The sequence below is a fragment of the Nesoenas mayeri genome, assembly GCF_963082525.1.
Source record: "Nesoenas mayeri genome assembly, chromosome: 7".
NCBI classification, from domain to species: domain Eukaryota; kingdom Metazoa; phylum Chordata; class Aves; order Columbiformes; family Columbidae; genus Nesoenas; species Nesoenas mayeri.
Window position 1 is genome coordinate 15303136 of NC_137551.1, and position 576716 is coordinate 15879851.

The 576716-nt window shown below is 36.0% G+C and overlaps 1 protein-coding gene across 8 annotated transcripts; it reads left to right on the top strand.

Annotated features, from left to right (window-relative positions):
- Positions 1–5842: 5842 nt before the first annotated feature.
- On the top strand, positions 5843–474304 carry KCNMA1 (potassium calcium-activated channel subfamily M alpha 1; the record flags this gene model as incomplete). Of its 8 annotated transcripts, XM_080347450.1 has the most annotated exons (31): positions 5843–6615; positions 125380–125544; positions 215116–215177; positions 275893–275986; positions 277888–277999; positions 302823–302898; positions 306990–307065; positions 308852–309022; positions 310667–310758; positions 326785–326895; positions 328216–328321; positions 329709–329791; positions 331735–331804; positions 333624–333779; positions 347628–347737; positions 352292–352360; positions 356400–356411; positions 368431–368517; positions 372725–372801; positions 410385–410478; positions 421179–421302; positions 424211–424435; positions 427647–427839; positions 452204–452317; positions 453024–453107; positions 455536–455666; positions 463973–464167; positions 465218–465336; positions 467072–467296; positions 469349–469377; positions 474150–474304. In XM_080347450.1, exons 1-31 carry the CDS (start codon positions 6304–6306, stop codon positions 474302–474304), a joined length of 3729 nt encoding a protein of 1242 aa, XP_080203576.1. In that variant the 5' UTR covers positions 5843–6303. The 8 variants fall into 8 exon arrangements, with proteins under 8 accessions (XP_080203576.1, XP_080203579.1, XP_080203578.1 ...); XM_080347453.1 differs by lacking the exon at positions 469349–469377 and having other exon boundaries at positions 474150–474174; XM_080347452.1 differs by lacking the exons at positions 356400–356411; positions 453024–453107 and having other exon boundaries at positions 474153–474304.
- Between the last annotated feature and the right edge of the window lie 102412 nt (positions 474305–576716).

Here is a 576716-nt window from a genome sequence, read left to right on the forward strand (position 1 = left end):
TTTTGATGCATTATTCAACTGCTAGTTCTGTATCTCCTTTGTTAGCCTACCTGTGTTTTAACAGTGGTTCTTACTATTCTGTCTTCAGAATGTCCCCCATATCTTCCTACTTTCTTCTCTCCTGTGGCAAAATCCCTGACTGGAAGAGAAGATCATTAGTAGAAACAGTAATAAACAGGCCCTGATTTGCAGGAGTCGAGAGTGCTTTTAAGTGTGTGGATTGATATTTATTAAATGCACTTATGGACCTCAGAGGATATAATATGGCTTAATATCGCTCCTGAAGTCATCATTTCTGCTGTCACCTTTTTTCAGATGCTAGCCATGTCTTCTTAACATTCCATTACATCTTAACATTCCATAAACAATACTAATTTTCCATTGGGAAGTGTCCTACTGGCAAAAAATAACACATCTAACCAAATACTGTGTAATCCAGGATATTTGGTAAGAGGAAAATGAAGACAAGAACATATGCTTATGTCTAATAAACAAAATACAAGGATATCCAAGAAGTGCCTTATATATATATATATATTTGAAAAAAAAAATCCATGGAAAATATCTTTGTAACACGAATTTGTATTAAATTTCTATTCATACCATATGGATTAACACGAACAAGGGATTTGCTTTAATATTTTATTTGGCTGGATTGAGTGCAAGGGTTCCAGCGCTCTGGAGATGATCGCTCTGAATGATTGGATGACCCATTAAAGCATTCTGCTGAGATACGTCTTTGTCCCGCCAGCTGGAGGATTTTGCCAGGGTTAAGTGCCAAAATAGATCTCAATACAAAAGTTTTAACTAATTCAAGGAAAGTGTTATGCAACCTTGCTGCCAAGAATAGTGCTCACGTATACTGTTACAGAGAGATGTGATGAACTTGAATTTATTCATATTTGCAAAGTGCTTTGATAAAAAGGCGTTATAGAGTGCAATACATTATCATGCTAAATATGTAGTTCAGTCTTTGAACAGGGACTGGGTAGATGCAAAATAAGCTAAACAGGATTTCCAGTTAATATGCACTGAAATAGTCCGACTAAACTCTATGAAAAGAACAAATGCCAAAGATAATAATTTGTCATATGCAAATATATAGTTATATGCAACCATGGTAGTCTTATATGCATGTTAGTATCACCTTCTGCAAATGTTTCCTCTTCAGAGTATGTTTTACATGTGTTTTACATCATCATGGGATCTTCTTCAGTGTCTCAGAGAGTAAATATTTTGCATTAAAACAAAAATTGCTCAGAATTATTTCATGATAAGTTTTTGTTTCCTGTACCTGTCTAATCACTACAAGTGTATTATTTTTCACCCTTCTCCCAGGACAAAGTAGGAATAGTGAAGAATAGTATTAAAGCAAGGCTCAGAGTTAAATATGCAAGACATCTGTGATTATACATAAAGTCTGGTTGATATTTTGTCTCCATCATTTGATGTCAAGACCAAGTGCCCCAGCAATATACATCTAGCCTGTTGACAAGTAAACAATTTTTATTATTATTTTATTGTACTTCTGCATGCAAGTTCTTGCTCTGTCATAGCTACTGAAATGACATAAAAGCTAGCAGCATGTTCTATGGTGACAATGTAAAGAACAAGGCCGTTGGTCACAAATAGTAATTATTCATGCTGGCTAACCTATCATATAAGGTGACAACAGCACGTCCTATAAAGGATTGTTCACATAGCAACCTGCAGCCTGGTGTTGCAGAGGATAAATACATACCAAATTGTTGGAACTTTGACTTTTTTACCTTGGAAAAGTATTTACCTTTAGAGAAGCTTAAGTTGCTTGTTCAACATTTACTCTGTACTTTTAATTAAATGGGAAGGTTTTATATATAACCATTAAAGAAACAAGTTGTGGCAAACAAGTTCCTCATTCTTCCTTACTTGTATATTAAATTTATCCATTTGATAAAACCAAAATTGTTTTGTGTGTTGAGATCATTGCTGAATTTGGGGGTGTGTGGAGGGGGTGTCTTTAATTGCAAAGATCCAGGTTTGATTAATATTTTGGACACTTTCTGTAGTACTGTACACAGAATATCCACAAGAGGGAACTGTTTTACATAAAGAGGAGTCATTTTGTTGCTGCTAAAATACTGCCTTCTGGAACCAAACCCTCTGGACTGATGTTGAGCTGGCATGATTATGTCCTGGACTATGCTATATGGTAGCAACAGGAAAAACACTGGAACAGACAGTGGTTTTTATGTTATGTAAACAGTACTCAGTTAAATAAGTCAATTTTGAGCTCTCCTGTTGAAATATTGAATAGAAAATTAATCTGAAAACTAATCCACCTAAGTTTTGTGTTTGCTTGGAATAGATCTCTCCAAGAAACAGAGCTGGCAAACCTTGTTTGGTCTGAAGACATGAAATGCAGTTGTTGCCTCAGTAAATGAAGCAGGCAGCCCCCGTGTGCTTTTTCAAGCTCCATTTTATAAAACCTGTACTAGACAGAAGACCTTTCCTTATTCATAAAGGACTAAACTCAAATGGTACTTGAGTGGCTCTCATTCAAGTATCATTTGTATCTCTGCCTGCAAATCAGTGAATACAAAGTTACCTACTTTATATACGCTTTGTCTTTAGCAGATAATTCCTCTTCAGCAAAGTTTTCACTGGTAATTTAAGTTTCGCCAGTTGATATCAACGAGTTTACCTTTGTATGTGAGTTTCATCATAAATATTTGTAGAACTGAGGCCTATTTGTATAAATAGGAGGAGTTTTGTTTATACAGATAACAGGAAAGCTTTTTCCCTGGATATATAGTGTGAAATTTACAAGCTAGAACCCCTAGTGTATGTATTGGTTGTTTTATGAATGGTTTTTGAGTAAAACTTAAAATCAGCTTTTTACAAGTGATCTCAATAAATCTCTTACCCCTGTCCAAATCTCTGTGTAAATGTTGTATAAACATGTTCAAATCAAATTATTTTAAAGCACAGTCTATATCCTGTGGTGCACTTGGTTTGCTTTAGTCTGATTTTTTGTTTAGGACTATACTTTGTACTTGTGGGTACAGTGTTATGGGGATGGTATTTTAGAAGTGCCTAATGGTCCTGTTTGTACCTGGACTGCTCATGAAACCAGTGTCTGCACCACTCAGCTGCAACAGTACCCAGCGTCAAATAAATACTTTTAAGCTTATACCTTCTGAATGTATATAGTGAGAAAACAGATTTTCAGACTGCAGCCTCTCTGTCAAATCTTCTGGGCCCTCTCAAACAATAGCAAGAAAAGATGTACTCCATATGTCAGCAGCTTCAGAGACCCGGCCCTTGTTATTTGCCAGACCAGAATACAGAAGAAACTTCACCCTGCAAAAGCCCTCCCTGGGGTATGCTGCGCTACTGCTGTTCATTGCCCAGGTCTTCCAAGGGGCACAGGGCTTGTGGCTTCCACTAGCTATAAGAGCATCCGTAAGTACCTGGTGCTTCTGAAGATCAGACATTGAGTGGCTGTGTTATGATGCTCCTGCCTTGTTCCACTCCTGGCATTTCCTGATGGATAAAAGGATGTGTAAGTATGTGTACAGCTGTGAAAAGGGTGCTCCTTGAACACGAGCCCAGGAATACAGAGCAAATGATCATCAGGACTAGGTTCTGGGCCCAGGTCCCAAGGTGTGTGATCCTGCCACAACAACAATTTGTGGCCCAGGTGGCTTTCTACCTGTGGGGATGGTATCAACCCTTTCATTATCAAATGAAAGACATGGGAAGGGGGAGCAGCTGTGGCAATGCAGTCTGGGGTTGCATGCTGCAGCTGTGGCACGCAGTTTCTTTTCAACCTGACTTGTTTTCTGCATCTAGGAATCCTCCACTTAATTCCCTCTTAGAACAGTCTCCTGGGAACAGGCTGCCTCAGGTGCACTATATAACTATCAGTTTTCCTCCAGGATCCAGTAAAGTAGTATTTTCTCACTTGTATATACCTCTATATTATTGTCTAAGGCTTTCACTATTCAGAGGCCTCTATTAATTGCTTCTTGAAAAAGGAAGCCCTCTCTTGAAGGAACCGACTGGCAGAACAGACTGGAGTGAGATATAATGATAAACTCATGAAGTTAGACAAATGGTGGTGTTATTGCACAAAAAAGTGGAGGTGAGAGGGTTAGAGAGCCCCATAAAAAGCTTTAAGAACTGATAAAATCTCATTACCATCACCTAAGTAGAGAACAAAAATAAACCCATGGCCAATGCAGAAAGAGGAACTACTCCTAGTAAAGGTTAAGAGATCACTATTTCATAATAGTGGCTCTGTGCATGTGTAGTGACTAGATCAGATGGGGAAATGTCATGCACACATAGGCTGTTGTATTTTTCCTTTGGAAAGATGTCAAGAGGATCTGCATAATACTTTGTACAGACAACCAGGTGAGCAGACCATGCCAAATGGAGATTTTCACTTTTTATATAAATAAAGATACAAATACATACACAAAAATTAGCTTTTCAATGGGAATCTGGGAAAAAAAAAGGCAACAAATATCCAGATTTTCTTACTGGATTTCACTCCCCTCCAGCGAGTCATTTTAAATTGCTATTTATATTTCTAAGGGTTAATTTCAGGAATGTTCTTGGGATGTGCAGCAATTTACGGTGCGTTCGCGGAGCTTTTGCAGTATCTCCCCGTGTCAAATAAAGACAAACCAAGAACGCCTTCAGCAGAAAGACCTACGCCACAGTTCCCCGATAGTTATTTCACGCTCCGTCTCCGCGTTTCCAAATCAGCACCCCCCGCTCGCATCCCCGGGCACCTGCTGCTGCAACTCAACCGCCTCCTGCAAGCCCCGAGCGCGTCCCCCTCCCCTCCCTCCCGCTGCCCCCATCTGCAAGCCCCGGCCCGGCCGCCCCCAAAGGCACCTTTGCAGCCGTGCTGCGGAGGGGCCGCGCTCGCCATGTCGCGCTGCGCGGCGCGGCGCGGGAGGGCTGGGGGAGATGGGCACCGGGGGAACGGGAACCGGCACCGGGGGGAGCCGGCGGGGCTGCGGGGGCCGGGGCCGTGACAGCGCCGTGCGTTAGCCGCTGCGTCATGACATCCGCCACTCCAGCCCCGCGCACGGCCGCGCGCGGGGGGGCTCTGCCGTCCGCCCCCGCCCCACCGCGGCTGCGGAGAGCGCTGCGCCGGCGATGGACCCGCTTGGGCCGGCAGGACTTGTTGGACCGGCAGCTCCCCGGCGCGGCCGGGCACCGCCTCGCCGCCACCTGTGAAGCGCCTCGGCTGCCCCCGCTTCACCGTCCTTCGGAGCGGTCGCTCGGCGCCTCGGCGGCCCCGCGAGCGGGACCGAGCGGCCGCGGGGCGGGGAGCGGAGCTGCCCATGGGGGGCCGGGAGCCCGCCTGAGCCGACGCTCTCTCTCACCCCCGGCGGCAGCGCGGCGTCCCAGGCCGGCCCGGCACCCCCTCCCCGCGGGGCCCTTCATGCGCCCCGCGCAGGGCCGCGGCTGCGGGGCCGTCGCGTCCCCCGGCAGCAGATAGGGAGGGGCGGGGAGCCGGCGGCGCCTCTGCGCGTGTGGGAGCAACAGCCTGAGCGACAGCCTGGGCCCTGGAGGGAGCTCCTGAAGGATGGGCGAGGAGGCGGCGGCAGCAGCGGCAGCGCACGCACAGATGGGCCAGCGGAGGATGAATTAGAAGCCACAGGAGGCTGCTGCCGGCACCGAGGGGGGAAGAGGAGAGGAAGGGGCTGGACTTGGAAGAGGAGGAGGAGGAGGGTGCGCGGGGGGGGACTGAGTGTCGCTAATAACAAGTTAAAGACTAATAACAATAATAACAGACCACCTCCGGGAAGATCCGCGGCAGAGGCTGGGAGATCCCCGCTGAGGCCAGCGGGGTTGCAGCGCTGGGTATCTTGGAGAGACGCTCCGAGGCATCAGTTTGTGGTGGTGGTGGATGATTTTTTTTCGGGGGTGGGCGGGGTGGGGGCTGTGTATGCGGGAGAAGGAAGGGGTGGGAATCTGAGGAGAAGACTACCTTTTTGTTATTATTGTTATTTTTAATATATTATTTTCACCGTACAAGGAGGACGCTCGGAATTCACCGGCCTGTCGGCTCCCGAGAGGGACCCGGGGATTGTGCGGTCGCTTTTCTTCATTTTATTTTTGTTTGCTTTGTTTCGTTTGTTTTGATTTGGGGCTTTTTATTTTTATTATTATTTTTCTTTTTCCGCTGAGCAGCAGCGGCGGCAGCAGCAGCAGCAATATGGCTGGTGATGGGTTTTTTGGGGGGCGCTGGCGGCGGGAGGAGCTCTCGGCAGCCCCTGCGCGCCCGGCTCGCTGTTAGCTATGGCAAATGGCAGCGGCGGCGGCTCCTACCCGGGCGGCAGCGGCGGCGGCGGCATTAGAATGAGTAACAATATCAACGCCAACAATCTCAACACAGACTCGTCCTCCTCCCCCGTCAATGTGCCCAAGATGGATGCGCTGATCATCCCGGTGACCATGGAGGTGCCCTGCGATAGCCGCGGACAGCGCATGTGGTGGGCTTTCCTCGCCTCATCCATGGTCACTTTCTTTGGGGGACTGTTTATCATCCTGCTGTGGAGGACCCTCAAGTACCTGTGGACTGTCTGCTGCCACTGCGGGGTCAAAAACAAGGTAACTGCCTTCCCCTCCTGGTGCCGGTTATGGTTTGGTGTAGTGGTGATGGTGGTGGTGAGGAGGAGTAGTGGGAGCCCAGCCTTGTAGAGCAGGACACCTGTGTGAGGTGGCACTGGAGGAGACGCCTTGGAGCTGTTGCATGGCTGTGTGCTCTCATGGTAGAGTTGCCACAGGCTGTTGGGAGCCGCAATGTGGGGAGTGTGGCTGGAGGAGCAAGGTGTTTGGTGCAGCCTCGAGACGTGCCCCCTGCCTCCCTCTCTCCCTCCCACCCTGTATGATTTTGCCTGGTGGCACAAAAGTTAAACCTGGTGTTGGCTCACCCTCTCAGTGAGGCACATGCTGGGATAGTGGGACAGTGTGGTTCTGAAATTGTTCTGCATCCCCACGACCAGGTATGATGGAGGGGTGGGAGTGTTTATTTACCGATCTAAACTCTCAGTTCTCTTGTTGAATGAGAAACTTTGTCAAGATTGAAAAGGTAAACTTCTCACTCAAGTAAATCTTCTTAAAGCTAGTTCCACTCCCTGAGAATCTTTGGCACTTCTGTTTGATTAATGAAATGTAGATATTAAAAATATTTAGAGCATTTGTAAGAAACAAACTAGATCAATAGTATTTTAACATAAGTGTGGAAGCTTTGAGGCGACCTATCTGCCCCTTTAATTTTTGCATATTACCAGGTGGAAGAAAGTGTAGTACATTAAGTAAGGTCCTCTTCTGGTTTGAAAGGTCTCTTTCAAACCAAAGCCAAGAACATGCTCAGGTCTAAACTTCCATTTTTGTTTAAGACAAATGGGATAGAAAGTGTTAAGACTCTGTATTTGTGAAAGTGGATTTTGATAGACCCCAAAATAGACCAGCAGCTGGAGTTTCTCCCCTTCCCTTTTCACATTTTTTGGATTACAAATGGAATAATATCTGCTACAGTTATTCCTGGCACACAGACACTCATAAAAACACACACACACCTTTTAATATATGGTTGCTAGGTTGCTGGCTTGCTTTGACGTACAGTGAGCTGTCTTTCCCCTTCTCCTGTCCCCTCCCCCCTAAACACATTTGATACAGCATGTAACCCAGCTGTACGAGTGATCCAGCACTAAGGGGAAACCAGAAACAAAGTTGGAGTGTGAGAAGTTAATGGTACTTGTTTGTTTGGGTTTAGCGAGGTAGGTGTCCAGTTCAGATTGCTGAAACAAACCTCTACATCACAGTTGGAAGTAGAACAGTTACTTGGCCTATCTATGGAAGAAGTGATTGCTAGAGATAAGGAATAAATAAGAGCTTTTAACTCAACCTTAATCTCAGGAAACCTTCCAGGCAGTATTGCTTTTCTGTAGACATTTTTTGTTTTGTTCAAAACCAAACTTGAACTTTCTTAGAGAGTTGTTAGCCAGGTATGATGACAAAGCTCAAATAAATTTGTGATAATAAGTGTATCTTGCAAAATGCCATATCCTACAACAGCGAAACACAATTTTTCAAGAATAGGTGGGTAGTTAAGACTTACCTTCAGTTTCTTGTGTGTGTATTTAGCATTTTTCTCTCCACATAATAAGATGAATCTGCAAGGGCTATCAGGGATCTTGCTGAAAAAGAAAATCCTACAGGTTATCGCCTCATGCTTCTTTCCTTGAGAGAAGGAAAAGTTAGGCACTTGTACAAAGACTTCTTAAGCAGTGTTTTGATGGGTATAATTGGTTTGATAGTCCATTCTTGGGACACAGTTAAAACAGGTCATTCACTTCTTAACCGGTGCAGAAAGGCATTTCCAAATTGTCTTTAAAACCTCTTAGGCTAAATGTATCAGCTCGCTAAATAGCAGGTATCATTGAGAAGTTCCAACACTTCAAGCCTGAATGACTGGACATACCATGGCTATGTCAGGTTGCAAGACTTGAGTTTATTTCATGTTTGAGACCTGAAGTAGCTGTGTCCGTGAATATAATTCCCTGAGGTAGGAGGATTAAGGACTCTGCAGGTAGGGGGAGATATGTGTCTCTTTTTAGATTGTATTTGTTGCACTTATAAGGGTTTCCAAGCCTCTGGTGAGGAACTTTCAAGGGCTGATCCTTCATTGCTTACATGCTAAAATGGGGAATTGGAGGGAATTCTGTGTGTGCAACAAGTAACTAGTTATTGCAAAACTTTTTTCTAGTTTTTAGGGTATAAAGGCTAACTGAAGTAACAACTTGAAATGTCTTAAACTTTACTGTTATCAAACACACGCTTCGTGCTTCCTGGTAACTTGGGAAAGGCTGCTGAGGCTGCAGCTGAGAAATGTGAATGCATATAAATGCTATGTCGACTATATTGGACCTGCTAGCTAAAGGAATTTTACAAGAAGTAGCTCCTCCTACTGTGGGACTGAAGAAGTTTTCTGCATGTTAGGACTTTCCTTCCCTGTGTTACCTCTTCTGCTGCTCTGCAGGTTGGAGCAGAGTTGGGTGATCCAACATTGTCTCACCATCTACATAAAGAGCGGTCCCAGTAAGTGACCTAAAAGAAATCTTAATTATGTCTACTTTCTGTAGCTTTTATTGAATAATTCACATATATATGTGAATAATTCACAGAGTTACTGTGCTAACACCCAGGTCCATATATGTTGTTGCCTGGAACTGCAAAAAGTTTCTTTTGTTTCCTGCTATGTTCTAAGTGCAACGTTGTATTCTTCAGATTTATCAATGATGGTCAACTTGGTTTTGGGATTTAACACTCTTTAATGATTGCATAAAAGGATTTAGATTTCCCCCCCTTCCTTAACTAATTGAATTTAAGGCTGGAAATAAACAGTTTAACACTTTGTAGTATGAAATTTCACTACAGTGTTGTTTTTTTGTGTGTGTGTCTATGCGTGGTGGTTTTTTTTTTTTTGAGATTAAAAAATCAAGATACTGTAAGTCAAAAATATGAAAACTTCTGGTAACAATGATAAACGTTGCCCCTTAAAATTCCATATTGAATTCATGTCATCATATATGAATGGAACAGTAATATTAATCATGTACTATAAATGGCTGCTGAAGTTTTAGGATTTTTATGCTCCATGCTTGCTTTGCAAAATGACATTTTCTAAAATCTGTCAAAAACCATAATGTAAATCTTGACCTGTGTTGTCAGTGTTTTGTATAATGTGAGAGTCATTACAGTTGAAGGCCTTGTATTCCTTTATTTAATGTGGTATATAATTTTAGATGTAATTCTTCCAAAATTAGCTACAGTAGTATTGCAGAGACTTAAATACTGCTTTTCTCCTTGGTGTTTACATCGACACTTTTAGGAATGCTTAGCTATTGTTAAAGAACTTATCTCTCTTTGCTTTTTCTTCGTCCCTTGACCAACTCATTCCTATTGGTGTATGAAAAGTAGAATGTAAGACTGAACTTCAGTGTGGTGGACTCTGACACCATTAGTTGCTCTCATTTCTGAAAATAACAAAATAAAAAATAAATATACATGCTGAGGTACACAGTACACATAGTGGCTAAATGTGCATTATACAATTTATAGTTTGTTTAATTATATGGATCTGCTACTGCATTTTCTATGCTCCTGAAGGGCATTTTCTCCTGACATTATCCGATACTGTATTTCGGATTTGAACAAACTCAAACAAGAAGCAGCAGTGCAATGAGAGAGCACAAGTCTGGGCCACAGCCAGGTCCTGAAGCCAGCCAGTGCAGAATGAAATGACATTTGTATCCTTTTGAAGAGTGTGATACCAGAACCCATATCACTGCTTCTTGATTCCCCAAAGAGTGGTACCTCTTGTGTACCTTATGCCTTCAAGGGTCTAGCAGGTAGGATGTATCTTTATCGCTGTACTCTTGTTGGAATGATTTCAATCTTTTGCAGAGCTTTTCCTCCCCACAATACAGGACTTACATACATATACAATGAAGTTACTTTATGATTATTGATAGCAGTTGCTAGTCTGACATGACAAGCCATACTCGCCCTCTTTGACATTGGACAACGTATTTTGGAAGTTTAATAAAAAACCAAGCAACTTTCTCATTTGTTTTGAATAAAAAAAACAACCCAATTTTTACTGGTTGTACATATTTGCAGAAATCTTTGAAAAGTTATGAGTTTTCACTCAGACTTCTAAGGCCTGAGAAAACTGGGAAGTGGAAAAATTTCAGTTTTCCATAAAAGAAGCAGCATTTCTACCAAACTGGCTCTTATATACCTGAGTTCGTTGATTTCCTAGAAATATAATACCTGCACAAACATCCTCTACAAATAAAACTATATAAACAAACTCAAACCAAAGCATTATATATGGAGAAAAATATGAGAGTACATCGGAAGGCGTGTGAGGACATGGAATCCCAAAGGTCCTTTCATTTAAATCTGTGTGTGGAAACCTCACCTTGACTCTCTCGAAGATGTACGGAGCAGAGGCATATGAACAACTGGGAGGCTCAGGGGCTTAGCAGCGGACTGTAATGCATTTCGCTTGTCAGTCACATGCGCAGCTTGGCGCAAGGCACCGAATCATTCCTGTCTCATGGCTGTCAGGTGGTCTGTGCGTAATTACTCCATGAGCGTCCCACTGGCCAGGTTGCCAGCTGAGAGATGGACATGGTGGAGAGGTCAAGGACTGAAGAAAAGGTACTCACAGCTCTTTGCACATGGTGTTTCTACAAGTGAAAAAGACACCAGTATGGAGCGGTGTGTGCTGCTATTTTCCAAGCTGTGAAAACAAAGACACTTTTGGCTCTCTGGAGCTCATAATGGATCTCGCATTTTATAAACACATGATAAAACTGGTAGTGCATGCAGAAAAGAAATGTATGGACACGGATTTAAGCTGTAAACCAAACAATATGGACTAAGATTTTATTTTGTTGCAGTATCATGCTTAATTTCAAGGCTTTGCAACACGCATTAAAGGAGAAAATCTGTGCTCGGAAGGAATTTGCAACTCTCAGAAGTTTGCAGATCTGTAAATGCTGATTGGAAACCATTACCTTTCACAATCTTTTTCCAGTTTAGCTTGACAGAAGATATGCCTGTAACAGAGAACAAAAAGTTTTTAAATAACAATGATCTACAGATGCGGTTTTGGTGCAGTGGGATTTCTGAATGCAGAATGAGGGCAGTTTACAGCCCCAGAGGTAGAAACACGAAAAATTTAGAGAACGCTAGTCCAAAGCATAACCTCTGTAGGGACAGGTTCTAATTAGTATAATATAAAAAGCAATGATGTTCCATGTCTGTCCTGTACTATTGCAAGAAAGTAGATTGTCAGTCTTGGTCATAGAGTGTCCTTCATGGAACAAATTCTAAAAAGAAGCAGTAATCTCTAGTCAGCAGGTAAAATACAGAACAATGGTTAATGTTCCTTCAGAGATGGGCTCTGCTATTCTGTGGAATTCAACTTAGGTTGACAAAAGTTTTTGTGAATTTCAGCGTTGGCTGGTAATAATTCCTTGTGAAGATCAGGCTGTAATTCAGCAGCACTGAAGCACTCTGTAGTGTGAGATTGCAGGACAGCTCTAGGTGAAATTATGGGATGTGTTACCCTTTAGGTTTTGTTCAACATCTCTAGTCATATTGTATAAAATTATGTATCTATCAAAAGTCTGAGAAGGACACAGTGAATACAGCTTGTGGAGGTTTTCTAAGGGAAAGATTACTGAAACATTTTGTGTGGGTGTTAATAGTTAAAAAATATTTTTTCTCCCCCACATATAATTCCACTGACAAAAGCAAAGGGACTACACTTTAAGAAGCTAGCATAAAATGCTGTGTTTCTGGAATGAGTTCATATGCTGCTACATGGTTGAAGGCTTAGAAACAGAATAATAGATTATCTCAAGGTGGAAGGGACCCATAAGGATCACTGAGTCCAACTCCGTCTTTCTCCCTGGACTGCAGTGCTTGACTTTTCCACCCAGCCTGCAAAGTGAGTGCAAAACTCTGTTAGATCACAAGAGCAGATTGGCATTTACACCAACTTTGCACAGTGCTAAGTACACAAATTCCAGATTAGACCTCATGGTTTGTAAGTGCGAGTACTCTGTCTGTGGCACGTAGCTCACCCTGGGTGACAATGAAAGATAGAAATGCAGCAGAAGTTTCTTAGCACTTTTTCCAACAACATAGCTGGATGAATAAATGAGAAGGATAGATACCTATTTTCCATGCCTGTCAGATGGAAAGTCAGGAGAGGCCCATTTTGAATCCTGTTGGTATTTATGGCCTTAGAATACATCAGGTTTGCCTCTTTGTGAGGAACACTTTATTCCCATATATAGTATGCATGGCTCTGTTTGAATTAATGTGCTGCCACTGAAATGTGTTCAGTTTGCTTTAAGATGATATATTGCATGTATTTATCTGTTTGAGATTTACAGAAATAGCGTTATCCGAAGCCTGTTGACGTAGAGGGAGGCCATCCTAATAACTTCAACAGTTTTGGACTCAGGCCTGAATGTTCACAGTGTTCTAGATGAATGAGATATTTTTTTCAAATGATTCTTATGTTAACATTTTAAGCTTTCAAAAGCTTTTTTCTTTTATTGTAGTGAGATGTATTTACTTGACTGTGTCTGGTATTTCAACATTAGAAACACGATATTTAAAAATTGCACGTGGTATGTTTCCATTCCAGTTCAGACTTACCCCTTCTGCCAGGTTCCCCCTTTGAAATCAAAATTTGGTTGCTTGAACTAGTGATGATATAAAATCATGGCATCTCCTCTGCAAGCAGATGTGTAACAGCAAATATTGTCTCTTTATTTAGAATAGGTGCCTGTTTAGTGAAACTGACAAAGGTCCCTTGCCCCATGAATCACCTGCAAGATGGACACAGATTTGCAGCTGCAGCCCTGAGTCCTGGAAATCCCTGTGCATGTCCTTAACTTTACTACCTCATTCAAATATCAGAACTGCTAACATATAGTGGAGAAAAAGACAAATCTTATCCCCAGACCAGAAGAGTGTTGAGCAGTACTGTAACATCATAAACAATGGCAGCATAATGCAGCAACTGGGCTAGAATTTGAGTGGCTTGTCACTGTAACTGCTAGATAAAGGTCATAGCTGGTGCAGAGCCCTTCAGATACTTTCAGATATCGTGGTGAATCCTTTGGCTACAAGTGATTTATCATCATTTTTTGGAAGTGAGTTTGCCGATCAACAGGCAGATAGATATTGTGTGGTGTTTTACATTTTGTAGGTTATCTACTTCGGTTTTAACAGCTGAAAGAGCAAAACCTCCTTTTTCCTTGTCATTTTAATCACAAGTCTAGTTAGGAGACAACATTACAGGGTCTGTCTGTATGGGGTGCAAACATTTTTCCCCCTGAGGGATTTTTTTTAATGCTTTGATTATACACTTCTGATAAATTTATTTTATTATATGAGAAGTTTTTATTAGCTTTTTTGTTAGTTATATATAAGGTTATAGTCACCATTTGTTATGTTGTGCTTTTTTTTAGAGAGATGTGAATGATATGCTTAAGGGACGGTCTGGTTTTTGCTTTAAGGCCATACCAAATTTTACTTGACGAAATATTGATTTTCTTTCTGTGACTCTGCTTTTTATGTGTAAGGTATAGTGTTGTCTTTTCATGAGTCAGAAATGCAGAATCCATGTTATAGATCTGTTGTTCCTAAATAATATAACACTAAAAACTTCACAGTTTTGATTTTTGCAAAAATAATCTTAGTTGCTTTGCTGGAATGTGTCCCCAGGATATAATAAAGTTTTAATTTACTGTAAGTGGAAAATGCCGTCCAAAGTCTGGAGCTTTAGCTCTGCCTGTATGATTTAAGTAATAAAATGTTAATGTTAGCTTAAATGATTTTGTACTATAGGGAAACCTTGATAACTTTGAGTTGCCAACTGCATGATAAGATTTGATTCCAGAAGTTTGTCTACAAGGTTGATGCACACCCCCTAATAAAAAATATTTATTTCAAGCTAATTGCTCTTAGAAATACCTTTAATAAAGAATAAATAAAATAAAACAGATTTTTCATTCTCCAACACTGAAATTGTGGGTGTAATCAGAACATGTTATCATTTCCATGTCTTTGTCTTTATGGACTGTACATGCCATTATTTGTCTTTGGGTTTGTGTTCTTTAAAGTAAGAAATGCTAATGTCTTAGAGTGAATAGATCTTAATCTTGCTCCTGTGCCAGCTGTGTATGAAAGTAAAACGTATCCTTACAATTGATTTCAGAAATTGTATTTAGAAACCTTTCTCTCCTATTAAAGAGTGGTTGACTGAGAGAATATTTATTCATAATTTTTAGGGGTGGAAAATAGCTAAACCTCTAGGGTGAAACGTTTACCTAGTTTTTTAAACAACAAAGTAAAACCAGGATTTCATAGGTTTGTCTGTCTGCCTTTTATACACAGAGAAATAGAATATTCCATTTTGAAATAGCAAGTATTTCTGCCTGCAACAGTTCAAGGGTACTGCAGAAAAGACTCCAAATTAACTGCACTGGATGTGGTAAGAAAGTAAACCTGCTGAGTTACTAATTGATAAAATCCTTTACAGCTAGGGTATTGCTGAGTTCTCTTAAGAGGTGGGTCAGCTCACATAAGGAGTTTATTTCAGCCATATTATGCAGTGTTTACATCTACTTTATGACTTGATAGGAAGTGAAGGTGATTTGAACCATACCTGCTCTGACTTAATGACTATTGAAGCTAAGTTACATCACTTACTGCTTTTTAAAAAACAAATCTAGTCCAGCAGAGCAAGTTAAGTATTTAATAGCAGCACTATTTTTGACTAAGACTGGGCTCACCATCATGAACTGATTTGACTGTGTTAATAAACCAAAACTTTAAAGTCTGAGAGGGGACTGGCTATAAGGTACCTGAGCTGTGTTGCAAACAGGCTGTGACAATCAAGTGGTAGTAGCTCCAGATCCTAAACCATCATAAGTGTTTTTAGGCATTTTTACTGAGCAGAAAGGATTTAATGGGTAAAAGGTGAATACTGAAAGGTTTTAAAAGTGAGAATTGTGAGAATTTTAATTGAAGCAGTGTGCAATGTATTGCACAGCTTCCTACAATTACTCTTCCAGAGAGCTCTTTCTTTTATTATGCCATAACTCTGTCTTCAGATGTGCTGATGGGCTCTCTGTGCCCTGGCTGTGGTGGCCCTGGCCAGTTGCCTTGGGCTGGTGGTTGAGGATGGGATGGTGAACCAGCAGGCTGGCAAAGATGATGGTAAGACTGTGACTTTGAATGATACGTTACTGCCCTAAAATGTCACAGGTATTGGGCTGTGACAGAAATATAGATTAGTTTTAGTGTAAGTGCTCCAAAATTACTTCAAATTCTTTTACTGATCTGAGAATTTTGGAGAGTGTATGAAATCTGTGTGGATAATATTATTAATTGTCCTGACTGAGAGGAAAGAAAATGGTTTGGGACAGGTTGTTTAAGGCAGCTGTTGACTATTTAATCCAGTCTCAGAAAACAGGTGATAGAGCTTAGTGTCCTGACTGTTTTCAGTGCTTTTCCTATCCCGGGGAACTTGAGCTCTGGAGCTTTTATTTTCAAAACATTCATTAAAAGTGGAGAGAAAGATAATGATAGCTTCAATTAAAGGTAAAAGTTCTATAAAAGCTCCTGGCAATATAAGCAAACTTCTAAATATTGTGTCTCATGTATTCATACTCTCTCAGCTCAATACAAAAAATCTTTAAAAACAAGAAGTGCAGGAATAATTTTAAATGGAGGCTTTTATTTTTTTATAACCATATTTCTCAGATTGAATTGTCTTTTCCTTGGGACCAATAATTTTGTTTCAGGTGATGGATTTTATTCAGCAGTGAATGTAAGACTGTAGTTTCTGTTTGCTTGAAAAATACTGTTTGGTTTTTAAATGGTAAGTAAATGTAGGCTGTTGTGTAACTCCTATAGAAAAAACATAATGCCCGTGACTTTTAGAACTGTTGGCTCTAACAGTTATAGGCAAATGAGAATGTACTCTGAGAGCTGATGAAAATGGCAATTCACTTAATCTCAGAACAAATTGTTTGTCTTAAGACCACAGCAGTGTTTTTGCCATTAAATCAGTTAAAGTAAAGGGTTCTTGACCTCTGTAATTAAATTGGTGGTGGTTCCTGGGTGTCTGCTTTTATGTGATAACTTATTTTGGTTTAATTTGGCTACTTTCTAGTAATTTAAAATAATATAACGCTAAACTTAGATCATTCTTTTCTGAAAAAAGAAATACTGGTTTAACTATGCAGATTCTGTAAACAATGCTACATTGATGTCAAGGTTTTTTTGATTGTTGGATTTTTCAGAATTTAATTTTAAGTTGGTTTTATTTGTCTTCTGGTCTTGGGCTTCTGATTGGGTTATGTAGTCTTGAGTTGATGCCCTTTATGCGTGCCATGAGACCTCTGAGGTTAAAAACCTGAGATTTCTGTGTAGATGTGTGACACTCCAAGCTAAACATTTATGAAAAAGTTTTAATATGCAGAGGGATGCAGTGTATCCCTTATGGAGACTGGCTTTGGAGAGGTGCCGGCACTGGTTGTAAGCTGGTTTGTGTTTCTTGTTGATGTGTTTGAAGTATTGTTTGTCAATGCTTCTGCACCATTTAAGTTCCATTTAGAGGACTGAAAGACTTGTGGTTTTTGTAGTATTTTCTGCAAGTGGGAAAGTTCATTGCTAGGGCTTGAGGATATTGTTTTAAAATGTTCCACTCTATACAAGGAGTGTAGTGTATTCAAAATTTGACTTAACTTAAAAGGTCTATCTGAAGTATTTTTATTATTGTGGTATTCAGAGGCCATGTGGTTTTGCAGGCTTAGTTGTGCCAGATCCTATTACCAGCTTGGACAAAGGGGCAATCCACTGTCTCATGCATTTTATGTTCTGAAGACAGATAGTAGGGAGAAAGCCAGGAGAAAAGGAGGGTTGTGAAGGAATTGGTTTGCTCCAGTCCATATAAAGCAAGCTAGTGATGAAGATGAGCAGGTTATTTCATTAATGTATGTCCAATTGCTCCATTTGTTAGTTTTACAAAGGGAACATGGTTTGCAAGTCTATTAGACGAGTTATTATTTTTAAAGAACAAGTAGTTATAACTAAGTTCCCTTCTTGAAGATTTTTCTTTTAACGTAAGCAGTGAATAAAAGAATTGTGAACCTTTATTTTGGATGAAACGAGATTTTAGTGGTAGTGTGTTGAGGAATTTGTAAGAATAGAAAAATAGTATGGTGAAGGGAAGGAAGACTGATGACAGGAAGGGAATCTGTCTAGTTCAGTGTGCAGTGTGTGGTATTCACTTTATATGCAGACGCTTTGAATATGCTTGCTCCATTGCCATTAAAAAACAAAACAGTTTTTGAATACTCACACCCACACTGGATTTAAAGAATAATGTTACTTTTAGAATCTAGGTTCCCAGTTAAACATATGTTTGTTGATTGTACTATTTTTAGCTGCTTTGAACAACACGTGTTCTCTCTAGATACTTATTTGTGAATGTTGTATTCTGTTCTTAAAAGGAAAATCTCTCTGTGTCTAGATTTTTTTTTTCCCCTCTATCCAAGAAAGGAAAGAACCAGGGTTCTAGTCAGTGCTTCACTATTTGAAATCCTTGGAGATGGGGTAAACTAATTAAATCTAAACCAGATCCATCTGGTAGTGCTAGCAATGCCAAGGGAGAAGAACAGGTGAAAGCATTTGAGCCAGAATAAACATATAATGCATTACATAACTGGCAGTGTAACCTGTGGCACGTTGCAAACAGGAGACTAATCTTGATGTAAGACTATTTGCTTTTTGTGTAGTGTTGTTTTTAAGTAATGGGTTAATGTGATAGTTTGAAATGCTTGTTTCTATTGCATTGCTAATAAGCCAAATATTTTTTGCATTATTAATTATACAAATGTATTTGATACATCCTATAAACAAGATATGATTCCCTGTATGGGTTTGCTTGAAAATAAATCAGTATCTGTTTAAAATTTGGAAAGCTATTATTTGAACTAAAAAAATCATGAAAGGTATGCTGCAAATTCATTTTTGACCCCAAATTTATGTTTGCGTAAGAATACAAAATCTCTATGCAGATGTTTTTGTTGCCAAAATCACCTTGTTCTTTACAATGCTTTCAATGTAGTCATTGCATCACTGGGAATAGGAATGTGGAAATCACTGTAAAAATGAATTGTATTACCTGCTTTGGTTGGCATGCAAAAGGTAAATAGTATAAATGCCGGAAAGAATTGAATTAGATTAGTAAATAAATGGTAATGAAGGGATTAAAGTACAGTGTCTATTTGCAATGCAGGGTTTGTAATTTGCCAGGGCTTCTTAATGCACATTCTGTTTTTATTATGGCACTAGTTAGATATGATTTCTGTGTCATTGCTTATGGTATGGAGCGTGTGGCTGATAGAAGACTTTGGGGTATTTTGAGGGCAGGGCAGGTGACTGGGCCTTTAGACATGACTTTAAAAGAGATGGAGAAAGTAGGCCATAGAGCTTTTTGTGAACTTAGGAGCTTAGTAGATAGATCTTTAACCAGCTTAAAAAGAAAACACAAACCAAAACAACTGATTTCCTGCCTTTAAGTCAAAGTCCATCCTTGTTCATCAATTGTTTTTCACTGTTGTTTGTGCTTTTATTTCTTGCTGTTTCAGTTTAGCTTTTTCTTGTAGTTTAAAACAGGCAACAAACCAAGCAAACCAAGACAAGAATATTTTGTATGAAGGTTGGATGAGCTTGTCTCATTTGTCTCACTTGTCTCAAACTCTGAAGTAAAAGCTTCTAGGTGGCTTGTAAGATTATATAAATCTTGGGGTGTGTGTGTTGTGGGTTTGTTGTTGGTTGTTCTTGTTTTTCTTTTTTTTTTTTTTTTTCATAATGTAGAGGGCTGAATTCAATTTTTAACAAATATTTTTCAGGGAAATATAGTTCTGCCAAAATTGGAATAGTTACAAAACTGTCTGTTTAACCACATTTTTTTAATGGAAGGAGAAGAAAATATGATACTGAAATCCTTATTTTTTTTATTTTTTTGAAAGGAAATAAATACTTGACTTTTTGGTCTATGTTTTAGTTCTTATCATAAAATCAAAACCAAAGCCAGTTAATAGTTGATTCACATTCTTCTTTCAGGAATCTTATTTTGGCAAGTCTTTATAGCTTTTGGGAGATCTTTCTATATTAGACATTAATTCATTGATATTAAAATTCTGTGCAATCTATTAATTCTGCTCTCTGCCCAGGTATATTCTCTGAATGTTTCCATTCCTATGGTATGGCTTTATAGATACATATTTATATATATATAAATATGAGCAATTGCACAGGATACATTTTTACAGTGTACTGTTCTATTAGAATAAGTGTTATGCTCATTTTGATGTCTGTAATAGATTGTGGAAAGCATGCAAGAACAGGCCATTAAATATGTTTTTCATTTGTAGAAATACAATAAATTCTAGAAATACTCTCAAATCAATTAATTAGATAATAAGGATGGATTTAGCAGCTAAATGACTATAAAAGCTGTGGTCAGCCATTTAATATATTGCATTGGCTTTTAATAATTCTAGTGTTTTCATGTAATTGTAGATTTGTTAAGAATTTTATGTGGTTTATTTGTCGAAATAGCTATTACAGCAGAGACACATGAGTACGTTGTAACAGGCATACTTACTGAATGATGAGCCCTTGGGAAATTTAGCACAGCTTTTCAAGACTGGAATGCAAGAAAAGTGGCAAGATGAGAGCAATATACATCACAGAAGTAGCTGCTCTGTGAGAAGACAGTGAAAAGAAAACATTGAATATTACATAATTTTTTAAAGTGCTTTCTCATGCCTTTCTAGGCCATTCCTACATTTATTTTTTTATCAGTGTGCCTGTTGGTATGTTATAATGTTCACTGAATTCTTCAATGCAGTGGTTTTGGACTTAGATTTTTAACGCTGTTTTCTTTCATCTCATCTAAAGTCTATGCTCTCAACATAGAGTGAGGTATACATTGCAATAAATTACATACAGACTATCAGTCCATGTTTTGAAATTACCTATTCTTTTTTTAGGGGGTGAACATGAGAACATAGAGGTCTGTTGCTATACTGAGTGTAATTCATAGTTCCTGGCTAGTGGCAGAATTTTGGCAAGACTGATTACCAGAAGTCAGAGAAGGTTTGATGCTGTTTCTGTATGTTTACAGGAGAAATAGATTGATGTCTCAGGCTATTCTACTTTGCAAAGAGAGGTCTCAAATAGTTATTTGCAATATATATAGCAGGCTAATGCTCAATGTTATTCAAAGCTTTGCTGCTTTGTGGTATTGGTCAATTGAGTTGAAAAATGCATGGTACATCAAATAACAATATAATGTAGTAGTCTTTGGAGATATGTGACCAGGTTTTTGTCCACAAGAAAATTAAATATCTGATTTTCTTCCTCTGTTGCCCTCTTTATAAGCCTCATGAGTCCTTCACAGAGTGTCTTGAGCTGAGCTAGACCAGAAATAGATTTAGGCCAGGAAGGAGGCTTCCAGGTTGGAGCTAGTTGATGTGTGTAGCAGAAATAAGCAGCGCCCTGTGCTTTAAAGGAGCTCTAAAGTATCGGGCTTCTGAGTGCTGAGGTGTGTGTGGTCTGCCTTTGGCTGAAGCTGTGAGGGCTCAGTTTTAGTGAGAAATTACACCTTAATTTTTTAAGATTTATTCAGATGGATTTCTGGTTACCTTGGTGCTATACAATGTGATCCTTTTATCCTGATTGGAAGAAAGTCTGTTACTATAGAACTCTAGTAAACATTCATTGTGTAGGTACTTAAAATACAGCTCAGTGACCAGATAATGGTTAAAACAGAACTTTTGTACTTTCTTTCCTGTTATAAGAATTTGGTTAGCCTCAATATTTTAATGATTTTACATTCTGATACTAGCAGCAAAGAGATTAAAAAAAAAAGCTAATGCTTTCTCAATGTAGTTACTGGTAGAAATTGATAATAGAATTTATCAACAGGTAGGTTTTGGTCATTTCATATAAAGCAGCAACTTAATTTCTTAAAACTTCTACATGTGGTTGCATGGAAGAAAAAGTAGCGTACTATTTTATCACAGCCCACTAATGATACTTCATAAATAAGTACTGTGCAATTGCTTCTTGTAAAGTGCTGTTTCTATCAATCCGGAGTGAAATTTTACAAAATATCCATGTAGATGCCACTGAAAAATCCAACTTTTGATAGCGTTACCTGGAATGAATTTTATTCTTGGATGCATTTTTGAGACTTTAATCCGCAGAGCCTAGTGCTCTGTTTGTTGGGATCTTTGTGTGTTGCATTTATGCAAATGTAACTGGTAAATGTACAGCCGAAATAATTCAGAGGACTTCACTAGTGCAGATTTAATATTTCTTTTTGGTTTGCTTTTGTCCTTCCTCTAAATTACAGCAATGTGATACAGTACATTAAGAGATGCAATATAAAAAGCTGTGCGTGTTGCTTTTGTTCACCACTTCCTAGGAGTTTATTTTTCTGTTTTAGTGGCTAAACACTTCTATCCTTTTGTCCGAGTCATTTTCCAATGAAATGCTTATATAATGATAGACTTAAAATCTCCACTATTTGTGCAGCCAAACATCAGTTAGGTTACCCACCCTTTTCTGCTTTTCAGCCCGTGCCATATTGCAAAGAAGAGCCATTCTGTGCCTTTGTACAAATACCTTTGTCTGGTATGTTGTCTTTGGATTATTTTGAATGAATATCATACAGAGCAGTTGCATTCTTGAAGTAATACATTATAATATGCTACTTAATGCCAGCAGAAGTTTGTGTACAAGTCTCTCTGGTATTCTTCTAATGGTGTTGTGACTCTGGTGGTAAATGATAAGTTCCAGGTAATGCATGTGTCATGTAGGAACTGGAATAAAGTTATATCTTCCTGCAGGACTATGTGGTGTGGTTATGGAGATCCATCTCGCCTTGGGTGCATCTGCCCTGGCAGCTTGTATATTACTTTGTTTAAAGTAAGTCTCATTATTAGAACAACAATTTCACCAATAGTTCTTGAGTTGAAGTTAAGCTCTGCAGGTTTTGCCTCCTGCAGGGGATCTCTATGTTGAGCTGACTGGGAACTGGAGGAGGGAGAGGTTAATAGAATTATCTTCCACATTTCTGAAGAGAAAAAACATTCTGTTCAGAGGTGTTCTCTCTTTTTTTCTTTTTTTTTAATGCATCTAGCAAGTGTTCTTAGTCAAGTCAAATCTGAACTTGTACTTAAGTCATTTTTATCTGATTAGGACTGAAACACTTGTTCCGTGGTGTTCTGAGAACTCTCGGTTCATATTGAAGTCACTGTCAGTTGGAGTTCTTAAATCAGTACACAATTCTTAACTGCACAATTTATTACTGTTGGGGATACAAATGGGTCATTGCCAAAGCCTGAAATCCAAATAGAGGGATTTGGAATCAAGTCCAAGAATTGGATGTAAACTCAGCAAATCCTTGGCCAGAACTGGCAGCTTTCTGGCACTCCAGGTCCAAAGTCATTCATTGTCATTAGTGACATCCCAGCATTTGAAAGTGCTAGCTCTTTATTTAGGTATTGAAAGCCCCCGATAACAGTTGTAAGGAGGTTAAGGAGTTTAAAACCTCAAGGATGATGGGGATTTTGTGATCTTTCAGTAGGCTGTTTCCAGAGATGAAATCGTTCCATTTTAAAGAGAATCTCGTGCTAACTGAAGTTTTCCCTGGAAAGTAGTAATATAAAAAGGAGGAGGCTGGGAGGAGGGGGGAACCCCCACCAGAAACAAAAGTGCTAAATATGCCTTACAAGTACTGTAAATACTGTAAATCAGTATTTCATTTTTAGCTACATAGAGATCTGGGAGGGTAATGGAGGATTGTATGATGCTTGAATACTTTTTTTTTTTTTTTGAGATTTCACATTGAGCTCTGATAACTTTCAGTTTTTCTTTATTTTCCTTTAAAGAACATACTTATTGAAACAAAAAACATGTCCCATAAGTTTAGGAGAGATGTCTCAAATTTTGAGTAGCTATATACTTATTTGTGTGTGTGTTTGTGTGGGTTTTTTTCATGTGTTGTTTGTTGTTGTTTTTTCCCCCTTCCCCCCCCACTTCCCCCCAATTTGACAGAGTCCCAACAAAGAAATGTTAAACAGTACATGTTTAATTAGTTGTTCTAGGATCACTATGAAATACAGATACAAAACCTGCCCATGTAATGCAACAGCATTTGCTAAAATTTCAGTATGTTACCCAAGAATATATGTAGTTAGAGCTGGGCAACAATAGTTCTTGGGAAAAGTGTGTGTGTAAGTGTGAAAAACATCAGTCATCAGTTAAGTGGAGCATAGCACTAGTATAACAGCACATGGAAACACTCCAGGAAAGAAAGAGTAGCAAGGAATATTATACTTAACACAAATTTGGATTCAGGTACTCAGAGGTGTTTACCCAAAATGAAATTTGTCAAGAAGCTCAGAATGAAAATAATCTTAAAACATAAACACACATGCATAATTACTGAGAGTTGTGAATGAACCTAGAAAATAAGCCAGTTCTGCATTTTGGTGGAAAATTAGGTTTTGAAGAGTAAAAAGATGAGAAATGTCAGACCACGGAAGAGCCTACAAAATATTCTTCACTTCTCCACCCTTGTATCTATTTCTTATCCTCTACATCCCATAAACTCTGCCCTTTCCAGCTTTTATGGAGGCTTTCTTTCTCTATATTGCACAAGAAAGATCACATTTCTCCTTTCTATTCTTGTATCTGCTCTTGTGAACAAGTGTATTGCACAACTTTGCTCAAGAGGAGAGAGAACAAAAAAAACCCCAGCCTGCAGAAAACTGAGATCCAGAGAATTATGCTTTAGGAGCAGGGTATGAGTGTCACCCAGGCAAAGAATGTGCATATCCCACATCCTAGAAAATGAAGGAATACAACAGTTGTGTGGGAGGATGGAGAATGCTCTAGTACTCAATGGGCAGAAGAAATAGCCTAAAAATACTCTTCAGGCTTCAGTAAACACAAATTCAGAAATAATATTAGTCACAGGCCTGATTTATAGGAAGATAAATGGCAATTTACAGAGAAATTCAGCAGCTATTTTTGTTGCCTATGCAAGGAAGAGGTTGAAAGTTCAGTAGAAAAGGAGTGAGAATAGCAGCTATGGACCTTCATGTGGTGGAGTGTTTTCATTAAAGGAATTTGTCCTAAAAGATGAAGAGCAGAGAGGGAGGGGAAAAAAAACCCAGCAGGTACCACATAATTCGGGATGATTAATTGTGGTAAAGAGGGTGGGAGACTTGGAAAGACTGTAGAAACTTGTTGCTAGAAAAAAATAACTCTTTTTACATTTGCTTGGTCGGTGTCCAGTGCCCTCTTTTTATCCAGTATAAATAGGAAAAGATTGTGGGTACATAACTATTGGTCTTGGTTTATCATCCAAACACTTCTTTCACTAACTTTAGTGGGAATTTTGCTCTCTGTCCAAGGTCTAAATACTTCTCTCTGGTGTTAGAAAAACATTTCCTTAAATAGATTGCCATTTATGTTTCTTTAGAGCATTTGAAGGCTGGAGGACTGCTGTGAAAGTTCCACTTTTTAAGACAGGCCTGGGATACTAAAGGAAACAAATACTATATGTAGTAAAATGAGGATAATTTAAGTCCACCACAGGAACCAGCTTACTTTGTAAAAATGGAAGCTGAAATTACATAATTGTTGTACATTTCTTGGAAACTCAGCTTTTTAAATGACACTTTTATAACCTTTTAAAGGACAGCAGTACAAGCAGGATTTTTTTTTTTTTCAGTTTGCTTTTGATGAAGGGGCTTCCTAAATACAAATGACCTGTGTAAATTCCAAGATAAAAGCAGGAAGAAAATTGATTTTATTCAGGCTTTAGGAAAGAAGGTAAGAACATAGTTTATAATGGAAAGAAGAGAAACCTATATGATGCCAGCATATGTTGATGCTCCTACTTGCAGCTTTCTCAGCTTTGCCAGGTCATTGGAGTTTCAGTAGAAGTAGATAAGCTTAGCACAGCTGTGATCCCACACTGTAATATGTGTCACAGAATCTTTTTTTCCTCTACTAATCATAAATGTCAATGCCTTACTTGCTTTTACTTCAAAGTAAGGTAATTGGGGAGTCTGGTATGCCTTTTGAAATACCACATTTTTTGGCAACTGGTAAGTTGGAGAGCTATGTAACTTAAAGAGTTTTCCATGTGACATTTCCATCTATTTCTGTGAATCTACCACCACTATCACATAGACAAAATAAGCACAGAGAGAATGAAAATCAAGCCTTGACCCTTACTTAGGCACAGGCTTTAAGTCTTTAAAGCATTGTGGGCTGGGAGATGAGAAGTAGATGATATATTAAAAAAAAAGTTATTCTGGTGCCATGGAAATATCTTAAGTAAAAAAAAGTGGCAGTTACAAAGCCTGCCTTGTTAGAGTCTTACTATATGGAAATTCTTGGCTCACAACGTGAACGCAGACACTGCAGCTGTAGAAGGATGTAAAATACACAGAACAGATTTACACCTTAATAGTCTTTAGCACTTTTTCTGAGTGAATCACAAATGGCAGAAGCACTCTGAAGTCCATTTAAGGTTCCAAGCATGGAAACTGAAGCTCTAACTGTAGATCTGCAAGTGTCCTGAGCCTCTATAAATGCCTGTGCACCCAAACCAACAGAATAATGTAATTCCTCCCCCATTTCCCATACTAATAAGTACTTCTGGTGTAGTGGCATCTGCTGCTCAGTGGAGACCAAAAGGTAAAACCTTGGTGCTTCTTACACCTGTAACACCACATAAGTCTTTGCATGTACAAAAGGATATGAAAATGTGTGCTTCCATTGAAATCTTTCAGAGCGTTGTGCCTTCATGGATTGAACAGTTACTGTTTTTAGCACTGGTGTCAGTGAGACACTAAAACGTCATATTATTGTTTAATTATGAATGTATGAGATGGTATCGGCTTTTAAATTTATAGTTGTTGTCTCTAATAGTTCACTTATTGAGTCATGCAAAAAGCATACGAAGTCTGAGGCAGAGTTAAGTTGGGGCATTCAGTGTAGTGCAAACTATCTCTGCTGAGAAGCTCCAAATGGATTTTTTTGCATTCACTCAGGCTGAGGTGATAGTGCAATGGCAAACTGAAGTTGCTTAACTAAGTGGGGGAAAAATGCAGTCTTAATTAGAGGAGATGGTGATACTAAGTAGCTGAATATGATCACATTGACAACTTGTCTTGACACATTTGGCAATTTCTTTTCCCATCTTCTGACTTAATGAGAGGACAAAAGGTTCATTTAAATGACAGTGAAGCTGGGCCCACACACAGTTATATTGAGAAAACAAGAAATCTGAGGTCTGAGTTCCTAATCTGGTTTTTAATTTGTTTAAAATACAAGTACCTCAAATATGAAACTATTACAGCATGGTAAGCACATTTTGACCACAGTCTCCTAGTGACCAGCATTCATCATGGCAGGAAATTTCCACTCCTGCAGGAATATCTTAACAATAAAAAGCCTAAAGTTATAGGCAGGGTGTTTTTGTTGTTTTTCAACCACTCAGTGAATCCAGTGCGTTGGGCAGCAGGTTCTGCCATAGCTATGTCCAGCACAGGCAGTTGTCCTGTAATGCTGCCTGTGTGACGAATGGCACTGCCTAAATAAAGTGTGTCTACTGTAATGATCCCATGTGGTCCAGCATGGATGAAAGGAAAATGGCTTGGACCCATAACTTGGAAAGTGCACTCTCAGTGTTAAAGACTTTCAGAACATAGGTGCAGCTATAACGCAGAAACTCCTGGATTATGTAGTTTATTGTGCACAAGGATATTTCATCATCTAAACCTTAGCCAAAAAAATCTCTTTGAGACTGTGTTTGGTGATCTCAGATAAACATAGATTGTATGGTTTACTGATCATATTTTGAATTCTTTCTGGTTTTGAAATTGAAGTCCTATAAAAATATGTTAAATGTTGTCATTTTACTCCTGTAAACTTGACTATGAAGGATAGCTTCTTTCTAGCTTTCCAGAGATGTAGAAGTATAACTTTTCACAAGTAAGATTTAAAAAAACCCAAGCTCTGTGGTGTCTGATATCTTATTGGCGTTGTTCAATATTCCCTTTTGTATTTTTAATAGCATCTTAATTGGACATTTTTTTCTGGCTATATGTAGGAAAATAACAATTTATGACAAATAATGTCTAGTAAAGCTGTGGTGTTATTCCCGTTACTTATATTTTTATGATCTTGGCTTATGACTTCCCTGCAGGAACCTAGAAGGATCTTTCTTGGCTCTAAACCATGTGCACATTCTGTACTCATCATAACTAACACCAGGGGTGAAGTACAGTTGGTGAATGTCAAGAGAGGGGATGTGAAAAGCTGGCTTGCTTGAGATTGCCATTTTGATGTAATGACTTGCGCTGTGTTTTAAGTTCATGTCAATTCCAATCTGAAACACTTGCAGCCTGCAGGCTCACATGAGTCTCTCTGCTTCCAGATCTTCTAGATATTTAAATGCTGTGTGAATACTTAACTTGTCTACTAAGTTTTGCTTAAGGATGAATTGTTTATGGAGAAGTGAAACTTTTCTAACTCTGCTTTACAAATTTTGTTGGATATAATTTCCGAGTCTTAAAGCTGCCTCTGTTAGTGTGTAGTGAATTAGCCATGTTTGGAAGGTCTATTCGGCATTGGGAGATGGCTCACAAAGTGCTGCTTTCTCAAGTTTTCTTGGAAAGGCTTGCTTTAAATAAGTAAAATACTCCCCATTTATCTGAATGTTATGCACTTGCACAATGTCACTATGAAGAGATAGTTTGTCTTGGAACACTGGCAGAGCTGCATAACTGATTGTGGTTTATCCTTTCACTAAGATGTTTTATGTATTCTTTAGCATTATTAAGAAAAATGAAAGTGACTCTTAGGGAGATGTTTTAGAGAAATTGAAACTACACCAAGTGAAGTACAACAGATGGGCAAGTTTAAGGATCATTGTGTCTCTTGATCTCTTACATTCAAGAAAGATGCTTATGACTATAGAGACTCAATCTGCAGGAGAGGTGCAGCAAATATTTATGTTGCCCAGTAGGAATGAACTTAATAAGTGCAATATAAAATTTTCTCTGGTATATTGTACATCTTGAGGTTTAAACATTTTTTTAGTTATGTCAGAGACAAACAAAATTCCATAACATGACAAATGAGGAATAACTCGGAGTAAAAAAGATAAACCTAATGACATGGAAAAAAAAGAATGTAGAACATAAAATTTTAGTGAAACCCTTGAAGTATACATAATCCCATATATTTTTCTTGAGGATCATGAAATTCTTCCAGACAAAACCATTATGTGGATGCTTGTGTTTTGGAAGAGAATTCTTTCTCTATTCTTGCACTTATGGTGGTGTTAGATGTGTGTGCATCCATGTGAGGATCTTAATTTTGTAGGCACCAAAGCATATCAGACCACCTTTGAAAACTCTGAGGATGAAGTCCTGGTTTTATTGGAATCAGATTTTCTTAACAGCAAGGAGAAGAAATAGTAACTTTTACCTTTGTTTTGATTCCTTGCTGCCCTGCTGCTGAGGCAGCTGTTGAAACTGTGGAAGAACAGAGTCTTGCACTAACAAGTCTGCTGTTGATACAACTTCACATTTGCTTTGCAGAAGTGTCAGCTAGCAGAGAGTGGCCTTTCCTGTTGGAGTGATCAGAAGAGTTGCCTAATGAATATTCTAAAACATTATGAGTTATTTTAAAACATGGCTCTGAAATTCTTTGTTTACCTTCTGCAGTTGTGAGGAAATAAATGTAGCTGTCTCCAATGCAGGTTAAACAATACTAAAAGTTGCGTTTCCATTAGTATGCTGCTGTGTGTATTAGTATGTAACGTGTATTAGTACAATGTTATTCTCTCAGCCTCTGCCTAAAGGGAGTAATTGCTGTTGTGTGAAGGTTCATCTCCTCACTCAGTCCCCTTTTTTAGTTAGTTGGTATTTTCTGCTCTAAAATCCTTCCTACCTTATCCTTCCACTTTTTGAAATGATTTAATTTCTTCTATTGCTAGATACCAAACTCAGAAAAGATACTACTGCTGGTTCCACTGTGTCGTGAGAGGGTCTGTTTGGTGCTGATGCTACTTCTTTTAATGGCTTAAACTGCCCAGTAGCTCAAGGCAATTGCAGGGGGGAAGACCTATATTAAGACAATATATGGACATGTAATAAGAGAAATGTGATCAACCCCAGAGTTTTGCTAGTGCAAGGGAAGACAATTTTTAGTGACATGGGCTAGATGTGAGGATGACAGGCAGCTGGGAGGAAAGTGCATTAGATGCAACAAGGGTGATATTGAGGATGCAGGTTAGTACTGGTAATGCCAAAGGGGAAAGGGAGTGACTTATGTGAGCCAGGTTCTGAGAGAAGGGAGGAAAATATAAATACTAGCACCGTGGCTACTATGGATCTTCAGCGTTTGCCAGTGTCGCAGGGCATGTGTGAATGGATGTGTGCAAAAGGCAAACAGGGATGTAATGCTCAGCAGGGAGGAGAGAGCTGAGTAATGGGGTGATTTTTGCAGCTGTCATAACAAAAGATATTCTGGGTAAAGCTATGAAAACAAAGTAATGGGTGGTACAGGGCTGCTTTTTTGGTAGTGTTTGTAGAGCTTGGGGCTATGTATACTACATGGTAAATTCTCATATACTTCCTGGAGGTTCTTGTGTAATTCAGGCTAAAGAATTCTGGCCTAAAATGTTTCTGTAGGTACAAAATATGAAATAACTAGATGGAAATGGAATAAAACTAATTGAAAAATAACTACTGTTTTATTTGGGGAAGGAGCATTAAAAAATGTATAAATGTATTTTATACTTTGAAAGTAGTTGTTCAAGCTTCTGTAAGTATGTATGTATTCAGGGAAAAAGTCAAAATTGTGTGGAACTTCAATTTGTATGTGAGAAATCACCAATAAGACTATTTAGCTCCATTTTATTCTTAATGTGTGAAAATAGTATTTTTATTTCCTTGAATATGTTCATATTTGTGTCTCATTTTTGCTTTCAGAATGTAATATCATAAAAGTTGCAGGAGCAATAATTAGAAACTGTATTTTTAAGTGTCAGTTAAAATTTGCCAGGTTTCATTCATGAGGTGTGACTGTGGAAGCAGAGTAATTGGGTAGAAATAGAAAAAAAGGCAAAATAGGAGCTGAATGATCTTGGACTCGTTGCTTTGAGGGATATGCATGTGCTACAGTATATAGTGATGTCTGCCTAGGTTTTTTCTGTATTATATACTTAGGTGTTTTGTCTTTTTCTGTGCATATCTGGCACTAGAAGATATGCAGCTGAAGTACAGCTTTCTTAACACCACCTAGGGACAAATTTGTAGTGTTCCAACGGTGCTGTCTTTCTGTCGTGCTTTTGCATTTGATTATAGGCCATGTTGCACATGTCTAGGGCTGTCTGTGTAAAATCTTTTACTGATCAGGCAGCGGTTGCATGCTGGAAAGCGTAACCTAAAGCATTTAAAATGGCACTAGCAGCCAGGGTTCAGATGCGCTGTTGGTGTTACCCCACTGGGTTGCGACTACTCACTACTGTTGTGTTGGAAGGCTCCACTTGCTTTCTCCTGCTGTGGACTGTTAGTATGTCTGCTGGTTGCAGGAGGGTGAGAGTCATCTCGACAGGCTTGAAGGTAAAGCCATGCTCCTTCCAACTCTATCTGGATTAAATTCTCACAAATGTTTTCTGTATGAATGCAGCCTCTTGAGTCTTAGTCCTTCAGTCTAAATGTAAACAAAATGTATTTGTATGGGACAGAATAACAGCATTGAGGGTTTACTCATCTACGCAACTGGAAAGCCACATCCACTCTGGCATGGGTGAAGCTATGGGCTCATATCCTGGTGAGATTTGAGTAATTGATCAAGAATTCATAGCTTGTTCCCCTCTTATATTTGAAGTGGTTATTTGTTGTATTCATCCTTTTCCATTAGATCTCAGTTTGAGTCAGAGGGCGTGGACAGAAATACTGGCTATGATCTTTTTTTGGACAGTGGGCTGTACCAGTTCTGGCTCTATATTTCCTACTGATGACTCTTCTGCTGTCTGCAGTCACTGATATATTCATCCTCTAAGGTATGACGGTTGGTTTTACTGATTTGGAAGAACAATTTGGTTACAGAGATGCTAATCTGGGTATAGGCATTACACTGTAGAAACTACCATGATCACAATACATAAAACATAAAATACACACAAAACTCCTCCCTCAGTATATGCCTATGCATTTTTCTGTTCCAAAGTGAGTGTGATTTGCAGCATACGGCATAATTATTTTGCTATTGCTATGCCTCTTTCATTGTAGATCAGTAATTTTGAGTATAAAGGTGCAAACTTAACAAGAAGCTAAATTAACAGTAATAGGAAAAACGTGAACTACTTCTAAATAAATTATCTTTTCAATAGTGATGGTAGTAACAGATCTGGGCAGCCTGTGCATTTCTATCTGCTTTTGTAGGCTGGCCTGCTTTTTTGAAACAAACTAAGCTTTTAAGAGAAGGACTTGTAGCATTTGATACCCTTAGAGGAGATCTGTTTATGTATGTGTGTAGAAGTAATTGCTAATCTAAGCTGTGAGTGATTGGCAGATGAGGGTACAGAAGCAGTTTTCTTAAGTTACTTAAATAGCATCAATTTCTCACTAAAGGAGGACCACAACCAAAGTTTTTATGACATAACTATTTTATTTTTTATTAAATCCATACCTGGCTGTAAGTCTTTACCACTGACAGTAGCACAGAATGGGATACTTGTTTGGACTTATTTTTCATTCAATAGATGAACAAGGAACACGGAGAACACTGATTACTGATGGCTGTAACTTTAAATACAGCAGAATGTGAACCAGGGTGTTAGAGATTTGATCTATAGTCTCACTTCTACTACCGAGATAAAAATAAACAGTACATCATAGACAATCACAACCAAAAGCCTTTTTTGAAAGGGCTTAAACAGCTAATACTGATACACTTAAATTATTCTATATGAAGGCCATTTGGAAACACAGGACAAGGGGGAAGCTTATCGTGACAGGATAAGAAGGGGGGAAGTGATTTCTAGTAACTAATTTTGAGTCCTAAAAATCTTCCCTACACATATTCGTAACTCTGACTACAGGCCTATTTTTCTATTTTGGAGTTTTCTGCACCTTTTAATATTTTCTGTTGGTTAGCCAAAATATGAACAACCACAAATCTTGGATCTTTGGAGTGGAGAGCGGAGTAGCGAGGAACATCCTCTGTAACAGCAGCAATATTAGTTACAAACCAGCATAATTCTTGTTATATGTATATATGTGTGGAGTAACTTACAGGCAGTGCTTTTGGGATTTGAACATTTTCAAGTATTCTGTGTGTATGCCCTTTGCTTCTGCCTCTTCAGACTCATTCTTGTTTTTTTTTTTTCCAGGACAGGTTTAGCAGAACTTTGCAGGCGTTTGCTGTGTATGTGTTTGTGGCTTGTGTGGGTTTTGTGTGTGGTGTGTGTTTTGTTTGTTTTGTTTGTGATTTTTTTTGTTTGTTTGTTTGTTTTTTGAAAATGAGAGATTAAATACCAAGATACCAAGGCAAGGTGGCAAAGTGTCCCTCTGGTCCCCTGAAATAATAGGACAAGGCAAAACTAGGAAGTACTGGACTCATGGGAATAGTAGTGGAACAGCTCTATCTTTGAGGCTCAGCTACTAGGGATACAAACTGGTATGAAAGAACCCTTTCATTTTGCTCAGCAAGCAGCAGTCACAATGCAGTCATCTGGCAAACTGCTTGAGTTAAAATGACTGGCCATGCATTAATGAATCACCACCACTCCACCAAGGGACCATGGTGATGGGGAAGAAAGTGCGTTGGACATGAGTCACAAGAGCCCCACCAACAAACACTTCTGAATGGAAAGTATGTATGTGGTGGTGAATCACCAAGAACTCCACCAAATGTCTGTGTGTACCTGTCTTAATGATTGTGGGATAATGAGTATTGGTAATGAAAACTTCAGCTATTAAAAATCAACACCTCTGTATAGAACAGTCTGTAAGGCTGAGCCAGTGTTTGAAACCTGACAATGTTGTTCTGTCCAGCTACAGGAAAATGCAATTCTAAAAGGCACAGAGTTTTGTTCTCTAATTCTTAAAAGCCTTTTTTGTTTGTTTTTATTTTGTTTGTTTGTTTAAGAGGTGTAGGTTTGTGCATGTAGAAGGCTTTTTCTACAAGGTGGATTACGCTTAGTTTGTAAAATATTTTGAGGTTTTAGTGTGTAAGCTGCTGTGAAAATGTAACAGACTGACTTAGTGACCTTTTGAAGTGGGGGGAAGCACCAAGTTCTATGTTTTATCTGTTTATTAAGTAGAGTAAATAATTGGTGATATTCTAAATCTTTGTTCTAAGAAAATTTAGTATAAGATTACTAAAAATGCTGTAAGGATGGTATAATGCTCACATAAATCTATATCAAAAACCAAAAGAGACTTGGGTACAAGAAGGTCCTAAGTAAAGATAGGACTGGACAGATAAATATATTCCCCCGTCTTCCTCATCCGTCATTTCTGCTTCACAGGGTGGCTGTGGTGCTTCTGTTCTTCCCTGTCCTAATCAGTGAGACTGTCATCTTATTAACCAGCGCTCGATCTGTGAGAGGATTGCTTCCTGTTTCTCTGAGATCTTTCTTCGTGGTGGTTTCCGAACTCTTATATGAAGATGTGTCTAGAATCTATAATGACATTGCCTTGATACGCTTCTAGGAGAGTCATCTGGAGATTATACTGGACTTGCTTCTTAATGAGTGATGACGCTGACGATTTTTCAGTTTCCAAGGGAACTTTTTTATAGTTTGTTAAATAGGATGCTGATCAAAGTTAGCCTCTGTAGGTAAAAGAAACAAAGAGTTTTGGGGTTTGGTGAAACATCAAATATGTCAATTACTGTTAAAATCAAATAGGCCTTATTAAAATATTATATGATTAGGAATTACTAGAAAACCTGAGCATGCTATACAATATTTGTTTCATGAGGAGAAATTGGCATTGTCCTTAAGATGAAGAATATTAATTAATGTAACTTTTCCAGCAAGAAATGAATTCTAATAAAACTGTGCTTACATGTCTATATACTGGTTTTTAATTAAAACCAAAACCAAACAAACAAGAAGAGGAACAGCTGCAGCATGACCAGAATGAATCTCCTTTCAAGAGTGATGTGCTCATTATGGAAGATTAGTTTTATCTGATTGATCTTGGGGTGTTTTTGGAGCCCAGTGAAGGATGCAAGGACTTTAGGAGTATCTAGAAAATTAAGAAAAAAAGATTATGAAAGAGAAGACTCCATGTGTTTTAAGACAAATTACTGTGGTAGTAAGGAATCTGTTGTCACACAGAGATATTTCTGATAAGCTTAGGGGCTTTGTAGCATGACATTTGGACAATTAGTGTCTGTGTCCTGCCCTGTTCAAAGGGAAGCTCAGTGAGACTATCTTATGGTTTCAGTTTTTCTGTGAAGGCTGTCATAAGTGCAGCCTTTTGGATTATCAGCTGTGGGGAACTGAGAGGATGTATTCATGAAGCATGCTGTATCTTACCCAGACATATGGCATATGTTCTAATAAAAGGGAGCTCAATATCTGGATGACAGTAGTGGTGATTCTCTTGTGTGTGCCAAATACTGCTTTGCATTGCTTGGATGGAAGCCCCTTTCATCTTGAAAGTGACCTGCTTCAGAGGCAGCTGGGTAATATGTCCAGCTCTTTCTGCACCTGTGAGCTTGTGTAAGTTGATTCAGGCTTGAAACATTCAGCCAAAATAATTAGCAGAGAGTGTTTGGTTCTCCTCATGTCTGGCAAGTGGGTTGCACTTCAGAATAAGGGGATCTACTCTCCCTGTCACAGCAGGTGTTTGTGGCAAAATGAGGGAATGGGAAACAAAACAGAATTCCTTTACTGTACATTTCCTTAACGTGATTCTGCAGATGTGGAACTTCTGTTTCAGCTGCTCTTAATATTTGAGTACTGACCCTTAAGTAAGTGCTTTTAAGAGGATGGTGATATGTGCATGACACATCTTGCTACACAAATATATGCTCACTTTATTTTCATATATGTATGCTAACTTTATATATATAAAAATGTATATAAGCAAGTTTTTATAAAGGCACGAGCTAATCTGATTAAGCTTGCTTAGCTTCTTCTGAAGTGGGGTTTTGTGACACCATGCTTAAACATCTCTTTGGGAAGATAAAACTGAAGAAAAATGAGATTGTTTCTATTTGCCTTTTTAAGTCTAATTGTGCAGGATAAAGAAAATTTGTGTTTTTTCTTTAAAAAACAGCAAATCAAAATAACTAATGAGCAAATACACAAATGCCTCTTTTCTGTTGATCCTACTTTTCAATGATCACAGCTCAACTTTTTTTTTTATTATATAGAATTTAAAATACCTGCTGCATTTTTGAATGACTAGTATAATAAATCTCCAGCTCTGTATATCAGAAGATATTTATATCACCAATATATATGTATAGTTGGAAAGGGAGTATTATTTCTAACAAAACTTTATTTGGAAAGAGACAAGATAGAGAATGGAAGAATGAAGGTAATTTCATTGTTTTCCGTGGCAATTTTTATTTAGTGATTTTCTTTTTAAAATTTTTTTCCCTCCTCCCTTCTACTTTGCAGTGAACTGGGATTGCAGCCACCAACTTTAAGTTTTTTCTGTGCCCAGGTAAGCTGATAGGAATGCTTTTTTGAAAGTGTTAATGCAGGGTGAAACTCATCATGAGCAACTGGCGAGTTCCCATTGAAGTTCTTGATGCATAAACTCTACTTAAAACCAAACAAAAAAACCTGAACCACAAACCATGACATACATATTTTTATATATATGCACACACATCTAAAAGAAGGTCAAATGAAAAGCTATTGAAGAGGAGGAAGGCATATTGACGTATGCTTTTAAACAACTCTGGCATGCGCTTATTTTCAGTGACACTTGCAACTCTTCACTGAGATTACCATTTATTTTTAAGAGAAGTGTGATGGGAGTTTGTTTCAGGAAAGAGTTTTTCCAGTTTTGGCTTCTTCCATGGGCTGGTGAAAGATCCAGAGTGTTAGAAGACAAGAAGTATCACCATTTATGTGATACATTTTCTTTGTGGGCACACTTCTGTTTAGGATCATAGTAAAACTACTGGTATATATTGCAGACTAGTAAGTGGCAGGTGCCAGATAATGATTCTCATGTGTTGCTGATAGATTTGAACTGATAATTCAATCCAGATCGCATTTACAAAATGTGAAATGAAAGTGGACTTTGAGTCCATGTGCCAGATCAAACAGATCAAACTTTGCTTTGCTATGAGATGTCTGTGTGCACCATTCCATTTCCCTTGTGATGCTTTTTCTCTCAGCACCTCTTGGCACTGGAGCACAAGTCAGGAATCTAAGTTCAGTTGCCAGTGTTACCATGAAATGTCTTCTCTTCATCCTTAGATGTAATCTAACCATACTTACTAAAGCTACCTTAAGAATGCTTTTGGAGATATTTGGGTATATTCAGGTCATTGGTGTTAGTCAAGCTGGTATTTCAGCATGGGATGCAATGACAGCAATGAAAAAATAATGAAATAATGTTTCAGAATTAGTAAACCACCACCAAAGCCACAATGGCATGTGGCTCTATTTAAAGAGGAGGAAATTATACAGTATAACTGTTTCATGCCTATAATATGTACTTTAATTAATAGATCTAAGAATCTCGCTGGGTTAAATGCATTTTAAACAAACAGTATGATGCAACAGTGTGTATCCCTGTTGTCAAGGGCAAGCCTTCTAGTGGATTCATAATGTTGTGAAGTACAGAATATGCCAACAATTTGTAATTGTGGGATGCTTATGAAAAACCAGGTGTGAATGCAAGTTACCTATGAAATGTGAGGAAAAGGAAGGCGTGATTGTAAAATGAAGACTTGATTAAGATTTTGTCACCTCAAAATGAATATCTAAATATAAATCGGAGAAAAGCAGGTTGCAGCTTTAGGGGAAGTGCTGTTTGTTTAATGGCTGTGCTTTCAAAGAATGGGTGTGTATGAGGATAATGCTGTATGCTTGCAGCACTAATCACTGTCAGCCTTCGAGGAGTCTAAAACATGATGGTTGACTTGTTTTAAGTCTTTGGACGGGGTTCTGTTAATATTAATTTTCTGACTTTCTGGAGGTTACTTTCAGAAGCAGAGTGCGGAAATGCTGACATCTCCTTCTCTAAAACATTTTAATTTCATTTGTTAATCTATAATGTGTTTAAGACTTTTAGATGTGTTTTCTACACGCCCCTACTGTCCCTTGCTGTGTGCGGCCCCCCCCCCCCCCCCCTCCCCCCCAGTCATAGAAGAAGATTTTCTTGTAGAAGTGGATTTTCTTGTCATTGTTTTTGTGTTTTTTGTTTGGTAGTTTTTATTTATCTAAATGAAACCATAGACTCTTATGTAAACATGACTTTGAAGTATTTTTAAAACAAACAAACAAACAACCCAAAACCAATTTAAGCAACTGCCTCAAAACTTGAACATTTCTCCAGTCATTGCAAGGTATGATTACGTCTGGTATCACCGATAGAGTGGTTGTGGAAGTGAAGTTACTCTCTAGCATAGTGGCCATAGAAGAATCTTTGTGCTGTCCTTATTGACTTCAGTTTTTTTTTAAGAATACAGCATTTCTTTACATGCAAGATTGCTCTGAAAGTAGGTTATATCTGATAAGCAAAAGGCTAACTCTAAGTAATTTCTGAAAACTATGCCTGAGCATATAACATGAGGGGCATATAGTGATCTTCTGAATTGTCATTGTGGGTTATTTGTAAAACATTTCATTTTATTGAGAATAGGCGAGATTATCTGTCCAAAGCTTGTCTCTTCCATGTAACTGTTGATACCAGGCATATTTTGACAATGGATTTGGCCCAGCTCTTGCACTGATTGGAAGATCAGGGTTGATTAGAAGAGCAGGATTCCTAATTGTCTGTCCAAGTCGTCCTGTTTCATTGTGTTTTGAAAGGTAAAGCCTCCATCACAGTAATTGATGCTTACTCTGAGCTCAGTTCCCTTTCACAGCTGTATGCCAGTCAAAAACTGCCTTGGCAGCTCTAACCCTTTCCTTATCAGGCACCATTGAGGAATTCATCTGGTATTATCAGTATCATATATAATGTGTGGCAGGACGGAAACACACAGATAAACTGGCATGATATTATTACAGAAATGTACCTCATCAAGGAATAGTTGGTAAGTGTTAGAATACTACCTTGGGCTTGGTTTTGGATGTAATGGGAATGCTTGAAGTAGCACAAACTTGTCAAAAAATGCAGCCAGCTTTAGCATAACCCCATCATAGCAGCAGTGCTAGCCTTCTCAAGAGTTGACAGCCACTGGCAACCTCTAGCACAGGAACACTTAAATAAATGCTAATGCCAGGATATCAGGAGACTACTAATGAAGGCAGAAAGACCAGTTTTGAGGAGATCACTTCCAGGGGCCTATTCTTTGTGCATATTATGAATCATTACCACTTGAACTTAAAAGTAAGATCATCTGTATGGGAAAATGGGAAAGGCTGATCTGAACAGAAAAGAAAGGAAGGTAATTTGGAAAACAAAAACTACTGCTATTAAGAAAATAGATTTAAAAACATCTCTTATTGTTTAAATAGGATTAGATAAATATACATACATATGTATATACATACTTGAAATCTAATAGCAGTAGCATTTTTGTGGGAGTTATGAAGTGATAGTTTAATTGGTGCTTGAAAACTTGATATGACATGTCAGTCTGCCCCAAGTGGCTTACAGACCAATTGGAACAGGTAGATAGCACATGAAGGGAAGACAGCAACAGATTAGCAGGATGGGCAGGGGAGTGGCAGGCAAGTGGTGTGTTACTGCTTCTTTGAGTTTTGAAGTGGACCTACTTACAAAAGAATAAGCTAAGGGACAAGAAAAAGAGAACAAACATAAGAATAAAAGCTCTGAGACAACAGGCTGGGGAAGAGAAGACAGTACCTGTATCCTGGCATTCTTATTCAGGGCTCTTGCTTGCTACTCCAGAATGAAAGGCCAGAGCTGGGTGTTTTGTGCTGGGGATAAGGAGAGGAAAGAAATGGAAAGGATAGGCGAGAGTGGGATAGCATGACTGGTGCTGACAGAAGAGCAGGGCTAAACAGTGGATTCTGCTTCATGTTTTTTTCTCAGCAATAGCTGCTTCCCTCTTGCCTTGAACCTCTCTGTCACAGTGCCGGACAGCAGTAGCAGCTGGGCTTTGCAGGGTCAAGCAGACGGTCAGGACTGTTTCCCTTCTCCCGTGTGTCTGCTGTCCAGTGCAGTTTGTCTGCTTTTCCATGTCTACAATTAACTCTCTGGAGGAGGAGGTTGCTGTCCAAATTACCTTAGAAACTATGAGAAGTATGCTGATAATAAAAAGTTGTCTGTTTTGAAAGAGTGCTGACCTTCCTTTCTTAGACCCTATAAAACAGTAAAAATGGGAAATCTTCTCTTTGTGAAAAATGGGAGTGTATAGCATGGGTAATGCGTGGTTGTTGCTGCTGGAATTTGACTAGTGTGACTAGAAAGACATGAATATTTAAAAAAGTATTTAAAAAGGTTAAGAATATGACTTGTAAGTGCATATGTCTTGGAGTCAAAGTAGGAAGGTTTTTATAAGGTGGAAATGGGATTGCTTGGATATCAAGCTCTCTCTGATAGTATACCACTTCCAGACTTTCATGACAAGCTAGAAAATTCTCTTGGGGCAAAGCTAGAACATCCAGGCTTGGTGAGTGAAAAGCAGTAGTTTTTGTGCCATCTTAAGAGCTACCCTGTGATATCATAGTGTGACATAGTGAATCAGAGCTGAGAATGTGGTGACTGTACCTTCTTTCATTTGAATTTGTATGAGATTCTGGATAAAAGATTGTATTGCCTTTTCTGCTCCCAGTTTCTCAGCTGCATCACACTTAGCTGTTAAGGAAGAAGTGCCCTTGACCAACAAGGTAAGTGTGCATGTTGTACAGCAAACCCACTCCAGTGACTAGTTGATGCTTTCCTAGGCACAACCATCTCTAAATCTTTGGTGGCTTTATGGAGGTTACCTGAAAGAGGACTATTACCAGTCTGGCAGGAGGCCAGCTGAGTCAATAAAATGCATCATCAGATACTTACATAATGCTGCCACTATAATAGCTAAGGGTTTTTTCTTGTTATCTGACCTAGCTCCTTGCATGGCGTATAGATTAGTATTATCTGGACTGTGTGAAATTAAAAGTAACAAAACCTGAAACAAAAGTAGCTTATCGGCTCTTGTTCTGCAGAGGCAGAAATAAAAACTGTGTAAATATTGGCTATGTTTCAGCATCCTGTATTATAAAACATGTAATGTAATACAAATGTGTCTAGGGGAAATGAAAAGGGGATTGTACATTTAAACACAAAAGGCCCAGGCAAGGAGACCCAGGTCTGCAAGACTATGAACTTGGGGGGTGTACCCATTCCCTCTAGTGTGGCACAGTGCTGACTCCTCAGCCTGTACTGCTCATGCTGCACAGTTTTTAGGTAGGTTCTGAACTTTCTAATGATCAGCAGATCCAGCTCTGTGCTTTCAGAAATAATTCCACCCTCACTTCCTAACTTTTTAAAATATTAACATCCCCCCATAGTATTCTTTGGAGACTGATTGTTTGCCATAACGGAGCTTTCAGGGAGGAATTGGTCTGATGCTTAGCTATTGGATCAAAGATAAAATTACTGGTCAGTGAACTGAGACGTAAATGTTTCAGCAGTGTCCTAGCCTCTTATTTGAGATTTTGTGGTGTCTGGGATAATGTTTCTGAGCAGTACTAGTTGCTGTCTGGGTCTCTGTGGTTCATGCATTGTAATGGTATGGAAAGCAATGCCTTTGAACACGTGGATCTAATTGATTCTCTTTGTGCTGCTAACTAATTGTTTGTGAAATGTGTGCTAGTTATCTTTATCCTGAAGATTTTGTGTAAATATAGGATACTTCAAAATAAGGAAAGTCCTTTAATTAACACCTGCAGAAAAGCACACTATCTCCTCCTTTTTTTTTTTTTTTTTTTTTCTTAAATAAGACTTTAAGTAAAATTTTTGAAGATGGTTAGACTTCATAAAAGAGAGCTAGACCTATGGACCAGGTAATTACTTTAAATGGAGGATACAGGTTGCAGAAAGAGCCCTGGGCCTGATTGAGTAGTTTTCCATTATAGAATATAGTCCGCTAACTTATTTTGACCCTTGTGAATGAGTAGATGCATTCTCATGATTTCTAATTATTTTGTTTGTCATTCTTGAGTATCTTCTCCATCATTTGGAGGTAATTTTGAATATAGATCTCTGTCCTTTTCAGTTTGACTGTTGTGCTTCTGTGTTGCAAGTTGAAACGAGCCAATTTACTCCCTGGGATCTCATCATGCCAAACCACTTCTATTTATACATGCATACCATCTTTAGAAATTCAGCAGGGTGTTTTTAGGGAAATGCCTACTGCTGCTTTGGCAGCTGGGTGGGGAGGAAAGGAGGAACTGAACTATGTATTTCTGTAGACCTTGTGAAAATTTCTCCTTGCGAGTGACCTGTGTGTTTTGAATAATCAGACCGTTTGTCTCCACAGCAGTCATAGGTGGGACTAGAGCTGGTGGGGACAGTGTAGCTGACTTTGAATTAGATACTTTGAGTTATAACAACAGTGTAGCTATGGCAACACACAGCTCTACTTGGTCTAGCCACTACTTCTAGACAAGTTTTGGAGCCAGTGTTGGTGTCCAGGCTTAGTTATGTTCCCATCAGTACTTGACAGAGATGATTTTAAGCTAACTAGATGCATATCCACCTGAGGGACAGCCAAAACCTGAGGGAGATATGCAAGTCCTCTCCACCATTTGGAAGTGGTGAGGTTTGCTCAAGGAGAGCTTGGTGGTGCTGAACCCTTAGGGCAGGAACCAGACTGACAGCCTTGGGGCAGGAAGGAGGATGATGGGGGGGCATTGCTGCAGGTGGTGGGAGCCTTGGCTGGTCATAGGAGGAGAGTGATGTGTCATCATTCAGTTGGAAAGGTCAAGAGTTTTAATATAAGAGAAGGGGAAACAATGTTGGGACTACTTAATAAAGCTGATAAAAACATATAGAATCTGCCACCATTAAGACCCTCCCCAGGTTGGAGAAGACGACGATGCAGGAGTTGGAAGGGGGAGTGAAAACTGTACAAATAGTTATTTCTGGACTTATTTCTTACATATTTCCTTCAAAATGAATATTTTTTCAGACCAAAATATTTGACCTTAGTTATTGGAAAAACTTGTATTTTCTATAAAAAATGTAAATTTCAAAGGAAGAAAAATGTTCTCATTGGGAAGGGGGAGTAGTTTCTCAATAATCACTATTACTCAACCCATAAAGGGTTAAAAATGGGACAGGTGACTGTAGCAATGGAGGTATCTTTGGTTATAGGTGATAGAAATATTGGTTAAGTCTATTTGCAATTACATGTTTTATGAATTGTTGGAAAGGGTATGGCAAGAAGACAGACAGCTTTTTTGTGCATTGTAGCCTGTGATCATCTGGGTGAGATCAAACAGCCCCTTTGAGAGAGAGGAACACTCTTCTTCCTGAGGAGCAATGAACTTGTTCAGGTAGAAGAAACTTCAGGAGTACAAGGTGGGGCAAGGAGAAAACTGGAGAGGTAGGAATTAGGGATGCTGACAGCAGGAAGGCCAATCAAGAAAAATTGTGGTAAAGAGGGACCTTGCCATCACATAAGCAGCAGACTTGGAGCCAATTATAAGACACTTTGGTGAGAATATGGAGGCTTGTTTAAACTAGAGAAACAACCAGGAACGGATCAATTAGAAAACAAGGTTGACAAAGGGGTTGCGTCCTTTTCTTTTTCCCATCTGGTACAGCAGATGTCAAGGTATCATTTTAAAAGGCTACCTTTTTCCAGTTTGAGTTATGTTGAAATGTTGCTTTAGTGGTTTTAATCTTTTTAACAACTTCAAGCAAGTTCACTTTTGTAAATTATATTCTGTGAAGCAGAATCCATAGAAGCAGCCAAATCTCAGTTCAATTATATTTGGCTCAGCTGTAAAGTACTGTTAAAAGCAAGGAAGAGGCTGCTTATGATCAGAATTGTGAAAGTAATTTGTAAATTCATGGGACCTTTAGGTCAAGATAGGGATAGGAAACCCAACTGCCATTAGTGCTGGTAAGGGAGGAATATGCCATTTGGTCGATCTTACACTGTTGTTTTGCTTTCAAGAAAGGGTGATGCCATTCTGCCTCAAAGGTTGGATTAATTCTGGTTCTTGTCTGACTGGTCTTTATTTAAACACTTTTTTGTAACAGTCTAATCTACAGTGTCACTCTAGTTTTACATGAGAAATAAAAAGGTGCAGTAGTTCTTGAAATATTCCTTTGTATTGTATACACCAAAATGAAAAGTTCCTCGCTTATAAATATTTCTATTTTATTGCATCTTCTCAAGGGATATATGCATATTTTGTTTCACTTTTCCTACCCAAGTGGGAAAAGAAACTCCCATTACTTATTCAATTAAATTAGTTTCTATAAATTAATCAAGAATGGTTGTTTATATGGGCCAAAACTTCCTCAAGGGAAAGCTAAATGGTGAGTGATTTAAAATATATTTATTTAGAAATCAATGATAGTGATTTCAAGCTACCCAGTGAGATTAATGTGGGTAGCAGTAGTGCAGCATTTTGTCAGATTTATTACAAAAGTTATGATAAATCAAAAAAAGTTATTAATCTAGTTTAACAAACAAGCAAATAAAAAGAATGGTAGGTTCGATAAGGCACAATATTAACTTTTGCTGAAACTATTTAATGAAAGACAGATATATTTGTATCAAAAAGCACATAGGTGGGGTTTTGTCGTGGAAGGAGCACAGTCTGGATCACAGGACTCCCAGTCCTGTGCTTATACCCAGATTCCATGGGAGTTTCTAGCAGCATAGCTATCTTGTTAGATGAGTGTGTGTGTGTATATCTGTGTGTGTGTATACATATATAAAAGACCTAAACCACACTTGAGGCACTCCAGCTGTGATGTAGCAACAATATGAGGAACCCAGTTTCATGTTCTTTCCTCAGAGAACTGAATTGCATCTGGTGCCTGCTATGCTGCTTCTCCTTTGCACTGCTCAGGTTGTTCTTGTTCCATCTGACCCTTGTGCTTTTTTCTACTCTCCCTACTATTTTTACCATCTATCTGTCACTCTCACTGTTCTGCCCCTGTTCTTTTGACTGACAGGACACTCCTCTAATAGACATTTCTAGAGTAGGTAAAACTGAACTCAACTAAAGCCAAGTTAATTGGTTTGTATTACTCACCTTATTCTTATGTGCAATAAATACCCATTTTAAATTATATACAGCCCAGAACAGAAAACATAAAACAAAAAAATAAATTATGACTTTTTTTTTTTTGTCCGGAACTGTTTACGTTCTTTGACTTTGCCAGAGATATTTAAGATCAGTGAGGAGCTGGGTATTGGGAATTTCTGTTTATGCTCTTTTTCTATTACCTAATCTTGCTGTTAATACATCTTATTAAAAATACAAGGCAAAAATGGAGCAAATAATTTGATTATTACCAGTTCATTAGGCTTAAAATATGAATTAGAACTAACTTCAGCTTTCAGATTCATTCACGTGGCTCACACTGAAGTCAGTGAGAGGCACGTGCATATTCACAAATCCAGAATGTGGCTCTTTGCCCAAGATTTGAGTAGACCAGTGTTCAGTGAAGGCTCTGAGGTAGTAGATCATTTGTTATTTACAGCAGATAATGAAACATTACTCTGGTTTTACTTGAAGCTTTGTTACATAAAGGCTTTGAGTTGGTAGAGGGGGGAAAATAATCTTCCAATAAATAAATTAAAAAAAAAAAAAAAAAGGTAAAAGCAGCTCTATGTACTTTGTAAAGGAATTAGGATGATTTTTTTTTTTTTTAAAGTATTTAACTGTAAAAGAGGATGACAAAATGCTTGCTGGGAATTCAGATTTCCTTGCCATGGCATTGGGCTCTGGTTGTATCTGTGTCACAGGTGTAGATGTTTTCCTCTAGCAAAATAGATGCTTCCAGCAGCTGGCTGCTCCAGAAATGCCATTTGGAAATGGAAACATTCAAAAATATTTCACAGCTTGCTTGTGGCGAGAAGTGCTTCTCACCACGTGAAGTCCTCAGATCATTGGGCTGAAGGGAAGGGCAGGAGTCTCCCTGTAAGGTGAAGCTGCCCTTGCTGGTCTTGGCAGCGGCACCCAGCTTGTATGGAGCAGCAGTGTCTGAACCCAGCTGGTGTTGCCGGCTCCAAGCATCCCTGTCACTGCCCTTCACCCACACAGGGGGATGTGCCCACCCTCAGGGGAGAACAGAACATTCTCTGTGTGCATATGGCATCGCTTGGTGAGAGGCTAAACATTTATTTTTCAACAACACAGTTATTTAAAATGTGTGGTCCCCAAACACCACCATTTCTCCCACCCCCATGCTTTTCTTGCAATGAATTTCAGCATATCTTCTAAAGTACAAATGGTAACAGGGAGAGCAAGAAGGTTTGAGCTGAGGAGGGGTGAAAGAACATGTGTTTTGCTGCCCCAGCATAGAGTCCCTGTAATGATTACTTTTGAAATAAGTATTTGATCCTTGAATGAAATATTCCAAGCTGTCATTCTCCTTGAGTCAGCCTTGGTTTAAAGGGGAATTGTTCTGTCTCCTGCCAGTTATGTTTTGAGTAATTTTGAAGAGGTAGTGTGATATTTCATCATCCAGTACCATGGCCATGCTATCCAAATATGTGCTGCATCATGTGTAATTACAATCCAGATATTAAACACCATGCACCCACTATGATAGAATTACATCATGATGTCACTCTGTAAAATATAGCAAGTCAAATTTGATGTGATGGGTAGTAGATTTTGTAAAAGCAGATGATGACTTCCAGCTCTTAGGCAAGTGATCGAGTTATTTCTCAACAAAATGCATTGTCTCCTCCTTGCTACAACCAGAAATCACTGTAGTGCTGAATGGCTTTAGTCCTTTAGAAGGTTTTCATTTAAGGAATCTCCCCCTCCTTGCCTGTACGCTGGGTAGAACAATGCCCTAGAAATTAAAAATAGAAGTATTGTCCCAAAGGCAATGTCTGTCTGCCAGCAGTACGTATGACTTGTTTGGTGGCAAGTGTTTTAGAATTGTGAGCATGAACTCAATTGGAAAAATGTAAAACCTGATATTTTCTCCTAGCTTTAATACTCTCCCTCTTCCTTTATTTTCTTTCCTGTATTGTGCCCTATGAATTTTAATAGTTCTAATTTACATCCTGTGGCAAGTGCATCTGTGGAGCTTCTTACCCGCAGTCAGGTTCTCTGCAGCAGGTGTTGACAGATTTAGCTGTTTGCCCCACGGGAGTGTGGATCTTGCTATGCATTTATATTATAATCCAAAACATCCCTTTTGGATATTATCCTGAGTGCAGCTTTAAATATCAGCAATGTATCTTGAGATCTGAGAGAATGAGGAGATCCCTAGTTCCCCTGACCCCACCAGTATTTTCACTGAAAATGCAAACATTCTGTTACAGATTGAGCTTATGACATATAAAAGGTGATGGGGAATGTGTTGTTTTCTTATGAAATGTTTCTCGTAAGAAAAAACTCGTATAGTTTGCTTCTTGTATGAAATTTATTTTAATTGAAAATCTTACTTACCCATTTTATTTTTTTTATTAACATTGGTTTATTTATTTTTTTCACCTTTATAGCTGGAGTTGGCTGCTTATTTAAACAAACAAAAAGCACAAACAAAATGAGAACAAAACCAACCAAACAAAAAGCAATGAACCAAATACACGCATAAACCTTTAATGCCATTTTGGGGTTACTTGACTGAATAGGGATGGAGAGGCAATACTACTGCCCTCCCAATCTATGACATTGTCTGTGTCCCTCATTAGATTAATGGCTGAGTTCAAACCTTTGTAGATAGTGACAGTTATTGAGAGAAACAGTGCAAGGTGATGGCAATGTTGGATGTCTTCTGTCTTATTTTAGAGTACCATATTTCAGGTCATGGCTGGAAGAAGAAAATAACTACTTACGGCAGGACTTCTACAGAAACAGGAATGGCAACCTACACTTATTTACTAAGTGACAGTTTATTTCCAAAGTTACAATTTGAGTAATGGCAGATAAGCCAAAATTGTTAGGAGACAGAAATACTAGACCACTAAGCAGATTATTTTTATGTGAAAGATGAGTTTCATAAGTCCAGTTGATACGTCACAGCCCCCAAAGCACAAGGAAAGGTCTCAGCTTTTGTATTCTTTTATTATTTTCTTTTAAAATCTAGTTCAAACTTAGTACTGTGATACATTTAACAAATTTGAATTATACCATGTTGCTACTCTACTAGTTGCTTGAAGCGTGTATGTTATTGCAGTGGATCATAAATCCGGAAGCCATCTTTGTGTATGTATTTTACCTATCTGGGTTGCATGGGTAAGCCTGAAAGCAAGAATCCCTCAGAAAGCAGCTTTTTGGTGGAACCACTATTCACTGAAATTCTCTGAGGGAATTTAAAACTCTGAAATTAATATGTTTCTTCTTCAGATGTAATGTTTACCATAGCACAGGAGCTTACAAATAAATGAAATTCAGAGCTAGCTTTAGTTTTGTAACTGCAGCTGAAATAACACTTTTCAAGATTAAAAATTTAGAACTAAGGCTTGTAAGACTGCTCCCCGTCCCTGTCTGTCCTCTTCTTATCTTAGCGTAAATCAAAAAGATCGAGTATCAATTACAATTCAGGCTATCACTAGCTAATGCATTGTGTGTACACACACAACACTTCCATCTCCCAAAGAAATCTTGTTTTGAAGAGATTTGCTTATATCGGAGCAATAGGTACACCTATTTACTTTATGGTGTCTTTATACTTTTAATAGTATGGTTTTCTGGTTTCTTTCCAGTTATATCTGTACCAAATAGCAAGGAGACAATAAAAATCTGTCCTAGGTATCTGCTTTATTAAAGATTGTGATTTTCTCATTCCTAGGGGAGAAAAAGTAGGAAGAATTCCTGAAAAATTAAAGTAACACAGCAACATATGTTCATAATGGAAGTACATAATATGTTAACTCAGGCAGTTGAGTGTTTGTAATGCAACAACAGAATAAGCAGAAGAAGGAACTAACTAATTTACATGAAACAACATATCAATGCTTGATATTAGATAACCTGCCAGACCTGTAACTTGCGCTCTTCTGTTCTTGGCTGTAGGCATCATCATGATGATAGCATTCTACTGGTTTTTTGTGGTTTTCTACCAACTTTATTAAAAAATGAAATAAATGCTTCTGCATACCTGTCTTTAAAATTCTGAGATCAGTGGAAAAGTTTTCACTAGCCGAAGTGGTCAGTTAAAGCAAAATATAGTAGCTTCAGGGATACCATGGTCAAGCATGCTGCAGTGATGCTTCACAGAAAACTTTCAAAATTTACCTGTGCAGTAGTAAATCAGTTAAAGTAAACAAAACGTAAATTTTAATGTCAAGTTGAAGGCACAGAGATTTGTATACAGCAGTCTTTTGTGTGTGCATTGTATACCTAATGCATACCTGTAAAGTTGAAAGCTTGCAAATGCATAAACCCCCATAGATTTAATAGCTTCGAAACAAAACCCTAAAACTTCACACAAGGTCCTATGCATATTACTACATTTCACAGTGGACCTGTTTGTTTCTAATGGAAGTCTGGGCTACACCTGTCTTGATGCAGTTTTTTTCCAGGCTTCATTAAAATCTGGATTCACTATGTGGGAAAAGCGTTGGTCTGCAGGAGAACAAATTACAAACTAGAGTACTAAAAAGGCATTGGGTTTTGTTTTATTTATTGGAAATGTTTCCTTTGGGTAGAGCTGATTGAACCATGAAAGAAAAAGAAAGGCTTAGAAAGGAGGAGAACTCACTGGCAGCTGACTGGCAAACAGCCTGCACATTCAACCCCAGTTTATGGATTATTGATTGGAGAGGAGATGAAGTGCAGCTCCTGTTCTCAAGCCAAGCAGACTGCCTTACACAGAGTGCAGCTTAACTTTCTTTCTTAATTAGCATGGAATACATAATGTGTGTGGAAAAAAGAAGGTCTTGTTAATAGGTCAGAAGAAGTTAGGTTAGCTTTTGTGTTGCCTGTCCCAATAAAGGTGAAAAGTCATGAAAATGAATGTAGATTTTTTTTTTTCTCTTAGAGAAACTTGTGCTCATGAGCTGTCTACATGTATATACTTGGTGTACACATTTTTTCAGTCTAGTACCTCATCAGGATTAAAAAATGAGGGTGTTATCACAGAAGTCTAAATTCACCTCAACAGAGAAATTCAAAGCACTGATTCTACATTGATTCTACAGAGAACAGACACTTGAAAACCTGATTTAAACCAAACAAACACAACAGAAAACACCCCACAAACAAAAGAACCCCACCCTGGCCTGTTATCCTAACTTTGCACAGAGGTCACCGGCAGTGCTCCAGTGAAATGTGTTCTTTTTGTCACAGAACACCACTTTGTCAAAACTGAAAAGTGTCTGTCTTTCCAGGTGTCCCCTGGAAGATGGGATGACTTCTGGAAACACATACCTTGCTTCTTGTCAGCTCATCAGGGCTCTGAAGTATTTCCAGTATCCAGCACCTGCTGCTCTGGGCTGAGAGCTGCTGTGCTGCTGGTGTCCCTGTCACAGTGCTGGGAACCCCAGAGCCTGCTGGGCTCTGAGGTCCGTTTTACAGTCTGCTTTCCAGCTTTGAGTTAGCTTCTGTCCCATGCTTGATATGAAACTAAATCTCATTTAAAAACAAAAACAAACCCCTACAAAATAAGTATCTAGAACTTCCACAGAATAGAAATCCTGAGTTCCAAATACCTCTTGAGCGAGTCTTTGGTCAATGCAGAATATATAGTGCTTAAGGGTATTACAGTACACCAAGAAGCTGTATGTTTAGGCCTGTATTGAAGACTTGGTATTTTAGAGTGTGAATGTTTTGCTTCCAGAACCAATTTAAATGAATTCTGGCCCAATGTGACTTAGTAGCTACAAAAGCAGCACATAGACTTGGGAAGGAAAGCAAATAAAATGCCAATATGGCATCAGGAGAATAGTTCCCTGCAGTTCAGGGCAGAGACGTCTCATTAGGAGGTTTTGTGGAAGAATATTTACTCTGTTGCTATCTTTTCCTACTTGATTTGTGATATTAATAGAGGTTATATTTTTCCAAAGCAATCTTTTGATGTTTCTGCATGGCCCTGATTGTATAGGCAGTATTTATATAAACATCAAGAAAACACAGATTCATCTGTGAGTATGTTGTAGTATAATGGCATTGAAATAAAACTCCAGGATGCAGTTCAGAATAAGAGGTCCTGCTATGCAGCAATGGAAAAAAAAATTGCTGTTTTCCACACAGTTGGTGATTTTGTTGTTGTTGCATTAAAAAAAAATTAAAGCCTACCATGACTTAAGGTAGCTTATCATAATAAAAATATGTATAAAAAGACCAATAATGCAGATAATGCTGTTCAAGTCTGGAGAAGAATAGTTTTAACGATGGGGCTAAAGAATATATAATTGCTGAATCATTAGTTAGTCCAATACTCTTTCAAAAAAATGTGTAACCTTGAATGATTTAATTGTAGCTTCTGGGGTCTGTTTTGCCAATCTATTCCATAAGCCACTGTCTTATTTTGGTTTTACCACTTTTTATCCCTCTTTAGAGCTGTATTGTCTTTGGTTAATGCTGTGATAGTCATCAGGATAGATTGTTTTGAAATCTCTTTTTTGAGGTTAAAAAGTATCAGTGGCAGGGATTGACAGCTGCTGAGAATACAATAATGAGAATTTTTATTCGCACTGTCTGTGCAGATTTATCACTGAAGTTTTATTTTCTTCATTTCTATGTGGAACCATTTACCTCTGCTACTCCCCTTGTGATCTACAGCTATGTTAATTGCCCCATCAAAACAACATTGGTTTATGTAGTTAGTACAAAAATACACAGCTTCTGCCAGAGATCATCATTATAAATAGAAAGGTAGAGAGGTACTCCTTAAAATAGTCAAGATCTGTTTTTCTGTTCTGCAGAACAGTGCCTGTTTTTCCTATGTATGTACATATGGCCTATGGAATATAGTTTGAAAAGATCTGCTGTCCGTGGTGTGCCGGTTGTTGTTCATCTTGTTTCCGGCAGTACACTTCCCCCTACTCACTATATAGATGTTGCAGGGAGACTTTGGTAACTGGTATTGAAAAACAGGAACATTGTTTGATGCACGTACAGACCAACCTCCAGCACTTTGCTAGGGAGCATCCTAAGATGTGTGTGTCTGTGCTTCTAACAGTATAAACATGAATTTAGTCCTTCTCAGGTAGTTTATAAACTTTATGGAGTCTTTCAGAACATTATAGTACTGCAAAGGTACAACCAATATCTCGAAGGTCAGTAGCGGTTTCCTTGAGGTGGGAGGCTGTCATCCATGCATTTTCTCATTTCCTGGTTGTTACTGCCGTTGTCACCCTGACTACACAACAATGTGCAAAGCTGGGCTTCCTTGTCTCTTCATGTGATTTGGGCAATTTATTTTAATAAAGAGGTTGTTGTGTACAACAGAGGAAATAGCTATTATTTTACTGGAGCCATCTATCTTAACATAAAGGTCTGGATAGTCTACTTCTTTAGTATATGCTCTGAATATTTTTGTCTCTGTCCAGAATCCTACTAAGGCATTATGGCATTACCTAAATCAAACAAATAAACCCACCAAAAAACACACGAAAAACCCCCCAAAACCAAACCAACCAACCAAACCACTCAGTGCTAGAAATATGTGCTATTTAAATAATTATGGGATGTAGAGAAGAAACCATAGCAATATAGGCAGAATGCTAGAAAGGAGGAGGTGAATACATTCATGGAGTAGCAAAGCCTTATTTAGTGCATAGACTCATCAAGGTAAATGAGTCATAAGCAGGAAAGAAAAATAGGAATTGGAGTCAAAGGAAATTGGTCGTGGAAAAGAACCTGGAGTGATCATAATTCTTACTGAGCTGTCTTGCTGATTGGGCTTTTGTTTGTTTTTCTTTAACCTTGGCAACTTCTTAATTTTGTTTTGCCTTTTCCTTCTGTCCTGAGGAAAATCTTTTTTTTTTTTGATTATCAGTCTTGATCCTCAAACACAAAGGAAAAATTCAGGGAACTTCCTCCCCCCTGCCCAAATAGTTAAGTGTAAAAGACTGTTAATGAAAACTTATGTAAGAAAAGTAATTCAATATAATGAATGTATAAAGAAAACTTAGCTGTGGAGTATAATTCTTTTGAATCTTATAGCTGAGTTCAAAAGCTAAGAGAGCTTTTATTATCATAAAGTAGACTAGTATACACACAGCTAATAGGTACATGTGTTTTTCTATATCTAAGTCTTGTTGGCTTACTGATGGAAAACTTCTTCACGTTGTTTATGGCTCTTTCCTGTTCTGTTTTCCAGTAATATGACAGTTTAGCTTTACTTATGTCAATTTAAGCTGGTTTAGGTTAACATATTTGCTATAAAGCATTCCAATGCCTACTCAAAATCCTTTAAGCCCTACCAAAAATGAGATGGCCTGATCTGGAACATCTTTGATAAACCAGCATGACTCATCACTGCTATGACAACTTCTCTATGAAAAGCAGTAACTGGAGAAATTCTCTAGTTTTCCTGTGGAATTAAATTATGTGCTTCTGAGATATGGTTGTAGTGACAACTGGTTCTTCTTTAAAGGTCTTTGTTTTTAGGTTTGATTAGTTTTTGAATGGTAGATGGGTCGGAATGGAGGTGCTGCAAGAAAAATTAATACTTACCTTTCAGAGGAAGATATTTTTGTTTTGTGTGAGGATACTAAAATTTAACTGGGGTCTTGAATGTTGTCTGAATTAAGTGTTTTCTGATAGTATATAAAGTTAATATTTGGGAAAGCAAGAACATTGAATCACCTTCGAGTTAGACACTAACATATCCCACTTCTATAAAGAATCAGCTCACAATTTCTTCCTGGGAGCAAAAGAATGGTCTCTGTAAACATGGTGAATAAGAAAAATGGTGTCTATAAACAAGGTGAAATAATACTAAAAACCACCACCACCACCACATGCTCCCCCCAAAAAAAACCCAAACAAACAAACAAACAAAAACCCAAACAAACAACAGTGAAAAGTAAAATTAAACCTAAACTTAGTTTTATTTGGTTAGGGACAGATGAGATATACATCAGGCTTTTGAATGGACAATACTGCAGACATGCCTTTTCACTTTATGTATTGTATACACCTGCAAAATGTTGTCCAGCTGTGGATACAGAGACTGCTTTCTCTGACTATGCCACTGTGAAACCGTGGTTGGGTTCTGCAGCCTGTGTGATTAATTCTGCCTTGATTCTTCAGTTTTTCTTACCTGTTTGCAAGAATACCAGAAAATAACTTGTCAGGTCTATAGTGAATAAAGGGAATATGATATCTAGTGGTGGAAGATCTCATGCATCTTCTCCTTCACGCTTATAGTGGTCATTACTTCTTTCCTCTTTAAATTGCACCTCTACCTAATAAACAATCTTACTGGAGCACTTGATTTCCTTGAGGAGAATAAACTACTTTCATGTGTCTTGGAGCAGTTTTACAAATGCCACACGAATATCATAAATAACAATTAAAAGTTTCATTTTCATACTCCTGGTTTCATTCAATGATAACTTAAGGCTCGTTAAGCCCTTGTTAAGTCAAATTATATTAAATGAAACTGTTCAGGGAGTGAGATATTACTTAGCATGGCCAAAGGTGGCATAATCTAGCCCAAGTGCCGGTTTCCAGTTTGTATCAGCTGAACAGTAATAAAAATGAAATAGCTTAATTGGTACTTCTGGGATTTGCTGAAAATATGTTACAGAGGGATGGACTGAACTTTATTCAAAATAGTAACACAAATAACTGTGCTGTCATACTTAAATTTGCTATACTTTGAGTTGAGGGGCTGCTTTTTCCCCTTTTTTGCCTTTGTCTTGGCTTCTCCCTCTGAAACTGTATTTGGGTTTCAGTGGGAAGCATGTACTTCATAATGGTAAATACTGTTTAGTGTGACTTGACATTTTTCAGGGAGATAATGTACCCAGGAGTGTCTCCTTCCTGGCCCAATGACTCAGAGAGCTCTGAAAATATACCACAGTGTGGGAAACTTCAGAAGTGTTGCAGGAGGAATTGCTGGTGACTAATTCAGTGACAAAACAGTGTGCATAAGACGCATTTTGTGCGTGTTTTTCAACCACGTTTTAACTTAGTAGATCCTAACAGTGTGTTTCTGATGGACATCTGTAAGATTTGGAATTGCTGCTACTCCTTTTATTATTTGTAATCTCGAAGTATAATCTTGATATTTATCTAATATTCATGATCTTTCTTTTGTAATCTCTGTAATATCCTGTCGTATGTTTTCAAGAATCATACCAAAATCAACTTTTGTCTACTGTAAAATGTCTCTAAATTATTCAAGATTAGAGATTATTTAAGTGTGAATAAAGAACCTGTGGTTAATAGTTTAAGGCCTGTTACTTAAAATAGATGAAGGGCAATACCTCCTTATGCAGCGTGTTTCAGTTTCATTTCCATGAATGCAAACTGAGGCATAAGTTTGTACAAAGGGATTTAAAGATCTTCATTTAATAATTTTATTTAATTTACAAACATGAAAAAGTGGACAAACTGATATAGGAAGTAAAATGAGATCATCTTAGTCCTGATGGAAAATACTTTCTTTTCTGTTATGCAGTTTGATGCTGACATTATGTTGCATCTTACACTTATTTCAGTATTTCTGAGAAACTTAAATTTGAGTTGTTTTTTCTTAGGTTCCAGCTGTTAGACATGATTGGAAATAACCTTCCTCTTGAAGCTCTTGCAAACAATTGAAAGACAGAGTAACACGTGTATGAAGAAACAGAGAAATAATAATAGTGCATGTATTTATTGAAATAATATCAGGAATGCAGCTCTAGTGATTACGACTGAAATAGTATTGAGATAGGTTTTGCAAAATATATATGCCAGGGAAAGGTCTAGAAACCATGAACTGAGTCTCCTCCATCTTGGAGTAAGAAATTCTACATTGAGACTATACCTGTCAGGAGTAGGTTTCAAGAAACTAAAACTTCAGCCTCTTATCCTCTGAAGGTGTTAGCTAAAAGGTTACCAGCAGTGCTGGAGTCTTAGCAGAATCAGAGAAGTTGAGGGAAATTCTGAAAAGATATCCAAATAGATGGTGAACTGTCATCTACAATAATAAAACATCATTTTACATGTGTAAAAGCATGAAGGATTTGGAATTGACTTTGCTCTTCCTCTGTTGTTGTAAGCATTTTGACAGAAGTGATCTGTGTAAGAAGTGGGTAATGAGCCATATTTCATAATAAGAAAAACAAGTCTTAGAGAAATAAAGTTGCATGGATACGTTTCTAGTACAAGCAGCAATTCTTTATTTGACCAGAAAGCTTATGTACGTTCAAGTTTTTAAACCTGCTAGAGCAATCTCCAGATCTTGGATAATGCTTTCTCTGTTAGCTCCTTAATAGCAGCAGTTGTTAGTGATTTCTGGAAGAGGCCTGTGAGGCTGGAGGAATAGCCATTTATTTTGTTTGACCAAGTTTGTTTATAAAAGAAGTAAAATCCTGTGCTAGGCTAGTAGAAGACCATTTGTAAAAAAACATCATTTCCTTCACAATTCTTAATGTCACTGTGAGGAGCAACACTGACCTGTACAGTGAGTTAGCTCAGGGTTAGAGCTACTGTTGGACTGCTTCATTGCAAAGTATTATGGAAACAAACTTGAAAAAAGGTTAAGAAAAAACAAGAACTGTATTTACTGGTCTTTCAGTTTTTTTTTTCCACTGCCCATCAGTGATGCTGCCAGATAAACAAACATTCAAGTATCTAATTAAAAATGGCTAAATGTCATCAGGAAAAGCTTGCAAGAGGCAAATAATGTCAACTGAAGAAAAAATTTCTTATTCTTTTATAAATAATGTGCTAGAACTGAAAACATATACATATTGGGACTAAAGAACAGACCCCACATCTGATACCTCAGAGGTGCCCTGATTTTGATGAAATGCTGCTGTTAAGAAACCAGAGGAGTTCAGCTTTGGTTTGTGGTGGCTTTAGTATAACCCACTGCAAAATGATGAGGGTGTATCACATGTTCTTTCGTTTTCACTGCTGGGGTTCTCGGAAAATACTGGTATGTTAGAAGTCGAAAAAGCAAGTATAATACAAGTTCCTGCCCTTCACATTGTGTTCCCAGAACAAGTGGTTTGGTAACTGTGTTTCAGTACTTTTGGTGAGACGGGTCTGGTGTGTGTTAATATTTGATCAGTGTTGACGATGTGTTGCAACTCCCAGATAACTTGCTCTGTCATCACTAGAATTGCAGCAATCCACTGGAAGGAGGAAGTGTCGAAAGTTCACAGTGACAACAGCTATTCTTCAGACCTGTTAGATGTCAAATTTGAATTTTGACCAGTGTACATTAACCATATTTATGTATTCATAGGCACTGACACATGTAAACAAACCGTATGTGGTCTGGATAACAGAACAGAATTGACTTTGAGGCCTGCACACATAAGCAATGTACTTTGTGTCTTTATACTGTTATTTCATAAACAGTGTGATTGAAATTCAAAAAACCTCAATAATGCCCCCCCAACCAACCAAACTTTCTTCCAGAAATGTTTTGAAACTGCATAAGTATTTCCTTCTGAAAACAAATCCAATGCATCTTCTGAGTAGGGTTAAAAGATTATGAAAATGAAAGCATTTATTATGCAAAGAGATGTTTTGCTAAACTGGATGGGATTCTAGTTTGAGTTCCACAGAAAGACAAGTGCAAAATAAAATAGTAATTATTTGGAGTAGGTTGGTAAAATATACTGAAGATCTGTAAGAGGAAAATAAGATCTATTTTTTAAATTATTATTGTTTATATGGGGACATGCGGAAAGAGAGGAGGATCCAGAACAGTTAAAATAGCTCTATAGGCTCCTCTGTTTGAACAATACATCTTAAGAATCTGGGGCACCAGCAACATTTTTTACCAGGAGCTATTAATAATGAACTTTTTCTATGAAGTTTTGAAGCAGACACTGGGAAAATGTTGGAAGCAATTTAAAGCAACGAAAGTTATGCTTCTTTATCTCATTCCACACTATTTCTGTGAGAAGTGCTTTGATCTCTTTGTTTCATTGTGTCTATTTGCAAAATGGAGATAAGGCCGACCTGTTTCACAAATGGTCACCTCCATGTACACAAAGGTGTGCAACTTGCTAATGTTTTTAAGAAACTCTATTTTTTTAAAGTCAGAGGTAAAAAAAAAAAGGCAGAAAAAAAATCAAAATAATCCAGCACAATTAGCATTTACTGCATGTGCGTTACAAGACAATGACAAACACAAACATCAGTAATTCAGAGTTCTTTTGTTGTAAACATATCAGCACATTTTTTTTTCAGGACCTTGGCAGACACAGCAGTGGCAACAGAAGCCTATGTAATATATAACCAACATTAGCAAAACCAGGAAACAACTTTATTTAAAATATCTGGAAACGAATATTGCAATAATTAAGTGGCACCATTCATCACCATTGTCAAAGACCCAGTCAAACTCAAGAATTTGTTCTGTAAATGTTGATCTGACTCTGACTCTAATATTCAAGTATTAGGAACGACTGGTCATGCAACGAAATTCGTAATTGCTATGGAATGTCATGATTGTGTCAAGAACCATGCTGTTAACCAATGAGACACACAAAATGCTGATTATTTGTTATTGGAATTCAGTCCAAAAAATATAACTTTTTCTGAAGAGATCCTCAAAATTTTTGTCTTTGTTTTTATTTTAATCATATAAATGTATCTGTTTAATCATAAAATACTAATTTTTAGCAAAATGTTTGTTAAAAATGTTCTTAAAAATATCAAACTCTAGCATATAACCAGATCTTTCAGAAAATTTTTTCTGTATTAAAAACGTCAAGAAAAATTCTAGATATATTTATTTTTAGACTTAATGTACTTCCCTCTCCCTTGCTACTATTCAGAGCCTTCCCAGAAACCTGTTTTTCAGTTTCATTTCCATTTTTATTGATATATGAGGAGAAAACTTGGGTTGGAAATGCCAGTGTGCTTTTATGTTAATGCAGACTCATGAGGATGTTATTCTGCTTCCTTCCTTTCTATCTCCAGTTTCTTATTTTGGTATGTGTGGTTTTCAAGGCTGTATCTTCAGTTAGCTTCCAATTAATAAGCAAACAATAATTTTGAAAGCCCCGCTTTCTATTGCTGCAGGAAAAATTGTGTTATGTTTATCCCCATTAGGTGTATTTTTCTCATAAAAGAAAGGAGCCCTTCCTGCTCTACAAACAGTTGCTGAGCAATAGCAGGTGATGTTTCTCCACAGGCTTTTGAGCTATTTCATTTTTGATGTAGTAAACAGTTTTGATGCTGCAAGTTATGTTAAGTGCTGATAGACTGAGTTTATTTTATCCCTTTTAAAGTCAATTTATTACTTTGGCAGTGGACCAGTTTTGGCAATCTTGGAGACGTAACTCCAGGTCTATTCAGTTGTAATCTTCCCTCACACCCATGCATGTCTTTATGCTCTTCAAAGTTCATCTTTTAACATTCTGGACAATTTCTTTGGTTATTTACACCTGGGTTTCTCTGAAGATGGCAATAAGAAAAGCTTCTAGCTGTGAATGAGATTTCAGCAGTATTTCATTTATTTATTCTAATTTTGAACTGCTTTGTTACCTGGTCTGGATTTGTGCTGACCAATTTCAGGGAGCAGACTCTGAATCATTTCTAAAGAGTTGAGATAGCTTCACTCCCTAGTAGTCAGTTGGTTTTGTTCGATATTTTTTTTTCTGCATATTGGTGGCTATGCTGTGGCACATAAATTTTCATCTTTGATCTTGTTTTCAAGACCTAGTTATTACTAGCTAACTAGAAAATTATTAAGATATATTTTGTAGACTTTGCAGCTATCCAGTAATACCATTTGGGGAATAAGAAAGGTTTAGTCCTTTCAAACCTCCTGGAGACTTAGCATGCTCCTTTATTTCTCCGTGCCAAACCTGTAGTTTACTAAACTTTATGCCAGCTTGGCCCTCCTGCCAGAAGCCTCTGTGTTGTAACGGACTACACCAGAGTAAGTACTGAGAGATGTAGAAAAGATTTTTTAAAATTAGGTAAAAAATAAAAAATAAAAAAAAAAAAAAAGGGAATTATTGGCCTGTCAGAGTAGGTGCCACAGAGTTCTGAATTTATCTCCTGCTGTACCTATTATATGTAACACACAAAAAATTCTGAAGACTATCAGATTGGGCAGAGTCACACTTTTTCTGGCTTCTTGGTTGCTATATCCAGGTAGCAGAGGCTGACCTATTTTTTACATGCTGAATGAACACTATAATCAAACTGAAAAAAAAAAAAGTGTTTCACGTTGTAGGCCATTCTTATGTCTTCCTCATGACTTGTGTGTCTCTGTAAATGCGAAGCTGTGAAATCTCCAGTCAAATGCCTGATTTTAAATTAATTTTCTTTTTAGATACTGCATCTTATTTATTTTTGGGTGCATACATTACTACTTTTGGTTTTGTAAGTCTTGTGCAATAGGTTTTATTATTATTGTCTTGTACTTTAAGATATCTTGCAAATGTCTACATTAAATTTGATTTTATGTGTGCTTTCTTGCACTCCCTCTTTTTCTTTGGCCAAACAGCTTATAGCCTAGGTTTGAGTGGCAAGTTACACAGCTCTAGAGGTACAGGTTCTAAGTTAAAGGTTTAAGGACATCTTAGCCATGAATTACAATAAAACTATAGTTGTGTTTCAGTAATCATGTCATAACAGTCCAGACATTAAATTATATTAGTAAAATGTAGTTGCTCTCAGGAAGATGAGAGGGAGGAGGGGAAGGGACTGAAAAATTCAGCTGCTACAGCTGTGGCCCTCCAAAAAGTGTATTACTGGAAGGGAAGGGGATGGTGCAGAAATGGGAAGAAATAGGATAGGGTAATAAATAGGATAGAAGAAAATTCTAGGCATGCCAGAATAGAATGATGTAGGAGGATTTGTACAGAATGATCCTTTTTTTCAACTGATGGGAAAAACACAGCAAATCTGGAGTTCTTTGTTTGGCTTCCTAGACATAGTGTCGCATTAAAAACCTCAGAGGACCATCCCAGTGGAATATAATAACCTGAGCCCTGGTTACTTCACATGTCTTTTCCTCACCTTGGCTGTATGACCATTTGGAGAATTTTCTGCTCTTCTGAGTTGTGAAGGGCACTATGAAGAGAAACCTATTAATAGTAAAGCCTAGAAAATTCTTTGTGTTTACAGAACTTCCAGATTGTTGGCTAAGAAGGAAGTTTGACTTTAGGTTAATATATTACTGAACTGTTTAGTATCCAACAGGATAAACTAACATTGCAAGATTTCTTCCTTTATTCTGTGTATATCTGTATAAGCTCAGATTTTAATTCACAGCAATTAGAATTTCCAGTTCTTTATTGAAATAATACTGAAAATAAAACTTCTAAGAATAAGGATGAAATTCTCATTGGCTTTCATATTTGAAGGGTATTTGTTTCTCAGTTTTTAACCACGATGAATGCTTTTAATGTGTCATTACCATAACATATAGTCTACACACCATCCTGTTTATAGACAGAAGCTCCATCAACTATTAACTACAGCTTTTTTCTGAGGAAACCTTTTGCTTAGCATTTACGAGAGTTATGCACCTCACTTGATAATGTCTTGATGGAAGAGATGTTTTCTTAGTGTAGTAAGCATCTGTTATTTAATCCCTTTCAGTTGGTAAGAAGACAAATCTAGCTTAGATTTGTACTGTGTCTGTACAGCTTTAGTTGATGTTTGATGTTTCTTCCTCCTCTTCCTCTGGAAACAAGAGATGGCTATGGAAGGTACTGCCAATAAGATGTGATGCATGTTTAATGAACAAAAAAAGTACTCTGCAAAATGAAAGGATTTAGGTACACGGTTGTCTGAGGTATAGTCCTCAGCATGGGAAGATACAACATGTTGGTAGCTGGAGCTCCCACATGATTCAACACAACCAGTTGTCTTGTGGCATATGGAGATTAGCTGAACGTAAAAACAGGGGAAAAGCCATAAGTCTTCCTTTCCAAATTAAAATTTCTCCCGAGTGTTCAGAGAAAGATGGAGAAAGGGCAGTTACATATTCTAGAGGTGAGAATAAATCCAATGTGGTCTAACAAAACTGCCATGCATCCTGTGGCCAGGGTGCAGTGGGGTTTGTAGCTCACGGGGTGAGAGGCAGAAGGCGAATCAGTGCCTGGGCTTGGTGCTTGGTTTCCTCTCTTCATTCATTTCCCAACTTCTTTGATTAAATGAACCTTGGGAGGGCAGGGTGGAGTTAACCTCATCATCAAATACAATCCTGGTGTTATTAAGAAAAGAGGAGTCTTTAGTGTTCGTTAAAAGCTGTACTCTGATTTATAAAATTGCGCTAGCCTGGAGTTTTCCTAGGTGCAGATTTCACAGAAGTGGATGATAGCTTAAAGGGTGGTTAAGCACCAGACTTCACCTTAAAAATGGCTGATCCTAATTTTAGAGGAAACCTGTACATACCCAAGGCCAGAAGTTGGCCTTTTGCCAGCTCTTGTGTTTAGCAAGTATAGTAATTTTACTGACATGTTTAGTTCCTCGCTAGTGCTCATTCTTTTGTTATCATTATTGACAGAAACTATCTGTCAAAACCTTAATCATTAACTAAGCCATCATTCCTCACCTGGGTAATTCCACTGAATTTAATTGCAACAGGAAATGTCATATTAAAATATTGTATCTTGTGGCAAAGGCTAATTATGTATAAGATGTTGAACAGTGGATTTTTCACATAATAGAAAAAGGAGGCTATGGTCTATACAAAAAAATCTCTTCAGATTCATGTTAATTTTAGAATGTTGTTTCATTCCATTAGGTATACATGTGTTTTTATTACATAGCGTGCTCTGAATCTCCTTCAGGAAGTTTCAGTATCTTCTCCGTTTGGGAAATTAAGAATGTAAATTATGTCAGTTCTTACTGTTGGCTTTTTCTCCTGTAAATAATAATCTGGTTTTCTCTCCTGTATAGTTAGTTCTCAGCAGTTATAAGGAATCTTTCCCTGTCCCTTTGTATTAATGCACCTTTTAAAGACTGTAAATAGGCTCTTCAGACTAGTTTCTTCTGGCTTAGAGGCAAAGCATGTCAGACATAACTATTTTTCTTTCACTGTTCCTTGAGAATGCTGCTTATTTCCAGTTGGAATAGCTGTAAAAGGATTCCTGACAAGTTGGTTTATCATGCACTATTTCATCCTTTACTTTGAGAGAACTGCTTTAAGATTCAAAGCTCTCTACAGGGTATTTCACACATCCAAATGAATGATATGGACTGTTGGGCTGCATAACTTTCATGCTGCTCAGAGATGTAAATTCTACTCTGAATTTTTCCGTATTTGTTTGATCTTAGTAATTCTTCACTAGCAGCTTGAAGACTGAAACCTTTACCAACCACATTTTTTGTTACCACCCTGTCAGTTACAAATTGGATAGACAGAGGCTGATAGGTTTTTTTGGATAGCATCCTCATTTTTTTTCTTTATTGTGTTTGTATTCCCTTTTGTGATACAACAAAACACTGTTAAGAAGCTGGTTTAGAATATGAAAGATCTAGGATAGAAGACCTACTTATGATTTAAGGAGAAAGAAGTTTTTTCTCGAATCTGTCACGGGAAGGATTTTGCCCTGGCTTGCCCTATAAACAGACAGTAGTAGGTGAGATAATATTTCACTTCTCATCCCTTCCCTTCTATTTAAAATAAGTAAAAAACAACCAAGCAAACAGAATAGAAGTATTTAGAATTATGATGTCACTAGTGAATACCAATTTCCTCTTCAAACCATTAGTTAGTGGCTTTTCCAAGCATCCTAGCTGCTCAGGGGAAGATCCTGTCTAGACCTGGTGTGCACACCAACTAATGGCATACTTCTGCCTCCAACAGTGCTTTTGCTGGCTCCAGGGAGAGCAGCACAAACAGCATTTCCAGCTGTAGGCTACAGGGCAGTAAAGAGTACAAGGAACATCCTGCATGTCTAGTATTTTGATGGGCATGGACCTGTCTGACGACTTATTAAAATAGTCAGTAAAAGGAGAGAAATAAATAGGGAGAGAAAAGTTATAAAAAGTTATTATCCTAAGTTACATAGGAAAATATTAAATGGTGAAAGTTTTTTAGTTGCTGACTTTTTGGTTTGTTTTAATTGTCTCAAAATAACTTGGTATTTACTCTCTGGCTGAGAATAGGTGCCAATTATAAGCTGTCTGTGAGCTCTGCAGACAGTGGTCATGGACAGTAGATTACATCATGAGACTCTTCAAGCAATAAATGTCATTATCTGTTTTTTATGGCACCATAGTACAGGTCTCTTGATGTTGAGTTGCTGTCTCCCTATTAGCTTTTCTCTCTCTCACCTTTCTTTTTCTGTATCTGTTTGCACACCACAGGACAAACTGCTCAGGGGATGCCAAAGTTAAGGTGCTATACACTGATGACTTCACCTTAATTAGTGTAGGCTGTGGTTAAAGAGACTGAAATATAAAACAAGAGGTCATTTTCAGCTTATTTTTAAGTTTTGGGCTTCATGATGTGCATGGGTGGTATTCTGTGATGTGCCCACTAGTTAGGAAAATAGTGAAGTTGGTCCAATGTTGGTTCCACAATTACATGTGGGAGGAAATTGTCCCATAATTTCTCTCTGGGACAAGGGAAAACAGACAAAAATATTTACTTATGTACTATCTTAGGTTTTGAGTTTATTTTATTTTATCACCGTTGGCTTTCAAGAAAAAAAAAAAAACAAAAACAACCACAAACAAAACCTGTTATTGCACCACATTAGATTCACATAAAATTTACAAGTGAATTCCAATATACAGCTTAGCTTTGGGAAGGTAGTCATGGACATGATGCTTTCCAGTATTGATACTGCATGTTTCATACATGAAACTTGAACTTGGGGTTCATGATTGCAATATGCAGGAGTTTTGCTTCCTATTTAGTTAGTGATATAGTTTCTTTATAAATGCAAGCTACACAGCCATTGTATTATAAACAAAACTTGCAGAAGGATGACTTCTAGATTCACCCCTAGTCCTGTAGCAGGAAAAAAAAAAGCTTTTGCAGATAATTGCAAAGGGAAACATTTCTTATTCAAGAAAAGTTGAATCTACATACATACTTCCATATGTATGTGTGTGTGTGTGTGTATCATCTAAAATTCACACCACAGTAAACTAGTTGAATTTTTTTTTTGTAGGAAAAACAGGGTTTGAACTTAAATATTTCCTTACATGATGATAGAACAGTTGGAGTGCTCAGCTTCTCTTGAATCGTAGAAGGCAATATAAAGTCTTCTAGAAAACTGCAGTCACCTGTGGCGCTCTGGTGAACACACACATTCCAATATAAATCAGGTTCAGATAATTAATTTATAATGTGAATACTGAACATACTGTAAAATTACCATTTGATACTATTCAATGTATATCTGTTTTACAAGTGACAAATGTGAGTGGCCCTAATAAAAACCTCTCATCAAAGAGCCTTTTTTGTGGACTCCTTTCTGAATGTAGCTATATAGAGTTTTCTGTTGCTATTTTCACATACCTTTTAGGTTTTCAGCTGAAAGATACTGCTTAGTAACAATGGCCAGTATTTTAATTTATACAGAAATAAAAAGCTATTGAGGTTGAAAAGGAGTAATAAGAAAAAACAGTATCTTCCTAGACTTCTTCAGAATCAAACTCTTCAGAAAAGTGCAAATAGAATAGTTATTAATTTTTTTTCAGCAGATTTGTATTTGTCTTTAACTTATGCAGTCCATTCTAGTTGTATGATTTGTATGGTTCTCAGATTCCTAATGATAAAACCTATGTCTGGTAGAGTTCCTTGAAGGATGAAAGTGGTTAGGAGTAATGATAATGTTTAGTAGATGCATTTTCACTAGCTAGTAATTTAGTATTGTGTAGTTGATTTTTTTTCTTTTTCCACTTTTTCTGCTGCTGACAAGATAGTAAAAATACTGCCTTTTTCATATTTCTGTTTGTGGAGATGGTCCTTAAGCTGTTTGATTCTTACAAATGCAGAAGTGTGAGCATATTTCATGATAATGAATGGTTAAGTAGATAGCACAAGATGTCAGAACTGTAGCCTGTAATCTGCCATGATTTTTCTCTCTGAAGCTTAAAATATTTCACTATGACACGGGAAGATGATGAAGCTGAAGTAAACATTGCAATTCTTCATATTTATAGTAAACTCTGCAGTTTCTAATAGTGATAACACATTCCAAATAACCTTGGATTACTGCATCCAGTCACCAGGCAACTGTTCAGAGCAAATTAGTGCTTTTCTTTACCTTATTTGTGTGTGTATACATACACATGCTATATTGTGTTTATGTGTACATATGCATGTATCTCTGTTCTATAGACGAAGTGAAATTCAAAATCCAGAGTCTTAACTTTGACAAAAATCATACTGAGTTCAGATACACAATTGAGCAAACCATTGGCCGTCACTGCTGAGGACTGTAGCTGCGTGAGAGCATTGGCAGTCAAGGTATGGGAACAGGTAACGATGGAGGGTGATTTATCTCTGTTTCAAGGAAGGGGAGTTTGAACAAACACATTGTTTTCTCCTTGGAGGAACAGGTGTTATTTCTCTTGTTAAAAGATAAGCGTAGCAGAACTGGCTCTACATTTGTACTAAATTTAGTTTGTTAAACAATCACTTGTGTGCGGATATGTACCAGCCACTTGATAGCTTTTAACATGGGTAAACAGTGATTTTGCAGGAGTGAAGAGAGGAGGCACATAGCCACAGAGTAGTATATGCTGAATCTTGTGAGAACACTAGAAAACTTGGCTGTGCTCCTATTAATGTATGTTGGTATTTTGACAAGATCTGCAAGACAGGATTTCTCTATGCTAGGTCATACCTATAACAAAAATGCTTTAGATTTCTAGGATATTGGTACGCTTTATTTGGCAAAATAATAATAAAGCATGCACAGTTGTGTTGCACAGCTGTGTTCTGTACTGACCACTGCCCTGCGAAGCTGCTTTACTGCTGGGCTGCAGCAAGGGAGGCTTCCCTGGCACATGGTGTTAGGGACTCTGCTTTTACACGTCACTCATCAATGTTGATTTTAGTGGCCAGAGGTCTGTAATACACTTCTTGTTGTTATCTCAGCAAGGTGTCCCAGGCCCCTTTTACACTGAGCTCATTAAGTACTTTGGAGTTTTTTCTCTGTTTCTCCCCTGTTTAGCCACTGTGTTAACCCAGTGCTTTCCACTACTCAGTGCCACAGAAATATTTGTTCTGATTTCTGTTAAAGATACCTGGTATTTCTAGGTGGCTACGCTAATGCTTCTGACTTGCTTTGGAAATGGGGGGAATCAGTCATGAAGGAAGGATGGGATGGGACCTCTACTGTAATGGTGCCAGCCAGGAGATCAATACATTTTGTTTCTCCAGCATAATATATAATAAACTTTAAAGTTTTGGGCAATACTAAAGGTTTTAAATAGAAATGGAACCATGTGATAATGATATCAACTGTGGTTAGTCGTTTCTGCTTCCATGTTGTCAGATGGATATTTTAAAAATGTTGAATATTAGATATGCTGAAATATTTTTTTCTGCCACTTTCAGAAAATGAAAAGTCTGTTTTGTATACAGGGGTTCCGGTTTTCCACAATGGTACCACCTACAGAAATAGTTAACATTGCAGAAAAACGGCAGTTTTACCAGGCTTCGAGCAATATTAGAGTCATACTGTGCCCTTGATGTCTGCATAGAGCTCACTTATCAATGAGAAATGGCTTGCAGACCAAGGTGGGGATAAGCGACTTAATAAGTAGGTTTTAAAAAGAGCTGCAGTATCAGCAGCACAGGAGGGATTTTGTGTGCAGTGAATGCAGAATGCATCTTTGGACTAAGGCAGCATCCATGGGCAGGTAAGCTGATTGTCTGTGGCAAAGCAGAGTAGAGCTGCCGGTGAAGCTCCTGGAGGTGGGTGCTCTGCAGCCAATGCATTTCCCTGCCTGCAGAATGACTAAAGACGAGAATGGATAGATCTCTGCTGGCGCCATCTGTGATTCACAGCCATTTCATGGCATGCTCACTGCAATGTGGGAGTATACTCAAGCTGGCAATTTTCTGTGTAAAAGAGACCGCAATATGAGGGCTAATGCAGAACTTTGAGTCAGTTCAGCTGCATAACAACAAATGGCATACATAATTAGTAGTTGTATCAGAAGAGTGGCTTCTGTCTTATTCTCTGAATACATTATATTATATTATGCATCTTGAGTATATTGAATCCTATAGGGCAGAATAAATTAATCACAAAATTTTATTGGCTTAGAATAGGTAGGTAAGGGATTTTTATCTGAAAGCATCCCTCTGGATTTAACCCAGTTTCCTTCTGTATATCTTTTATTCCAATTTGTGAACATTCAGTGCTGTCGGCATTATGACAGACTTTAGGTGAGAAGCTCTTCGACATCTTGTAGAACTCCATACCAGTGGTAGCCAGCCTGAGTCTGTGGTGTCATTTACCATCTTCAGTTTCCAGTTGTCCCCAAAATACCTGACCAGCAGATGGGTGTTTCACTGTAGGTTCTCTCTCAGCCCTTTATGCAAATTTCTCACTTCACGGGATTGCTAATAATGTAGCTTCATGTCACAAAAATGGGCCATCATAATTCCGAAAAAGAGCATGCTTATTTTCTCCATTTCATGTAGACGTCAAGTGAATCATAAAATGAAATATAGGTGGAAAATTCCCAGTGCCATTTTGTCAGTGTTTGTTAATATTATTTACTTATTTATTTTGAGGGATATAATTCCCCATGTTTATTCAGTGCTGACCTCTTTCACAACGAACATCCCAGTTTAACTGTGGGATGCTCTGAGAGGTGTTTGCAACTATGAAGTCTCTGCACTGCTGCAGCCTTGTCATGGGCACACTCATCCCAGAAGCCAACATATACAAGCCTCTAACTTGCCTTGCAGCTAGGCAGGAGGCACATGCATCCTGAATTCTTAAAACCCAATTTGGATGGTTGGTGCCCCAAGATATTGCGCAACACCACACTTCAACTGGTTTCATTGTCACTAGGAAACATTGGTAGTATGCTTTGTATGCTGGCTTCACTTAAGTCGCTCTGTCTGACACATGCTTAAAGGTAAAAATATAATCTTGCTTTAATAAAGTGCAAGAATTAATTTGCAAAGTTTCACGCAAGGTGTATGAAGTTGAAATTAAGGTTGCAGTAAAATCCAGCCTTATGCTATACTTCATCTTGAATTGTTTTCATGATCGGCTGTTGGGATTCTTAGTGGTAGAGCAACCTGACAGCAAACCGCTACTCTGAAAACTGAATCTTAAAATTTGATCAGAAAGAAATTCCTTTTTCTTTATAAATTATTTTAAAAGATGGTTAAGGTGGTTGAAGTAATGTATCTTATATGTAGCTATACATTGTGTTTTTCTGCTCTTCAACATACAGTTATTTATTTATCCTGAGTTATTCAGAGAGACTGCACATAGCTCATCAGGACCCATAAGTTTATTACTCAAAGCACTTCATCAAAACTACTCCCAGTGTATTGATATGTGGCTTCATGGAATCACATCTGAACAATAACTGTCCTGTTCAACTAGCCAGTGTACAAATAATTTTGCTTAAGCCATCAATGAGAAATCAGGTAACAACTTCTGAGTTCCTGAGTTATCAGTAATGTACAAGTTATCTTTCAATGTATGGAGGAGCATGGTTTATAACTTCTCTGAAGCACAGTACTTGATAACAGGTATCAAATCCTACCAAGTAATAGTTCTAGAACTAGTATTTACAATTTCAGATACTTTTTTGATGGTATATGCTTAAAATGAGTATGAAAGTTTTGAACTGATAGGTTACTAAACATTTTGATCATTTTGTGCTGAATATTTAAGAATGATTTCCTTTTTACTCAATATGAGATATGCTAGTACAAAAAAAAAAGTGATGAAGCTATACAACCCACACCAAAGCTGGGTGATTTTGAATAAAGTATCTGGCAGCGATAATGGTCTGAACTTGAAGGGGGGGGAACGGCTGCTTCCCCTAGCTAGTAATTCAGACAGTTATTTCTGTCACAGCTAGCAGAATGGCAATAGAATTTTCAGTGAAACTATTGTAATTCAAACAAGTCTGTATGCATTGAAGAATTCAAGAAGAAAAATGCATATCTGTTTTTGACATAAGGTCAAAAGATGACAAAAACACGAAGAGAAAGGAATACTTCAGAAAATGGTAGATGTTCTAGAGAATGTAATGAGCTGAGATGGTTTTAGTTATCCCACTTAATGTAAGCACTACATGCCATGATAAAGGAAATATGTAGTGCATTTTCCTAAAAACTGTAATACATGATTTGCAGTAAAGAAGCCTCTCTTTCTGAGATTGTGTAGCTACATTTCTTTGAGTTAAAAGTTCTATTAAAAAAATACTTTAACAATATTATTCAGTATCTTTCTGTCTGTATCTCTTTTACTAACAAGCAGTTGGGCTGGTAACTAGCAGCTTGTATAGATTTTTTTTTTAGTTTGCATTCCTGATGCTGCCTCTGTTAAAGAACTATTTCAGGCAACTGGACTGAATTTAATGAATGCGTTGTCTTTTTGCTGTTTTTCCCATTACATTTGCATCTCTCCCTTCTTCAACACAGCAATTGTGGCATTTTTCTTATTTATTACCTTGTTTGGGGAGAGTTCACTCCTGTAAATTCTAGTCTCTCTCCTCTCTTGTGTGGTCTGCATATTGCACAAAGAGTCAGGTCAGGCTTTATTTTTATCCAGCTTTCTGAACTAGTTCACTCATCTCTTCTTGATTTGTCCTTAAAATGGCAGTGTTCTCTTCCCACCTACCCCAAATAGATTTGTGAATACTTAATTGCCTTGACCTAATATATAGCAGCCCTTTGAGAAGTATGCCACACAAAGCTGTAAGTTTTATAGCCTACAGTAAAATAACAATAATAATAAAATCAGTTTTTTCTTTTAAAAATTAATTGTAACTCCAGTAAGTAAAATTCAGTGCCATGAGCAGCTGAGCCTTCTGGCCAAGATAAATACCAGAAAACCAAGTGTAATTCATCAAATCATGTGTAGGTATATAAATATGAGTTGACTTTCGAGAGGATCAGCCACATTGAAGCATGAGTGTTCCTCATGGCAATGAACTCTTCATGATGGCAAAGGAGAGGACTTACACCTATAAGTATTTTTCTGATTACCCATAAAAGCCTTATTATTGGTCAGAAAAGCATGAGAGAAGAAAGAGAGTGGACCATGCTTGCTGGGAGATCAGTGTATTGGTTGATTTGGTGATGTTTTTTTTTTTTTTGTGTGTGTGTGGTGTGTTGTTTTTTTAATTTATTATTTTTTTTAATTTTATGGAGCCCTCTGTTCAATTAGAGGAATGCAGGAAGTTAGCGTGACTTAAAAACCTTCATATAATTGTGATAGTTACCATTGCCATTACACACGTGATTAGGAGGCCACTGACATCAAGCTCTTATTTTTCAGGCATCTTTGTTAGAGGCCAGTTGGGAAATCTGATTTTTTTCTTTTTTTTTTTTAACGCTGCAGTGGTTGGTACCTATATTAGTCTGGCAAAATTACTTTACCATGTGGCTGGTTAACACAGCAAACTGTTAATGGTTTCTCTCTGTCTCTTCCTTTATTTCTCTGACGATGGTAATGTAGGCACATTATGTGCATAGTGAATTTTAAGCAGTGCTTGAGTGTGAAAGATTTTGGAACTAAAACAGTTGGGGACAGGAGCACACGTTACTGTTCCCTTGCAAGTGTTCTTGGAATAGCTGTCAAGGACAAAGCACAGCTCCTTCTGGTGTCTGGCTTCTGTGGGGAAGATTTAATTTCAAGCATTTAAGAGCATGCTGCTTTAGTGAACAGTTCGGTATTTTACTGATGGCATTATCATTTGGTATGCATAAGTGGGATGTTTTAAGTGGGATCACTGTTAAGTTTCCTTGCTGGCTCATGACCGGTTGTTGCTAAGAGATGTTCACACGTATTTGCTGTGTGAGGGAGTTCATCTCTGTTATGTAGATTTTGATAGCAAGATCCAGAAAATATGAATATGCTAATGATTGAGCGGTACAGAGTGGGGAAAAAGCATGAAGCTAAATGCTCTAGTTTTATTATTATTATTTTTTTAATAGATTCTGTAATAATTTTGTGTTGTAATTGCAGCCATTTTCTCAAATGTTTCTTTGGTCTTCTGAAGCAGAGCTTTCCAAGCAATGGGTGAGGTGATGGCACACAAACCAGAAATCATGGCTGCATGAGAAGATGGCATCCAAAAACAGCTGATGGTGTGAGCCTCTAGCAGCAGTGTGAACCGGGCCCTCACAAGTGATAGTTCCAGGAATGGTTAATACCTACATGTTTTGGTAGAAATTGTTGAATAGTTGCAGTGAGGGTAAGGTTTATCTTATATAGGGCACAATGTTTATCAGTGTTAAAATCCATCTGAACCCCCACTACATCACTGAGCATTGCCTATTGATTTCCATATTACTATGTTTCTTATCAGTGGGTAGCACTGGATGGTGCTATCTAACTAGAGAAAAATTAAGAATTACTGCAAAAGAAGAATACAGCTTAGAAAATGTGGAATTTTAATGGTGTTTGAAAGGGGGAGTGAATAAATAAAATGGTGGTATCCTTCTTTCCATGTTTTCCACCTAGGGGAAAAAAAGGTCAAGTTGTGATGGCATTTTAAAAGGATAAAATTTGTTTACATTTCTAACTGCAGACTCTATGCAGTGAACGTCATGCTGTTGACGTGATTTTCAACAGGGATTTCTGTATCCCTACAAACACTATATTTTTCTGTGTTCCTCAATTCAAATATGAGCATTAGATGCTTTTAGGCTGCTTTAACTGCTTTAACGCCTTAGGTAATTTTTCGTTTCTCTTACTTTCCTCATCCCATAAAATACAACACTCTCCTGACCCCAAAAACAAGAGCAAAGTTTGGAAGTGAAAAACAAGGGTGCGTGATAATAGGTAGAAATACTAAGACAAAAGCCCTTTCAGGGCTTTTTCTGTGTATTAGCCTTTTCCCGAACAGCATGTTCCTTGGACCTGTATTTCATTGGTAACTTCAGATCTCCTGGAAAAATATACTGAGTTCTATCATATAAGCAAAATAAAAGTGTTTTGTTTAATAGATTTTTAAGAAAAGCTTAAAGCATAATAAAGCATCCTTCTCTTTCACAAAACTGGTTTTAAAATTAAACAAAATTGTAATGGTAGCTATGTGAAGGAAATAAACAGATATGTACATATTTGATGTATGTACATCCTATGTACATATTTTGTACTCACTTGATATATTATTAAAGATAATTTGTCTTATTTCTAAAGCTAAAAAAAAAAAAAGAACTGAATTGAGGGAAATTTTAGCATTGTTAGCATTGGCACTTACAGAATTATCATATTCAATTGAATTTTTTCCAATAGTTGAAATCTGTGTGTCTTTACCTAACAGAGACCTGAACTAAGTGGATTTTTCTTTTTTTTTGAGGGGTTGGGGGTGGGAAGCTCTGCTACGCAGAAAATGTTAAACTTCAGACTGCCCTAAGCTTTGTTGTATGAACAGCCATTATTGTGGGACTGAACCTGCAGCAAAGAGTGAGAAGTGACTCTGCAGCTAGGACTAAACAAACCTTCCAGGCATCCTCTGTAGTTTTGTATGGCAGTTAAGAAATAGGAATTACTATTTATATCATTCTGACATCTGGAGGATAATATTTAGGTCCTGCTGGACTAAAGATACGAATTCTGCTACATCAAAATTGTGGCAGCAATTAACTTCATATTCTTGCACCAGGAGGAAGAAAAAAATAGGTATGTGAGGTATTAAAGTAGAAACAGCTAATTGCTTAATTCTCTTGTGATATCCTTGAGGCTCTCCCAAAATAAAAAAGGTGGAATGTAAGTCATTGTGCATTGTGACTTTACATCACGTGAACATCCTTACAAAGAAACCTATTTCCCTGTTGTGTTAAAATTTTCATCTGAGGACATATTACTTAGCCATTTCTGTCTTCAAAGGATCATATAAATGGAGAATTTATGCTTGCTCGCCAAGGATTTATTCTCTCTCATTCAGCCATGTCAATCTGTCAAAAAACCAAAAAAAGCTGGCAAATACTGTCTTGACTTCTAAGAGGCAGAAGTTCACTAAAAGACGTTGTGTCAGACTGATGTGGAATTCAGAAATTATTGATGTGTGGTCATGTGTTCATCTCTCTCTTCCACTTCAATAGAGAAAATTATGTAGAAAAGCATTGTTTACATTTTATTCTCCATGAATAAAAGAATTTTCAGACTGTTGTAAAGCTGCAATGTTGTTCTTCACCAAAGCCTAAACTGACATGAACTGTCATTAGGATTTAGATCATGTTCTTCTATCTGTGACTGACATTCTAATTAGTGGTTCCAAAACTAAGGCAAATTGCATGTAGAATTTATAGTTTAATCATCACTAGAAAGCAGTGGAAGGAGTACTTAAGTGCTGAAAAAGTAAGGTAGTCTGCTTGAGGCAAAAATATAATTCTAATTTTGTCCAGAATGCTATTCAGCACTTCTCAGCCTTCGATCTGTCTTGTCATATCTTAGGATTCCTGTAAATTGTTCATGTGGTGTGTTGATATGTACAGGCTGCCACCTTCAAGTTTTTGTATTAATACAGACAAAAATACTTTACCAGGATACTTTACAGAGCTGCAAAAACTCAGTGCTCTTAATCTCTAACTACCAAGTTTTGTAACCCATTGAGTAAATAAAAGTGGCTTTCTTACTGAATAACAAGAAGGCTCCACTGTCATTTTGTCATATTAGGAATGCCTCTGTGTCAACACATTCCTGTTTTTACTGTTTTCTGGAAGTTGAGGGCATTGTAAAGTACAGCAGCCGTGCTCCTGTTGCAGTGTGAGCTGATCTGCTGCAGTTGAGCAGCTCTTGTTTGGATTTTTATTATAAATGTATGAAGAAAGCACAGTGAGTTAAAGATAATTGATGAAAAAAATCATTAAGGAAGATTACTATGCAAAGCCCACGAGTATCAATGCTGACAAGTGAATGGTGAAATAACTCACTAAACTCTCGATAAGTGGCTTATATTTACAATAATTGCTGGTCTGTTTAGCAGACCAATGCCAACTCCAATTTGAAGGCTCAGTGAACTAGCCTTCCCCTCCTTCCATTATCCTCAGTATGTGTATGTGCAGCAGGAAGGTTTCTGATCCTTTGAGTTCCAGATATACAAGTGGTCTGATTTTGAAGTCCACGTTATGTCAGAGTCAAATAAATGAAAGCAATCAATAGGAAACTGGCATTGAATTAGTTTTGTCTGATCAGAATTGAAAGTAGCAGCAGTTTCTAAGGCAGCATTTGCATGTTTATGTTGACAGTAAATCTCTGATCTGTTTAATATATCTGGATCGAAGTGAATTTTGGAACTTTGCTCTGTCTTGTCCATCTCTACTGTGACTTTGTATGCTATATCCATCGGCAAACCTACTGTAATAATATCTAACAATTATTAACCATTTTTCCTTCTCTAAGGTTGAACGTCTTGCAAACGTGTGCTTGATTTAGTAAGAGAAAGAGCAGTAGTCTTAAATAGCTATTAGTATGAAAGCTGTCAGTGTGATTTCTGAGTTTAATAGAGGATATTTGGGGTTGATCTGTACAGTAATGCTGGTCATAAAAACCATCCTGGTGAATGAGTTTGTTGTCCTTCAGCTGCCTTTTATTTCGGAGACATCTGTCACATGCAGGACATCAAAAATAACCTAGCGGTTAATAGCTGTCTCAAAATAACAGCCAGCAAAGTATTTAGAAAAAAGGAAATGAGAACTAAAATTACATTTCTGAAAAGGGTCATTTAATTACTGATTTATTTTAACTGCTGTAATGATTTCTGCTTGGGTGCTTAAATTTGCTGTGTTAACCTATATCTCTTTTAGCCAGAGGCAGTACGTGTAAGACTGAGTGTACGTTTGTCAGAATTATATCTCACTGTCTGCAAAGAACTATAACCCCATAAGGTGTTGATCATGGTCTAGTGTGCCGTCAGGCATAATTTGTCAGTACATATCACCTTTTTAAATGGCATTTAGAATATTTCTTATAGACTACTATATATATATATATATAAATAATTGTATTTCTGCAGATCATGGTAAACTTGATTATTTAGTATGAACAATGTTGTTCTGTGTAATAAGAGAACTGTAAAACAGACATCTGGTTGAAAATCCAGTTCTGGAGTTTGAATGATGTTTAGTTATAGCATGCTTTTCTTTAAAATGTGGTGGTTTTTGTTTTGTTTTGTTTTGGTTTTTTTCCCTTGAAAATACAAGTAGAAAAGAAATTATTTAGTACTAGTTAAGAAAGGCAATTTACCTGTACCTGATACTTTGCAAGGTTCAGCACCAGTTCCAAGATTCAGTATTGCAGGTTAAACAAAAGCTGCAGTTCCTGGTGTAGCTAACAACATTGGAGTCATACCTGTATTTACATCAGTGCTTTTTTGAAGTGTTTCCTGTGTTGGGGTAAGAGAGGTTAAACTGTAGTTTGAGACAATACAGGAAATCTAACCAGGATTAAGATTCAGTGACCTATTTCTTCACTCTAGTTTATTCTCTAGGGCTGAGAGGGCTCTTGTCTTTGCATTTGTCTTGTCTCTGTATAAAACACCTTGAAAAAATATGTATGAATTTGAGTGCAAAGCAAAAGTAGAACACGTATTTATCATGTTTTTCTTTTTTTTTGTTTAGATAATTTTAATGTAAGTAGTGCTGTTGGGGTGTGTGTGAGACACCAGGTGTTAGTCACAAAGACTGACCATGCTAAGGTGCTAACTGGAAAATACTCCTGCCTACTTCTGCTTGTAGCTGAAGGACTGTCAGTGTACTAAATCTCAGGTCATGGGCATGTATAATACTTGACCAAGATCTTAAGTTTAACTTGTTAATTTTTGACTATTTAGGTCATTTAACAATTGTATGGATTGTGCACTGAGACACACATCTTTATGCTCTTTGTTAAGGGGACCATTAAACTAATGAGGCAAAGGCAGGAGGATGGAAGTTCAGTGTGAATGCTTCCTTTTGTCAGAAACCAAAAATGTCTTGCAAGCCATGTGGCAGTCAGTCTTGTATGCACTGTGAACTCTGGCAACAGATCCTCTTGCATTATTGGTTGTGAGGGCTGAAGACACGAAGTCTTTTGTTAGAACAAAAAGCTGGAGTTTTCAATGGCATGAGTGATAATGTGATCTTTCTCCCACCTGTAAGTTTTTAATTTTGACATACCAGATACTTGGATTGATTAAAAAGAAAGATGTAGCCACTATTGAATGATGGTATCCATTTCTTGGTAAGTGCAAGCCACATAGCCTGCTATGTTCTGTGTCCTACCTTGTCAAGAGAAAATTTAATAGTGTCATCCAAGGCCACTTACACCTATTGGGTTACTGTCTGCTTGTTAATTCATTCAAACTAATAGTTGATACAGTGTTCCAAGTGATATCTAGATTCCTCTTTAGTTTGAAAGTATTTGAGAGTAAGATTTATTGCAGTTATTGCTTATGAATGCTGTTTTCCAGTTATTTGCTATGGAAACTAATGGAATGTGAATATGTGACTTAAGAAATTGCTTGCTGCTGTCATAAGGTGTAATTAACTGGCAGAATGTGGCATGGTAAAACCAACAAACCCGCTTGCCAATGGGAAGTCAAAGTAATTCTCAGTGCCCCAGGACGCCCTGCACTTCAGTCTTCAAAAGATCTGTTCCTATTTAAATGACCTATTTGTTGTGAGAGGTGATTAACTTAGTACTAAAGGGAATGGCTTCCGTTTGACTAAAAAATGTCTGTTGCAAAGAGAAATGCATTATAATCTCTCCTTTGTGAGAAAATGTGGCTATGGATACCCAGCCGTACTGCAGATATCTTCTGAGACTCTATGAAGTTCATTACATTTCTGCATTCCTCTGTTCTTGGCCTTTCCACTGAGGTTTGCAGCAAAAGTTAGTATTGTTCTCTGTGGCCTAGGCTGATTAGCTATGGAGATTTATTAAATATCACAAGCTACTAAATAGGCAACAGGTGATGCTAATTGGATTCATGCTGGACTGGAAGGTTACAGTCTCTACCAGTTTGTGGCATGTCCTTCAAATGACTTTTGTGTTCAGTCTGTGGAAGATACAGAAAAACATGTATCTAAATGTAAAAATAGTCAAATACAGAAGTTACTGTATTTCATTTAAAATCCTAACTATTGTCTAAATCCCTAGGTTTTTGATGAGGTTTCTGTTTCAAGTCACCAGTTTTGGAAGCTTCATCTGCTTTTCTACTGTACAGAGAATTTGGGCAAAGGAGACATAATCATTCTTAACTTTTAAAACTAGAGATACTTTGAGGAAATAAGTAGTAGGGAGATCAGCTGAGAAATCTTCAAAACATATTTACTTTAATCGTATTTCCTGGGTTTTGATGCACTTGTATTTCAGCGCACTCTAGTTTTAAGACCCGAAGATTAGTGTTGAGGTTATGGAGTTTTGTCATACAGTATGATTTCCTCTTTCTGAATTTATTTTATCTGAAGCAGTAAAATTATTCTGTTTGTAGCTGTATAATTTAAAGCTTTAAGTGTGTTATTGATATGTAGCAGTTTGAGGGATTACTCAATACCCCTTATGTTGCTTTGATGTTTCTGTGAAGGGATCAAAGACAGCTAAGTTACGGAAAAATTCTTATAATTGTACTGTCTATTCAGAGCCATGTATTTTGGTTTTACTGTTATTCTAATGTCTTTAAAAAGAATTTAAGATGTTTCTATTCCTGACTTTTAACTTGCACAATCTGCACAGGGGAAAATAAGATAACTTCTCTGACTTGAAAATAAATCTCTGCAAAAGCACAAAATGGTGCAGACATAATGGTAACAGTGGCCATTAATACATGCTCTGATTTAAATAGTTCTAATCCTGAACAGAGTTGCAGTAGATTAACAAAGGCTGCTGTAACACAATAAATTCATGACAAAAATATTTTAGCTGTTTGTGATTTGGCTTCTCAGTCTTACAATTTTTAAACACTTTCCTATAGTTCAGCTGGTATAAAATGCTATGCAGAACAACTGCATCTTTACTATGGCACGCTGGTAGAGGTTTTCCAAAGATAAGAATTTACATTTTTAAATGGTGCCTCTGTGAAGTGTGGGTACATACTTAGTTGTACTTAAGTCAGTCACCTTAAAATATTAGAAATATTAATCTAAATGATAGAAGCTTCTGACTTAATTAAAAGAATGACAATCATGTACAATTTTACAGAGATTTTGTTTCAGTATACCTATGAAAATTTTGAGTTTTGTGATATTTTTCTCAAAGATGTGATTTGACTTGGCAAGAAATCCACTAAAATATAAGGTCAAAACACATTAATTATTGAATGTGGTAAACCTGGATGAGTTTCAAATGTGGCAAAGCCAAATAGAAGTGTTGACTTAGAAGAAGAAGAAGAAAAAGCAAAAGGGTAGTGTGGATGCTTGAATTATTACCTGCTTAGTAGTAATGGAAAGCATTTTAATGGAAATGTGTTTGTAATCTCAATCAGTTTTTATATATGTAGCTCACAGCTGAATATATGAATGGCATATGTTCATTCTGTAATGAATCCTAGGAGAGTGATACAATGAACAGGTAAAGTTGCTGTAGACAGGATAGGTTTCAGACCTCTATTTCTAGCATTTATAAATGCTAGCAGAAACTTTTCAAAAAGTGTGTAAATATTCTCTTGTCCCCGCAGTTGAGAGAAATCTTGTTTACTTTGAATAAACTGGTAAATACCTGACAGAGCATAGGTGCGTTCTCCTTTCATCCCATCATGCATGATTTTCAGAACATAAACTAGGCTTTAATCAGAACCAGGTGTTGTCTATCTTATCCTGTTTCCCCATTCTCCAAAAAGAGCTATACTTTTAACTTCAGTTAGCTAATGTAAACCAAGCAGTGTGTAGATTTTTGTGTCTACAGAAGTCTATGAAATAGTTTTATATCCAGGCTGAGAGCTGGAAGCTGATCTGATAACTCAGACCTTACAGACAGGTAGTTTTACCCCTTCGACCTGAGGAACGTCACTAAGAAGCCGATGTGGAAGCCGGAACTGCTAATGAAACATTTCCTTTGGTTAGAAAAGGTGGTGAGGCTGGAGGCCACAGTGGACAAATGCTTCCTGGTTCACTAAGTGGACTTCTACCGGGTCCTTAATGCAGAGCTGCCCCATTTGACAAACAAACCCCAACAACAGCCCTTTCCTGGGGCAGATTTCCAGCAGTTACATGGAAGAAGAGAGTAGAGGAGCCTGTGTCTACACTGTCCTAATCACTTATATGTAAGCCAGAAACTGCTTGTCTCCAGTAGAACTTTATCATGTTAATATCAGTTAGGGGATTATAAATAGTTCCCTTCTTTTATAGTGAAGTCTTTTGCCCAGAAAACTTAGAAGATCTGCCCATGCCTAGTATCAAGGCAGATTCTTACTTACTACTCAGTTTGCCACTGGGTTGCTTGGGGGGAATAGCATCTGAATAACATGCCCCAAATCACTTGAAGAATCAGCAAGTGTAGCGGTCTCCAAACTTCTTTGGTTTGTGCATTCCTATCAGTATAACAAATGAAGAAACAAACAAAAACTTAGCATATATCCCCACATATGCTTATTTATTTATAAATTATATACATGTACTACTGAAGTTCTAATATTTTCCATGTGTACCCCAGTGCATTGTCTTGCACACCCCACTTAGGAGACCACTGAGCTATAGTACTACTATTAGATCTCCAGCTTTTCTTCAGGTAAGTTCCTGAAAGACAGGTTTATCACACTTAATGTGTGAATGACCAGAGAAACAGGTGGGTTTTAATTAGTTTTGGAAGAGTTTTTTGAATAATTTTTCAGCTCTGATTTTTCCATGATATTAAGGTTAATCAATTTTATGGCTAGGAGTTGGGTTTATGCCTGGACATAACTGAAAATGAATTGATATCTGTGTGCACTGCCACAGGTCATAACCTGGCTAGGAAGCAGGGAATCAAAACTAGAAGGGAAAGTAATGTAGCAACTATAAAGAAACTCAAATTCCTTTTAACAGTTCACATATCTTCTAATTTATTTGGACATATCTATTAAAATAATTTATATTAAGTGATTTAAAAAAGGGTAGTATAAATATCTGATTATAGTGACATGGGATTGTACATAGTTTTTGCTCTTAGCACTCTTGTAGATATATCACCAATTTTCCTTGATACTATTTGATGCCTTTTTAAATTATGATAGTAATTGAATGATAATAGTTCAGATTGCATCCTTTAAGCAAAAGGAGAGAGCAAAAATTTCAGCAGAATATGTCACAGATCAGCACTTTTTAGTGTTATACATAGCCTAAGACAATGAAAAAAAAAAAACCAAAAAACTGTTTATGAACTGAATATTTCCTCCATATTACACTGGGCTACAAGTCTTGAAGTTCTATAAACTCAATGCTGTTGCAGAAACTGAATTGAAGATATATATCAAAACTAGACATTTGTTGTATGTGCTAAGATCTTGGTATGAAACATTACTCAGATGCAGTTTTTTCCAGTCATCCATACATTACTTATTTGTTGGTCAAAACAGACTGGCACTGCTCAGGGCTTTCAGAAACAGGGTAGCATAGTATGGCCCAGTTTCACCCAGCCTAAATACCACCTAATTCCACCTAAATCCTTTTGTCTAATGTTTCCTACTGGCCTTTGGAAGCCCAGAGCCAACCAATAAGAACCAACAGGCAGGGGGCCTATTGTGGGATTATATGAGATTAAAACTGTAAATCTGAGCCATCTCTCTGCTCTGTGTGTGGTGGGTTTTTTTTTTTTCCTGGATGTACCAAACAGTGTCAGCCTTATCTGACACTGATACGCAGACCACAGACTGTACTGCCCCGGTGAAAACACTACCCAGTCTTACAGCATCATTTCAACTGCCATTTCAAGGTTTAACAGATCCATGAGCACTTGAGGAGGTTTTTCTGCTTTATGCAGAAGGGGTCTAAAATCACTTCCCTACTTTGATACAAGTTTACTAATGTGAGGTGGTTGGGGTGGAAGCATGGTTTTTTACTTGTGTCTGAACATAGTGGTTTGTTTTATTGAAAAAGGTTTTTCCTTAGTCTTTTAAAAGGCATCTTTTGTCTGTCTTTTAAGTAGGTCAGCAGCCTAATGGTTCCTAACTGGCCAAATCACAGGATACATCAATTTAAAATCTGTCAAGTTTGGAATATGGAAAAATATCTCTTAAACTTAGGTTGGGGTCAAAAGGGGAATTAATTCTGCTGTATGTAAATATTGCCTTTTTGAAAGGTTGCCCAAAAATGTTTATAGATGAAATATGTATATATGCATAATAAAAGACAGACTGAATATTTTGTGAGAGCACTTGTTTCGTGTGTCATATTTTGCTGGTGATACTGAGGAACTAGCTGTGCCAAAGTTACTTTCTAGTTGTCTATAGTAGTGGTTTTATTTCTACAGAAATCTATATTCTAATTTCTACAGTCTATCTATATCGTGCCAGTATGGCAGTGTATTGAAGACTAGCATGGTATATCTGTATTGCATTGGGAAGCCTGGCACGTTCTCCTAATAGTTCACAGATCCAGACACATAAAATTGTTAAATTCTTTAGCTGTATTATGGACTAAAGAAAATAGAAGAAACAGTTGCCAGTTTAGTGAGACTATGAGGAGACTACTTTTTAAGCCAATGAAATACTGTTTTTCTTCCTATTAATTACTAAAATGAATCTAGAAATGTATGAACTGGAGATGTAAGTGGATCCTCTCATTGGCTTTTTGATAAATCGAGACAGAATGAAAAAGTGATTGTGTTAATGTGACAAATTAATAAAGGAATCAGCAGCTACTGCATATTCTACTGTATATTCTGACAAGAATTTCTGGAGAAATAGAGAGGGAGCACCATCTGGGGGAGGGGGCTGTGTTTGAAGACCTGATTGGACAAATTCCAAAGCAATCTGTTTTCAATTTGGTACTTTCCATGTTTTCAGCAGTAGCTTGGACGAGGTGACCTTCTGAGGTCCCTGCCAGCCTGAATGATTCTATGAAAGATTTTGGAGGAGTTTGGATTTAAAAGTTGATTTTGATGCATCACTAACACAGTGTTCAATTTGAACAAAAATTAAATGTAAATCTCTGCTGACTACATGAATTAAAAAAAAAAAAAAGTGCTTTTTGAGGATTTGGGCAAATTAATTAGATAAATGCTGAATGAAGACTAGTGAATCTGGAAGCTCATCAGACAAAATCAGACACACTTACCTCTGCTTCCTCTTCCTGCTGCCACATAAGAAGTCTATTTTGGGAGCAGCTGCAACAAATACCATTTTAAAGAAAAATAAATTTATCTGAGTAGGGAAAGTATTTGCATTTTATTTATGTTTTTTAATCAATGTACGTTCCATGAATAGACTTTCTTTTTTGATACCATATTAACTTATTTGTAATAAATTAAAGCAGAGTTGGTTTTGTAGTAGAGATTTGGTTGATAGGGTTACTGGGAGTCATGAACCTTGTAGCAGGATCCCTTAGTTCCAGTGCAGTTGGTGTGACCATTGGTGTCTCAGGAGCAAGGAATGCAGGATTTTTCAGAAAATAAATAGCTGGAACAGTAACAGAAACATTTAGAAGCTTGTTTTGTGGAGAAAGTTCAGAAAAAACAAGATAGTTTTCCGAAATATTTCACCTTGGTGGAATAAGCATTTCATGAAAAAATGTGTGACCAAAAACGTCTATTAAAAAAAGGCTTCTCTTGATTTTCTGGCACTATTTTTTTGTAGGATTCTAAGTAAGATAACAATATTTTTCATCTGGAATATATGAGGAATTTTGAGGGATAGACCCTCAAAATTAAATCTGGATATATTGTTAAGAAAGTTTGGTTCCTGGATTCCACTGTTTTAATCATAAGAATATATTATGTGCTGACTTTGTAAATGGCTTTGTAAATATTCATGCTTGACCTGAAGCTGCTTTGTGAATATGCTGATATTCAGTATTTTAAAGTAGCTGATATTTCTTTTTCTCCAGTGCCTAGGCCCTTCAGTCTGGCTGATGGCATGGAAAAGGGGATGGCAAAGGAGAAGCAAGTGAAAGGGCTATTATACTGCAGATCATTATGTTATGAAAAATTTAACTATGGCTTGTCAAAAATTTAATTCAGTCTGATGAATGAACTGTGCGAATCTAAAATGAATTCTTTGCTTTGATTAAATAAAATGGAGGGACTTAAGAATTCATTCCAGTACTGTAGAATCAAGTGCTTTTGGATTGTCACAATAACCTCAGAACTCTCAGTCTTACTGATGGAAGGGTATGGAGGATATGCATGTTCTTCTCTTTCTTAGATCAGATCCATCTAAATTAGAACTGAAATGCTGTCAGTAGAGATCATTGTTACTATTATCATTTTCAGTCCGGTATTCAAAAAGCAATATGGAAAATGTTTAAATTACATTACTTGGGGAAGGGGGTATTACATACAATTAAATACTTTAATTTTAGAGTATGTGTTTTTGAATTATTAAATACTTTAAAATTCAAGGACTCATGATGCAATTGTTTCTTATACGGCTGAGTGTGTATTTACTATTACGTTAGCAGACTGCCGATTTAAGTAGAGTTAATTTCATGACAGTGGTGCACTAACAGCTGTATCAGATGCATAGTGAAACCTTTAAAGCTTAACAGCACCATGGAAAGATAAAGCTGATTATATGTGCACTTTAAAAGGATAATTGCTTTATAACGAATGTAAACAGTTGAATATAAATATTTTGAAAGTGTCATGTTGAATGATTTCACCGTTAATTTCGATCTAGCAGATACGCATTCAAAGAATATATAACCTATCATATATTTTTGGTATAACTTGTGTGGTATGATTTGGTGCAGTCCCTTGAGTTCTTCATATATGAACTTCCACATTGAAGCTAGCAGAACTGTGATTCTCCATATTTGCATTCTGCACAAAAAGTCACTAGAATGAGATGAAGTAGAAATTATTTTCTCTCTCTCACTCATTCTATATGTATTTTTCATAGGCTAAGATGCATTTTAAAACTGCAGGGAGCTAAACCTAGATTACCCACAGGCTTATTAGAGAACTGTTCTGGAGATAATATGAAGCAAGTAGACTAAAAGTTAGTACTGGCTTTTTGGTAATGACATAAAAGGGAAAAAGACTTATCATGTTGTCTGGCATGTTTTATCATTATCACTATGAATTTACCTATATCACAGAAAGGACAAGAAGCAAATGTGTAAGAGATCAAGCCTAAGGTAACATGCACAATTGTTTTTAAAAGAGATAGCGTGTAAGAGATCAAGCCTAAGGTAACATGCACAACTGTTTTTAAAAGAGATAGCAGATGGTAGTCATTAGTAATTAAAATAAATTATGTTGTGTTTATTTGTTTGTGGTTTTTTGTTGTTGTTGTTGTTTTTTATGAAGATCACAAAAAAAAGTAGAATAAAACCTCTGCAGTCCTAGGGGTATTGCCATCTATTTTTCCTATTTTTCTGTTTTAAAAATGAGAATTTCTGAGTTCCTGTTGCTTCTAATGAAAGAAAAAGGAAGGAAAGAGTTCTCATAACGCAACGTGGTCTTACCATGCTCAACTGCAAAGAGCCTCTTGAATTTTCAGTGGCCCAGGATGCTGGTCTCCTTAGGAGGATGATGTCTAATAATTGCCAAATTACTAAGCATGGTGGTGCAGTCCAATTGATACTAACAAATTCGTTTTTCTAGGTTATCCCATTGAGTTCTGCTACCAGCAGAACTCTGTTTTGTTGTCCATGGTAGCAAATGAGTTTCCCAGTTTGCTGCAGGGAACCTTGACATAATAATCTCTGGATTATTAATATGTTACTGTGCTCAGGTGACAAAACTAATTTCATCACTAAATCACTGTAGATAACAATAATGCTGGGGCAGAAGAAAAATGGACATCAGTACTTGGAGAGGGATGACAATTGGGGCTTAACACAAGCAAAGCTTACTCTCCTGGGAAACAGCAATTTCTGGGGAATGAAATGGGATCAAAAAGGTGAATCAAATGGCCTTCAGTGGTCTGGAGGCATGGAGTTTAGGATGGTGAAGCAGACGAGCATTGGAAATCTAATGAGAAAAAGCCTCTACTTGCTGAGAAGCACTGATAACAACAGTGAATTAAAAAATACCAGTCAACTTACTGTTTCTTGAATTCATATTATAATGTAGTTTTTTATATATTACTGTACCTTTTGACATGTGATTAAGTGGATGATTAAAAATTTAAAAAAAAAAATAAATTCTATGCATTGAAGTAATTACAGTATATGTGTATAATCTGCCAGGTCTGAGTGACATAAATAGGCTTTTCTCCTGAATGTTACTGGCAATAAACTCTTGGTATACCTGCAGTACCTTTGATCTAGTTTCAAGACATCTTTCTGTATCATAGGAAGTGGATTTATCCTTGAAGGCTAATCTGATGAGCAATCTGCATGGCAAGAGAAGGATTTTATACTAATGCAATATTTTTGTTTAGAAGGAGCAGGTCCAAGCTACTTGTTTCACAGTCCAACTTTGGGATGCCTGTTATTTGGTCTTGACCTGCCACTCTGAGCAAAAATGCTGCTACGTTTGGTGATTCAAATATATTATGTGGAAAAAATTTAGGTAGTTTTCTTATGATTTTGTTTGTTTGTTTGTTCCTATAACCCTCAAGGTTCCTATAACCCTTAAAGGTGAAACCTTTAAAACTCCGTGCTTCCTACATACGTCATTGTGGAGGTTTCAGCCATAATATGCTGGTCTGGACACTTGGACAGCCCATAGTATTGAAAATTTCTCAGAGGTGAGAAATTCCTTATGTTTTTAGCAACATTTAAATATAGGAAAAATACAACCAGGAGAACCTAGTAGGGTGTGGTGCATACTGGATATAACTTCTGTTAAAAATGAACAGTCAAATCCAAACTTGAAGAATTTAAAAAGGTGGTATTTGTATAAGAAAACATGACATAAATCCTACAAATCAAGTGCCATTTGACAGCTACTTGGGTAGTTTGTTGAACGTATCATGCTTTGGAATCTACATGTGTCCATGTACACAGAAGTTATTTGAATTCTGATCTTAGCAGAGTAATTCCAGTTATGTCCCTTGCCAGAGACAAATTACTCTTCATGAGATGAGTTATTGTGCTTGCCAGCAGCTCACTTCCCTTCATACCTAAAGACATAATTTCAGACTTCTAATCTAAATTGAATCCTTAATAGCTTGTCACACTTACTATAAATATATCTCCTTAAAGGCCAACTAATATAATTATTTTAATTAGGAAATAGTTTTAGTATGATTGCACTGCCTTGTTCTATTAATTGCTCATCACTGGCAGAACTGACTCAATTTTTCCATAGTCCTTAATATTATCACTTTTCTGCTTTTCTCTTCTGTCTCCATCTACATCAGCTACCTTCTCAGAAGTTACAGGCAAATGGAAGTGGTGAAACTTCTTGCCATGTTAGCTGGTTAGCCGCATAGTGGGGTTTGGTTGGTTGGTTGGTTTTTTGTTGTGTTTGTTTGATTGTTTTGGTGTTTTAATTTTGTTTTGGTTTTGTTTTGTGTGTGTTTTAGAAGTGGCAGTAGTGTAGATGTTATAGACTGAGGAGCAATATTAGTTATTTCTGTGTTTTTCTGTGCTTAACAGCTACACCATCAGTGTTCATCCTTGTTATAACATATGTACTTCAGGAAAAGGACTGTATCAGAATCTGTATCTACACAGAAGATTTATCCTGACTTGTGTACATAAACCAACATATTTGTGGTGGGAGATTGGGGTGCAAAATGGACCAAAAGTAAATTCCCTCTTATGGATGTGCATGGCAGTTGATACTGTAAATTCTTTTCATCTGAGTTTATTAATAAGGCAATTGGCAAGGAAGTAGTGAGCATAAATAAATCAGCATTGTATTTTCTGTCCTGAAGGTCCATATGGGTTGCTGTTTGGTATCTAAAAGGAAAGGGTTTAGTTAATTTCCTGCTTGATTCTGATCCTCTTGATGTTTCCAGAGGCAGTGCTGGTATTGCTGGAATACTTTTCCTCATATTCTGCTTATTTGAATTTATTTTAAATTAAGGTAATTAATGCTAGAAAATGATGCTTTTGGATTGGATGGGGAGTGGAAGAGAGGCATAGGGCAGGAAGTGAAGGTGACCCAATTCTGGCAATAGAGAATCTGAAAATAACCTTAAGGCTTTTAGAAGGAAAAGTTTAATCAGTTATTATAATGAATGAATGTTATGCTCCAGCACATGTCCTCCAGGGTACTTACAGAGCAGTTTGTGGAGTTCTGTTTGCATCTCACATAAGGATGATGCACTTGCTGTGTGTTTTGTTTAAGGTCTATGAAAGAAATTTAAGCTCATGAAAAGATGTGAAAATCTTGGCGAGAGGGAAGAGAGGTGTCTATATAAATATGAGCATACACAGAAGGATAGAAAACAATTGGTTCTGGTGTGTATTTGGAAAAAGTTATTGTCGCCAGACCCCTTGTGCTGTGTAGTCTACACAGAGAAGACCTAAAAGAGCTCATTGACTGAACTCTGTGCTCTGGAGCTTTTCCCTCTTGGTGGAACATTGAACAAAATTAGTACAGGAGGATGAAAACTTATTTTCTTGTTCTATTATTAGAAAACAAAGCACTAAAGACCTGCACATAGGCATCTTAAAGGATAAGGATGGGAGCTTTACCTGTTTTACCTGCAGGAAACTGAATTTGTTGTTGCTTTAACTCGAAATATTGTTGGCAATAAAGCAGACGTTAAATTCTATATTTACTAATTTAAGCTAGTTTCTAGAAATCTCACCCTGAATTGCTTAAAATCCTCTAAAAAAGAGGTGAAAATAAATGGAACTTTAGAACAAGAAGTTGGCTTATACTGAGCAACATTTTCCCTGGAAAAATGCTGGCGTCTAGCTATGTAACCTGCATGTTACTGAAACATGGTTACAGTATTTTCTGCTTACTTGATTTTCCTACTTGCTTGAGCTTACAGAGTGGACACGCTTCAAAAGTCTATACAGTTTGAGAGAGAATTATGTTTGAAATCGTCCCTGTTGCTTAATACCACTGAAGCAAGAAAGTATTCTTTTTCCCCTAATAATATATATCTGTTACTTACACAACTTAAGTGGTTATTCTACATTTAGTATTATTCCATTTTATTTGTTCTTGATAAAACATGAAAGAAAACAAGGTCTAGTAGTTAACAGTACAGTATTGGACATGGACATGGACATTCTGTGAAAACCTCTGTCGTGTCACAGGCTTCTTGGTTGACATTGGGGAAATCTCTATGGATCAGAGGATCATTTGCAATTGATACTATGATCTTGTTGCAATTTTGTAAATAAGCTTTTATAAAAAACTGTAGGTTCATACCAAAATGGAGGCCTTCCTTATTCTCAAGGAAGATAAACAGAACTTATCAGATATTTGGGCTAGTAATTCATAGGGGAAACCTTCCTTCTAATTTGCTCCTGTAAATTGTTATCTGATAATAACTCCTTAGAACAAGTTCATTTGCATATACTGTAGTTAACAAGACTGTATGAATGTCATGTGTGCAGGACAGTTTTTATGTCCCTGGTGTCAAATGTGAACTTGAATAAAGCTCTTCATCTGCTCATAGCAGTAGACTGTCCTTTTGAAATCTTTATTGAAAGACTTTAAAGGAAGATGTTAATTACCACCACTAGACCTCTTGACGTGGATTTATCTCCCTGGGTGTGGTATGTGGTTTTATTTTATTTTATTTTTATTTTTTTTACTTTTTTTTTTTTTTTCACAGGGGCGGGGAGGGAGTGTAAAAATTTAAGTAGCTGATAAGCCTTATCTATGTTTCCACAAAGTGGTGCTTTATGCTCCCATTCTCTCATTGACAGGCAGCTAAAGATAAGATTGACAAGACAGATACTGACTGGCTGGCAGTAAGGATGTTATGATTGCTGTGGTTGTCAGAAGCCAGAACTGAGGAGGAACCCAATGCTCTCACTCGTTCACTGTGACCAAATCTGGACACAGCTAAATTAACTTAAAAAAGGGAACAGGGGACTGGGACAGTTTGTGTGGTGCTTTGTTTTGTTTTGTTTTGTTTTTATTGTTTGTTTGTTTGTTTGGTTTTTTGTGTGTTGTTGTTGTTGTTGCTGTTGTTGTTTTGTGGTTTTTTTCCGATTGTTTTTTGGTTTGTTTTGTTTTTTGTTTTTTTTCTAATGAGCCTGAAAATAATGGAAACATTATAAATAATGTAAGTAGTAAAACGAGTATTTAGTATTTCTGAAGTCTGTAAATGCAGAGAAGTTTCTGAAAGCTAGATCTTTACAAGGAGGGCACAAATATTGATTAGTCAATATATGTTATTTTGTGGTTAATTTAATTTCACATACTACAGAAAGGGGGAAAAAAAAATCTTAGGCTTGGCCTAAGACTCAAAAACCACGTTTTCATTTTATTGCTGGTAACCATGTCTTGTCTTTACTAAAATGTACAGACAATGTTGGTTTTTTTTTTTCTATTTAATAGTCTTAATTTTTTTTTTTTTTTTCCTGTTAGTACATGGTTTTAACTAAGAGCTCCACAAGGGGGCAAGTCCCATGTTTAAGTGACCCATTACCTAAATAGTTTCATAACCTCTAAGAGAAATAATTTTCTGCATCTCCACTGTGTGGTTGAAGAAAACATAGAGCTGCTTTATGTGATGTTAATATAGGAAGGAATTGCCTTTCTTACAGTGGTGATGGTCACTGTCAGTAGCTGGGCAGCTGGCCAGTGGCCGTTCCTGTTCAGGTATTTCTGGGTGTTATCAACACACAACCACTCTGCAGTCCTCCTGGGGACACAGTCAATAACTTTTAATTGCCCTACTCTTTTTTATTGTCTCCTGTTTTTGTTTTTGTTGGTTTTTTATTTTTCTTCTGCCTTCATACCATAATGATGACAGTGAGATGAGTTTTGTGAAGGACAATTTTAGGAAGATCAGTGCAGAAGTGAGTCAGTGGCCATTTCTGCTGTGCCAGATCTCCAAAGTGAAGTGGGGACAAAGGATGAGACTATTTTCTTGTTCAGCAAGTCTGTGATTTACCACCAAACCAACACTAAACCAATTGCTTTCCTTTGGTATTAGTAACCTGAAAAAGTACTTAGTAAACCTCCCTTTTGCTTAGGATAATGTGAAACTTTATGTATGAAAAAGATGCTATTTTATAACTTCTAAATTATTATTTCAAGTCAGTTTCATTTCTTTACTCTGATTACTTTTTTGGATCAAGATGCTCACAGCATACAGTGTTAATTACATGTTTTCGGTATATATATTACGGTTCTGTCTTGTGAAATACTATGTTAAATAAAAGAATAGCAATTCATTTTTTACAAAGTGGAAGCAATGATTTAGTCACTTCTACATTTTTTAAATGTAGTGAAGTAAAATAAAGCCATAGTGAAATGCTTTGAGTTTTCCTGATGGGAAATTAAAGGAACTTAAGAAAAAGAAATCTAAACCAATTTTACTAAAAACCATCTAATAAGTAACTGGAAGGAATTATTATATTCATGCACTAAACTGAAGTACTTGTGATTTGTGGTGATATTAAGAGAGCAGAAAGGGTAATGAGAAGGAAGGAAGGCTGGGAAAATAGAGTTGATTTTTAGGGAGGGAAGTCTCTCTGTTTTAGCATTAGCCAAACTAAACTGACTAATAGCATCACTATTTAGTAGTATGATTAGCGTAAACATGCTTGATCTGTGCCATGCCTTACAACTTGTTTTCTAATCTGATCATCTTGTAGACAGAATGAGAAGAAATCAAGAAACAAAATAACTTATCTATGGACATTTTACTTTCTAAGAGTTTGAGAATCCCGTATCTTAAAAACACTATTATCCCTTCTGAGAGGTGCAACTTTTGTTCTTTTCCAGGCTGGTTAAAAAACCTTTCTGCTAGCTCGAGTTTCTCTTCAGTATAGTGATGGTTGGGCTCTTGTTGGGCAAAGTAGTAGTTTTCTATATGCTCTATTGGAAAAATCCAAATCAGATTTGTCTTTGTTCTCTCTCAATCTTTGGACATCTTCTTCTTACAAAAACAGTTCCTAATGGGACATGGGCCAGTAGATAAGCTGAACTTGGTGGTGTAAGGTTGCCATTGTGAGGGATTCTCGGCATTTATCCTTCAACACTTCAACATATTTGATATGACTAAACATTTTGAACAAGATTATTTTCATATGTTTTTCAGTTTGGTAATGAAGATGGTTTCTGAACACTAACAGGTAACCTTGGTTCCATTTACTTTGTATGATTGTCCTCCTGCAAGTCAAAATTATCATTTGAGTTTATTTGGAGTTAAGCATCTCTAATCTTTAAGTGCTATTGCCTGAAAATGTTCACTGTTGCTGGAGGATACTTTACCCTTCTACTGGCCATAAATATCTCAGCATTAAGAACAGATCTGAATGTATATATAGTGGGATTTGGATCTCTCTAGGAAATTGGTTTAGAAACGTGAGCTCTTATGAAGTTATTTAGCATTTCAGTTCCTGCATGGAGATGTCATAAAATAAATCTGTTTTTATATGCAAAGTGGCAGTACTATGGCAATGTAAATTACGAGTGTAACAGTACTTATTTACAGCAGAATTAATTTCAAAAATTGTTCCATTTAGGGAAACTCAGCAGGGAGCTGAGTCTTGTTCCTCTAGATACTTTATTTTGTCATTCTAGTTTGTAACTTTTATTTCTTCCTTCAACCCTCATAAAATCTACACTGTTGTATACAACCTCTGTGCTTAGTGATTTGAAAAGTAATTTTAAAAATCAATGTCTAATTATTTTTTTAATTAGATACTGTAATCTGTGTAAGTAAATGATGCATATCATGCTAACAGTGATAGGACATGATATGAAAACTTGTTAAGCCTACCATTACTGAGAGTTTAATGCCTACATTTATGCCTTTCTGTAGTCATAATTTATCCCAACTATAAATTTAGTTCTAATCGAGTCAGTTGTTCACAGTTATATGTGAATTATACTGTGAGAAGTCAAGACACCTCTTTCCTTGTACATAATCAACACAATTATTCAAATGAAAACAAACAAAACCACAAAAATACCAGTCAGAAACACACAAATAAAAAAAACATAATAAACAAACAAAAAACCGATCCAAAAATGACCCAAAATAACAAAGCAAGAAACTCTGTATCATTCTACTTTAAATGAGGATCCAAAATCTAGTTCTGTAAAAGTAAACACAAATAGACAAGACACAGCCATGGCATAGACATGTACATTTAAAGTATCCATAGAGTTATTCCACTCATCACAAAGTAAGGAGTGCTTCCCTACATTCTGTATTGATCTACACATGCCAGCAAGACAAGAAAGGCAAAGAAAAGCTCAAATATGTGTGATCCTTACCACCTTTCCAAGGCATGGAAAAGTCTGGTCCTCATAACCAGTTTGCCCATCTGTTTTTCTGTGGCTGAAGGCAAGTTCTTTTTGTCTTTTAAATTAAAAAAACATTGTGTATCTGATAATTTTCTGTCTTGTTTGGTTCAAGAAAAGTCAACTTGTTCTATCGCTTCAGCAGGAAGCTTGCTGTTTTGACTGAAGTTGAATGAATAAAATTCATGCACATTAAATCAGGAAGTCTGTATATTCATCCAGTTGCATTATTGATTCCCAATTAACTTTCTGAAAAAGATCTTGTACTTGAGCTCTGATGAGCAAATGAAGCCACTTGCCAGGGAGGCAGACAGTATATCACAGAAACAGTCCATCTGTGACTAAGAATTACCTACAAATAGAATACATGATCTACTTATGAACTAAGGAGCACAAAAAATGGATATAGTCCATAGATATGTCTACATGGTGTGCTCAATGGAAAGGCAATATTCCATATCCTTTCTTGCTCCTATGCAAGGACAGGAGTTTTGCAATAACCTGTTTTCATGAAATTCTTGGATTAGGTGTTTAGGCTGAGGGGGCAGAGAGGGAAGGAACTCTGAGATTCGGAGTATTTTCCATTCAAGGTCTTACATCAACATCTGAGTATCTAAAAATTTGCATTTCCCTCATTTGTCTCTACTGGATGTTTGCCACTTTGGATTTGATTCTTCCGAGCTTGCCAGTCATATTACCAGGTGCCTCTAATTGGATTAGATGGTTTCAGTCTTAGCCCTGTTCTGAGGAAGAGTAAATCTGGCTGCCATTTCAGAATATAATGTCTAACTATTTTTGTATTTAGTTAGGATGAAAGTGGTGAGATACCTGCAAAATGGAAGAGGCTTTGATCCTGTCTCCCTTGAAATATTTATATGGAAGAAAAAATGTTTTTTAGAGCTTCTGAATCACAGAAGCCAAGATCTCAGTGGGATGCCAATTAAATCTCTCCTAACTTGCTTTCCTGTTTGCCATTTGCCCTTGTTTATGTGGACAATACAGATACACATGCTGCTCGGTGAATAAGCACTGTTATTTTATTTATTGTAGAACATGTATAATTCATTCTGCAGTTAGAAGTACCAGAGCAAGGTGACCAGAAATTAACTTCTATACAATTTATGATTGCGTTGTTCAACCTGGATGCATTCTCACTGCTGCTAATAACAGTTTCTCCTGTGCCTTTTAATATGTGAAATTAACCTACAATTTTAGGTTAATGCCCATGCTTAGAAATTCAGCTGTGCATTTCATTTATTACTTTGTAGGCTTGCACGCTACTTCAAGATCTTAGAAAGTTCAATTACATTTCTAGCTATCCAACAGCTATGGCACACATGTATTCTGCCGAAGTGTTGTAGAATTTTCTTCTTTGTGGTATAGGCAAGTGTAAACTTTTCCATTGCAATAATCCTGCAAAAACAGAGAAGTTTATTTCTTTATTTTAATTTTTAACATTCTTTAAAAGGCTAATTTCCACTCTGTCTCTAAGATGACTGTTTCATCTCCATCCCTTTATCACACTGGCAGAGTGTGCCACGGTAGCCAAATGTCTGTTCAGTCTTGCTCTCGCCTTGTTACTTCTGATCATGTAAGCAGCAATCTTTAGATACTTAAGACTTGATCTTTCTTTAGTAATTGACTACAAATACAAGTTGGTGGTCTTTAAATCGCAATTCTTTCAATCAATTGATGGTTTTCAACAATTTTCTCTGAAGGTCTTTTCACCAAAGGAAGGTGAAGCATCTGCAACTTAAAATAAAAAGTAGGCTCGTACATGATCAGCAGTTTTCTAAGGTGCTTGAACTATCTATCTATCTATCTATCTATCTATCTATCTATCTATCTATCTAGGTATATAGGTATATACTTAGCCATTACCATTTCTGGTAAACTGGGCATTTTAAGTTATTATAGATAAAAACTTAAAAATGTTAGTGTACCTTTAATGGTAAGTGTTGTGAAAATATTAGCTAATATTGTTTCTATGGCATTATAATAGCAGAACTCTATAACTGACCAAGTTTATGGTCTCTAAAGTAATCCAAACTTTAGTTCTTTTATCCTCAAGTTTTATCTGGTAACAAGGTAGTCTTAGTGAGCTAAAGAAAATTAAGTTTTCCATTCCTTTGAAAATGATGAAGCATTAATGATGCTGACTGTAAAACTCTTGAATGTATTTCATCCAGCATTAGTTCTGAGCTTCTTGTAACTTAGATTAATGCTTTTTACAGTGTCAGATTTACTTGACAATAAAATAGCTACACCTTTGAAGATCAGACTTCAGTTCCGCTCCAGTGAAATGGCTGTGAGATGCCCTACAGCTTGGAAACCAGTTCCTTTTGTTATAGCAATAAATGGCAACAGCCTTGAAACTGGAAGACTGGTCAGACAGTTTTGTTTGGAAAAAAGACATATTTTTCACTTGTGGAAGGAGACACTGGGCTGCTGCTGTGTGTGCTTATTCTTTATTTCTTCTAGAATTTTGTTGGCATTACTCCTCACATTGCCATTACCACACACAAAATAATGTTCTAGAAAATATATGTAATGATATTGAATGATATAATGATATTGAATAAACTGAAAACTAGGATGTATCTTTGGCAAATAATTAGTTAGTTTGAGGACATCTTATCTTTTTGATGACTGTTGGAAGAACAGAGCCAACATAAGAGATAATCATTTGCAATTATAATAATACCCAAAGCTCCTAAAGGAATCTTTTACGTTAGAAGGTATTCAAAGTAATTTTTATAAGTTAGCACATAACCTCTGAGCATCCAAGCCAGGAAAAACCTTTTTTTGTATCATTAGACTTCTTTGCCTCAGTTTGTTATGGGAAATGATATCTTAAATGTTTTCGATACACATGTAGATACACCTGCATGGGCGGCGTGTTTTCTAGATCTGAGTTTTTTGACATGACTTTTACACTGAATCTTAAAAAAAAAAAAAAAGAGGAGCAAGTGGTGTAATAATACCACAATGAAGTTCCAGCTTCCACTATAATTTTACTAATAAGCAGTATAGAAAAGCAAAATCTGGAAGAAATAACTTAGGCTAGTGAATGGAGAATGTTTTTATGTGACTTATTTATTGACTGTGATAGTTTTATTTTCTGAGGATCTCACTTGTTTACTTTGTGTTTTTAAAATTCTAAGATCATAAGGGACAACTATTGTATGTAATAATATACTGCTACGTTACCTCAATTTTCAGAAGCCCTGATTGTACTTGGAGATCCCAAACATAGTTGGTACACATAATGTTTGATATGTTTAGGGAAGAAAATAAAATACTGCCTGCTGTGTAGCATAGGAAATTTCTTACCTATGTCAAGTGAAATGCAAATTAGAATCTATTTGTCTGTCTTCCTTGTCTCCTTATCCTAGGTTCTGAATTGTATTTCTATGCTTTTTTTTACAGATGATTTTTATATAAGTATTGAGAATATGTTATCTTAATATGCTTTATTTATTTTAAAGAATGCTGTAGTAATGGTTAGTAAAAGCACTGTTCTGGAGGACAAAAATGAACATTGAAACACACTGTAATTTTTTTGCTTTTTATATAGATACATAGACTATGGATTATAATTTATTTCTTGAAACATGACTAAATGTGTGGTTCTTGGGCTTCAACAGTGTTTTCCATCACAAAGCACTTTCATGGAAGTTCCATAGAAAGAAGTAAAATCCCAAAAGGAACACCTGAGAAAGCATACCTTGCCTAAACTTATATCTGGGAAAACCCCTACAGAGTAAAGCAGCTTTACAGATTTTTATAACAATAAAAAAAAAGATCTGGAGATGGTCAGTGTCACTGAATACTTTGTGCTTTTCATGGTTAAGAAACAAGTACAACTACATTTTTATTTAGCTGCAAACATATAGGAATTACGTACCAAAACAAAGAAAAAAAATTGTTAACTCTTAAATTAATATTAGTCAAGTTCTCCCTGATTCTGTTCTGTGCAACATTCTAACTACTCATATTTTTGAAGTGTAGCACATTTTAAAGCCATTCAGTACTGTCCACTCTTGTAACCAGCACTGAAACTTGGGTACCCTAAGATCACTGTCATTGGGAAGTGTCTGAACTTACTAGTGTTCTAGTTTCCTTGTTTCTAAAATAGCAATAGTGCTTATCTGAGAGGAACCTCTGAGATTTTTTTGCACCAGTTTTCATATACTTATGTGAAGACAGTGTTGAAGATGGTCGTACACTGTGACCCAAGCATATTATTTGGTTGGAAGTGGTAACCTTGCCAGGAGAATGCTTTGGTGTAAGTTTCTGTAGGTTTTTTGCCTACATATATAATTTGTGGAAAAAATTGTAGGTAAGAGCTCTATTTTGGTTCATCTTTCCCTCAGGGATTTCAGCCTTGTGCATTTTCAGATTATGCAATGTTAACAGCTCTTAGATTTTTTCATCATGAGAATTGCTACAGAGACATCTTTTTACCTTCTGGTGCTATGTGGATGCATCAGAATTTAATCTTTCACTTGAAATAAAATGTGTAGTAGTTCCAGTTTTTTTTTTTTTTTTGATTCTGATTTTTCAAAAAGAAGATCATAGAACACGTTAAAAAAAAAATCAAATCTGAGTTGAGATGTGCAAGAATAGAGGGAAGATGGTCTTTAAGATAGCCCAAAGATTTTGAATATGCACTATCAAGTCTTTTAATACCTCACATTTCATATCTTCCTGGTATATTTGCAAGGATGTTATTCTCACGTAATAGCCTTTTTTTTGTTGGCGAAAACAGGCTTTGAATTTGGGAAAGTATTATACCTGTGTTTTGGCTTTAAACTCCCATTCGCTCCTCCATGTTTGTGTTGTAATTATTGTGAAGGAATTTCATTTAAAGTGAGCTTGTGCAAAATCCCAGGATAATAGTATTTATTCATTTCTTCTAGTCAATTTTGTAATTAAAATGCAAGAAAACAACTACAATGTTCAACAAAATGCCTTTTACATCCAAGACTGTACTGTTATGACTTACCTTAAAACAAAAACCAGTTGTGCTACTCATCATTACACAGCAGTAGCTGCACAGACCTTTTTGTTATTGCATCAGAACCTACAGAGGGTTCTGGAAATATAAATTACAGTAAACTGTACCCAGACATGGAACCAAAGGAGTGTTTGCTAAATAGTGTCCTTTTCTGTCACTGAGAATTTTCCTCAGACTTGCACTTTATGTGCTGAAATTGTCCTAATTTGGCTTCTGAGAAGGACTTAATTTTGGTTTTGGAAAGATCAAATGTCAGAGTATTGGAAGGGCAAATGGGAAGAGATGAGATTTAAGTGATCTCCCCCACTCCCAAATCTCGGTAAAGACAGCTGAGATGTTGAATTATTACAGTTGGACATAAAAATAGCTCTGGTTGCTAGGCAATGATGAAGATTTGTTCTATAGGAAACCAGATTTGTGTTGCCCGGGATCTAAAATTGTATGTCGTGTGTGTTTGTTTTTGTATATGTAAATGCATGTGTGTATATATACATATTAGCTAAATTCATAAATAAGCATGAACTTGAAAGTTTGCAGACACCAGGTTTTATTTTCATTTCTTACATTTTATACACGAGTATACCAAAGACTTACTCATTCTAAGCCCTCTTATTTTTGACATATCTAGAGTGCCTCAGTTCTCCTAATTTTAGTTTCTCATTTTCTATCCCCTGTTTACTGTTTGGTTTTAGGTCCTCTCCTTAATTACACAAAAATCCCTCCTCCTTAAAAAAACCTAAACCTACAACCCTGAGGAAGCAAAAGAGGAGGCAATAGTTGATGCTGCCTTAAACAATATGGGGAATACAACAGTAATGGGTTATTCCACAGCTAAAATACTGTAGATGCTTCCTGGTATATCAGTGGTGTTAGAACATACAATCTTACTGTAGTGTTTCTGTGGAAATAAATATGTATTTGAATTAGACCAGCACGATTTGTCTCCTTAAATATGATTTCTGTTTCATCCCATTTGCTCTTGATTTTACAACCATTCATTTATATTGGTCTTATATGATCCACTATTATATACTTATAATGGATTTGGTAGCTTTCAGTATTCTTGTCTTCTAAATGTAACATTGGAAAGGTTTTCATTTCACAGTGTTCAAATAATTCAGGGACCAGCCAAAGCTTTGTTTGTTTTAGCCAACCTCTTAGGCTGTCCCGCAATGCCCTTATCTTCATCTCAAACAGTCCTTAGAGTCAGGTAGGTCTGAATTAACTGCAGTAGCAATACTTGCTGCTCTTAGAAGAAATGTGAATCTCAGTTTGAATTTGTAAGTTCAGTTGTTCATATGGAACTGTATGGTTTCTTCAGTGTTTATTTGTCGATCTGCACTGAAATGTGCTGCTGTTATTCTCTTGAAGTTTTTCAGAAGTGTACAGCAGTTTGTGCCCCCACCTCAAACGTAAATACAGACACAACAAACTTGTAAGAGGACTTCTGTAAAGAGAAAAACTAGAATTCCTTTTTGCATACTGAATAAGACAGGAACATGTATAAATTTGGTTTGTCAGTGGCAAGAATAAGAGCTAAAATAGGCGACTCGTTTAGACTTCATAGAAGGGAAGCATAACAATGGGTGAGGAGTGTGTCAAACATATTGTGAAGGGGCGGAATATGTGTTTATCAGCCTATTTGAACAGGGTACTAGAGCTTCAGTTTCATCTGCTGCTATAAAGAAGCAGTATCAGAGCGTGAAATTAGCAGTCAAGTAATACATATGCCATAGCCAAAAGCAAAACAATTAGCTGCACGGATCCACAGAGTTTATCTACTGATTCTATTGCGTTTTCAGCTCCCAACTTGATGTTTTTCATTCACTGAGCAGTAAAGGCAGTAAACAAAATTCATTTGCTGAAAAAAGAAGTACTATTCTGCCCTGTAGCAGCAGCTCAACCTTGTAGCTTCAGTGGGCAATATGCTGCATGTGGCATCTGTAGTGAATGATAAACATGTGGTGTTTGTGTACTGCAGACTAAAATACAGTAACTCATGTTAAAATTAGTTGGAACTTGTACTCCAACATGGATCTTCATTTGTGTATGTGTTACAGAAAACCTTTCAAAAATTCAATTCTGTATTTGAGACCAAGGCACATGGGCACTGTCCAGTGTTCTACAGTTACTTGGTTTGAACTGCATAGAGGTCAGTATTGGAGTTCGCTGCCTTTTAGATGTAGGAAATGTCTAGTTTATGATCATTTACACTGTGAACTAACTACAAATACATTTTTTATGCATTGTTGGGTTTTATGAAGTATCAAAACATGTTAAACCCAGTTTGAGTCCGTTATCTTTTCTATGCCTCCTGTTAAAATTAAATCACTCTAAAATTGCAATGACGGGTAAAGAAAATGCTTATTTTTGATTGCAGAAATACTGTTATACAGTAATACTTACAAAAATAAATTAATGATGGCCAGTGGCATTAAAATCACCTAGGAAATTATAGTATTGCTCAAATGTTCTATATTAAGTAAGAAAATCTTCAGGCTTTTGGCATTTTTCCAGTCACAGTCATTTTGCTAGACTGTAATAAGGTCCACAGCATGCACTGTATCTCAGTTAATAACCATTTATAGTTTAAAGATGTTCCCTGTAGCCATGCTTTTATATTGTTTGTTTGCTCTTATGAGCAGTTATGGAGTAGCATCCACTGTTCAGTGAGAACAGGCACATATGGAAGACAAATCTTAAGCTTAGGCTTTCAAATCTTTATGAATGGGGTTTTAATTCTGGGAATTTATCCTATAATCAGGGGTAGCAACGTATTCCAGTGGAAAAGATCTTCATTTGACATATCATTACTACAGTAACAGCCAGCTGTCCCTCAATTACAGAATGACATTTTGTATTTCAGCCTTTCTAGAACAAAGTTAATCAGAATGTATCCCCTAATGTTTGTCTAAGGACAATTATAAAAAAGAATGTGTGAAGAATGGCAAATGAAAAAGACAAGAGCACAAAATAAAATGCATATGTTCCACATTTCTTTTCAAAGTAATCGGGTGTAGGTATTTCCATTCTGTATCTTTTTACCCAAGATGTAACAACAAAGCAATGTTAAGACAGTGGAAACACAAACATGTACAGGCTAGATTTTGATCGTAGTCTTTAAGTCACCAGATTTTTGTCGTTTTGTCTTTTCTTTAGCTCTTTTTTTGCTTCTCCTGTAAGCTAGGTAATACAAGGAGCATATTCCTTGACACAGCCCTGTGTATAACTTACAATTTTTGGCACAAATGTTTTGCATATGTATTGTGGCAGGTGACTGTAATCCTTTTAGCTTTACTGATTCCAAGCACTTAATTTCTCTATGAGGATGTGTTTTCCCTGCTTTCTTCCTTTCCAATTTAGCTAAACCAAAACGTTAGTTTTGATAATATAAGTAAATAATTCTATTTTACTCATGAAGAACATAATGAACAGGTTTGTATCAGCACCATATAGCCCAATATTCTTTTGCAAATAGTAGCCAAAAGTGGATGCCTATAGAAGAACATTCAAGCAAGGCTGGCGTATGTAATCTTTCCCCTTATTCCTCTCCAAACCATCAGCTGTTTGCAGCTGATTGATTTTTCTGAGTCAAATATGGTTGGTGTGCATTTAACAACTCATGGTTGATTTCTCTTCCATAAGTTTGTTTAATTTCTTATTGAATCCAAACAAATTCGCAGCATGTACAGCATCAAGCTTCAGTTTTTACAGCTCTGAACAAATACATTTAACTTTTTGTAACTAATCTACTAGATAGGTGTAAAGTTTGATATAAATCCAAAACTTTTGCAATATGAAGTTCAGGGTAAAGATAACTGATATTAACATCACTGAAAACAAAATTTTAACATTATGAATTGAAGGTTGTTTTAAACAAACTTTCATTTCCATGTATGAGAGGAGAAATTTTTGCCTTTCTCTTGTTTGGGTTGTAGAGATGCAGAAGCTTTGTCAGTGATACGCCACTGCTTATGACTTTCAGGTCTATATTTTCTTTACTACAGAAACCAAATCCCCAAGGGTGAAATCAGATTGAGTATGAAATTGCTTATTTTCTACCCTTTTCTACACATATCTGTTATTCAGTTACCACAGAACATCTGTTATCTGAGAAAATTAAAACTGGACAGAACACATGGTATTGCTTGAGCAATAAAATCCAACTGCTCTAATCTTCGCAATCTTTGTTTTTGCTTATCCTATATGAAGGGCTGTTTCATATTTTCTTTATGTAAAACTAAATAAGTATTACATACTTCTCTGTCAGAAGACAAATATTTATCAGTGCATTTATCACATCACTGTCGTATACTTTCACTTCAAGTTCCTATTTTTCAGGTGAAGTTTCTTATGACTTAAAACTTTTGTTCCATCTGACAGGAATTCTGAACATTGTTAATGCAGATTAGAATTGTTGTAAAGTTTTAAGCACTTAGGTAAGTGGTAGCTTGACAACTATAACTAGTTTGTATCATTAATTTGTCACAGTTGTTGGGACACTTTAAAACTGTTAACAAAAATTTTATCGGAACATATTTTATTATAAATATGCTCCTTGATGTGGAAATATATTTAGAAAGAAGTCAAGGTACAGCTATTTATAGAAGAGGAAACTTTCAAGAATAGATGCACATGAGCGAGTTTTCTGGTTTGTTTCATAATAGGTCACTAAATTGCTCATCAGAGAGAAAATGAAGTAGAATCACTGTCACTGCTCTATATGTTTCGCAGGTTCAAAATAGCATAATTTCTTTTTGTGTTTAAGAAAAAAAGAAAAAGACTGAAGGATTAATATTCCTTGTTTTTTATGATCTGAACTGCACTTTGTTGCCTTTATGGCCCATGAAATAGATATGAAGTATAACTCAGAAGTGTGTTTTGAAAATGCTAAAAGAATATAATACTAATCTGGGAGAGAATTTTCTATACTGTGGAAACCTCTAGTGTTATTTTACAGAATGAAATTCAAACAAGTTGTTTATTGTCTCAAACATTTTTTGAGATGACTCCTCAGGGTTTTTCCGTATTGTTAAGTTGTTCCTTGTTGCCTCCTCACAGACCCTTGGACTTTTTTTTACAACAAAGCAGTTATCATTAAGTGGAACAGCAGTGCTAGCTGCAAAGGAAAAACAAAACCAACAAAACCAATAGAAAACCCTCAAATGCAATCCTTCATTAACTTTCTAAATGTTCAATGAGTACTGTGTGAATTTAGTGAACCAAATCTCAGTGTCTGTATTAATATTTCCATCTGATGTAGATGCATTGTATTCTGAATTTAATCCAGCAGCAGTAAAAAAATCCATGAGAAATATAAAGAATATTTGAATATAATAAAAAAGTTAAGATTCCTAATTGACACAATAAATGTTTAAGGATGTAATACGATGTTCACAGAACTATTCTCCAAGATACATTGATTTAACAAATGTGAAAGTACTCAGAAGTTCCATGAATAACCTTCTCTGTTTTATAAACACACCTTTCAAAAGTGTTGCTGATAAATATTAAATGACTTGCTATCAATGGACTGTTTGAAAACTTCCATGTAGCCTTTTATTTGTTGCTGCTAACTTAGTAGCTGTTAAAGAACCTCTTGATACTGTTGGAATTCTAGAGTAATGCTTCAAAAATTCTCAAGTAGGTTTTTATGTTTTCCATGGTTAAATATTACTTTCCTTGGGGTGTATTAAGGACTAGGCATGTCACTTTCTGCTTGCAATCCAGTACTTAACATGCTTAACTGTTTACAGTAGTGGTTAATATAGTGATAGTTCAGCATATTCAATGCTGGATATTATAAAGCAAAACCGAGACATAATTTGGGATCTTAACATTCAGAAATCATAGCAGATGGAAGCAGCTATTGCTCCTAACTATCTTGAGGGTAAGGTTCACCTCTTACTCTCTAGGCTACCAACAGGAATAGAACAGAAACTGCTTTTGTATAGTTCTCATCCAGTACATTGGCTTCCTTAAATTAAGAGAGGCTGTTGCTTTTGTAGGCAACATAAGTCTCTGAAGTGTTGTGGTACTGTGTATTTAAATCTAAATTATTAGCTCCTACTTTCTAAAACTCTACATGGAAAAATGAATTCATGTTTGGAATGTAAAGTTTTTTTATTCTCTCATCCATGAACTGATTTTATTTTCTTCACAGACTGTAGTAACAGTTATTTGGATAGAAAAAGAATAAAGGATAGTCCTTGGCATGGCAGGCAGGGATCCAGATTGATTTCAACCACTACACACAGGAGTTTCCTAAACGTGAACTGAAGTAGCAGTTCCATTTTTTGACTGAGAATACGTTCAGATACGCTTACCCTGAAAACCGTTATTCATTTGAAAATGGATTTCTTCATAGCAAGGACAACTTTTTCTTGGGCTTAGAATTCCAGGATTAGTGTGTGGATGAAGCTACTGTTCTGACTTTGTGCGGTTTTGCTGTATTTGTGAGCTGTCCATCTGCTCTTATTTTATTACATTCAAAGGTTGAGTTGTTGGTAGCAGACACAAGGAATTAAAGAACTAAATTGGTAACCCGTTTTCTAAATGGCAACTTTTCAGGGGTTCTTATGATGAGATAATGTCTTACAAAAACATTGCCAAAACTTAGTTAGCTACTAGCTTGAATTTTATGAGGACCCTTCCTCTTCAAGGAAGGGAAAAAAAATGAGGACATGGGCTAAATTTACAGTCCTCAGAAGTACTATGTTTTCTAGACCAATGGAAACTAATTAGAATAGGAAATTGTCAAAGGACCCAGGCTATAAGGAACGCATTTCACATATACACCAAGTAACATGAGGTTATTTCAAAAAGATGACCTCAAGGACTTACGTAAGATTTGTCAGAAGTGAGTTCAAGTATGTATATGGTTTATTCAGCAAGGCAAAGGATTCTGTTTACATTTGCCACGTGAAAGAGGAAGGATATTCCATTCATTAGTGCTATAGCTTAAATTATATCACCTGAACTCACATCTGTATTTTATTGCAGGCTTCCTGCATGCTTTCTATTTATCTGTACCTGCTTTTTAGAATTGGAATAAGTGGGTCAAATAACACTTCCTTGCTTTGTCTAAATAATCTGAAGACAAATATTTCAAGATTGCCAGTGTTCTGAGTAAATCCTGAACTCTGTGAGATGTTTGGATATTATTGTAATGATAGCAAGATAGTATAAATAACTTATTTTTCTTCAGTCCTAGCTGCATGAAATATTTTATAAAGGTTGTTGATGATGATAGTACGAGAACTCCTCACTTCCAGCCAATATAACTAATCAATCTCAAGTGTGCAGTGATGTAACAGGCTTTCTCTTTCTCAGGTACTCCCCAAAATTCTGCTTTGCTGTTGATTAAGGTAGTTTGTCAGACCTCAGAGTCACCTTCCTGTCTCTTAGCTGTTTAGCTTTCTATTTTCCAGATGTCTCTGGGTGATAGCTTAGAGTGAAACTCCCAAATTGTGTTAGTAAATCCTGTGTGCAAAAAATAGTCCCAATGTTACAGAGTCAGTGCTTTAAGGAAAGCAACTGTGTGGTAATAAATGCTTTTTGGTATTCATTTGATACTAATTATGTTAATGTAGGTAGTCTTTACTCACAGGATTAGCATAGTGATTTCTGTTGGAGGGGGAGTGTTATAATATGTAGATTCTTTTATGTTCACTACCTGTTTGACAGCACCCAAATCTAATTCTGGATGAACTCTCATTAGTTTCAGGGTGTTGTGGTTAGGCATTAAAGAACATTTCTACTTAGAATAGTTTAATAATACAAACATAATACATTTATTTTTAAAAATCTATTTTTTCTTATATAGTACTAGATCTTTGCTGTTGTTCGGTATGTACTAGGAAACAGTTTTATTTCTATTTATGTGGTATTTTCAGTAGTGTGTTCTACTGCTGACAATATAATGTTGTATTCTATATAATTTGGATTTTTGTTCCTGTCAAGGAAATACTCGTAATACATTTTTATTCCTAGGTAAGGGTAAGCTTGTATATGCACATATGTACCTAGAAAGTAAAATAAGGCCCCAAAGTATTTCTCATGTTATCTTTTGTTGTTTTTCCCTTCTAGAAAAAGAGAAATCTAAATTATAATGTTATTTTCTTTGTGGAGGTATGTGACCTGTGATGGATTAGCAAACTTCACTACTTTTATTTGCTCTCTTGACAGAGACTGACTAGAACTTCCCACATACAGAAAACTAATGCTTAGTTGAAACACGAGTATGTCTTCAAGTTTATTTTGTCTCCAGAAGTACTCTGTCTTCTATTTTTAGAAAAGTTAAATGAATTGAGCACATACAAAATTAGGCAGCTCAGAACAGAGTGAACTGTCCTAAGAGGTTGGAAAAAGTAGACTGCACGTTGTTTAATATGTATGTTTTCTGGATCCCAAGGCTACTGTTCCCATTCCTGTTAATAAAATTACAGAATTCTCAGAATATTTTTTTTTCCTCCTCCATCCATCTTGCACAAAAGAACATATTACTTGCTTTGGCAGATTTTAGGTTTTTTTGTAACTTCTGCACAAGTACCAGCTGCTTGGCAGCTGCTTACCCTGGACATAAAAATTCTTCTTCTAAAGTTGATCATACATTAGCTGATGGCAACTAATAGTAGTCAGGTGAATGGTACTATAACAACATATATTATTTATATATAGTAAGTCAGCACTTTGAGTGTCCATTGATTCTACCAGCAGAATGTAACCTTACTAGGCACAAAGTTGTGTTCTGAAAGAACGAGTATTTTACTTTCCCTTATTCCAAAATCAAACAAAAGATCGGATCTGTCACAGCAAAGTGTCCAGTTGTTGGCTAGGGAAGGGAATTATACATGTTAGAGGGTTAATGGAAAGACACCTAAAACTATATTAAAAGGCTTCCCTTACTCTTAAAGAGCAATTAGTGTCCGACCTCTCTTTAAAAACAGAATGAGATGATAGTATCTAGTACAATTGTTATTTGTGTCTCCCAGTTGTATATACCATGTTTAAGACTTCTTTGTTTTGATATAATTATTTTTCAAAGCTCTTCCTTTGCATTTTGAACAAAATACACCCAAACTGAAGTGACTTATGAGATTATGTGAATGGGTTTTAGGTCACAAGTAACTATTGCTGGCATTGTTTTGAATTTGTCCTTGAATTAATAAAGAAATAAATCACTTGTATAGTATTTTGAATCAGAAAATAACCTCCAATTTATGCTATTGTTGCAGTACACAGACTTGTGATCTCCACAGAGCTGTCCGTCTGTTAAATATATTTAGACCTGCAATAATCTGTAAAATCTAGTAGAGGAAGACAATGCTTTACTTTAAAGAATAGCCACAGTAACCTGAAGCCTGCAAAAGAAAGCACCACTACATTTGTATTTCTAAGACTAAATGGCTCTAGGGAATAGAGAATTTATTGCTGAATGAAAGTTAATAGGCAAAATAAAAATTTCTGCATTTGAATTTGACTGTGGTAGCATGCTTAACTTCCTGGCACTTGAAAAAACATGGTTTTTTTTTAAATAATTATAAGCAGCTGGATTTGATCTTGTTATATGCCATTTTAGAATGGCTAGAAGAGAGAGTTAAATGTTTCAGACTTCAATAATGTTTTAAATGGGTAGTGCTGCCTACTTAGATGAAGAGTTCCTTCCAAACTCTAATAATGTGAAGGGACGTAACACTGCAGGAGACATCTTGATATTTGCTGAAGCAAGTTTAGTAGATTCTTTGCAATCTAAACTTGCTGTATAGAAGAATGATGCTGACTCCTCAAAACTATTTCTTGTTACACTTGAACATAAACAGGGTGCAAAAGGCAGTTTTCACTATTAACCCTTGTCCCAAGGAATTCTGAGAGAGCCAAGTAAGTTACTGTTTAAAAAGATTTCCTATTACTTTTAATGTTTCCTTTTAGTACTTATTAAAAAAATGTTGAAGTAACATCCTTGTGGAATAAAACTCTCACTTTATTCCCAGAACAAACACTACCATACTGAATGTTATTTTTCTTGGTCTTCCCTGTTAGTGTGGTTGAAGACTGTAGGCAGCAAAATTCAAGGGCAGAAAAATATTTAATTTTCTTTCAATTTATTCCATTATTTATCTCCTGAAGCAAAGTCCAGCAATTTTTCCCTCAAAGTGTTAACTCAAGTTATTTATTCTTGATTGCATTGATAACAATTGGTGCAATAGCCCTTAAATTAAGAAAGGACAAAGCTGCCAAGTTTTGCTTAACAAAAGTTGGTTGTGAGACTTGTGGGTGTCTTCCATGCATTTTGTAATAAAATTATTATTTAAATATTTCAACAGGTGCTATATGTGACAAGTAGCTAACTCTGACTTTGGTCATCTTTTTATTTTCTGTCCTTTGGAACTAAAATCTCTCTGGATCTGGATTTAGTCATTAAACTCTTAAACACATGTATACAAAACCAGAGAGACTTCATTTGCATTCATGCTGCAGAAAGTAACATGTGCTAGTGGTCATTGCATAGCACTGGTTCCAGGACTACAGGGATTACTTCTATAATTAGTAGATACACTTGTGTTCCCAGGCTGAATCCATAGAACTAATTGAGCTTAATGACCGATCTGTGGCCATAAGATAGTAGTTGCTTACTAATTTGAATTATTTTGTCTCTGAAAGACACCAGAGAAAGAGTATACGAACTCCTTTGTGGAATACTAAAACTGAACAAACTAAATAATGCAAGCTTTCTGTACGGTTTTGTGACATTACCTTTTACACGGTGAATAGGGCTATGCAGTCAGCAGAGTAAATATAGTTCTGAGTTGCTCTTCTCATCATGATGGAAGAAGTCAAAATGCAACCATGTTTATAATGGTTTCTGTGCAAAGAGACAAGTAGGACAGAGTGCTACTGATTTTCATGTGGTAGAGCTCAGGTGTGTATTTTACCCTTAATACCTCTATAAATCTAATGAACCTCTTGGGTTGAATCATGTGTGATTCTACAGTATTTCTTTCCACTACTGGAGGCTGACTACAATTTTACTAATTTTATTTGTAACCCAGAGAAAAATCCTTTTCAGGTTATGCTTATATAGTACTGTGAAATACTAGTTGTGAGCATTTAAAAAATATGATAAAATATGTGTGGTAAAAAGAAATATAGCAGATGCTGGGTCAAATACAACATAGGTAAGGAAAGGATAATTTGTAAAGCCATACGGAGTCATTTATAGAGCCATATGCTTTGTCCTGTCCTGGAGGGAATGTGTCTTTATACTTGCTGGCCCAGATCCTTAATTCCTATGAATCAATGTACCTTTATTGTCTAGGTCACTGACTTGGAATTTTATTAGTTTAAAAAACCCCCAAACCTCTTGGTTTTGTTGTACTGTATAATTAAATTGATACCTTGTATATTCTAATAATCAGGATTTTAGCTTTTATTAGACCACCTGGAAGTCATTTGATGGTGATGCTGTATCACCACATTATAAAGAAATACTATTTTTTTTTTTTTAAAGCTACATTTTGATTTCAAAGAAACATAGGAAGAGGAGGAAGTATTGACACTTTGGAGATAAGTATGCATTCTTTCATAAAAGGGAAAGCATTCATTTTTTCAGGAAGCCGTATTCAGTTCTTCAGAGACCTCTGGAGATTTTATAGAATTAAGAGGAGTTTGTGAAAGATTGAGATGGTAATGTTGTTTTTCTGAATATATGTGGGCAAAAATACTGATAATGTGAACAAATCTGTTTTCTGAGATAGTTTTGTCACAACATGGATATTACTGTACACCAGTAATTGGAGAGGCCCTCAAACAGCTTTAGGGTCTCTCAAGGAACACAGTTCTAGTATCTAGTGTGCAAGTTACCTATGCTAGAATCTCTCTTCATCCTAGAGAGCACTGTGATATTTTGCAGGGGTGGTTCTTTGGTATAAGCACTCTTAGTAAGCCTGTTTGATTCAGTTGGAATACCTTCTCAAAATCAGAAACTTCATGTTTGATCAGTCATCAGTTACCAAATACAGAAGGTGTTTTACTAACGTCAGGCATAACAGAAGTCACAAGGCAGTTTTTGTAGAAGTGTTTTAATATTGTTGATGTAATGATTTATCAGAATCCGAACAACTGGCAGTGGCATCAACTCTTTTTGTGTGCTATATGTGTGGTTAGCAGAAAAGGTGATTGCATTTCAGTGGATAAGGGTGTTATCAAATGTAGCTCATGTATAAGGATTTTCAAAAATACCTGGAGTGTATGTGTATGTGAGAGTTAATCATTGAAAGCACAAACACAATCCCAGCCTCCCACACAAGGAATGAGGGAGCAGAGGCAACAGTTTTGTTTTAGTGACCCAGGACTTGCATGCAAGTTGAATAAAGTTCTAACCTCACTTTTTCTGTTAAGTATTCCTTTTATTTTTATACTATTCTACTGTTTTGCTCCAGCCATCTCATAAACAGCATACCTAACAGTTTCAGTCTGGCTTCCAACAGGGCTGACATTCGCATAATCGGTATGCCTATGATGATGAAAAATTTCTCCCACTTGGATTCCAACAGAACTCATTATTATAGGGAGTGAAGAGCACAGCAGAAAATCATACATTTTTTAAAATTGTGTTTGTTTGTTTTTTTTTTGTTGTTTTTGTTTTGTTTGGTTTTTTTTGTGGCTGATGATCACTTTACTAAATATCACTGTTGCTAGATCTCTGAGTAATGAAAGCATTGATCTGAGCTCCAGGGTGTGGAGCACAGCAAGCCAACCATTACTGGGATGCTGTGTGTCTGAGGTGGCAGGAAGCAGACTCAAAGCTGTATTCTAATAACCTAGAATTAATTGTTAAAAGGTCTGTAAACTCTTTGCAAGAAATTGGCCCTTCTTTTCATATGAGTTAATTGTTAGTATGGCCTTTGCTCTAGTCTGATGTCAAGGAACAAGATTTCTATTCACACCTCTGATACTCTTCTTCCTCCAAGGTGAAGTAAGTCATGTAATGTAGTTAGGAATCTAACTTGTGATGGGAAGTTTGCCCTATTTCTGACATAATTTTGTGGGGATTGATTAATTCGGTTTCCTTCTGTTCTTCTAGCCATATTTGAGCCTATAGTAAAGGGTTTTTAAAATGCCTTTGAAAATGAAGGTTAAGCTGACTTAATAAAATATTTGGAAAGCGCTATATGAAAATGAGAGCTGTATGGAGCCTTTTTTAAAAAAAAAAAAAAAAGTAGACATGCTTCAGTTTGCTTTTAGAATAAATTTGATTATCTGTTAGAAATTTATTGGCACAGAAGTTTTTGTGGCTTGAAAAACATCACAGTGAATGAGACTTTCTTCAATTTGTCCCTTAGAACCACTAAGAAAATTATGTATAATTTATTTTCTCTATAATTTAAAATAGTTACTATATTGAGTGTATGTAAAGGATTTCAGTTTTAAGTTTAAATTCTTCCTGAAGTTGTCATTATTTCAAAATATATTTATTTTAAAATATGTTCAGTGGTGAGATTAAATGTCTCTTCAGAAAAAGATAACTTCACCATATAAACCAAAAACGTGAGTATTAAACTGTTGAGAATCCTTGTACCATTAAGTTTTCTGTTATGACAGAAGTAATGAAGCAGACTCCAAGGAAATTCCATACTGGTAAAAATCTAAATTTGAATTGATATAATTTTCAGAAATTAAGTTTCTCCCTAATTCCTCCAAGCTGTACATGAGCAAACTATGTCTGCATATTCATTTCAGCAATTCCCATATGTTTGCTTTTACAATTAAACAGTCAGAACAATGCAACTTTCATCCTCCCTCTGGAGTTTGATTACTGTATGTGGTAGCTTTTATTATTCCAGTGTCCCAGTTGCAATAGACTTGCCAAACACACTACAGGGTTTAGGTCCTGCCTAATGGTATTTTTTATTACAGTTATATTTTTCTTCTGTTCTAGCAACAAAAATCTTTCCAGCAAGCTGAAAGGCTGTGTAACCTTTTGGTAATTTGGCATGTATCCTCCCATGAATGCTTTATTTAGTTAAACGGTGACCTCAGTGCTCACTGGACAATAATATTATTCCTGCTGTAAGTCTTGCTTTCATTTTTTGGCCCCTTCCCTTGTTAGTATTGGCTCCTGCAATGAGGAATAACAAAAACATCTGCTGTCACCCCAGGAGGCTGACATAGTTTCATCCAGAAGGTTGTGTGTTGCTGTTGATCATCTTTTCAGTACTCAGAGCCACTGGAATCAATGGCAATAGTAGAAGATGCTATGAAAGAGAGTGGAGGCTCTGAGCCAAACTTGCAGACACCAAATGACAAACTTATGCATTGAATGGGGAGGGAGGTGGAAGGAAAAATAAACAAAATAAAACTCCAACAACAAAAACACAAACCCAAACCAAAACAAACAAAATCTAAAAAAACCCCTCACCTCCAAATCAAGTAAATGGAGAGTACAAAATTAAGAAGGATAATACCTCCCTATCTCCTGAATAAATGGCTTGGACCATAAATCTTATCTTTTAATATATTGTTCTTTGTCAATAGACACCTTCTACTGAACTAGTTGGAAGGCTTCTTTCCCCATCACTACTGTGTTAGGTTAAACATCTTAACAGGGTCAGAAGTCATGGGTGTATAAGGACAGCAGGATTAGAAAGGTTAGATTTAGAAAAAGTCAGGTGTAGACTGAAGTTAAGGAGATTAGTCACAGAATTGTAGAATAAAGTGACCCATAAGAATCACTGAGTCCAATTCCCTGCTCCTCACAGGACTACTTAAAATGAAATCAGATGACTAAGAGCATCATCCAGAAGCTTCTTGAATTCTGACAGCCTTGGTGCTGTGATCACTTGCCTGGAGAGCCCTCTCAGTGAAGAACCTTTCCCCAGTGTCCAACCTGAACTCCCCTGATACAGCTTCATTCCATTTCCTTGTGCCCTGTCACTGGTCACCAGAGAGAGGAGACCAGCACCTCCTCCTCCAGTGTCCCCCTTGAGGAAGTTGTAGACTGCAATGAGGTCACCCCTCAGCTTTCCCTTCTCCAAGCTGAACAAACCAAGTGACCTTGGCCTCTTCTCCTAAGTCTTGTCTTTGAGACCTTTCGCTGTCATTGTCTCCCTCCACTGAACACACTCTAATAGTCTCATTGTATTGAGGACCTCAAAACTGCTCACAATACTTGAGGCTGGGTCACACTAGCTCCTTGCAGAGCGAGACAATCACCTGCCTTGACCAGCTGGTGATGCTGTGCTTGATGCACCCCAGGACCTGTGTTGGCTCTTTTGGCTGCTGGGCACACTGTTGGATCAGGTTGCCATCAGCCCAAACCCAGTCAGAGAAACTACTAGATTTATCATTGTACTTCTATAGCTCTGGACGAAGTAGTATCACTGTGATTTTTTTTTTTTAGTTTCATTTGATGCTCCACAACACTTATAATCTCATTTTCTAGGTTATAATCTAGATTACAATCCCTACAGAGATTCAGAGACAGGTTCTTTTTTTTCCTGTTCTGACACTGCGGACTTTCACGGGGTTTGCTTTCATATGCCAACAGCTGCTCAGGCTGATCATGATGGGAAACATGCCCAGGACCTTTGTAGTGAGAGTAGAGTTCCGAGAGGCAGGAGAGTGAGGGCCCAGTCATTCTCTCCCCCTTTCTGTTTAAATTGTATCTGTTATCAAACATTTCTTAAGAGGCAAGAGGGAAACTTTATTTAGCATCATACCTGCAAAGATGTTGCTGGAGATTAGAGAGCAGGAGAATTAATGAGGTGGGGTGTGCTTAAATAGCAGCTCACAAAAATGACTTTCTGACCCATAGAAGCATTAAAGTTTTGTAGGTTTGTGGGTGCATGTGATGGACAAAGCTAAGAGCTTTAGGAAAACAGCTGATAGAAACAAAATTAGCTCAATTACTGAATCTCTGTGTGTGTGTGTTTGTGGTTGGCACTTTTTTTTTTTTTTCATTAGCCTCTGTTTTGGGTAATTGATTGGAACTTTGTGTAAAATACTCTTTATTTTATAAAAATGGAAGTAGAGTTTGGAAAGTTAGCTTAATGTATAGCTTTCTGTTACTCCTGTGGTTATCTACATGAGCAGAAAACAGTACAGCAAAATATTTTTGTGTAACTAAGTGATCCCAACTTAAATTCATATGGCAATAGTGGTGGGCTTTTAGAGAAAATAAAGTTGTTTTATCAGTTTTTTGAATCCTGAAAAAAAACCAAAACTGAATTAAGGTAACATATTTCTTCATTTGAATTTTTACAGCTCTTTCTATTGATCTAATCAATAACAAGGAGACTTTGTTTCCACTGAGTTCCCTTTAAAATAGATGTGAAGGCAAGCTTTATTAAAACAGCACAGTGCAAAATCCATTACATGACTTAGTCTTAAGGAAAAAGCTTCCTCCATCACAGGAAGTTAACTTTATTCAGCGAGTATCTTTTGCAGCCTAGGGTGAAGACCACTAGATGCCCTTAGCTGGTAAAACAAGTCAGTAACGGTTGCCAATATGCTCATCATGAGTAAGTGAAAGTAAAACTACTTAAGTGTTGCACATCGCTTCTAGTACATCGAGCACAGTGAAGATTTAGAGCAGGGGTGTCAAACTCATTTTCTCCAAAGGCCACAGAAAATTTAGGAATTTTAGGACTGTATAAATGCAGGAGTATTTACTAAAATGACATTCAGCCCTTTGAAGGCAACTGCAAGGCTGCTGTGGCCCCTGGAGAAAATGAGTTTGACACCCTTGATTTAGAGTGACTAGGAAGAAAAATATTCTTGAATACTCTCTTACAGTTGTGTGTCTGCAGACAAAATGGGAATCACGTTACACATGACTTCTGCCTTTGTAAACTGCAAATCCCATTTTCCTTGCTAAACTAGTTTGTGTGGATAAACATCACACTTTTAAACTACAAAACAAAGCTGATCTTACAGTTCTTTCCTCTTTTTTTCTCATTTCTGTGAGCTGAACCTGAAATACAGAGATATTTATTTCTCAAAAGTGAATTTCTCAAATGCATCCTGTAGTTACATGTATTGCTTCACTGTCTCGTTACAGAATAAACTAGGCTCAGATATTTGGAAGATGTAAATTACTGATGTATGAATCACTACTTGTTTTTACTTTTCTAGGGCTTTTAATTAATCCCTTTTTTAAGAAGTAGTAAAGGTAAATTTTCTAACTTCATGTGGTACTTGGATGGGGTTGTCAATGAATCTCATTCACACTTAAATTATGGAGGGCACCTGCATCTTGGGAAGCTGTGTGATGTAATTATGCAGCACTGTAAATGGAGAAAGACTCTAAAGTTTCAAGCTGAGTAGATTCTGAAAATGCAGCTTGTGAATAAAGTGTTACAACTTGCTTTGATGAGCTGTTTGATCTTTATGCTGCTGCAAACTCTTTTGCCAGAATAATTTTATATAAATTTAAAGAAAAAGCTGGAGTTCTGGTCCCTATAATAAAGTTACCAGATTATCACAAAATTGCAAGATATAAACAAATGGCATGGTGGATTTCCACTTCTTTTCAAGATTGAAATTCCATAGTAGCATTAACTTTATCACTGATCATAGTCAACTTCATCTGCTCTCTTGAAGGTTGAGCAAATTAACACTCTGCTCTGATGACTTGGCAATTGTTATCCTTTAATTTATTTTTAATATTACTTATTCTTAGAGAAAAAGCTAAAAATTTAAATGGACCTATCCTCTCACCTCTATTTGTTACCTTTCCTAATCAGTGGACAATAATTGCTTGCTGTTTCGTGCATAATTTAAAGATTGAGCGAGTATTCTGAGGTAACATCGTTTTGTGACATATACACTATTTGCTGATTTGATAAATCTTGAAGCAAAAAACTGCAGAATCATGAGACAGAACTATGTCTGCCTTTAAGCACCTCACCTGTCCTCTGCTACTAGTGCAACTCTGCCAGGGCTGCTTCTAACAATTTGGGATCCCAAGCAACTTCAGAGTTGCTGTTCTCATTTGCAAAATGACCTGTCAGAGTATGAGCATAATCTTCAGGTTTTGGTACAGGCACATTCAATCCTGACATGAGCAAGAAGACTTAGTTGTAATTCTTCATGTTATGAGAGCCAAGAATGGAGAACGTGTATCTTTATTTTCCAGTGTCTGACTTCGAATTGCTTACAAAGGCTATGTTCAATGTCACAGTCATGCATCGATTCCTAGAGGTCCATCACTGGTACACCCACCATAGGAGGAAATGGTGTCTGTTCTGGTTATTCCTATTACTTAAAATGATAAGGTTAACAAAGTCGAAGAGAATTCACTGGGCTTATTCTCATTCTATATGACATAAATAAAACTTAATGGATCTATAATATGTAAGTCACACAAAAAAATAAGCCTTTTTCTCTGCTGTATATTTCAGTCAGTATCTATGAATTTGTAGGAACTGTGTATGGTTCTTTGCATCATAAACCTACCAGCTGCTGTAGTCTACAAGTACTGACTTTGGATAATTTGGTTACTAATACTTAGTGTCTGGGAAATGAACCAAAATAATGTATGTTACCTAAAATAGATTTATCTTCAAGGATTTTTTTTCCCCTTTGTCTACTTAATCGTTTATGCAAGGAAGTAATGAGATTCATATTAAACAATGTTGTTTCCATAGCAGTGGGTAACGAATGAGGCCATAGCCACTTGTTTAAATAATAACACTTGTAGATTTCTTACAATGTGTGAGATAACTGGTCCTCTAGGGACAAAAGTTATTTTTGTCCCACTGCCTTCCTTCATCTTTTATCCTGTTACCTCTAAAACATTCTGAAAAATCATAAATCTCTTTATAAACATAAAAATGCCTATAAATTCTGTTTGACAGGCTCAGCATTAAGGTTGCCTATACACACTGTTAATAATTTGCTATTTCACATAAAATAGAAATCACAAGTGTTTAAGTCCATTCCTCCCATGTGGAAGTGTTTGATTTGAATCAAATGAAAACACGAAATTCTTGTCAGCAAGTTTTCTAGGGAGTTCTGCCGTTCAAGGGAGTGAGTAGTTCTGTTATGCGAGGACCAAGATCACAGATTTGGAGCAGTTCTGGTACCTTGTGCTTCAAGACTCTGTCCTTTAAACTGTATAATGCCTTTCCTAAGGAGTCAGAGAGGTGCTTTTGAGCATCAGTTTTAGTAAACTGTATCAATCTCCTCATCTGTAATACACAGAAGAGGGGAAGAATCTCCTTTTACCGTCTAGTCTCCATCTCTGTCTCTGATACCTCTGATAGCACAAGCAAGAAAGTATTCTGAAGTTAATACAATGAAAGAAAACATGACTGTTTGCTAATAGATAGAATCCTCCTTTTCTGTAATCGAGCAGGATGGAGAAATGCATGTAGCTGAAGAGATATTGTGAAATTTAATTTGACTGACAAAGCAGTTTGATACTTATTTTGTACATTGTATTTGTATACATCTTGCAGTGAAATAAACCTTCTACTGTTGGAATCTTTTAACAATGTGTTTTAATGTTGAATATTCCTGGCAGAGAATAAGTTTTTCCAGCAGTTTTCTTATTTCAGCTTCTATCATATAATTATTTAGTAAAAGCTACTCTCATAATTTAGATTATATAGATCATAAAAGATTTACTGGTCAACCTTGTCTTAAAATCAGGCAAAATCAAATGTGTTCAACATATTTTCATCCTTTCACAGCAGTAAGGAAGTGCCAAGAGGTGAAGATTGAAAAACTTGGATTGGAGTTGGGTGTTACTTAATGTTAACAACAACAACAAAATTAGAAGCAATCAGCTGAAGTACTTTCTGTAATCAAGATAAACAAGTTAGGTGATTTCCCCCTGTTGATTACTTTTTTATTGTTTAAGACCTGTTTCACATTCATAAAGCACCATGAGACTTTTGTATTGCAATGAATCCTGTAGTGTCACAAAAATGAGTTAAGCATCAAGCCAGTAAGTGAACTATGTTTTTCCTTGCTTGTAACAAGTTTTCTTTGAGTTATTTATATTTAAAATGTGTTATCATTTCTGACAGAAATTTCTCCTGGATTAATCAGTCAATAGCATGTAGGCAATGTGGCAGTGTTAACTTCATGATAATGTCTGTATCAGTTTTATTTTCAATTGAATGCTTTTTTTTATTTGCTTCCTCTTAGATGGGAGGAAACAAAATGGGAGGAAAATGCACTCACCTTTCTACCCTTCTCTATGCTTTTCCATTAAGGATCCCTTCCCTATCTGTAGTTTTGATAACTCGTCCCATCTGATATTACTTCATGCGTTTTTAGAAGTTTAGTTTCCATGATATTTAAAGGTTATTGATCTGGCATAGCTACTATAAAGTTCTTTTTAAAACACATTTTGAAATAAAGGTCTCAGTATAATGTTTGAACCACAAAAAAGCCAGTTAAAGACTAATATTCTATCTTACATAGTAATTGTCTAATTTGCCTATCATATCTGTTTTTATGGTATGTAGGGACCAAAGAATAATGATATGTTTCCTTTGATTTAAACTTAGTGTCCCCATTAATAAAATGAAATGCTTGTTTTACCCTTTTGTCTGCTACTTTATAATTGAACAGGGTCTCTAGGGAATATTTTAGTGCGATAATAATTCAGTCTTCCTAAAGGAAATTAATAAGAAGTACTTTGTTGAATATAGAAAAGGAAAATAAATTCATGGACATGGGCTGGACGTTAGTTTGAAAATTTTTGAAATATTTTCACTGAATACTCCCTACCTGTACATCACTGACTTGTCCTGTTTTATTTATTTGTCTTTTGTAGACTAAGTTTACTTGTTATGTAGTTTTCTGACAAGCTCACTAGAACAGTTAGTTCTATAAATGTGTTCTGATATACAATCAGAAGTAACAAAGGAGAACTTAAGGATATGTTATTATGAATAAATATAAATGAAATTATTCACACAAACTTCTGAACTTATAGTCAAAGCCTACATTACATTATCATTGCTAACTTGAACAAAGAATCAAAAGTTTTTTAAAAACAACCTGTTTGTCTGTTTGACTTCATGTATGTTTGTAATGGCTTTGTTTTTATCATAGATATTTAGTTCCAAGAATCATGCTCTCCTTTCAGTCTCCTTCATTAAGTGTGATCTTTTTTATTTTAAATTGTTGTTGGATGGTCATATTGTGCAATCCTTCTATATTCCGCCCCTGTTTACTCTTCTGTAACTTCAGTGGGCACTGGTTTTATAAACTATTTTTACTTCCTCATATCATTATTAAGACTGTGCTTTTTCATTCACTACAATGCCTGGAGTTATTTATTCCTTCCCTTTTACACCTCTGTCTGTTTAACTAGTCTAACAATCTTTACTAGTATGCTTTCAGTGAGTCTTACTTTATGATTCCATACACCATGCCTACATCGTCTGCGATTTGTATAATACTGAAGCACTTAAAATCCTAAGTATACTTCTCTTTATAAGATCACCATGCAACAGAAACTGTCATTAGCCTTGTTCTACAGCAGTGCGGTGAAGACATGGAGAGAGTAGATAATGTAGCTAAAGGCTTTAAAAATTTGGGGGCAGAACAGGGACTTCAGCATGTCTCCCAATTCTTAGGCTGTTATGGAAACGACTCAGCCAGCTTTCTGGTTATTCAGAAATACTGTTTTACATCAATGTAGGTGTTAAATCAAAACATCTCCATTACCGTGTAGAAACTTTTGGACTTTGAACTGAGTCTGTTTGAATTTTATTCAGATTTCTGATAAAGTAGGTGTTGGCTATTTAGTATTCTTAAGTGAGAACCATATCCAGGAACTCTTCATTTGACAGACTGTTATGCTGTTTGTGGGATCATGGCTGGAACACTGTATTTTGCTAATCTAGTTTCCCTTGCATCTCAGGTCAAGGCTTTAGAATTAATTCCTCTACTGCAGCAGTTTTTGTCAGTCAAAACAATGACATGAAAAGGGGATATTTATACAAGCAACCCATACCAGAAATATGAAGGGCACAGAAAAAAAGAAGTCTGTGAGGACTACTGAACATATGCACAAGTGCAACAGAGGAGCTGGTCACTGGAAAAAAAGGAGAAAATTGTATTTGGTCTTGCAACCTAGACTCTTCATAGTGACATGACGTGGGGGTGTTTTTTGTGGTTGTGTTTTGGTTTTTTTTTCTTTTGGTCAGAACAGAAATTAAGGTTCCGGTTATAAGTGAGGACTGGTGAGGAGCTTCTTAGAATTTCAGCAAACAAAAACAACAGTTGTCTCACAGGAGTTTACCTAAGAAATGTTTTGGAATCTTTTTGGATATAATTTTTCTTAAACTGCCCAATTTGCAAACACCAAATTACACAGCTTGTGAATACTTTATGAAAGAAAAATTCTTGGCTGTCTCATCAGCCATGTTTTCCACAGATCATTCTATTTACTTTCATTCAGTGAAAGGAATAATGTTTTTCTGGGTATCAATAATTAATCCTTTGAAACTAGGCAAACCGTAGCTACAGTATGATAACTGACATCAGTGTAACCTAAGAACCTAATATTCAAAGTGACCAAGAACCTAATATTCAAAGGAATCCTGTGGAAAGGCAAGTTTAGAGGGAGTGCCTCGTAGCTCATGTGTAGTTAGTGTTTGCTTTCTCTGTCCTGTAAGATTGACTCTTTTCAAAGAACTTTCTAAGTCTCCATGCAGCTATTTTTCCCACATTCCTATCTGCAGTAGAGCAGGTGAACTGTTTCAGGTTTTTTGCCGTTTTGCTTGTTTTTAGTACTGCAAACTGGTATTTAGTAACTATTAAGATGAAGACTACAGATGGAAACTATATCTGATGGAGAACATCTGCTGTGACAATGTATTCAGTAGGTACCTGACATCTTGACATACACTGTATATTGCCCAGCTGCTTAGAATGTACCATTACATTACAGTTTTACATAAACTTAAACCCCTGTTTGGAATTATCAAAACGGCGAGGTAAAGTATCTAAGGGCATGTAACAGATTTACTGATAGAAGTCTAATAATTTTAAACTCAGTGTTTTAGAGGTCTGCCTAACAGAAAGGGGAAATGTATATGCAAAATCATTCCTTGTCACATAGCATCTGTTGGTGGCTTTGGGGAAACAGATGAATGAAGAGGAAAGGAATATAAGTGTAGATTTCCAATGTATAATAGTGGCCGGTATGAAAGTGGTGTTGATATGCTATAAAACATTTCTTAAAATGCAGGCTGTAGGCGTGCAATGCTGTTAATTGAGGGGCAGTTAAGAGAGATAAAATTGCAAGTTACTCTCATCAATATCTAAAGTAACCCTTCCGTAACTTTCCGAAATTACATTTTATTCCTCTGTTATTGTTGCGTACTCCAAACCAGGTGCAACTGCCATTCTGGCAGTTCCTTTCTCATCGCGTATGTGTAGGATGGAATTCCTCAATGACTCAATGCCCTGTATTCTCCTTACAGTCGACACTTCATTTTTGTGTGCTGTTCATACTAGTTAAATATTAGATAATCAGGAATATCTAAAGTTCTTTTCTTTTGCACCAGACTTTAATACAATTCTTTTTACTCACATCACTTGCATGTTTCCTGTTTTCTCTAACACATATGATCAGGAGACCAATTTGTTGTTTTTTTTATTATTATTATTATTATTATTATTATTATTATTCAGTACTTGTACTTCAGAGCATGCTTATTGGGTTGTCTGCATAGTGTCCTGTTTATTTTTGTTTGTTTGTTTGTTTGGGTTTTTTTGGGGGCTTCTACAAAGGTGGGTTATTCTCAGATGCTGTTTTAAGTTTTCCTAATAATTTTCTCATTTTTATGTAATGCAGCCCTGGGTTGAATGTAGTGTCTGTGGTTAGTTCTATGTCTGAACAGATACTTTAGAGAGAACTAAAGTGAAGCAGGAAGGGGGATACCTTTTATAAAAGGAAAGCTGGTTTTGGGTGTCTTTTCCCTTTTTGAAGTCTGCTTTCTTATGGTAACTGTCTCTTACGGTAACTAAACTTGTGTAATCTAAATCAATATTTATTGCTGAAAATATAAGACAAATTATTGAAGTTTCTAGTCCAGGTCTGTGTCAAACCACTGGTAGAACAGTGAGTCCTGATTCTTGTACACCCCTTCTCATCATACATTCTCTTCCATTTGTCATTAAGTTCAGGAAATGTATATTTCAAAAAATATTCTACTTCTCACTTAATCTACCTGGATGTTGCTGTTGTCAAGTAATTAAAATAACGAACACTTTGTGAAACAACAGGTAAGCAGAGTGGATAAAGATAGCGTTATCTTACTTGTAGATACTGTGCCTGTAAATAATTGAACATTTGCTGTCACTCTCAGGTTATTTTTTAAGCACCTTCACCAGGTTGTGGTGTTGGTTACTCAATGAGGTGAAGAAATAGCCATGAAGCAGGTCTATACAGCTAATAACAGGACTGATTTGTACTCAGTGTAAATGAATATAATTACACCTCCTCTACAATGAAAACCCTGTCAATACTTTTATATTCAGTAGGAAACTGTAGAGAGTATAAAAGCCCACTGTGCTGTGCAGAGGAGCACTTATGGAGTAAAATCTGGTGTTTGTAGAGTTTACAAACTGATGGGTAAGCTTGATCAGTTACAAAGGGCAGTTGAACTGGTGGGAAGATTTTTGGTAGGACAGGGCTGTGGGAAACTGTTGCCCTGGGTTGGGCTGAAATGGTGTCCTAGGCCACAGGTGGGCTGGGAGGAGACCCTGGGGGAGAGGGGCTAGGGCAGGTGAGGCCTGTAGGTGCACCCAAGGCCTTGTAGATGTGTCTAAGTTGCCTAAACCAAATGTTTTGTTTTATTACAATGTCTGGTATATACAGCTAGGTTTTGTTTTCTGGTTTATAATCAAAACACCAGTGGCAGTCAAGATACTTCTTTAAGATGGATCTATATGGTGTGGTGATGAGACGGGTCACAAATTGTCCCTAAGTGTCACTCCTGGAAATACCTTGTGTTCTACCATATGTCACCATCCTAAGCCATGAGCTCATTTCTGTAGGTTGTGCTCTGTGCTTGTGCAATGCAGTATACGTCTTTCAAAGCTGAGTGCAAAGCATGTGATTCACTGTATCCAAATTTGTCAGGGAATGAGGTCCAGTTATGCAAATATAAAGTAGCTTTTATCATCTGTTTGGTTGTTTGCTTAGGAAGTACTGAATTCTGCTGTAACTCTGAATAGTTTGTTAAAATAGCTACATCATGCACTGTGCTCTAATCGCTAGTAAGAAGATAGAGCCTGCATTTTGGGAGGGAGACTAACAGAGAATAATCTGATTAGCTAATTAAGTTGCAATACTGTGATTCTCTAAGAACAAGTGTTGCTCTATAGTCCTTTGTTGACAGATTCAGTGCAACTGCTTTATTAGTTCAGTACTCCTCTCAGGAAGTGCCCTTGCCTTTACGTCCAGCTGTGTCCTCAAGGCCATCTCACAGCCATGCGTTTTGACTGTGATAGTGTCGTATTCCTACTGTAGTAATAATCACTGAACCAGCGTCAAACATCTTTGCTTGTATAACGGATTTCCTGAAGGGGATTAATGGCAATTGATTTCCTGCTTAGTGGCCTATAGGCAAGTCAGCTATAAACAAGATATTTCAAGCTGTTGGTCTGTGCAGAGTGCTTGAAGCACTAATGTAGATCTATGGGTGCAGTTCAAGTGCTCAGTACTTGCCTCAGCACTGAATTTTTTGACTCCCCTATGCCTGGTTATCATAACTTGTCAATATTCAGGAAGTCATCAGTATTATGTTGTCACTGAAGGCGCGCTCATGGCACAGTCTGATACTTTGCATATGATGTGTTTTAGATGATGTACAATCCAGGCTGGCTTTTCCTATCCTTTCTCTTGATTTTTGTGCAGCATCTGTGACTGTAGCACATAGCAGGCAATTATAGAGGGCGACATCCTTGCTGCAGCATCCAGGAGAGAGTGATATGAATTCCAATGCATGTGACTCATCAGTCAGCTTAGTGCAGCTGAGGCTTCTCTTTAAATTCTAGTTCTACGAGAGCCACTTGCTGACAGAAGAATTTGTGTGATAAATTAAACACTTTCATTGAAACACTGACACTGGTTCAATGATAGCGTGGCAGCTCCCTGCAGATTGTCTGTGGTGTATTTTGTCTTCGTGCTTGATAATTATTGTCTTGTTACATCATGTGTCTCAGTAAAGGTTTACTCAGATTATTAATTCTAGTGATAGTAAATTAAAATTGTACATAAATTATGTTCGCATCTAGTACATGTTGTTTTGAACTACTACATCAAAAGGTCTTTCTGTGTATGTCTGACAAAGTCATATATATGTAGCTCTCTAATTGCATGCATAGCTCTTGGCAATTATGCTGCCTATAGATAAGGAACATATAGCATTTTTGATACCAAATATAGGTTTTATAATTTAATGTCAAGGAGAGTATTATCTAGCTGTTAGCCTGATGTCTCATGGAATATTTCTCTTTCTTTTCTTTCTAAAGAGATATGGCCACATAGGTGCTTAATTTCATCTAGCAGGAATCCAAAAATCATAATTTGCTATTTTCATTGCATTTCTTAGCCACAACTGTATGCTGACTTTCAATGTTAAATTGCTAAATATTAACTAACCCAAATACTTACTTTGCAGGAGGCCCAGAAGATCAATGGTGGTGGAGATACACAGGCAGATGGGGCCTGCAAACCAACAGATGAGAAAGAGGAGAATGTGGCAGCAGAAGTGGGATGGATGACCTCTGTGAAGGACTGGGCAGGAGTCATGATATCTGCCCAGACATTAACTGGCAGAGTACTTGTAAGTTTTCTATGACTTTCTATATTCTTATTTTAAAGAACATTTTTTAACAAGCACTCCATCCCAGCATTAGTGGAAGATTTTTGATTGGTTTGCTACATTAGAACTGAGTCAATCCCAAGTTTTTATTTTGCAAGTAAAACAGCAGACTGATTCCCACTTAAAGAGAGAACTGGAGACAGCAAGTAAGAAAATATAACTTCCAACCCACCCCCAGCCTATTTCAGTATTCTGGCACTATGATTTTGAACTGTGCTACAAACACTGACTTTAGTTTTGCCATATTATATCAAATTACTATAGGCCTATTTTGTCTGGAAGTCAATTTTGTGCTAGGAAAAATGGAAGCCAACTGTGAAAATAAGCACAGTGTTAAAAATTTAGATATTGGTCAGAACAGTAAAGCGAAGGGAAGTCTGAATTGGCAATGCATTGGGGTTTGTGATACTTTTGATAGACTAGTAGTGATTTTGTTTTCTTGATTTTTTTTTTTTTCTTTATTAACTTAGGAAGTCCTTCAAACATGAACTGTTATGTATCAAATAAAGCCACAAATCAGATATTGATAATATGTAGTTTCAAGTTCCACTGAAAAAACTTTATAGTTTTCACTTTCTTTGAATATAATTATTTTATGGCCTTGTCAGCTCATACTTAATTGTCAAGTGTGTTCTGAGGAATTTGCTACAGTTAAAAATGTCTCATGCAATTTTGATTAGTTTCCTTGTTAGAATGCATGCACTTACAAACTCGTAGAAGTGATATTTAAATCCCATTTAAAACTTTTGAGAATCGCAGTGAGATTTTGAAACTCATTTGGGTTAAACTGAAAACAGAGTTTATGTCCTTAATTGTTTAAGATTGTTTACTTTCATTAAGTGATATTTTATTGTGAGTCCGTTATGATCTATAGAATAATTACTTGGGTAGGGGAAGGAAAACAAGATAAATTGCACTTCCCAGTCAAGTTTCTTACAATGAAAGTCGAGGTGGCTCAACTGCTGCTGTCTTGTTTAGTTCCGCAATAATATTATTTTGATTACCTTTTTTTTTAAGTACCTTTTGACAATTTGCTTATGTTAAATGCTGACTTTTAGCAATAGCTTGAAAGCATGTTCTGTTGCCACTTTTTGCATTAGATGTCTTCTGTGTGAAACTGGAATATTGATTGTCTCATGAAAAGCGGTATATTCATCTTTTGCATGTGTTCCTGATATCTTCAGCATTAAAAATGCTTAGATCCATGCTTCTTGTTCCACTTCAAGTATCAAGGCTAGAAATCTACCAAAACCAGAGTCCTATGTTACTTAGCTGTGCAATCAGAAGTTAGCATGTGTTATTTTTACTGAGGGATATGTGAGCACAAAGACAAACAAACAATCAAGACCAAAACCTGAAATATAAACCACATTTTACTATGTGTTTTTATTGAAGATACTGGGAGAACTTATCAGCTCCATTTGATGTCTTTATTTCTTTTGGGGGTACTTTATTTATTTATTTATTTGTTATTTTGTATTTGCAGTTTACCATTGCATCTTACAAGGGACTAGTATATTGCCAGAGATTTTTTTTTTTGTAGACAGCTGGCCAACATCATTGGGTCACATTATATCTGAAACTATATTTATAGTCTTGTCAAGGTGTAACAACAGGTATTGTACGCATCTTGGATCATCAATCTGACTAACCATCTGAGAAATAAATAGTAACGTATGGAGTATGTTAGTTAATTTTGTTCAGTTTAGAAAATAGTATGCATTTGTTCCAGTATACCACTCATTGGTTTCAGGATTTGAATTGATAGGATGTAATTTCCAGAGGACTATTTCCAGTATGAACATTGATTGTTTATTTAAATTTTACTTCATGGTTATATTTGCCAAGGGTTAACTGCTTCAATGAACACTTGTTCTAGAGAAAATATTCATATTATTTGTAGATATAGGATGTAGCTAAGCCAAATCAATATTTTTATCAAAGTATGTTATTTGAAAATGACTTACTTATGACTTCCTGCATACTTAACACAACCTGTTCCTACCAGCTGTTTTACAGGGTGTTTCAAAAAGATGGACCCGGAACGCCTTGTGTTGTGATTTCAAATTTTTGAAACACGCTGTATTTCTAAATTTAAGTATGAAATTACTTTTTTGTACTCTGAAGGAAGAACTCCTGGCTTTATGGTGCTATGAAACCAAAATTATGTGAGATATCTGTAGCTAAAGAAATTAGAGTATATTTTTTACACTGTCAGATTTTAAATTAAAATAAGAATTACAGATCCAATGTTCACAAAAAAGTTTTAAAAGTGGTCCATTGAAAATGGGGTTGGGAAAAGAGCAAAGATCTTCAGTTCAGCATGATGACCCATCTGCCTGGGTTTATTTGACAAGAGAAGGAGGCAAGTTAGCAGAGTGCTGAACACACATCAGTATAAAGTAGAATCTTATTTGTGTTTTCTGCTCATGGAAAGATCTCTCATCATTATTTTTGCTTTGGATAGTCATTTTCTACACAGTGAATCTTAGTGGAGTGTCAGGTGCTGTTTCCGGAACCAAAACATAATATTTTTTGCACCTCTTTCTACTGGAGTCTCTCACCATATCTTTGACATCCCTGGTCTAGCTTTTATTTCTTCTCCAGTAACCTTACAAAACAACTTCTTAATTTAACAGATCAGTTTGTCCAGGTGCTTTGTGAGTGTTGGAACAAATATTTATATAGTGACTGCTCCTATAATTACCTCTTTAATATTTAATCTTAATGGCTACTGACAGGTGAAGAAAATAAAGGCCAACAATATGGAAAGTACAGGACAAAATATATTTTTAAAGGTCACAGCTTCACATCTGTGCAATTTTAGTACAAAATTGTACATTTACATCAACATAAGATGATTTACCCATTTCTCTTGTGAAATCAAACATTTCTTTTTAGACAATAGGTGCAAATCAGTAGACAACCCTTAAATACAGGCTAGAGCACCCACTTCAACCATAGCTGTAGAACTAGTTGAAAACTCAAACTTACTCTTTTTGGTTGTTGTTTAAAAAGTGGTTTGGAAAAAACATTTTTGAAATCACGCAGTTCAGTCCATCTACTGGAAAGTAAGGGATGTTGCTTGTTGTTGATGATCTGGGTCGTTGTTGAGAGAACTGAGACAGTGAAATGAGTCAATCCATTTATGACAAACACAGTGGCTCTGAAATCCTTGAAAGAGGTGATTCCTCTCCACACTAGTTTTCTCAAAAACATTTAATTAATTGGTGGTTTTGGAGGGAAGAGTAACTGAAATTAAAAAAGTATTCTTAGTCTTCTACCCTCCCATTTCATTGATAAAAGAGGAAGAACTACTTTTAAAGTCTAAACAAAGAGAGAAGAAATTTAAATCCTACTCAAACCTTGAGATATTTTGCTTTTGGCTTCAATTAAATGTTCCATTTCAAAGAAAAATAATAAACATTTTAAAGTATCTGAAACTTTCTGTAAAACACCTATTGATGATGGATATCTGGTCCTGCCAGCAGTGTTTGCTGTGAGTTGTGGAAAAATCCTCAGGCTTGTTATTTAAATTTTGGCAATATCTTGTACATGTACATGTTACAGCTAACTAGGTGAAGCCAAAGATATGGGTATTGTGCAAATTCATCTCTATTTACAGAAAAACATTCACACATTCTCTGTGGAAGTGATTCTGAACAATGGCAGAATGAACTGTCTCCCTGACACAAGCTTCTCATACTGGTACTCTTACATAAAACTCAGTATTGTTTCCACCTACTCTTTTTTACTTTTTTGAAGCACAGAAAAATTTGTGCTGCCAGTTTCATGTGTTGCTTCTCAGAAGTGGTAAATTATATCGGGTTCTTCAGTACAAAATGCTTGCCTTGTGTCATTTCATAGTATGCTACTCCCTCATCACTTAAGTATCTAAGAACAGGTTCATTGGAAAGAATAGTATCTCAAATATATCCTGTTAATATGTCCACTTGTATCCTTAGCTTTTGGTTACATGAGGTAGGAATTGCCCCTGTTCCTTGCTTATCAGGGTGTTTTTGTATCAATTCAAACAGAAAACCATTAAGAAACAGATTTCTGTCCTTTCAGTCTCTAGTGTCAGTTAGGAGTAGGTGTTGTGTTTTTGTGGTGGTGTTTTGTTGTGTGTTTTTTGAGGGGAGCAGCATGAGAACGGGAAATTTACTTGCTAAATAATTAAAACATCAAATTTTCAAAATATTTGACCATCACTTGTTTTATCATGATGTCAACTTAATGTCTCATAGCCTGTAATTCTTGTCTGGTAATGACAGCACAGTTAGACAGAATAGACATAAAAGTGACATGTACATGGGATTGTGCTAATATTGCAGTTGATTTAGTAGTTTATTTGAATATTGTAGGGATAAAGTGCTGAAATAGAACTAAACATTCTTACTGCTTTAGGAGTGAAATTCTTCACTTGACATTTCAAACGTGGTTTATGCACAAAGGAATATTCGCACTACCCAGCTTCATGTGAAGAGCAGGCTTTGGAGGAAGACATTTGTAGGGGGTGATCCAGAATGTACTTTAGTTAGAAATGTTTTTGTTTTCTCCAGCAATGCAGAACACTGAGCTGGCAAGACATGGTGCCTACAGCCGTGTGGTCAGAATATCCTTTTCTCCTCATTATTTAGGTTTAAAAGCATGCCTGGAATGTAATGTTCTTGTTGGCACAGACTTTGAAAATGTTACTTTTGTTCTCAGATGATGTAGATGAGAATTTTACATACTGCTTAAAAATATGTCCATATTAAATTGCATAAATACATGATAAACAACACGCTAATTGAACCCATGCAGTTCTGTTTGCAGTTGATGTTGAGTGGCAGAAGTATAAATAACAGTAAAAGGTAACAGTTTACTTAAAATCTGTTTAGGGAAATACCGATTTACTTTGAAGTGCTATATAATGCTGTAGATGATGGAAGTATCAGATAAAAATTCCTGAGGTGAGTTTCTCAAAAGATTCAGACACATACTTAATCTGAAGAAGCAGGAAATTAAAGGTGTTTATGGACTAATTTTGCTTCCTGAAATTAATTTTTCTGATCATTTGAGTAAGAAGAAAGAGACTTCCTTAATTAAGTGAAGTGCTTAATATACAAGATAAAGTCATATGTATATTGATGAAGTTACCACAGTTCACTCTAGGATGCAGTTGAATGTGGAGTCTCCTTAAAACTGATAAAGAAAGAAAAATCATTATTTCAATTGCAATTCCAGGAGATAAAATGCTGAAAAAAGTTGTTCCATTTTTTTTAACATATGACTTATAAATGCATAGCAGAGATATGAGCTTTACTGAGCTTGTGCTAAGAGCCTTGTGGTGGTTTTGCCCACAGCCTTGACTCTCACAGTACCTGAAGGAAAGAGAATCAGTCAGAAACAGGCAAGTTTTTGTTTAAGTGGAGTCTATTAGGATTTGCGTTTTAATCACTGCATGATGAAAGTGTCTCTTAGATTGGCAGTATTGAAAGAAAGAGGAGAAGAAAAGTCCTTGCTGGGTGGGAGGGGGCGAGGAGAGGAGATAAAGGAGGAGATGGCATTTTTAGTGGCAGTGGTATATTTAATTAAGTAGTTTATTACTAAGTTATTTAACTCAAAGATTAGGTTGCTTTTTTAATGCAAAGTAACTACATTTAAAAAACTAAAGATGAAGAAATGGTATATGAAGTTTTTTTCCTTAAATTAAAAAGTGACTATATGTTCCCCAGTATACATTTAAAATGAAATAGAAATTTTCTGTAATGTAGTTTGGTTGGAATTTATAATTGTTGCTACGTTCTCTTCATCTATCAAAAAAATCAAGCAGTCATTCCTTTTTTCTCTGGCTCTGACTGTTGTACATGTTCAAAGGTTGAAAAATGCAAGTCTGACAAATATTTTGGCAAGATAGGACAAAGTTTTGAGGTTAGTGATAAAACTTGGGACTAGCTTGAGACTTGGGACTCTGCTTGGCAGAGGGTCTCATTCTGCAAGGTTTGGATATTGCAGTTTCTGAGAAATTGGTGTCAAAGCTCTAGAATGTGATTAAAAGTCTGGATCAAAGACCATCCATTGAATAGAGAGTGCACTAAACCGTTACTGTGGAAAGATTAAGACCCTTAGCTGGACTTCTGAAGAACTGTTAAAAATGCTGGAAGGCCTCACTGCTCATTCAAGGAAGGTTAAAAGTGACATCTTTCTCTTACTTTATAAAAATGTAAGCTTTCAGGTTTTCTAATTTGTATGTAATGATGACAGTTTGATCATAAATACATGTGGCACTGAAGCGCAACTAATTTGCAAGTCTTGCTGAAGCAAACATTCTGAAGTGTAAGTTGGTTATTTTTTCTTGGATAAGATGTAGGTTTCATCCATAAATACGCCATAAAGAGGCTATTAATTAAAAATTATATCACAGTACCCTAGAAGGGAAAAAAACATACATGAAGCAATGGAATTAAAAGTACTGGTGGTTGTGTTGTGAGTTGGTGTGTGTTTTTTCCTGTGTGTGGTTTTTTTTGTTTGTTTTAACTTTGTATTCAAGTGAATTGAGAGCTAATAGAGTGTTTTGAAAAAATACGAGTAGAGAGCACCACTGGATTTTTAAATATATAAGTAATTATAGTAGATTTTCCTGGAAAAAAAAATGTATGCTATATACTGCTTATTTTTTTTCAGGATATTTTCACAGCTAGCTTGGCTCTTTCTGCCTTTTTTTTTTTTTTTTCCTGAAGGAGAGCACTCTTTTTTTTTTTTTTAACACTGAGGAGGAAAAAAAAACCCACTACTTCTTGCAATAAGTTACAGTTGCCTAGCAGCCAAAGTGAAATTTAGCAGCAGAGAAATTATGTGTGGTTCATATCTCCTTCCAAAGGCAGTAATGGTTCTTTTATGACTTTAATGAGAATAGATGCTCAAAGGATAATTTGGTATCCCTGGCAGATATGAATTTGGAGAGGCTGGATACATTTGGTATATATACATATTTTTTGACAGTGTTCTTTGCAATATGAGCTATTTGGCTAGATTTGTAAAGCAGGAAGAGAAAGCTTGAGCACCCTGAGTATGTAACATCTCAGAATTTGCATATGACATTTAACAAACTTTCTCAGGAATAAACAAAGCTCTCGTAAATTTTGGTCTTATTTTTCTTTCCATTGTGGGATGCTGTCATCCTGGAAATGTCTTGCATCCAGTCTTGTGGAATTAACATACAGTGTTTTCTGAGTACCTGTGATGTTCTTAGGATGCAGTTAATCTGAGTAGAACTTAATTTCAAATAAAATGTATTAATTGATTTGACAATAGAAATTGAATGTATTCTTCAGAGACTTAGTCGTTCATACTCATATCCCAGGCCTTTTACAAATCGAAGCCCTGACATTAGTTATTCAGCAGTGAAGTACATGCATTCTTGGATAACAGGATTTGTTTTGTAGTCTTTTGATTATGACATTACAGTTTTTCTTAGATAGTGAAGGGAAGTTTGGTGTGGCCTATAAACTCCCCTAGTTAGGCTAAAACAACTAGTGCCATATTTTCCCTTGTATTTTGCTCTAGGTTTGTGATCTAGGGGAGGAAATCTTTCTCAGCCTCTGGGTCTGACTGGATGGTCAGGAACCACAGGATGTTCCATGTCCTTTGTGGTGTGGTGGTGGTTTTTGTTTTGTTTTGTTTTCCTTGGGTATTTTTTCTTTGTTTGTTTTGTTTTTATATATAATATATCTCTTGAACCAAGACTCATATTAAGACTTGTTTTCATAAGCAAGTAAAATACTTCACAGAAGTTAAAGCAAAATTGGAGCTTCTCAGGTTGCGATAGCAAGATTTCAGAAGATACACTAAAGTTTCACTACAAGGTTTACTGTCATCCTGTTTCAGGAGAGAGAGAGCATACCTTCTATTTCTACCCTGTACTGAATCTACTTCCAATCCCTAGCATAAAAATGAGGTATTACTAGGCCATTTGGGAATGCTAAACATTTCAGGGACATTATAATTGTTATAAGTTATCTAATCACATTAACCATTAATTTACCTTTTTACATGTCCCTGAGGATGACAGAACAATAAATACTTGTTAATAACCTGAGTATACAACTGTCTCTTAAAGCAGATGATTTCTTATTTTGTGGATGAGGAAAGTAAAACACAAAGGACCTGATGATGACTGCAAAGTGCAGAAATTACTAGCACACTCCCACCCATGGCACCAAATATGTGGTTGATGAACTTCAATGTGTGCAAAATTAGGGTGATGTATCAAGGGGGAAAAAACCAAAAAATCTAAATCACACTTACATGATTCTGAAGCCAGAACTGGCAGTATAAAAGATAAAGCTGAGGAAAGATTTTGGCATTATCATAGATAGTTCTCTGAAATAATTAGATTGATTCTGGGGATTGTCAAGAACAGGACAGGTGACGTGATTTAGAAAAAGACATGACTCAAAGTCTTTATGTACTCATAACTTGAGTAATGTGTGAAATCCTCATTTTTGTATCTTAAAAGTGATAGAATAAAGGACAGAGAAAGGCAACAAAAGCAATAAGGATGCAAAACAGCTGCCTTATGAGGTAAAAATGGCTGGGAGTTTTCTGTTTGGAGAAAAGGCTGGTATTGGGATATGGTCAGCATTTACAAAGGAAGTTGGTGGACAATATATGCTGAGCTATTACTAAACAGATGCTAAATACAAGAATGATTTATGACAGCTGTTAGAAAGCAACTTAACAGATTTTCTTTTCTTCTTAGTTTTGGCTCTGTGGTGGTTTTTTGTTGTGTTTTGGTTTTTTTTGTTGTTGTTGTTCTTCTGTTCTTCTGAACTTCTGTTTTTTGTGTGGGGTTTTTTTGTTTGTTTATGTGGGGTGTTTTTTTTTTTTTTATAAGGAAGACTGTGCAGACAGTGTCATCAGATTCAAAAAATAGATTGGACAAATGGGCAACAGATACCAAACAGCCATTACAGAGTATGGGAAAGAGTGATCTTCCAACACATCTATTCCAAAGACTGTATGAGTGGAATGGTCTACAGAAAGTTACTATTCTTTCTTGTTCTTCCTAAAAAGTATCTCATATTAACACGGTCAGAGATGTGTCTCTGCTAGACAGACAGCTGACCTGGCTCTGGGGTGACACTTCTACAGCTTCCAGTCATACCTTCTAATTGCTAGATCAAAATTTGACTCACTCTACACCTTTAGATTAATACAGTAGAAAAAGGAGACATTGAGTCAGAGGGGAGTGATGGGGAAGCATCTTACTTTTAATACATAGCCATTTAAATGTTCATGATTCTTATTTATTTAACAGTATGTGTGTTTCTGAACCTGTGTGTAGCAGATTTTTTTTTTAGGTCTTCTGGATGAAAAGAGTTGAACATGTATTTTAGATTATATACTACTACATCTGTATAAAAGTTCCCCTTTCCTCAGTCTAGTCGACAAATAGGAGAAATGTCCTAAGGACTAAAGGGTATAGTCTTATCAAGTTAGGGCATTTGTATAAAGACAGTACGCAAAGCTACTGAGAATGGACCTTTTAGTGTGTTAGTGTAACTGTACATGTTATCTGTTCATCACAATTGTTCACAGATTATGAAGTGGTTGCTGATGTTTGTTACTTACTGTTCATATGGAGTAGTTTGGATTTTGCTCCTCTGTGTTGAGAAATGGACCTTGTCAGTTTAGTGGGGCTTTTTAAAAATCTTTCATAGGCCTTGGCAGCACATAAATGAGTCCAAGAGATGTGTTCTAGATTGCCTTAATCTCCTGTGACAATGATGTGGGCTACTTCCAGGGTTTCCATAGGAATAAGAACAATGATTCTCAAATTGAGTTAATGAGATACTGAATGATAATGGAATAGAGTAGGAAGTGTTGAGTAAGTCTTGCTAGTTTCTATGGTAACTGCAGCTAGTTTAAGTTGTGGTATTTCTTTTTTCTGAATATTTATTGATTGTTGACAATACCAAAGATTGTTTTGAAGGATTTTTGCTTTGGATCAAAGGGTGGGTTTCTGCATACAGTCTTGGAGGAGCGAAAGTTCTTTTAGTCTACATATTTCTTGAACATAGGACTATTCAATTCTGCAGTGTAGCTGTAGCATTTCTAGTTGTCACTGCACCTTCAAGGTAGCCACCTTGTGTTTTGTGAAACTGCTGTAATTTCAGTGTCTTGTTAAAAAATAGATATATATGTATATTTAGTAGTTAAACTAAAATAAGAAAACCAAGAACATGCTGATTTCTCAGTATGAGGCAAAATCTAGGACCAAGAAATTACTTTATTATCAGCTATGACGCTGTACTGTGGCAAGAAAGGTGGCTGACTTTAGTTGTTTCTCCATCATCTTGCTTTTTCTGTTAATATATGCTGATCTTAAACTTTCTTCTGTGTTAAGTCTCTCATGAAGTGTATGGCTAATGAAACATAAATAGTACAGAGTGTTTCAAAATGATGGACCAAATTTGCGAGTATACTGTTTTGAAGTTGGATTCATCTTTTGAAACACTTTGTATTTTTTCTCCTCAGTTTTAAATACTGCTTTGTGGAGATGGATTAGATTAGCATGTTAAAATCAAAACAAGAAGAAGATAAACAGTATGTTTCATAAAAGAATGGCATGAACTATCCTGAGAACTGAACTGGGCTTAAAACCTTACATTTGAATTCTTAGCTCAGAAAGCGGAGTATTAGCAAATTAAGTGTATACATCACATGTACAACTAATAATTTTTTCTCTTAATTAAAATTACTAATTTTAGAAGCCTTCTTTTTGTAAGCAAGACCTCAATGTAGTCTTGTGTTAATGTATCTATCCTGTTTTTGTGGTCTTTTGGTCAGCTTGTAGGAGTTCTTCACTGTGCTACAGTGACTTCTGTGACCTCCAGATAGATGGCCAACTTGTAGAATCTGTTCTGTTATTATTACAAAGTGTGTGACTTTTCCTACAGTGGGAATAAATATACTCTGCTAACACCTTTGACATCTACCACTTCATTTTTTTTTTCTAAATATAGGTGTCTGTGGAATTGTATCATTAAAATGAAGAGCAGCAAACACACTTAAAAATCATGTTCTGTCAAATTTTGAATGGTATGATTATTTGGAGGAAATCAAAAACATGATTAGTATTTAGACAGTTACAGCAAAACTGGCTTGGGGAAACTAGTATTGTAGAGGTATTTTTGAAAAATATTTAGAAGGCTCTGTTACTACATGAATGTCAAACATAGATTATGAAAAGTCCTTGCTACTTCTTTCTTAGATACAGCTGGAAGGAAATTACATAAATACAGAAGTATTCCTTCTGATAACTCTGTGTTGCATCCTCATAAGAGCATGATGCAGAGGAAACTTACCTTCCACCTGTGAGCCACTGACAATAATCAGATATTGAAAAAAAGATATGGACACAACTGTTCCAAATGAAGCATATTTGCAAAGCTCACCAGAGGAGACAGATGGCTTCTCCTTAAGGCCTTTAAGCCATTCCCATGCAAAGGGCTTCTCTGATAATGCAGTTGATAATATTATTTGTTTAATATTTTTTCTCTTTGCATTTAGTATATTTAATAAAATTGTGCATGTAATCAAAACACTGATGTGATAATCTATATTTTTAAAGATAATTCTGCATATAATTTTGTGCAGCTCTACCATAAATGATTTTCTCTGAGATGCAGGGTAAATGGAACAAACTTCAAAGCTCATGGTTAAAGAAAAAAAATTTCCATTTTGATGTCTAGAGAAAAACAATAGTTAATTTCAACACAAAATATTATCTATCAGAATAGATTTCCTTTTGTTTCTTGAATATTCAGTATTTTTGTTTTGTTTTGTTTTGTTTTTTTTTAAATTTCAAACTCTTGTTTGATAGTTACTTAAATACGCACAGGTTTCCTGAGAAACGCCCTCAGCGGATTCTTCTTGGCTTCAGTAGTTTTATGTGGCTCCTTAAATATGCAATGCTTTGGCATGGGAGGTTCCTCTCTGTTGTAATTAATGCTTTATTTCAGCTTCAAAAGCTGAAGCAGAGACAACTTCACAGCTTACCACTAAAGCTGCAGAAAGTCTCACTTTTCCTGTGAAGTCTAATGTCTGTCCTGCTACTGGAAGAATAGTATAACATTCAGTCAGAATTAAAATGCCAGCTGCTGATGTGCAAGAGTGACAAATCTAATTGACAAATTCCCCAGATTATTTATATATATATGTATGTATGTGAAATAGTTCTCCTTATTGGTAAGGTTTGGAAGGCTTGGTTCAGGCTGAAGTAATAGTAAACAACCTACATGTCTTTCTGAACAGGGAGCAGAAAATCTATTGGAAGAAATTAGAATGAAGCTATGAATTCAAAGTAAAAATCAGGGAGTGTTAACTGTCTGTTCCATGTGTTTCACCTAGAAGCTGAAAGTTCTCAGAGTCTTCTAGAAGTCTACAGCGAAATACCATGAGTTTAAGGGGGAAAGCTGCATGTCTGCTTCCTAGTAGGAGAGTTTTCATCCTGTAGACACGTCTCTCTGTCTTGGAATGAGGATAAGAGAAATGTTTGAGTAGGGAAGGTGGGAGAAAAGGAAAAAGTTATTAATATTTCCTCAAAAGGTGAAGGGATGGGACTTTTCAGAAATTTGAAGTAGTCTTGCTGCTTCTTGCTATCTTGCGAAGATTGCTTCTATTCAGCATAACTAGGTAGGGTAGATGAGTGAAAAGTCAATTTCTGCAATGGAATTCCATGTTTTCTGATGAGCTATAGAACCACTTACTGTGGTCATGGAGAGGGGCTCACACAGCTAACTTAACTGAGGCAGGGTAGATACAGAATGACAAAGGAAACATAATCTGATTCTTCCTCTGTTTCTAGTCCAAACTTCAAAGAATTAGATTTCAAACACAGTGTAATTGTTACTGCTTAGAATGGGGGTACCACATTCGGAGCTAAGGTGAAATGTGGAACCTGATCCTGCCTTGTGTATACAGATAGTCTTCGCTGCATGCGAACTGAAACATCCATTTCTGTCAGATGCCCACGGTCCTCTCATTGAAAATCATGCGACTCCTACGTACTGTTAAGAAACAATTTATGCCTGTCAAGAAAAATCTCGCAAAAATTACTTCTGTAGAGATAAGTAGATTTAGTGAGCCATCTGATTGTTGTGATGTATAAAATGTGATAGTGTCATGAGCCTGCTGCAATGGATAGTAGAATGCTAAGCATTTGCACAGAGATACACTATTTTCTTTGTTATTGTCAATCATTATATCTAACAGCATAACATATGTTCTGAAGTTACTGAATGTACCTTGGGTATAGCATTTCTGTCCTATATAGTTAAATCCATCTAGTATTAGGAAATACATATTATGTCCTTTATATAAATATGTATATCTATACACACATATTTCTATATATATGAATTATTCTTACTTCCACATTTTGCAATTGAAGATGGCATATTCATATGTCAAAATATGCTTTTACTGTACAGGCTTCCTTGGTGTTTTTGTTCTGTACTTCTGCTTTTTTATCTCTTTTGGGCCTGATAGGTGCAGACAGATAAACGGAATTTTTCCTTGCCATTCAGTTCACTAGACTCATTATGTATTCTCTTTTGGAAAGAGCCTTGGGCATCAACACTAGTTGCTCACGGTCTCTTTATAGCTGATGGTTCTTGATATGAAAGACCTATTTTTTAATGGAACAGTTCTGTTGAATATCCAAACCCACTGTTTTACTTCTACAAATGAAAATCCTGCCTATGTGAGATATTTTCTTGTTTCCATTAAGAGAAAGTATCTTGTGGTAAAAAAGGTTACAACTGGTTTTAGAAAAATTAGCTATTAACAGAGAATTAAAAATGAGTTAATTTACTGATATGGAATTACACGAATAAACTGACGGTGAAGTTTGGAAACATTTGGTTTGCCACAAATTAACCATTGAATTGAGAGAGACTTCAGCTTTGTCTTATCTAGTGTAGTTAAGAATACTGACATTATATGCTTGCACTTATAAAGGAATTATCTAGCGTAGAAGAAACAGTTTAAGACATTGTTGAAATGTAAATTTGTTTGACCAACAGAAGTTTGAGACCATTGAGAGGTTAAACTAAAGAGTTTTCAGCACTTTCCATACTGTAATGCATTACAGTGGAATGCATTCATGCTGTCTTGCTTGCCTAGAAGAAAAATGGAGGGGAAAGCATTATAAAAATACATACTAGAATCAGTTACAAGTGATGTGGTGTTGATTTTTGTGTGTGTGTGTGTGTGAGTGGGGATGAGGGGTAATGTTTCCCTTTTTGTGTGTGTTTTGGTTTTGGTTCATTGGTTGGTTGTTTCTGTGTTGTGGTTGTTTTTTTTTGGTTTTTTTTTTCTCCTGTGGCTTTATTATTATTATTATTATTAATTCAGTGATCTCTACAGTAAATTAGGCATTGTCATTTGGTATTGTTGTATTCAGATTTCCAGATTCCCAAGCTTTCTTCCGCAAATAATGGCAGCCTAACCTGTATGGGGATTTAATATGTAGTTACTATTAGAATATTCTACAGAGAGAATTTTGATAGGCATTTGCAAAGCCCTGTGTGTACTTTATGGGAACTCTGGAAGCTGGTACTGGCAATACCTTAATTCTCTAGACTTTTACATTATTCTGATGTTAATGAGTATTTCAACCAGTTCACTTGATATTAAAGCAAAGCATGGTCTACTGTTCCTTTTGATGTGATAGCTGGCAACTAATATGAGTTTAAATACAATAAGATTGACCAGTTCTCTGCAGGTTAGTCATATCGTTTATTGCAAATGAGGGACTTAATGGTTTTTGTAGTTGATTCAGCAGCAGCTTTATTCTTAAACTGTCAAAGTCTTGGTCCTTCCTGTTTTTGATCTTGACTTCATTTATTTATTTATTTATTTAATGTGTCAGTAACAGATTGGAAGTTTCAATAGTCAGTTCAAGGACTTTGTTTCAGATGAGCTACTGTGTTTCTGTGTCAGATGAACTATTTCTCTTTTATTGTAAAATTGGTCTTTTAGCTTACTTCTTTTTCTTAAGTTTATAATGAGTTACAGAAAGAAATTAGCAGTAGAGATGGTTGTTTGAAACACTACTCCACAAAAGCTTGATTTCTGTAAATATTAGGCTATCTCCAGTCTAGGAGAACTGATTTGAGAAAGGGGTCTGCTTGTCAAGGAAACTTATGTAGGGAGTTCTAATCCATTAAAGATGATCTGCATTGTCTCCAACTGAAGGCAATGAAATACAGGAGCTGGATAGTGTCTATTTTACTGTTTCCAAGTCCTCAGTGAGGGCAGGAGGGGCTGGCAAAGAAGTAAATCTACTGTCTTATACATACTCTATATAAGGATGACAAAAGGCACTATTAGCCTTAAAGGTGCAGTTAATTTATGAGATTTGTTACTCTGAAATCCACTGTAATCTCTTGTGCTTTACCCATAAGTAGAAACAAACAATAAGAATTGTACTTTGGGAAACTGTGATTTCTTCTCATCTTTCAGGTTAAAACAAAAGCAGTGCAACTTGGCTTCTCTTACACCTTCAGAAAGCTATGTGCATGCCTTTTATTTCCTGATATAGTGAATTTTCTGCAATATTCTTATGGATGATAAAAAGTCCTTCAATTTTTCTAACAAAGTACAAAGTTATCTCCAACAATTCTAGTTTATTCCTTAAAAGAAGTGATAACAATGGAAGACAGTGAGTGCCTCCTGATCCGCTTTTACTGGTCTTGGCTGCTGGATTAGTTACAGCTTGAGAGATGTGACAATATGGTTTAACACTGCATAAAAATGAATAACTGACTAAAAAGGATTCAGCTAAAACATGTGTCTAACTTGGGAAACCTTGTTTAAACATGGTGTATAATAGGTGTACTACTATATCTTTCATCTTGTACTAGGAGCAAAATATTGACTTTATTTTCCCTTTGTTTTTATGTTTTCTACTTTTAAGACTAGAGAACAAATATTTTTGAAATAGCAGGAAAGCTACTTTGCTCAATGTGACAAAAAACATTTAGGTTTTAATGCTTGCTTTTTTTTAAATGGAGTATTCAATTTTAATTTTAAATAGTTGAAAAAGTTGACAGGAGTATGTCTGCTATCATAAGCAGTTAGTTCAAAGTGCCATTGAAAAACAGTCAAGTATCATAAAAACAAAAGGCATGTCTTTATTTGCTAGCAAAAAGAAAAATGTCTCAAAAGCATAATTTAGCTTACAGAATTGTTGACGAATGTGGTATTTGAATTACCTTTCCCTGCTTACTGCTTTGTGTTAAAAAATGCATAGTGTGGTTCATTATGAATATGTCAAAAATACATCAGAAGGAAAAAAAAAAATCTAAGGAATGGTAGGACTGAAAGCATTTTAAACCAATAAGATCTAGTTCAGTTTCTTGGTCTTGCCCATATCAGTGTAATTTAATTGTAGTGCAGTCAAACTACATTTACACTGGTTTAATTGAGGACAGATGTAGTTTGCTATTTTCGAGGATGAAAATAACTTATTTGGAAGAGCCTGTTCCTGTCAGAGAGCCAAATTAAACTTTATCAGAACTAGAGACACCTGCCTTGTTACAAGAAGTTTAAGGACTAATATATGTGAAAGCATGTCGCTAATGTAAAACTAATTGTGGGATGTTTCTTGAACGAAGGCGAATAGGCTTTAGCATTCAAACAAAACAAAGCAGAAAAACTTGCCTGCTGCAATCCTCTAGGGAATTTTTCTGGGCTCAAGGTCAGATGATGTTGAATAGTAAATTAAATCCTGTCAAAGCTTCCCCTGTCACGCCTTCCTCTTGGGAGGGCCAAATATGCACATACAATTAATATTTAATGGTAGTAACAATTACAGGTGGAGTGAAAATTGGATGCAAGTAACTTTTTATGTATTTGGATGCATTTTGGTTTTTGCATGGCTCTCTATAGCACTTCCAGGTTTCTAGACATCTTTTCAGTTTTGGAATGCCATGCTCTTATTTGCAGACTGAGTCTGTATGAGCTGCAAGATGTAACTTCAGGAAAAAATTTTCAGACTTATCAGTGAGATCTTTTCCCATGTGTATGACCACAGAATTGTATTTTCATTCCCAAGCTTCAATTCTGTCTTATTCTCACTCTTCTCTTAATGCAGAATCTGATAACTTTATTTCTTTTTTGACTTCATCTTTCTAAATGCCACAGAAATTGCTAGATTTTTTCATTTTTGAATCATATGTATAATGCAGAGATTATGATAACTCTGCCTTTTTCTAATGCGCTTACTAATTTGATGATAAAATACTCAAGAGCAAATTTACTTGGATGAATAAACATTGATTTGAAGTTTCTCCATTTTAGAAAACTTTATAGGAAATAATTTAATTTTAAAGTAATTCCTTCTCTATTTATGAATAATGAGTTGAAAGCAGGGTGGTGTTTTTCACTTCTAATTGTTAAAAGCATTGGCATCAAGTCACAGGAGGAGAAGTGCTTTTGGGAATGACTTTAACGATTTACATCTTGCACAAAATTTTTCTGTTGCATATCCTGTAGGAGTTGGCATAGGGTGGTAAGGATGTTTCTCTTAATTGCCATACTGATTACCCTTAAACTAGCATGGATAAATCAGTGTTAGATAATAAATAAACAAAGATGAATTTTAGTCTTGCAATTTAAATAAAAAACAAATATTATGTCTATTGACAGATCCAGTGTTTAGTGAGAATTGCAAAAAAATTGCAAGTTTTGTTAGAAATATTGCCTACTTTCCTACTACTGCATAGTATGTTATTTGTTGTCTACAGATTTTTCCAGAAAACTTTCTAATACAGCCATGTAGAGTCTTTAGTATTGCTGTCTATTGGAACAAGGTCAAGGGAAGTTGTAATGCAAAGCTTAATGCTTGGTGTTTTTGTTTGTTTGTTTTGTTTGTTGTTTTTTTCCACCCTCAAAATGTTTTCTTTTTGTAATTATACAAACCAATGTTTTAATGTTACCATTGCAGCAATGAAATCTCATAGTATTCTGTTGAATAGAGTCATCAGGTAGAAGTAAAAAGACTTTCTTGTGTGGGAGGCATTTTTCAGCTTTATTAATGGTAGTTGGAAAAGCAAAATGAAACTGAGGTTTTGTTTCTTGTCCTACTGTGCTAGAGTCCCCCACATTTAACAAGATTAAACCAGTCTTCTGGAAAAGGTAATACTTTTTGTAAGGAAAGCATTATATTAGTGTCAACAATTTTATTTTAAAATCAATAGATCTGGTAATGCATTAATGAACATAGTAAATTGCAAAAGATTTCTTTTTGAAAGTATTTTGAAATAGCAACATGAAAAGACTATCAAGCCACTGTTAATATTATGAAATATCTTGACAACATAATGATTTCAATTAACTGTGATTGGAAATTGCACTGATGTAAAATGCCACAGAAGAGAAGTAGCATAACTTAACATTCTGACAGGTATGTAACACTGCTTAATCTGAGTTACGTGTACATAAGACACAACCTGGAAAATTGCTTCTAGGTAGAGCCAGAAACATGTGACTTTTCAAAATTACATTTTATGTGGTTTTATACCACTATTTATCTGACACAGTAATCCACTGTAGCTGGTTCAGTTGAACGATGACCACAGAGCACTGAGCTGCCACTCTGAAATCACTGACTTAATTATTAATTTCCTCCTTCATCCCCCAATACAGTAGTCAAGAATACGATGGCTAAAATGTCTGTGGTTACAGACGTGCTACTACAGGTGCAGTTGCATTAGTGAAAGTTATCTTCCCAGGAGAGTCCATGTCTAATAGCAAAACAGGTTACCTAGTACAAACACTTTTTTTTCTCAGCAAGATATGCTAAATTAAGTTTCATTGATGATGTTAAGAATGATTCATTGCATAACTTCTGGATATTAACATGGAATAAGTAATGAAGTTCAGTTGTATTCTTCAGTTTTAACACAAACACTCAGGTTAGATTTTAGCTTAAAGGAGCATAGAATGTTCAACAATAGCAAAATAAACCACAACAAACAAAACAACCTTTTTCTTTTTTCCTAAAAGACAGAGATAATGTCAGAATCATTACAGTCTGAAAGTTCATATAACATGCAGAAATATCTACGAGCAGAAGGAAAACCCAACCAACCAACCAAAACAAAGACCCAAAACAAAACCCAAAACAAACAAACAAACAAAGCCCCACAACAACAAAAAGAACCCAAACCAAGGCTAAAGGTTCCTGATAAAATATATCTTTATTTTCATAAAGCTTTTACATTCCAAGCAAATATTATTTGTTTTTCTATGTATTTATTATTTATATAGTGACTCTTTTGTCATATCAGTCTTACTTAACAAATGTTGAATGGGATTGCTGTTCAAATATAACCAAGTTTTAAGCTCTTAGTGTTTTACTAATGCCCTGTGGGTAAAAAAAGTCACTAAAAGAAACCTTGTCTATTAAAAATTTATAGGATTTTCATGATATTTCATAAATCAGAGCTATGCTTTGCTAAGCACTATGAAGACTCAAGAACATGAACAAGTGCTTTTTTAGAGAGCTTTCCATTTGATTAATATAGAAAGAGGATATGAGACCCAAACTCAGATTCTATACTGAAAGTTTACTCAGGAAATCAATATCAAAATTCAGAAGTGAATATTAATTCAATGCTCTTCCTGATAATTAAAGAAAGTAAAATGCCTCCTTTTTATGATCTTATACTACACCAGTTTCAGGAGCTTATGACTCTGCATTTATTCATTTAGCCACTTCTAACGGTCAAAGTCAGGTGGTAAAACTACTTACCCAGTTGTGCTCATTGGAAGAAATCTTGATTCTGGTAGTTTATCTTGGAGTTCTAAGGAAAAGGGAGTTATGAGTTTCATTTTGAAGGAGATCTAGCACTGAAAAATAAAATCTGTGATACCCCCTTTCCAGCTTTGCATCACAGCGGGATAACTTAAGAATAACTAGCAATGTCTCAGTTTGCATCCCACGTGGCTACATTGTGATTGACTTGACATGGATCTGGATGAAGGGAAAGATCTCCAGATCTCTAGACCAGACACATTATCATGAAGTCGCTTTTTTTTCTCCCAACTCCCCCCTAGCCTTTTCAGAAGGGGTAACCTGCCTTCAAATACTGTTACATCTAAATAGGGTATATGGACATTTCTGTCAGATTGTATCAAGGAATCTGTGTTTTACCTTGGTTTGGAAGAGTGATATTATTGCATAACAGTAGACACAGTTCCTTTTTGTATAAACCTAATAAGGTTCAAATAAGCTAAAAGTATTGTTATTCTAACTGCTTAAGTAATTTTTTAGGCTTTGAAATATAAAAATGAATTATAAACTGAAAAGTTGTAAAAAAACCCAACAAAACAAAAGCAGCTCTCAAAACCCCCAACACCAAACCAAAATACTTGGAAAAAACTTCAGAATATGAACCATTAAAGCAAATCCCTAGAATGGACTTCAATATCTGACTGTTCTGCATCATCCTGCTGAGTGCTTTAAGAATTTTATTCTCCTCCTATGCCTATGTACTTGACAACTCGCAGTGAACTTAGTGCTACCTGGAAATAATATAGCTGTTTGTTAAGAGTTTTAAGCAGGAACCATTATGACCGTAAAGTGTAGAAATTTCAAGATTATCTGTCAGGTTTTTAAATGTACCATCACACAATTGGCTTTTCACAACACAGCAAAAAATTAATGACAAGATGAACAGGTTGCTGTACAACGAGTGTGATGATGGAGCACGGGATTTTTTCCATGCTTGCTTTTGCAATGCTCTTCAGCTTGGTTTTGTTCCCCTAGTTCTTGTTTTGGTAACAATCCCTTATTTATCTCACTGTATGGTACTTCTTAGTAGATCGTATTTTAATGCTGAATTAAACACAGTGGAAGTGGAGAGAAATAGCTGTCACCTTCTGTATTGTATATATGTGAATGTGGAGGCTGTGGTCCTGACTCTGCACTTGCCTAGAATTCCAGAACAGGGAACTTTGGGTTCTGCACTTGTAATCTAGTTTTAATGTGAAGAGAGGTGTTTTTTTTGGTAAATTAGCGTTCTTCAATAATACAGAATGTTATTCAGTTATAATGTACATCTACTAGAAAGATTTGCTGGGCATATTTTGAAGAAGGGTGAGAACAATGTCATTCGACTTCTGCTGACTGTATTTCTTCTCCTGACCTGGTAAAGAAATCAGAGATTTTGAGACTTACTGCCTGGTGTTTCTGTTATTGTTCAGCTGACCTACTGTGATTGAAGACAATGACAGAAGTATTAGTGGCCTTTTTCTGTCTGTTGGAACCGCTTATCAACTTCAATAAGCACTTCTGTAATTGTCTCTGGAAATGTGTATTTTTGGTGAACTCTACATCTGAACATAGAGTTACCATGTAGCTTTTTCTATCTTTTAATATATAATGTTGCATGTGAATTTTTTTAGTCATCTCTAAATATTTAGTGCAACAATACGTAATTCCAGAAAACTATAGACATAATGTAATCATCCTCTTGGAAGAAATCCTGGTCTTTTTGGAAAAGTTTCATGACAATTACATAATTTGTGAAGCAAATATCTTCAATTAGACTCTTCTTTCTTCAAAGTCTTTGTACTGATCTCATCATTAAACAAAGCTATCTGTCTCTGCAGTCTAGTAATTAGTATTGTAGCAGAACTCTGTTATTCAGATGTATAATTCTTCATTTGTCCCTTGACAGGGTTTAGACACCATTCAGGTTTCCAGTTTGATGGCATCTGTTGCAGGTGTGGTGGTGTTTTTTTTTTTCTCACATGTGAAAATCTAAGTTGAAGAACTGTTAAGTGATGTTTCTCATCATCAAAATTCATTTAAAATGTATTTTTTAACCTTTAACATCCTGTGTTCAAATGATACACAGGTTACACAAGATTTAATATTGGACACAGTTATAGTAGTACCACATGTGAAACAAAACACAAAAAATCCCTAAGATACAGAGATTATTTAGAGATTGTTTAGGACACTTAACTCATTAATCTCTTTGATATAGACATACAGATAGCTATAATAGAATCGCGCTGCTCTCATACCTGTCTGGATACTCTATACTGAGTAGACACTGGCTTTCTAGTCCTATTCGGGTCACACAGCTGATCAAACATCTGCACTTTTTTAGAGAGATAATTCTGTAATTTAATAGGCTGCAGCAAAGGGATGGTCTTATAATCCTCAAACTCTGAATTTTATATGTTGCCTAAGAAATGTATATATTACCTAAACCTTATTACTTTAGGGGTTTTATATCTTTCTATCTTTGTACTTTTTTTTCTATTATTTTTAACAGTGTCATGAAGCTAAAGGATTGATTGCCTCATAAATTGTATGTGTGCAAAAACATCTGAAAAGTCTTTAGGTTGTGGCAACTCCTGAAAACTCTTTTTGAAATAAAGTCACTTTTAATTTGTTTAAAATCTGGGCACACTGAAAGTTTGAACTGTTTTTCTGTGCAGAATGTCTGCTGCATTTACTTTCCAACTTTAAAGTTTTAATAACAGATGAAGCATGAATGCAGTCTTTAGACTGGATTTCATTATGTAGTCTCGGTGCAGTAGCAGTGTAATATTTATCTCCTGATCTCAGAAAAAATTTGGAAAGGGCAATCTGTGATTTTTCTAATCAATATTTTCTAGTTTATTTTTTTCTAAACAATACAATCAATTTTAATCAAAATAATATTTTAATGCTGAAGTGCAAAAAGAATTAAGGAAGTAAAAGCAATAAGATAATAGTAACTGTTATGGAACATTAGATTTATGTGTTATTTCTTAGTTTTCACTGCATTTAATGTTAAACTATTGTTCAACCATAGTTCCATTACCATTCTGTGTGGCAGGATAATTTGTGCATTTGCAGAAATCTTTGACAAGGTGTCTGTTCTAAACAAGCAACAGAAATTTTCAACAAACCCTGCAACTTGTCTCTTAGTTTTTCAGCAGTCTAATATTATCTGTAAAGGAAATGCAACGTGCTTAGTCTGAAATACTGATAAAACAGCTCCAAGTAATCTGCAGTTTTATAAGGAAGGGCCAGGTCGAGGAGTTCTTTTAATATCAATACCATCATTTGTAGCAGTGGTTATCAGAGGTGCTTCTGGGTAGCTCTCTACCTAGAGTAGTGAGGCAAAGTGATTATTGTTCAGAAACTGAATTAGAGTGCTTCAATATATTCTGATACATTAAGAACAAAAAAGCCCCTTCCAAATTGCAGTGAATAAAAATCAAAGTGAAACATATTTCAAATGTGTAATTTACATGCAAATACTAAATGTCATGTAGTCTTTAAAACAAGGAATCTCAAAGAATCAAATTTAACTATAGTATTTGGATTCCAGTTATGCAATTAAATAATTTTAGCAGTATATTTAGGACAAGCCCTAGTTAGAAAAACCTGTTGGCCTACACTAAGGTTTGTTTTATTTGAGTTCTGTTATTTTTCAGTTGCACAGAATGAATTTTGATCGACCGGGCTTGGAAAATTTGAAATTATTCTTACATGAAATCTTCAATACTTAATAACTTATAATGTCCTTAGATGTCTTTCTCTACATTTGATTTAGTCAGTAGTCCTTACAGATGACTGAAATTGGAAGAATACCTCGATGGTAAATCCATGCACTAAGGAATTAATGACAGTATCTGGTACTATGACAGTGCTATTTGCTGATTTCTTTTACCACTATTCAAATACTTCATTCTATGCAGAAACTTTTTTATATATATATATATATATATATATATATATATAAAAGCTTCTGGATTGAAATGCACTAAAAAGGGCTAGCTAGGAAGCTGGATAACTTTAAAACTTCTTGTCCATGTTATTGGACTGCATGTGGGTGATACTGGAAGCATGTAAAACATACATGAGTTTCTTCCTGTTTGGACTAATTTAGAGAATCCTGTGCAATTTCTAGAATATGCTGCTTTATTTCCTTTCCAGTCTGAATTCACATCTTCAGTGGAACTCATTTAAATATTACAGCTTATTTATTTTCCAGTTTGTGAACAGCTGCAACATCATATTGTTTCCGGCTCCTGTATTCCACCTTTTTTCTAGTTTGACAAATTGGTAAATATTTTCACAGAATCACAGAATGTTAGGGGTTAGAAGAGACCTCGAAAGATCATCCAGTGCAATGCCCCTGCTGGAGCAGAAACATCTAGATGAGGCTACACAGGAACATGCCGAGGTGGGTTCTGAATGTCTCCAGAATAGGAGACCCCACAACCTCCCTGGGCAGCCTGTTCCAGTGTTCTGATCCCCTCACTGAGAAGAAGTTTCCTCTCATATTTAAGTGGAACCTCTTGTGTACCAGTTTGAACCCATTACTCCTTGTCTTACCATTGGTTGTCACCAAGAAGAGCCTGGCTCCATCCTCGTGACACTCACCCTTTATACATTTTTAAACATTAATGAGGTCACCCCTCAGTCTCCTCCAAGCTAAAGAGATCCAGCTCCCTCAGCCTTTCCTCATAAGGGAGGTGCTCCACTCTCTTAATCATCTTTGTTGCCCTGCACTGGACTCTCTCCAGCAGTTCCCTGTCCTTCTTGAACTGAGAGGCCCAAACTGGATACAATATTCCAGATGTGGTCTCACCAGGGCAGAGTAGAGGGGCAGGAGAACCTCTCTCAACCTCCTAACCACCCCCCTTGTAATACACCCCAGGATACCATTGGCCTTCTTGGCCACAAGGGCACAGTGCTGACTCATGGTCATCCTACTGTCCATCGGGACCTCCAGATCCCTTTCCCCTAATAGATCATTCCCCAACTTATACTGGAACCTGGGGTTGTTCCTACCCAGGTGCAAGACTCTACACTTTCCCTTGTTATATTTCATTGAATTTCTCCCTGCCCAACTCTCCAGCCTGCCCAGGTCTTGCTGGATGGCAGCACAGCCTTCTGGTGTGTCAGCCATTCCTCCCAGCTTGGTGTCATCAGCAAACTTGCTGATAGTACACTCTATTCCCTCATCCAAGTCCTTGATGAATACATTGAATAGTACTGGTCCTAGTACTGACACTTGAGGCACTCCACTAGATACAGACCTCCAACTAGACTCTACCCCATTGACCATGACTCTCTGGCTTCTTTCCTTCAGCCAGTTTGCAGTTTACCTCACTACCCAGTCATCCAGACACTTCCTCAATGTAGCAGCAAGGATGCTGTGAGAAACTGTGTCAAATGCTTTACTGAAGACAAGGTAGACCACATCCACCGCCCTGCCATCATCCATCTACTTCGTTATGTCCTCATAAAAGGCTAGGAGGTTGGTCAAGCATGACTTCCCCTTGGTGAAGCCATGTTGACTGCCCCTAATGACCATCTTATCCTTGATAAGCCTTGAGATGGCACCAAGGGTAAGTTGTAGGATAAGTTGATTTTCAGCCTGTTTACTTGGTACTCTTAATATTAGAGGAAGAAGGCAGAATTAGAAGTAAGCCCTTTAAAATATTCTTAAAATTAAAAGCTTATACTGTCACATTGTGTTTTCAATTCCTGATTAGCATTAAAAATTCATTATGTTTCTGAGTTGGCAGAAAGTTTTCCCATTATGCTGAGTTCTTCTGCATCTTGCTGCTTGTTTTGGTGAAACTAAATTCAACTCGATTATTTTGATTATCAAAGCTGCTTTAAGATGCAAATGCAAGTAGTAGGTACTGTACTGAAATTCTTGAGGAGGAAATGACAACATCAAGACAGCATGTGTTAGTAGCTCACTGACAAAATATGTATATGTGTGTGCATATGTATTATAAATATTATATATGTGTATGTGCATAAACGTATTAGAAGAATATCTGTGTGTACATGTGTGTATTTTATACATATATACATATATATATATATATATATATATATATAAAGAATATCTCTGTGGCTTAAGGCTGCAAACCGGGACCGATTCTAATATTGATGTACTATGCAACATCAAACACTGATCTTGCCATTTGTAAGTGGAAATTATTGCTGAATTCCACATTCAACTTCATTTCCTTGCTTTCTTTGTTTTCTTGTTTTCTTTGTCTAGGCTGTAAAATGTTTAAGGAGGAAGGCTGATATAATGTAGGACCTAGAACAGTATGTTCTAAGAACCTTTTAACCTAAAACCTTGTGGACTGCTGTAGGCTGAAGTGGATATTTCATCATAGTCTCTTCATTTGCTTGCAGAACTTGGAAAACTAAAGATCTTCCATATGAAAGAGTATATTTAATGGCTGAGAGCCTATTTATTTCAAAGCTCACTGCTTGCACATGGTGCCACATGGGACCTGGATATTTCCTATTCCCTCTTGAATAAGTTAAATTGAGAAGAGTTTATTGTTAGGATGTGCTTAAAAGTATGTCTAAAGTACTTGAATATGTTGTGCCTTGAAGTGTAGAGTCATGGCAAAAAAGCATTTGTACCTTACTTTGTAGCCAATTCTGAACATGCCCAAGTATTCAGAAGGATCTCAGTGTGTCAAAATGATATAAACTATTTTACATTTTTTCCTGTAAATCAGAAGGAATACCACCTATCTGATTTCATTCCAAGCAAAGTGAAAGACATGATGGTATAAAGAAGATAGTCTTCAGTCTGTGACGTACCTGGTAATATCCCTTATATTTAGTCTTCAATACATTATGTTCATGCGAAGTATAATTTATGAACTAAGCTGTAGTTTAGTTCAGTTTATTTAACCATTTCACAATTAGCTGGCAAATAAAAAAAGAGGAAAAACCCAAAGGATTATTCCCATGTGATGAAAATCTTATTTTTGTCCAGTTAATATGAAAAAAATATTACCGTTGGAATACGTGGAAAGTATAGGGATGTGTATAGAAAAGTATTGGGATATGGCAAAGTATAGCCAGCCATACAACTTGTACTGGGATTGATATGTCATTTCTATTAAATTAGTTTTGACTATAGTCTGATAGTCTTGTTTATATCTCTAATGCCAAATTCACCCCTTTCCTTCCCATGTAACATTACAAATGATATGAAATAGAAACAAATCTTGATTGTTTGTATCCCTGAATGTAAGGTATTGATGTTGATTTAAGTTACTCGATGTTTAGTTTAATTATGGGAAGCCTCTTTTGGTAACTATCAGAGAATGTACATGGTTGCCTCGTTATCTTGCTGTGGTAGTATGTGGCTGTTGTATTATTTCTATCTGCTCACTCTCTTGGTGCTTGTTTACTCATGTCCCCCAAGGAAAACTGTATTAAATACTTCTGCAATCTTTTTTCCAGAAGCAGAAAAATCTTGTGTCTTGTGTTTTCCCATCTTCAATGCTGATGAAAGCCAGTGTAGTTGAGCTACTTTACAGTATGATTTCAGCATAGCTGGAATACAATGGTTTGGATTTAATTTGGAAATCCCACCTTAAATTCTTATGAAACAAGGATTTCTAGAAATAACATCCTGGAGGTTTGTATTTTCATGTAATGTATAAAACAGCATTTGAACTTTTTTGGAAGTCTGTAAATCAGGGTGCTTTAGAGTTCCATGGGGAAGCTGCAGCATTGTGCAGCAGCCACGTGTGGCTGATGTGATGTGGGAACAGAAAACTGTAGCTAATGAACAAGCTAATGCTGCATTAGTCCCTGTGTGAGAGATCTGCACCTGTGTATTCATGTTCATTGCTGTTAGGCTGCTGTAACTCTATCTTTCCTGTACTTTCTCTAGGGCTACAACACAGAACAAAACCTTTCAATAACTGGAATATGGTTGCCTAGTATTCCAAGGTGACTCATAAGCAGATTAAACAGACATAGAGAGGGCTGTTCTACTGATATGATAATTTGGGTTTCCAGTTATTTCAGCTAAAATTGACGTCAGTCTTCCATGATGTAAATTATATGGGTTATTAAAGAATCCTCTGGTTTTCAAGTGAGTAGTACCACATAATTATAGAACATTTAGAGGCACTCAAACCTCAACATTTGCTACACACATCTGTACCTCATAGAATATATTTACTGCATTAAGATGGGTATTTTTAATTTCATGATCCTTGCAAGAGCTGAGGATCTGCTCTTTCTCACATCTTGTGGCACTATAAAATTGAATTGATTGAATTGATTTCAGTGGAGTTCCAGCTGTGTAGAACTAGGTCCATATTAGAATATGACTGAAAGAATAAAATAAAATGATCCATTTTAAAAAAAATGTTCAATATATGCAGCACAAAGACCTTGTGGCTTGAATTCACATATGAAATTTAGAAAACCGACCATATTTAGCAGTTTGCCTTTGAGGTCCTGAAACTTCTTACTTTGCTGACCAGAATGTCATATGTGGCTCACTTGTTTTAGCCCTTTCTTGAATATATTGAACCAGGTTTGATTTACAGTAGGCACCTTGTATGAAAACATGATTTAGAGGCAGACCAAGAAATGTGGCAGATGATATCAATAATTTTCATTTTGGGAGCTAAGACTGAATGCTTTCACAGAATTGCTAGTCTTACGTTTCTGTTGAATACTTTTTGTAATAATTGAATAATAAATGTAATGGTGCAGCTAGAGACCAATTTGAAATTTTAGTGCTGATGATCATCTGTAACAGATAGTCATGAATAGGTGTCATTGTATCAGTGATCCCTTTTGTAGTCCTAAGATATGTAACCCTAATTACGCTTGCCCAGTAAATGAGGGAAAAGATGTTAGGAGAGAAAACAAAAACCAACAAACATTTGCAAAATAGTGCAAGAGGTGAGAATGACCTTACAAGCAAATCAGAATGTGATTGTGGAATATGACTGAAAATTAATATTGTCTCTCAGACTTTTTATGAGGTTTTAGGGGGTAGTCAGTTTGGATTTTGTTTTTAACCTGTAAAAACAAAGATGTGTTTGTTCTGCTATGTTTTACTATCCTCTTTGTAGGGAAACAGAACATGTGTTTTCATATATGTTCCAAAAATAGGAAGTTACATTTAATAACACACTTTCCCCCCTGCCCTTCTTAAAAAAAACCCAAAAAACAAAACACACCCCCCTCCAAAAAAAAACCACAACAAAAAACCCCACAAAAACAAACAAACAAAAGGAACCCAACCACAAAAAACCAAACCAAACCACAAGCAAAAAAGCCCAAACAGTAAACCACACACAAGACACACAAATAATTAAAAACCAAATCCAATGCACCCAAAACAAAACCTAAACAACTTCCTTGTCCTTTAACGTTAATATTGGGCATTGAAGTGTGCAACATTTGAAAACACAGGAAATCCTAGATCTTGCCTGCTTTCTTTCATGATGATCTAAAATGTACATATAGACTGCAATCTATATGAATGCATGTGAGCCTGATGGGCACAAGATGCAGCTTTGTGGCCTTTTTTTGTCCTTAAAGAACCACGTCCTGGCTGTTTCTGGCAGCTGGGAGGTCAGGAAATTAAAAAGAGTTCATAGTTCTTCTCTTGCTTTCAACACTCTTAAATAATGTTTTATTGCTTTCTCACACATCACTGTACCCTGCTTTACTTCCACTGGCAGGCTGCAAAAATGATTTTTGATAAGAGCTTTTCTGGATTTTTCCAGTTAAAGTTTATCACTGGCATAATACATCATCCCAGTAAATGCTGTTTCTTGTTAGATGTATAGAGAAATCCGGAATTTCCCCACTGCTGCTTAGGTTTGGCATTTATACAGTTAAAAGCAGTAAGTTGATAGTCAACTAGAAGATCCAGCAACTATATCTTTTTATAATTTCTAATTCTCACCTCTAGCGTGGAAAGAGAAGTTTTAAAGTTCCTAAGTATTCTAGCTTTATTGGTCATTTTAAGCTCTCTATTATCTTAACATCTGATACTGTAAAGGGTAACTACATAGGATGTGTGCAGTAACTTCATCATTATTCTTACTAGCTTTTTTTAAGGTCTGGATTAGTATAATGATGAAAATACATTGTCTTAGTATTATCTAAGACTACAAAAATGTATGCATCTCCCCAAAATCTGAATTTTTTTACTGTTGTTGCCTTCTAATAATCAGACATAATTTAGTTTGCATAGTTCTTTTAATCTCATATAATTCTTCAAAACTTAAATGCTAGAATTTCAGTCCTGTTAAGAACAATACCTAAATCTCTATAGTTCTGTTAAATATTTTCATTTATTTGCAGAAGCTTCAAGTGCCTGCTTAGCAGGTTACTTTGGAGATGCAAAATCCCTTGCTTCCATAAATACAGCCTCAAAGCAATCTTTCATTAGAGAAAATGCCAGATAGCTAATGCAGACACATAGCATGGTGGATAGCAAAACAGAAAAAAAAGGGCATGATTGAGACTTAAGAGCATTAGACTTGTGACTTACGTGCCTCTACCACCGTTTTCTAAAGCTCACGATATTTTGTGATTTATACATCAGAGAAATGGTGCCAGTACTTAGTAAATCTCTAAGCTTGAAAATGCCTGAATATATGTATATTTTATGCTATTGGCTTAACTATGTCATCTTTGTAAAATTATAATATAAATTTGAAGACACTTTAAGGGGAGAAAACCTGTATAACAAGTCTTGACTAAGAAAATTAATTCCATTCACTACAAGGATATTGTTTCACTGCTGAAAGGAATATTGTTTCCAACAGGTCAGCATCAGATGGAGAATTTAATCATATCACACTTTTGCACTGCCAAAAGATACACTCACTCTCTCATGTCTACGGAAGCCTCAAAATTATTTTTTTCCCCGAATTGCTAGGTGTGTGTTTATATTCATGGTGTGTTTGCATAGAAACTTGGAAGACAAAAAAAAATGAAGCAAATGAAGAGTCTTGGAAAAGGAGTGAATTTTCTTTTTTAAATTTTCAGTTAAAGAAAAAAAAGCAAAACAGGTAAATTAGCACCATTTTAGCACCATTTTGCAAAGCCTTTTTTTTCTGTCTCCCTTCTTTGTCTCCTTTGACTATTTATGTCCTACATATGGACTATATTTTATTTTTTAATGCATGTCATCTCAGTAACTGAAATTACAGAAACATTTCTCATTTTTCTTACTTTAATATTAGTGCTATGATGATTTACTTATATTCAAGTATTGCAAAGTTCATATCTTTAATGATGACTTCTGCCTGAGATTGTACATTTACTGCATATTTTAGCCCCATGTTTCTTGGAAATAAAAACATTCTGATGTTTTCTGATATATTTGGGTGTAGTAATATGAGCCGTGATTTCTCCCAGTCAATACTTCAGTCATTGATAAGATCTATGGGGGATCACATGTAAGCAAGGTTGTTTGTCAGCAGAGAGCTTGGTTTATATGTACACAAATAAGAGTTCTTGTAATGGATGAGTAGAATTGTTCCTTATACCTATACACTGAAGTTTGAATAAATTTGCATAAATTAAGTCATGTACAAAACTTAGATGAAGTGACTGTAAATAATTTTTATCTATCCCACATTCCTATTTGAACAATTAAAACAGTCTGAAATGTTAAGGAACTGATGACAGCCCATTGGCCCCACCCTAGGCCAGCCCTTAAAGAAAACAAAAAAAAGTTCAGGGCAAGTAGTTCTCTGTTTTACTTGGGCGTGAGTTTTTGGAGACCTTTCTACTCACAGTGTAACTTTTGCCCTGTACTAAATATTGCATTAAAAAGTCACAGCATAAATAGTAATTGGAAGCAGTGTTCATTCTTCATTAGCAGTATTTCAGTATTTTAGAACAAGTTCAATTTGATATTGCTACTCGTTATTGACCTCCACAATTTGTTCCTTACCTCATTAGTCCTTGTTCACTTGCACTGGTCACAATGATTTGGCACAATGCAAAGAGGTCATTGTGCATGTTTCACCAGAATGTTGAAGCACTGGTAAGTTTGCAAAATATGTTTCTCTGAAATGCACACCCATTTGCTCCGAAAGTTAACTTTCAGGACGTTAACTCACTTTCCAAATGTTTGTCTTGTAATTGTGATATTAAAAGGTAATTCGATTTGGTCCAGCACTGTGGCTACATAGTTTCTAAGGCAGGAGGGTTCCACTCTCTCGACACACTAATATACATGTGCAAATCATCAGACGGAACAGTTAACCTGGGGAAGGTTAGGCAATGCTAATATTGCTATCCTTTCTGAAGATCTCAGGCAGGGGAAGAGAATTGTAACTGCTGAAGAGTCTTGTTAGGAGTGAATGCTTTGGGACTATGCTGGACAGCATGGAACATAACGCTAAGACAAGATTTATCAGAAACTCTGTGATACTAAAGCAGGCTTCCTCAAATGTTCAGTCTTCATCATTAATTTAGAACAAAAGCGATGTTCCTCTCGGTCAGATAAGCCAAATAGCTTTGTTGAGCTACATACTTACAAGCATCATAGTATTATGTAACATGGTAAAGAAATATTACCTGCCTGCAGGGCAGCATTTCCTTACTCTTTGTATTCATATTGGAGTCAATCAGGGCAATGTCCTGTTACTAAAAGCTGGCCGTTTTAGATAATACCACTTATGAAGCATACAAAAATGTCCAAAACCTGTAAAATAAATAGTGGCACATACAATTTAGAAACACCCTTGATAAGAAGGCTTTTGTGTATAAAAGTTTTCAGAAACTGGGCTGGGTTTTGAACTTCTATCTCTAATCATATAAAGATTAGAGCCCATTGAGTCAGTAAACTTGTTTTGCCTCATGTAACCTGTTCTGCACTGATTTTAATATAGGAGGCATGAAGCAAGTTTAAAACAGAGCAATTTAATCAAGAAGCCTTCAGAAAAACTTTTCTGTGTATAACACAAGTGAGACCTTCTTCCAAAGCTTAGTTAAACTGTGCCAGACTGGACACTATACATATTGATATTGTGCTCTCAGTATTCTATCTATAGTTCTGATCATGTCACCTAAAAAAAAAAAATAAAAAATAGGCAAGCAGAAATGTAACACATGTGGAAACAAAAATAAGCCATAGAAAACAATTGCCAGCTGCCTAAGGTAAAAAAGGAGTATTTTTAAAGGTTAGTTAGTCCTCTGTTGTCTTTAAAATTGCTCCTGAAGGCTTTGATGTTGTCAGACATAAAATAATAACTGGGGGAGATATGAAACTGACCACTAACTTAATCTGATTAATGGCATCCTTTCCTTATTTAATATATCTCCGATTTTACCTGTTAGTTAAACTGATGTAACAATGTCAGTGAATTGTGTGAAGCCAATGTAAAGTCATTGTAGAAAGACAGTAACTTTGACTAGAAGGTCATTGTTCCATGAATAGGGAACTAATAGTTTTCCAAATGAACTACTCTTATTTTCAGTTTAAGGAGAGATGAGAGTCTGAGGTGATGAAACTAAGGTTGAATTGAGAGTTTAATCTATGTGTCAAGAACCTTTGGCACTGAAAAGATAGTGAATAGATTAATTCATTTACAAACTGTAATGAATTCCTATTGAGAATTAATTATTCTTGGGACTTAGTTCTTAAACTGGAAACATATTTGACCCTTGAAATCAGTACTTTTATTCCCCCTTTTTTTTTTCTTTTCTCCTCATACCACCATGAACTAGGTACAGCTTCATAAATTCAACATTATAAAACTTAGGGTTTTTAAAATATATTATTCTTTTAACATATTGGAGTACAAGCACGGGCATTCTTCTTAGTCTCTTTTTAGTTTCAGTACACATACGTCTGAATTATAATTGCCGTTCTTCCTGAATATCCTGAGTGGACATTACTGACTATTAATTAAGTGAAGGTGTGTGATGGTTTATGCTTTTGAGAGGTGAAAAACTTTGTTGAACCCTAACATGATTGTATGCTTGGAAGTGTAAAGCGAAAAGCCAAGGATGGTCTTGGAACTTAAGGCAGAGAACAATAGTGAAGGGATAAAAGCCTCAGATAGTGGCAGGAAGAGGCAGAAAATCACCCAGAACCGGTGTCTGTCATGAAGAGACATTCAGAATAATGGGCTAATCGGCAAGGGAGATTATATCACTTGCATGCATTTAGTTTCAAAGCCATATGAATGCAAGAGTAACTTTCTTAACTGTAACATATATTACCTAAACAGAGATATTTAGTATCAGTTTTACCTCTAGTTTTTAATCTCTAATTCTACATTGATGACACATTATTATGCAATAAATGTGACATTATCTAGAAGTTGTTGATGAAAGATAAAGGAAGAGTTACTGTTATCTGAATGATGTTACTTGCATGAAAGAATAGACATTGGTTATAACTGACGTTTTTGACAGGTTCAATTCAGTTTTTGTAGGATATCTCAGAAGTCCAGTTGTAACAATTTTTACTTTATACTAATGTATTTTTATATTACTGGTTACTGAAAAACTACAATTCCTCACAGAACAGGGTGGGAAAACTGGAAAAATCTTGTGAAAAGGAAGAAATCCCTCTAGATGACCTGTCAATATGCTCATCATTTGACATTTAAAATCTTACATATCTTCTAAAAAGGGACAGCAGAAAGATAAAATCAGAGAACCACTGATTTCTAGTGCTTCCATCTTAAAAAAAACCACCACCACCACCAACAAAAAAGTTAATGCTAGAACTTTCTCTAATTAAAATGGTTTCCAAATGTTCATTAGACAGAATCAGGTCTGAGAATCAGAAACAGGTACAGATGAATCTTACCTGTTACCTTTCTACACCTTTTGTCCCTGAAAATATCATGTATCTCATTAAGTCCACTAAGAGACCTTTGTCTCAGGTATAAGAAACATCCAACCTCTATTTTGTATTCCTGAAATAAAGAATTCATTTTGGTTTTTTTTAATGCTAAAAACATCACAGCTCTTCTCAACAATGCATGAAAAGTGTGGACTGAAAGTGGGGAATTATAATTTTTTTAATATTCCTTAATTTTGTGAATTGTAAATTCAGTGTTCTTATAGAAAGAGTAAATTATAAATTTCAGTGTCCCTGTAGGATGAAGTTGCTGACATGATTTTTATTATCTAATAGTAAGTTTACTGCTTCAGCTGCCTTCTTAAAACAAAATATGAAAATTTGTGAGATTTTTAGTCAACCTACAAAACCAGTGGATTTCTCACTAGTGTGTGTGTGTTGTGCTTTTTTTTTTTCCCCTGAATGCTAAATGTGTACATATTTTAAACTAATTCATAAGATTATCTAATTTTTAAGTGAAAATGAAGACTTCTAAAAACAGGTGACATCTGAGTTAGTATGATAATACTGGTTATCTTTTCATTTATGTATAGTTTACTTCGATACACTGTGGTAGCTTCTGACAGAGAGGCAGTTGAAGATGCTGTGCTGAGGTACAATATTTCTGGTAGAAGATACCTATAAACATATTTGGATTAAAAAAAAAAACAAACAACGTTCTCTCACCAGAGAAAAGTGATTTTTAACTATAGACAGAAGGAAAAGGGCTTTTATTCCTTTTGAAAATGTCAGTTTGATGGAGAGACCTTTTCAGTAGACAGAACTAAACAGAATTAAATTATAACATGCAAGTTTTTGGGTCTTGTGATTTGATTAGGCTTGAAAATTGGGAATCTGTGGGCTTGATAGAGTTGGAGGCAGTTAATCTGACCTTTTGGGTGCTAGTAAATTACACTTTCCCCTGGCAGTGCTCCTACAGTTTATCAAACAATCCATAATATTTTGAGTGAAGGAAAGTGTCACAGCATTGTCATTCTACTGACAGAGTACCATGGTATTTGCTTGCCATCTTTTTCACATCTTCAGACTCTGTGGTAAGTCTTATGTTAGGAGATTGTGACTGATTTTGGAAGTTTCACTTGTGGTAATGTCTATTGGGATAGTGTATATCAGTATTCAGTTGATTCTGTGAAAATAAAATACAAAACTATATAATTGGTCCTTAAAACTCACTTTTGATGTGTTGTGTATGAAACATTTTGTGAAGTCTAGAAAAAGAGAATGCCAATTGTTTTGTACTCTTCCTATATTTCATTTAATTCTGTGTTACAGAGGTAAGGTCTTTTCAAAAAGACTTTAAGTATCTTTTCATTATTGACAACAATGCAGTAATTAAACTATTTCAGTAATTTTATTTTATTTTTTTTTAATTAGCTTTCTCAAGGTAAATGCTGTGTAGGGAACTTCTAAGTCAAAACCAAGGCAAACCTGGAAATTAAAAAACAACCAAACAAGCAAACAAAACCCAGAAAAAAACCCCATAAAAATAGCCCAGGCATTATGTACTTAACTGGTTGCATTAAAAGAGCTTAATTTACAGCAAAGGGGCTAACAAAACAAAGGATATTACTGGGCTTTTGCAAATTTGAGAGCAAGTATAATCGTATACTTATGGTGGTATAGATTCAAAACATTCTAACATTTTTAGATTTTATTTTTGTTCAATTCAGTACTGGGTTGATGAGACAGCACTGTGCCTTCAAATGGATATGTAAAATAAAGGATTTTATTATGTGAATTCTGAGACAAACAACCCGACCTGTTGCATCAGATAATTGTGTTCCTTGAAAATAGGTAATATTTAGAAGGGAGAAATCTGGGGGTTGTGAGAGTTAACTTATTTCCTGCCTGCCAATTCATATCCTTACTTCCTCTTTTCTCTCTTGTGGCAATAACGTATTGAAGGGAAATTACAGCTGCAATTGCTGTGAATTCTGTATAATCTGTTAAATGCTTTAAAATTGGCTAAGCTTAAAAAGTGACAGCCCTCTGAAATGTAGGTTTTTAATTACTAAAATAGTATTCTAAATTAATCTTGTGCATAGAATTTTTAATAGCTTCAATTTTCATGGTGGATTGTGCTCACAAAAATTCAATTTAAATGTCAGGTGAGACTGATTTTCAGTATTGATTGCAAGCATTCTTCCTAAGTAACTGTGATGTAGAACATTCTTCCGTTCTTTTTTATTCCAAGATTCTATAGAAGGTTGAGTGAAGTTTGAATTTCTATGCAAACTTCTCTGTTTATGTCTTTCATATTTTTGTTGAGTTTCAAACATGCAATATTGCAGCAATTATTAATTTATTTTTTATGTGTCCAAATTTCAGAGCTCTTCCAGAATGTTCTCTGAGTAGATATCTTAGGTGGTGTTACTAGTTGTCATGTCATTGAAAAAGAAAAAGTAGTTCCTGATTTAGGAATAATAATGGAAGTGTTTCTCCCGAGACACAGCAGCTGACTTAAAAGTATTGGTGCCTGAGTAGCAAATACTGCCAATGTCTTCTAGTAAGCAGAGGCATTCAATTTCTTCTAAGTTAGCGGTTATAAAATATGTAAGGTAAATTCTAAGTGTGCTGCATCTTGACTTTTGTTTTAAGCTTTGCTGTAATTGCATAAATTTGGTCTGCAAGGATTGATGTCTCTAGTGGCTCACATGAGGAAGCTGTCACTGGCAATAGCACTGGAATAGTTGTCATCTGTAGAACTGTATCTGAATATGCAAGAAGTGCAATTCCTGTCACTCAACTGGGATTCAGCTGATTCACTTTCTTTTAATGTTTCACACTAGCTACTTGAAGCTATTGAATTTAGACAGTTCTAAATTAAATACCAATCATGTTTATATTGTTAACACACAGTAGAGCCACTTCCAGCTACCAAAATGACATGTTTACCTAGGTATGTTTTTAAGAGGAAAAGGAAGTCTTCATTTGTACCTTAATTTGGTGCACAGGACAGCAACAGCAGTTGGAAAGCAAAATCGGTATGCAGGAATTCCAAATAAAATTGACAATGTTAACATCTCTAAATTATTAACTTAAAATATTGTAGTTTGTGCGTATTATGTTTATATACTAAAGGAAAAAAAAAATCCCCCAACTCAGCTTTCCTGATCATTTAAGTTGTGATAATGATTAAAGGAAACCAAATCTAAACCAAAACATCTCAATATTTTTGGTATTATACAAGTCCATCTTCAACTACTAAAATGTGTCTCAGCAGAAAGTATGTTCATTTCATTTGGATGTTAGTGGTTACCTGTTGTTCCTTCAGTATTGTTAGAATTTCTACACATCAGATCAAAACCTAACCTACTTCAGATGGGAAGCAGATGTAAGTGTAATGTCTTTTCTGATATATATTTATAAAATTTTGAGGAGTTTTCAGTTGTGCAGGTTTCTGAGAATGTGTTTTACAGTGCTTAAGAAAAAAAGCGCTAGAATGAGCTTCCATTTCAGAAGTTGTATCTGCACAGAATATTGAAGCCCCCCCTCAACAATCAAGGGAGAATACTCAAAATGAAATCCACCAAATTAAGTATTTGTTGGGGTGCTGTTAGGAGATAACGGCACGATCATGAATCGAATCTGTGAATTGTCTCACGATTCAACAATAAGTACTCCACTCTTTTTGTGAAGGTAATGTATTACTTCACTTCAAAGTTTCCATTGAGAGAAGCAGTAGCTGAAATCAAAGAGGAGCCTGGGAGCAGTAAATCCTGTGTTGTTTTGTGCAGTTTAGTAAGCATCTCTGGCGCAGATCACCTTATTAAAGCAACATCTGTTACAAGCACAGTACTTGGATTAGGGTTGACAGCCATTTGCAGCCAAATGAACTCTTAAAAACAGAAGATATTTAAATTTGACAAGGATTAGTGTTTTATTGGCTTGCTAAATTCTTAAGGCTTACAAGTAGCACTTCCTGTGGATATTTTATATAGATGCTCTTTATTGTAATGTGTGATCTGCATCATCAGTTTTCTCAGCTTACCTTATAAATTTGTTTAGTCTTATATATGTAAGTTCTCTATCATGAGGGTCAGGCATAAGATGGCAATATTTTTCCCATTGGGGAATAGCTTAAAAAATATCAGGTGAGAGCCAAGAGGAGTTCTGTTTGTTCGGACAGTTCTACTAGATCTACTGTCGTTGGCACATCTATATCCAAGCACAAGTTTTTATTTAAGCCTTACCAGTGCTATTGCTATTCCTATTCCTGCCACAGGTTCCTTCCTTTACTAACTTTAATTGTGGATGGTCATTTTTGTATTTATTTCAATTTGTTTCTCATTCACAGCATTTCAAGCTGTTAGAGCAATATGTGTTTCTATGACATGAACTATTCCACTGTTTAGCAGATTTCAGTCCATATAGACTTCTATGTTACATTCAGAGCTCCTCTTCTAAATGTGTAGTTATTTCTGGAACATAAGCAACCATAAATTTTATTAGGTAATAGCAGCACTCTTATTGGCTAAAATCAGTTTTAGTTCAAACATAGTAACTTTTATCCTGTGACAAACCTAACTTTAAAATATGAAAGCTACAGAAAAGGTTTAGAATACAGATTGTTCTAGTGATCAGTGATAACAGGGAAAATTAATGCATGCGTTGTTACATTCTGTTGTTGGCAAAGATATAAGCATTACACTATATTGAATTATTGCTCATTTTAATCTGCATTAAGGGTTCTCTTTTTTTAGTTTATAAACTCTTTTGTGTTTGAGAGAAGTAAGCAAGAGTTCTGAGATTGCTTAGGAAAACAGAAGCAGAATAAGGCCTCAATAAGTGTTGTGTTGGATGTGCTCCTGTACAGTTAATATAGGTGTCCTCCAGGCTTTTAAGCCTTAACCATATAAACCAGTGCAACCCAAATTTAATAGATTCCTGTCCTCAGAACAAACTCTTGGTTGCCTAGTCAGATATTGAAGCCTTAGTGTGGATCCTGGAAACTTCAAGAAGATCCTTTTCCTGAACCAGCTTCTTGCTTGAATTACGCTGTATTCAAAATTGCAGATTAAATCAGATGTTAATTAACTACTCTCATTGATGTAATGAGTATTCAGTAGTTAAATAATAATGTAGAATCATAAAATCATTTGGTTGGAGAAGACCTTTAAGATCATCAAATCCAACTGTTAATCTAATGTTGCCAAGTCCACCACTAAACTGTGTCCCCAGGAACCTCATCTACAAGTATTTTAAACACCTCCAGGGATGGTGACTCCACCATTTCCCTGAGCAGCATTCCAATGTTTGTGAAAAAAAGTTTCCTAATATCCAATCTGAACCTTTCCTGCACAATTTGAGGCCATTTCCTCTCATCCTATTGCTTGTTATTTGTGAGAAGACACTGATACCCTCTTCTCTACAACCTCCTTTTAGATAGTTGTAGAAAGTGGTAAGGTCTCCCCTCAGCCTCCTTTACTTCAGGCCTGCAGCATTGCATAGGGTTGTTGTGACCTAAGTGCAGGACCCAGCACTTGGCCTTGTTAAACTTCATACAATTGTCCTCAGCCCAACAATCCAGCTGGTCCAGATCCCTCTGTAGAACCTTCCTACCCTCAAGCAAGTAAACTTTCCCACCCAACTTGGTGTTGTCTGCAGACTTACTGGGGTTATATATATATATAATTTTAGAATTAAATATATAGTATTATCTCCTTTTTTTTTTTAAAACTCTGTGCATTCTAGATTATGAAAACCTGTGCAATAAGCCCTTATTTTCTCAGAATTTTCTAATGAACAAGTTCATATCTTGAACTCTTTTCTGGATCCTGGATTACAATTTCTGTTATCTTAAAAAAAGTAGCTGCTTTTTTTTTTTCTCTTCTCCCCTGCACCCCTCCCCCCCATTCCTTCTGGTTATGTTTACTTTAGCTGTGCAGCAGCACAAGATTATTGTGTATGAAGACAACATGGTATGTGCTGAGAATTAGAGAAAAGTATAAGCATCCACTAATTTTGAATTATTTTGTTCCTCTGCTCTGAGATGGCTTCTCTCAGTAGGTTCTTGTAGTTTCTTATTGCACTAGCATCTGATTTGAAGCCTGTGGAGCATTTGTGTGATTACTTCGGCACACTATTAAGAACTGGAAAGAGGGCAAGCAACATTCTATGAATCAGTGTTTTGAACTGGTGATAAGAGCCATAATGGTACCAAGGTGCTGACCTCCAGTTGAATTGTGAAAACAATCATATGCTGAACTTCAAGTTTACATATAAGCAGTCAAGTGAGTTTAAAGGTTCTAACAAGAACTGTGTGAAACCATATAGTCTCAGTTTTTCCAATTATATCACTGCAGTTTGGGCTACTATATTGCTGACAGAGGAAAAAAAAATATGGAGAGAAGAGCTCAAGAACTGGGAAACTGAGAATAATGGGGAGGAAGCCTGATACAAAAGGGAGTTTGGCATCTGGACTGAGGGCTGTGGCCTTGTGAACTAGGCTTGTCCTCAACCTCAGATCCCTGTTGAAGATGTAAAGACAGAAGCTTTGACTTGTGGCGCAGGTCAACATGGTAAAAGGATGACTTGGCTGAAATCGGACGGATCAGGAAATAATGAAGGGTGGGCCCTTTCACAGCTGAATTGTTTCTCCATGATAATTGAGACACATCCCCTCAGTATCTTCTGCTTCTTAATAGCCAAATAATAGGCTGAATCATGAATTAATCTAAGTTCTACTGAAGGGAAGCCCCAGAAGAGAACTTGGCTTAACACCTTCCAAAATTGACAAGGGAACAGTATGGAATATATAGCTTATGTAACAATAAAATCTTTTAATTATACACTTGTTTCAGCAGATGGATGTGCTATTTTGGGACTGAATAACAACTGAACCTTCACTCTAGTAACTTGGTTCATGGAAAAAAGCTTTTACAGTGATGGCAATCTGGACAAATGTGCTGTAGCTTCAAGGAGCTAATGCAGCTGGTGGAGGCAGAGCTCAGTGCGGGCTGGCAGCCTGCTGTGCTCCAAGCCCACACCTTTTTGTGTGACTCACTTTTTGTTCCTGCTCAGGCTCAAAGCCCAAGGCAAAGCATTGATCTGATCATGCAGTAGGAGTGGACAGAGTAGTTTTTTTCTGTTTTTATCTACACATCTAAAATACGAGACAAATGATCAAATATAAGAAAATCCGCCCATGTATAAGACTTGGGTGGAAAACCTACACACACTTAGAAATATTTGGTTTTATCATAAACCTAGCTAGAATGACTTTATACAGTGTCACTCACATCTGTCCTCAGTCTTGCTCAGTTTTACTCATGAAAAACAACAGTACCCTTTTGAAGTTGTCTGCAAATTGCAATGACATTTGCACTGTAAAATATCCAATTATTTTTTTATCTAATCTAGATACTGGTTTAATCCCTGTATCTTACTACTTTAGTTTTTTTAATAAAGTTGAATATCTTTGAATATGCTAAGTTGCAGTATCAAATTTTGCTTTGGGAAAGGAAGATATCAAGTTGAAACAAGGTTTGTATTATAAATTGAGAAAGTTCATCATTTATCTTTCTTTATCTGTGGCATTCACTTAAATTTTCTCATACAGCTTCAGTGGTGCATACTAGTTCAATTCAAGTCTGTGTTCTGTAAGCAGCAATGCAATAAAACCAAGATAACATGAGATAGTATTCAGTGTCTTAAACGTAGATGCAACCCGCATGAAACAGTTAAGTGAATTCACTAAACAGTTAAATGAATTCACTAGTCTGAAAGTTATTACCCTACATCCTACACTTCTGCTGTTGTTTAACTGTAGCTTGAAGAGTGATGTAATGGCAGTCCTATCGCTTATTTGATGCTTCAATTGGTTTGGAATTCTACACAACTGAGTAACTTCTAAACAACTAACCTAGCAGAATGAAATGACATTCTCATAAGATGACAGAGATGTTTGTAGAATATATTTTTCTCTGGAAAAACAAAATGAAGCTAAAAATTCAACTGAAAGTTCTGTGTTCCTAAAAAAAATGTTTTCTTCTTTGATTTTCTCAAAGGAAAAAAATCTTTGCAAAAAATGAAGTAAAGAAGGTCTTCCAAAAGAAAGTATTAATGAAGTTAACCACGAGGCTATTACAAAAATGTAATTTTTTGTGGTTTAATTTATATATTACAATGAATAATCATGTTATACTGAAAAAATATCTTGGTGTTTCAGTTTTGTGGATATTATAATATTTGCATGTACAAAGCAGCTTCCCCTTAATATTCAGGTTGTCAATGATGTGCAGCCACCTCTGGCAGCTAGTGAGTTCACAAGGCAATACTAAGTATCTGACAAGGATAATAAGAGAAAGAGTACAATTATTCACAGGAGAAATTTTTCAGGACACCTTGTCCTGAAAGGTGTCAACACCTTGATCTGCGTGGAAAATGACATTAGCTCTTTCATGACAGCAAGCAATCATGTAAAGTAATATATTTTCTAGAAAGAAGAGACCTACCTTCAAAGTTTAGAAGAATGGAGGAATTCTCTTCAAATGGAGAAGAGCTATTTGTACTTTAGTGGCAAATTCAACGAAGAATTCTATAAATAATTATAAAAATATTATATCCTATAATAAAGTTAATTCCTGCTTTCTTAACATTACAGGGAGTAATATCTTTCTACCTACATAATGCAAGGGGGGGAAAAAAAATAAAAATGCAGCTTTGCATTGAATTATGAAAAAATTTAAAAAGACCAAGCAAGCAATGTCTACAGGTATTGATTAATGAGAAATCTTATCTTTGAATTAATGTTGCTTAAGAAATTAAGCATAACTAAACTGTCCATAATGGGACTGTTCCTATCAGAAACTTTCTGCAAAGACCTTAACTTTGACTGTTTGGGAAGAGCTTTCAGTACCTAATGGGAAACTCTCAAAGCCAGGAATTAAATACAGTGCAGTTAGCTAATAGTTCTACTTTTCTGGTATATAAATCTTGTCAAAGATGAAAAGCACCTGATAAAGCCTACTACCTCAGATTTTTCTTTTCTCGTCTTCATCACAGTAGCTTAATTTTCCAAGGACCCAGAACTCCCAAACAATAAACTTTGGTTTTTTTTTTTTGTTTGTTCTGATTGATGGTAGCACTATAAGTTACAATTTTTCCTTGTTAGATGTCAATGAAGCAGAGCACCAACAGCAGCCCATTGACAAACCTGTTTTTTTTCATACAAAAATAAGTCATTTGAATGTTAGAGTAATTGTTAAAATCCACTTTTTAGTGTTTATATTGTGTTATGTTTACAAGATAAAATATCCATCTCTTTTCATGCAGTACAACCAATATCTAGGAATAATAAAAACAGAAAATAGAGATCTGGCTATTACAGACTAATGGCAAGGATATTTGTACAGAATAGTATTTGTCCTTCCTAATGGATCTATACCTGAAATTCTTATTCAGAAAACAAACCACTACCAACAGCACAACAAAATCCCAAACCGGTACAAACAAACCCCACCAACCTAATTCAATTTAATTTGTTTCCTGGTCTGTAAAAACTAATAAGGTCTGGGATTCTAATACATGCAACAAGAAAACCTCCACAAAATGTGTATGGCTGTAAAATATCTGTATATCCAAAAGTCTTAAAACACTTGTTAACATAGCAAACTACTAAAAATTTGTGTGGCATTCTTTTTTTTATACACAAATAACATGATGTTCAAAGGAACTGAGATACAATTGAAGTTCATAACTTTTATTTGTGCCATTTTTTGTATTTGATTCTTGAGAGTCTGGAGGGCAGCCTACCTTTCTTCTCATTTCTGCTTTTTTCAGGTAAGACAGCTTAACCAGTGTTTGTAAAATCATGTCTGAATGCCAGCCTCACAGAAATCTTACTTTCCCTTCCTTCACAGTCTACTTTAGCCAAACTTAGCTGGCAAGTGGATTTTGCAAAGTCTAGAGATATGCCTCAATCAGCATTACTTTTTCTGGGTCAGAATGGTTTTGTTTGCTGTACTGCATATATAACTTTTTGTGTATAGATTATTTTAATCAGATTTGCATGAGTTTGGCAAGCTTTTGATAAGCAGAATGTATATACCAAGTATATACAGCTACCTGTGAGGAGGATTGGTCATTAGTTTCACCGATGTTGAGGAGGCAGAGACAACTTCTTTTGTTTGTTTTTCAATAAATAGGAAGTAGTTGGTCTGATGGCGCAGATTCTAACTGGAAAACATAGAACTGAGGTGATTTCATTAATATTTACCTTTACTTTGATTTGATGGAAAGGAATGGTAGAAAGGATTTGTTTCAAATGACTGACAACTTAAAGATGTTGATTTGAAACTGAAGTAAGCACCTGGGAGTCTCCAAGTATGAACAATGGAGAAAAATTTACTGTGGAAGATGCAAATGGAGTTGACAAGGCTCCATTCACAGGGCAATCTTTGCTACTTGGTTTGACAGCAATGTCCCCGGGCACCCACTGAGACAGCAAAAACTCCCAATATAGTAAGCCCTGTCAATTTAAATACAGCATTGGGATATTTTGCATCCTTTTACAGCATCCAGACACAGCAGCTGACACAGTGCATTTCATTATATAGATCTGATGTTCTTTGCATGATGTGCAAAAAGGCACTTGGCATTCAAAACTTATTCATAAGTCTAGGCTCCTAGTTCTGTTCTGCACATGGACATTTTATTTCAATTTGTGACAAAGGAAATCTTCACAGATATTTACTGTGACTCATAGTTTTGTATTGACAAAGATCTTTGGTGATGTTTGTACTTATGTACCTATTTGATGTCAGGAAGCTAGATGTAGATATCACACTATATTGCATCCCTTTTCTTCCTTGTTAGGTGAATGTAATTCTAGAGAAGGCCATGAGATTGACATCTGAGAAGACTGAAGACCTCATATCACAGTACAAATGTAATAAGGACACTGGCAGTGTATGCTGCTCAGTAACTGTTTCGAACCTACTCTGGCTAATTTTCATGATTTGTGAGGTCTGAGGATGCTAGCAAAAAGATTGAGTACTAATACTTAATCAAAGATTAGATGCAGATGCTTGCTGTATTCTACCAAAACAGCTTCATTTCCCATCATTCATTTGCTTCATTCTTAAGAACTGAGTGAAAATTGTGAAGATGGAATATTAGGTGGGAAGTTTCTCAATTTCAGGTTTTTTTTTTTTGCAGAGCTGTTGAATTGGTAGTAGACGACGAACTCCTTTTGCAATAGCAGATTAATAAAGTTCTCCATTTAATCTTATTCTATATTCCTCTTAACTTTTGTAACTGATCATTTGGAATGACCAGTATCTTTAAACATGGCTTTACTGGAATCAATTAACTCTTTGCATTGGTTGCAAATTCCAAAACATTGAATATTTATTCCTAAGCTTACTTCTTTCTCTCCCCTCCTGTGTTCCCTTTGGTTTTTGAATTTTATTATACTTAAATATTGAATCCGTCTGTCATGTTCTAGCAGACTTTTAATTACATCCAAGTTGTAGATGCTTGACAAACTATCTTAATGTAATGGGAAACCTAAAATATTCAGTGAACTTTGGGCCACAGTGGTAGGCAGATGAGTGTAACAAACCATAAAATGAATTACATTGCATAGTGTGAATAGGCAGAAACTTGGTGAAAATAAACTTTGTAACTGGATATGTTCTGTGGACTAATATCAAATTAGAATTTTAAGGAGACGTTTAAGGGATTGAGCATCTGCTGAATACAAGTAATTTGAATTATCCATGGACAACTCTTAAAGCCCTCACCAAGTTATTATTTGCATGTTGGAGACTGCAATGCATGGAATCATGAGATGCTTGTGCCAGTATTATGAATTTTCCTTAGTGTTGTAATATACTGAAAGCAAAGAAACATATCTCTTTGTGATTCCTATATTCTCCTCCCTCCTTTATTCCATTCTGCTAGAAACCGACAATAGGTTTCTGTGATTTTTGAATCCAGTATATAGAATAAAGATATGTCCAATGTAACACCAATATTTGTACAATATGCTCCAAAGGGTAAAGCACTGCCTCAAGTGAAGGCAGGAATATGAGTTGATTGAATGAGATTTAACGTAATTTGCTTTCTTCCTATACTGGCCAGGAAATTTAAAAATCAAAGATTGCTGCAGTTTGTACTTCCCAAATCATGGAGCTGTATCTCAACAGACCACACTTCTTTCATCCATGAATTCCGACTAGTGAAGAAAATAGTGTTTATACTAGATTTCCAGTGACATCGTATGGGCAGAGCAGGTGGTTGTTAGACGTAATGAAATGTTTATTGGGCTTTCTATTGTGTGAATGATTTCTAGGCTTTGCTAGATAGACGGATTTCAGCTTGCCTTGAGGTTTAAAAACTCTTGGACTGACAACAGTGGTGTTAACACCTTTGGCAATGCCAGCCTCCTCACAAGTATGAGGAAAAAAAGCCTAAGAAATTTAAGTATTTAAAAATGAAAATACTAATTAGGGAGTCTTTATTTCTACCTTTACTCATGGTCATCTTGTTGAAATACTGAAATTCCAAGTATGTATGTGATTAACATTTGCAGGTCTCTCTCAGTTTCTCTTCAGATTCTGTCTGTACTGTTTTCATGAAGAGAGCCATCAATACTTTCTGTAGAACTTGGTACTTTGGGACCCAGCTATTTCCTTGTTTTTCCTATGAATTTTGCTGTGAGGATCACAGTTATTCTGCTTGGACTTTGAAAAAGTCTACCAGCATAGGGAATTAAAGCCTTCTATGAAACTTTTGGGACATTTATTTTGGGGAAATAGGTTGTTGTTTGACATTTATATATTTATTGGTGGTAAAGGTCCTTTATGAACTAGTAGATGGAAAGGTAAATTGTCTTTCATTTTTTCAAGTATTTAGGCATTTGAGACCTATTTATTTCCCTCAAAGTTATGTGTTTCTGGAAATCCTAGTCCTTTTTCTACTGAAGTCCAATTTCATATGTATGTATATACATGGGGGGATTTTCTGTGTGTATAAATGTTTGGTATTCAGTTTATAATTAAACTTATCCTTTATAATTTTAAAAATCCGCGCATTAGTTAATAGTCTCTAAATTAAGTGATATTTCAATATTTTTTATAGGTTTAAAATTGAGAGGGAGACTTTAACCAGTTTTACTTGGAAATATTCCCTGTTTTGCATCCAGGAAGATAGCTGTTATGAATAAGAAAATGATTATTTATTTTGCATCAGTTTTTCTATATAAGGTTATGCCAAAACAGGAACTAAGAGTTCCCTTGCCAGTATGCTTCTAGCTCACCACATCGCATTAATGTTCAAACAAGATGCTTCAGGAGTACAGTGGAGATGATTTTTAGTGATAAAATGACTAAAGTAACTTGTCAAAGTGGAACATAACACCAGGATTCAAGGTACTGTACTTTCATTACTATTAAGAGGAGGTTTTTTAAAAGGAACTACTGGCAACTTGTTGGAGTAAGAAGGAGAGAATGGAATCCTTTTTTTTTTTTTTTTTTAATTACTTGGGCTGAATTTACTAAAATGCATATTCATGTATTCACTGAAAATATAGTAATTAGTAACATAAAGGTTTGGTTTAAAAGTAATTTTAATTTTCCTGCATTGCTTGTTATATCATCATTGTCCTACTGCATGGAGCATGAAAGATACAACTGACTGGAAGGAGAATCAGCCTTGGACAGCACTAAATGTAAAGTGAAATCTGTCCAAAATGATGATTTAAGTTTAGGGAGCTTCTTGGTCTGTGATCAATATTGTTAGTAAAGTAAATATATATGTGTTTTCTAAAGATGCACATACTTTAGTATAATAGCTTCCTAAAAATAAGACTCCTTATTACTGTACTTAGAAGATACGCCTCAGGCCAGAGTCATATGTGGAGGCACATGGGGTAATCTCTTCATTGTTTTTTGACTAAATTGTTTGTTGACTGATTTAATTTGCAGTGATGCTCCACGAATGTTCCTGAAAGACTTATTTTTTTTTTCTTTGAAGTAGCTTCACTGCCTTGTTAAACAACACCTTGTAATGACCACACAATTACTCAAAAGAAGTATCAGACAGGTTATTGCTGTTTTCTCTGATGCATGGAGAAGTCAAGAATTGCTGTGCTAGAATCTAATCACATACTAAATTCTTTGAAATGTTGAAGGTATCCTGATAATCAATAACTATATTCTGTTCTTATCAACTCTAAGGGAAATAAAAATAATGTCTAAAAAGTGTAGAATTATAGAATACTTTCAAAAGAATCAGGAAGTTTCTTCCTGCCCCAATCCACCCCTTATTCTTTTTTTATCTGGTAATATTTGCCACTCAGCAATAGCTTAGCTAACCAGACATAATGAACTTCCTAACACATTTTGTGGAATATAGTGAACCAGACAGATAAACAAAGAAATGGCAAGTTAGTAGAACAGCAGCTGCAAGAGGCCAGATTCATTAGTTCTTTAAAGCCTGAAGCTCTTCTGGGCATCGCTTTCCCACAAAGCAATATTTCTTTTCCAGTGCACTCTCATGTTTCACTCTAACCCATATAGCAGGATTTATTTCTGGATCATGTAAAGAGTCTTGGAAGGACCAATGCTGAGCACACAGGGGTTTGAAATGAAGAGAGATCTACAGGCTGCCTAACACCCTGTTTTAATTGCTTGTGATTTATTCAAACCTCCAGGATCATTGAGTTGCTATTTTGTGGAATAGATTTTAGAAACTTTTTAGACATTAACACTGTCATTTAAAGACATTATACAATTTCTGTTACCAGATAAAATACATTTTAAAGGTACCTTTTTCCCTGAGGGTCAGTGAGAGTGCAGCTTGCATTGAATGTTCCCAAATTGTTGGAAGTACTTTGTTGCTATTGCTTTGTTCTTGAGCACCCAGATAAATGGGGTGTGATAGGCAAAAAGAAAAGCATCACAAAAAGATCAGAACAAAAGCATAAAAGAAGGAAATCCTTTAGAGGAAAGTAAATATATTTCAAAAATTCACCTTTTTCTATGGAAGGTGCTTTGCTTTTATGAGGAAAGGCTGAGAGATCAGAGTTTGTTCAGCCTTGAGAAGAGAAGGCTTAGGGGAGACCTAATCATCATGTTCCAGTATTTAAAGAGTCTACAAAGAAGATGGAGAGTCCCTTTTTACAAGGAATCAAATGGAAAAGATGAAGGGCAAAGGGTACAAATTAATGCGGAGAAGATTCTGATTGAACACAAGAGGAAAACTTTTCACAGTGAGAACAATCAGCCATTAGAATAATCTCCACAGGGAAGTGGTGAATTCCTCAACATTGGACACTTTAAAGATTTGGCTGGACAGGGTGCTGGGCCATCCTGTCTAGACCATGCCTTTGCCAAGAAAGGTTGGACCAGATTATCCTTGAGGGTCCCCTCCAACTTGCTATGCTATGTTTCTATGTCATAATTTGCATATAAATAGAACTATACATTATAAAATTTGACATTTATAAGCTATGATTTAAGAGATGTTTGGAATGGGTAAGGGATATTGCGAACTGGCATGCTCTAGACTTGAAATTCTTAACGGAGTTCAAAACTATTAATTTCCAAACGCTAAATTGCAAATGAAGAGCCAAAAATGATCTCATTGGTGCTAGCTGGCTAAATGCAGATGTGGCACTAACTGGAATGTACTGAAAAACTAATATCTCTGCACTTGAATATTTCTGTTGACTATGGGGCTTGTTAATGTTACTATGTAAAAAGTAAATTCCTTTTTGTGTGACAGGTCTTGTGTCATCATAGTGGAGTTGGAGTGACTGGGACAAAATACAAAGAAGAATAGAATAGTTTAATGACCTATGGCAGTTTAGGACCTGATCCAAATCCAAATGACATCAGTGGAAATATTTCTATTGAGCTCGTTGGGCTCAAAGTCAAACCTTTAATTCTTAAATGTAAACAGTGTGTTTACCAATTCAGGTGTTGCATGGTGCAAGAACCTTATGGGGAGTGAGAAGTGTATTTTATGCTGTATTTTCTTTTTTTAAGATTTTGCTGTAGTTTGAACACATTGTCTTGGCTGTACCTCAGAACTTCCTAGGCAGATCATGAAGATATAAAAGAAGGTGGTACATAGATGGCATCAGTGAAAGAATTTTGGGAGGAAGTAAGAATTTAATTGAACTAAGGTTGTTAATAACAAAGCATGATAAGACAGACGACCACTGGAAAAATTAAAGTATGTTTCTGGCAACCACATCACTTTCAGTAGTGTAAGTTCTGGTTGTGTGTAGCAAAGAAATATGAAAAGAGAAGGACTGTATGTCAGTAAGGATTTTACCTTGCTCTTCCCTCTTGCAGGTACATACAAATATACACGGTTTGGTTATGAAAATTATTGATAATTGCTTCTAGACCACTAAGGGAGAGGAAAATCAAAAGACTTCATACAATATATTTGAAATGTTATGTTAAATTAGTGTGTTTGTCATTAATACCTCTGTTAGTAGGCGTTTTGGATGAAGATGGCAGTATTAGTTCCATGTGACTATGTCAGTGGTGTATACATGAAGTTGCTCTGTAATGGAGAACAGTAAAATGTCTGAAATAGCTACATCCCAACAGTGTTTCATTTTTAATAAAGCTAGGCATATCCTGTTTACTGGAGATTATATGTAATACATGAATATTCGGTTTATGGCAAGAGATAGGCATTTGAATTTTCTACTTCTGTTTCATTTACAAGGATTATCTTGGGAGAGAACTATTTAAAACTTCTATATTATATTTTACTTTTCTCCTGAAATTCAGTTTTTCTGCAGTTGATTTTTCTCAAAAGTGAAAATACATTGATGTACGCATAGAGAACACATATCTCCATATGTGTGGAACAAGGTAACTGTTTAACATATTTTGATTTAGTTTTTGAGACAGGAGGCTGGAATTTGAAAGCAACAATGGCTATTAATTCTAAAAGCACAAAAGAGCCCTTATAAAGATGCTCTCCAAGCCATTTTATAGTAGCAGGTATGATTCAAAAGATGCCTGAGTCATAGTAGGGCAACCTGTTCTTGTTTGCCTTGAGGAATCTCTGTGAAATGTGGCATTAGGCACAGTATCAATACAGACTTCTGCAGCTATCCCAATTTATTTTTTAAGCAGGATGGTAAGCCAGAATGTCCACATCTGTGCTATTCAATAATATTAAAGCTAAAAAAAACCCCCAAAATACAGCTGAATGATGGCATACTCAATGTGGAGATTTCTATCCTACTTTGAAAGCACAGGCATAATATCCAGGTTATCAGTGCCTCTCCAGATGTTTGTTTTCTCTGCCACTGACATGATGACCCCATCTAATTTTCTGTTTGCTTTCTCAATCCTGAAGGAGATGTGGTCTGAAATACCTTTCATATATCCCTGTGTACCTGCATTTTGGGAATGGCAAAGCTAAAGTTTTCTTCCTCTTTGATTTCCCCCACAAAAATTTAGTCATTAGCACTGACTTTGCTCTAGAAATAACTCTCATCTCCTTTCATCCATCTAATTTGCAAACACCTGTGAGAGCTCAGTGTGTGACTGAATGATCAGCTTCTCAGAGTTGTTATGGCTAATGTACAATGTGTGTGTATATGTAAGGTTTACTGTTATTCAGAGTAATTTTTATTGGTATCCACTGTGCAACTAATGGATCTAGCAAAACACTGTTCCTATGATACATCTATAATACCCTTCTCACTGCAATATCCTAATGACCTCCCTACTTCCCTTTCGACCCAAGACTTACACTCATTTTTCCCCATGTCAGTGAGACTTTCCCAACGGTTCTCTCTTCCACGTGTGTTGTGTATTCCATATAATAGTCTCAGTACTATCCCATCACTCTTTCCCCATGTCCTGAAATGCTTCTTGAATTTGTTTCATTCAGTTGTGTGGCCTATCAGGAAGATCATAGATGAGATACTGTCGTGTTCTGTAATTAGGTGTGTGCTAATGGCCTAGCTAGCTACTGCCTATTGCCCTATGGATAAAAGCAGCTAAAGGGTCAGGTCTACTTTTTCCTCAGAAGGAGCACTAATAGGACTGCTACACTCTCTCCAAATGCTGATTGACCAGAATACAAGCTATAATTTTCAGATATTCATTGTTTTGTCAAATTTGGTTGAACTTAAGAACAGAAGAAAAAAATCTGAAAGATTACAGGCTGGCTATACAACAGCATAATGTTTTATTCCACAAGTAACAGGACTAAAAATAGGATTGGTAAGGAATATAAGTTTGGCTTATGCTTATTATCTAGAATTTCCAAAACAATTAGTAAGATTGTAGTCCTAATGGATGCATAATATGTTTGGATGGAATTTTAAAATGAGACAGGTAAGGCAGTGCCTAGCTCATTTAATTCTAAGAGAAACCCTTCGGTGGACAGGTAAACTGCTCCTTCTAATACCTTGACACTGGGGAGTCGATAAGAAAAACAGGAAGAAAGCAAGAGCAAGTTTCTCACTGCAGGGGGCATTTAAGAGCAAGAGTCTGGTTTACATGTTCTGATTTATTACCTGAGAAATCTTAAAAATATGAGCTTTAAGTAAATGAAAGTATTCAAAAAACATAAATCCATTATTAACTTTAGCAAAAGAGGTTCCTAAGGTTAAAGTTTTGAAAATTCTAGTTGAAAGTGAGAACAGTATCAAGTGCTTATCTTTTGGCCACACTCAATGTGGGTATACTATCTTAGTAAAAGATAGGGCTATGTGTCTTTCATCTGTATATAATTTTTTAATGTTTGTGGGGTTTTTTGTTTGCTTTGTTTTTTGTTGTTGTTTTTTTGTTTTTCCCCAATTCAGAACAGTGGAACTATGCAGTAACTTGAATGTTAAACGTGGCCTGTAAGAAGAAAATACCTTGCTAAATTAATGTATGTTGCAGATGATTACCTTTTTTCTTCAGAAACAGTGTAGTGTTTTCTGAAGAAGCAATCTTAAGGTCAGGATCTCTTGACAGTCCAGTAGCTCACTCAGTATAGGTTACTCCCATCTCATTGTCAGTGACTTATACTGAGTATTAAAGTACACTTAATAAGTTTTACTATTGAATGACTGGCCTTTTTACTCTAATGTCTTCTCTACTTCTGCATTCAGCCTTCTGTAGCTAAATATACAGTGTGCAATTTTCCCAAAATAGTTAGCCCTCAATTTTCAGTGCTTAGTTAACTCCAGTAGATGCAGGCATGCAGGATAAGAGTTTTCTTGTTTATCTTACTGGGATATGCAAGGTAAATGCAAGTAGTCTGACAGAAGGGAAACCACCTAAGACAGAAGCAGTGCATTTGTTTCCACTTCTGAGTGTCTCATTTCATGCCGACATGTTGAGCATGTGTTGTGCTTCATCACCTCTTAAAGTTAGACCACATGTATTCTAAGTTTCCTTAGAGTAAAAAAAATCTCCAGTTAGCTTCCCTCATTCAGCTATGTCCACTGTTTAATGATTTTTCTGGTCATAACTTCATTCTCATGAGAAGGAAAAGCCAAATTTTGCCAATAAAAAAGACCCTAAGCATCTGTGTAAACTCTGAGTCAACAGTTGCAAGAGTGGCACTCATTTAGCACAGTTCAAAGTATATATTTAAGTTTGTTTGGTTTGGGTAGTTTTTTTGGTCATGTAACTTTGACCTGATTCAGAACTATTTCATTATTATTTAGACAGGTTCACACATTTACATATATATCACCATATTCCACACAGTTCTGATATGAAGTACTGGAAGTCTTTGGTTTTGATTTTTTCTCGCTGCTATGTTAACCACTAGAAATTCTCATTATACTTCATTCTCCTCATTTATCAGGCTGGTGTCTGGGACTTTGCATCTGTTTCCTTTATACAGTCATGTCACAGTGTTGACAAATCACCTTATGAATGTTATAGCAGAAATGCTGCATGGATTGTAATGAGCCTAGATTCACTGGGGGAAAGGAAGCATTAGCAATGGAAAAAATAAGGTGGTATTTCATCACTAATATGCCATGTAGTGGAAGGTACCTTGCCAGAACCCCAAGCACCTTGTAAGATGGGAATGTTATGGGGAGAAAATGGACACATCACTGTCAAGTCTCTGTCACTGCTTTTTATTTTGTAAAATACAGTAATAGTTTATGCTTTGCACATTTTGCAAAAGAAGAACATGGATAAAGATACCATAAAAAAATGGTACTTTATCTGCAGAGCTTAGGATCTCTGATTGCAGCTGTTAAAAAAGATTAGAATGAGTGAATAGATACCATCACAAGGATCCTTTTTTCAGTCTAGATATTGAAATTTCAAAAAGTCCTATGGAAACATGTGAAATAACTGAATAGCTTCCAAGTAATTAGAATAATGTACAGAAAAAAAGAAATCTGGTTTTGTCTACACTCCCTAGTACTTTTTTTTTAAACATAAAAAAATATCTGTTAAGTATGTTTCCCTTGAAATATTTTTTTCAGTCTTGTCATTTGCAATACTGGGAGCATGACACTGGCTAGCTGGTTGCATTTTGGTTTGATATGATTTATTGTAAAAGCCATGTCTTTGACCTCTGTGTGTCTATGAACAGATAGAGTGAATTAAATTACACAACGCAGCAGGGTTAATGAATTTGTAAGTTTTTTCTTGAAACAAACTAGTAGAAAATATACCCTTTAAAAATAGAGGACACATCATGTATCTTTTAAATAGTTCACTGAGGAATAAATTAGAAAAATGGTGTCCTAAGGATTTTACTGACTGTTTGTAACAAAACTAAAGACTATTCAGCTTTTGTTGTTAAATAAAAGTAAAATAATGAGTCTGTTTCTAGATATCCTGTTTCTAGCTCTTCTGTTGCTTCCAAAAAATGAATGTGTCTATGCATCCATCTTTATTGGCCTGTACGAATCTCTCTACATTTTAGAACTGTATATGTCAGTATTATATCATCTTCGATGAGAGTAAAGAATTGTGTTCACCTTTCAAGACCTGATCTTTTAGGATATGTGCGTGATGGATTGTTTTCATCTCAGAATGCTTTACTGAAGAAGACTTTACTTAAATATGTATTTGGAGAAAGGCCATCTGCAACTATGTTACAAATATGAAAATGTTATAATGTGTCTAAGAATATTATTTTTTTTGTTCTTAAGACATTAAAGAGTCTTAGGGCCAAGCCTAAAAACATGATCACTAGATAATTCACACCAGAAGATGACTAAAAAGAACACCAAATTAGTTTTTAAGCTCAGGTCTCTTTTAATAATTGATACCTGACTTGTACATTTGGGAAGGGTAATCTTAAAATACTCAGTTTTGTTCATCACACAGTACATTTGTAAAATAAGTACATTTTGTAATGCTGACCATGTCACAAGATCATGTAATAAAGTCATAAACTAGCTTGTGGCTTTTTAAAAATTGAAATGCATATTCAATAGCTCAAAGGGTGGAAGAAATACAAAAGGAACAAAGAAAAGGATATCTGTGCCCTAAGGGATATGCTCTGAAGAAAATTAATAGTAGCTTTGTGCTGTGTAAAATTCAGGTACTTTTGTTAAAATTTTTAAAGCATGTTTGTTTCTCTCTGAAGTACTTACTATGGTCAGTCTTGCTTAACAAATTCTCAGTTTGTGGCTGCAAAGTAACTGTTGTTGTTTCTATAATAACTCACATAAAAGAGCAAAACAGATTGAAGAGGCAAACCTGTCTTCACTGTGTTCTGTGTCAACAACAGAGTGCTTACATGTACAACATCTAGTAAGACATCACTGATAGAAAGACTTCCTGAATAGTGTTTCGTGTATGTGCAAATTTCACTTGGCTTCCTGAGTTCAGTTCCTAGAAGTCCAGCTGAAAGCTGTCAAGTTTCTCAGCATCTAAGAAAGAGTCTGTAGACTCTTTCTTTTGGTATTCTTTTGGAATTTTTCCTGCTTTGTGGTTGAGTTGCATTGTCACCCCTATTCTTGGGCCTGGGAATATGCAAAGTTTATTTTGCAAAAAATCCGCTTCAAAAAATTTTTTTGAAGGTCCATGCATCGTAACTCTTTTTGCGGGTTAGAATCCTACCTATTAATCAGGAAAAGTCCATTATTAATCATGAAAAAGTCTTAAGTGATATGCCTTATAGATAGGAAGGAACAAATATCTTTACATCGACAGCTTACCTAATCAATGAAGTTGGAAATCATGGATATGACTTTCTCAAGTATTATAAGTCTCCTGTCCAATTAGATCTTTTGCTGTTAGAATCAGAGCTGGGCTGTTGATTATCAGAGGCATATCACAGTTATTTTTTTTTAACCTCTATGTGCCCATTAAGTAGAGAACTTTTACTTTCCATTTTGTCTGTTACACCTCAGTAGCTCTTGTCAGGGAGCAACAGGGCTGGCTGCCTGTAGGGAAAATGAGCTGTGGGTGGCAGGCAGGGCCATGCCCTCACCCATCAGAGCATTCTGTATTCCAACGGAACCGACAGGGTAACTTTGGCAACTATAACCATGGTCAGCTAAGAGTTCAGATTCCCAGACAAGCTGGGAAGCTATGAAAGCTCAGGTCTCTGTGGGTCAGGATCTATGTCTGGGTCCATGAAATACACGGCCAGGCACAAGCACAGCTACAGCAGAGCTCAGACAAAGACCACAGCAGGGTATGTACATTCCATATGAAAGAGTTATAACATTTTTCTGTCCTTAACCTGATAGGCTAATTAAATAATTTCTAATAGCCTAGGTGTCTAACATATGAGTAGAATTTCTGGAGGCCACAATAAAATTGAGCCTGACTTTTGGATAAAGTAAATAAAGTTTACTCCATGAGATAATCATGGTACTTCTGTTTGTGGGAAAAAAAAGTAATCAATAAAAACAAACAAACAAAACTCCAAACAAATAATCCAAATTAATTTTGTTATTTCAATGGAATCGGATTATAGAAGTAGGCATTACTTCACATTTATCTTTTCCCTCAGGCCAATGATAATTGGTGCTTTTTACTTAATTAATACGTTCTAAAACAACCATCATTCTGAAATTAATGGTATGAGTTTTCTCTGTTTCACTCAAGACTAAGATTGTCTGAGTCTGCAAAAAAATGCAGAGATGGAGGTGCATGTAATACTGAGCTGCTCAGTCAATGTTGCCATGTTGATTTAAGTCTAGTTCCTGAAGTAGGACTGAGAAACAACTGCTATTTGTGATAACTGGTTGAGAAAGCTCTCACACCAAGCTGCTTTTTCAAAAATTTTGCAAGTCTGCATGTGATATTTTAGCTTTAACCTGTTACAGAGCTAGCAAAAGCTTTGTTTTATGTCATCCATATATTACTATAAAAATAGATGTGTTATATAAAAAATATATGTTAATACAAAAGAAAATATTTTTTTCATAGTAATATTCTGAATTCAGGCAGTTTGTAGAAATTTTGGCAAGAAGTCCACCTGACAAAGGAAGCAAGAAACAAATATGCTGATGGTGCTGATGTATATGTGCGATATATGGAGTTTATTCTTGCTTTGAACACCTTTACTGTAGTGTCCCTGGAGTTCTGAGGAGAAGATAAATGGTTAGTTGTAGCACTGCTTACTATTTAAATGTTAGAATATGCTGGTAATTTATCAAAATGTTTTAAGAGCTTTTCATCATAGGAGATCCCTAAAGCTTTGGACTCTCAAGGTGTGAAACACTACATTGAAAGTAGGCACAGTATGATTGGTGCTAATGGAGGTGCTTCTGCTTATGCCAGCACATATATTCCCATTTTGTTAGGTGATTTACCATGACTGTGAGACTGTGATAAAAGCTTTAGCAATCCCAGAAAGTATTTCTTAAGCATATAGAGGTATTTGAAGTTGGACAGAACTCAAGTCAGAAAAATCTATTGAATGCTTTTATGTTTTTCTTTTTAACTTTATGAAAATGTTCATGTCTCAAGTATTTTCTGTCATCTTATAACATACAAATAGAAACTCTGATATTTAACAAGGTGATTTTGCTCAGTTACCCCTGATTTCTCTATTAAGTTTAGCTTGTTGTATTGTGATACAGTGTCCTTCTCCATAGTGAATGTTACAATACAAATGTACCCAGGAAAATAGTATCAAAGAATCTCAGCTCTGCTCATCATTCTGCAGTTCCTCAGTTCTTGCAGTGGTATCCTTGAACAAAAGGGGAAGGGAAGGGAATTTACAATCACATTCTCTTATTCCACTTTATGTCTCTCTGTGCTTGAGTGACCACAATGTTTCCTTAGCATCCAAGTTTATTATTTTAGATAGATTATTCTTTTGGCTCTCATCGTTGTTACTCTGTCTCCTTACAACCTCCTGCTGACCTTGAAGGGCTAATGCCAGAAGTATGAACTGGTGTGTACTTATTGGGAAGTAAGAGTTGGACCAAATAGAGAGAAGAAACAGAAAACAAAATGCTGATGGATTTCGCTTCAGCATAATATGAATTATGATTAAAAACCCCATATACATAATCCTGTATTTATGAAATAAAAAAATTTACAAGCTCCGAGCTAGTTTTGACAGCTTGTATTTCTTCAAGCTATTGTTTCATACTGTCTGCAGTGTGAGGCAGATAACACTCTAATAATTCACCTTTCCAGAGTAAATGGCAATGATAGTTAAACAAATCAAAGCTCAGATTTTTAATCCCAGTTCAGCAACAAATGATGATGCTAGGAAGCCATGGAATGCTCAGCCTCTTGTAGCTGATAAATTGGCAAGTATTTTCAATGCTATGGCCTCACTAATTTAAAGCAGAGTGGCCTACAAGTAAAAAAATAGGTTTAACTTAGTCTGTATTTAAATTGCCAAGTCCTTACCAGCCATATTAAAAAAAAAAACAACCAACCAACCAACCAAACAAACAAAAAACCGTTTCATTTTCTAAGTGACTTCATAGTGGTAGTAGCTTTTCTTTCTGTAATACAATCAGGGAACATGTAGCCTGGCTAAAGCTTAGCAATTTCTCATCATAAACTATTTTCTCCTTTTCCTCTAGGTCTTACCAGTGCTTTGCATTATCATTTATTTATCCCTGTGTCCTATTTAACTTACTATCCATCACAGGACTTGTTTTATGCACCTTTTCATGATAAATTAACTTGGTTTAGGTAAGGTGATTATGCTGCTTCTCTTCTGGGTGTGTTTCCAGCAGAAGACTGATGCTCTAAAATGATGTCATTAATCTGTGGAAAAATAAATGTGGTATTTTCCTGACTCCATTTACCAGGATGCAATAAGCAACAAAGAGGGGGCAAAATTGTTAGATTTAAATATTATTAAATTAAATCTGTTTTCTGATTTCTTTAGATCAGATTATACTTGCAGTTCTCCAACTCTAAATAAAAAATCAATGTTTGGGAGATGAACAAAAATCTAATAGTATGGAGATAAGGTGATTGTTTTCTTTTGTGTGGGCTTCAGTTGGTGCTACCCACTAAAACACAAGTCCTGTTGCAATCAGTAAGTTGAATAGGAAGGCTTGAATAGGACTAATGAGTGTAATTAGGCTTCATTACCAATGACAAAAGTTAACATATGCATTCAGGGGAGAACAGAGTCCTGAGTGTTTCTCTAGCTTTCCATTCAGTGCAACAGAGCATTGCAAAGTTTCATAATACAGGTTGGTCTCTATTGTGTATGGCTCTTGCTGAATGAAATTGAATATGCTGAGCCACAGGGTTTAGAGAAAACTGGTTGAGAGGAGTGCTGTTTTCCTCGTACAGATACCTTTCCTAAATGAATGTGACATTTGTGTTACATGAAGGTCATAGTTTGTTATGAAATGTGACAACTCATCTACTCTAATCCTCTGCAGGTAATGCTTTTAACTGTAACTCTTTAAAGGCTTGCCTAATCTCAGGATATTTAGGTCAAGGTCTATTTATAAAAACTACAACAAAGATCTTAGGGCCTCTTGCTGAAAAGACTATTTCAAATTAAAATAGATTTATGTTTGTGATCATTTGTAACTAGCAAAAATCTTGATTTTTAAGGGAACGTTACTATGAGGAAAAACATTATACAATTTGCAAATATCAAACAACCCACATTACTATTGTTACCTTGAAATGGATACAATAAAATAATTTAATTAAAAAAAAATCTTAATTTTCAACCGTTATATTTTTGTTTAGTTTTGTAGTTAATCTATGGGTTAGTGAATTGAATCTGCTCAATTTTAGTTTAGCTTTTGCAAGAATGAATCCTTACAGTGGTGAACTACCAAAGAGATTAGGTCAGCTGTGGTTTTATTTAACTGAGTCTCGAAAGCCTCTGAAGACAGAGTTTCCATAATCTCTCTGGGAAAACTGTTCCAGTGTTGCTCTGATCTCTTATGGAATTTTTTTTCTTATGGCTGGCAGTGGACGTGTTAGGATGGTATTAATCTTCTTGGTGAAATTTTGCATTTCAAACATCATTTCAATTGAAAAGTAAACACAATGCAGTAAGGTGCCTAATCACTTGTGTCATTCATCTTGTATGTATTATGATTCTCTTAATGTAAATACCTAAAACAACACAATGAATAAAATCATAATTAGATGACAATTCCAATCCTTATTAATGCATGTTTATCCCTTCGGTATGTTTATGTACCTAGTGAATTTATCAAACTCTAGAAAGCTAAGGTGTTCCATTATTCCAAAGTAGTTGTTCTATTTTTTTTCCTCATTTATTTTACTGTGATATGGATGAATGAGTTGTTGAATTCAGTTAAATGTTGTGAGTATGCAAATCTGACTCTGCAATTAATGACTTAAAATTCTCTTGGCACAAGTTGAAGTGTGGGTTTGAGGCAGAGGAAAAAAAAAATCAGTGAAAAACATAGTAGGATGAGTGGAAAAAAGCCACAGGAGATTTTGAAGAAAGAACACAGAAGGAAAAAAATGCCAATTAAAGTGAACACAGAATCAACATCATATTGTCCATAGGGAAATACTTTTTGCACTACTACAAGGGTTCGTCTAACCCTCTAAAAAGGAATAAAACATAAAACCTTACCTCAATTAAGAAAGCAGATTTTTAATCAGATAGATCTATAAAAAAACAGCCCCACCTCCCTCTCCCCCCCAAAACAAAAAAATCACCACCCCCCACCCCAAGCCCAACAAAACCCCCCAAACAAACACATAAACAATGAAGTTCAGAAGCAAAGGCTTAGAATTCAAATTGATTTCACAGATCTTTAACAGTCTGCAAGAGTACAATTTTTTCTTGAAATACATGCACAAATAAACTTTACAGGTTTTTTTTTAGGATATAATTAAAATGTAAAACTTGTAAGTTTGTTTTTATCAATTTTTCTTCTAATGCCCATAAACTGAAATAAATAGAAGCACCTGGAAACTGAGACACTAACTTGAATTATGTGTTTGTCTCCTTTTCTGGATATACAGGAGGAACACTTTTCAAGAGAGATATTTCAGTCCCCATCATCACATTTAGCATCTCAAAAGTTTTAGCAAAAGGGAAGGTAGTATTTCTGCTCTAAGTAGATGAGATGAGGAGTATGTATGGATTGAAAAAAAAGATATATATTGTCTATAATATAATATATATATTTTATATATATATATACGCACACACTTTTTTTTATATATGTATATGATATATTTGCCCAAGTCGCAGAAGGGCTGAAGCACCTCTCCTGTGAAGACAGCCTGAAAGAGTTGAGGTTTTTCAGCCTGGAGAAGACCTGATGAAACAGCAGCTCTGGGGAGACCTTATATAGCAGCCTTCTGGTACCTTAAGGAGGACCTACAAAAAAGCTGGAAAGGGACTTTTTACAAGGGTGTGTAGCGCTAGGACAAAGGGTAATGGCTTTAAACTGAAAGAGGGTAGATTTAGATTAGATATAAGGAAGAAATACTTTACCATGAGGGTGGTGCGGCACTGGAACAGGCTGCTCAGAGAAGCTGTGGATGCCCCATGCCTGGAAGTGTTCAAGGCCAGGCTGGATGGGGCTTTGAGCAACTGGTCTGGCGGAAGGTAACCCTGTCCATGAAGGGGGGTTTGGAACCAGATGATCTTTAACATCCCTTCCAACACAAAGCATTCTATCATTCTATTATTACAGTTTGTTGAACAGCTCTTTTGGGATAACTTTGTTTATTGTCAAACTTTGTCTTCTAAGTGAAAGGCTGTAAATCTCTTTGTTAATCCCATTAGATAGCTAATCTCTTAGTTAAGTACAATGTGGTCTGATTATGAGCATGTTGTTCTTTGTACTATGGAATATTGTACAATTAAAAACAAAACAAAACCAAACACAAACCAAACAAATAAAACCAAAAAAAGAACAAACAACTTAATTTTTAAAAGTTTCTTAAACTCAATATAGATATCATATGATTAATTTTCATGGCATTCCAGTTATATGAATAGCTCAATAAAGAGAAACCTTTTAAAAACAGATGACATTGAAAATGGGAGAAATGACATACATAGGAAACCACAAATGACTCAAAACTCTGTGTCATCAATTGTATTATCATCTTTGAATCAAAATCATTCTTTTTCTGCTCTGGAAGTCATTAGACTGCATTGAATCAGAGTTTCTACAGCTCCCTGTAAAATCAGTAAAATGGATTACTAAACCAGATTTAAATTGGAGTCAAAGTAATGTCAATCAAGAAGCCCTGCAAATATGTTAGTGAATTTATTTATGTTCTGGCAGACACCTTTTCCACTAGTAGATGAAAAAAACTCCCTTCTTCAATGCTGGAGGCAATTGTGTGATTAGAATTGCAGTTTTGAAAGACATATCCATGTTACAGTGCTTAGAGGTACAAGTATGTATCAGGCCATGCTAATAGGAAGTTTTATATACTGTAGCAGCCTCATTTTCCTAGAACAATCTTATTTCCACTATCACACCTATATTATTATTTATATGTTTTGGGTGTCAAAACCATACAACTTTGCAGTGAACATCCATGTAGGATATTCATGTAGATTGAGTAGCTTTTTGTGTGAACTTCATGCATGCGTGTGTTGGGAAAAACGCCGTGTGCACACCTGTTCCCATTCAAGTATTACGCAGTATCTTCCAAATAATTCTGTTTCAATGAGAAATTTGGCATATAAAGTAGTATTTAATTAAAAGAGTGACAGTCTTCAGCAGTTGAGTAATCTCTTTTTTGCTTTTAATTTACCCTGTAAACCCATTGATCCACATTGCCATTATTCATTTTGGATAACACCAATAGCATGTTACTTGTACATCTATGTTATATTTGCACTAGCACAGCAGAGATGTTATTTTCAAGGCAGAATTAATCAGATTCGTTCTTTAAAGTGTAATTGGTAGTATTGGGTTATCAAAGCTAATTCGATGAAAACCAGATGTGGTATTTCTGGCAGTATAGAAAGGGCAGATGAAGCTTATATATGTTAGATACCTGATTATTTATGTAGTTTCTTGGGAGGTTTTCATGTTGTGTACCATGCTGCCATGGAGCTGCTGTCATTTAAATCAAGTAAAGCAGCTTAGCTATATGAAATTGGTTTAGATATGGCTTTTGAAAAGGTCTAGATCATTGACATATCCTGAAAATTGACATTTTAATCAGTTGTTATTAGTTAGGATCATATTTTATAAAGGCTGATATTAGAGCACACATGAAGTAAACTCCTAATTAATTAAAAGTAAAAAAAAAAAAAAAGCTATACTAATGTAATAATTGTCTTTGCCAGTAATTTCAGACTAGTCAAAGAAACACTCACCTGATTTGGCAAAACATTTGAAGGTGTTTTGACGCAAAGATAATGGCAAGGATTTTGTCTCATCCGGTTTGCAGGCTGAAATATCAGTGAGCTTGGGAGGTTTAGACATGCTTCAAGGAGATTATTCTGATGCCCTTCATTTGGATCAGGTTTCTTTTAAAGCAACTGGATCTCTGTGTGCCAGAACAGAAAAAAGCCCTTTTATTTAATCAAGTTCTTACAGAGCATACACTGTAAAAGAAATTGAAATGCCTCCTTATTTCTTCATAGTCAATTAAACCAGGTTTTCAGGTAAACTTTCCTTAAAGAAAATGCGTTATTTCTCATTACTGCTAAAACATATGGATTTTGCCTGCCCTAAATAGAAGATTGGATCCTATATCTACTACCACGTCTATTTGCCAGCGTTATATTTGCGAATTCAAGTGACACTTTGCTGTCTGTCAGCAAACAGATCAAAATCTTCCAGAGCAAGATGTTTACTAACACTGGAAGAGAATGTGTGGTTGATACCTCACTGAAGTTATTTGTTCTTGCTAAGGCAAGCAAATAAATTATTTTGTGGAAAAAAATTTTCTGAGCTATTCTACCACATACACCTGGATATTGTCCCATACCAAGTACCAGGCTTTATTAGCAATAAACTTTCCCCAGGGTTTTGTGAAGACTGTCTGTAAAAGAGATTATATCTGTTCTTGAAGGAGTAGAGCACGTGATAAATGGATTGGTTAAAATTCAAAAGACAATTTTGTCTCATAAATCTTAAGCTAGTCTGGGCTTTAATACCTTACAAAACAAGTAGTTGTCTGTCAAAGTCCACAGTCTGTTTTACCTTTTTTAAAGTTAATGGAAACATCCTTTCTACTTCTTTTTTTTAAGATTTAGTTTTTGTCTTGAGTGTGTTCAGTAAAACAATCTTCATACTGCAGTATTTTGAATAATAGTGGAATGCCAAGACCTCTATATTCTGCCAGCCCTGCACAGAGGCTGAAAGTGAATAGTACTTAGATCATTTGCATTAGAATTAAGTAGAAGAGACAGTGCTGAGATTGTTGTGAAGACTTCTCTTTCAAGTAGGCTGTCAACTGTTGACTTTTGAACAGGGGAAGGGAGATTCTTTTACTGTTCTGCAATCAGGATATATCTGTGATAATCCAAATGTTTTCAGGGTGAATAACTGTATTCAATCTCAAATTAGTAGGATATGTCCTAGCCCAGATAACTATCATTCCACTTTCCCGACCCAATTATTACTCATTCCATTTACTTTTATCTTGTTTTCTTTCTAGGCCTATTGCTTTTGTCATTAATTTAGCAGACTCTCTGCTATGAAGTTTTATTGGGAAGCATTGTAACAGATTATAAGGAAGCAGGTCATCTGAGAAGGTCATTTTAGCATAGCTAATGATGGCTGAAGAGCCAGAAGACTTGGCAGCTTGACTTGCTGAATTTCAGAATAGTTTCAAATAAGGATTATTAAATTTCATTTGCAGGGAACATCTCCTTCTCTTATCCACACTCTTCTCCCACAAACTGCTAGTGGACTTACCTATTTTTCTTGTAGTCTTATTGCACATCTCCACATCCTTAAGTTAGGATCCTAAACTACTCTTCCATCCAAAGCATACTTGGATTTCCTTCCTTACTGTGCCTATGTTGCTATGTCTGTGCATTCAGGTCCTTCTTACCCTAACTGTGTTTCTCCTAGCCCTGTGGACCACAGAAAAGCAGGCTTGGCAGAGCCATGCATGTGGTCCAGAAATTTACCACTTCTCAGTCTGTCTGTGTGCAAACACTGATTTGTGGCTCAGGTACGTATGACTACCTAAATAATTACTGTGAGTAGGAGGTGTTTCCTGTGTGGATGCTCTTTTGTGAAAGACAGAACAAGCACATTTTCCACAAACAGTTATAACCAGTTAACAGGCAGTAGGAAAGCAGGGAGCCAGGTAAGAATCTCCACACTGACAAAGTCCGATGCTGTCCCTAGTCATGCCAAACAGCTTAGGCATGCCTGTTTGGAGTGATCTATATATTTATACACGGAGCACAAAGCCTTCTTACCTAATGGTCTGAAGAACATCTTTAATGAAGAAGAAAATATCTGTTCAAAAACTATAGGAGAATGTGAGGCAATAGAAGAAATAAGAACAGAATCTGATAGAAAAAATATCGGTGGAAGAGACAATAGAGAATAGGCTGCCCTTTCTACCTCATGGGATGTAATCTAAGATCACAAAAAAGTTGCCAAAACTAAATTATGCTGGTATGGGACAAAATTCTGTAAATATTTTTGCTTTTTAATTTTTCATAAAGATATGGAAAATATTTGCTAGTGTATGCTTAATTAGATAGTGCTTGGCAGGGGCATTACATTAAAATAAAGAATACAGTTGGATATTCAGTCAAAATTCAAGTTGGATCTCTCAGAGGAATTGTAACTTCAATGTCACTCCAAAATTCACAAAATTACTTTCTTATTGCCCCTGTACCAACTATGCAGAGTTCATAAAAAGACATACATTGAGACAGAATGTAGATATGGTTTCATTCACATAATGGAAAGTGATCCTTGTACTGCTAATGCATTATACATTAATTGCCTTGTTATGCTGTGACACCATATTGGAGCTGAGAGCAATAAGCCAAACCTGATAATGTGCTTTCTGTTTTGTTACTTATTCATAAGGTTCTTTGGAAGGTTTATTTATTTTCCTTCCCCCAACAGCACTTTCCAGTGTTTGCTTTGGGTACAAAGCAGTAAACACTTGAAAAGGTGAACTTTAATGAGTGCCTTTGCAACCTAGAAACTCATCGAGGAAGTTAGTTGTTGATAGTAAATCAGCAAGGCCCATGAGAGGAAGATGTGTTTCCAGATAGATAATACTTCAACAGTAGTAAGCAGGTGCACTTTGAAACAAAGTAGAGGGTGTAAAAGAATAATTAGACTGATGGAAACAGATAACAGGCCAAGTTATTTTTGTGACATCTGACAAGTTGATACAATTAAAGTTGCACTTGTTACTATTTTAGATTTTTGCACAAAGCAATAAATAATTTTCTTATCCAATAAGGTTAATCTGAAATGAAAGAAAACCACAAATACATTTTTGAAATGGTTGAAATAATACTTTGACTTTCTTTTCTACTCCAAATAATAAAAAAATACATGTTTTCATAATTTTGGTGACACCAAATGTGTATTTCCTTTGAAGAAAAATATTGGACCAAAACAGTTTATCCAGTTGTTGAATGCAAAAAGACAATACTTTATGCTATAAGATTTACCTTTAACCATGATTTAAATAAGCTTTCTAAACTGAAAGATGCCAACAAGTCTGTCTTTATTTCTAAGTGGGAAAAAAGCATATAAATATTAATATTTTTCATTAATTTTTCTAGTGTTTTAAGTTTTGTTGAATATTATTTTCTGCTCTCTGTGTGCACCAGTTTTTTAGATATTTGGAAGCTTAATCTGTTCAGATATCTGAGCAAATGTCTCATTTTGGTACTCCTGAACATGCACAATTTCCATCATCTTCAGTATCCAAACTTGAAACTTTTTATCTGTATATGTGTTATATTTCTTATTGTCACATCACTCAGCTTTACAGGCCTCTCCAAATTATAACTGCAAGAAATCATACAAGGCTATCCATGAAAGCATGCAATATAATTTAACCAAAAAATAGAAGGGATTTGATTAAGAAATACGCTTTTGGTTGATTGGTAATTAGTGGCAAGTTTTTTCCATATGGTGTAGAAAAATACACATGGATGTATCATAAACTAGAGTCCATGAAATTGCAACTGAAGGAGCTCTCAGGCTCATGGTTGGAGCATCTTTATTGCAGTGACATTAAAAAGCTGACTGAAGCATGATGCTACACTGTTGATCATTAAAGCTAAAGAGCTTGAAGTTGTTATATCACTGAAAAACAGGATAATGAAGCTGCATGAGTGTCGTCTGCTGGTTCAAATTGGAGTTTGATTTGGTACAAAGAAAAAGATAATCAAGGTACTCTCAAGTTCATTATTTGGAGTGGAAGATGAAATCAAAGTGAATTTTACCCAAGCAGACAATGGGCAGAAGAAATGAAAAATAAGCATAAAGCTTATATTTTTTGAAAATGTGTGTATGTTTTTAAAACAAGTTCAGTTTTCACAGAATCAAGGGTGATTGTCATCTTCCAATAGGAAGTTCAAATATAATAGGTCACAGATTCAAAACATGCTGCTGCAAAAGGATCAGCAGAGAAAACCTGTCCCTTTAAACAAAGTGCCAGAACAATTTTTAAAGTACAGTGTTAATGCAAAACTTGTATGGCCTACTTTTCAACTGTGTCAGCCCACATGGTGTGAAAGAAGCAGCGTGAAGAAAATGTGCATGCTATAAACAGAAAAATTAAGAGGTGTGGGATTTTAAAACTAAGTAGATGATAATGTATACACTGGGTATATTCCATTACTTCCTGTTTAGTTCTGTCTGTGCTTTGTCTCCTGCCTTTCAACAGACAAAGCCTTCATCCTTCTGTGCCACAAAGAGGGCAGTGGATCTGAAGTATCCATCTGTACACACACACATGTGTATACATATATGTATGTAAATGTATATGTGCGTTCATAGTCTAACTCCTTCCAATAGGGCCACCCAACTATGCAGTTAGAAATCTAGCCTCAACACTGTGGAATTTTTTGTGATACTGAACCTCTACTACGTCTAGTATTTAAACACAATTGTTATTTATGGAGAACTTAATAATATGTTAGAGATAATGTTGTGCTAGAGAAGGGCATCTAGAATTAAAATATGAGAAAGCACCTTAGAGAATTCTGAGATCTAGATACTGAAAGATCATAATCTCACTGAAATGGACGTAAATGCAAGGGGGTGGTGTTGTCCCATGTTTTTGTGGTGGGTTGACCCTGACTGGATGTCATGTGCCCACAACAGCTGCTCTATCATTTCTGCTACTCAATTGGGCAGGGAAGAGAAAATATAACAAAAGGCTTATAAATTGAGATAAGGACAGGGATATCACTCAGCAATTACTGTCATAGGCAAAACAGACTTGACTTGAGAAAAATAATTTAGTTTATTACCTGTCAAATCTGAGTAGAGTAATGACAAATAAAAACTACATCTTAAAATGCCTTCCCTCCACACCCTCCCTTCTTTCTGGGCTTAACTTCCAAAATCTCTACCTTCTCCACTCCCAGCAGCACAGGGGGATGAGGAATGGGGGTTGTGATCAGTTCATCACACACCTCTGCCACTCTGTCTTCAGGAAAAGGACTCCTCACACTCTTCCCTGGCTCCAGCATGGGGTCCCTCCTATGGGAGACAGTCCTCCATGAACTTCTTCAATGTGAGTACTTCCCATGGGCTGCAGTTTTTCATGAGCTGCTCCAGTGTAGGTCCCTTTCACAGGGTGCAGTCCTTCAGGAAGAGACTGCTCCAGTGTGGGTACCCCATGGGGTCACAAGTCCTGCCAGCAAACTTGCTCCAGCGTGGGCTCCTCTCCCCTTGGGGCCACAGGCTCTGCTAAGAGCCTGCTCCAGCATGGGGTCTCCATGGGGTCACAGCCTTCTTCAGTCACATCCACCTGCTCAGGTGTGGGGTCCTCCATGGGCTGTAGGTGGATATCTGCTCCACCATGGACCTCCATGGGCTGTAGGTGGATATCTGCTCCACCATGGACCTCCATGGGCTGCAGGGGACAGCCAGCCTCACCATGGTCTACACCACAGACTGCAGAGGAATCTCTACCCCAGCAGAGATTCTACCCTCCTGAAAGAGTGCAGATTTAGGTTAAATATAAGGACACATTCTTCACCGTGAGGGTGGTGAGGCACTGGAACAGGCTGCCCAGAGAAATTGTGGATCCCTTGTCCCTGGAAGTGTTCAAGGCCAGGCTGGGTGAGGCTGTGAGCAATTTGGTGTAGTGGAAAGTGTCTCTGGCTATGGAAGGGGGTTGGAACTAGAGGATCTCTAAGGTCCTTTCTAACCTGAACCATTTTATCATTCTTCCACCTGGAGCACCTCTTTCCTTCTTCACTGACTTTGTGTACAGGGTTGTTTCTCTCACATATTCTCACTCCTCTCTCTTGGGTGCTGTTGTCCAGCATTGTTTCCCCTTTCTTAAATATGTTATCACAGAGGGTGCTACCACTATTGCTGATTGGCTTGGCCTTGGCCTGTGGCTCTATGGGACATAGGGGAAGCTTCTAGCAGCTTCTTACAGAAGCCACTCCTGTAGCTCCCCTTCTGCCTGCTACCAAAGCCTTGCCACGCAAGCCCAATACAGCCTTATAGCAACCTACATCCTAAATTACCACGTATAGTCTGAGCTTGGAAATCTGCAAAATTCCCTGAATTTTTGTGTTTTCCACTACTGTATCAGAGCATTCGTCAAAGTAGCATTTCAGATGCTCTTTTGAATTTCGCATCACAGTCAAGTGGCTTCAGTTGCTTTACTTGAAGGCAAGAGCTTTTCCCCATTAAATATTTTCTGTCATTGAAAAAAAGATGAAAGCCTGGGCTTTTCATCAGTCTGCTAGAAGCAGTATTTTGAGGACATGAACAAATACAGAATAAACAGAACTAAGTTTATAAAATCCATGGGCTTTCAGTCTATTTGAACATGGGAAAATGCTACTCATATACCGAAAACACTTTGTCACAGAGTAATAATTTTTTTTTTTTCTTTTAATCTGTGACAAAGGGAGAGCAATGCATATATGTAATGTACGTTCTTTTATAGTTTGTGCATGCATCAGGAGACTACAGAGTGAGTATCAATTATACGGACATGGATCTGGTCACAGGGTTTAAAAGCTTCTGGATGAAATCTATAACTGAATAATTGCTGTTAAAGACTAGATTTTTAAAAGTGTTCAGATAGTAACTGTGCCAAGCATTTTTTAGTGTCAAGGTTATTGAAATGGAATATGATTCACATGAAAATCTTGCCCCCTTTCTAAAAAGCCTATTCTGGTTTACCTTTTTATTGCTGCAGAACCACTAGCTGTAGTATATTTTGTTTTAAGGTACTTTGATCTAATTTTAGTTGTATATATATGTATTTTAAAATACAGCTTATGCTTGATTAAATAAACTTCCTAGATAAAAATAGCCGTAGTATTTCATGAATTAAATAAAATGCAAAACAAAATATAAAAGAAATGCTTCCAGGGATGGGGCAGCTACAAATTCTTTGGGAATCCTGTTCCAGTGCCTCACCACTGTCACAGTCAAGAATTTCTTCCTTATATCTAATCTGAATCTACTCTCAGTTTGAAACCATTATGCCTTGTCCTGTTTTATGAATTATAACATTTAATGTAACTTTTAAACAAGAAACTTTCAGAATTTTGTCTGGAGTGGTTGGATTTACTTAATAAATCTTTTTTTGATGGAAGAGATAAATCATAAAATGTATTTGACTGTGTAAAGAAAATGAAAAAAATCAATCCCCATAACCAGCCAAATAATACAGTTTGCACAAATCTGATTGAAATGGACAACTACTTATCAAAGCTTTATGCTGAAGGCATTAGGCTCTAAATTTGTTGCATAGTAAATGGAGCTGGGCTTAAGCTGCCTGTCTTTTGATGTGTAATAGATCACTATTGGTTTTTTGGCAGTTCTGTTGCAATTTGCTTTGATGAAATGAAGTTCTACATAATTTGCTAGTTTCAGCACAATGTTGGTGCTTATATTTTCTTCAGCAAAAATTAATGTGGTTCATTGCCAAAAAGAGACAAATGAGCAGAACTTGCAACTATGAAAGGGCTGAGGTACCCTAGGATGTAGCTTCCACAGGTCAGCTTCATAGTAACTCTAAAAAGCAGTAAAAAAAGCCTTAATCTGAATATTATCTATGTAGTCCTAAGGAAAAAAAATCTGAAAAAGTTAAAGGTGAGAAACTAGCATCTCAGGGGTAAAGAGTTGACCAGTTTTGCAAAATTTTCAATATTTTTTGGGATAAAGCATGTTAGTTGAAAATAATAATTCAAAATGAAGGAGAGACAGAGAGAGTAGAGAAAGGAGACTGTAAGAAGAACTCTTGAGAGCAGCCTAATTATAGCACTTAAATTGGTTGTGAGAGATGTGACGTGTTCTTTTTCCATAGGATATTTAATTATTTACACAGAATACAGCATCTTGGATGAGAGGGACTGAGGGAGATGCATTGGAGGTACTAGTTTTCAAAAACTGAGATTTAACACCCTAATCTGATTTAAAAAAAATTTTTAAAAATCTCATACATCTTAGGTAAATACCCTTCCCACTGACCATTGGCTGCTCTGAAATGGATGGACTTTCCATCTCTGAAATTCTTATGCCTATATGTATGTTTCCACTGAATTGTTGTTTGATTAATTGATATTTTTTTAAAAATTTTTTTTAAAATGTAACACTATTAAACATAAACAAACCTTTTTTATCTGAGAATTTCCAGGAGGACAAGTTGATTCAGCCATCATATATAATCATGTATTACAGCATTCTTAATTTATTGGTATTCATGAGAAGAAAATACAATTTTAATTGACATATATTCATGCTTATTCTTCTCCATTTCTGGGATCATCTAGCTCTTTAGAAAGGTATTGGTTCATGTGAAGCCATATATTTTGAGAAGTGTTTTTCTCCTGAGGAGTTTGATATTATGGTCAGTTTTTAGATATTCTAAATTTAATTTTGCCTTTCTGTTATGGTGTACATAGTGTTTTTTATCCAAGTGTTGCAAAAAAACTACAGCCATTTGCTAATAATTTACTGTGGTGAGAGGACTTAAGCTTTTGCTGTAAATTTAGCATGCAGTACACCTGCTGGTAAATTTTGAATGTGGTAACTTTTCCAGAGGATTTTATAGTTTTATAATTTATTTTATGTTTCAAAATTATTGCATAGATTGCATTATGAAAACTAAACAATGCTATAAAAGTAGATGATGATGTTCAAGATCACCAGCTTTGTAACATGCAATAAATATTATTGTCAATAACACAGATTCCAAAGCATTTACTGGAGCTAAGTCTATATTCAAATTATTTTCAAAAGAATACATTTTAAAAGCACTGAGGTTTCTCCATGTATTTAAATCATTAAAAAGATTCAATGTGGTCAAACTTTGTTACCTTCTAATGTATAACTAGATGGACTGGTGGATTGTGGTTGGTTTTGGGTGTTGTTTGGTTTTTTGGGGGGTTGTTGTGTTTTCTTTTTTTTTTTTTTTTTTTTGTGTGAAATCTGAGATATTCATATTATTGTGTCTTTGGAAAACAAGGACGTAAACTGAAGTGACAGACAGACCAAATGGATACAATTTGGCAAGACTCATGATAAACTACCATTAAGTGGTACTGTCAAGAGTGGACTTCAAATAAGAGTAAAGAGCTTACTTCAATTTGCTTGGTTTTCTTTAATAATAATAATACATGTTTCACTGAATATAATTATGATGCTATTAGTCAGCTGTAGCATTCCTAGGAGATTATGGAGGAGAGCAAGGTTTATGCAAGTTCATCAGACCTCTTGATAAGAACTTAGCTCAAATATTTTTAATCTGCATTTAATCCTTTTTTTGAGAAGTCAAGTAAATGTAGCAGCTACAAGATATCTTCATTTATGAACAATTAGTAACTTAGTAGTAGTAACTTAGGCACAATCAGCTGCTTCTCTACAAGTGCTAGAAGAGCCCCTTCTGGAGTCTTGGGGTCTTAATAGAATAAAAAGTCATTTTCTCAAACTAATGGACTAGTAATTTTATAATTTAAAATATGGTTTGAGCTTTGATCACTCAGTATGTCTTGGACTGCAGAAATAAAAAAATGTGGATTTTTTTTTTTTTTTCATAAAATCACAGAGGAAAAATCTCCTTTTTAAAATGGTTGCTGTTTTCCCGGGTGTCAGAATGCTCTCCTTAAATTTTAATTTTAACACAGTAAGTTTCTATGGGCTTGAACAAACTTTCAAAACATGAACTAAATGAATGTACTGACTCCTATAGTTTGGAGGGCATCAAAAAACTTGTAATGAGAATTTAAAATGGTTACACTCTTAAATGAAGGGTTACATATAAATTTAGAATTCTGGGGAAACTGGGAGGAAGTTTTGATCTGATACCTGTCACATGTATATATAAGGAAGTCTTTGCTTTAAAAATTTAAAATTTTTATAAGATATTAAATTTTTGAAGAGCATTGCAGGACTTTATTTTTTCAGCCTTCATTCTTTTTGGATGTAGGGGAGAGGAAGAAGGGGTTTGCTTATCTTATCTTTGTGTATCTACTGTTCCAGAAAAATATTTCAGAAATTAAAATTACCAATAAGCTGCTATTCAAATAGCTTACTGTTTATATATATATATTTCAAATAATAAATTAACTCTATAGAATTCAAACATCCAAAAATGTTTACTGGACAGACTTGCCTTTTTTCAGATTTGGTGGGCGGATTTCAGAAGAAGGTGAATTTCTGACTATTCTTTTTTTGCATATAAAGGTACTGTGCTTAAGTGCTGTAAAATCACACAAAGGGGTTTTTCCTGGGAAAATCTGTAAAGCGGTCGGAGTTAACACAGTCTAAACAGGTGCTCTGTATATTCAGTAGGGTGGTCATTTGCTTGTAGTCCACCAAAGAACTAGAACAAAAAAAAGTCAGCTTGCTTTACTAATGTGCAGCTTATAACTCCACTGTCAGTGTCAGCGCACCTATCTTGGAGTTATTTTGTCAGCGCAAACTCTGTGTGTCACCCATTCAAACAAATGCTTTGCTCATTCACAAAAGCCTGTTGTCCTGGCCATGTTTTACATCGTGGACTAGCCCTGCAGCATGTTTTTGTTATTAGTTACATCCTACTATGGCTCTTGTAGTTAAGGAAAAGCTGTAGCTTTAAAGTCAGGTTTGTAAACAGATGTGGATATGTGTTTGGTCTTCCTGGTGTTTAATATACCTGCACCATGATAAGAAACCAAACTATGCGTTGAGAAACAGCTTAAACAAGAGATCTCCTAGGAACAGTTCAGTGCTGCTGGCAGTCATGTTAATGAATCAGTAGGTGGACTTCCTCTCTGAGTCAGCGGTGTTCAGTTGTCTTGGCACGCTTTTACATAGGTCTTTGTCATAAATTTGTTTTGATCAGAGAGGGATTCTGAGGTTTATAGGCAATCAGCAAAAAGAATTTTAATTTAATGTTTGAAGTTGTGAATGTTGTAAGTTCTTTCTTCTAGCTCTACCTGGGAGTCAGAGAGGAAGCTCGTCAGCCAAGCTGTTGAGAAAATAGATTGTTAGTATTAGGATTTGATAGTGTTTGTTCTTGCGAAGTGTTATCACCACAGTATAAATATTTCTCATCTGCAGATTCCATATAAATATTTTTGGTCATTGGACTACATTTGATTCTCCTTTTTTTTTTTTTTTTCCACTTTTTGGTCTTGTGCAGAGTATGAGAGGAGGTCATTAGCAGAGCCCGGGGATTGATGGGATTTTGGTTTGATACAAAACCAAATAGCCCATGCACCACTGGTGCTCCTTCTCTTTCACCTGCCACATTTTCATTGAGTATTCTCTAAAAGATAAGAACAGCAGTATCTTCAGAGGAGTCTGAGAATCAGGGAAGTGGGTCTGGTCATTCAGCTCAATGGAGGAAAGGAGCTGGGCCTACATCTGGGAGGGAAACTTCTCATCCCAGCCTAAAGACTAGTTGTTACATCTAAAAAGCATGTGTTAAAGAAGTAATTTCCCCATATCTGGCTGTCAAATTTTCTGCTCTCGAATATAGTCTAGAAAGGTGACCTACATTAAAAGAAGCCATTTTTTGGATAAAGCGAAGTAGGACTGATTCTGTATAGACTGATGGTAAGTCAATACATGCTTTCTGCTCTGCCCATTCTGTAGTATTTTAAAAAGTGAACCTAACATAAAGATACTAACATAAAGACATGAGGTTGCAGCAATACCACTTATAAATCTCTTTGGCCAGGATAGGTATGTGATTACCTGGTGGTTTGTCCAGTTTTGGTTTTGGTGGTTTTCAGAATAAATGCTCTTGTATCTCCTTGGAAAGACAATATAACCAGGCTAAAGCAAGCATGCGGAAAAGGGGTAATTTTGTGTACTAACTGATAGTTATGAGACAGAACATAAGCTGAAATTGTATGTTCCTCATTCTCAGCCCTCTTCTCTTTTATGTCTGTGGATAAGACCACTTCAGAATGAAATGCAATAGTCTTACAGTCTTAGACCTTCACAAGTGACCATATGAAGCATGCAGGAGATGGGCAGTATTCTAGGTTTCCACCCTCAAGAAGTCATCTGTAAGAAGAACAGAGATGCTGGAGAAAGATAGCACAGGCTAGGAAAGCCAGGTAAAGATGCAAAGACAATGGCCCCTAGGGGAAGGGATGACTTTCAAAAGTTATCTTTGAATTAAACTCTTCATGTTATATAAAAAGAACAACAGAAGTCACTACACCAGAGGGTGAAAGTTAAAGGACTTGACATAGTGTTGTCACAAGGGAAAGTTCAGCTGAGGTAACAGTTGGTTTCAATGCTAGATTTAGTGATCAGTGCTGTATGTTCTTTAAAAGCAAGGGTAGTAAACAAGACTATTAGAGTTACACTGGAAGTTGGTTCTGCAAGCCTTTTATGATATGATTATATGATTTTATCTTTAAACCCCATTAAAAAGGATCATAAAAGAGCTTTCAGTTTTAGAATTATAGCTACATAACAGCACAGGAAAACTCATCTGCAGGAAACAAATTTGCCGAATAAATCAGTTTTGCATCCTTACAGACAGACTGCTCTTTCCATCCTGCCCCTCAAAAACCAGAAGCAATATTCACCACAAGTAAAGGTTTGTTGTGTAAAAATAACTTTTTACCTTTGCTTGCTATGCCATTGTCTATATAATTTGTTTTCTGCTTTGGTCTTTAGTGATAGCTGTAAATGGTTGATTCGGTTTCATACCTCATGTGAATTTCTAATGATTTGCTACATGATGCTGAATCATAATTCCAGATTAACAGTGCAACATACCCTCAGCATTTCCTTGATGGCTGACAGTATGGAAATCACCAATGCCTGTAAATGATGGTATCAAAGACTTCTATGCCTTTCTCTGAAATATCAAAGTGTGAAGAACCTCCATGTAGCAGTGGAGCCTTGCACCAAATCATGAATCAAAATTTCATTTGTAGTAGCATATAACTATACTTGTGCAGATTTTGCACAGGAAAAGAAGAAAATTTATGCTCACGTTTTTAAAGGAGCAGAAATCACTGTATCAACATTTGTTCAGTTTACTTCCCAAGCCCATTGAAAATGACTTTCTTACCATGAGTGGATACTTCCCCATAAAACAAGATGACCACAACCCTGAACATTTGTCTAATTAGGCTTAGCTGCTTCAGTGAAATTGCTAAACTTTATTATCTATTTATGTAGAGATCTCATATCTCATGATTAATGACTGTGTCAAAAAATTAATTGGCAGGCTTTTCAGTTCAAATTAGTCTAAAAACAAAGGAGCTCACATTGTTTTTATTAATGTTGCCATGGGAAATTAAGAGTTCTGATGAGAATTAAATTTTGACATAGCTCCTGGAAAAGTATTAGGCTGGTTTTATTTTTTGTTTTCAGATAAGTTGAGATATATGCTCTTGTATAGAATTCTCAGACACCTTAAGTCTGTACAATGTCTAAAATTTAGTCAGTGCTACAATTTACAATCACTGCTCAGACTTGCTCTCTCTCTAGTTTTCCTTTGTATGCTAATTATAGGCAGCTTTTTGTATCCAAAAATTCTCATATAGAGCTGGGTGATTAAGTAGGTTTAGATTTATTCCTAATGATAAAAAAGTCATTTTTTCAGTCTTCAAGCAGATTGGTATGAGAGATGTTTTCCTGTGGCTATCAGTCAAAGCTATCAACTTCGGTAAAATGACTGAAGGACAAGCAATGCTGGAGAAAAATGTGCTGACAAAGGTGACTTTCAAAAACACTGTTGTTTAACTCCATCAGCAATAGCTTTCCCTCTTCCTATTTGGCATGGTTTCCTCACATTTATTTTGCTCATTTATGTCCAGTGTTTGATATTTCATTTAATTCCGACAGGAAAGCTTCTGATGTAGTTGACAGTAAGCTGTGTCTAATCACTGAGTAGACAATGTGAATTGAAGTACTGTGAGCTCTTCCAAACCCTCATGCAAATCTCTGATGGTTTAGTGGTACTTACTAAAAAGGTGTGTTTTTGATGGCTATCTCTCTTTAGAAGTCTATGAAGCAGCCATGGATTTTCCTAGACTTATAGAATTTGACCAATGACTTCATTCATTTGCAGATAACAGAAATTGTTATACTCTGTTTGCTCTGGAAACAGAAGTAGAAATATTACAGTTCTGGAAATGATCTCTGTATTACAAAAGATTTAGGAAAAGCCACCAAATTAGGTAATGTTAAATGGAAGATGAGAGCTGTAAAGTTGAGCACTGCAGCAGCAAACTGTTTTTGCAGTTAATCAGTTGCATTTAGCAGTGATTCTTTTATCTTCTGAAGACTGTTTTCATACTGTTTTAAAGTACATTCCTTGACAAGCATTGAGATGCCTTTTTTTTTGTAGGGTGATTTGACCGTTTCTTCCTCATTCAGTCATTTTCTTGAATGAAATTTCACTAAGCTTTACTGAAGCCAAGAGCTTTCAGTTTTTCAGAGAATACTTCAACAGCTGCATTGCCCTTTGCTGTATGTGTGAGTCCTTGTGACTGAAAACCTGAACAATTGAAAAGGGGAGGTAACTGTTTCTGTGCTTGTGGAGTTGTGCTATCTGAAAATTTAGGAATAGTAACAACAAATCTGAGTAAATTAACTTACCAAACGCATTCAATCATAAAACCTTAGCAAGAGGAAGTAACCTCTTTTAACCAGTCCTCCTCTAATTCCTCTTTAAACATTTTTTGATGTGACTCTCTGTCATGTAGGTTGCATGTCAGGCTCTAATGTACAGATGACTGAGAAAAGTGAGGATTCGTTTTGTCTACCTTATAATTTGGTGTTAATTCGATTGTGTAAAGTAAATCATTCCAATAAATGTAATCCTTGAAGTGATCCATTCATAAAGAAATGTAATTCCTTTTAGTAATTTCTTATGGTATGGTGATAAAGCTTGAAATTCCTTTAGCAGCAGTGTTAATATATATAATATTATAAAAACACACTATGGATTGCAGGATCAGGCCTAAATTCTCAGAATGGCCTACACTGGCAACTTTATTCATTCCTGATAGCACTTGCCAGTGTTTTTTTAACTCCGGACACTTATGTCCAAAAATACATTTCTGATTTCAACAAGTAAAAGAGAGCATTTTCTTTATCCTGTTATATTATTCTTTTCTGGCATTTTAACCACCATTCTTTGGTTTTGATCTTGTTTTCACTTGACAGTTTCTTGGATGTTCTCTTATGTCGTTGTTCAGTTAACAAATTGCTGATGGGAACTTGTGAGGAGTGCAGTATATTGAAGTAAAGAGAAGAGGAGCAGTGAAATTTGATTGCCTTTTGTTGTTGGTTTGTTTTAGAGAAATACTAATTAATAAAAAGAAAATTGCTTAATTTAAAAAGACAGAATTTTCCAGGGTGGTGGTGTGTGTTTGTTTGCTTCTACAGTTTATAATTTTCAGTTCTGTATTGTGGCATTCCAGACACAGGTCTGGGTTAACTGTTGGCGAATGTTTACTTTTTACTAATATAGACCTTATTTGATTTCCTCTTTGTTTCAGGTGATTAATTTCCCTGATGTTGAACCATTACTTAGATTATTTTCTAAATTACATAGATTCTGGTTGTGATTTTGGGGCAATATCTTGTCTTATTCTTTCCATAAGTTAGTGCACTTCTGTGCTTTTCAAATGTTCCATTACAGGTGGAGATTTTGTTGTGTGGGCTCTATACCAGAAAATGCAAGAGTCTTTTCTTGCTTCTTTGTCTCACTTCAATCACTTCATTTATCCAGAGGCAGAATTTGGTATTATTAGAACAGTAGTTCCATCTGAAGTTATTTGGTTCCAGTTCTTCATCTGGATATAAAAAGCTTTCTATCACAACTGACACAGAGGAATATAGAAACAAACAAACAAAATTAATTACCATATATTGAGTTTCAGGGCATGACACTATAAGCAGAGGCTTTCCCCAGGGTTGGCACAGGGAATGGGACTGTGAATAATCAATAATCATTATGAGTGCTGCTCTCCTGCTGTTTTGTGTATAGTAGGGACAACATGCTCTAGGATTGGGTTCTTTTGCCTTTGAGCAGTTTTGCAGCTGATTTTGTTTGCTTTTCAGTTGGCATGATTTGATTGTTTGACAGGTCAGCCCCTCATTTCTCTAAAATGACATTCCAGTCAGCTCACTGATGGCCTTTATCTACAGTCAGACGATGAGGAACCTGAAAATGAGAACACTGACAACTTAAGGAATAGTTTGTAGGTAACTCTTACAACATAACTCTATTTCTGGAAATCAGTGTGAATTATGCTTTTACCAATACTCAAAAAGTGGATTTTATTTTTGTTGACCATAATGGGAGGTGATCTGGATGACTGCTAGATAATCAGGATGTGAAGGACGTTTTAGGGTGAAATAAATATTTATTATTTATTTATTTATGCACACACGTACATTTTTACATAGATATAATGCTATGCATTTAGCTCTAGAAAATGACACATTGTGATAGAAAGTACTGCTAATTTTTTTTGACTAATGGAATTAAATACTGAATTGGAAAAGCTGAATGCACTTTAATTGGTCGTATTGACATGAGTCTCCCAGCAAACCTGATTAACTTCAAGCTACAGAGCATCATTAACAGATGGGACTTTTTGTCTTGTATTTTTTTCACTAATTAGAAAATCTCAATCTTTTCAAACTTCTATATTGAAGAGAAATTTTCATTTTATTGTCAGTGTGTCAGTGGAAATTTGAGGAAAAACTCAGTATAAAGAAAGAAAAATAAATCTGACATATTAACATGTATTAGAAGCATGTAAGGAAGAAAACATAGCAAAGATATTTCCTTTTTAAAAATTCTTCCCCAAATGAGATTGGGAATGTCTGCGGAAAACAAAAGTACATTAAGATCCTGATTGTCTTTGTGTTTTTTATTCTGCTTTGATTATTTTTGTATTCCCAAGTCTGATGTCTATTCTAATTATTCCTGAATTTTGATCCCACAACATCCCTTTAATAAGAAAGACCTTTCAAACAGTCTTCTCCAATGAGAGGTAGTCTGTTAAAGTAGATGTCAGAACACTGAATATTTTATTTGAGATAGAATAAAATGCAGCTGATAGCAGACATGCTGAATTTGCTAATTCTGATTTGTGGGGTTTTATTCAGAGATGTTGGATATCCTACTCCCAGTGACCTATTACCTTAAGTACTTACTACAGTTATAAATAGTTTGGTGAGTTCACAGTGATTCAGGCCTTTACCAAGCATGTAACCTATACTTTTCAGATAATACTCAACTTACTGTTCTGATGCATAAGTTCAACAAGTAGGAGATGAATATTTCTTCTTCTTGGTATCTTTTCTGCATTTGTTTTCTCTCCCAGCAATTTTGTTTCTATATTTCTTATTTATTATTTTTCTATATTTCTTATCATTATTAGGCAAGTCTGTAAAAAGAGATGCATTAAATATGAACTGTATTTTTAATATATATTTGCAATAAAACCGTAATTTTAGTTTCAGTAATAAGTTAAAACCCTGCTATACTAGGTAGTAGCTTAAAGGGACCAAAAATGTAATTCCAGGAAGATGAATAATAAGTTTGTTTTAGAAAGAGATATTGACACCTTTCTGTTTAAATAAAACCCATTAATAAACAAAGTCCCTTTGCTCTCATAGATAGTGCTGATACTGTTACATAGTGTCCTACTCAAGCTTTTTATTATTATTGGGGCAGCACTAGAGATCTCAGCTGTGCTAGATCCATTGCAAACACCAGTAATGGAGGACAGTGGTTGCCCTAACGAGTTGACATGCAATTTCTTTGTCAAATGAAAGCAAGAGGGAGAACTGGAACCATGGAGAGGTCAAGTAATATGGTTTAGGCACACACTGCATGAGTGACAGAACTAAGGATAATAACCAAGTCTTCTGATTGCTCGTGGTCATCAGCCAGAGCTCATGCTGATCTACCTTACTGCTGTCTTTTCTTTTTAAAATCCTTGCTATGAAATCCCTGGAAAAGTTCACTGACAACTTACTGCCTATTGGCTTATCAAATAGTTACGTCTTGCTCTCCTTCACCCCTCTTCATTTGGATAGATTTTGATTTTTCTTGGTAAATGCTAAGTCGATGTGAGCTTTGCTGAAGGAGAAAATTTATAAAGTGCAGAATCTAATAAAGCTTCCAAAGTTTTCAGTACTCTTTTTAATGCACATTGGTGACTAAATTTATTTACTGTAGAATATAATAGCTAATTAACTTTTTAGTTATCTCCTTGTTATGTAATAAAGGTAAACAAAATAAAAAAGCAGAAAATGTAATTGAAAGGAAATAATTTGCATGCAAAGTTTTTAATGTGGCTATCAAAGTTTCAAGTTTGGATTTAGTACTGTAATTGCTTCAGGCTTAAAACTAAGAGTTGGTAAAGGCTTTCAGAGTTGTGTGCTCTTGAACCTTTTCTGACTTCCCTGACAGATGGGGTTGCTCACTGTGTAGCTTGGAGGTGCTCAGTTCCTTCTAGAATTGGATGCTAAATCCTATCTGACATTCAGAGCACAGAAGAAATAATAGAAATGTGTGGGGTTTATGGTGGTTTGTGTGTGTGTTTGTTGTTGTGGTGTTTTTTTTGTTTGTTTTTGTTTCTTTTTTCTCCCCTGCACCACCTGCCTCTTCTACATGCAAAATGGCAGGATCAGTAAGTCACTGAGACAGATTTCCTAGCTAGCACACTGCCCAGCAGACATCCCTTAAGATTCATAGCTCTTAGCATATATTCTGTCATCGACAGCAGGTGCTGCCTGTAGAATTTGCACTTTGCCTGTACTCACATGAGAACCAATGCATATATCACTGCTTCCTCTTCACAGTATTATGTTCCATCAAGCATGAGCCTTATACAGGGAGCATATTAACTGCAAAATCTATTTCCCCATATTTATGAATAAAAGTAAATTATAGGAAATTTCCCAGTTTCTTAGAATCCTTGTTTGAACTTTTCATTTATTATTTATTATTGGTAAGAACAAGATGGAATCTTATTCTGTCTTTTCATTATTTTCTCTCTTTATCTTTCTCCTCCTATTTACCTACTTCAGCCCTCATTTGGGTACATTTTCTGGTTTGCTCTTTTAAAGTGGTTTATGACAATTTATACATGGTTAGGTAGTTTAAAGAGAAACTGGTATTATATGCAGTTGTTCTGGAAGATATTAAGAAAACATTTCATCATTAAGAAATATGATCTTGCAAACCTGAATGAGGTACAAGGACCTTCTGAGAGCACCTGGGGATTCATGACCTCATAAATTAGATGGTGGATATTTAGTACTTTTGCCTTAATTATTTTTAGTTATTTAAACATTGGCCTGGGAGGGACCAGGTAAAGAAACAGAGGCAGAAAGCCTGGAAGCAGGATAATGTGTTTTAAGTTTGGAGAAAAGTCGGTGTATAGGTCCACCCAGAGCATGATAATAGGTCCTGCTGATGGATTTTAGAGATCCTTACTCCTGCTTTACTCCAGCATATCAGGGTATAGTGGAGGGAAAAAAAAAAGAAGAGAGAGGAAAAAAAAAAAAAGAGAGAAAAAAAAAAGGAGGGGAAAAAAAAGGTCTCTAAAGTGAAATTTATTGTTTATTGCTATAACAAGATATATAACGTTTTGTTTGTATTGAAAAATCATGAAGTTCTGAGGACTGTTTTGTTGGTTGAACTAATATGAGTTGTATAATTTAACATCATGCAGCTGCTTCACTGTGGAATGTCCAAAGGTAATATTAATGGAAACATACAAATAAAGTGCTACCATAGGGTAGCATATAGGGTATCAGTTAATGAGACACAATTTAAGTAAGCCATTTTGGTTCTTCTGTGGTTTAACTTTTAACTTTTAGTTAAAGTTTAACTTTTTAGCTAAACTGCAATAATTGCACTGGTTCTGGTGCATATCCTGGAGTCTGAAAATTAATGCTCGGATTGCAAAGCAAGGATTAAGTAATTCCTGCCTCTGAAATGCAATTTGCAGCTGGTGTGTCCTTAGAAAAGCAGATTTACATTCCTAACAAATCCAGAGAAGTAAATTCTGATTGTCTATAAAAGAAATACAATTGATTTTCATTTTTATGGTTATAAGAGGTTTGGTTTTTATTTTTAAAGTATGTAAACTTTAATTGAAATTGGGTTGTAACCTCAGGCTATTGACATCTTACTAATGCAAAATTTAGTGTTCCAAAATTAGTGGATCCTTGAGGATATAGCTTTTATGGTCACAAGAAATAATTTCTGTTCTCCTTAAGTAATTTGAAATATAGAAGCTAATAGAGTGTTATTTTAAAGCATCATATTTACTGTATGGATGTAGAAGTTAAAATTAAGTGAAATTCTAAAAAATATTAATAATGAACAACCTAATATATTCTAAGCAATACAATAGGCTTAGGGTTGAAAAATTTAATCTTAGAATAATAAGAGTTTCAGACAGATGTTTCTGAAGAAAAGTACACAATGGATTATCATCAGATAGCAAAATAGGGCCTCTCTGGTGCCCTGAAGTAAGTTTTTTCTTTTCACTGCCTTCTTCTTATTTTAGTACTTAATGTTGAGAGGAATATAACAATAGATAACTATTCCCTTGCTATTCCATACTTTACCTCTTGAGCTATAAGCAAGAATTTACCTTTGAAACTCCAATGAGGACTGTTCCATGTTCCACAGAACATTCAGACATTAGAGGGTAATAAGCGATTGAAATTTCTGCTCTCCAGCCTCACATTGCTGGCTGTTGTGTCTGTGATCACTGTAGCCCCCCTCTCTCATGTGAGCAGCCTTTTCAGTTTCTCATGTTTTTCAGTAACACCAGGACATCAGTTCACTGCAGTTGTAGGGGAAACAGTGCCACCCGTTGGCTTATCAATATCAGCCTTTTATTACCAAGCCTTGGTCTCAAAAGGTGTATGATCCCCTTTACGATTATCATGGCTTAATTCTGATAGTATTTTCTCAATGCCCATACTTTCCCTGCAGTTTTATTATGTTGCTACATCCTTATTAGATTACTTTATTTTATTTTTGGTCCTTAATGTGGATGCATAAAGTTTGACTGCAGTTTGCAACAGAGCAGTCGTAGTTCTTCTGGAGCATCTTTCTAGCAGTTCTAGCAGTTCTACAGTTTTCTTTAAGTGGATTTTGTCTGCATTTTCTCTGCCTTCTCCCTCAAAAAGCCATTGGACACTTTTCTTGAACTCTGTTTTGTTTGTTTGTTTGTTTTTAGGAAAGATTTAAGCATATGCAGCAACTATGCCTTGTTCTTCCCCCTCTTTAATGAGACTGATGTTTTTAACTTGATACTAAGTGCTTAGTCAGTGTAGCTGCTAGCATATGACTTCAGATTTCTCAATCTTAAACAAGCAGTAATTTATTATATATTTAAATATTATTTCCTTCCAGGCAGAGAGAAGTTATAATAGATGTGTAGCAATTGCAATATTGTGCCAAATGCATTGGAATAATAAATAGAGCAAGTGAGCTTCTCCCCATGGCCTGCTTAACAAAAAAAGCAATAATTCACATATATATAGGCTTTTTTTCTCCCTTAGATTGTAGTTGCTGTGAGTTTGGGATATCAGTCTGTCTATGTTCATACCTCTCTTCAAGCCTAGTAAGTTCCCCAAAAGAGGTGTTATCTCCCATAACAATCTAGCAAAGACTTTAATCTGAATCTAATTGTCTCCATGGGTCTGAATAACCAAATTGCATTCAGCTTTTTCAGTTGGGAAAAAAAAATAGCAAAAACCTTGCATCTGAATGTCTGTCAAATGTTTTTATAATGTCATGGAAGGTTTGTTTTGTTTTGTTTTTTTTAAATTTTTATATAATTCTAACCCAATTGGTTCAGACCCTGTTTTTCCACATACTTATGTATTCAAGTTCAGCTCAATACCTCTGTCACTTAGCAAATAAAAAACGTGTTTCTCTGCTAGCAGGATAAAAATTAAGTTTAAGATTCCATTATCTTCTGATGCCTTTTCTGTGATTTTTGGGGATGTTATGAATTTAATGTTAGGCATGTGTTTTGGGGCAATAGGAGAGAAAACAAGCCTTGCTTTAAAATCACATAGATATTACAATAGGGGAATGGTGTAGTTCTGCATACATCTCATTCTCTCTTTGATGGAGTATCGGAGTCTGGAGCTTCTTGCAAAATCTAGATATTTGCATTTTGGTGGCAGTTATGTGAATTGTCCTAGAACATTTAAATTCCTTAATTGTCTTGGAAGTGTCTTACCCAGAATCTATATGACATTATTTAAGCAGCACAGTGATGATTATTAAGGGATTGAGTATAACTAAAATGCAAGGCTGGTATACAGTAATGCTGGTTTTGTTCTAGACAATTCTTTTAGCTATTAGGCAATGGCTGGATGTTGTGACCTAAGACTTGCTATGTGAAATGGAAAATACAAGTCTAGCTTTACTTTTATACTTTGCAAAACTTGAAAGAATGAGAGTCAGAGGGTCCCAAACATTATAAGTTTAGTTTGTAAAATATAATTTTCAGTATTTAATGGTCATTTCAGCATTCTTCAGCTCAAAACTCCTGCTATAGGGTGAATCTGGTAGGGGTTTTGTTGTTGATGGGTTTTTTGTGTGTTTTGGGTTTGTTTGTTTGTTTTTAGGAGATACCTGTTTCTAATAGTGATTTTGATTGTGCTGTTGGTATAGAACTGATTCCACAGAGTGCAGGCTAGAACACCACTTGACTTTAAATCCTGTAAGACTGAATATCTATGTTTAAAACTTGTTTGGGTCAAATGAATTTTTCACTAAAAATGTAAGCACTGTATTCCTAGAACCCTCAGCACCTTGGTTAACTCTGTTTTTTAAAAAAATATGTAAAGACTTCCCTTGAAATATATAATAATAAATAATTCTAGAGCTAGACAATGGAGCTGATTTGATTCAGATCCAAACTGTGATTGTGTGTGACTTGGCATACTGCAAGGGTTTCAGGGTGTGCACAATCAATTGGATTCCCAGTAACTTAACTCAGAGAAGAACGGGCTTTGCGGTCACTGCTGATCATAATTTGGGGTATACTGCCAGGTGACAATCCACAGGTTCTATTCACCACATTAATTTCTTATGAGATGGTGATTCTCTCACCACTTGACATAGATTTAATAGCTTATTTCACCTTGCAACACCTGTACACATCTGTATAATTACATGTATAATGAAAGAAGATTCAAACTCTAGATGTTAACGTTATATTAGACATAGGTAGTAAAAATTTTATTTGAAGAGTTTCCTGCTTCAGTCCTTGAATTTGACTGATGGATCTCACTGATTTGTTTGATAGTGCATCAGGTAAAACAACAAGTACTTAGGTAAAATATTCTTTCTCAGACATCCACAAAGCAAAAAGTTATGGTCAGCAAGATCTAAAAGGAATGAAAAATTAATTTAAACTTTCAACTGAATAGATTCTTTTAACAAGTTGTAGTGATTACATAATATTAAGAAATTAATGAGTTTCTTTTATTGGAAAATATATGCTTGTTTGATTTTGGCCCTGCAGAGCTCCAGAGTTTGGTTATATAATTAAACCTTGCTTCAGATACTGCCGTTACAGCACTGAGTGATAGCTGAGAGTAGAGAAACTTCGATGTTGTTTCAGTAAGGCTACTTAGAATCCAGACATTGCACATTCCCTGCTATTGTTTGCACTGTGACTGTCAAGCTCATTCCTAATATGGCAGCTTCAGAAAAAGTTCTGAAGCCTGCATTGAAGGAAGAAATTTTTGTTTCGGTGTCCATGTGTTGGTGTAGCAGTAGTAATAGTAGCATGCATTAGTTATGGTATTCATAGGGATTAATAAATCTGTTCAGAACTGGAATGACACCACTTTATTTATTTATGTATTTATCTATTTATCTATTTATTCTTTTATTTTCTTTTAGTGTTTTTTTTTTTTTTTTTCCTCTTTCTCCACACATGCAGTTGTTTAGATTATGTCTTAAATTTGAGCCACTTCTGACCTAATAAGTCATATTTTAACTGGCGGTTTCAGGAGCTGTGTGTGCCCTTAATTATTAACCTGGTTTGCCCAATCCTGAATGATCAGTTCTCTAGGTTTATTTTAAGGGATGTTACTTCTAACCAGCTACTTGAGATGCACCTCCCAGAAGACTGAAGGATGTTTTGTTCTGATTTTGTAGACCAGCAGATCAGATGAGCTGCGGGAGACATAACTTTCTATCTGTTTCCCAGCCTTAGTGCAACAGACAAGAATATTTTCTTATTTCTTCCAGAAGAATTGCATTCTAAGATACATAAAAAAGCTTATTTGATTCATGTTTTCAGATTCCAAATTACCCAGTGGATGGTATTATTTAAGACAAACCTAGAATATCAGAAATCTAGGTCACAATGGGTATAAAGACTGTGATGTACTTCATGATTATTCAAGCCAAAATTTGAATCCAGATATTTCAATTATGCTGTCCTGTGTAGACGCAGACCTACTTTGGCTAGGATGTGAAACTAAATTGTCCCACAATGTTGGGGAATCTTTGGGAGCCAGCAGAACAGACGATTGTCTTTGTGTTCAGAAGAATTTAAGGCAGATGGAGATGTGATTAATCCAGCTTCTGATGCACTAACCAGAAAAGCAAGTTCTGCCTTCTTAATGAGGCCTGAATGCTAGACCTAGCAAAATTATTTGGTTCAAAAACTTCAATAGATTTAAAGGGAGGAAAATGTTGGGACTACGAGGTCCCTGGGGTGTGTATTTATTGTATCAGAACATGCTGCATCAAACTATTGTTTTAACATGTTTGAAAGTTAACTATACTGTTATTAAATAAATGACTCTTTTCTTTTGTAGGTTGTCTTAGTCTTCGCTCTTAGTATTGGTGCTCTTGTAATATACTTCATAGATTCGTCAAAGTGAGTATTCTAGTACATTCTCCTTTCCCTCTTTTCCTGTAGCAATCATACATCTTTAAATTGCTCCATTCATCTACTTCAAATCAGTGCTTTGTCTCACCGCCTGAGTGCGAAGAACTTTATAATAGTGCATAGTCTACCAAAATAACTAAAGATTGGGAAAAAGATCCTATATAAACTAGATTTGACACAGTCACTTGGATCTGTAGCATGGAGAGGAAAAACTACATTTGTGTGTTGAGATTATATATACTGTTTCAAAATTAGAGGTTTTTTATGTTTATTTGTCACATGTACAATCTTTCAAATTCAAGACTAGGATAAGAAATACAGGGAAACAATATTTGCCAAATAATTAGTTTGCAGGAGAAAAAAAAAGTCTTAGGAGACTGATAGAAACACTCCTGAAAAACTGTGAATGAATTCCACAGTATGAGCATTATATCTTGCATATCTGTTCAGATTTCCAGCTCCTGGGTTTGATGGATTTCTCCTAAGATATGGTGAGCCAGTAAAAATCTACAAAGCACATCTCAAATTTTTTTAGATTTGCACTAACGTTACGGTATAGTGTTGTAGTTTTGTCCAGGCAATAGAAAGTTTCATCCTGACCTTTTGTGGTATGTGATGGTTTGATACAAACCAGCTTAACTAGGAATATTCTCTCTTTTGATATCATCTATGTTCCACCCTTGTTTTTGTATCAAGCTGGACACTGTCAGGGGTGTAACAGGCAAAATGGTAAACTAACACAGAAGAAAGCAATAAAAGGGGACTTAATAGAATATTATTTGTTTGAATCTAGTTATTTTGGGAAGATAATGTTTTGAACCATCAATAGTATTTTAAAGCTGCTTTTCTCCCAACTACTTTTAGGGTTGCCATTACTGCAGTGGTGAAGATAGTATGCTGGAGTCATTTCATGTGAGCCAGCCTAGCTGTCTGTAATGACAGCGGTTATATTTAAAAACAATCCTTATTTGACTCAGAAAATCAGACATTCCACTGTTGACATCTGTACATAATGATATTTAGGTAGGTGGTAGCACCAGCAAAAGGCTTTCTTGAATACACGGATGTCAGCTCTATATTGTGTGATTTGCAAGCCATACCTTTATAGCCCAGACATGTTGAGCATAACACAAATAACTGATATAGAGATTTGCTTTGTGGAGAGTGGTGGGAAGCTCAAGTTCCACCTTCCTCTCCCTTGAAATGAGGACAATACTTTTTCCTTCTTAACATTGTGCTGAGCATTCTCATTAATTTTAGGAAATTTTACTTTAATGTGTATGCTGTTAAACCATAACAATATGCCACCACTGAAGCACGTAATGTGGTGCTTTTTCTGAAGATCTTTTAAAAATCTTTTTAAAACACAATGGCAAAGCTTCTGTGTGCCAAACATATCCAGGTCAGAAATGTCAAATAGAATAAAACTTGCTTCCACTTATATTTCCATTTCAGACCAAAAAAATACAGCTATTTGTTTGAGCAATTGTCTTTTCTGAAGCTAATTGATTATATAATGATTTTGATTTTTAGGCACTACTTTCTAGAAGGCTTTGTTGGATTGTTTTCCTCAAGGACAGCAAAACTGACAACATGGGAGCTTTCTCTGGGGTGCTTAAGCTTTCTGTGGGCCACCTAATCTGTGTATTGCTACCAGTTTATTGACTACTCTATCAATGGAGATAGAAAATTATTTATAACTGTAGGTTTCTTTGGGTTTTCAGCCAATGTTAAACTCCCAACTGCAGTTTAAATTCAGCAACCTTAGGTTAATATACTTGCACACTTTTCTTTTGTTTTCTCCTCCTTCTTTCTTACCCTACTTTCTTCTTACCTCTCTCTCTTTTTTTTTTTAAATTACTTTTTTTTTAATGAACTCATTAGGAGTTTAGTTCAGGTTAGGAGCTCCTGAGATATTTATTCTGTATTAGTAGCTGACTTGACACCCATTTTGTCAATGTAGAATCAATTGTATTGAAATATCAGTCTGTTTAAGATCCCCAAGAGCAGGATTAGTAAAAGTAATTCCTTTTAGAGCCTGGTCAAAAAGGAATTATTGAAGTTAGGATGAGAGGAAAGCTTGTGAACAACAGAGACTATGGCTTGGCCAGGAGAAGTGAAGACAAACAGGATCTAGTGCACACACCAGACAGATAGTAACATATAGACAGTAACATATGCCATTGCTTGCTTTCCCTCAACTGCATTCTCTAGCCTGTGCTGTGAACAGTTAGCTGTCATTAGATCATTAGAGCATAGACTGACAAAAATCATGTCTTCAATCCAAAGCTGAAGAGTACTAGTGTAAGCATTTGTCTAAACCAAAATGCCCATGGTCTGTTCATCCAAGACTCTTAATCTGTCAGTAGTTTTGCAGAGGCAATGGTAGGGATGTCCACAAAGGAATCCTACATGGCTTCATACATAAGGGGCATCAAGGGAGATGAGAATAACACCACCAGTTTCTTATCTAATAAAGGAAGGGGGAAGAGTGGAAAGATGACTGAGTTTTGTTGGGCAAGGATGTGTGCCATGGTTAGTTCTAGTGAAAGATACTGAGGAAGTCCATAAGTCTCCTACTGAAGATACTACCCATTGCTCCTTTTGCTATATTCACACTATAGAGAAGGTGACTGGAGGAAAAATAAATGCTGTCACAGCTGTGACAGGAGGGTAAACTAGGAGCATTTTTATGCTACCCAGCTCATCACTAACAGACACTATCCCAGACTAGGCCTGCATCAAATGGTATGTCTGGTGGAATGCTACTTGGAGACATCTGAGGTCAGAAAATAGTGCAGCTTCCTCAACATAATCCATAGCAATTAGTCCTACATATCAGCAAAGCCAATTAAGCAGCTTTGTGTCACTATACAATATGTCTGTTCAAACTCTGGTTCTGGCACAAACTTATGAGATCTCTCCACTATACTCCATTACAAAATCTGGGCAAAATTATGATCCAATACATCTGCTTTAATCTCAATTGACTTTTCTTACTAAAAAACAGTACTTAACTCACCTTTTAAGACGGATTCTAAACAAAATCACTAAAATAATCATTCTTAGTGGAAAAAATGATCGTTATTAATTTTGAAAACTATAGGGATTCCAGTACCTCTCATTAAGATTGTGTTGTTTATTCAATGCTTCTACTTTTTACAAGCCACCAACTTGAATCCTTGTCTCCTAGTACCACAACATATATGTATATAGAACATTTTTCTTTAAAGTGAATAGGTACCTTTTCAGTCATGCATTGTAGCAACTAATGGAGGTTTTCAGACCTTAAACAGGGAATTTATCTAGCAGTGAAATGACTATCTTGACATCCCTGTCAATTAAATCCTATCACATCCCGGTAGGAAATATTTCGCATAGTAATAAGGACTAGACTCCTTTCTTCCTTTATTTGTTGAATCTCATTCATAAAATACTGTTTTCTTGGACAATTGTATTGTTCAATACTGTAAATAGCAGTTAAACATGAAACATTTACCAATGAGATATTAAAAATATCACCCACATAATTATTTTAATCTTTAGGTAACAAATAACCAAATAATTACATTTTTAGTTTTATAGATTTCCTTCACTTTAATGTCTGTCTTCCAAATTTAGTTTGAATGAAAGCAGAACATTCACAGTAGTCATAAGCATTTACTTAGAGTTTTGATTAAGAAAGTGATCTATTTAGTACAGAATAGCATCATAGATCCTAGTGATTGTTCTTTTCCAATTAATATTTCCTTTAAAATGTTTCATTATTTAATTCTTTGGGGTAAGGAAATAATGGAATTATCCTTTATTCTTAAGAGGAAAATGTGACTTGAAGTACACTCTTTAGATGGTTCTCTAGAGTCTGATGAATGTGCTGCAGTAGAATGGAGAGCTCAATGTCTGCCAATACTTTTTCATTTTCCATGCTTATTTATAAGTAGTTTTCACAACCTTCCTCTGTCCACTTCTGTTTATTTTTTTGCATGTAAAAGCTGTTTTAACAAATACACATAAAGTACTTCTCTGAGTTTTCTTTACATTAGCATAAAAAATGAATTGTCTATCTTCATTTCCATTTGTCATCCTGACCTCTGTATATTGTACTGAATTAGTGACTCAAATAGAGTAGAAAATAACATTTGCTTGCTATGATCATCTTTAGGCATGGTTGGTAAAAGCACTAGCAGAAAACTCAATTTCCCACTAAACTGGGAAATGGTCCCATTTCCTATTTCTTGTAATGGCAGTAGCACAGAAACTATTTATGTTGTGAATATCCTTTTCTACTCAACTTAGGTTTTATCTTCTGGGGTGCAATACAATGTAATATGCAACCATAGATATAAGCTGTGCTTTTCAGGTACAGGTTTGTTTTTGTTTGTTTGTTTTTGTTTGGTCCCCCCGCCCCAAGGACTTGCTTTCAATAAGCAGTTATTATCTTTGTGTTTCTTGAAGTTTACCTCATTATCTGGAGTCCCTTCACTGAAGACTGATGTCATTGTAAAAACTCTCACAACTTGCTTTATATGTCCTACTCATATGTGGTTTTCAGATTGTTTTTTTGGAGTTGTTTGTATTTTCAGAGGCACCAATGTAGTTAATCCAAAGTAGCTAATTTTTTCCAATACTGTGTCACCTATTGTACTTGATTAGAATTGTACATAAAAGTACCATCTGGCAGTGGGTGTAAAACAGCTGGATCTAAGAATAACAGTGGCACTGTGAAGAGGAAGATTTATACAAATATACACACAGACATATAGGTTCATGCTGAGCCCTGAGCTTGTTCTCTGCTGTTGTGTCCTTAATCAGACAGCTTTATTTTTACACATGGAAAATATAAAGTTAAATTTATAGACAACTCTTAGTTCTATAGAACTTTTTTATGCTCAATGTATCTTTGTCTATCTAAGAAGATTTCAGAAGTATTTGCTTCTTTTGCATACTGATTGTAGATGTGATATTCAGGGAACCTGAATACTACCCAATTGTAAAGCTACAAAGCTTGTCTTAACTGTACCATAGGGAAAATGCCATTTTTCTGATTCTTAGCTTGATTTCTAATATATATATATTTTTTTTTTTTTTTTAAATGAGCTTTGCACTTTTTGCAAATGTGTCAATTCTAGACTTTCCTTAAAGCTTTCTAAGTTTCCGAAACTATCAGAAAGTACCTTACGTATCCTCCTCATCTCCATATTCCCTTTATCAATGTTATAACAGGAGATGTGCTTCTAGCAACCACGAACTGAAGTTTGATTGACATTGATCATCCTTTAGTCTGTGGGAGTGTGAGAGCTTGACCCATTTGTGATTGCATTAATTGTCAATTAATCACTGAAGAGTCTGGGATAAAGCAATTGAAAACACAGTTTTAATTGATTGGATTAATTATCTTTACAGCTCTGCTTTAGGATATATTTTATTGAGGCAGTGTTTTTTGACAGTGAACCACAAAGTGAATTTCAAACATCAATCAAGTAATTTCATAAGAAAAGAAAAGGTTTTGAATTGTTGTTGTCTGCAGGTTAGCTGCTGACATTCTGACTAGTGTATTGTTATTAATTCTTTTGTCCAACTTCTATTAAATATATGTAAGAAATATCTGCATACATATTTGACTGCATAAGTATGCACTCTCAATGACATGGTAATTGTATTCATGTGTTCTGTTCTATACGTGGATGGCTTTTAGAAAGGATTACCATTCCTTTCTGAAATACAGATTTCTGTCTCCTGTGATGACTTTCAGTTCAGTTTTTTCACCTTGTCTTTATTATTTAGAGTAAAGCAAGTCTTTGCTACCTACTTCCTTAGTATCAATATTAGCTGAAAATACAGTTCTCGGAGATGCTATACTAGAAATTCTTTAACAAAAAAAAGCAAAATGAAAGCTCTTGTTTTGGAGGTTTCACTGTTTTTATGCCATTGTATGCGCATAGATTAGGAAAGATGCAGTGAAAATAAATATTTGAGGAATTTTCTGTGTGACAGCACAAAGAGAAAAACATCATTAGTAAGTTCTTAAAAATGTTTTACTAGCAAAATATTATTTTTTTTCTTAAGTGACATTTTATTTCAAGTCCTTATGAATTCTATTCTGTGGAAATATTTGAGGATAAGCTGTAATTGTGTACAGTGCTGCAGTACAAGATTACTGCTTGTTTGCTACTGCTGCCATTTTGTCTTGTGAAAGACATTTGATTTACTGCAGCAAAATGTTCTATAGAAATACTAAAAGTCTGATGAGGATTATTTATTTGAATTTGTTACAGATACAGACCGGCACTGCCTAAGAGTATTCACATATTTCTCATTTGTTTAGGCTATTACCCCACTTAGAGATATATCTGAAGTATGAAGTTTAACTGAGTAGTAACTCTGTGTAAACACCAAAAATCAGATATTATAGATAATAATCTCAGATTTTTGTTACAGATTAGTCAGCTTTTCTACATGACCTGGACTAATCTGCAGAACATTTTGATGATTTTTTTCTCATTTTCGTGGCCATTGAGGGAAAAAGCCATTCAAATTTCAGTTGTAAATCAAGCATTTCATTGCTACTGCATCTGAATTTTGAGGGAATCCCAGTGGCCTGATGTATAAAAAATTTAAGGTGTGTCTAAGAAGATCAGAAATACAGTTCTTGGAGAAAGTTCAATGTTTTGATCTTTCATTTTGTTATTTCTATTTCTATGATTTTATAAGCTTCAAGCTACAGTTTGATTTTTTTTAAAGTGTTGTGAATATATTTTTCTTTTACACTTTTATATGTCTTGCAGTTTTAAAAGAATACCATTTTCTGCTCCAGCATGAAGTGTTTTAGAGCTATGCCGTATCATTTTTGCTGAGGATATCCTCCCATGCTCTTAAGTATTCTGTATACAAGTACAAGTACAACAGAAAGAGCTTTTTCAAATACGTGGCAGATAAAACTAACACCAGAGGCAATGTAGGCCCACTGATGAATGACGTGGGTGCCCTGGTGACAGAAGATACAGAGAAAGCAGAGTTACTGAACGCCTTCTTTGTCTCTGTCTACTCTGCTGGAGGCTGTCCTGAGGAGCCTTGTACTACTGAGGCCCCAGAGGAAGGCAGGACAGTGGAGGAATTTGCCTTGGTTGATGAGGACTGGGTTAGGGAGCAATTAGGCAATCTGGACATCCATAAATCCATGGGTCTGGATGGGATACACCTGTGGGTGCTAAGGGAGCTGGCTGAGGTCATTGCTGGACCACTCTCCATCATCTTTGCCAAGTCTTGGGAAACGGGAGAGGTGCCTGAGGACTGGAGGAAAGCAAATGTCACTCCAGTCTTCAAAAAGGAGAGGAAGGAGGACCTGGGTAACTATACGCTGGTCAGCCTCACCTCCATCCCTGGGAAACTGATGGAACGACTTATCTTTGGTGCTATCTAAAGGCATATCAAGGATAAGAGAGTCATTAGTGGCAGTCAACATGGCTTCGCCAACGGGAAGTCATGCTTGACCAACCTCATTGACTTTTATGAGGACATAACAAGGTGGATGGATGATGGCAAGGCAGTGGATGTGGTCTGCCTTGACTTCATTAAGGCATGTGACACAGTCTCCCACAGCATCCTTACAGCTAAACTGAGGGAGTGCAGTCTGGACGATCGAGTAGTGAGATGGACTATCAACTGGCTGAAGGGAAGAAGCCAGAGAGTCGTGGTCAATGGGCGCAGTCTAGTTGGAGGCCTGTATCTAGTGGAGTGCCTCAGGGGTCAGTACTGGGGCTGGTATTATTCAATATATTCATCAACAATTTGGACAAGGGAATAGAGTGTACTATCAGCAAGTTTGCTGATGACACCAAGCTGGGAGGAGTGGCTGACACGCCAGAAGGCTGTGCTGCCATCCAGCGAGACGTGGACAGGCTGGAGAGTTGGGCAGGGAAAAATTTAATGAAATATAACAAGGGCAAGTGTAAAGTCTTGCACTGGGGTAGGAACAATCGCAGGTTCCAGTAATGACCTATTAGAGAGCAGCGTAGGGGAAAGGGACCTGGGGGTCCTGGTGGACAGCAGGATGACCATGAGCCAGCACTGTGCCCTTGTGGCCAGGAAGACCAATGGCATTCTGGGGTGTATTAGAAGGTGGGTGGTTAGTAGGTCCAGAGAGGTTCTCCTTTCCCTCTGTTCTGCCCTGGTGAGACCGCATCTGGAATATTGTGTCCAGTTCTGGGCCCCTCAGTTCAAGAAGGACAGGGAACTGCTGGAGAGAGTCCAGCACAGGGCAGCAAAGATGACTAAGGGAGTGGAGCACCTCCCTTATGAAGAAAGGCTGAGGGAGCTGGGGTTCTTTAGCTTGGAGGAGGCTGAGGGGTGACCTCATTAATGTTTACAGATATATAAAGGGTGAGCGTCATGAGGATGGAGCCAGGATCTTCTCGGTGACAACCGAGAACGACAAGGGGTAATGGGTTCAAACTGGAACACAAGACATTCCACTTAAATTTGAGAAGAAACTTCTTCTCAGTGAGGGTAACAGAGCACTGGAACAGGCTGCCCAGGGGGGTTGTGGAGTCTCCTTCTCTGGAGACATTCAAAACCCGCCTGGACGCCTTCCTGTGTATCCTCATCTAGGTGTTCCTGCTTCGGCAGGGGGATTGGACTGGATGATCTTTCGAGGTCCCTTCCAATCCCTGACATTCTGTGATTCTGTGATTTTGATTGTGTCCAGATTGTACATACCATTTCAGTCCTCATATTTGAGGAATTAAGTAAGTAAGGCTTAAATAACACTAAGCTTTGTGTCAACTGTTCCCACTTACAGTGGAATTTACTCATGCAAAAATATTTTAATTATATTTATAAAACTCTTCTTTGTCTTATTACATTCATTAACCCACACTAAGTGGTCACTAGAGCATTCCTTCATACTTGAAGTACACATTAGAGTTAATACAGTTAATACATATACTTTTTTTTTTTTTTTTTTTTTAATGATGCATGAATAGAGATGAAGAAGCCGACTTAAAATTCTGGGATCTGGTTCAAGGAAATGTTGTTAGATGATATTTAGTATTGCTAAAATTATATTGGTCTGTATCTTGTCAAGTAAATAAAACCAGTATTATTCCCTCCATAATGAGAATTCTTGGGAAATAATACAGACAATCTCATACAGACTATCCAAATCTCCCATGTTACTCTGCAGACAGTCTCCTTGTCAATTTGGGGGAAGGTTGTTCATTTTAATTTTTTTAATACTGCAGCAGTTTCTGGCCATTTCTGTGAGCTTATAAATTTTGTCTCATGCTGAAATACATCCAGTTGGATTTGTTCTCACCTCTCATTTAGAAAAAGAGGGTAATAGAGTTAATTCCTAAAAACAACTCTTAGTTTTGTTAACTGCTCAATAGTCATAGTGTGAGTGATAGGTGTCATTTTTTGATGTAAAGAAAATGTAGGCTAAATTTGTAAATTAATTTCTCTTGACTCATTATTTTCAAGTCCCTTGAGTTTTACTGTTATAACAGAAATAAAACTTCAGCTGTTTCTACTGCTAACTCTCATTAAAAGACAAAATGTATGTTTTATAAAGATGCTTTAAACTGATACAGCGCTAAATAATATTTTCAGTCATAAGTAAGGGCTAATTTAATCTTTACTGTATTTGTAATAGATAACTGAGTGTACACCATTTTTGGTTTAATTGGAAAGTGATTTGCAGAAGAAAGCCTTATTTGTGGCAATGAATATGAATTTTCTTCATTGCCTTGCAAAGTCTCATAGGACAACATCCATAGCTAAGATTCGTTTTCATAATGGCATGCTACAGTTGAAGCCAGGTGGGAGTGCAATGCAATTACATGTTGTGTGCAGCCAATTGAATATCAGAAAGATGGAGAGCCCTTGTTAGGTACAGATGGTGTCAATTATGAGTGGAAACCATTAACAACGTTATTATAAGGCAAAAAGCAAAAGAAACAAGCCACATTGGGAGTGAAGGGGATGGACAGACAGAGAGACCAACCAGATAATTATCTTCCATCTGTTAATATGCACTTAGGACAAAGGGGTTAGGTATGACTGTGTATTTTCTTGGTTGTTTGGTAGACATCTGTCCCTTGAGACACAGCAAGCAGTTGTTATAGGTGTTATCTTTTGTGAATTATTAAAAAAAAAGTTGGATACCATGAGGCATACATGTAGAAATTAGATGCATGTTTTATGTGCCGTTCATCTCTTAGCTCAGTGTTTGCATGTGTTCTCTGACATGCTCAGAGAGCTCGAATTTGGTGAATTATATGCAGATAAAAATTGTGAAATGCCACCTGAATAACTCTTCCAGTCCACTTAGAACTTGAAGAAAATTGTAAAACTCCTTTGTAAAATTTTCTAGTATTCTTCAGCTACATTATACTAGTAAATAAATATCATTCTTCTATATCTGTTTATCCTATTGATGACTCAACATTGGAATTACAATAATTGTCACTAGTTGTACATAATCACTGGGTAGGAAATGTAGAAATATCCTGTTTTCTCCATACAAAACCGTACTATGAAGTTTCTATTAGTCAATGCCAGTAGATTGTATTTGCTCGATGGTCAAAATTAATTGTTTCCTTTTATAATAATTGGCAAATCAAGCTCAGGTTATTTTTGGTTATTGGGTTACTCCTTGGTATTATACAGAAATTATTATCAGTCATGATATACCTTATTATTATGTCTTCTGTAATGTGAAGGTGGCTAGATTGGGACACTGAAAAGAAATTAAAACCACTGTTGCTCTGTGGATCTAAGCCTGCAGAGTGGCAACAGTATCCATAGGATTTCAATCTTAGAAAAATATGTTTTGCTTAAAAAAATACCCTTGGTAAAAAGTTAATATTTAACTCCCTCACTTTTTACAATGCAGTTAATTATTTGTGGTGATAGAGACTCTCAGAAGACTGAAAGGAATCCAAGCTCAAGAAAGATTTGTAATCCTTTTTGGGTCCAGGGCAGATGCTCTTTTCATAACATGGTGGTCTGCAGTTCAAGGTCACAATTACTCAGATAAGAGTTTGGTCTTTTAGTATAGCTGATCGGTTATATATATATATATATATATATATATATATATATATATATATATATATATATATATATATAAAATCCAGAGGCTATGTGTAGGTGCACAGGAATGCTTCTGAGGATTTGATGTTACATTTTAGCGTTTTATAGCTTTTCTGAAAATTAATAACAAATCCAACAAGTATGTAGTACCAACAGGGAGAAAATTATTTGTCCTTTACTGTGTTACAAGTCAGTTCTGTCATCTCATGACAAATAGCATTCGTGGCAAAAGAGTTTGTATTTGTGGTCCTGGAGCTGTTTGTAAAAAGTGGATGTGAAAGCGTAGGTTTGCACCTCTATGTTATAATCTGATTTTGAGTTAAATTATTTTGTGTCTGCTGTATTTAAGAAAAAAAAGTATATTTTCTCTGTTCGTGTGTATGGGTTTTTTGTTGCTGGTTTGGTTTGATTTTAGATTGTTACACTTTATGTGGGATACCTGAGCTCCTTCAAGAGATGGGGGGAATACAGTGGCTTGACAGAGACTATAGCTGATAGTTGCCTCACTTTGCAATTTTTCTCTTAGCAAGTGCCCATTGATAAAGGGCATTTGAATACCACTGGCTGGTATTCAAACACTTTGGTGTTCCAAACTGTATCTTTCTTTCCCAACTAATTGCACCTGCTTTTGTGCACTGAGAAATTAAAAGGCACCAGGTTAAACATCAGGGTGAAAAAGGACTGCAAATTGTCAGCTGCTTCTAGTTGATTGCTGGCAGTCTTCATTGCTTTCTAGCTTTGTTTTGGGAAGGTTGTCCCCATCTGCTCTAAATTCCATTAGTTTTTGTAGGGCAGTTTGATTCTTGCAAGAGTAAGAAAAGTCTGTAATTCACCTGAAGGTTCAGAGCAGATGTCAAACATAATCAGACATTTCTAGAAAACCATACTTCTAAAATATGTTTTACTAATCATGGTTGCGTCTCTGAATAATAATTTACTGCCTGTACAACAGCAATGAAATAACAAGTTTGTTACACTGTTATACTTACACATTCTGTTGATAATTACTTGGATCTGAACTTCAGAAATATGGATAAAAAAATTTAGACTAGCATGTAATTGCAGCTTATATTCCAGTAGCTTTCACTGGGAACGAAGTTCTCAGGAAATCTGTTGTGTGTTTGTTTCCACCACGTACTGCATGCAATACTTTGGAGGTCAGTTTGTGTAATGAAACAGTACACATCACAATTATGGCATGCTCACTTTCATTACTTTGTTTTTACAAACTCATACCATGCTGCTTGATGTGTTTCTAGTATTGCTGTGAGAACATATTCTTAAAGTACATTTTAAATTATTTAAAACTCGCAGTATTATATAATTGATAAACAAGTTTGAACCTTTCTCTAGTTTTCATCCTTTTATTCTTTTCAAATGGATCTCTGCATTTTTTGTTTCATCCTAAAGCATCTGACAATGCATCTACAGATATCTCATCCTGTGCTTGCTTTCCCTGTGAACGGATTAGTAGTGCACACTGAATTAACAGCATTCTTCCTTACCATTGGACAAATTTACAAATCTATATATATCAAAGACGAGATATCTCTGATGCAGTTTTAGAAATACCAGATGCCATATAGCTGTTATCAAAATGTGGCTTGCAAAGATTTCCTTTCAGAGTGGAGTTAAATGTACAATAAGTGTCTTACCCTCTGCTTTTCAAGCTACAGATACAAATAAATATGTGACCTCTTTTCCTTTCCCCCCCTCCCTTTTCTCATGACAGCTTGACAAATTGTAGCTTTTGGGACACCCCAGTAGTTGATGAGTCATTTCAGCTTAAAAATAGAATTCCTTGCAGCAAGGACACCCATTCCACTTTTGACGCATATGTTGTTTCTGACAGAGTCACAGGGCCAACTATGCCATGTTAATTAAGCAACTAGGAGAAAAAAACAACCAACCAACCAAAAAATCAACAGCAACAAAAACCCTCTATATCTTCAGTAAATACCAGAGCTGGAATCCAACAACACTGAGAAAAAGGAAAAAGGAAATGCGTATGCGTGAACATGAATACCTGCATGCTTCCCCTACTTCCCTGTATGTCGCTGGCAGTTTGAGACTTCCTTAGGTAACTGGTGCAATCTAATGAAAAACATTATCCAACCTTTTTTTTTTTTTTTAATTTTATTTTTTTTAAAAAACCAAACCAAAACAAGAAAGCCCACAACCAACCAACCAAACAAACAAAAAAACCCCTAAAACCTCCTGAGACCTGACAGAACACCAGCTTCACAAAGGGAATTGTAACATCTGATTAGTGTAGGCAGAAGAAATGCTGTAATGGAGCATTACAATGTTGTTATCCTTTTATTTGTGAGGCACTTGAAGTGTGCCCAGGAAGAGTGCTGCAAGATCAAATGATCTGCAATATTCAGTATAAGGAACTTTTGATAGGGTAGCCTATAGAAGCCTCAATAAGATTGTGAGCATAAAATACAAATGTGATTAATATTAAAAATGGCCATTTGTTACACTGTAGTATATCTTGCTCACTTTAACATTCACAAAGCTTTTATAACTCTTATGAGACCTAGCGCAATTAGAGCGAGTAGGGCAGACGCTGGTCTTTAGCACAATTGTTAGCTCGTGGCATGTTTATTCATCTGCTGCTGATGGGAATTATTTGGCCTCAAAAATGAGGACCAGCCACTTGTGTGGAAGAATTTGATGGCACATGAAACCATACCAATACAGTGTTTTTTCTGGATATTTGCAGACTTGTTTTCCTCACAGGATCTGCACCTTGATAAGCATTAGCAGATTCTACACAAGCTGATTTTTTGCAACATCCATAAAATAATTTTTATAACTCACAAAATTGCAGAAGTTTACTGAAGACAATGTGATACCTGTAAGATTCATTAGACAATGTGAGCTTAATACTCTGATGCTAATAGACCTTTTGAATTTAATGTTTTCTCAAAACAAAGGAACTTTCTATTCACATGTAATTTCTAAAATTTCTGTTAATTATGCCCCATCTCCACTGAAAAAGATTCACATTTTTCAACAATGATGGCTCAGTTTCCATCTATTCCTATGAGAAAATAGAATTATAAGAATAAAATGCTATAGAGTATGTGAAGTATGTTTTGGCATTATTTATATATTTATACTCTTAAGCAGTATTCCTTCTGAATAATAGTCCACTTAATGTAACTGAACTTAGGTAACTAGTTCTGCTATGCACAAACAGTCATATTAGATGACTTAGATTTTTAAAAATAGAAGGTAGCACTGAAGTCAACAGTTGTTATACTATTATTTACAGAAAATCCATTCTTCGCTGCACATAATCTTTCTGAATAATACTAATGCTTTAAAACAATCTTATCAAGCTGATAACTTAATTTTAACTTTCATTTTTCTCACATTATATTTGAAATTTATGTTCAGTGTCCTGGATTATGTTATCATCATAAAACTCAAGTGAGAAATAATTAGGCTCAATAAAGTTGTATTGGAGTAAAAAAGAAAAAAAAAATAATTAAAAATCCTGTTCTGAGTCAACTCAGATTAACAGTAACACCATGTGAAGCCCTATGATACTTTTATAGTATTACACTTTTCCTGTAGATCTGAAGTGTTGCAAACGTTTAGTGTAAAGTCAAGACAAGAGAGCAAAATAAAAGTGGAGAAAAAAAACCCCAAAACCCAGAGAGTGAAGGTAACTTCAGAGTTGTCTTGACTTGTCTTAATTAAAATTAATTTTCAACAGGGTGCCAGGTAAATTTTTTGAACTGTGAATTCTATCTGGAGGAAACACCAGTTGAAATGGATTTTGTTTACTGATTTTGAAAATTTTATAAAGAAGAAATAAAGCTAAGAATTAAATTACCCCTCACTGCTACTGGTGATTGCTTATTTATTATAAAATTATGGCATATTTCACATCTTTCATTTCATGCATATGAAGATATTGTGGTATCTTGGCTTAAGGATTTCTTAAATAGTTTTGGTTTTTTTAATTACTGTTGTTGTAGACTTGGAAAAAGGCTAAATGAGATTGTGAAATACCAGTGGTTTTGGAATTTAAGCCAAAGACCTTATTGTGATGATTTTTTCACATTTCTTAATATAGCTGTTCCTACAGTATTTTGTTTTAAACAGGTATCTTCTGATCAGAAAGATATTTAGACGTAATTTAAAAGATGTGGTGTGATACCAAGTCTAGACAAATAGTTGCAGTGCTTAACTGATCTTGCTGTTAAAAATGTATGTTAACTTCCAGTCCAAACATTTGGCTTCATGTTCCGCTTCCTGTTAGTAATCTTTCCACTGTGATATTTTGCAGAGATATTTCTAGGCATGTACAAATCACATTTTGACTTCCTCTTACATATATATATATATATATATGTATTTATATATATATAAAAACTGAATTTATTAAGCTTGTTTTCAGTTTCTGAAAACAGTACAGGTTTTAGACTAAATCATTGTAGCAGCTTTTTTTTTTTTTTTTTCCCCTGAATTCTTTGACACTTCCATTTTATTTCTAACATTCCAATTCAAGCATTTTACAGTCCAAATTGGATGCTACTGGACATTGCTATTGCAGTGATTTTTGAGTACTTCATTTCAATGAAAACTCTGCATTTTCATATTCTCCTCCGGTTATTTATGAAATACATGATAGCAATTTATGAACGGCAAAGTTAATGTAGTGCTTTCTGTTTCTGCTGATGCCTATTTAGCCAAAACAAAACCAATATCATGCTATTAGTTGTGAAGGAAACTTTTCCTTCATTTTGCATGGTAGAAGCTGTTCAGTATTTGAACTAAAGCACAGAGTTCAATTTCTCCCAAAGTGATGAAACCTGTTGTGATAGCTTTATGCATCCTCACGTATCATATGTCTAGGCTAGCACATATTACATAACATTTTAATTTTGTGTTTATGTATGGAAACACTATTTCTGAAAATGTACTTTTAAAACCTGAATTGATCTGAGTAGTCTGTGCACATAGATCAGCACAGTACTTTGCTGTAGCTGTTTATTTATTCTCTCAGTTCTCCTGGTTTGTCTCCCAACTCCTGTCATGTACAGAATATGAAGAAAAAGGTACAAAGGCTGTAATGAAGAGACAAAAATTTGGTGTTTCTTCTTTTTTGTGGACAATTTCACTGCAGTAGCTTTAGTTCATGGCTCTTTGTAAAAGCCTGTAAAAGAGTAAGGAGCACAATAGTAGTACACACTGTGTAAACCATTAAAAAGAGGCATTGTTCTTCTTGGATATAGATTTTCTTTTTTAGAATAAATTCAGTCATATAATAATAATAACAAATGATCAATAAATTAAGGATATTTTATACTGCTTAACCGTATAATCTGTAAATATTAAATATAATAATATAAATATATTTTTATTAAACTTCAGGAAGATAAATACGATTTCATACAAGTCATCACTGAATATAATATGGGATGTAGACCAGTGAATATAAACAGTATTGTTAGGAATATATGTGGTGTGTTGGTTGTGGGGGTTGGTTTGGTTTGGGTTGGGTTTTTTTGTACTCCAAACACTGTTGCTAAGTCACAGGGTTGTGAACACTGAGAGGATATATTTTCCGGGACATAAATGGAAATGAGTCTATATTCCATTTAAACTACTGAATTCCTTAAGCAGGAGGGAGGCACTTGTTTCTGTTTCCTGTCAACCTAATATTTTAAACAAAGATTTGTAGGATTAGCTGGCTTTGAAACAACGTTGAAGGTTTTTTTTAAATGCAGTGATACTAAGTAGGTATGGCATATCTCTGGAGCACACTAATAAATGGCAGAGAGAATAAATATTTCTCAAAACATATTAGAAAGTGTAGTTATTCAGAAAATTTCATATCATATGCATTTCTGTAATGGACTTCAACCCTTAAATCCAGGGTTTTTTTTTAAAGAATAAATGTACATTCTCTGTCTGACCATCCAGAAACCAAGATCTGCAAACCAACCTGGATTCTATCTTTCTTGCAGTTGTCATTAACACTAAAGCTTTTACAGATGAATTCTAAATGACATTATGATGAGGTATGCTGCCAGAACTTTAGAATAAGTAAACTGATTCTCCTATGTATATGTTGGTGACCTTCTCCGTGAAATACATACCATTTAGTGAGACCATGTCTTGGAAGACATACCGAGATAGAAAAGGCTCTGTCTTTACATAACAGTAATTTTTCCTTAATTCTCCTCTGGCTTGTCATAGCAGCTCTATATTCTGTGTCAATGGATTTGGTAGAATCTGTGTAAGGATAGCCAGGACTGTATCAAATGCAACTCTCTTTCTTCAAAGAATCTTTACATCATCCACTTCAGAGACAAGAGTCTCTGGCAGATTCATCAGCACAAAGGAGAATGCGGGTACTGGATAAGCATCGTAGGGATTAGTGGGATTTTCAAGGTAGCAGGGAATTTAGGAGAAAGTCTGTTTAATTCTTCTCTCATACCTATGCAATTCTGGAGCAACTTTACTGAAGTAAAAAATTTTGCATAGTGTACATCTGGAACAAATGGCAAATGAATCAGATTCTAATGTCTGACCTTTTAAGAGATGCTTGTCAGACTGAGAAATTACTTGTCTATAAATAAAAACAAACAGAAAAGAAAATTGCAAACATGAAAACAAAGGCTGTGTCTGCAGTAGCAAGTAGTTGTCTAGCAGTAATACTTGTTCTTTGACTAAAACAGTTGGTGCTGAGGGGCTGGTGTCCACACTGTACCTTGAAGGGAGTTTGCTTCAGACTAGATCTAGTCAACTCCCAGGGAGTGAAGGTTCCTTCTCACTTGAGGGCTACTAGAAATCAGCACCATATTACTTGAAATTAAGGCCACCTTCGCTGAGATAATTTTCACATCTTAGTTGAATGTACTTGGCGAGAATTTGTAGAATTACTTGTGGTATCTAATTGATCCTTTTTTACTATTCCCAGTCTAGTAGCAAATAACAGAAAACCCAGAGATCTCGACTGTATTTTAGCTCAGTCACAAACTTTTGTTGTTATCATGTGCAAGCTGGTTACAGCCCATTTTTCAGAGGTGCCATATACATATATATATATATATACACACATATATAGCTTCTATTGACCTTATTGGAAAAGTTATGCTAGCAAAAATCTAGCTTCAAGCTATGCTGTGAGAGGGTTTTTGTTTGTTTGTTCTGATTATTTTTTCCTGGATTTTTATGATACATATTATTCATGTTGTAGTTGGGAGATAAGGTAAATAGGATAGGGCATGAGACTTTAGTGTGGAACATCTAAATTGTGTACCTCAGTCCTGATGTGTCATCTGAGAGTTTAAGAAAACTTGATTCTGTGTCTTAGTTTCTGCAATATGGTGAGACCTTAAAGTGAGACTTACTCATTCCTCTAGATTGATATTGCTGGATGAAAGACAACATGGAAAAAGGTATGCAGCAATTAAGTAATTATAATTAGGAAGTAAAACGATATCAGTGCAGAAATAATTGTGTTCGGGGTTTTTTTTTGTACTGTTCAGATTAAAAATGGGACCAAAAGAAAAGAAAAAAAAGAAATCACTGGAATGCCTTGATATGAGTCAGTGAAGTTCCCTTTCCTCTGGTTACTCAGGCACTAATAATGCTGGGACTTCCCAAAGAGCTGAAGGGAATTTATTTTGTATTCCTCATCGTGTGACTATTCATGCATATCCGTGGTTGCTTCCTTTTCTGTTTTAATAATGATAAAAAATTTCCCTTGATTTCAGTCTCTAAGACAATTAATACAAAAAAGAAGTGTAGAAGTATTTAAGGTCTTGCTGCAGGTAGTAGGCGGTAATATAGCACCAGCTGGCACTAGTTATTGCTAGTGCTATGTTGTTACCTGAGATATTACATTACAAAAGAATAATGATATGATGAGAACGAGAACATAAAGAAATTTCTGATCTCTTGAAGACTGACTTGAGAGAAATGTCTGTGACAAACATAGATTTATTCAAAAACCAAGTTATTTGTTGGTCTCCGCCAAATATTGTACTGTGTACCTTTTCTTCCCCATTATTCAACCGTATTGTTGCATTTTGTATTTCCTTCTCAAAAATAGGAGTTTGGACATAATGTTTGTGGGAATTTTTTCCTTCCGATACCTTCTTTTTCTTAATCATCCTCAACTATCTTACTCATCTGATACTTTAGAATTAATCATGTAAGTATGTGATATGGAGGATTATCTGAAGCTGCTTTTTTTAATTGGGAAACGAGTAATGGCTACTCTTTTTTTTTTTATTTTTCTATAAATTAACAAGGAACTTAAATTTTCTAGGGTCCAGCAATGTCGGGCATATGTCACCTGCAAAATTTGTTTAGATAAAATCAAAATTCAAGTAAGTAATGTACAACAGACTGACTTTCTATATAGATATAATTTACATGAAGTACATTGAGGAGTAGAATGAATGAGAATTCACCCAAATCTTATCTATCCCAAATACAGCTATTGTTTATGTATTTACATACAGCTTTTACATCTCATTTACAGACATATAGTATTCCTATAAGTGTTCAATTCAGCAAAAGTTTCTCAGCGAAGACGTGAAAATGAAATATCTACAAATTACCTCAGACATCTTACATTCATGATGAATACTTTATCAAAAATTAAGAAATTAACCACATCTGCCAGTTCCGATTAAGGGGAGACTTTACCACACTGAATTCTTCATGGCTGTTTTTGCAGATATGTGAAACTGCATCTTTGTGTGGTTTAAAACCTAGAAGCATATTAATCTATAAAGAATGCAGGATTTCTAATATGGTACCAATATGCTACATGAAACAACCTGCAGTGTGCTTTATATCATATTCTTATTGTGTTGTTTTTCCTCTTTGTTTAATTCTAAGTGCAATGTACAATATCTCTAATATACAGACCCTAGATTGTTCAGGTTGAAAATAATGGCTAAAAACAACAAATTTATAATGCTTAGTTAAAACAAAGTGAACTGAGACATGTAATCATGTAAATGCTTAAATAAGAATTGGTTTGATTTACTCTTTACATCCCTATGGTGCCAGCTGCAGATCCATGGCACCAAGAGAGTCTACAGTGACTTGGACTCACTCCAAAGGTGGGACAGATGTTGTTTACACGTATATGTTTCCCAGGAGGTTTTCCTGTGGAAAGTCAGATTTGAGTTTTAGTAATGATGGCATAGGAACCCCGTTGACATTGTTGGAGAGGCATATACTAGCTCGTTAGCAATTTAGCTAGGCTCTGCTTATCGTAGAGCTCCTTTGTGGCTCTGCCAGTCCAGGATCTAGGTTCTGCCATATCAGCCATCAAATGAGCTTCTCCTGACCACAAACTTCTGTGTAACTCAAGTTCAAAATGTACTTGCTTCACTTTGTCCTCACGTGACAGCACTCAGCTCCATTTCTTTCTGAAACACTGTAAATGTAACCAGATTTGTACTATCTTTGGGGCAAGTTATGTATTTAATTTAAACACTGGGAGTAAATGACCAGGTGCTCTTCCTTTCTCATTTATTTATTAAACTTCATTTTAGGTAGTTTCCACTTTATAAAGAATATCCTGGCAGGTATAATTTTATTTTTGTGGTGACTGCTGCATTTTCACTTGTTTTCAGCACAGTTAATATTCATGTCCCTCATAACCTTGATTTTTCAAAAATTAAATAATTTAGTGGATCATGATACAGTTTTAGGACAAGAATTAAAATTATTTAGAAGACCTAGTGATAACATGATGGACAAAAAGATCTACATCATGTTTTATTATGGAGTTCTAGTGCATTCATATGAAAATACTGCAAGACTTTATGAGGCATTTATTTTTATCACTAAACAAAAAATATAACAGAGGCATTCATGTTGTTGGAATGATGTATGTTGTTGAGGACATAAACAAGATATGTATGCTTCTGAAATGAGCAACTCAAGTTAATTGACTAAAAACAATGAAAATGAACACACCAGGAAATGCAAAGAAAAGACAGGAGATGATTCTTCCCACTATACAATATTCGTGTTTGGTTACTGGGTGTATTACTGTATGAACTTCCTCCTCTTTTGGCAAAGGAAAAAAAATTGTCTTGCCAAGTCTGAAATGCCTGGTGAGACTCCAGGGCTTGCAGATGACTCAAAAAACAAAAAAAAATCTGTAGCAAAAGTCATTTTGGAATGCTGAAGGTACAAGACAGGAGTATTTAAAAGTTGTGGAATGTATACAGTTGATTTGCCTGGTATTTGTGTTTGTGTCACCGTTTATTAGGTTTATTGTGCTTAAGTGATAATAAATCTGTTAGAATAGCTTATAAGTCACATCATATTATAGATATGAATCTTTTCTGTGCATATTATCTTAATGGTGAATTTGTTTATGTCCTCTTAATAGTAATAAGAGCGTGGCTATAGAAAAGAGAGTAGGTATGCCTGGGAGAGAATGAGGAGGATTAAAATGTAGCTAGTAATGAGGCAGAAAAAAAAAGGAAGTGGAGGCCTAGTCTTGCTTTGTAAGCATATGATTTCTTGATCAGAACAGAAATTAGCAGACAAAATATCTAGTGCCAATATTATGCTGGACAGAATTTTTAAGTATTAAAATTTAATATGTATGTTTAGTGATCTGTTTGCATGTTTAGGCAAGTAGGTAAAGAACTAAGTTTGGTGTTTCAGTGGAAAAATGACACCAACATCATTGTCAGTGTATGGTCTTTACTGAAAAAAACTCAGTTTTTGTGCACTTCATTTTCTTAACTATGAATAAATACATATATAAATAAAGCTTAAGCATAAGATAATATGAGCTACACGATAAAGTTCTAAAAAGGATTGGATGTGGGATGTTAGGTGCAGATACCTACTGTTTCAGTTCTTAGTTTAAATTTTTTGAACCTTTGGTGAGCATGGTACATTTGTTTTATTTTTAAAGTGCAGTTTGATTTTTAAGGCATATTTACAGTTGAGTGGCAAACAAGTATATAGGATTTATGCTTCTAAGGACTATATTGCTTTTTATTTAGCACATATAATCATGAATCAAATGTTGCTTTTCCTCCGAATTCAGCATTCAGGTCTGTTTCCATTGAGATTTCTATGCAGTACTTAGGACTGCAGACAATATGATAAAAGCACAAGTAGATCATACAAGGTGAATCAGAGTTCACAGGGTTTCATTTTTCATAATCCATGTCACAGCAGTTAGAATTTCCTGTTTGTTCCCTTAAAACATAAGAAGAACTCTGGAAATAGTGTGTGTGGGGTTTCTATATAGGTATTAAATGATATGCCTGGGTTTTTTTCAGTTTCTGTATATTATTCTGGCTAGCTCTTTGAACAACGTAGTATTCAATTTTCCCACTTGCTATGTAAAATTAGAGGACACAGGTGGTTAATATCTCTGAATTTTAATGTCTGAGTATTTTTCTCTTTAGAAGTAATTAATTCTATCGAAAATATTATTCCTACTCAATGAAAACAGTAAATACTTTACAGTACTGGTGTATTCGTGTAAAATGAATGACCCCCAGTGGTCATGTCATAGATTACCTACTGTCAGTTACCACTTTTCCTCCTAACGGTGATAGAAATGGAATTCTAGATAGAGCACCCTTGATAAATGATTTTTTGTACTAAGAAATTACTTTCAATTTGAAATTGCAACAGGTCTATCCTGTGTATTTTAACAGCTAAGGAGACAGCTGCATATAGACAAAAATGAGAAGACAACAAATATAGCTAAAAATCATTCAGAGCTCTGTGTACAAAACCAAGATCTGCACTCAAAGTTATGTTTAGGCATTTCATAAATGTATCTGTTTCTTCATGTTTTTAAGAGCAATTATCTAAAGATCCTTTTAAAGCAAAATGAAACAGCTCCAGGAGGACCTTACAGTAATAAGCAAATAATTTTAATGTCTGCTTATCATAACACAGTGTTAATGTTTTGAATTATAAAATATTATTCCATTAATTAGTTACTTATATTAACCACAGAATGAAGCCTTTTCTCTGCAAACACTCCTTCAAATAACACAAAGGAATATGTTATGGTTCTGATTTTATTCAGATAAATAGGAATTGAAGATTATTGGCACCTGAGAGGCTCAGATGCATAAGCAGATTTTTCCTTAGTAACAATTTTTTGCCCTACAGCAAGTTCATTTAAAATGGTTTTAATATCAATGTATATGTTGTGCTATATAAAGTAACACTGTCTGAAATGCAAAATACATATTAATATTTCTTTTATTTTTTCCACTGGGTATTTATATTAAACTAAGTTTTTCAGCATGGAATATATATTGCATTTTTCTTTTCTCTAGATGTGTGTGTGGATAAATGTATACATGTTTAAAATCTTATGCATTCTGTAAACGACCACTGAATACAAGTAAAGCAAAGAAGATATACAGCTACTCAACTCTAAATCAGACTTGGCCTCAGTCAAAAAGGGGATAAACAATAAAACTCTTGAGGGTAATCACTTGCGCATCTTTTCCAGATACTAATGAGCCCCATTTCTACTGAATTTCAGTTCACATCAGTGCTGGAAGTAGCAATAAGAAAGACTTTCAGGTTAGAAATATAATTTTAAGCAGCAGATCAGACTTTTTAGCAAGCCCAGGCTCAGTTTCTGATAAAAATGGAAGTGTCATTCGTTGCTGCATTTTGCACACTGTCCTTAGACTGCTTACTCCCACTCATGCCAGCTGCCAGATCTTTTCCAATCCCCATACAGCATCTGATGTACGTTTATACATGAAATGCTGATAGAATGGAATATACTGTATGTGGACCTTAATCTGATTCAGGAGACTGATATCTGTTAACACAGAGGGAGACCACCCGAAATTGTCGAGTCTGAAATAGATCTCATCCAACAAGAGGAAGGAATCATGATGCGATCATGATGTATATCACAAGGGATTCTCTAATGTAAATTAGAGAAGGCATGAATAAAGAAGCACATTACAGGCAGAAAGAACATCTTTAAATCTGTGTGTCTGAAAAAGCATTACAAGGAGAGGTGAAGGCTGGATGGACAGATTGTATGGTAGATGCAACAGAAACAACATAAGTCCTTACACATTCTGTATGAGACATACAAAGTTATCTGATGCCAACAGAAACAAAGAGAGGAAAAGGGAAAAATTCAGGCCACTATATTCAGAAAAATACATAGATCCACAATTTAACCAGAAAGCCAGGGAAGAAAAGGTGTTTCAAAAGGGGATGGGTATATATAATATGAATCCCACAGTTTAAGAAGAGTAAGCGCTGATATATTGTTGATTGTATATTGCCTTTTAATTTATGTATTGCCTGTAGTGTGAGAAGGGGATCCTTTTATTTCTTTGCACTAGCCCAGAAAAGAATGGCTACCCTGCCCTACCAGCTCATAGTCTTTCCACTGATATTTGAATTTTATATATAAACAAAGAGGGCAACCTACAACTTGAAACTTGTTATTATGAGTGAGGAGGATGTCAGTTTTATTTGGCAGGCTTGTATGTAAATAGAATTTATCAGATACATTTCCATGTGCTTTTTCCTAAAAATATATTCTGTGATACAGTTTTAGTATTTGTTACAATTACCAAAATTCTCTATAGAGTCCTTGACTTCAGGTTCCAATCACTGTTGATGCTGCAGTAATGCTTTACCTATTCTATACATTAGATCAGGGATGTCAAGCTCATTTTCACTGGGGACCACATCAGCCTTGTGGTTGCCTTCAAAGGGCCGAATGTAATTTTAGGACTGTATAAACATAGGAGTTGTTAGCATTAGAACACTTGGCACTTTTCACAAACTCTATGAACAGAAAAAAGAGTGTTGGTTTTTTTTTTTTTTTTAAATATAGATATAGTTCACTTCAGCAGGAGTTTAGAAACCTTTTTTAAAGTATTTTCTTAATGTTATAACGATTAAGGATGTAAACCAGCATTTTTAGCTCTTTCCTAGTCAGTTGACCTCTGTATAAAGCCAACATTCATGCTGCTTATTTTCCTAATGCAAGTGACTTTAAACAGAGCTAAAAAGAATAACATTTTAATGTAAACAATTTTGTGTTATTCTCTTCAGTATTATCATCATCTTTACTAAACTGAATTTACAGCATAGCAAAACCACACAAAACTGATCTTCTTTAGTGGTAGCATCAGAAGACTAAAGAAATATAGCCAGACCTGCAGCATTTATGTAAGCTTTGATAAGTGAGCTATGGGAATTTTCTTTTACTATTCAGAGTTGTTACCATGTCCCTTGGGGCTACTTAGTGCAGAATAGTGTGCTGCTGCTATAGAAATGCTTAATGCATATTTGTAGAAGTGTAATAATAATTTTTTTTGTCATCTTCATAAATATCAATACATACACTTGATGGATTTGGAGTATCCAGATCCAGAATTGTGATTACAGCTCATCTTTAGTCATTGGAGTGCTCTAGCCAAACCGATGGAACCTGACATTAGGCAGGATAGGATCAGTGACAACCCAAAGAAAAGAGATTGTGCTGCGAGAACATCAAAAGAAGGGGGAAAAATCTGATCAGTCTTTATAACCAAAGAATGTTCAGACTCTAAGAATCTGTAGGTATTTTAGAGGAACATTTTGTTCCATGTTTTACAAGGACTATGATCTTTTTTTTTTTTTCCCTAAATGGTAAATAATATGATTGAAACCCTTCCAAAATGCAGAGATTTCTCCTCTTATAGGGAAATTTAACCCATATAGGTATAATATAGGCTAGAATTTCTGAAGCTACTTGTTTAAAAACTGTTTTACTGAATGATTGAATTAATCGATTCCTTTGTTTTTCACAAAGTTTGCAGAAGTGCTTCATAGCTTCCATAGTTGTTTGTCTGCATTAAATATAAAATTTAAAATGATGTAGAAAAAGAAGCAACTGACAGTTTCTGAAGAGAATGGAGTTATTAAAAAAGTTGGGTTTATTCCAGTCTTACATGAGATTGACAGTACTTAACCTTTGATTTCCTTTGAGGCTTTATATCAAAAAACAATTTAGGTTTGTATTATTTTTTTTTTCCTAAGTAGTTAGATTGTTAAAATAATTTGCAGGTTTTTGCCTGTTCAAATTATTAAGTTGTGCCCTCATATTTTGCTGAATTTGACCTGTTCCTTACCTAAAGAAGATCGGCTTTTTTCCCCCGTCTCTTTTTTTTAATGTGATACCTCGTTACCTTCAGAAAAACGCACTAAGTAATACATAATGTTCACTTTCTTGAAAGATTTGCTATCAGTATGTGAGTGAAGAAAAAAAATGGCTTTGACAGAAATGTGCTCATTTTCTTTTGGATTTTTCACCTTTTAGTTTTATCCTGTTATCTAGGGCTACATTTTTTCTAAAAGGAAAAAGGAAAGCGATGCTGGTAGAAACATGAATCCCTTAAACTGCACATTAATGAGTCAGTTTGATGTAGTATTTGTTTCTTTAAGTCATCTTACTTGAGTGTAGTGCAGTGCCATTCTTTTTATGTCGTGTGTATCATTTAAAATAAGATCAACATCTATTGTTAAATAATTCATAGTAGTATTGATCAGTCATGTCAAGACTGAAAACTCTTTACTCATGTAAATACTGGTCGAAAGATTACAATTTTAAACTAAGCACCATTCTTCAGTTGCTCAAAACTGTTTATTAGACAGCCTTTGACAGATTACATCAGAGAACTAGCAAGTAATTCATTGGGTATCACACTGTAGACTAGAGTTAATTTGTGAATGGTTCCTTTTGGATGATGTGGCCTCTAAAAATTTAATATTTTCATTGTATTGGAGAGGGTAATCATTCTAAACTGGGAGAATGGTGAATAATTCTGCTCTGGTGGGAATATCTTTCTTTTTTTTGTGAATATTATGTTTTCAGAGAACTGCTACTTTCTGAAAAGAAAAAGAGAGGACCATATTAAGTGATCTGAATGCAGCTGACCAAATAGCTGTGTACATTTCAAAACAATATTGGCTAATGCCTCCTAGAATTTTTGGTGGGTCCAATGTATTTGCCTCCTGACCTGTTTCAGACTGTGATCACTTATGTTAATGTTTTATTGATTGCTTGTTGTCTCACATATATGCAAATTTAGAATGAATTATTTTTCGAAAATTATGTATTGATAATGATGTGTTTGACTCAAAAAAGTAGAAGTATGCTACAAAAAATTGGTAGTTAAAGCTCAGGCTGCTTGGAAGGCTAAAAGCTCTTTTGGGAAACACAAAGCCAAAGAGTTGGTTTCTGTAGGTTTCGTTTCAATGCTTGCCATTTACAGGTGAAACCTAGATAAGATTTTATCAAGATTCACAAATTAAGATGTTTCAAAAATGCTAAGAATCTATATGTCCTTCTACACCTATGTTAATACTGTTGTTAAATTTTAATTTTATTTGGTTTAAACTCTAGTATTTAAGTCTGTAGAGCCAGCATTGTTATGAAATATTGTTCTTTGTGTAGCAGTGGATCTGTGATGTTTTGTCAGTGTTTTGCCAAGAAAACTAATTTCTGCAGCCTAGTAGTTATTCCAGGACTTTTGTAAACAAAGTTCAGAATATTTTATTCCTGTGTGTATTCGTGTTCCTCTTCTCTGTTATCAAAGCACCATTAAGCACCTTACCTAGACTTTATTTTCTTTCATGTTATTGTTGTCTTTTAATATTAGAATAATTTCTGCTAATATTTTTACATGTTTTGCAAAAATGCACTCACATTTAAACCATAGGAGAATTATATTGTTTTTTGTGGACTTCCCCTGAAATAGGAGCAGGGTAGCTTTATTATGAGATGGACCAAGAAAATGCAATCCTCTTTTCTATTCATTTTTATGTGCAAACTGCAGCTATATGTTTGCCAGTGCCTTTAGAAGGCATAAGATATATTTTAGGAGTGGTGCTTTCTTAATGATACACATTTTTGTAATTACTTTTTTACTTTAATGGAAAATAACACTAGGTAGTGATTACAAAACAAAATAATTGTGGGTAAATGCTCATTTTGAGTTTGTCCCATCTTGTTTAGCATAACAACCTGAAGATAGTATTTTTGTTGTCTTTTTTTTTTCACTGCCTAAAACCCCGTAAATTAATTTTTAGTGCATAGCGCAGAAGTCAATTTTGAGAACACTTACTGGGGAAGACAAACTAAGAAAGCAATTTCACTAATAATACTTTGCAGTTTTTACTTAAAAGTGAAAGTGACAATTTATAATCTTGCAGCTTCTGGCCAACCTCCTATACATAAGCTGGCAATAATATTTCCATCCAAAAATTGCTTTTTTTCTCAGCCATTAAAATTTTCCACATACTCACTTACTAGGTTTTGGTCTAGAGGAAATTGCATTCTGGCACGAATGGGCATTAATGGCCCTGACAGTGTCCTCCCCCTGCACACAACCCAGGAGCCTCTTCATGCTCAGCCCAGGGCGGGCTGAGGGGTGCTGCCCAGTCCGGGTTCGCAGCTTTATCTGGGATTTCCTGGGTCCACAACGTTAATTGTACAAATAAACTGTAGTCAGCTACAATGTATTTCAACGCCAAGAGATTTATATTGGAAAAGCTGAGATTGTGAACTCAGGAAATTGTGGATTTGTACACCAAAACACACACCAGAGTTTTCATGTAACCCCAGAAGACTGATAGTTTTCCTGCTGTGCTGCATTTCTGTTGCCATAGACACTATAAGTCTGCAAGACCAAAGTTCTAATTTATTGGCTTTTTGGCAAATGCAAGCTTAAATACAGAATATGATATGAGCATAGGATAAGATGAATAACAAATGGAAGGAAAAAACAAGCAAACACCCCCGCCCCCCCAAACTATAATAAAAACCCAAACCTGTAAACCCATTTTTACATCTGGAAGAAAAAGGCACAGGCAGAATGACTTGAGAAGAACCCAGTACATTAATTTGCTTTTTAGTCATTTACCTTACCTACAGAATCAGTGTACCATTTCAGGGTTTCACATGCTCAGTTTTTATTTTCATTTAGTACTAGGCAAACTCAAGTGCATTATCCCTGGTGGTTTAATATGTCCCACAGCAAAATTATTGTTTTGCTTGAATATTTTAGCTCAGATAATTCTTCATTGGTCAAATTTTGATTGTGTATGTGAAATACAACTGTGTGTAAGAGGTTTTTGAATGACAAACACAGGGAATGTACTATTTTGTATGATAACAGCAATATAGCAGCAATACTGCAAACTAATTTTTATAGTGTTGTTTGGAAAAACAATCTCTCGTAGAAAAGACATCTGTACCCTTATAACCTCTCTGTACTGTGTGCTACATAAAAAACTCAGAAAGTAACCTCTTCTCTACCAAACCCACAAGAAGAGTGAAAAAAACATTTGAGTGTTGTAAACAACAGACAGAGAAAAGCAGAAATGAGAAGAAAAAAACTTTGAAATAAGTGTCTCTTTACCACTTCTGTAAATTAAGATCATGAAGCTTGTTCATTTTGGGCAATATGCCTCACCTTCTTTTAGAATCAAAACCTCTGGCTTAACACGTAGTGATTATTGTCTTACTTGCCAGATCTCTCAAAATATTTGAGACTCCCATGACTTTCTGTTACTTTTTGACAGCTGCCTGCAACCTCTTGGACAGCTGCTGTTAGCTCAGGAATTTCTGGCTGGTTTTCTTGTGAGATTGCAGTTGCAGCCCCAGCTGGTAATTGTGGGTTGCAGGTCTCACCTGCCACCAACAGAAGCTTCTGTTCTCAGACTATTTCATGATAGCTACTCAGTTTTCTCTTTTTTTTTTTTTTTTCTTTTGTGCAGAAGGGAAAGAGAAATTGGAGTTTGCCAAGAGAATAATTAGGATTATTACCAGCAAAGGCAGAAGGGATCCTCAGACAATTGAGCAATATCACTCGTCATCTTCCCCCAAAACTGAACTAGTATTTGTTAGTAGACTTGGTTCATTCCTCTCTTCATTCTTTTTATCTGCTTCTGCCAACAATAGAGTTGGGAAAGACAGATGAACAGTGTAGAAGATACTATGCATGACTTACACTGACAAAGGTGTGGGTGCCAGTTTTGTAGTCAGAATTTTGAAAACAGACTAAGGAGGATCATCCTTTGATTCTGAAGGGCATCCCCTGGTGATGCTTTTGCTCTTCTTTTGCTTTTTCCTGAGTTGGCAAAACTGATCCTCTTCATATCTAGCTGAAAATCAACATCAAGAAATAGTGATATATTGATTACTTTAGATGATAATTGAAACTAATTCCTTAGCATTCATAGTAATATTTTGGATGTGCAAGAAAAAAACCCATGGTTTTCATTGATCCATATGATCCTAAGAGTCTTGATCGTGATGAGCTATGATCTGTGAGTCCTGACCAATGGTCAGACTAGTGTCTCTTGCTAAGTCATTTGGACTGCAGATTCTTCTAACCCAGACTGTAACATTTAGCTTCCTGAATATTTGATTTTTTTTTACTATTTTAGTACTCAGTTGAGCAGTTAGTTTGCAAGTAGAGGTCATGGCAATTTGACTATGAATAAAGTGTGCCAGCTGGGTGCATCTGTGACTCTGTAACTGGTAACATCCAAAAGATCCCCTTTTGGAAAAAACAGGTGAAAAATTCCTGTGATGCAGGTATGATGGGGAAATGGCAAATAACATGGGAGTTATATCTGAAAACACAAGATAGTTATGGTGTCCCTTGACTTGGTGCACATTTCTCTATAGGCAGTTGTTACTAAAAACACCCCAGCTTCCAATTCAGTTTTTAAGAGGTATGTTAACCTATTAGTTAGTGGAGTTTGTGTAAGTGCAAAAATATGAAGACTGAATATTCTTAGGGTCTACTTTCTGAGTACTCAACACAAGATTCCCCAAGATTTTGGATCTTGATAAACGGGAATGTTAGCAGAACTGAATCCCATTGAGTTCATAGTACGATATGAGGAGTATTGCTTTTGTAGTTTTTTATCTATTAAGTGTTAGTACTTTAAGATGCAGCTTGTAGCACATGCTTGCACTGAGAAATCTGGGAATTTCTTCTCAAGTTGTTCAGATACTTTATGTGAGAGGATTTACAAAGCCATGACAAATAAGCATACTGTTCTGGAAGCTGGCACAAGAACCATGATTTTTCTCTGCCAACAGAACACTGTCAGGGCTGTTTAGTACCCAGTTAAAACAATAATCTTCCAGTGTTTTGGGAGGGGGAGGACTCATGTTGTGGGATGGAAATATGAATCAACTTGGCAGCAGGCTGGTCAACAGTTCTTTCACCACATCAACACATTCCCTCACAAAATTGATATTTAACCATGTTTATTGTTTATTGCATATTTTTTAAAAATTATAATGTTTAACTTGGCTGAGCCCCTCCTAACTTTTAAGTGCTATACCTACGCTGTAACTATTATGGAGCCAGTGAGTTGTGAAAAAAGATTGCTTAAATTATAAAAATCTTTTTTGTGGTCCTTATATTGATTGTCAAATTAAGTTATTCTGGTCACACAAAGTGTTGGACATATTTACTCCCTCCCTCTCCCAGTTTCTGAAGCTGAGTTTCAAAAGAACTTTTTAAGAATCAGTAAATCTGCGTATCTGTAGAGTTGAGAGCATGGCAGCTGGACTTAATAAATCAACAAGGGTGCTTTTGGTATGTCTTCCTTTATTCTACTTTGTCTTAAAAAATTCTCTCAGAAACAGTGAGGAAGGGTGAGAAATGATTAAAACCATTATCTTTCTCCTTTGAGACTTTATAAATTAAACGGACTGATTTTCTTTGTTGATACATAGAGATGTATAGCTTTATTTTTTTACTTCCAGTTGCAAGAGTTTATTCGTATATCCTCTTGTCCAGAAGACAAACCCACTCCTCCCTTCCCCTCATCCCCTCCTAACCCCCATGGCTTTACATGTGCAATTTTCCAAACTGCATTACTGGTAGTGGTGGTAGTGGAATCAAGCTGTTGGAGTGAAATCCTGCTGTTTTCATGGGAGTCAGACAAAATTTCCTTTTCAGTATTATTTTATAAAGTTGGTTGAAGACCAGTAATGTCTGCCCTTTTAAAGATCGCCATTCTCAAATATTTGTTGAAAAATCAGGAGAATCATAGAATGTCCTGAGTTGGAAGGGACCCACAAGGATCATTGAGTCTGATTTCTGTCCCTGCACAGGACAATCCTGCAATTCACACCATGTGTTTAGGGTATCGTCTAGTTCCTTCTTGAACACTGTCAGGCTTGGGGCCATGACTGCCTCCCTGGGGAGCCTGTTCTAGTGCTCCGCCACCCTCTGGATGAAGAACCTCTTCCTAATGTCCAATCTAAACGTCTCATGACACATCTTCCTGCCATTCCCTTGGGTTCTGTCACTGGTTGCCAGAGAGAAGAGATCAGAGAAAATTCACAAAATATAAAGCTAAGTCTGTATTAGTTGCTAGGAATTAGTTTGATGGAACAACTCATTCTGGACATGATCTCCAAGTATGTGGAGGAAAAAAAGGTTATCAGAAGTAGTCAACATGGATTCACCAAGAGGAAATCATGTTTGACCCACCTGATAGCCTTCTATGATGGTATGGCTGTCTGGGTAGATGAGGGTAGAGCAGTAGATGTTGTCTATCTTGACTTCAGCAAGGCTTTTGACACTGTCTCTCACAACATCCTCGTAGGTAAGCTCAGGAAGTGCAGGTTGGATGGGTGCATGGTGAAATGGATTGAGAACTGGCTGGATGGCAGAACTCAGAGGGTTGTGATCACCAGTGCAAAGTCTGGCTGGAGGCCTTTAGTTAGTGGTGCTCTCCAGGGATCGGTTCTGGGTTTAGTCTTGTTCAACCTCTTCATCAGGGAGCTGGATGAAGAGACCGAGTGCACCCTCAGCAAGTTTGCTGACGACACCAAACTGGGAGGAAGGGCTGATACACCAGAAGGCTGTGCTGCTGCTCAGCAAGATCTGGACAGACTGGAGGACTGGGCAGAGAAAAACCTGATAAAGTTCAACAAGGAGAAGTGTAGGGTCCTGCACCTGGAGAGAGAGTGCAGTGGAGAGCTGCAAAGATTATCAGGGGTATGGAGCATCTTATGAGGAAAGACTGAGAGAGCTGGGTCTGTTCAGCCTGGAGAAGAGAAGGCGTAGAGTGGGTCTCATCAATGCTTATAAATATCTCAAGGGTGGGTGTCAAGAGGATGGAACCAGACTCTTTTCAGTGGTGCCCAATGATAGGATGAGGGGCAATGAGCAGAGTTTCCATCTGAATATGAGGAGAAACTTCTTTACTTTGAGTGTGTCAGAACACTGGAACAGGCTGCCCAGAGAGGTTGTAGAGTCTCCTTCGCTGGAGACATTCATAACCTGCCTGGACACATTTCTGTGCAATCTACTCTAGGTGAACCTGCTTTAGCAGGTGGGTTGGACTAGATGATCTCCAGAGGTCCTTTCCAACCCCAACCATTCTGTAATCCTGTGTTTGTCTTATTGACGGTCACTATTGACAGGAACAAGCTGTATTAAAAGAAATGTTGAGATGATTGTTCTTATCTGTCCTTGCTCATCATAATTAACAAAGCTGTCAAGGACAAAACATTTTTTGCATTGTAGACAAAGACTGTGCTTGTCAACTAAACAATTGATCACTAAATGGAAGACAAGATGTTGGGATGGGATAATTCCACACAATGTGCAAGAGTGAACAAGGTACTTACAGTCTTCTGGAAGTTTTGCACCAAAGCTGAGTCATGGCTGAGATGTGGGTGGGTTTCATTAGTACTTCACAAAAAAGGTTTTCTGACTCCAGTTGCCACATAGATAAAACTTGGATTTATGGAGAAGGAGAGTTTTGGCATGTGACTATCAGTGAAAAGTAAATCAGAATTATTTTGTATTGATTAGGTGTGTCACTAACAGTTTTATCAGGTTTAGAGAGATGGGAATGAACCAGCCTGTGTAGGTTAATCAGTGGAATAGCCTCTCAGGCATGAGATAAATGAAAATAAATTACTTGTCTGCACAAGAACAAAGTCTGTTGACATTAGTCAAATATCATAAGTGTCTCACTCAAAGACTAGTGCCTGATGAACATTTGCAGCTTTTTTCTGTATGCAAATAAACAACTAAAAACCTCAAGGTTGAATGTCTTTGGAATGTAGAGAGGACAGGAAGAAGAGCACAGAAACGTAATCCTAAAATTTTAGTAATCAAGCAGAAAGCTACAGGTTAATGGTAAAGAAATACCAATACCACAAAAAAGGGAGTAGGAGTGGGGGTGAGGTGGGGTTGGGAACTGGCACAGGCAGGAGGGGAAGGTATATTTGGCAGGTTGGCAACATTTATTTAAAGACAGTTTTTTCATTCTCTGGGTTTTGGATCTTAAAATTGGCAGACATTACACTCAAGATTGCTTTACTTAACATTTAGAAAATCAGTCTTTGGAGTTCCATTCTTTATGGCATTCACAGAGTGTAGCAAGAATGTAATACATTATGAAGGAAAGTCTGTGAAGTACATACAAATGCCAGTATAGTACTTTAAAAAAAATAAAATCCCTAAGGAACAGTTACTTGCATCAAAAGAAAAGTATCCAAGGAAACATTTCCATGCAACAAAATGGTAACACACAATGAAAATAGACCTTAGCATGACAGCAGACCTGCTAAGAAAATTATATTCTGAGCATTAACTTCACAGCATGTGGTTTGTAAAATTCCATGCAGGTGCATAGCTATTTATGTAAATCTTTGTTGTGATCACAATGAATTTTTGAAAAGATATTTTAGTATAGGAGGAGAAGGGGTCAATGGTGATTTGTTAAAATAAATAACATAAACTTTATTCCTTTTCCAAACTACTGATTTGTTGTGGTTTTTGCCGTACTCTTCCTGTTACAAGCTGTTCCATAACTGTCCTACTGCAATAGTCTCAGTCACTTTGGTTGCTCTCTGTGTAACTTGTTGTAATTTGAATTGATTGTTCTGGGGTTGCCGACCTGACAAATATAATATTTTATTCCAGGTGTGGAATTCACAGTATCCTTCTGTATGATATCCTAGTGGATGTGTCTTGTTTCATGCAACCCATTCACTAATGAACTAAAACAGTGAGAGATAAAAGAAAAAGGCAACACCAAATTGACTAAAAGGAAGAAATGTATGATTTATAAAACTCTTTACTTTCTTACAATAAATAGATGTTTAGATACCAAAGCTATTTTCATATTGTGATTTTAGTGCCTTGGAACATCTTGCATCTGATTTCAAAGGACAGTTCTATAGAGAGATAGGTAAATAAATTAATGTGCTTTCAGCTTTTTGTTGTAATGAAATGAGCATTTATCTGTGAGGGTGTGAAGAACTAGAGCTTGTAGCCAAATGAAAAACAACAGGTAGCAAGCTGGCATTGAGACACAGTAATCCACTGCTGTCCTGATAAATTGGTCAGGATATCAGTTTCATAAGACGAGTTTTGGAAACAGCATCATCCTAACTGAAGCAGAACTACTTATAGTCAGACTTCTCCTCTCTGCACATACTCACTTTCTAAAGAGTTGTTGCTTTGCTGAGGGGAGCATGGGAAGTAATATCCTTGCAGTAGCATGCTGTCACTGTGGAGGGCATGACATAGACTCTCTGAGTAGGATCCTGTCTGATAAAATGGGGGAAGGAGTCGAGCTCTCTTGCATTTAAGGAGAGCTATGCAGCCAGTCTATGCCCCATTCTCATAATTCCTAGAAAACATTGTTGGGAGTAGGAAGAAGTCTGTGATACTTCTCTCATTTACTTCGGTTCACCCTCTGCCTCTTCTGACTCTAGATAGCTTATGCGCTCCTCAGCAATTTTGTTTGAGTGACAAGGATAGCAGCGTTCTGCTGAAGAAAATGCAGAACTCAAATTTTTGTTACTGTCTGCACTGTCATCTGCAAACAGCTAGTAGTTATATGAAGTTCATATTGAGCTAGGTCTTCATTCCCCACAGATACAAGGAAGCTGGTACTCCAGCTGGGAATTTGTCCATTTGCTGGCTGAAGCACATATGCGAAGGGAAGGAAGCAAAGGGTGTGGAGACTGTGGCAATGAAAATCTATAGGATTTGGGAGTGTCCATAGTGTCCTGTTGTGTGTCTTTCTAAATCTTCTTGTTCACTTCCATGTCTGTTCTTGGAAATGAGGGTTGTGTTAAATTGAAGAGTCATCTAACATTAAAGTCTGCTTTATGTTTGGGCCTCTATAAGACTTGCTGTGACTATAAGCAAGCATTATCTATGTGTAACTGACAGTGCAAAAACCAGAGAAAATAATTTAAAATTCATAGGGAATGTTTAAACCATCTAGAAAGATGTTTCAAGCATATTTCCTCATGCTATCTCCCAAGGCAAATTAAAAAAAAAAAATCATGGCATCTAAATGTTCAGATATTACAAGATTTAATATTGGTTTCAACAGTCACTGCTCTTTTATTATCTTTAATAAGCACATCTGTAAGGGCTTTAATGCTATCAGGATTTTTTTTTTGAACAGCCTAATTTTCCCTCCAACCTCCCGCCATTCATTTCCCTTCCAAGGAGTCATATAATCTAGCTTAGAAGGAAATAGATCTAGCAGTGATTTGCAGCTCATGAATGACTGGCAAAATTGTGTCCGTAACTCCATAAAGAAGGAACTCAAATTGAGAGACAGCTTAGGAAAAAACCTCATGTTCAGCTAAAGTTGTTGTGACTATAACAAATTGAGATGATAAAGGGAGAATAAGGGAAGAGCGTTAGCTCGTAATGAGAGCCTCTACCTTTTCAGAAAAAGTGACCAGAGTCTCTTCATTATAAGGTATGTAAAAATAAAGGAAAATTTGGGGATGTTTTACTCATATATTTTTTCAAAAGTTTTTAATATTATACAATGAGTGCAGACTATCTCTTGATGAGCTCTATCCATTTCTGTTCTTTTGCATAACTTAGATGGCTCAAAGAAACAAAAAAAAACCCCAAACAAACAAACAAACAACAACACCACAACAAAACCCAAAAAGCGGGTGATGGAGTTTCGATATTAGTTTCTATACCAGTGTCCTATTCAGAAATGAAATATGGCAAGTTGTTATCAGATATTCTTATGGTTATTAGGTTTCTGAGGAACTGACAACTGGGTCAGTCAACTTTTACACAGATGGTACATACTGGAAATCAGCCTTTAGATGATAAGTTCCAAGTTAGGACAAAATGACAATGGCAACAAACTTTTGCAGCATCCTGACTTACTTGGCTGATTTTCTTGACCTTTTTTGCACTTTCTGAATTTGTATGGACTACAATTTGCCAGGATCATTGCTGTCAAATCAGTTGCCAAATATAAAACTCAATCTGCCTTCCTTTATTTATTAAAATTTTACAATTAGTTGTCCCAATAAAGATTTTAGCTCAATTGAGCATGGAGGAAAGCCTTTATTACTGCTTTTAAAGTTCAGAAAGTACAAAATCAGACACAATTTTATTATTACAAGACAAGTGATCACGTGCCTTCCTGTGTTTTTAAGTCTTGCTATCATATGGATATTATTTGCCTGTAAGTTTAGTTCTAAATGAAAACACTAAAATCAAGCTTATGGAATCATGGAGTAAAATAGAATGAGCTGTATTCTTCTATTGAAGGTGCTAGTCATACTCCCACAGAGAACTTTCTTGAACTTTTAAAGAGAAAAGAAAGTGCCACCTGCATATAATGAAGTATTACAGGCAGTTTTTCACCCATACTTCAGTATAGAAAAGAACAGTTAATTTGAACTATAGGTAACAATATGGGGAAAGATAAGGCTTTTTTTCCAGATCAACTGATGATCTTTGTAGTTACTTATATCATTACTGACATGAAAGGAGAAGATGCAGAGGACAGTTTCAATCTAATTTGTCCCCCAGGGCCTGATGTAGGTCTGCCAGGTAAGCAGTGTGATTGTACAAGAGATTTATTGTGTGCAATACTCTATCAAATGTGAAGTTGTCATGACCCTGAGTACGTTTCTACTGCATAACTGAATGTCTGCCTTTTTTTTTTTTTAAGCTTATAATTTTTAAGAAAAAGAAAAAAAGAAAGGTTCACATTATGAAATTTGCAATTTTTTTACTTACATAGATATCTGGAAGTTTTTTTTTAAAGGCTTGGGAGCATGTGATTTCAAATGGATGTCTGAGGATCTGCAACAGTGTTTCCTGAACCATATGGAAAGATGAGATGCACACTGTCTAAAGCACACCATTGACATTAGTGTTGATAGCAGTGTCTTCCACTAAAAAAGTAACTTCAATTGAAGCGTGATTTTAGTGCTTTTCTAAATAAACTGAGGCTTATGGAGCTTTGGGTATCTACATTCTGTGAAAGCACTATTGGGGACTGCAGATAGTCACTCTAGGGCCACAGAAAGTGAACAGTGCAGAGCAGAGGAGACTTGGTGACTGAAGGAAATTTCTTAGAGAGCACATTTAAAGGACTTGCTCACTTTGGTTTATGGAGAAGAGGATTGATGTGTGATTTGGTTTGACTGTAGTAAGTGTATTTGTGGAAGAAAGTAAAAGGCTATTTTATATGATAAATGCTTGACAAGAATCAATATCTTGAAGCTGATGCTGGACAAACTCAAATGGAAAATAAGGTATAAAATGTTAATGGTGTGAGTGACTGTCCACTCAAATATTCTGTCAAGAGAAAATGAGGACTTTTGTTTTCTGTGTTTGTTCGTGTTGTGATTTTTTTTTTTTCCTAACAGATGTAGTTTATCAAAACATAAATTATGCTTCAGTTAAAATGCCAATAATTTACTCCATTCAGAAGTAAGCTGGTGAAGCTCAATGGCTTGTGGTGTACAAGACATCCAGTTAAATTCATTAAGAGTTTCCAGTCTTCAGTCCTATGAATGTTTATCTTGGTACCCTACTATCTTTTATCGATATACTTGTGTAAAGAATAATGACAATCTATATGTCATGGAAACACCTATGTGGACCGTAGATCCTTTCCATTCTCAGGAGAGAGTATTGAAAGGCAGAAAGTGTACAGAAGTGTAGCTTGTGCCCTCTAAAAGAAGTTTTTAATTCTTTTTTTTTTTTACTTCACCAGTAAAAATTAAAGCAGAAACACTTTAACTCCCAAACTACCCTGCTCATTTGCATATCTAGGGTAACCTAGTAAGTGTAGAGCTAGGATAAAAATGTTTTGTTTCTTGTTCTGATTTAGCTTCGAAAATACTTTTCCTCTTGTTTAGTCTCTCAAGTGTTCATTCTATGGTAAATACATATCATGCAAGGGTAGTGCACAGAGGCAGGACTAGACTGGTCAGTGTTCTAATGTACCTCAAAGTTATTTCAAGAAGTATTTCAGATGAATAAGTTACCATTTTTTAATGTATGTAGATTTTTTTATATACATGTCTTCAGGTGCATGTCTGAAGGTTTACTATTTCTGTTTTCACAAATACTGATATGTATATTTGTGATCTTAATAACATGTGTGAAATTTCCATACAAATCAATCTGGATGGAGTATACACATGAATAAAAACTGCAATAGGCTATCATGCCACCTTTTGTACACTTCCATCTGCCTCCTCACAAAGTAGAAGAAGTAGAAATGAGGAAAATTGAGTTGCAGTGTGTACCTTCAGCTCAACAGATTTGAACTTTGTGGATTGAAGAACTTCAAAAGAGAACTCCATCTTAGAAAACACTGACCATTAAAATTGTCAATCATCTTGATTAGCAATTTCATAACATTATATTAACATAATATCAGAAAAGGTAGTCTGTTAGTACATGCCATAAACATTTTATGTAATTTCTTACAGGAAGTTGGAAGGCAATGCAGGACTTAGAACATAGATGATGTATATTTCTATAATAGGAATATCATGAACTAGAAATGTAGTTAATATAAAAAAGAGTTCAAACATTTTTTTTTAAAGTAGTTTTAAGTACCTCTTTTATTCTCCTGCCAACTGCATTGGCTTTATGTCATTCGTTTTTCTTAAAAGGAAGTTTATATCTGTCCCTGTACACTCACAATAAGCAGTGAAAAATGACTCGGTAGAAAAGCATTAGTTCTTAAGTATGATTGAACCTAAAGACAAAGACTAGTTTACAGTGAAAAAATACGCTTTTGTTTTGGTATTTTGTGGAGTGTTTAGTGTTTGCTGTTCATCCAAAATGAAAATAGTGTAACACATTTGTGTGAAAATACCAAAATATTTTGATTCTTAAATACTATACTATATACACTTTAACGTAACAAACTGGTTATGCTGTTCATGTTATCAGTAAGAGAGAAAGACAAACAATTATGGTATATGGGAACTCTGCATCAAAGCAAAAATATTATGGCAGTCTAGAAAATGAAAAAATTTTCATACCGTGTAGGTGCACAGATTATTTTAGCTGTGGATGTATTTTAGTATGAATCACTATTCAGTTATGCATTTCTATAATATTACATTCTTAGACATCTTCAACTGCAGCGTTCCTTGATGCACACACAGAATAGTAATACTGACATGAAAATTTCTCTCAGTTTTTCTCAAAAAATAATCAGAGGAGGGAATTAAAGATACTTTGTTTTACCTTTTTTTCAATCCAGAACTACATCAGTAATACTAATGCATTTTGGAAAAGGGAAGAAATGTATATAAACCAAAAATATTGCTTGAATAGAGCTAGTATAGCTTTTCAAAGTACATGAAACTGCAAACCTCGATACTTAGGGAAGCACAGAAGTTATTCCATATGTGTATGTTTATTTACTGGTATGGAACTGAAGTACTGTCACAATCAGTTGGGAACATGTCTTTCAACTCCTTGTTTTTCCTAAGGCCATAATTCACCATCAGACCTAGTGTGAGTGTAAAAGCATGTCTGTCAGTGAAGTCGCAATAATTTATAACCTCCAGTATGCTACTGCCATTGTGTATGATAAAGATAACCCATCTTAAGGCCTCAGGGATGCATGCAAGCTGCTAGAAGAGGCTGAATTACGGAATAAGGGTTCTGGTAGTCTGTAGTCTGGTAGTCTGTGTTCCATCTAAACAAGCAGCAAGAAGGGAGGAAAACCTCCTATGGACTTACAAGACTAGTCTAATTACTTTTATTCAGCTAGTGCCAAGATTTACAGTACTGATGGATTAACAGTTCTGTGGTTAATGAAGTTTGGAGATGATTTTCCTTAATATTCAAAAAGCTAATTCTTCTAGCTTTCCAGAGTGTCTTTTGTGGGATGTGCTAAAGAGATAATAAAGAATATAGAAAATTACTAATAGAATAATGAATAAAATAATTACCATGCCAAGAACTAAATGTAGCTGCATGGATTCTATTGCTACACAAAGAATTTTTAGTACTGCAGCATTAGGTGAACATACAAAGAGCAAGCTTCACATATTCTCTCCCAGGTGATATTTTTTTGTAGTTGCTTGTGATGATGTGACAAAATGATTCAAAAGCTTGCATAATTTCCTATGGAAGTAGAAGTAAAAAGCACCTCAAATTATAATACACAAGTAATTACTACCAATGGTAATTTTCAATAATAAATTTTCAAATTTTGTATCCAAAAATAAGTATCTGAGTCCAATGTTTTAACTTTCCAATTTACAGAAGTACTACTGAGTACTCAGAACTGCTGCTGAATTTGGCGGGGTATGAAGGTTCACCCAACAGATCATATTGCTTTGAAGTCAAATGCCTGAACTTTACATGAGAATTTTAGTTTTCAGCAGTTCTAGTAAACATAATTGTAAATAACTTTAAATAGTGAAATTTAGTTTGAAGTTTTGTTGACATTCTTGTTTCCTAATAAAATTATTGTGAAAATGTTTTTCAATTAGCTGCAACTCCTCCCCTGCTGTTATTCAACTCAGAATTTTAGGTCTGTCAATCTGACACCTCTGTTAAAAAGCATCCTTTGGCAGTATCATTATGAAAACAGATCTACCCACACCATTTTTCATAAAGCTGCTTTACATGTAGACCAGTAGGTCTAGGATTTTGCAATAGTGATGGGGTGATGGGTGTGCTAACACTCTAATCAATAATAATCTGCAAAAGTTTGTTATATGTGGTTCATAGTCTGTGATCAAATGTCTTATATTAGAAAGAATACTTAAAGATCCAGCTGTTTTGTAAAGCAGAATCCTGATAAATCTTCCCTGATACAACTTATTTAATGGCTAATAATAATTGCAGTACACATTTTTAGACAAGCAGGTGTTGAATAGAAACACGTTCTTTACAGCCATAATCAGTCAGATTGGTAAGTGTTTATTCTCATCCTTACCACTTTATCTACTACTACGCTTCACTTTCTTTTTCCAGAAATCCTGGGACACTGGTCTTCCTAGTTCTCCAGTATATATGGCTTAGTTTCTTCTTGTTTGTGTCTAGAACAAGCCCTTTTGGATTAAAAGTGTTTTGAATATTTGAACAATAGTCTTTATGATATTTCCAGTCAGCAATGTTGAACCATACTAAATCTAATAGAAATGCATGTTATTTCTGTGAATAAGTTGTGGTTTACAGTTTTCATCTGTTCTTTTTCCTGAGTTTCCATAAGCCCTTGACTAGAAAAGAATTTAGAAGCTCAGCTATTGGGTTCTGGGTCATTTGCTGTGTCTTTCTTTTCTCCTTAGTATCTCTAAGCTTCCAGGTTACATAGTACTCTACTTTGCCAAGTGTGTTTATGCAGATATGCTCCTTCAGGAGGATGTAAAATGATTTTACTTATTTTTTTTAAAATTCTCCTTTGCAATGTTGACCTAGAGAAAATAATTAATCTTCTGCTTTTTCTGCACCATCTTTCATGAATTAAAAATTCAACACCTCTACAGTGGTTATGTTCTGTAGAGCCAAAGGTTTTTGCCCCTGCTTTAACTTAAAAGCTGCTAATATTTGTTATGCTAATTCATTTACATGGAAACACTGATGCAAGTGTTGCAAATTGGGAGTTAGTTTTTTTCCCAGTTTTTAGTACAAGATAAAACATAGTGTATTTTTCCCTCCAGTTTGACTTGGCAATGGAGGTGAGAGTGTGGCTAAGTACTGAATGCAGGGAAGAAAGACAGTTGTCCTGAAGGAAGCAACGATGAACAATCTGCCCTTTCATCACAGAGACCAATGCTCTTGACCAGGTGTAATTCATTTCAGTAGATCAGAGGCAACTGCAATTTCCTGGTCAGAAGGCAGCTAGGTCTTGCCTCCTCTTTTTGCCTTTCTTTAATTGACCTGCATGTCAATCCTTTCACCTTCTACAGATCTGAGGAAAAACAAGCTCTGCCAGGAATAATTACAAAAAGGTATAGAAGCACATTACAGAGAAAATCCTGTGTAGACAGGGACTAACTGCAGTGTGGTCCTTAAATGGTGTTTATAAGAAGAATTTGGGAGATTTTTTCTTTTTTTTTCTTCTTTATGTGAAAGAAGCTGACTGGGAAAAGAGAGAGCTCAGGAAAGGAAATGTAAATGGCTTGATGAAGGTAGGGAAAAGAGGTGAGATAAACAGCTATAGTAATCAGGCTGGTGTTAGTCTGCCCTGTATGTACAAGGATGACTACTAAGTACACTTACTGAGAACTGTTTTAGCATGATATCTTAAGGCTCGTCTCAAGGCACTGTTAGTTCATGGAAAATAAACATTTTTCTCTAGACCAGCTCTCTGTCATAAACACAAATGCCTGACATGAATTGAATAAGCTTGCCCACCTAGGGAAAATTTTAAACTCCTATACATTTGATATTGTAAATAAAATGCAGTGGCAATGCAATTGTTTAAATCACCCTGGTTTAATGGATATAAATTCAGTCACTGTGTAGTTCCAATGACTTGCTTATGGCCATCTTCAGTCAAGTAATTTGGAAGGGTTCCTCAAACTTATTAACTCAGCTACCTGGTAAAGTGAAACCCTGCCTGAAGACTTAGAGGGGTCACACAGACAGTAACAGCTATGTTAGCACACAGCTTTGCAGAATATTTCTCATATCACTTTTATTTGTTGATTTGACTTCACATTTTTCTGATGTGGTATGTATTATGTTAAACATGTCATCAAGACTTCCTAGGTAGGTTATTCTCATCTCTGGCAATTATTCTCTTCAGTGCACATTGTGCTTCAAAGCTAGGTAACTGATTCTGCATTTCCACTTGAATCAGCCTCTTTGATAGTGTTTCCACTTGTTTTCTTTTTAATTTTGTTATGTTTGCCATCATTTTTCTATCTGGAGAGGCAAAGATTAGATTGCTCCCAGTAATCCTTTTAGCACCTGACCTGTGATGTGGAATTTCTGCATCTCTACGTTCATATCTGCTCTTTTTAAATTATTATTATTATTATTATTATTATTATTATTATTATTATTATTATTATTATTATTATTATTATTATTATTTACCAGCTTCAGTCTGGTGTATATAATTGTAAGTAATTGCTGTGGCTCTAGTATTAAATACTAGTACCTATATTGTCAAAGGATACATTTTTTTCTTAATTTCGTGTTATGATTTCCACAGCCTCAGAACTGGATTGTAGGTATAGAATATATAGATATTTAATTTTACAACAAATATATATGTAATTCTGTAATACAGAATTTTATTCTGATATTGTGGAATATCAGCATAAAAATTAACTCTTCATATGTTGGAAAGCAGCTGTGGAATAAGCCTCTGTCATTTTAAATTACCTTAATAATTAAAATTTTTAGCTTTCCATTAAACAGTTAAAATAGTTTGATATAATTTGGCAGATTCTAATCAAAGTGTAAGCATCTATTCTGAATTATGGGATGTAGAGATAACAGATAGTGACTTTCTTTGCTGGCTACTTATTTTCCAAAGCAAAAACTCCTGTGACAATGATGGTTTACAGTCTTTTTTTTTTTTTCTGTTATACCATGTGATATAATCAAAGTGCAATAATCGTGGTTGATGGATGTTTTTTATGTTAAGAGTACAGGTTGCTTATTGTTGCAAATTGTTGCAAATCTTCATTTTGTCAGGCTTAAGTGCTTCTACCATAGGGAAAATACATTATCCATAGTCTGATATTTTTTTCTTACATCATTTTATGAGTAAGCTATTTTTCAGTGAATACTAGTGAAATATCAATGAAATTATCTTTTGACTATTTTTCCTGCTAGTTTATGGTTTTTATTGAAAGTGTAGGTGTTTTGTCAAATTCCTTCTTAAAGCAATATGTACTACCTTACATAGTAAATATTTATCAGTCTCATTGGTATAAATATTTAATTTTAAATGCAGTGAGCTTTAATGTTTTGTCTTTGTTCTTTTTCAGGTTTAGGAAAATATGGATGAATGTTTAATTATATCTTTATTGTACTTTTGTTGAATTGTGATTTTGCTTTCATAGCATATCTGGCTAGGAACAAGAAGATGAATTTGTGATATGTCAATATGATATATATATAGAAAAAGGCAATTAATATACATTTCCTAGAGTATGGAATATATAATTAATTAAATTTTTCAAAAGCACTCAAGAGCTTCAATCGTTACATTTCTTAAAAGTATCAATGTTTAGCTTTACCAAACTTAAGGGAAAAAATGACAACAGCTTGCAAATGCAGTATTGTCTTTAGATTCTGGAGGCTTAGATGTACTGAAATTAAGTGAAGGCTCGGACAGCAATGTGTTAGAAAGTTCCTTTTGAAGCCAGAAGGAAACATTTTTGTTGCCATAAACATCTTCCTCAATACAGACAAAACCAATAAGGATAATAAAAATTAAACCTTGTTGCTAATTATTAATTATTAATATTAGTAATGATTTCTGAATTTGTAAGATCTATGAAGCATTGAAACAAACTATCTAGAGATCTGAAATTTTTGTTCATGCAGTTATTCAGAATAAGTTAGACAAAAAGGCTGTGAATATAAATGAGCTTTCTTTAGTGAATGGGTTGGATCAGTTCATTTTATGATATTTATGGCTGAAGATTTGTATAGTATTTTTGGTCACATTTTACAAAAGGCTCCATCCAATGTTCTGAACTCTGCATGTGAATAGTCTGGCTGAAATCCACGGAGTACGTTAGCAGGAATATTTTCAACATTGAGAATGTAGTTTGACCCATCCTATTTCTTGGCTATTCATCACAGTATGCCTCGAAGAAAATAGAATGCTAGAATCAGGTGCCCTGTTTTTCCCAGATTAAACTTTGCCAGTAGTTGATTTATTAGAAGGAATTTCATATTCAAAGACTGGAAAGAATTGAATTCCAGAGCAAAATATCCCAGCAATTTGGTTAAATTCAGTAGCTCTGGTCATTTAATTTTAACAGTATAACATAGTTCATAGTGATTAGTATTTATAATTTGCAACAGACTTGTATGAACTACATAAAGTTTGTTATGGCTTTTGGCAACACCAAATGGGAGAAATTTCTGTAATTTAGCTTATTAGGAAATTAATGAGTTTGATAGATTCTGTCCAGCTGAAGCAGAGAAACTTTTCTAATGTGAGGTTGCTTTGCAGCAACAATATGAAAACAGAAGACTGAATCTCTTCTTGAACCTAATAATTTGATCTCTCAAGACTAGCTGTTTTTATAGCAAAAATCACTATTCACAGGACAATAAACTGTTGTCAAGATGTATAGTAAACTGTAATTTAACCTGATCTTCAGAGATCCTTAATTTTGTAGCTTCTCTCATCCTCTACTGCATTAGTAGTAGATACCAAAGATATGATTCTTCTCATTTTATGTTTTACATTGTTATGTCCATATTCAGAGTTATGAGACTGTAGAACTAAGGCCAGCTCTGTGTTCTGTCATGTCTGGAGGATGTTTCTATTGTCACTAGATGAAAAATTACCTATTACTTAATTAAGAATAACTATAAGGATTTTTTTTCTTCTTTTGTAAAATCAATGTTTGTCAAGTAAGAAAAGATAGATTATTATATTTTCATAACAATGGGAAAGTATGCATACATAATAAGTTTCATTTATGTTGTGATGCGTATATATTATAGTTTATACTGTGTATACCATAATTCCCATTATTGACTGTACAGTAGCTATTTGGATGGTACACTTTGGAAGTCTGTAAGTTCAGTTTCCAAATTTTTGGGCTCCTAATCTTCTTGCCTTAAGCAGTTTACTGGGTTACTGACTTCATCAGCAGTGCTTAAATCTGTCTTGACTCAGTAATCTTCTTCCTAGTCAATAACATTCTCATGCACACTGCAGCAGTTCGTAAGTGCATACCTTTCCACTCAAGAAAGTGTTCACATCTTTAGTATAGAACACCCTACTAACCTTGTTAAATAGTACGTAGTGGCCAAAAGTGGTTTGAGTCATGACTAAGTCTATCCCTGTGAAAAGAATTGAAGTGTTTCCTGGAAAAAGAATGTGTATTTCACTATTTAAGAATAATACAATTGGAGGTTTTATAATGGAAATATGTAGGTGTGTGTGGTGGTGGCTTGGTTTGGTTGTGTTTTTGTTGTGTTGTGGTGGTTTTTTTTTTTTAATCTATTTCAAAAGGTGCTGACAGGTTTTTCTGCAAATCTTCTGGGCAATTTTAAGAGGCCAGAAAATAATTTCTGCTGTCAATTAAGCTGATTTTATTTTGATTTAAGTTTCTTTACAATTTGATAAATAAAAATATTACTATTTCAAAAATTTATCAGAATATAAAAACAGAGATACCAAAAGCAATTTTTCTGCAACTGGAACAACAATAGATTCTGTTAAAAACTTTATACAGTAAGTGAAATTCTAGTTTTCTTGATAAAATTATTTTTGGTGTTCCCTGAATTGCTGCCCTGTGTAATTGGTTGCTATATTTTGGAACTCTGATGAAAATAGAATAACCACCTATAATTATGAGTAATTAAGAAAAATTGCTCAAAACCAGCATACCTATTGAAAAACATGGAACAAATATTTTTTGTAATGGAAGACATAATATGTTATAGTGTTACAGAATCATGTGTTTTTCATCACAGGGTAGGATCTTTTTAACGCGAATGTTGCATTTAAATAGATGACCTGGTCAGCTATTCATTTCTGAGCTTACTGGAAGCAGGCTGTGAAGTACAGGGCCTAATGTACATGCCTTAAAACAGGCTGTTATTCAGGTCACAGTTTTACATTCAGAACAACTATGAAGGTAGTGGTAATTCTGAATTGTCTTTACCTTATTTCTGCAAAAAACTGCTTTATTCAGCAGAAAGATGTTTCTTACTAGAGAAGCAGCAGAAGGTGGCTGAATAAATCACTCAAACCAATGCGTCCCTTATATATTACCCATTCATTCAATCCAATACATTATGCATTCAAATCAGTGGAAGTTGTGTGGTTTAGATCCTGTGCACTGCATTGAAAAACTCATCTTTACATATCTGTGTGTTTATTATCCTTAGTTATTCATCAGTTACTGAACACTATGGACATTTTAAAATTACTCTGTATCTCATTATTTCATCCATTCATTTTTGGTAAATTAAATTGAAAATTCAGGTTTGCTTTGAAAGCTCCAATGAGATTATTTTGAATTAAATACCAAAATGCTTATTAAAAAGGACTGATTGGATTTCAGACTTGTTATTGTAATTTATAATTCCTCCTTCCTCTTCTTCTCTTTCTCATCCTTTTTGTGCTCCTCTACAAGCATCTTTCCCCCCAGAGTAATACTGGTGCTATGTACAGTATTTTGTTTACAGTGGTATAAACATTATCAGCCTGTGACTTCATTACTGAAATAACTCACCTCTTTCATATCAACTCTTACCTAGGAGCCGTACAGCAGACTCATTGATGTAGGTTTTTTTCTGCATGGCAGCCCAGGCCAAGCTGTGGTTTCATTGCATGATGCAACTTCACCTTTTATTGGTTGTCTATGGGATTAATTATAATCTATTCTTGTATTGCCTGTGCATGCCAATGTGCTTACCATAATGGTGTATACACTGAATGCAGTCTAAGCATTAAGTGCATGAACTGGAATTAAAAGAACCCATAAAATTAGAAGGTTTGAGCAAATGTAAATTATACTTATCCATATCTTGAAGCTTTTATAGAATGAATAGGACGTAAGATGTATCAAGTCTATATATTTGAAATTTCCAGCATGTTACAGTAGTTTATTGACTAGATAGACAATTGCAGTGAGGGCAAGGTGTGGGGAAACAAAGAATGCACTAACTATTCTGTTGTGATGAAAGCTAAATAATGCCAGTAGTGTTCAGAAAGATAAACCTCTCCCTGCTGTCAACTTTAAAGCAGGCGACAATGAAAGGAGGTAAGATTATACATAATCATTTGTTCAAAATCAGAATTTGGGTACAATTTTGAAGTGCAACAGGTGTTTTTTAATAATATTAAATAGCCTACAAAAATGTATTCATTCACAAGACACCACTAAATTATATGAAGAATTGTAACACTGCTCTAAGTTTCTTTTACAAATGATGATGTGACCATCCTAGGCAACTCATTATTCATATGTTCTTAAATGTATGCAAATAACCTTTTATCAGCACAGCAGAAGATTTGATTTAATGCTGAACCTATTGTTTCCTGATAGAATGATGAAACAGCACTTTAGAAAGGGTCTTGAAATATTGTGTCTGAACACAATTTTGTAGTGCTGTCAATTATTGCAAAAGTTGAGTATATGTTTTCAGAAGTTACATTTTGTGGTTTTTGGGGGGATCAAAATTAATTTACGTGTTGCAAATTAATATTCAACTTAGTCAATAAACATCAATAAACATCATTTAACGTATACATTTAATTTTGAGAACCTATAATATAAAATGCTATGATATGTTAAAAATAATTGTGAACAGATATATATGAGGCTGAAATACACTCTTGTTGATGGAGATAAAGTGACTGCTAAAAAAGGAAAGGCATAGTGTCATTAACCTGCCTAAAAAGGGCTTTGCCTTTCCCATTTAGAAAAGCCACTGTGATTGTGACTGTCACTCAGGATTCAGGCTTGGTTTCTTGTCTGAAAAGTTGAGCTAGGAAAGAATTGAGTTTGTGGGGTTTTAAAAAATCTCTTATGTTTTCATTTAAACAGTTTCTATTCTTTTGCAAAGTAAATTTGGTTGTTCAGTTAGCCTTTCATAGAATCAGCATTTTGGCTTAAGAATATGGTAATTTCCTCCTAGGGCAGTTCTGGGAAATTATCAGGTCCAACAGCTGGAACAGCTGTTACATGAAAATTTCAAAGTGGGTAAATTTACTAGATTTCAGTTATATGCATGTGGAAAGTAAGCCACAGCAGAGGAATGTATGGGTAGAGAAACTGTACTTGCGCTTTACTTTAAAAGGTATGTGCAATAAAGGCTTTCTAGGAGTCCAGAAAAAGTAAAAGGGGAAGCTGACAGAAAGAACTGCCAAAAAAATGTTTATATATGCTGGGAGTTTGTTACCTGGATTATGCCTGCATTTTGTCCAAGACAGTGGAATTTAAACAGATTTACTGTGATGCTCAGGCTATATTCAGTGATCTCAGTTACTCTTGATGGTTGTTTTTTACTTCAATTCACTTGTCCTTTATTTCTAGTAAATGGAATAATTACACAAATACAGACCTCCCTGTGATTAAAAGGACCCTTATGCTGATGGGATAGATGAGGTTAAAAGGTCTTCATGAGGAATGAGAGAGAGAATCTGAAATAATGAAAATTTGTTTGGGACTAATATATTTTCTAGTTTTATGCAGATTTTTTGAAGGAATGTGCATGGTTCATGTTTACAGTCACGCCTTTTTTTGAAATAGGAAACAATATATCCTGCCTGGTGTAAATGTGTATTAGGACTGCTTTCAAATTACCGTTAACATAATATGTATAGCTTTTTATGGATAATGGTAGATTTGGATGTACACACTAAAAAGCATGACCAAAAAAAGCTGATTCAGTAATGTAAGGTCAAGTTTCTTCCACTTTGCAATACTTCTGGCTGTCATTGCTCGCTTATATTACTGACTGACATTAAGTCAAGTAGTATGCCTTAGGTTCAATTTTATTACTGCTCAATAAAAACTAGATAGTAGTCAGATATTTTTCTTGAACTGTCACAGGAAGGCGAGAATTCCAGAAAAGAGGGTCAGATGAATGAACTATAAATATTTTAACACTCCAGTTCATCTAGTACTCTTGTCATTTTAAGTTAAGATAGTTGAATTTAGACTAAATTTCATAGAACAAGATTAGCTTTTTGATTACAGTATGTAAGCAAGCAAGAAACATATAGAAAGAATACTCAAAATCATCTGGAGGAATCTGTTACACATATAAAGCATAAAATTGGAGCTCAATTTTATGATGACATACAAACTAAAAATTATTAATAATCTTAGTTTGGAGTCAGGATAGGTAGAGGACATCGTTACTTTCGAATATGGTTCCATTTTTTTTCGAAGAGTGCCATCAGGTGAAGGAGCTTTTTAAAAGTTAGACAGCACTATTAACAGAATACAAGGGTAATAAAAGGCACAGAGGTGGAAGAGTAGTTGGAGTTGGAATCTGATGGTGGTCTGTTGAAAACACTGAGTTTGAGGAAAGTGGATAGCAAATGCGTAAAGCACCTTTAGGTAATTTTAAAAAACAGCATCTGCAAAATAGAATCACATAAAATGGACCAAGAAGGAATGTCAGGAAGTCAGTCTTCCTTCTGCTGCAAGGTAAGAGTGGCTATACATACATTCATTCAGACACTTATCTAAGAAGTCAAAGGTTCGAAGGCCCTCTCCTGCAGAAAGAGGAAATTTTAGAAATGTCACCTGTGTAGATCATTGTATTGAGATATGTGAATGCAAGGACTGTAAGTGGTCCATGTATCTCAGGCTGAAAATATTTGCCACTTTTTAGAAATCTGAGATTTGCCATTCTCCCTAAAGAACCTGTTCCAGTGTTTAACTCTGTTTTAATTGGAAAAGTTTTATGCTTTTGATATACTTCTGACTAACTTGATCCATTTGTTCAGTTCAATTTGAACATGGAAAAGGGATAGTATTCTTTTTGCAGCATAGTTTGACATGTTTGAATTTTCACATCACAAATTATTTTCTGTCCTCTGGAGTAAACAGCTACAACAACTTATTACTCCTTGATACACTTCAAAAAAGAATATTAAAGAACAATTACATTAAATAATAATAGATGAGAAGTAATAGAAAAGGGTTTTATTATGAAGTAGAAATGTGCAAGATTGTCATATCTAGTAAATAGTTCATGCAGTGTAAGAGAATCTTTCTATAATGCAGTCAGCATACTAGATATAACTGAAGTGGCTGATTAAATGTTGTCAAAAAAAGGTAATAATATGTTAGTTGAAACAGTATAGTGGTGTTTTTCTCTTTAATATGTTAGTAGTCTCACATAAAAACCTTTGATTAAAAAAGTGATCCCTGGCATTGTTGCCCTATCATTCTCTTAGAATTGATTTGTCATCAGGGAGATTGTTTTGTCAATGTAATGTAATACTGTTTGCAGAAGCCAATGTTTTCAGCTTATGATAAGCAATTAACAAATCTAATGCAATATAAAATAATATATTCTTCCTACTTACCTATGTGGCTCTCTGCAAACTTTTCAAATGCAGTTATCTCAGGTAGGATTAAGATCTTAATATGATGTCTTTTGCAAGAAAGTGCCTGCTCTGTCTTCTGTATAGTACTGAAAGAACTTCAAAGAGTTATGGAGGCTAACTCTGGGCCATTTGGTGATGCCTGTGTTAGTATTCAGTTCCTGGTTCTTTATCTGTTCTTCCAGAATCTTCCTTTAGCTTTTGTTTGTGGAAGTCAGTAATTAAAGATGGCATATGCTGCAGGCAGTATTGAATGTACATACAACCTGATGAAATTAAAGAATATATTCTTTTCAGAGTGAGCAATTTTAATGTGTGTATTTTCTGTATTTCTCAGCGATTCACTGTAGAAATGTAAATGAAGTTTTCTTGATATCACACTTGTATACAATTTTGTATTTGGGCTGAGGAAGAAAAGAATGTGATTTTGTGATAGGCTGGTCTATGCTTTATGAGGGCAGTCTGCGAAGAACGATGATGTACTTAAAATTCATGGAAAACTTGAAAAAGAAAGATGAAAACTGGCAGTATTATACTGAATTTTACCAAGTTGTGCTTGTTAATTTTGGTAAAATAAGTACTAGCAATGTTACTTGACTCTCCCACTTGGTATGTTGTCAGTTGCAAATAGCTCTGTAAAAGTCAGTAGAGTTATGCTAGGCAAAATCTTGTGCATCTGAGATGGGCATCAGGAAAATATACCTTCGTTCTGCAGTTGTACCAGCCTAATGTGACTCTTGTTTTCATACATGGATGTAACAGAAATTAAAATTAAAAGCTTCTCTTTCCCACTGGAAGCCCTTCTCTATCTCTGTTTCTGAAATGAATTAATTTTTGCATTAAAACCGTAAAGTCACAGCATTTAAATAGATCTTTAAGATTAAAACAAGCTAACATTCAAAGGGGAAAACCCAACCAACCAACAAACCACTTTCATGCCCCATTCTTTATCACATAATTCAGAAAAGTGAAAGAATCATAAGAAAAAACACTGTGTCTCTGGCTCTGATTCTTAGAAAAATCTTTACTAAATGATGCCGTTGTACCCATTTATTACTGATTGATCTGGTTTTGTTGGTGCTTATTTCTTCTGACAGTGGATTTTTTTGAAGGAGGATGAGGCAAACTGTTCATTTTACTCCAAATTACTCTAAAGCTTGTCAAGGTTCTACAGTGTTCTTAGGAGATAATATACAAGTACTTAGTTGTAGAAAACATCTGCAGAACAGATGAGTCATGATGTATTTTTAATTAGGTTAGAAATAGAAGGGGCAATATTCTAATCCCAGCTTGTGATCTGCCAGGCTTTAAAGAATAACAGAAGACGTTGTGATAGAAATAAAGAAAGGAGAATAAGGACAGGCACTTGCATTGTTCCCCCCTTGAGGTGCTTGATATTTATAAGGTATAGGTTAAGCAATAGTCTCTGAAATCTTGGAAGGTAGCTTTATTTCTCATTATTTGGCAGTTCATCTTTTATTTTGATCAGATTTATGTTTTGCTTATTTATTTCAAAATTGAACAAAGAGGATACTGATTGTTTGGCTGAGTGTGTTGCCTAAGGTCAGCAATGCATTTTCAAAAGGAATGTGAAAGAGTAAGGTGCATATCAAAGTGAAGAAGGGAGACCGCTCCACATGTAGACAAAGCAGGAATGAAGATGGAAACAAAGACAGTAAGATAGAGTAATGCAAACTAAATTAATCACATGCTGAAGTTGAGAAGTTTTTTGTGGCTGGAAAAACAAATATGGTTGAGTTAATTAAGCAAAGAAGAGTCAGAATAGAGAATAATAATAATAAAAAAGATACTTTTCAAAGTCCTAAGGAATTATGCAGGAATATTTATCTAAAGCTTTCTGAAGGAAGAGGAAGATAACAATATGCAAGATGGAGTCCAGACGGGAGGAAGGGACAATAAAAAATGTGAGAGAGAAACAATGAAGCATGGTCAACATCTTAGCTGTGAGTGTAAAAAAGCTCCAGGATTTGACACAAACTTCTTGGGAGCACAAACTTCTCTGAGTACGTACATGTGTGTGCAAAGGAGAAACAGTTAGCTAAGTATGTAGAGGAAGGAGATTGAGTGGTTAAAAAGTGGATGTAAATGTATCTATATCAATGACAAGATTAGAAGATACAGGAAATTTCCACAGGATCATTCTTAGCTATCAGGGCATAACTGTCTGGAAAATTCAGTGAGAAAGGGATGATTCCTCCTTCACTCACTAGCTCCAGGTACACAAAAACCTCTTAAAAATATCCATGATTAGGGACATAGTGATCCCATGGAGTTTCATGGATCTCAAGACTTAGGGCTGTGGTGGCAGATTACACTGTCCTGTTGTGGCAAAGTATGTCTTCCCCTTGCTTTCACTAAAACATTGTTCTTCTCTAGCTGACTGCCCTTCCTTTTCGGGGAGAAAGACAACAACTCTTCCTGCATATCCTTCAGTGCTAACTGAAAATACTAATAGCAAAACTTTCCCAGTGGTGGACCATGTCACATCAAGGGAGAGTGAAGTAATTTAGAAGACATTTGCCATCAAAAAACTAATGAGCTTATCGATGTTCTGATTGAAAAAAGGTCTTTGAGTGATTTTCAAAGGCATCTTGCATTTAGAAGATCGGTACGCATACTGCAAGAAAACACACTTTGTTTTCTTACTGTGGGACTAACTTGGTTAAAGGCATTCGAAGTGAGAAAAAAATTGTTACACTTTCTATCACTGTGAGAATGACACCTTTGACTTTTATTCATTGTTGCTGATTTATTTTAATTCTGGTATTTGTTTCACTAGGGTAACACTTGATAGGCATGCATGTTTATGATTTTTCTATATGTTCATGCCTGTTTCAGTAAAGAAGATTTTAACTGCTTATTGCCTTCTGAGCTGTCCAACCAAACCATAGTTAAAGGAGCGGAAGGTATTCTGTGTTAGATGAACTTTTACTAAAAGATATATCCGGCATTTCCCCTAGTTTCGGTTTAGTAATACATCACTGAAACACAGTTGAAAAGCCTACACGTGACCCACTTATATTTTTTTTTACTGTTCTGCCTCTAGCTGTATGTAATTGTAATTAGTTTTTAAAATTCACTCTCATCAATGGACATTCCTTCTGATAGGAACTGCACATTTTACTGGTTTTTAATTTTTTTTTTTTTCATATAATGCACTATTGTGCAGTCTAAGATCTTTCATGTGCAAAAAAATGAAAAACTTCCTAATTTTATGGTAGTATCAGGTGGTTGTATTTCTTTCTCAGGCATGCTATGTTTGTAACAACTATTTTTAGTTCCAACCTTTCAATTTTGCATTTTATTTACTTAATATAGGAATTAAAATATATTTTATCTCATCTCAGTAATAGATCTAGTTTTTTCTCCACCATTCAGAAGGCAACATTTCTTCCAAAAATTAAAACCATAAAATTGGACAATTCTCTGAATTTCTAAAAGTTTCAATAACTTCCTAAATTTTGAAAAATGTAGCAATCATGGTACAACAGTAACATTGATACTTTCCTGAGGTTACAGAAGTAATTTTCTTTTGTGGTGATTTATGAGTGTTCTACATGTAATGTCTTCAAAACACTCGGCAAAATGTAACTAGATTAATATGTCTTAAAATTAACCTTTTGCAAATTAACCTTTTGCATTTTGATATATAGTTACACATAGATAAAAATTGCCATCCATCTTAGTCTTCGCAGGCCTTGTCATTAAAAACAACCACCACCAAAACCAAAACACCCACCCACCAACAACAACCATTGCCAAAAAAAAAAATCCAACCCAAACAAACAAAAAAACCCCACACATTAGGAGAGTGACATGACATATGCCAAAAATACAAGAGTCCTCTTCCTTACACAGGAAGAAGCAAGAACTGTAAATTGCATATTGGATAGTTATTTCAAGAGCTGAATTGGGTGTGCACAACCTTTCTCGTTATAGTGAGGAACATTATATGTCAAATTATCCAGCATAAGAAGAACATGGATCTGTTTGAGCAAGTCCAGAGAGGGCCGTGAAGATGAGGGCTTGATCACCTCTCCTGTGAGGACAGGCTCAGAGAGTTAGGGTGTTCAGTCTGGAGAAGAGAAGGCTTCAGGGAGCCCTTATAGTAGCCTTCCAGTACGTCAAGGGGACCTGAAAGAAAGTTGGACAGGGACTTGTTACAAGGGCATGTAGTGATAGGACAAGGAATAGTGGCTTTAAACTGAAACAGTGCAGATTTAGATTAGATATAAGGAAGAAATTCTTTACCATGAGGGTGGTGAGGCACTGGAACAGGCTGCCCGGAGAAGCTGTGGATGCCCCATCCCTGGAAGTATTCAAGGCCAGGCTGGATGGGGCTTTGAGCAACCTGGTGTAGTGTAAGGTGTCCCTGCCCATGGCAGGGGTGTTGGAATTTGATGATCTTTGAAGATTCTTTCCAACACAAACCATTTAATGGTTTTTATGATGAATTATTTTGAATTGAGGTTATGAGAGTTTGGTTCATTTCTTCAGCTATGGTAAAAGTGTCATGTAAAGTGTTGGCTTCAGTATCAATTGCAAAAGTGTTTAAGTATGCTGGGGACACCTTTTTAAAATTTTGCCCCGAGTAGAGTAATTTTGTTCCTTCTTATGTAGTCACTCTTGCTCACTGAACTAGTTTATTCCCATGATACTTGTATAAGAAAGCTTTGTAAGGGCTAGTATTGCTATAAAAATGCTGTAATAATAGAACAAGTGAATAGAGGTAATGTGAAACTGAAAAGAATAGCAGTGTGTAAAGAGCAGGAGAGGAAGACAATCAACAGACTGTAGGCAGTGCCTGAAAAATCAAATAAAGTTCTGTCTTCACTGCGGATTAGGCAAACTAAGCCCACTGTTGATTCTCTAGGTGCAATTTTTATATTAAATTGTAGCATAGTGTACACAGTTACAGCAAACGATAACTTGATATAGATGTTGACCTGAAGAAAACTGTCAGTCTCTCAAATCTAACATTTAGTTTATTGCATACAAAGATGGCAGAGCAAAGGGGAATTCTAGTCCTTGATAGATTATCAGCAGGATATCTGCATGTTAAGTAAAATAAAATAGATTTTATGAGTTTTTCTTTTTGAGACGTAGCCATGGCTACTGCAGATTTATTTCAAATTTAATGTAACAAATTAAAGATGCTCTTTTGAAGTGCACATGAATATTGCATTTAGAATTACATCATCAATGTAATTTTTATCCAGTTGCATTAGATCTTTTCTATCGTTGTTAGTATAATATTATTCCTTTGATTTTAGTGTTGTGTCTCCTGGATTTTAGCAGTATAAATGAATGAATTTACTTACAATGAAGCACGCTTACATGGAAGACTAATAAAAGCATTTCTAACAGTCTGTTGCCTCCTTTAATGGTGAAACATTTGCTGACTCATGGGCCAAGCCATCTGATTTTAGTTTAAAAGAGGGAATATATTATTAGTCCTGGAGAACCCAGCACACTCTTATCTGGAACTGTAAGAACTATAGCACATCTTGTTTTGGGAAACTTGATGTAAATAGGCGTTTCAATTTGGCTACCTTTCTGCAGCAGGCTGAATGGTGCTGTGAAAAATATTAGTGGCCATATTTTTCTATCAGCTCAAATATGAGCTACTGATTAAAATAAAATGTCCAGACTAAAGAAAAGCACCAAAGTATAATTGGGTAAATTTAAAATTTTGTATGATCCACCGTGTGAGTAAAAACAAGCATTTCTTTAGCCTTAGTGACACGCCTTTCTGACAAAATAGTTATTTAAAATAAAAAGGAAAGGACATTGTGTTTTTCTTTGAAATGGCTAACTTAGAATTTGAAAGACTTTAAGGGATATGACTAGCAGAAAAAGTAGCTCTGGTATTAGGTAAACAGGAGTCCTAAATCACAATTTTGGTTCACTGCGATAAGTGTTTTGCAAAAAACATGAGGGTGTATTATGCATTAACTAATTTGCCAGATCTTGTAGGGTTTTGTAAAGGACAATGGTATAAAAGTACAGTCATTAATTGCAACCTTAACTGACCTTATCTAACAATCATGACAAGTACCAAATAGCTGTGGAAAGGAAGATAATGAAGCTCTCTATCCTAGTTATAAATCTGTGCAATTCCATTAGCTTCAGTGAATTTCTGCAGCTTTTACAGGAGCCTAACCTGGAATTAAGGGTCCAAGCCTCTGTGTTGGTGCCGGGTTGGCCATTCTGCTTCTGCTGTACTTCCGGTGATTTCTGTTGATGGGGTGCATAGTGACTCAGTGCGTAGCCTACATTATTTGGACAAAATCCTTTGCTCTCAATAGTGCCATACAGAAAATAATCCTGTTGGGCTCTCAGATCACATCCGCTCTTTTTGTAGCTAATGCTGTATTTGTAAAGTATGAGGTGCTGTCTTCTGTCCTATATGTTAACATTTGGCTTCTCTTCCCTTCTGCCTGCTTTTGTAAATCAATTTTATTTGAATTATAACAAAAATGTTTCACAGCTTCAATGTCTTCATGAATAGCTTTTTAAAAAATGTTTTAATATAATTTCCTATAGCACTGAACTTTCTTAAAATACAAAGCTATTGCACATTAAGGAGAATTTTGCTGTATACATTCATGCGTCTAAAGACAGGAGAGGGCATGCTGTACTTAACTTGTTTGACCTGTAATGTATACAAGGAATGGAAAATTTGGCTGCATGTGTAATGACCTAGTAGACCAAGTAATTTCCTTTATGCCTTAAATTAGGTAACTGACATTGGTAACGCATAGAATCTTGCTTGTTGGGCAGTCTAGCATTATATGTGCAGAGCTACCACTATACTAACTGGTATTACATTCACATTCAGTGATTTATTTGACCCAGGAAGAATTTCTTCTTTCCTGAAAGGATGTTTTCTAGGGTTCCAAATGATCAAATGATATGTGTTCTAGTTTTTCACTTTATTACAGTTGTGATAAATACACAATCATTTGCAATATATGTGTGTATATATGGTGGGACGTTATGTGTATATAGTATATACATCAGCATATATTGGGACATGACTTTCACTTTGGTCTGTGACTTCAACATTGTTCTGGGGCTTCACCAACCTATTTTAGAAACCTCCCAAATAAATCACTAATCACACTTGTGGGAGTTATCTCCTTCCTTAGAAAAAAGTGTATCTATAAAGTACCAGTTTGTATAGAGTATGCTTTGGACCTGTCCCACTGTTAAATAAAGCATAATACAAAAGCTAGAATTTGCAATGGCTGCCTGACACACACAAAGGTATTTTAATTAACCTGCATGCAGAAATTAACCCTTAGAGTACTACTTCAAATTCCTCAATGTATTTTGTTAATTTTACTAGTGGACTATGCTGCTTTTATACTCAACTCATAGTACTGTACATAAAGCACATTAAATAGCCATACACAAAAAAGAAGCAAGAAAAAGGGAAAAAACCCCAACCATTCAATTAAAAAAAAAACCAACCCAAACCAACCATCAAACAAACAAAACCAAAACAACAAAACAAAGAAAACCAAACAACTTCTTATAAACAAGGGATGCTACAAGACTAAGTGCCTCAGGTTGCTAATGGGTAATGTATTCCTAAGCAACTACTTTTTGGTGTTTGTTTTTTTAAGGTTTTATATTACGATGTATTAAAAATTTGTAAAATTTCACCATAGCTGTGTGCTTGTTAGTTTTGTTCCTAAAGTATCATAGGTATGTATCCTATAGAAAGAAGTCAGTTCTTTAAGGGTTAATGTGTGGTTTAAGGAATCCTGAGGTATTCTGCTTGTCATTTCTTAAAGGTATCTGCATGTTAATTCTCAGATCTTACCTGAACAGGTGAATATAAATACTATATGAATGACTAACTGAATGAATGAAATAATTCATTTGAAATGCTTGCTTGTATCTTGTAAATGACTGGAAAACAGAAATGTGATTTCTGAATCAAGGTCTTTAATGAAATACATTAAAAAATCACCGGAGTAGAAACTGACAATTTACTCTGATTTTTTTTTTTTCTTTCAAATAGCCCAATAGAATCCTGCCAGAATTTCTACAAAGATTTCACATTACAGATCGACATGGCTTTCAATGTGTTCTTCCTACTCTACTTCGGCTTGCGTGTAAGTAGTGTGTCTTTGACAGAATAAGTCAGGGAGGGAAAATAGCTATTAGATAGGGAGAGTCTTTGGACGCAGCCTGACTTTACAATGGCTGGACAAAATTAAGCTAACATTTAGGTAATAATAGTAAGCATTTAAGATCACTAAGGAGACAGTTCATAAGCTAAGCCGTCTGTTCCAGAATGTTCTTATGTGGTAGAAAGTAGAAACTATTACGGCTCAGTGCTGATCAGTCATGTGGAATCTGGTTGTCAATGGAGTGATAACTAACTCAGCAAGACTAGTGAATACTTGATCTATTCCTTTGCTGCTAGATGTGTCTTTCGCAGTTGAAGGTTGAGATAACAGTTGGTAGAGCTGCTGCATTGAGTTCTGTGCACATCTACTTTGCCCAACTCGGAAAGTCCTCCCTTTTGGAAGGAAGAGAGAGTACTGTAGAGTCTACTTTGATCCTGTTGACTGAACACACTTTAGCAGTTGCAACATGTGAGACACATTGCTAAAACACCTTTTTTTCAGTTTTATTTTCAACCAGAAGAAATCTTTGAGTTTTCCAAAACTGCTTTGTGATGCAAAGTGAAGTACAGTGAGTAGGGATAATAAGGATTCAATTCAGATTGGTACTCCTTATCTAAGTTAAAAGGCTAATATAGGTGCAACTTCAGTTCTCAAAGAAGTCCTGCTGAACTAAACAGGAGCTCCTGAGGAAAACGTGATACTTGGTTGTGTGGATGCAAGAATTGGATTGATAATGAATTTGCTAGTTATGTAATAATATCTTTGTTTGTTTGTTTATATGTTTTCTGATAAATATCTCCTGTGAGGACTCATTGGCAAACTAAATATTTGAAGAAATATTTTAGAATCTCATCCTTCCCTATCTGTTCTCCCCAAAATGATATTGCAACTCAAAAATCATAAAAATATTACTATATCTTCAGTTCTGGAAGATATTTGTGCGCAAACACATATATATCCATTTGAAAATCTTTGCTGGCTAGCATCCAACTATGTGAGAACTCAGAAGTGAAGTCTGTAAACTGCTGATGAAGACTAAGCCCAAATTGCATGAGTTAGCACATAATCAAGCAATAGGGTCTGGCAGAGATACAGGAAGTATGGCAGTAATCCTTCTTTGAAAGTGACAGAATTATGCTAGTGCTTCTAGAAGATCATGATATCTCTTCAAGCATGGTAGGATTGCTTCTGTAATGAAATTGGCTTTTATTAACTGCTAATTACCTGAATGAATGACTGTTCAAAACTTCCATGGAAAAGTGTGAGTGACCTTTACAGTCAACAGACTTTGTTTTCACTGTTGAATAACACACTTTAACCTTTTTGAAAGCCTACATGTTGTGCCCTATGGAAAAATGAAATGCTGATTAGAACATGCAGTCCTGAATTATACCTTTTAGGAGTCATCCTGGTGATTACCTCTGACAGGATGTTAAAGTGACCCTTTGTAAACTATCATATATTTAGAAACCTGTGAACAGCAGACACATGACGATATTACTGCCAACATGTTTGGTGTGCTAGAGTAAAGGTGATACACTTTTAAATATTTTATACTCACCTACATTTTCCTAATATTACTGATACATTGTTAATAAATATGAGGAAAATATTTTTTTAGCACAGATACTACAATTAATCATATAAATTATGTGTCTCTTTGGTTAGACCTTTCATTTTAATCTCAATGTGGTTATCAAACAATGCACAATACAGACTTCTATCCAGTGAGACATGTTACTTTGTTTGAACTGACCTAAACCATGAGTTACTTCTCCACTAACATTGGAGTTTAATAGTTTAGAATAGAAAATATTGCACATACTTGAAACCATCATGAGCATTAATCTGGTTCTTTCACCCCTCCCCCTCTTTTTTTTCAGTTCATAGCAGCCAATGACAAGCTATGGTTTTGGCTAGAAGTTAATTCAGTAGTAGATTTCTTCACAGTCCCTCCAGTGTTTGTGTCAGTATATTTAAACAGAAGTTGGCTCGGTAAGTAAAATAGTTTTTCCTTTAAATAGCTGTTATAAAAATACTTAAACTTTTCACATTTTGATGAAGAATTTCTTCACCTTATTGTATTGTGCAAGTAAAAGGATATTACCCAAATAGTTTTAGTAGTGAATTTGCCATTTCAGCGGACAGGTAGGTTATGTCACAAAAAGCACTTACTAAGTCCAGTTTGTTCTTGATTCATTAACATAATCTACTCTCAGTGGTGGTGAACTCCAGCTTGGAAGTACTGTGTAATGTGAGGCCATTTTTATAAAAAGACGGATCTGATGTAATCATATCAGCTTACAACCTGAACACATGATCCAGACCATTCATCCAGTGGACTGGACTGCCATGAATCATTGTCAACAATGAAGTCAACAAATTTTCTTCACATTTTGATCCAGTGTAGCTAAATTTAAAACTATTGAAACCACAGATTTGGAAGATTTGTTTAGACACTTTCTGGGCTTAACATTTGTGTAAGACTGCTAGGAATGCATTAGAAAAGGATATGCCACATACAAAAGGAAATACAAAATGAAGCAGAGCAGACAAAATAAGCTAAGTAAAATGAAAGTCAAAATTTGCCAGTTCTTATTCAAGGAAAACTTCCTAAAAAATGGCATACTTTGTGAATGCCATGCCTTTAGACAACATGTGAAACTTCACAATTTGACAATCCATTTCTCCAGAAATACAGGCACTCATTGTCCCTAAAACCTGAAGAGTGGTCATCTTAAACGTTTCACATGGAAAGGAAAACAAAAGAGAGCATCTTTTATAGTAGTATAATATTTTCAGCTTGATACAGAAGTGCAGAGATGCAAACATTATTAATTACTGTTGTATGAAAATAGATTAATAAATGTATAACCATGTTAGAGCTCATACTGTACACATCACTGGTTATTAGTATGCCAAAGAAGAAAGCAGCAAGAAAACCAGAAAATAACACTTCAGTTCCTCATATGGTTACTGTCTTCATTACATACTTTTGTTGTGTATGTATAATGAAGTAATGCTTTTTGGAGGGAAAATGTCATATGGTTCCATATTATTATAGGAAGTCACATAAAAGCAAATAAAGTATGTAAATAAAAACCAAAGATTATGCTTAAAATACAATTGCTGATTTCACTAGTTATAACTCAATCTCAGATTCTTTGCATCATGTGAATTAGTGGGATGCATTTTCACACTTCAGTGTGATGTATCAGAGTTTCCCAGAACTTTGAAATCATTGGAGATGATTAAAGAGCAAAAACTAGAATTACAGGATCCATAGAAAATGAATATGAAAATAGCAAAACTACAAAATTTGGGAAATGAGGCAAAGAGATAATTGAGATGAGTATCTTCTGTGAAAGTGACTGCATAATTGACTGACTCATGGTGACAGAGCAATCTAATCAACAGTACCAACAGGAATAATGCCCATGGAGCAGTTTCTGCTGGATAGTTTTTACAAGATTTATGTTATTTGGTAGACAGAGTTAAGCATTGCACTTATATTTATCCATAGGTTTGAAAGGATTTCCATCTCTCTTTATTACACCAATGTAACTTTCTATTGATTTCTTGCTTATAGTCCTACCTTACCTGTTTTCTCAAGGAATCCTCCTGAGACATTTATTCACTTGCTGAGGAACAGATTTTTTTTTTTTTTTTTAATTTAGAGATCTTAGGAGTGACGTATTTACAATGTTTGAGCTTTACACCTGCTTCCATGGTGTTTATTTCAAAGGGATTTTCACTTTAGCATATATCATCCTTACTGAAATAATTCACTAACTCATAAAAGTGAGTTACTGGTGTCCCTGACACAGCTGCAATTTAGATCAGCAAATTATTCTGAGATGCTGTGATGAAAAAGTTTTTAAGTAAATATACTGAAGTGTATTAATAAAGATTTTCTACTCCTTTATACCTTTTAAAAAGATGCCAAAATTTCCTCTGCCCATAAAAAACCTTGGGCATACCCGTAGGTAACGCTGTGGATGGACTGGGAATATGAGTGGAGGGGGAAGGATGAATGCAACAAATTATTTACAATTTCAGGTTACATGCCTCCTCTTCCTTTTATATAATTTTTGTAACTGAGAGAGAGATCGTTGTGCAGAGGGTGATTCAGAACATGTAAGTTCTGGTTTCTGCACCAAGTGTCCCTGTGGAAATACTAATTACAGGGAGGTGCCTTCTAGCAATGGAAGTAAATAGGGAGTGCTTAATGTTAGGGAATGCAGACATAATTTAACAGGTTTGGACTTCAGTGTATCCCAAGAATTCTTTGCGTGTTTTAAGAATTTGTTACTGATTAAGCAGAAGTCCTTTATAAGCCTTGAATTTTGAGATAGTTTAGAAGTCAAAATACAGTACATTGTCTGGAATGTATTGTGCATCAGGGTCCTTCCAGTTTATTTCACTATTGATTCACATCAATCAGCTGTGATGAGTTAATCTAAGCACTAGACAGAATGAAAATCACCGGAATTTGGCTACCTGAATTCACGATTTCACAAGAACTATCCTGGTTTAACTAACTGATGCTGAAGAAAGTACAAACATACAGTTTAAAGAGTATTTAAAAAACTCAGACCATACTAAATAAAAAATAAACTTTGCCTTTGGAACACTAAATGCTCATAGAAAGATGTTAAGTTTAGCAGAGGATGTGGTCTGAATGTATAATCTTTTAATGTACTCTACTGGAAAGGCAGTGATTTTTTTCCTTATGCTAGTTCAGAAATGCCACCATTCAGCTACTATATAACTCTTGGTATGTGAGGCCTTCCACTTCCCTTGCTACTCTTCTGTGTTCAGTTGTTCATAAAATGTATTTTTGTATCTCAAAATGCTGTATATGAATTAAATTTTCAAGCAGCATTCATAAAGGATATTGTTTCAAATCTAATCTTCTACCTAGGTTCCAGTATGCAAACAAAACTCAGTATACAAGGTGGATCAGTATATGCTATTATGATATTCTATCAAAAGTTTTCTAGGCATGGTAGGGTGTTCACTGTCTGATATACACCTGAAGTCACATCATCACTTTCAACCTGCAAAATATCAAATGTTTAGGTTTGATAAATTGTATAGAAGAGAATTTCCAGGGTATCGGTTTTGCTAGCATAGGATAGCATGAGAAAAAGAAGTACATGAAGAGAATACAGCTGGCACATGGAATGATCTACATATTATTGAAAGATTGGGGGAAAGTAGAGAAAGGGAAGAAAATTTTAATGAATCTATAATTCAGTGATATAGTTCGCTTTGATGTTATAAAAATTTGTTTTACTTTGACTTAAAACTGTACAGTTAAAAATATCAGCATGTTTTCTGATTTTCATTTGCATCTAGATCCTCTTGACATTTTTCCAGCGCTGTTTTGCAAACAGCAGCAATTTTGTCAATACTTAAACATAATCTAAAGCTATGCTTTATAAAATCATAAATATTTCTTGCACAACACTGTACAAGAAACTTTCTGATGATGACAGAAGGACAATTTTCCACTTCAAATGTTGGCTTCTGTGGAGTGGAGAGAATCTTCCCAAGGGAAGAATGATAACAGAAGGGGTGGAGTTTCTAACTCTTGAGATTTTACAGGTAATTTTGACAATTAATTTTAATCAAGTGATTTTAATGCATAGCTGAGTCTGGATACTGTCTTTATATCTAAGTCAAGGTAGGCCCTAAAGGTTGTTGAATGAAAACAAAACTTTGCAATGGGAAAAATAATGCCATGGTAAAACTCTGTGGTGTTTTTTAACACAAGGTCATAATGATCTGAATATCATAAATAAGTTTCAGATTCAGACCTTTATTTCCCCGGGTAGCTTCCAGTCTGCTAAGTTGGAGACCCCTGCAACAGATGAACAACTTTCAGTTGTATTCAGTAATGATTTACAAACACTACATGCACCACTTAAAACTGTTATTCTATCTTCTATGGTAGGAAAGGCAATTCAGATAACTGAAATGCCTTTTATTGTGTACTTGTATGCTTATGGAAAAGGAAATATTGATTTTATGAGCAGACTGTATTGGAATAAATTACCTTGATAGGATGGTATTGTTAGAGGAAGATTAAACATGTAAAATATGATCTTGGCTTCACATTTACAAGGACACGTGAATGAGGAACAATCAGCCTTAGAACTACAGTGATTTAAATAAAGCCCAATGTATGGATTTGATAGTGTCTCATATTATTGAATCACATACATTAAAGATAAAAAAGACCTATTAAACAATCCATTTTCTTTTCCGGACCATGTGCTTTCAGTTCTTCACCTATTCTACTATACAAAATTTCAAATTATTCAAACTCTTTGATTCCTAATAGATTCTATTGTCAGGAAGACTTCTTCATTGTCCTTCTTCCCTGGCGTCTCATTTAGTTTAGGCTGTTGCTGAAGCTGCACTATTTTTTCAGAAAAAAATTCAAGATTTACAGCAGGGAAGAGAAGACAGATCAGATAACATGGACAGATGCACAGCATAGTGAACAAATCTCTTTGTGTGGTGATTAGCATAGTTATGGAAATAGGGGATCCTTTTTTCCAGTCTTTGCTCAGATTCTGTCCAGGTTCTGTTACAGACATCTCAAGTAAATTTGGATGAGGTTTGTGGTCTCCGCCTTGAATTCCTGATCTGAGAAGACTGTTTCCAGCATGTCTGGTGGACATTCAGCTATTTTTTTGTGAGTCAGAGAATGGAATTGGTTTCTGTTTGTGCAAAGATAGAGGACTTCAGAGAAAAAAGTGTCTTATTAAGATGCTTGAACTGATGGTGTGAATGCCTCCTGGCCATCCAGTAAGCGTGCTTCAAGATGAAGCTTCAGTTACAAATCTGTCACATGAAAACAACATTTGATTCAATACCCTGCAGCCTTTTTTTGACATAACTTCTAGAGAACAGCTTAGCCTGAAACCATGTTTGAATCTGCAGAGCATTTGGAAAACATATACCTTTTAACGGAACTTAGAGTAGTACCTCAGTTAGTTACACTGTCACAAAGAAGTGCTCTGGTAACTAAACTGTAGGGATACCAGTGTGGGAGAGGAATTAGGAGCTGCAAAACTTTATAAACATTTACTATCTTTTTATGCATCCCCAGGTCTCAAAACTATTTCTTTCTTAGCACCTTGAAGTTGCCATGATTTGGTTCGCTAAGTATTGTGCATTTCTGCCATCTATCGGCTAAAACTTTGAATACACATCCAAATTCTACAATATTTCTTACAAAGCTAGTGTGTTTTATAGAGCTTTAAAGCATTTTGTCATTTTATAGTACTTACACTATAAGTTATTTTATATATAATGGAAGCTAAATTTTGTAAAATTTCCTAGGAGAAATGTATTTTATGTATATGTTCAAATACATTGCTTTTCTGTAAAGTAACATTTCTTCATATACTTCAAATGACTTCAAACAAGTATCAGAATAAATTTAATGAAAGTGGTTCTGAATACTCAGCCTGTTTGGTGATTCAGCAATTATATGTCATTGAATGGACTGCATCGCATATTTATTAGATTGAAGACAACAATTTTCTGATTTCTTCTGGCTACTGTGATCAGTTCAGTTTTCAGACAGCATGTACATTTTCACAAGGTACCAGTTAAAGTGAAACTTCACAACAGGCTTTTGATTTGTTACAATATTGATAGCAAAAGCTAACCTTGTCACAAATATGTACCAATTATTATGAATATTGTTGCATGCAAGTGCAATGCATTCACCTCTCTTCTCCACTGATGAGAAGTCAAACAAGATAGTTAAAAGACACTGGAGCAAAGAAGCAGCACAGGGACAATATTAGTCTCAAGTGTCACTAGTTCCTGTCATCTAGCTGACGTTCATATAAACTGTGTGCTTGCTTCCTTTCAACTCTGAATTGAAAGCAAACTGGATAATTTAAATTGTGTTCTCTTCCCAGTCTATCACTGCGGCCTATATTTAATACTGCTTAGAAAATTGACCCTAAATTAATTCCATTTTCTGGTGTCCTCTGATTGGGAGGGGCCATATATAGGGGCGTACCTTGATTTTTTCCTATGTGAATGAGTGGCAAGCTTAGCCCAAAACTAGTCATCCTCTCTGAATGTTGAGGAACTATTGCAAGTTAATATCATAGCTGATACCAGTTATGTTGCTGTAAATAAAAGTGCTTCCTAATTTAGCTACCTGGCTCGACTACTTAGACCTCTTGCATTTTTACTCCCAGAGGAAAAAAAACAAACCCTTGATTGAACAAGAATGCATCTTTAGTGGAAAGCTAGCTTGTTCTCTTCCTTATCAAGCATTATATCCTCTAGTATCATTGGTTAGCTTTATTAGCATGGATTTTACTTTTCCCCCAGAAAATTAATAAAAGTATTAAATAACTTAAGATCAAGAGCATATCTCTGAGAAGACTTTTAGGGAAGATATGCCAGATTCATTTCAAGACTTAATGGTTCTTGGTCCATTTAATGAGTGCTATGGCAATGCAAGCTGTAGCGGTGTTTATAGCTTTGTCACTCAAACATGAGAGTTAATGGATAAGCCAATGGGATATTTTTCTAAAATGTATACCCAAATATAATTCTTTATCTTGACCACTTATTTCCTTTGTAGTAGAAGTCTTTGTTTTGTCTGAGATTGATTGACAGTCTTATAGTTATTTCTTTTAAACACAGAAATAACATTACCTTTCTTAAATGTTTCTGGAACTTCTATATATTATATGTGCCAGACTTACTGAAAACTAACATTAAGTAATCCACAGAGTGGATACATTATAAAACTGTTGGACGCACATTACCCAGACATGATGACTTAAAAATGTCTGGCTTAATGAATGTGTTTGTTAGTATTCTACATAGTCACGTTAGGAAGGCAAGTATGCCATCATTACATGATTGGCTTTTCCTTAGCTATAAAATAAAATATATATCTGGAACACTTATGCCTTTTCTCAATTATTACTGAAATGTACACCATGCTGCTAGTCTAGAATGTTACAATTAAGATGTCTATTATTTGCAATGCAGCAAGTGTGTGCTCGGATATCATAGTTCATAAACACTTTCTTCTTTTTGAAATCTGATGTTTTTAAATACAAAATATGTATTAATATTTTGACTTCTGTGGTGTTTGGTGATTTATTTTTTTTAAGGAACAATAAATATAGTCAGTATTTTAATTTAAACAACCTAAATTTGAATTCTGTAATCACTTTTTCCTTGTCTGTCAAGAAGAATTAATATAGACAACTCTCCCTTCAATGAAATGCTCTTATGATTCATTTGTAGTCATAATATGTAGAACTTCCAAAGGTTTGCTAATTTTCTTTAGCATCTGTTTTTTGTTGGTTTTTTTTCAGATAGACATTTCTGTGGCGTAAACCAACCTTTTTCTTTCCACACGTAGTAGACAAAGTAACATAAGCAGCTAGACTGTATGTCATCTCATATACCCATGTCATCGGTGATTGAAGTTCTATTTCATATTTTTTTCTGAACATCAATTCATGAACATTCATGATCATGGTCTGCCAAATTTAATTATTCAGAAACACAGAATGTCACTTTGGTATAGATGGATTGTGAAATTCTAAGTACCTTATAATAACTGATTTTAACTTTTTCATTTATATTTCATTCAGTCATACTCCTTCTAGGATAATAATAGGATCGTAATATCAAGTATATGGGATTTATGCTGAAAAATTAATCACTGCAATTCCTTTTAATAGCCAAACATTTTGCTTTTTTTTTGGTAAGATGTTATGTAATTTTCTTCTCCCCGTATCTCTTGTCTAATCAAAATATGTTCTCAACATCTGCATATTATATGAAAAAAACACACTAAAGTTTTCTTTTTACTCTGCTTTTGATTATCAGTTTAATTACTGTATGACTTTTCTTGTGTCCTCTAATGATTTCAATAGTCTTTCAGACTCTGATTAAGTCCCTTCTGTTCAAATGAAGGCTAACCAAACCGTACAGTTTTGTCTATCATAAAGCATGGAATAGTGTTCTAAAAGAAGAAAACTCTTTCCCTCAAACTGCTTAGGGATCCCATAGTTCACTTAGGCTGTCTTTTGACATTTGTATTCCTTTGCACATGGGGCATTTAAAAATGCTACTTGTAGTGTCCAAAAAGATCACTGCATTATCATTAGTCAGATGTTTTCCTAATTTACCTCTGCTACCTACAGAATGTAACTAACCTGCACACTTTCATGACTGGTAATATGAGAGATAATTTTTGAAATTTAACTGACTGTTTCTTATCTTTAAAAGTCAGCTGAAAGACCAGTTAAAAATAAAATTTAATGTCTTGTCTCCAAGATAGTATGCTAACTTGTACAGTAACTTGTAGGTATTCATCTCTCTAGTCATTATTACGTTATTCATTTTTCTGTCGATATCTTCTTTCACTGATTTCTTGGTAACTTTAAAAAAAAATACATTAACATTGTTGCAGTGTGTGATCATCTCAGCTTTCAGTTTTCAATGCTTGTTATTCACACTATTTGGTATTTTATAAGTAATATAATTATTATCTGCATAATCCTTAAACCAGAAGACCTTATATCTAGAACGCGAGAGTTTATATTCTGGTAATTTTAACATAAGTTTTATGATTTCTCATTACTGTTTTTGAACTTCAATTCATTTTGTTAATTCTAAGCATTTAACTTCTGTAACAGAGCTTAAAGGTTCTTCTTATCTTTTAAGCTCTGGACTAAATGTACTGAGATGTCCATGTAGCTCTCATTTATTCAGCATCAGTTGTCTAGAGTGCTCTGTGGTGCATGAGGCTTGGTTTTTGTGGAATTAAGAAAAGATGCATTATGCAGTTTAATGAATTTTTAAAAAAATGTGTTCTGACCTTTTAGCAAGACTGAACTAGTCAAAGCAAATCCTCTTGAGACTGGAATTGATATAAACTGATGCAAAGATAGTTGGTATCTCACTAGAAAGATTAGAAGTTAGGAATTCCGTATAAGACTTCAGAAAGTTCTATAGTGGCTGTTCTTACTGAGTATCAGAGAGCTCTGAATGAACTTATGTACTCAACTGAGACTGAAGGTTTATATAAACCAGATCATTCATATCCTTTCTGTAATCTTTTGCCAATTCCTCCATTCAACTTCATATATATGAATCTAAGAAAAGCTGAGAGAGGATTTGATTCAGATTTTCACTCATAATAATTCCAAACTCAAAAGGGAAAACATCATTAATACATTTCTTTAGATGCACTGCTTGACTAGCACCTGATGGGGCAAAATGCCATTGGAATTAGGTAAAATAACTTCTTGTGCTTCTATTCTTCAAGTATCAATATGAGCAAAATTCTGACCTTCCTGCTTACGTGACATTTCGGAAGTAACAGTTGGATGAATAATAGTTTGTAACAAAGCTACATTCCTCCCCAGTCTGTTCCTTGATCCACTATTCAATTTGCACAATTTCAGTAATTTGCCGTACAAAGTAAGGTGACATGTGAAAAAGGAAAATTTGGGAGATATATATATATATATATGTGTTCTTTCAGCTGAACTATTTGAGGCTTTTTGTGAGGTTTTGGACTCAAAATATTTATACTATCTGGCAGAGTTTCATACAATATTAACTTAAGTCAAGAAAGCAGTATCTTTCATAGTTTGCCACTTTTTACCACTTGTTTCACATTGATTTTTTGAATGCCTAAGGTTCTCTAATACTTCTGTATTTATAGTGTCCATGCTTACAGGATGCAGGGCTTATTCTTGATTCACTGCTGCCTCCCATACATTTAGCATTCATCGACCTTGTTGTCACCTTTAGCACTGTTTAGTATCATACCATATCAGATTTGTAGAATCATAGGATGTCCTGAGTTGGAAGAGATGCACAATAAAATAAAACCAGAAACAGAGCAGAGAAAATCCGGTCCATAAATGGCAGGACATTTCTCTGCATCACAGAAGTGTCTCTGAAGCTATTGACTCCTTTGTAACTACTTGCACTGCAGTGGTGTACTTGATGGATTGCCAGAAAGTCTTTGCCAATAAAACTAGTGATGCTCAGAGGGCAGTGTTCGCTTGCTCTTTATAAGTGCATATTTTTCAATCTTTCTGCTACTTTTTCTAGTTTCTTCTGCTTGGAGAACACTGTAATATGGAACAGTGTTAAATTACTAAAATTTGGAGTGCACTTTTTTCATTCAGGCATTTAGTTTTTAATTATTATTGAAATCAGTAAATTGTGTTCGCCCATTTTATATAGGCATATGTTAGTTATGAAACATTTTGATCCAAATCTCTCTACTGATCTTACTTCTTAAATAATAAATATATATTAAAGGGATATGAAGCCAAAGAGTTTGAATTTTCTTGGTACTTTAGGTTCTGACTATCTAAGCTTATCTTGTCTTAAAAATTGCATAGGCATTTGCCAGAAGTAGACTTTCTTATGAAATCTCTGTAGTTGCTACTTCAGGTCAAAAGCTGAAATATTGGAAAAGCAGCCTATTTGACTTTATCAGCTCTTTTGTTTGTTGCTAGAAAAAATATAGCAGATGGCAGATAAACATCAAAAATAGAATAATGCATCTTTAAAAATAGTATTCTGTCATGGTTGGGACGGACAAATGACATAGACCAAGTTCTTCCAGGATGAAAGTAGTAGATGCCATTTATTGCCACAAGTGCATTTTTATACAGTTTTACCAATTCATGTGTCTTCACTATTTGTTACAAGTTACAGCAGTAACATCTCATTGGCTATTTTTGCTATCATCAGTGTTACTCTTTTACTCGCTTCTCTCTCATGGGTACATCCTTAACATCTCCGGATACTCCTTTACTCCAACCTTTCTCACTGATAGGCCTTAATATCTTCAAGACTAATTTCTGTTCCCATGCCCTCTGTCAGGGAATCCAAGGACTCACCGTAGTCCTCCACAGTATTCAAACATCAAAAAAATGCTTTTCTATGTAACTAAAACTCCCAGTATATAAAACTTTTTTTTCCCCTAAGACCATTTTCTTGTTTCAGTTTATACAGGGAAATCATTTTGCCTTCTTTTTTAAATCAGATCCTATAAAGTAAGGCAGATGGAAGTGTGCTGTACAGGGGGGCAGGTCTAGTACACAGCATTTTGTTGAGCAACATCCTGTAAGGAGAGCTGTTTATATTAAAAATAATAATATTGTAGCATCATTCTGGGGGTTTACCTGAAAAGAATCAATTATTTAGTATCTTAACTGTCAAGTTCGGTTTCAAGAAGTTTTGCATTTAAGCTGAGATATCTGCATAATCAAAAGTAAAATGTAGTCCTTCATAATCAAAGATGACTGAGATTAAAATTAGTTTACTGCATTATGAGATTTCCGAGGTTCTCAAAACTCACCATTGGTTATTTCTCCATTATCACCTAGTTATTCTGCTGCTCAGTATAAATTATCTGTCAGCTTTATTGTCTTCCAAATGGCTGGTTATGTTTTCCTTTTATCAATCCCTTACTCCGTGGAACATTTTCCTTCAGAACTGTGGGAGGTTTTGTGTACAGGTGTGCTCATGCTGTGCTACAAAGATACACTGGTTCCTTTCCAATTACTGTGCATCCAGCAGTTAATGCCAATCTCATTCATCCACACTGCAGCCCCTTGGTCATTCAGTGTCATGTACCTGAAAATGTAGAATAATTTCAGCTGATGCTCGACTTAGGGGATGCAGATGCATACCTCCATAGTCAAGAAGAAAGGTCTTTTATTGCTATAAGCTAGCTGTAATGTTAGGGATCAAGTACAGCATTGGCACTGTGTGCTGATGTTGGAGTGGATACTATTTTTACATTGTATCAGTTTGCTTGCTTTTACTTAATTCTGATCTAGGATGCTTTTCTGTGAGTTAAGTGAGTCAGTGAAGTTCAATAATGTAATTCTTCTTCAACCTTGTGACAGAAGAAGAAAAAATTGCAGTGGGATAAACGTAAAATCCTATTACAATTTGAATGCCTTTCGCAGCCTTTGTGGGCTTTTTTGTTGCTATTGCTGTTGTGTTTGTGGTGGTTCTGTTGGTGGTGTTTTGTTGTTTTGGGTTTTTTGTTTGTTTGCTGTTTTGTTTTTGTGGGTTTTTTTGTTTGTTTGTTGTGGTTTGTTTTGTTTTGTTTGTTTTTTTTTTTTTTTTTTGTAATAATTCAACCTTTGTGACCCTTTCCTATTCAACATCCAGCTTCCATAGCTACTACTATAACACTAAGTCCTGTAGGGCGTCTTGCCAGTGTTCTGTTATGTAAAGGCTACTGGAAGTAATAGCTATAATATAATATTATTTAGAAGTTCACTTCTTAATTATGTCCTTAAGTGATTATGTATGTAATGAAAAAGAAAGATAATTGTTGTTATTTTTCTGTATTCAAATTTACATTGTATGTATATAACCTATATATAATTTTTATATAATTAAATTATTTAAAATTCAGATACTTATTAAAGCATAGTTAATGAAGTATTTAGTAATGGTGACATATGTGGTTAGGACTACTAACTCTTAAGAAAAAGTTGGTTTTATATTGGTTAGTGTTCAGGTGATATATATCATGATGGTGTGGCAAGTCGGTGAACAACTGTCTCTCTACATATCAAATATTGTAAGTATAAATTCAAATAAGATGGTATAATTTATAAAGAAAACAGTGTGATCTCAGCTTTTATTTTCTGTTAAATTTCATACTAACACTGAATTTTGATTCTTCTGCATTGCTTCATTTTCCTTTCTATTGTAGGCAAAGTATAGGTATCAGCACTGTAAAAGCAGAGACATCTAGAAAACAAAACCAAACAAAAATAGATTCATCTGGATTCTCTCATGCTCACTGTTAGCTTGGAATTCATTAAAGGAAAATGATACACAATGGCATGCAAAGTGGATCGCATAAGAAATATATTGCATTCAGGAGAAAATAGCAAATGGTACATAGATCTAATGGAATGGCATCTTCTAGGAAAGCATCACAGAATAGCAAAATAATTGGGGTTGGAAAGGGCCTCTGGAGATCATCTATCTAGTCCAATCCACCTGCTAAAGCAGGTTCACCCAGAGCAGATTGCACAGGGATGTGTCCAGGCGGGTTTTGAATGTCTCCGGAGAAGGAGACTCCACAACCTCTCTGGGTAGCCTGTTCCAGTGCTCTGTCACCCTCAAAGTAAAGAAGTTTCTCCTTGTATTCAGATGGAAGCTCCTTTATTTCAATCTATGCCTTTTGCCCCTTGTCCTATAGTTGGGCACCATGAGTACCTACTTTTCTAAGCACTGGTTCTAATCTAGTCTGGTAGTGCACAGAAATTCTCCTTATCTTTTCTTAGTGATTTGGTAACATTGACCTATTAGTTCCATTTTTGTGCACTTAAAACTCCCTGAGAATTTGCTTCTCAGTAGGCTGATCACAGACAGACTTCCTGTCCAATATGAAATTGAAGAGAAGAGTTTTAAATGCTGTTTCCTTTACTGGATTTGTTCTTGATTCAGCCTTTGTGCTGAATTGACACTTGCAGTTCTATGTATTTAAACATGATGCGATACTGAATAGGTGAAGACTAATTTTTAGTGCTGGCATGGGGTGAAATAAGGGATATTTATAATTGGTATATGGACCTACCTGACAACTACATTCCCAAAAAGTAGTGAAAACACCGTAATCTTTGATTTGTCTGAAATTGCATGCCTTAATTCTTAATCTGACAGCTGTTTTGTTGTTATTACAATATAGATTTAAACTATATGGAAGGAATCATTCTTTGCACTAAGACACCTTCACTTGTCTTAGATAGGCATAAATATATTATGAAGCTTGGCACCCATCTGGTCAGAAAACTGATTTTTTTTTTTTTAATTGCACTGAATCACATATAGAATTTTGTGGCTTATTGTTTTCATAACCCTTTTTCCATGATTAATATATTTATATGTATCTGCTCATATCTATTCTATATCTTTTTTTTTTTTTGTGCAATTCAAAGGCTAAAGAAGGTTCAATGGCTAGGATGTATTAAATTGTACCAGTTGATTAGAACTTGAAATACTTGACTCCTTTTCAAGTTTTATTTCATAGCACACTCATTGCTTCTTTGGCAGTTATGGCCCATGCCTTGTGACTCATAGGAGGAAAGACAGGCAGAATTGCAAATCTTTTTTTAAACCAACGTCCTGCAGCATGAGTCAGTCTTTAGATCTGCCCTTTGTCCTTCCCTTGTCTTTGTTCTTCTCATTTGTCCTACCCTACGGTTATAGCCTCTCAGAATAGCATATTCCTGATTTTAGTGCAATTTGTTCCTGATGAATGCCAGGGAAAATTATACAGGATGCTAACTTGTCATTGTCCAGGAAGTGGAACTACTGTATATTGAGTTATAATGGGCACTTTAAAAAAACAAACCCCAAGTTTCCAACCTTCAGTGGCATCTGTCTACAAGGTTAACTTGTTGAGGTGTAACTTCATAATTTCAAGGGTCATCTTGGATTTAGTAGCATCATCAGTAAAGTGTCACTATAGAGATACATTTTCTGTAATCTGATTTTACATCTAATATGAAAACATTTGGCCAACTAAGGCAGATAATATAGATGGTAGAGAACTGTACTCTCACTGAAAACAATAAGCTCTCTTTCATAATCAGATTGTAAAACAAAATGCTAAATAACATTCCATAGGAAAGCAGAGATTTATGCACGGGAAATTAATACGAACATCTTTGTCTGGCTCTGTTTGTGATGCTGAGGAGTGCTTCTCAGCACAATATGTCATCATTCTGCTTCTGCTGCAATTTAGATTAATATTTTTGACTCATAGAACAGGTTTACTTTACATTTATTTCCAGTTATTGTCATTTTGTCATGTTTTCAGATTTTGGTGTATGCAACAGTTAGCAATGCACTGACAGAAAAAGGGAGAAAATTGATAAAATCCTGAATATTCTAGGGAGAGGAGAGTTAAAGGAATACTGTCAAATTACTAAAACCAAAATATAGGTTATGTAAGCTAAATGGCTTGGCTCTTGCTATTTATTACTTGGGTACTGTTCTCCTCTAGAGATGTTCCAGGCTCACAAGGTAAATGGATCCTGCATCCAAGCATTTGCTGTAGTAAGTACAAAGTACACTAATGATAAGTTTAAAATTGGATAGCAAGACTATAATACTATTCAAGAGGAAATGCAAAAAAGAAAGTAAAATAGATACCTTATACGGTAAAAAGTAAGTAGGACATTATTTCACTTTGAGGTGTACAAGATGTAATTAGTAACACAGTTAACTACTACCTTGTTGAAATCCTTTCAATTTGAGAAGAATTATTAAAGTGCTCACAGATATATTATATGTATGTCTGTGCACATATGTATAGTATTAAAAACTATTCCCAGTAGACTCAATGGAACTTTACTATTGTGACCAGTGGGAACATGACTAGGTTCCTTGTTACAATGTAAAGGAGTCATAGAAGTGATCTACCTCTGATTCACTCATTGTGTATTACTTGAAATTTGTGTGTGCTGTTCTCCCCATTTCCATAGTTGGTGTTGTCACACTTTAATAACATTTCCAAAATTCTTTGAGATGCTGTACATTTTCTATAAGCACATGGTGCAGTCTATTTTTGTGTCTGCTTTATACTCCAGATGGCATCAATATATTTTTGGCATATACATCTTTGTGGCTCCTCTGGGGACAAAAAATAGGAATGATAAGCATATTCCTCGTAATGAAGATAGCTTTTCAGGGTGAAGTTTGTATGTTGTGTTTAAGGCAGAAAAGTTGACTAAAAAACCATAACATATATCATGGAAGGTAATATCACATATTTATAGTACATTTTATTTTAAAGAGTTTTTTCTAATTGAATGACATGATAGCTGACTGAACAGAAATCCACTTTCGTGAATATTCACAGAGCGAGTCTGCTTGAGAGAACTAATATGCTCTATTCTTTGTGCTCTTGCTTGATGGTTCCCCCCCCACCCCCCGCCAAGTAATATAGCTGTCATTAACTGGGATTAAATGAACGGTTGTTGTGTTTGGATTTTTTATTTCATCTGGGATAAATCCTGTAAGAGTTGCCTGATTATCTGACCTCTGCCTTCTGCATACTGGCTTTAACCCGAAGACAGATACATAAAGTTGACAAAGAAAATAATACACACTGAACAACTCCCTTTATGCAAATAAACTACAACTATATTCTTTATCACAGTACGTGTTCATTCTAAGTGAACAACAACATGTTTGTGGGTTTTCTATCGATGGGTGTGGTTCTTTGATGTATCTGAAAGAAGCTTATGTGGTAATATCCGGATAGAAGATGGCTTTTAAGCTCTAATACATCATGGATCGGAGGAGCATCTGCACTGCCTGCCTGCTTCTGTGATTTGTTTTGTCCATCCAGTTCATGATACTCTCATTTGTTTTGTGAGGCTGAGCTTTGTATTTGAATTAATTTTGTTTGTTTCATACTAACAGAAATGGGCTAGATGACACTGAATTATCTTTTGGTAGCAACATATAAAGGTGAACTTTGCATTATCCTGTGTTCAGTTAAATAAATTTGCTTCCAAAGAGAAGTTCTGTTAAAGAAAAACCTCTGAGCTCTCTCTCCGTGTTGATACTGAATTAGCAAAGACCAGGGTAAATGTATGACTGTCTTCGCTATTGGTGGATGCTGTGACTGAAGACTGGACCACAACACTTACATGCAGTGCTCCTGAAGCTGAAGATACATAATTATGATTCCCAGCAAGATTTTAGTCTACCACAACCCTTCTGGGGGCACACGTACAGAAACTTATAGAAGTACTAGAAGGCGTAAAAAATCTCTTGGAGAATTGTTCCAAAATGGATATCGTGTCAAAGCTGGTCATAGTATCCCTGAAAAGGAAGAACAACATACTTTTCGAAACTCCTTGGTGTCTTGTTATAGGGTCGGCTCGTACTGGGGTAAGATCCAATTCTAAATATTTTGTTCAGAACTGTAGTTGTGATTCTGTCTCTGGTGCTAGTGTTATTCTTTTCTAAAAAGGTATTTTATTTATTTTTTGGCTTCAAAATAATGTTACAGAAATTCATTTGCTTTATAGGAAGAATTTCTTCTGAAACTCTCATGCTGTAATGTGTCCATATCTCCAATACCTCATCAAAGGGGTTCGGTGTTCACCTAGAATCAAGTAGTCCAGCCTTTATTGAAGGATGGAATGTAATAATCTACATGGAATTACTAAGAAATTATTTTTAAAACTTCTGTCATTAGTTTGACAGGTGTAAAAGTTAAAGAAATGTGCAGCAGAGAGATTTATTAACAAGTATTTGGTACAGTATTGTTTGAAAGCAACTAGTGTACAACCTATGTAGATTCCGAACTTAGTGCAGTTTTGCTGTCCTGGTTCACAGTGTATTGATTTTTTTCATGCTGTGGGCTGTTTTCGCTGCTTGTACACTTGTGTAACAGAGGAAGGGAAAAGTGTCAAAGTATTTTGGCTGTGTTGCTTCCAATGAATGGCAGATTGGTTTTCTCCATGCTATTTCTTCTTGTCTTGTTCTTTGAGCAAACTTATCTACAGGGAATGAAATCTCAAGTTGCTCAATTGCATTGTGTGAAGGCTTTCAGGATAGGACTATTTTGCACCCTAAGAATTACCCCTCCTTTATATGCATCTCAGAAAAGGTTCTGGTTTCCTAAATATAGATTCTGCTTTTTTAAATTCTTCCGTAAACCATATGGCCTTAATCAAATATAGGGTAGAACTAGACATTGATAGGTTTGATGATGAATGGGTGAATGGTTTGTCAGGAATATAAATCCTATACAGAATGTCTGTGGTCTGAATGCTTATACCAATATTTTGGATGTGCTGTTGACAGGAAAAGCAACATATGGCAATAAGAAAGGGATTATGTATCTCATTGATGAGAAAAAATGTAATGCTTGATGGTGTTCTGGTAGATTGACTCCTCATGTTGAATGAAGAAGTATCTCAATTCCTGTTTTTATTTTTCAGAATCTCATTAAAGACAAATAAGTTGTCATGATTTCCTCCTATTTCCTTTTATAGATTTAAAAATGTAAATTTCCTTTTTGGGGTGTGGTAACCTATGGGTAGTCCTGATTGCTGGTGTGTATTAATCCTGTGGGAAGTATCAGTTCAGCCAAGAGACTGCAAAACTGTCTGACAGACAGGAAAGTGCCATATTTCAGCACCCTTTAGACTGTAAAGTCAAACAAAGCTTAAAATAATGTAGTTTGTTTTGCTGTAAACTTTACAGAGAAAATAATTTTCTATGGTAATTGCATTGCCACTGGCACATAGTTTATTGCTTATGTTTATATTACTGTTCTGGTCTAAGGAACCTTTTTACTGTGTCTTAGTAATGAGTATTGGTATTTGCCCCTCACCTCACAGAACTGAACAAGTGTGAAGTGAAATGAGTAAAAATACTGCTGTTGTATTCGAGATCTAGCACAGTATTTCAACATAACATATTGTTTCCTTTTGCACAAATCATTGATTTCTGTAGTAATTAAGATTTATTTCAGTTTTTTGGCTGGTATTTGGCCTCTCTTAGTGGCCCTTCAAAATCGGCCTGAAAGATGCGAATGTGTCAATTCTTCATATCAGTGTATAAAATTTTGGGAGGGTAGACATTTAATCTCTGGGAGTCAAGCATGGTGGTTCTTGGTTTGTTTTTTGTGGTGTGGTGGGTTTTGCACATTTATTATTGTTGTTGTTGTTGTTACTATTATTATTATAGATTCCAGGTCGAAAACTCAGAATCAGAAATAAAATTTCAACACACATGTTATCCAGGAAATTACCTTGTAAAAAGAATAGAACATATTTTAAATTTTCAGTGTCCTTTGAAAATGGTCCTTCAGCAGTACAGGCAGCACAGGTAGTGAAACATTTTCACAGTAAGAAAATAATCCTGTGGTATACTTGCAGGTCTTACAGGTTCATTTGAATTGTTACACCTACAACCCGAATTATTGTACTAGAGGCAGAAACTATTGACTAGAAAGATTTTCTCATATTATTAAAGAAAACTGGTTTGATAATCATAAAAGATTTTTCTTGTCTAGAAATCTATGAATCTATTGGCTTTATCCTGAGCATCGCAACTCAAAAAATCTCCAGCTCAGAGGCATACTTTAGTCATCCTTTTAAAATCAGTATACTGACAAGCTGAAGAAGCCCTTCATTTTATCTTTTTTTTTTTTTTTTTTTTTTTTTTTTTGGTGATTAAAGGGATTTTCTAGGTAAATTGAATCTTTTGATACTTTTTTTTTCTTTTTAATATAAATTATAGTGTAGGAGATTATATCCTGTTCCAGTCAGATCCCGTAAGAAAATTCCAATATAAACCTCTTGCCGAGAAAAGGGTGAGTGACATGATGGAAACGAAGTTACATGATGGAGCAAGTAGTTCTAGAGCATTCCATTCAGCAGTTTGGTCAATTAACTTTAGCAAGCAGCATCCTATTAAATGTGCAAAATTAGAATAGACTTTATCATAATAAGTAAGAAACTTGCCCTATCTCAACTATCGATTATCTAACTTAAATGTCACATAGTTTTGTAGTTATTTCATACTCGAAGAAATTATTCTTCTCCACATGTATAAAATACATTCCCAAATATTGCTAAGGAAAGAGAGAGGTACACAGTTCTCTAAGTAGCTGAGACAGCTTTGGGAAAATGGGAATTTTTGTTAGTGTTCCTATCATAGAATTTTGCTTACTATTCTTGATGCATGAACAAATATTAAAAATTCTTATTCCTGGTGAGTTTGTGGGCCTGAAAGAGATAACATCTTAACTGTGAGTCAAATTAAATTTTAAAACAATGAGAGAGCTTAGTATGGGGCATTGCGTTACTGATTACATGTTGTTTGTTTTCAGAGACAGGCTATTTTTTACAGATGCTTTACAAAGAATTACTCTTGTGTTAGACATATCAAAATATTTTCTATTTATCTCATTTTAATTTTCATCTTGGGTAGATACATAGTAGGCTACCTACTGAATAATTTAGGCTATTTTTGGTTTGACAACAGTCTCACTGCAACAAGGTTATTGCTGTGAGGGTTACTGTGTCGTCATTTTATGGATGCATGTATGATTGCAAGCACATTTTCACATGTCATTAATGCCAGCACCACAATGAAGTGCTGTGGGGACTTTTCCTCTGGGAATTATTCAGTTAATTCATCATCCAATTGCTTAGTTCAAGCTGATATAAATAATACTACATTTAGGAGTAAATTAATTTCATCTGAGTTTTGCACTTACAGTTTGTTCTCAGAAGCAGTTTTTTGTAGTCTGTTTGAAGAACAAAGCTGAAGTCTCTGAATTAGCTGCAGTTTTTCGTAATGAACATAACTTACTAGGTCAAGCAATCAATGCTATTAAATGTTTTAGAGTGCCAAACATGCATTCAAAACCAGCACCTCTTATCTCTTTCACAGTCAAGCTTTAGAAATAACTATTCAAGAATGGCAATTCCTCTTTCTCTCTTGCTTTACTTCAGCTGGTATTAGTAGATGTTGACAACAAACCACACAAAGTCTTCACATGGTGTAAACTATGGGGGAGGTGTGTGCACTAGTGCATTGTACAGTGTAATTTGTCCCTACTACTGAGAGTCGTTTTGTATGACTGACTCTTTGTGTTAGTAGCGTTATGAGGAGTAAACAGTGCAGGCATAGTGGGTTTCAGTTGCAAACACTGAACTGATTCTTTTACTCTCAACCCCTGAGAGTAAGGTACTGAGTACCTGGAAACAAGGACACTGAAACCTGCCAGCTGCAGCTCTGCCATTATCCAGTCTTTTTATGTGTTTCGTACACATCACTTTTCAGAGTTATTTTTTTACACTGTTCTCGAATACCCATCTCTTATGAATATTTTTGATTTTCCTTCTTTAAACAGGCTTCATCTCTGCTCGACTATAATCCTTTCAGCCCTATTTTCAAACTATCTTTCTCACCATGGTTTATACTAAGAATGCTACTCCCAGTCTCTGCTTGTTTCGTCCTGAGCCAAATTCTCCTTGATTCTGACATCAATGTCAAATGGATTTTAAAGTACTCAGTTAGTTAGATTTTCTGCTGAAGGGGATTATAAAACTCAGAAATGATCCAGTAGATTCATCACTAAATCCAGTACCCTAACACTCTGTCCCACTGAAGCAGTTCAGCACCTGCTCAGGACCAGTGACTATCAGGGGAAACAAAATTGTTTTCCTGCAATATTCATTCTGCTGATTATATTTATATGAGGCAATATCTCTACATAGCTCAAAATAATATTGTATTCCAATTAGGTTTTCATTAAAAAAGACCTTTGAGAGGTACCCTGAAGCAAAACTGAGAATATAATTTTAATGGGCATTGAAAATACTTGAAACACAATTTTTATAGGTTTCAAAAGTTGTATTGTCATGAACGGTTTTCCTTATCTCTGGTTCCTATATGTATCGATTTATTAGAGGAATTTTTGACTGATATAGAATATAATTTATAATAAATACAAAATTTCAATATTTCTAACATGACTGATGTTTCTACAAAAGCTAATTAATTATAAACATGTCTATAAAATATGAAGAGGTAGCATCATACAAGGTCACTGTAGATTGACTATGAAATTTTCAATATCTCATTGAACTAATCTGCCTTTTTCTGGTGCCTGCTAATAGAGGTTATGCCTTGATACTATGAACATAAGAAGAGATTCTTGTTAAATATTACTTTCTTGCTTGGTGGATGGAACTCACAGATTATTTGCAAGACAGGAAGTACAGAAGATCATATAAAATTACATGTTCATAGGAACCTAGTAACAGAACTGTTTGGGTCTTGAGAAGGGTAGGATACTGGAGAGAATTCATTTGTCATCATCATAAGGAAAACTGTTATTTTAATTCAATTTCTGTTCTTCATATTGGAACCACACAAAACAGGTAATACTCTGAGATTTATGATGATCAATATTTGATCATCTATGTGCAATAATTCCTTTAACTATAAAACACAGCCCACAAGTAATGTCCTAGACAAGATACAGAGGTTACAAGGTGATTGTAACCTTTTATAATTACAAGCCAGTTCCATTTGTAGTTCAAGCAAACTGTTCAACAATCTCTCCACTTTTATTTTTTAAAATTCTGTTCTCTGAAGGGAATTCTTTAGAATAGTGTAGGCTGTAGCAAATGCAGAACTTAATCCATAATGATTTTTTTCTTCCAGAAAAAATACATTGAAATCATAGTCTTTTTGTTCTTTCATTCGAGTCTCAGCAACTAAAATCTACCTTAAGCATTGTAAGAGTTTGGAGACAGTAATTTTCTTGCTTTTATGTTTCTCAGATTTCTTTTTGAAACATTGCAATGTGTAACTCAACCATCTTATTAGCTTCAGATGCAATGCAAAACATTTGAAAGAAAAGATTTGTCTCCCAGCAGCCATTTTTCAAAAAGTTCATAGGGAGTGGAGTAAGGGGGAGATAGCTGGATGGAGTAGAGCTGAGGAAGATTAGGGTTGCTAGTAAAGATTCCTTCCCTCCCTGTCCATCTGTATCTCTTTGGACAGAACTAGCAACTGTGGGAACTACTGCAAGTGGAGCAGAAGGAAATGTCTCTCATAGTTTCAGCACTATGATCCAAAATGATCACAGAATCTTAGAATCATAGAATCATTTAGGTTGGAAAAGACCTCAAAGATCATAAAGTCACACCGTTAACCTGAGACTGCCACATCCACCACTAAACCATGTCCCTCAGCACCACATCTACACATCTTTTAAACATCTCCAGGGATGGTGACTCATGCACTTCCCTGGGCAGCCTGTTCCGAAGTTTGCCAACCCTTTCCTTGAAGAAAATTTTCCTAATATCCAATCTGAACCTTCCCTGGTGCAACTTGAGGCCATTTCTTCTTGCCCTATCACTTGTTACTTGGAAGAAGAGGCCAACACCTTCCATGCTACAACCTCCTTTCAGGTAGTTGTAGAGAGTGATAAGATCTCTCCTCAGCCTCCTTTTCTCTAGACTAAACTGTCCCATTTCCCTCATATGCTCCTTGTAATACGACTTGTGCTCCAAACCATTCACCAACTTCGTCGCCCTTCTTTGTACATGCTCTGACATCTCAATGTCTTTCACATAGTGAGGGTCCCAAAACTGAACACAGTATTTGAGGTGTACAGGGAGACTCCCCTAGTCCTGGTGGCTACACTATTTCTGATACAAGCCAGGATGCTGTTGGCCTTCTTGGCCACCTGGGCACACTGCTGGCTTATGTTCAGCCAGCTGTTGACCAAGGCACCCAGGTCCTTTTCTGCAAGGCAGCTTTCCAGCCACTCTTCCCCAAGCCTGTGTCGCTGTCTGAGGTTGTTGTGACCCGAGTGCATAATTTTGTTGCTTTTCATCTAAATCCCCAAATCCAGTTTTCAAATTGTGATTAATCTTCAGATTCCTCATGGTCAGTAACTACAAAGAAACTTTATATCCATGTAGTACACAGACAGGAACTACTTATAAGTCTCAACAAGAGTAAATTTTCATTTAACAACTTTACAAGAATACTGCAGAAATAAAGCCTTGATTTAAACACATCTCACCAAATGCCTCTTTGCTGTCAAAGGGAACCTCTTGACTCCACTGAGGTGACAAAGGTTGTGACTATGTTTATAAGTTTGCCAGGACCAGTCTTTCCTTAAGTGTCTAGAAATAAAATGTGGTTTATAGCACTGGAATTGGGTAAAGTAAATGTTAATAAGGAGGAAGTATGGACCTAACTGTAACAGTTGCAATACCATGTTACACAACATTTATGTAACTCTTGACTGTACCATCTAATAAAAATTATCCTCAAAGCCTTATTTTAATTTTATAAGCTATGCATGGGTATAATACACAATGTACTTCTATTCATATGCCGAAGAGCTGCAGCCAAATTATTTGCTATCAGCATAAGTCTGTTTTATAATTTAAGCCCTTAATCTTCTATAGTAGTTTCTTTTGTGCATGCTCTCTCTGTGTGTGTCTCACTGGTTTTGCAGTTGTCTGTGAATCGCTATCAATGCGACCTGATTTCAATACAAAAATGCTATTTCTTTGTGAAAATAATTACTTCTTTAATAGTCAAAATGTAATCTATTCCTGTAGTTATATTCTAATGGAAAGAATTACAGTATATTTGTCAGTTTTAAGAAAGAATGTGTCATTTCTCTGTTCTCCTGCTTGAGTTTTTGGAAATAAGGTGAACACAGGGAGCATTATCAGAACAAAAGGTTTTACGTCATTAAGATTTACCAATTTAATCAGCTATATACACACACGGTGTACTTCATCCAGGTTATCAGATTTCTTGTCCATAATCTCTTATTTTTGACTAAGCAATGTGAGAGCTTGGAGGACTGAGGATGTTTCAGATCTGTATGTATCTTTGACAGCCTCACAGAGAAAGACGTGCACTAGAACTACCAAGAGAACCTCAGTGAGGTTTTTTTCATCTTAGATTTCATCTCCTCCTGTGGCTTCCTACATAAACTAAGGCTTTCTGGTAGGATGCTTCAGCTATTAAGGAAATAAGTTTAAAACAATTTTTAAAAGACCTGATAAGGATCTTGGAATCATTAAATATGGAAGAACATTTCAAAGGTATTTGACATTTCGTATGCTACCTCTGTTGATTTCATTGATCACTGTCATTGTAAGTGAAATGTTGTAATTTGAATTATTCTTTACTAGAGTTTGTTGATATTTTTTTTTTTTTTTAACTGCAGGTTTAAGATTTTTAAGAGCCCTTAGACTGATTCAGTTTTCAGAAATTTTGCAGTTTCTGAATATCCTTAAAACAAGGTAAGACATTTTCTTATGTACTGAGTTAGTTGCATTGGTGACAGAACAAAAATGTTTTATTGTTTGTGGTCTTAGCAATATATTGTTTACTTTTCTGGAGAAAAAAAAAAAAAACAACAACTTGTTATGTGTTCTTCAAACCTTTTTGTGCTGATGAATGGTTTATCAATGTCAGCATCTTTTGCCATGTGACCACTAGAAGATTTTACTTCATGTGTTGAAATATCTGGAAAAGACTAAGTGCTGATAAATTAAAAGCAGAATGAATTATAAAGCTCTGCACTGATTAAGTATTCCTTCTTTCCACATACTCAGTCCATATTCTGCTGTCTTGGAAAAGCAGAAATCACAATTCATTCAACAGAATACAGCTAAAAATTACTTTGAGAAATAACCGTTGCGGCTCTATTTCAGTTTTTGTTTTGAACTGAGCATACTTCTTCCCATCAAAAACATATGGAAAAATTAATTTTATACTCAGATATCTTTATATTGTGTTCACAGTCATTAGCATTTCTTTCAAAGTATTTTTAAAATATTCCAAGTAACCTTCTGACTTTCACTGATTCTTCAGGCTATTAATACATGAAAGTTGTGCAGAAGCACATCTTTGAACAAAAGATCACTTTGAGGGAAAAAAAAGTAACCTCACCATGCCTTGCAGTTGAAGACACATGGCCTTTCATCATGCCCTAAAATTCCCCAGCTGAAGTATTTGATCCAGCTTCCAATAATTACTGTAAACTCAGTTCCATTCTGAAATCCTGTGCTCTCTCCACTAGTCGATGATGCATGTTTGAAGGCTTTACATACAAGTAACTCCATTTATTTGCTATGTTAATTAGTAGCAATGGGAAAATACGTAATTGAGATTTGTACACACTCACAGTAAACAGCTGTTTTTTAACCCTTAACCTTGAAACTATTCTCCTTGCTGTAAAATTCTCACACTGTCTGTGTGACTCTAGGGAATCCAGTTTTTGTCAAAAAAAGGAATAAAATAATGTGCTGTGAAGATGTGGTCCAGTAGCTTGGATTGCTACCTGTATAGTAAAGGAGAGTAATTTGTGGAGGAGCTCAGAATATCTGATGAGAACAACCTGGCCAAAAGAAATAGCAGTCAATGGAAAAGCCTCATAAACTCAAAGGATTTTAGATAAAGGCTAAAAGCCCCTTCAGAAGGGGTGGATTTGTAAACTTCCAGATCCATCAATGAAGGGATACTGCATTAAGCACATTCAGCACGTTTAAAGCTGGCTTATTCAAGATTTAAATGTTCACTTAAAATAGCATTTCTCTAATGCAAAATTTACTCTTAGCTTGGATATAATCTCTGTGATTATTTATATGAATGTTGAAGTATCTGTAAAACACAAATATTGATTATTAGAAAGCCTGTAAAGCAGAGACTCCTTGTATGGCTGCTTTTGACTAGAGGTATTTTAGTGTGCTTGGCATTAATAACAAGTAAATACTGACAAGATGAGAAACTGATTGGGTGTAAAGGGCATTGCTCTGTTTTTAATATTTGGCGCAATTAGAGAAGAAACTTGGTCCTTTTTTTCTTCTTTCGCTCAGTAAAGAAAAAGGTTTATTCTATCCTATAAATCACAATTACTCCTGGAATAAGTGATTGAAATACAAGGGTTAAAGAAGCATATATTATTTACACAGCGGGCAGAAGGGTTGTTTCAAACACTGGAATCCAAAGAAAGAAGCTAAACAGTGCAAAAATAGAGGCAATGAGAAGCCTAGCAACGTAGTATGGGAGTGTTAGATAATTATCTGAATATCTGAAAAATTGTTAATTTTATATCAAAAGAACCAGTAAGGCAAAGCAAAATCTTTCTGCAGCGTATTAAAAGACTGTGCTCTGACAAAGATTTTTGTTTCCCTAATTTGAAATGAAATGTATTTTACTCAATAATTTTTGTTCCTGTGTTTTATGAAGGAGAATGAATTGTGTGGTGTTCAGTTGGAAATTTCTCCATCACTTCACCATTTTCTAATATTTTTCAACAAAACTACAGAGGCTTATGTAGGGGTCACAGTAAGAGATTTTGCACAGATGTTGGAAAGAGCTTAAAGAGAGGAAAATGTTTGTGACTAATCCTTCATCTATATTTAGACTGTGGCAGAAATACTGTAGTATTTCATAGATGAGAGATAAAGTACAATGTTTAATAAATCCGCAAAAATAAAATGTACTAAACAAGTCATGTAAATAGTTATTTTTAATGACCGCTGTTATTTGCTTGTATTAAATTAATATGTGGAGACCAGCTGACACATTATTGTATTAGGAGTCGCTCTTGTTCTAAATTCAGGTGAAGAATACCTTTTGTAACAGAGCTTAGCATCAGTGTGCTTTCTATTATTTGGTTCAATATAGGAACCTGTTATTTAGGGTCCTGTGCTATGACTGAATTTTATCGCCAAAAAATACAAACTTACATCAACCGTATCTTAAGAAACAGAGAAATAAGGAATATGTGTTGATGCAGGAGAACACCAACTAATTGCAGAACTTCTGATATATTATCCTATTTTTGAGGATTTTTATATTTCTTTCCTAGTACCCACAGTTGCCCACTCCACTAACTGTAACTCTTAAAATTATTTTTAATGGAGCCGGTCTGATTAATTTTCCAGGTTCGTTTTGTTTTGTTTTGCATTTTTATTGTCCTTAAAGTAGTTATAACCACAAGCATTAATTAATTATACTGCAAAACTGCAAAACTACTCCCACTAACACTGACAGCGAATTTTTCCCAATTTTTATTATTTTGGAGTGTAATGCTTTAGGAATAACAGTGATTTTAATAATAGTGATTTTTCTGAGGCATTATTCTTTCTTAAAAATATTTTCAAAAAACAAAGGAGAGCTATTTCCAATAGTTCCATGAGTGGATAGGATTATTTAGACATGGTAATAGATGGACTTCAGCTCCTTGTGTATTTGTTGAATATCCTTCTTAGCTTTTGAAATCATAGTGATTTTTGTAAGAAGAGAGGGAGTGAGCTTTGCTTATATTTCTTTCACAAACTTTTAAGTTTGGTATAATATGGTGTTTTCCTGCTGAATGGAGAGAGGTCCTTGCTTCAAAATCACTTCTGTATACAACAGAGAACATATTGCTTGATTAGACTATAAAGTGTTTGCAGAGTTTGACTGGTAGGTTTCAGTCTTTTTTTTTTTTTTTTTAAGGAAAATGCAGATGTGGAGTATGAAATACTCCAGGAAATACTCTAGCTCCATATGAATTTCCACAAATAATTTCATAGGAGTTCAAGCAAGCAGAATAATACGAAAATCATATAGGACTTTACACATGAAGTGTAAAAAAGTTATTTAATTTGAGAATCATATTTTTTTCATAAAACCAGCATGACGTATGGTTTGACTGCAATAGTTCAATAATTGTTTACTATAACTGTAGGGATATATTATAGTCTTGCCCTGTGGTCGTGTATGCCACTGTTAACATGTGATGAGTATGCAAGAAAAACATCCTCTTGCTGTTAATTTTTGAAGCCTCCACAAATCTGGGGTCAAAAGCACAATGAGTACAGAAGAAGCTTAAAAGCTATGAAAAATGAAGTAGTTCAAAAACCATCAGTCAATTGTATGTATGGATGCAGTGTTCAGCAGCTAACATTAATGGGCATTTCTCGGTTTAATTCATTGGACCTGCATGGATGTATTTCAGAGCGGCAGAATATGTAAATGTAAGTAATTGCTGAGGTGTATAGTAATGAAAAATGAGAAGGTGAGTGTACTGAGATGCACCCAAATAATTTGTGAAAAAGCATTATTTATTTCTATTTGATTGTGACTACAGATGTAGTTAATGTTTCCATTTGTCTTTGTGCTCTCAAATGTATGGGAATTTTTCTTTCAAGGTATCTAAATTACGCAAATGTGAACTCTGAAAAGAAAAAATAATGCATATTTTGCATAGGTTTTTTATCAAGTTTTTTAGGGAACCTGCATTTCTTCAGTCTAAACTGCACACTTGTGTATGAATCAAAAAAGTGTGATAAATTCCAGTCTAAGTTCCTATTTGTTGTTGGGTTTCATTTATTTTCAGTAATTCCATCAAGCTAGTGAATCTGTGCTCTATATTTATCAGCACGTGGCTGACAGCAGCTGGGTTCATACATTTGGTAAGTACATTTGAAAATACTTCATTGACTTTTTATCATGGATCATCTGCTTTCTGAGCTACTTTATTACCTGAAATTGCCTTGCTCTGGAAATCCCTTAACACATCTATAGAGTACAATAAAAAAAGACATCACAGCTTCCCGAATTTTAGGCTTCTACTCAAAACTAATTCTGAATAGTAGGTAATACATCATTAACCTCAGCATTAAAATATGAGACTTGAAATGACGCAGCTTCTGGAATGATTACAAATTACCAGTAGGTGGCAATGTGTCCTAAATAACTACCCGGAGAGCTTCCTGGGAGGGGCTGGCCGAGCTGAAATGATGCTGAAGTCCAGAGGAAACAATGATTGTTCTAGAAAAAGGCAGTTCTGTATTTCCACGAGAAGTAATGGGATTGCTAACATGCCAGGTGGCATTTTTATAGACAGAATTTCCTTCTCTTTTGTTTTTAAATTTCAAATTTTTGTAGTAGCTTTCAGTCAGTGATAACATAGCTTTTATTTTATTTTATTTTTTTAAAACAGGTTTTTATTCCACACTTAACAGTACCTGAAAAATGTAAGATAGTATAGAATTATATATGAGTTCATAAATGGGAATATCCATGTATCTTTGATAGGCATGTGTTTTTTAAACTAGTAGCTTCTACTGATTTGTTTGGTAAATATAATTAAATCCTGTTAAGTGTTTATCCTTTAAGTGCACTTTATGATCAACTTAGAATCGGGAAAATTTCAAGGTGCTAGTAGTAATAAATTATTTAAGAATAGCTTAGGACTAATATTACAATTTAATTATATTAATGTTAGTCCAGAGCAATTCAACTGACTTCGCTTGAATTACCTTGAGCAGCATCCAGTTATATAAGATTAAATTTGGAATGTTCATCTTCTTATTATACTAGATAGTAATTTAATTGTCACTGATAAAGAAAATTACAGAATTTTGGATGTTTGGATGTTTACGATATACTTCTTACTAATGGATGACCACTTTTTTATACTCCTCTGGGTAAATATAGAACTTTTATCATAGAAACATTAGATTTTTCTATTTTTTGAAGCAAAAAAAACCCCCTACATTAGGAGGGAAGGAATGCTGTTTTTTAGGACTTAAATTTGTTTCTTTTGGTGTTTTGTTTCTTTTGGGTATTTTTTATTTGGTTTTTTTTTGTTCTTCCTCCCTCCCCCCAACCCCGGCATCAGTTTCTCTTTCATACTGTAGGATACCTCACACTTCAAAATCTTTACTGTGAAACAAATATTAGAGGGTATTCTCCTTTCCCACTGATAAATTTATAACTTTGTAATGTACAGTAGCTGGCCTCTTGGAAAAGTGATAGTGTATCACTAAACTTAACATATCAGTAATGCCTTCAATAGCTTTAAAAATAACACTTTAAACCAAAAAAAACATAATACTTTAAAACAAAAACATGAAGAAGTATAATTGCATTGCAAGTAAGATTTACCCTGAAAATATTCTAAACAAACTGCTATAAAATGAACTTACCTGTCTGTGTTAGTAAGTTATATTATTTAGTGGTGAATGGAAAAGATACTTTCCATAAATAATATGAGTGGCAAGACTGTGCATATTGGCAAAAGAGCTGTACTGCTACAATTGGGACAGGGTTAGATTCTGTATTTGTTCAAAATAAATCACAGGAAATGATCCAGAGTTTATATTATGTGCCAAATTATATATATACCCACACATATTTCAGTAATTTGTGGTACAACTCTATTAATTCATTATATGTTTTCTTGTACATTTTAAGGTGGAGAACTCAGGGGATCCATGGGAAAATTTCCAAAATAATCAGCCGCTAACGTATTGGGAATGTGTTTATTTACTGATGGTTACAATGTCCACTGTGGGCTACGGAGATGTTTATGCAAAAACAACCCTTGGTCGCCTTTTCATGGTCTTCTTCATCCTTGGGGGATTGGTAAAAACTCTTTTTTTTCTTTTAATTATTGTTATTCCAGCTACCTGTATATCTCAGTGCTGTGATTAAAGAAAAAGAATATCTGGTTTAGTGAATTAAAATTAATTATAAAACTTGTAAACATGTTTAATACACTCCATTTTTTTAATAGATATTTTGGCAGAGCTTGTCCAATTAGTTCAGTTTAGTAGAGTCAGAATTTTAAAATGTATTTAAATGAGTAATGCCTGTGAATGCATGAAGTGCCTTAATATTTCAACTTATAATGTTATTTGTAGTCCTTTACTTTTTAGTGACTGACTGTAGTGCATTTTTTGAGGCTGTTATTAATACTTAAAGGCACTTTGCGGTTTCAGAAATTCTACCCACCCTTCTGTGTTCCTTCCCAGAATTCCAACAAACACTGTGGCTTTGGACTGTCTTAAAGAGCAGCTTGCCTGATCCAGATGAAGGCAAACCACATTGTCTTTCATTTCAAACATCCTTTCATGTCATATAGCACACAGTTTATCACATGGCCATAACCCGTATGCTTTTATATCAGCAAATTCTCATGTTCTTTGTCCTGTATGTGCATAGTACCAAAGCAACTAATTGTCTTATGTCAACTTTTCTATTACATATAAATTTTAGTAATATTACAGGACCTGTTGTAATGTTAGTCTCTGAAATAGCAAGGTTTATTTTAATCACACTGTGCAAGGTAAGTGCTTTATGTATTACTCACAATATATACTGTGCACCCACATACATATGTATATCGTCACTTTACTCTCATATATTGATTTCACATATACCTACATCTTGCAGAGGTGATATGCATATAACTAATTTTATGAATGCCATATATGAGACACATTACAGATACGTGGATATGAACATATATATGAGCATAAATATATGCATTCCCATCGATGCTTATTGACATATGAAGTCAAAGACTATGTCAACTGGCAGTAGCTCTTCGAAATATCCAGCCACAAGGAAGATGTTTGTTGGACAAAACATGGCAGAATAATTTTTATTTTCTCCTCAAAATCTTTTTTCTATCATGTGTTATTCCAATCCTTTTGAAAACAAACTTTTGGAAAAGTTTTTTTTTTGGGGGGTGGGGTGGTGACCCTTTTGTTTCTTGACAGGGGAATAACCCCTCATTCCATCTTGTTTTTGTCTTCTTTTGAATCCTAATCATGGGGGAAAAAAGTCTGTCTTTTAAAACAGAAATGTAACAGTACTCATAATACTTGTTTTTGTTTTGTTTTGCTTTGTTTTCAGTGGAGCTTGGATAGTTTTTTTCCCCTTCCCTTTTCAGGAAGAATTAGACATAACTATATTTTGTGATTAGATATGAGTTTGAATTAATTTTGTTCTTGTTTTGTTTTGTGTGCCTATTTTTCCTCTTTGGATTGTTTTCTTAATTTATAAAGTGTGTACCTTCTCCAAGACCAACTTTTGCATTGAGCTTCTTGTTTTGTTTGATAAGAACTTTTGCATTTTTAAAATTTTCTTTTTAAACAACTTCATAGATCTAATTCTTTTACATTTTCAGATCTTAAAGATATATATCTTCTGAAAATATTCATCATCCCCCTTTCTTTGGCCTCTCTTTTTAGTCTTTTCTTCTGTCTCCTATCTTCTTCTTAGGCCATGTTTGCCAGCTACGTCCCTGAAATCATAGAGTTAATAGGAAACCGCAAGAAATATGGTGGTTCCTATAGTGCGGTTAGTGGAAGAAAGTAAGTATCCCAAGAGGCTCTGCTGCCTCTGCTGCAGTAGAACACTCTCTGCATGCCATTTTCTTTTTTTTTTTGTGTTTTTGTTTCATGCATGTAGGCAATGTTTGCTCGCTACGTGCCAGAAATTGCTGCTCTCATCCTTAATCGGAAGAAATACGGCGGGACTTTTAACTCAACCCGAGGCAGAAAGTAAGTCAAAAAAGACCAGGTGTGGTTGTGTGACTTTAAAGAGCCCCTGAAGGTGGTAACAGCTGACTCACAGCTTATAAGGCTGTATTCCTTGACATCAGATGTTACCACTGGACAGTCGTCACACTATAATTAGAGACCTGGGCTATGCTATGGTACAAGTCACAACATTTTGTCCCTACTTCAAGGGAACCTGGATACCACTAAGACTATACTGACATGTAAAAAATGCTGCTATTGCATATGCAGTTAGCTTCTGGAACAGGGTTGACTTGTCATTTCACAGTTTTGGGCATCATATTGTCATGTGGTCATCTCTTAACTAAGTGACAGTGGTAATTCACATGATCTTCACCCAGCTCAGTTCTTTAGATAGCTTTGGTTTACTCGAGTGCAAAATCAGACTATGTCAGAAGTCTGATAGTGCTGTTTCTTATTGTTCAAACAGCGGATTCAGATCTCATGCTACTCTTCATGCTGACTTCATATGAATATGGTAACCCTTGTGATTTTTAGAATATATGACCAGGGATTTTAAAGTGATTTCCTTCCACACTCCATATAAAACCTATCTTAAGAAGAGCAAGTAGTATGCTCTTAGTATGGAAAAAAAAAAAAGTAAACTCATAAAAAATACTATTTTTGCCTGGTAGCAAAAGTTAAAGTGGGGTCACATTAGCTCATTACATTTCTGTTGAAAGCCTGCTTGTTTTCTTGACCAAGTTAAAATCAGCTCTTTCTGGCATTCCCAGCATCTAGACCTGCTGGGTTATAGCCTTTAATGAACTATAATAGATGTACTTGCCAGTATAGTAACTTATGCTTTATATCACCTCTGTTGCCATCTTTTGTGTCATTCCACACCATTGTAATATTCACTGGTAGAGATATATTTGCCCTAAAAGACAAGTCATATAGAATCCTTTCCATATAACATAATGAAGGTATTGCAACAATACAACTAGTTAGTTGTCCCTCCCCTTACTTCAAGAAGTTATGTTTTTTATTTTATTCCTTTCGAATCATCACCCATGCATCATTTTATAAATTTGGATTATGGTTTTGTCAGGTTGTTTCTCCTCTCAGTGGAGCAGAAAGACTGTAAATATCTCACAGAGCGAATTCTAGAGTACTATTTTACATCACTGGGTAGATAAATCAAAGTTTTTTCTTTATAGCTTATAGTATTGTATATTTAAGAATACTCAGGCAATTAGATGATGATTGAAAACTGCAATATTTTCATTTTTTGAGATACCATCAAATGTCTAAAGCTTTTTTTTTTTCATCATAATTCACTTATACAGATTAACAAAATGGTTTAACTTATTTCTGAGATAGAGTAGTATCATTAATTTCCTAAAATATTTATTTGTGACAGAGGCGTACTCAGTTTCATATTTTTATTCATATTTGGTTTCTCAAAGAGAGAAATTTTTTAAACACGGAAGTTGCACCTCTGTTTTTGAGTCCCCAAAGGAGTAATAGCAGAGGGGGAATGGAGATAAAAACTCTTTTACATACAGTAAAAAGATAAGAAATGTTTTTAAAATACCTTGTCACTAGTACCCAGCATTGCTCAGATGTCTCTAAACTTGGACCTGATCTTCAGTCAGAACCCCACATCCTGAAAAGCTCAACTCGAGATTACATGCTTCTGCTAGCTTTGGGGCGTGCTTTGTATTTTTTTTTTCCACTTTATTTTTTTTTTTTTTTTGGCTTTATTTATATGCACTGTTTGTTTTTAGCTTACTCTGTTGTCAGTGCTTTCTCTGCTGATATCTACTGCCTATATAACTTGTTGTTTGAAACTTAGCTCTGTCATCAGCATCCAAACTGTTCAATTCTTTATGCATTGTTTTCTGTTTCAATTATTAATTGCTAAGTACTTTAAAGATGTCCTTTGCTCATGTGAGTCTTTCATCAGAGAATCTAAGCTTGGGAACTGCACAGTAAGAAGCCATTAGTACCCCTTGTTTGATGTTGATTTTGCAATCAATAGAACAAGATTGATGAAATGTTATGTTTGGCCAAAATTTAAGTTTTCATTTGGAATTCAGTGTTGAAAGAATGGATTGTCAGAACCAATAAGTTTTCCTTTGCCTGGGATATGGGCATGTGGTAGTAATTAGCAATATAAGGTCTTTAGTTGAGCAATCATGCATGGATTCTGGCAGTAAACATAATGAGATACTACAGTTGTTCTATTCCTAATGTCAGAAATTTTCTAGATAACATTAAACTAACGTATAAAATGAAAGCAGCTAAATTTGTTGAAAGATGTAGTTTCAGCTCTTAAAAATAGTAAATGTGTATACTTATTGAATTTCTCCAAAATAGACAAGTACATGGAAGCTCCTCTGTAGCATTTATTTATGTATGTTTATATATGTTTCCTCATGAACTATGTTTGTGGAATAACATACCTCTATATGGTTATTAAACATCTAGGTGGGAAGTTAAAATTAGCTTATGATTATATACATCTAGAGGATTGCACTACATCACTTTAATACTAATGAAAGCCTTGATAGAATTGTGACTATCATAGCAGCTAGAATGTATGCATAAAAATTATTTCTACAAACTTCACTTACTAAAGAAGAGAAACAACCGATATACCAGCAGGTTTAGTCTTGAATTTCATTTTGCTTTTCAGCCAATGAAGTCCCCAAAGGACTCGTAAATGATATAGGAATAATTTTGCACACTAGAGAAGCTTACTTCTCTCTTAGATGAGACAGATACACACAGAGTTTGGAAACAGAAGTCGTTTGTAGGCAGTATGCAATTATTACTGGTTAAATTTACTAGATACGAGGTAGTTTTGTTACAAAAGTCCACAAGGAATTTTAAATTTTAAGTAAAATCTGTGGTCTCTGCTTTGTCATATATTCCTGTAATGAAACTTCTGAGGTCTCATAGAACACAAAGCAGAAATTTTATTATAGTCTTCAATTGAAGTGTCACCTGTTAAATGAACAGTACTCGCTGTTGCATATATACCAATATGCATACCAATATATCTATATAAAGTGTGGCTGAGACCAAACATAGATAAGTAAGGTAATGACTTTGGCACAACTACAACCTAATGCAAAGAAAAAATGAAGAAGTTACCAAAAAAGCTAACAGTCATTGTCTTGAATTTCAGATTTGTAAACAATTACATTTGCTCTTTGCGCAATGAGTTTACTGCTAAACAGCTGTTTTGCTACTGTTTACAGATCAACTAATCAGAAGACTCTGTAATGTATTTACTACGTGCCCTGATACACCAGTATCAAATGGTCATTAGGCAAGAAAAAACTGGCCTTCTTAGTTTAGTTATACTTAGAAAAAAACCAAAGCATCGCTTCTTGCTATAGTCACCACTACAGAGAAATGATACTCAGAAAACCAGACCGTAGTTACAAAGACAGAAAATAGTTCATATTCAGTATTTATATGTAACTAAGATGTAACTGGGAAATAAAATTCAGGCATGAGAAGCAATCAGAACTGTAAAAAAAAATAAATCTAATACTGCTAAGAGGCATCTTAGGATAACAATGATGTGGCTTCCAATATTTTCCTCACTGAGTCCTACATAGTTTTTCTCTTCTTTCACATGAGTAATTCATTCACTACTGTTTGTCCTTCCTGTGCATTTCCCTGGATAAATTATGTAGTTGTTATTTTACTTCTTGGGAAATACTTTTTGCAGGTATAGCACATAGTATTATTTACGTTTTAGCTGATGTTCTGCTGATTTCCGTAGAAGTATGTAACAACATAACTTAGTCTCTGCAGAGAAATTGGCATAATTTTATTATTAATGAACTAGTAACTACCTGAGAGAGTCTTTGTGAGATTTAACAGAGCCAAGTTTATACCTGCTGAAGATAAGAAATGTTTTTAAAATGCAAAGTAGACAAATTTATAATGAAGGTTAACTCTTATTAATTGCTTCATCACCAAACATCATGTTCTCACCCTAAAAAATATCTGCAATATTATATAGGTCATATCTCACTACAACATTTTAAGCTTACTAGATCACTAAGAAATGAGTAATGAAAGCGTATGTTTGAAAGAAGTTATATTCAGGTGATTTCTTTAAGGAAATTAGTGTCAAACTAGTACCATTATCAACAGATAAAATGGTAATGAGAAAATACTGGGTACAAATAGTGGAGATAAAAGCTAGATGTTACAGATAGTTGGGTGGAGAAGGAAGAAAAATCTGACCTTTTATTACAGTATTATAAAAAGTCTGTCGATAAGACTGTAGATTAGAAATTTATGTATAATTTTATATAGATAAGCAGGGAAGGTTTGTGGGGTTTTTGTGTTTGACTTTTTTTTTTAATCAGCTACAAACTGAAATGGTAGATAGCTTGAATATTAATTATATTTCCTCTTAGCCTTTTTTCTTAATAATTTTGAGACCAGTAGCTGGTTCTCTACACCTTCTCTACGTTTAGTGAGTTTCTTTTAAGACTTTTTATTTGACTTACTCTTTTCAGGCTCTTTCTGTAACCTATCTGTAGAACTCATGCGTTAGTATTCAAGGGATCATTTCAAGGTGATATTTTGAAAGTGAAGTACAACAGAAGGATGGAATGGTATCTGGCGGTCTGTAACTGTAACTGATGGGCTACTGTTTTTAGAGTGTAGCAATAAGCCTACAGGTTAGTTCATGCATGCATACCTCTGGAAGGCTGGAAGAGGCAGTGATCTCTTCGGTTTTGGTTGGTTTTCTGAAGTTCTCCAGTTAACCTCTTTACAAAGCTTAGGCTTTAAGTCTTAAGAGAAAGGGGTTTTCTTCAAGAAATCCATGGTTTTGAATAAGTGGAATTCTGCTGTTGCAGTCTTTTTGTGAAATTTGGAACTTAGATGTTCAGTCCTAGCCAAAAGAGGACTTAGAAGATCATCTGTGTTACTTCTTTTAAGCCAGGAAAAAAACAAAAACAAAACCAAAAAAGAATCTTATTTTATTTGTTTATTTATAATGCTCATATTACTCAGGTCTGGTCTGAGATTTGTTGTTTAAAAATGCAGACTTGTTTTACCTCTACTATTTTTAATTAACCTTTTATTTTGCATTCACTAATTTATGTGGGAATCAAGATTGTTCTTATTCAGTTGTTTCATTTCTGTATTCATGTGTTCATATGATCAGACTGGATTTTAATTCTGTGAAATATTTTCCAGTTGAAGACATTTGCTTATTGTAAATCAGCCTGCGTGAAGCTCTAGAAAGCATATGGAAAGAACTTTTGTAAACTGATGGACTGAAAGAGACTGCATAACTTAATGATTTTTTTAAGTCTTTCCTCTACATTGAGTTATTGACTTTTAATTCCATGGAATAAATTCTGCTTGCCTTTTTACTGTGAAACTACTATCAAATCCAATGGAAACTCTTTATGAGGGCATCAAGCCAAACACAGCTTCACATAAATAGATACTTAACAGAGAGAAGGATTATTATAATTTTATATCCATATGTGTGTATATATATATATAAACTGCTTATCTTGTTGCAATAGTTAATATCTATGCTAAACTGTTAAATTTTCAAGATTTTTTTAAAAAATATAGAGGCGTTGATATAGTTTATATAAATATTAAAAATTATATTTTTATGAAATCACAGTTCTTTACTGTATAAGCTATTAAAAGCTCTTGTTTCTCTTCTCTCATGATCTGTTTTGCTTTCCAGAGATGTCTTCAGATTTCTTAAATTTACAAGCCATAAATTAGCAAATCATCAACGTATCAATGGGAACAATCATCTGTTAGAGATTCCTTCCAGAAGGAAACATGGGATTCAATAACTAAACTTCACAAAGAAAAATAAAAACTGTAGACAGATAGATATGGTAAACAGAAAGACAAACAGATAATTTAAGTTGACAGGCCATCTTGGACTCATTAGACATTTGATTTTGATTAAAAATTAGAAAGAAAAAAAAAGACTTGTCCAAATACTTTGGCAAAGGTCCATTTGCTGCAGTAACGAGAGGCATAGCTCCAAAGAAAGTGACATTAGATTATTATATTAAATTATTTGATGCAATATGTAAGATATTATTTTCTAGTGGGATGAGAATGTAATAAGAGAATGTGACATGGATTGCATTATGATCCCTAGGGGTGTCTCTGTTTCCCATCTGCTAGCCATTCTTCTAATCCCACTGTTTCAAATGAAGTCTCACTTAGTGATAAAGAAAAACTGATGAGTGTTAAATAGACTGACAGATAGAACTAATAGGACAAACTTTTTTTTTTTTTCCCAATTTTACATGCATATTAAGCTATTTCCATTCTAATGAAAGCAAGAAAGGAAATGTGGGAAGTGACATATTATGATATTATGATTTTTAAAATATGCATTCTAGGTCTCAAATCACATTCCAGTCCTGCAATAACAGCACTTATTTTATATTTCTGGTTAAAATTGTAAAAAATTCAACTTCTGCTTCTCTCTGCCTAAACTCTAAAAAAAACCTTAGAGGTTTGACATCAAAATGGCAGTTGTTGCTCTCCAAAGTTTAACCCAAGGAAGACTCAATCTTGTTTGAAAACCTGCTGATCTACCATATTCAACAAAATATACGGGTCATGATTTTAAGTGCGGACATCACAGAGAGTGCAATATGAAATGGCAGAAGTGGTGAATTGATCGGCAAGTTTTAGTGATTTATGACTTTTGTTTTCATTCAGGTTCTATTGCAGAAAACTAGTCATGACATTTTGGGGTGTTTTCTATGGAAAGAAATGCAGTGGCTCTGGTCATGAATGAAATGCTCAAAAATCTGAAAGCCTTTGCTAACTCCTGCATTGCTTTCAAAGGATTTAATTTTTTTTTTGACACATTGAGCATTTAAAAAATGAATAAGGCAATTTGAAAATTAGCAATGGTGGGAACACAGAAAGCAATTTAATTAAAGGAAAATATTTTCAGTTAATTTCAAAAGTAATAAGTGTCTTGTTTGTGTGTGATATCCACTGCACTACAAGAAAGAAGCCCAGGTTTTGGATGGATTAGAGGAGTATGTTAAGAGCTGTTTGCAACTGAGATGCTGATGCTGGCAATGTGGTTTACTCTTGCATTTTACTATTAAGCTTTCTAGCACAAACTCCTTGTGCATGGTATAGAATTTAACAGTTTTTACTTCTGTTTATACTAAATTATTATGGTGATATAGCTGTGTTGTGTCTAAATGTTTGGTATTTTTTATGATAATATTGCCATCAAGACTGAACGAAAGGATGAATATTCATCCTTTACTTTAAAGGTACAGTGGAAGCCTCTTTAACTAATCCAGGCCCTGGAAGAAACAAATCACTTTGCTTTCTTCTAATTATTGCAGTTTCAGAGGTGCACATCAGCGAAGCATATTAACTTTTATTTCTTAACTTGCTCTATAGACAAGCATGGCACAATTCCTTAAATCATAAAAGTGTAAGATAAATTCATTTAGCTGTAACTGAGCAAGGATATTGAAATAAACAAAGCAGTTTGCAGTGAATTACCTGTGAGAGCACACTGTTGCAAACAGATGCAAGCTTGAACATACTGTTTAAACAAAGGCATGTGCTATTCAGGTTTAAAGTATCTGAAATGCATTCTGTCAGCCTGTTGTCTAGTAGAAATCTCATTTAGGTGGGCATAATATATTTGAGGACCTGTGTAGGTGAATTCCTGTGTACCATGAGCTTCAGAAACAATTTCTAATATTTAAAGCTTGCCAGAGACACACCACCAATATTCACTGAGCAAGACTGAAACCCGCATTTGTATAAAGTGCACTTGATACAGTTTCGTAGCTGTTATAATTCACAGCTGAGTCTTGTGTGTGTCTGTATATTTGTCACACATTACCGATTTTATGTTTAAGAGAATTTGAGTGATTCTTTCTTGATCCTTAACTTTACATACTTATACTTGTCACAAAGTAAATTAATATCTGCATTAGAGGTAACTTTTGAATACCTGACATTAATGATTTCCCATTTATGTTAATCTGATGTATGATCCAGTGCTGTTCCACTGATCTGTACTGCATGCCATATACTAAATATAGCTCTGAGTGTTTTCTAGTATTACCTAATTCCTTTTTCATTACTCACAATTTAAGAGAGATTCCAAAGAGCGTGGAACCTGTTGATAGGAACAGATAGTTTCTGTCAGAATTAATCACAGCAGCTTCAGTACAGGCTGTGTGAGTTCACTCTGGTTCCTAAGTAGTTGGCAGCTGAAGCTATCAGGTCCAATTTACAGAAATTAAATGTACCTCAGTCATGTTCTCAGATACTGCAGTAACGTCTCTAGTCCCAGTGTAGTAATATTTTTTATACATTTAATGTTGACACATATTTGAAAGTCAGTGCTTTGTGCTTCTCAGTAACTTCAACACTTTTCAAATTTTTAATCCTTCAGGCATAAAAAGAATAATGAAAATCTACTTTCTAACAGTTGAAGGAGAACAAATATTAAAGTTGCTGGGATGTTACACACTTGACAGTTTGCTATATGCTTGAATATTTTTGACTTGTCTCCTTTGTACTACAAGATTTCTAGAGCCTGGTTTGAGAATCAGAGTGATAAAATAGCTTATAGCTGAATTTTTTTAAAAATATAATGTCTTGATTTGAGTGTGTCTCATGCTTTGTCCTCACAGACTTGACCAACTAATGCTAAAGGGAAGTTTGGGGGTAATACTTCCATTTCATACCTCCTAGAATTATATTTTAAAAGCTAACATGATTTGTCTTTTTTTTTTTTTGGTCAAGAAGTCTCTGTTCTAGATAAGATGTTCTCAGTCTTTGCTCTTTTCTTATGTACAATACATAAGCAAGTTTTTTAATGGTTAAAATATTCTAACTTATTGTCCTGGCTCCCTGTACACATTGGCTACATAAGTGATCTCTGGGTTCAAGTGTTCTGTGAAAAAAGAGAAAAACATGAGATCATGACTGTACAGCACCTATTACTCTATTTGTATTAATCCGAGAGGGGAGTTTATATTGAAATAAGGCATTTGTTTAACAAATAAGACAGAGACACATAAGGACATGCATAAAGTTGTCACTTAATTTAACTGAATTAATAGAATCTTGAGTAATGTTAGGTAAATCATATAAAGCACAAGGAGCTAGAAATGTATTGTAAACTGGTATATTTAAAAAATGCATGCCACTAATAGAGCAACAAGATGACCATGTGTACAGTCTCTGTTGACATATATTGACTTTTCTTAATAAGAAAAAGTAGCTGAGATCTATTTTGAGGAAAACCAGTTAGACTTTACAAGAACCTGTTTACTTAAACCAGAACAACCTGCTACCAGTATACAGAGAAAGAACTGAGGTGATCGATAGATGAAGGAACGATCAGTACACTAAGTGGAAAGACCATAAAGATATTTGAGCATATGTATTTGATACAAATATCATATTATTATAGAGACATCTAGGTCAATATGTGCCACATTTCATTTAGTTACTTGACAAGTGAACGGCATGTTTTCAACTGGATGCTGAACTGAATTTTGTATTTATTATCTTTGATTTATTATGAAAGACTAATTAGAGTGAGTTTTTTCAAGTTCTTTATACTTGTTCCAATAAAATGAGTATAATTTCTTTCAACATAAACAGGCAAAAGATTTGCCTTTCATATTGTGTCTTCTGAAGGAAGAACCACACAAAGAAGAATTCTTTTTGAAGAACCCTATTCACAGTTAATCTGTTTTCATTTACAGTGCTGTTTACATGGATTAAGTATATGTTCTCAATTATCTCATGTCAGAATTCTGGATGGTTTAGCTTTTGCTTATTTCATTTTTTTTTCTTCCTGAAACAGTTTGTGATAGCTTTGGGCATTTTATCACCATTTTTGTTTACTTTATAAAAAGCTAGTGTATTTTTAGCAAGTGTATCATTATGTCAGTACTTGAGTGGAAAAAAAAATAAGTACCATAGAGAATTTCAACTGTGTATAATTTTTCGTAGTTAGTCATGTAATTAATTTTGACAATGATATGTACATATGGGAGAGAATGGGTTAGTCTGGGTTTATTGATTGATAGAATATGGCTCCTGATAAGCTTTTGAGTCTCTGTAAAAAGATTTTTTGCAGCATCACAGTTGTGCAATATGGATTCCCATTGGTATATTAAACCAGTTTCATCTCTGATACAATGACACCAGTGACAACTATTACTTAACAGAAAACTTAGTCCTCCTGGCTATTTATCAGCAGTTGGTAATCATAATAATTTAGCTGAATAGTGTATTACTTTTGAAGTTTTTCATAAACAAAAGCTTAATGCAAAGGTTAGACATTTCTCTTGACCCCAAATTATTGATACAATATATTCCTACCAAGCAACTATAGCTGAAAGCAAAAGAAATTCAGTATGTTTGCTTTACTTAAACTCTTGCTATGTGGAAAAAAAATGGGTGGTACATGGGAAGGGAATGGTTATTGGAACAAACAGAGGAAGTTATAAATCTTCAAATCCATATACAATACAGACTGGAACAGTATAAGCTGTCCAAGTTTTCTTAACTAATGTACCTAATAACTCTCTCTGGGTAAGCAGCAAATCTGTTTTCAATTTCTACTTCTAAGCAAAAATATAATTTATGTTAAAAGGAGGGGTTTTTGTGGGAGTTTTCAATCAAAAAGGAATGCAAGTATCTCATCAGAAAATATTGTTTGAAAACCAGGAGTTTTTGTTGCAATCACTGCTCAGGACACTGTCTTGCACTATATGAGAACAGCAAAGAAGAGAAGAATAGATCATGTCCAAGGAAAGGCAAAAAGCTATCTTCTTTGAGCAGGGATCTTCTTGAAATACAGCAAAAAAAGAAATTACATGGTCAGTGGAAGCAAGGTCAGGCAACATGGAAAAACTATAGAGATGCTGCCTGCAGCATCTCTAGGGAGAAATTTCACTCTGCCAAAGCTCAGTTAAACTTTAAAGTGGCCAGTACTGTGAGGGACATTAAAAAAGGCTTTTAAAAATGTATTAATAGCAAAAGGCAAACTAGAAATAGCAGTCGCCTTATTAACAGGGACATAGACAAAGCTGAGACATTTAATGCTTTCTTCTTCTTGATCTTCAACAGTAATGATAGACTTGGAGGCCCCCATAAGCCTGGGTTAGAAATCCACGGCTGCGAAAATGATAAACTTCCAATCAATCTGAAACTTGTATGTGATTTGCTACTCCAGCTAGATCCCTTCAAGTCAATGGCACCTGATGGGATTCATCCAAGGTTGCTTGAAGAGCTGGCTGATGTCATAGCAAGACCCCTCTCTGTGATTTTGCAACACTCCTGGGAACCTGGAGAGTCTCAGATGACTGGAAGCTGGCAAACATTGTTCCAGTCTACAAGAAGGGCAACAGGGATGACCCTGGCAACTACAGGCCTGTCAGCCTCACCTCTGTTCCTGGCAAAATCATGGAGAAGATTGTTCTGGGAGTTGGTGAAAAACATCTGAACAACAAAGCAGTCATTGGTCCCAGCCAGCACAGGTTCATGAGGGGAATGTCTTGCTTAACCAACTTAATTTTATTCTACAACAAGGTTACCCACCTGGTTGACAAAGGAAAGCCTGTCCATGTGATCTTTTTGGATTTTAGTAAAACCTTTGATATTGTCTCAGAGTATTCTCCTGGACAAAATGGCCAGCATACAGTTGGATAAACACACAATACAGTGGGCGAGCAATTGACTGATAGGCTGGGCTCGAAGTGTTCTAGTAAATGGGGTTATGTTGGGCTGGTGACCACTCACTAGTGGGGTTCCACAGGGATCCATCTTTGGGCCAGAGCACTCTTCAATGTCTTCATAAATGACTTAGAGTCAGGAATTGAGGGATTACTTAATAAGTTTGCTGATGATACAAAATCGGGAGGAGTTGTTGACGCTCTCAAGGGCAGAAGGGCCCTGCAGAGGGATCTGGAAAAAGTGGAGAGCTAAGCAATCACCAACCACATGGAGTCCAACATGGGCAAGTGCCAGATTTTGCACATGGGACATGGCAATCCTGGCTGTACATACAGACTGGGGGATGAGATGCTGGAAAGCAGCTCCGCAGAGAGGGACCTAGGTGTTCTGGTTGACGGCAAGTTGAACGTGAGCCAACAGCGTGTCCTGGCAGCCAAGAGGGCCAACCATGTCCTGTGGTACATCAAGCACAGCATTGCCAGCCGGGCGATGGAGTTGATTGTCCTACTCTACTCTGCACTGGTGCAGCCTCACCTGGAGCACAGTGTGCAGTTCTGGGCACCAAAGTATAAAAAGGACATAAAGCTACTGGAGAGTGTCCAGAAGAGGGCTACAATGTTGGTGAAGGGTTTGGAGGGGAAGCCATATAAGGAGCAACTAAAGTCACTTGGGTCAGTCTGGAGAAGAGGAGACTAAGGGGAGACCTCATTGCGGTCTGCAGCTTCCTCACAAGGGGAGGAGGAAGGGAAGGAACTGATCTCTTCTCTTTGGTGACCAATGACAGAACACGAGGGAATGACAGGAAGATGTGCCAGGGGAGGTTTAGGTTGGACCTAAGGTTCTTCTCCCAGAGGCTCACCAAGGAGGTAGTCATGGCCCCAAGCCTGTCACTAATCAAGAAAAGACTGGACAATGCCCTCAGACACATGGTAGGAACTGTGGAATTGTCCTATGGAGGGGCAGGAGTTGGACTTGATGATCCTTGTGGGTCTCTTCCAACTCAGGGCATTCTGTGATTCTATGAACCCCAAATCAGAGTGCTAAAATCAAACCATGGTGCAGGTGTGTTCTGACACTTGCAAAAGAATCAGTCCTGGTGCTAAAATGCAAGAGTATTTTACAGCCAAATATTTTATTTTTACTGGAGCAGATTGCTATGAAACCCTACTAAATGAAAAGCATAACAGGACTGAATTATTGTATCAAATGCATCGGCTTTTAGTGAGAGGGTTTTGGAGTAGGTAACCTCTGGAGGTCTTTTCCAACCTCAGTTGTCTTGTAATCTTGTGATCCTATGAAAATTTCCTCTGCAATAAATTAATTTGGGCTGTTTTTTTTTTCTCTTCAGTCTATCTGTGGACTCTTAGTTAATCACAGAAAATAACCTATATGAAGTGAAATCTCCGAGGAAGGAAGTAAATTCTCTGCACAGGAATGCAGTGTAGCACAAAACCATGCAGGAAGAGACCCTGCTAAAGTTAACAGTGCAGGATCTGTACAAAGCAGTTGCCTACAAGAAGAAATTATTTCTGTTATTAAAAATAATGCATCAACTATGCAAATGGAAAGTTCAGTTTCTTAATTAGTGACAGATGGAAACATCTGAAGAAAGTAATGCCCATAGTTTAAAATTAGTTGTCTTAGAAAATGTGTACAGACAGTGTAAGGAATACAAACGAATATTTTTAGCTGCTATTTATGATTTTCTCGGGCTTTTGCATTTTTTGATGCCAGATGGGTTTACAGTCAGGAAAGGTGCTGAATGCCACTAGATGACTAGAAGTTCCCAATATGTTAGTGTATCAAACACAGTCTGTTCAGAATTTAGATTTAGTAAACTACTCAGGTTTTAAACATCTCTTCAGAATCTGAACTTTCTGGAGGTTTTCATTTTACATTGATATATTGGATGGAGTTTCATCTGTTTGGTGAGGAATGTATCTTAGTGCTTGAAATCATGTTTACCCTTATGATTTAGAGATTGTTATCCTGACCTAACTGTGAGTGCAATAACGTGTGCAGACATGGTGCTGGCAGCTTGGATAATTGACCACTAGGGAAACTGAGGAAGAGTGTTTCTGAAGGCAGGAATGTAGGCATGGTTTTGGCCAGTACAGAGGCTGCTGCAACCTCTGCCAAGTGCAAAGATGCCAGAGGAAGCCTCTTAAGGACATCTTGCACCAAACAAGGATGTCTTCAGATATTGTGCTTACCACCTCATAAAAGAGGAGAGCTTTAACTCAGGGATTTTTGTGGGTTTACATGTTTACAGTCTGAGAACTCAGCACTTTGTAGACCTATGGCACCAAAAACTTACATTAAAATTGAGCAAAATCCTACTGAAGCCAAAGCGACACTCTAGCTAGCTAGTTTAGCAATAGAAGTCAATTGTATTGAGTCTCATATAAACATTGTTAAACATTTGTTAAAAAGAATGAAACCATTGGAGTTTTTGACTGCTGCTATTTCTAAAATTATATCTGAGTCCTGGTGATGTCACTAAGAACTCATGGAAAAGGAGTCTTTTGGTTTATCATGTTTCTAAATAAAGCTTTAAATCTCTGTGCTACACTATTAATAAAAGTTGTAGTAGAACAGTATCATAAGCTGTGGTGGACTGGTATAATAGTTTGTTATAGTTTGTTCTAGTGACCATCTGAACCACTGCAAAAATAATAGTTCATGATGGTGATATTATTCACTGTGTGATGCATATTACTGATTTATTCTTTGTTCTGCATAATTATCCCCTTTCCAATGAGGTCTAAGCACTTTTCACACACATTTCATCCAGCATAAAATTATGAAGCAAGAAGAGACTGCTATTATACCCCATTACATAAGTAATAATTGCTGCCACCTATTATTTTGTTGTTTCCAGCCAAAGAGGTTTGTGTGTTACTGAGTTTTTTACTGAGTTTTCCACAGAACAATTATGAAGTAGGTGAGACTTCATACCCTTGGAATTACTTTGCTTCACATTTGGCAGTTCAAGTGCCCAAAAAGTTTGAGAGATTGTGTGTTTGTAGTGTTCGTGCATAGCCTATATGACAGCAATGAAGTCAACTTTCTGCTAGTTTGGGAATTGTATCTATAGCACCTTGTCCCTCTTCCTGACTTCTGTGAGCAATGTGGTAGTTGGAACTGTTAGCAGTAGAAGTATCAAAATCATCATCCATCTTAAACACATGACAGTAATGGAAGCTGGGGTTGAGTTTATTCCATGAAATAAGTTCTGAGACAGTGTAGGATATTCCAATCACAAACTTCTGGACTTTCCTTTATGATAATAAAGGAGCAAAAATCCCTGAAGTCAGGAAGAGTGCTATTTCCTAGGCCTTTTATTCAGCAGCTCAGAATTTAAGATGTAGAATTCAAGAGTGTGTGTGTAGATATATATTGTTCTTCCATCTTATATGGTCAGATACATCTATTAATGGAAACATGGAAGAACAGAAAACTTCATAAGATCACAGCCTGTGGAAATTTTGATTTTTCTAAGTAATCTATTGCAATAGTGCAATAAATAATGTTTTCTAATTGTAAAGTACAATTGTCCTTGTAGGAGTTATGTTAGTAAAAAGATTTCTTTTTAACTGCGTATGTCCTATAATTGGCAAGCTTTGCACTGCCCTCATTGGCCTAAGTGTCTGCTTTCAACCACAGGAAAATATCGAATCATTTTAGGGAGATTTGCCATCTCATTATGCCATAAACCAAAAATTTGAACAGTAAATTTCAGTAGAGGAGGTAAAGATGTGGAGACAGATTTGTAAAATAAAGAAATATGACTTTGAAAGGGATTGCTTAATGCAGTGTATAAACATATACATAAATGATGCCACTCACCATTAAATATGTAATACAACTTGGCCAAATGGTTTATTAATAGTAGTCTTTGCAAGTGAGAGTGTATATGTACTTGCAATTGCAAAGCACCTTTTGGAACTGATGTTTTCATTCTCTGACTTCATGGAATAAGAGCTAAAGAAACATCAAGAAGAAACTAATACTTTTGTTTGCTCAATAAATTACAATTTCCTTCTTTGCTTTCTTGCTTGTTTTATATTCTTTGCAAGATTAACTCTGATTTTTCTGTAACAGGCACATAGTTGTCTGTGGTCACATAACACTTGAAAGTGTGTCCAACTTCCTGAAGGACTTCTTGCACAAGGATAGGGATGATGTCAACGTAGAAATCGTCTTTCTGCATAAGTGAGTAATCTTTCAAGATTAGTCTTATCATCTATTGCTGATACTCAGTATATTTAGCCGTATCTTTTGTTTTGGTGAGATAGAGGATCTTTCAAGCTCCAAATAACCATAAAACTAGTGTTTGCAGTTACTTGTGTTAACAATATATTTTGAAAAATTAGTTGTTTTCTGCAGTTGTTTTATAACTTGTTGCTAAGTATAGGTGTTTCAAGCAGACAGTCTTCAGACCCAGTCACTTCAATTGTGAGATGGATAGCTAAGCACATTGTCGAAGTGGGAATGGAATTATGAAATAAAAAACTGAAATAAATAGATGTGAGAATTTTATTTCAAATATTTCTAGAGAACTACCAAAATTGTTTAAGTCAGTAAATTAGTGAAAAATACTGTATGTCATGTTAACTTATGCTATCTGAAAACACATTTTTACCTTTGATTTCACTAGGAAAAAATTTATTTCATATTGCAAACTTCCAAAAGAAAACTGTAGGTACAGAGGTAGTTTTAATATAAATGAGGTATATTACAGATACTGCTCTCTTACTCATATACCCATACCTACCTGCACATAGTCTCTTGCATTTTTCTGATGTGGGATTTGGAAAGGGTGTCTTAGGGTGGTTACTGTTTGTTGTAGGCTCTGCACTACATGTAATTCACCATGAAATATGTGTATCTATGGAGAGAAGCTGCTAGAAATAGCCATGTGCTAGAGAAAAAGACAGTATGAAAGGTCTTTTCTGCTCTGGAGTGGCATCTGTTTAGAAGTGTTGCAAGCTATGAATGACTAATTGTTTTTTTGCATTAAGCATCAAGTAATTAAGCATTAATTAAGCATTTTTCTGCTTGTGAAAGAAAATGGTTAAAAAGTTAAAGAATCTTTTATGATAATTCAACAACAGAAGCTGAAAAACTAAGAACCAGCAGCACTTGCACACTTTTTTAATCTTGTCCTGACTGTTTTAACAATGGTGGGGACAGGCAGAGGATGATTGTCTTGCTAGACAATTTGTGTGGAGAATGCTGTGTGAGCATGTTTCCAAATGTTTCCAGTTCTTCTGGATTCATGTCTGTGAGAAACTGATAGATGGTGAACAGGCAGAGTAGCTCGATGAAGTGAGCCAGAAGTAAGAAAGTGAAAGCAGTGTGGTATTTGTCCTTTAAGTACTGCATGCTGTTTCCATGCCACAGGAGAAGCATCAGCAGAAGTCTGAATATGTGAAATAAATAAATAGATTGGTTTATAAATGAAAGAAATGGACCAGTTATGAAAAATGACTGTTCATTTGCTCTTGTGTTTTCTTCCTCTTCCTGATGCAGTATCTCCCCTAACCTTGAGCTGGAAGCTCTTTTTAAACGACACTTCACTCAGGTGGAATTTTATCAGGGTTCAGTCCTTAATCCCCATGACCTGGCAAGAGTGAAGGTAACAGCTCTGTTTTGTTCTCCTGCTAATTGATTTTTTTTTTTAAAATACTCACTGTATTATTTGGAAAAAAAACAGTAAAGCTTTTCTCCATGTAACCCCAAAGGATTGTTTTTCCATCTCTTAATAGCTTGCCTAATAAATTATAGTATCTATCCTTGTAAACCTCGTTTTCCCTATATCTTTAGATCTCCAAAGCTACGGTAACACTGCAACATAAGATACATTGTCTGCCATTCTGTTGAACACTTTATGCATTTTTCTTTGGGGTTTAATTCAAGAGTCTATTTTACACTAATGTTTGATATAATAGAACATTGTCTTACAATAATTGCTTAAAATGCTATTGTCTTACCTCATCAGAATGATTAGAAAATGATTTTTCACCTATAAAAACCTTTTTCTATTGTCTAGAATCCTGGAAAAAAATACAATTTAAGAGTTTTAGTAGCTAAAAGGAGATGGCTTTATTGTTTAGAATTCTCTATGGTAAATTGTTCTGTAATCTTAAAGCAAAGCATGAAGCTTAAAAAATGTCAAGCTGTCATATACAACATTTACAGCATTAACTCTTTCATGTTGCCTTTTTTTTTTTTAATGGAACGTAAATAATCTACTGAAGCCGGGAATATTTTAGTTCAGTATTAAGACTTTCTGGAGTATTAATCGTGTCTTTTGTCCATTTTGGCTGCAGAAATTGCTTAACCTTTTGTAGTCCAACACACACTGTTTCAGTTCATCAGAACATAATGTTCTAATTATGACCATAAAATTGTGTGTTGTTATTTTGCGTTCTGTCTTCCACCCTTCTTTGTGTTTTTATTTGGTTGTATACACTGAAAAATACTTTTGTCATCTGCTTTGAGTTTAATAGAGCTCAGTTTTGTGTGAACACAGAAGTCCTGTGAACAGATCAGTTCTCCTCCTCCCACTTTCTAAAACTGGTGCTCAGATTCTAAATCAGAAGTTCAGCTGCCTCTTCCTGTCTCTAAATTCCCAAACAAAGCTACGGGACTTGTGGGTGCACTGTACTGATATAACTGCAACTTTCTATGGATTTAGGGGTCTAAATTTCAGTATCTGGTTACAAAAGATGTGTCTATTAACACCTCCATGCCTCAGCTAATGCAATGTAAGAGTCAATAACTGAGCTACTGACCTGGTCTGAGCATCTCATGAGTTTGCTGTGTGTATGTGAGAGCTGTTATCATCACTCACATTAACTCATGTTAGCCCTGTCACGTTTTTGATCTTCAGTATTAAAAACTGACGTTCACACTCATGCTGACAATGTTAGGTTCCCTAATACTTTATGATGAGAGAGGAGCTGGAAAGAGAGGTTGCTATTGATTTTTTTTTGTTGTTGGTTTTTTTTTTGGTGTCTTAGATAGAGTCAGCAGATGCGTGCCTAATCCTTGCCAATAAATACTGCGCTGACCCAGATGCTGAAGATGCCTCCAATATTATGAGGTAAACTCATTAGTTTTTGACAGGTTTTTGGTTGTTAACTCTGATTAGCTAACTTCTGGTGTCCTGATAGACTACAGCCACATAGAGCTTTACTGCTGATCTGTTGTACTTGAAGAACATTGCAGGAATTATTTTAGGGGACAAATTACAAGATTGTCTCAAAAGTTCAGAGTTGAGGATAGCCTAAATTCCTGCCTAAACTGTTTTAATTTAGCTTTTTTGGAAGGAGCATGTCAGAAGAGACACTTGGAGCACAAGGTTTGGTACTCCTAGTTGTTTTGCAGGACCCAGGGTTTAAGTATTCATGGTTGAACAGAGTCCCAATAGAAATGTGAGGAAAGGGAATGCAGTTATGTTGTTGCAACAATATGGTACCCGAGTGCATGTACTGCATGGGTTGTTGCTAATCATGGGACAGAAGGACTCTTGGTCACTTCATCCCTCATTGTTCCTTGGTTCCTTCTACAAGTAATTACAGTGCTTGGGGGAAAGAAACATATACGCATCATGGTGGTAATGTACAGTAGTCTCCTACCTCTATCCTCCTTTTTTACACTGAAGACCAAACATTGATGATTTTTATTGACAAGGCACTTAACACATTAGGGATCATCAGATCTTTTCCTGCTTTCCTCTTTACGTTTTTACTCTTTTGAGTTTCAGTGTAAGAAAACTTATTTTTACATTAACTGCATAGAACACTTTAAAAATATTCCAATTGCAGATCAGTGCATTCTTAATAGATTTAATACATTTAAAGTAATAAAATGCAGAGGTGTTATTTTAAGAGTGGAATTCTCTTGTGTTATCTTATTTAACACATTCAACAAAATTGAATGTTTAATTAAGTAATTCAGCAAGAAATGGAAAATGAGAAGGAAGACTTGTTTTCTCCTTCCAATCTAGAAAATAAAGTCATGCATACAACTTTTTTTTACCTATTTCATGCTCTAGCTTTGATATGCTTCAAAGCAGAAGCCAGGCCAGCAGTTTGCAAGATATTTCCTACAAAATGTCAATGTAAAAAGTTATGGTGTTCAGACTTTATGGGACTGGTGATTCCATAATAGTTCTAATTATTTTTCATTTTGATTATTTTATCTTTTTTTCTGCCTTTAGTGTGTATATACAGAACTGATTTAGGGGATTGTTTCTGTCTTTAATTTTGCTCAATGCTTTTTCAATTTTTAAATTGAATGTTTCTCTCTTCATAACATGTTAATAATCCCCTCATTTCTCAAACATTTTTTCTTTCCAGCCACTTTTAATATGTATATGGTTCAGAATATCTTAGGCTCATTAATAATTAAGAATGCAGTCAAGTTGCAGATTAAGGAAGTAGCCCCATATTTTATAAATTCAGAGTTCAAATATCAGTTTCAATATTGAGGTTTGGAACAATCCATAAAAATTAATATGAAATTGCATGTGGATTTATGTCAAACAAAATTATTCAAGGTTTTTGAATATAAGAAATATCTAGCAACTATAAATAAATAATATGTGGTGCACCAGAAAGAAAGGGATTATTTTCAGACACTTATCATTGGGAAAACTTATTAATTATGGTGATTCAAAGACATGAAGATAACAATTGAAGATGACATAATAATTGCAAGTGTATTATTTGCTTAACAGAATGTCTACAGTATCTGAACAGAGCTGCTAAAAGTAGTTTCTTTTTCTGTAAATTCCATAAAAGTAAACCATTCAGCTGTATAATTCCTGAAGGTTGATGTTCTCTAGTATTAGTTGATGGTTATTAACTGAATTCACTAGATGTAAATATTGCATAGGTCTGACTTAAATCAGTATGTTTTACAGCCAGAGGAATAAGAAAGTACACTTTAAACTGTGAAACTTGACAGCACATTAAATGTATTGGGATACATTATCTGGATATCCCACCAGCTAAATGTTTTGATTTCTTTTTATTTTTTTAGAGTTATTTCAATAAAGAATTATCATCCGAAGATAAGAATTATCACTCAGATGTTGCAGTATCACAATAAGGTAACGTGGCAACCAACAGTGTTTCTCCCCAGAGTTTTTTGCTACATTGCATTCACCCATACGCATTTTTTCTGTCTCCACTTATTTTATTTTCTGAACAAAAATGTCCTAATAAGCCTTATCATCTAATCCAGTTACAAGGTAACTCAGTTTTATTTATATTTGTAAGGGACCTTATCAAAATCCTCTGACATTCATTAATTGCCTAGGGTCTAATTCTTAAAGCTACAATGTCCATAGCTGCTGTTGATTCCAGATGAGCTTTTAACCACTTGGGTTCTCTAAGTATTGCTCATCTTATTACACTAGAGCTACCCAAGATGAATTGATAGCCTCTAGGCAAGCCATCTGAAGTTAGTTCTTTGTGGATACTTAAACAAAAAAATGCATAGAATTATTGTCTTATTAGAGATTTGCTTTGATTAGTAACATTAAGGTTTTTTTTTATTTTGTTTTGTTTTGTTGTGGGTTTTTTTGTTTGTTTGGTTTGGTTTTTGTGTTTTTGTTTGTTTTGGTTTTTTGTGTGTTTTTTGTTGTTGTTGGTTTTTTTTTTTTTTTTTTTTTGTGTGTGTGTGTGTTTTTTTTTTTGGTTTTTTTTTTTTGTTTTTTTCATTTAAAGCATAATTCAGTTGTGGAATTTGTTCCTAAAAATGTTGTGGACTTCAAAATCCATGGAAAGAAATTGGGCAAATTTTTAATGGTAAATCTGTGGGTTTTAAATGCAATGAGGTAATTTGATTCAGTCCTGAGATGAAGAAGCCCATAAACTGCAGGGCTAGAAGGAATATATCAGAGGACAGAGTACTCATATGTGACTTGCTTCTTTGGTTATTTCTAAAAGCATCAACCAGTGCCCAGTGTTGGAGAAAAAGCATGGCTAGGGAGATCTTTATTCCTTTGGCTAGAACAAGAGCAATTACTGTTGCTGGCAATGACCGCTTCCTGTACATAAATGGAAGGAGCCTGTACCTGTGTTTTTATAGAATAAAAGCGAGGTACTTGTATGCTTTAAACACATTGAGAGGGGAAGGTCCTTTAAATACTGCGTTTTCCTTTGTATTTCCAAGGAACGTGTCTTCAAGAATAGCTTTTATCATAGCACTGAACTGTAATATTAATTTATGATGGGAAACAAGCATGAAGGCCTCTGTTTTCTTATGTTTATGCATTTTTATAAGGCAGATAGAAGAAAGAATCTGACAGAGTCATGCCGATAACTGAAGAACATACATATCTAACCAAGTGGTGACAGTACTAGAGGTCTCACTTGATCTGCTATTTTCTTTATTCTATCCTTATAATTAGCAGTCTTAGAAAAAAGTTTGGATCTTCACTAAGTCAAGTGTTATCCTTTAGGGTGGAAGAAATGAAATAGAAAAGACCTTATTAAATAACAATCTTATAAAGGTTGCAGCTTCACACAAGTTGCAATCTAAGTTATATTAGATTCCTGCATATTATGTATGTGACTTATCAGGCAGAGAGTAGCTCAAAGTGCAGTAAAAGAAATACACGGAAGGGAAGGAAAACTTTACAAGAGTCTATGGTTTGTTTAGGTGTGAGGATGGGCCTGGCAGAGTGTCACAGCCAGAATATGGCTTGAGAAATGTAAGATTTTGTCTATAATAGGTAAGATTGGAACATTTCTTAGCATAGACTTAAAATCCCTAAAATACTTGGAGTGCTTCTGCTAACTTAGAAGAAGTCAAGCCAGTAACAAAGAAAATTGTTCTCTGCCATCTCCTTCAATACTGTACTGTATTTGAGGAAGTATTTCTGGTTCTTCACCAGTGTTTTTATTTGTCTGTTTGTTTTCCAGGCTCACCTGCTAAATATCCCAAGCTGGAACTGGAAAGAAGGTGATGATGCAATCTGTCTTGCTGAGCTCAAGCTGGGTTTCATAGCCCAGAGCTGCCTGGCACCGGGCCTTTCAACAATGTTAGCCAACCTCTTCTCTATGAGATCGTTCATAAAGGTAGTATCTTGTGTCATTAGAATGTATGAGTCCACAATTCAGTTTGTCAGAGTGCTGAATAGAAAACATGTCTCAAATATGAAACAGATAGGAACACATTAGTGGATTTTTTAAGCAAAAAAAACCCCCGATGCACACTTACATACAAAAATTCTCTGCTGTAAATTGGGCAATGAGCCAGGTTATGTCAAGTTATGTTTTTATTTTTATTCAGCAAGTGTTTGGCCTTTAAATGATTGTTCCTAAGCATCACTTATTTCTAGGGAGATATTTCTGGTGTTTTGTGTTTTGCTTTGTTTCAGATAAAATACATGTGTATCTTTGAGAACAGCCCCCACTGCTAAACAAAAATAAGATTTATATATATAACATATAGCAACAAAATGTCTAGGAAAAATGACTGATCATTTTGGTCTTTTACATCAAGTGGCTAGTGGACCTCTGACTGTGAGAGTAAAAACATGTGTTGGAACTGAAGCCTGGACTTCCTACTACATCATTTGTGTAGTTGTTTCTCCTCAAAGTGCTTTTCTTGACTTACACAGCAAAATTTTAACCCAGTTATTCCTAGACTTCTAGTGGCAGCTGTACTAGTTCACTGGATCAGGGCCTTGATTGAAGCAATCTGTGCTTCTTTCCTTGTGCCTTTCTGGGACAGATTCCAAACATAAAGGGTGATCGGTTTCCAATGCCATGAGTATTGTTAATGGGATGGGAAACATGGGCCACTTCAACTGTTTACAACTACCTGCAAGTAAGAAGAAAAAAAATAAAAAAAGGGAGCCTAATATCCTCAGATGACAAAGCCAGTACTCTTCAGTGCAGGGTAATGGGTCTTTATTTCTTTTGATGTCCTGAAGTTCTTATTAAGTCATCCTTTGGAAACCTCCAAAAAAATTGGAGACAACAAACTCCTGTGTGTCAAGAATATTCCAGACTATCACAAATAGTCAAAAAAGCGTGCCAGTATTCAAAATGGAAACAAGCCTGGGCTCAGCACTTTACTGTGTGCGGTGAAAATGTTGGCATCTTTACTCATGTTCTTAAAAAAAATAATAATAATAAAATAAAAGCTGTTTTCTTCAGTAATGCCAAACTTGGGAATTGTCTATGACTTATCAGCACATGGTTACTTTGATATTAATCCTATCTACTTATATCCCAAAGGAAAACTATTTCTCTTATGAACTTCAATTCTCTTGCTGGGCATTTTGGTTTGCCTCGCTCTTGTCTGGTGCAGTAACCCAGGAGTCTCAAACATTTTTAACAGTCACACTAATGTGTCTAAATTACTGAGGCAACCTATTGTATGAACTTACTCTCGGAATCACAAGTAGGCCTGAAATATTTGCTCAGGTTCTGTCTTTCCAAAAATCAGAGGGGATCAGTTTTCTCTCAGGGAGATCCAAATGTATGGGTATATACAGTCTTCACACAAGTTGTTTTAATACTGAATTTAAACTTGCAGTGAAAAAACTGCGAGATTCAGAAAGTGGTAAAGTATACAGATACCTGACTGTTGGAGGACTGTACTAGAGAGAGACACATTTATGGCCTGGATTTGTAGTTAAATAATTTAGACAAGTGAAAAGCTGTAAATGTAAAGGTACAAGCTTTCCAGGAAATATATCTAGCCACTTATGCCATCATCTCACCCACCTTCAGTCCCATTGTTTTTTATTTTCTAAGATATTCTTATAATAATTTCAATACAGTGACAGACTGGACTATCTCACTGATGAACAGAAGGCTCAGCTTTGCAAGGCAGTACTCAGATTACATTTGAGTATTTCTATATACACTGAGTGACCATAAAAATAGCAATGATTTTGATTTGGTGGAAGTTATTAATGTCAGTTTTGCTCTTGGATCTGTGATTAGATACAGTTAGAGACAGAACAGGGTGCAGGCATAACTTAACTTGTGTTACTTCAGATGTCATCTTCAGATGATACTGAGAGAAAAAATACCATCAAATAGTAGAGAATGAAAGACTGTTAATACTGCTTAAAAGGATGCCTGCTACTTAGCTAAGGATGAATTGTCCAGGCAAGTAAAATGCATATCGTTATTTCCAAACATCTCTGAGTATATTTGAGTCTAAGCTAAAAAATGTACAAGAACAGAGACATATTTCTTTGAGAGAATGCAACTCAGTTGGCAACAACAAAAGTTTTATTTCTTTATTGTAGCTCAAAGAATGTTATTTCTTCAAGCTGTCTTACTCTTAAAACTCTGTTTGAAAGAGAAAACCATTACTTAGTGGTGGCTATGAATCAACAATGTATTGTAGGAGAGCAGCTACATTGACTGAAATTGTTAAAGAGGATTCTATTGAAAAGAAATATGTCCATTCCCTAAAAGAACTTCCACCCCTTTTCACTTAAAGCACTGAATTTAAGCACTGTCAGACATCATAAATTCCTTGGGTAAATGTTGGTGGTGGAGTCTCCCACAAGTTAGGAGATCACCAGGAATATGTACTGAAACTTCTGTATTTTTTAAAGAAAGCTTGGAATGTTTGTTCCTCCTCCTTCATAATGTAATTAGAAAGTGATTTAATGTGCCATAAATGTTTGGTCAGTCAAACACAAATGAACATGATCGATGGTGACTTTGCACACATTTAACTCATTATGTGTTACTCTACAGCAAAATGATTTGCGTAAACAATGTGCCCAGTATTAGAGGTAAAACAAACGAAGAAACCTCAAAATACTGTATTTGTTCCTAATATTTTCCTTTTGGTTTTAGCAATGTATTCTCATATGGAATCTTTTATATTCTCTTTGGCACCAAACTGAACAAAAATAAAATCAGCTCAAAAAGATTAAGGTTCTGTAAACACTTAAAGGAAGAAAGATATATTGCTCAGCAAATGATATGTTAAGAAAAAAAAGAAAACCCCAAACTGCAACTTTACACCTGAAAACTGTATTTCAATGGTTCATTTCTTTTATAGCACACAATGTTATCTTTGGTGTATTAATACAGGAACTGGGGCTCTTTATTACTTGCATAGCCTCAGAAAAAGGTGGAAATACTATGCTGTACCACAATTTTTGTGTTGTTTAGATTAGAAAATATATACTGGAAGTCTACCCATATGAAAAACATTGCAAAGAGTAAGTAAATAGAAGAAAAGGCAGAGATGGCCAAATCCTGTCCCTTTATACAGCCATGCAAGCCAATGTGAGTTAGCATTGTTGCATACATTAATAAAAATTGGAATGTGGTTCTTGAGTGTAACACATGTCCACAAACAAATTAGTTTTGTATTTGCTCTGTTGGTAACATGTACACCTCATTCCAGATCTGAAAATTTATCTAGAGCAGTCTTAATTCTCCTCTAAGCTATTTTGAGAGCAGGAACGTTCTGTGGGCTCTTTTGGCAGCTGTTGCTCACACCCCCACATAAGCAGTGCCCCCTTCTCCCACTATATTCCTTTCCAGTCCGGGCTGAAAGACATAATAAAGCCGCCCAGATTTACATCTGTCAGGTGCTTACCTACACTGATGGAACACATCAACTGTTTGACTCTTTATTTTTGGCCACCTAGGCAGCCTTGGCTATTTTTAAGTGTGATACGTGCAGTAATTTATTGAAATGAAGGAGAAAGGGATCTGGGGGTGTTGATTGACAGCCGGCTGAACATGAGCCAGGAGTGTGCCCAGGTGGCCAAAAAGGCCAGCAGCATCCTGGCTTGTATCAGGAATAGTGTGGCCAGCAGAACTAGAGAAGTGATTATCCCACTGTACTCAGCACTGGGGAGGCCACACCTTGAATCCTGTGTTCAGTTTTGGGTCCCTTATCATAAGAAGGACATTGAGGTACCAGAGAGAGTGCAGAGGAGCGTGATGAAGCTGGTGAGGGGCCTGGAGAACAAGTCTTATAGGGAGTGGCTGAGGGAGCTGGGGCTGTTTAGCTTGGAGAAAAGGAGGCTGATGGGAGACCTCATCACTGTCTACAACTACCTGAAAGGAGGTTGTAACATCGAAGGTGTTGGTGTCTTGTCTAGCAAGTAATAGATAGGACAAGAGGAAAAGGCCTCAAGTTGTGCCAGGGGAGGTTTAGATTGGATATTAGGAAAAAAAATCTTCACAGAAAGATTGTCAGGCATTGGAACAGACTGCCCAGGGAAGTGGTGGAGTCACCATATCTGGAGGTGTTTAAAAGGCATATTGACAGCGTTCTTAGGGACATGGTTTAGTGCTACAGTTAGATTATGGTTGGACTCAATGATCCTGAGGATCTCTTCCAACTGAAATGATTCTACGATTCTAACTTTAAAGGGGGATGGGGAGGAAATGCAACTTCTCCATTTATTGTGAAGTTCTTTTGGGGACTGCATAATAAAATGGTTACCTGATCCTCATTACAGGATTTAGACCAAATATTAATGTAGCCTGTTCACAAAGACATTTATTCTCTAAAAAGTCTGTCTGAATATAAGATTTTTGATCACTGAGTCAAGTAATTAAAAACTGCTGTGGTTGAAAAACTTTTGCGATTTACGAATAGTATCCATCCTTGTGATAAGAGTGATGATCCTTGTGGTCCCTTCCAACACGGGAGTCTATGATTTTGTATGATTCTTGGATGGAAGTCTACCATGGAGTGCATTTTTCAGTCAATCATTTGAATAGATCAACACCAGTCTATCTTTTCCATTGTGACTGAATATAAATATTACTGTGTTTTGTAAATTTGAAAGTATTAAAAGTAGGGCCTGTGTGCCTTTGAGTTCAAACTCATCAAAGCCAGCATCTAAAGAATTAGGTGTCATAATATTTCAAGAATACTATCTCTGCTTTGACCTATGGAACAATGAAAAAGTGCCTGTATCTCTCCTTTGAAATTAGAGCTAATCTTAATTAGCATATTTGATGTTTTATAAAAGATACTTTTTTCATGCCAATTTTAAAAATGCTTCTTGCATACAGAAAGAGTTGTGGAAATAGTTGGCTGGGGTGGTAAACTTTTTATGCTACTAGGGATACTTGTTAGCTTTGATTTAAGCAGACAATGGAATTGAGTAAAGAGGTAGTTGATAGTTTATAATACTTAAGGAAATTAAATTATAAGACTGTAAATCTAAGAAGCTTCACTCTTTGCTAGGAATGTATGAACTGCTTTCAGCCAAGTACTTATCTGTCAGATTTCGATATCAATATCTAAAACATAATAAAAACAAGACATTCACACAAGTAATTTCGGTGGACTGAAATGGCATGGTAGGTGAATATGAAGAAATGTTTAAAATACATTGGTTTCAATGTACAACTTATTTTCAACTACCAAGCAAGAATATTCTATGTGTACTTTCCTTTTATTTTCATCTATGTTATTAGGAGAAAGAAACAACCAACCAACCAACAACCAAAAAATAAGGCTGTGGAGAAAAGAATTGTAAAATTAAATATCAGAAAATCCTGGAAGCCTTCTGAACCTAGGGGGAGGCAGGAGTCCTTGCGTTAGATGTAAGCTGATGAAAACAGCTTGGAAAGGGCTCAAGGAAATTTCCTCAAGGAAGATGTTATTTTCTAGGCAGTTTTTGTAAACCATTTCTTTACATGGCTTTCTGGGCATCTTGGAAGAGAAAATTTTATATGTACTTTAGAAACTAAATAACTAACAACTTTCATGTTGGTTACACAACACTTTATTTCATTTTTTATACAAACTGTATAATTTTGGGAAGATATTTCAGAAATTCTGAATTGCATGCACTTAGATAAAGTCCTGCATACTGGGACACATATGCTGAACAAAAAATGGCTGTTAGAATAAAGCAAGATCACTTAATAAAAGAACTAAAATATTCAAGTGCTGTTCTGGAAACATAATGAATAGAATTAACTTATTAATTTACTGTACTTTATTATTATTATAATTCAGTTAGGTAGGGTTGTTTATCAAAGTAAAAAAGTGTCTAAAATATCAAATAGATGGTCTTCTTCCAGGCATCTGAAATTATTCTCAAAGGCTTTGTACTATTTTATGCTCTTTCCTTGGTGATGATGAACTCAGCTTATTCAGTGTTAGGGTGCAGACTTTACAGCTTCTTTCATTATGCTATGAAGAAATTTTCATTCCGTCACTTTAATATTTATAAAGACACCCGACCATCCTCTCCTTCTTTCCTTGCAAAATGCAACAAAAGAACCTAGGTCATACCAGAATTCTAGAACTAGTTCTCTGTCTCGATAGTGAGACTTAGATTTTGACAGGAGATTATACAGCCCTATGGGGTTCTTATATATGCAAATCTCTTTTATGTAACTATTTACATCATTACACTGAGAAGCAAATGGTATGAATAAGATAGATCAGTTAGGACTAGAGAGGTCCTGATATTATACTGCCAGGAGGTAAGACTGGGTGTATTAAGGATTTAGTATTTTTCCTGACAATACTAATAGTTGTGCTTGCAAGATGCACATCATTTTTTCATCTCTGTGTCATCATGTCTCATCACTAGGAAATGACTGTATTATGTAAATATATTTGCTGATAACAATATTGTATCTATATATAGATAGAGGAAAGCAGAGGAGCATTGTGACTCAAAAAAAAAAATGCATACGAGAATTAGATTTCTTCTCTTGGGATATACTATGTCATTTTCCAGTTATTCTTCATATAAGCTATTGCATCAGTGTGTAATTTGTTTTATGACCATCCAGGAGACAAAACTGCAGTGCAGCATAGTCAGGGGAAGATAATCATGTGCTTACAGTACTAGAGAGGAACTTGGGAGATATAGATACATTTAGTCTTGCTGTGGTATCAGCTTGAAGACTGTTAGTTATTTAACTTCAGGGATAAAAATAACAGAATGACCTGCAAAGCCTTCTCCTTAGGGTGGTACAGGAGAACGTCTTTCATAAAGACAGATGCTCTTTTTCTGTAAGGGAAAGTGTGCAGAAGTTCTTTTCACTCTTTGGTAATGTGCTTGAGGTGTACAACATTTGATGAGTAAAGAAGGAGATCCAAATGAAAAAAGGTGAATACAGTTGTCCTTGATCAATTGTTGTGTCTTCATTCAGCAGTTATACCTTCTGTAAGATCTGTGGAGGCCTCTGTATGAGGCTAAATTAAAATGGGAATAACATGGAAGAAATGAGAAGAGGGAAAAGGGAAGAGAATAAATGATAGCAGCACCAAATAATATCAAGGGGTTTTGTGGCTTATTTTTCCTGCACTGAAGTGGTTCACTATAATTGTGTTTGTGCACTTCATGCCTTCCAGTATTCTCATGTTGCACCTCACTGCAGTTTTCTGCTGCATTCTATTCTGTTATAAATATTGGGTGGCATTAACTTCTGCTTTGATTGATCTGCCAGCAAAGACACATCTCCTCATTCCAAAGCAGTATTTTACCACTTAATTATTCACAATTTTTATTACCAAGCAAGCATTTTCCAGTGCATAATAAAGGTTTTATCTTGGAATGGCATGCCCCATCCCTAGAAGTGTTCATGGTCAGGTTGGATGAAGCTTTGAGCAACCTGATCTAGTGGAAGATGTCCTTGCCCATGGCAGGAGGGTTGGAATTAGATCTTTAAAGATTCCTTCGAACTCAAACCATTCTGTGATTCTATGATCTGAGTTCCTAACTTCTCAAGCTGGCAGTTTATCCACAGAGATTTTGATGAACCAGAGGTAAAGCATGCTGTCAGTCTCTGATATCAGAACTAAACTAGCACATTTGGGTTCCTGGAATCCACAATGCTTAGTAAAGGTAGATTTATGCTTTCTAATGGAATATGTTTAACAAGAAAATCTTTACCTCAGAAAAGTTTTCACAGAAATGAAATCTATTCTCTATGTCTCAAAGATATTAGTCCATACTAAACAAAAGTACAAAATACAAGTATCCAGATTCTGCTGTCAGGGCCTGAAATACTATAGACCAGAAATTATTTGCAGTAACAAAATTAATTTATAACTGTAGAATTGAAACTATTGTAAGTTTTTATTTGTTTTTCATCTTTGCAAGCACAACAAAATTTTCATGCCAAAATCAAGGTATAAATTCTACAACCAGATAAATAACTTTCATAGTTTTACTGAATGACATTTGTGGTAAGTTTGATTAGTCACATCTTGAACCAAACTCACCCCAAATTCAGCTCTCTTTTTATTTCTATAAAGTTTACATAACATTTAAATATTCCCCATTGTTTTAGGCAACTGACATGTGAAATATCCATTTTATAAGTGAATATGGGACAGCTTTTTTTATCTCTACATTAACAGTTAGGCTTTGGCAACTTACTCTTAATGTGTAGATAAGTATCAGTAAGTCCAGAGGTGGACTGGATGACAATCACTCAACTTATGGTATTTTAAAGGAAAGTAAACGTGCATTTTGAAGAACCAGATTGGTTTAGGGATTCAATTTTTGAGGTTACCTGCAGCAGCAGACTTTAAAATACCATTAAAAGGCTTAAATTAGTCAAGAACACAGTGAGTCCTAAACAATTATTCTCAGTTTAAGGATTTTCGAAATTAGTGCCTTATTGACATGGATTTGGGGAGAAACTGTTTGTGTTTATCTGTGGAAACTTACTCTATTAAAACTCAGGGTAACTTACAAGACCCAAAGAATTAGGAAAGCAGTACTGAACACTGTAGGTTCTTCATAATTGTTTTATTCTAGCAGATCAGCAGGTATTGCTTCTTAAAAAATATCAGGCAGGTAAACATCTCTCTCTTTGAAATTACAGGGAAAACGTCATTGTTCAAATGGATATAAAATGCAAAGAACATCTTTAGTCCCTTATATCTTATAATAACATTTTATTGCATCCCAAATATCAGCAATTCTTTAAATCCATTAATCAGTATTTGGTGGTATCCGAACAGAACATATCTTAAACATTCAAATCACTTCATGAAGGTTAATTTAACAGTAACTGATATCTATGAAACTTGCTTACTGAGTTCTGAATTACTTAGGTTTTTTCCAATCCTTTCTTGGTCCTTGACTAAGGCTGACCGCTTAACTATAGGTCTGATCTGCAGTTTCTTCCTCCAAAGCAAAACCATTTGCCTAAGGAAAAGAAAACAAGGGAATAAAGTAGAAAGGAGAAATCAGTAATGTACTGGTATATTTTTTCCAACCCCAGGTGCTGTCAATCTAAGAAAAAGCCACAAAATAGGCCATAAATTAAAAACATGTCCTTGCTATCATTACTCTTACTTTACCAAGGCTGCAATTTATCTGTTTTCTGTACATAAAGAGTTGCTGATCAGCAACATTTGCAAACTTCACATAAATAAATACAAAGATTATAAAAAATGTGATATGACTCTGTGTGTGGTGGAGAATAACACAATGCAAATCCCTTTTAGCATCCCACATGGTCTCTGAATGGTGAAACCATTTCTATGGAAGAAATTTCTCTTGATTGTTTGCAGCCCACTTGTCAGGGAGTATACGATTTGGAACATCTCCACATCGCAATTTATTCTTGCAGTTGTTTCCTTCTCCAGACCTAGAGCAACTGGTTACCTGACAGTCTCTCAACAGGAGAAGAATCCTTCTGTTCTTTAGAACATTCTTTTGAAAGAGTACCTTTTGACTAGTTTAACATGGGGAAAAAATGGTGAATACCAAATTAGTTACTCAGCCTGTAAGACAGAAAAAGCAAACTTATATAAAATACTATACAAGGCCTTTCAAAGTAGTTGTAGAATTCATATTTTTTTAGTATTAGAAAATTTTTGGTCTAAGAGACATTTGTGTCATACCAAATTCCAATTGAATTGATATTATACTCTAAAATAATATATAATAATATAATAGAAAATTAATATTTAGTAATGTAACATAACACTATAATACATTTTCTTTCATAATACAATATTATAACATAATAATGATATAACATGACATTTATTTTGATTTATATTTTTTGAACTTAAAGCCTTATATCAAAACAGATTGTTGTTTCTGCTTTGGTGTTATTCAGAAAATGTTCCTAAGCATGTCAGAATCAGTAAAGAAGGTTCAAGTGGTTTGAAAAGGCTGTGGATCAGGCTGTTAGAGGGAAGAGGTGCTTTTAAGTTGTAAAAGAGTTTGAAAATCTCAGCATTATTATGAATATAGCATTTCAATACAAGCTATATGTGCACATGGTGTGAAAATGCTTCTTTAAGTTAGACAATTAGCAGAGCTTTAGCTCTTATATATGCTGCTGTGATACTGTACTCCTGACATGGGCCTCTGCAACTGTAGAGGCTCAGCTGTGATTCTCCTTCTGAAGCTTTTTAGTGTGGCTGTTGCTTTATGTCCTTTCAATGTATAGTATAAACTCAGTTTTACTCATTGTGCTTAGTATGTATGCCAGTAATGCATCTCTCATGAAATGTTAGAGAAGAGGCAGAGACTTATGGAACTGCAGGCATGGGAAGTGACTATGAAGACACCTCTCCAAAAAAGGAAAGAAAAGGAGTAGGAAGAGCAACATCACTGCATTTCTATAGAATTCTTATTTTATGGGGTTTTGTAAGCTTCATGATTTGGAACTTGAGTAAGAATATGGAATACAGAAATATAACTCCAAACTTTTAGAAAATATTAAGTTTCTAATAAAAATTTATAAGAAGGAACAAGAAAAATCTGTTCTAGACTCTTGGGGAATAAATGCGACTATGTAACTATTATAGCTTTTGTTTTTAAAATGTAGTTTACTTCTACAGCTTGCGCTGTATGCATTTTATTTCATAAAACATATAATATTTTAATAGTTCCTAAAGATTTAATTTTAAATTAAAAATATAAATTACTTAGCCTAAAATTTTGTTAAACACTTAACATTTTCATCTGATTATACCTTGTTTAGAAGCATAATTTAGAGTAGAATAATAATAAGTACAACTAATGAAACAACCATCTAAACAAACCAGTTAAAGGCAAAATAGAATTATATCCAGAAAAAAGTCTTGAATGACATCTGTGTAGGCATGAGTTCATTTATAAATTTAGGAGGTAGAAAGCCAGTTGCTGGTTACATTATAAATACATACAGTATGTTGTTGGCCGCAGACCTGAGCTGTCTGGTGGTTAGAAGATGTGCTTTATTTTTTCACATCTTAAATTTTCATCCCTTTTATCCTTTTCAATTTACATGTTGAGATTTCCTTTAAGCCTTGTATGTTGTGCAAGAACTTGTTGCTTTAACGCTATTTTAAAACAGCTGTAGTTTGGCACAAGAGACAAAGATAAATTGTTGGTTAAAGGTGCTTTTTTCAATTTGATTTGTTGCTGAATAGCTGAAAAATTAATTTGGATACATTTACCCAAGTCACTTTGTTCCCTTGTATTAATTTATTTTCTTGAATACTGACAGAAATGTACATTTATATTGCTCTTTGGAATATTTGTTCATAAAAAAACCTCACACTCTTACTAACCATACTATAATGCTTTTACCATAAAGAATATACATGTTTTGCTGCCATGAGCTATTTCATACCTTTGAAATCATTGACAGGGTATTATCCAAGGCTTTTGACATCATAGGCAGTAATGCAGCTGTACAAAATTTTAAAGCAGTAGTAAGCTGTTTGTCTTATTGAACTTAATTATTTGATAAGAGTTTCTGAAATGCTGAGAGTTCTTTATGCAGTGGGGAAATAAATTCTGGTTCATACTTAACTGGTTGCTATTACACTGGCTCTGGGACTCTAGACAAGAAACATCAGCAGTGGAGATCAAGGCACTTGAGCCTTCCCTGCAGTAATTTATGAGGATGAATGTTCCTGAAGCATCCTTTTTGTCACTCTCTTGGCCCGTCTATAGCTCTTTTTCCTGAAGGATTAGTATCTTCATGTCTTTACACAAGGTAGACTGAGTTTTGGTAAAAGCTGGGTATATCAGAAAAGGAATGATTATGAAATGTTTAAGATATATGTAGTTAACCAAGTCCTGCTCAAATCAGTCAGTATTTGGTACTTCAGCCTTTCAGGTAGCTTTGTAAATCTCTACCAATAGTTTAAAACAAAATGAAAACAAAAACTAACCCAATTTTCCCTACGTCAATTTTTTGGCCTTCACATATAAACTCAGTGTTGTTTCACTTCCTGCCTGTAAGATGAAGAGTATAACGGGGCTACCTAAACAGTGGAGCTACAAGTTTCTTTATTTTTTTTTTGATGAAGAATAAAATGTAACTTTTAGACATAAACTAAATTAAAAGAAAAATGTTTCCATTATCTGTAAAATCATGCACCTTACTTAAAAAATTTAAAATCTCTGATCTCTTAATCTCTTTCTCTTTACTTGTTTCCTGTTTAGTATCTAGTTGTATAGACTGTGGTTAATGAAAATGTGGTAATGTAAAGAAAACAAATATATCACATTATTTTTGCTAGTCTGAGGTAATTGACACGTTTCTCTCTAATTTTATATATACTGTATTGTCATACCTACATTTTTGGCACTGTGTATGATTCTTGCAAATATGAATTTCTCTGTTCACACAATTTACATATCCTGTTTCCCTGAAAATAAGCCCTAGCATGATTTTTCAGGATTTTAGAGGATGCTTGAAATGTAAACTTTACTCCAAAAATAAGCCCTAGTTACAGTTCATAAAAAAATCAATTTAAATAGGGTCCAGGCAGCTCTACAAGTAAAAAAGTAATAAGATTTGGAGCAAAAATTAGTATAAGACCCTGTCTTATTTTCAGGGAAGCAGGGTAGCACACTTAGTGAATAAAACCAAAGAGATAATTACATGTAGGAATGTCCCATCCTGATTGAAATTTTTGCTCTTTTTTAATGTGATGTAATAAATAGGGAAACAACTGTTTGGTGTGAAGTCATACATATTTCAAGCTGCATGCTTGTGGTGGTTTCCCTAGTTTGCCTAGGAAGGTCTCACTGGGAATGAAAGTCAGATTTCAAACAAACTTTGGATGAGGGCACAAACTACAGTATGGAGAACTGGGATTTCAACAGTGAACAGCTTCAGCATGTGGTGTATTTCCAATCACATCAGCTAGCTTTGCATTTGCTCTTCTGAATTATAGTGCTATTCCTGCTGATGGATACTAAGCAGCTTGATCCAGTTACTTTCATACAGGTGTTTGATGCTAGTTGAAAGACCTTATAGAGTGTCTGAGACAAAAGCTTTATAGTTATGACATAGCATCCACAGACCTCAAGGCAGCAGCTGCAAGATACGTGGGATCATGGGATTGCTTTTACATCTCAAGTATCATTAGAAAGTTCTGCTTAGGCAAATATATTGAGCTTTTGATCTTAGTCCTGTAGTATCTCTGACTTCATACCTTCAACAAGAAAATATCTCTGAATTTAGCAGTAAAAGTTTTCTCCAGTTGTTTAAAGCACTGATGACCATTGAATAAATGGTTTCAATATATGTTTCTCATATTTCCTTGTCAGTTATAGATGCAGAGAAGAAAAAAACAAGTTTTAAATAATTAATTTTGACTGCTAATCAGTTTCTAAACAAGGTGAAAATAACTAAAATGTTGTTAGACTCAAAGAACAATATAACATAAGCATTTGACTTGAGAATTTTCAAAAAGAGAAAATTGAGAAACTCAGGCTCTCTACAAACCTATATCACCTCATGCTGAGTATGCTTGCCAAGAACTGAGTGAATTATTTTTACATAGGATCCTTGATTGACTGACTATGTGGACTCTTTATTTTTGGCATTCCAGGAAATCCTGTAAAAATAAACAATATTAATTGCCATAATGGTCTACTGACTTATTTGTTAAAATTTGATTCATGTTTAAGCAGTTGTTTGTAAATTTTAAAGAAAACTTTTGGTTTTACTCAGACCTCTGTTTCTTTGTTTTAGATTGAAGAGGATACGTGGCAGAAATACTACCTGGAAGGAGTTGCAAATGAAATGTATACAGAGTATCTGTCTAGTGCCTTTGTGGGTTTGTCGTTCCCTGCAGTTTGTGAGTAAGTAGAAGTACATATTAATATGCATAAGTATTTGCCTTCTCTCAAGTGAAATCTAGGGTTTCTGCAGGAGATCTTTTGACTCTGCTACAGTCCTAATGTTGCTACATCAGATGGAATCCAATAAAGTAAACATTAAAGCAACCACTGCACGGAAGTATTCCAAACATTGTAATGCCTGTTTTCAGAAGAGATTTGGAATTAAGTGATTGTAAATGAAAGCATAAATGTTTTCAGTGTTGAACAAATTAATCAGTAATCCATTTAAATTGGATCATTTACTCATAAATGCTGTCCTATTGTTTCTTCTGATTCCCATTCTTTGAATAGTGATTGTCAGCATCACTGTCTTGGCTTATGTCCTTTTCCAAGGAAAAAATTCATTAATTGAAAAAGATGTAGTGGAGTCACATAAGTAGTGTGACACCCAGAGCTCTGTAGAGCCGATTGCAAATCAATTTTAACAAGTGAAATATGTCAGAAAAAAGATGTCTATTCTGTAATGAAAAAGGAGTATTTAGAGCATGTACTATTGTTATGGTTTAAGGCAAGGCGGCAATAAACCGTGGCATACACCCTCTGTTATCCCCTTTACTTCCCGCCACCCCTTCCTTTAGATCAGAAAGATGATAAGAAAGATAAGGGGAAAGGAAGAGAGACTTAGACTTCAAGTTGGAGAGTTTTAAGGGGTTTTACTAATGCTACTAATAAATAGCGAATATATATATATATATAATATGCAAAACCAGTCTCAAATGCTCGATGTGGAGTTGGTGTCACTCCAGCAGTGGCGGAGCTGGGTGTGCGGAGCTGGTGGCTCCAGCAGGTGCAGGCCAGGCACCCTGGAAGTCATGGGCGGGACTGCACAGCAAACCAGAACCTGGTTGCAGGGATGTAGGGCCTGATGCCTGTGGATCACAGGCAGAGAGGCAGGGTCCTGTCTAGATGCTGGCCATGGTCAAAGAGAGTGTGACCCTCGTGATCACCCTCTTATATAGGGGGTATGATGGTTATGAGATGGAATACTTCCGTTGGTCAGTTATAGTCACCTGTTCCATCCATCCCTCCTCAAACACGCCCCTCTCATAACAGAACGTGAGAAAACTTATCAGTCTTTTCTTAGCTACCATAGAAATAAATATAAACAGGAGCTTCTTCAGCATTCCGTTGATCTCTTATCAGCACCGAGTACAGCATCCTGGGAAAAATATGCAGGCTAAAACTCAGAAAAGTACAGCCACCTAGAAGAACTTAGCTGAAAGAAATATCACTAAAAGAGAACCGGTCTTGTTTTTAACAAACCCAGGACAACTATATAACCATATCATAAGCCATGCTACAGATTTATTTCTAGAGACTGAAAATTCTTATATTTGCCCTAGAATAATTCTCTTAATGGGAGATTTGTATGCACAATACTGTGGCTACAAACTTAGTCAGGATAGTTTAACACTATAATAGCCATATCTCCTCTTCTTTTGGCATTGTTCTTCATTACAGCTGTACCAAAAGGTACCAAAGGCTGTGGACAGCTTTTGCTGGGCACTGTTGAAATGCTTAAAAAGAAACAGACCCTGCTCTGAAGAGTTTGATATCTAACTAGATAAAATAGAAAATCTTCTGCAAACTCCATTCTTAGAGGAGGAAATCAAGGAAGAAGATATCATCTTGTATGTAAAGGAGAATGATTTTGCTTTAATTTCTCTCACTTCTCCCACTTCTGATTTTTACAGTAGCATAAACATAGGTTATGGCATAAGAATGAGGGAGAAACAACTGTCAGACAAATGTTATCCATTTAAAAGTCTGTCTTTTTCTGCGATGTAGCTATGACAGAGCCCGGTTTTCAATTTGCTAATGTAATAACAGTTCTAATAAAAATGAAGAGGCTCACAACCTCTCCCTCCACTTGTTAACCAGACTGTTACTAGGTTATGAAGGGAAAATTTTTATTACTATAAATAAAAATTTTTGCCTGAATATCCTGAAATAGAAAATCTCATAAGGTATTCTAGAAATGTGTGTTACATTGAGAATGAAAGATAATTTGTGCTTCTTACACTGACTACGATAATGAAAACTCTGTCTCCACACCAAACTGTTGTCAGAGTGGAGTTTCTATAGCAGGTCTTACAAACATGTGGCTGAGACTGCATTTGACAGCTGACATTCATTTAACTGTGCTGGTAGAGCTGAGACAAAATAATCATAAAGAAAGGGCATTTATTGAGATTTAGAAACATGTCTGAACTTCGGAGCTCTCCTCAAGCATTTGATTATCTGGAGGCTTAATTAACTTTTTCCTAGTTTAAATTAACAAAAAGAAATATTTATCTCAAATTTTCCAGCAGTTTTAATAACTCTATTAAGTTCAGGTTAATTAAAGCATACTGAAAATTAAAATGTAATGTTGCATATGAAAGAGTTGGGTGCACAGGTATTTTCATTACTGTAAGAACTGGCCATTCAATTTCCAGAAGAACCAAAGGACAGCAAAAAGTCTGTTGCGTGCATTTGTGAAAGCTTAATGTGATGAACTACCCACAAAATACGCAGACTTTGAGAATAGTTTTCATAATTTAGCTTTTAAAATCCATGCAGTCAATGATGTTTTAAACCCCTGAAACTAAATGAGATGTACTACTTCCTTGGGTTATTGGTCTTGCTTGCTGGTCCAGGAATGTGATTTTTTGATAAATAGGCTGCCATACACTTTGGATAACAAGCATAAAGAAAGTGCAAAAACATCTCCTGTTTCAGTGGAGATGAGACACTCAATAGTTTTGAAGAATTTGAAGCTTTCACGGTCAACACCAGGGTGAAGAATTAGACACAAACAGAAGTTATTGTCAGTCTACAAGTTTTATTTATAGCTCTGAATATGTGTGTGTGGACTGCGTGAACATATTCCTACCAATATATTTTCAATGCGTGAATGTAATTCCTATAATTCTGTGCACTTGGATATTGTTGGACCAAGTTTAGATGATGCTGATTGAAGAGGAGACTAACCAAACCATCCTGAACTAGTGCAGTCTGCTAGGGAGCCTTCTAATATTTACCACTGCAAAGCTAACCTACTTCCAGGTTCTAGGCCCACCATTCTCAACCTAAAGATTTTCCTAGTGAGGCTAGTACGTCTATGGGTTCACACTTGACCTAGCAGTAGAAACAGCATATTTGTGGTGGGGGAGTTATTTAGGGTTCTGCTGGTTTGGCTGGGGATGGTGGGTCAAGTGCATCAGCCACGCTATGTAAGGTGTCCACTTAATACATGTTAAATCAGACCCATTGCTGTTGGTTCATTTTTTTAAGTCACTCATTCAAAGAAAGAAAGAAGAGCGGAATGAATGGAATTTTGGCATTTGAATAGGCCTGTAAGATCTTGATCTCTTAAGGAAAAGAAAAAAAGGTTGTGTCCACAGCCATTCATGAGTAATATTCTACAAAATTATTGCTAAAAACTTTGTTAGGTCTTTGTTAAGTGCTTAAAAGACCCATACCAAATGCTCAGCTTCTGCACATGATAGAGCTGATAGCTTATTTTATTTTATTATTTTATTTATTTTCCCACGTCTTACCCTGTTGGAGACAGGAAGCTATCTTTGTAAACTTCAACCAGAATATTATTTAAAGACTGAATGGACAAGAACCTTTTCCAGATACTTCACACAATGAGCCTTCAAAGACAAAGTAGCATCATATCATGAAGTAAACAAAGCAAAAGCAAAGAGTTCAAAACTTGTATATGGTATTCAGATACATCAGGGAAATGTTGACTGAAGTACTAAAGTACATTTAAAGCGTTGCCATGCAGGTGTATTTCATCAGTTTCAAATCTCTCTCTGATACATCTATTCATTCCTGACTCTGAGTAAAGAAATTAAAAACTGCATTCCTCAGTGTTTTGGCAGTAAGCATGAACAATGTTTTTAACGCACCAAACCTGGCAATGAGTATTGCTTTGTAGCCAGTGATGAATAACTTGCAAAATACGAAATTTAATTGTGTTTAATTTTATTGGTCAGGTGGGATTAGACCGCAAAACATACCTTATCTAGGAAAAAAGCAGGAATAAGATCTTTCTTATTTTAATCAAGTCAAACTACATTTGCACACTGCAGTTAAATAGTGAGACTTATTTATCCTAATGTTGAATTACATGGCCAAATGCATGTATAACTATGTTACCGCTTAAATATTCCTAAAGATAAGAATGAGATATTGATATCTAATACTAGGATAGTATTGGTATTTCTTTTTTGGTTTCTCCCTGTTTAGGAAGATACATATATAGATAGATTATCAAATACTAGGAAACCAAGGAAGAAAAGTTAAGTTGCTTTTGAGTTTATTTTTAGGCAATATGTGTTCATTAACTTCAAAGTAGAAAATGGAAAAACATTAATATATGTTCTGTGTTAACCTAACTGAAAAAAAGTGGGAAAAGATCTTTATATGTGTTCTCAAAGAAAATACCTACCCTGCAGCCATCTCCGTAAGTGATGTTGGTTGTGAAAAAGGACTGACTCTTGGTCTCTTCTCTTCTTGCAGACTGGTGTTTGCGAAACTAAAGCTCTTAATGATAGCCATAGAGTACAAGTCGGAAAAACGAGAAAGCAGGTATGTCCAATGCCTACAATTTTTGAAGTTTTGGAATGCACTTTCAATAATTTTGCCTGCTTTTTTTTTCAGAATGAACATAATTATTCCTATATTTTTTAAACATTTCAGAATATAATTAGCATCCCATCACATTACACCATTTCATATAGTGCTGAAAGGCTTTTACTTCTCCATTCTTCTTCTTTAAAACATTTAGGAGAAAGTGAGGGGACAGTGATACATATGTCCTATCTCCAGAAGAGCGATTCATTTTTACTTAAACAAAAACTTACAATGTGTTTGTTCATAGTCTATCAGTTTTAATTGGAGGTCCAACTTATTTTACTGAAAATGGAAAAGTGGAAAACAGATGTGGTGTATTTATATGGTATCTATTCTGACAAAACTTGCATATATGAATAACATCATGAAATTGGAAAAGATTAGTTTAGCCTTGAAATTAGCAAGTGGTTGACTCCTTTCCTCAACCAAAAATAAAAATGAAAAAAAAAAAGTCATTTTTATTTGTACATATTCACAGACAGGAAAATAAGTATTTCTTGTTGGTTTTTATACAAAAATTCATAAAAATCTGAGTGAACATTGGAGTCAATCCTTTCCATCAGTGCTTTATATGACATTCCTTTTGTATAACAAAAATGTTATAAATGTTCCCTGCAACATGTAGAGGAGCTTATAATAAAAATATAATATTACTGACTGTGAGCTGAATTTCATTTTCCTCTGTCAAAAACCATGGTCTGTTCTACTGTAGTAAATCTGGAACAGTACATATTAGTTCACCTTATTTTTGGCCACTAATTACCTAAAACTTTTGAGGGCAATTGTTCTCTTCACAGGGGAACCAAATCTGTCATTTGAGCTCATGCCAAACTTTGAAAGTTTATTTTAGTGTTTATTATTATCTGTTGTCATTTTTCTTTGCTAAAAATATCTAAAAAACCTATGTGGGGCATTTGACATGGAAAATGCAATGTTACAACTGTTTAAAATAGTATTTTCATGCCCTATAGTTGGTTTTGCCAGTTTCTTTCTTATGTTATAAAGTGATATGTGAAGAGGAGTATGTGCTCTTGGATATTATTTTTGTCCACACGTGCTGATAAAGAAATGCCCTTTCTTTTTTTTTTTTTTTTTTAAATAACAGATTTTTTCTTAAATGTTTCCAGCTGCCATGGGCTCTTAAAATACTTTTCCATTGAATGAACTCATTCCACGTTAGTTTACATAGAGGAAATTATTTATTATTCTTTTCTCTGTGAACAGTTTGATCTTTTCCTAGAAAAAAACAAAGAAAAACACAATAGTAACAGCAATGGAACTATTTACCAGATTTTGTATTTCTAATGTTAGAAAATATCCAGTTTATGTTGGTTCTCCTAGGAATTACTGCTCAACATTAGGTTGTCATTACTTCAGTTGTCATTTACTTACATAAATGCTAATATTACAGTCTTTTTTAGTAATAGCAGATAATTCACAGATAAGCATTCTTTGCACTAACTTCAGTGGGAGTTGGATTGAGTTCTTAATCACAAGGTGATGCAGAGGATGCCACAAAAAGTAGCACAATGTGATAAAATCATATATTTCTTTTTACTTAAAGCCATTCAGGTAACAGTTCACAATTAATTAGTTTGGTTGGGAAAAAAAAAGGCCTAAAAATTGCAGGAAACACTACTAACAAAGGGATGTTAACATCTTTATTTTGTGAATATGTATGTAACAAAAGGAGAGCATGTAGCCTAGATATTCACATTTTCTTATAACTGTGATCCACCGTGATGTCTGCTGACTTTATTAACCACTGATAACTTTATTGTCACTGTTGGATGAGCAACAGAGCTACCTGCAGTATATCTTACTGTTCTACTTGCTCCTGTGCTCTTCAACCCAAATCTTTTCAGTACATGTTTGTGGGTTTCTAAGCTGGAGCATTTAGTCTAACCAGAAAAGTAATGGAACAAAACGTCAGTTTCTCACTTCTCAAGAATACTTGGATTTCCTTACATCTTATTAAATGAAAAGATGAGGGATTAAGATAAAAAATTAGAATAACATGGCTTGCAAATGCAAGCTGTCTTTGAACAAGATGAATTTGTCACTTACCAGTTATTTTTATTGATGTTGACTTTGGAGATACTTTATTCTACTTCATACCATAAGTTCTTCATTGGTGATTTTCATAAAAGTGTAGGTTGAACTGATCACGGTAGCCTTTTAGCTTTCACTTTTTATGAGAATTGCCAACAGTAGATATGTGCTGATTTATTTTATGATTATAGTTTAGCTTAATATTTTGGAAAGCTATTGAGAAGTTTTACATAGTTTACGATTTAGAGCAGCAACAATAAATACAAATTAAGATGTAGCAAATTATGTAGGCAGCATCCTTTTATTCAGTGCTAGTATTTTGAGCCATAGCTGAGACAGGTCTATGACTGGTATTTTCAGAAGCAGAGGAAATTTTCAAAGCATTCTTTCTGCCTAAGGCATGAGAAAAATCTTATACCCACCAGTTTAATTTTTGTTACTAATTGTAATAGAATATCTCTATAAGTAAACTATATATCTGATGTTTCATTTACACCAGGAGTTTCCTTTTAAGATTAGTTTAACCTGCCTTCATCATTTTGCACTCAGAGCTAAAGTAACACAAAATGAATTCAGAAGTGTGTGCAGCTGTCCCAAGTGGTAATGTGAGGGTGTCTGAGATTTCCTAATTCACTCTACATTTACACCTCAGTGCTAAGGATAAATTGTAGTACCATTTCAAGTCAAGGACAGAATTTTCAGTTATTTTGTTAGTCTTCATTACATGTAGAATGGTATAAATACTCATTTACCTATGCACTTTCTCATCCCAGGCATTCTCCTAGATGTTGGTTTTCTAAAGCTTTCTATTTTACAGCCAGATTATATTAACTCTACTGTAGGGAATTTGAGATCAATAGTAATTATAAATCATCAGAACTCTATCCAAGCCAATATTAATGCATGTTTCAGCAGTAGCTGAGCTTCCTGCTTGCAGTTTGGTTTATTCTCCTTTTTTCCTGACTCCTAATAAAGCTACAGAAAACAGTAAGCTCACCTAGAAAACAAGTTTTGACAGTATTAGATTGTTAATTAGAAACAATTTATAATTTTACAAGATTCCTTAAAAGCAGAATTTAAAAGTTTTCAAGCCTAAATATAGGTAACGTAGTCATAGATATGATAATTACAAACTAGTTTCCAAATAATGGGTAAAGTATCTCTAGTATGTTTATCTTTTTATGCAACTATTTCTCACCAGGGTATCTTAAAGGTTAATTAAAATAGCCATGATTTTTTTAACCCGTTACATTTATATATTTATTAACGTTTAAATTGCTGCTCAGTTACAAAGAAATCCCCGAGTTTACAAAATGTGACTGAATTTAGTGTGTTTCTGACCAGCTACTAATGTTTGTACTTCAGTAGTTTCAGGTCGCAATATGAGTTAGCCATTCCTTCATCTCTAGTTAGTATCTGGGAATATTATGATCAGTTATTAAGAGCAGGAAGCACTTCTTAAATAAGTTTTTGTGTCTATGATATACGTATTTACTTTACTTTAAAAAATGGTCTTAGTTCACTTGTAGAGAGATTTTGATTATTCTGTAGAAAAATGGTAAAGGACCATCAAATCAAAAATTCCCAGCAGAACTTGCTGAATAGATAGCAAAAAATATCAGTTCAAAATGCAGACATTCAAACTCACCTGAGATCATTTTTAGAGATATTTTTCTTCCCTTTTTCCCGTGTATTTTTTTCTTTTTTTCTACATGAATAAGCAAGAAGGAAAGCTTAACCAGGATTCTTCCCTCCTGCACCCTGTGTTTACTCCTCTTGTTAAATTTTCTCTTTGTCTATCTGTATATTTGTTCTCTTTCTCAGCAGAAAAACCTTTGAGCCTTGAAGACTTTTAAATAAAGGGTTTTTTTGCTTTTGCTTTGGTGTCAGCTGTTATCTTATCGAAGTGTTTGATTTGCAATTTTTTTCTTGTCGTTTGCAGAAGCCGAAAGCGGTATGCCCTCTTCGTTACCTTTCCTTCCAACCTCAATCCTACCTCCACTCCTTCTAACTTCAGGACTAATTCCTTGCCAAGAATACAGGAAGATAACATCTTTGTCTATCTTTCTCTGTATATACACACACATATATGCATATATATATTCATCTGTCTATGTGTGTATATATATATATTTGTGTGTGTATTTATATATGAGCCCCCAATATCAAAGAGGAGAGAGAATAGTGTTTTGTCTCTCCATTGGTTCTTGTGTCTCATGCACTAACTTCTTTGCAGGAAGTACAAAATGAAACAGTTTAAGTTTTTTAGGCTTTTTTTTTTGTCCCCTGTGGAGTCATTGATGTATCACATTATTACATTTCAAAACCAGACTTTACTGTTAACCTCTCCCCTCCCCTTTTATTAATTTCTACCGTGTCATGACAATGTATATTTCGTCTTTACCAGCACTTGTGCTGCCATATTGTCTCCATATTCACACCTTCATCAATGTCCTTCTTTCCCCAGAGTCTTTCTTCAAAACATGTCTTAAAATACAGTAGTTCCTGTTCTCTTGTAGTCTCACCTTTCATTAACAACAACCGAATACTTAATTCTTTGCAATGCTGGTCCTATTTTCAGCCCAGTTATTCATAATACAGTACTCATTAAAGCTCTTGTACTGTTCCAGTGAAAGCGTCATGGATAGATTGTACTATATGTCACATTCATTTTAATGACATTTATTAAGCTCAATTATTAAGATGTTACTGAATGTATTTGTTTCCCAGTTTTGGTTTTCCTTTGGGATGGCATGTTCTGCATTTTCTTTTGGTACACCATGCTGTGAGCCCCTCTCTAGCCTATGTTCTCTCTTGCTGCTATTGGTTTGGATGAAGGAAATCAGGCATGCTCTTCCATATCCTCCCCTCTCCCCTTCTCATCTTTTCCCCTTCCCACCTTTGTTTTTCTAATTGCTTATAGTGCTCTGTCTGACTGTCAGTGGTGCTCTTTAGAGACCCATTCTCGTTGTCCAAACATTTCCATTTCCTTCTTCATCATATTCTCTAAACTTTACTTCCCACGTCTGTTCTGTTGCGTGTGTTGTATGTGTTATATTTATTTATTTTTAGTCTTATTCTCCTGTGGTTTCTGAGTAGATGTGTGAAAAGAGAGGTGGCTTCCTGTCAGTTTGGCATTATTGATATGATCCAACTGCAGAGAAGTTACTGCAACACTTAGCATCTTCAAGGATCTGCAGTTGTTGCACCTCTACTTCGCTTCTTGCTTTTAAGTATACATTATCTTGTGGTGAAGGCATGTTAATGCTGGCATGATGAGCAATATGAAGAAATGTTGTACTAAGTGAAGTTGCTTGCTCCCAGAATATTGTCCTGCTTCATTGTACTGATAATCACTTCTGGAACCAGAAGGAATAGTTTAATTGTTTCAAACTGTATTGAATTCACCAGCACCATTGAACTAGTTTGGACTATGCCTCAATAAAATACCTTATGCACATCCTGTAGACCATGACTTAGTATTTGCTATTGTAAAGAACTTAACTCCTGGGAGCAACCTTTTATATGCTTGTAGTAATTAAGCTTTAATATACTATAGCATGTAATGTGCACTGTGTCTTTTGCCTTGTATTCTTTTTAGTGTCTTACTGGATTTTTCTGTGTAGAGCAATATGAATCTAAACTAATGTAAATGATGGAGCCCAGAAGAAAGAAGCAATACTTATGAGTTACAATCAGTGTGAAGCACACAACTCCCACTGTGGAATTTGTGCACCTACCCTCACACTCTGCTTTGAAACATACCCTGAAAAAAAAAATAGTGTCTCAAACTAATTTTGTAATTCCAATTCTATAGTTGTGTGAATGACATGGCACATTTTAAAAGACCATTATGCTAACAGTAGTGCATTTCATCTGGGCATAGCATGAAACAATCAAAAATAATAGCTGGTTTTATTTAAAAATGTGGTAGCTATAGTCAGCAGTACCACATAGATAATGTATTAATAGTACTCAAAAAAATACTATAACTTCCTGATTACTAGATGGTATTGCTGCTGTTTCAGTCGCACGGGGAATGGTACAGTACATCTACCACAAGGTTTAAAATGGAGTTATTACAGTTTTTGTCATTTGTTTAGTCAAAATTTTACTGTTTGTGTTTCATTTAATTCAACAATTAATATTTTCTTTTTTTTTTAGACAAGGATGATTGCAGTTACAAGGGTAGCCATCAATCTGAAAAACAAACAAACCAACCAACAAAACAAACAAACAAAACCCAACCAAAAACCAAGAAAAAAAAACACAACACAACAAAAAACAACAAAACAAAGCACCACCACCACCACAACAAAAAAGAGTTTTATTGAATCAGATATTTCATTGATGCAGGGATGAAATGTTCAAGAGATCTCTGATAATGGGATTAATCTCACCTAACTTTATCAATCTAAATATTATTAATAGATGTCTTGGAGCATAAGTCTTATGAGGAGCAGTTGAGGGAGCTGGAGTTGTTTAGCCTGAGAAAAAGAGGCTGAGGGGAGATCTTATTGCTGTCTAGAACTACCTGAAAGGAGGTTGTAGCATGAAAGGTGTTGGATTCTTCTCCCAAGTAGCAAGGAGATTGCCTCAAGTTGAGTCAAGAGAGGTTTACATTCAATATTAGGAAAAAAATCTTCACAGAAAGGGTTGTCAGGCTTCCCAGGGAAGTGGTGGAGTCACCATCCCTGGAGGTGTTTAAAAGGTATTTAAATGAGGTTCTGAGGGACATGGTTTAGTGGTAGAGTTAGGTTAGGATATGGTTTGACTTGATGATCCTGAGAGTCTCTTCCACCTGAAACGATTCTATGATTCCATGATCTCCTTTTAGTTATTGAAATTCATGCCATGATTTCAAGGAAAGAGAGACAGTTATTGAAAGTAGCTTCCATTCTAAGACAGATGAGTCCCACCTTCAATGCTGTCTAAAATTTAACCTTGAAAGTAAGAAGGAATAAGAACATAACTGAGGCTACTGATAAGGAAAGTTCTTAAAAGAACTCTTCCAGTATGCGTCTCTAACGATTCTAGTTCTTAGTCTTTATATAGCACTGCTAAAATGTTGTCACCCTTGCCTATTTTCTGTGCTGTACTTGCTGGGCATCTCCGTATGCCTTAGTTTAGATTCTTTTACTGAACCTCTTCCATCTAAATAAGATTATTTCTCAGAAAAGACTGATGGTTATACAAATATACAAAAAGATACATCATCTACTGTATAAATGCTGGGTCTAGATTAAAAGTTTGAAGTTATGTCCATTTACGACTTTAGCAACAATGGAAGACAGCTCAGTTTCAAGACGTGCAAAGCAAATTGTGCAGCAATGCCACTTAGCAAGTGGCCTACCAATAAATACATACAGTGTAACGATGGTTCAGACTCTAATGTTGATTGGTTGTTTTTTTCAATGTAGTTCTCAGAGAAGATAGCTAACTATTCTAGAAAGCTACAGGAAATATCTCTGATCCATGTGGTCACGGATGGCTGTGTCCTTTTCAGGAAAGACAGGCCAGCCAGGCATGGTGGTGGAGTTGCTCTTTATGTGAGAGAACAACTACAATGTATTAAGTATTGTCCAGGCACAGATGAAGAGAGAGTTGAGAATCTATGGGTGAAAGCTAAGGGGCAGGCTGGCAAGGGTGATACTATTGTGGGCATCTAGTATAGGCCACCAGATCAGGGTGAGGAAGTTGAGGAGGCCTTCTACAGACAGCTGAGAGCACCCTCACAATCACAGGCCATGGTTGTGGTGGGGGATTTTAACTTCCCTGATGTTTGTTGGAAGGACTACTCAGCCAGCCAGCCACACTCTAGGAGGTTCCTCCAGTGCCTTGATGATAACTTTCTGATGCAAAGGGTGGAGGAGCCGACTAGAAGAGCTACATTGCTAGACCTCATCCTCACTAACAAGGAGGGTCTGGTTGAAGCGGTAAGGGTTGAGGGCTGCCTTGGTTGCAGCGACCATGAGATGGTGGAGTTCAAGATCTCATGTGGCTGGAGCAGGATAGCAAGCAGAATTGCAACCCTGGATTTCAGCAGGGCACACTTTGGCCTTTTCAGGCAATTGCTGGGGGAAATCCCATGGGCAAGGCTGCTTGAAGATAAAGGGGCCCAAGGTAGTTGGTTAGCGTTCAGGGACTGTTTCTACCAGGCACAAGATCAGAGCATCCCGACACATAGGAAGTCAAGGAAGGGAGCCAGGAGACCTGCGTGGTTAAACAGGGAGCTGCTGGGTGTGCTCAAGTGGAAGAAGAGAGTTTATAGGTCATGGAATGGAGGGACTGGCCACTTGGGGAGAATATAAGGCTGTTGTCAGAGGGTGTAGGGAGGCAACTAGGAAAGCTAAGGCCTCCTTAGAATTAAACCTGGCAAGAGGGGTCAAGGACAACAGGAAGAGCTTTTTACAATATGTGGCAGATAAAACTAATACCAGAGGCAATGTAGGCTCACTGATGAATGAGGTGGGTGCCCTGGTGACAGAAGATACAGAGAAGGCAGAGTTACGGAATGCCTTCTTTGCCTCTGTCTACTCTGCTGAAGGCTGTCCTGAGTAGCCCAGTACCCCTGAGACCCCAGAGGAAGGCAGGACAATGGAGGAGCTTGCCTCAGTTGATGAGGACTGTGTTAGGGAGCAATTAGGCAATCTGGACATCCATAAATCCATGGATCTGGAAGGGATGCACCCGTGAGTGCTAAGGGAGCTGGCTGAGGTCATTGCTGGACTGCTCTCCATCATCTTTGCCAAGTCTTGGGAAACAGGAGAGGTGCCTGAGGACTGGAGGGAAGCAAATGTCACTCCAGTCTTCAAAAAGGGCAAGAAGGAGGACCCGGGTAACTATAGACCGGTCAGCCTCACCTCTGTCCCTGGGAAACTGATGGAACGACTTATCCTTGGTGCCATCTCAAGGCATATCAGGGATGGGAGTGTCATTAGGGGCAGTCAACATGACTTCACCCAGGAGAAGTCATGCTTGACCAACCTCAGTGATTTTTATGAGGACATAACAAGATGGATGGATGATGGCAGAGCAGTGGATGTGATCTACCTTGACTTCAGCAAGGCATTTGGCACAGTCTTCCGCAGCATCCTCACAGCTAAGTTGAGGGAGTGCCGTCTGGATGACTGTGTAGTGAGGTGGACTATCAACTGGCTGAAGGGAAGAAGCCAGAGAGTCGTGGTCAATGGGACAGAGTCTAGTTGGGGGCCTGTATCTAGTGGAGTGCCTCAGGGGTCAGTACTGGGGCCTGTATTATTGAATATATTCATCAACGATTTGGACAAGGGAATAGAGTGTACTATCAGCAAGTTTGCTGATGACACCAAGCTGGGAGGAGTGGCTGACATGCCAGAAGGCTGTGCTGCCATCCAGCGAGACCTGGACAGGCTGGGGAGTTGAGTGGGGAAAAATTTAATGAAATATGAAAAGGGCAAGTGTAGAGTCTTGCATCTGGGTAGGAACAATCCCAGGTTCCAGTACAAGTTGGGGAATGACCTATTAGAGAGCAGCGTAGGGGAAAGGGACCTGGGGGTCCTGGTGGACAGCAGGATGACCATGAGCCAGCACTGTGCCCTTGTGGTCTGGAAGGCCAATGTCATCCTGGGGTGTATTAGAAGGGAGGTGGTTAGTAGGGCTAGAGAGGTTCTCCTTCCCCTCTACTCTGCCTCTTCCACATCTGGAATATAGTGTCCAGTTCTGGGCCCCTCAGTTCAAGAAAGACAGGGAACTGCTGGAGAGGGTCCAGCGTAGGGCAACAAAGATGATTAAGGGAGTGGAGCATCTCCCTTATGAGGAAAGGCTGAGGGAGCTGCATCTCTATAACCTGGAGAAGAGGAGACTGAGGGGTGACCTCATTCATGTTTACAGATATATAAAGGGTGAGTGTCATGAGGATGGAGCCAGGCTCTTCTCAGTGACAACCAATGATAGGACAAGGGGTAATAGGTTCCAACTGATACACAAAAGGTTCCACTTAAATTTGAGAAGAAACTTCTCAGTAAGGGTGACAGAACACTGGAACAGGCTGCCTAGGAAGGCTGTGGAGTCTCCTACTCTGGAAACATTCAAAACCTGCCTGGATGCCTTCCTGTGTAACCTCATCTAGGTGTTCCTGCTCTGGCAGGGGGATTGAACTAGATGATCTTTTGAGGTCCCTTCCAATCCCTGACATTCTGTGATTCTGTGATTCTACTGAAGTTTTTGTATACTGAAAATTTATTAGAAAGAATGTTTTATATATTCTAATAACATGGAAAGATATCAGCCATCAAACTTTCTAATGCTGTCTCCACCCAAGAAACATAATTTGAATCTAACATGTAACACGTGTGATAATTGAAAGCAGGATACAAATAAATATCACCGAACAGCAGAAATGAGTAAAAAATAAATAGTTGTAAGGAATTAGTCCTGCTCCAAAGAGTCAGTTCGCAAATTGTCTTACAGTTCAAACCTCCAACTATCAGATTCTCCATCAAATATCTTTAAGTTCAGCAAAATATGGAAGACCTACAATTCATAATCAAAACCTTAGCTCACTTCTGATGCTTTGTGGGAAGGTAGAATATGGTATTCCTTATCTAGGTCACAATATTACTGTATTGTGCAGCCAGTCATCCATGTGCTACCAAAAAGATATTGAACAACCTCATGTTTTGCGGTAGTTTCAGGTAAACAGAAGTGAATGAACAGATATTTACATATAACTGTATTTTACTGAGGGTAGCATGTATACTTAAAACATCAGAAAGATATAATCCAGAGAGTCAATAGATCAAAATTAACACATTGTCAAAGTTACTATCAGATATCTGCTCTCCACTGACATATGAAAAACTTCCTCATATCCTATCTGAACTTTTCATTGAACAATCTATAGAAAGAGATCTGTAAACGATACTATAGAATTTTTGTGACCATATTTGAATTTTTATTATAATTATTATTAATTTTTTTTTTTTTTTTTTTTAACTACGCATCTCAAGTGTGCACTAATTCCCATTTGTGCTTCACTGCTTATATTTCAGCCAGTCTGGAAACTCAGTTTTGTCTGTATAGCTACTATTGTTCCTGATTCTTTCCTGAGCTTTAATTTTCCAATGTCAGGTTGGATGAGGCTTTGAGCAATCTGTTCTAGTGAAAAATATCCCTAACTGTGACAGGGGATCTTTAAAGGTCCCTTCCAACACAAACCATTCTCTGATTCAGTCTGTGATTCTTGAGAGTACAACTAAATTCAGGGGTGATTTCTGCATTTTCACTGTGTGACATTTTTATTGCTCTTGGATGTGTGATTTCATATCTAGTCACCAAGTGAATCTAGCTTAGCAAATGGACTTAGTTTTGTGAGGCATCCAAGAAGTGTGAAACAGAGGTTTCCAAACTGTATATTGTGTTCCACAAGTGGCTTACAAATTATTTTATTATCATAGACTAATGGAACTGCCTTCTCCTATGTTCATGCTGGTAAAGTGCATTAAATTTCTGTTAAACACATTAAATCATATTAAATTTACCTGTATTCAATTTACGTGGCAGTAATTGCCATGTGTTCTATATGTTCGTGCGTGAACAAGCAAGAAAGTCAAAAGATAATCTGACGTGTGACCCGTGTCATGAGAAGCATTGTCCTGAGGAATGTATTTATGGAACTGGAATTGTTAAGGAAAATATGACTAAAAGTTTTTTGAGCTTGCTATTACATGATTAGTTTCTGAGGTAACCTGAACTAGAAATGTTACAAAATTATAAAATTTTATCAAGATCTTAGAAGCTTTTAAAGTATTTTGCTTGATTTCATGGCCTGAATTAGGCCTGAATTCATGGTCTGAATTAAGGGATAAACATATAAATATATTTTATGATAAAAACATATATTTGGAAAAATCAGGGATATTATCTGCAACAACTTTTTTTTTGAATGTGTGTCTCAGAATGCGTATAGATTAGCTATATATATTGCTATTAAATGTAATGAGTTCCTGTCTTTTTTTTCCCCTTTTCCTACACCTTCCTATACGTGCAGAACTCCCTAATGTTTGAGATACATACAAATGAGACATTAGCTGAAGCTTTCTGTCTTACAGCTCTGATTTACTTTGCCATGTACTTATCTTCTCAATTGTGAGGATATACAGTGTGTTTTAAAAAGATGGATCCAATTTCAAAGATATAGTGACTTCAAACTGGGTCCATCTTTTTGAAACACCCTGAATATGCATACTTTCATGAGCTGCTTGAATAGACATGCATCTCTAAATAACAGATGGATACATTCTTCTTGGTATGCTCATAGGCCTGTTTTATTTTTCTCTGTCCTCTTTGTTCACTACATTCAGTTCTTTTAATTCAAAACATTTCCCTTCCTGTACATATTAGAGTGAGTGTTTGTCAAAGCATAACTTTAGCTAATGACACTACAGGTCTCATAAGAAATAATTCAATTGCTGCTTTAATAAGCAGCATATTTAATAAATCCGTATAGACTCTGTAGAAATTGCTCATTACTTTGCTCTGGTTAAATATCAATGTGTATAAAACCCCAAAGCTTTATGAGCCTTTGCGGTAACTCTTTGCCAAGAGCAGTGATGGGGCAAATTAATTTTTATTCCCAACAGAAGATTTTGCTGCTGGGGTCATACTGCATTTACTACTATCACATCTATATTTTGTGGTTTTAAATACATTGTATTTGTGAAAATAAGTATATGTGAACAAAGTATAAGATCTTACAAAAATAAAGTCTGTACACTGACCCATCTGAATTGATTTAATGTGTCTCAGAGTATCCTGAGATACAAAATCATGCTCACAGTACATCTTAAATCAGAAGTAACTCACTTAAGAATACGTTCACTGCTTCTTAAAAGAACTGCTTAATTTGCTTATTAATTTGTGAAATCTTACGTTCTGTGAGAAAGAGTGAACATTTACAGATCTAGTGATTGCCTCGGCTTGTGGAGTTAGGGTTGTCAAGTTTTTGGTAGGATTTTTTACTGTCTGGGTATGGTTTATTGATCTCCAAGAATGGGATGGGAGAGTGGAAAAAATGTGCCTATGTGAAGAAGTTCATCTATTTTGACTGCAAAGCTGTAACATGTCTGTGGTTAAGGGCAAAGAATGAAATAAGGGCAAACAAAGTATTTTTCTTACAGAGCAGTACCCATTTGTACCTAAGAAAAATAGCCAACCCTAACCATATTGCAAGTCTTCATATATAGTAGAAAGAACAATGTAGTAGAAATAAATGAGACTAGTATCTGTAGATTTTTGAGTTTAACAGCTAAATTCTCAGTATAATGGCAGATTAAGGATTAGCAGGCAAGGAAGAGGAAAGATGGAGACTGAAACACAGATGCAGTTTATGGACATGATAGAAAGTTTTGGCAGAAAGAGTTTGCTGAGTTAGTGGCAGAAGGGTTTTTTCGTGATTCTTGACAGGTGCCTTATCTAGGCTCATATAGGCTTGCAGGCTTAAGAGATACCATTCTCAGCTTTTTTCTATGAGTGTACTGGTAGAGTGTATGTCTCATCTCTCTTAGGAATGGCCTGTTAAAGTATCTCTGTAGCAACTAATAAGTGCTCTGTTGGATAAAGTGACAATAGTTTGTGCAGAGAATTTAAATTTTCCAACCAGTTTGTGACTTGAGTGACTGGTTTCACATAAAGAAATTAATGTGGGGTTATTTGGGGTTTTTTTCCTGTCTGTTTCATTCCATTTTAAAACTTGTGAAATTGCATTTTAAAACTGCAGTAGGTAAATGTTTTGGTTGCAAGCTCAACCACTAAGTCCAAATAACTAACAAAAGAAATACCAGGCATGAAGTTTACCTGTGCAACTTTAATTCATCCCATTTATCTGTGTGTATAACATAGATGTTGTTTATACTATTGCATTTCATTTTTTGCAATACTACTGAAGCATGCTGTGGAGATGAATCTGCTTTCTGTGGCCCTGACTTCTGTTTTCTGTAGTTCTCTTTTCTTTTTTTTTTTTTTGTTGCAAAGCATAAAACTGTGAACAAAGGAAAAGGAAGGATGTCTAGCTAAATGTTTTCTTTTAGATATAATTTCTGTTCAAGCCTCTGCCACAGAATATCTGTGTGAGAGCGAGCCAGTAATTTAAACCAAAACTTTTACAGATGACTTCTGATTAAGTGTTTATTATATTGAGAAAGAGAGGCTAGGTTTTTGGAAGTGCTGAGCGTTCTTACAGCAGAAGTCCCTAGAAGGTGTATAGGGAGCTATGCAATGTTAAATACTTAAAAAAATGGCCTGTAGGCATTCCGAATTAATAGCTACTATATCTCACAGTGACTTAATCTCACATCTGTAAAATGGGATGATATTACATCTTCAGTCTGCTTGTAAAATAACTTATGTATTTGTGAATCTTTTGCATGCGATAGCGATGAACGCTGCAGAAAAACACATAAGAAAAATATGTTGATTTTAAGGAAAGATAAACTACATGAAGCCATGCTGGGAGTAATGGCAGTGAAACACCACTGAATGACATTCCCAATTGTGAGGAAAAAGTAGTTTGTCACTATTAACTTAAGAACTATATCGTACCATCTATATAATAGGGGCTGAATTATGGCTGCATGACCAACCTTTTGATTCTTGACACATGAATGCTTTATTCTGCAGCCTGGATATTCCTTTCGTAGGATCTTGTGGGCATGTGTAATCACACAAAACAATGTGCTCATTATAAAGCTTTCAGGTATATTTTTTGTCACACTAATTTATTACTAATCTATAGATAATAAATAACATCTTGAATAAGAGACCCATTTTCGTTTCTAACAATAACGTGGAAGATTTTTTGCTTTCAAATTTTAGTGCCTGTCAAATTTTATGTCTGTTCAGAAATGTGCTTTATTTTTGTATATATATGCTAACCCCAAATCAATTTTTGACAAATCTACAAGCATTTAAATTGCTGTTAGTCTTTATTTACTGTAAATTGTATATGTGTGCTGTTACTACATTTTGACTTACAATGGCTAAGCTTAAAGAAACGACAAAAAAGAGAGAATTTCTGACAAGTTTTACTAAGTTCTAGCAAATCAAAAGCTTAATTGTATTACACATTAATAAAACTTATTGGATAATATATTTACATCTATATCTATGTATTCATATTTAGCTTGATACTTTGCAAATTGCCTTACCTAAAATCTAGTGTTAAATTATTATGAAAATAAAGAAGATATTTCATAGAGAGACATGGAGTACCTCACTTCTTGATAGCAGTTTATAATTTCCTTCATCAAAATTAACTGAGGCTATTCTGTCAGTGTGGTTGGGTTACTTTTGTTCTTCCACAGCTGCATAGCAGTGTTTTAAAAATTTTCTATTCATTTTATGTTTTTTCAGCTATCGTGACTGGTTGTCTTGTACCATTCCCCTTGAGTGTATGTGTGTATTTATTATTTTAAATAATAACATTATATGTCCAGATAGGGGTCCCATTAACATCGTATTTCACTAGAAACTGACAAAAATTGCATCAAAGAGTTAAGCTTCATAAATGATATGTTGTTTTGTTATTGAGTGGTGGTTGCTGGTTCTTCTCTTTTCACCCTATTGTGAATTTTTCACCACTTTGCATGACAGAGCAAGAAAGCTGAAATGCTCAGCTTCACACATCATGTTTCTGAGAGGCTTAATTTCGTATAGTCTATATTTAATGCAAAAAGTAAGAAAACAGATGTAAACACTTAAATAATGTGATTATATACAGAGGCCTGTGACTGTCTCATACCTACGATTTTGTAAAGAGCATGCGAAACTGTTATTTGATTGGAAATTTCAAGGAAAAATGGCTTAAAATTTCCTTGCAGCCTTTCCTGACTAGTGGGTCCCCTATAACAGAACCAAACAAAGCTATTTTTGAACATTCAGTTAAAAGTAATTTAAACTTATGGTTTTGTTGTTTTTCTTCTTGTTTCACTGAGCAGTATATTAATCAATCCTGGAAACCACGTCAAGATTCAAGAAGGTACATTAGGATTCTTCATTGCAAGTGATGCCAAAGAAGTAAAAAGGTAACGAATATATTTTATCTTTGAATTTGAACAAATAATAGTTAATTTCTGTTGGTTTTGGTTTCTGTTTTTGTTGTTGTTTGTTTGTTTGTTTTTCTTTACACCTTGCCTAAGTTTCATTAGTATCCATTTAAAGATTCTCAGGGGAACTAAGTTGGTACTCTAGTGAACCAACCATCTGTGTATGCCATTTTCTTAAAATAACAATTTTATGGCAGATGTGGAAAGAAATGAAGAGTTTTTTTGGTCTGAGTCCTATTACAAAATGTAAAATATTTTGATCTGATTTCTTTATAATTAATTTGACTCAGTGAGCTACAGTTTTGTCTCAGTTTCAGGCTTAGAGTAGTTCTTATTTACATAGACTCTAGTAAATATTTGTTGTGAGCAAGCTACTGTATTCATTCAGTAATTGCATTAGCAGAACAATATTTATGTTACTGTCATTTTTCTTTACTGGAACTAAATACTCTATGGCCTCATAACAATAAATGAAACTACAATGGTGAAATATATCCCAGCCATGGTAGACAACTTCGCCGGATTGTTGTACTTATCTGTATTAGATTTGGGTTGAATGAAAAGGATTTTTATGGTATTGTGTTTTTGGACCAAACCTGTGTACTCATATTTGTTAGGATAATAATATGCTTGAAATAAATAAAAGAGTAGTGTGAAAATATAATTTTTAAAATAAATAATTATTCAATGTCTATAAGTTTGTTGGGTTTTTTTTGAAGAATATTTGCAGCTGAATACTTCCTCATAATTTGTATTTTTTGTAAGTCATGCTATCAAGAATCTGATTTTTAATACATCCTATACTTAGAAGGTTAAAATATTCAAATTATAACCCTTACTAGGTCCTAATCTTTTTATGAATAAATTACAGTGAAAATAATATTTAAGCAAGGCATGTTTGCCACAAATATGTAAAGAAAATCAAAACAGTGAAATCACTAAGAATTCTGTTTTCATCAAAAGAGTTTTTAACTAGGTGAAGCATATAAAACAGCACAGCAGAGCTTCTGTCCTCTCATACTTCTAGCACCATCTTTGGAGTACTTGCATCCAGCACTGCCTCAGGTTCACTGCCTTTCAGCATATAGTTCTTTTCCTCTCTGTTGTTTTTCTCCATTTGAATATACAGAACCACCTTCACATTTCTGTACTGAGATGTTAGCTTTTTTCATTTATAAGGCATTTTACACTCTCCTATGAAATTATTTCAGACTCTAAGTAAAAATTACCTGGCCTGACATTTTTGACAGGGAGAAGCTGAGGTTTATTAGTGAGTTTAGAGAAAATACATACATCATTAATCTAGCATGTTTTGTCTCATAGCAAGCTGAAACAAAATTCCCAGTTTTGCCTTGCTTTTTGCAGAAGGCTTTCTTTAGAAACATGTTGCTTCCGTTATCATATTTCTTAGCTATCCAATGCAAAGTAAATGATTATCAAATGTGTTTCAACTAATAAAACAAATTATGTGAAATGCTGATTTCACCCTTTTGAGCTGTGAGTCAGATTCAGAAAATTGTTCTAAACTTGAAGTATTTTGAAGGGGAAAAACAAGTTTGTTTGGTTATTTTTTTAATAAAGCAAAATTAAACACGTTATATACCTGAAATTCAAATTAAGTTATTCTGTTTTTATGTTACATGCTCCTTTAAGCTAAATCTATTCATATTTATCAAATATGTAATCCACAATGAAATGTAACATGCAATATTCAATTACTTTTTCTTGCTAGAATTACTTTTGCATTTTTAGAATAATAGTCTCACATTAAAACAATTATACATATAAAAAATATGTCTAGTTAATTAGCTTCATGTAAAATATTGAGTGTTGAAATATAATGAAAACTATATGAATTGCATCTTATTATTTTTTATTCATTTACACGTTGGTACTAACATCAGAAATCCACTTAATTCAACCCAATTATAAAGAAGGATAATTTTATTGCAGCAATCACTTCAGGCGTTTGCTCTTGACTTTTCAGATAGGATTGAAAGTACTTTTTAGGACACTTGTCCTCCAGTGGACTTCAGAAAAATGGTCTGTAGAAATTACCTGTGTCAAATTTGTGTAATGAAGTTTTGTGAGGGAACCTTTGTGATACTGGATTCTTTTTCAATACAGGAGTTTACAGCTGAATTGGGGAGAAATTGTAAAAATTGGAGGCAGTTTTCTTCTCCTCGTTTATACCTTGACATTGTCTCATTTTTTGAAAGATATTTTATTCTCATGACCTTGGGAGGCACTTTGTTTTCTTTTTTGTTGGAATGTGAATATTTTGAAGACCAGAAACTTTCTGCAGTGAAGTATACAAATGGTGAAGGTTTTTTCATTTTACATTTTGCTTATTGGATATAGTAAGACATTTTCACAGTCTGAAAGAGTAATCTTTCCGGAAGATTCATGGACAAATTAAGTCTGCTACATCTAGAACTTATATCTTCCATCAGTAGCTTGCATGCTCTCTTGATTTTAGAAATATTGATGACATTGTGAGGTCTTACTGCAAATTTAAAGTTGGATTCTGGTCCATATCTCATATGCTAGACCTGCTGCATTTCTTCTGATGCCCCATTTTACCTGGACCAGTATTCAGAGGTGTAAAATAACTTAAAAAAATTCATAATTATTTGAATTAGGTGTTCAGTTCATATTTCTGAACTTTTATTTTAATATAGTTCCACCTGTGGTGGACACTGTCTCCTTAATCTAAAAAAATCAGTAGCGATTGTCCTAGCTAAACTGCCAAATGCTGCATTTATTCAGAGGCTATGTATTAATATTGGGGGGGGGGGAGGGTTGTTTGTTTGTTTGCCCTTTTTTTATGGTGCTTTGTTTTTTGTGGGGTGTTTTTTTGTTTGTTTGGTGGGTTTGTTTTGTTGTGTGTGTTTGTTTGTTTGTTTTATTTTTTTTTTTAATTTTTGTAATTTGGTCTATAGATTGTTCTGTTCCAGTGACCTCCATAGTGTTGTAGCAATCCAACCATCCTACATTTATGAATAGCGCTGTCAGCAAAACCCATGGGTGGTTACAAAGTGGCACTTTTGGTTCTTACTGCCAGTTTGCTTTGAGCAGTATGCAATGAGAGAACGTTGTGAAGATAGGTATGGAGCTGACATATCCTGCGTATGGATAAGTACAGGGAAATTTCAGCAGGTTAAAAAATATGTTTAATTCATGATGCCAGCAAGAATAATGGTAAGCAGTAACTGTCCAGTTAGAGGCCAGCTGTCTGATCTTCATGAAATGTGTCACAGCAGCCTTACATGACATGTTGACTTGACAGGCATGATTAAAATTTCCTGTGGGCAGTCTGATGCATATTTATTAAAATGAACTTTTGCTTTAATCTTATATAATGTCAAATGTTTACCGTTTCTCACTTCCACAGTTCTCCTTGTGCTTCACCTAGTGGTGAGCCATTTGATACAAGAGTAGAAGTTCATAACCAAAAACATTAAATGGAAGCCTAGATGGTTCACCTTGCTAATTGCATATTTTTGTTTGAAATTTTGGCTTTTGTCTGTTCAGAACCAAGATGCTTCTGCTCTGTTTGGATATAAAACCAGAAAAAGAGTCTGAACCAAGATTATTTCAGTTCTTTCATTTATATGTTCCTTTAGGAACTCACTTTTAGTGGATTTTTCCCTTTCTGGTTTTGGTTGTGGTTTGTTTTTGTAAATAACGTATCTGATGTTATTGTCATGTCGATTTCATGGCAATCTCTCGTATTCAAAATGAAGTTCTATGTGTGACCAGGCTGAAAAAACGGCCCAGGGTGCTAGAAATTATTTACCCAAAAAGAAAAAAATAAAAAAATCTGGTATATCCAATAAGAAAAGACAATTAATTATATATATATTTTATTCATTGGATGCTGCTTTTTCTAAGATGAAAGACAAATGAACTGATATACTGAGTTATAATTATTATCTGTTCTCCCAATTAATTTTCAAATAAAAGTATATTAAAAGAAACACTAATTTGAAGTCATATGTTTGAGATAAATGGTCTTTCTTGCAGCAAATATTTCCTACTTTAAATGTTTAAACCTTTTCAAAGATTAGAGGAAATTAGTGCTGGCTTGTTTTGTTAATTTGGCACTGCAACAAGAGGAAATGTGGGACTAATTTCATTGGTATGGATTAAGATATGTGTCAATTTTTCCATTCTGTCTCTGTAGGGCATTTTTTTACTGCAAGGCCTGTCATGATGACATCACGGATCCCAAAAGGATAAAAAAATGTGGCTGCAAACGGCGTAAGTAATATTTTTATCACTCCTTTGCTCTCCTTTTCATGAACTGAAGAATATCTCTATATGCATTTCCATGTTTTACACCATGGTACAGAAAAGCTAAGAAATAAATGCACAGCAACGTAGTAAGTTCTATTTACATTTCTGAAGTACACATATTTTTGTTACATTTTACACCTGTTTCTTCATTAAAAATTCCATTAGAGTCCAAAGCTAACAAAACCTTAAAAATTAAATCAAACTAGATCTAATTGTGAAAGTTTCTGAGTTAAGAATGAGCTAACAGTGATATTCTGCTCTCATTTGTACCTTGCAAAAAGCCAGTAATTTCAATAATTTTCTGTAAAGATCTTCTGTCTATCTTGCTGAACATGATTCTATAAAAGAAGAAACTAGGGAATATAATTCCATCATATAACTATTAAAATAAAGTATTATTGAAATAAAGTGTCAGTTTTACTGGAGGATGGGATTGTCTGGAAGAAATTAAATATTAGTGCCTCTTACATATATCCTTTTAGAAGATTCTGTAGCTGTAATGCTAGTATTTGGTTTAGTTAAATTCTTAGGTCTACTCTTTACAATTGTTTGGAAAATTTCACATGAAGAAGTAATTGAGTTTTGGAATTGAGATCAGGCTTTGCATCTGTATTTTTATAAATATATAGAAATTAGTATTTTATCTATATATTCTTTGTATGAAGTATCACAACCACATTTGGCGAAATGTGTGTTTGACCCACGTGCATTTGCAATACTGATATCAAAAGGATTTAGGGACTCATTTCTCAGTGGATAGCTGAATATTTATGTGCATTCCATGGTATTCTGCCATGAAAAAGATCATTCAGTTCATAAGTACTGATTAGGTAAATTGAAAGATCTCAGAAAAGTTTGATCATGTCTATTTTACCATTACTTTTAAAAGGGAATAAAGTTTTATTTATAGATTCAGTCATAGTGTTATCACTGTACTGTCTTAGAGGACTGGACCTTGTCTGCCTTTAAGGGATGCCTGAAATTAATGAATTCTTGAAGATGTTTTTTTTTAAAAAAATATGTCACTGGAGTTTTTAAAGAAACTCCTCTCCTCACAAAAATCAGGAGTGTGGATCAAAGTAGTATAATTGAGAGAAAGCTGAAACACTGTCAGAAAATGGTATTTATACTCCCAGTAGCCACAAGGAGAGCAAAGCACATGGAAAGCATGCCTGATGTGGAAGGAATGTATGCATTGCCTAACATATTGGAAGAAAATTGTTCGAGAACAGTTTATCCATGTGAGAATGTGAATTTAGAACTGCTGCCAAAGCCAATGGGGCTGCCAAGTAAGTTCTGGTAAAGCCAGTTACAGATGCCTAGGGGTGCCTGTAACTTCAAACCCAATCTGTTTTCCAAATTACTCCGCAGTTAAAGAGAAATATGTTACCTGTTTAATTTTATCTAATGTTGTCAAAAAAAGACCTATTTTATTTGCATTTTCTTCTCTACTTCTCCTTCACAGTGTATGCTTTTCACACATGTGCTGATCAAAAGAAATAAATAAATTCCTAAAGATCTGTCATTTTAATGTGAGATCCACGCTTTTCATTGAAATCTGTTAGAATATAGGAATCAGGAATTCACAGTATAAAGGGCAAGAGCCCAATATTATACAATAATTGTAATCTCCTCAGTACTAGGAAACCAGGGAGAAAACAAAGTATCCCGTGACCCAGCCGACACAGTGGATATATTACCAGCAGTAGGGCCATGGAGAGGTGAGAGTGACAACTTCTGTGTGCAGCACTAGGAAATGTTCCAAATGGCATGGTCACATGTATCGGTCCAGTAAATGAAAGGGTGTTGGATAGATGAAGAAACAAAATGATGGGTTTAGTGAGGCTGAAGGAGGTAGTTGTCAGAGCTGCTGCAGTGAGCACTGAACACTAAGGAGGGAACCCTCTGAGTCAAGTGAAAAAGATTAAAAAAAGGTCAGTGTGAGTAAAATCTGAAATTTCTCTTTCATTGTCTCCCCTCTCTCCCTCCCCCCATTTGCCCTCTCCCCTCTCCTTTCTGACATACACACACATGTGGTCACAGACACCATGATAGCTGGCAGCTCTCGGTACAGCTGAGAACAGCTTCCACTTAGGAGCATGATCACAATTGTTAAGCATAAAACAGTTGCTTTGCTTTTAAGTTCTGTCAATCAGCAAGAAATTTAAAGGAAAAATTCCAACAGTAATTAGTGATTTTTTGGTCTCTCAAATTTTGATAACAATCTTGACATCCCTTTTATGGGACCTGATTCTCTTTTAAAGGTAAGTCCATAGTACAGTCTATTATTCACAAAAAATGCCTTAGCTTTGGCTTTCAAATAACTGATGACTTTTGAAAATCTCAACTATGTTATCCATCTGTAGGCTACACAAATCATTGGTCTTAACACTGAAGTTTAACCAAAACAATGCATAAACTAAGAAAACTCTTTGCCTATTGAATTAGGAAACTGTTAACTGATCTGTCAACAGCTAATATGTCAATTTGATTTTCAATGACATTTCAAATAGTCACATATTGCATATATGTAGTCCTATATGATAAATATATTTTTTAATTAGTGAGTAACACATCAGTTAGAGGCAGCTGAATGCAGAAAATATGTAAGATGAAGTGAAAGGTTGCATGTAAAAATACTGACATGTTCAGGTGAATTAAATGTGAAAGAATATCTTTATGTGGAAAACTTAATCATGGTAGCATTAATTAATGCAGCTTCCTGTGACATTTGAAAACCACATTCTTTATATAATGTATCTGAGGTTGCACATCAATTTGGATACCATCTGAACATTATCTTGTGGTATTACTGGGGTCTAAACGTGAGTCTGACCTACATAGTTATTCGTCCAAACCTGTTAGGCCTAACATTAATAATTCAGGGCAGATCAGTATGTTTCCACATGGCCAGGGATAATTAAAGTAACCTTGCTTTCTTTTGCAGTTTCTTTGCCATCCCTTTCTTCTTACCCGTCCCACTCCCTGAATAACATATGAAGGCTAATGTCACATTGTCCAGAGAAATGCTTGTGTGGAAATTTTATTCTCAGATTGTCAATATTTTAAAAAATGTTTCCAATCTCTTTCCTATTCCCTTTAACTGTAGTTTTTGCAGCAAGGGGCCAAATACATATATATATTTATACAAAATGCAACCACGTTGGAATGAAATCTCTAAACCGGATGACCTCCTACTCCTGTTTCTTTCATTTTGTGCAACAGCTATGGTCTAATTCTCTATATATTTTTTCCAGTGACAGTGCTTGCTGTGAACAGTGGGGGTTGAACCCCAGAGGAGACATATCATGTGTACGTTGATGTGTTTGAAGGAATTTCTTGTAATCTATGACAATTGACAAACTTTTGATTTATTTTTCCTCTTGCTGCCTTGGAACACGGCCCCTACTATATTTTAACTGCACACTGATAGTGATCTATTGTGAGTAAAAATGGGTTCCCTGTAGCCCAGAGTGCGGTCCAACCTGTCTTTCTCTAGCAGAGAGTATTTTTGTTCAGTATTTTGGTTCTTTTCTTTATTTATGTTGCATGTAGCAGTGACGTCATACCCACAAGTTTCTCATCGTTTACACCCACGGAGATTAGGGTGACGTTGAAGAAAATACAGCAGTTTTCCCCTCTTCCACATTTTTGCCCCTTTTTTTCCCACAACCTTATTTTTTATCCCTATTTGAAAATGAGGTTTTAGCAATGGCATTTCCTTGAAATTATTCTATCGCTATTTCGTGAATTTTTAGGGTAATCAGGCTGGGGTAATTGCCACTATAGCACTGTTTGCCTGGTTAAGTGCAATTCATAGTCAGACCCATGTTCAATTTTATTGTACCTTGTCTTTTCCGTTGCATAGCTGACACAAAGAGCAACACAGCAATGTTTTACTGTCCTTATCTGCCTTTCTCCTCATTGGGAAAAAAAAAAAAAAAAGGAAAAAAAAGGGTAAATCCACACAATTAATTAAATGTGAGGCCAACTTCTAATGTATAAACCTACAGATATGTTCAACAGGAAAAAAACTACAGTGATTATTTTCCCCAGCTTGCTTGCTTTGAAATTAGTTACATGAGTAGAGCCACACTGACTTTTCAGGACCTAAGCTATGAAGTTTTACTTTTTTATTTATATATAGAATAAAAACTTTATAGACCACTTCATCTCAATCTAAGTCATACCACTTTAAAGCGTACAGAACCTATGAAGGCTCTCATCAGCCACTTTTAGTGTATACAGTCATATTAATTTAAACAAACACAGCATTTGGGACATGGAAATAAAATTGCTGCTTAGAAATACAAGCACTGCAAAGAATTGTACTGGTTGTACGGAAGCTCTGGGATTATTTGAGCTTGTTCTTTCAACATCAAGAGGGATCATATATTTCATGGCTGCAGTGAGGCATCACTGTACCAGATTGAGACTGCTAACTATACTGTATAACTGCAGATATTCTAAATTAGTGAGACTATGAGACATCCACTGTTTCAGCAGATATTCCAAATTTATTGTGTGATAACACTTCAGGTCTTAATCAGGATTGAGATATTTTTTCCCCTCTCAGCTGTACACACCATAGAATCTTGCGAAGAATCAAATAAAAGTTGACACTCCTGGAGCTGCATGGTAAAGTGATAGCCATCTTGGAATTGTGATGGGCTTCATTATGATTATCATTATTTACTATTTATCTTATTGTGGTGCCTGCAAACTACACTAAAAGATTGAGATCCTGTTGTGGTAGAAAGCATTCAAATGGAGAGCAGAAATTTCTCCAAATATCTATTTTCAGCCAGTAGAATGACACAGCAGAAAGATGGGGAGCACAGAAGAGTAGATTGTGAAACAGGTCAGCACGATAAGAATCAATACTTAATAAGAAACCAGAGAGAAACTAATCTATATGGATAAAATGACGAATCCTATTGACTTCGAGGCAAAATACTGGAAGTAATTTGAATTTATTTGAGGCAATGTATTTGTTTTAAATATGTTTCTATGTTGAGACCTTTTATGGACCAGAGAAATTAGTTTAAATAGTAATAAATAAACAAAGAAGAGACCTCTTCATGCTAAGAGAGTATTAAAACAGAAAAGGTCACGTAGCTTAGACTTGTTTTTTTTTTCCATTTCCCCAATAGCTTCAGTTTGTTCAGAAATGCAGTTAGCTTTGAGAGTATGCTGGCTGAGAGCCTTTTATAAGGTAATGAAGGAAAGGTCATGATCAGATTTGAAAATGTAACTGGTCTATAATGAACTGGTCTATAAATGTGCCATTACTTCAAAACCTGTGAGTCATTCTTATAGTCACAAAAAATAGGGTAAAATGTCCACTCAGGTCACCTGCTGTCTCTACAGTTTCAATGAAGAACAGCAGCGTGTGAATTTTAGCAAACAACCACACAGTTGCCTTTGACTGCAAAAATGGCAAGATAGTGAACAAGCTGGCTTGGTGGTCTTGAAGTTGTTCTGCGAAAATTAAATAATAGAGAGATATCTTTGTCTGCTGTGTTAAGAGAAAATAAATTCTCACAAACAGTATAAGCTGCTGTATTTTTCAGGAAACTGAAATTGTGTTGGGGGAAGTCCTTTCAATATTTCAGTCTCATGATACTAACAAGCATTGCTGAAAGGCGATCAAATCAGTCTGGTCGTCCTTTAATGCTGCTGTTATTTTACTCACAGTGTGGATCATGAGAACTTGATGAATTGAAATGACACTATATGCATTTCAATTCTTAAGTGTAGCGAGACTTTTTTTACCATTTGCTGGTCAAGAAGCCCTCAGCTATTCTTAACCAGTTGTTGTCTCATAGAGATCCACTAGATGTCCTCGGAGATCTACTTTTTATTGGCGTGGCGGTCACAAGCAAAGCGGCTATAGTGATGGGTGGAATACGAGGACTGTGTAGACTGTATGGTTTAAAAAACAAACAAAAAACAACAACAAAAAACAACCTCAGCAAAAATGAGGAGATACTTGGTTCTGCTTGCTTAAAAAATTAAGGAGCTGTTCCTTGACATCTTAGGTAGAGAATAATCTGCAGTTTCCTTTACTTATTTTTGCAGCTGGAAATATTTCCCATTACTGTTTGTGAACTCTAAGTAACATCTCAGATCCAGACAATCTAGAAATCCAGACTGGGCTTTTTGAGTTTTTGATTTCAGAAAGCAAGTTATTGCTAGAAGCTTAGACATGTAAGGCACATTCCTTCCTTATTAGAATGGAAGGCTATTGCCTTCTGAGAAAAAAATGGCAAGAGTAACAACAAAAAAAGTTTTTAGAAGTATTTCTTTACCTTACAAATAATTGACAGAAATTTTGCTTTCCTTTAATAAATTAGAAAATGACTAGTTCTTATATTCCTTGTTTTATCAGTAAATTAAGTAGTCAAGTAGTCTGGTCTCCGTGTCCATGATAACTTCCCGTGAAATTTTTACTAATTCAAAATACTAATTCAAATACTGGGGTATTGTCATCATACTAACTAGAAGGATCTGTTCTTCCTTTTTGTCCATTTATTAGGCAATTGAAAATAGGGAAGTAATTTCCTTTATGTCCCAACTTATATTTTCACTATTTGCAAATAACAGATCTATTGAACATCCATAACCTTTCTATGAATAGAAACTAGTTGACTATTGTGCAGGTGCTACAGGTGTCAAATGAAGTTAACACCCACCCAGAGGCTGTTCTTAAGGTCCCCCTGTCTCTCTGATGATTCCCATTTTTTTGTTACTGTTTATGGAAGTTTTACAGGAAATAGTATGTGTGTGGCTGAACCATTTAAAATCATTTTTGTCTTGTCTTTGACCTTGTCACTAGTCATCCCTTCTAATAATCCGTGTTTTGTTTTATTTAAAAGAGAATAAGTATTGTATTTGGTATGAATGTAACAATGACTGTTTAAAAGGAATGAAGAGTAATAGCATGTTTTCTTTTCAAAATATATTGCTCTGATGTGCAGTTGCTTATATACTGTTTGAAACCCTTATAGCAAGTCCTTTCTGCTACTTGTATTTCCAGGTCCAAGCCTGTTTCCTGCATGTTGATGATGTGAAATATTAAAATGATGCATGATATCCAGAACGACTGATAATAATAGTTAAAAACAGTCCCTGAAAGGGTATTGCTTTGGGGAAGTGCTGTGGAGTCCTTCCCCTATTGAACAGAAGGGCTTAAATTTCCCACTTCATTGGTTTAAGTCTGATGAAAATGCTACAAAAAGTTTTTCTTCCCAACCCTGTTTGCCCTTAAGGATGACTTCTTTTAATTTTCATAAATGTGTCCTATCCTATTATTGACTGTTGACAAGATATGGCTATAAGTAAATGAAAAACAGGGACTGTTACTAACCAGTGGCATAGAAGTTGAGAGTTTCTGAGCAGTGTGTTTTGCTACAGCATTTGATTAGAAAAAGTCCTTCAAAACAGCTATAATTAAAACAAAATGGGCCTGCCTTTTACTTCACCTACTGTTAGTGTGTCTCACAAATGCCCTTTATTTTTCTTTCATTTCCTTAAAGCGAAAATAATGAATTAAGCATAATGGAAAGACTTCTACGTATTTTTAAACATATTTCACTTTTATTTTGCTACCCAACTTTTCAATTTTAAAGAATGTGTTGGGAAGAGGAGGGAAACCATGGGAAAACAAATGCTGTTTTGAATTTTCTGTGTAGTTTGAATGTGTATGCAACAAAAGCTGCAGTGGAAAACTTCTTACTAAAAGCCAAGCTCTGAGGAATGATGTACCGTGCAATGAACAAGCCTGATGCTGCATGATGACTTTCTGACCAGCTGTAAGATAACTCTACTAGGATGCTAAAAGAACATGGCATTAGTCATGTGAGCAAAGTTTTAGAGGAATGGAGTCGCTGCTGAAGAGATCACTCATTCATCTCCCTCAATGCCTGTTTTCCACAATCATAATGTTACCCTTGCTTGACAAGTATACTGTATGGCAAGTCATCAAGGCCTTAGAACAGGACTTGACCCATTTGAGTGGTTTCAATCCCTCTTCCCTGGTGACTGTGGCTCTAAGAAACTGGAAAAAAAATATGAGAAATAATTTCAAATTTAATGTCATTACCATAATGCAAAAAAGACATCCTAAAGGTACAGGCCAGAGAAACATTACCTTTTTTCTGCATTTGCTTTTAAGGTTTTGTTTTTGCCTGTCAGTGTTCTGTTTTGTTTTTAGTATAATTGAGTCAGTTCAATCTAAACCATTACCAAAAGTGTTGGTTCAGTGCAACATGTGAAACAATCTAAGTGGCCTTTGCATTTCTTCAGATTTAAATGTACCGCTGATTCAGGCAAGTGGTGAAATTGCACGATGGTAGTTACACATATATTTATAAAATAGGATGCTATATGTTTTTAGAAAAATACACAAAGGGACATTCCCATGCCTAAAAAAACCAAGAAATGTTCTGTTCTAACCCAGGACTGCTTTTGGAATTAGCCCCTAATTCTACATTGTCATTTGGTGCTTGATCTACCTTCGAATCCAGAGCAGCAAACATGCCAAGAATTGGTTCAGCATGTTTCAGTGGACCAATGCTCTATGTGCTTTTGGTGATGCCTTATTTGTGAACTGATTTTAATGTCAAGCATATTTGCCATTATTAGTTGTGTCTCTTATATGGGCAAATTTTAGTATTTTGTCAAGAGTTAATTTTAATTCCTGAAGATATAATGTAAATGAAGTAAATTTTTCGGAAAATTTTATTAACATCTTGTAATTCTTCAGTTATGTGTGATCTATTACAATAAGAGAGTTCCCTGGCACAGTTTAATACAGAGAAATTATTAGCATATGTTTAAGAAGAAATATATATATATATATATGTATGTATGTCTATAATGTATATGTGTGCGAGAGTGTGTATATAAGAATATATGTGTATGTGTGGTTTTCTGTGTGTATACATACATACATATATATGGATATATAAAAGTATTTTATTTTTATAGGAAGCCGGATAGGCAAAAAATATCTAATGGATTAGCAATTTTAGATTTTTCTTTTCATTTTAGTCCAATTGTATTAATTGTGCCAAGGGAAAAACATATTCTTAGAAACCTCTGCTTTTACTATATTCTTTTTTTGATCCAAACACTTGACTGTAAACAGTAATTCTTCCCCATGTCTTTGGTCATCCTATAAGACTGAACAGAAATAAAGAGCAATTTATCTTTTGCCCTGTTTTTGATGTACAGCCAAAGTGTTATCAATAATCTTATTGCATTTTTTTTCCTGGGTCAAGACTGTTAACATAAACTAAGGCCTGTATTAAATCCCTTAAATTACCTTCCAGCTGCCTTGTTATATATATATATAACCTTGCCATTAACCTGCTGCTCTTCCTCTCCTCCCATCCAACACATGGTTATAGCCAAGATGTCCATCTACAAGAGAATGAAACTGGCATGTTGTTTTGATTGCGGACGCTCTGAGCGTGACTGCTCTTGCATGTCAGGCAGTGTACATAGTAACATGGACACCCTTGAGAGAGCCTTCCCACTTTCTTCTGTCTCTGTTAATGATTGCTCCACCAGTTTACGTGCCTGTAAGTTTTAACACCAACACATGCTGTTCCATGTCTGTGATGTCTGTGGTATCATTCCCCGTCTTGTGTCGTCATTGTAGTTCTGTGAGTTTTACTGGGCTGATGCTTTTTCAAAATACCGAACCCAAATTTTAATACACCTCTGTATTATGATTTCTGTTTTAATTTATTTTTAATAGGAAAAATATTATTTTGCTTTGTGTGCTCTTTATGAAGCGTACTTTTACAATAGCATGCAGGACCTTAGTAGTAAAGTTTGGTGACATCTTTTTTATTTAATTCATACAATATAAATTGTGATTAAATAAACAGTAAGTGCTTCAGTGGCAGAGTAGGCCTGTGTCTAAATCTGTGACTGATGCTAAGTGGACAGCTTTAATAGTGCTGGCACTGGAGCAGCATGCAATAGGCAGTGAATAAATATACAGGATACAATTTAGTAGCTGAACTGTAGTAGCTGGAATTCTGTTCTATTCTATGCTGCTACCATTAGTTTTGTTTGTAACCCTTCATTCTCAATAAGGCAAGATCTTCCATCTACTACTGAAACTGCAGAAATCTTAATAAAAATAGTTGTACTTTTCTAGTGCCTTTTTAGAATGGCTAGCCTGATGCAAACTTCTTGAAATTAACAGTGGAGTCTGTCCCATAGGACAGTACCATACTGGAGTATAGCCCAAAAGCTCTTTTAAAAGATCAGAGTTGAGAGGGTGAAGACACAGAAGTTATAACAATCCTGCGTAGCCATTAATTCTTTGGGCAAGCGGTAGGGATTCCAAAGCTTCCTTTATCAGTGTGATGTCAACAATTGAGGAAGATTGTTAAATAAAATGGTGATTAGTTTTTTGTTTTGTTTTGTTTTTCTTGGGTTTTTTTGGTTTTTTTTTTGTTTTTTTAAATTTTCATATCCTCTTTAGACATTCATAACAGGCAAAACTATGTCTTGGGACAGGAACTATTTTCCTTTTCTTACCCAAGTGGTAAACAAAAACTATAAAATGATTCATATACGTTTATAAGGTGTATTAGGAGTTTTGATCAGGAAGCATGTCTGCTTTATATTACGAGTCATTACAGATAAAAATGCCTTCCACTAGTAAGAGTACAATGTAGTTAGTAGATTATACATCTGGTTGCCTTTTGATACCTTATGTGTACTGCAATATGTAGTCCAAGTGGTGAATGACTTTGCTTTAACTATTTTGACATTTGAACTATTTTTCCAGACACAAATTTTTAGTGTATAACAATACTGTTATTTGTGTTAGCATTTTTCTCAAACTGTTTCTAACAGGTTTTCTTATAGACTTTAGGAGAAATTTTCTCTCTATATATGAGCGTAAGCACTCTGAATGTCCTTTCTATCTACTCGGTTGCAACTCTGCATTACCTCAGGGGAGATGGTTCCCAGTTTTAAGTCCTATTCTAAATTACAGGAGTTTTTGTCCTTTAAAGAAGCCTTTATCAGAGTAAAACATAGGCATACGTATTTTGAACAAGAAACCTTCTTGGATTGAGAATTACTGCAGGCAGTGTCACATAGCCTAAGAGCCTCAGTAACACAGTGCCTGGTATAGCTTGCATTAATTCAAACTAGTACAGAGAGTATGTGGTTGGGTCCCGGCACTGGTGCTAACAGCAACCAGACCAGACCAAATGGGTAAAATTTCTACCATTAGCACTGTTTGACAAGGAAAGAAAACCCATAATTTGTAGGTTTACCATAGCTTTCAAGTTCACTTAAGACTCCACAGAGGCAGATAAAGTAAACATTTTTGATTGTGTTGCCTGCTGAGCCAAAACCCTCCACAATAATGGTATTATTGCCACCAAAACCAATACTGTTGGGAAACACGTTAGATCTATGCTATATTTGAGTGATAAGTGATATTGACAGTTTTGAGAATTTTTAGCATCCTGTCTTTCAAAGGCCTTTTCCTCCCTTCATCACTCCATCAAATCAAAAGAGATCTCACTCTTCCCCTTGTGAGACTAGTCACCTTTGCTAATAAGTACGAAAATCAATACCAATTCACACTCTTTGCAAAGCAGCATAAGCCTTTCTTTTCCAATTAAAATATATATATATATACACATGCAACGTTTCACTGGCAAGTCTTCAATAGAAATCAGTGTGTTTTCTTTGCAATGCACAGGGGTCGTATGATGCCTGTCTTGACAGAGCTAGTTAACTCAAAGAATGGTGGTGAGAGTCAGCTTTTCATTAAATATGAGCAGATGTGAAATGTAGAGTGTTTGACAATTAGAAATGGCAGCAGCAGGGCCCCAGAATCAAAGTGAGGTCAGATTGGTGGATCAGATTACCTCTCTTACATTCTTTAGTTGTTCTGAAAATCATTTTGAATTAGTGTCAGTGGAGCCATGATGGGTTTTGCCCTTTGTCTTTTATGCTAGGACTGTATTGTTTCCCCAGACGCTCATTAAAGGTCATTATACTATTACAGGGCTTGCTTTGGTCGTAGTGCCCCAGTTGGGTTGGTTTGCTTCTACAATTGCTTAATGCATTTCTTTCTTTCCTTTTTTTTTTTTTTTTTTTTTTAAACTTTATTTTTGGGTATAAAAGCAGGCGCTTTTTTTTTTTTAAGGTAAATAAAATCACAGACCATTGTATGAAACTTCTTGAAACAATGAGTAGCTTTTGTAATAATAAATGCTGCTTGTTTGTAAGAGTCTGATGTCAAGTAGAAGATATCAGTTTACATATTCATTGACGTATACAGAATTTAGTGTACTAACTGTGTAAAATACTGAGAAAGTGATGCTTGCAGTGTATTTTCCACTGTGAATCTGTTTCTCTGTTATTATATTGTTGCCTGTACTTCCAGCAAATGAAAATCATAATTTGATTAAGTATAATTACATTAAAATACCTTTTGAGTTTATAGGCAGTTGCCTAGGGGGGAAAAAAAAAAAAAAAAAAGAAGAAAGAAAAAAGATGTGATCTTTCTGAGTGCAAGAAAACAGAATTTTAAAATATTTTCTGTCTACATTTTTTCATGTTTAGCTTCTTTAGGTCAGTTGCTACATGAACAACAGTCAAATGGTACAAGCATTTTTGTATGGGAGACTCAAGTGAATTAGAGTGGAGAGAGACACCTAGCCACTGAAAAACCTGGGCTGGTTTACACAGTGAAATTGTTACTAATAAGTGTGATGCTTCTGCTTAGACCTGTGCCAAATCTTGGGGAGTGTCATTAGAATGATGACCTGGCTCAGACAGAACCTTAAACTGAGCCACTTAATTTCTGTGTTTCTGTATCACCATATGGCTCCTTCTTCTCTGGAGCATCAAAAGTTCATGTTCCAAAAGGAAACGTTTTCTAAACCTGTCACTGATACTAGGCCCAGGCATGTCTAATTCAGCTTGTGAGAAAACATGCTTGGGCATGCTCTGATAGTTCTGAAAACCTTTATGTGAAGACTTGGACTTCGGTGAATATCAGGGACCTCCAGAGACAAAAAAGACTAATTATCACTGCATTTTGAATTCAGAGTTCAGTCCAAACTCCTAGTCATCCTATTTGGAAAGAAAGACCATGTGAAGACAAGTTGGAGACAGCTTAACTTTTGAAAGTAGCCAAAGCATGTACTTACCTGTGTGCCCAACCCAGTTTAGAACCATATATTTTGTTTGGTCTTCTAGTGCCATAGCATCGTTTATGCTGAACAGGCAAGTTAACTGCTGAGTCTTTCTCAAAGGACCTATAACTGCATTCTGCAAGATTAGACAAACATTTTTGGTAGCTCGAATAAGAATGGCTGTGGAACCAAAGTTGGTACACTGTGCTGAAGCTGTCTGGCAACATGGTTTAGCAAGTTAGGTCAAGGAACACTCCAGCTGCTTCATTGAACTGTGCTATTTAGGGCAGTTTAGGCCCTGCCTGTGTGTCTTTACAACTTAAAAAACCAAATTTTATAATGAGCATTGAAGTGACATGTCACTTACTGATTTAGCCAGAGAAAAGAATGCATAACAAACACACACATTGGTCAGTGTATCTAAAATTCATCACTCATATAACTATGCTTGGGCTTTTCTGAATGAGTTGACTATTAAGTATTGGATTCCTAAATTATTGGCTGAAAAGACTGTGTAGTCTTTATTTCTCCTGGAATGCAAGAACTGTGTCCTCTTCTTTTTACAGAGCAAAACTACCTACTACTTCTCTAGTCCTGCTGAAGTAGCCAAGGCAACAAGAAATACTTGCTTTTATGGATGAGCTAAGGTGAAGGAAGGACCTAAGTGTGCCCTGTCAAAGGACAACTTTCAGTGCTAGAATTGTCTTTTCACTCTTTAGGAGCAATGGTTTCCCTTTTACAGGATACATATACCACCTTGTGGTGGCTAGAGACTTTGAGATTCTCAAACCAGATGTAAATATGATCCCATTTACATTATATTTATAATACTCTGAAGAGGGAAAGTGGAGTGCTACCACCACACACCTTTTCTGAACTGTGGGAATTCTATTGTGGCCACAGGAGGGATGGAGACTCATTTGCTCTGAAATTCTTACCGTTACATATGCTGCATAAACACCTTCTCTTTAACATAACCCACTGATACCTGTGTGGTCACACTGTTTCTTCTTTGTCCTGCACAAAAGGCCAATAGAACACTAATGTTTTGAGGAAGAAGAAATTGAAGGAGTAAATAAGCAGTCAGGTCTGCTTGGAAAGAAAGATTTGTCCCTCAGAGTGGCATCATAATGTCATAAACACATGATTATAATCAGATAGTTACGTTTTTACAGCTCAATTCTATGGAATGACTCCATCTCTGTATACTGGAGAATGATACAGCATTATCTTTGGTAGCCTTCTGGTTTTCTGGTGGGTTTTTTTGTTTGTTTGTTTCTTTTTTGTTTGTTTGTTTTTGGGGTTTTGTGTTTCTTGTTGTTTGGTTTTTTTTGGTTTTGTTTGGTTTTATTTGTTTATTTGTTTGGTTGGGTTTTTTGATTGTTTTGTGTGCGTGTGTGTGTTTTGTTCGTTTGGTGGTGGTGTTGTTTTTTAATGAGGTGGATGAAAATGGGGCATTAGAATGAATAGTACCAAATAAATGCCTGTTAATTCAAAGCCCCAGAGAATATAAATCATAAGCCTGTGAACCACACTGTGGCTAATTTTGATCTACGTAAACCTAGTTCCAAATATTGTTCTTTCTTTTAGAGTGACAGATATTTACTTTAGTTACCTCAGTTCCCATGTGTTCAGGGTTGTGTTCCTGAGAACTGACAAGGCTATGATGTTTCCTCTAAATATCTCTACAAGACTGCACATATCCCCTTTCAAAATACTGAAAATAATGTAAAAATGAACACCTGTGTATATTTTAGAGTGTTTAATTTTACAGAGAAAAACCAATAATTTTAAGTAACTTGGTTAAGATACAAGTCAAATACAGCTGGAAAAAAATCAGGCATATACATCTTAATGTAGTCCATGTTGCTACTGGGTAACGAAGAAAACAAACTTACCTTCCTTAGCCACCTTCTCAGAATGAATGTCAAGAAAGTTGTCGTTACCAGAACTGGCTAAAGTGTCTTTTAAGCATATGAAACCTGACAGTGGAAAAATTTAAAAAGCAAATATCAGCGTGGCAGTTTCCTGTGCTGTTTTGTAGAGGTTCTTATGGTGTAGCCATTGACATGGAGTCAATGCTTGTACATGCTAGAGATTTGCTATATTTGCCGCCAACTCAGTAGCCTGTGGTATTGACAAACTAGAAGCTAGACGTTATGAGACCTGCTTTTCTGAGAATGAAAATCTCCTAATTATTCTTCCACTTTCAAGGTTAGCTTATATTTGCAATTCTGCTGAACCTACTTTCTTTCTGTCACCTTCTCATTCTGGCAGTCCTACAAAGATGCCTACAGGGACTTCCACTGAAGAAGACAGGATGAAATGACTTAATATATGCAATCACAATCTTAACCGGCATTCTAGAACTCTTGCTAGAACAGTGGTTTCTCTTAACCAACACTTTGACTTGTACACCTTTGTCTCACTTGTGATGTGCAGACCTTCAGGTGACCCTCTCCTTGATGCAACTGTATGTTTTTTCTGCATTACTAACATAGAGATAGAAGTAGTGGTCAGAATGGGGTGGTGTAGGCCCTCTTGAGATTCCAGGTATCTATTCCATCTTTTTTTCATATGAATGAATGCAGAAGGACTCTACTATTTAATTTTCAAACACTGAATAGACATCAATTATGGTGGTGGAAGAAAGTTAGCATGAAAAAATAGGTATTTTACAATAGGTGACTTCAAGTAGGTAGTTTGACTGAAATGAATACTTTCTATTCTTCTATATTTTAATAGAACCTGAGTGCTGCTAAATTATTTAACTTTCTTTTGGATATAATATGAGAATATAGATGAACACTGAGATATAGAAATGAGTATGAAAAAAAACTCCACCACCCCAAACCAAGCTGTTGCTTTTCAGGTGGTCGAATGGTAAAAGTGAGACAATTTGACTTGTTACTCAAGGCCAGAAAATATGAATAACGAAGTACGTGCCTTTTGAGATTATTTTTGTGATGCTGTATACCACTAGGCTGATGAGAGAATGCTCTGCCCAATTTGTGATGTCTGTAACAAGAAGTTGAACTCTTGCATCACTGTGGGTTGGAGGCACTGCTAAGTTTAGTAGCAAATCTTTTGAAGAATTTGGAACACGGGAGAAGGAGAGATCCAGAAATCTACATTGAATTCTTTTAGGCCTCTGTGTTGAGGAGTGATTCTTATCAGGGTTACAGGGAAGAGTCTAGTGAGTGGCTTGCTTTGATGGGAACAAGCTAGAAAAGATGTTGTCTGCATCCTGTGGAGTGAATTTAGCAGAGGGTCTTATGCAAGGTGACATGGAAATTATGTTTGCATTTTTAGTTCCTGAGTGTGGCTGGTTGTCATGAAACTCACCATGACAGTTTCTTACCACCAGGCAGCAGATTCTTCCTGTTACCTCCTTGGTGTGGGACAGATGCTAGCCGGTTAGGTCTCCTTCTCTACTGTTTCTGAGCTATTTCAAGCGACAGATGCCAGAGCTGGCTCGGTTTCAGCTTGAGTATTTCTGTCATAGCCCTGCCTTGAGCCTAAATTCTGACCTTTACTATATGAAATAAAGTACTTATGAACAAGCAGTGGCTTGATCCAGAGCAGGCTTAGAGCAAATGTCAAGTGTCAAGTCAGTCTCCTGCCTCCTTATTCCACCTGCATTAGGAACCTAGATTAGACCCTAGACTAGAGCACTGACTGCCTTAGGCCTTATGGGTCTGGAGAGACATAACTTATTAACCAAGAGTTATTAAATTTTTATCCGTTTTACAACACAATGTAAATGACTTCTATGAATTTACATTGTATTCATTATCATTTAAAACGTTAATTAAGTCAAAACTGCATTTAATTTACTTATAAATGTGCCTTTGGGAGGAAGCTTTTAAAAACAGCTGCAGGATTGAGAAACTCATTGGTGCTGTGAAGTTGTTAGTACCACTTTTCAGGATAGATCCCCCAAGTTGATTGCCATTTTGAGTCTTTGTGTTGGTGTTATTGGGCAAGGTCTTAAATTAATATTGAGCCAGTAACAGCAGTAAGCTATCAGCTCATACTAATGACAGATACACTTTGTGTTCTTTTCAAATTGCTTCTGAACGAAAAAGAACAGTTGATTTGTAAAGCATGTATTTCTTATACTTTTGTATTATATTTTTTTTTCACTTGGTGTCCTTATTGGTTAGCTTCTTTTATAATTCAGGGAAAAACATGTTCACTGACTTGGAATATTGTCCCTCAGATGCATAGAAAAAGAAATACTCTTGCCCAGGTCTTCTACATTTTATGTGATCTGGAGTTATTGTAATGTATAGAAGGAGGTGCTTATTGAAATATACAACAGACCACAAGATAGTATCAACATATAAAGTGGAATGCTGTTTATTATTAAAAAGAAAACAAACAAACAAAAACAAACAAAAATGCACACAGAAAAAAACCCCACACAGAATAAAAGCCCTCCAAACCAGGTTAAAATGTGCTTGACTTGCATTATGTCTGGAAATGTTATTACTTTTCATGCATTTTGATGTAAAGACGGGAGAAGAAGAAAAAAATTAAATCACAGTACTTCCACCATCTGATTATTCCATTGCGTATTCCCTAGTGTATACATGCATACTTTTAATCAGGTAAGTAGTCACATTAGCTGTAGTCTGACCACTAATGCACATGCTACATGATTCATACTTCTAGACCTGGAGCCAGAGGCAACCTACCTAGTGCTTACCTAAGGTAGGAGAGTCCATTGAGAAAATCTGAAGATCTCTGGTTCTATTTCGAGTTCAGCATAGGTCCAGCAGAGTGGTCCAGTCCTCAGCCTGAAAGCCAGAAGCAACTTGCAAGCCAATTTTTTCTCACTCATCATATTTTCTGCTGAGAATCTAGAATCTTTCCATGTACTTGTATATGCCAGGATACATAACCTCATTCTTTTTTTTTTATGTGCTCTTTGAAAAGAGGAGATTGTTGTCACATAACTTCATATATAGTTCTTGAAGTGCCACAGAACAGTTACTCATCCTGTATCATTGCTTTGACTGAGGTTGTAGTAGAAATGAGGGAATTGAACGGATGAGGAAAAGTTTTAGTTGATTTTTAAGAAATCATAGACCTAATTTTTTAGTATGTCAAATTCTTAAATATGGTGATGGTATTCTTTAACATAGGTTAAAGTTCAGTTGTACTTTTACTACTTGAGACTCTTTGAGCTTCTGTTAGCATTCCTCTTTATTATACAATGATACAGCTTTCCTTGTGATATTTTAGATATTACTGAATGCAGTAATGCTGTGATTCACTTTTTATCAATGACTTGGAAACAGACTGTGTGCTACATCAGAAACACAGACTTCACTGATACTGATCAGATCTTGTAAGCAGAGTACAATAATTCTGAAAAAGAAGGGTGGAAACAGCATTACTACCGTGTAACATGTGGCCAGTGTCATCTGGTTAAAAATTCATGTGGACATTTTAGTTTAACTGGAAATTCTATCTAGGCAAATGGCACAAGGCAAAGATCTCGATCTTGCCTCTGCCACAGACTTACTACATGACTGTGGCTCCTTTTCCACCCAGAGACTGAGAACATTGTATTCTCAATATATTGTATTTTGTGCTGAGAAGTGCTTTGACATTGAAGTGCTGAACATAAACCTGGGTGTCCTTTTGACATAGTGATTCTCCTACAGAGGACAATTTTCATGTCTTCTGATATACGCTGAAGGAGATCATAGATACCAGCAGGGAGAGGAAAGTGGGATGGAGTACATGACAAAAAGAAGGAATGAAGAAATCACCAGAACTGCCTTGCTGCTGTCTGATTTAGGGAGGTTTTCAAAAGGGATACTATCTAAGAGGGCATGAACACCTTCTGTTTATCTGCATCAGTGAGGAAGTATCTCTTTTTAGATTTCCAGGAGAAAAAAAAAAAAATAAATTAAAATCATCTGCAGTTTCTGGCTGCTTCTAGACTTTAATGGTAATGCAGACCTTTTTTACTGTGAAGAACTGCTGAAGGAAATAAAAAAAATCATTATAGGATCTTTGATCTTTGTCACACAATTTCCTTTGTTCTTGCATAAAAGATTTTGTTTGCACTAAGCATGTTGCTTTCTCTATTCCCATGTTCCTGACATTATTATCTTCACTCTCGAACTCAGTGGTGTTATTTGACATGGCACTACAGTATGGAGAGAGATTTTACATCACCATTGCTATGCTGTGGAGAAAGATTGGCAACAGGATGTGGTGGTTCTCTCCTTGAGGAGACTCTTGCCAGAATGGACTAACAGGTGTGGCATCTAGCAGTGTAGATGGTTTATTATACAACTAGCCCCTCTTCTGTAAAACTTACATGATCCCATATGGGCCATATTGCTTGGATTTTAAGTAAAAGAGGAGTTGTAACATATGGACAACAACTTAGAAGTTAAGATAATAATTCGCCTAGCTGATATAGTTTCATCATCTAATAGAACTAAGATTCTTCTAGCAAAGACTGAAAACAATTAGAAGTTTTGAGCCTAATGTAAAGATGATATTTAGTCTTGTTCCATGAGGAGGGCCACAAAAATGATCAGAGGGATGGAACACCTCTCCTCTGAAGAAAGACTGAGAGGACTGGGGTTGTTCAGCCTGGAGAAGAGAAGACTCCAGGGAGATCCTATTACAGCCTTTCAGTACTTATAGGGGGGCTCATAAGAAAGATGAGAACAAACATTTTAGCAGGTCCTGTTGCGATAGGACAAGGGGTAATGGTTTTAAACTAGAAGAGGGGAGATTCAACCTAGACATGAGGAAGAAATTTTTTACAATGAGGGTAGTAAAATATTGTAACAGGTTACCCAGAGAGGTGGTAGATGCCCCATCCCTGGAAACATGCAAGACCAGGCTGGATGGTGCTCTAAGCAACCTTATCTAGTTGAAGATGTCCCTGCCCATTGCAGGGGGAGTGGGCTAGATGAGATTTGAAGGACCCTTCCAACCCAAACTGTTCTATGCGTAACATGAGGTAAAATCTACAGTCACAAACTGATAGCATGTTTCATTAACAGACATTTGTCCAGTTATTTTTTAATTCATACTTTATCTCTATTAGAATTATTCTTGACTTAGCAAAACATGCAATGATTGTCAGGTTCTCTGTGATCATTAGTCACAAGATAGGTGGCAACAACCAAATGGTACAGTACGTATTTAGCATCGGAGGGTGGGAAAATTAATATAATTCACAGGATGAGACAGCAGAAGGGCAAAAAGAAGTAAGATGCACCACTGGATAGAGCAGGTGTACTTCTCTGGATTGCACTACGTAATGTCCTTTGCACATATAGGGAAACATTTCCCAAATTTTCAAATGGCATGCTAATGTTTTTCACTAATAACAGAATTGGAGTCATAATCATTCTTACATCTTGCCTTGTCTTTGACATGAAATACTGCTTTTTTACTTGGTTCTGAACAAAATCAATATGTTTTGCAGTGTCAGGGCAAGCAACAAAATAGCAAAATACATTTTATTAATTCTTGCACACTAAGAGCTGCCTTTGATATTCCACAGAAAAATATCTGTCCTATTGTGTGAGGTTGCACATTTTCAGAGTAGGACTCAAATTAAATTTTAATTGTTGCTAAATTATATTTTGTCTAACTTGAGACATGAAAATGTAATTATAAAGCATTTCATTATGTGTATTTTTATTGTTTCTAGTCGAGAGTCTCACTGCCCTAGGTAACAAGATATACATTGTTGATTTCTTCATTCAGACAAAAGAAGGAGATGAGAGAACAGTAGACTTGGGACTTGGTCTCAGCACAGATTCTGTGGTGTTAATCATAATGCAAGGATCTGCAGAGACTGGAATCAGTAATACAATATTAGTTTTATACATGGAGTCCAAATTATAGTCATCTTACACTTTGGAGAGTTATATGACTCAGCAAAAGTCCTTGGTTATGTTTGGAAGATAAGTAAATGAACACACAATTTGCAGTGACAGGGAAGATTCAAGCCAAGAATCTGTGATCATGCAGTCTAGACTTGTCTGATATTACATTAACCTGAAATTCTGCAAGAGCAGGAACTGGCATTCTTTTAACCCATTGACACCAGATCCTTCTGCGTGTTGATTTATGTAGTATGAATTCCATCTATGCACTTCAATATGCCATTTTTATATAATTCTGCAATTTTTAGAACCCCCTATACCTAAATTTGCCTGTTTTCAGGCATGGAATTGTTTTGATTTTGCTTCAGATCTCCCCTGTGATCAACACCAGATGTTCTTTTTTTTTGTTACAGCATAGTCTGTGGAACTTTCATTTTCTTCCTTTCTTTTCTGAATAATTCCTGAAAATACTATCTCCTACTTGAATGAAAATTCATATTCTGGTTTTGGATTCTGGATTTCTAGTGTTATCATGTCTAGTAGCTGATCAAGCTTTAATGGTCTTTTTGATTGGCTGATTGAATCTTGGAATGCTGCAGCACATTCATCTACAGTTTTACTGGGATTTCTCCTCCTAACTAGATAGATAAGCTCTCATTTTGCACCTCAAATAGTAGCTTGAGGGAATGAAAGAATTGTATCTTTAGGCTTATATATTCAGCATCAACACTCAAGCCCCACATACTCCTGAGGAAATATCCTGAAGTTGTCCCTTGGGTCCCACAGATTTCCTCAGTAGTATCCTTGAGTTCTGCCCATGAGAAATATAGAATATGCATTGATTTTAGTCTGCCTTTAGCATATGAGTCTTTTGTCTGCCCTCTTCTTTCTCCTCAAGCAGGACAAAATACAATCCTCAGAGGTACAGCTCCAAGCAATTTGCTTTTGGAAGATGCCTTACTTGACAGCTGTCAGTGTCTCCTGAGCACTGGATTTTTGGATGCTTTCAGTATCTGACTCTCAAAACATCAGGCAGCAACACTATTTCCAAATATATTGACATCCTGTGGCATTTGTGGTTGATATAGTTACTTTCAGGGTGGTGACTGACCCATAAATCTTATGAAATCTTATTTATCAATTTTCTCCTTGTTGGAGGGAGTTCCTAATCATCCAGGTGATTGTGGACTTTATTTTGAAATTGGTGTGATAATTATAACATATACTGGCATATATACATATATACTGGCAGTTCAGTGGTTTCCTGCAGATTTTTTTTTTCCTTTATCAATCTTCTTTCCTCCTTATAATGCTACCTGCTTTTAAATGAACATCATCTTTATTTAATTTTATATTTACAGCCTATAAGTGATTTCCATGGTGTAACACTGAGCACACCAAGCATTCTGCAAGACATAGCTAAGCAACCCAAGTGACTAATTTGACACTTTGACAATCCTCTCTTAAAAATTCTCCATTGCCTTCTTTTCTCTTGTTTCAGTGCATTGTGTACTAACAGTGAGGGTGCTGCTCTTAGGCTGCCTTCACTCTCTCTGCTAATGTCCATATTCTCATTAGGGCTTGGTTAATGAAACCAGAAATATGTAGCACAATGCATTTCCCTTTGATGAAGTTTTCTTTCTAAAGCTGTTCCTTGTCATGGGTTGTGATCTCTTTGCATGATCTGCGTATTCCTTGCTGTGAACTCTGCAAGCTTGACACCTCTGTGTAGCCTTAGTTACTTAGTGAAAAATAAAAGGGCAAAACATATTTAATTTCATTTTTAAAGCTGACTATCAGTTCTGTTTGGTAGATTCAGTATTATTTGCTTTCTTTCTCAGTTTTCAGTCTGCATACTTTTATACCATTGTAGTTCGTCTTATGTGAAGTGAATGTGAGATAGCAAGCATTTCCCTCTTACAATAATTCTGAATAGTTCAACTCTAACATCTGCATGTATATCAGTGTTATCAGTGCAGTATTTTTGAGTATTATAGAAATAATCAGATGAAATTTATAACAGTATTTTTTGCTGTTGTTGTTTTGTATGGAGGTATGTTAATTGTATTTAGGTCGTATCTAAAAAAATATAATCCTTACTAAAGACATCCATCCTTTTGAGTACTCTTTTTGTTAGAGATCAAAACACTGTTGTAAGTAACAGTGTTATTAATTATCACCACTGGATTTCTTAGCTTATGCATGATTTTTTACCCTTATGAAACTGCCAGCCCTTGCTTCTCCATAGCAAATGATTTCAGCCAGGCTCTACTGTATGCTTTGACAGAGATGTGAGTTAATTATTTTGCAGGTCCTTTTGCAGATACAGTCACAGGTAGACATATTTTCATTTATTATTATTATTATTATTATTATTATTATTATTAGTGTTGCATTGGTTTACTTTCTTTGTTTTGCCATTGTTTACTTAGAAATTATGTGCTATACTTCCCTAATTTTCTATAGCAATGAATTATATTCCATCTCTATTCTTGCTATCAGTATTTTGCTATTATTTTATAGATTTAATCTTATTTATATCTTGGTTGTTTTTTTATAGTAATATGTTTACCATGTGATATTGTTTTTTTAGATACATTTGTTCAGAGAAAAACAGAGCTTTACAAGAATGGAGTATTTTATAGAACTCATTAAAATAGGGAACACTAGAAAACATACTGATCTCTTATAGTCATGAATTGTATTTAACTGTTTATCTGTAAGTGATAAAACCAGTATATGTTACAAGAGGCTTTTAAATGCAACAGATTCAATCTGTTTGATTAATTTGGATGTTTATCCTGTGACTTACAGTACTTTGTGTAAGAGAATTGGTTTGTCAACAATTAACATTCCCTGCTTTTATGAAAGCTGTACTTCATGTAATAGAGTATTATTGAACTGCAAACAATGTGCTAAAAATCTTCTGGCAATAACATTTCTATGTATAAGAGCAGCTGGGAAATACTGTTGTATGCTTACACATAGATTTGAAGATAGAAAAACAGCACTGGGCTTGAAACTCCATGTAACCAGCAGGTGGTGGTGCTGGCTTAGAAATAAGTAGTGACTGAAAAGCCTCCAAGAACTCTTACGTTTTGTTTTTGTGGGAAACAGTTTTATTAAAAAAATCCCACTAATATTTCAGATGGCTCGTTTTAATTGTATACAAGCGTTTCTGAATATAGGTATATACAGTGTAAACACTTGTATATAAAACCAGCATATATGTAAACATGCTCAACATTTTATACTTAGTTCATATATGAAAATGATATCATGACCTCACAGGTAACAGTTGTGTGAAGACCTCCATCCCAGAGGAGTATTGTAGCTGATCCTGAAAAAGTAGTGGGATCATTGAGTCTAGTTCTATTAACATTTAATAAATGGAAGTTTTTGCACTGATGTGGATGAAACCAGGTAAGACTGATGATGAGAAAGACAGAGTTAAATGTCAAGATTTCAGTTCTTCTTGTTCAGAGACACAGACACTTCTACACCCTTTTGTACAAGGGTAAACAAGAGCCAAAGAGGGAAAAGAAATTCAATGGTAGCAAAGTTTAAAAAGTTAAAATATATAAAAAAAGCAATTTATTGGTGGCACAAAAGCAAACAAGCAAACAAAGAAAACCCAAAACAACAACCCTGAGCGATGCCTTCTAAATTTTATGTTTAAGAAAGAAGACAACTTACTGAGAAGCAGAGAGAGAACTGAAAAAAGGAAAATCTTAAAGTCAAGAATACAGTCCCCTAGATTTAGAAGATGTTTATGAAAATCTCTATTCAGCAATGCTGTACTGCCAGGGAAATGGGCAAAGGGGCCTAATACATCTTGTTCAGGAAATGTGTTAATGAGAACACCATCACAAATTTATTTTTTAATTTGTCATGAGCAGGGTAGAGAAAAGCTTACTTCAGTTTAAAATTTTAGGATATGCAGATTGGAATTACACTGGAAATATGTATTTTAAATATGTTAAGATATATTGGCACTTTGAACTGTAATAGTAGTAATGCTAATGAGATTTCTGCAAGATGAAATCTGCATTTCCCAGTGTTCTTAGGAAAGAAACAGTTGCAACAAGACGTAGCTGAAATTTGTGGAGTCCTGCTCCAAAGAAGTCAGCATATAACTATCCCTTTCTAATCCCAAGGAGCAGAGCAATTGCTAAGGACTCCTGTGCTTCCTTTTTCCCTTAGTTATTTCTAGACATTGTATATTTTCCCAGTGAATGTAATGGCGCTGAGTGAGTGCAAACAGCAAACTGTTCATATGCAGAACGTTGAGTGGCCTTTCAAACTTCTTTTTTTTTTTTTTTTTTTAAATAGGAGCTTATTTTTTGTCCACATAGAGAAATTCACTGGTTTTAGCAGTGACTGATCAGAGTGTGAATGTATTCAGTCACAAGGGGGGAACTTCCTTTGTGAAAAAAGGACAGATTTCTCCTACAGCTTGGTGGAACTATACAACTATTGTCTACCCTTGCTAGTGCTGCAACTACTTGATCTGTGTCCCTTAGAGTTGGTGTCAAAGTCCTCTCTGAGGCAACAGGACAAAGGACAATACACTTTGGGTTGCTGTGTATTGAGTCAAGGATAGTCTTTGCATATGCACTGAATTCAGAACTATGGTTGTAGAAATACTAAAATACTACAATTTGCTGAGTGATACTACTCTGAAAGAGTGATTATTAGCCACATTTTCAGGTAATTTGGTCACTTGAGTCTTACCTATTAGTAAACAAGTCCATTAAAGGAGAGTTGACTGCAAGTGAGCAACCCAAGGCTGTGTAACAGATCAGTGGTAGAACTAAATTCCCAACTAAGAGATTCCCAGTCCTCTCTTTGCAGCCATGGGATCATCAGGTAGTCTATTAAAAAGTTAACTTGTGGCTTTGAGCAATCTTTTTGTACTGTGCTTCTGGCAGACACAGCAGCTGGAGCTCTAAAATTGGAGTTTGTAGCTGTGTGTGACGCAGTAGGACACACAGGGTCTGAACAGCTCTTTTCTGACACAGAGGGCTAACACTTTGCTGTTGCTCCTCCTTCATGTTCAGGTAGCAGAACAGCTTGTCATAATGAACTAACAGAATTTAATATTTAACTCAGAGAATATTTACAGTTGCCATACCCCATGACAGACTTTTCCATATTCTCCAAAGTGCGCTTTCAAAAGACAAGTCAATTCCCTTCACTTTGATGTTTGTCTGGTGAGCAGATCCCCATGAACACAGACCATGTTCTAAGATCTACTATTTAGACACATGTCCCTTTGTTCATGCTTTTTCAAAATAAATTTGATTTTACCCAAATCATAGTCTATGGGTGCAACATGTAGAACAGTCAATTGGACAATTAAATGGACAGGGAAAAACAAGTACACTGATGCTTTCTTTTTAACTTTCAATTTGACAGTTTTCCAATAACAATATGATTACTTGAATAAACAATTACAGAGTGAATCATAAATTGAAAAGGCAATGGAGAATGAAGACTGAAAATCAAGAATAATGTGAGAGGGCATATTAAAATATGAATCAGAAATGTTGTTCAAGGTTTAATGGGCATATGACTTAGTCTAAATATAAATTAGGATTTGACGAAGAATTAAATAAAGTAGCTTTTTCTACTGTGCACATTTGTCAGGGGAAAGGGAAGATGGATGTAATGTACAAATAGTGTTACATTGTGTGTAAATTTCTGTATAGGAATAAGAAACTGGTCCATGAAATCTATAGCTTTTCTTCTCTAAATTGCCCAAGCCAATTGTGAAATGCTGTGTATATGGGACAGGCTTTCTTCCTGCCCCATTTTCTCAACTTGCTCCCTGAACATGAACAGCTCCTGATCCGAAGTCCACCAAAGTCAATGTTAAGTATTTTGTCTGACTTCAATGCTGTATAGATCAGCCACAATTTGAACAGGCCTTAAAGCCCACTTTTCTTGCTGAAGTTGTCGTAATAGAGAAATGGTAGCAATTGGTGTCTCTGGAAAGTATTTATAATAATTATGCTCTTAAATTAAACTGGAGGAACAAAGGAAAAAAAAAAATCAAAGTTCTACAGTAACTTTAGGGGGTTGATCTAGCCCTAAAAATAAATTGAAGTAGTGTAAAACCATAGCCTGGACTTTTTTCACTGAAAGATTCAAGTTAAAATTTTGCTGGGTTCCCAACACCTTTTCAGTCTATCTTTCATTCTATATACAAATGTAACACTAAAAGCTCAGGAACTTGAAGTTTATCTTGGTTTCACAGAATATCAGAGCAGCCATCTAGAATACATAACAGGCTCCAGCCTAGAAACATTTCACATTTTCTGTTAACTTTTTACAGCATTAAGGGAAAAGCAAAGGTGAGGAATATATCTGTAGCTGAGTCTCAGTCCTGTATGTGTGAGAAGAATTAAGACTGAAAGACTGTATATGATTAATATAAAGATTAAGCATCGTATACTAATAGAAAAAAAATAGAGAAATATGTTTGTCATTCAATTTTGTGTGCCTTTAGCAAAAAGGTACAAGCTTGGGAGAAAAAGAGGAAAAAAAAAAGAAAAAAAGATGTTTCTTGGGCTACACTGTTTCAAAGACAATGTCTCATGTAAGCACTATTCAGTATTTGTAAAATGTTCTGAGATGATACATTCTTGACATTCTCGGATCTTCATGTTTTCTATCTGCTTCAGATGACACACTCTGCAACTAAAAGCCAGTGAGCCTCACCTGCTTTTCTAATAGTACTAGTATGTAGAGGTACACAATGTATCTGTTTCTCTTTGTATTAAAAAAAGCAATGAAATGTATTTCTCTGAGTTTGTAATGCACATAGAAACCAAAACAGCAATTCTGTTTCATTTGAATTACTATTTCAGACACCAAGCACACTGCTCTGCAGTTTCTGAAATTAATATTCTTGTATTTTATCAAGCACCATTGCATTGTAGTTTCTAGTCAATGATTTCGTTACATCTGCTACCACCAAAAAATCAGGTAATAATTATAAATTTGTAAAATAAATGGTTCATTGGCATAAATGATTTTTTAAAGGAGATGAATAATATTTTTTTCCCAACAAAGAACAATTGTTCTGATTAAGCCGTATTTCCATACTATGCTAAATTTCAACCCCAACTGATTGGGCACATTTTCTTTTCTGAAACTACCTTTGATAAGAAATGCATTACAAACTCATCAGTTTAGCTTCCTGTTAACAAAGAGACAGCAGCCGTCTGGATTATTCTAGATCCGCAGTGAAACTGCCACACTATGTATACTCAAAGTAAAGCTGTGCAAGTTTGACAAGGGGCAGATGAATCCAGGAGTTATTGTGCAGGGGTTTAAGTCTATGCGGCAGCTGACGGTTGAAATAATCATCTATACATCGCTCTGAGCTAGCTGGGGAAAGGTTGAAGCTGTATATTTTCAAGATATCTAGCCTAATGGTTAATCTGTTGTCTTGTACAGGGGGTGCTGGGTGGAATCACAGCAATAGCTGACAGTTTGGAGGAATTGCTGTGGGTATTTTCAGTTGCCTGATTCACAAAGTGGTAGGTAGCACAGTCTAAACAGGCTTGTCATTGAAAGAGGGGAGTCATGTTCACTCGCTCCCATCAAAAGAACTCCGGTAGCCAAAAGCTCAATCAACATATTGATTATTTGCATTTAGTAATACAGAGCTGCAGCTTGTCCTCACCCACCACATGAAATCTGAGCTTTATGGAAGATATGCCAGATTGCAGAACGGTGGTTGCTCCTTTGGAAGTCAGCTGGGAAGATGCTTAGGAGAAAGACAACAGTTAAGTCGAAGGGAGAAATAAAATATTTTTTCAAACCAAGGTAGTTTAACTGTTAAAAATGGGCTCTGTACTTCTAGTGCTGGATCTGGCATATCTGCGCAGTGACATGGCATTACTCACTACAGAGATTAAGGGGGTGCAGTATGAATTAGATTGAAACAAAAATGAAGTATCTGCAAGTGACAGCTCTGGCTGATGGCTGACTATGAAGGAAAACACTGTGCTAGTGTCTGGCGAAAAACAGTGCTGAAAGCCTAGCAGCTGATAGAGACGGGGGAGGAAAGGCGCAGTGGGTATCGGTGGTGGTTGTTTAGAATGTCTGGGTTTGGTCAGGATATTTTTTCTCCTTTAAAACACATTTTCATCTTCCCTTCCAGGCAAATCATGCTGAAGCCAGTTTCAGCCATTTTGTTGAAAGCACTGTACTGGTATTCTGCCTTGTTACATTTAAATTAAAGCTCAGCCTAGTTTTAAGTTATGGCAAGTGTATGCTCACAAATAATAAATAGAGATTGCCATAGGCATTCGATTAACTACATTGGTTGTTTTAAAAATGTTCAGGGAGTTGCAGATTGCATTTCAAATTATCTTCATTATAATAAATAAAATGTATAGAAGTAGAAACAGGCATGATTCCTTAATGCAGTCTGTAGGCAAGTGTATATTCACTGAGCTTGAAAGAGAGTTCTTGAGGGTTGGGGGAAGGAATAGGAAGGTATGCAGATTCAAAATACCTTTACATAAATTGTAGTAATGTCTTCACATTTTATAGGCATTATTTTTTATCTGTCTAATTTTAACAGGTTTCTTGGCTAAGTTCTGTACAGTATTTACCAAAAGCAGGTAGTGTTCACCCAGGGTTCAATTAGGAAATACTACAGAAAATATGGAGTTTCTTATTCATACTCCATTCTTACCCACTTTCTTATTGTTTGCTTTTCTCAAAAAGCTATTCAAAATTTACTCTCAAAATGACCAGCAAGTATCTCTGTTCTGAGTTAACAATAGTAATGCCTTATGGATACACGACAAGTGTTTTGTACGGTTCTAATGAACCAGGCATATGTCATATTAGATAAAGAGAAATTAACTATGACTTGAAAATAGTTCTCTTTCAGTAAACTGGCTGGTGCTAAACTCATCACATACTTGGAAGAGGACACTTGTGGATTTGGAGGTTGTGGTTTAACATTGCACAGTGGTACAACAAATTACCCCAATCTAGTCAGTTAGATTGCCAGACCTAGTGATGCAGTGGCGATATGTAAGGATGTATTTAGTTCCATATAATTAGCAGCAATCTTTGTTTCCTAAGTATGTTTTCTCTGAAAATTAGCCCACATAGTGGTGCTAGGACCCAATCAGATTTCTAAGAAATTATTAATAAGAAAAAATTGAATTTGCTCAACAATAGGATGCTATGAAAAATGTGGTTTAGGTTCTGAACATTATAGTATGTATCGGCAGAAGTGATAGTGTTGGCTTGTATTTCTCACCTAGTGGTACAGTACTGCTTAATCTGAAAGCACATTAATATCTTGAGTTCAGAACTGCACCTCTGTGCTTGCACTTGTAGTTCCACATGTATCCTGAGATGCTTGTATCTGTAGCACAGTCTGCATGTACAACTTGACAGCTGTTTAGACTACAAATAACCAGTTTTACTCTTCTAGGGTAAAAAATAAATAATTGTATTAGAAAAATGGAGAAAGAGGTAATTACCAAGATATGTTATTCAGATATTATACTGTACTCTTCTCAAGACTGAGTAAAAAGACACGAGCCATAAACTGTTGGAATCAGACAGAAACTTGTCATATGAACAAGTTATTTCATACTCCTCCACAGTGGAGCTTCTTCCATTTTCATCTGAAGCAGCTAAGCTCTTGTCAGAAGTGGGAGGTCAGAGGTCATGGGATGAATATGTTAGTTAGAACTTTTAAATCTGGAATAATTTGACAAAAAAAAAAAAAAAAAGCAACTCAGCCCCATTGCTTAATGTTTTTCTTTTCAGTGGTAGTACCATATCCACACTGTTGGAAATAAGGGGAAGTAGGATATATCTTAAGGAGCTCAGTCTGTACTCATGCTGAACAAGATCATGTGATGCTATTAAATATGATGCCAAGCTCACGCTATTAAGCCATGCTGAAAGACAACGTATTTTAGTTCTGGCTCATGCTGTGCCACTGCAAGCACAAAATCTTGGGAAAGCTTGCTTATATCTGCATGGAATATGCCAGAAGATATATACTGTTAGGGAAATTTAATGCTTAATAGTTAAGTCTGGTATCTGAAACCATCACTTATTCAACTCCAGAAGAGACTGTAAAAAGATTATGATGTTTCTTAAACAACTTGATTGGAGTGTGGATAAGCATTATTAATAGATTTTGGTCTTCTTCCATTGTATGTGAAGATACTTTGGTGCAGACATGTAGATTTATGAAGATTATTTCCAATATTACTCTCATTTAAAAACTGATGCATTTCAAAATGTTCAAATATATGCTTAACCAGTGACTTGTGTAGGGAGATAGGTCTCTGCATATATATTTTATCATCTGGAAATTGTTTCAGTGGAGGAATGTCAAAGATAGAAGTATAAGATTTGACAAAAACACAGTATCTCTGAGGTAAAATTGATGATTTTCAAGTAGTGTATCCAATATGATACTCAGCATTTTTTGTGTCAGTTCTTCCTAATCAAAGATACATGCTATCTTCCAATGATTTAAAATGTACATGAACTCTCATGAGTATGCATTTTTGTCATTATGCTTTAAATGTTACTACTATTAGCAAAGAACAAAATAACGTTGTGGGTTAGACTCTACTGCTGTTCTTGCTGATTTTTCAATCCACCTCAGAGTAGTATCAAGCCATCAGTTCAGAGATCATTGAGTGGGAATGGATACTTGGTTGGCAAATAGTTGAACTTTGTTAAAAAGTACATTCAATTGACTCTAGTAACTGACATATCACCTTTTTTGTGTGAGAGACAGATTTTGTGCTTGAACAAAAATGGCAAGCTTGTGGGTGCTATATACTTATCTTTCTCATTACCAGATAATGTTTCTAGCTGATAGTGAGCTAGACAAAAATACCAAAACGCATGCCAACCTCCTAAACCAATTTTGAGCTACTATCTACTTAAAGTTCTCCTTGGAAACTTTAAGGCAATTGAAACATATGGAAATAATGCTGCAAGATTATCAGTCCATAAAGTACTCCCTACCTAACCTCCTCACCTCATAATACATAACAGAATATAAGATCTCAGTGGCTCAGTAATATACCTTCTTTTCTATAATATGCTCATTCAGAATGAAGCAAACATTAGGAGAAGATCATTACTGCATATTTTTACCAGAAAAAGTATTGTTATTGTCTTTTACATAGGATTTCTTAGAGGTATTAATATGGGGGTTTTGTTTAATTAGCTTTGATGTATTGGAAATGAAAGACTAAGGGTCACAGTTTCAAGTTAAATCCATACTTAGGAAATTAAATTTATTAGGTTTCTTCTCAGAGGTGCTATATATGACCTCTGAAATTTACAGTATTCAGCACTTCTGAATACCCAGCAACTTTTATGTAGGTTTCTAAACATCAGTTCAATTCCTCAAGTATGCTTGCACAATTTTGAAGCGTTGACCTCACTTTTTTCTATTGTTCCTTATTTATTTTAATAGCAGCAGAGTGCTGCACCTCCCCTGTCATTGTCAGTAGATTCGAAGAAATAAACATCTTCAACAGCTAGTAAATCTCAAAGCGTTTATCAACATGTGGGAAATAAGTGTTCCCTCAGACACACTTATCCTAGGATGAGATTATTGCTTAAAGATGATAATATTGTGAAATAATCCTTTTATAAGTATTCTTTTATAAAAAGCCATTTTTAGAAAAAAACTTATAAAAACTGCAGGTATAAACATTTATTTCAACTGTAGAAACTGATAGCTTAAGGTTTAAAGTCTGTAATTCCACATAATATCAAAATTGATTCATGCCTGTGGTTTGAAAGAATTTTACTACAAAGGCATTAATTTAAATTTTTTCTTATTATTTAGAAGTAAAGAATGCAGCTAGATCAAGTTACCCAAAATGTTCATATCAGTTCAAGAATGCAACTACTAGTGCATTGGTTGGTGCCAAGTCCACTGAAGGAACCCTGGAACCTGTTCCACTTGTTAATAATCGTAAAGGGAGCCTCTTCCTACCCAACAACCCCTCGCTGCTGCACCTTAACTTACTGAGTTCTGTTGAACAAGGAAAACCTACGTACTGTAGCTTGCGAAAGGCACACAGCTTGCCAGTAAAATACCACTACCACGCCCACAAGCCTGGGTTGAACCAAGATCTCCGTAGGTAGTCCCGTAGTTGGATGCATAAGGCAATAGAGATTGGTTTGTGCATGGTTTTGCAGTCTGTTTTCAATGTGACTATGACATTACTAATGCTCTGTTAAGTGCTTACAGATGTGGGTTTCTCCAGATGTGGTGATTAATAAGTTAATCAAGATAGCCAGTCAACTAATGTTTATGGGTGGTTTGTGCTTTACCTTTCATATGGTTTACTTGCTCTGAAGCATTTATGTGCTAGGCAGAATGAGTTTACCAGGTATTCCAGTTCATGTGATGTTCAGTAACAGAGATGTTATTTCAAATTCCAGCTCTTTTTAGGGTCTGAGAAACAGTGTCTGTAAACTGTTCTGCTAGTGACCTGGGAGAGGCAGCGAAGGAGACAGATTTATTTAAAAAACAGTAACAAAATAACAAAGAAAAAAGTTATGAACTTGTCCACTGTTTCTGAAAGACATTCCCTTTATTTTGCTTAAAAAATAAAATGAAGATAAAAGTCAAGTAATATGTTGTTACAGATGTTCAGCTCCACATTAAGGCTGTTAAAATTACCAGTACATCTTAAATCAATTCATGGAACATTGTCTGGAGGTTATGTCATTGAAATAATGAATCTTCTTTACTCAAGAATAGGCAAACATGTTAAAACATCAGTCTAACTTTAATTTAAACTCCAGCATAAAGTGGAGCATCTGAAGCCTCATTAGACTTGCCTGACATTTTTCTAGCACTAAGTCTTCGTGAACTGCAAAGCTGTTAGATTCTCTGACTATTAGACAAGTGAGCACTGGGTTGTTACAACAGTACAGTAAGTGTTATACTTAGGGATGTACAAACAAGCTCTTGAATATTATCAGCACCCAGAGGCTGGATTGAATTCTGATTCTATAAAATTCTGTGTCTGATTCTTGAACTTATTTGCAGTTTTCATGAAAACTGGTAAAGAAAGTCTGCATAATATAATATGACTGTATTTTAATACAAATCCTGTAGCATAAAGACATCAAAAACACTAAAAATGGGGACACATTCTCATAACAAAAGCACTAGGTCAAACATACAGTATCAGAGTTGAGTTCTCGTATATCACAGTCCATTATTCAAATATGGTAGTCTTTCATAAGAACAAGCAAATTTAAGACTCACTTTTAAATTAGGCAGACACAGGAACCATGAAACTAAAATGATATTTTATGGCTTTACTAAAACTTTTGTTAGATCTATTTCTTTGAATACACAGGAAATTGATAATAGTATCTGAAGGGTAATAATTAAATATGTTTTATATCCTTCTTACTATTAAGAAGCCACTTGTGAGTTATCATTGCAACACTTTTGGGAGCTAAGCCATAGGTAATGGTGTCCATTATATGCCATTCACATATTTCAGCTCTGCGGATTCCCTTCCTCAAATCTTAAACTGCAGATGCCCTGTAAACTCTGCACACAGATTTCATTGAAAAACAAAATCGTGTTTGGATGTGATATGATTAAGATAGATCACCTTTCATTGCTGCAATGAGAATAAATGGCCTCCTTGCTTAAGCAAGGCATTGCTTTAGCAACAAATTGAGCTCCCTCACAAGGCTTTGCTAAAAGGTATTAACTAGTGAGCCACATCAACCTTGGCCTTTCCAGGCAACTGGTGACAGTAACATAGTTTGAATATGACAAGCACATATCAAGAGGGAACTTACTGATTGTAGATGTAGTACCAACAACAACTGCAGACTGCTACAAATCTAGTTCTAGAAATGGTTTTTCTAGATGATTATTAGTAAGACTTTGGTTTTTTAATTGGACAGCAGGGTAGCATCACCTGCCAGCACTGGAGAGCACAAATGTTGGAATATTTAGCACAAATGATCTTTGTTGTATTAGCTTTCAGTATTTGAAAGGATCAGACAGGAATCTTATTAGCTAGCTGAAACTTGGAAAAGTATTATTTCATAATAGGGTTTTCTATTGTTCATAGGAATATATCTGTCTGTAATATGATCTACAGTTCACTTGTGTTAATGTAGGATTTCGCACATGATCTTGATGATTATCTTTCCATAAACTGTTAAAATAGAATAACAATACAATTTATTTATGGTTCAGTACTGAATACCTTGATAAACATTCTGTAACCCTATATTAGCAGATTAAATTAAGTGAAATTTAGAATGTTTACTACCAAGAGAGCAAAACATATCAGTTGTAGCTGGTTTCTGGAAGGAACATTTTGCATGGTTCTTGTTCCTTTGATCTTTTAATTGATGGATTCATTAGATTGGAAGTGAATATTTATATCCTGTAAAGAACAAGAGAGCACAGTGTATATCTTGAAAGCAACATATTGCCTGTGTGGAATAGTGTGCAAATAACTTTTTGATAGACAAGTTTAAATCAAGACTGGGCCATTTCCAATAGATTGATTTGCAGAGGGTGTTCTGAAATTCACAAATACTTACATTTTGGCATAATCAGAAAAAAAAAACCAAACCCACACATTACTAACAAAATGCTTCTGTGCATATTCACTTCATGTTACAAATAACTAAATACTGAAGTGATCTAGTTTAATCCAAACAAACTGTCACACAAATAAAATTTCAATTTGTATATTTTTGAGAACTTTCTATGGGCTTATTTATCTCACAGCCAAAGAAAGAATGGTACTTGCCTAGCCATCTATAAGCGTTTCCACTCAATTAAAAAAAAAAGTTAAATGAGAAGGAAATGGCTTTGTCTTTGGGGGTGCTGCCTAATAAGAAGAGAAAGTTATTGAAATAAATCATTATTAGACGGTCATTGCTCTGATCTGAGTATTACCTTTTATACCAGTTGTTGGGGCATTTATTTTTGGATTAGCTTTTTCTTTGTTTGTATGTTTTCTTTTGCAACGCTTTTTTTTTTTTTTTTCTTAATTTGATTCCCTTGGTGTGTTAGGTGATGCCAGATCATTTACAAAGGCAGCACATCTGGTTTTTCAGAGCCCAGTCCTTCAGTCTTGACCAAGGCAAAATGAAGTTCAATAGCAGACTTGGGGAAACCAGCAGACATGACAGGCCAGAACGCAGTTTGTAATAAAATAGTGCCAGAAGAGGGTTGTAGCAGAAGGCTATTGCTTCATTTGTTCCCAGATAAGTCTAGGGCAGGTGACACATATCCAGGTTTTGTTGTTGTTCCTGTGTAGCTAATTGCAAATAGAGTTTTTTTCTGAGCCTTTGCTTATGCACTGCTAGTGTGTATTAAGCTATTTTAATATAGCTACTACTACTACTAATTTCTTTCCTTTTAGCTTTGAAAAAACAGCTTCCTAGGCTTCATTTTTATTATCTTCTAGTTAATTTTTCAGTTAACAATAGGATGGGGAAAAAAGTGTATTTTTCCTTCTTTATATTAAAGTAATTCAGCATTAGTGCGAATTTGAGAAAGCAGGCGTAATTCCACTTGATGGCACGTGTAAACCTTATGCACAGATTATCAAGTGCAGTAACAATCCTGAAACAGTGAAGATGATGGTTAATTCTAGTAGATGCATTATTAAGAAGCTGCACTTGTTTAAGCAATACGTATTGTGACATAGGTTATCCGAGAGTTGGCAAAACTGTAAGAGATTTTACATCTAGAGATTGATCTGTCATTGAAAATGCACCTCATCCTCATTAAAAGATTGCATAACACATGCATCCTCTGTTATACAGGTATTGTCTTCCTACTTTCATTCAACCTCATTCTGTTCACTCCTGTTAAAACTCCCTTTTGTGAGAAGGGTAGAGCGATGAGGTCTGACTTGTGCTGGAGATCTGTGCACAATGGCAGACTGCGTTCACATTCCCAACTAACTGAATCATTGAACATCAAGGCATTGAATATTTTACATCTCTTCATGAAGACTCTGTTGTTTGGCATGTGAGGAGCAAGAACCAACTGGTGTCTAGTTCATTAGCAAATGCAGGCTGGCAGCTGTTATGTTGGTATTGCAAATAGTACTTCATCTTTCTGGAAATATAGCAGAGCACTAATTCTACTTTTTTGTAGTGCAGATTAACTGAAAATAACTCTAAGAATAACCCGAATGTGGTTTCCCCCCTTTGTTTTTGAAGTATGAAACCAATTTGAACGCTTATGTTCAAAAACCTGGTATTCTTCTCTGCTTCTCCTTCAAACCAATCTCTTTGACTAACATGTATTTGATTTTTATTACCGTTGGGCCTATGTTAGCAAAGAAGTATCAGTGCGTGAATGGACATAGAGTGTGTGTTCTTTGCTACTTCACTTGTATATCATATTGCACTTAGAGCAGTACTTAATCTCATGAGTTCCTTATATTTCCAGTTGAAGATGAGCAGCCGTCAACACTATCACCCAAAAAAAAGCAGCGAAATGGAGGCATGCGAAATTCACCCAACTCCTCACCCAAATTGATGAGGTAAGACTGTAAGAAACTCATATCTTCATCTCCTTTCTTTCTTCCTTCCTCTTCTCCTCCCCCCCACATCAAAAATAAGGGGAGGGAGTGGAAAAAAAAGGTTGTTAGATGGTTTCTGAAAGGCTGAAGTATTTATTCTGTCAGCTTGTCAGCAGTTAATGATAGAGCTGAAAAAAATTCTGTCATGAAAAACAGTTTGAAAAGCTGTTTGAAAAATACATAGGCTTTAAAGTCTTAGCTGTCACCCTGTCCTGTCCGTGTGTAGTTCTTAAACAGCAGTGGCACTAATGATAGCACTAACCAATCAGGGGAACTCATGTGGTTAGTTTGCCTCAGGCAATTCTCTTTTTGTTGGATTCCCTCTGAGTACTGTTTTCTGTACTTAAGGCCATATGTGAGATGTATCATCACAATCAAAAATGAACCTGAATATTACCTTCCTTTTATCCTGTCGATTGAAATCAAATTTCTGTTAATTGATTTAGACTGATAAAAAAAGTCTAATAATCTATGTACTTGCCAAAGCAAAGTTCAAAACTAATGCAGTTTTACTCAGGCTAAAAGCACATTAATTATGAAATACAGGGATTTTTAAAAGGGTAGTATGTACTCTAAAAGTGGGTGATGAAAACATCATCTTGTTAGTGATATTTGTCCCCTGTTGATGTGTGTACATTATTTTACACCAGTATTTCTTTATATAACTATGTAGTTTCCTTCCATAGGACAAATTACCTCTAAGACATTGGTTAAGACTAGAATTGCAACAAGAAATTGGAACCTACTAAAATAATATGGCATTTCCATTCTGTCTCACTGTGCATCACCTTTTGCCTGTTCAAGTCAGTCAAAACAGGATCAGATAGCAAACCTGGAGTTTTCTACAAGGAGGCTGCTCTGGTTTTCTGTATCTGAAGTAGCCAGGCTAGAACCTGAATCCATAGTTGTATCCAGCACTAAATATCATAGCAAAGGTTTTCCACTGCATGTATATATGTGTAAAAATGTAAACTTATTTGCAAATATAAAGAGACACATTCAGGCAGTTTGGGTGTGTGTATAACAGTAACTGCTCTGCAGGTAAAGAGCTTATGTGAAAAAAATGATATGAATATATAATTAGTTCTATATATAAAATCACTCATTAATTTTCTTGTATTGTTGACAATTATTTTGTTCCTTTAATGATTCTGGGTACAGCTAGGTAATATTCCTCTTTATATTTCAGTCAGTAGACTGGAAGTTTTCTTTGGACAGTTACAGAAGCATCTATATTTATTTATTGTTACTACAATATAGGGCATATTCAAGGACATAACTTCTACAAGTTGTTTTCATCTCTCTTTAGACTACAGAACCAAAAGTGAGATTGATTCACAGAGGAAAATGCACCCAGCTATGTCTTTTTTCCTATTGACCATCTATTTCTGTTAAATGTATCATTAAAACTTCTCTGCCTTCCTGTTAGCTCAGCCTTGCTCATATGACACTGATTTACATGCTTGTTTACAGTCTATGAAGAAGAATAAAATGAACATACGGGCAAGCTTCTGATTTTTATAGTGCCAGTTGTCATGCTAGCATCGTTTTCAATTTACTTATGTTTGGATAGTCTTCTTATCTGATACTAATAGTTTTAATCACTTAAAATTTTATACATGTGGGGGATTTTTCCCCCTCACCAAATCCTAATTTTGGGGAAATAGAAATAAAAATAAGAGAGGGAAAGAGCTGAAACATTTGGAGCTGAGCCGACTGTCCCTGTTTGCTATGTAAAGTATGCCTCATTTCTTTGATCTTGAGTAATAATAATTCTGGGGAGTTATACTGTTTTCATATGCTTCAAAGCTGTGTCAAAGTTTTGCTGCTTAAGGGTACTTCTTTATTCTATTGGCTCTTGGGTACTGAGATGACAGGTCCTCTGTACTAGGTGCAGGCTTTTTCAAGTCATAGCCTTCAGCAAAACATCAAATTACCAAATACAGGGTAACATACTTCTACACAAATGCCTTTCCTGTAGATATATTATACCATATATATTAAATACTTTAGTGTTACACGGTACATTTTATGTGCAATAGAAAGTGATGGTTTGAGGTAGCCTTAGGGGTACTTTTTTCCACAAGCAGAAAAAGCTAGTGTATACCGTATCAAGTATGGTTTTTACAGGACTTTCTGCCCGAAGGCCTTTGTAAATAAGTAATGATCAACAGATTGGCTGTGGGTTTTTGAAAAGCATGCCTGTGTCAGTTTGCATGATGGGGGAAGATTTTCAAAGTGGAGCTTGCTTTCATTGCCTGCTGAAGAGGGACTGAGGGAGAGTAGTCGTCCTGAGCCTGAGCTGTCTGCTCAGTAGCACATCAGAATTGCTAAATACAGGTCGAGCAGTGACTGGAGAACTTGCCAGGCTTCCAAATCCAGATATTATATTCTTCCTCTTCTCTCTTGCTGCTAAATTTATTCACCAGCCCTGTGTTGGCACCCTCAGTCTCTCCCCAGACCAAACCATCTCTTTGTCTTACCCTTTATCTACACTGACTTAACTTTGGTTCAAAGTGCTAAATAGGAGAAAGTGGATTGAATCAGAAGAGAACTCTGTTAAGCTTTGTGTGTAATGACCAAACACTTTTCTCCTTTCCGATAAACAAAGGTGGGCTGAATTATCTGCTATTTTGTGTCCTCGTAAATTACCTGAAGTGACAGGTACTTGCTTTCCTGCCCAGAAATCTTTAGTGTATGTCAGCTAAAAGTAAACAAGAGGTAAATCAGCTAAAGCACTGTCATGTCTGTAGCTGATATTTATCTTTGCAGTATTTTTCCTAAATTTACTTTAAAAGCTCCTTTTCAAAACCATCTTCACCCCTGTCCCTCCCATAGAAACAGCTGGCTACTTTGCAGACTTTTCTTCAGCTTTTATCCTGGATCTTGAGGGGGCTTGGAGGACAAAAAGTCTAGAGCATGTAAAGGAGTAATATGTGAAAAGTTCACTTATAAATTGTAATCAGACGTGTAACTTCAGAATCCCTTTCTGAGCAGTCCTACAATTAAGATAATGTTGAAAATGCTGTATAGATTTTAGATTTCCACAGGGACTCGATCATATCAGGGAAGAGGGTGTTATGCCATGAGATAAAACTTTGACTTCTGCTGCCACTGGAGTAGAACAGAGGACAGAAGCTAGATCATAAGGATTCCCTGGGACATTGTGACAAGAGGTCTGACAGGTGCTTATTTAGACCTAGTCAGAAAGTGGGAATTTCTGAGATCTACTCACACAAAAGTAGAAAGCTGTATTACTAAATAAGGTCTGGATGGATGGATGGATGGATAGATAGATAGATAGACAGATAGATAAATAGATGATAGACGATTAGATTGAAGACATTTTTTCCATGTTATCTTTTTTATGTTATACTCTTTAAATGCCAATAAATTACTAACTGAAATAAATAGACAGTAGGCATACAGATGTTCTTTGTATACATCACAAACCATCTGGAAAGTCACTGTTCTAACTGAATCCTGCATTCCCATCAAATAACATGAGCAGAATCAGTGATGCAATACTGAAAGAATCTAATAAATCGGAAACGAATCCTTCAAATTCCAACTATAGCTACAAATGCAAATTAGTGCGAAAAATACTCTGCAATGTCATGGTTCTTTATATCTGTTTTATATCAACAGAAGTCTGTCTCATTAAGCTAAAAAGAACATAGGTATTATTTAAAAAGAACTTAAACTCCAACAGGAAGAAATTGATACTTCTCCTGTGGACATGTAAACACAAGGTCATGCTATTACAACAAAAAGTAAAATTAAAATAGAAAGTGGAAGGAAATCTATGAGTAGCAAATTAATTACGCATCAGGTCTTCTGCTTCATGAGATGGGGAAGAAATGTAGAACCATTTGACGCCTCTGGTGTCATGCAGTGACATCAAGTCACCTGTTCATCATCTCACAGTCACAGGCTTTGATGCATGTTATCGATGAACAGCCACACTAAATATGAAGAGTCTGTGTCACCCAAATATCAAATAGCAAATCTAGCTTTACAAAAAATGTGTCATTTTGGATTCCAGAATTACCAGTAAAAATCTGAAAAGCCCTGGATATGAATCAAAAAAGCCATTTAAAAGGATTGTTGCTGGGGCTCAAGTCTGCACTTAATGCTTTGGTAGCTGCTACTGCATGAGTGGAATACACTGACTTGAAGGAAATGTCAGCCCAGCTGAGTCAAACTACCTCTTAATGCAAGAACAAATAGCATGTGACAGGGCCCAAGGGGCCTGAAGAGCAAACAAATAGTTTGTCCCTGTCCACTTTGAATGTAGTAGTGTAGTTGACATGGGCCTCTAGACAAGTAGCATACTCAGCAAAGGGTCATTATCATTAGTGTCCCTGATCACATAAGAATCAGAGGCATCAGACAGAGGACACTGTCTTTTCAGTGTGTTGCCAAGGAGAATTTCATAAGCCTGCAGATTTTTCTTGATCAAGGATCTAAAATAATTCCCAACCAAACCATAAAACCTGCTCAGATGCTGTCAAGACCCAGTTAAGTGATACAGAAAAAAGGGAGCTTTTTGGCATATGCTTCTGGAAACCTAATGAGATTACTTATCTGAAGTTGAAGGGGAATCCTCCTGTCTTTTTTCCTGAAGTTGGATATAATATTCTAAGTATATGAACAATGGCGGTGCGCATTTATCTCCTCATCCACCCACCCAGTTACATACACTCAAATGTACACAAACATTTTTTCTAGTGCCACTCAGGATGGGTTAATATTGCCCCTGCCATTGTAGTGCTGTCCTTCCATGAGCTTAAACTATGAGCTTTCTCATAGGAACCAAAAAAAAAAAAGTGATGGGAGTCTAGAAGGGAACATTTCTTGACCATAAACTGGTAATGTAAGTTCAATCTGATCATTTTCTATGACTCCCCTAAACCAGGCGTAAAGGTAAGGTAAGGTTTGTTGAGGTGAAACTCACTGATTAACCCTTATAATAGTTTATATTGATGTCCCTCAGTCTCGGAGATTTTGATCATGTACTCTAAAATTTATGTCCTTTGTTAAGGATTTACAAGGCTAACTTTATGCAGTGCTGATATTCAATGATAACTAAGCTGCAACACAGCAGGTATTTAATAGCACATTTCACTTCCTGATTCTATTTTACAAGTTCACTACAACCAACATGAGCAACAGGAGTAGTTCAGTAATCACTGTTTTCTTAGGCCTGTTTTTAACAAGATTATAGAATGAAAAGGTTTGAATGATAGGGGTAGCATATGCTAGCCCTCTGACTCTTGCCATGTTGGTAGTTTTGTTACAAACCATGGGAATAAGAAGAATATCAGATTATTTTTTTTAGAGTACTGTGAAATCTTGCACAAGTGTTTTGAGATGAGAGAGCAGTGTTAGGAAAGAAAAGGATAATTTTCCAGCAGAAAAAAATCAACAGGCTTTTTATAAAGTTCAGGATAACAGAAAATCCACTCAGATCAAGGCAATGGAAAGAAAAAACTCTTTAGCTTTAAACCAGGTTTAAAGAAAATAACAAATTCTTATAAACTTCGACTGGTGAAATTGGTAGCTTTTATCATAAGGTATAAAGGCTACACATTTCATTTAACTTGCAAAAAACACTCCTATATTTTATGATGCCACTTAACTGTGGGTTTATTTTTTTACAAAGGAGAAATTATATTTTCAAGTACAGTCTCCCACCCCTCAAAGATTGCTACTTCTGCTGCCTGAGAAAATATAAATGGAAAATATTAAAACCAGAAGATACATTGGCTTTGTGCCTTCTCCCCCCCCCTCATTAAATTGCTCATACAAAAGCCTAATATTAACTATTTTGTTACTTTTCTGTGTGAGAGGATACATACTTCAGAAGCATATACTGAGCAAGTCCTGTGGTATCAAGATACTTGAATGAGCAAGATTCTTAAAGTAAAGAGCTCTATATCAATGTCCTTTGTAGTCTTGATAAATTAACATGAACTCTACAGTAAGGCTTCTGAGGATAAAAAGAACTTCAGTGACATCTGGGCAGAGCAAGAGGGAAGAAAGGAGAATTGTTGGTATTCCTGGCACTGTAATTCAGCCCATAAACTAGCACAGAGCACTAGATACCAACCACAGTATTTAGTAGTTTTCCTAAATCTTCTTTGTAGATTTAGGAAAAAAGTCAGACAGTGTGAGATTGTAACCAATATTAGGATAGCTACTGAACATTACAATGAAAGCATTTAACAGTAAACTGCAGGCTTTCTTTCTCTTGTCACGTTGGGTTTTCTTCTCTAAAGCCCCGTGTGTCTGGGCACTGAATCCTTACCAATTTCATTGCTGATTAACCAGTGAAAGGAAAGATCAGTAAGAGAGTGTCATTGGTGTAACACACATAGGCAACAAATTCTCATTACAACTTAATGCCATCCACACAGACTGCAGAGGGTCACGGGGAATGGCTAATGGTAGCCGACAAATGTTGGGTGTATTAGTCACAAAACATTTGCTGAATTCCATCAGAATGTCGTGACAACCTTCAAAGCTAGTCCCAGTGAGCTGCTGGAATCAGTGGAGTTTGCCTGTGACAAGCTGTCACTCTGTCTTGGTTGAGCTTTATAGCACCAGTCAAAGCAGTCAGAGAAGATTGAAGTGACAGAGGCCCACTGAGTAAATAGTGAAACATGCAGCACATCATGAAATATTCAGCCAGGGTGTAAAAGCTCTAAATGCTTTTTCAGTTATTAGCACCTGCACTGGCTGCATACATCTAACACTAACAGCATGTTAATTGCCACAATTTGTTAGGATAGTTGTAGGAGAAATTTCAAAGGCACGAGATGTTCTCTAGTGTGCCTTCAATTCGTATCTTACCTTCAGCAAACCCACTCCTTCCTCCTAAAATTGAGTATGTGTGTGTGCATACACTCTCAAACTCACAGCCACATACAAAATCAGGTAGGAAAACTCAGAATTCTTAGACCACACACAAGATGAGTTTCAAGATCCTGAATCTTCAGCAGGAGACTGTTAAACATCTTTCTGTTGGCAAAATCTAGATATATTATATCTACCTGAGAAAGGCATAATTGGAGACTTTAACAAACACAAGTTAAAGAGCAATTGTGTTTTCAGGTGTGTTTTGTCATTGATTTGATAGAAGGGGGAATTTTATTGGGGGGGGGGGGTGTGTGCAGAATAAAAAGTAGTCAAGACATTCTTTTACTGATACGCAAAGATTAACAAATTACAATTTATTTTCAAATATCACCACGGTCCCTACTGATCATATCATACTCTTCTTCCCTGTGCTCAACATATGGGCAGTTCCACTGCAGATCAATGAGGGTATGTTGTTCTAATGCTCAATTGCATGTGAATGACAGCAAGAGGGTTAAAACAAACGTGGCAGAATACACGGATATGCTAAACAATAGTAATTTAATGAGGCAGCCATTTAGCCTCGTATGGTCTTTTCTCCGCATTTATTGCTTGGGAGATCCAGACTCAAAAACTCCAAGTAAATAAGTTTGCGGTAATAATAAATATGTGCTAGAAAAGCAGCACTCTTTAAAATGTGATAGTAACTTCCTTGCAATAGGTTTGCTGGAAGTGGGATTTATGGTTTTGCTTTAGGCTATTGTCTTCCAGGCAGGCTTTTTGGGGTTGCAGCTGTAGCATGGCATTTAGGATCGTTTTCAAGTTTAATTGATCATAAGTGGCATTATATGCTATTCAAAACCTTGAAAAGAGGGTATTTTGCTCTTCATTTTAAGTCATGCGTATGTAATATCTGCCAAAGAACCAGAGAAGCTATTTTTAAACTGGGGTTGTAGATGAAGGAAATTTAAGTTTTGCTCCTTTGCTCCTATGCATGGTGTACAAGCCTGTCTCTTTCTAGCTGGAATTATCAAATGCTTTGGTTACTACAAACCATAAAAGCCAACATCTCAATTAAAACAAACACTATAGATTTTAATTGATAAGAGGTGGTTTTCTTCCTATAATTTGAATTTTTCAAGTGGATGACTTTACAGCCCTGGAGAACGTAACAGCTGCAGGACTAATACAAGCATTTCCACAGTAACCAGCCAATGTGACTTAAGCATGGCTTGACAGGGCCATCTCCAATGATGAGAGGGGCAAAGAGACTCTAGAAACATTCAGTACATGGTTTGGCTGGAAAGCCAACAACTGTAATGCTTTGTGTAATGTAAATTTTAGTGGGAAGAGGGTGTCCAAACCCCTTAGGCAGATTAGACAGACTTGGCCTCTGTGTGTCTGTCTTAATTAATTTTCAGTGTTTGCAAAATGGGTTTAGATCATTGGATTAACAAGATGATATATGTCCAAAGTAGTAATGCTGTTTCATTATTGTATTACTTCTTAAAATGATCATTTAAAAAAAAAAAAAAAAAAATATCCAAAGATTAGTTTTTAAGTACATAAGCCAGCGTATCTTCTGAGGACAAAGCAGTAAACAGTTTTCAAACTCCATAGACATCTTTGGAGATTGCTTTACTGAGAATGAAAAATTGATTGCATAGAGATTGAAATAATAGTGTAGCCCAGAAGATTTTAATTTAATAAACACACTTATATGTAAAACACCTATAGATTCCAAAACACACAGCATCGCAAAGCTTCTCATGATTTCTTTGTCAGGTAATAATCTAGTCTCCTAAACTCATGCAGTAATATCTAACAGCATAACTTCTTGTTGTGCGTTGCATCGTCTTTGCTTCTTTGAAGGCTCCCCCTTGCCGTACTCCAAGCAGTGAAGCAGAGGATCCAAACACTTCATCATATTGCAAATAAATGCATGTATTGATTAAAACAAACAAACAAAAACAAAAAAAAGCCCACACCACAATTTGTTACTGAGAACTTCAACAGGGAGTTATGTCTGATGATTCACATTCTTCTTCCCTTTCATAGCACACTTCTGTTCGAACCTAAGACAACTAGAAAATATAGTATTGAGGTAAATTAAACCTGAACTAGGGTCAGAAACTCCCCTAGAGACTCCTCTGCTGCCAGTGGGTAGATAGTGAAATGCACTGAACTGTATCTCTGTTAAGTGAATCTAAGAAACTTTGAAAACACAGCATTTCTTTTTTCCAGATGAGACTGATTTATGCCTTTGTCATGTAGTGCGTTGCTTTTTCTTAAATGGTTTAAATGAAACATTGTATTAATAGTTTCTCAGGCTCTTTTAAGCCACTTTCTATGGAGTTAAGCTTGTTTGAGTGAAATGAATGAGAATTTTCCACTGATTTCAATGGATATATAATCAGTGGCTATAAAATTACGCAAATTAATCACCATAATGTAATTAGAGATTATACCTTTCTTAAGCATGCAAGAGTAACTGTTTTAAGTATGGTAACTTACCATACTATATTCAGGGTAAATTAACCTATATCATACACAAAGTCTACTTTAGCAGACAATGCAGAGGAGATGTTCTTGCCACAGTCTTCTGGCTCAGCGTTTTAAAAGCAGAAAAGTTCCCAGCTTTGAGAGTTTAACCAATATGGGCATTTCTTTAACAGGCTTCAAAAGGCAAACTGCTTTAAAATTTGGCTGCTGGTCTCAGAGTACTTAACACATTCCTACGTTGCAAATATTTTATTCTTTGAAATGTTACAATTCTGTATCAGGATATCTCAAGAATTCATGACAAAAACCTGAAGTAAAGACTAGTTTTGCCAGATAAAGTGTTGCCCCTTCCTATAATTTAAGATTGTAGGGTCAGTTTGCCATGTGCCTTGTTAATGTAGTCCTCATTCTAATGCTATTGTATAATTTAATCACCTAGGGGTCCGCACTGGCATCTGAGAGTGCTGGAGTCACTTAGTACTTAGCTTAATGTTTGATTTTAGCGTATGAATTAAAGAACTGTATGTGTCTGTGCTTACATGTAACTGTATTGCTAGAGAGCAAGTTTATAAGATTGTCTTTTATTTGCTTCTCCTTTGAGAAGCCTTGTGCTTTAACATCTTGCTGCAAAAAGACTTAGAAGGTTATCACAGGTAGAGTTGTCAGAGAAAATGGACATTGTTGTTTGGTATTAAAATCATGTATTCTAGATATGGGCATTTGTTAGGCAGTCTGCTCAAAAATGACACACTTTTGAATCTTTAAAGGGCTTCAGTTTGGGAAAGCAAAATATGATTGGGCAAATTGCTAAAATATTTAAAATGCAGCCTGTTAAAGCTTTTACTGTGAAGAGCATCACGTCAGAAGTTATATGTGGTAAAAGCAAGTAATTGGCTTTCCATACTTATGCCAGTCAGTCAGCATGGGGCTCTGTTCTTATCCCTTCTACTTCATTGCAGATGCTAATAGCAGCTCTGGTATTTGTTTTGGAGAGGTGACACTGTAAAGAAAAAAACTCCAACTTTTATAGATGTGATGGCGTCAGAAAGTCCTGTTTAAAATTAAATTGTTGGTGGTGAAAATCTTCAAAACTGCACCCAAAACTTAAAAATTAACTTTTTAAAAATAATTATTTTCAGCTTTTGTTTTAAAGTGCTTGCATTGAAATCATGTTAAAGTGTAAATACATTTCATTTTTTTTACTTTTACCCCTCTTTGTACACAGCTCTTGGGATATCTTTCCATCCATAATTCATAATATTTTCCACTTATGTTGTCCTCAACTTGTTTTTCCCCAGGCATGACCCCTTGTTAATTCCTGGCAACGAGCAGATTGACAATATGGATGCCAATGTGAAAAAATATGACTCTACAGGGATGTTTCATTGGTGTCCAGCCAAGGACATTGAAAAGGTCATTTTGGTAGGTATTGATGATAAGCTGTATGTGAAAAGAGATTACTTGAACCATCAAACTGATGTCTAATGGATTAATAAATGAATTGCTGCTATTATTAAATCCAGTATATTGAAATTGGAAACACAGTGTAGTGTAATCAAAGGTAGCATTTTGGTCCAAAAATTCTGATTATATAAATCTGTATGCCAAGTGCAACAATAAAAATTGGTCCAAAATAGAGAATTTCTTTTTTCATAAGCTGAAATTTGCATATTGAGCTTAAATCTTTAGAGAATTAAGATTGGAAATATTGAAGTGTTTACATACTCCATTTATCTCTTTACACAAGGCAGTAATGGTTCTAATACAGGCAAGTGTTGCTTTGCATTCTCATTTATTTATGTGAATTTTGCTCTCTTAGAACTTCTCTCTCAATTTCCAACATTTCAAGATGCCTAAATAGGCCAGAGTAAGTAGTACTACTACTCTGCCTCTCTAGCATGTTGCAGTGAGCCTAGTCTATGTTTGTTTTGTTTGTTTAACTGAGGAAACCACCAAACTGACTCAAGTTGTTAAAAATAATTAGAAGGCCTATCACAGTCTATTTTGTTCGGTGAAAGTTTGTGCCACTTGTGTTCATGTACTCATACCTAAGAGTAACAAGTAACTAACTCTAGATCTCATATGCAAAACTGATGATATTTGAAATGAACTCCCTAGTGGATCTTCACTTTGTCGCACTTCATAAAGCTTTTCCTGAGCCTGCTTACTTAGATTTTCTTGCACTGTGGCGTGGTGTAGCTGATGATGGTGACAGCCCTGCTTTATTCTAGCAATCAGGGGTTAAAAGCTTGTCTCTATTTCTCCCTGGGGGTTCCTGTAATAACTATGGCATTGCCTGGAATAGCAATATTGGTGCTTAAACAGTTGAGCAAGTAAATTCCAAATTCTAGAGACTGGGCTGTAAGACAGTTTGGCTGAGCAGCTTTAAATATATGCATTTATATGTATTGAGCAGGCAAGGAGAGGCAGCCCTGCTATACAATACTTTGTAATAGACAGAGACAGAAATCTGCTTTCATGTTCTAAACACATTTTAGCAGACAACCTTTACATGCTGTCCCACTTTGGAAAGTGTTGCTCCAAAAATGGCGTTGTGGAGTGCCTAATTTTTCATCTCTTGGTGACACCATGTCAGTTTTTCCCTCTACTAGCCTGTGAACTGTAAGTCTCACCTGGTTCTTTCTGCTTCATGCATCATCACCAATAAAGACACTACCAGCAAAATGCTTCCCTACACCTTTTCAAACTCACTGTCCACAATTTATGTTTACCGTCATAACTATACAAATTTAATGTCGTCCTTAGAGACTACACAAGTACAAATTAGTATATAATTTGAAGATGATGGGATTTCCCCCAGTTGCCTTCTAATTGATACTTGATGATGCCTCAATCAGAAAATAATTAATTTTAATGCCCAAGGTCTGTGAGATTCCTGCAGTATCAGGTAGTAAGAACTTACTTTGACATACAGTGAAATGTACATGGCTGCATACATATCAATGACTATAGAATGACATTTTTTATATAGTTTCTTTCATAACTCAGTCTCTGTCTTGTAAAGTCTGAGTGTTTCAGACCCATAGGCAGAGACATAGAGCAACTTATATGCTGCACTTGAGCATTCACTCTTGTCTTCTACTGTTTGAAGGGCCAAGACTACTGTCTTCATAGAGTTTTATGAAAATCAGTGTAGTGGCCCCAGAGAAACTGAAAGCTCATTTTATTTTTTTAACTGATCAGAAAACTTCTACTCAGAGTTCCTACTCTTCTTACATGGTGAACTCCTCTGCTGAATATTCTAACCTGTATTGCACATTGTCATGCTTCCATAATTTAGAAAAAGGACATAAACTATGCATAAGTGAGGGGAAAATTTTGCAGTTCACCATTGTCTTAGTTTTATTAATTGGCAAGTAATGTAATGTATGGTACAGAGTGTACAACTTCTTGCCAATATAATATCAGTGAATCTTCAGCTAATTGATGGAGTGCAATAATGCTATGATTGGCTCAAGAAATGAAGGTCATTTTTTCCTAATGACTTTATTTAGTCATCTTGGTGTTTGAGTTGCCTGCTCAACTGACATTACCACTGACAAAATTAGTGCAAAAATGTATTCTTGTCACTGAAACAAGAAGATAATTTGGAATACCATTCAAATGTTCTCCATGAGACTTTTTTCATTCTGTCTTTTCAAATACCTAGGAAGTCCAGTGAGCTTGAAAAGTTAGCATTAGTCATGTTCTTGCATGCTATTTTTTTCTTACTGAGAGAAGCTCCATGGAGTATGGTGGACATCCATTGTAAAACAGAACAATGTAAAGCATTCTTTGATTGCTTCTCAGGGTAGCAGCAGCTTATCCTAAAATAAGAACTTTAACTCTAAGAGAATATGGTCCTCAATTCACAAGATGTGTAATACCACAAAGCCCTGCTAAGACAACAGGCACTCACATTTTCCTTTTCAAACTGGTCCTGAAGAAAACACACTAGTGATTTGTCAGCTAAGTCATGGTTTTGCATCTTTTTTTCTATAATCCTTCTAATGGCTAAAGGCATAGTGGGTCAAATTCTGTTTCTAGCTGAAGCAATGGCACTTTGATTGTAAGCAGAATCTTAATTCACATGTGTGGAAACATATATATATAGGACCAGAATGCGGTCCAGTACAATGTCTTCCCAAACACTGAAGCATTTGCAAACAGAACAAATTTTTCTTCTGAACAGCTATTATCAAACCACTTCTTTGTGCATGAACAATATTGACAGTTGTGTTTTTCCTGGTTTAAAACTCAATATATGATTTAAGCTTTCCTTTGTTTCATTTCTCCCTTGTCTTATGTTGTGTTTTGTTTTGTTTTTTAGACTCGAAGTGAAGCAGCGATGACAGTTTTAAGTGGGCATGTAGTCGTTTGCATATTTGGGGATGTTAAATCTGCTTTGATTGGATTAAGAAATTTAGTGATGCCTTTACGAGCCAGCAACTTTCACTACCATGAACTCAAGCACATTGTGTTTGTGGGTTCACTTGAATACCTGAGAAGGGAATGGGAGACACTACATAACTTCCCCAAGGTTTCAATCTTGCCTGTAAGTCCAAAGCCATATTATTGATACTTTGTTATTTAGGACACCAACTGGACAGATTCGTATTGACTTTGATCTTAGGCTTTTTTACTTTTGTCTACTTATAGGCCTGAGGACTTAGATTTTTCCTTTTACTGTGTCTATGAAAACAGAGCCCTGTGAGACCTTATTAGAAGATATTTGCTGCAGTGTTCAGATCCTCATCATCCTCATCGGATGAATTTCAGCTGCTATCAAATGCGTTAGCTCTGTTATATATCAAACATTGACTGTAGTGCATTGTATGTAGCCAGTTCCGATGTGATTTCCCTGACAGAATGACAGTAGCTATTTATGACATTATTTATGTATTTATACCCACAAAACCTTTGAAAAATATTATTGTTACTTAAGCTACATTATATCTACCTATGTTCATCAAAAAATCCTGTAGGCTGACCTAGTATATAAGGAGTATTGCCATAGCACTTCTGACTCCTGCCAAACTCACACGTGGAAGTACAGCAAAACTCTGAAAAGCTCCTATTGATTTTAGTAGGGACAACCACTAAAACCATGATTCAGAAGTCCTTTTTCTCCTGTATATCATCATCATTCAGTTATGTGTCCAAAATGTAGAAGCATGAGCTCCAGAACAAACAAATGAAGCCCCCCAAGCGAGTGATCTTAGGTGGTTATAGCTATAAATGACCCACAAATCTGTAGGCAGGAGGGAAACAAGCCCACAGTATAAGTATGAAAGAGAATGCTCTGTACATTACAGAGTAAAGTAAGTTTGGATATTTTTTCTGAGAATGAAACAATATTAATTTACCAGTTATTAATAATTATATTTCAGCACTTAAATAAATCAATGATGGGTGTAACCTAAACTGAATAATTGGTAAAATAGCTATAGAATTGAAAGACTGCGTTCACTTTCTGATTAATTCAGACTGTAGGTCTTTGTTACTGTAAATGCAGTTTTAGTGTTAGCCCTTGGCTTTTTTTCTGTAAACTGATACAACAGATGGTGTCACAAGATTCTCTGCTGTCACAAAAATGGTGTCAATATCATGTTTGGTCAGTTAATATTCTTCCCTTCCTGCCAATCCCTTTTAATTCCAGTCACTGTGAAGACTAAAGACTAAGGAATCAGAATTAAATTAATAATACTCTTGAACTGTGGAACAGAACAGAATCCATCTACTCCTTCCAAACTATCCAGTATATAATGTACATCTATGTGTATTCTTAAAGTTTTCATTCTGAATTCTGAAGAGGCATTAAGGAAATGTATACCACCTTTACATTCTCCAATCAGTTTGCACCCAAATTTAGAGTAGTTTTGGACTAATTTCAAGTTAAAAGGCTTAGATAGTTAATGCACCATTAAAAATACAGAATATATAAAAGAATTGTATCCTACACAGTAATTAAGGGTGCTGAAGACCACGCAGACTTCCTTACTGCTTTTTCTTCCTTTTTTTTTTTTCCTCTCCCCCCAGCCTATCTGGCTCAAAATGGTGATATAAAGTTAAAAATATCAACATCATTCTGATCTAACTATACTAATTTAAAAGACTACTAAAGTTTCTCAGATCATACTGTTAGGAATCATGTGTTAAAAGGAGGCCACTCAAAGTCAATGCTTCTCTCTGCTTTGGTTCATGAGGTAAAACTGATGGGGATGTGGTTACAGCTGAATAGAAAAACATCTGTTCTGATTTAAAAAAAAAAAAAAAAAGGTGGAAATTCATTTAAAGTCTGTATTAAAAGAGACATTTAAGCTGCTGAATAAACTCTTAAAAAGTAGGCAAATGCCAATTTTAAATATCCTCAGGCAGCCTTAATTCTGTCCCTTTGCATAAAATCATTAGGAGTAAGCCTTTAATTAATTACATGATTGCGTACTATTTTTGCCCACAGGAATCCTGCTTTACTTGGTACACAGTACAGACGCAAAGGGCAAAGTTAAGGTGGCAGGAATAATCATATCCTAACTTTTTAGTACTCTATGATGAAATCATATCTCTTTGATATATACTGTTTTCCATAAGGTTTCATGCTGCAAATTATTGAAAGTGATGTGAAATAGCGAGGCTGGTATCTGAAAGGAGATGGCAATCACTGAATAAGAATTGAGCTCTGCGTTCACTTTGCTCATTTAAAATTCACTTTTACATTGAATATTCTCAGTAGAGTTCAGGAGATGTTCACCATGAGTCATCAGGAGATGGAATAGTAGGGTCTCGACTCAGTTTTATGAAAGTCACTGCGTGACAAAGGGACAGCTTAGTCTCCTCATCATCATTAGGGTCTTTGGGTACCAAACTATATGAGGCAGCAGAGCAAAATCTAGTTTCCATAAAATAATCTTTAGTTTTCCTGGACTTTGCAGCCCCCTGACATAGACTTAATATTCTGTAACTAGATACGTGGACCGTTGGATGTGAAAGGCAAGTGTTAATTTTAAACAAAACATAATGGGTTAAGTGTCACATCTCGGTTGTGTTAACAATGGAAAAAAACCCCACGGACTACCACAGCTTTTCATTTTAATTATTGCATTCTCCAATTTAGAATTATGGAAGCAGGGAATGTTACATGAGTTGTGCCAATTAAAGTAAAGTCTTGTTTCTGTTTCAAAGATTTAATCACACAACTTTGAAGATAAGTGTGTTTTCCTTCTAGAAGTACCATAAACATGCATTGAAAGGAATTAACCTTTTTCATGTGTTGCTTCAGGTAGAAAAAAAATAGCTTTATCCTGATTGCATTTCAAATGTGTAGGACACATAATGTCTTCCTGTTTAAATTGCTGTTTCTTTGCCCAAGACCGTTGTGACTTGGTAGTAGATAAACAGACATTTAAAACACACCCCTTGTTATATACAGAGAGCCAGAGGTTGCCACATGATAGCAACTTAAATCAAGACAATTTCAAGTCACCGACGAGATGTAGAATGCTGGCATTATTCCTGTTTCTTGTTTGTTAGTAATAGCTTGACTGAGTATTGAGACTGAACCTAAAATGCTGCCATCAGCACCAACTACCCTTTAGATTAGCACTCATCTCCTATTCCCTGGCACATAGTTAGACCAGCTTAATGTCAGAGCATAAAAAAGATACTTGTTAAATAATTTCCCAAAGCTCCTTCTCAATCTTTAATTTGTTTTTCTTTTTTTCCTTTCTTGCCCCCCCGCCCCCCCCGTTTTTTTCTCTGTGCCGAAGGGTACGCCATTAAGTCGGGCTGATTTAAGGGCTGTCAACATCAACCTCTGCGACATGTGCGTTATCCTGTCAGCCAATCAGAATAATATTGATGATGCTTCGCTGCAGGACAAGGAATGCATCTTGGCGTCACTCAACATCAAATCTATGCAGTTTGATGACAGCATTGGGGTCTTGCAGGCTAATTCCCAAGGTAAGGACTGCCCTATAATACTTCTCTGCAGTGCCTACAGGGGACAGGACCTGGCAGGAAGAATATCCCTCACTCAGTAATTCAAAGAGCCCTACATCAGCTTGCTTGACAGTTAAACCTGCTGATTGGTATGATGGCTTTTAAAGGGACAGTCACGTAGTTTCTCTGCTACATCACAAAGCACGTCTTGCAGAGGAAAAATGAATGAACATGAAACTATCAGTTTTGTCAATTTAAAATTTTCCTCAAAATATAAATAAAAACATTGCTTTCTCACCCTGCCCTGCTCTGTGGCTTTCTTACCAGGGCAGTTGCTGTTATGTAGCCAAAGCTAACTCATGCTCACTTCGGAATACCTGAAGCCACTGCCTAGCAAGATTTCTTTTTTATGTAAATCACATTGCAAACACAGAGAAAAAGAGCTGAGTAATACAAGCCAAAAAGTAAAATAAAAAGAAAAAGAATTTTGAATTGTCTTTACAGTTCCTGTGCCTTCTTGCTCAAAACCCACTTAGAATTAACTGAAAGCTGATTTATTCCCATAGTTTGACATGTACTCATTCCATTTAAGGACATTGAACAAAATCCTTCCATCTTTGCTGAGAGTAGGGGACTGATTCATAGGTAGCCAAAGGCTATTTTACACCAACTATGCCTGTGCAAAGCAGCTGCAAAGCAATCCTAAGCACCCTGGCAAAGACCATCAGTGCAGAAAAAAATCATCTTCCCATCCCTGAAGGGTCTTGCAGCTTATGCAGCTGAAGTCCTACCTCTGATAAACCTATTAAGTGCTGCAGTAAATATTTTCTCTGGATCTAGCCCTGCTATAAATGTGGGTGTAGAAGGGATACTGTGTTGGTCTGCAATTTCCCCATGAGCCTGACCCATACACAGTTTTCCCTCAAGGACTGTGAGAACTAAGATTAAGTTCATTTTTTCCTCTTTACACTCTAATCAGGAAAGAGGAATTATGATCCAAAAATCAGACGCAGCAATTTAACTTTTTGAATACAGAAACTTCTTGAACATGGAAAATTCATTCTTAGAATCAGCAATAAAACTGGAATTTAATACCCAAATTAAATTGTATCAGAAATTTTCGAAGTCAGGCTGGGTGGTTCTCTGGGTAACAAGTAGATTTAGAGAAGGGTAAGGAAGTGATTTTTCAGTCCCATGGGTGTTAGAAGTTTCAAATCTGTGGCCTGGATGCAATACAACCCCAAATATTTTGGAGTTCTTCCCTTAAAAATTTGTGAGACTGACTTGCTCACACTGTGATAACTTATAGTCATGATTAGAAAATTAGTTGCAGAAGTGTAAGACAGGCATAGATGTTCCTTGTTTTGTTGATGTAGGCCTCGGATTCGAAATTTTGTATCTCAAAACCAAATATCTACTTTTACTGCGTTGGCTATACTTTGGTGGGTCTCTCCATCTTCTGTCACACACATAATTAAAATCATCGAGAAACAGACTCTGTCTCACCCCTTTCCTCCCTTCCTTCCTGTTCTTGAGCATGGGCAGTCTGAGAGAATTTCCTTCTTCTGCTCTTGCTTAGAGGTTAGTGATGTTTCCAACATGCCTCTGGGAGCACACCGGATCTTAGACGGTCCCTGAATGAGGATGGAAAAACCTAGAAATATAACAGTCTTGTGCACCACATGAACACCTGTAATTTTTTGCTCTCCATCCTTGGAGGTATTCAAGACCTGACTGCATAAAGCCCTGAAGAACTTCATCTGAAATCATAGCTGACCCCGCTTTGAGCAGGAAGTCTAGAGACCCTTCCAGCCTGAATTGTTGTATGATTCTGTAATATCCAGGTTGCTGTTACAGCATTGCCCCTATAGGTCCGGAAGTGTAGGCTGGGGCCCTGGTCCAGATCCATTCGGCCCTATTCAGTGTTGCTGATGCAGAAAAGCACATGCTTAGAAATTTTGGACATTTCTTCAGGTGAGTATCAGTTCGCATGTAAAAAAGAAAGTGACTCTTTCTGTAGATTTTCTGGGTAAACAGGGCATAAGGCAGATAACCATCAGCCTATTATATTGGCAGCACTGACTAGGGGTGGAGTTCCTCTAATACCAGTTGCTTCAGAAAATAATTATCTTCCTGGTAAATTCTCTGCTTACAGTATTCACAACTCCTGAGATGGTTGCATTGCTTTCCATACAGTAAATTTTATTGAAAGACCTTGAATACAGTGGTTAGACTATCAGAAGCAATTAGATCAATAGACAGCACAAACTTTACTGTAAGTTATATCCAATGTGACATTTTTGTCTAGGAAATGCAGCTTTAATGTATCGTGGGCACAACTATTATTATAATTCTATAAACTCAGGAGATTCAACTTTTGCTGGTCAACAAGGAGCATACTAGAACCATCTCACAGCTCCTTACTGGCAATTAAGTACCTTTATTTACAGAGGGAGTTGTCATTTTACTTTTGTTTAAATATTTGTGTAGTATTTGACATACTTAGCCTTAACACATTAGCCGGTACAAAGCATTGCCAATTGAAATTTTGGCAATTTGAATTTTTCTAGATCCGACTGTATGATTTTGAATTAAGAGATTCCTCATCAACACCATCCCTTGAAAGAGTGTTCTATGTTGTTCTTTTATGTGACTGCTGTTACTGATGATAGGAAACACTGACATTAAAAAAATCTGGATGTGAGGAAGAATGTCAGTTGACCTGTGACAGGGTGTTGAAAAGAGGAGAAACAAAACAAAATATGTGAACAGCCTGCAAAACATACAGGGAAAGCTGCAAGATTTTTGGTGAGGTATTTAAAAGTGTATTATTACCCTTGCTATTCTAAGTAATAAGGCAGTGTAATTCTGTAGTTACTAGGCAGTGAAATATCTTATGAAAACCTAATATGTAATTATTTCTTATGCCTCTGAAAAAGAAAAATTTTCTGTCATTTAATGTATAGGTTATTGAATGCACAAGGATCTTTCCAGTGTTTATCTGTGATTATTTCACTCCAGCATCAGACAAAAGGTGACACCAGTACAAGAAGTGCACCATAAAAAGCAGGATGCAAATTTATTTAACTATCAGACAAGCCATAATCCTTAACCAATGCTAAAGTACAGGGCCATACCTATATAGATCCTTTTTTCTAAGTTGGTAGCAGAAAAAGAATACACAAGTTTGGGTATTTCATTCCCTTTTCCCCAGAGCCTCACTCTCCTCACCAACTTTATCACTGAAGTCACTTCCAGTCCTAGGCATATAATCACTAATTCATGTTCTGTATCAATCTAAACATGCTCTTTCTGACCAGGGACATAGCATTGCACCAAGAACTAAACCCAGATGCAATCTGAGATAAAGGAGGGTGGGCAAGGCTTCCTGACAGGGAAAGTTCTGTAACAATAGAGCTGCCAATTCCCAATGGATTAAGTTAACTTCTGAAAGAAAGTCTACTGAATTAATCTGGTTTATGTCAACAAAGGATTTTCTCGTTACTCGTTCATGATGAACTTAATGCACACATAGCGGTTCTCATGCAGGAACAAAGACTTGCTAGTGTCTCTTTATAATGTTAAAATATTCCCAGGCTTTTGAACTGGGTAGCATGAATTAACCAAACCTTCTATAAGTAGTGCAACAACATTTTGTCCTCTGGTCTGCCTGCCTTGAGTCCTAACTGATCCTGCTAGAGCTGCATATTAACCAACCATAGTGCTCTGCCTTGATCCCCTGAAGAAGAATAAAATAGCTCACAAGGCACGGAAAAAAAAACCAAACTGAACCAGAGCTACAAAGGACCCTGGAGTACCCAGAGCAGATGACAGCAAACTATCTAAATTGTCAAATCTATGGTCATCAGGAACATGTGACCAAACACAAGACTACACGGAACTGTGAATGGAAACAAGGTACCTTCCTTAGAAGGAACGGCTTACTAACTGTTCTGGAAGGATTTGCTAGTTTCCTTTCTGTGAAGCGTGTAATTCTACCCAAAAAGAACAAGAAACCCAAATTGGACCTATGTTGTTGAAACTCTCATGTTGAAAGCATTCCTATGGCTGCCTGCATTGAACATTTCAAAGCTGACTGGGCAACTCCTTAGGCTTGCTAGAGTTTAGAATTGCAGACTTTATGTCCTGAAAAAGCATTTGGAAATTGTCAGGCCATTTTTTTTGCCTTTTGGAGACCTAGATTTCAAGGACAGAAAGGCCAAAGTGTATCCTGCTGAAGATGCAGCAAACTATTGCTTTCATTAAGATATCTCAGCTTCTGAGACACTAAGTGTTGTAAAGTTGGAGCTTGGCCAACCTCTTCACAAAATGACTCATAAACTCAGTCAGATGTCTTATTTGTGACAAGAAAAGTCCTTTTTTTATCTTACAGTTGACTGATAGATGTTGACTTACAAATGTTGGCTGATTACCTTCTTAGAAAGGTTTGTAAAGAGATGTATTTCTGGTGGAGAAAAAAAATCACCCTCAGGTACTGAGACATGTTTTTATTGTCCCTTGATCCTTTCTGATTCTCATTCTGTCTTCTCAAATACAAAGTGGGCTTATTTTATCAAGAAGTGTTTTGGAGAGAACACCAAAGAATATTAAATCAATGTTAAGCGTGTGTGCTCCCTAGCCGTAACACTTTTCCAAAGCACTCTGGAACACTGAGTCTGGGATGGGCTCTAGCTTGGCAGTTATGTTGGGAGAGCTCCAGTAATTTTCCTTTCCCTCATTCTTTGGACCTTTCCATCCTTTCTTCCTCAAGTAGCATCTGTTGACTGTTCCCACTTAGTTTTTCCATGTTTCTTGTATTTTCTTTCAGAGTCTTTCATTGTGGGAATTTTACTTGTTTTACCCACTAGATGAACAAGACCCAACATAAAATATCTTTCTTCAAGTGTAACTAAAGCTGCTATTTGGCTTTCTTCCCAAAATCCAGAAAGACAATTATACTTAACTGTTCAGAGATTTATAAATACTGTAACAGAGTAGCCTCTGGGTAGTAACTTTAGATATCCAACTTAATAATTTTCTTTTACTGGATAGTGATTTAGATCTTATTTTGAGTCCTATATAATAAGAGCAGTACATTTCATTAGAAAACACTTACTAAACAGTAAAGAAAAGTGATCTTATGGCTCCAAGCAGGTCTAAAGTACAGAAAGGGGAGGCTGTATAGTAACATTTTTTCTGTAGACATTGGAAGACAGATCACAGTACAGCAGGGTAGATGTATTTCAGCATAGTAACAATTGCAGCTGTTTTCTCAATGACTTCAACTTATGAGAATTTTCCCTAGGAACACTATTTCAACACATGAGAGATCTTTTTAAGGCCTCCATTTACAGTCCTTGTAATAGATCCTCCAACAAGAAAGAATAAAGAGAAAAAAATAAAGAGGGGATGAACTCCTGGGTAATACATCTCATACATCATGGCAGGATTCTTCTGGGGAAGATCGTATAAAATCAAGTAAACATACTCAGAATTTTACACCCTGACATTCAAGTGTAACAGATTACACAAGCTAAAATAACCTTGGACAAGTTTAGTTTCATTTGATCAAGTTCCTTTAAAAATCACTTGTGGCTTCATCATCTCTTTTTTTTTGTTGTTGGAGCTGGCTTAAACTTCAGTTGAAAAGACAAAAGCAGTCACTGGCTTTCATTAGATTTATTTCACAATCTGTTGATTCATTCTTAAGTTATGGCAATTTTTTATGGACTTTGTCTCACAATCTGCTGCAAGAAATTTCATATTAAAATGAATTTGAGATCTACATTCTATTGTGTTTGCAGATAATATAGTCTTTTTCACCCCTACCAATTAATTGTTCTTGATTGTTTTATCTCTGAAATGTTACCAAAGAGAGAACAACAATAGTATTATCAGGATTGGAAACATGAGAAAATTCTCAAACAAGGGGAAAGGATAAATACTGTCTGAAATGCTTGGTTAGCAAAGGTTTTCTGTCACTTTCAGAGATAGCTATATGGTAGTACTGTTAGAGATGTTTGCTGTAAGTTCAAAACAACAGTTGTATTCCTGAAGGAGGATTTTTGGTGAATGTTGCATCTTATTTCTCTTATTTTATAGTTATAAGATCGTTTTTTAAAGTGAAGGTTTCAGAACAGAGAGTTTTATAATCATAGATGCAGTTACTTTTTAGGCTGCTATGGAATTCAGTGTTCTGTGGCAACTGCAGCACTGTTTTCTATGTTTAATTTGTTATATTACACAAAAAAAGTAGAAATAAAGACCCTTGCATTTAAACAAAGAAAATCAAATTCTACTTAAGCCTGCTAAATAGTTTCAGAGTTTAAGGAGTTATTTAACCTCGTCAGGAAAGCACATAAGTAAATGTGGAATATAAAATGTAGAGGTAATATTAAAAATAAAGAAAAATGAATAGTTCTGGCAAAAAGTGAAAGATTTGGGGTAATTTTTTAAAGTGTCAAAGTGCGCTATGACACTAAATTTAATCTTTTAAACACTTAAATTGCTGTGTGTCTTTGCAAATCAAAGTAATTTAGGCTGCAGAATGCTTGTTATACTTAAAGATAGCTCATAATTTTGTAAATTGCACAGATGTTTTGAAAAATTTTCTCCTAGACAATATCACTCCTACCAGTCACATTTGCAAAAATGGCAAGTATTTTGCACAACATTAGGGTTATCGGTTTGTCAGGATTGATAGTTTAGTGTAGGGGTTACATCTGGTTAAGGTTGTTTTTGTGCTGTGTGTTTCTGAATGCTACTTTTATTTTTGTGAACATCAGTTGTTGTAAATTACAAAAATAATCCAATTAACAAAATTTTCTACTTGGTTGTTTAGTGCTTAAGTAAGAGAATTTTGAAATGTTTATTGTAATTCAGTTTCATTATTATTTTTCAAAACAAAGGCTGACCATCCTAAGTAATGAAGTTAAAAACTAAAAAATGAGATAAGGGTATCCTAACTTCCCAGCACATGTCCCACATCACCATTTGCTCACAAAAAATCCAATTTTTGAAGATTAGGTCACTGTGATAAATGACTCAGTACTGCCTTTTTGCAACACGCACATAATTTCTTATCCTGCTGAACCAGATGGATCAGCTGATAGCTGTTATTTATTTTATGGTAGCACACTGGAGCTCTAGATGGGATTAAGAGCTTGTTGTCATAGTCCTGATATATACAAGAATAAAATATGGTCTTTGCCCTGGTAAGTTTACAATCTGATGCCTTGCTTGTTCCAAAACTTAAGTTATGTGCTCAATGTTATACAGGTTAATAAATCTCTCTGACTTCAATGTAACTATCCACCTGTATAAAGTCAGATTATGTGCAAGTCTTTGCAGCATTTGGACTTGAATAAACTAAAGAGGCTGGGTGGGAGAGAGGCTGTTCACTTTGTTTCCTGTGCTGTAGAAGACATCTATGTCAGGAATCATTCACTTCTGTCAAGCAGGACCTTGCTAGCTTTCCAGCCTTCACAAGAAACCCGTCAGAGAGAAGTTTCTACCCAGAACCATTTGCATTTCATGTATTTTCCTTGCAGCTGGATGTTAACACTAGTTGCTGGATTTACACGCATGCAGAATAGTTTCCTGTCTCTTTCAAAGTTTTCCTAGGAAGAGAGAAAAGCTATTAAGAAGAGAGATTTTCAACTCTGTTGCTTATAAACTAAAAATGTGTTGGGAAATGGCTGGAGAGACATGTTTCTTTGGCACAATTTCTCTGTATTTGAGAAATGCTTCAAGGTCCTAGCCTAAAGAACTTCAAGCTTTCATAATTTTTTCTTTCTCTTCTGCTTTCAAGAAACTTTCTGCTTCAGCCAGAGAAAGATAAGACCAGGCAAAGGAGGTAGATAGTACAGTACATCAAGCACGTGATTTCACGTTTAAACTATAAATTTATTTAACCATCCCAAGACCGTTATAAATTCATGGTGACTCTATTTTATTATTATCTGCTGTTCAACATCTTGAAAGCAACCCCCCTATTATGAAGGTGTGCTATTTTGTGCATTTCTGATGCTGAGGTATAAAAAAACCCTGCTCTTTTTATGAGCATTAATTATACACCAGGCAAGGAAGCAATTGCCTCTATGTTATGAAATATTAAATCAAAATGCTTCCTGTTCCCAGATGTCCCAGAGATAAATACAGCAGTATTTTGAAGCCCCACTTGGAGCTGTTTTGTCTGCAAATTTATAGTTTTGTCTCCATTTTCAGAAAACCCTGTTTTATGTGAAGTATAGCACTCTTGGTAGTTTTTAAGGAGCAAACTCCTCTGGAGTTGCCTATGTAGGCAACAACTCTTACATAGATTGCACACAAGGGATCTGAAGTTGAAAGGCTCCTTTAAGATGACAAATGGGTTGAAAGTGTTATTGTCTTTGATTGCATGCCTTACATCATCTGTATGTAGGAATAAGAGAGCTATACTTTATCTTTAGCCGTTTTATAAATATTTAAGTCCTTATAGTTGCCTAAAGATATTAAAGCATATTTTACAGTAGTTGGAATATAAATATTATATATAGCACAAGATACCAAAGTAGTTTAATGAATTCATAATTTTCTGTTCACTTTTATTGGAATGTGTTTTATGTTCCAAAACTTCCATTTACAGGATAAGAGACCATTCTCCTCCCTGACAAGATGTGAGCCAATAATGAATGTTATCTAGGTTACTTTAAGTGATAATATGGGGCTTCAATTAGCAAAAAGTAAGGGAACGTGGATATCAGAATGTACTACATGTTTGTTTTAACTTTCAAAAAAGTAGTTTTTGCAGAAACCATTTGTTTTTTAAGTCTTTATGAAACTGTAAGGTGTTTTGCTTCTCTGTTTCTGTATTTTTCAAAAGTTCTTAATTGCAGAAAGAGATCTAGATCCAATTATACAAGAGTAAATTTTTTTAAATATGAAGGTTAGTTTCTAAAGTAATCAACCATAAAACCTTGCAACATGAAATTTATAAAAGGTCCATTTTTTATGGCCCTTTGAATACAAAGGTATGTTGAGGTTCTAATTGTGAATCTTTCAAATTCCCTTAAAAAATATCTTTTTAATATTTCACAGTTTCACTATTTCCCAGTAGGAGTCCATGCTGGGTAATCCTTGCTAATTACCCACAACAAAAGTAGACACACAATACTGGTAAATTACCTGACCCTTTGCATTTTAATGAGACAACAAGGATTTCATGAAGTGATGTTGTTTCAGTGGTTAATGGTGTCAGCGATGTTGTAATTGTAGGCTGAGGCACATTAGCTGCACAACCACATGTAGGAAGGGTTTCTCTTGACAGGCCCTTTGGAGAATAGAACAGGGTATTGTCATTAAGCCTATGTCATTTGCATGCTGCTAATCACTTACTTTATTATCTTATGTATCCATTGTCTTTCTTTAATTGCACTTTAAATGAAAATTAAAAATAGTTCCAATGCCCATGATACTTGTGATAGCATCTTGATTATGAAGATAACTTCAAGAAAATTGAACATTTAGATAATATATTACAGGATTACAGGATACTTTGAAAGTTATACACCATAGCAAGCAGCCTCATGAGCGTAATTCTTGCATCTTTCTTTGCTTCAGTATGTATTGTTTGTTTTATAAATGGTTATTTATATGCATAAAGGTAGCTGTTGTTTAAAGGACATGTATGAATTCCGAAATCACTGTTTTTGGTTTAGTGTGGAAAAGATATAAAGCATCAATATCCAGCAGATTCCACCTGTCTAATAACATTACAGAAGGAAGCTAGATTTTAGTTCTTTGTTCTTTCCATTAAATCCTCTTCTGTGATATCCATTGTAGAAGAGCAGAATCTAACACCTACTAGTGAGCTGCAGAACTTCAACAGCTTTAGGGTAAAACTTACAAAAAAGCTGGTATTGCTTTATCAAGACAGATCTGTTGATTTTTGACATGATTATATTTGAGGCAGCCTAGACCTTTCATATTAGGCAGTCTCTAAAAATTTGATAGCTTCTGATTATCAAGAGCATTCCAAACCTTTCTGCATCTGCAGAGCTGGATATGAAGGATGAACTGGGCCACAGCATTAATTTGAGAACCAATACTGCTGTGATCTTAATGTAATTTTACAACTTTACTTTATAATATCTCAACAAACCAAACCTGAGAAAGTAAATCTAAGAATTCTGCAAATGGTAGGTGTTTTAATGAAAGAAGGGTAAATTTTGTTCTTGACTAAATATTGTGATTTATTTTTTATTCAACACACCCCAAGATGATTATGGTTACTGGGAATGTCTGTACTGACCTATTTGGATACAAGAAAGATTATATAAAGTTTCTGTAATATCACAGGAATACCTGATCTTTTGCTAACTCTGCGTAGAGCTTTAAAGTAGATCCTATGAAAGTATAATTGAGATTGGACCTTTTGTATTGATTTGAGGATTGGTTGCTGGTTAAAATTTTGCATTCAGCTTTAAATGTCAAATACTCCTAATAATACAACAGCATGATTACTGATTAGCAGTAAGAGGCAAAGTATCTCTACAGTGTAACAGCGTATATATTTTCTGTAAGTTTTATGTTACAGAGTTTTTGCTTGAATGCATAGGCAAGATTATAATGCAATTGAATGTCCTCATAGGATTTCCTGTTTCTGCTAACTTCATGTCAGTCTCCAGGTCAGAGCAAAGATAGCCAGACATTTTTGAAATAAAGACAAAGAAGAGAAATTTCACTGAACTCAGGCAGTGTCATGTGGAATATGAGAAAACCTTGGTGGAATTGTTTCTTTTGTTTCAGGACAGATTGATTGGATTAATAATGCTACAGTTATAGGTCATATTCTTAAGAACAAATATTCCATTAGCCAGAAGTGTGAGTTTGCTCAAAACCAGATTATGCTGTAACCAAAATTAAATTCAGAAAAGGTACTATTTTGTTTAGCGTTTGAAGATGTGTATTTTAGAAAATCTATCTGTTGTAAATCCTCAACAATTTGTGCATTGTTCCCGTTCTAACTTTCCATGTATGAAGATGATGTCTTCCTAGAACAGTAACTTTGAACTTTCCAGAAAGAAATTCAGCTATAGATATTAAAAATCTCTATTGAATTGATGTAGCTAATCTACCATGGCTTGAAATCAGTGTTTGACAAGCTACTTATAATAATGTTTTGATGAACTCTTTCTTAGAGGACAAATATAAAAAAGCTTTTTCCATATCACTCTGATTTAGCAACCTTGCTATTTCCAATTTAATAAATGTACCTAAGCAAACAGATAAATCTCAGATACTCTATTATAGACTAGTTGATTTCATTACCTGCCTCTTGCTACCAAATCTTTTTTAATGTTCATAGAAAAAAGAGATTTTGCCACAAAATTGTGGAAAAGGTTTTATTCAAGTATGACATTCATGGAGTTTTTAAACACAGGTTGGAAGTCTAATTTACAACATTTTCTTAGCCAGTCATGTGACAAGTGGTGTTCCCATTCTCAACTCTTGTTTATTTTCAGTGTCTAGCACCTACAGTAGTTTAACTAAAAACTAATGAAAACTGGAGGCTTTTTGTTTTTAAATTTCATTATTAGGTGTTGATAAGCCTAGTGTGAGACCTAAATACCATGAGAGGGAAGAAATACCCTCAACCTTTTTCTTGTCAAACAGGAGAGACCAAGTTTTTAGCTAGCAATGTAGAAAGGACCCAGTTTTTCCATCTAGGTGTTCAGGAGTGGAAAGCTAGGGACTGAAGCTCTCCCTTGCTGATCAATGAAGGGGGGCAGTGCCTTCCTGAGCTTTTCCTCCAAGACTAGTACTCTCTTGACTCATTTCTTCATAGGGCTTCCCTCACGTGAGTCAAAGCAGGAGCTACCCTTTGATAAGCAACGGGAAGTCTGTCAGGAGAAAAATGTGGGGTAATGCTTATGCAAAGTATCTTGTGATGCACATTTCAAAACACTCTTCTTGCAAAAGAAGGAAGATGCTTACTTGCTTGAGAAGTGCAACCTTACCTTGTGCCTTCTAGGTTTCTGCCAAAAACCATAGATTCAAACTTCTTAAACTAACTCACTACCTACAAAAATCCACATTGCAACCTGAATATTTATTCTTAGAATCCTATCAAATAACTAGAAATAGGCTAAGGAATGTTAGAAATATTCAAACCCCCTAGCTGAAAGGATAACTACTTCCACTGATATTGGCACTAATGAAATTCAAACAAGGAAGTAACCATTTTATTTTTTATCAAGTCATTTAATTCTCTAATAAATAATAATGGATAGGAAAGTTAATGTGTTAAGTGTTTATAGATGTTATGTTGTTTTTAAATCTACTAACAGTAGGATTTAGATGCATGAATGACAGTAAATAGTCAACGTAATGGTGAAAACAAAACAAAAAAAGCAGCTGCTTACTGGAAGTATGACTGTACTGTGCACTGAATACCATGGCATATATTTTATGATTGCCACTCAATTTTCACTACTGAAAGAATACCACATTACATTTTACTTTTATAATTGTCTTTACCAGCTTGGTTGCTAGTGTAGTGGATTTTGGATCCCATATTAATAAAAAAAATGAGGAGCTGATGTAGAGACACTTCTGATGGTACTTCTTTAAATATAAAAAGACATTTGAAGTATGCAAGGCAGGAAAAACTCTTAAAGATTTTAGCAAAAACTCTCATAAAATAGTGAGTCATTCTATCATGATAATGAGTTACTTTTCATTTTAAGGTTAATATTGGCTGAACAGTAGAAAAACTGTGAGCCAAAATAGTGTAAATTTAGCAAGGGAGAGGTGATTTTTTCCTTAGGAGGAGGCAATACCTCATTGATTTTGTATATATTTTTCCTTTTTTCTTGATACATTTGAGCAAATTATCTGTTTATTGACACTAAGGACTGTATGCTTTGGAAATTCTTGCCCCCAGAATGGACATCAGTGCATAAATAACTTTCTGGCTTCTTGATTCTGGAACCTGTACTGATTGAAGAAGTTCCCAGATTTTATAGATTGGATACCACCAGCAGTATCACTGCTGTTCTTCAGGCAATTGTTTCTACACAACCTTAGATATCATTAGTAGCTAATATATTGTTACTTGTACATCATTCAAGAATATGCAGTCAGAGAGAGACTTCAGATTCATCCTGATTTTGGAACTGCAATTTCTATGTAGATTTCTTTTTTTAATGTGAAAATGGAGAAGTAGAAAGAAAAGGGAATCCTCATTGTCTGTATATTTCCAGTCAGTCAAGAGTAATTGCAATAAAATATCCAATTTTAGTATTTGGTAGACTTATATTGAGACTTAAAGAGAATGTCCCGTAATGTATATGTGACATATAAAACAGGGGTAATATTACAAGCTGAACAGAGTATAAGGCTGGCTTGCTGTGTTAGCCATTCCTGTGAACTACAGTGTCAGAGGGCTGACATTTAATTTAATGGAAGTACTTTCTGAGCTACTTACCTTCCTATTATTTTATTGTGCATGGCAGGGATGATTTTCATACTGGCCAGTAACACCGATAATTCAGAAGTGCAAATAATTGTGCTGATGGGATGATGTGTGTGTTTTGAAACGATAGTCCCTTGGGTGATGTTTCCTTGTTCTCGATTCAAATGGGGCACCATACGTTATTTGCAAGGTTCAGATTAAACTGCAGTAGGGATGTAGTAAGCTCCCTCTTTGGATCAGGAAGGTTTTGTTTAAAGAAATACACAGATACTCTTTAGGTGATTATCATTCCCCACAGTGGTAAGCTGCACCTGAGTGTGAGTGATTTATTGGGCTTCCTATGGAAAGTTTTATGCAGACTGGCATAGTCCAAAACCACTTGATACTCGTTTTCATACATGATATCTACTAAGATGTCTTTAACAGACATGCTACTCTGAAGTGTGTGTTACAGAAGGAAGTGTTTGAGTGACAAAGAACATGACAATGATTTTTTTCCCGTGTTTATGGTGTTCAAATTGGAGTTCTGGTAAAAAAATTTTGGCTTGTGGAGAATGTTTTCAGTGGTATGCTGAAAGCATGAGTGCCAGAAAGAAACCATCTGTTAAGCCTCTCTTTAAGAAATATATTCACACATGAACACAAACCCCATGATCCATTATTCTAAGTATTTAATCAAGTCCTGAGGTTTTTAAAATACAAATTTAATCTTTCGGAATCACCTGCATGCTGTCAATTGACTATGTGTTTTTATGACAACCTGTCCACTAGAAAGTTGTGACAGGACTTGGTGAAATCTGGCAGGGTTGCACATGGGCACAATATGCTCTCTAGTAGGCAGGCTTTGTCAAGTGTTGCTTTTTTACAATATGGACTAAGATGGAGGAAGAGCTGTTGGATAATTGCAAATAGATTAGACAGAAGAAAATTTGCAGAAGGCCTATGGAGCATACCTGCCAGAGAAATTAGAGGTGGTCTTGATCTGAATCCAACCTGTCTCAGAGCTCAGCTCTGAGAATCCAATTTAGATTTCTTTGATAAAATGAGGCTTTAGGCTTCACAGTTAAATCTGTGATCCCCAAGACAGCCTTGAAAGTGGGATTTTGGTTTTGACCCAGCCTATAGAGAACTTAATGACATTTTACCATAGGTTTCCAGCTCAGTTCCAGCTTGAGTAATTTACAAGTCTGCTGGCACTATTTAGCCCACACAGACCATGAAGTTGACTGTAAGTCCAAGTTGATGGAAAAACAATACTGCTAGAAGAGAGTGATAGATGTTGATTATCACAAAATGTCTGTTTAAGTGTTTTGTATGGACCCATTTCCTCACTGCATACACCTGAAATTTTTGTAGAAGTTACAAAGTAATTGTACTTACAGACTTAGAATCATCTGCTAAAGAAATTGTCAGAATACATATTGCAAAAAATGACTGCTGTGGTTATTACTGTTGCTGCTCAGGGGAGCTATTCAGATGCCTCATTTATTGGAGCTTAATAGATTAAAAGTCCAAATTGAGTCTCATGATATAAACCTAATCAAATTCTAATCTGCATAATTTTCCCATAAGCAGCAATGGGAAATTTGTTTAATTTATATTTCAGTAGTTGCCAATCATGCAATGGACAGCATTCTTACTTTTATTTATCTAAATATTTTTATTGATTGCTTGCTGTAGTATCTGGGTTTGCTCTTCCCTTTTTCACTAAGGAAAAATGTACTTTATTTCATATAATGTAGGATATAATGACATAATGTAGAGTCTTGCCTAACATGCCAATATATCATTTTTAATGGTAAACTTTCCATTTTATTTGTAGTTATTGAATACCTGTCTCTCTGAAATAGGTAATATAGCTTAATTTATTTGATAAGTTTTATTCAGCATATTTATTTATTTTTGCCTGAGGCCTAAATATGCAAGGTTGATTAATGACTAAGCTGAAAAGAATTTGGCATCATTTAATACTAAATTCTTATAGCTGCAAACCTGTGCTACACTGAGATGCTACCAACTTCGTGCCATAGAAGTAGCTAGTGTAGAAAACTATTAAACGGTAAATGGAGAGTAGAGATGATAATTGAAAATTAAGTTTGTAATTAAAGTAGCTGAAGAACATATGAATTATAGTTTCTGGTGTTACTATGAATTAAAGTGTATTCCATAATAATTGCTGGATGAACATGTTACTATTTCTTCTCTCTTTCTGAACATTTGCCTAGTTCTAGTGGTTCTTCCTGAACCAAATAAGGAAAAGCAAAGAAAAAAGAAGTCTGTGAGAAGTAACAAAACTACTCTAGCACCTGGAGAGTAGTATTAGGAATAGGTGCTATACCTAGAGGTGCAATCCACCAGAAAGAATGCATAGTCACTTGTTACTGAGAGATAAATCTCCACTAGAAGAACAATGTGAGAAAACTAAATTCTTTCCCAACAGGACTAGGCTTTGGAAAAACAAGTTCATGACAACAGAGAAAGGCAGGGTAGAGGGCGGGAAGAAGTAGATGGAAAACCAAAGATGCGATTACAATTACAAAACAAAACAAGAATTTAACAAATACAAAACATATGGTATGTTGGCAGGAGTTAAAATATTTTCTGACCAGTTTGTAAAAACATAGCATAAAATTAAAGTGAACCCATCGCATGCAGTGGGTATGTGTGAAGTAGTTTGAAAACTGATGTCCTGTGCATTCTAGAAGTCTTTGTATTTTACTGTGGTTTGTGCCATGTGAATTACCCAAACATTCCTCTGTTTCTGGAGATGGCTTAAAAAAATAGATGGTGCTATCAGGCAATAAACTCCTGATGGCCCATCCCTTCTTCTCCTTGTGCAATTGAGAAGCTGCTGAGTGTCTGAGTTTAGTATTTGATTTTCCTTCTTTGTAGTCTGAAAGCCCCAAGCAATTTTCTTTATTTGTCACCATTATGCCTGTCTTCATGACCCTCCTAGGTTTCTTTTTTGTGCCATACAGTGCTTTAAAAAATAATAAATTATTTTCCTAAGTTTTACACATCCAGAATCATTTGCTCCTACACTAGAGACTGAATAAGAAGTCACTGTTGTACTCCTGGAGTACATTTTATGTTCCCAAGACAGATGTTTATAAAACAAGATGGCTGCATTGCATAACAGGAGATCTAGTTAAGCCTTGACTTTATTGGCTGAAAACAAAACAAAACTAAATCAAAACCAAAACCACAACAGTAACAACAAACCCAAACCAAATAAAATTAAAAAGTGTGTGTCAGGACAAAGAAATCAGTAACCTAGGGAAAAACTTGCTTAGAGGTTTAAAAAATTGGTATAGCACTCAAAAAATAAGGATGAAGACTCAACAAAGGAAATTTTGGGGTTTCTATATTCCCTTTGCCTAATATAAAAATAAATTCAGTAAAATCATGCTTGATTCCACTGACAGTGAGAAGTTCATGTCAGACTAATACTGGGCCAGGAATATTTACTGTCTAGAGTAATAAAGTTTCTGTTCTAGCAGGCATGAGGGCAGTGCAATGGCTAGTAACTATGTATTATCTTACTTAAAGCAAACAAAACAGCAAGGAGAGAGCATCAAGGCTACATCCTGCAAAACGTTAGTAAAGAAAGCCCATTTGTTCTGGTACCTTTGGGTTGTGTAAGCTTGTGCTGAATCTTGGCAGAACTATGGTTTGGGTAATTACCATATGAGATTTTGTAGAAAAAAACCCTGGGCAGTTAGAGATGGACTTCATGTTGATTTTTTTGTGTGTATTTGCTAATGAAACTGAAAATGATGCTTAAACTGGGAGGAGACTTCTATAAGTACCTGTGAACAAACCTCTCTAAGTTATACATGGTTCCACACTGTGCTTAAAATATAATGCTATTTCTAATACATTGTTCACAATTGAAAATGGAAACAGCAATGTGGTATCATTCTACGCTAGACCTCAAGAGGGTGAAACTCCAATCTTTCTCTTGATCTTTGTGTTTACAGCTTAATCCTGCCTCACTAGAGCGGTGCAAGAACCAATAGACCTAGAAATCTTTTACACTTTCAGCACATGGGATCACTAACCCACCCAGGAATGGTTCCTCACACTTTGGGAGCAGAAACTCGCATCAATCCTGCTGTACCTTTATTAGAGCTTGGATTTGGAAAGTTTCGCTATAGGTTTCTGTAATTTAGCAGCATGGGAATGAATAGACGTTAAAGAAGAGCATTTTCTTGGGAGGAAGGTGGCAGCTTGTTCTCCATAGCAGTGTCTCTCAGTGTTCAGTGCTCCAGGGGTTATTCCAGTCTCAAAGCGCTGGAGGGACGTTACAATTGAGAAGTATATCCTTCTTCACCATCTACTCTCTGCAGACTTAACTTGGCCTATGTTTGGATGCAGAGCATCCTTGAAGGTGCTACAGTCTCTGAGAGAGCTTTTGGAGCCACATCTGGACTTACACATTCCTCTGCTTTTCCAGAGCTCTAGAGATAGTGTCCAAGAGATTATTAGGTCTTCAGGCTCAAATTCAGAACTGAAATTTCAGTCAGAACTGAAACCAGAATTTAGGATTTCCATGTTCTGAGGCCAAACTACAACTCTCTGTCTCAGACCACATGGGACATTGAAGCTAGAATTGTTTCTAAATTGAATGGCTGTAAGAGATTCCCATGAATGTCAGCAGCTCTTTAGCTGCATGACTGCTGCTGAACTTTCCAGGTATACCCAAGTGGCTGTACTTGGGAGAATAGCAGATAAAGTCTATCATTCAATTGAATTCACTGGAATATTAATGGACATTGTCAGCAAACAGTAGCAAAGGGATATAGCTGCGAGGTCCTTTTGTAAGAGAATGATTTCTTTTTGTCTGGCTCTTCTTAATGAAAATCCTTATTCCTGCATGATAATTTGTCAGGGACATGTTTGGCAGTTCACCACCTGTGTGTTATTCATATATGCTCAAAATATGATTGTTGTTTCATGCATCTTAGATGAGCCAGAACTAGTTTATAGTATGTATGCTTTTAAAATCATATTTTTGAGGACTTTAGTCTATACATTACCCAGTGAATCCCATGGCACCTTTCTCTAGAACAGCATTATTTAAAAGGCACTATCAATTTACACGGCACTTTAATGACAAGGCCACAACCTTTGGGTCTGCCAAGTGGATTTTCAGTTTGGGAAACTGCATTCTGCCTGCACAGAGTTCCAGTCTAGTAAAACATAAATCTTTGAAAGGGAAGAGAGACAAAGAGGAAAGGAGCAGGAAGAAAGAGGAAGAGGATCATAAAGTATCCATTATAATCCTTTAGAACAGAAGATATTTTATAAATGTAACATAAAAATCTGGTTTGAGAATATACCCATCTGGCTCTCAGTGAAGTCAGTGGAACAGAAGCAGTGCACATCCAAAAGCCAAATTTGTTTCTACATTAAAACCCCAGTAAACCTTTACTTGACCTCTCAGCAAACTAAAAGGATATATTTACTGCTATGCAGAGCAAGCTTTCCTGCATTTCATGGGACATCACGTAGTCAAGTGCACAAACAGCCTTCCTGCATTTCATGGGACATCACGTAGTCAAGTGCACAAACAGCAAATCACTTGGCCATCAGGCTAGTTGCTCCAAAAAACATGTGAGCAGTGCAAACTGTAATTATTGCTGGTGCTTTCGGTGGGCAGAACTCAGTTAAGCCCTGCCAGCATTCCTTAGTTTTGAACTTCATCACGGTGTCACTGTGGCTCCCAGAATATGTGTGTGTTACTGCTGAGCCATAGTTAGTGTCCGTCTGAGTTTCTCAGAGGACCATGGATCAGCCTGGCTCCAAAGGCACAGGTCTTATGGAAACATAATACTGCTCATCACGTTGTAGGTGGGATTTTGTAAGAGACAAGGGTGTCTCATAGCCAGCTGGCCCTGCTGAGCTCTGAGCAGGACAGCTCAGTAACTCTTGGAAAATTGCCAGTAAGTCTTGGGAAAAAGAGCTTGCGTCCTTGTGGGGACGAAGTTTCCCTGAGATTCTCCTTCCACAAAGATGGGAACATCTTCAAGATATTGGACCTTGCCTCTAATGCATTTGTTCAGTTGTTTCACCTACTTTTGCAAGCAATAGTATCCCAGAGGGAGCTGGGAGATATTTCTTTGCACAGAATCAAGACATTGAACTAGCTGCAGAGAGCTGCAGGTAGCTTAAACTGCTTCAGAGCAGATAGCTCAGTTAGGGTATGGGATTCCCTGCCTCTCCAATAAGGAGGGACTCAGTGACTCCCAGCTGCCTGTCCTCACTGATTTTGGGCATGTTAGAAACCCAGAGCCTGTGTTCCTCTCAGACCCATTGTATATCTAATCCACTGCCAGTATCTTGTTTGGGACAGGTACAGGCGCTTGGTACCTCCTGTTGAAGTCCAAACCATTTTCTCAATTTGATGTTGAGGTGGTTATCATTATAGCAAATGGTGGTGGGTTGACCCTGACTGGCAGAGGGCTGACCCAGTCTCTTGCTCAGTTCCCCCCAGTGGAATTTGGGAGAGAAGCAGAAGGGCAAAAGTAACAAAAAAGTTCATGGGTTGAGACAAAGACAGTTTAATGAGTGAAGAAGCAGAAAAAAAAGAAAAAAAAAGTGATGTAAAGGCAATCACTCACCCAGTACAGCAACTTAGAATCAGATGCAGTGGCTGGAGGAACCGATATGATTGTGCTGCACCTTACCTCCTAACTGTTGGCAAAGGGAATTCCCTTCTCCAGAAGCCCCTCACTGCCACTGTAGTTCTTTATGCAGGGACTGTGCTCAGGCTTGTACAGGCCATGCAGATTTTACTCTAGAGGTTGATCCTGTTAAGCAATGGTAGACACAGCTCCATCAGTTGTTTGTTGAAGGAGACACTGTGGTTATAAGAAGATCACAACTATCAGCCCTGTTTTACGATTTTTATGAGCGTTAATGGAACAAGGTTTGGTGACTGAAGGAGAAAATGGAATATGAAAAGGAGAATGAAAAGAGGCTGTGAGGAAAGCATGTCATTTCTAAATGAATGCTCTGTGCAGAGGAATTGAATCTTTTCACAGCTGAAAATGGATCTTAAATCTGATGCCTTAGCTTGTTTCAGTTTCTGTAATGAAATAGAGTTTTCCTAATACCCTGTGACCTGAATTTCTCCCTGCTTTACGAGTGCTATTCCTTGACGTACAAACCTGTATTTTCTCAAGTCAGCATTTGATGATGGATGTCAAAATACAGGTCATGTATTATGCATATAGCATTACCGATTTAAGGTGTTTACTTGTCAAGTTGAAGAAATTCAGAAATGTCACATTCACTGAATCTGCACAGCTGTCACTTGTAGTTTTTCATGCCTTTAAATGAAAGTTCTGATAAAGCAGGTTAGTTTTCCTGCACTTTTTTTCCCCCCCTCTCTTCTGGAGGGAAAAAAATAGAGAGTCTATCTATAGAATGTACATTGTGGCTTGGGAGCAGGAGTGTGGCCTGAAGGTGTACGATGCCCTGTGACTCCAAATACAGGCACACAAAATCACCAAGTACTTCCAGTTTTCCTTTCCTGAAAATATTCCAAGATTTTTATATTTTTTAAAAGTAGATTTTTAGAAGTATTGGAATTAAGCACAGACAAGGAAATTAAATAAAGATAGCAGATATTTCTCTCATCTTCCAAGATCATAGAATGAAAATTATTAAGGCATGAGTCTGTTTTTCATTCAAGGAGAAAACAAAATCCCTTTAACATGCTTCCTGCATTTCAGACTGAATGTACTGTATGTGCAGTATGCAATTACAGATCTCCTGACACTCTGTGTCTAATAGAAATGACACATTTACTTCAAGCTTCTAACACCATCCTAGGAAGACAAATATTTGAAGGGTTAGAGAGGTGGCTACAAATAGCCTTTGATGGAGAGTGTGCACTTGCATGACTCTGTGTGTGCACATTGCAGTAGAGGGAGGGCAAGAAGGACTTACACATTTAGACTCAGTTATGCCAACTTTCTTCAGCATGTTTTTAGCTCGTAGGAAAATACCACTGTGCTGTTACCTTCTGAAGATCCTGATTCACTGAAAGATATTTTAAGCAGTGCATCCTGAGATAGGGAGAGAAAAGCCTTCAGGAAAAAGGGAGAACCAAGGCCTCTAGGAATGCTCCCAGATGTACAACCCCTCGAGTGCATGGGAACAGGATTAGTTTTCTCTGCTCTCACTTAAGTGAGTGTAAAAGGTCTTGCTGTTGCCACTTTGACTTATATTTCTGGAGAGGACCCAACTGGGCCTGCCACTTTGCTCAAGGAGTCTAGAGCTACTTGAGCTTTTTTAAATGTAGCATGACAAAAGCCATGCCTTTTCTGTAGCATAACAGAATGCAAAACTTAAACCCTGGAGCCTGCTGCAGAAGGAGGTGTCGCACTGATAGCCACCTCTCCTCAGATGGCCTTCCCTCCCTTTGGAGTCCCACTTTAATTTTCATGCTGTTGTGTCAGGGTTACCTCTAACTCATGAGGTGGTGCCTGGAGGAACTCCATTGATTCACTTTGTGAGTCTCAGAAATCTTCAGCTCTGTTATGCAGAAGTAAGTATTCAAAGACCCAATATGGCTCTCAGTCACAGTGCCAGACACAAGGAAACATCTGCAAGCCGATACCAGTTGAGAATGCAACTCACTGTCACCATGCCGGTCTTATTGAATTAGTTTCAGCACAATGAGTAGTATTAAATGACTGGCTGTTAACGTTGCCAATATTTCCAATATTGTCTAAGAAATCCACTTTCTAAAGATTTTCTATACATTCGTAATATTAAATAGAATTGCTTTGCTCTCTTAGGTTTGCCTATGGCGATGATTTTGTCTTGCAAGCCTGTTGAAGATACAACATCCACTTCTTCTAAGGAATTTTTTCACAGATTTTTCACTCCCTTTTTACTTATCCTCTCCTTACAATCCCCATGTTGTATCTAGCTTTCATGTGACAGTCAGAAGGAAATTCATACTGGTACCTTCTGGAGGGACCAGTAAGTCTCTCTTCTCAGGGATTCTAGTTTTATTACTTATATATTCCATATGTGATATAGACAGAACATAGGGAGAAATGAACTGAATGTCAAATAAAAATTTAAATCAAATTAAATCAAGAAGCCCAGATCTAGTGGTCCTTATAGTTTGTTGTGTTTAGGGACAGTTTAAGAGTGATGGTAATTATCACAGAATCACAGACTGTTATCACTTGAAAAGAACCATAAATCCCTCAGAAAGACAATATAAATCCAGTACCACAGGTTAACAACTACAGTTTAGTTTAGAGACTTTCTGGTTTGCACATTAGTCTGCAAACTGAAGAAAGGTAAAGTAGGTAATATCATTTCATCTTCTTCTGATTCAGTAGCAGATGAACATACCAATGAAATTAACACAGTGAAACGGTTTCTACACTGCGAGAAGATAATGAAGTTACATCAGGAATTAATTTGGTTGTGATTAATTTAGAATTGATATATGGAGAATTCAAAACTAGTTCAGACCAGTAATGACAGAGGATCAAAAGCCTACCCCTGGATGGTCAGATATTAAGTCAAAGAACTTGGGCATAATGTGGCCAAAACATGAATGTTTTCTCAGAAACATGTGTTTTAAAATTACCTTGGCTCAATCCTATTCCTAGCAGACAAATATTTGCTTAAAAATGCTGCCTTCACATTGGTCTGCATGAAACCCTGAAGTCAAACCCTGTCTTCACCATCATTTCTACAATAATGACCTTAAATTAACATGCTCATGATTTCCACAGCTTTAATGGACAAGGGAGATGGAATGCATTAGTCTCAACTGTGAATTTCCAGTCCAGCTGTTGTGTGGACTTTTATTTAACTGCCTATTTTTCAGTACTTACAATCAAACTCCAGAGAACTTTGCCTGAGTATTTTTTATTTACACACACACAGAAAGATTAGACAATGCTTAGTGTCAAGAGCTCAGTTTCAAACTGTGTAGAAAATCAGGTTGAAAACACCTTGCTGCTTTCCAGATCTTCTTTTTCTTTGAGTGCCTGCCAATATATTTCCTCTCCCACTGTTGTTTCCCTTACATCCCCAAAGGGATAAAACTCTTTCTAGTTTCTTTTCAAGCATTCCTCTTAACATACCATTTGAAAGCCTGTGTCTTTTTCCTTCCATCTTATCTTTGTTTTTCTTCTGTTAGAATGAGCCCTTCAGTCCCATTATTCTTATAGTTGTAATACTTATAAAAACACATATTGTGAATAGTACATCTGGAAAACAAGCAAACAAACACAACCAGTAAAAAAACAACCTAAACAAACAAAAAAACACCAGAACAAACAAAACCAACCAACCAAACCAAAAACCAAACCAACTAACTAACTACTTTGTGTGGATTGTATTGCTCCTGGAAAACAGAAAATTTTAAATCCTGTATGTTGATCAAACCTAAAGCCTGCTAATGGAAGCAATTTGTTACTTGTGGTTGTATTAGTGTTTACAAACAATACTTTTTAAAATGTTCATTGAGGTTTAAGGAAAGGTGTTTATTTCAGAATTATTTGAAATACCCATAGCACAAAATTAAACCCCTGTAACACTGAAGTCTTTATTTTTTAATTTTTATTTAAGTAAGCATTACTCCTTCCATTTTGCATGTTTTTGATGCAGAGGCTACCTCAGATAACAAAATAAATTTCTATTTCTCCATTAGCTGCAAAATATCTTACAGTAGAAATGCATATTTGTGAAGGATTATGCTTTTAAGAAGTAATTGTTGAAAATTGAGTTGATTTTTGTTTTAATGGCAATTTTTTCATCATAGTGTTCAAGGTAGGTGAGGCTGGGGAGAGAGAGAGGTAAGGGATTGCCTGTTGATAGTGATTTTATAAATATAGTTTGTCCAATGTAAACTTTCTCTCTGCCCTTTTTTTTTTTTCTTTCTTTTAGGCTTTACCCCCCCTGGCATGGATAGATCATCTCCAGACAACAGTCCAGTCCATGGCTTGTTACGCCAACCCTCCATTACAACAGGAGCCAACATCCCTATTATAACAGAACTAGGTAACAAAAGCTAACATTTATCCTTTCATGTACATTCCCATATCTTTTTCCCACTTCCCTTGTTATGCAGTCGCGGGAAAATTACTGATACTGTATCTTACACTGCTATGTTTTCTCTTCTGATAACTGTTGTGAATTACTCTCTCTAAAGAAAGATTAGTTACAGTTGTTTCACTTTATTTGAATAACTGAAATGTATTTGTCTCTCTCCTCTGGGTTTTCTCCATTTTCTTAAATAAACACTCTATCAGACAAGATGCTTTTTACATAGCATAACAAATAAGCAGGGGTCTTTGGGCTAAGGTTAGAAGAGAAAAAAAACACAGTAAGTATGAGCAGACATTTCCTGTACATTTAATCAATAATAAGAGGCCATTTGTTTATTTCTTCATGGTCCAGAACTGTTTAATCATGTGTAACCAAACTCTGTATAATAGTATGAGACATTTTACTCCTGAGAATATGATGATGGTAGGTAACCAGACTCTGATTTCCACTCTAGCTGTGGGTATTTATGTTGTCAAGTGGTGTGATGTGAAGTGCAGAAGCTGTTCTGTTTTTTTCATGGCAAATACAAACTTGATTTGTGGTCCTTTGTCCTTTTATTTTCCTTTTCAGTTTTATTTTTTAGAGCCTTACCTGTCTTTTTCCCTTACTTTATTCTCTTTCTGTACTTTCTTTTCCCCCTAAATACTTTACTTATTAGCTAAGCCTGGCAAACTTCTGCCTTTGGTTTCAATCAGTCAGGAAAAAAACAGTGGAACCCACATTCTAATGATAACTGAACTGGGTAAGAAGTGCCTTTTTCCTTCACATCACTGTCTTATTTTCTGTTGTTGTTGTTCTTACTGTCATCAGCTTTCTCTTTATTTATCTGGCTGTATCAGAGGGGCTACCCTCATGGCACTGCTTTGAATGTGTTTTATTTGTACTTTTGGTTGAAATTGACTGTCCTGTTCTGGCCTTTCTTAATGATTTTTTTTTTGTATTTTTTCACGCAGCATCAGTAAACCTTTGATCACACCCGTCTGACCTACCGGCTGTTTTCATAGCACCTTCTCACCAATTCATTTTCTTTGGCCTGGGTCCCCACCTCCTGGGCTCTATACCCAATTTTTTCTCTCCTTTTCTCTCTCTCTCTCTCTCTCTTTTTGTTATTTCAGCCTATTGCCAATTTGGTGGACATGCCTTAGCAGTTCTCACAGGAAGTCAAAGAAGAATTAAATGATATCAGAAAAGAAACCCCAACATCATACTTTCCCTTAAGCTATTTGTTCGTTTGCTTTCAGGAGTAGGCCTTGTCTCAGAAGCTCAGGTTTTGAAGCTGTAAAAAAGCAGCCAAGCTTCTGCATTGCTCCCTCTCAATAAAGAGAGGTCTCACCAGCTTTTGTGAGCAGTGTTTGACGAGCTTTTTCTACGGCACAGCACCAGGCGTTTGAACCTACCTCAGCCAGCCCAGGGACCTTCTGTAGAAATGCTAGCATGCTAACTTTCATCAGGAAGATAAAGATATTGAGGATAAACCTGTACTTGCAGAATTCACCTTAGATTTGTAGTACCTTGGAAACTGACACCAGGCACAGCTAGTAAGCTGGTATCAAAGTTAGGTATTAGTCTGCCAGATGTAAGTGGAAAAAGAATGCTACTGTCAATAGTGCCTACTCTCAAATATTAAATTAAACCAAGGCACAAGCTTTTCAAAAAGTACATTTTGAAATGGTACATCAGGCTTTCAAATGCTATTTTGCTCAATAATCTGGATAATAAATTGGTAGCCATTGTACAAAGAAAGGAGTATTGTGGATATTGGTGTTTGCTAGGATGAAATTCTCCTGGCTCCCATGGCAGAACACTTCTCTGTTTACAATGCTGAGATGTTATGTTTTCATGGTTACATCAGGGAGTGGGAAGGCAGGTCCTGACTGAATGATCATGACCAGGTACTGGCTCAACAGGGTAGCAATTCTCATCTCTTTTAGACAGCTATTGTGAGGCTTTATCTATAGTTATTCATGTTTTATAAGCTAAGCATGGCAAGCGCGATAGCATATACAGGTTGGAAAAGGAGTGGATAGAAAATGAAACTATACAGGAAGGAAGATCAGAATAGCAGGCAGAAGAATTTCTAACCTAACAAGTCCAGAGCTGAAACCTGATCAAGCTAACAGTAGTTCTCATGCTGCTTTCAAAGCTTGCTGGGTTAGCTTGGGAGATGTGTTCACATAGGGAATAGGAACATAGTCAATATGTGCAGTTTCAAATGCTGAAAAAAAATCGAATTTCCCTTACTTGCATGGGAACTGAAATTTATTTGTCATTTAGTAAGTTAAAGGGTATTTCGATGGCATAGCTAAGAAGTCTGTACTTTCATGCCTGAGGACGACTAATATGGAACTGAAATATTTCATGAAATATGAACCACTTGATACACTGATCTCAAGAAAACAGCTATTTTTAGTGGAATGAGGTGGAGGCAGAGAGCTTATCTGTGACAATGAAATGCCAGAGAAAGTCTAGATGAAAAATATTACTTTATTTGTTTTTTTTTTTTTTTCTTTAAAACAGCCTGATGTAGATTCTTTTTCACACTGCCTAATATAGAGTTTGTGGCTAAGGAAGTGAAGTTATGGAGACAAATATTTGAACAAAAGGCAGTGCTGCAAGAGAATAGCTGGAGTTCAGATAGATGCATGTTAAAAGAACAGTTTATCCTCTTTTGAGCTATAAGTGCATTAACAGCACTCCAGTAAGAATCACAGAACATGCCTGTGGGCTACATCAGAGTTTTATGGACAGCTTTTATTTTTATGATGGGGTTCTGACTTGGTATCTTGTGATAACATTTCACTGTACATGCATACAGCCTTAGCCACTGTACCCAACCAATACCAAGATTGTCTCAATATATAAAAGAGCATCGTGTATCTCATTTTGAGTGCAGGCAGCTGGTGCCACAGAGCTACTTTTATGACAAAGGGACAGTCATCTCTCAAGAGCAAGAGAGTCACCTCTTACAAGCAAGCTAATGATCAACAGATTTTTAAATGCACATTTTCACATCCATCTTGACTTCATTTTCAGTGACGTCAAAGACACAAGTCTGTGTTTCCAGACATATGCCGTTTCTTTTTCTTTCTGACTGTGTAATGTGTAAGGTAATATGCTGGTGACCCAGAAGCACCTTACGATTTTATTATTATTATTATTATTATTTTCAGTAAATGATTCAAATGTTCAGTTCTTGGACCAAGATGACGACGATGACCCAGACACAGAACTGTATCTCACGCAGCCCTTTGCATGTGGAACCGCATTTGCTGTCAGTGTGCTGGACTCTCTCATGAGCGCAGTAAGCAAACAAAACCTTTTTCATTCAGTTCCATCAGACTGATTGTGAAAGTGTGTGAAAGTGTACGAAAGTGTAGCCCCTTTTCCACAGGTAAACAGCAGAAGACACACTTCTCTTAGATGTCAAGAGAATTTCAGAGCCTAAGCTAGGTTATTTTTTAGTTGGACACAAAGACCTTAAAACAACTGAGATGTATAGGACTATCATAAGTCCACATTTTTAAAAGCAGAGGGACTTACGTCTGGATGATATTTTCCAAAGAATGTTGTATCTCTCTCCTGAAAGGCAGCCCCAAATTCAGTGTGCCAGTCCCTATGATCACTCTTCCTGTCAGACAGCACCAACCATGTTTTAAGCTTTTAATTTCCTCTAGCCACGAAAAATAGAATGAGTCTGAGCAGTAGGGGACACTGACAGAACTAGACAAAAGCCATTGCACACATCAGATGAACTCTAGTTCTGTGAAGAGAGGTCATAATCTCTTTTTCACTTGAGTTGTCTTGTGAACCAAAACATAAAAGTGCATGCCAGAAACTACAGATAGTAGTCTTTGGTTATGTCTACGTTTGGGTTTTGGTTTACAGCCAAAGTACAGTTTTGAAGCAAACACCTCAGTCATACTCCTTTTCATCCTCTCTTGCTTCATATTGACTAGGTTTTCAGATCAGTCTTGCTCTGGGCGAGCTGCACTTCTTTCAGAGGGACCTTAAGCTCTGCTAGATGTAGCAAGGACAGAGTCTTTTTAAAATCTGAGCATAGGCTTTCTGACTTCCACATGGAATAAAGTTCCACAGTTCTGGGAATCATCTAAACCCCATGTAATATTGGAAATGAGCTAAGAGATTTCCCTAAAGGAGCCAAGTCTGACCTTCACCTAAATTCAGAATGAAGCTTTTTACTTCTAAGAAAAATTCACTGTGATCTTTATTATTTGATATTTTATTCATATTTCATATTTATCTGTATTTTGTATTTGTATCCACTGCTATATTCTTTGTATGTTCCATACACAGATGAATAATGTCAGTGTACACTGATAAAATTTTATTCTAATGCAGCCTAGTAGTATGCAATAAACTCAGAGAATACTTTTCTTGAAAGCCATTGGCCATATTTTGCAGATGTGACAAATTCAGAAAGCCTAAGCAAACACACAAATCCTGTGCCTTATCTAATTAAAATCTCTATGTATAAAATATTTAATGGTTTCATATTGTAAATGGGAATAATTTAATATGAAGGTTCCAAATTTATACTGAGAGCTGTTCATCTCCTCACATTATCTAAATCAATGTCCCTGAATGAATCGTGCCATAGGGCACTTCCAGAATCTTGGAAAAGGTACGGTTAATTCTTCTGATTGCCACTGGCATCACCACAAAAAGAAAGCAAAATGTTGTGGACACCATTGCTTTCTTGCGTAAAGGTATATCATGCAGGTAATAATGAGGCAATAAAAAATATGTGAAACAAGACTGTTCACTAGTTTTTACTTGGAACTCATCAAATAATCCTCGCAATATTTTTAGCTATTGCTAGATTTTATTAGCTTTTAGTTTTTGACAACATGCCTCCCTTTCTGCAAATCCTGTCTTCAACAAAGTTTTTTTTATAACATTTTCACATCTAAGAGGTCATATTATATGTCAAGGACAGTACAGCCTGAAGCCAGAGAAGTAAATGTGATAACAAGAGTAGAAAATCCTAACTTAGAAAAAATACTAATCAAGAAGACAAGCCATGGATTCAGTCAGTTAGAATTGTTCACCATCCTGTTTTTTCTTTCACCACTTTGCTGATCAGTGGCAGCATTATTTTATCTTTTATTCCTCAAAAGCCTAGTAAAGAATTGGAAAAGTAGAATTCTTCTTGACCCTTCAGAACGTGTAAGATGTGTGAGGTGTTTTGCCTTTGCTATCCCTATTCTCCTGGGAAGAATGTATGCTCCTTTCACTTCTCAAAGGAAAAGAGCATTTCTCACACAAACTAATCTACTTCCACTATATTATCTCTCCCTCTCTTTTTTTTTTTTTTTTTTTTTTTTTTTTAAGAGTAAATTGTTTTTAGGAACCAGTGTCTATTTATTCTGCCTAGCTTCAACCCAGTACTGGGAAACTGAACCCAAGTTCCTAACTAAATTGAGATCTGCAGTCACACTTTCATCCTGTTAATTGCACAGGAATTCTGCAAGAAAGAAATAATTCACACTGTTCTGGCCGGTGCCAGCTCACTTTGAGACAAAGATATAGTCCATTACTTGATCCTTTTAATACGTATTTTTTATAGAAAAATTCCAACTTATGATCTCTGTTTATATCCCTGGAATGCAAATTCCTCGTATTTAAAATAATTTGCTAAAGTATTCAGAATAACAACAATTAAACAGTATTAATAATTGTTAACTTATTATTTTCTTTTATACAATTTTATTAATATAGAAATGGTAAACGAAACCTTACTCATGAATATCAGAAAATGCATTGTCACTTTCTGATTCAAATCTGAATGCTGAATATCTTTACTTTCTGCTAGTTAGTGTTATTTCATCATTTAAGATGATGGTATCAGATATTTTAAATTTGAAATTTTCTGTCTCTTTCTTATTTCAAAGATAAAAGGCTTCATGAAGTTTACTTTTCAAAATGCTATCTACAGGCTATCTACACACAGTTTGTCCTCTACAGCAAAGACAATATATTCCACAAGCCTATGAGTCACAGTGTAGCAGTTTGAAGATCATTGCTCAGAAGAGAATAACGAGCTCAAAAACTGCATTGTCTTTTTGATGACTTGGTAACAGTGGTTTTCTCCAGGCTTCAGTTAACGTGCATTATTGTACTCTATGTGAAGACTGTAGGCATGGTTCATGTTTTAAGTGTGGCAGTGGCTATTTTAAATCACGCCAGCTAATCATTATTATGTCTTTAAAGAGACATCTATTGCCATCAGACACTTGAATGATATGTTAATATTTGTTTTGTCATAACATATGCAAACCCAGGGAAAGAATACATGTAGTCTGTCACTCTCAAGGTGTCACCACTCCTGAAAAAGCAAAGCACATTCTCATCACCAAATTGAACACAATTAAAAAGCGTCATATTGGAAGCATCTTTTAGATAATTTGAGTGTTTTTGTAAAAAGGTTATTGTCAGCTATAAAAAAGTTACTTGACATAGGATAGCTGAAAAGAAACAAACTTTTTTTGAGGAGAAGTACGTTCTCTTTTTCTGGATCTTGTTGGGATAGTTATTCCAGAAAATCCTGTGTGTGCAAGGAAATCAGTTTTAACAACACACAGTGTGTTTGAAGGTTTGAAAAGTTGGCCTGAGAGCCAAAGCTTCTCTGTTACTTCTTTTGGCACTGAAGTTATGAGAACGACAGAAGTTCTGGCAGGTTGGCATCGCTCCCATGCATAGCCCTGACAATAGACTTGTTATACTGCCAGAGTGATGCCGTTAGAAGCAAGGATCTCCAGAAAAAAGATTACAGAATTTAAAATTTGATATCCTAGAATCTATTTCCTTGTGCTAGAACTTTAAGTCTTGATTTTTGTTCTATAATACTAAATTCTACTTCTTCTTCGTATAAGTGAAAGCACAGAATGGAAGAAAAAAGTTAAAAGAGTTAAAAGCAACTTTTTGGTATATCCCTTACTCAAGAGTTTTCCTTCAGGGATCCTCACAGTCTTTACACAGAAAAGAAACTGCTCTAATCTATGATATGGATATTTTGAAACATGAGAGGTTTGATGGTTTTTTTTGGTGCAAGTCTGTTCAGGGAATTAGCAAGCAGCATCTTTTAACCGAAAGTGTCCCAAACTTCTTCAAAGTCTGGACAATATTTTGAGAATCAATATATTTTCAAATACTGTGAAAACCTGTTGTTTCTTTTCTGCTGTTGATTCTATCTCAAATGCATTTTTGTTATTGGTATAAGTAACTGATGTTAGCTCAGTCATTCCCCAGGTTTGGGTATATATGATAAATTCAACAGAATTCCTCCAATTTAAAAAGAAAAGCAAGTTAAAATATTTGTTTGAAAGCTATGTTAAAAACTGCACACAGTGGAAGAAGGATCTTAAAAGAAATGAATAAACAAACCACTAGGAAACACAAAAAATGGCAGATATGACTTGGAAAAAGACAATTTTAGAGTAATTATAAATGAAAGGCAAAGCGTTATTAAAGTTAAAGCAATGTTATTAAAAGATGTGCTAATTTTCAGTTAAATTTTCTGTAAATGACCAATTAGTTTAAAAGGCTTGACAGCATTAACTGCAAAACATAAGCACTCTGGTAATTATATTCAAAAAAATGATTGAACAAACGGGAAAGCATCCCTGAAACAGCTGCAAGAGCTGCACTACAATTTCAGAGCACAGGCTAGGTGGCACTGCTAGCTCAGATATGTGTTGCAGAATTTCCTTGCAGTTTACCCAGTTTCAGTGTCTATGAGTCTATGATGCATTTCCTTTTTTTTTTTTTTTTTTTTTTCTGTATTTAGACTACACCTATTTCATACTCTTATTCCGGATGCCGATTATAGGATGCCGCATCCAGTGTGGGGTTCAGTTAATGGCAGCAGCAAACAAATATTTCTTCAGTTACAATTTTACAGTCAACAAAAAGGATTCACTACCATCACTGGAAAGTGTCTTGCTACTTTAAGTACAGCAGTACCTTTCCAAAGACATTCTGTAGATCAGTTTTTTATAGGTATTGGCATATCCAGGCCATATACCCTCCCACAGAGCAAGTAGAAGATCACTCTCAAATTAATTTCAGTGTATTATTATTCCAAAGGAAATGGATATTAGTTAGTTCAGCTTTTCAGTGTCCCCCAGTTCCAAACTGGCAAGAGGTAATGAGAGGAGTCTGATTTTTGTGACAATCAAAATCATGGATGAGATTTCCTGAGGAGAAAAAAACATATTAGGACAGGAAGAAGCAACCCTATTTAGCAGAAGGTGACAAGTTACAGCTTCCTATTCACCCGTCCTTTCTTGCTTGTGGTTGGTAATTTTCTGATCGGTTGCAATGCCAGAGCAGTCCATCCTAAAAACTGGAATCTTTTCACTCATTGATGGCAAATAAAGAAAAACTATCATTTGGCTGCACTCATCCATCTGAGTCAATGGTGACATCCACCACATCAGTCTTGGTGTGAAACCCAAATTAAGCCATTATTCCAAGATAAATTTGCCTCCTTTGCTAATAAGTGTCTTAGCTTTGCTTTAACATTTGTCTAGCAGTGGGAGGGCTTTCTCCAGTGACAGCATTCAGTTCCATCAGCAATAGACCCGACTCTTTTCTCATTTGCATTGGTTTCATAGTAGTGTATGGCTCCCAGAGTTAATCCTGGTTGGCACATGACATAAGACAGAATTGGGACCATTATGTCTGAGTTGGACTGGGGTTTGGGAGGGAGGATATTTTATTTGGTTTGTATTAATGAATTTGTGACAGGTGCCCGACTTGGTACATTATTTTACTACTGCTTTCATTTCTTGGTTTAATATGAAATCTGTAGTAAAATAAATGATAAGGCCATAGTATAATTTCTTTGTAGATCATGCTCTAGTGAGCTACAACTAAATTTACAGTAAGTGGTAATTGTGCAGTTGCACAGTGCAAAATTCAGATGAGCTAAGAATAAACGTATTTAAATCTTGGCTTCTGGCTATAGTTGCCATAATTTGAATTACAGAATAAAGAGAGAGAAAAAGGGTTGGAAACCAGTGAAGGCTGGCCTAATGATACCTCCTAAAGACTAATAAAATGATTAGTACAATTTTAGACTTTTGCATGTTTTACCAATCACTGCAAGTCAGCAGTCTGTAAAACCAGGCTATTTTACATGAACCAACATCTATCAGGCTTAGAGCAGTGAACATTTCTTACCATAGTTGTCCTCCTTGTAAACCAGACTTGAATATCTACCAGTAAAGCTATCCTTTATTTTTTTTCATGTTCTTCTGTTTCGATTTATTGATGTAAAACTGAGAATAGCATTTTCTAATAATATGAAATATCACTACTTAGAGAAGAAAAAAAGGATCAAAAATACTGAATAAAAGAGTGGGGAAGGCATGAGAAAAGATACTATTCAGAAAATGGTATGCTTTTGTGAAGATGTGTGCTTAAAGTGCCACATAGAATATCTTGAAGCACATTTGTAGGGAAAGGACCTTTTCCAGCTTCTACAGTTGCAGTGCCTTCAACCTCTAGATCTGGCAGAATGTAGCTTGATATCCCTAAAACATGTCAACTAACATCACTGCCTAATTGCGGAAGCAACAGAATTATGCTAATTATTTTAGTTTGGAGTTGTATGTAGTCTATGGTGACAAAGGCCAAGAAAAGAGGCTAAACTTAAGGCTGATTTTTTTTTTTTTTTTTTTTTTAATTCTGAGTACTTCCATGTTAGAAAGGTATAGCACAGAGGGAAGAGTTGTCAAAGAGGACAACTCTAGTTCTCACCTCAGGGACATCAAGGAAGAAGTAACTGATGAATAAACAGTCATGCCTGAATGTATTCTCTCTCTCAACATAGCAATTCTTATTAAACTTCATGTAATCAATCCAGATTTACCTTCCTGCAAGGCATCACATTGATTTTTCTATATGTTAAGAAATGCTTGAGTATTACACTTGAATTGTTACATAGTGCATCAACATATGTAGGTGCTGCTTTGAGATTAGTTGTTGGTTTAGACTAACTGAACCTTCCTGAACCTCTGCTAATGTCAGACAACTCCTTACAGTACACTTTGTATTTAGAATATGTAGTGCCTTACCCGGGCTAGTTTAAAATAATTGGAGTTGATGAGATGCAAATATTTGCTTTAGGGCATGTATAACAATAACAATATGTTCCTCTCATTTTAATTTAGTCAACAGGTGAATGGCATATATGCCTATGTAAATAAGCACAGAAGCTTGAAGTTATGAAACTTCATTGTAATAGTCAAGAATGCTGCCACATAGAATTCATTTTCTGCATTTTTATCTGTCATCTCAAGTGAACAATAAAACTGAAGTTTCATTATACAAAGAAAGAATATCAAAGTAACATGGGTAGGAAGCCAGTTCTGCTTTTTGATCTCGGGAAAAATATTTCAACCTACACCTTAGTTTACTGATGTATTAAACACAATTACATTATATGGATAGAGCAATGAATTTCATTGAAAAGTATTACCAAAAAAGTACTATTTAGGGCCAACAAACACTGAGAATTCAGTATTCATTTTTACTTGGTTGGATTACAGACATCTGTTCCAAATCCTAAATTCAACAAAAGTCACAAATCTAGTAATGTGAATCCAGAAACCCAGTAATGTCAATCTTGTGTACTCTACAGTGAGCTCATTTTCTTCTGGTATGTCCCCCACACTTGCAAGACTTCTGAAAACACAGACATTTGTGACAGTGTAAGTGATGGTGTATGCTTTTTTTGTTGTACATTTTTTCTTGCCCAGTACATTACATTACAGATATTTAACTGAGTATCTCTGAACTATACCAGTATACTTTTAAGTGAACTTGAAAGTCATTCATCTGGCATTAAATTAATATTTAAAATACCCATTGTTTGCCTGACAGACCAGGAATGCTATAGATACTGGCAAAATGTCAGTGTGGAGTAAATCTTCCCTAATAAACCACACTTACCCTATACCCTAGAGTTTTTTAAAAGGACCACCAGGATCCCAAACTCATCATACATTTATCTAGAATGAACTCAAGATGTTTAATTGATACATGCTTATGTCTGAACACTGTCAAGTCTCGTAATAAGATGTTTAGTACAATACATCGGTTAGACTGCTAGAGTCCAGCCACAGTAATAAGTAATGACATTTGCAGCACAAAGGCAGCTCCCCAACGAATTGGTGACAAGAGTAAAAAGGCAATCTAGCCTGTGTAAGCTTTAAATGTGGTCTGAGTTTTACAATTACATGTCCTAAAGCCCATTATTAGACATGAAGGCAATGAGAAGGAAAGCAGTCATTGCATCACCACTAACACCAATTATAGGAAACATAAATCATTCAAATTTTTGTACTTTAATAAAAATCAGCCTGAATTGGTGTTTAAAAGGAAGGATCTAGTATAAGAGCCTAATGGGATAGAAGAAAATAGAGTAATTGGAGGCTGCTGTCTTTTCACTTTCTATATAAAATTATTTGAAGAGACAGCCAAGAACTTTAAACAGCAGAAACACAGAAAAGTTGTAATTTGGATGTCTTCAGTTGTGACTTTAATGGTGTTTGCTTAAAGAGCTTTCTTTTATCTCTGCAGACATACTTCAATGACAATATCCTCACACTGATACGGACATTGGTAACAGGAGGAGCCACACCAGAGCTGGAAGCACTGATTGCTGAGGAAAATGCATTGAGAGGAGGTTACAGCACGCCCCAGACCCTTGCAAACAGGGACAGGTGTCGAGTTGCTCAATTGGCTTTGTATGATGGGCCCTTTGCAGACCTAGGGGTAAGATCATGAGGGAAATGTAGGACCAAAACTGGACTGCAATCTGTTTGTTTTCTCTCAGGCTGAATTAAAAAGCTGCTTTAATTAATGTATGATTTCTATTATTTAATTTAATAGATTTTTTAGATCATTTGACAATTCACAGCACAGGGTGCCAGGTTTGCTCTTACCTTTTTTAAGAAGCTATATGACTTCCCATACTACTTGCCTAGATATTGCTCACTGAAAATCCTCTTAGTTAACTGTCAGCTAAGGAAATGGATGAGCTGACTTGGATGATATAACCATTCTAACAATATTCCATTGTAAATGTGAGCAATATCTATACCTTTTCTGAGTTTTGATAAGCTTACTTAGTCTTTCCACGGAGCTTCCAGTTCTTGGTTAAAATATGCTTATTAGCCGGAAAACAAAGCTATAAGATTAGTTTCTTGCTGTTTCTAGATGAACTGAAATTCTTGCAAAATCCTAATTTTCTGACATTTTGACTCCGCTACCTTAAGATTGAAGTAAAAAAAACCAACAAACAAACAAAAAAAAAAACCACCAAAAAACCAAACCACAACAACAAACCCAAGCCTTAAGAAATCATGTATTTAGATAAAGAAGTATCTAGAAATGTTTTATGGACCAAATCTTGTAATCTTCTTGAAGCAAATGCTAAAATACCCACTTTACTTTGATGGTGATGTAGGATTTGATATTTCTTAAATTAACCTTGTGTTCACCAGCTCTGTTCAAAAAGAATGGAGTGACTTTCTTCACAGAAATGACAGGGAGTCCCAGTTTAAGGGGTTTTACTGTCATTTCATGGAGCAAGGCTCTCCAAAATAATAGTCACTTAATTACTTATTTGAAACAAAACATTTAGGTTACTTATTTTCTTGGGCAAAAAGTTCTTATTTGAGACAAACAGACTGTCTATATGTTGTCATTTTTGTACAGGTTAATACTGAAAATCCTATTCCGTGACACAGTGTAACAGAGAAAAGAGAGGAAAAAAATTGCTGTTCTCTCTCTTTTTTCCCCTCTCTCCTTTCTTTCTCCTAGGATGGAGGTTGTTATGGAGATCTATTTTGTAAAGCACTGAAAACATACAATATGCTTTGCTTTGGAATTTATCGATTAAGGGATGCACATCTAAGTACTCCCAGCCAATGCACTAAACGGTAAGTCCAGTCTTTTAGAACATCTTTGCTTCAGTGTTCTTCAGTCTTCTCAGTGAGGAAGATCCCAGTGCCTGTAATACATCTAAAAAAGAGCTTTTCTCTATTTTTTTACATAACTTTGCCACAAAAGCTAACTCTTTGAAGACTTCATGCTGACTCTTTAGCTGAGTTTAAATCATAGGCTGGATATCGCAGCATAAGTTTTCAGCTAATTTTAATAAACTTTTAAAGTAAATTTTCAGAACATATCTTTATCTTGTTTGATTTATGCAGAACCACTGCTTGAATACAAAGAAAGGATTTCAGGTTGCTTATATCAATCAGCTGTAAGTTACTGGATAATAATTTAGACAATAGTAGCTAGGCTTTCTTTTTTTTTGAGTGCTCAGAAAATACTTCTGTGTGCTTCCCATTGGTACTATCTCTATCTAATCATGATTTCTTCCAGTAAATTGAAACCCTTCTCTTGGTAGGCTGCATATTTATGTTGGTAGCACCAAGGCTGACTTCAGTGCTTTAAATAGAGCAGATACATTTCCATCTTTGCAAACTGAAAGCCATTTAATGGCTTACTTGAAATGTGTCTTAATGAAGTGCCTACTAGAAATACATGTACAGACGCATACCAGAACTATCACAAATCTACCATCTATTACTGTTTCATTCTATACAAAAATCATCATTATTGGTTGAACATGGCAATAAGCAACCTGCAGCCCACCAAAGTGGTTTCTTCTGTGAGGATTTGGACAAATTGGGTAGAAAAAATGATTTTCAGTTAAGATTTATACTGTCCTTACTACACATGGGATTATTTGTTGGACTAATAAGTGACTTCTGTCCCTGAGGCAGCTAAGCCGGATTTCTTATGAGCACTGAATTAATTTGAAAAGAAATCATGAGCTTTGTGATCAGTTTTTACTCATTTCTTGCTTGAACAGAAAATAACTTTTGCCTTGCTCAAATATGTTTTTCACATATACGAAAAATTTAGCAGCAGGGTCTATAAGCCCTTCCTACCCTGAAAACGGGTTAGTTGAAGGTGAGGATTCTTGAAATTGATAGAGGTTTTACTTCAGGCTTGGTGTGTATACTTAGCAATGCTGGATTCTTGGATGTGTGGATTTCTCCTTACAAATACTCTTTGAGGCCATGAATGTACATGTGGAATGAATGAACAAAATTAAGATCACTGCAAATTTGCTGATATATTTCACTTAACATGTTTTATGTACAGTCACAACCCAAACAAATAATTATATCCCTTGCTCTATTGACATATTTAAATATTTGATAAATATAAATATGTATTTAAATACAACTGCACCTAAAATCCTCCTCTCCCTGTGTTTTAGCCATTCTTTTGAATAACATTGCTGGTGGATATGTTACTGGTTTCTGTCAATAGGTAGATTTGTTTGCTAGACTCATTGCATTATGGTGCAGCTAGAGAAAGAAGGGTAATTTGTATGGTGTCTCCTTTGAAAAATCATGACTTGATTCACTTGAAAAAGATCCTACTCAGACTGTGCCACAGAAAACATACAAAAAGAGATATCTGACATAAGAAGGTCCTTAGTGGGTGTTATGTGAGCTAAAATGATGTACACACTGAAGGAAACAGAAACACAAAAATCTGGGTAAATGTTCATGAGATAGCAACTGCAGAATAATTTTTTAGTATGAATCTAAACCTGCTTTCTCTTTTTTTCTTTCTTTCTTCCTTTCTTTTCAGTTATGTTATCACAAACCCACCATATGAATTTGAGCTCGTGCCGACAGACTTGATCTTCTGTTTGATGCAATTTGACCACAATGCTGGCCAGTCCCGGGCCAGTCTTTCTCATTCCTCCCATTCCTCCTATTCTTCCAGCAAGAAGAGCTCATCTGTTCACTCCATCCCATCAACAGCAAATCGACCGAACCGCACCAAGACCAGGGATTCCCGGGAAAAACAGAAGTATGTGCAGGAAGATAGACTTTGATATGTGTACCTGCTCCCACTGTGTGTGAAACTTGCATTCACCACCCATTCTCCACAGTTAATGTTTCCAGCAGTAACATTCCCTGTTTTCCCATGGAGTTCTCCCTTTTTGTACACATATTTTGCATATGTTTGACAGTGTGCATGTGATTGTCATTTTTATTTCACCGCCATAAAACCCTTAAGCACAACAGCAACAAAGCAGACGGACCAAAAGTTATTTATGATGCTAGGGAAGAAAAAAAATTCTAAACCCATAGGCACACTGAAAACATAAATAACTCACTGCAGTTACTCTACATCAGAAAACAGAGTATATTTAACACAAACACTTGCTCTTGATGTCAGAGTTACACAAAGAAAGTCATTTAGTGCAGAAGTATTGATGTATGTTGCAATAGGTTTTTTTTATATATTCATATTTACAGGAGTTGCTACATTTATTTGAAGCTTGCAAAACTAACTCATAAAAAAAAACCAAACAAAAACCACACTGATTTTTCACTATCAATGCTTATATTGTATAGAGCTTATGATCTTTGTATAGATTATTGCTACGCACCTGCTTTATACCAAAGCAACATCAGGGATTTTTCTGCTTGTTTAAGGTTTTTCTCTAAAATACTAGCCTTTTGGAGATAATGTCTTTTCCCCATAACACTGAAATGGTCTGGGCATGGAGCTGTAAAACTCCAATGGTTTAATTTAAGTTTAGAAAGAGTCTAATTGCATATTAAATTATTATTCTGTCTATTTATACTGCCACATGAATAGCTATATTTTCTTTCACTTTTGACATTTGGGATAAAAAGCCATATGTATCATAAATATTGGATGTAAGTCATTAAAAATTGCCTTCCTGGGACTTTTACATCTTTAAAAGGTGAATTAGTCACCTTATGTACAGAATAAATAATGTTCAGAAAAGAGCAAGCATTTTTCTATGCTTAAGTATCAAATCTTGAGGAACTTTGTTCCTTTCCCCAGATGGTAGTTTAACTTTTCCAAGAAAGAGTGGGTGGTATAAATCTTCCAATGAGAGTCCTAATATGGAAAGATCCTCCAGAAATCCTGCTCCATGTTCTAGCTGGTTCTTTTCAACAGGTGCATGCCAGTACATAGGAATATAGGGGAAGACAACTGAGTGCCTTTCAGGTCTCTCCCGTTTGGGAAGAAAAGGTGCTGTGCCTTAGACAGCTAATGAGCAGAACAGAAAGGCTGGGGTGGAAATATTCACTGTGCTGAGGCATCATGTTCTAGGCACTTGCCAGAGTTTGGTTCTTGCAGATTCTCACCAATGACACACCTAGCCAGCCAAAAGTTGTGTCAGGGACTTAAGTAGAGTAGTGGAAAGGAACATATCCTAGACAGCCATAGAAATTATACTTCCAGCTTGTTTTTTTAATTTCAAATGCCAATCTTTTGAAATATAGAACTAGTTCTAGGTGGTATGAAGAGTTTCCCAGGGTAAGGATGCCAGCAACAAATACCACCTCCCTGGCTACCCAGCAAGAAAGCATGTAGACTGAAAATAAATATTTACATGTAGGGGTGATTAGCATTGTAACTGCCAACCCAGACAAGGTGCTTTTATGGTTAGTATTGTTTTCTACCTTCCCTTTACCCAAGCATGATAATTTTGAAGATTTGCTTGCTGTGTGAGTTGACAATTAAGCCAAGCACTTTTACTGACAAAACCTGGAACCATATAAGTGGGCTACAGAGAGTCCCACTGTACAGTGTTAAGTGTAATGATTGGAATACAGTATATGTGTGTGCATTCAAATGCAGCTGTAAGCCCTATCAGTGAAATATGTTGCAAATTATGGATCCACCCCTGCAAATGAGTCTATTACAGTTGCTCTTCATCATAAAGACAAATTCATGTGTTTCTTCTTGCAAAGAAAGTTATCATGTTTTGCCCTAAGAATATTTATTATTACAAGGATATGCCAGTTAAAGTGCTCAACAGGAAATATGAGTTTAAAAGCATTGTAAAACTTACATAGCTTACTTCTTTTTCTAAAGTGCAACAAGGATGAATAGAATGGGCCAAGGTATGACAATTAATGGTTCTGCATGACCTAGCAACTGCTGTGGGTTTCCTTCTATAACTTTGTCCTTGTGAAAACTTGTGAAATTAAAAAAAAATAGTTACAAACTTTATTCAGTTATTGGTTTGTTTGTTTGGTTGGTTGTTTTGTTGGTTTTCTTTTGCCCTTTTTTTTCCCTCCAAACCAGAAGTAAAACTGGCTGCTGCTGCTGCTGTTGCTCAACCCTGTTTTATTTTTTTATCCTCTCATCTGCTTGCCTTTCTAATTGCACGTGTCCTTTTGTAAACACCCAGGTTCCTGCTCAATGAAGATTCCTACCCTGGTGCAGACATTGCTTTAATTTCCCATTCCCCATTCCAATTCCTTTCCTCCTTCCCTCTCCCTACTCCCCTCTCCCCTGTGTATCTTCATGAGCATCTTTTTATGTTGGCAATATTGACTGAAGATAGTAGAGAGCAGTTATGCATTTTGGAAGAATGTTAATGGCTTTGACACCAAAATGCTTTTCCATTAATGTTTCATCTGTTTTCCATTTAACAGAGGAAGGAAGAGTGTTAATATGAAGCCACTTGTCACATGCTACATAATGATTTTATAAAAAAAAAAAAAAAAATAGTATTTGTATAACTATGCAGCTCAAATAGAAAAATATAAACAGTGTATATTAGAGAAGCAACTTCTCTACTTTGTGAGTAGTAAAAGATATCTAATATGGATGCAGACCTGAATTCTTGAAATCACATTTGAAGTCTAAGTCTCCTCCATCTTCTGTCTTAAAGTCAGAAGTTTTGACATTTAGTTATATCATGTGCAATTTTCACTGCTAATGATAGTCAAATTGATCAAACAGTTTATTATAGTGCTGAAGATTTTCTAATACAGACATACTAATGAAATTGGGAGGTTGGTCATTAGAAGTAGAGGAATTTTTAAATCAACTTTGTTATGTTGTCAATTTTTTTTTTTTTTAATTGAAAAGTAACAGGAAATCTCCAGTTTGTTCAGAAAACTATCCCAAATCAAACATTCTTAGTAACTAAGTACTAAGTAACTAAGATGTTAATTTTGATTTGTTTGTAAAAAGAGCATGAGGCCTTTAGAACCTTCAGGGATGCACTGGGATGCTGATATAGCCCATTGCAATCACAGGTGTTTCAGAGGAAAGCAACTGTTCTCTGCTTTCTGATACATTAAGTAAGCTGTTCCAACATCTCTCAGGTGATGCTGTCAAAAACAAACCTGTCAAATAGCACAGGAAGATCAGGAACTCTCTTGAACACCTCTTAAAGAAAAAAAATTAGAAAACCATGCCTGTTCTCACTTTAATGTAGAAACACATATGGTAAGGACCAATATACATATGCCAGAAGGGAGAGAAACAGAGTGAACATGACAGAGAACTAAAAAAAAAAAAAAAAAAAGGCTAGTGAATATAACAATATATGAAGACTTAGAAAAGGGTTTTCTGGGCTGATTTAAAGAGAAGTGTAAGTAGTGTGTTTAAGATACGTAAAAATCTGTGCTGAGACTTTGAAAAACATATCAAAGCCAGACTGTGATCATAACAAAAAAAGATTGAAATGTGTGCAAGGAATTCAAGCAGGACATTTAGTAACTGGGAGCAGAATATCTTAGTGGCCAAGAGTAAAAATTAGTGTCAAGCTCACATTTCAAAGGTAAGTATAGAGGTTGATGGGCTTTCACAGGAGATTTGTCATTATATGGTCAAAGACAATTTTAAGAGCAGAAAGGGAAGAGGAAAGATGTAAAGCTGGGTCCAAGCAATTGATGTTGGAGATGATAGTGCCTGGATCAAGGTTTCAGCACCAGCAAAAAGAAATTTAAACAGCAAGAGAAATTAGAGTTTATCAGTTTCTTCATTTATTATTTATTTTCTGTATTTCTACTTGCCAGGTAAAGGCAAAAGAAACTAAATGGTATTGTTTTAAAGATCAGCTCCTTGAATATCAGTTTTATTGTAAAGATTAACATATAAATAATTGCCTTGTTTTCAAAATTCTGAGGAAAAGCCGGACGATGGAAATGCTTTGCACAGACTGCTGAGAAACAGTTCACTTCATCCCTGATTCTTGGCACTCAGTTCCCCCTTTCTTGCTACAAGATAGAATTAACTTGCAACAAGTTCTGTTTGTAAGGGAAATTTTGTTCACCATGTGTTAAAAGATAAGCTAGAGATAAAAGTTCACAGTGCTTAACTTGCCTCAAAATCATTTTAAACACAAACCATTAGAAAACTGTTAGTTTGAAATTGTTTATGTGATCTTGCAAGGATTTTAAAACATGATAACCATCACACTTTACACCTCTCTGAAAGGTTAGTTTAATCGTATATCACATAAAATTGGTTTCCACAAATGCATAATGGTTCATGTGTCACACTTGAACTAAATGGTTTTTTAAATGGAGCTGAAATTATTTTGATGTGTACACATTCCCAGATTTTTTTTTTCTACAACCTTTCTTAAACCAGCCACCATCAGGAACTATTCCCTTAAAGTCTCATTAATAATTCAGATGTTCTGATGACTTTAAAAGATCTATGGAATTGAGGCTTTTTTTTTTTTTTTTAAACTGCTTGACAAAAAGATAAATGAATGTAGAAAGAAGCGGTAGGAGTCTGGCGAGCTGTAGATCATCTCTGAACAGATTGTAACTTTATCATTCTGTCAGGAAGAATAATTTAAAGCACTTAATCAGTTAGCTTCAGTGTGCAGGATGTAACATTATGAATTCCTATCGTCCAATCTGTTCAAATCAAAGGGAACTTAATTATAATAGGTAAGAGCGAGAGAGATGGGAGATTGAACATGGTTCAGGCTCAGGGAACTTTAAGGGGGCAGGGAACTATTTACCCTGATGAGTAGAATATTTTAAGAATTAATAAAATACATTTTAGAAAATGACAAGAAAAACAATACAGTAGTTCTGGTTACCCTCAGTAATAAGCCATTAATGATTAATATGATTCATTTTTTTTCAAGCCTGAACACAGGTAACATAGCTGAATTAAAAAAAATGAATAAACTCTTATGAGTTCCTTATCAGCTATAAGTGTTGAAATTTCATATTCACAAAAGTGACTGAGAAGTTCAGTCATTCTGGAAATCAAACCACTTCTTTATAGGCCCTTAGTTGCTTATTTTTATGCACTTGTGCCCAGGTATTTCTCCTTTATTCTTCCTAGTCTTCCAGTTTCTATTTGCTCCACCTCCTGAGCTTTTGTGCTCAGTGCTTGGGTTTTGAAGGTGGATTTTGCTTTGCTTATTGTTATTTATTTATTTAAAATGAGCACTCCTTCCACTCCTGCCCTGATACCAGCACAGATACAGCAGCATGTCACTGGTAAGCAAAAGTGGCAGTTTGTATTAAATGAGACACTAAAGCTTCTGAAGCATTTTGAGTTCCCCATTGGAATGAGAAGTAGTTTGTAGATGTAAGAACAGCAGCTCTGCTGTGCCCCAGTTGCAGAATCCCATCCCCAGAACCATTTGTATCCACTACTCTGCACATCCACCTCTGGAATTTGGGGAAGGCAGGTGAGAATGGAGACCCCATTCACAAATGCTTGTCAAAGCACAAGCACCTAATGGCCATAAACCACTCTAAGACTAGGAATTTCTAAGTCTGTGAATAGAGCTATCTTGTAAATTTGCACACCTGTAATTAAGAAATGACAGCAGTGATTGCTCTCTAAAAGGTTTAAGAAAAAATTATTTTGCCTTTTTTTTTTCTTTTGTGAACTCTAAGAAGTTTTTTTGTCTGCATCTGCATATGAACAACTCAATGTAGTGCTTCCAATCATAAGCAGGTAGGGAATGGCTGCAAAGCTGCAGCATCTAAGCATTCTCACATCCTCCCATATTGCTCCCAGCCCAACCTAAATCAGTACCATAAAATTCTTCCTATCTTCATGGAAAGAGACACTACCCAAATACGTTAGAAAGAACATTTTCCCCTCTGATCTTCCTTTAAACCCTTCCTTTGCCTTGCTGTCATGTATCACCACCAAGCCATTCAGGATTAACTTGCTCCCCTACTACAGTCATCTGTAGCATCATGTGTGTTCCATGCCCCTTCACGAAGTGGAGAGCTCAGCAACACCCAAGCAGACAAATTGCTAAGTAGCAATATATTGGCTATCCTGTGCAAGAATGCAGCCACCTGGCAGCATGAATACAAGCCCAATTTATTCTAGCACCAATTATGGAAAATTCTTTACATTCTCCTGCACGATTTCTGAACCATCAGCAGTGACTACCCTGAGGCTGAAATGGTTCAGAAAACCTCAAACTTTTTAGGTGCTCCTCCATATAGGGACTTGACTTGTGTTCTTTTCTGCATTACTCTTACTCCATATGCTCTCCCTGGCTTCTAAGTTTAGCCTTTTATTTGTATCATTTTTTTCCAATAAAGGAATCAGAGAGTGTTCACCTGAGCATGAAGAAAAAGGAGCTATCTTACATTCAACAAGCAAACTAACATATTGACAGTTTTCTTTAGCTTATAGAATCAAATCTGCAAACATGTCATCCTCCTTTCATGAAAAAAGTATTTTGAGAGGTATTAATCTAATGCACTGTGCTTCTAGTAATTAGTCAAAGTCACCTCCTATTGATTGCCTTTTACTATAAACTTTAATGACTGCTCTCCCACCTTTTTTTTTTTTTTTTTGGTGTTTTTTATATGTATGTGCTTCACTAATTAAAACTCTCATTTTTCCTCCTTATTCTGTCTCTACCCATTTTGCTCTTTAGCAGAAAAGAAATGGTTTACAGATGAGCCGGATAATGCCTATCCCAGAAACATTCAAATCAAGCCCATGAGCACTCACATGGCCAATCAGATCAATCAATATAAATCAACAAGCAGCTTGATACCACCAATCAGAGAAGTTGAAGATGAATGTTGACTCCTTTGAGGCCAGAACTATTTTTTTAAAGCCTGACAAACTTCATGAATGGTGATGTGACATTTATTCCTCTTACATGCTGAACCACTGATGGAGAAGTTAAGAAGGGCAAGCTTAATGGGAGAATAAAGTAGACAGATTTCTGTTTGTCTGCCTTTAATATTGCTTCCACGTATTTTGGAAACTATTGTTTAATTTATAAATGAACATAATCAAAACTAGTCATGTATAGCCTCTAATGTTTTAAATTATTTTTGTTTATTAGAAAAAAAAAATTATTTTATTTTTTTTTCCCATTGTCAAGTATTTCCCTTAAAAAAAATCAAAGAAGAAAACTGCATATGTGGCCAGACTCCTAAGAATTTAAAAACCCCCAAACCTCAGTCTTTGGTTTAAAGGAGAATGATGGTCACGGTTATAAAAACATGTAATTAAGGGGGACAAAAGATATATTTGCAAAAAAAAGAAAAAAAGAAAAAAAAAAAACAGAAGAAAAAAGGTCCAACTTGTATTTTAGTAAATCAAAAAAAAAAAAAAAAAAAGAAGGAAAAAAAAAAAGGAACCGTTCACCGAAATGTTTCTTTACTGGCGGATGTGTATTTTGTTCCACATTGACACCAGCTCTTAATAAACTGAACTTATTTATTTTCGATGTTGAAAGTTATATTTTCCTACATGCAACATTCTTCCAAACTATTCTTTGTTTTGTTACCACACACAGATCATCTTAATTGCCAGTGATGTTGAGGTCCAACAACCCCACGCACTCTGTGCCCTCTCCTCTCCACACCACTTGCGCACACACACTCCCCTAGCATCCTTGATCACTTTCTGCCACACTAGCACAGTGACCGCCAGTACCCTAAACCAAAGGCTGCATAGATAAGTTGCTCATAGACAGCACTTGCTATCAATGGTGAATCTGACAATTCCACTCTGCTTCCCAGCAGCAGTTGCTAATTCCAGGAAGGCAAGCTTGGCAATTCCTCTTCTTTTGCCATGTATTTCAGTGCTTTAATCCAGAGTGCTTAAACAGTGTGTGAAATCATAAGTCTTCTCATCAACCATATTTTTTTGGTTCCTTACCTCAGAAGTGCTGATGCCATTGCATCAGTGGTATTTGGTTCAAATTCTTCCTGATATTTGTAGAGGTTTAGCTCCAGATCTTTGCACTTAGGTGATATCTCATACCCTGGTAAAAGGCACTGAATCTCCTTTTGGTGAGCTCAGATCAGGATAAAAACTGGTTTAGTGTCAGCTCCATAACCTTACAACATACTGTTCTCAGTTAATTCCTACACACAGCAACACTTTTTTTTTTGGTTTAATGTAATCTATATTCACTTTGCTAGGACACAACACATAAAAGTACAGAAATAACCAATTAGAAAATAAAAGCAATGAATGTATTTATTATGATAATTTACAAAAGGCCTTTGATGGGTGCCTTTTGTGTTAGTAGTTTCACAAAGTTGCCAACAAGCTTTACAGTCGTCAGAAAAAATGTGATGTTTCATGTCTGTGCTGCAGTATGTATCCACCCAAGCATTTGATGTTCTAAATGACTCAATAACTCTCTCTGTCTCAAATTAGCAACATCTAACACAATTGTCTGAAGGAAAAAAATAAAAGAAAAATAAAATTTTTAAAAAGGCTGAGCTAATAAGGATTAAAACAAAAAAGCATAGGACCCAGTCATCAGGAAAGGCAGGTTTTCATTATGCAGGTTAACTTTAGGCTTTGTAATTTTGCAGAATTGTTGAACAAACACCACAATAAAACATACCGTGGTACTTTTAGAGAAATATCAGTGAATCAAACAAATACAAAGCAGATGAACTTATTGTGAAAACAATGATGTCCAGTATGTAATCCAACATTTAAGGTAAACTATCTCAGCTTTAATGTTTGTCCACTGGCTGCAGTACAAATATAACCATACTAACACCTAATAGGCTTTATTCTGGAGTGACTTCTTGGACTGTGATTACTTTGTTGTTACATTTTGTAGAATAGCTATTTAAAGACAATAACAAGACTTGTTAATACAGTATCTGTAAAATTGGATTGTTTAAAATATTTCACTCTCCTACAAAGCAACAATGTAAGCAGTTTTCTCATTATTAGTTAGGGCATTTTAACTCATTTCACAGGTCCCAAAACAAAAGATGATTCTGATGAGTTCTTCCAATCTATGCTGCTTCAGCTAGTGACACATTATAATCTATATCCAGTTTCTACTTTGGGTCATGTTAAGCCTTTACTTCGAAGTCAGTGCTCCTTTTTCATTTATGAACTGTATTCATATTATAAGCAAAACAAACAACAACAACAACAAAGCTGGTACTGAGTACAGGAGAATTTTTGAAATTTGCATTCAACTTCACCAAGTAGATGTGGGTTTTTTTTCTTTCCTGTAGAAGACTGGTGTTTATTGTAGGGGCATAGAACATTAGATCTTATACTTTTTATCATATACAGTGCAATTTCTGAGTGTTCTTCCTTCAGAAGGGAGCGTTCACTGGATAAAACATACTAATGAATCAAATACAACACTCCTACCTAGCTAAGGTTGGTGTGTCTTTGTCTGGTTTCACTGTTACACCCCAAAAATATCATGCTACCAACTGGTACATAGATAAAGGACAAGATCTAAATACACTTACACTGTCTGTCAGCAAAGATAGTTCCACCCGTAACGATAGATAGAACAACACCTGCAGAGATCGAGAAAAACAAGTATAGTTAGAGTTTTGCATTTCTCATTTATAGAAAAGCTAAGAGCACTCAATAATCTTTTGTTACTCCTCTTTTTGATGATCAAAGACACAGGACCGACTTCTGGCAATTAGATGGCAGAACATGAAGAAAACCTGTTGGACATCTTTGGCATTCAGCTATTAAAGGCTACAATAAGGTCAGCACCAGTATTTGGATGTAGGCAAGCGGCCTAAGTGACAGCTGACAAACCATATGATATCGCATGTAGAAATAAGTTTTTAATCTTTATTAATAATTCTTACTCCTTCCTCAAAAGACAACAACGACAACCACAAAAAACAGGGAAAAAAAAAAAAAGAAGGAATTCCAGTTTTTTTCATTAATTGCCTACACAATTAACACTCACCAAAGAATTTTGGGGTTTTTTTTGGTAACTCAGAGAGTGTGTCTCTGTGTGTGTTTGCATCGATGCATGTTCACACATATGTATGTGTGGACATGCATTCATATATATATATATATATAATATATATATAAAAGGTGGTGTGCACGTGTTTGATACAGTCATCACAAGAAGATGGTCATTTTTTAAGGGGGTAGGGTGGGGTGAAGAAAGACACAAAGAAAAACTGTGACTTACAGACTAGCACATGGAGAAAATGTACCTACTGTTTCTTCTTGGTTTGATCCAAAAAAGCAGCCATTCCTGTTAGTTATGTTAATGGTTCACTGACAGTCCACTGCAGAAAACTCTCTCACTGCTGAAGGAGATGTGTGTTCCTGGCTCCCCCTCAAACCCATGCACAGGCATACTCCCACATTTCCAGAAAGTCTGCTCTGTCCTGGCTATTATTTAAATTTGCCCCTGAAGCCTGTTAAACACTAAAATGAAAGGCTAAAATTGTCTTCTGATGAGGTGTTGTTTGGGTGCCAAGCACAGCAAAAGTTAAGATATAAAGAAAACAAGATATTCAGAGTCTAAATGCAGGTTTTTTTAAGGCCTTCATGTAAGATGATAACTATACAAAATATTTATTACTGGGGAAAAAAAAAATGCAAACATTTCCTTGCGTTTTTCAAAAACTTTCTAAAACTGTCACCTGCATTTTAACATCTTTTCTTCTTTCAAATCAGCATTAATGGCCAGACAGTAGAAGGTACATGTGGCAGAACATACAAACCACTTGAAGGGGGGCATGATTAGTTATAAGTGCTACAGGTTAATGAACAACCTTCTTACTCCACCTGTAACACAATGGGACCCTGCAGCTGTAAGCATGTGGCTATTTACAGTTCATCTTTGATGGGAAAGCAGGTGCTGCTTGTACACAGTGAAGGCCAGGAGCTTCAGGATAATGTGACCTTATTAAGCCACACAGATGTACTTGAAGAGTCATCAGCAGCTTACATGCTGTTGTACCAGGCAGGTAGGTTTAGTCCCACTAAAGATATTTTTTTCCCTATTTTTGAATTTTAAAGAAGGCAAACACCACCCAATGACTCAGGCAGCATAGATTTGAAAAGACTTAATTGGCCACAGCCAAATGTGGAAAAGGGGAAAAGTAGTTTGTGTGTGATGTACAGTAGACACTACAAAAGCATTGTCTGTAGCCTTTTATTATAGGATGTTGGGTGGTAGTCAGGAAGCTGGTGGTTGTTCTTCATGTTTTTTTGGCCAGTGTAAGAAAGATCTGCATTTCTTGAACTCTTCACAGAGTAGGAGAAGAGAAAAATTATAATAGCATGTTCTCATTCTGAAAAGACTGTATTTGTTGGGGTTTGTGTGTGTGTAAACGACATCTAACAACTACTGCAATAATTGGATGCATAACTAATGTATAGTAAAAAAGCAATAATTTATAAATGGGTAATTATGCATGTTTTCACTGCTTGGTCACTCACTGGCAAATCCATAAACATGTAGCAACTTCCCTGTTCTAGCTGACTCACATGGGCTCAAAGTTAAAAACAGAGCAGGTGCGTAAATGGTTTTATCAAGAAGTATGTTCCTAAGGGCTTCTGGATCCCACATTGAGTTCAGAGTGTGTGGAGGGGTATTTTGTTTTTAAAGCTGTTATCATTGTGCGTTTTCTTAGCACCAAAAGGAGTGTGCATCTGACTTCTAATCTCTAGTCTCAAATGTGCTTAAACAAAACAACCAAGTATGTGAAAGGCAGTGTTATTCAACGTGAAAACAGAAATCCTTTCCTGTATTACATTGGGTCGGCCTGGGAATATCTGTCAAAGTCAATGGCCAATGCATAGAAAAATTCAGGGGAAAGAATAGTTCTTTATTTTCCCTGTTTTGTTTTCCTTTCCCTGCCACCTCAACCACCAATATCCCCAACATTTGAATAAGGACTTTTTTTTTTTTAGTTCATTCTAGGGGTGTTAGAACAATCCCAGGTTTAGGGAATATAGTGCTTTTAAATTCATTATATATGCATACCAGGTCTCCTAATATTCTGTTAGCAGGCATAATATTTGTAGTACTTTTGTACTGAGCAATACTTGTATGTGTGGGTACAGTCCCCATCTGAAATAATGGAAGGAATGGAGTAGCTGTTCAGCTGTTGCTGCCGCCTAGGATGGTACGTAGGCCTATAGCATTGACAACTCTGCCCCGGTATTTATCAAAGTTGTATTATACAAGTAAAGTAGCTATTCTGCACAGATATTCTCTCCTATAGAACATGCACCCACATTGAAACGATATAGTTTATAATGTGCAGTAGTCTATATAGTGAAGTTAATAGAACAGGACTGCTGGACTAAAGTATCTATTTTATATAATGGTCAAAATCAGAAGGGGAAGGAAGAAAAAAAACCCAAAATATAAAATACTTTTTTTTAATCACTTTGGGTCTAATTAAGAAGAATATCTAACTTAAGAAGCTAAACACAGTAATGCTGCATCTAATTAGAACCCTAGTGAGGTTGAGAGAAAACTTCTTACTGCTTCAGCCAATGCATTTTGGAGGAGGTTTTTATAACGTTAAAAAAAAAAATTAACAAACCACCACCAACACAACATATATGCAGCTAAATATATGTAATAGAAAAGATTTTTTCAGAAATGAAAAATTTGTCATATGAGCACTTTGGTGGCTGGACAATAACTAACAGGAACTACACGAAAAGATCATCAGATGTTATCTCAAGTTTTCCTTAAGTAGGAGTTAAAAAGTACTGCTTCTGCCATGGTATAGCTTGGGACACATACACTTATCAAAAAAAAAAAAGAAAAGTTGAGGTAACTTTAACTGCTGCACTTCTGTAGAGTTCAAAGCTGATAGTTTTTTCTTCCTTCAGAAAAAAATACACATACACACGAACACATATATAGAATATATTTTGATGGCTACTCATGTCTATTTAATTATGGTTTGGGAGTGGGGTTGAGGGATGTAAACTGAGAACCAGCTATCAACTTAAAAGTTCATCAAGAAAAAGGAGTATGACTTCATCATTTTACTTTGTACCATTATGGGTTGGTGAGAGAGAACAAATGCTGGTGCTCAGAAATGATCTACCTGACTTTGTCATATGTAATATCCAGTGATAAATATATTGTCCTGTAAAAAAGGTTTGTACATAACTTGTACATGGTTTCATTTTGTATTTTTCTCAGATTAAAATTTATGTATTTGTGTTCTAAAAGCAGGAGAGATTGTTGTGTTTTCTTTTTTCCTCTTCAAGACAGGCTTTGTCACATAAAGTTATGCAACACGCATCACCAAGTAATGAATAATACTTTATTCACTAAAATAATGCTATTAATACTTCAAACTTAAGCCTAACCCAGCTGTTTACTCTTCAGAATCAGCCCCTTCCTAATAGTAATTAACATCAGCTGCCACAGAGAATCCTGTGAGGGTTGTAAGTGAATAATTCTGCAGTAACAACAAACGTCACGCTAACACCAGTCATGTAGTCAAATACAATTATAAGCTGGTATGATTTAGCTACTTTACATGGTTGAACAGAACATCTCATGGAACCTTTAGCTCCAACATAGGTCAGGTTATGATGGATTGACAATTTTGCTAAGCAGTCCAAAGATTTTCTACTCTCTCATGACAAGTACATTTAAAATTTATTTGAAAGATCCAGACTATGCTTCTTCTATTGCAGTGCAGGAAGTAGGTATAATCCTACACGCAACTGTGCGGTTGTTTTAAGTTGTTTAAGAATAATTTAGTCTCCTGTTGGAGTCTGTAAGATTGCATGCATGTGGCTGGCATTTTGCTATTTAAAATAACCTTATCCTTAAAGTTAACATCATTAATCTTCTGTGCAGCAGCATCACCACAGTGATTTGTAATCAACCACAGTATGATAAACCTTGTTTTGATTCGGAATCATAGAGAGGAAAGAAGAGTGAAGCACTGCAAAATACTCAATTAAGCATCCAAAAAAACCCCCCAAGGTCCAAATAGTTAATTCAATCCTAACTTGGACCTGGTATAAAATGGCTACACTGGTGTTTTCTAAGCAAATAGAATGTTTCAGGGGGAAGAAAAACAAACAAACAAACAAAAAACACAAAATCAATGCACAACAGTATTTGTGCAGGACTACGGAGAACTGTGTAACAAACAGGCTCAGCATCTCTGTCAGTGAAGAAAACTGGTCCAGCCCTTACCTGTCAAAACCATCCTTAGGTACTTTCACTGGAGAAGGTAGTTTGTGTACCATAAAAACCTTGATGTTGGCCTAGAGCAGTTTAATGAAAGGACTACTCTGTGTTAGTAAATCTGCATGGAGATGTATACTAGGTGTACTTTAGATCTTACTCCTCCACATCATGCCTTTGTGGTGTCAGGTAAGCTTGACTTCTAGTTACTGAAGACAAATGATAACAAGAAAGTGAGGCACAACCATGTAAGCCACCAAGAACAGGTATCCATTTTAAGATGAGAAGGTAATTCTTCATCACAGGTTTAATCTGCTTCCTGCACAAGGATCCATATCACAAAAGAAGTATTTATCCATACACAGTCATTCATTAATATATGAGTGTGTGTTTGGATGTGAATATTTTTATCTGCACATATATGTCACTACTTAATAATTTTTTTAGGGTCTTGACTGCTAAATGGCACAGTTTGCTGTCCGTAGAATTGCTAAACTAAGAAGCTGTTTTGTTGTGTATCTACAGTCCTGTTTACTCACTAGTACAAAGGTTAGGCTGAGCAGCACCCTTTGCAGTTCCTCTGAAATGATGTGGTAGTCCTACTCAGCAAGTGGTTGCACTGAATGAACAGGCTGCTCACATCTTTTCTGGACTATGAGGCAGTACTACTAGTCTTTCACCATACTTCAATTAGGATGCAATTGGCTTTTGCTGTATATGATGATAAATATAAATTTTGGTTTAAGCTAGGGAGGTAATTTTAAAGGCAAGGTCAAACTTGCCACACACACACACAAAGACTCTCAAATATCTTGGGACTAAACTGACTGCCAGTGTGTTGTGCTTTAACCTTGCTGGCAACTAACCACCACATGGTGGGATGGAAGAGAGAATCGGACAAGGAAAAGTGAGAAAACTCAGCATTATATACTGAACATGATGTCATATGATATAGAATATCCCCTTGGTCAGTTGGGGTCAGCTGTCACAGCTGTGTCTGCTCCCAACTTTTTGTGCTCTCCAAGACTACTCACTGGTGAAGTGGTATGAGAAGCCAAAAAGGCCTTGTCTCTGTGTAAGCACTGCTCAGCAATCATTAAAACATTCCTGTATTATCAACACTGTTTCCATCACAAATCCAAAACACAACCCCATACTGGCTACTAGGAAGAAAATTAACTCCACCCCAGTGAAAAGCAGCACACAGGGCCACAGTATCTGGCTAAAAGGAGATCCTAATCCAAACAGGAATGCGAAGCCACTGTATGATCCAAACAGGTTAAGGAAAAAAAACAAAACAAAACCAAACATGAGAAGGAAAATGGAAGTAATGTAAATTGCTATTGAAATGGAAGACATTTCAGCAGTTCCTACCACATTATTCTTTTTTAGATGTATATAAAAGCTGTGATATAACTTGCAGTAAAGGATATGAATAGCCTCAGAAAGCTTGAGATGTTACTGCCTCAAATGCTGCGTGCCAGGCAAAGGACGCAAGTGAATCCTGCTACTAGTATTCAAGGGCATATCTCTTGTCCTACAGTGCAAGAGAAAAACCCATGCTACCCCAGAACTGTCCTAAGCAAACTGGTATGTGAGGCACTTACACATAGGTATCTTGCTCAAGTCATAGGGTGGGTGGAAGGAGGGAAGCTTCAGGTCCAAATCAACAGCATAGTTTCTCATCCAGAGCCCTTTGCTGGGCCTGCTTGCTACCTGGCTCACTGTTTGCTGGCGCTGTCATATGTTATCACACCTGGGGAGCTTGGAGAAAGGCTGCATGGCTGGGACCTGCACCTTCCTCGCCTGGATTTGCTACCAGAAATAACTGATTATGTAATTGCATCCTATGGAGATAGATAAATTACAAATGTGAGTGAAATCAAATAAGAAAATCTTTACAGTGTATTGGAAGAAAAGCACCTGTACATTCAGGGTGAGTATTTGATAAAACTTTGCAGATTTTGATCCTGGCTCTTCCATCCTCAAGAATCCTCTTCAAGAATGGTGACTGACAGGGGATTGAAACCTGTTACTATGCACATCAAGGGACCAAAAGTAGAAAATATAGAAAGTGATATCTTCATGTCTGTTTTCTGTTGCTTATTTGCCTCCCTCCTAGGGAGGAACTTGATTTCTGAAGCCAGCACTTACTCTTAAAATGCAAGTAGTGCTGCCATACACTGGCCTTTATTAAATCAATTGCTCTGAGTTAATATTCAGACTTTGTTTTCTGCAATAGTTCTTTACTCTTCTATACAGCGAGTTCACTGTGCCTGGCTGTTTCATAAGCTAGCGCAGAGACCTAACCCTTCCAATTAGGCATTATGCATCTAAAAAAATCTATCTGTAAAAGAAAATGGGGAAAGAAGAGAAGGGACAAATAACTAAATAATATTCAAACATAACACAACAGGAAATAAAATAGGCAGGTTTCATTGGCAAAGATTTTGTGCTGTCTTGGTTAAGTCAGAAAAAATTTAATTATATATCCATGAGCACTTGAAGTATGTAGTGTTTCTGCAGCTAAGCCAGGTCATAGGCATGATTTCTGGCTATATCTACTCAACTGACCTCTTTAAAAAAACACTACCTCCTTCCCTTCCCCAATCCTCAGGCCTGAAAACACACGTATATTATTAGAAGTTCTTTTCAGAACATACCTTACGCAAAATTTTTCATATACCGCTGGGTGCAGTTTGCCTTTTTCTACTTTCTCATTTATTTCCAGCAACTAGACACTAGTATCCAGTCACCAGACACTTTTAGTCTCTGTCAAAAATATCTTACTGTTAGGAGGACAGTGAGATCTAAGTGTCCCAGTGGATGTGTTGGAGAGAGATGAACACTCCATAGCACTTTTTTTACTACTTTCTTCAATTTCCACTTTCTTTTCCTGCTTGGAAGAGGAAACTCTTATTTCGAACATCTTTGTCTTCTTAGACTCTCCATAGAATTTTGCAAATCAAACCACAGTAAAGACCGGTGAAATAATACATTGTATTTGCAACTTCTGATTTTGGAGAAACTGTAAGGATATCTGTTTTTTTCAGTGCACTCATTCAAGTGTTATCCGGCAAACTCATCTATGTAGACATCAGATACAATACAACATACATTTTGAAATGCATTTATTTCAAGGAATTGTGCAAAACAAATAAGTAAATGTTGGTTTTATCATGGATAAAAGACTTTATATGTAGGGTGAATAATCCATGTGTGCAAGCTGAATTAGGTAGCCTTCTGCCCCAGGCCTACAGCTTGAATGCAAATCTTTTTTAAAAGCCAATACCATATTGATTTAATGTTTGGAATTGATAGAAACAGGACTGGTTCCTCTGCTTCAAAGATGACTTTGGTGATATCAGTTAAAGCCAAGAAAGGCTATGATTTGCACTTATATATATTTTCCCACTGAGGAAGAGATCATTTCAAAGATAATTTTTCCTTGTGATAGACTTTCTGAAGTGTGTTGTAAAATTTGTTTGCTATCCCCCCATTACGCAGGATCAGCCACCTCTGTTCCATCTTTTCATAATGCACAAACTTCATTGCTTCTTTTGCAATATTCCAGTCAGATAATGAAAACTCCCATCCTTCCATCATCCTGTATATGGATAAGGAGACTTCCCACAATTGAGAGCACCTCACCTCCTCCTGTGGTGAGTGGTTATTTTTCTCTACTGGATATATCCTTGAATGAGTCCACACTTAACTCAGACGAGTGTGAGCCCTCGCCTAACCCGGGCAAGTGATTATTTCTTCTGGATGCCCTGGAGTGAGAGGGTCCTAGTTTTGTTTCCTGTGAGCAAATGTGTGTAGGTTGTGGATTGTCATTATTCTTATGTTGTCGTACCCTGATAATCTCCTCAAATGATATCCAAACCTGTATTTAATGTTGTCAGAGTGTAAATAATTGTATAAAGCCTGTTTCTAGTTGGTTCATCTGCTACATTTTCTGTCTAGAATAAAGTCTGTTTTGGAACTTGTTGTCCACCTAAAATTGACTTTTGGGGTGCCTCCGTGACACATATAGTATCCCACACTGATGAATTACTTGTTGAGAAACAGCATTTTACAGAATGAAATCTAAGCAGATTATTAAAATTATCAAATTATTTAAAATCTCATGGACTGCCTGGGAAACCTGGATGGAGAAAAAGAGGAGGTGCTTAGGTGTGTAGACAACTACATATGACAGTGAAGCTAGAGAGGTTTAATAAGAGGGGATTTGAAGCTGGGTAGAGGTCTGGGTAGCTGAGTACCTCACTTTTTTGCATGGATGGTAAGTGTGACAAAGAAACCCTCTTAAATTTGCTCATTGCGTCAACATTCATGTTTCCCTGCAGTGTTGGATCAGTTTCTGCAACGGTATATTACTTCATCACTTTAGATTCTGCAGACGCTTTCTTGTATTTGGCCTCTGTGCAAAGAATTTGTAGGGAAGATGATAGCACCAAGCAATGAAACTCCTTATAGCCATTTGATTCAATTTGTTGAAACTGGACTTTCAATAAATAGTTCTGTTAATGTGTGCTTGAATGCCTGCAGGGTGTTTCGTAGGGAACTCAACAGGCTGGGCTTTGTAATGCTCCTTTGACAACTCAAATCTCACTGAAAAGCATTGTTCTGCCCAGGATGAAACCAACCGCCTGCTGAATGCAGGAGAAGCTCTAAGCAAAGGATTATTGTCCTTTCTAGTTTACACTCTTTGTTCTAATCAGTTATGAGCCTCACACCCTTTGCTTGCAAGTAACAAATCAAAACTGTCTCTATAAACAATGTGAAAATCTATACTTGTTATAAACTATGCTTTTCATCCACCTTTGTTAGAAATATCCAAGATACACCTGGAGATCCTTTTCAGAATGAAAAAGGTTGGGGTATGATATGCCTAACTACTAGTACCAAGTACCAGCAGCAGAACATAGTTTTATCCCCTGTTACATGTAGCTTAGTTGTGTGTGGTAGCTTTAATACTTGCATTACTATTTCCTACCACTAAGATACACCTGAAGAATACTGATTAGAGAAGCCCTCTACAAAACAGGACCTTTTCCACCTCTGCTGGCACAGGATATGAGTCCTGGAAGGAATAGATGTAAAGTTTATTTCTATTGCTCCTTTCAAACATTGTGATGTGTTACACAGTGACTTCTGGAGAGTGTATATGTGGCCTGGGCTTTGACACAACCACTCTGGACCCCTCCAAAACAAATAATAAAAGTGCTTACAGTCATAATAATAGCTGTATCTGCAGTATGATTTGCATAGTTATTATCTGATTTTTTTTTTTTTCTATAGAGTCCCTTGTAATAAATTCAGTGCTGTTGGAAGCTGCAGGATCAGCTCATCATCCTCCAGCAGTTCTCTCATTAATACACCTCTGACCTAGAGGCCTATTGCTAGCAAGACTGAGACTCTCCAGCTAGTTAAATCACCTGTCCCTCGGCTATAAATGCTGCGAAGACATAATTATAAGGATTAGACTGAGACCATTAATTTAGAGCAAAAATAATACTGTCTGTAAGACTCTGAACATTTAAATCCTCCAGGCTGAGTAACCCCATCCTGGTAAAGCTTATGTTGTTGGGCAGTGACCTACTGCTGTGTTGAAGTCTCACAGAACATGCTCCAAAGCTACGGTTACTTTCCATGGACTCTACCATTATCACATTTCATAATACCTTTAGCGTGCTTAGTAAGCACGTGGACCAAGCTCATGCCAGCAAACAGCAGTTATTTAACATAAACTGCCTTTTGAAGATGTTTATCAGTCCTGATTGTCTATGAAAGGAGTCTAATGTAACTGGATATCTGAGACACTTGAGTTTAGATGGAATTAATCTATGCCGCATACTCTGTGACCCCTTTGTGGAAGACCAGTTGTGACGTACTGTGATGAAAGAAATTTTTGTAATGTGGATGGCTATAGGTGACCTTTTACAGCTCATCTATTCAGGAAAATATAACAATTGAAGCACAGAACATGAGTTTGCATTCTGACAAAGTCGTTCTTCAGCTTAGAAAGAGGAAGAACCTCTAATACCTCTATTCTTACCATGCCTCTGTTGCTGAAAACTTGTGTTTTAGAGCAATTTGCCCAGAATCCTTTAATGTGACAAGGAACTCCTTTCTAATGTACATAGGTTCATCCTCTAACAACTCTAACAATGTAATTATTCTCTTGCTATACATTCACTGGGTTTTGGTTGGGTTTTTTTTGTTAGTCATATAAAAACATCTGATCATAAATTCTGGCCTTTTATCTTGCCCTGTTACCCTACACACTTAAACATGTAGTTTCATTTACCTTTTTCTTGATCACATAGTTTATTTAAAAGATTCCTGCTTGCATGCTCCTGTTCCCTTTTCTCCATCACAGACATATTATCATCTAAGGAATCAATATAAATAAATTGCTGTGGGAATTTTGACAGTAGCTCTATCTGCTTCCCCTTATTTGAAGTTTTACTTAGGTACAACCCCACAATATGCATCCATTTAAGAATGTAGTCCCTGGGACATAGCTGAAGGAACAAATCTGTATTCCATGTTTAACTTGAAACTAACCTTAAATGTAATTACCTGGAATCTGCTGTTATTTATTTGGAAATGTTAGATTTCACATGCTCTGCAGATTAAAAAAAAAAAAAAAAAAGTAAAAAAACCCCACTTTATAAGACCAACAAAGAAATAAACATTATTCAAGACAGTTAAGGAAGTGATGAGAGAAGGGGGAGGCATATGAAGAACCTCATTAGGAAGGGGTGTGCTGGGGAAAGCAGTATGGAGAAAAGGGAGCAAATGGCCAAGCATTAAAACAGAAAAGCAGAAACACTATCACAGGAAAGGAAACCAACTGAAAAGACAAAGAGAGGGGAAACAATGCAAAAGAGTTCAAGATTGCTGCAGAATGATCAGGCCAAAACTAATGAGCTTTTTGTCAGCCTCTAAAATCGACGGATGTACCATGTGCTTCAGCGAACTGTGGTTTCTTTCCACAGCAAGGCGGATGACTTTTTATCAGATGTGTCACTTGGTGAAATAATTGCCAGCAATAATGGTGCAACAGCAGCATACTCAGAGCACAATTTATCCATGTCTATTCTATCTTTCAACTTCAAAGCTTCCACTGCCTCACAGATCACATCAAAATGACACCTCTGTCGTTAATGACAGTGGTCTAATGTAACACAGAGAAGTCAAATCACTTCTCCAGATAGGCAGAATGCTCTCATACAGAAACTAGGCATGTGCACAGGTCCTGACATACATATTCAGATTTGTATTTGTGGGGAAGAGGGTGGGGTTGTCATACAGATTTATTCATATTTGAAACAGCCTGATTTTATAAAGCACAAAATTCACTAGAATTAGAAGGGAGGAGGGACACAAGGAGAATGCAAGTTAATGGCTAGATGTAGGAAATCACCATTTCCACAGCCTACCGCATGGGTTAGCCAGTGTCAGAGGTCAGAGATGTAAGTTATCTTTAAATAAACAAACAAATAAATAAGTCAAATAAAGATAAATGTACCTTGAAATGCACACACTGTCCTTGTAGGCAAAACCCACATATTCCCTGGATCTTGTAACTAACCAAGCTGCTGCGAAGCCCCTTATGGCGGCCATTAGTCATGTAACAAAGAAAGCCAGCAATCTACAGTTCTTAAAAAGAAAGAATTGCCTGCTTGTATTCCAGTGCTGTTTGGAAATTACCATAGAACAATAAATCTTTAGGTATGAAAAATATTCAATTTGCTTCCATGCTATACATAAACACATATGCAACCAACACAGTGGCAGGGACACCATTTGTTTAGGTTTCATTAAGATATGTAGTTAAAAGCCTTACTAAAAGTGTCCATTTCTCACTTCAGTGATTAAATTTATTGCCTGAAGGTTAAGTAATGCTTCAGAGGAAGAATGAGGTTTAGGAAAATTTTCATATTTCACCAGCTTTTCCAATGGAAACATTTTCTGCAATGGCTGCTTGGGTGGAGGGTTGAGACTTCACCATAGTGCACATTTTCACAGTGTTCAATACAGAAAACAGACAAAATAGACAGTTCTCACTCCTCCCCAACTCAAAAAAACAACAAAAAAAGCCAACAAAAAACTCACAAAACCAAAACAGGTTTGGTGTTGTTGTTGGTTTTTCCTTTTTTTTTTTTAAAAATCTAATTGCTATTCCACAAACATAGTGAGGAGGGCTTGGTTTAGAAGACAAATTAAATAAATAAATTGAAGAAAAAAGTTTTTAAAAACATTTTTCAGTTTAAGTGTTTGGATGGTGAAAGGGACAGATTCTTCCACAACCATTAGCAGTGTACTGCTATTTGAATAGTGTATAGAACGTAAATTACTGATTGTATATCAGGGTGTTTTTGTGGCCTTGCCATTTATTAATCGTAGGCATATCTGAGCCATCTAACTTGAAAATCAGTGCTGTGAATCAGATTTTATTCCTAGACCATGATTTTGGGTCAGGGGACCATAATACTTCCATGAAACTTGGTCATAGGGTGGGGAGTTTTACAGAGGTACGAAGAGGCTGTGTACATTAAAATACAGTGCACTGCAAAGAGCAGTGAATATCAACTGTTTCATTGCTTCTTTTTTTTTAATTATTTATCTTAAAGTTGTCATATGTAGGAGACAGCAGAAAGATTGACACCCCTTCAGCTCCTGTTACCCTCTTCTTTCATGTAGTCTTAATTTTTCATTCTGCTTATGCTTAATTTATATCTTTTGTGTTAATTTATGTCCATGACCACTGACCCTTTTCTTCCCCTCCCAGAAGTCCATTTTCACTCATGTTACTGTACTAAAGTTGGAATCGGCTCTTTTGTCTTTATATGCATAGGCTTCCCTCTGTCAGAAATAGTTCCCAGTTGTGCTCTGAAAGGTGACTAGACTAGGTTTCTCCAAAGCTGTCCTGACTGTTACTTTGCTGTCAATCAACAAGAAATTTTTAGGGTAATTTACAGAAACCACAGGGTGGAAAGGGTTCCTTCTGACCCAGAATACAGTATTAAATATCCTTCTTTCTTTCCAGTATCTGTCATATTGCTGAGAAGTAATTAAAATATTTCCATACAGATCAGCTGTGAAACATGCCTGAACAATGCTGTCACCAAGTAAGAACAAAATTCCTTGGAATTCTCCATTAAAACTCGCCCTCCTCTGCCTATTGCCCTAGCTAACTGTTACCAAGCAGATTGAGCCTGGAACAAGAGGCCACACATAAAAGCATTAACTAAAGGCCTTAAATTGTTTTATTGTTGGTTGAATTTATTTAGATAGGTCAGAAAACCTAAAACTTCTGTTTTCTCAGAGGTTAGGAGTGGCACATGAGGAATGACTGGAAGTTTCTCCTACCTACCCTGCTAACATGGTTCATCTATTACTCATAGTGACTGTTGTCTAAGGACAAAGCTATAATTTGCCTTGGTTAGGTGTTCATACTCAGTGTTTCTAGTTTAACCTCCCCATACTGACACAGTATTACTATCACATTAATTGAGTTCCAAATGGATTGTGCTGGCACATTTCAATGTCATCTATCACACCATTTCTGAAACAATGGTTGTTTTCCATCCATCATTAGCATCCTGAGTAAATGTTGAGTAGTAAACTTAAAGGGAAAAATCTCTGTCTTCCCACAACCATGCCTTGTACCTATCATAAGGCATTTTTTTCTCTTTGTTTATATACAGAAATAATATATATATATATATATATATTTGCACTTTTAATCCAGAAAACCTTTTACTTATATAGACAATGGCAAAAATCCAGTTGCAGGTTTTCTATAAATTTTCAGCATGAAGTTCTCTGGATAATGATTATCTTAAAATGTCCTACAGTTTTAATGCACAAAAATTGCTTTCCAAATAAGAGAAATAATCAACAGGACTGTCATTTTTTTCCCTCATTAAAATTCATAACATTCTGACTAAATCTGTATAACAAATGCAAAATCTCTTATCTTGAGAGACATTATAACAACATGTAAAAGCATTTTGAGCTTTGTACACAAAAACTTGAATTTGGTTCTCTCAAGTATTCTGCTCAAATATCCTCAAATACAGAAACTGAAGAATAAGGCCCAGATCTGAAACTTTGGGAAGATCAGAGAACATCTGTCTGTCACTTAGGGCAGAATTCAGACTGTTGCTGGACTCCTTACACAGAGTCTCTGGGGTTTTTTGTATCATGATTTGACTGGACTTCTATGTTTCTACACTATTCTCTTATTTTTTTTAATTTTTTTTTTAATATTTATGCATGCAAAGGCCCGCTTTTGTAGGATAAAATTGAGATGTAGTGACCCCATCATCCTTTTGACAGTGAGTTCAGTTTCCCTGTAGGTCAGAAAATTCTGTACAAACTGCAGATAAGAGGTGGTTTACATGAAACTCTCTGTATATTCACTGTTATTTATGCCAACTGCCTTTCTACTGTTTCTTCAAACTTTAAACATAGAGTTTTGTTCAAAGCACTGACCATTGGTAGCTGCTGAAACAAGTATACTTTTATCTATTTCACGTTCTGTATCACATTTATATTAAAATATCACTGTGGAAAAACCCACTAGATGTAAGTTCTTTCCTTCACAGTAGTAAGCATAGAAATGTTTTTGTCCTCACAATGACTTTGTAAGAATCCTTCTGAAACCTCTGCCCTGTAATCATCCAAGGAACCTAACTAAAAAGTGCTTTTAGAAAGTGCAAAGATATAATAGTCCCAAGATGAATCTGCCCTACAGTTCCATTTTCTACCATACAAACGTTTGGGAGTTTATCAGTGAAGCCACATTAGTCTTGATTTAAGGTCTTTTGACACATTATTACAGCACACTGCCATCACTTCACACCTGCCATTCTGTCAGTCAGAAGAGAGGGAGGGGAAACAATTTTGATGTCAATCAACAAATCCTTTGGGAGGTGTAACCTGTTAAGACATATTACCCTTTGCCCATTGCGATTTACAGGCTTTGAATTTAAAGGACATATGCCAGAAATAATTAAAGACTAATCTTTATTGTACTTGCTTATGAATGAAGGCATTTGGCACCACCAGTACATTTATATTGTTTGGAAGAAAGAGAAAGAGGACATGAATGTGGTACTGCTAATCTTGCCATTTCTATTAATCAAACGTTCTGACTGGTTGTTAAAATCTTCTGCCCTCACAGAGGAAATATTTAGAACAGTAGCCACAACTGTTATACTTGTATTAGTGTCCTAGAAAAGTACAGGTGATTTCAGCATGATGCAAGGTCTGTAACATTGTTTATGAATCAAGACATTATTTAAAAAATAGAAATGATTACATGAAATTATTGAAAACAATAATCTGGCAAAATAGAAAAAAATGCTGTCCTTTACAATTTATTTGCTACAAAAAAACCAGTCTTGACCTGAAGAATTACACCTTACATGAGAATGGCTTTACATCACCTTGCAACTATCCTGTTGCAGTTTACTCAAGATGAATGAAAGGACTGATAACAACCTCAAAATCTGACTGAATTTAGGACCTAAATCTTGAACTAAAGGACACTTCCCACCCCAACAAGCTAGGTTTTCAGAATGACACAGAAGACGCATTTACAAAGCCTACTTGTTACAAGTCATCTCTGGAAGGAACATCTTATCCTTAGAGTGACCTTAGAGCTACAAGCTAAAGAAAATAGCTACAAAATGAGAATAGCTATGGAGTAAATAAAACAACAGGCAGTGACTACACAGCCCAGAAAGAACAAGAATTTTAAAAAAAAAAAAAATTGTAAATTTTTTTACACTCTTGCACCATAGTACTATAGTACTATACACACAGTTTGGGCTAGAAATTGGATGGAACTGACTTGCAGTTGCCATGGCATATTGCCAAATCACTACTGGGGAGAACAGTTTTGGCAGCTAATCTGAAAAAAACTTAGGGCATATTGTTAAACAGGCAAATCCTACATCATTAATTCATCATCACTGGACTAGAGCAAGGAAATATGCTCTTTCTTATATCTTTTTCCTTCCTTACCTCCCTCATTATACATACAGACACTGGAAAAGGCAACATGAAGATAGGGAGAAGAAAGCAATTGCTCTCAACTGTGCCACAGACCTTCAGGGACTAATACATCATCCTCGTAGAGAAGCAAATACAACGTGGCATGTTCTACTCATAGACAGTGTGGCTATCAAGATCATACAGGTAATTAGGACACACATAGTACCCTCAATTTGTATTCACAAATCATTTGCATCAAGAGGACAGAGATTCACACACAGACAAAAGCATTATGCAGATATTTGTTTATTAATTTGATCTGAGGGACTGGAAGAGCTATATTATTTTTATTTGCTGATAGTGACAAAGGTGAGTGCTGGTAACTGTTAATTTTCCATTGAAGCAAGTCTCTTTCTACAAAACATGGGAGTCATCTCACACATGAAAGACTATGCCTTCCTAGCTCTTGTAATTTAAAGAGGTACTCTGAGGAGGGTGGGAAGTTGAAGTACAGGGAAGTAAGAATGAGAGGTAGATTTTAATTTAACTTTTTACACAGAGGAAGGAGGAATAGGAGTGCTTCTTCAGCATCTACCTCCCCTCCCTTTTAAATATGCCATCTGTCTGCCTAGATACTCGTTGCCTCTTTTCGCATTTTCATGGTACATGAGCATCTCTAGCTATTACATTTTCCTCCATCTGCATTGCTTTCTGCTCTCTTGGGAGGTGGCTCAGACACGACTGTGTCAGCCAGTCCTTTTACCTCAGACGCAGCTTGCTGTGGCATTCATTAACTTAACATACAACATCAGCAATTGTCCCTTGACTGTAAGCTATGCTGGAAGTGAAAAATAGTGCACCAGTTTTTACACAAGAAGCTAAGATTTTCTAGGACAGACCAGAACTGCTGATTTCAGCAAATATCAGCACCCACCGCCATGCATAATCCAGATGCCAAATAACTCTATCTAATACAAGAACAAAATACTATAAGCAGTGTCTTGTCTCATATTTTGTGGTAACAATAACATATAGAAGCTATGTGGTTCCTGCTGGCAGCTGATGGCCGATTCTGCTTTTGTTTTCTACGTTTAAAGCAACACTGGCAATGGAGTAAAGCTGGTAGAAAATGTGATATGAATCAGTCTCCTAGTTTGAAGCTGGTCAGAATAGAACCTTGTCAGCCTGGAAGGCTGTCGAATATGCTGTGACATTTAATCAACTGTTTGACTACAGGCTCACCTCCAGTGTCTGTGGTGAAGTGAACATGATTTCCCTCACCTTGCTTCACATCACACATCACTTTTCAGTGCACTGCCGTAGAGAGCTGGGTTATAGCCTTTTTTTTTTTTTTCCCTAAGAGGAACACAGTAACAGAGGTCAGCTACAGTCATGAATTTTATGAAAGGTTTGCTGGGAAACCACATTAAATGGCAACATCAGTCCATACATCAGCTCTGCAACGCTCTTATTCCAAGACTCTGCAGTTGAGTGATTTGCAGTGTACTTGGATTTCATGGCCATCATTTTCAAGCAATGTCATTTGCCTTGGTATCAGACACTTCAGCTGCACCAGAATCTGCCCACTATTCATCATAAATTTCCTTCAAGAAAAAAATCTTCACCAGAAACACTCTCAGGATCCCCAAACTCTGATCTCAGGAAGCCTTGGATATAAAACCAGACACAGACATTTCAAAATACAATAGAGGCTGGAGAGGAAAAACTGAGACCTAAATTACTGTCCCAGGATTCAGAAATGTAACAACTTTGGATTCAGAAGTGAAACAGGACAATTTCTTTGTGTTTAGTGTTTGAACTAAGCTATCCTTCACTTAGAACAGCCCAACAAAATCATGCAAAACAAACACATAATCCCAAAAATCTTTATCACTATGCCAACCCAGGAAAGCATTTTTTAGGCAAGCAAGAAAATATTGTATAAACCTCCAGATCAGAGGCCCACTACATTAGCATCCATGTGCACATGAAACAGAAGGCTAAATCTAGCAGACCCTATGTTCAATTGTTGCTGTGATCCTAATCTTGCTCTTTATGATACAGAGGCATACAGTTAATATGACTGAGGTCAACAGGATGTTATTAAGTGTAAGATTAGGTCTATATAGTCAACAAATATAATGTTTTGTTTTAGAACAAAAATCAACACAAGTGATTTTTTTTTTCCAAAGAATATTCTTTCAAGCAATAATATTGCCTCTGTTCCCATCATGGTAACATATATTTTCTTCTGTGGTGAATCACATTATTGATCCTGGATGACAGCAGAAGCTTTACTATTGCAAAATATTCAGTTGCATAAGTAATATCCTGGTAACCACATCACAGATCCACTGAATTTGTCAATACACAAATGTGCTAAAACAACAGGCCTCTCAGACCCTCAAAAAGTCACTCAAAAAGTAACAATAAACACTCAAAATTGTAAGAATTTGTGATAACATTTCCACATCACAGAAACAGTCTTTATCACCATCATTAAATCTAATGAAAGTCTAATAAAAGTAGTACTCCTATTGAAATGTCTCAAAATGCTAGACATTAGGATGTAATCTTCATGGACATCTTTCTTGCACCTAGGAAACAGTTTTACTGGCATATTCAAGAGTGCTCTCCATGAAATTTGCCATGCACTTTGCAGCCATACTGTAATAGCAGGCCATAATGTATCTAATGGCCACATTAATTTTAGACCTGTTTGTTCCTAGTGATGCATCAAAATACCTTTCTTCTGTTCAGAAAGCCATTTTTTCATAACACACTAAGAAGGAGTTATGTTGGCTGGTTATTGCCATCCTGAACGAGTGGAAAGCACACAGAAGACACACAGATTGACCCAGGAGCCACTCAAAGCATAGAAGGAGAAGTGCCACATGCAAATCAGAAGTCTCAAGAAGGGAAGGAGTTATATATTCTCACAACTTGGGAAACCTGTTCCCAAAGTGCCTTCATAAATTTAAGTTTTATGTGTCAGATGTCTTGTAACAACAGCAATAATTATACATGGATGCGCAGCCCTCCTAATTTCACTTACAGATCCTTAGACCAGAAGTCTGTGTCTGCAACTCTAAAAAAACAAAGCACCATTTTGCAGGTATAGCAAAATGTGATAGCAGCACAGTATCTGGCCTATTATTTAGGAAAGAGCTGCATTTTTTTTCCTTATTCAAAGAGAAAGAGAATAAAGGCATTCAATAGCTATGGACCCTTAGTGGCTGGGAGAAGCAGCCATGTCTTTTCTCGGTCTTCCTGCTCCCACATATATAATTTCTGTTGCAGATTTTCCAAGAATGACTGCTTCTACATCATCACATATCTACTATTTTGAATCAAAGCTTCTTTACCAAAAGGACTTACTTGGTACATTATCTCCACCTGTTTAGGTAGGCACTCTGTATCCATGACAAGGAGAAACTTTACCACTGAACTTAACTCCTGTTAACAGTGTGATGGTTATGAAACTCTACTTCTAGCAGACTCATTTGCAGCCAGGTTTTACTGACTCACCTTGCTGTTGTTCTTCAGTCTCTGCTTTACATCACTGACTTGACAGTCAGTCTGCAGAATGCCTCTCACTAGAACCAAGGAGACAGTGAGTGATTGAGCACAGTTCACTGGCTCAGTGTTTAGGAAGTAAAATTGTACACAGAATTACAGTAGTAGATAACATCAAGAATGGAGAGCTACATCCTTACAATAAACACATTTTTTTACCTGACATCTCCTATATTTATTCAAAGTGAAACAGCCCTACTCCAGGAGCAGTAGTTCAAAATGCCAACCAAGGATGCTGAGGCAGTTGAATGAAGGGGCTGGTAAGATGGGATAAAAAAAAAAAATCACAGTAAACCTCCTATCCATTTATACCTTAAGAAACTTTGTATAAACAGTAACTGATTGTCTTAAATCTTATCTCTGTCCTATTGGTGGAACAAGAAATACCAAGAAAGGACTGGCTGACCTCTTGACACTTAGGAACAAGCATTTACATGACGATTGAATCTGTGTTATTTGCACCAAAACTGAAGGAACTTGTACAGGAAATTTCAGTGTATTACAGTATTTGTTAGGTGTTAAACTGTAAGTCTGAATACCTTCCAGGTAATCCTAAAACCCAGTGGTTGTCTGATGATGCCTGACATGCACCCAAAAAATGAATCCCCAGTGTCAGTTCAATGCTTAATATAGAAGACTCCCCATTAGAAAATAGCCATCAGAGTAAATATTACCTTTAGTACTTGTTTGTTTGTTTGTTTGTTTGTTTTTTTACTATACAGCAATGAAAAGACCGCCCCTCCAAGAGATTTAGGAAGAGTTCTCTCTTCACCCATTCTCAGCTCTCTACTTGACAAAGAGGACAAGCTGATAGAGCATCTACAGGAAAACAACACCGAACAACTGCCTTGCTTCTCTTTACATTATAGCTGTTCTACAGAGCTAGAGTATCGCAGTCTCCAGCACTGCCATTGTGATGTTCTTTGCAAAAGAAAATGTGCACATCCATAAATTTCAGCAGTAGAAATAGTTTAAGAGTGCTGTCACCTTCTTCATTGTATATATAGCTTGGTAAATAAAGAAGAGAAAGTGTGCTCTTGGCAAAACCATTGGGCATTCTGTGCTCAGCCTTCCCTCCTGAAATAAAATACAATACTAAGTTTTTCACATTGGTTGGTTGATCTATGGCTCTGTTCCACCTCATCATTCTAGTATGATTCAACAAACATTAGAGAGAAATTCTTCTGTTTAAATCCTCTACTGCAACAGAAGTAAATATCTTACTTTTAGAAAACACATTTCTTAAAGATAAAATACAATTCTACAATAGTCTTTCAGATAGATTTGCCATAAGTCAGATACCCTTGTTCAAATAATGGACTATGAACCTAATATATCTTGTGCCTTCAAGAAGTACAGAACTTGCTCTTATTAAGGTGCTCCATTATGAGAGTCTGAGACTGATAAAATGAATTGTTTTTCATCTGTGCTTGGTTGCCATTATAAGTCTTCTCATTGAATGAAAATGCAATTAAGGAGGAAAGTATTTAACAAGAGATCAAACCAAAATGATACAGTTTTAAGGACAGATCATTATTACAATGACATTTAAACTGTCATTCAGCTAAAATAAAATAACAATATAAAGCTGCATGGGACTCTGGCAAGGGTGATGGGAACAAACCTATTAATTCAGAAGGAAAAACCTCACTTCATGCTGTAATAATACTTTGAATAAAGAACATGTTTTTCACTTCCTTTTTATACTCTTCCCTAAATTACAAATACAAATGGGAGCAAGTATAACTTCCTTTTTCAGATGACCTGATCAAATACATACCTGAACAACTCATATACCTAGATGAAATTTTCTAATCTTCTGTTTTTCAAAGATAAACATTCTAAATTGCAGAGTATCATTGACATTTGGGTGAAACTACTTCAGTGTATAATAAATCCAGAAGAAGTAGCTGAGTTCTTTTAATGGTTAGGGATATCTCAGTCATATGTGAGGAAACAGTCCTTGTGGTATGCAGTTACATGTATATATGACGGTACTGGTCAGTACACTATAGTGTAAAATAGGTAACTGTAAGGAAATAAAAGCAAAGCTGTGAGAGGCACTAATAATAGCTGGACTACACATTATAGACTGTAGCTCTCTTGAGGTGTAGAGTTTTTATTTAGTTTTTCACCAAAGCATCAGGAAATTATGCCTAATTTTTGCTTTTGAACACATAGTTCCAGCAAGGCACCTACTTGCATGTACCTTACTCTGTTTGTTTGCTGACTCTATTCAATATTTAAATGTTATGTTAGCGCCAGAAATGGGATCAAACCAGGTGGAAAATTTTGACTATTCAAAATATTATGACCAAGGTCAACTTGCGTTCATCCTTAGTTTAGTTTGTGCTGTCTTTAATGACACTGCTTAATATCTTACTTGAAGCCTACAAGGGGAGCTTTTTGGAAGAGACAGCAAAATCAGAGCTTCTAACTTTTGCTTCTAATTCTGCTGAAGGCAATGAATAACAACTCAACAGAGTTTTGTCTGAAACTCTCCTTCCTTCCCTTAGCACCAGTATTGCTATGAAAGCTAGCCACAGTGTATTTCTTAAATTCACTTTTTCTTCCAAAACAATAACAGAACTGGTAACTAATGAATGAATCTCATCAGCTGTCCTTACAGGGCTTATCTTTCCTGAACAATTTTTCTAGATTTAAATGTAAAGCATTAAAGCATTAAAGGATCTGAAATCCTCTCTCATACAAAGTCATACTTCATTCTCTTCTTGCCCTTTCTATCCTCTCCCATCCCAAAGCTCCACTCAAGTTGTGAAGTTGGTCTGTTGTTCACACTGAGCAGGGGCCATGTAGCACAGTTCTTAATGACTAACAGGCTTGCAGGTTTATCAAAACATGTACATTCATTTTATAAAAATCTTGCAAAAGTTTAACTCACAACACAGTTGACAAGAGTTTCACTCCATGGATCCTTAACCTGAATTGCTACAGAGCAAGCAAAGGGGAAATTAATTGTGATTGCAAAAGTGCCATGGGACTAATTCACATCTGACATGAATCAACTTCCACTGCAAGCATGAGAGTATCTCTGTGAACACTGGGTATGGTATTTCATATGGAGTAGAAAGACCTTTTAAAATTATTTTCCTACATGAGATAAATCATTTAAAAGTTGGAGGGTTAGTATAAAAAGGAACCACACAGCTTTAGTCAGAAAAAAGATGCCTCTTTTTTATTTTTTTATTTGTTAAAGAAACTAGACATCAAAGAGGTGAGGGATAAGCTGAAATTTTATTTACTCTTATTAACAAAAGGATATATTTTAAATGAGTTTTCTAATTATGTAGAGATATAACACACTGGTGTAGTGGTTGTTAAATCTCACAAATTAAAAGTCAAAAGCTGAACTGCAACCCAGAGTTTTTAGAGCACTCTCAGAGCTTGAAGAATTCATAAACCAAGTAAACCTTCTGACATAACTATAAAATGTGGTATAAACCCTAGGAAAAAATAGCCATCTTGAAAGGGTAACAGCACTTTTATGAGAATTTCAACTGCACCATGGCAACATCAACCCATCAAAGCAAATGAAGGGCAGTAAAACTAAAATTAAAAATGATGAAGGGGACACCAGCTTGCTAACAGCTTTCCAAGCTGTAAAGCTTTCAAACATTATCTCTTCATTGGTTTGTTCAATCACACACCCCTGTTACCAAGCTTTATCATATTGTGTATCTTTCCCATCACTGTAGGCTGACAGGTTTTGATGGACCTATACGTAAAAAAAAAATAAAAAAATAAAAAATTCCCTCTTGGTGCACATCCCTCCTTATTTGTTTTTCTACATTGGTGCCAATGATGACACCTCCTGTTATTAACTAAAGCTACAAAAATCATGAGAGTTAGCTCCAAGGACTCCTAGCTACTTAGCTTCCCCTTCCTCCCTCTTCCTTGCTCCACCCACATGCCCCTGAATCTGTCCCCATGGCTTTCAAACCCTGAACTTGTGGTGACTGCCCTCCCAGGTGTGCTATGTATCACAGCACCTACTGTTTAGATATCCTCTCTTTAAATGTTCTATCAACCATACAAGCAAATGGCATTTTACTAAATTGCAACTCATTCATTGCATTGTAGCATTGTTTTTGAATTTTCTTCAATTGCTTTAAGTATTTTGAGGTACAGTATTTATGTAAGACTCAAATGTATCCATGTTCCATGTATCACAGAATGGTTGGGGTTGGAAGGGACCTCTGGAGATCCTCTAGTTTAACCCACCTGCTAAAGCAGGTTCACCAGAGTAGATCACTCAAGAATGTGTCCAGGTCGGTCTTGAATGTCTCCAGGGAAGGAGACTCCACAACCTCTCTGGACAGCCTGTTCCACTGCTCTGTCACTCACAAAGTAAAGAAGCTTCTCCTCATATTCAGACAGGATCTTCTGTGCTTCAGACTGTGCCTTTTGCCCCTCATCCTATCATTGGGCACCACTGAAAAGAGTCTGATCTCGTCCTCTTGACATCCACCCTTGAGATATTTATAAGCATTGATAAGAACTCCTCTCAGCCTTCTCCAGGTTTAACAGAGCCAGCTCTCTCAGTCTCTCCTCATAAGAAAGATGCTCCATACCCCTAATCATCTTTGTAGCTGGACTCCCTCCAGTGATTCCTTGTCCTTCCCTCCATTCCCTTGTCCTTCCTTCCTTCTCCTCCTTGTCAATGAGAACTCCCAGGTTCTTCTTCTGTAATGCTCCTTTCCTGCAGGTCAACTGCTCTCCCCTAATCTACCCAGCCAGTCATACCATCATAGAAGGCTATTAGGTCAAACATGATTTCCCTTTGGTGAATCCATGTTGACTACTCCTGGTAACCTTCTTTTCCTTTTCAAATAACTTTCTCATTTTAAAATGGCATTAAATCAGATCATAAGCATTACATTTATGTTTCATTGTAATTAAAAAGATCTTATACTGCAAAAGGAGTTTCGTTAAAAGAGAACATTAATAAAGTTGTAAGTAGAAGGGGGGCGTCTATTTTGATTAAAATCAGTCATTAAAGGACCTCTACCTTTCAAAATAGAGTATTATTAAAATGTAGATTCCTCAAGCTGTATGTATGACACCTTCCTCTTTTGGGGCAGAAAGTCCTTTGACTCTTACGTATTTAAGCTGCCATTAATGGAAACTACTTGTGATTAAGCCATTGCATGTATTGTGTAACACATGCTCTATTTTAAGCCCAAAAGAAAAGGTTTTCTGACAGTGTCTCACTAAATATGAACACTATCAGAGTTGTTATTTTTTTTTGGTTTCTGGAGGGAGATAGAATTTTTTATGTTTTCTCTAATCAACCAGATCAGTATGACTACCATGGCAGGATTTGAAAGACTGCACAAAGAAACACTGCTTGTTTGCACAACTGCATTAAATCAAATGGAGTAAAAATGGTCTTTTTCCTTTATGGTCCTACAAGGTGATAATACAGAGAGTAAGTAGAAGTCATATTAGTTGTAGACATATAAGAAGATAATGTAAAGTAGGAGTAAAAGTCTAGAGCAGAGGTTCTTCCTCAGGCTGAATTTTATTGTGTAAGATTTTCCTGAGTGAAGCATTGCTTTTTTCCAGTGCAAGTTAGAAAAAGGCAAATTACAATCTCTAAAATATGCAATCTGGCTGTTGCTTGTCAGTATTTTGGATCTACCACTGCTAAGCGAGGTACAGCAAGAACCTGTAACCACCCTTTCTTATCACATTTGCTGATCTTCTGAGTACACCCTGTTAACCTAAACAAACCTCCATGGAACTTTTGCAGTTATGCTCAATAAAACCTCACCACCAGAATTCATACAACTGAATTAATGCAGGTTGGGCTGATCAGTTTGATGAAACTTGACAATGTTGACGAGTTCACAGATGTCTCTGTTCACTTGGCATCTTTTCTAGGCAGTGCCTGGCTTCATACAAATAGAGATGACTGAAAGTAACAGCTTGCTCAAGCAAACATAGAAGAGTCAATGACCACTGAACCTGAGGAAAAGGATATTGATGGAAACATCTGTTGAGCTTATTGCACCTGATAGTTAACATAGACATCTCACTGAGCATAGAAATAAGGGTTGTCTTTTTTGTTCATTTGTTTGTTTGTTTGTTTTTTGTTGTCTGTCTGTTTTTTTGTTTGTTTTTTGTTAGGGAAGTACAAGAGACTCCCGCAGCTGCTTCATCAATCAGTTCAGAGTTTATACAGCCACCTGAAACATTTGAAAATTTGGTGGCCAGAGGTTGCCAACCCATGCTGCATCTGAAGGATAGTCACAGAGGAAGCTTGTAGCAGTTGGTTAGCATATAGGCTTCTCCAGCTGCACCAGTATCACAAACGAGATATAAAGCCGCATCGGCTGACCTTCAGCTTCAGGAAGCACTTGATTCAGTTTTGGTTTCACTGACTTTGTGTGGACAGAATGCATAAAATGTACCACGTGGAATTCTCTGGACTCATTGTCCTGCAAATTTTGTCTGGCCCATTATTTGTGTTTTGTGGTACTGAAGTTCAAGAAGCATAGGCTTCGAGCCAAGAAAGCTTTGATTTCTATTTCAGCAGTTGCTAATTATCAGGGAGACATGCTCTTGGATAACTGAAGGGAAAATGGAGGTTCTTTGGGGTCATTGTCAAGAGACTCCATATACTTTTCTTGTCAGTGTCTATTTTCTCACTGGTCTCAATTTACTATTCCAGGAAGCCCTATAACTGCTTCTACTGCCATTGTGGAGATACTACTCAGAGCTTCACTCTAGCTCTTTTCCTTACAGCATATCTATTTCAGAGTTCTGAGCCATGGACAGAGAATATGATTGGAGCTTCTCAATCAGTTCCTGGTGAGGCAGTGTCCACACTGTCTATATGCCTGAATGGGACAGACTTAGATGTCCACAAGTTGTATTTGCATTCTAAGTACAGAACTGCTCTTCTTAGACATCAGGAATCATCAGCAATAAACAAAATCTTAACTTACACTCAGAAGAAGTATAAATTACTGGTTCTGACAGACTTTTCAGGATCTTACAGCTCACGTATTTCCCTATCAATGGAACCAGTAAAACCAGTGCAAAGAATTAAACATTTGGGAATGTGAAAAAAACCCACAATTGTATTCTGTATTCAGTAAAGATTCATTATTCATGATTTCACACTCCAAATCATAAAACAATTACAATGAACTCCATTCTAGTTTCTTTCTCATAGTAGATGTTGGTGTAGACTTTCTAGTAATTACAGTAGGGAACCCATAGGATCCTCCAATAGCAATAATATCTCATAGTGCTACCGGTGGTAGATTACTATCTGTTAGCTCACTTACATAAGCTTTTGACTTTAAAATCACAACTAACTGAAAATTATAAATTTAAGCATTCCCTTATTATCCTTATTTTGTCACAGTATTATCCTTATTACATCATTATTCTTACTAATATTGCATTGCATTTATGAGGGGGTATCCATAAATGTAAACATAAACAGCTAGCATACTACATAGTAGCTTTGACTTCAGAATTCAAAATCTTGTTAGGAAACAAAATGCCCAACACTAGCCACACAACCACAACCAACACACCACAAATGCCGCCCCCCCCATCCACCCAAAACCTCAGAAACCTCAAACACCCAATCAAAGAAACTCAAGGCAAAAAGCCTACTGATAACAGCTTTTCCTTTCCAAAATACATAACTGCTTAGTGTTCTAGAAAGAATCTCTCAACTTATCTGGGCAGGAAGAGCTACTCAAATTAGAGTCCTCACTGACAGAATTTTATTCCACAGCATGCCCTATTGTTATTACAGTAAATAATTTTGGAAGTTATGTCTCTATCAAATGATTGGAACTGATATTTGAGGAGGAAAACTACATTCCAGAAAGTTTTTTTCAAATGCTAAATATACATACTTAGAGCCTGGCTGAAGAAGTTTATTAGCCTTATAAATATATGAAAATACATATTATTTCTCTTTCCATTCAGAAAGTGACTGCATAAAAATTTTGTATATATTTTTGTTTTATGTTTTTTAGCTAAAGAAATTTGCTTATGATATTGAAACATAAATCATCAACAAAACCCTGGTTCCCATATGTATGTTAATATTTTCTTGACCTTTGAATGCTCTGTTGACTATTATGTGCTTCACACTAAACTGTAAGAAATTTATAGGACTCACTAATGGAACATTTTACCTCCCAACTCATATGCTGGTGGGCAGTGGAATGAACCATTAGTGATGAAATTTGCTATATTTAAGTCTCTTCACCTAGTGTATCTGCCAAGAGGATAACTGATAGAATCTCTGGTGTGCCTACCCTTGCGTATGAAAAATGGACAAAAAGGCTTGTACTTGGGTTTACAGACATAATTGCATCATGCAGCTGGATGCAGGACAGGAATCCCAGTATCAACAAAAAAGAATGTGGATCAGGGAAATCAAGAAAAAGGCCAGAACTGTTTTGTGACTTCGTAGAGTCACATAATAGAGCCACCTGCAATAATCTGAAGCAAAGACAGAATGTGGCATATCAAGAAAGGAGAGAAAATAGCTAAAGGATCAGAAATTATCTGAGCTAAACTCTTGCACTGTTCCTCAAATTGAAGGCATTATTTCTGTAATCATAAATAACCTTTTGGACTAGAAAGTGGTAACCATACTCTTTAAATCAGTCTCAATCTACTGTTTCAGGCAACCTATTCTCTGCCATGCCAACACAAATCTAGAATCAGCAAGGAAAGAAATTATCTCCAGGGTATTGGTACTAGGCCTTCAAAGCAGATTTCTAACTTTTATGCTATGCTTCAAGAGATGAAGGATTTTTTTCATTACGCTTTTAGGAATAAGGATCAACGATTTCCCTTCAATCAAGCCCACAGCTCTGTTTGATTTCATTTTCTTATGTTTTTATTGTGTAGTGCCCTGAGATGTTTCTTTGATAAAGTGCCCCATAAATGGGGATTTTTATTGTTATTGTCATTGCACTTCTTAGGTCCCAAACTATACATTGTTGTCATACTAGCGTTTTAGACTGTCTGATTTTTCATTGCTGAGAAGGATTGATCAGTCTTGTTGCTCTTGCTAGTGAGACCAATATATTTTGTAATTAATAGAGTACTCTTTTGTAGAGTGCTACGTTGGACTGGATGCCTAAGTAGAGAGTTATTCCTCTTTACACACAGCTCCGCATTTATTACAACAATAATATCATATCAGTAAATAACAGAATTAGGAAGCTTCCCAAGTGCAGTTCTGTTTCTTTGCTCTTTAATACAGTGAGCAGTCCATCTAATCCAAAATACTGCTGTCTGAGTCCTAAGAAAAAACAAATTATTCTCAAATAAGCAAATCAAAGGACTTCAATGAAGGTCTCCATCAGAGAGAAATATTACATTTGTATTTCTAATATAAGCAAAGGGCATGACAGAAGACCTTCTAAAGACACCATTTGGTGCCTTTTTATAATTAAACAGATTTCACAGTCATCTTATTTTCTATCCTATCATCTTTATCCTGTCTTCTTTAATTCTCACTGCCCTTCAGCCTTCAGTCCAAATTTGTTAAACCACACAACACTGTTAGAGTACAGTGCAAAAACAAGGTTGAAGTGGCCCACGCGAAGTCAAATTTGGCAAAATACAGCCTGGAATAAATGGCTACATATGTTAGAAAGTAGACGAGGACAAAATGTGTCAGGATGTGAATAGCATTGAGAAGAAGTTCATCAAGTTTTAGTTAATCAAAAAGACATTATAAATGACCAAGTAGTGTAATTTAGATCACCATTCACATCAGTGTTGAGTTTTACTTCACAGACTTGAATGTGATCACAGTTATGCTGGCTAAGTCCACACAAATTCAATGGATCAATGGAATAATAGAAGACTTAAACCAAAGTAACAGAGGAGAATTTGCTTATCTCTTCTTGCACACACATCCCAAATTAGATCTGCTCACACTTGACTGATATGAATACATTTTAGCACGTTTTATTATTGTAGCACAACTGGTTCTAAAATACCATAGTGACTGGACCACAATCCTTTTAAATTCACACATAATCCATATAATTTTGAAACATGTTCTCTAGTCTTTGGACCAGAGAGTTGCTTCAACTGAGCTACAGAAATTTCTGCCAATTCTCAGTTCTTACTGCCAGGGCCAAAATACAGTTCCAAAAAGAAACTGTTATTCCCAGTTCGAAAGTCGAGGTTGCAGAATTGGCATTTAAAGTAAATATAGTTTAATTTGCTTACAAATGGAGCACAATTGATGCTGCAAGATAATAAATATGAAGCCCTAAGTGGCACATAATGGAGCCACTTTCAATGCTATACTACGTATGCAGTTAGAGTGTGAGTAAGCTGCAACAGAGAGCTTTCTAACCACCGATGGACTAGGAAAAAATATGGATTAAGATTATGGCATTTTTTCACTGTTTTACTAAAGTATCTTTTTTATATTGGAAATCTAAGTAAGCCAACCAAAGGAGCATACACCTTGCATACTAAATAAAGTAAGAAATTTGTGATTTTCTACTTTGGTTCCTTTTGGCAAGAACAGATGGAGCTGCTTTCATTTTTCAGCCCTTTGATCTCTTGTGCACAAGCTATCATCATGCTAATAACTTTCATTGCAATGCAACTCTTTGCACTTCTTAACTTCTTAAATTTTGGTTAATCCAACCCTTTCAGGCTCTAGGAGCTGCTGGGAATGGCAGATGTGCCCAGAGCTTTGCTTTATATTAGGGAAGTCAACATCTTAGCAGGGAACTCTGACATCTCAGAAGAGATCTGCACAGTCTTGCAGACCGCCAGCATGCACATCCCACGGGGGGATCTTGGATACTAGGGTCCCAAAGAAAATGCAACTTGTTATGCTCAATAAAACCACACTGCCCCATCACACACATTATTCTGTCTTTGCTAGTCACCTCCTTACTTGTTTCTTACTTGTTTCCTGATCAAAAGCGGGGGCAGGGGGGGAGGGCAGGGGGAAGCTAAAAAATAAATCCCTAATGCATCAACTATTTGATGGGGAAGGGAAGATAGATGGTTCTGCATATTACTCTATGTTCAGCTGTTCCATTGCATCCTGAAATGTACTGAAACACAGCCAGTAAGATAGCCGCTAGGGTCAAACTAAAGTCTTCAGAGAGAGAAGCTACTTTGAGCTAGATGCCTAGAGATATCAATAATCTCCCTTAATAAGCTAACGACAGCTCTATTAAAATACTTTTCACCACATAGTAGTTGTAATTTTCATTATATTTTTGGCAACATTTGCACTTTTCCTCATCTTCATCTTCCAATTTAAACATTCTAGAAATTGCTGTAATTAACAAAAAAATTATATTTGTACCTTCTTGTACCTCCTGAGAATTCAGTCCAATAATATCAACGCATAACACTTGTGCTAAAGAGCAGCAAGATAGTAGAAAAAAAATATACCAAAAGTTACAAAGTAGTGAAAAGCACTCAACACCAACAAATAAAGATCACAGAGGAAAGAAGTCTTAATCAGTCAAAAGTAACTCAGGAAAGAGATATTGAAATGTATTATTTGTTTAAGCATTTGTCTTATTATAAAGAGCATGAAAAGAAACAAGCTCCTTATAAGTACCCAGAAGTCACTACATAACTCACGCAACATGCCAAAGACAACTTGCAGAACTACCAATAACAGTCCATTAATATGTTCTCATTTTGTAAGATGACCAGTAGGATACGAGAGCTGGATGAACTAGTCTGTGTCAGTGTTTCATTAATGTACGAGTGTTTCTGGTACGGTTATGTACGTAGCTTAGCTTTCTTTAACCTGTACTATACTTTCAGAATCAGAATTGGCCTGCTTAAAATTACTTTATATTTGTTTCTGCTGTATTGAGTTTGAGCTTCGTAACTGTCCCAGACTATCTTTTTTCTTATTTCCTTTACCCTGGCATCACTACAAGCAGACGAGTCCTCGCTTTGTAATGTCTTCCCTATGTTTGCAAGACACAGCTTTCATTAAGAAATTCAAGTGAAGCATTCCATATGCAGGATCAAGTCAGTACATGCTGTAAAATCATCAAGATGGTAATATTAAAAGAGCAATAATAAACCAAATTAGTAATTAAAGCCTCCTGCACAGACAGGACACAGAACTCAGTGTCAGATAGCAGGCAACTGTATCAGAGAGAGAAACCATACCATTTGGGAAGATTACTGGCTGTATTATATTTGTGAGCTGGAAAAACAAACTTAGTCATAGGTAATAATGTGTTATTATTTATATTGCTGTAGGTCCTGGGAGTCCTAGTCACAGACCAGGTATCTATAGCATGATATTATATCAGGAGCCAGAAAATCAGTGCCTCTATAGCTAATTTATGATTTTTAGTAGTCAGTAGAATGATTCATTTTAATTCTCAGACTTTTCTTCTGAAGACATTTCCACAAAGAATCAGCGTAGCATAATCAGATATTTACACAAATATCATCCTTCTGGTAATTATAAGTTTCTATTATTTGTCAGTATTTATTTATTTATTTATTTATTTTTAATACGTTATGATGTATATATGATTTAACTTACATTTTCTGTAAGTATATTTGCTTCACTGAATAATACAGACTATCATCTGGGCTACACTGATGGAATATCCAGATTTTCATAATTCTGAGGTGGCAAAATCTGCTGCTATAATCATAGACATACATTGACTGCATCCATAGTTTGCTTGCTCATGAGGAATTTGTTTATAATGGTGATTTTTACAAGATTCAGCAGCCACAGGACGACTGGGTAGAAGTAAAGATCCACACTCTGATGATAGTCCATCAAACTGGGGTAAGGATATACAACATAATTCTGTGAAGGGAGTGAGCAGACAGTAAATACTGCACATACAGAAATCAATTGTTTTTCTGACTAGGTGTAACATATTTTTTTTTTACTATTATTTCATCTCTGTATTGAAAGCACTGGCCTTCCAGGAAACCATAAGCATTCTTACAAAGTTTCTATCTGGTACTCATCTCTAGCTCAAAACCTGTCTTCATAAAAATAATGACAAATGAGCTCAGGGTTTTGTTGATGATGAGAGAGTATGAAATGAATTAAATGGAAATCATGGCCATCACTGACAAAAATACTTGTGTGAAAATGTCAGTTGACTTATAATACTAAACAGTGGTCATCTTGCTTACGTTGGCACAAGCCTGTCATACTAGACAAGTCATTTAAACAGAACATCTTTAAAGGCTCAGCAAACAGCTGGACCAGCTCTATCTGAAAACAGAAGTGGAAGTCAGCTGAGGAGCAGGAGTATCATCTAAAATAAGCCAGCCCAGAAAGATGAAGTTCCTTTGAAGAAAGGCGAGAAAGCCCTAACAACACAAAAGTCGCATGAGAACTTTCTGTACAGGAAAATAGAGTAATAGAAAGTAGCCAAAATATATACCAAAAGTTACAAAGTAGTGCAAAGCACTCAACACCAACAAATAAAGATCACAGAGGAAAGAAGTCTTAATCAGTCAAAAGTAACTCAGGAAAGAGATACTGAAATGCATTGTTTGTTTAAGCATTTGTCTTATTATAAAGAGCATGAAAAGAAACAAGATCCTTATAAGTACCCAGAAGTCACTCAGGATCTCACACACATCTTGTCCTCTGTCAGCCCAGAAATAGCTCACCTGCCAAAGTAGCATCTTGAGTGCAACACCTAAGGACATGATTACTGCCTTTAAAAAAAAAAAGAAAAAGAAAAAAGAAAAAAAAACAAGTTTTGTCCTCTGTGGCCTAAAAGCCAGAGGGAGACAGGCTGGGGGAAGGCAGCCACACAGTGTTTCACTCATCTCCCTTCCTAACTGACTGCTGAAGGGAATTTATGCAACAGAGAAGGAAGAGGAGGCTTCCCAAGCTCCGTGAGAGCAGTGGGCAAGGGAAAGCAGGATCTGAGCTCAGGAAGGGCAAGGAAGAATGCCATATTCTGCAGCTTTAGTGTAGAGGCACAGCCCGTCCCCACCGTGACAGCTGATTAGGTGTTCGTAAACTAAATATAAGAGACATGTCACCCAAAGTCCTGGCACCCCACTTTTTAATATTAACATGGTACAATTTAGGAGGATATCCATATAGTCAAAAGGTAACATGAATCAACAGCTGATGTTGCCTTCTTCACATTTATAACTTTTTTAAAATAAGTAAGGCTGGTTAGAAAGACTAACTGCAGAAGTCACATGTGGGCTGGAAGACAGCAAGACATACAGTCATGTTAAATATGTGAAATGCTTCAACATTCACACACTGTAAAAGGGAGAAGCTGAAGCTCCAAACTTGCTGAGAACACTCTACACTATTTGGAAAGAGGTACTTCACCAAAGTATCCTACAATAAATGAGAGCATAAACAAAAGGATTTCAGCTGAGGTTAGTCAGAGTTAGATTAGGCACAGCATCATCTGTGTGCAACACTAGTTTCCACACAGTCACATGAGGTTTCACTTTTATTTTGACTATATTTCCAAGAGTGGCACACTTGTTTAATATGCAAATCTCTGAGAAACTTTGCATCTAAACTAGTAACTAAGCAATTACTTTGTAATCAGATGGCGTTGACAATGCCATCATGTGGCAACGTGTAATTACACAGCATAACATCGTATGCAGTATTTTGCACTACACCTTGCAAACTAAGTGTTGCCATATTTTTTTCCTCAACTGAATAAGACTCCAGAGATTCTAAACAATGCACTCAACCTTAAAACATGATTCTCACAGCTTTTTTGTTGACATAAGTGAAATGCCCAGACAGACCAATAAAAAAAAAAAAAAAAGTAAAATATACCTTCTTCACTCTCTTTTATTTAGGGTAGTATGAAGTGTCTTAAAGGAAGAGTTTGGAGACCAAGCCGTATATCTGTATCTCTCCCCTGGGACAGCTTCTCCAACCACTGCCAGCTGGAAGACCCTCTCTCTGCACAGGCAAAATTTAGCAATTCATCATGTCAAAGAAAAAGGAGAACTTCTCTGACTCTGGGGATCGATCTTAACACCCAAGGGGCACAAGGGCAGGATATAAAGTCTCTGAGTTACTGTTAATGTTGCCTTCTCATAATAAAGGCCATTCATTCCATCCATTGTTCTTAAAATTCCCAACATATTGGTTTTTTTTCTATGAGAAAGCACCCACACTTTTGGAATGCCTGAAAAGTGACCTGATGCATATGAATAATTATAGTTATTAAAAATAAAATCACCACCAGCACCAAATAATTACAGGGTGTGGGGTTTTTTTCCTAAAAACAAACAAACAAACAAACAATTTCTCCATAATTTTAGAATAAATGTTTGTTGCACTTCTAATTTCTAGAGTACTCCAGACAGACAGTTTAAATTGATGGCTTGTTAGTGAGGACTGGCCCCTTTGTGAGATGTTTTCAGAATGATTGATTTACAATAAAGTGGCTCCTGGTGGGTGCACGCAGGTGGAACTGATTCAGATCGATTCCACAGAAGCTGACTAATCAGCTGTTTAAACTGGCAGAGTGCTCAATGACAGAAACACTGCAGCTATCATTTTCTATCTAAGATTACAAATTAACTTGTTCTGTTTATCCTGTATGCCATCAATATGGAGAGAAGCAGCTGAGAGGGAAGTGGGATTCTGGACTGAGGTAAAAAGCCGTCCCTGCAGATGTGCTTTCAAACATTGACAATAAAGGCACAAGGGGAAATTTCATTACATATTAATGAAACCAGTGGAGAGCACCACCAAATGAGGAGGGCTCCTTTAATTAATTAACCAGAGTGGGATGTCAACAATATTTTTAAAATGTGACCACAAAAGAATAAATCAATGCCAAAATAGCCAAGAGTAAATATGTACTGCTGCTTCCTCCCCTGTCCCACACACCCTACCAGTCTGTCCCTCTCCATGCATATTATATGCACACCAGAGGACTAGCATCTTTAGAGACTGATATTTCCAGAAATGATTAATGCTAGGTAATCAACATTTCAGCCTCTACAGTCATATCCCTGAAAGTGTCATTTTTACAACAAGATGAAAAACTCCATGGGGAACACAATGTATGCGGGTAAGTGAAAGGTGTCAGAGAGAATGTAGGTAAGTGAAAGGAGAATAGATATTCCCTGCCTCAGAGATGATAACAAGAGCAGGGTTACGAGTCGGGTGGGGGCTTAGTAAAATAATTCTAACCATTTCTCATCCATAATGCTTCTTTCATACAATCTCTCTCTGGCATTTGAAAAGTGCGACATTTTGTTTTTACCCTTCCTTGCCATCCCACATAGACATACCCCATATGTTAATTACTTTTAAAGCTGCACAAAAAGTATGTCCCAGTGCAAACAGCAGTTCTCATCTTGTTCACAACAGGGAGCGCCAGTAAATGAGGTTTAGTTAACCTAACAAACGAGTTCCCCTTCACCAGCCTTTTCAGCCTTACCTGCAAAAAGGAGGGAGACATAAGAAAGTTAAGATTCTCTGAATCTGTTCAATCCTTAGTCTCTCTGAAGAGCTTGACTAACAGATTGAGAATTGTTGGCAATTTTGAGGGCAACTCATGGCACTTGGGGTTAAAAACAAACAAGCAAAAAAACCCCAATCCACCTGACCACTGTCAATACCTACCAAACCAGCCCAAATTAAAAGCAGCTATTGAAAAGTGCTGCACAAACACCAGTGTTTACCTTAAAGAAGCATTTAGATGCAACAGCCCTGTAAATATTAAGATCCCTGTCAATCTGATTTATTACTCGCACACATTTAAGGAGAAACCCCAAGATGTGCCACAAATTCAAACTGTTATTTTATTGTAACTTGTGAGATGCATAATGTAGTGTCTTACTGTCATCTGCTTTCCTCTGGTATTGATAACATAGAAATTAAAATACTAAGCAGACACTGACATAAAATTTGGTGGCCTAGGAGGTGAATATTTTGACAGAGGTATTGCTAAAGCTGCTTTTTATTTCTACAGAAATGAAAGTAAAACTTGATTTTCAGTAATAAAGGAAAACAATACCTATATTGCTACATGAATGCTAAATATCAAACACAGTTGAGCATGTCTGTATCATGAAATAAGTTTGTGAAGAGCAATACATTCATGTCTAAAAATGAAAATTAGAGCAAAACTCTTTTGAGCTGGACAACCACACCTCTGGATACTCACAGAAAAAATGCTACTATTTACCAATAAAAGAAAGGACTCTAATTGAAGAGAAAGCAATTATTAAGTAAACTTTGGATGTGTCACATTATTTTCTATGATCATCTGTTCTTGAGAAGATTAGCCTCTTGACCTTCACTGTTTTAGCCTTGAAAAGAGTTGAATGCTCGGTGTACAGAAGTAAAATTTAGCTGCCTCATTGCTGGCTTCCTTTTGAGTCTTCAACCCTGACCTGAAGGCATCTTTTCTGACTCTCCGTCTCCAGAGAGAAGAAATAATTAAGTGCTCCTGCAAATGTAGGCCTAGCTCTCTCCTGAGCAAACTGCCAAAGCCAGCTGAATTATGTGTGCTGGTATTGTGATGTGGGCTGCTCACAGCAAATTGATCTGATAGCGCTGAAGTCATTTCACTTCAGACCTCAGGTTGATGTGCAGTCTCAGAGGTGAGATAAGCTACCTGGTTCTGAACTGAACAAGACATGTTTCTTCAAGATAAGACTGGCAATTCAAAAACAGCCACTGCTTGGACAACCAAGCACAGGCATTGAGCACAATCTATCACACAGTTTGGTTCACACATATGTAGTACAGAAACAGACACACACTTCAAACTTTTGCTGTTCGAGTATCAGAGATAATTAACACATGGATGTGTTGTACACAAGAAAACCTAGTGGAAAACTCAAGAAACAGCCTACCAGCCATCCTATCTACTATTTGCCTTGCACCTGCTTAAGAAATTACTAGCATGTTGTGATATACCAACACCAATGCAACTGAATTGGCCTTTGCCATGTGTACAATTTATCAGCAGAAGAAACAGGCACAGAGCATGATATTTCCAGATGTACTTTTCCATCACAAGTGAAAATGTGGTTCACAACTCTCTCCAGACACATGCTCCTCTTTTTGGGTTAATACACATCTTTGGTCACCTCCCTCTGTATTACCACATTCACTCAGATGCACCTGGGAGTAAAGAAGCACAGGTATCTTTCTTTTCCACCCAAAGGTAAAAAGATGATCAAAAGCATGAATATGTAAAAATAAGCCACACCTCATTTGTTAGCATCAGTTGTATGCTTTGAAACATGAATTGCAAATATAGTTGAAGTCTCAAATTCTTTCATGCAGAAGCTTCAATTGCTGCAATTTTCTAGTCATGCATCTAATTAATATCTTTCAAAGTGAGGAAGAAGCCAACTGAAATCCAATTCTAATGAACACTTTCCTCATCAGATCTGATACTGTGGGCATGATTATGAAGCCAGTTCTGAACTACCACAACCATATGACTAGACAAAATAAATCTAGCTCTATACTACTAAGCATCTCTATCAGCCAGCTTAATGCCTATGAAAAGTCTTTCAGCCAGTAAAATCTTTTTTTAAATGGTTCAGAATTGCACAAGAACAAGGCAGTATTGGTGCTGCCAGTGTGCTGTGGCTTGGGAGTTCTTTTTCTGTTGGTCACAGCCCTTTAATTAAGTTGCGTCTCGTTATCAAAACAGTTGGAAACACACCATAACTTTCATATTCACAGCTTACCTTACACATTTCTTAGGCTCTTTCCTGAGAACTGTTTGAATACAGTCTATTGCCATTTGAACACTCAAAGGACAACCCTGAGTATGCTAAGCACATTGCAAACATAAGCATGCGGAGCTCTGGGCAAAGACCATTGCATTGCATGTAAGTGAGGCTGGGGCTCTTCTGCTCAAGAAAGAGCAGAGTCCCAAAGCTTCTTTTCATTCTATGCAAACTTATTCAAACAAGGATGAAATCTCCAGTCCCAGCAGTGTTTGTTTGAACTGTATTAATCTGCCACCAAAAGAGTCTTTTATTTTAATGAACTTCAGATAGACACAAGGATACTCACAGAAAACCACTTCCTGGAGAGCAATGTCTTTTTGTTATTTGCCTAATGTATTGCCTTTTAAGTACATAAGTACAGGTTAAGTACACAGGCCCTTTCTATCTGTTCCCTGTAGGTTATTAGCAATCATTTCCCTTGTTAAAAAATGTAATTGCAAGGAATTCCAGAGGAAGATTAATTATTCTGTAGTTATCCGTTATTTGCTAAGGAAAAAAATACTAAATGAGGTCAGAGGAGTGAATAAAACTACATGATCACTGATGACCTAACTACTTACATACTATAACACTAGGCCACTTTGAGCATAGCAGAATCTTCATTGCCAAAACGATTCCTGTGTTACATAGCCTCTCAACCTGTGACTCTCTTTGTTTTACAAAAGCAAAAATATCAAGAAAACACATTCCAATAAAACTACATATTTAAGGAACTAGGTTTTTTTCCCTCGTACCTTTTGGCTGCAATCAAAAGAGCCACTTTGTCCTGCATTTTACCTTCATAACCTCAAACCGCAAGTCAAATTCTGAAGTGACAAATGTGGTGATATTTCTTTCACCTTTAATAAAATTTCCCCAGATGCAGTGTACAAGGGGGAGCTAACAAATTACACTAGAAAGTTTTCATATACTAACCATAAGACAGTGGGAAAAAATATGAAATAATGTACATTTCCTTGTTGTCAATTTGGAAGAAACTTAGCATTTGAGCAGATGTCAGCATTAATAATTATTTTCTGTTGTTGCTAGTAACTTGATAATCAAGTAAAGCTGCCATTAAAAATAGTCAAAGATACACATATATAACCAGCCTAAACCTTTAGACTAAAGCCTCATTCTTAAAGACCTCACATTGAACCGTTATTTTCCATGGATCACTTTGCTTTGGTACATATACTTCTTTTAAGGTCCCAGACTGACCAGGATTCATGACCACACAGTATGAGCGAAATTAGAGGAGAGAAAAAGTGTTTGCCATTAAGATTTCAGTGAATTTGGGAGTGTGTTTTAAAGTGAAATAACCACAACATCAGTAAGATATGAGGAAAAGTGTGGAAAGAGGGATTCCTTAAGTAAAATTCACAGGGCAAGTCAAAAAAATAGAGATAACTAAGACTTACATAAAACAGTGTGAATGGTAGTAACTGATGCAAACTTTGTTGTTCTAAAATTTTGGGAAAGGTCTGGAAAAGACAGCAATGATTAGTATGATGTTGATTGTCAACAGATTAAATCATTTGTCCTCATGATAAATCAAACATTCGATTTTTTCACTGACAGGAGTGCAAGTCCTCAAACAATAACTGATCATTTATCTAAAACACTTTCTCCATAAAGAAGAGTTTCTAGGACTTTCAGGGATGAATTCTCCTCATGCTAGGAACAGAAGGAGATAAGTTAATTTTTGAAACAGCTGAAAGAAAACTGCATGTCAAAGATATTTGACTGTTCAGTAGTCAATCATGAATGGGTTTTCAGTGCTGCTTTTAATATTGAAATTGCATATGTACAGCTTAATTGCCCATGGGCAAGAACTGAGGGACCTGTGGTTTTTTGGTTTTTTGTTTATTTAAAGGACAACCAGATGTCTTCTGTATTCAAAAACTGTTGGTGAAACAAAACCTTTCGTTTAATATTTCTCACTGTGCTGTGTGTACAAAAGACAGAAGAAAAGAGAGAGTAAGTATGGAATTTTTATCAAAGATTTGCACTTCAGGGAACCAGCTTTAGATCTAAATCCAGTCAAGAATGCAATAGGGGTTTCTTCCCAGGTGGGGAAGAGGATAATTAACATAATTCAGGGAAGGAAATTAATTGTGATAGATTAGAATATTTTATATCAAATGCAAATTTCCCATTGATTTTTATACTTGAATTCTAACAGCTACAATATATTGAAGATAGGGAAGTATAATAATAATGATGACATTAATAGCACTCTAGTGTAAAGAATTATTAAGACTTAAATGTGATACTTTTCAATAATGGTAGATGAAACAAATTTGAGGTATATTCAAGGAAAGGTTCAAGCATTGATTGAATACCATTTTATACCAGTAAATTAGACTAATGTCATGTTACCATCCTTAGGGTTGAAAAGTAAGAAAATTAAAGATTTTTTCTTTTTTTCCCCCATAGCATTTATAGTTAATTTATTTCTGGGCAGTAATTTATGTTTGGTACACCTTTATTATAAACAACATCATAACAGAGCAGTTAAGATATTTGGCACCAGGAAGAGAAATATGCCTGTCTTCTTAAAACTGCCCAGGACATCATATTAACTGGGACTTTAAATGTGGAGCCTGGACAGAGTTAGCCACATCATGCTCTTGTGCTAGAGCTACAAAGAAACACTTGTCTGTTTGAGTTAAACAAGTGGATTGGCCTGACCGTGAAGGCGCTTTTGTGTATTGTCAATGAGCATTAAAAAAATTTAACCTTACCAGGGTCTTATGAGGTTCTTTGTATGACATAGTATGTCATGATTCTTTACCAGAAAATATTTACCATATAAAGAGATAGACATTATGAGAACAATTTGCAATGTTTTCATCCTTGAACACTTTTTTTCACATATCTGCACGATACCTTAAAGAGGAAGATTGTCCTCCTGAGATGAGAAGCAAAAGGAGGACAAGTTTGAAAACAGAGCCTAAGTGGACCATCAGGCCCTGAACAAGGCAAATGAACAGGGATACTGGTTTGGCAGGAAGAAGAAAAAACATCACCTACCAGTCATTATTTTTTAAGCATGTGAATTATACCATACGAGCTTCATGAGAAGCCTGTCTTTTCTGACGTGGGTCAACAAAAGCAGTATGTCACTCCGGTTACTACAAGGCATAAAAATAAGTTGCCTTAGATTTGCTTCCTTGTTTTATCCCTGAGAATAAATTGAGTTTACTTTGGTATGGAAGCAAAGTTATGCTAGTGTTAGGTTTTCATGCTCAGCATCAGCTATGAAAGAATATAAAAAAGTTTGCCTCTCCACAGATATTATAGCAACACTCAATCCCAAGGTAAAGAGTCTGCATAAAACACAAAGATGTACAGCAAAACACATAGGGGAAAAAATGTATGACATACCACATATTTTGTATTCTTATTGGGGTAGGGGGAGAAGTTTTCTTTGGTTTTATTTGTATAGTTATAAAATAAATTGTTCTATGTGGCAGATACTGTATTATTATTTCATATTCAACTGAGGCCAACACAATTCCCTTATATCTGCCTTCAAGCAATTTACTATCATAACCTGTGGAGGTTATTTTCCTAGCAAAAGAGTGAGAATCATTGTTTTTCATATTGTTCTTGAGATACTACTATTAGTGAGGTTTCAACTGTGGATAAACTTGTGTTTTGCAGAAAATAATGGGTTTGGGGGTTCCATTAAGCTCCTGACAGAGGAAATGAGACCTTTGCAGGTTTTTTTTATAACTGACAGGCTGTAACAGCGAAGGGCTCCAAAAAGTGAGATTTAAGAGTGCTGGTGGAAGAAGTCACAAGAACACAATGGAACAAGCCTCTATCCTCAGTGGTTAAAGAACACTAAGCCATGTGTACGGAAATGAACTGAACCATACCTTGCATCGTGAGATTCTGCAAGAGGGTAGCTTGCCTCTGTCTGCCACGTTCCTGCTTCCAAAAGGAACTGCCCAGTTCTCTCTGCATGTGTCAGTCTTCCTGGGGTAATGAGGTCACACGTACACATCCTTTTCCCTGTGTTAAATGTGATTTTGAGAAGGTGATGGGCATATTAAGTATTCAGCTCAGGCAGAGTCTGAAATTACTATTAGATGAATTTCAAGTGACATCTGAGTTCCTTCTCTCACTGAGGGATGCAGCAGAGCCATAAGTGCTCAAAGCCTCCTGTCTCTGTAGTGATAGGAAGACCCTTTTTTTTTTGTACTAAGGCAGTATTTTTAGCATGTTGAAACATATTGCAAGGGAAACCCTCTGTATTTCAAGTAGAAAATAAACCTGTATGTAAAACAGGTTTTAGTTGTGTGTACAACTTAATGCAGACCTGAAAATAGACAAGTTGGAGTTTAACAGAGCTGAACAAGAGGCCTACATTATTAAAATGCAGCACATATTTGACATCAAGGACAACTCTTAAACAAGGCTATAGGGATTCTTCAAGGTGGGAGTTCAATTCCCTGGGAAGATTTTCCCCCAAGGTAGGAGATAACCAGAGTCTCTGCTTTTGCCAGGAGATGGCTGTGGCTGGGGGCTCAGTTGCTCAGCAGGAGAAAGCTTTCAAGTTTTAGATGGAGTCTTCATGGTCTCATGCTGCAAGATCACACCTGGGCTTTACAGGAGCTGATGTGAGCTCTAACACAGGTCAGAAAACACAGCTTTCTGGGTCAGTTCAATTTCAGCTGTGAAGTTACAGTCTTGCAACACTGCAATTTCCAGTATTCACACTTTAAACAAGAGAGTCAGATGCTGAGTGTGGACTAGTATATTCTAACCTAAAAGCTAAATAGAAATCTGAGATTCTGAAAATATATTTAGAAATCAGTCTTATCTAGCACTCTGATTAACAACTTCCTGGAAAAGTACTGACCAGCATTTGAAACCTGTGATTTAACAAAGCAGAAAGGCGTTGGGGGAGAAATCGCTCAACTATTTTTTTTAAATAAACTATACCATATAAATAATGTATTACTGACATACACCATTTTGAAATAGAAAGCTTGCAATCTTTCCTCTTACTGGGTGGTTTCTTTAACTCGATAAGCATGAGGCTGCATGATATCTCTATGTAAATAGCATCCCTTTGAAGTATTCTAACACTTTTTAATCAATGCTTATATAGAATATTACCTTTTAACTCCAATACAAAAAACTGCATTGCTGAACATATAAAAAAATTAATAGTATAATTAATGGGTGTAAAGATTGACAGCAGTTGGCCTGAGAAATAAGGCCAGTAGTTTTTAAAGCTATTGTTCAAGCTATTATACCAACATGAAATGACTTAAAAAAATATCCCAGCTGTAGTTAACTTAAATTCCTTCCAACCATACACTGACCATGCAAGCAATAAGCTAGTTGTCAAGTCTCTCTCCAAAACCAAGATATGAAGCGAGCTACTGAGAACAATTGATTCTCCCTACCTCTTGAAGATCTCTTTCAGAAAGAGGTAAATCTGAAAACTCTCCCTTCTTACAGGTGAAACCTGAACTCAGCTAAGAAAAGCACCTCACCTGTACAATAAATGGTACAAGATTGGCATGCACTTATTTCATAATACCAAACAGGTATCTTTAAATTTCATTTTAAAGTCCCACGATGTTAAGATTTTTTATTTTTTTACCACATGCTTGCTTTTCTTCCTGAAACAAAAGGTATTATTTGTAAAGCATGAAAATAAATATCACCTTTATTCTGAATTGATATAAATTATTTTTAAAAACCTTGTTTTACTCTAATTTGATATTGTAAATGTAACACGCTGTGTTATGGTTTCCGTACAAAGCAGGATTGAGCTAAATCTTGGGAGAAGTATTTATGTTACCTCCAAACACTTATTTAAAAACTACTTCAGCTCTTTTATTTACTGATATGGACTTGTATGTGTTAGTTGTGTATGTTGTAGTGTTTAGCTTTCTCTAAGAATGTTATACTGTTAATAGAACTGACTCAGGTATTTTCTGCCAGATTGCTTCTAACAAGCAAAAAAAAAATAAAAATGATTGCCCTAAAATGTATTTTTTCATTGAAACTTGATCTTTTTAATCATAAGCCTTTCAAGTGTTTATGGTCCGAAACAAAAAACAATAACAGAAACCCAAAATACAATCAAACAAAACCAAACCCAGCCCCCAAAACAAAACACACACACACAAACAAAAACCAAAACCAAAACAAAACATACAAAACACAAATTCCCACAAAATCTTGAAATTTCCAATAGAATCACTAGATCTGCCTCAAAGGGATCTAAATTGCAGCTCATGGAACTGAGCCGAAATATTTAGTGTCAGGTCAGTGCAAGTGTAAATCTCTTTCCACTTCTGTTGCCATGAAGCCTCATGGAAGTTTGGGGAGTCTGGGTGAGGCACAAGACATCCAGATTCCATCTTGTAGGAGACATCACTGACATTCAGGAGAATTTTTATTTTGTCTGTGTTTGATGTAACCTTCTTTTTCAGTTGTTATACTCAAAAGATTTTTTATGTGCAAAAAGACCATTCTCTTTGCATATGAAACCAGGAATTAATAGATAGTCTAACTAAAATAATAACAGTCTAATTAAAGAGTTACTGTTAGCTCAAGACTTACTATTACAGAAAAGGATAGAAAAAAGAAAAAAAGAATAATATTATGGAATATAACTTAATAGTAATAATAATGCAGTTGAAATTATTATACACACTCCTCATATCTAACCCCTTTCTCTGCTATCATACTTACTGAAATTAAGGATTTATGTCAGCAGGATGTGTTACCACAAGATTTTCATGTTACCAGTAAGATATTAATGGTAGGTGTTCCTTTTTTCTCTTTGCTGTGAGTGGCATGATGTTAATATTGATTATTTTTTTCCTTATTCTAAGATTAACTTGGGGGTGAGCTTTTGTCCTAAAATTTTTTCACATCTTCCTCTTTCTTCATTGGCTAGAAACTTCATGTTACATCTGAATTTACTATATAGAGAGAAAGGCTTGATTATGTAGTTCTTTGTTCCCTTTTTTGGTGCTCAAATTGGTTTCATACTCCCTCCCAAAGGCGCATTCCTGTGCAACAACTAGCTGGTGAGTTACTTGCAGTCCTGGCACCATTCCAGGTCAGTACCTGTGCTCTCCTGCTTAGTCACCTGGTGAAGATGCACCTTCTGAGTGAAGGTTCATCTCTGCCGTATTTTATTCTAGGGTCATAGGTGGTTCATCCTACATTGAATAATTACTTGCTATTGTTGTCTAACTGTTACAAAAATATATACAAAAATAAGAATTAAACCACAATTGTGTTGTACTAAAATTTAAAAGAAATCAGAAAAATAACCACCCAGTTGTTAGATAAGCTGTTACAAGCTAAAACAATTCACCAGGCAGCCCAAAATAAGTCCAGAGAGGTCCTGACACAGCCTAAGGTCTCTGTTGAGAGCTTAACACAAAGCCTGCAGTCTATAACAAGCAACAACCAACACAATATTCACTGGGATACCCCACTCAGAAATGTATCAAATTAGTAGCACCTTTAAATAGCAGATTCATTGCAATTAACAATAAGCAAAGGAGATAACTTCATCAATATTAATAGAACATAGTCCTTAATAAGTAGGGTGCCTGAACAGCATGTTAGTGGGATGATCCAGCTTTAGCTGTGGAATTGCAAAAATACTTTCATTATTCATAATCCTTTGTAAGGCACAATTTTCAAGTATAGAATATACTTTCTCACATGTAACTTCATCTCATAGGGTTTTTTACATGTCTGACTTTCAAAGGTTAAAAGAAATCTCCTGCAGATTTTTATCTCATTTCCAAGAAGGCACACTCCCATTCTTAGTATGGCTTCAATCGCCTACATTTGCTACGTGACTGTCTAAATGATTCAGGACTACATTTAATGTGTATTTCAGAACCTCTTTGACAAACACTTTAATTTTATACTTCTCATGTAAATCCATAAACCAGCACAATCTAAAATTCCTAACAAACTTATTAATGAAAATTTAAATATGCATGTGTTACTTACGTGATTTTCAGTTAATTATATGGCAATATTGTCTCATATACACCTTAATTAAATTAATTATTGATTAGTGCACTTTCCAGTGATATTTCATTAACACACAATAACTGTCTCATTATATCTGGATGAAGTTTTAATTAATTAAAGTGTGGCTGTAAGTGCAAAGTTAAGGAAACAAATTCAATGGCAGAATCATTTAAATTCAAGTGAATGAGTAAGAGTAAGCATGTTAATTACATTAAAAAAGAAGAATTAGCCATGAAACTACTTTGGCAGTTTAAAGTAATTGATTTAATAAAGATAATTATAATTTATACAGGATTACAGTTTTAACATTAGTAAATTTGTCTATATCGTGGAGCAAGGCAATTGAAATATTATTGTTAGACTTGTAGGATTATGTCCTTGTTTTATTTCAGGCAGACTCATATTTTAAGCAGCACCATAGATTTCTAAATATGTCATTATGACTGTTTATTTTCACACTGATCAGCTACAAGCTATTCCAATAGATTGATGCTGTAATTCTCACACGATCTGGCAAATAATTCACAGGACTTTTATGTTGTCATTAACTGTCACATTTCTTGAGTTAAATATGAGCCCTGTCACTTGAAAGTCAGAAAGCTACTTCTAAATTTTGCAATTTCATTAGCAATTGATTCAAATCACTTCTATAAAAGAGCCTGGATTGACGTATGAATTGCACTGGTTCCACAGTTTAGTGATTAATTAAGCAGGTTATCAGGCTCATGTTCACCTATTTATTAATCTTAAAATTCTCCATTCATTATACAAGGCTAATTATTACATGTAATTACTGTATTTATCTTTTATGAAATTTTGAAAAAAATTTAATTGTTGGGAAAAAACTATCAAACTGTTTCTCATCAGCAAAACTGTAACATCAGTAACAATAATCTATAGGCAGACATAAAGCACTGTTAGAATTCTGACAAAACCGACTGTGAAAATAGCTGTCAACATAAAATAAAAGTACAGGTTTCTTTAAAAAAATTGAAAGTAATGTCAGCATGTGATGTTCAAGGTGTATACAGTGCAATGGTACAGTTCATACACTAAAGCGTGTGCTTTGTGCTTGGCTGTATATCCTTCATGACATTTACATTTGAATGTAAACAAACAAGCATAAACACCCTTCTGTTGCCCTTGACAGTAAAGAAAATTAGGGCAAGAAATTGACATATGCTTAACCACACAAAGGCCCTAAACGGAAGATAATATACAACAGAGTAGCTTGATGATTTGAGAGGAATCCATTGACTTGAAAATAAAGTTAACTTCTAAGTCTTTGAAAAATACAGTATTAGTGGCTTTTTAAGAAGGGGTAAACAAATGTAGTTCTTCTGCACGTAAATTCTTTCATCTTCCCTGCTCTTAAAAGGGTGACAGTGACACAGTGACTCATCTAAATGTTGAGAAATTAGTTTACTTTGTCTCTTTCATTTAAGAAAGTATCTACAAAACCAGAGATTCCAGAATTGTCCTATGCTAATGCTCAGTTCCAGCAGGCTTCACCTAATAACGTCATTGATGTTACTGGCTCATTTTGTACATCCCTTTTAAATTTCTCCAGAAGTAAACAATATTGATCCTGTAGGTGCCAACTTCAAGGAAAAGCTTAATCAAAAGTTGCAATTAACAAGGAGGCTCAAACATTTAATCTTCTCTTAAAGCTAGTGTTTACCAAACTGCTTTTAATTTAAGGCTGTGTGCTTGTGAAGAAGAAAAATAAGCAAAAATTCTAAGCCATTTGTGAAAACTTTGCATACGCAGATCTTCTGCTTCTAAGTGCAAAATACAACTATGCCCTGACCATCAGGTGTAGCAGCGCTTCACAATTTCCGGATACTTAGGATCTGTGTAAAATAAAGGCGTCTCTTGCTATTCTGAGAAGAAGTAAAACCTACTCCTTATCTTAATATGGTGAAATTATGCACAAATATTTTCCTTGTTTCATGAAAGATCAGGACAAATGAAACTGCGCATGTAACCTGTGGGTCATAGTCGGATTGCACAGTTTCCTATGACAGACTGTCTGTTAGGGAAGTATAGGAGTGGACAAAGTATGGGTTTTGGTTGTTTTGTTTTGGGTTTATTTTTGTTGTGGGGTGGTTTGTTTGTTAGGTTTTCTCCTGTTTTTTGTGTTGGTTTGGGTTTTTTGTTGTTGTTGTGTGGGTTTGGTTTTTTTTTTTGCCACCCTCAATTTTTGAGTTTCTCAGCCAATATTTGAATTATATTAATTATTCCACAAATAAGTTCTCAGTTGATGTTCTAACCACTATTCCCTACTTAGTTATTCTAAAACTGTATTTACTTGTTAGTTTGAAAAATACACCTGCAAACCTAAGACCAATGTCCAGCTTCACAGATTATGGCAGAAATTAGATAAGAATAGTGGCTATTGCACTAGATGCTGTGCTAACAGGACAGAGAGAGAGAGAACCCTTTCACTGAAGTCTTCGGGGTTTAAAATGCACAGGCAAAGACCAGAGAGTGTGGATGAAGGAAACATGCAAACAAGGGTCTTAATGTATCTTTACGTCAAGATTAAGTGTATTTTCAGAACAGCACAAGAAGCTGTGGGTTTTTTTTGCAATATGACCACTTAGGCTAGAATCAACAGTGTTCACATAGAAAAACACAGAACTGTCAGGTTCTGCCAACAATTTTGGAGCCAAATTCAAGGTAGTGACCTAGAATGAAATATTATATATGCCATTATGTGTTCTCTATTATATTAATGCTCATGTGAGATTTATTCTTCTGTATGACTATGGATCCATAGACCATTAGTATGGTAATGGGACATAAAGCACAAAAAACTTTAGGATATAACAAAAAAGTTACCTGCAATTAAAGTGATTCTATAAAAGAAAATAGAAGTCTAGACATTCACAGAGCACTCAAAGCACATTAATCTCATGAAGAAAATAATATGGTTGTTTGAATTGTAGCTTTATTCAGATGCCACAATCAAAACCCAGGTCTATGCTATACCCATCATAAAGCTATTAGAGATATAGTCTTCACTTCATGAAACTCTGCAACCCAAAGCTGATCTTTTCAAAAGAAAGACCCAGGGAGATATGGGCATTCCATTGCATGATATAAGTCCAGAGGTCATTGAAAATGCCTGCCTAAATAGGCCAATATAAGATGAGTGTCACAGAGAGAGCTGAAACAGCAGGTCCACAGCAGCAGGTCAGAGCTGAATCAACAGAACTTAAGCCCCAATAACAGTCCAGAGTACTATCTGCTGAAACTGGAATTTTTTACCAATTGCCAGAGGCGTGTAAGAGCGTAAATCCCATAGACTTTTAGTGTTAGTTATGCTCCTAAATGCCTTAAGCACTTTTCAAAAATCCCACTCTGGGCTGTTCTGTCTATTGGCTGTTCTAAAAAGCACCATATGTGGTTTAATAACTATAAGCAAGCTGAATTTCAGCTTTTCATCTCAAGATGTCTTCTTGAGAGAACAAATTGATTTTGTGGATTATCAGGTTTAAGCTCATGAAGAGCATAGTTACAGGTTCCTAGCAGACTGAGGATCTGAACAGTTAAGTGAGGCTACACTGAACAGACTTACCTGCTCAGGACTGCAAGTCCAAGGGCAGCAAGGATTTCTCTGTGTACTGTTTTTGGAGCAGAGCTGGCAAGGCTGCAGTGAACTAGACATCTCAGCATCTGTGCTCACTTTACTCTTCCAGCTATATGACTGATGCAGCTTTAGATATCTTTAATATTTCTCAAACAGTGATGGAGTCATGTTCACAAAGCAATAGATTTTCCCATCCGACATGATTGCAGCAACTTCAGTAAAATGTTTAAAAGCCTATTGTTTTCAATACATTACTCCTATTGAAATGGAGATATCAAATCAGTATGTCTTTTCACAGATGGAAACTTCCACTTGGACTATTTTACTTCTACCTCTTAAGTGAATCCAATATTAGTCAGGCCAAATACACTTCATTGAAAGTTGGCAATGTAAGTTATTTTACAGCCTCAGCAAATGCAAAGAAACAAATTCAGACACTCATAATTTAGAATTACAATTAGTATATTTGCTTGAAAACAAAATATATAAATTCATAGGATTCAAAACGTTACAAGTAGCTACATGTGGCGAGCTTCAGGTGTCAAAACATACTGCCATTGCCACCAGCTACCTCCCACGAGAACCAGTACAGCAGTTTCATTTATTTGGTCTATATACATTATTCATGGAGCTTACCTTTGTGATAATTCTGGTATTCATGAGAGGGGAAGGGGCAGGGGGTTTTCTTATGACAAACCACACAAAATTGAACTTAGGTTACAGCATCTTTCTAAACATGAGCAATTACAGGAGCTGTAATAAAGAAAACACTGGAAATATTTTAGGGAAGAATGATAAAGAATGGATTGATTACTTACAGGAGAAACAAACTTCCAAAAGTAATGGAAAGTGCAATATCAAGCTCCAGTGCAGCTTAGGACCTTCAAGGACTCATCTTATGTTTATCCGATGCTTGTGCTCCAAAAGGAATACTCAGGCACAAGTGTGATCATCCCATCAGTGCACCCTCCTTCTTCCTGCATCACTTTTGACCACGGAGAGCTTCAGAGATGTTGGTAGGGCACCATAACACCATTGGCTCTGCCTATTACCAGCTGTAGACACTTCAAAACACTACAAGAAATATACAGTTTCCTAGTCTTTTTATTTTTCTATAATAACACAAAAGGTATCAGAAGAAGGGACCAGGAAATGTCCTGTAAATTGTACTACCTCTGCTTGACTTTTTTTAAGCAAACTAATATATTTGCATGGCAGACACCCAGAAACTGAAATTATAATGTGATAAAATCCATCTAGCCTTGATGATGCACTTGTAAATTCATTGAAAGGAAAGATGAAACAAGACTGAAACTAGAGACCATTGGTTGGTCCATACATATTAAAAAATCTCCAAGAATTCTGTTTGACTGAATATTTGTTTAAACAAATGACAAGGAGTTCTCCATACCTTTAAGAAATCACATTCATGAACTGTTACTCCAACTACTATAAAGAAAATGTGTTTGTTTTTTTTTCCCTCTTGATTAAAATACAATAATTCACAGTCCTTTACACAAACTTGTCATGAATATTTTAGTTTATGATTTTACATCTATCACAGATGCATGATCTACCTAGAAAAATACGAGATTAATGCATACCAGTATGCCTTATTCAAAGACATTTTAAATGAGTCTGCAACTTGCACACAATGATCAAACACAAGCAAGAGCTGGAACACACTCTGGTTGTCATAAAGTGAACTGACTGTCATCTAAATGAGAGTTGGATTTATAAGAAGGCATTAATAATGAAATACTTTCTGCATTCCAATGCAAACATATATTTAGATCACAGACGGTAATCATCTTAACTGTTACAGTCGATTGAGTGAATAATACAATCTATAACAGGGTTCACAGATGAAATGGAATTTGTAGTTGTTAGTTTTTACTAAGAAGTCAAAGAAGACTTGTATGTCGAAAAAATACGCAATAAAAATGACTTCTTATATTTCCTTTCTGAATTAATTCATATTCATATAATGAAACAGAAAAACGTGTTTGGGAAGGGAAAAAAGAGAACTGATTCAAAGTAAGAGGGTGCAGCAAAAGTTATGAGATACACAATCTCATCAGTGATGTAAAACAAACTAAGCTCTATTTACTGCCACTGTCAGCACAATCAATAAGTAACATTTTCTGAGACACAATGTGATAAACTTCAAGCCGCAGCATCAGCAAAGGCTCTTTTCCTTTCCTTGCTGACAGGTGTACAACTCTTTTCTCTATGGTCAAATATACAGAAAAATTCTAAAGGCTGCTACATCCCAACAGAAAATATGAAAGGCCCATCACAAATTATAAGAAAATGCCTGTTCTCTCACCATCAAAAAAAATGCAGAGTGCTGCCAAAATGTATTAGTAAAACTACAAGTAGCTAATCTAAGCAAGCTTGCTCTTCAGAAATTTAGAATATTAAAAGGTATTGAAAACATTCTTAAAAAGAGAGCAGAAAATACCATACTCTGCTCAAAGCTCTACTAACTTATGAAGACCAGGCAGTTCAATAGCAAACACAGCAACAAACAAAAGAGAAAAGTTGTGAAAGAAATAGAACAAAGTAATAATGAGACATTTAAATTAAGAAACCAAATAGTAATATTTAGACATATTACTAATGAGGAAAAACAGAATCCTCACCACATATAGAATACGATTTAACAACCTTAGAATGAATCTTGTAAAAGGATACAATAAGAAAACATCAGAAATCTCACAATTTCTCAAAAGCATGCAAGAAAAGGTAGTAACACAATGTGGATTGAAAACAATCAAACCTGCTCTCGATTTTGATGTGCCTATTAGTTTTTCAGACTGACACAGAAAAGGCAAGTCAAGACAGGAATGCTGCCATAAGAATGATACCAACCTTTGGTTTCAAAAGAAGTTACAGCAGATGCTTGACAAGCTGAAAGGTTATTTTACTAAGAATACTCTCAGGCCTCCTGTTTGAAGCATATATAAAAGAGTTACCTTAAGGTAAGAAAACACATGTGCTTACCCACTCTGTAGCCTCAGCCACAGCCGTGGACATTCTGCTAAACTCCAAATACTATGTCACCTGTTTCCATCAGCTAGGGCACTGAGATATATCACATCTACCATGTGTGGGCGGTTGCTGTGGGCAACTACCACAGCACAACTGCTGTTTCATGAGTGCACTCTTGTTTCCTTTCTGGACACCTCTTGGCACGTTCATAGTTTAGGTGTAAACATCCAGACGCAGGAAGACTAAAGAGTGCACAATGTGTCCTGCTGAAAGAAAAACAACTGTATACTTCCTGTAGTGACATATGAAAAGTACCTTGGGAAGCAGTATCATAAAGGTATGAGCTGAACTACACTCCAGATTCTAGTTGCAAAGTTCTACATAAGCTTTTGCAACTAAAAAGCTTGTGCTGTCCCCTTTACACAGGAGCAAAATGCAACGAAGGGAAAATATCAAGTGTACTAAGGGAATAAAAAAATTTGGGGAAATGAGCACTATTTTGAACAATGAGGCAAATATAAAGGTCTGTAAAGTAATGATTTTTTATTGCTATGCAATGATACTGTATGCTGCCAAAAGACACAGGGAGACTTAGGTCTGTTCCCTGTGACTCCCTAAAATGATTTCCCACTGCAATATTAATCATGGCAGGTCTGGTAGAGCCACAAACAACGATTTATTTATATCTTCTCCTTGAAAAAAAACAAGCAAACAAACAAGCAAACAAAAATACCCAAGTAACTGTGCAACTCCCCTTAGCTAAACAAATGCTTTAAGTGTGCCAGAAAAGTTTACGTTTTCAATGAAATATTCAGAGCAATAATTGCTTGTATTCTTACTCTCCAGGAGCTCTAACTGCTAACAGATTTATACTTTCCCAACTGCCTTCAACAGAAATGTCTTTGGGAAGTTCTTATTTCTCTGTGACTGCTAAATGAAGTACAATTAATATATAATAATAATAATAATAATAATAATAATAATAAAAAGTCCAAACAAATTATTTGAAAGAGCTGAGACTTCTTTGTGTTGTACAATAGGATGCCCTCGTATAAAATATTGTATGTTTTTGCCTCATCAGAAGTACAATAGAGGGGAATTGAAAAGATACACAAAAAGGAAATAGAGCTTTTGAGAACCATGACGGAATGTACATCTATTGAAAACTGGGAAAATTAATAGTTATTCAGCTTGGAAAAGTTGGATGGCTCCAGGACACTTGATTGCAAACAGCAAAATGAAAACTGATCAGATTTCAATTTGAGAATATTTGGTACCCTGCTATGAGAAACAAGAAGAAACATCCTAAAAGAAGATTCAGAATCAATTAAAGTAGAAACTAGAAATCTAGAGACTATTGAAGTCTCACCTGAAAAAAATTGTTACAGTGGTTGGGCAGCAACAAGTAGTTGTTTAAATTGGGACTAGTCATTGCAGTTAATGGAAATTCTGACATACCACAAGAGGAATCCATTTTGGAAAAACCTCTGTTGTCTTTTCTATGAATACATGGCATACGACAGTCTTCTAAGACTATTCTAAGGTAGAGCAGACTTGCTGAGACGTAAGTGAAACACACAATGAACACGATAGCTTTTCTTAACACACAAACTCCTTTTATACATTTGAGGGGAAAAAAAAAAATGTTTGCAATTCATGCTCAGTTGAGACAAGTTCACTGCTTGAATCTAGGAAAAATCATCTTCTCATCTTCCAGACTCGTTCAGATGAAAGGCAGCAGCTGATCTACTTGCAGTTTGTCTTACTTCATGTATAGTGTGAAGTCATCTTTTTGTCAACCTAGCCTTAAAGTTCACACTTAAGTTCACACTTTGTACCTAAAATTATCAAATGCTTCATTAGTGCTTTTTCATTAGTGCTTTTTTAATATAATTTTAAACTGTACTAACAGCAAGATTGTATGAAGGGCAGAAATACCACAACTGAATAAAGAAGATTAAAGGACGATTTCGTCTTGCTGCTTTCTCAGGCCTTGCCTCTCCTCAGCAGATCCATCCTGAAGTTTCAGGTGTTGGAGGTAATTCATAAAGTATGGAGTTTTAAAAGATTATTGCTTAGCTGCCACAACCTAGTCTTTCCACACAAGTCATACAACTACTGGCTTTGAAATTGCAGCACAAATCCGGTGGTTCCAAATCCACATATTCTAGTCAAACAATAGGAACCAACTCTCCAAGAAGAGGGTCAATGAGTAAAGCAAGAGAACTAATGAATTAGCTGGTTAAACTAAGTTTAGATTATGACAAGGTCCTTTAATATACTAGAGCAGAACCATGTCACCTCAAAGTAGTCCCCAGGGCCAGCCTGTTTTACAAGTCTGCTGTCTGGTTTAAATGGGAAAGATACCCTCTTGTCTTGCCCCTCTGAATATCAAACTCTAATGAGCATCATTATTTAAGCCTACCAGGAAAAGGTTCAAGGAGTCCTTCAAGATGTAGAATGCAATTTCATTAAATTTAAGTTCTGGATTTTAAAGTTCATCTCTATATGCAATTATTTTGCAGAAATCATCAAATGCTGTGCACATTGCCCATAGAGAAAAAAACAAACAAACCAACCAAATCAGAATAAAGAGTTATCCTTGAAAAGGATCAAGTTTTTCTTAAAAGGACAAAAACCCAGCATTCTAGGAATAAGCTTATCACACAAAGGTTTTCTCTTTTGGCTTGTAAAACATAAGAACTTGATTTGATTAGGGAGGACTCTCTTAAAATCATATTGAACATTTAGCACTTGAAAGGACTGCATCAAAAAGATTGATAAATGTTCATTAGATCTTGCATTTTTATTGAAATGAAACACAAATACACTGAGTGGTTAAACAGCAAGTTAGTGTTAGGGGCAGGTTGCTTTACCTCGACAGATAGAAAAGGCCTCAAAAATGCCTTTACTTTTGAAAACTCACAAAATTAGCACAGAGGAGAATCTTTTTCCAAATGTAAAAACATCCACTTCAGCTCTTGAATAAGTGCAAGGCAAACTTTCGTAGATAAGCAAGCCAAAAAACCTAAACCTAAATATTCTATTTTAGCCTAAAGGGTCTCATTCAAGAGTATTTATTGGAAAAAAAAAAAAAAAAAAGCTGATTACACTGCTAATTTCAATGTCATTAAGTGCTATTTAGGGTGCATGCAGTATCCCTCTTGGTTAAATCAACGTTCTGATGCCATATAGGTGTTCTTCAATATGATGAGCTATAACTTTGAAATATGTTTCAATTTAAAGTGATACAATAATCCCACATTAATTTGAATTACAGGTAATGCAATGTCAATACAGCGGACAAAATACAATCTACTATAAGTTTTACAGTGAATCTTTTCTGGAGTTTGTAATTTTAGTATTTATTTAACTGAACTCCACACAATCTACCTCAACACAGTACATATTATTGTATTTTCCTGTCTGACATCAACATATAGGAACATATTTTATTTAGTACATGAAATGTGTATATATTTCACACATAAATACATTTCAAAATGTGTAAGATTAAACTCTGAAGAATTCTGAGATATTGAATACTACTAATTATATTTCTTTAAACCCCAAAGCATTTTAAAACATGGAATACTACTGATATATTTATTTATTAGTGGTTTTTTAATGTTGACAACCGAAGGCTATAGTTTTACTAAGTAAGCAAGCATGTGTGGCATAAGAGAATGGTGAGTTTGTTTGGATCAGGGAAGGAAGAATTCCTGGATTCTACTTTCTGTTTTATGTAGCAAGCAACTGCCTTTATATTGGGCTGAATGAAGAAGATAAAGAAACTACTTTTTTTAGTCCCAATCAGATAATTTTTTCTGTGTAATGAAATGTAGAGGACTTCTGCACCTTTGAAAGTCAAACAGTGAAGATAGTGATTCCTTACAGTCTCAGACCCTGACGAGTTCCAGAGCTTACTCACTGCAAGATGGATTTGCTAAACTACTGCTATACAGAATTTCCATTGTTTCAATGGAGGACTGGGATGTTCCAAGCAAACAAAAGCTCAAAATCTAAACCTGACAAATATTTTCTAAGCCAGAACTCATATTATAAACTTAGTCTGGATCATGTAAAGAGCAGACCCTAAACCAAAGAATTTTCTTAAGAGAACATTTCCCATGTTAGGAATGACCCCAGAGGCCACCAAGAAGTAACTATAAATGCAAATACAGGAAAACACATTGTGCCTCCCAAAAATAGCTCTTTTCAGAAGATTTTGAAACATTCTATACTTCTGACGGATTTATTCCTTTCCAGAGAAAGGTACATGTAATCATAACCATCTTTGACCTTAGTACAACATTTGAAATAGTTAATCAATGGGAAAAACCTTAGATGTTTGTATTTTTGGTTCCAGATAATGTTACTGGAAAACCTTCCTAACTTGTGTTCTGAGAAATTAATATTTCAAAAACTGTAATTTTTGCACATCTTTCTCAAAGGAGAATGCCAGAAAGAACTTTCAGTACACTGTATTGTGCAATGAAGTGCTAAGAAACTGTGATGATATCTTGCCAAGAAAATTTAGAAGCAAAGCAGAAATATAATATTAATGACTGCGTGCCCAGATGAAAACTGATTGCATGGTGCGGGAAATATTACTCAGTACTTCTTCAAATATTGTGAAAGGCATTACATTATTTATTAGGTTAAACAAGGAAGTCAATAAGACACATCTGTCAATAACCCAAACTATTAGCTCACGACTGGATGATTGTGTATTGGATTGAACGGAGAGAAATGGTAGGTATTACTGCAGCTAGACACCGATTTCAACATCTCATTCAGTCAGATACCTTAAGAAATAACGGGTCCTAAGTCTGGGTATCCTTGCAATGTGTAAGATGACGAATGAAGAATGAAACTGAAATAATTCTTAATTTTCAAATAAAAACCCCTTTTTCTAAAGTGCTACTTCTGTAGCATCGTTCTTTCATTCGCAGCTCATGGCCACTAGCTAAGAGCTCATCTTCTATCGACATGTTTTCAAACAATACTTCCCAATTACTAAGCCATGTATGAAAGATGATTCTTCACATAAAAAACTTTGTGGCTTTTCTTTCCTTCTCATCAAAAATCGATGTACAGGAAATTGCTCAAATTTGTCAGAACAACCACTTCTGTTGCAACTTAATCATTAGATCTAGCCTGCAAGAGAACCTGCTATACTTCTTCCAAGAAATCAGCTATCATGTCTTACAGACTAACCTGTTAGAATTATTTGCTTCATAGAAGTGTCTCTTTTTCACCTTTCTTTTTTCTTTTTTTTTCCTAAATCAATGTGGTAACCATGCTTGTTTCAGGCTTCTCCTAAATGTGATGTACTAAGAAAGTATTTCTAGAGATAGTAAAGGTCACACACTTATATACGAAATGCAAGAATGAAATGGCTGAAAAAAATATGCTTGCACTGGACAAGGGAGAATTTAGTCGTAAGGAGTCAGATTTGTCTTTCACTCACCATTACCTTAAAGCTACAAGGAAACAGGGAAAAAAGATTAGTTATAGGCTGCCACACTTTCAACATGATCCAGAAAAAGTTCTATAAATCATCTAACCCCCTCCTCCCCAAATACTGTTTTTCTTGATGGATATACATGCCTCAAACATGAGGGTTTTTTTAAATTTCTGTCTTGATTTTCTTGTTTCTTTCTTCAACCAGAAGCACCCAAAACTACTGGCAAGCTACACAAGTCAAAGAGCAAAATTTTGAAAAGAAAACAAACAAACAAAATAAGGAGTGGCACTTCCTTACTTCAAAGTAAAGAAACTGCCTGGGCTTCATAAAATACTCAAGGGAAGTGCCCTAAACTGCCACAGCCCTTTAATTCCTGCTGGCCAAGCTACAGAACTAGCTGCAAATTTTCTAAGTCTAATGAATGGTCAGCGATTAGTATTATTGAAGTGGAAGGTACTTCATTGAAATATTCAGTGTCTCATATTAGTGTCACACACCACAGCATTAATGGGATCAAGATACAACAATAATAGTTTCCATGACAATGCAGCACATGCGCTCAGCAGCACCTCCCTGGGTAAACAGTAATCCTTCAGAAAAACAAGAAGGTCATTACAGCATCTTGTCAAATCAATGCAGAGAGTGTCTGAGCCGATTAAGGCACCTTCTCTCAGCTCTGACATGGTGTCAATAGTACTGGGCCACTAGTGCTCAGTCAGATGACTGAAGTGAAATGCCCATCAGTCAGGGAGCTGAGGTGGACTAATGATTCCCTGTGCTGCCTATTAGAACTACATGACAACTCAATCCTGTTTGCTTAAAAAAAAAAAAAAAAGAGAAAAAAAATTGACCTTGTTGCTTTGTTTGAAGCTGAATTAAATTGACAACAGCAGCTAATCTTTACCTAGGGCGATTAACAGAATTAAAGTACAACAACAAAGGGACACAAGGTTTTACAGTTTATATTCTTAGTTTGATAATGCTTGCAAGCTACTACAAGCTTTACAAGCAAATATATTGTAAATATGTATTCCAAGCCAAGCTATTTTTGAATGGCTCTGAATTAATCTATTTGTAAGAGGACACTATTTTAAGTGAGTAAATGAGCAGAGACGAAGTATGGTCTAAATACAGTAATAATCATCCACTATTTAAAAAAAAAAAAAAAAAAAAGTGAAGGAATTGAGGAATTGTTCAAATGAAAAAACTGTCCTATACTTGTCAGTCTACATGTGTGGGTGCTGCTCCAGGTAAGGGAAGGATATACTCAATAGGAACATTACTTTAAAGATGCTTTAGGCCTGTAACTTTTAGTGTGAATACATAGTGTCACAGTACATCCCCCAAAATACACAGGCACAGTATGTACCATATTATTTTATAGCTATAATGAAAGTGTTTAACAAATAACTGATACAAAACAAACATGCATAAGCATGTAGGTATACATGCTTTTCACCTAAGGCCATTCCAAACTGACCAGCTTGATGAAAGTCTTCATGTTCACATCATGTTTCCCAGCAATTTATCAGTTTACATTACTGACCTACTCAATCAAGAGGAAGACAGAAGTTACAAAGAGGAAAGAAGAATCCTGGGCATAATGTTTTATCTATGTTAAAGCCAAAATCTGAGCTGTTAGTAAAACTGAGAGATTGTCCTTCTTTATTCTACTCATGCACATATTTCTTTAAAGATGTAGTTTTACCCACAACATCGTACACAAAGTAGAATTGACTTTAACCAGTTAAATTTTGGAAAAATATGCATGGCACCACTGAGCTTGAGCTGTGGATTGCACTGAAGAACAGAACAAATAAATACACAGCTGCTCAAATTCTTTTCACTACAGCCTCAAAACCCAACAAAGCCAGAGGTAATTGATGTTGGTGGACTTTGAAACGAATCCTCATTCCAAGAGCACTATTTATTATTTTTTTTTCCGGATGATGTAAATGAGAATAGAATAGGGTTCAAATCTACAGAAAAATCTACCACAAAGATACGATACAAAGCCTACACAAAACCTGCTGCAGAGTAACAAACATGATGAGGACAAAGGGGATTTATGTTTACCAAGAAATAAGTCATTGGAAGGACTAAATAGCTCAAGGGACTGGTACTGAGTTTGAAAGCTTTTCACCTCTTAGTATCAACTCGAATCTAGCCCCAAGCTGTAGCTATTGAAGGTCATTATCATCCAGTGGCTGTTCAATATTGTGAAAACAGCCCACTTCTCACTGGACAGGGAGTCACATTTCAAAGACAGAAGCATTTCTGAGGTTCATTAGAACCCATAATTTTAGTTTCAGCATAGAGAGCAGTTTATCAGCTGCTGAGCATCATGCCCTCCAGAGGCTGACAGATCAGACAGGGAAAGTTTGCAGCACTGCCACAATGCTGGCCGTGCTGTATGTAACAGAGGACTTTTATTTCTGTGTTTCTAATCTAGCAGGCTTTGAACTGTAACTGCACAAGTTAGAAAATATAAAATAATTTAAATATTTCAGCACTTGGTTCTGGTTTTATTGAACAGGAGTAAAAATTTTAAACAGTTTCTCACTCACACAATCTCAAGTAAGAAATGACAACATTTTAAGAGTGAGTTCCCAGTAACATTTGCAGTGAGAACAAGCCTTAGACAGGAAGTACACAGTCTTACTCTCTCTCCTGAAGTTCTCATTCTGTGCTCTAAACAATTTATTAGTAGTGTACCATATGTAGTCGTATGTAGTCATACTTTAATTCTTTCAACACTAGGTTTTATGATGTGTGTTCCTTTATATCAGTTGACAACTGCACTCTTACCTTGATTAGTTTATGTTGCACAAAAGGTTCACATCAGTGCTCATTATTTTATGTAATTGAGTAAAGCACAACAGTAAACCTATACAGTTTGCTTTCAGGCAAAGTAAAATTTGTTATTTGAGTATAAATTTACCATTGTAGCATGAAATTTCCATTGATATAGATAAACATTTATTATTATTTTTATATATTTTACATAAAAGTTTTGCATAAAAGATTCACTGGACAGAATCATAGACATTTACAGATATACTGCCCATGGTGTTCCAGCATGCTGTGTTGGAGTGTGACAAAGTACAACTAACACTATTAATATGCCCCATGTCCCTGGTGGCAGCCCGTGTAATAGTTACTAGATCCATATAACCCAATAGCAAGAATTAAAAAGTATTAAGGTCTTTCACTGGGGAATGATTTAATTGTTGGTTGTTAATCAACTTGACCATGTTTCACTAATCTTGAATTACTTTCTAATCTGACAGTACATGCACTCATGAGAAAGAACACTGGGGAAAGACAGGATTTTATATATTAATTCTGAAACATGACTAAGAGCTCTCTCATTTTGTATGATGATTGAGACTCCACTTCCAAGTGAACAAAAAAATAATGAGGTAAAAACATATTTTTCTACATGCAAATTAAAGCTGACATGATGGCAGACAATTCTAAAAGGATAAAAAAGGGGGGAAGGGGAAAAAAACCCCAAAAATTCCAACAATCAAAAAACTAAGCTGATTTTCTTAAAATTAAGTGATATTTTCCTATTAACCATTAGCTCTTAGAAGACAAAAACTTTTATTTGTGATACCTCACAGATCTCAAAAGACAATAAGGAAGAGGAATTTCTTTCAGGTTTATAATAAGCATAGATAACATTAAAATTGAGTCATTTCCTGATTGTTAGGCAGGAACTCTTTTGGGTAGTTTGGAATCATCAGTGATGACAATTACTGTCTCTATCAGGAGACAATATTTTAATTTTAACTCAAATTATGCCCTAACCAACTAGAAGAACTAATAAAAAAAAATATACTTTTTCTGACATTTGTGTATAAATGAAGGTTGCAATTATTACTGAACTATCCCATTGTAGATCAAACAGAAACTGAAAAACAAAGGAAGCTTTGATGAATATCTACTGGAGAAGAATCTTGTGAACAATGTGTCTCTTGGCATGATGCTTTACATATACCTATTTAAAGTTCTTATTCAAGCAGTGCTGCTACTCAAAAAAATAAAAAGAATTTTAAAAAATCTATAGTATTCCTCCAAAACCACACGCAATCCTTTAAGGGTGACATCCTATCTTACAAAAAACAGAGGTCATGAAGACTAAAACATCAGACCTCCATTGCCTAAATCTAGAATTAGTTTTTCACTCTAAGACATAAGCGCTTAATTTTGAAGGTAGCATTTGAGGTTATTAGCATATGCTTTCTTGAAAAGCTTGAACGGACTTTGGAGGTGTACATACTCTTAGTAAAAATCACTTTGAATATATTTTTACTTCAGAAACCCCAAATCTAGACTTCTATTTCAAACATGTCAGTTTGTACTTTGAAGTCACAGAACAAGTTCTCTAAACTTTATATACACATTTAGAAATGTGTATGTGTGTGTAAACATTTAATAATCCTTTTAGCAGGGTCCTCTATAATGAAAGCAAATAGATTTTAGCAACAAGTAGCATATTCTTTTGAAGTATCTTACAATTTTTTAAATTGTAGAATACCCTTCTACAAGGCTTGCAAAACAAAGAGCAAACTTACAAGACAGAGAAGTAGCCTAAAATTATTAGCATAATAATCCATGTATGTCAAGCTAAAGCTAGAACCAAGCATTTTCTACTTGTAGCAAAGCCACATTGATCCTGATGCACTGCTACAGATTCAAAAGCCTTCAGGAACTGAAATTAAATTATGCTCAGGACTACCGAGACATAGAGAGATGGATAGTCAGAAAAACTAGGAAGAAAGGTCATAGCTTAACAGGGTTCCTACAGGATGAAGAAAATAACCTCCTTCTCTTATATTGCCTTTTCAGGCTCTTTGAGATGTTTTAATCATTAAGCCCATCTCACAGGTCAGGTTTCTCTTGTACGCAAGCCTAACATTTGAATGTTTTGGCCCCATAAATTAAGTTTGACAAGTCTCACAAATGTTCTTGGAAATCCCATGAAAATTGTGACTCAAAGAGAACAGAAGGCCTGACTGGGAGAAGGGCTGTTTTTAAACTAATAATGTTCTTCAGAACTATACCTTTGCTTAAACCTATTAAGTTTCACAGGAAGGCATCAAGATCCTTTAATTTACTATTCTTTACTTTTTCACAGTTCTGTCTCAATTTGGAGCTCCTTGTTACTGCAGCCCTCAAAGACTCACAATGGAGGCAGAACCGAAAAGCTATACATACTGCAGCATCTCAAAGAACCAAATTATGGTAAGGTGACTTTATTTTCTTGTCAACTATGTGTCCATGTGGCAAACAAAATTTCTTCAAGATGGTAGTGACAGTGCCAGGCAGAGAGAGACTGAAGGCTCTCTTGAACTTGATATTCAACCTAAATAACATACTAACTACACAGTGTCTAATAAAACGTAGTAAGTTGGTACATGTAGCCACTTCAAACACCTCAAAAATTGGTCTTTAAGAATCATAAGGACTAAGACAAACATTTCCTTCATCCTGGCAGAATATACCTTAAGGTTCAAAAGGAAAGATTTGTAGCTTCACTGAAAGAGGATGTAAAAGCCATATGTGATCTATTCTGACATTCTCAGTACGATATAATTTACCCTGTCAACATCCTGGATGTAGCTATATAAACTAACAAACAAACAAAAAAAAAGGATAACATAGAAATCTCTGATGGTAATCAGAGTATATCTTCATCCTTCACATCTTCCAGCTTAGAGGAAGAACTCCATCAGCTACTGAAAAGGTTCAAGGAGAATTGTGGTACTATCTCATGGATTAGTTTAATTAATTCAAATAGAAGGGTAATGTCTCCTATGGAAACAGAATATAAGCTACATGATATGCAGACACTGAGTGAAAAGATTGCTGTAAATGAAGATTAACCTATGAGCTTATGAAAGGTGATGACAAGAGGAACACTTGACACTCATAAATGGTCTTTGGATCATTACACTCATTGAAGAAAGAAGAGCTTTTAAAATGGAGACTCAAATTTCTGTGAATCTTCAAGAATTCTGTTAAAAAGAATGGAGAAATTACAGACTGGTACTGACAGAAATATAATGTATCTGTTAAATGTGTGTACTACTGACACGTTAAAAATAACTAAATATTAAGCCATTAAGGTCATAAGAACTTTCTGAATATGTGAGTTTAAGATGCTGTTGTGTAAATTTTCCTCTCCATAATAAATCCTTGTGTGCTCCCATAGGATATAAGGGACAACAGCATTGATATCCATGAAATTGTGTAACCCAGTGGGAATCATAACAGAGAACTTGTTAAGCACCAGCAAGGTTTTGAATGACTGTAATTAAGTAACCTGCTTCTGCCCTTCTGTTCCATCACAACAGCCGAGGTCAGCTGTAACACTTGAGTCCCTAAATATAAATGTCAGGGGATGCTGACAGGAAATTCTCAGCACAAGCCCTTCACCTCTGGAATTCACTTCTCTTATTATAGCTCTGACAGAGCCCAGGTCAGTTGACAATTAAGATGTAGAGCAAGGCCTCTTTCATAATACTTCCCAAGAGGCCCATAAAGATGACTTTTAATAAGCTGTTGTGGCTAATTAGTTACTTAAGCACACTAAACCAAATAACAAACAGTATTTTGATTTTCCTGTTATTTTAAAACTTAAAATAAATGTCTAGAAACATTTTTTTTAAAAATAAATCCATCAAAAAGCACTGAGAGAAGTTGTATGTTAGAGAGCTGAATGGAAGTATGACTGAAAACATCAAACACACAATGTTTACATCTGTAATGAGAAAAGCAAAGAAAATGTACAGTAATGAGGGGTAATTTAGAGAATAATCAAAGTAATATTGTAGTGAATACAACCAGCATATCATGCCTGAAGGGAAATATCCTGAAGGGATATCTTGCCTAAAGGGATATGGTCTATACCACAAAAGCTTGGAGCCATTGAAACCCCTAGAGAAAGATGATAATGGCCGTACATAAAGTATAATTTATTTACAATTTGAGGAAGGCTTCCATCAAGTCCCTAATGACAGGCTTACGAGTTACATTAAAAGCTGTGCTGATTCTGATAAAAGCATGAAGTCAATAAAGTAAGCAAAAGGGATCTGCAATGCAAGGAGAAATAGATGATGCTTACTAGGGAAGAAGAAACAGAAATCTGGGAAGAAACACACACTTTAAAAAAAAAAAACTGTATTAAAAGAAGTCTCAAATACCTGACTTCATGGCAGCAGACAGACTGTACTGACTACTCATAAGGAAGCATGATCCAATGTGGATCTAACAGCTCCATTATCTTGACGATATTGAGATACCATTATAGAGACCCATCTCTGTATCTTTTTAAACATTTTATACTTATTTATACTTTGCTTGTGTTTTTAACTGTTTGTGGGAAAGGAAAACCGAAGAGTTTTCTAGGAATAGAAGTCTCCTAACTATTTTCTCAGTGTCTCTGAACAAATGAGTCATCTATTGATAAAAACATGTGTAAGGATAAAAGATAGATAAATTTTAAAATTACTGAAAAAGACAACATACAACTCAGAATAAACAGCAATAAAATGAAAATGAAAAATAGTGTGTGAAATTTATTTTGCATAAGAAATTAGTCTTCTGTCTTTCAGTAATGTAAATCAGGAGATAGTCCATTGAAAACTACCTGGCAGTTCTAGTGCAAAACTAGTGAAAAGAAAAAGGAAAACTCCACTATCAAATTCAGACTTGTAAAAGGTTTCTACAATACCAAAAGAGAAAAATCACCACCTGCTTGATGGAATCAGTAGAACTCATATTAACTTGTGCTCACTTCCTGTCACATTACTGTAAAACTTCAGACGTGCAAATCCCACCAATATTTCCTGTCCTACAATCAGTTCTCCATGGTGCTCAAAACTCATTCTGAACAATCGTTGACATTTTAAAACCATGCCCTGCTCTCACAGTGACCCTATGTCATCACATATTTTTTGATCCTTGTTTAAATGTTTATCATGAGATATTAACAGAAACCATTAAAAATAATTTTTAAAAAATCCAACAGGCAAAACTTCAAATATACTGTAAGTATATTGTTTTCAATATCCTATGATTTTAAAAATGCACAGGGAGTAATTGCAAAGTACCATCACTTCAGCTACAGCCAATTCATCTGACCCTGTGGAATATTTAAGACATAAAATCTGATAGCTGGGTTGCTCTGTAGATTGCACCTTCAAAAGAGATCTCCTTAAGGGAAAAGAATGCATTTTAACAGTCATAGGTTGTACCACAGTTTATTTGGTTTGTGGAATTAGGTAATTTAAAAAAAATAAACTAGAAGAGAACCATTAAGGCTTTCATCCATTTTTTGTTTCAGTTTTTCAAAACTGTGTACTTTTCATATCAATTAGCAAAGAAAAACTTCTTCACTTGCCCACTGTACAGGATAGTTGCTGCAAAGAGGCTGGAATCAAAACTTTACACCTACTGACACCTGTGACCATTAAGCCTCAGGGCTGAAAGATCATGTTCACTGAGCTCACCAATGAATATGCAATTCTTTTATGCAAAATGGGTGGTGTATCCTTAAGGTCAGGATGTTACCTACAGGCTAGAAAATCCTATGCAGAACTAAGGACTGGGAGGTTCTGGTAAAGAAAGCAGTAAGCTCTGTGGAGATGGAAGGAGTGGGTTTGAAACTGTATCTTGCCCATTTGGGATGCATATAATTTCAAAGACATGCTCTTCCTCTACAATCTAGAAAGGATTTAAGAATCTACAATCCTTATGGAGATATGTGTATCATTATGAAGATATGCATATTCCTTATGGAGATGCATATCTCCATGTAAGTCAGGCACTCCTGTCTTCTGAATTTCCTATTCTCTCATGTTTCAAGATACTCAGCAGCATATCTGCTGTAGGTGCCACAATGAGATTCCTAACATCTTCCATGAATTCAATACAGAATTTGGAGATCTCACTTAAGGCTCTCAATACCAGTCTAGGAAGGAGGCACCTAAAGATTAATAAAATACTATAGCGCATAGCTTATACCCATCTATGATTTTAGTCTAGTCCTTTAAAAATATATGCAGGACCTGAAAACTAAACCTAAGATATCAAATGTCTACATCTTGACTTGTTTTTTCCTTGAAAAGTCAGTAAATTCTAGGTGGAGAAATGTCAAGGAAATAGGAGGGACTAAAGTGTAGAAAATTGTGGGTGCATAGCAGGAACCGTAGCAATTGGTCTCTATAAGGAAAATATCATAGAAATATGTTACATTTTCCAAGAAGGTTTTAGTTGTGAAAAAGAGTAGAAGCATCAATTGTGAGTTATAAGCCAGACTGAAACTTCAAAAGGAAAAACAAGCAAGAAAAAAGAGTTTGTTCACAAGTGAATAAGCAAGCTGGAAAAACCACTCTGATTCTAAAATTCAGAAGACAGAGAGCATGAAGGAGATTGAGGTTTCAGAGGAAAGAGATGCAAATGAAACATTGACTTCTTATGACAGAATAAAGACATAACAGATAGTCTAGCAAATCTGTGAGCATTCATAAGGACTTCTTCACTCATATGAATGTACACTTTGGGAGCAGTGAGACAGCGGGAAACAAGGGAGACATTTATTTGAAGCTGTAAAAACTGAGAATAAGAAATACTGTAATCTTCAACATCCATCAGAGCATAATTGTTGTTTTCCATTTAGTGGCAAAGTATGACTTTCCAAGGGCTGCTAGAAGGATCACTGTTTCTCAAGGACATCTCTGATGATGAGCAATGGTCCTGGTGTCCTAGTAAGATGCTTTAATATCCTTTTTTTTCTCCCCTTGCCTTCCTCTCTTGCTATGACATGATGCCAGTTATAAAATCTTGGTGTAATCCCCAGAGTTTATAGAGAAAGTGCATTAGACATAAGGAGAGCAAGGCAGACCTTGGCTTTGGCAGCTATGTGAACTGATGAAGAGCAGCATCCAGTTCCCTTGATGGATAAAGAGAAATTCATTCCCCTTCTGAATCACTATTCACACAGTACCAAACAACCAATCTGAGCCACAAATTCACCATGTTTATATGTAAAAGTATAAATTCACATACAGATCAGTAACAGAGGCTTCCACTAGAAAACAAATGCTTTCACTTTTTTCTTGGTTTGCACTAATTCTGCACATATCCCTACAAACTTTGCCCAAAGTCTATTAGAGTTTAAAAATCTGGGTCTAATCAAAAGAAAATTTAATCTTATTTTTATAGTTACATGATGGAACAGTACACAAAGTAATATGTAGTTAATTTTAGCATTTGAGGTTATTTGATACAGTTCTGGAACTGTAATCTCATCAGAAAATGAGCACAAAATTAAAACAACTTTCTTTTGCATAGTTTCATTTATGTTAAGTATGGCAAGTTATATGCAGCAGAAAAATCTCAGCCTAGATTAGCAATACTATATTTTCACAATATGCAAGGCAAGGAAAGGACACATGATTAAAGTATAATATAAGCACACACCACCGGTTAGTTCTGAAAAAAATCCTAGTTTTAGACAGTAAAATAATGGTGCAAGCCCACACAAATAAACAGCCACGTTAAAATTTCTCATGCTTCTAACATCACAGCTTCCTCTTACAGCACTGTTATGAAATCCTCTTCTATTCTCTTGAACATAAGTCATATCTAAAATCTAATGAGATGTACAATGGAGATTTTCCTAGATTCATGTCAGTTTAACGTCAAGTGGTGAAATATAATTATTTTCTATAAATATGTTTATGTGCATTCTCTCTGCCACTGTATATCACAGCTAGTGAATGTATGGTATAGTCAAAGGTCTTCAGTAAGTCATTATATAAATATTAGAAATAAAACTCCTTAGAAGCAAAGTCAAATACAAAACAACCAAGACACTTTTTTTGTTGTTTTTAATCATTTGAAGAAGAGTTTGAGTCAACAAAAATTAGCCCACTCTTTGATTATATTAAGATATCAATGAACTAGTACTGACAATGATGCTACTTAATTGCAAAATGAGAGCTTCACTGAACTACGAAAACAGCCTGGAAACCCAAAATTAAAATAAATACATACATACATACATATATATTTATATATATATATACACACATATATATGAATTATTCCTTCACTATTCACATTTGCATCAAGCAAATAATAGGGAGCCAGGAGGCCTGCGTGGCTGAATAGGAATCTATTGGGTATGCTCAAGCAGAAGAGGAGAGTTTACAGGTAATGGAAGCAGGGGCTGGCCACTTGGGAAGAATATAAGGCTGCTGTTAGAGGATGTAGGAAGGCAGCTAGGATAGCCAAGGCCTCCTTAGAATTACAGCTGGCGAGAGGGGTCAAGGACAGCAAAAAGAACTTTTTCAAATACATAGCGGATAAAACTAATACCAGAGGCAATGTAGGCCCACTGAGGAATGGGGTGGGTGCCCTGGTGGCGGAAGATACAGAGAAGGCAGAATTACTGAATGCCTTCTTTGTCTCTGTCTACTCTGCCGGAGGCTGTCCTGGGGAGCCCTGTACCCCTGAGACCCCAGATGAAGCCAGGTCAATGGAGGAGCTTGCTTTAGTTGATGAGGACTGGGTTAAGGAGCAATTAAATAGACTGGACATCCATAAATCCATGGGTCCAGATGGGATGCATCCGCGAGTGCCGAGGGAGCTGGCTGAGGTCATTGCTGGACCGCTCTCCATCATCTTTGCCAAGTCTTGGGAAATGGGAGAGGTGCCCGAGGATTGGAGGAAAGCAAATGTCACTCCAATCTTCAAAAAGGGCAAGAAGGAGGACCCGGGTAACTATAGACCGGTCAGCCTCACCTCTGTCCCTGGGAAAGTAATGGAACAACTTATCCTTGGTGCTATCTCAAGGCATATCAAGGATAAGAAGGTTATTAGGGGCAGTCAGCATGGCTTTACCAAGGGTAAGTCATGCTTGACCAACCTCATAGCCTTTTATGAGAATGTTACAAGGTGGATGGATAATGGCAGAGCCGTGGATGTGGTCTACCTTGACTTCAGTAAAGCCTTTGACACAGTCTCCCACAGCATCCTAGTTGCTAAGTTGCAGAGGTGTGGTCTAGACAATAGAGTAGTGAGGTGGGTTACAAACTGGCTTAAGGAGAGAAGCCAGAGAGTGGTAGTCAATGGTGCGGAGTCTAGTTGGAGACCAGTATCTAGTGGAGTACCTCAGGGGTCAGTACTAGGGCCAGTATTATTCAATATATTCATTAACGACTTAGACGAGGGAATAGAGTGTACTATCAGCAAGTTTGCTGATGACACTAAGCTGGGAGGAGTGGCTGACACGCCAGAAGGCTGTGCTGCCATCCAGCGAGACCTAGACAGGGTGGAGAGTTGGGCGGGGAATAACCTGATGAAATTTAACAAGGAAAAGTGTAGAGTCCTGCATCTGGGCAGGAACAACCCCAGGTTCCAGTATCGGTTGGGAAATTACATATTAGAGAGCAGTGTAGGGGAAAGGGACCTGGGGATCCTGGTGGACAACAGGATGACCATGAGCCAGCACTGTGCCCTCGTGGCCAGGAAGGCCAATGGCATCCTGGGATGTATTAGAAGGGGGGTGGTTAGCAGATCAAGAGAGGTCCTCCTTCCCCTCTACTCTGCCCTGGTGAGACCCCATCTGGAATATTGTGTCCAGTTCTGGGCCCCTCAGTTCAAGAAGGACAAGGAACTGCTGGAGAGGGTCCAGCGTAGAGCAACCAAGATGATTAAGGGAGTGGAGCACCTCCCTTATGGGGAAAGGCTGAGGGAGCTGGGTCTCTTTAGTTTGGAGAAGAGGAGACTGAGGGGTGACCTTATTAATGTTTATAAATATATAAAGGGTGAGTGCCATGAGGATGGAGCCAGGCTCTTCTCGTTGGCAAACAATGATAGGACAAGGGGCAATGGGATCAAGCTGGAACACAAGAGGTTCCACTTAAATTTGAGAAAAAACTTCTTCTCAGTAAGGGTGACAGAGCACTGGAACAGGCTGCCCAGGGGGGTTGTGGAGTCTCCTTCTCTGGAGACATTCAAGACCCACCTGGACATGTTCCTGTGCAACCTCACTTAGGAGTTCCTGCTCCAGCAGGGGGATTGGACTAGATGATCTTTTGAGGTCCCTTCCAATCCAGAACATACTGTTATACTGTGATACTGTGAATTTGATCCTCAGTACCTTATTGTCATGCCATGAAGATATAATTATCTTTTTTTTTTTCTTTTTTTTTTTTTTCTGGATCATCAGTGACAGCATTACAGTGGTTGCTTTGCAAAGCTTCTGTACATGTGTAATGCAGGATTCTTTCATTTGCAAAATAATAGTGCTGGGAGACACTAATGATGGACCATGCAAACATAAATAGTAGTGCCTGCCCTAAAGTCCTTATATAACTTTAAAGCAAGTCTCAAAAATGTGGACAGCCACATACTTGATTCACCAGTGCAACTTGGATGCAAGTGTGGAAACTCATTAGCTAAATAAATCCCTAGGAAGACAAGAATTCTTAGTGTGTAAACTGTTGCTTGTTAATGTACTTGAATCATTCAAAATGCCTACAAAACTGTCTGCTCCTGACCTTAAGACAGTCTTAAAATAATTCTAGTCTGACAGTACTCAGCTCTTTCTGAAGAGAGACTCAGAGACTGATTTTAGAAACATTGGTTGGCAGAGGTCTCTGGAGGTTATCCAGACACACATTCAATGGTAGCCCTAACGCTTTTCTTTTGGTAGGAATTTTGACAGAAAATGTTCCAGTACATTTAACACATGTAGTGCAGGTGTACTTCCACAAGTGCACAGACACTTATAATGCAAAAGTTTTAAGAGATCAGTGTTGTACCAACCAAGACAGCATCAGTTATTCTTTAACGAGGCGAGAATATTTATTTGGTATATTCTTGAAAACACACCAAAAAAGTGTCCACAATCTTTTAAAGGACCTTGTCATTTTTTTCCTGCATGCCTCTTTCCATAGGTCATCTTAGTTGCCAAATGTATGCTCCTGCAAAACCCCCCAGAGGGCTACTATGCAACATCATGAGAACTCTGCACCACAGAGTAACTCTACAGTAATTAATCATTTTGTCAATCCTTACATGTTATGACAAGTTTGTAGTTTCCTTTCTTGTAGAACAGAACTAAACCTCTACAGTACCAATCCGCGACAGCCTGCAACTACTAAGGCAGAATAGCAATGAAAGATTTTAGGGAAGTTTCTAATATTTTTGTGCGGATGAACCCCACTGCTTCCATGATAAGAACTGCCCACGCTGCAAAGCAGACTATTGCAAATAGTAGATGAGGTCAGCTGTGGCTTTGTTTAGGCAATTTCTAAAAGCCTTCAAGCAGATTCTCCAGGCTCTATTGGTCATCTGTTCCAGCACTGCACTACCTTCCTAGTAAAGATGTTTTTCCTAATGACGGAGCAACCCGCAAAGCCACAAGATGTGATACTGTGGAGCTTTTTAGATACTGAATTCCAGCTGATTGTATTCTGCATTGCTACTATTTTACTGTGGCTTATGCTGATGGGCCAGCTAACAAGTGATTGCAACCACTGAACTAGAGAACAAATGCAGTTTTGAGTAGAATTACATTGCCTTGCCCTATTTAAATTAGATCTAATAAGAACTGAAAATGTCCACAGTCGTCTATCCCTACATTTACAACTCTGTTGTTATAACCATTGATCTGTGGGTCTAAACAGCTATTGATTACCTTGAGAAGTGCGGCAGCTGCAGACAAGAGCTACGAAGGAAGGTGGACGCTTTCCTTCCACTGCACCACAGCTGGTGGTGTAAAGTAATGTGCCAAAGGAGATTTTCAGTTGCATGTTTTCAGTTTCAGGACAACTAACCCAGACTTTCTTGTTTTCTTGCTGCTTGATTAACTAGAGGAAAACACAAACAGTATAACCATTATGACTGCATATTTGCCTTTAAAGCATGAGATAACAGCCTTCCATAGGGACTGCATTTTTCCAAGGGGGAGCAGTAGAAGTCTTTTCATACACTTGTTAATACAAAACTACAAACAGTCTGCACCACATAATAGACATTGACTGACACAGAGTTAACTTGTTTTAAACTACATAGAGCATTTAACAGGGCAGGTATGGAGGCAATAGGTGAGGCCATGGGAACTACAGCCTTCATCACTAGAACCACTGCATAGCAAATGGAAGGGCATAATCATAACATGCTCCTGAACTCATTCTCCTTTTGTTTCAGCATGCAGAATGCCATACCACACTAGACTAAAGTATGGATATGATCTCCTACTTAAGTGATTACTCACCAAACACAGCTCTTATATAGCTGGGAATCAAATATGTTCAAAAGATAGCTAGCTACTACACAGATTTATATAAAAATACAGTATTTTATGGGTTAAACACAGAAGTCTTTCTGCATCTGATGGCAAAGCTAAATACTGCATCACTTCCTTAATAAAGCATTTACAACTGTTACCATTGCACTTCTGAGTGTTCTTTCCCCTTACAACTCCCAGAAGTTAATTGGGGCACAATTATTATTACCTCATTTGCCTCAATTTTATGTAAGTCTCAAAAGAATGCAAATAGCAATGTTATTCGTAGTTATCTGATGCAGCATGACACTTCTTACACAATTTTTTTCTATTCTTGTCCAAGAAATAGATACAGAATCTTAGGAAGGGTATCCTGGCAGGGGAAGAATACCCAAGATTTCTGACTAACCCAGGAAACTAAATTACAGCTCTTTGAAAGTTCATAGGTAAAATTCATTCTCTTTGCACTCCCCCAGACATTAACCTCTAAAACTATATTAAATAAGTTTTAAACCAGTACACTGGTATAGCTGAAATTTCAGATTTGCAAAAAATATTATTTTAATTGAATATCAAACCCACCAAATTCAAAAAGTTAAAGGCAAAATAGAGGAAGAAGGAGGTGTACAAGCAATGATTTAACGAAGTATACATGTAATTAAGAGAAACAAAACCAAAAACAACCGATCAAAAAGCCCACAACTCTCTAACATTTAGATAATATAAAGAGAGACAAGATTTGGCATGTATTAATTGCATGCTCTTGAATGGGAAAATGAGGAGCACACAGATATAACAGAGCCTAAGGAGACTCTTGAGTGATGGGAATGGTGACGTGCTCTCTGAAGAGGTAGTTACCATTTGATTTATCTAAGTTACAGAGATCTGTACACAGATAAAAAAGCTGCAGCAGCTGTGAAAGCACTCAAATACAATACTTAAATGCACTGTGATGTACCACGTGATACACAAGCAGGCAACTGGTATTTACAGCAGCAAGTTGATAAAAAATAAGAAGGCTGGAGACATGAATGAGTACTATTTACAAGAAGCATATGATCATATTCACCTCAGGAACCAAATAGTCGGTGTCAGCCTTTGACATTCATCTTTAGACGGCTATAATAAGTGATAATGATGAATGTAATCCACACAGCCAACAGCTTTACTAGCAGGGTAAATCACATTTGGTATTCTCCACTTCTGAAGCATGTGCCCTAAATATTAATTTATGGCTTTCCATTGCTCTTATAGGCTATATTCATGAACTAATTTTTAGCCTTTATATTATCATAGTATTCTTCTGGATACTTTTAGCAGCACTGAGCCTACTGAAGCTTTTTAGATGTTGCCAGCCATTTCCTGTGCAATGACTTCATATATGCAGTAGAATTGGTCCTCAGACAACAAGACACTTCCTGAAGAGCAACTTAACTAGTTGAACTACAAGGTGTACCTATCTCCTAAAAGGGGAAACAAGACAAAATAAGAGGACTTCCTTACATATATCCTTTCATAGGATCTGAACCTACTCTTTTAGATGTCAGAGGGAGAGAGAACTGGACTCATAATCAAATAACTCCCATCTACTACCAGTTCTCACAAAATAATGCAAAGCATATAAACATGTTTCCACCACATTCAACCTCCAACTAATTCCTGAGCTAGAGTTGTCACCTTTGGACTTGATAGCATTTGAAGAACTTTTCTTTCTTGCTATCAGGTAGTTTCTAAAAGCAGTATGTAGTTTAAGTTTTCACAATGGCCTTTGGCAAAGAATTTCCACAGCTTGAGTTTGTTTTGTTAATAGAAACAATTTTTGTTTCCCACAGAATCACAGAATGGTTGGGATTGGAAGGGACCTCTGGAGTCCAATCCACCTGCTAAAGCAGGTTCACCAGAGCAGATCACACAGGCATGTGTCCAGGCAGGTCTTGAATGTCTCCAGAGAAGGAGAATCCACAACCTGTTTGGGCAGCCTGTTCAGTGCTCTGGCACCCTCAAAGTAAAGAAGTTTTTCCTCATATTCAGATGGAACTTTCTATACTTCAGCCTGTGCCTGTAGCCCCTCATCCTATCATTGGGCACCACTGAAAAGCGTCTGGTCCCCTCCTCTTGACACCCACCCTTGAGATATTTATAAACATTGATGAGATCCCCTCTCAGCTTTCTCTTCTCCAGGCTGAACAGACCCAGCTTTCTCAGTCACTACTCATAAGAAAGGCGCTCTAGGCACCTAATCATCTTCCCCACCCACCGCTGGACTCCCTCCAGTAATTTCTTGTCCATCTTAAAATGGGGAGACCAGAACTGGACGCAGTACTCCAGATATGGCCTCAGCAGAGCAGAGGGGGAGGACAACCTCCCTTGACCTGCTGATCACACTTTTCTTCATGCACCTGAGGATACCATTGGCCTTTTTGGCCACAAGGGCACATTGTTGACTCATGGTCAACCTGTTTGTATGCACTACGTTCTCTTGATGCAATTTTGGTTTCATATTGGAAGGGAGAGTGAATAATTACTCATTTTCCTATGTCTGCAAGAATTTGACAAGCTTTTTTCTTATTATTCTCTCTGCACACCTTTTCATTTATCTCATTCCAGATTGAAAATTCCCACTCAGTTTAGTTTTTAGCTCACAAGGAAATTGTTCCATCGCTTACATCATGGTTTTGACTCTGTTTCTTTTCTGAAGTTTCTCTAATTCTACTACATCTTTTTTGAATTGTAAAAATTGGTGATGTGCACAATGCTAAAATACAGGTATACTTTGGATTTGTATAGCTGTATTATTATTTCCAAGTTTGCTTTCTAATCTTTCCCTAGTAAATCCTGATATTCTATTCTTTTCGACCATTACTGAGAACTGAACTACCTATTTCATTTAACTATCATGAACCTAAAGCCTTGATTCTGCATATTAAGATATTTTGTAATCTATATCATTCATGTTTTTCCTTAGGAAACATTCTTAAAGAATGATCAAGCTATTACCTTCTAAATTTAAACAAAAAAACCCTCCAATCAAATCACCTGTTTCCTTACTAAGAAATTTATTTTGCATTTATATTTAATTGGAATGTATTTTGAACACAGTTGTTTCATTCTTTGAAAATTTTGTTTACAATAGACATTCCTGAACACAGGCAGCTGGATCTACTGAAGATGTCAGCTAAGAATTTGTATGACATTATTTTAAAATAACCTTATTCAATGAGAATTCTTATTTTTTTCATTTTCTTGTAAGAAACACAACTATCATAAACGGCACTATTTAAAGGTGCAGCATTAGATTTGATGGGTGCCTCAGTATGTGGTTTAATCCTAAACAAATCAATCACCTTTAAAAAATAATGAAAAAACTGTTCAAAGAACCTCTTGTGTTCCCTTCATGGATTTATTGCTGTTGTGGACAGCAATTTATTTATTGGCATTTCAATGGACACCCCTTAAGAAAATGATGCTACACTTCCTCACTTGCTTTTTTTGTGTATTCTCTGGAATTTTATTTAAAGCTTGGTAAGACATCTTTCTTAATCCCTTTCTCTTTTTCAGAACCACAGGCTTACCCTACATCTTCTTGCCATTTTGACAAGACTAGCATGCCTAATTTCCCTGTAAAAAACATTCTGGCAATTCTTTTCACCAAATTCTGCTTCCTGAAATATCACAGGATCACTGAGTATTTATTTCACTTAGGCCAGTAAATTTTTAAGAAACTCTTTGGATCACAATATATCTAGACAGCATCTGAAAGCTTGAAACATGTTTCATCATCAGGTATTCTGACAGCTTGGTTCAAACTGAAGGCATAGATGAAAATTTAGAACATGCTTCTCTGACGCCATGCTGCATGGAATGAATGTTTGCAAGACTCAGTACTTATCCAGTTACTGCAAGTACACTTACCATATACAGAGGAATTACAACAGGACATCATTGATGATTAAACGAATTCTTAATGCAATGACTATACATCAGTGTCACAGCAAAAACCAGTTGTATATCTATGGAAGGAGACAAAATAATCTTAATCTTATGTCCAATAACAGTATGATTCAGTGTAAGATAATATATCAAATAGTGTGTCCTGCTCTTTTTGGACATTAATCCTGACAGAAAAATCTTTAGCTTTGTATGGATTAGTCAATGCAAATTCATTAACTACTTGTCATGCTTCTAATACAATTTGCCCTGACCCTAAAGACCTGACAGTGCAGTGTTAATCAAATCTACACAAGATCCCATACAGACAAAACAATCTGTTTCAGGTTAGACAGATTCCTTTTTTTTTTCCCTAAAAAAAGAAAAAAAAGAAAAGGAAAAACAAAGTATGTGAGAAGAATATTTTAAAAATATGACTCCAGTTTATACTTCAATTTATTACTTAAATTTTAATAAAATTATTCCATTTTCTATATTATGAGGAAAAAAAAAATCAAGGACAATTTTAGTTGTTTTTGCCACTTCTTGTCAGAGTTCTACCTCACAAAGTATAAACTGAAAACATATTTTAATTTTAATGAACATGTCTTTTCCTCTTAAGAAAATATTTTTGGGAAATATTTTGGAAATTTATATGATTTCATGCTACCCAGCCATTTCAGTATTTCTTTGATCTTATTAAAAAAGTATTAGTCACTGAACCCAAAGGTACATGAAGGAATGGTATAGCAAGAGTGCATAATATCTGTCTGCCTTGAACTCCTAAGCCCAAATGATCAGATACCCATTTAGAACTTGATTACCTAACAGCACCTTTTAGCTCAAGTCTGGCTCTCAAACATGCAATCCAAAGTGGAACATATCATCTGTTCCACTTCCATATCTCATATTAAAAAAATGTAGTGTTAGCAAGCTTTAATAAATGCAGCTTACAGACCATATATTGTAGACCAATATATGTCTGCCTTTGACTTGAACTTTTAAAAATCTTTAAACAATCATCAAGAGAATTTGACTAATCAGTTTTCTCACACATGTCCAAAAAGAAAAGTAAAACCCAGCCTAATTTTCAAAATAATCCCACTTATTACAAAAAATACATTTTTCTTCGGTTTGCAAAAAACTTCGGTTAGAAAAATAATATACAATGGCTTTTCTTTCAGAGTTTCGTGTTTAGTCACTGGTGCCAGGCATCTCGTTTTAGCTATCTGACCATGACTTGATACACAAAAGCTTTTTAGCTTAATTGACCCATCTCTCTTACTGAAGTGATATATTTTAGAAGCTGAATACTTTCAGACTTTCTAACAACAGCTGCTTGTACTCAGTTGCATAAAACTTCTCTCTTCCAGATGCAGTTAATTAACAAGGAACCATGTCATCAGTTACACCAAAATTTAGTGCTCTGTATCCCATTGTACTTACAACAGTTTAGACAAACTACATACGAAAAAAGTTTACTTCTGAGCCCGCTGCAATGTATAGCCAACAATCTACCTGTAATACACTATATAAATAATCATTTCTCATGGTGTTATGATTCCTATAAACTTCCTTTGTAACAAAATAAACAATATTTCTCTTATTTTTCTTTGAAATTAAAGCAATATGAGAAACATTATAATCCTTAATTATTTTTATCATCTTTATTATTTTTACAGCCGTGTATCATGTAAGTTACACTTTTCCGCTATATCAGATGTGAAATCAAGAACTCAAAAGTCATAATGTGAATATCTTAATTTTTATGAAGAGCATTCTGCAGTCAGTAATGTTATCAATAATGGTCATTCTGTATTACCAGTAAGAATAATGTTCAGTACTAAATACTCATGATATTGTAGCCACAGAATTAATTGAGTTTGATTTGGCTGATGTCTTCTGTCAACTATTAAATGAAGCAATGAATAGTGAGATAAACAAATATTGGTTCCTAAGCAATCTATAAAGCCAAGCAGGTAACACTAAAATGAAGAGCTGAAAATATTACTAGATATTTTAACTGCTGATGGTTATATACATTCCATAATCTAGTGCAATAGCATCCTAGAGAAACCTGTTAGCAGAAACAAACATCACTTAGAAAGGTATGAATAACACAAACTTAGATAAGCCTAATTCATCATTTTAGCTATAATCCTTGCATGAGACAATACTGAAATGCCATTTTATCCATCGCTTTAAACTTAGAGAGCAAGACCAATACACTAAGGCTATTCCAATATATATTAAGGAAACTGTTTTATGCCTTTCACCATGTAAGGGAAAAGAATCTGTAAAAAAATAATATGACACTATGGGCACTCAGTCTATGACATCAAAGCTGAGATGAGACTCATTTGCTTGGCAATGCCATACCTTAGTATAAAGCATGACATGTTATGGTGGTGTGGGGAGATTCATTATGAGAGGAATGAAGCTGAAGTAGTGGCAGATAAGTTTGAGTTGTAAAGAAGAAATAGGTACAGCAAATTGGTCTCGAAATAATCAGGCTATGGTAGTAACAAGAAGTGCTTATCTGAACAATTAATTGCTCCTACTCCCCTTGAACAAAGCATTTTCTTTCATGATGTGCAGATCCAGCACAGTCTTCATGTCCAAGTGCTAAACTTCTCCCATGGAGTCAGACAACAGCAGTATGAAAAATCTGTCACAAAAATTTGAAATAAGATTTGTTTAATAAAACCTGGCTTCACTAAAAAATCAAAACACTGCTTTAAAACAATTGCATCATAAAAGATTGAAGGAGCTGCTTGCAGACAACTTGCAAATAACAAAAGAATGAATGTAATGAAGTGTTCACTTTGTACCTATCAAACTAGTTTTAATTTTAACAACTTGGTTTTAGTTTGCCCTTTGACGTATTTGACCACAGATGAAATTTACCTCCCTCTTTAGATTTTCTTCTGTTTATTCACCTTCCCTGTTGTTATTTCCCCTTACAAAAACCTGTAACTCATGCCTTTTTGCCCATATGGCTGTTTATGAAGGGATTAAATGTATAAATGTATAAATTTTAACCTTGTTATAATCTAATTTCATGGTTTGTTTTACCTTCAACAAGAAGCGTCTTTAATCTAATGAAAGTAATATCTTGCATAGTTATTAGACCTTTGCTTAATCACATGCATGGTTTTAAAGCTTCTGTAACTGTTTTTCTTCTCTGCTGAGAGATACCTGTGATGCCAAGGTGAAGTCACAGTTACCATGTAGGCATTTGGGGATTTCTCTCCTGAACATTTAAAAGATCTATGTAACAAACACCCAAATGGTATGTATGAGACTTCTGCTGAATGGCTGCTGCATATGCCATGATTCACATTTAGATCAGGCAGTTGTTAAGGAATGAAAGGCCAGCACCAGATAAGACTATCAAATTGCTATGTATAACAACATTTATAACTTTAATACACTACAAAATGGTGCTTTATTACTAATAAAAGTCACACAGCATTTTTTGAAGTATTTAGGTTATCCAAGAGTACTTTATGCTCAGTTATTTAGGCCTTTTTGAAAAACTTTCCCTGGATAATTTAGGAAAAGGCTTTAATAATCAAAACTAAATAAAGTACAATATAATACTATTATTTGTTTAACTAAACTGAAGTAAACACACACCATTGCCCCAGCTCTTTACATAAAGGGTTTTAATTTGTTTCTGTGTTGGGAACTGCCAGCTATTCCCTTTCTCATTTACCCAGACACCCATTCTGCACTCTTATACAGAAAATATAAATGGCAAGGAAATTGCTATCTATTGTCACCTCTTTTCTATACAAATTATTGCCACACACTCATTCTCAAAGGCCAGAGATTCAGCCTTGAATATTGAGAAAAGGGTTTTGGTCTCTATGTATAAGAGCTCAGCAAATTGATACTAATAAAACAACATCTCTAGCTTGGAGTGCACTTTCTTTTCAACAAATTAGTTGGCTCCTCTAGGAAATCATTTTATATACCTGGTATTTCCTTTTTTTGTCAACTGAGATATATTATTATACCTTTTCATTTCTTGTTTTCCTGCTCTAATATTACTGATTGAAACAAGGTGTTCTTTATTACACTGAGTACTATGAAAGAGGACAAAATCAGGTCCACACCATGATTTGGATACTAATGTAAACCTGAACTAAGGAATGAAATCCATGCTTTGCAAAGCCAAACACTGAGAAGGCTAAAAGCTTATTGTACTCTACATTAATTCAAAGGGTGAAACTTTGAGAACATATTCTGCTCTGAACATCCACCAGGACACACACATAATGCTGCTACTCTAATTCCCCAAATAAGCAATAAAGTTGTGGTCAAAATCAGATTTCTAAAAAAATTTGCAATAGCTGCTTTTGGTATCAAAATGGCTATAAATAATATGGAGACTTTCGTGCTTTCAGTTTTGTGGTGGAAAAGAAAGTGCACCTCCTTCCCTAATGTATATATAAGCACTTTAAAAAAATTATATACATATAGGTATTTGTATAAATAGACTAAATTGCTAGCAACCAATAGAAATTACTATGGTTTCCTACAAAAATTCAGCAGACTGAATATGAAAATATTGATAAAAAAATAAAATAATATATTCTCAAGCAATTGTGTTTAACATACAACATGCTTCAATTAATTCTCTGCTGCATTCTGTCTTCTCATATCAGTCACTGGTTCTGAAAACAAGTATCTTAGCCATTCCCTTCTTATTTTAGGAAATCATGTCTACCCCACTATTCTTTTGGTTAAAAAAACAAACCAAACCAAACCAAACAACTCCAACTTACTATAAATGCCAGTGTTTTGAAACCTCAGTATCACTGTTAAGAAGCCAACTTCTTAATTTTTATTTTCAAATGGCCACCTCTCCAAAATAAAATTCAAAATACATCTATTTTGTCAGGTAGACAGGTTATGCAATCCAAATATGGTACTGGAAAATATCAGACTTATGTTATTACCTTCTCCTCAGCTAAACCTCTACTTACACTCCATGGAGTAAGTTAGAGTTTTCAAAAGCTTGATTAAAAGGCCTCATATAAAACGTTAAACAATGTATTTCAAAAATATCTTATTAATATCTGGAAACATTTAAGCTATATTCCCAGCAACAGTCTGAATCTGTGTGTGGAGTTAGATGAAAAACATTCAAACCTTCTCAACACCTATCCCTTTAAAGAAAACTTAATTAAAACATTCTTTTCCACAAGAAATTAGAAGAAAACATGGAGAAAGTGTTTATGGAGCAGAAAATTATTAAAGAAAAATACAGCCCTTTAAAAATAGTAAAGAATTTTATATTGCACCAATCCAACTGATTACTTTACAAGATTAGATACCTCACAGGTACCTATCATTTATCTTCTCTCTATGGGCACTTGTACTACTTTTTACTATGACCTGTATCTTTGACAATGTAAAAGACATATTTTCATAGTTACATTCTTCAACAAGATTCTCTGTTCCTAGAGAAATATTTTAATAGAGAAACTCTAACCAGTTCTAGTTGTATCTGTTTATGTGAGATCCATGGTGTGCAGCTGTAGAAATCATCACCACTATGTCTCAAAGTAAGATTGGATCTGCAGCCATACAATCATGAAAATTGTCAGATTAGAAGAAAAAGGGACTTAATTATTTGTGATAATTACCCTTTCTCTGCTATTTTGGAAAAAAAAAAAAATCTCAGAAGAAGTGTTGTCATCAAACTCTCTTGCCCTGGAGATTTCACAATGCTCCTCCTATTCATTTCTCATGCCACGCTTTCTTGAGTAAGTTTTCTCTGACTGACAAAAATTCCTCCTCTTGGATTTAAAAGTCAGAGGTCTGAAGTCATCTTTGCAACTTTGTCAAAGCTGGAGAAAACTTTGGTCTTGGACATCCTGGGAAAAGGAGACAAGAAGTGTCATAGAAATCCCTATGTTCATGCTTTGTCTGAAAACAGCATCACTCCTGAGTGGTGCTTTCATTCTGATACTGGGGTAGTCATTAGGAAAGGAAATATAATTTGGTCCAGCTCAGACACTGGCTCATTACATTCAACACAGTTTTCAAATACATTATAAATTTACTGCTACATGGCAATGAGACTAGACCAGACATAGGTAAACTGAGGCTTGGAAAAGATATGCTCATGATGGGGTTATTTAATGGTTAACAAGGGATGTCTGGTTAAAAATTAACTGAGAAAAGAGTTCATACAATTATTAACTGAACACTAGATAATTATTGTAAGGTAGAAAATAATTAAGCTAGTGAATAATTACCAAGTGAATGAAATAATAATTAATTCAGAAAAGAAAGTAATTTCTGTAGGTTACCTGAAAAATAGTTAATGTGTAAATCTGGTTATGGGTGGTTAATATGAAATGTAAGCAAAGTGATCAATGAATGAAAATATTAATGATTGATAGGGGAATATCAATTAAGCCAGGTTGATAAGGAGTCATTCAGTAGTGAAACTAGTTAGCTTGGTGAAGAACTGCAGCTTCTTAACAATGTTATCATATCACAAACGACTCTTGGATTTGTATTAGTTCTGCTAATTTTAAGTAAACATTGTAAGTTTTGGAGTGCAGAGACACATAAAGACTTTATTTACTTATGCACATCACAGCTCATTGTTCACTCTTGGGAATGTGTATTTGATAAAAGAAAACAGAATTATTTTGAAATACATGTTGCTATTTTCCCCAACCAAATTAGAAACTTCCTGCCCTTATGTTCAGCAAACACAGTGGGATGTTCATATTTAAATATTTCTTCTTGCATATGTGCAACTTGTCAGGTAGTTTATGAATATTTACATATTAATGGGCCTGACATCTGTCATAATTGCATATTAATTAGTCTTGTTTTAATCACATAATTGATTTATTATACTGCTGTCCACAGTTCTAGGGGAACATTCCTGAGGGAAAATGCGTGTGTACATATGAATTTGGTCTTCTTCCTACAGCAGTCCTCCACTGATCATCCGAAAAAGTTTTGCTGGTTTATTTTTTTTTTCACTAGAAACAGTTGCATTTTAGAATTTGATCCAGTGCTTGTTAAAACTAAGCTGAAATACTTCCATTGACTTCAGTGAGCTTCAGCTTAGGCCTTTAGTCAATGTAACAAACCATTTCTGAAACAGCAGAATGACAAAAATCAATGGGCTTTTTGATTTTGAATCAATGGAGAATTACAATTCCAGTATATAAATTATACAGGAAGAGAAGATTAGGTTACAGAAGTGGGTGAGCAGCAGACGCTGTATCTGAATGATGTACTGATTCTATATAGAGATGGTAAATTGCAAATGAACAAATATAATGTTCAGATTCTTAGTTCACTTAAAGTCAACACTTAAAAAGAATCCACTAAATATATCAACTTCAATAAAGCGTACATACTCTCTTTGAGGAGACAACCATGTTTTGTGCAGTGTCAGAAAACCAGGTCAAGCTAATATACTACCATAGTGTAGTGACAGGGTATAGGAAACACACCAAGGAAAAATCTCAGAGTGGGCAAGAAAATGCTAGAGCCTACTTAAACCCAACCATTTTAGAAAAAAATTGAGAGCATTGGTTCTTGTTATAGCAGACCTCTCACTGTGCAACCTAGCAAGTATTCAGATGCCAGAAGTTCTATAAGAGCAGTGTGACATGTTTGACAGAAATATAAACATTTTTAAAAGAAGGCTGTTTTTCTCCCCACACTCCCCCATCTGACCACTTTCTGGATGGATAAAGCCAAATAGAAAAGCCTGAATGGTGAGCACCTCCCCACCTCCCAAGGAGTGGGAAGAAATAAGTATTGAGATTTCTGGCACAAGAAAACCAGCTCACAACTCACATGAAAAGCCTAAGCATGACATTGACAGGCATAAGGCAGATGAGGGTACCGATTTCATACAGGGCACCCACTTTGTGCTGGCAGGGCAAGCAGGAGAGGAAGGAAACAACACCAGAGGAGATCCAAAGCCACAGCCAATGAGCAAGCTGGGGTAGAGGACACCAGAGAAGGACAGCAAATTGTTTCAGAAGGGGCAGTTGCAGGTTCAAAGCAATGAGTGTCCAACAGTTTGTCAGATATTGTGTGCCTGATGCCTAAACTCCCCACATTAGTCCCCAACAGGTTGATTTTATTCAACATCACCCTTACAAAGCTAACTGATGTTTGAACCTTTTGAAATTCAGATGCACAAATAACTGCTTATCTGCATCTCCACAGTGATATTAAAGGCAGGAATGAAAAAAGCCTCAGATGATGTTCTGTCATTACCACATGGCAATAATACTACCATATATTTCACTTTACATTTAATTGATATAGTCACTTCCAGTAAGTTGTATTACATCTTTGAACTGGCCTATCCTAATGGAGTCTAACATGGATTTGGACTGGCACCAATATCACTTCAAACCCTGCCAGATCCCTCAGCCACACCATTTGTAACTCTCACATCATTTCTCATTCACAGTTTAGACCCTGAGCAGAAAAGAAACTACATGGCAGCCTGCCAAAAGGAGTGTTTATTGCTTATAAATTATGAACAACGTGTGTATTTCTGCAATTGGCAGTTTCTATCTTAAAGAAAGCAAGCTTTATTTATAAAAAATTAGAACATCTTGTTTTGTCCTGTGTTATGGCAGATTGTCTAGGATGATACAAAACACACATGTATGAGCTACATTAAAAACAAAAAAGGCTCAGTATGTCCAGACCCAAAGGTATGCAAAGGGTATGTTCTAGTTATTATATTATTTAAAGTCATTACCACTAATTAAGGTGCAGAAGTCAAGCAAACAGGTTCAGGAAACAGGTTCACAATTTTATACATATTGAGTGGGAGCCTCGTTACTTTTCATGGCATTTGCAGTTCTCCTAAGTAAGCTTCAGTGTTTGCAATATCATCTGACTTCAGTGCAACTCCACAAATGGAACATGACAAATTAGATACTAAATTTGAATGCTGAACATATGACTGAAAACATAATTTTTAAAATATTTCAGTTGTTTCTACTGCATTTTATAGAATACCATCACATTTATTTTGTCTAACAGTAACATGAGAAATCTGTGGACACAAAACAAGTTCATTAACTTTCTGATTTAAAAAAATAAAATAAAATAAAATCTATTGTTCTGTTTTTATGAAGAGACTGTAAAGGATCAAAACAGAGAGCTGTTCAGAAAATACCTGCAGTAGTGATAGAAATACTGAATAGCTCTGAAGCATTCATTTCCAAATAAAAGCTTGAAACAGTGATTTCAGTCCCTGAGAGCAGAGTCTAGAGATATTTGAAAATAATGAGAAACAATGACTTGCTGCATTCATGAATATCTTGGGAATATTGCCACAAAGTGTTGTGGCTTTTTAAGGACTGGTACAATATGGTTTATTTTAAAAGCTAACTCATATCTAGAGTGTATCTTGACCACATAATTCAAGTTTAAAGCAATCAGCTATACAAAGAAAGAGCTGGAACAGAAGTGGGAAACAAATTATATAGAAGGAGAGGGAGAATAAAAGGAAAAAAGACAGAGACACAACAAAAGAGTATCTTAAGCTACTCTTGCCTTCCCTTTCTTCAAGTTGTAGAAGACAGATGACCACGAGAGGAATGGGGAAGAAAGAAGGGCTGGTTTGGAAGCTTATATTACCCAATGTGAACTAGCCAAGAATAGGAATCCTCAAATAATTTTGTAAGGAGATTGCTGAGTGCCAGGAGGCATGGCCACACGCTGCTGTGCACCTCAACGGCATCATGCTTCTCCACCCTCACTGTGTTACTGCCTTTCAAACCTGCCTAAACAGACAAAAGCAGTGTTAGCCACTTTATTTTGTTTTGGTCCAAATTCAAGAAGGAGACTACAAGGGCAATGGCAAGTGTGGGAACCACCTGTATGATGACAGAAGAGAATCAATGATTACAAGGAAAACTTACCCCACAGTTTCAGAGCTGAAAGTGACCTCACCTGGAAGCTGAACATGTTGCCAGCCCATCCAAAGTAGAGTTCTGGGGCAAGGAGAGCAGCACCACGCTGTGCGGACCCTCCTGAGAAGGGAGCTCTTACCTATGACCCTGCGTGGCCCCTCGCGTCACAGAGAAAGGCTTCCCCAGGCTTTGCTTGGGTGGGAAACGGGGCACAGTGAGTGGTGGGGCACGAAGCCCAAGTGGCACTAGCTGCAGAGCAGCTGAGAAAAAAATTAAGGAAGATGAAAACAATGAAGGATGGAATTAGGAGTTAAAAGAATGAGGGAGAAGATGGGAAAGCAAGGTCCGCAAGGATATGAACACAATGCCACAACCCTTTTTGTACCTGTATTATATTTTGTTCTCATTTAGAAAAGTATGTCACAGTCTGTCCCTCATATCAAATAAATAAATCCAGGTATAATACCTTCTCTCTGTTCTCTACAACCCTGACAGCTTTCATTTTAACACGATTTTCACCTCCATTTGTTTGGAAAGTGAACTCAAAAAGGTGCTGTTCCAGCACATTCTTCCAGAGATCATTTTGGAACCCCCTAACACTACCAGGACTAAGAAAAAAAGGAACTGCCCTCTCTGAATCTGGACAATCCCAGTGGTGAGAAAACAAGTAAGTCATTATTACTCATTACGCTAAAGAATATTTTGTATTTTTATATATATATATGTATATATATTTACATGTTAAAAAAAATAAGCGCAATTTATATAGAATGTCACTTTTAGAAAAATACTGGCATAATACAGTCTGACTTTGCAGGAGGATTTCCGGCCATACATACACATCCACAATTTTCTCCTTCTAGTCTCTGATAAAAGACAATTTTACACAACTGGAAGATCAAAAGTTTTAACGTCTTTTAATTTCTATGTATACCAGCTGTGTACACGTAACTTGGAAATTTCGTCTATTACTGAGCACATATGGAACTCATGAGAGAGTACACAGCACGGAGGCAGTGACATGTTCTGTCTGTTATTCTGACATGGCATGACTAAAACAAGTACATAATTAAAAGTTAAAAAAAAATACTATGGCATAATCTTACTAGATGTCTCAGGATATTTTAAAATTCCTGATAAAGGTTTCTAAATGGCAGCTATTTTAATTCAGGCAGCATATTTATTGCCCTTATATCTCTGTCTTCCCATATGTCACATTTTCCAACAGAGAGTTAGTTTCTGAACATATGTAGACTTTGGTCGTATTTTGGCCCTTGTTTGATTCATTTGATCTTTCAGTAGCCAGTAATTATAGCTATATGTATAACCTTTAGCTTTCCAGCAATATGTATAGTTACACCTCTCCTCTCTTCTGTAAAATCCTTTAACTGAGTATTCTGAATTCATTCCTCTTTCGGGGATAATGCATGTCTCAGTGTTTCTGCAAGGGTACAGATCAGGGGCTATGGTGCTAATTTAGCATCAGCATCACTACCAGGGAAACAGTTATATTCTGTATTGACTAATTTTTCTCCTGTGACTGTATTGAACCTGCTCCTCAACCTTTTCTTCACGGAATGCCATCACCATCCAAGTAATACATCATCAGTGCAGTTCACTCTGATGATGTATTATACTAACATATCATTAGTGCAACAGCAGAGCAAGGCGCTTTGATGATGTATTAATGCAATACATCATTGGAATGAGTCACTCTGATGATGTATAACTCAAAAGATGGTACTATCCAGGGAAACATGGACATTCAATAAATCAGAAACAACATTAAAGAATAAAATCTAGGACACCTTCTAAGGAAAAACAAAGCTTCCGAAAGCTTTGGATGAATATAGGATGAGGTTCCCCTAAAAAAAAAAAAAAAAAAATCATAATAATAATAAAAAAACAAACATACATATATATATATATAACCTAAACTGTAATTTTATCAGAAATGTAGATTTCTATTGAGTACAACTACCACGATATTGAAACTTGAATTCTCTTCTGCAATGATGCCAGATATATGCAGGGCATTTTAAGATAGTGTAAGATGTGTGATCCAAGTGCTAATATAATCACTTGAGACTTATCCTACCTGGAAGCAGAGAAAAAGTGAAGCAAGTGTAAAAAACCCAAATCCCTCCCTGACAAAAAACAAAAAAAAAGGTTGACACTTTTTTCAAATTGCTGAAAGGACCAGTTAAAATTTAGTGTTAAGATTTTTCTAAGCACTTGACATAAATCTAACAGATCAGTCTACTGACACTAGTGCAAGCAGAAACGCAAACTTTAAATAAATATAGCACTGATGATTAAAAGGCACTGAGCCATAAATACTGGTATCGATACACTAGTTCTGGTAAATAACAGAAGAAAAAAGTGCATATCCATTGATTTACATAACTGATTTCAACCTATCAAAGTTCAAATCTTAAATACAGTACTTCTTCATAAGAAAGCTACTAAATGCAATTTTGAGTAACTCACAAAATTTTTCAGGAAATTTAATTAGCAAATTTAAAAAAAATAATTTCAACATCCAGAACAAATCTAATATAAATTAAGAGGGTTTTCACTAGTCACAGAAACTACATATTTGGAAAGAAAAAGGACAGATGTTCTTTTTCCCCCATCCTTCAGGTCTTATGGCAGGGCCAGAAAATAACCACTGTAAGAAATATCATACGGCACTCTAATTAAACAATGAAAAACTTCTCTGATGTTACATGTTTACTTCTGTGTTTCTTATTCAAACAAATACCCAGCTTTCACTCACATATACTTGCACACACAGACATCCTTCTCACCACATACCTTAAGGTGCTTAGGAGGGGGTAATGTCTGAGCATGCCTTTTATACCATCAGACCTATTGTTCTGAGAACAGCTCTGCAAATCCCTGTTTCCCCTTGCCATGAGAACAGGCATATTTTGTTGTTGTTGTTGTTTTGTTTTAAATTGGCCTCAGCTGCATTTGATTGCTCCAAGCTTGTGGAGATTCTCCAGCTGAGGCCCTGCAATCCCCCTTAGGATTTAACTCCTCAGTCTCACTGTCCCTGGCTCTCCAAATCCTAGCTCTGCTGATACGCATAATGAATGTGCTCATATGTGTGGGTAGGACAGACTGAGAGAAAATCTCGGTAAGTTGTAACCCTGAGCACTCGCATTCAGAGCAAAGCTTGATGCTCCCTGGACAAGGTGATCCGTGGGGCTTACTGAGGCAGCAACATGGTGCAAGCACTGCCCCAGCAGATGTTGCCAACTGTCTCTACTCATAGCAAAACTCTGAAATGTCAAGACATCTCAGTCACTTTATGAAAGAAATCACTTTTCCTGAAGCATTCAATTAATCGGAGTCTGTAGAAGGAAAATACATTAAAAACATATTTAAAACACCCCTGAAGATGGAATGGAGACTTGTAAAAATTGATGAGAGAGAGAGAGGAAGAGAAGCTGCTTTGCAGCTTTGCTCATTTCTGAACATCAGTTTACTTCAGTCGACTCCAGAAAGACAGACCTCAACACACTGAGCCTACATGCACAAAAATCAAAGTTGTAGGTGCTCTGCAACTGGAGAGTATCACCAAGCAGCCCTGGTCAGCTGGCATCCATTACAGAGGCAAAGTCTACCTCAGAGGGCACCGTGCCCCCCTCCCTGCAGTCAAAAGAAAGAGCAGTTTCTCCCTCCTGTGACCCTCTCTGGCTGGTGATAATAATGTGAGTAAATGTCATAGCATGCAGCAAGCTGCAGCGTAGCTGTTTGTGTTTAAAGTCAGGCATGCTGATTCAGAGCTCCAGGCCAGCCTGATGTTAGCCACAGCACAGCATACACTGGGGTTAGAGAAGAGTCTACTCCATCAATAAAACACAGCCACCCTGAGGGGTATAAAAAGTATACAGGATCCTTAACTGCCTCAGCAGTAGTTAAGAGAAAAAGAAGCTTTTATTGTTCTTAACTAAAGAACCTTGCTATGCTGCCTTAGACTGAACCAAACACATATCCTGTCAGTGTTCCTAGGGAGCTGCAGTTCCTTGCAAGCAGTTAAAAGCCTCCCCAAATCTCACTTGTTTCTATGTACTTTTGCTAGCTAACAACTGTAGTTCTGCCTTTTCTTTTATGTCCTTGTGCTTTCATGCCACCATATGAAATAAAAAATATGTATTTTTGTGCAAAAATCAAACATGGAAGAAAACAGCTAACGTCACTGTTTTAAACCATGGTGCTAGGCCATGACTTGCTACGTTGAGCATGTTGAAGTAGTTGTGTCAAAAGAGGAAAACCACATAGAAATGGTTCCCTGTCCTAGTATACCTTCCACTAACTACTAGCCCCTTTCCTATGTATGGAAGTCAAACATAGAGAAAAAAGCAAAGGTTGACCTAAGAAGATCAACTTTGAAGTAATATCAAGCAATAAGCCTCCTCAACTCTCACTTATTATTTATTTGTTTGTTTGTTTGTTTGTTTTAGGGCATGGTGCTGTAGAATTCTAAGTGAAAAAGGAGACTGACTCATTTGGCTTAATCCTACGCAACAATACAGACAGTACCCAAGAAGCACAGACGAACAGTTTAATACCAAAGTCCACACCAAATTCAAGTGCAAGTAAATAATGAGTTTTAATTATACCACATGTGAGGCAAGACCTAGTGATTTCAGCTACAGGTAAGAGGACTCTATTAACGAGACTGTTGTCTTATATTTATACAACAGAAACATCTCTACTGCCTCAATATTGTGGACAGGAGCACTTAGAATTACATATTTTAAGCGATTTCTCACTCTTGGTCCCTTAGTCTTCATTACACAGGGCTGAAAAGTGCCCAGTCCTTTCCTTCTTACTTGTAAAAAAAGGATAACATTTTAAATTCCATCTCCTAATTTTTATAAAACCAATGATCCTGAAATCATGTGGAAGGACAGCCTCATATAAAGAGTGAGAAAATAGCCCATAAGAGCTTGATCCCAATAATATGATTTCTATAACAAACTAACTAGTTTCTTAAACAATGTACTCTTGGGTTTGCTGTTCTTTGAGAGATCTTTTTTACTTCTTTTTCTTGCAACTAAAACTATTATAATTTGATGTTAGGAAGTTGCCATTTTATTGGGACTTTTCCTCATACCCTTCTGAGATAAGGAAAACATCTAGAGAGCAAAATGTAACACTCCCTTATTTGGCAGTGTTGCATCTCCAACTGAACATACTACATAACTGTAGACTCTGTAGGTGGAATAAATTTACGTGGCTTCAAGGAAGAGAATCCTGAATATACATGTAATTTCAAACCATTGTGCAGACATTCAAGCTGGGGAGGTGTCAAGTAATTTAGGGGATTTAGTTCAGAATCATCTTGGGCAGTACGATAGTGTCTTTAAGTCAACGAGAAACAGTCTCCTGAACTCAAATCTTCTCTCTGGGCACTTGTACCTAAAAGTTCAAAAGATTTGTTTATTTATTGACTGATTTTTACATCTGAACAGAAAGTACTAGGGTCTCTACCCAAAGATAGCTTTAATCCTCAGAGTGTTACAGCTGCTATGGCAAGCATTTACACTCCTCATGAAATTATGCTACTGTCACACAATTTTTTATTACTATTTTAAATATGTATCATGGCATCTCCATCTCAAACAGGAATAACTCTCCAATGCACTGGCACCTATGTTGGACCACAAAATGGCTCTGCTCTGAAAACTGTGCTTAAAAAACAGGAGATGGCACTGGGTCCAATAAAAAAGTGGAAACTCAAAGGGAAGAAAAATGGAAAGGATCTCCTAATTCCACTAACGGTGAATTTCATTACAAGAGAAATCTTTCCTTGATGAATAAACATAACAAATTATGTAAAAGGATGAGTACATATCTCATTCAGTTCTCATAATACCAATCATATACACTTGAAGTGGTTCTGTGGGAAAGTCAACTTGTTCAAGACTTTTCCCACTTTTGTAACAATAGGTAGACAATAAGATTTGAGACTGGACAACAGCAATATGCACATCTAAACCTATTTAAACTTTTCCAATGCCATCTTAAATTCAACTGCAATAAATAAAAACCTCTCTATATTATTTTTCCCAGCAGTTTTATAAGATGGAAGTGCAAGCACTAATAAAATATATGGTTTAATTAACTAAACTTATGCTGTAGTGTACATTAGAAGTGGATGATTTACAGAGTGTTATCCTCTTCAGGACAGAATAATGCAAACAGCATAATTAAAAGTTGATGAGAAGTGTATTTATTGACTGCACAGGAAGAATAGACACTTAGATTTATGATACACAAAGTGTACCTTTCATTTGCAATATTAACATTTTAAAGTCCAAAGCATCAGCATAATGCACCCAAACTGTTCTATGCTGCATCCATATAATTTAGCCCTGTTAATCCTCATACCGCTGACAGTAAATTATGTGACCTGAACGTATACTAGTGTAACATGATATATTGTGATATCATGATTATGTTCATTGAGATGTCTGTGGATGCCATATATCACATTTTCCTGTCTGTAAGGACATGCGAAATAGTTGAAGGGCCAATCATTTATTTGTGACATGAATTTCAGGGCTATCAGTCATAGACTCACCAATGCAAAAGAAGCAGCCACTGTTTAATTTTAATGAAAGTACTTTTAGAACACTTCAGCTTACATTCATGTGGATCAGGGCCTGTTGAGGTGTGGGTACTTGACGTATTATTTTGAGAGTTCAGAAAGAGCATAAATGTTCTAGAAGATAAAATGTATATTATTACCATGGGAGTGTTGATCTGCTGGAGGGTAGGAAGTCTCTACAAAGGGATCTGGACAGGCTGGATCACTGGGCTGAGGCCAATCACATGGGGTTCAACAAGGACAAGTGCTGGGTCCTGACTTGGGTCACAACAACCCCAGGCAGCGCTACGAGCATGGGGAAGAGTGGCTGGAAAGCTGCCCGGGGAAAAAGGATCTGGGGGTGTTGATGGACAGCCAGCTGAATATGAGCCAGCTGTGTGCCCAGGTGGCCAAAAAGGCCAATAGCATCCTGGCATCCATCAATTATAGTATGTCTACCAGGACTAGGGAAGTGACTCTCCCCCTGTACTTGGCGCTGGTGAAGCCCTACCTCTGAATCCCGTGTTCAGTTTTAGGCCCCTCACTATAAGCAAGACATGGAGGCGCTGGAGAGAGTGCAGAGGAGGTGACGAAGCTGGTGAGGGGTCTGAAGCACAAGTCCTACAAGGAGCGGCTGAGGGAACTGGGACTGTTCAACCTGGAGAAAAGGAGGCTGAGGGAAGACGTTATTGCTGTCCGCAACTACCTGAAAGGAGGTTGTAGCATGGAGGGTGTTGGTCACTTCTCCCAAGTAGCAAGTGATAGACCCTGAAGGCATTTAAAAGATGTGTAGATGAGGCTCTTAGGGACATAGTTTAGTGCTAGAGTTAGGTTATGGTTGGACCCGATGATCTCAAGGGTCTCTTCCAACCAAAATGATTCTATGATTCTATGAATTTTCAAAAGTGTAAGGTAGGTAGACACATGATCACAAAACAGTAATTTTGTCCTCTGTACTAATATTTAGCCAAGTCCATGTTTCTCACATTTGAAAAAAATCAGGTTTTGGATGTCCAGATATAGATACTATGCACAACAATTACTATCCAAACATCAACACTAGTGAATTATTTAAAGAGAGATATTTACAAGTATCATGTACATAATAATGCTTTATGTCAATATCTAAATCATGCGGTAGATGTACTCCCAAGCAGTTATAACATTTCTCAGTTATGAAATAATTGTCTTCCTTGTAAGTGTATTGTGTTTTGAATAGTTTGATGCACAAAGAAACTTACATGAGGGGCTTGAAGATCCATGTTAAAAAAAAAAATAATAGCAGTTACAGTTATGAAAACAAATTTGGAGAGAGGGGGCAATTTGGGTAAAAAAACCCGCTCCTTTATGTAGCACCATCTTCACGCATTCATTTTTTTCAGAAAATTATTTATTTAAAAAGGTGACAGGAGAGGAATAAAATCTGTTGGTCCTTTATAAATAGGAGTCAAATTATTTCTGAACTTCCATTTTTTTCACCCCTCTCCCAATTAAAAATGTATTTCTGGCAAAACCCCTAGGCTCAGTCTATGAACTCAGCAGAACTGGCAAGTAGGTGTGCCTATGGATATGAAAATGGTTAGTTACATTAGGATTTTCCATATATAACAATATTTTCACAATAACACAAAAGTTGCTGTCCCCTACCCTAATTAGAACTTTTTCATTACATGCATGTAAACACACTGGGGCAAATGTACTGGGGAAAGGGATGGCTAGATTTAAAGGACCAGTTTTTGTCTCTCCTATTAGCAATACTCAGTAAAACACAGGTTCCGAACTATGCAATGATGAGCACATAACTGTAGGTAAGTCCAATACCAAATCACAACTACCTCTGCGGTTGGCATATTTATGCATGCAAGTTTACCCCTGCGAGCTAACTCTAGCCCTGCTATGTGCACATTTACATTTAAATATATTTTAAAGCTTTGTATTAAGATCTCAGTAAAGGTGGGTAAGTAATCACCATGTACCCCAAAAACTCTGCTCAGCACACTGTCCTTCCTTTCAGTAGAAATCCTAATGGCTAAAGATACATACCAGATCTTAACTACAGACTGTAATTTTTAAATTGATAGAATCCCATTGCAAAGTAGTTAGTAAATACTAAGAATTTTACCCCTTTTCTGCTTACAGCTGGTTAGGGGCAATTTCCTCAAAAGTTTAAAAAGGCCAGAGTGCTCATTTGTGCATTATTATTTCAACTTGGATTCATGTGGGGTTTTTTTTCCACTGGGGAGGCATGTGTGTAAATGCATAGCACTGACAACTGGATCACAAAGAAAAATGCACCACAGATATCAGGCTAAGTAATTTCCAGCTAAGCAAACCGGGATTTCCCTTTTACAATATCTCCATTTCTTCATTATAGTTTGCAGCTAATAGAATAATTTGTGGTTCTGGTATGGATTTGCTGTGAATCCTTGGGCAAACCACTTGAACTGATTGTATTTTGGTTTCTTAATTTGTAAAAATTTCTATTAATTTCTTTTCACCACTTGAAATGAACTAATAAGCAAAAAAAAAAAAAAAAACCCTCTGTGGATTTTAAGCATTACTATTAAGACAAATATAAACCCACTTATTGTTGATGGTAAATTAATTGAATCATTATTTTCAGCCATAGTTCATTTCAGGCACAAAATGCACTTAAAAAAAAAATCCCCAAAATAATGAACAACTTCAGGAAGGAGGTATAAGATAGCTAAATTAAGCACAAGGAAAATAATATAAATTCTTACTTACAACCAGGTTTATTATCCTTTTTCAAAGCTTATTCAGTCTTGGTTATTATTATTTCTATTCTACTGAGAAATATATGAGGATAGAGATACTAAGGTTTACATTACCAATCCCATTGCAGAATGCCGAGACTTGAAAATTAATTTGTCAGTCTTTTACTGGGAATAGTCAACATTACATGCCTAACATATACAAGCTAAGCTTACTTTTGCTTAATGGGCAATGCCTTTTCAAGGACAAGTCAGGATGTAGCAAAGGACAGAATAAATTATTTTTAGTGATGGTCCCTTTGGGATATGGCTAATTTTTCCTGAAGAGATCTGTGAAATGCATGTATATTAATGCAGCAGCTAGCTCTACGTAATTTCTCAGAATAATAAGTTTTCTCTTGGAAGTGGTGTCCACATATCCATTTAAGTGGAAAAATCTCCTAGTATCTTTTTCTAAGGTTGTGACATTTCTCACAAAATAGACCTTTAATCAAATGAAGGCTTTAGCCAAAGTTTAGAAATTGGCTAATATTCTACTCTATTGGAGTTTGACATGAGGAGGCTGGTTTATAGCATTCTTTTTCTCTTAATTTTCTTATGCTAAGGCCCCTTTCCAAATTTGTTTTAAACACCCGGTACTTTGGCAATGACAGAAATACTGGGCTTTCCATACTTTCTTTTGTATTATGTAGCATATGAATCATGAGAATCAAGTAAGGGTTTAGGTATGCCAATGGAGATAAACTGAATAACCTACTATGTTATAAATAGGCAAGGTTCTGTCTTTTCACATGTGGCATGCTCAGGACCTGGCACAGCTTGCTTTCCCTCTGTGTGTAACTGAAGCCGTATACCATACATTCTGATCTACAAAGTGTTTTACTTTTTCCATTGTGCCAGGACTCACTGTCACTACTACTGATGTCCATCCTCACTCATGAATATACCATAATCTAGTGTGTGACTGCTTTCCTTTACTGCAACCTTTCCTGGCTTCCAACCATAACCTGAGGTGGTTGTGGTGTCTTATCCTGTGTCTCAATGCTACAATGCAAAATTTCCAGACATGCAGAAACTGGTCTACAAAAAAAAGCCAAAAAACCAACAAACAAAGAAAAAACAAACACAAAACGGGTGGTATATAATACATTGTGATAGCAAAATAGTTAGAAACAAAAGCAAACTGACATAACCACATTCATTGTTTTCTCCATGCATTAACACCTATGCAGGTAAAAGAAAATTAAAGAGAGACATATAGAAATACTTCTAGCAAACAAATCTGGTGATGACTGAATGATTTTTTCATTCATTTGTGAAATTAGGCTATGTTTTTATCTCATCTGTGTAGGTAAATAGAATTTCTCTCAGGAACAACCAGATGATGCAACAAATACTGCAAACAGCAACTTTTGCCATTCATTCAGCAGCAGCTCAGTTACAAAACAGAAGCAGCAGAGATAAAACATTTGAAATGCTGATAGCAAGAGTTACCTCTGGCAACTTACATCTATATGATTAGCAATATTTGACAGGAAAGTAGGTTTCCAGAAAGAGATAGTAAATAGAGCTACTTAATCCATTTTCACTAAGGCAGATTTACTCACATCATGGAGTACGTATTGTTTTAGACGTTAGTCTAGAAAGTAAAATGCTATTATCAAGGTTAGTATCAAAGGAGACATGAACAAGAAAGTATAGATAAAGTTATAAGGAAATACATTTGGAGGCTGGGAAAGACAGTGATGAAACAGATACCTACTGCCAACGAAGATCAAGAGGGAGCCAGTCTGAGATGAAAGCTGGTGTGCAAAAGCAAGGTAGACAGTCCATGTTCTCCTCCAAGAGGAGAATAAAATGGTTCACCAGTTATCCAGATTACGCCTAGGTAGTTTTGCATTTCCTTTGATACAGATACAGTGTTTAGCAGATCATGTACATATAATATTTTAGGGCCTGATATTGCAGCTCACCACTCAACACAAAGAATATTTTACAGCATTATTGGCATAACACCAACACAGACTTGCACCATACCTAAACCATAACACGAAAAACAAATGAGAAATTCTATCGACTCAATTAAAAAGGTTTCTATTTGTGATCATCTGACATA